Source organism: Dermacentor silvarum, chromosome 8 (genome assembly GCF_013339745.2).
Source record: "Dermacentor silvarum isolate Dsil-2018 chromosome 8, BIME_Dsil_1.4, whole genome shotgun sequence".
Classification (NCBI taxonomy): domain Eukaryota; kingdom Metazoa; phylum Arthropoda; class Arachnida; order Ixodida; family Ixodidae; genus Dermacentor; species Dermacentor silvarum.
This window is the reverse complement of record NC_051161.1, coordinates 3,890,297-4,451,962: the sequence shown is the minus strand read 5'-3', so window position 1 is coordinate 4,451,962 and position 561,666 is coordinate 3,890,297. Positions and strand designations below refer to the sequence as shown.

At 48.4% G+C, this 561,666-nt stretch overlaps 6 protein-coding genes and 1 long non-coding RNA gene across 15 annotated transcripts; 2 read left to right on the top strand and 5 right to left on the bottom strand.

Annotated features, from left to right (window-relative positions):
- Window positions 1-21,383: 21,383 nt before the first annotated feature.
- LOC119460532 (uncharacterized) lies at window positions 21,384-24,624 on the bottom strand. 5 transcript variants are annotated; one of them, XM_037721454.2, is made up of 2 exons: window positions 24,386-24,624; window positions 21,384-23,683 (listed from the first exon to the last, which is right to left on the bottom strand). In XM_037721454.2, exon 2 carries the CDS (start codon window positions 23,657-23,659, stop codon window positions 22,985-22,987), a length of 675 nt encoding a protein of 224 aa, XP_037577382.1. In that variant the 5' UTR covers window positions 23,660-23,683; window positions 24,386-24,624; the 3' UTR covers window positions 21,384-22,984. The 5 variants fall into 5 exon arrangements, with proteins under 5 accessions (XP_037577382.1, XP_037577381.1, XP_049511081.1 ...); XM_037721453.2 differs by having other exon boundaries at window positions 24,406-24,624; XM_049655124.1 differs by lacking the exon at window positions 24,386-24,624 and adding an exon at window positions 24,090-24,114.
- Window positions 24,625-27,922: 3,298 nt separating this feature from the next.
- LOC119460527 (28S ribosomal protein S15, mitochondrial) lies at window positions 27,923-31,671 on the top strand. Its single transcript, XM_037721448.2, has 6 exons — window positions 27,923-28,364; window positions 28,430-28,508; window positions 29,097-29,145; window positions 29,232-29,316; window positions 29,377-29,435; window positions 31,233-31,671. Exons 1-6 carry the CDS (start codon window positions 28,082-28,084, stop codon window positions 31,623-31,625), a joined length of 948 nt encoding a protein of 315 aa, XP_037577376.1. The 5' UTR covers window positions 27,923-28,081; the 3' UTR covers window positions 31,626-31,671.
- A 5,799-nt stretch (window positions 31,672-37,470) lies between these two features.
- LOC119460526 (SH3 domain-containing protein Dlish-like) lies at window positions 37,471-48,031 on the bottom strand. Its single transcript, XM_037721447.2, has 3 exons — window positions 47,751-48,031; window positions 42,771-43,490; window positions 37,471-38,000 (listed from the first exon to the last, which is right to left on the bottom strand). Exons 1-3 carry the CDS (start codon window positions 47,797-47,799, stop codon window positions 37,687-37,689), a joined length of 1,083 nt encoding a protein of 360 aa, XP_037577375.1. The 5' UTR covers window positions 47,800-48,031; the 3' UTR covers window positions 37,471-37,686.
- Window positions 48,032-48,388: 357 nt separating this feature from the next.
- Window positions 48,389-61,362, top strand: LOC119460528 (adrenodoxin-like protein 2, mitochondrial). The gene is made up of 4 exons (XM_037721449.2): window positions 48,389-48,657; window positions 48,972-49,084; window positions 57,971-58,103; window positions 61,187-61,362. The coding sequence occupies exons 1-4, from the start codon at window positions 48,500-48,502 to the stop codon at window positions 61,284-61,286; spliced, it is 504 nt and encodes a 167-aa protein (XP_037577377.1). The 5' UTR covers window positions 48,389-48,499; the 3' UTR covers window positions 61,287-61,362.
- Window positions 61,363-61,644: 282 nt separating this feature from the next.
- Window positions 61,645-107,432, bottom strand: LOC119460530 (akirin-2). The gene is made up of 5 exons (XM_037721451.2): window positions 107,278-107,432; window positions 106,908-107,157; window positions 105,902-106,138; window positions 72,898-72,969; window positions 61,645-62,808 (listed from the first exon to the last, which is right to left on the bottom strand). The coding sequence occupies exons 2-5, from the start codon at window positions 107,083-107,085 to the stop codon at window positions 62,798-62,800; spliced, it is 498 nt and encodes a 165-aa protein (XP_037577379.1). The 5' UTR covers window positions 107,086-107,157; window positions 107,278-107,432; the 3' UTR covers window positions 61,645-62,797.
- Window positions 107,433-138,473: 31,041 nt separating this feature from the next.
- LOC119460525 (activating signal cointegrator 1 complex subunit 3) lies at window positions 138,474-556,752 on the bottom strand. Of its 5 annotated transcripts, none has more exons than XM_037721446.2 (38): window positions 492,049-492,157; window positions 491,313-491,451; window positions 491,112-491,227; window positions 472,939-473,495; window positions 470,440-470,622; window positions 470,049-470,182; window positions 465,134-465,281; window positions 439,807-439,932; window positions 415,408-415,605; window positions 403,556-403,696; window positions 400,515-400,679; window positions 392,448-392,696; window positions 376,524-376,658; window positions 375,068-375,259; window positions 370,666-370,890; window positions 362,464-362,583; window positions 346,512-346,766; window positions 341,327-341,503; window positions 327,733-327,958; window positions 309,375-309,625; window positions 293,358-293,526; window positions 288,240-288,460; window positions 286,643-286,895; window positions 284,149-284,294; window positions 267,183-267,303; window positions 260,340-260,482; window positions 246,219-246,356; window positions 240,553-240,673; window positions 232,601-232,733; window positions 221,427-221,552; window positions 202,292-202,403; window positions 197,270-197,460; window positions 191,160-191,328; window positions 184,900-185,051; window positions 183,545-183,653; window positions 175,123-175,231; window positions 172,696-172,949; window positions 138,474-138,733 (listed from the first exon to the last, which is right to left on the bottom strand). In XM_037721446.2, exons 2-38 carry the CDS (start codon window positions 491,447-491,449, stop codon window positions 138,602-138,604), a joined length of 6,534 nt encoding a protein of 2,177 aa, XP_037577374.1. In that variant the 5' UTR covers window positions 491,450-491,451; window positions 492,049-492,157; the 3' UTR covers window positions 138,474-138,601. The 5 variants fall into 5 exon arrangements, with proteins under 5 accessions (XP_037577374.1, XP_037577373.1, XP_049511077.1 ...); XM_037721445.2 differs by lacking the exon at window positions 492,049-492,157 and adding an exon at window positions 491,811-492,035; XM_049655120.1 differs by lacking the exons at window positions 465,134-465,281; window positions 470,049-470,182; window positions 470,440-470,622; ... (2 more) ...; window positions 491,313-491,451; window positions 492,049-492,157 and adding exons at window positions 548,388-548,535; window positions 553,301-553,434; window positions 553,692-553,874; window positions 556,191-556,752.
- LOC125939743 (uncharacterized) lies at window positions 498,312-499,154 on the bottom strand. Its single transcript, XR_007463110.1, has 2 exons — window positions 498,901-499,154; window positions 498,312-498,456 (listed from the first exon to the last, which is right to left on the bottom strand). It is a non-coding gene; the product is annotated as an uncharacterized LOC125939743 (long non-coding RNA).
- Window positions 556,753-561,666: the final 4,914 nt, after the last annotated feature.

Below are 561,666 nucleotides of genomic sequence, written 5' to 3'. Positions count from 1 at the left end.
ATTTTTAGCTCCAATAAGTGATTTTGTAATAGCCTTGCGTTGTGAAGTTTTGCGTTGTTTGGATATATATCGTCGAAAATAATCGGGAGATTCTCTCTCTCACTGCCAATAGGAAGGATCTCACATAATCACACATATCAGGGCTCAACAAGTGCCTGTACGAAGGCAATCTGAGGAGTGTGGAATCAAGGCCAGGAAGATTGAAAAAATATTGCAGGCTGAGAAATAAAAATGATTTGTAATTGTATAGGGAATTCATACATCTTTAAGAATGTTTGGACCGTTAGTAACCGAAATCTACACAAAAGAGACAGTAAATGAGTTTCTAAGTATAATACATTGTTGGCAACGAACTTTGGTAAACCAAGGCACAGGTGTAAAGCTTCCCGTTTCAGAAGAACAAGGGATGTAATTTATATGCCGGCGCACCTGAATATAGAACCAGTGGCGTAGCCAGAAATTTATTTTGGGGGGGGGGGGGGTTCTCCGCTGGCAATTACCACTCCTCCCCCTCCCTCTCTCTCTCTCTATATATATATATATAATATATAAATATATATATGGAGGTTGTAGACCATGCAAAGACAAACTCCTAGCACTCCCCGGACAAGAATGCTTTTATGAGGATGCACGTTTCTGCGTTGCCGAAACAACACTTTGCTTAACTTCTGACAAAAGTTTTTCATTGCTAAAGCGTGAAGCCACTTATCAGCCTTATTCCATTTTTAAAACATGATGATGTTAAAAGAAACTAAAATTGCGTTTGCAAATTGATGCATTTATATGATGTATATGTTGATGACCTATAGCTGGTACACGAGTTTGAAAAACGAACAGCTAAGAACGGGGCCACACAAAAACAAGACAGCACATTGTTGTCTTCTTGTTTGTATTTTGCAGCCCAGACTTGTTGCAGTCCAGCAGGTAACAGTGGAGGTAACCATTGTTTTCCAGCCAGATCTTCTGAATGGTACATCTATGGCTATGTACGGAAGAGGGCGGGCACTATTTTACAAGTCGCCTATCGATCGCGCTTTCGGCATTGCGGGCATGCTATATTTTTGTAGATTTAAAGATACAGGAACGAAGCTTCGCGCTTGAACTACGATGATGCAAGTTTGACTCACTTTCGGTGACCTGCTGTCCGAATTGTTTGAAGAGATGTTTGGAAGTAACTTGCGATTATGGTATTGTAGTCATCACGCGACGCATATTGTAATTTGATCACACTCGGGAATTGATGAGGCAGGCAGCCTGAAGCTGGGCTGCTTCCTGTTTAGAAGCCTTCGTGAAAATTACGGCATCTGTAGCTTGCAGTAAAATAAGGGCCAGTAGCTCCGAGAGATTTGAAACTGTCGCGTCTCCTGACACCTGGCTATTCCGAAAATTGCCTAGGCATTTAAACAGTTAGGATGCGCTCTCCACAGCAAGCAGCACGTGTTACGACGAGGTAGGTTAGCCTTAGCTAGGCGACTGGCCATGGCCATCTGGTGTTGAGCGACCGGGCAGTGACCAGACGCTCTTCCTATGTCCATAATTATCCGCCAACTCAATCTTGACGCCTTTCATGCACGCCCCCCCCCCCCCCCCCTCCTCGTATCCATCACCCTACTCCTTGTCTCAGCTGTCCCCGATTTGTCGTCGGCGCGAAGTCGATCGACGGGGTAGACAAGCTGGTTGGTCGTTCCGTACTCGAGCGAACACAGTGAAGAGAGTCAGAGTCGGGAGTAAACAAAAAAAACAAGATATTTATCGGCGGATAAATATACACAAATCAATAAAATAAAATAATAAGAAAAACACAAGACAGACTAACACACATGAACCTAATATCACACAATGATGAAGACCAATAAATATGAGCAATTAACAGAACATATACATATGAAACAGTGCGAGTATCAAATAGACAAGAATAACACTTAACAGTAATTGACTAAAGCAAAGTTCCAATGAAAACAAAAAGAAACAAACGATGTCATACGCGTGGCCGGGCAGCAGCAGCAAGTCCATAAACCATGAAGTCGACGCGCAAAGCTTTCCCGAAGAATGCTGGCGGCCGATCTTGTCGAGGTGGATGCGAATTGCTGGGCTGGGTTTCCCGGGAGTCTAGATTTGACATCTTCTCTCAAGCAGGTTGAGCTAACTTGAGGCGAACTACCGTGAGCTTCGTTGCAAACGCTGGTTTGACGTCTCGTACGTCAACAAGTTCCTCGGAGTTCCGACGTGGCCAGGCGGCCCAGGTGATACTGGACGGCACTAGCCCCCCGATGGCTTCTCAGCAGCGCATGGGTTCAGCTTCTAGACTAATCAGCAGGGCCAAAAACATGCGCTTAAATAGCCTCTCCTTTCCCTAGTTCCCTATGTAGGGAAACTGCCGCTATGTAGAGTTCTCTGAATTCACGGCTCTTTGCTCCCAACAGTCTTGGCCGCGTCCCTTTCACCATGGACGAAGAACCGCAGATTCTCCTCTCTCCTAATGTCAAGGGCCAAGGTGGAACCCGGCATACCACGCAGACGTACACGCACACTTCTGGGTCCGTAATCGGCGTGTCGCGTCTGGAATCGAGATGGCACCCCGAGCGGCCACGACGCTTTTGACGCCCGTAATTCGGCGTGTCCATGTCGAGTAAATTATACGCTGCACAGTCAGGAGCCCACGTTTTTGACGCTCGTAATTCGGCGTGTCGTTAATCAGCGTCCAAACCATTCGAAAATATGCCCCTCCGTGACACTCCTCTTTTTAAAATTCTTTTCCATTAGTCATTGTCGCACTCTTTAATATTCACCTGTTTGTTGAACAGCATTGCGGCCCCTAACTTTCCTATATATCTGTATTTCGGGGCCATTCACCTACCTACCCTCCCACCTGTTTTGACGTGAGAACCATCTTGAAGTAGCGCACAACAGAACGGAAGATGAACATTGCACCTGTGTTCGTCTTCCTTTCTGTTGTGCCGTCTGTCCCATTGCGCGATCTTTCAAGGTGGTTCTCATGTCAAAATACCAACTAGCCCAACATTCAACTCTTTTAAAGTATATTCCCATCTGTTTGTTGTGGCCGTTTCTTAGCTTCCCTGGCCCAGCACCCCCATCCTTGGTATATTTTGCCATGCGCCAATCAGCGTTCTGTAGGTCTTCCCTTCTTGTCCCGTTTTTTGCGCTGTTTTCATTCTTAACAGCATGTACAAATTAGCCTAACAGCAAGCTCTTCTGAAGTTTATTAACACAATGAAAGTCAGAGACAAAGGAAAGAAAAAGAAGGAGAAAAAAGAGGGAGGGGGTGCTTATTGTGCGTTCCCTAGACAAGCAAGTCGCAATATTTTCTGAATGCTTTTCTTCCGCGCAGCGTGGTCGACGATTCGGTCAAGTACCTGAAATGAGAAGCTCGTCGACAACATGAAGGCCTGGTGGGGTGCAACAATGTCTCCAAGTTTTACACATGCGCTCTTCCCATCTTTACCTGTGTGTGGAATTTTTAACACGAAAGTGTTTTATTCCGGGGTCCACCAAGACTTCACTGACGTATTTCCGTCACGGAAATACGTCAGTGAACATAATACAAAGAAAGAAACCAGAAGAAAAAGTTCCACAAACATGCAAAATTTAGGAATCGAACCCACGACCTCTCGGTCCGCGACGATAGATCGCCGAGCGTTTAACCCATTGCGCCACAAACGCATTTGCAGAGAGCTACACAGACGCGCCTTATATATCTAACACTCCTCCGTGTACCCGCGCTCTTGCTCGGGGCGGTGCCGCCGCCTACGAGCAGAAAAGAGAAGTACTGCATTATGACACTAAAGCCCGGGATACATGGAGCGAACTTTCTCGACGAACTTCACGCGTCAAGTAACGACGCGGCGACACGACGCAGGATGTTTGCTGTGTTGCAATACATGCGGCGAACGCCGCCGCGCGTTGGCCGCCGTGTTGGCGGCGGTCCCGGCCGCCCGCTTCGAACTGAATTTGGCGTTGTCCTTGTAGAATTCACTTAGTTGGAAGCAAATGACTGCGTAAACGGCTTTCGCTTAGTCTCAGGCCGCTTCGACGACAGAGTATTATGGATAACCTTGAGTAGTTTTCGAGATCGCTTCTCGTTTCGAACGCGTCTAAGCCTAGCGAAAGAAATATCCGATGCCAGCGCCATCTATCGGGGAAGTCGGGAGATAGGCATGACGACAGCATGTGGCCTCTGAGATCAAAAGATTTCTGTTGAAGGTTGTTGTAGAGAGCTTGCACTGCTTGTCTGTTTCCTCGCAGATCAGCGGATATGGGATGTACAAATACAACGCGATTCCTGAGAGATCATACTAGGAACTACTCAATCGGTGCAGAGACATGCAGACACGGCAACACCAACGCGATTGCAGACGACGCGAAAAGGCGCGCGCGCGCGAAACACCAGCATGCATTGCGACCGGAACTAGTGCCTCCTGATTGGCTGTCGTCCACCGCTGCGCGCTAGACGCTTCCGGCGGCGGCGTTCACCCGACGAAAATGTTTGGACAGGCAGATCGGCTGCGGACGGCAAATTTCTTGACGCCGGCCGTCGGACGTTCGCCGCCCGACGAAGTTCTTCGCTCGGACGCCGGTTATTCGCTTCATGTATTCCGGCCTTAACGCGCACCGACAGTGAACGCTTCGGTGGTCTCAGCACTACGACGCCTCGATGCCAGCATTCGAAGGGACGCTGGCATCAAGAAGCACTACCAACGCCACCTAGGTGGCGTTCACCGTACTCAGCACAGCGGAGCGTGGCCTCCGCAATTAGCTCTGAAAATGTTTCTGAAGTTGATCGCGGAGGCTGCAATTACGACGCGCTGTACGCGCTGATTTGACTCGGTGACGATTCAGTTACGTGCTTTGTCTTGCGCATTGTATTAGTGTGTCAGTTACGTGCTTCGTCTTTCGCGTTGTGCTAGCGTGTGCAGCGTAGTGCAGCTTCCATATGCACGACGGTTGCTCATGGTCATCGACGTTGGTAGTCGTGATGGAGGAGACGTGCCACCAGGCGTCAGCGTGGGTGCATCAACGCCTAAGGGCGCTTTAGCCACAAAACACCAATAGACATTATATATCAATGTGCAATAAACATTACACTACTTCTGTGAAGACACGTTTCACTTTCGTGTTCTATACCGATTCCTATATAAGAGGGATCAACCACATTTTTCGCATTGATCCCCCCTCAGCAGTTATGGCTAACTGCTGAGGGGTGACGCGCCATGAGTGGGGCCGCAGTATTCTGTGTGTGGAATTGAAGATCGCCCCCACGACAACCCCCCATTCGGACCGCCACTAGCCCTCGCCTTGCTTTCACACATTCAAGTTTTCCTTTTCATCCTTGTCGCTCCTTCTGAGCCCACCTCCTGAAACTTTCTGTTCCACGGGAAAGGGGAGAGAGGGTTCGTCAGAAAATGTCAAGGGGGGGGGGGGGTTCGACCCCCCGAACCCCCCTTCTGCCTACGCCTATGTATAGAACACAACCAAGTTCCAAAATTGGCCGAACATACATTTTATAAATCATCACAAGAGAGTCTCCCCGCATTCCCGATCGACTGTTGAAAAGCCTTCTTAGCATTCCAAGTGCTCGCACTCCTTTTTTTATTTGTATATTCAATGTGCGTGCGCCAATTTAGCCGGTTATCATATATTATGCCCAGGTGTTTTACACAGTCCACCTGAGGTATGTTCTGCAGGAGGTAGGTAAGGTTTATATGTATTGAATCTATTAAAGGAAAAACTACAATTGAGCATTTTCTGACGTCAAGGGAGAGGTGAATATTCCGTAACCAGTTCTCTGTAGTGCACAGGTATGTTTGTAATAGACTATATAAAGAGTGGGTATCACTGTATGATTCAAAAAATGCAATGTCATCTGCGTATAGATATGTGTATATGTCATTATGACAAGGTATAGAGCTTAGTAATATATTTGCTCCGGTCCTCGAGATCAGGCAGCCGGCTTGAGCCTCGCATAGCAAGGCACTGCACACCATAGCACTCCCCTTCGCATTGTCATAGAATTTTCTGTGTTTGGGGCAGGAATTTGCGTTTGTATCAAATTGGCGCAGGAGTCCCACCCTGCTTACTGCGGCATTGTTGGCGCGAACGTGCATGGGTTTTAATTCATACTTTTGCTTTATTTCTGCAAATCGTGACAATATGAGGAAAAACACATTAGAAGCACGAGCGGCAGCTACCTCATCCGTATTTTTTCACTTCAACATTTTAAAAAAATATTTACTGTGAACATCATGCACAGACACAATATATTTAAATATATACACAGGACAAAAGAAGGAGGTATGGTACGGATGCCTAGAGGACGTATGTTGACGTCTCTTCAAATTGCTTTGCATGCTTTTTGACCTTTGAAAAGACCTGCAGGCTTCAGTGACCCCTTTGGCAGAGTCGTTTGTCAAAGGCGTCTGAAATTCCGAGGTCATAAATATATATAATTCGGTCAGTAACCAAAATGAGGCCAAGCCGGATTCAATCGAAATCAGAATCAATAGCAGTCATGCGCAGCAGAGCTTATACTCGAACAGACAGCTAAAAAAAAAAGCGATGCAGTATTAGTGATAATATGGTTAGGGATAACATTTGATTATATCCCGGGAAGCACGCAGCTAGCTAGTAGACGCCTATCTTCCAGCTTGATCTAGATAAAGCCGCAGCTAGTAGCAGTCTTTTGTAAGCTGTACTCTAGACCTCTTCAAGTCAGCTGGTAGCTCAGCTAGCGCTCCCTCCACTTTCGGCTAGTAGCCATCTTGGGAAGCACTGCTGTAGCTGCGGTGTAGACATTCAATGCTTAGGCTTGATTCAGCTTCGCAGGTGCTATAATTAGCTCTGCTTAACATGTTTACGATCCTGGAAGGTTGAATTCTTATTTTACACGCCACTACAAAAGCACAAGAAAGGCAGCGACCACAGTAAAATTTTCACTTAGACTGTGGTCAGTGTCATTCTTGTGCCAAGTTAATTCTCAACGAGATAACTGTTGTCAAGTCCTTCATTTCATGTCACTGTAACATTGCACAAATACCAAATTGATAATCATTTAAAAAAGTAATAAATACAGCGCAACAAAATATTGTCAATACATAGAACCAGTACCGAAATAGTTACCCTATCATTCACAAAATAAATGTACTTGTGCTCTATATATTGTTCTCCCGCACCTACCTTTTAAACTGCAAGACAACAGTTTTTGCCTAAGCTGGTGCTGGTATAAGTATTTCTAGTGATCAAATGACGTCAACACTAACTAGCATTAACGTGTACCAAAGTTGGTAATGGAACATTATTGGAGGTTTTCATACAAAGTCTCCCATCTGCCGTTACGCATGTGTGGCAAAAAAAGAAACTTGCATTATGTCCCTTTATTTTTAAGAATTTAAGATACAGCTTAAACAAGTGTTGCAGTTCAGCCCAAGCACACACTGAGTGCACATAATACATTGCAGTCCACTCATGTTGTTCAGCCACTCTCAGCGTTTGAGCAGCATGCCTGTAAATTGTTCTACTTTTTCAAAGTAAGAAAAGGACCATTGTTTTGTAACACTAGTGGATCAGTATTAGCATAGTGCACTATGCATGCCGGCTGTAGCAGTGCACTTAATAAGCATGTCTGTCTGAAATATTACACCAAATTTATGATTCTATTTTACTTGTTCCACAGGCTACGAGTAGATTGCACTGCATGTGCAAGCTGCTCAATGTGGGACTTATGCTGCTCCATATCAGGTGGATACCTGTTGTTTGACGAAGCACTGTGTCAAGTACTTCATAGAACCTCTGGTGGTACATGTCACTCACTGATGGAAACACGTGAGCTGAGGAACCTTCTTTCGCCTAGCGGCTAGAACACACGGGTCCTCAACTTCTACTTTTCCTGCCTCTGCCATACATATGTGGGTAACGCGCTTCATTTTGGAGTTAATCTGCGCCGTGTTGAAGCTTGGGCCATCCGAGATGGCTGGTCCCGTCACGTGCGCTGTCTCCCTGCGCACCTAGTGTTATGTTTCCGTTGGTGCTTATACGGTGGAAAATACACTTTCTTTTCAGCGTCAGACGGGTTCTGGCGAAGTACCGATAAGCGAGGTACCCACTATTGGTTTTGTCGTTGGTGCTCATGCTGTGTTTGTAGCCGGTGCACATTGCAACGCCCACAGCCGCGGTAGAAGCGAGCTCGACGCCTGTTTTCTATTTCTCCTTTTATTGCGACAGCAATTGTATCGGCACCCCTGGCAAATTTTGGCTGTCGTCGTTGCCGTGATATTCCGTCTAAAGTCCAAAAGTCATATGAGTGAGCAACAAATACACTGTGGGTGCGAGAAAAAGCACGTAACACTGAGCCGAAAAGGATGGCGGCTTGATCGACATTATCTTCCCACGCGGTCAATATTCGGGTTAGTTGGAGGTCACGTGATCAAATGCGCGCATGGGGAGGAGAGTAGGCGCCTTCTCATCTATAGCCCTGCCGCAGCTGCAAATTACTGTGTGCGGTTGACGCTTACGCGGCCCGCGTGCCGTATCCAATTGTTGGTAATCATTGGGGGGTGCAATGATCAAGGGCGAGCAGAGATGGCTGCTAACTCCATGCGCGCTGTCTTCCTTCTTAGGCTGTTTTTCCGCGCCCCAAGTGTTGCAGATCGCATAGCCTAAGTTAAGAGACAGGGGTAATTGGCAATCGCTGACAGAAGCCGTCCTGTAGTGGACATAAAAATATGCAGATGATGATGATGAATCTAATTTTCGGAGTCGCTGTGAATCGCATGGCTGTACGAACCGTTCGCCCCCGCTGCCGGCGTTCATCATAATGCCAGCGTTGTGATAGTGACTGCTCGTGGTCATCCAGCGGGATATTTACAGGTTTACATGGTCCGTGCATTGCACGATGTTTGTTATTTTATTAGCGAGTAAATGTTACTATAATTCATATAGGCGATATAACCAACGCACAGACTCGTGTGAGGGCCGCAATTTTGACGACCCTTACAAGGGATCAGGCCATTTTATCTAATTTTTCCAACTACGAGTATGAAATCCGCTGTAAACCTCCGCGATCGCCTCCTCTCGCCAACTATAGTCGTGTACAACTTTAGAAGGCAGCGGCATTTTCCCCTCAAAGGCGGATACGCACGAGCATTCACCAATGGGCGTGCTCTTTAGACTGACGTCATGAGCCAGGCAGCCGGTGACCCCACCGACGAAGGACATGGCAGCTCGCGCTTCGAGCTGGGCCGAGTCGCATCAGCAGGACTATTTATTTAGTCGTGGTGGAAATCGGCTGCTGTGCTTCAGTGATCAGGGCGGGACGACGCCTCTCCTGTCTTCTTAAGTTATAACCGACTTTTTTTATATATATAGTTGCGACGCGCGAAAGTACGCTGCGCTGGAAAATTCGCAGTGGAGCGCGATCGGAATCGCGCTGAACGCGATTGCATCTCGGTTGGATTTTAAAAAAATATTTGCTTTCAAGTTGGGGGTGCGGCTCTTACACGGGTTTATACGGGAACAATCTTTTTCGTGTAATTGTCTTTTGCTTCACTATCATTAATACTGATTCACCATTCCGGCAAAACTGCAGCCTCTTTTTTTTTTTTTCTGAGTCCTAGTAGAAGCTCAGCTGCGCGTGACTGCTATTGATTCTGATTTCAAGTGAATCCGGCTTGGCCTCACTTGGTTACTAAGTTATATATATATATATTTATTTATGGCCTCTGCATGCACGCTGCAATGTTTCAATCCCCAATAAATGGTGTCAATTATTATAAGGTTTTTTTCATGAGTCGCTAGCATTAGCTACTGGAAAGAGAAGCAATGCTGAGGCATATAATTTACGTGTATTTCACACATTGTTGATAAAAAACTCTGCCGGAGGGGTCACTGAAGTCTGCAGGCCTTTTTCAGTGTCAAAAAAGTGTGCAAAGCAATTTGTAGCGAGTTGAACATGCAGCAGCATATTGATTCTCTAGACATAGGCTATCCACATCATTAGAAATAATTGTTAGTTGGCTACCTCTTTCTCTTTCAAAACATCAAATTTTGTCCTGTGTACACATTGAAATAGAATGAATCTGTGCATGGTGTTCCCAGTGGAAATTAAAATACCATGTTGAAGTGAAAAAATACGGATGAGGGAGACGCCGTTGGTGCTTCTAATGCGCATGTTTTCCTATTGCCAAGATTTTCATAAATAAAGCGAAATTATGAATAAAAGCCGTGCACGTCCGCGTCAACAATGATGCAGTGAGCTTTTAGCCACACTCACATCTTAAGGGAAAATGTATAGGCACCTCAAAGGAAACCACAAACGGTTTGGGTAACAGGACTCTGGTACTGACATTGTAGGAGCGGGGGGGAGAGGGGGAGGGGCTGAGCCCCCCCCCCCTGAAAAATTTGGAGGGGGCTCGAGCCCCGGAGCCCCCCCATAGTCGGCGCCTATGGGTCGTTGATACCGAAAGCTCAGCAGCTATCAGGGTTCTGGGTTTGGTAGTTGAAGCGAATGGATCGAATAACAGAACCATTCAGCGTATTACCAAGAAGACGGAGGCGGCCATAAGACTTATCCGAAGGATCTCTAATAGGCATAGGAGTTTAGGCGAAGAGGGTGCGATGCGGCTAGTTCACGCATTTATTCTGTGTCATTTATCGTATGTGGCAGCTATGCTAAATTGGAATAGGGGGGAGAAATTTAAGTTGGAAGCTTTAATTAGAAAAGCCGTTAAGGCGGCGCTGGGTCTGCCTGTGAGTACGTCAAACGATATGTTCTTGCGACTGGGTTTGCATAATACTTTAGATGAAATTGCCGAGGCTCAGCGTACGGCACAGAGAGAGCGGTTGCTAGGTACACCAGCGGGTAGGTCAATCGGAGAATCGGTGGCTGGGTCGCGCGATGGGGCACGGCTACACGAGTTGAACGTTAACCTTAATTCGATCATGGTTCGTCCGTTTCCGCGGAATGTGCACCCTGTGCACAATGTAGGGAGGCGGATGGCGAGAGCTAGGGCTTTGTTGCGAGAAGCAAAGGATCAGGAGGAGGAGTCAGCGTTCATTGACGCGGCATGGATTAATGGGAAAGATGGTTATTCGGTGGTGGTGGTAGATCATGGAAAAGGGAGCGTTCGAAATGCCGCTTCCATTTATTCAAAGGATCCGGGTGTTGCTGAGCAGGTGGCTATTGCTTTAGCACTACTTGATTCAGGAAGAGTTTCGGTGTTAAGTGACTCGCGATCTGCGATTAAAGCTTTCTTGAGGGGACTTGTTGTGGAACCGGCTTACAGACTGCTGCAGGGTAGGGATATCACTCCGCATACAGTTACTTGGTTTCCGGTGCACATGGGGTCAGTGGAGAGAGCCCCGCGTAACCTCAACGAGGTGGCGCACAGGGAGGCACGAAAATTAGTGTGCCGTGCCCTCCCTGATGGGGCTGGATCTCCCACTCCTGAGTTCAGGGACCAGATGTTAACCTACAACGAGATCACCAAGCACTATTACTTAGAACGCAGGGCATTCCCCCTGCCACATTCTAAATTAAATAGGCCACAGGCGGTTACATTGAGGCTTCTGCAGACATGGACGTACCCTAACCCGGTAGTCATGAATAAAATTAATCCGAACTGTGGGGTTTCAGTCTATTGCAGTAAGTGTGGGGGTTTGGTTGATTTAGAACACATGCTCTGGCGCTGCTCGGCGTTGGCCGGTGATGGTTCTCAAGGTGAACGGTAGTGGCAGCGGATGCTGCACAGTGAAGTGCTGGCGCACCAACTCGGGGCTGTCCAGAGGGCCCGTGTGGCGGCAGAGGGGCTCGGCGCCTCTGTCCCGACGTGGGAGCGGCCCGCATCAGTCCCAGACCGATTCCTCAGGACCCAAATAAAGTTCTTCATACCATACCCGATGTTTCCTTTAGCTCATGGTAAGAAGCTTCAACATTTGTGAACTTTAAGAGACTTTTTCCTTAGGTCCCTTGAAGTTTGTTCAAGTCAAGTTTCACTGTAGATACTCTGATGTCCGCGCTGCTAAGTCTGGAGAAGCAACATGGCCCCTCTCTTGCAGTGCTTCCATAAAGAAGTCAATGAAGCTTAGATTTTTTTAATGGAATGCCTAAGGCCTCAAATTTTGCATTTCACCTCTTTAACCAGTTGTATTTAGAAAATGTTGCCCATTATTGTCGTTTGCAAACTATGTCTTCAAAGTGTCATACGGCTATCAAGTTACAAATATTTTATGTCCGCTACCTGCAATGACTACAGTAAAGTAACTGTTAATATCATCTGTGAGCTCACCTATGTTCAGCATCCAGTGGCACCTGACGAGAACCACCAATACATCTGGTAGACAGTAAAACGCAAGAACTTCACATTCACGCTCGTAGGTGCCTATATTTTAACTTCAAGTCTGTTTAATAATGCGAGACTAAGTGCACCTTTACCAGCGACACATAGGCCTTAGATTTTTACTGGCGATATCAATGCTCGTCATTCACTATGTGGAAGCTTGAAGATGGACTGTCGGGAAAGTTGAGTACTACTATCATTTTCATCGGATTTGTTCTGGTCAAGGTTCCAGGGCTCCAGCAAAAGCCCTGGTGGGACTATAACGATGGCCTTCACTCGCCTTTTAATACACCATCTTTAAGAACAATAGGTCGATAGTGCAAAATTATGACAAATGAAATTACAACAAAATTATATTATTGACAAAACAGAAGCATATGGACCTAAATGAAGTGCAATGCAGCATGACCGACTTGAGGCAAACATGATAGGACATTAGCAATGCCCCACATGAGATCAAATGCCTATCATTACTCTTTTCCGAGAACAACATCGGAATGGAACTCACACGTGATGCCACGCAGGTGGCGTCACGAGAATAATTGTTTTGGCTGCAAGTCATTGTCTGTAGCAGTCTGCATTTACTTGTTACTTGTAAGGTTCTTTATATCACGTTTGCGACTAGTTTATTTTTGCTAGTTTGGTGAAGTGCCTTACGTACCTGCGATCTGGTTCTGCTTATCACTTATTTTTGTTATACTAGCCACTTGCAAGTCTGCTAGTTACATTATAACACTCTTTGATGTACTGACGGCTTGTGTAAGTTTTGTACTTGTTCATATACTCGTGCCACTTTTGCCTTGGATTCCAAAAGGTCGGGCAGTACAATGGATAAATGAGTAAAATAAATAAATAAAACTATCGCTAGCAATACCCATAGCATTTCTACATGTCCATTACCTTTGGAACAAGCAGTAATACAGTACTAATGATTAAAAGTTTAATTAGCAATGCTGCATTGTCATATTCAAACACTAAATCTTTATTTGCACACATACGCATCTTTGCTGCATCTGTAATAATCTGGTGTCTATTGATCACATTTTTCTTTTAAATCTGCCAGTGACTCATCGAAAATTACTTGTGGAGATTCTTTTAATTTTAGGGCGAGTTTATGTAGTAATGTTGTACACTCGCTTGAAGCATCAGTGCGAGGTTACAGTCATGGGAACATTTGCCAAGCGGTCTAGTCTATAAACAGAAAGGTTACCTTGTTGATGTTTCCATATTAAAGGGTCCTTAAACCACCTTTAGAGAAAGTGTAAGAATTGGGTTGAATATGGATATCCAGAAGACAAACACAATGTTCAATAGCCTGGCAAGAGAACAAGAATTCAGGATCGCCAGTCAGCCTCTAGAGTCTGTAAAGGAGTATGTTTATCTAGGTCAATTACTCACAGGGGACCCTGATCACGAGAAAGAAATTTACAGAATAATAAAATTGGGTTGGAGTGCTTATGGCAGGCATTGCCAAATCCTGACTGGGAGCTTACCACTGTCATTGAAAAGAAAAGTGTACAATCATTGCATTCTACCGTTGCTAACATATGGGGCAGAAACTTGGAGGTTAACAAAGAAGCTCGAGAACAAGTTAAGGACCGCACAAAGAGCGATGGAACGAAAAATCTTAGGACTAACGTTAAGAGACAGGAAGAGAGCGGTGTGGATCAGAGAACAAACGGGGATAGCCGATATTCTAGTTGACATTAAGCTGAAGAAATGGAGCTGGGCAGGCTATGTAATGTGCAGGATGGATAACCGGTGGACCATTAGGGTTACAGAATGGATACCAAGAGAAGGGAAGCGCAGTCAAGGTCGGCAGAAAACCAGATGGGATGATGAAGTTAGGAAATTTGCAGGCGCAAGTTGGAATACGCTAGCGCAAGACAGGGGTAATTGGAGATCGCAGGGAGAGGCCTTCGTCCTGCAGTGGACATAAAATATGGGCTATATGATGAGACCACCTGTAATATTTTCAAGCGAAGCTTGTATTGCCTCACAAGTGTTGGCGGTGGTGGTGTCATGCTAAAAAGTGCGCCGATCCTGGTGATAGTGTAGAAAGGGTGCAAGCTCAATGGCACATACCCCTGTGGGCTCGGGGACCTGTAACGTGCCCTTGAACTACCCTTGTCACACGTAAGACCCAAAGAGACAAAATCACACCCCTGTCGAGGAAATGGGGATAAGTGAAGCTTGTCGTCCGATTCTAGCGTGCCAATTCTAGTATGAGGGCTTCCGAAGCCCAGGCCAAACATCAGCGAAGAGCTGCCGACCCCGAGTTTTGGGCAAATGAACCGGAACGCCTGCGACAGTGTCGTCTTGCCCTCCAGGAACCCAACAACGGCGGTGTACGCCTCGGCAACGCTAGCGCCAACTTCCCCAGTGCGACGGCCAGGTTTCAACGCGAGTTTCTCAACCCAACTTCGGAGCCAGCTGCAGTGCGTGTGACTGGTTGTGGTTTGAGCACAACGTGGTACTCATCAGTGCAATTCGTTACAAGGAACATCGAAGAAATACATGACAAGCTTAGCTTACCACCATTTTCTCGACAGGGGAAGGGCTTGTGATTTTTCTGTTTAAACAAACATGTGCGTTGCGCACTGTATAGAGTGACAACCACTTTTCGCAAATGTGGCAGTGCTACATGCTGCAGGGAAGACAACAATCTGAAAAATAATCCTGTGCTCTTCTCCGGGCTTTCCTGGCCCCTTCTCCACACATTGTGACATCACCAGGATAAAACAATAGCGTAAAAATGACAAGAGCTTGCTGCACGTTCCGAGAATGAAGGCAGGGCTCAACCTTTGTGAGCCATTAATCCTTTTATAATGTTTCCATTGAGTTTGGAGAATGATCTCTTCTGTCGGTGCAATAATCTCTTCAGCTGCTTAATTTTTAATGTAGACTGGTACGCAACTGCCACTATGTAATAAATTTTCAAGCTGCGAATGGTTTAGGGGCCCTTTAAAGCAACGCTTCTTCCCTGGGGTTCGGCGTTCATTTTGTTAGCCGGATATATTTATGAATATATTGTTACGGAGCAATCCATACATGGAACAACGCGATGCTTGGCAGAGCGACAAAGACGAGGATGAAGACGCTGGCACTTGGGCCGGATCGGACATCTCTTGCCCTAGCCTCCTCTGTATATATTTTGTAAATATATCCTTCGCCTCCATCTCGCTTCCGTCACACTTTGGTGGAGGTGCGGGGTACATCTCGCCTCGCAACGGAACTTCGCAGCGGTCGTCGTTTCAGACATCCGTCTGCAATGGCGGAAGACACAGCGTCTACATCAGCGCCCGCCACTTCAACGGTCGTGTTTGTGCAACCCCGGGATCCTGGCACGTTCTCCGGTTCCGGTGACGCGGACGTTGAAGACTGGCTGGCGGAGTACGAATGTGTGAGTAAGAACAACCGATGGGACCCTACCATGATGTTGGGAAATATAATCTTCTACCTGAAAGGCACTGCGAAGCTATGGTTCGATAATCACGAAGCTGAGATTGGGAGCTGGGACACCTCCAAAGAAAAACTCCGAGAATTGTTTGGGAAGCCCATTGGCCGGAAGATCACCACGACAAAGACGCACGGCGTCACGTGTGCAGACGGCTACTGAATCTTACGTCGTGTACATATAAGACGTATTAGCGCTATGCCGCAAGGCCGACGCCGAGATACCGGAGGACGACAAGGTTGGGCATATCTTGAAAGGGATCACCGAGGACGCCTTCAGCCTCTTAATGTGCAGACATTGTTCTACAGTCGACGGTATTATTAAGGAGTACCAGCGCTTTGAGCAGCCTAAAAGCTGGCGCATTGGCCACTCATTTGCCCGGCTTCCCAACACAGCGGCAATGTCCTCTTGCGAAGACCGCACAGCTGCACAACCGTCAGTTCCACCAGACCAGCTGACACGTATTGTACGCCGCGAACTTGAGGCCATGACCCCTGCTCCAGTTCACGCCGGTGACTCGAGCTCGATTACGGCTCCATTTGTTCAAGCCATTGTCCGGCAGGAGCTCGCCAACATGGACATTCACTCTGTGTGCACCGTTGCCAGCCCAAGACAAACTTCGTGGCGTCCGCCCTCTTCCTATCAAGAGCAGCGATTCGCTACTCGGTATCGTGACCCTGCTGCGTGGCGAACCCCTGACGATCGACCAATATGTTTTACTTGTCACCGCATCGGCCACGTCGCCCGTTACTGAGCCACCCGCTGGTCCTCGGCGCCTCGAACGCTGTCTACCCCTTACCGCCGTCTCGAGAGCACCCGCTTTCCGCCTTCAACCCAGTCCTATTTCCCCAACGCCAATATTTCCCCCAGGATAAGTAGCCGCTCCCCGTCGCCGCGTGGTCACCAGTCACACTCGCCTCCAGGCCGTCGCCCGTCGTCTCGCTCACCAAAGACTCGCCGCCCGTCGTCCCCCTTCAGCCCTGGTCATGCCTATCAGGAAAACTAAACAATGCAGCGCCCGGAGGTGACGCTGCATTGATGACTGCCACCACAAATCCTCTTCTGACGCTGCCGACAAGACGAAGCTTGTTAGTCTAGCTGATGGCGTAACTATTTCTGCACTCATCAACACTGGAGCGCACACCTCTGTAATGAGTGCAGATTTTCGTCGACGCCGTCATAAACTGCTTACGCCTGCCGCCTCCCGCATTCTCCGCGTCGCTGATGGAGGGACTCCTGCCGTTCTTGGGATGTGCACCGCCCGCGTCTGCATTGCTGGTCATCCCACTTCCGTCGAATTTGCCGTCATCAATAAGTGCCCCCATGACCTTATCCTCGGTTTAGATTTTTTGTCCACTCATTTTGCCCTCATTGATTGTGTGACCAGTACTCTTTAGCTTGAGCTGCCCCATCCTCCCGACAGTCCAGCCGACATAACACCACGCTTATGCTCTCGCCACCACGTTCGTTTGCAGCCTCAAGCTGCTACATACGTTACTTTGAAGTCTTCATGCGACATCCCCGATGGCAACTACGTCTTGTCTCCGGTTATCGACGTCCTGTTAGCCCGCAATGTCACCCTGGCTCACAACAGTGTTTCAGTTGCCGACAATACGGTGGTCGTGCCGCTTCTCAACGTCAGCCTGTTGACTCAGGTTATCCCACAAGCCATATCACTGGCCACCATTTCCGCGCTTGACCCCTGCAAGATTGCCGCTTTGGATGCCGATGTTTCGCCGCCTTCTTGCTCCGCCAACTTTGAGCCTTCGTCTCTCGACGACATTAACAAGATGATTGCTCCTGATCTCATCCAGGCGCAAGCCCAAGATCTCTACCAGGTCCTGGCGTCCTATCGTGACATCTTTGATTTCGATGGCCACCCTCTAGGCGAAACATCTGTCGTGGCTCATCGAATTAACACTGGTGATGCCACTCCTATACGCCGACATCTATATCGCGTATCGCATCACGAACGTCATCCAGAACGAGGTCGACAAAATGATTACAAAAGACGTCATAGAACCTTCATCTAGCCCGTGGGCCTCCCCCGTCGTTCTTGTGAAAAAGAACGGCAGCTGGTGTTTCTGCGTTATCGGAATTTGAACAAATGACTCATAAAAATGTCTATCCTTTGCCTCGTATCGATGACGCCCTCGACTGCCTTCATGGAGCCCAATATTTTTCTTCCATCGACCTTCGATCTGGCTATTGGCAGATTTCAGTCGACCCTATGGACGGCGAAAAAACTGCCTTTATTACGCCCGACGACCTATACCAATTCAAGGTCATGCCGTTCAGACTGTGTAATGCCCCAGCAACTTTCGAATGTATGATGGACTCTCTGCTGCGGGGATATAAGTGGTCCATCTGTCTATGCTATTTAGACGATGTGATTGTCTACTTGCCTACATTTGAGAGCCACTTCACCCGTTTATCGGCCGTTCTTGCCGTCTTCCGAAGAGCCATGCTTCAGCTGAACTCTGCCAAGTGACGTTTCGGGCGGCGTGAGATAACTATGCTCGGTCACCTTTTCAGTGCTGCCGGTGTTCAACCAGACCCTGACAAGGTGCGAGCAGTGCAACAATTTCCCGTGCCGCATTGAGCCAAAGACGTCTGCAGTTTCGTAGGATTATGTTCCTACTTTCGTCGCTTTGTCCAGAACTTCGTGGACATCGCCCGCGCTCTTACGGAACTCTTGAGAAAGGACGTTCCTTTCGTGTGGGAACCCGAACAAGCAGCTTCGTTTTGTGCCCTCGTCCGCCTACTCACTACACCACCAATACTGGCCCATTTCGACCCCTCATAGCCTACGGAACTTCGTACCGATGCCAGTGGTCATGGAATTGGGGCTGTCCTTGGCCAAACACAGCACGGCAAGGAACCTGTCATCGCCTACGCCTGTCGCCTTCTGTCCTCGTCCGAACGAAACTTTTCCATCACTGAACGCGAGTGCCTGGCTTTAGTGTGGGCTGTCACCAAATTCAGACCTTACTTGTTTGGCTGAACTTTTTCTGTAATTACAGACCATCATGCTCTATGCTGGCTTTCGTTGCTCAAGGATCCGTCTGGACGTCTCGGCCGCTGGGCATTACGGCTTCAAGAATACGCGTTTGCTGTGCAATACAAGTCTGGACGATTGCACCAGGACGTTGATTGCTTATCACGTCACCCTATCCATGCTCCCGACCCCATTGACCCTGACTCCGACGCCTGCGTACTGTCCATCCTTGCTTTGGATGATATCCCTACCGAACAGCGACGAGACGCGTCCTTACGGCTCATCATTGACCGTCTTACCTCTCCATCACCAGACCATTCTGTTCGCCTGTTTGAGCTACACGACAACATTCTGTATCGTTGTAATCTCAGCTCAGATTCACGACATACCAACTGCCGGTCACCTAGGTGTCTCGCGTACTTACGCCCGTATCCGACGCCGGTTTTTCTGGCCTGCCATGCACCGTTCTGTGCTCCACTACGTCGCTGCTTGTGAACGCCGCAAGTGCCCTTTAGCGCTGCCTGCAGGCCAGCTACAACCTATTGATATCCCTGCAGAACCATTCTCCCGCGTCGGCCTTGACCTTCTAGGCCCTTTCCCTACGTCCACCTCGAGAAACAAATGGGTTGCGGTCGCAACAGACTACGCCACGCGCTTCGCAATCACCAGGGCTTTCCCAACAAGCTGTTCTAGAGACGTCGCTGACTTTCTCCTACACAACGTAATTCTACATCATGGCGCCCCTCGGCAGCTCCTCACCGATCGCGGGAGGTACTTCCTATCAAGAATGGTAGATGGCATCCTTCGTGCCTGCTCCACTGAATATAAGCTCACCGCCGCTTATCATCCACAGACGAATGGATTGACCAAGCGCCTGAACTGAACGCTAACCGAGATGCTGGCCACGTATGTTTCACCAGATCACCGTGACTGGGACTGTTACCTTTGCGTACATTTCCTCGCGGCATGACACTGCTGGATATTCACCGTTTTATCTGCTGTTTGGTCGACATCCTGCATTGCCCTTAGAGATTCTCCTTCCTTCTGCTCCTCACACGGACCTGCCCCTCATACTGAATACGCCAGTGATGTCGCAGCTCGAGCCCGTGCAGCTCATCAACTTGCCCACGATCGACTTTCTGCTTCGCAAGCAGCCCAGAAGTCTCGTTACGACAACAGACACAGAAGCCTGCACTTCACGCCTGGCTCTCTGGTCCTCCTATGGTCTCCATGCTGCGCATTGGCCTATCAGAGAAGCTCCTCTCACGTTACACTGGGCCCTACAAGGTTCTTCGTGAACTCGGTGACGTAAATTACGAAATTGCATTCCTGGATCCTGATTCTTCGACCTCATCGCTGTCAACTGTAGTTGTTCATGTTTCCCGGCTGAAGCCATACTGCTCTTCTAGCTCCTCACCTTCATAGCAAGCGCCAGGACGGTGCTTCAGCCGCCGGTGAGTGATGTTACGGAGCAATCCATACATGGATCAACGTGATGCTTGGCAGAGCGACAAAGACGACGAAGACGCTGGCACTTGGGCCGGATCAGACATCTCTTGCCCTAGCCTCCTCTGTATATATTTTGTAAACATATCCTTCGCCTCCATTGCGCTTCCGTCACAATATATACAAAGCTTATATTTGCTGTAAATGCAAGTATCAACAAGCAGGCTTTTATAACCCTCTATGCTAATGCAGTGCAAGTTAGCGCACCCTTGTTCTGCATAATGAAAGAATAAATTACTACATTAGACCTGAACACATGTCGGCTCATAGGCATCTCTATAGCACACTGACCTCTTAATGAAACAGTGCATTATATTTAGTGGCTTCGTTAATTTACTTGATATACTATGATTTAGCCATGCAGTATGTGCCACTGGGTGCGAGCCTATTCTTGTTGGCTAATCCTCCAGAATACGTACTGTGGCGCAGGGGGGTATATGTATACCTTGTATGTATTTACATGTTTGGACCAATGGAGACACAAGGGATATACAAGTTGTCATCATTGCAGTGCCCAAATATAACCTTTGCATGAGGTTAAACGTTGCACAGGATGAAGGTAAACATTGCCGTTAGTTGTACAGCATTTAACTAAAGTTTTGCTTCACATAGACTCCAACACGCATGTTTGATCTGAATTTTTGAAACCATTCTTTACCAATTCTCATAATTTATTCCTCCTTCATAAAATTACAAAATTCAAATGCCAAAATGAAAATTACAAAACAACTGGTCTCAAAATCTGTCAGATACCATTTACCACAGCCCTTTGCTCTTCAACTTATTTTTGCAGGGCAGGCTTCCATGTAGCAAATTACCTTATTTGATTTATGATTGGTTTCCTTTGTTTGTCTTTTTTTAATTGTTACCACCCAATTTTTGGCCTATGCCCCCAACGATGGCAAATGCAACCTCATACATGATTTACTCGGCTCTCTTGGTTGCTCACCACTACCCACCTAAAGTCGTCTAAAATTAAGGCAGCTTTCATGGGCAGCTGCACGACAAGCATGCTAGATTTGAGACCCCTGGAATATAAATCTACTTGTCTTGTATGCAGCAAGAGCAATAAATGAAGATTTTATTTTCACTGGCACAACAAACTGACATCACTCTGTCACTTTGAGTGCATGCCAGCTACTTTGTAAACCGGCCTTCAACATATTACAATCAACCCCAGCATGCTAGCACAACCTCATGCTATGATGTAAAGTTCTGAACAATAAGAAAATGCACAATAGTGCAGAGGGTTTCTCTTTTCACGGAAAGCTTTACTCACACAGCAAAGCAAATGTTCAACCCTGTCAGGCGCTGTGTACAGAATTTTGTATGCCAAGATAGTGCATTGAAATGCATTGATGAAAGTAATGATATTTAAAATGTATCACACATCTTGAAACACTTTTGATTTGAATTGAGCTGCAAGTTTCAATCACATGTGCAAAATGTTTCAGTAGAACAAGTGTGAAGGTAGACGGTTGTGTTTTAGCTCGGTGCAAGTATGTCGTATGCAGCAGGTTCATTTCTTTCATTGTTTTTTCATAGCGTGTTGCATCAGCCACAATTTTCAGGTTCCTGCCTGGATAGGTGCTTTTCAAGCTTGGTAGGCATGAAATAGTTTAAATTCTCATATTTGATGTTCCTGCAGGAAATTTTTGCATGGAGTTCATTCTGCAAACTTGACAAAACTCTCTAAAAATTGAAAGTTAATTTATTCTGCAGCTTCATGTTTTTTTTTTTTTTTATTCTCAAGATGAAAGAAACGCAGTGAAAATAAGTTTTCATTCAAGGGAATTGGCACCTGAAAGGGTTAAAAAGGGTCATGAACTCTGCAAGTTGCTATGAATGGTGCCAAATGACCAAACATGTACGAACCACGGGTGCCAGAAGAAAGGTAAATTTTTTCGCAGCTTATTCATGCAGCCTGAAATTGAAAATTCAAACTTTACCACACGGACTTGTCGTCTGTACACTTTTGCTCATCAGACAAGCGGGCATTAAAGTGAAGAAAATCAGCTCTGGCTACACAAGGTGTTGTGACAACAGTTTGATTACACTGAAACATCTTTACTGCTTTTACTTCGACTTCAGTGAACTTGCGAGGCATATTGCACCTTTGAAACTGTGCAATAAACTCAAAATGTAAAAAAAAAAAAAAAAAAAAAAAGCAACTGAGACCTCAATATCAAGTGGGCAGCTTACACAATGTGAGGCAGTTATGAGCAGCTGCTAACAAGTTTTTGTGTGTTCTAGCATGAGTTCAGCAATTCCTCACACCGTACAGTCTGCTAATCAGGTACAGAAAACCCCCTTAGAGACTAGTGCAAATATAAGAAGCTGCTTGACCCAAATAACCAAGGATTCATCACAAGTGTTTTGTTCGTAACATGTTTCGAGTAGATATTTCTACCACCAACTTAGCATTGCAAAGATGGATCTCATGCTAATGTATATACCGTATAAAAAAAAAGGTAATAAATAGCCTACTTGTAACCACCCATGTAAATAAATGTTTCAGAGTTTACAAATATTGCAGCCAAGAAAAGCAAGTCAGACAGGAGGACAACTCTAACTTCTATAAAGTGAAAACATTTTTCTGTTGGAGGCACCCAATTGAATAAATTTTACGATATCCCAGCACTGCCACTGTGTGATGCATGCCTGCAGAAAGCAAAGCTAGCTGACATGAAGGTTGCTTATTTTACGTGATACTGTTTCAATGTCTGCTTTGGTCCCACATGCCTTGGCACTGCACACTTCAAGGTCATCTAGTGACTTGGACCGGACAATACCAGCCACAGTAGTCGAACTTGCATTTGAGCTGGTCCCAGTCAACTTGGATGGGCTGCCTGGGTTTGACTTGTTGACACCATCAGTGCCATTCTCAGCTACAGCTTCGTCTTTTGTCCTCAGCACCTCCACTAGTCTTTGCCGCCAAGGGTAGTCATATGGCTGATAAAAGTAGTGCCGCCTGCGAAGGGCCCGAATACGAGGACGTCGTAAAGTCAGGAGTGGCACAGTCTCAGATGGACTTGGGGGGCTCTCTGGAACAACACTTGAAGTCATGAATGAGAAGTCTGCAATGTAGGCAGAATTCATGGCTAACACACACAGTCCAGAATGGTGTGGGCCAGAGTCCATGTTTCCAGCTCTGCGGGAAAGCTTTTCAAGTACATAGTCCCGGCGCGAGTCTGTGACAGCACTCAGCATGCCAAGCTCATGTAAAGAAGCATCCAAATCGTTTGTGCTTGGCGAGGTGCTTGCAGATGCTGGCTGAGGGGGCCGCTTGGGTGCTGTGGGGCAGCAGTAGCAGCTAGGGCTATTTGTTTCATGATGCAGAATGCTCGCCATTGTACTGGAACCAACTCGAGCATTCTGAAACAAACAGAATGAAGCAACACAGGCTAAGGTACAATACTATGCAACCATACCGAACAATCACCAACAACCTTGTTTTGGGGACAAACCCTGTGCATAATATCTTCACACTTCGCGAGACAGCCTTGTAAACAGCTTTGGGACAGCTTTTGTGAACATCAATTGTGAACACCACCTACGATACAGCACTTCACGGTCACGACAGGATATGCACTCTGCTTTCGCAGCAATGAGGAACGTCCCAGATGTATTATCAGCAAAATACCGGTGAATATAATGTAACCGCAATTATGCGTTCCGCAGAAACGTCCTCGAGGCGCTAGGAAGCCGAGGCGAGCTGGTTGCTGATATAAAACTGTGTGGACGCTCTCGCATACGGTACCATAAAAAACAGTATACCTACATTACTTCCCTCACAATTATGTTGAGCGTTGCATGCAGGCGCAAGAACTCGGTAACAAGACATGAAAATGAATCACCGAGACAATTTAAAAAATGAAACATCAAAGCCGCGCGCGTGCACGGCGCCAGAATAGGCATAATCATGCCGGTAGCTCATTGCGCACTTCAACGCGGCTAAAAACCGAATTCGTTCGCTGTGGGCATCATTTTCGATTACACATACACCCAGCAATCACAAAATGCATTAGTGCGCAACAGATCATACATGCAGGATCAGATATTTAAACGAAGGCTCACGATGCCAGGCTGCAGCGTACCAGTGATCGCAGCGTTTGTAACTCATTGCAATTGGAACACAACGTAGACCTTGAGTTGGTAGCTTGTAGTAGCTTGTAGACCCCACTTTCAAACCTAAAATTAATTATGTTGCATAACTGCACAAGTACAAAAGCGTATGAAAATACAAAAGGAAACGCTCTGTTACTGCAGCTACAAGACAACTGCAAGCCACCATAGAATAAGGAACAAGATTATGGAAGAGACAGGAGAAGTCAAGAGAAGCACAGAGGAAGCTCCAACGAAACTCTCTGACTCTCTTCTCAGAGGCCACGGGTACACAGGCGGGTAGTGCATAGAACTATGTTCTGTGATGGCTGCCTCTAAGTAACCCATACAGGTCTCAAAGGCTATGCTTTCGCAAGTTGCACGTGGCAAAGGATATCAAATTACGTCATAATAGCCATGTTTTAAACCACTAATGACATGCTCTTTTACCCACTAAATTATAAAAAATTAGCTAATTTTTACCTTACTTTAAAAAATTGGTATAATGTGTGCTCAAATTGGTCTCTCTAAATGGCGCTCTCTAAATTTAAGATGTAGATCTTAAAGGCTATAGCACGGCTATAGCGTTGCTCGTTGAATGCGGCAGAAGCAATTTTGAGAGCCGTTGAGTTTTGTACACCATCCTATCACCCTCGTTAGCATGGAGGAAGGGGAAAAACTTCCTTTTTTTTTTTTTTTCCTTCATGCTCGTTAGAGTGTACTTACACCATGGAGGAAGGAAAAATATAGGAGGGAGCATTACGTCACGCAGCCAACCTTGGCAAGCGAACGCTTCGTGTAGCCAGCCACGGCCCAACGCCTTTATAGGAGGCGTTGCACGGCCGCTCGATGAAACGCACGATCGAGTGGCCGTGAGCCAGCAGTTGTCACCTGCATATCATAATTGGATTTCTCCGCTCTTTCTGCGCATGCGCGAGGAGTAGTTAGCAGTTGTCTCGTACCAGCGCCAAATCCGGGGGTACAGGGTGACATGGGATGGACGTCATTCGAGGGCAGGGAAGCCAGCAGCAAGATAGAATTTGAGGAGCGATTGAGAGAAATGGCAGAAAAGCAGTGGGCAAGCTAGGAGAGTTTTCAGTTATTTGTGCATGAGGAATGTTGATACAAAATGGAGGAAGCTGACCAGAAAACTGTCAATCAAACATTTGGACTGCAGGAGGGGTGCAAACCAGGAAACAGCGGTTAAGAAAAAGGTTAAGGAAACAGAGAGGGGTCTGTGGAAAACAGGGATGCAGACGAAATCAGCACTGGGAACATACCGAACTTTCAAGCAAGAAATTGCCAAAGAAAATATCTACGTTAATTCTAGGGGAAGCTCTTTGTTGTTTGAAGCCAGGACGGGAGTATTGCGGACTAAGATGTACCGAGTCAAGTACCAAGGTATAGACACGTTGTGCTGTGCGTGTGGAGAAGAAGAGGAAACGGCTGAACACCTCATACTTTTCTGTAAGGGGCTTAACCCTACGGTGCAAGGCAACGGGGCTGATTTTTTTCAAAGCATTGGGGTTTAGGGACAGTGAAGGCAAAATAGACTTTAAGCGGGTAGAAATAACCAAACAGAGGTTATCTGATTGGTGGATAAAATCAAGGCAGGGGTGAAATTTCACCCACCACAAAGTACAAAATATGTTAATAGTCATGGCTAGGTGGCGTATGCCACCGCCCGGTTTAAAGGGTTCAGCCTCATCCATCCATCCTTCCTCTAGGCAATGGGTGCGACAGTTCACCGACGTATCACCATTTTCTTTTTTTCTTTTTTTTTTCCTCTCTGTTTGGCGGCGCGGTCGGTTGGGCCCCGGTGCCGCGGCGGAAGCCGCGGTCGTTAGTATGGAGGAAGAAAAAATTTCCTTCCTCCATGGTCGTTAGGGTACTAGAATACTGCTCCAGTCAGGTAGACTGCTCCCTCCCTGATAGTAAGATTATATTTGGATCATCAAAACAGTGATGCGTTTATTTAGGAATACCATCGATCCCATAACAACAGCCGCAGTTGTGCCTAGTCACCACTAAAGTCCCTAGATTTTCTGCTCTTTTTAGGGACTTTAGTCACCACCAGACGGAGAATCGCACCCTTTAGAAGATGATGATAAGTGGTTCTTGAGGGAAAGGGAAAGGTTGGCGCTATCTTCTGCAGCCCTTGAGGGAGCACGGCTCAGCGCCAACGGGGAGGGGTAAGTGGGAGCGAAAGAAGGGATAGAGTGGAGTCGCCATGGCTGGGCGAAGCAAAACCGGCAGGCATAGGCGGCACTGCGAGAAGCTGGTTCCTGCCCCTCTCCTCTTTCCTCCTCTCCACCGGAGTCGGCTGCGAGCGCTAGCTGCGGCGGCCTCTCCAAACATAAATTACGTGACCCTGCCTCCAAAATTACAGCGGCGTCTGTTGCGATCCCGGAGGTAGGACCCGCGGTCAAGCCATTGGTCGAGCGCGTCCCTCCGCACATGGAGGTAAAAAAATAAAAAAAAGTTTTTTTTTTCCTTCCTCCATGCCTCCGCAACAGAAGTGGATGGATGGATGGATGGATGGATGAGGCTGAACCCTATAAATCGGGCGGTGGCATACGCCACCTAGCCATGACTATTAACATATTTTGTACTTTGTGGTGGGTGAAATTTCACCCCTGCCTTGATTTTATCCACCAATCAGATAACCTATGTTTGGTTATTTCTACCCGCTTAAAGTCTATTTTGCCTTCACTGTCCCTAAACCCCAATCCTTTGAAAAAATCAGCCCCGTTGCCTTGCACTGTAGGGTTAAGCCCCTTACAGAAAAGTATGAGGTGTTCAGCCGTTTCCTCTTCTTTTCCACACGCACAGCACAACGTGTCTATACCTTGGTACTTGACTCGGTACATCTTAGTCCGCAATACTCCCGTCCTGGCTTCAAACAACAAAGAGCTTCCCCTAGAATTATCGGAGATATTTTCTTTGGCAATTTCTTGCTTGAAAGTTCGGTATGTGCCCAGTGCTGATTTCGTCTGCATCCCTGTTTTCCACAGACCCCTCTCTGTTTCCTTAACCTTTTTCTTAACCGCTGTTTCCTGGTTTGCACCCCTCCTGCAGTCCAAATATTTGATTGACAGTTTTCTGGTCAGCTTCCTCCATTTTGTATCAACATTCCTCATGTACAAATAACTGAAAACTCTCCTTGCCCACCGCTTTTCTGCCATCTCTCTCAATCGCTCCTCAAGTTCTATCTTGCTGCTGGCTTCCCTGCCCTCGAATGAAGTCCATCCCATGTCACCCTGTACCCCCTGATTTGGTGTATTTCCGTGTGCTCCCAGAGCACACGGAAATACACCAAATTCTGCTCTCTGCCGACCTGCAGCCACCAATTTCGCTCTCTGCCAACCTGCAGTCGGCAGAGAGCGCCATCTCTCCGCGACTACCCTGAACTACGGGAACCTCCGCACAGAACACTAATACCACAGAACCGCTCCAATGGGAAAACGAGCGATGCGGCAGGCATCTATATAGTAAAGGAGGCATTGCTGATTGCTCTAGGCACTCTAGGGCCTAGGCCACAGTCCGCATTGTGCCATCTTTATTCTATGATTGTGCCATGTGCCACACAGAGAATGGTTGCTGATTTTGTGTAGAAAGTCTACGATTGCCGATGTTCTACGATATCGGTTGTGACGTGAACAAGTAAGCATGAGCAGCTTCGCGAGACTTTCGTGCTCAGTGAGCACTGTAAGAGTGCTGTTAATTAAGCTGTCGGTTGCCGATCAAAGTATTACAAAAGCCACGACTGCCTTATTTCACTCGGCGGCAGCCAACGATGTGAACAAGCCCCACGCACTTCTCGGCTGCCATCTCGATTCACCAACCCATGTGTCTAGGCGTTTCAGGAATAGAAAGATACTGTCGTGGCCCACTGATTACCTCCCGTTTGAGTGGTCATACCCAGCGCCCACTGACGTTATCGCAAGATCTGGTAAGTGCAATCCAGCACGTTCAGCCATCTCATAGTACCAATACATATCTCGAACTGTGGTGCAGGGGACTTGGTCAGTGACACAGGACCAACTGACCCGACCATGCCGTTGTCCGGATTCGAGCTGTCTGACGAACTTAAGACGTAAGGAGTGGCTTTGGCTAGCAGTCTTTTTATATTCATTTTTCAAGGTAGCTCTCGGTTGGGATTGCTGGCGAGGCGTTGGCTTGTCCGCTCGTAGCAGCGAGTGCCGAGACACAGCACAGCCGATCTGCATCTAGCTGTACTTGTAGCGTAATGCTGCGGCTGGCGTGATCAGTGGTGACGAGACTCGTGGCATGCGTGGTTTAGAATAACCAGTGTGGTCAACCACTGGCTGTGAAAGCCACAATAAATGCTTTTCTAGGTGCTTGATTTATGTGCGTGACCCGCCGTGGTTGCTCAGTGGCTATGGTGTTGGGCTGCTGAGCACGAGGTCGCGGGATCGAATCCCGGCCACGGCGGCCGCATTTCGATGGGGGCGAAATGCGAAAACACCCGTGTACTTAGATTTAGGTGCACGTTAAAGAACCCCTGGTGGTCCAAATTTCCGGAGTCCCCCACTACGGCGTGCCTCATAATCAGAACTGGTTTTGGCACGTAAAACCCCATAATTTATTTTTTTTTAAATTTATGTGCGTGTTCTTTTACGCTTCACAACAGCCACTGTTCTGCGCTATTTTGTGCTTGTAGGGCTACGCCGGAAGTGAAAAGGGTCTTTAGCTTGCAGCTCGCAAACATGGTGAGTCCCAGGTTACTCCTACATATGCTGCACACTGGTATGCCCAATTATTATTTGCAATTTGATTACCATTTACTCATTAACAGAGGCAGATTCACGAGGCAAAACAGAACCGATTTGTAAAGCTTTGCCAAAGGCATCCATACGACTTCGATTCATTTGAGTACAAAGGCAAGTGCTTCCAGTGTGTTACACATGCAATATCTGTAACCTGCCTACTTTCTTTTGCAGTTGCTCGCAAGACGTTTCTCGTAAGGAAGCTTAAAGAGCTCTATCACATGAACCCAAAGGTTTGTTTCCCATGACTGTAAAAGTTCCATCCGTTGGTGCACATTATAACAGTCACCTTTCGGGCAGCAATTTTTGCGTAGCCTCAGACAACACCGATGTTATTTGTTTTGTATTAAATGCTGTGCTATAATTGTCGCTGAAACATGTGCACGCCTTCCGAGTTGTATGAACAAGCTTGCCACGGGCCCATGGAAGAAACTCGGTGTACATACCTTTTAAAAACACCATTGCTTAGGTAATGTATTCAAGGACATTAACATTAAACTGCATTGAAAATAAAACGTAAGAAAATAAATAAAAATTTCCCCCACAGAGCAAGTGTACAGCTAACATGAAAAGGCCGACAGAAGCAAAAGCTGGGTGAAAATTTTTTGGCTAGGCATTTCATTTAAAACCCTTGTGTACACTTGTTGTTAACACCAAGAACTATAAAGTTAAACGCCTCTATAACGAAGTACTCGGGACCTTCAAAATACTTTGTTGAACAGGTGACTTCGTTCTAAAAGTCGTGCACCGTACCGCTCACAATTGAGCAAGCTATAAGTACGTCGAACAAAGGTAAGCCTTTATTTACATGAATGCAAGAGAGACTTGGTGAAATAGGCTGCTAATTTTTCTGCACACAAGAGGTCTGGCAGAATATGCGACTACAGCCAATCTTATGTTGCACCAAGGTTCACAGCATGGCGTAACGCAGGAGCTAGGCATACTAGAGCTGCAGACCCTCAAATGCTGCTATCGCCTCCTCTGTTGTGGGAATTCTTGGTTCATTTACATAGAACTTTCATCACGATCTCCTTTGTTGAAATCCGTGTCGTTCCCACCTTGGATGGCTTTGAAGATGTTTGTCGGTCTTCAGTTGCAATTACATCATCACATCATGAACTTTGACATATTCATCAACCATTGCAACCCAATAAGTAGCATGCGAGTTGAGCAGTACAGCAGGACTCCTACTGATATATAATGGGCACGTGCATTGCTAGTAGTTCTGTTAGCAGTCGAGCAGAACGCACCTTGGTGACGTCTGCTGAGGGTGCCACCGCTCCATGGCATTTGTTGCGAAGCAACACATTAGCCTTAGGGGAAGCCTGAATTCCTTCCTTGTACAGGCAAATTTCTTGTACTGGTCTTCGTTGTAGGGTCATTCACAATACATATAAATGATAGGAAATTGGCCAGGACATATCCAATCCTTCCTTATGCAGGTCATTTCGCTGTAGAGGCATTGGACTTTCTTTTAAAAAGGTTTCTTTTAAAAGGGGATTGAAATGAAAAACTGAAGAAGACGGGGTCATGACCAAAGATGAGGTAGCTTAAGGGTTAGGTTTATAGATGTAACACTAGCATAGTGAGAACGCTAGTTTGACAAAGTACAGCTCAAGAGTACACGGAGTACAGAATGACACTATACAACTTCCAGAATCAGCTTTGGTAAACGGAAGTGGCTTTCCAAAGTGAAAGCATTTGTGAACGCAAGGTCTTTGAAGTCTATGCCAGCAGGCAAGGCCAGAATGCAGCCACTCAACAATCTGAAACGCTATCATCTGAATTGACTGAATCCGCCCAAAGCTACTGTCAGGTGGATGGCTTCCACAGAACTGCTTTTCATATTGCTGGACTAGTTGGTTCATATTTGGTGAAACAAAACGGCACACCTTAGATGGCACAGCCAGACACAGTAGCACTTCTCGTATGTCTATTTACGGTCCTTTGTTAAACCAAGTATGATTTGTATAGTATTCAGCTTTGGCACCAACTGTTTGTGTTCACACTTCTTGTGCTGCTTTTTCCAGCGCAGGGAGCTGAAGGATGCACTCGCCAAGGCCATTGAGAGACGAAACAAGGCACTCAAGTATTTGTACCGGTATGACCGCGAGCGTTTTCACTTTGTCACCCATACACTGCACATCACTTACACTCCTGCTCAGCTGCACCACATCACGCTACCTGTCACGAAGAAAGGCGACCTCCGGAGGCTTACAGGCGAGTACTGCGAGAGAATAAAGCAAGACAAGATGAATGCGTTCCACCAGAAACTCAGAGCTGAGCAGGTTGCCTTCCTTGAAGAGAAGTGCCGTGCTGAAGAGTGGATCCGTGCAGAAGGAGAAAGGCTGGGACTCTCTGAGGACGAGCGCAAGAGCACCGAATACGTGGGCGTCCTTGACAAAGTAAAGCATGCAGAATGACACTGCTTACCTTTCACAGATGGTAGAATAAATTTGTGCTTCTGTACTTCCGTGTTTGTTTTCAAGCCAAATAGTCACAATTCAAATTATGACATGCTGATGCCACCACAAGCTTTCAAGATACATTTTTATGTGGTGACATTGTTGCAGTGCTCAAGTTTGTCATTTGGTTTGGAAAGCTGAATTGCTAGCACCAGCATGCTGCACAGGTGCTCCATGGCACAGCACTGTCAGCTGAAGTGCAAATACATTTGTGCTGCTCTGATTTTGCAAGTTCAGTGGAATTTATTCTTGCGATGGTACACTGACAGCTCTGCACAGAAACTGAAACAAAGTTTGCTTTGACATGGAATATGTTAGTTTTGATCAGTGTAAAAAAAAAAAAAAAAAAAAAAGGCTGGCATGCAGTTAGAGGAAAAGTATCCAGTTCCTTTTCTGAAGGTAATTGGAGTGTATCTTCAATCCAGCCACTACATTTTGTGACTTTCAATGCTGCTGAATCCTAGCCCTGCAAAGAGCCCGACAGCTTTACAAGTCCAAGGCACTCCCTTGCCAGAAGGGCATTGGCCACCTGGCACAATTAATGGGTCACAGCTTCCCACACAAATCTTGACATTGGACCTCAGCCCCCAGTGGCAGCAAAAGAACTGACCAGTCACATAACGTCTTATACAAGTCGTTCATGACTGTCTTGGTGCCACTGAATCAACCTAAATGCCATTAGATGAAACCAAATTCCTCAATGCAGAAATTCTGTTGTCAAACGCCCACACATGTTGGTATTACCATCCCCGAGCCACTTTTGTCATATCATTCAGCTCATTTGAAACTTTTTAAAAGGGGCAAAGCAAGAGTGTGTCTTGGCAATGCAGTAAAAAAGTCTTGCCCTCATTTAATGTTTTATGGTTTTAAGCAACAGATACCACAAACAAGCGACACAGGGTTTCTGAGCAATGTGACGGTGTCGCTTGCTGAAGGGCTGCTCAGGGAAGCACCTCGGGGTAACCAACCACAGTAACAAAACGGAAAATTTTGCAGTTATCCCCACACGTCCACCGCCTGTCGCATAACCTGAACAAGGCTTCTGCTTACTTTTTTTCCGCTCCAAACAAGCTAATAAGTCTGTATGCAAAAACAAGACCAGATAATGCAGTAAAAAACACGCAGAAGCACTGAAGTTTCTTAAATGCAAAATGCATGTAATGAATACCGTTATCTTGTGGGAAAAGTTACACGGCCAACGGGCAGACGAGTGGCTGAGTGAGCACCCTAACATTACTGCCAAATGGTTTTCTTGCCCTTCATTGTCACGTGTGGTTGCGTTCCCCATTTTCAAGATGCTACTATCCTTGGAAAACGCTACTGCAATTGACCTGCTTCATCATAAAAGTGCTCAGATTGAGGCATATGTCGAGGCATGTGTGAGAAAGACATCGTCACTGTCTAAAAAGGGAAATATTTTCTACGCTTGCGCCAGCGATAGTAGTGACCGTTTTGTTTGTTTTGCCATGTTGTAACTATTAGAGCTAATTTGTCACCACGTATGGGCAGGATGTATAAGTGTTGCTCTATTCCGGAATTAAATCGTCGTTGGAAGTTAGCGCTGTGTGTGTGTCTCGTTCTCTGCATCCATGTAATATAGTTGCGCTATGCCGAAAAGCCTTCACAATAACATTCTAGAGTACGTATTTCTGAAATGAAAAGGACATTGTGATGGGAGCTGTTTACAATAAGGTAGAAATCATGGCTGAGGCTTCTGCACTGTATCTATTATACGACTGCAATTAATCCCCAAGAACACCTATTAAAACCTATGCATGTCTTGCTTCATAAATCCTCAAAAAATATTAGAACATTCGTACAAAACTTAATTTTGGCAATTCGTTCCTAAGCGGAAGCTTTAGCTCGGGGCCTACTCCAATGTTGCTTATTCAAACACATCTAAAATGTAGAAATGCTTTTATGAAACAAGCCCAGGACCAACTTCAATGAAATTTGTTGCATCTGAGTGAGAAAGTTAAACTCTGAGGGCTACACCCGATGACAACTTTCTGTGGCAGCACAGCCAAAGCTGTTTGGAGGTCCTGCTCTTGTGTGACCATAGATAAAGAACCAAGTAGTGCCGACGTATCGCTGGTAGTTTACAGGACTAGGAAAACCAGACATGGACACCAGACAGTCGAACTAGAATAGCAAGTAACGGAAATCCTTTTCCTTGGCAAGCTTTTTATTTGTTACGAAATAGACCTTGAACAAATAAATTAAAATAATAATTGGTACGATTTACGCCACGTAGCTTCCAGTTGCTTACATTGCTTACGGGCAGTGACAAATAGTCACCTAGCCTGCTCGAGTTGCTCAGATATGCGTTTCATTCTAGGATTTTTGTATAAATCTCTTTAATCTTTTTTCTAAAACTTCTTGATCTACTGTGCACCGCTACCTAAGCCTGTAACGGATCCGGTCGTAGCAATCTCTTCCCCAATATTTTTCCACCAATACTCTAATCGACTCTTGCTTATCTTGACTGCTGACCTGTTGATGCTTCCGTCCACTTTAAATCCAAGCGCTTCTGAAAAGTGTACGTTACCTATGGGTGTCACTGGGTGAATCCCTTTGCATTCCATTAGAATGTGCTGAGTGGTCTCTGGATTTTTGCTGCAGCATACACATGCCTCATCTAGTTGCAAATATTTGCTCCGGCATGTTTTTGTCCTTAGGCAATCTGCTCGAACCTTAAATAGCAAGGCACTTCCCTTCTTGTAAATCTCCATGGTCTTTTTTGTGTCCATTCTTTGCATCCAATTCACCATCTCTGTTTCACTTTTTTTTTATGACTCGTGGTTGTCTATATACATGGATGGATGGATGCTATGAGCGTTCCCTTTGAAACGGGGAGGTGGCCAAGCTCTTGTTATTATTTTGCCCAATGTCCTATCCATGTCTGTGCCTCTCCTGTCTTCGTCGGTTTTGCGCTATAGCCTTCTACGATGTTCAACCAACAAGCTCAACTGGTCACCCTATTTAGAACTTTGACTTCGTACGCCTCCATCGTTTGTTGTCTCCCTACTTTTCTGCCACCAAACTTCCAATCGCCTCTTACTACTCTATATTGCGAACATGTTTACTTTCCCCCTGCTATCGCTGAACATAAGGGTTTCAAGGAGGCCAAAGGAGCATAAATCGACTGCTGGGCAGATATCTTCACATTCCAATAAAAAATGCTCCATCGTTTACCGCAGCAAGCACATGTTTCTTCTTCCTTGTTGTACCTCACTTTATAAGTGCATGTTCTAAGGCATCCCGCTCTCACTTCGACCGAAAAGTAAAATGCTTCCCTCTGAGCTATCATAAACTGTTTCTTTCCTGATTTTGTTTTTTCCTCTTGCGTAGTTACTCATAGCAGGTTTCTTTTCCATTACACTGCCCTTAAAAAAATTATAGGGTTTTACGTGCCAAAACCACGATCTGATTATGAGGCACGCCATAGTTCCGGCAGAATTTGGACCACCTGGGGTTCTTTAACATGCATCTAAATCTAAGTACACGGGTATTTTTGATTTCCGCCTCCAATCGAAATGCGGCCGCCGTGGCCGGGATTTGATCCCGCGACCTCCTCATGCTTAGCACAAGGATGGACAAGGCTGAACCCTTTAAATCAGGCGCCACCCAGCCGTGACTAGTGATGTACTTTGTACTTAGAGGAGGGTGGAATTTCACACTTGCCTTGATTTTAGCCACCAAATGTAAGAAACTGTGGTTTAGGGAAATAACCACTTTCAACTCGAATACACCAAACGCTGTATCAACAAGGAGGGAATAACAACTGAACGGGCAGTCAATGCCAATTTCAGTGACCAGCAAGTGCTGCTGAAACAAGTGAGTATGCTTGCCAATAGTGACCTGCAGCATTCTTAAAAGCTATACAGAATGATAAGCCAGATCTAAACAAGTAAGGATTCCTTTTGCTCAATTCTACTCATTTCTTAGCATCCACTGGTGCTGGTGATAATGTGGGCCTCGGAGCACTCTTTGGACTACCACTGAGCAAGCACGGAAAAATAATGGCATTGAAATAAAGTTGCAACATTATCCTGGCCCTGGTATTTGTGGTTATGCTGGCGACAGCTTATGGAATTAGATTGGACTCATACAGGTATCTATAATTATGCTGTAATAAAGGCAAAGGACTAAAATATCAGAGAAGGATTTGTGACCTGCAACAAGAAGCTCAATTCCAAAAAAAATAAAAAAAATATGGTGAATAGATTACTGCTTTAGCACATCTCATGCATGTGTGTGCATTTTGCATTGTGTTTACTGTGTATAAAGTTGTATAACCCACAGAAATCGTGCAGTAACTAACTAGGCGAAGCTTGTACAAATAGCGAAAGAAGAAAAATAAATGCAAAATCCAATCTAATTACAGCCTCACACTAATCACTTTTCCCCACTTATAAAGCCCCTCACCAGCCCCCATTGAAACTTTTGGCATTACCACATTGGGAAAAGTGAAGCACCATCTAGAAAGAATTTTACCACAGCATTTTTTATTTGGCTTACTATTAAGAGGATATAGCAGAAATGCAAACGTGGCCTCACCATGCTGCCAGGTCAGCTTCAATGCCGAAACAGACGCTCTATCCCTTTGCCTAGACAAGCAACACTCCTTCCATCACTCCTAGCATACCGGAGCTATGCGACCACATCACGTTTATGTCATGAGCCTCCTTTTCTTTCTTCTCTTCCTTTCTAGCTACGTAGAGCACTTCCAGCGGCAGTTTCATACATTTCGATGATCTACCTAAATCCTCTGCCATAACTGGTGATGTTGCAGGCAGTGTGTCTGACGCAGACGTTTATTAGTCTGCGTCAGACACACTTAAATCCAGGAGGTGCCACATGTACATGCCAGAAATAAGGGAAAAAAATGTTCAAGTGTATTTATATCTTAAATAAAGCCTGCTGGTTAGTAATGAGGACGACAGAAATTGCTTCGAATAAAAAGACTCGCATTATAGAAAACACACACACACAGAAAAACTATGTTCCGCAGACTGTGTTAAGAAGCAGATGGCTCTCTTCAGCATGGAGTGCCGACGTCCCACAGCCTTCGCCGTTTTCCAAGTTACGGTGAAACAGAGTAAAGGTGAAAAACTCAGTGGCATACTAGCAGGTGTAGCATGAGTTTGCCACTTCACACATACTTGTTTAGGTTTCCTACCTAGACAAAACAAAAGCAGCAAATGTTTAGAGATTCTAAGGTTACACAAAATGAGTATTATTTAAATGGCTTTAGCTTACTGCTAAGCTATTTCCTTGGTAGTCAGAAGTAATACAAGATAACTTTGTTTACATAGCACCAGTCTACATATCATGCGGCATTTTTATAGAGGGCTGTACAATGGCTTGTTATAATTTGTGAAAAAATTGTGACACCGAAAGTTTGTAGTACCAGTTTTTTCAGTAATGCATTCGTGAAATGCACTTAATCAATGTGATGTCCTAATTGGACAAGGCACACTTGCAATAAATTCTGCTGCAAGCAGATGCAGATTCCTGCAAGACCCGGTTCAGTGCCACTCAGCCGCTTCGTTTGCCGACTTTGTCAGTGTGAATTCAGCTTTATTGGCATGGCCAAACTTTACCACAGAATAAAATCACGAAAGCTTGCAAAGAAGACAATAATTTACAGTATATGGTGCCTTGAATGTGCTAGTTAAATGCGTCTTTTGTCCAGAACATTAAATGCATTCAACACACAGCTAAAAGCCATGTAACAACTCTTGCTTCAGTACAACTCTTTCAAAGGGACAAAGAATGTACATCTAAAGTGAGACATTGATGAAGTGTAAACAGTGCATGGAGTTTATTCAGAAAGCAAGAAAAAAAAGGGATGCACAGAAGGGGCAGGCGTTATTTCTGACTGTAACCACTCCCAACCAGAGACTTTTTTTTGTTTTTCCTCGAGCCCTTACCTTCTGTGCATCCTTCTTGCTTCCTTTCTGAAGACTTGAATGTTTATATTCTGTATTTCATGAACAAGCCCTGAATACAAGGATCACAATGAGGTCATGGCAGGTGGTCGAGCATAGGCCTTCGGGATGAACCCGTATTTGTGCACCTTTGGTGCGTAGGCCCACAGCCACCCTTCCACAGTCTGATTAGCAAGGTCAGCATAGACCCAGTCACCGCGGCGCACAGTCAAGTCATCAGGTGCTTGAGCCTTGTAGTCATAAAGCATCACCAGCTCACTGCCGTGGAAGCGCAGCTCCTCAGTAGCAGCTGCAGTGCTCGATACATTGCCATGATGACCACTGGTAGAGACGGCATTGCTGCCTGGCTGCATGGCACCGTGCACGGTTCCTTGGTTTTCTAGAAAGCCATCAAAAAGATCAGTTTAACAGTCTCCTTATCTGTGCACAAGGCTAGAAAGTTGTCAGGAGAGATCTTAAAGAAGGAACGACACAGAATTTTTGCCTCACAGTGTGTGCCTTGTTAGCTGACAACCCAATAAATTTAGCTATAAAGCCGACAGTTTATTCTAATGCACCCAGTTTTGAAATGCATGCCCAGTGCAGTGTGGCTTTGACGTGAAGCAAGATGCAGGTTAGATCCTATATTGGAGGTGGTGGTCACATGGCAGCATGCACCACTGGCCCTCATGCTCCAATAAATAAGTAGATAGACAGATTGTAACGAAGAAGAAGTGCCGGTTAGCCAGGTGCATCTCCGGTGTATGAAATACGACGAAGAAGTGCCGGTCAGTCAGGCGCATCACCAGCGCTTTTACGCACGGGGCTTGTAGGTAAGTCAGGACAAATGTAGGTAAGTCAGGACAAATAAAATGTAGGTAAGTCCCACTGCAGCAAGTACTCGGGCCACACCGCTCTGTGAAAGCATCTTGCATAGAGTACCCGATGGGATAAGAACGGAGCAAAGGTGCAAGCAACGCTGTTCCCAGAGCAGCAACAGTAGCTGAATAGCACACTTGTCTTGTGTCAAATGTAAAGGAGTGTAGAGTTATGAACGATTTAGAGGCCTAGGCTCAGTTTTCAGTGACACCCTCATGGTGTGGCCTTTGCCCACACCGCCAGGCTGGGTGGCATATATCGGTGATACTTGTGATCACCACTTGCGATTTAGAGGAATCTGCTTCCTGTTTCATGTCAGTGGTTGTGTAGCACTTGGTACATGTTTTAAACCAGTTCTATTAGATTATGAAATGATTTGATGCACACTGGGCAAATGATGTTTCATACTTGATTAAAAAAGGCGATCACATGCATCTAAAGTTCGACAAACTGCATATCAATAATGATATTTATGTGTGACATGTCGCGGGTAGCCATGCTGTGCCAGTTAAATCATCTTCTCCTGCAACTGTGTCATTTTCACCTAATGTGCATCCTAGTTCAAAGAGCAGTACAAATTTCTTGTTCACAAACATTAGAAGTGTTCTTTCCAAATCTGTTGTCCTTTCTTCACTTGTGGATTCGCTTCACTTCTAGTGTTAACCGATACTTGGCTGGATGATTTTATTTCGGATGATAGCATTTTTGAATCTGAATGTTGCATTTTTCGTTGTGACAGAAAAAAGGGGGTGGCATCTTTAAAGGCACAACTGCTATTCCCCTCAATGCTGCTACTTTCCTGGATATGGATACGGTGCAAATTCGGAGTTATTTATTGGTGCTTTCTACTGGCTGCCCGATATGTCGGAGGGATTTTCTTGTAGATTTCATAGAATACTGACTTACATGCGAGTCTTCCTAACTCTATTTTCTTCGGGTAATTTTCTAAACATTGATTGGCCCCCACTTTTTGTGTTAATTCCAGTGATAACGAAGCCCACACCTTTCTTCATTCCTGCTTAGATTTTTCTCTTGCTCAACTTATTACTAATCCTATGTGTCGCTCCGCTACCACGGCAAATATCCTTGATCTCGCCCTAACAAATAAACGAGATGTTTTTTCTGATATATTGCATTGAAATGTTCTATCCCATCACAACATTATTACCAGGTGCATCACTCATCCGTTCAGTCAAACTACCACTAAGCTAATTCACTGCTACAACCGCGCGAATTATGAGATGATTAACTCCGAACTACACACCTTTTCTGAGAACTTCCTGGCTGATTAGTCATCTCGCCCAATTGAACTAAGCTGTCTGTCGCTTAAAACCACATTGACTAACCTTATTGATAAGTATGTGCCGACCATCACCATCCGATATCGTAAAAATGTACCTTGGTACACACGTCTTCGTTGTCTTTTTTAAATCAGACGATCCCTCTGTTTCACTTAACTATCGTCCTATCTCGTTAACTAGCAACATATGTTCAAGAAGAGCATGATATCATTTTCAAATACCAGCACAGTTTTCGCAGGGGTTATTGATGCGACACCCAACTCGCCGAATTTACTAACAATATATTTTCCACAACTGACGCAGGATTTTAAGTTGATGCAGTGCTTCTTGATTTCATTAAATCTTTTGATCGCGTTCCTCATCACCAGGCTTCTAATCAAATTAACTCACTTAAATATTCACCCAAACGTTCTTGCATGGATTAAAGAGTTCCTCTCCAAAAGACAACAATTCACCTGTGCTAATGGCTGTAACTCTTCTGTTCCCGTAACATCTGGTGTCCCCCAAGGCAGCGCACTTTGGTCCCCTACTTTTTCTTTAATGATATTCCCAAATGTGTTTCATCTCAAATTAGATTATTCACAGATGATTGTGTTATATACCGCAATGTTACTAATGATGCTGACCACCTTTCCCTACAAACTGATCTTGATGCGGTGACTGCCTGGTGTTCCTCGTGGCTAACGTCTCTAAATGCGTCTAAAACAAAGCTAATGTCATTTACCAACCATTCCATTCGTCTTCCTACAGCCTACAGTGTAGAACTTAGAGGTCAACTTATAGTCTGACTTAGTTTGGCATCATCATATTAACACCGTCTTAGCATCAGCTAACCAAGCATTCGTTCTTGAATGTAACCTCAAGCATGCACCTTCACACTTAAAGAAATGTGCTTATATCCGACCAAAAATTGAATATGCTTCCACCACATGGGTCCTATTCAAGCATACGTCATCAACAACATTGAATCCCCGCAAAACCATGCTGTTCGCTTCACTTATTCAGATTATTCACCAGTGTCACAGCATTAAAACAATGTGCCAAGTTAGAACCACTATCATGTTGATGCCAATTCGCTCGCCTAGCCTCATTTTATAAACTGCATCATCATTACACGCTTCACGATGACTTCTTTTCGCCACCCCCTGCAGTCTTCCCGCGACCACGATAACAAAGTGCATGCCACTCATCTCTTTACGCAAGATCATTTATTCCTCGCACAGTAATAGAATGGAATAACCTACCATCACGCATAGCTACTGAAGTTAACCTACAAGCTTTGTTGCAAAAGAAAATGGTTAGAGCTAGTTGATTAGTTATCACTTATTCTTATGTTATGTGCATATCAACATACTGTGTATCAAGTGTTTGTGATTGTAAGAATTCCTGCATATACCCCCTTTACATATCTATTTCGTGGTCCTTAAAAAAAAAAAATTATGTTTATAATTCATGTTTGAGTTTTATTGCATGTTTATGCTGTAAACAATGTATTATTAGTTGCATTTCGAGCACTAGTGCTGTATTTCTTATGCATGAGTCTGTCAGTGTGAATGTGACACTAAAGAATTTTCTTTTTAGCTCCACTGCATGTTAATTGTTATAATTACTTAAAAGCCTTCACTGAAGAAGATGCTGTACTGGATAGTGGCAATGGCATGCTGGGATCATCAGAACGTCATAATGGATTGAACCGGCCTGGCCCATTACGGTCACCTAAAAAATAATGCCCAAGCACGTAGACAAGACAGACTCGTCCGCGGCACTAATTAAAAAAAAGAAAAAGTTAAGGAGAGAAAGAGAGAGAAAAAAAATGTAGGCGAGTAAAACTCGTCCATGGCACTTAAAGGGTAAAACATTATCGAGACAGTGAATTGAAATTAGTCCATGGACAGCATTCCTATAAAACAATGTCCGACAATAAAGGTAAATATATGCATATATTGAATGCACACACCACAGAAACGTGGTCAATATACAAAAACAGGTGCTACACAAGTTGGATGAAGAAAGTATGATAAATACAAGAACATTTTAGAGAAAGTGCACATAAATGTTGAGTAAACACTTCCAACCTGGAAATAAATAATGTGAACATATTCATCAGCAAGTTTGAATAAAGTTATCAAGAAACATACCTTGAAGGGTCGAGGGTGACAGTGTGGTGCAGTATGGTGGGGTGGATATTTAGCTCGTTCAGCAAAGTAGGAACTGGATGAGCTAATGACTGGTAAAAATATTTAGTGCAATGAGGAATTCTGAAACCCATTCATTACCATGCCACCCACTTCATTCTGTTTAATTACTCCAGTAATGGCAGCATTTCTTCCATGAAACTACTCCTTGGTCTAACTGGCCTCACATTGCAACAGAAAAGCTTTTGTTTGTGCCTCCTCTTTAGAGTAACCCTGAACAATTCATTCCTTTTTCATCCTACAATCATGACTGCATGCCAACATATCATGCTCAGACACATTCAACTCATAGCACGCAATTGAAAAAAAAGGAGAGCCTATTTTGCTGCAAATGTTGACAGCAACAACTTAGCTACGCATGATAGCAAACAGCTTATGCCACAGGTGATGACACTTTGAAAAAAATATGCGCCATGGCTACATCTTGTCCAACCACTCATCCCTGCAAAGGCTGCTAGACATTAAAAGTATTAAAAATAAATACGTCATGGAGATTTTCAAAATCAGAAGGAAAGGGCAGGCTGTCTTCAAGCAAAAGTCTAGGTTCTCCGATATGTGTACAGAAACAATATTTGCATTTGGTGTTTACTACTGCATTGTCTAACATCGGAGTAGGTTAACCCAGAACAGTCCATAACAGTTAACCCAAAAATGCTTAAATGCACGCTCTTCCATGGGAATTATATTTGGCAACCGCAACTGTGCAGGCAAAGGAAGATTAGAAGGAGCCACTCTCACAACGACCTCATTTGGGAGCCCTATACTAAAAAGCATGCAAAGCCAGGAGGTGCTCACCCTGCACAGAGTCGGCTACAGCTGGGCACACAAATGCGCTGGGCACAAATCCTTCCTGGCCATCGGAGCGGAGCACCCAGAACCAGTCTGGGTCCTCGTGGTTCAACACAGTCACCAATTCGCCGCGCTCGACACTCACGTCATTTTCATCACGCGCCACGAATGTGTACAACACCACATAGCGGCCGGCTGGGTCTTTGAAGAATGGATGCACATCTGGCAGAGCACTTGAGCGGCCTGGTGCCAAGTGAACCCTAGAGCACTGCTCCTGACCACTGCTGGTGGCAGCAGCACCAAAACTTTCAGCGTCTGACTGCTGTCCACTGTCAACAGAGTGCGTGCCTCGTGACGATGCCTGGTCGAGAAGTTCATCATCCACACCACGTGGAAGCTTTTTGTGACGCACTGTCAAGGCCAGGTCACCAAGCTGGCTACCATAGGGAGCACAGTACGAGTGAGGGATGAAGCCTTCATGACCAGTCTCGGAAGCAATGACGTACACCCAATCATTCTCCTGGTACAGCACATTGACGATTTGACCACGCCGCACCTCGAGCTCGTCGTCCACACAGGGTGTGAAATCATGCAGCACTACCACTTTGGAATCCGGGGACAGGCCATGTTCTTTCTCGATGCCCACACGTACCAGCGTTTCGATGCTGGCACTGCCTGTGATGCGGCCAATGCTCGGTGTACGTGCAGATAGTTTTTCATTGCTTTCTGTGTGCAAGAGAAAAAAAAGCAGTCCTTACAATGACACAGCATATTGGGTATGCATGACAGCACATGCTTCTATGCTAAAGGAAAACTTTTGTGGGAAACAAACCAACACAAAGACCCAGAAACTCCTTAGCATGTTGAATTTGTCAGGCTCTAGACTTGCCAAAGCAGCTCAGTGCCAGTGATGCTTTTGCTCCATGCTAGTGCTTACAGGCGACTAGACTTAAAGGGACCCTGAAATGATTGTGACGATGTAGTACAAACGTAATGAGTCATTAGGGTAGGTCCTTTTGACCATTAAGCAACACATTTTAGGCACTCTGCTGTAATTTATTATAAGGTTTTAAAAATGCGCATCGCTACTGGTCACAGTGGCGCCGCTCCCCTGAGCTTTCTCAGCCGCTCCCGTAACATCTACATCACTTGGGCGAGCTATCTGATTGGCTACCCAGGTTGTGTCAACTTTATGGTGAACACATGTTATTCATAATATAGTAGGAAAGTTGGTTCCCATATAAAAAAATGTAACCGAAAGAGAATACACAACGGCAATTTATCACTACACCCAAGTACTTCCGGCACACAGCAAGTGTCATCTGCTTGTGTTACAATGTGCTCCGTGTTGACGCAAGCTGTGCGGTCAGTGTTGGTCTCGAGGTTTCTTTTTGAGAGGACCATGAATCACCCTTGTTGCCTTGTGGGCTGCAAACCTAGCAATTGCCTACATGTCAAGCTGCGACATTGTGTCCTTCAGCAAGGCAGCGGGTGAGTGGAGTGGCTGCAGCGCATCGGGCTGTCGGCATCTGATCAGCGCCAAGCTACACGTTTGTGGCAGTCACTTCACGCCGGAGGATTACTACCACAATTGAGAGTTTTAGCATGTCCGGTAAGCGCAGGCGGACTGGGCGTTTTGCCAGATGGGCTGAGGTGCAAACGTAAGCAGCCTGCAGGGTGCAGGGTGGCACAGAGCTCAACGAGATACAGAGCTCATGTAGCAGTAACCAAGTGGATCCTACTTTGCTGCTGGTGCAGATGCTCGGCAGCGTTGTAATCGTGAGCACATTGTCTTTTTCAATGTTTCACACTTGGTTACAGCAATATTAGCTCTGTGTTCGGCTGTTTAAGCTGTGCCACCAGGTGACTGCACCGGGCAGGCCACTAATGTTTACACTAAAGCCCCTTCATTACAGTGGTGGTAGTACGGAGGGTTTATGCCTCCACCCATCCATCAAGACGCCCAGCTCGCCTCCGTTTACCGGACAAGTTCGGCCGTACTGTACCAGAACGCTCGCCACGCACATTGCTTGGATGACTCTTTCTGGGGATCGACAGCCAGACTTTGTGCAGAGAGGTTGGAGAGGCTTCGCACGCTGGTTCCAAGACACCGGAAAAAGGTGACATGATGTCACATCATGATGCAGAGCCAGTGAAGGCAAATAAGTTGAGAAAAAATTTACGTAGCTTGCACTGGTGGTGCAAGGCTAAAGAAACAGCGGAGCTGATCGGCACCTAGATGGTCCTGGCCTTACGGGTTATGCTTTTCCGGAATTTATTGATTATTGATCGATTATGTATTGATCGGCTATTGCAAGGTATTGGCCACGTATTTGGTCTAGGCTAAGCACTACCAAGTCATCCCCAGCATTTTTCTGGAATTTATTGACTATTGATCGATTATGTATTGATCGGCTATCGCAAGGTATTGGCCACGTATTTGGTCTAGGCTAAGCACTACCAAGTCATCCCCAGCATTTTTCTGGAATTTATTGATTATTGATCAATTATCAATTAGCTATTGATTGGCTATTGCAAGGTGAAGTGAGGCGCAGCTGTGCGCCGTGATGTCATCGCTAGCGCGGCGGCGGAGGAGCTAGACGAAGCGAGGTGCAGCTGTGCGCAGTGATGTTATCGCTAAGCGAGTTTTTGCGAACACTGCGCGGGGAAACGAAAAGCTTAAACAGCTCCGCTGTTAAAAGCATGGTTAGGGAGAAGAGTAACTCGTAATCATCTGCAGCTCTGTTAATATAAGACGCTTCACTTAAATTGCGGCGCAAATGTTTTACTGCAGCTGTACCCTACACATCTACATAATCTGTCCAAATCGTTTCAGGTACCCTTTAACCATTTCTATCCCACAAGTTATTGTATAAAGTGCCTTTGTTTAACATTTTAGTGCATACATTGTCCATGTATTTTCACTGGTACAGATATTGCAATTGTTTTGTTTTTTGCAGCTGCCTTGATTTTTTGGCTATTGCAGCAGTCTGTTATTTCAACTTCTGCTATCGTTATAATCTGTATCGTGCTTTGTATTGCCCCTCCTGCTAAGGCCCTATGTCCTGCAGTATTTCTATAATAATACTAATAAAAAAGCTATTACCTGTGTGCTTTTTGCATCAGGTTTTCCGAGTGCATGCACAAGGTGTTGCTCTTAGTTTTTTTGTTTCTTTTTCAGGATCTGGCTGCATTTTTTTTTTTCTCATTTCATTTGTTGTGCCATAGGGTTGTGTTGATAACTTATGCTGTGCCATGAAAGTTTGTGCAATTTCTAAAATAAAACTGCCTGGAAGTTAATGCAAGTGCCGTTGTTGTTTCTATAAAATTTAGTGTTGCAAGACAAAATTGTAATTTCATGATTGCTGATGTCCAATGCTGCACAACGCAAGATATCGACAAGCTGAAGATGGCAGGCAGTGGAGCTCAAGAGCAGGTGACAAGGCCTTCACAACAAAAACCTCGATGAGAGCAACACTGCAAGTGTGCTTAGTTCCAAGTTTTACATTCAGTGTTCATTCCATACAGTGTGGCATTTCAGTGACATGTGCCGGGAATGACAGTGGGGCATAAGAGACCAAATTACTCTGCAAGCAATAAATATGAATTATAACTTCAGGCTGCATATCAATTTCAGCAAATTTTGAGCACACCAGCATCCATGCTAGCAACAAAGTTTGTCATCACCCAAATTGAACATATTAGACTATGCAAGCAAGCAGGACTACCTGTGCGAGCTCTACAAATAAAGCATTACATATATTTGCACTGATTTTGCTGTGACTGAAACAAACATGTAGAAGACAAGTCACTGTCGGAAGTGTGGGCACGACATTTCAGACGCATTGCATTTTTGTTACATGTCTAATAAAAAATCGGACCAATGGCTACCTACTACAAACAATAAACTGCAGGATAGCGTCGCTGTGGGCACTTCAACAGCATATGTATATAGTGACATCTATGGAATCACTACAATAGGGCATTGTACACGAATGCACACGCGCTCACAGATTGGATGTAAAAAAGTACGTACCCGCTATATATATATCACTGCCCGGTAGATCTTGGTCGTAGATCACTATAATCCAAGCGCCTGGCATGGGAGCCCTAGCTGGGAGCCTCTCGCTGCCCAAGACGAAATTTTTGTAACTCCTACACTTATTTTGAATACAAACTCAAAGCAGAAGTCCATGTAGTCTTGGAAATACGTCAGCAAAGGTGGGTAAACCCTAAGCATACCAGGCATATGACATTAACCGATTTAAAAGTCTTTGCAAGGCGCGATGTGGGACTGCGGCAACTTTGGATGGCGCCCGATCTGGATCGAAATTCTCGAAGCGATTGGCTCCCTCCTGCAGCTTGCGCAAGGGAGCCAATCGCGACAGAAAAATTCGATCCCGATCGAAAGTGCGCCCTATGACACCCGTATAATGAACCATTAATAACTTCGTATATATCTACCGCAGTGACACGCGCTACACACGCCGGGAAAACACGTCTGCGAACCGGCCTTCATTTCTGGTCGCAAACTTTTTCCCCATGCATGACATAGATATCCGACCGGTTCGGCGCAGTAATTAAACAACAATAAATGTGGTTTACATGGACTTGCATCGTTAAATTAGACCAATGTAATGTTCCCGAATTACAGACTCGCCTCTGCAACATATCTGTAGAACTGTCAGCATGTCATGTTTACATTAAGTTAATTCATAATCACGTAGAACGAGGTTTACCACATCAGAAAAGCGCGACGCTCATCGACAGTACTACAGAGTTCACTAATACATAACACGGACGTGAAGAAAATAAATAAATAAATAAATAAATAAATAAATAAATAAATAAATAAATATCGCGGTTAGAAATCGGTTACGATGCGCGCGACCTGCCAGACCGTGCGAGTGTGCCGTGTACCTGAAAGTCATCAGCTACATAATACCAGCATAACGCAGAAGAGAAAGTTTCAGCTCAGCTTCTCACCTTTCTTTCGTTTCCCTCGTCGTATTCTCACGGGGCACAGAAACGCCATGACAGAGCAACAGGTGCGCAAACTTAACGCACGCTCCGAAGGATTACACCAACTCGACGACTTTCATGTAGCTCTCTCCCACCAGAAGATCTCGCCTTGCCGTGTCATTCCTGGCGAGAGCTTGGCTGCCCGAAATGGGTTGGACTGGGCCCTGGTAAGCTTAGCAAGGGCGACCTCCAAAGAACTCCTGCTGTTTCACCGGCGCTACGAGTGGCCCCTACCACCACGTCCCTGCTGGCCTGTTGCGCTCAGCTAAATTCCTTGTCTAGTTCTACGGCTGAACGACAGGTTACGCGCAAAGTGCGCTCCTCTGTGCAGAAAAGAATAATAATAAAGGAAATACCAATGCTTCTCTTTATCTTGCTGTGGCGTTTTTCCCCTCTCAAAATTAGTCTATTTAGTATCGCGTGTACAAGATGTAAGAATAACTAAACTGTTTATATATAAAAATAATTAAATTAAATTGGCATTTAGTAAAAAGAAAGACCCGGGGTATGATAATAATACAGCTGGCGTAATTAAACCCTATTTTATCTACAAATAATTATTTATTTTTGGCTTGCGTTATTTGCATCTTATTTACGATACTGATGCTACTTGCTAAATCTTTATTCTGTGCGCACCGTCTGCAACACAATCAATCACCGCATCCTTACTGCATGCCTCTGAAAAACCTGCCGATTACTGCGGAAAAATAGTCATGTCGCACCTCCTTCGGATAGGACTTACAAAGTTCACGGTCGCATGTGGCACGAAGCATAATAGCAAGATCACGTGCCTAATGAGTTTGAATGGTACAACGGCGCTCGCATCAAACCGGTGCATTGCTACCACGTTTCCCGTCAGGAGAAAAGAAACGTAAGCCACTATATTTCTACTCATTATATCGTGTCATTCCTCTAGACAGGTGCCGTTTACTTCACGCTCTCTATTAGTTCCACCCTGTGACCCTACTTCGTTAGCGTAGCGGACGATTTTATCTTGTCCAAAGACCATCGTTTGTAGGGGCGCGTCTCGATAAAGCCAAGGCAAGGTTCAGTAACACTGAAGGGCGATAGCTGAGTAAACAAGCTAAATAATCGCTACGTGTTAAGAGCAGGAACATTTCGGAAGGTTGGATCGGTTGAATGTAGCAGACTCTTGTTTTTTCTTCTTTCTTCTCTGCATTACAGTTTTGACGTAACCTTTGTCCGGGAAAGCGGCGAAAAAGTCAGCGCAGTAGGCAAAGTAGGCGACAGTCTCTTGGACGTCATTATCAACAGCCACCTTGATTTCGATGGTTTCGGTGAGTCAAGCACACCACCGTTTTATCGACTTTTGCTGGCGCGCAGTCATGTGAAGCATCGATTTGATAATTTGCACACTCGCAGGCGTAGCAGTTTTTTTGGGGGCCTGCTTATAATACGATTTCACTACTTCCACAATGATCACACGCCGAAATACGAAGGATCGCGGTGCTAACGAATGACTAGCACAACGAAGCTGCGCGTTAATCCGATGCGCCACTTCTGCGCCAGTTTTTAATGCGTCAGCATATGACGCTCCGTAATGACGAGTGAGCTAGCGCGAGAATGGCCGCCTTTAAAAGTCATTGAAAAAGACGCTAACCCGAAGTCGCCATCACCCATGCCACTCTGTGTGGCAGAGACTGAATGCCTAACCTGTTACGTCTGTGAATTCACGTGCAGGGCTTTTACATGCTATCTGAAAGGGACACCCTAAAGAGAAACACTGAATCAGTTAAGACTGATGATGTGTTCTTTCAGAACTTTCATTAATTTCATGGTTAAGATAGAGCTCGATTACTAAGACAGAAAGTGAAGGGCAAACTTCCACTTGTTTAATTTCGTGCCGAAACCCTAGCACCGGTACTTCAGTCATGATTTCAAAGTATCTTTTTTTTTTCATATTTGGGCTGTCATGGCGTAGTAAGTATTATCAAAAATTGCCAAGTTCAGTTTCTGGCTTCTCTAAGACACCGTATAGTGCAAATTTTATCAGTGAAAAGCAAACCAGGCCTGACCAGATGGCGTCAAAATCCACGACGATGCAGCGAACTGGTGCTCCATCACCCACCCACCTTTCGGTCTTGCGTCTTTTCTATTTTATCGAGCCTCCTCTTACAGTAAGAGTCTTGGTATTGTAAAAGGATACTAATATGGACTCAACCTATTTCTCTCTTTAGGGTCCCTTTAAGGTATGTTGGATCTATCATAATATATTCAACGAGTTGCAAATCAGTACAGTCGAACGTTGATATAACAAACGCGGATATAATGAAGTAAAGTTTCTTTAGTAGCAGCATGTAAAAATGTACATTATAGCAAATATTGGATATAACGAAATTGAGACCCCTATGACAGTACCGCCAGAAAAATATCGAAGGACTCTGGTGTCGCCTTAAGGACCAGCAATGGTTTTAAAGAAACGCATTACGTTTCTTTTTTTTTTTTCTTTCTTTCTAGTTATAGTATTGTGTGTACCGTAACACACAGGATATTTCTATTGCAAAAGCCACACCCGCCATGGTGGCCTTAGTTGGTGTTGCAGTGCTAAGCAAAAGGTTGCGAGATGAAATCCGCGGTGGATGCATTACCGCACTGATGTCACGCCATCTCATGAGAATGCAAAAGAACACTATAGTAAGGCAAGTGAATTTGCCAAATAAAGTGATCAGTGATATCTTCTAGATAATTTATGGAAATTTTGACAGGACAGCTGAGCATAGTAATGACAGTCGGCATAATTTGCTGTGCCTGGTAAGGACCACGTGAAAGCAAAATGCATTTTACTAGACCATCACTGGCAGTGTGCACAGATACTTGACCTTTAAACTTCACTTAAGGGCCCCTCACTAGGATTGACCATTTTAAACTGACAAGCTCAGTGCATAATTCGCGCATTGACCATTGCGTCTGCAAAGTATATTACAGCGCTGCGTGCCACTAAAACAGCTTAAATTTTAAACCAAACACCATGCATCCTCCCCCTCTTGAGGTAGTGAAGCTCCCAGCCAGGTAACATGCACAAATGCCATGATCTAAAACAGAGTCCTAGCAACATCACATTACTTCGGTTAATTGACCAAGGTGGGATGCCACCACTGGAAATGCACCGCACAGCAAAAAATGGAGTGAGGAATAAGAGGCGGGGCTCGTCACGCAAACCCAGGAGAAGGCGGCAAAGGAACGTAGCTTGCCGACGAGATGTGTTGTCAGTCTCGCTTGACTCCTGGTGGTATGGTAAACAGGGCATTAAAATTACTTCTACCTCCTCTAATAACAAATCGATTTGAAGTTATTTTTCAGTAGAATGATCCCTAGGTAGTGTTTTTCAACTTCCAATGTATAAAAATTTGCAATATGGGCTGGTGAAGGTGTACCTTTAGAAGGTGCTTGCATTACGAAAAGTAGTGCGAACTTTCTGCTGCTGCCATTGAGATTCACAAACACTTAAGGCCACAACATATAAACATCGTGGATATGTTCTGTGGGAGCACTCGTGCACCACACAGCAGCATCAACATTTCCATCAAGGAAGCCACCGAAGTAGAGTGCACCAGTTAGGCGCAGGACAGGCTAGGGCTAGCTAGCCGGGGTTTGGACCGAGGACTCCTTCACAAGTCCCTTGTCACACATGACACTTTTGATTGGATTAAGCCCCGTTGGGATCGAATTTCTTGACCATGATTGGCTCCCTTACTCAGCTTGCACAAAGGAGCCAATAGCAATCCGAGTATTTCGGTCCCATTAGGGATCAATCATGATAAAAAGTGCCTTGCCTGACTATGTATAAACCTATTCACTGTGCACTATGAAGGGAGATTTGAAGTAACATTTAATGTGCCAGATACTGCACGTCGATCACACAAGTTGTAAGAGCTGGCTCCAGCTGCTATTAGATACTATTTTGAATTTTTTGCAAGCACTTAATTTTGCTATGTTAAAGATTACTACACATGTGGAAGACATTTCGTTGTAAAAATGTCAATGCTATTATTGATGCAGCCTGTATTTTGTATTGCACATATTTAGTCCACCCCTCACGACACCTCCCAATTCAGACTAGCTGGCTGGTATGCTTGAGAGCAGAACCAGGTCACTTTGCTGTAAAGGTCTGTACCACTCGCCATAGGGCAGGCTAAGCACGTTAAACAAAAGAAAGCTATCAATAATATGAATTTGAGAGACTTGGTAAGTCGCTATTTCTTGTGCACACTTCGTCTGACAGATTGTGCAACTGCAGCTAGCCTTATTTCACCTAGGTTCACAGCATGCAAGAACTACGCAAAATAAAGCTGCACATCATCGAGTGCCACGATTGCCTTCAGAATTCTGGGTTTGTTTACAGGATTTTTATCACAGTTGCTTTCCTTGACAATTGCGTCTTTTTCGCCTTGTATAGCTTTGGAGACATCGCCAATTACGATCACATTATCACGTCGTCATCAACGACGACGTATTCCTCGGCCAATACATCCTCTGCTGCGTCACAGGAAGCGGCGTACGAGTCTAGCAATTCTTGGAGCAGTGCAGCATGACTACTTCTGATATTAGCACGCTAGTCGCTGGCATCGCTAATGCTGCCGTTAACGAGCGCTAGTGCAGAGCGTGCCTTAGTGACGTCTGCAGAGGGCAGTGGCTACACGGCTACATGGAGTTTGTTGTAAATCAGCTGTTGGGGACACCTAAATTACTTCATTCTACAGGCGAATTCTTTGTAGTGGTCTTCTGTGTAGAGACGTTCACAATACATGTGAAAGATGGGAATTCGCCGGGACGTAATCAATCAGTTGTTATATAGGTCATTTTGCTGTTGAAGCATTCGACTGTATAAAGGCAGCGTCTTGCTGCACTGTGCATTGCAGTAGAGTAGCAGTCTGGGTCAGTTGGTACATACTGAATAGTAAAAACCAGTCAAAAGACGAAGGACAGAGAAGAGACGTGGCACACACGACGACTGGACTAACAACTGTGCTTTATTGAAAAACCCCGTCTCCTAGGAAAACCCGGGGGGCATGCGCAGCTCAAAAGCCGAAACCCACACACAAACAAAGGTGATTGCAAAACGCCACGTAGCTAACGCCAGTGCAATAGGAAACTCCTTCTGCATCAGTGAGAGAGAGGTAGAACTGATGCAATTATCCCCTTGCAAATTGATATGGTAAGCTTCGAGGATTTCACGCTCCGTCTTGCCCTTGCCCCTACCAAGGATTTTAACATTGGAAAAAAGCGGGACGCAGCCGCATTCCCGACAATGGCGAGGCAGATTTGCTCCATCAGAGGTATTCCAAGAATTGTAGTGTTCTCGCAGCCTCTCATTAATACACCGGCCTGTTTGACCGATGTAAACTTTTTCACAAATCAGCGGAAGCTCATACACCACACGTGTAGCACAAGGAATGTAACCGTTGTCATGACATGCGGGGGGGTCTATTCCTGCCGCGCGCCACACGTGAGCAAAGGCCTGAAAGTTTGCAGGGAGCAGAAAAAACAACATTAACGCCCTGTCTCGCAGCAACTTTCTTGATGTTGTGGGAGACCCTATGAACATACTGCGAGTACTGCAAGCCCCTTGGACTATTGCTGAGTAATGACATAGAACGTGAAAAAAAAAAAAAAAAGTTAGGACAACATCCTACCATGCAATAATGTACCAACTCGCCCAAGAAGCCACTCCTATAAGCCACTCTTATTAACAAGGAAAGTTCATAAAGGAACAGTGTCACTTGGCAAGAGTTCAGAAATGTGCAAGCTAATTCTCATTTTACAGCGGTCCAAACATAGGTGCTATAATGATAAGATACAAATAGATACAAATAGCGAGTAATGAATCGGCTACTGTTAACGTGCTGGTATTTTGTATCTCAACACTTTTTTCCTACCTTGTGTATATTTTTCTACTAACTTTCCTTATTGCTCATTTACTCCTTGTATTGTTAATCAAATTTCATGTGTTTGTGTGTGTTAAACTTAGCAAAACTTGTTATTCATTAAAAAATTTTAGTTCTCTCTGACCATTTTATGTTGTGTGTTAATGCTGTGGGTTATTAAAGGGGCAAAACAAGAATGGCCTCATTATTAAAGGACGTCATTACACAAATCTCATGCTAAAAAAGTTTTCTAATCCTTCACACTTCCTTCTGGAAGCCAGCAACGGAGAGCCACATTACGTTATTCACTGGTAATGGCTCCCCAGTTCCGCGGGTGGACACTATCAGGGTCCTAGGAATGTTTATCCAGTCTAACGGGGCCAATGGAGCCGCCATCAAACGCATTTGTTCCAAGACCGAAAGTGCCCTCGGACTGATCCGAAGAATCACCAACAGGTACCGCGGAATCGGGGAGGACAATCTGATCCGGATTATCCACGCATTTGTGCTATGCCACCTCGCTTATTCGGCGGCCATGCACAACTGGCTCGTGTCGGAGCGCAACAAGATCAATGCCCTAATCAGAAGAGTATTCAAGCTTGCCCTTGGCCTTCCTGTCCGAACGCACACAGAAGACCTCCTCAAGTTGGGCATCCACAAACGTTCGAAGAAATTATTGAAGCCCAAGAGTTTTCTCAGTTTGTCAGACTGTCCGGCACCCCAGCTGGCCGAGCTATACTTGGCATGCTGGGACGTAACCCCACGGTCGTCGGTCCCGACGCTGTGAAGCTGCCCAATAACATAAGATCCAAGATTTCCATACACCGGATGCCACGCAATATGCATCCGACCTACAACGAAGGACGAAGACGAGCCAGGGGTAAAGCTCTGCTTGCCAGTGCCCGCTTGGACAAGGATCGAACATGCTTCGTAGATGCTGCTTCGTACGCTCAAGAAGCCTTCTCCTCAGTGGTCATCGACTGTGATTCGAAAATCATCAGCTGCACTACCATCCGCACTTCTAGTTCCAGCGTTGCAGAACAGGTTGCCATTGCTCTTGCATTGACGGACGGTGTACATGACACGATTTATTCAGACTCCAAGACTGCTATCAGGGCCTTTCAGATGGGAATGGTGGCTCCCCAGGCCCTACGTATCATCCAAAACGCTAAAGACCTCAAACATCACTCATTGGCCTGGTTCCCTGCACACCTTGGAAATATTGAGGGTGCCTCGCTCAACCCCAACGAGGAGGCACACTCGGCTGCACGAAGTATGACTCACCGTGCGCCGGGTAATGCGTCCTCTCCTGGGCGACCCGAGCCTCTCTGCTCGTACAACGAGATCTGCAAACACAATTACCTATCGAGAAGACTCCTGCCTCCGCTGCACTCCTCGCTATGCAGGGCCCAGGCAGTCACTCAGACTTCTACAAACAAGCACTTACCCGAGCCCTGCGGCACTGCACACAATGTACCCCGAACGGTTTCCAAGCCCGGACTGTCCCCTGTGTGGTGGTTATGCGGACTTCGAGCATGACTAATTAAATTTAATTATGGGGTTTTACGTGCCAAAACCACAATCTGATTATGAGGCACGCCGTAGTGGGAGACTCCGGAAATTTGGACCACCTGGGGTTATTTAACGTGCACCTAAATCTAAGTACACGGGTGCTTTCGCATTTCACCCCCATCGAAATGCGAGCATGTCCTGTGGGGCTGTGCCTCTGCCGGTCCTCCTTTCACCCAAGAGGAAATGATGACGCTTATTAAGGCCCAAGATCAGACCTCCCAAACCCTGGCAGTCCAGAGGGCCCGCGAGAGGGCCGTCAGGTTTGACCTGATGGTCCCCGAGTGGGCCTAGCCAGGTGACGTCGAGTTTAGTCGCGTCTATCGTGGACCAAATAAAGTTCACTCACTCACTAATCCTTCAAGTATGCCTGGATCTATCGCACTGGTGTGTGTCTCCGCTTGCGCGCAGGAAGCTACACAGAGAAGAAGCCAAGGGGGCAAAGCCCCACCCAAAAGTTGGGAGTGTGGTCGATGGCGAGAAGGCTCGTCGCGACACCCTGTAGCGGCCACGGCAGACGCAGCATGCCGCTGCCATCTCAGAGGACACACACACAACAGCTATGCACAACTATCATGTGTAGACTGGAAGTGCCAAGGAGGAGGAATAAACTTTTATTGCGGAACCAGCACTTTAAGATGGCCGGGCCTAAGCCTCCCATGAGGGGACGTCGAGGGCTTGCCTCGCCGCCGCCTCACGGGCGTGCTGGGTCGCCCAGGTTTGGTCGTCGAGGGCGGAGCTCCGCAGAGCCTCACGCAACCTCGACGAGAGGGTCGTGGTGTTAATGTGTGTGTACTGTGCTGGGCACTCCCACAGCATATGTGGAAGCGTAGCCGGGTGAGTGCCACAGCACCGGCAGTTGGGGGTATTGTAAACTTCAGGGAATATAAGGTGGAGGCGGGCGGGTGAAGAGTACGTATTTGTTTGTAGCAGAGGCAGGGTGGTAGCCTGCGCCCGGCTGAACTTGGGGTGAAGTGGGGGGAAGGTTCGGCGACTAAGGTAAAATGCCTTAACGAGAAAAGATGAAATGATTTTTCTCTCCTTGAGATCACAACTCAAAATTAGTGATTTTAGTATTATCGAGAATGTTCTTGCGATCATGAATATAGCCAATAGCTGTTTGCATGTCCACCAGCTTGCTATAACGCTGCATGATAACATTGTGGAAGTGAGAACAAGCGATCTTTTGCTGTTTTTTACGCGAGATTATAACTTCCCTGCTGCATGAAATTTTGGCTCACATGTTCGCAGGCTCTTCTACAGATCAGCAACGTTTTCTTACTATGTTCTAAAAGTGTTTCCGGGCCCCTTTGATGACATTTTGGTACACTCGAGCCGACTTATCACAATCCTATTTAAACTGAGCTTTCAGCTACTACAAACAGTTTATTGACACCCAAAACAGGGTGCCTGCATCAGCCTGGTGCCCTGCTCAGTTACAACAAACTGAATGAACCACAGTGCGGCCACGCCTCACCAAGGCAGACAGCAGCTGCACAGCACGTGCTACACAATGAAGCCAATCAGCGCAGTGCTTCACTTTCATCTCTAGCTTCCCTTTAAGGCTCGTGGATGCACTGCCATCGTAGTTTTGCATCACACAAACACCCACAGCTGTGCAGCACATAGCCAAGTTGAGGATCTCAACAATTTTGAAGGAGAAAGGGAAGGGCTACAATAAGTGAAAACTGCAAGTCTTGGTTAACGTCAGGCCACATGAAGCTCTCTTCTAACAGTTTGCGAGTGCCAGGACATTGAAAGTTCACATCAGTGGCACAGTAATGCATACTAGAGCCATGGACATTTCTCTCTCTTGTGGAAGCCTGCAAAAATAATCTGTTTCACAACACTGGCATTTTCGTGTGCTCTATATCTACAAGGAGCTAGTGTGGGACAAAGCACAGGTAGTCAATGCAGGCCTTGCCGACTGCAGGCAACTATAGTGTGGATGTCTCCAAGAACATATCCGTGGATGGAGCAGCTTTGAACAGGTGCAACAACTTCCACATATGGAGGGCTTCAGTATGGAGCATGACCAGGGGCGGTATTCTGTAAGAGCCTACCTAGTGGACTGTCCACTTCGGCTGTCGATTGGCTGCTGCTTGATGTGCAGGAAGGTGCCAGCCAGTCTCCTTCCTGCACATCAAGCAGCAGCCAATCAGCGACAGCCGAAATGGAGAGTCCACTGGGTAGACTCTTACAGAATACCGCCCCAGGAAACTACCAATCCCCTCAAATGTACATCCACTGGTCTCAATAATGACTGCCTTAATCTTCATAGTCTTGCACGAGCGTCTTTTGTATGCCAGTGGCCTGACCTAAGATGATGTCGAGTTTCACAAACTGGTAGAATGCCATTATTGGGTCGACAATCACTTAAGTGAAGCTCAATCACTGATTTCGAAGAGCGTGGTGTGCATCATTTTTGGGTGTAAGGCGTCCCCTTCTGCACCTTGTTCAGTTCTTTGATGTTGACGTTTAGGCTGAGTCCAATTATAATGAACTGCTGATGTAGCAAACATATTTTGCTCAACGAATGTTGTATGCGAGGAAAGCATGGTTGCGCTAACAGGAAAAGAAAGACTTGGAAAGAAAAGTAGGAAACAATAGGTCGGGCGCCGATTGTATCCGGGGTCGACTGTATGTTCGAGCACCTCAAGAAAATCACAGCCAGCACATGTGGTTTCTGGACTGTATGCGACCACTCCATTTAAATGTCACCATTTACAGGTGCTTGTGAAGGGACACTGGCCTGCTCCACGTGCCACTTGATATTCAAACCGGAGGACTTCAAGAGGCTCAAGGAGAACCCTTCGGATGAGGAGCTAGACATGCTGGACCTTGCCTATGGATTGTGTGAAACGTAATGCTGTTGACACCTTTCTCAGCAGATTCTGTTCGTGTTAATAGCATTTTCTTTCATTTAAAAACCCTTTCTCTTTGGTGTGACTACGAAACTGGAGTAGAGAAAACCAAAATCTACTACCAAGTTTGAACAATGAATATGAATTTCTTTTTAAACAGCCCAAAGTCATCTCAACTACATTATAAAGGGAAAATTATTGCTCTTCATTACACTTACTGCTTTCACTTGAGCTCTCCTCAAGCACCAACTGCTACTGGAATCCCATAGCAAGTTGTGCTTGTATACCACGAAGCCTGTTTGCAATTCAGTGCATCTTGTGAAAACAAATGGAGTGCTGCAGCTGTGTAGAAGTTTTTTGGGGGGCTCCTATTCGTGAATGGGAGTTGCTTTTATTCAAGGAAGTGTGATACTTTTTCGCACAATGCCACACACATTTCATGACGAATTCATCTCTGCATAAATTATGGCCTTGAGACGACTACAATTTAATGGTATATTGAGCTGGTCATTTTCCTGAGCTTTGGCAGTGTTTGTTACATTTGACAGGTTGGAATAGAGCACTCCAACACGCTCTCACCTATGGCTTGGAAGCACGACCCACTTCTTGTGGAGTTACACGTGACTGCTGCATTTTCCAATGTTGGCATGGCATCAGCCGCACTGGCAGTGGGCAAACACCTTGCCTGTCTGCCGTGTGTTTGTTTAGAACAGAAGTGCTGATGTGTTTCCTCTTCTGGCCTCCGATTGCTGTGCTGCTCGAGCGGCTGAACATTTGGCTTGCGCATGCTTTCTCTGGCAATAATCCGGTGTGTGGTAGGGACCAGCCGAATGTACAAGTCCTTACTTTGCACCAGAGAATTGAATGACCCTATAGTATGTAAAGCAGCACCTCAGGCGAACAAAGTGCCAATACACAGCCAAGAGACCAAGCATGAAATGAAATCAAGGACAAGAAAGGCGAGCGTTCTTGTTTCCATTTTGCTATGAATGTGCACAATTTGCCCCAGTTTCCAGTACAGCGGACTGCCATTGCTGCAACTCTTGAGGGACCGCAACATTTTGTAGAATACTCTGAAAGTGCCACTTAACAAACGGCGGCAAAATGACCGCATTCAGATCTTTTTTTTATTGCTTGAAGTAGTCTGTCGCCATCGACAGACTACTTCAGTGCATTATATAATTCTACAAGTCGCGATCAGGGGACCATAGACCTCAACACTTGTCAGCACCGACAAAATCCTCAAAAGCAACATCACCCAGGGCACAGCGCAAGACGTCATCAGTGCAGGACAGGTCGCTGCCATCACCGTCAACGCCTGGGGAATCAGTAACGGCATCTACTAAATCTCTTGTTTTCAAGCTTTTATTGACTGCTATGCTCATAATGTAGGGCTGGTGGAGGTGAAATTAACTGAAGTGTTCGAACGAGTTTTCCTTTGATAGCAATATTATATGGTTTCTCACCTGGACTTCTCAGTGTGCTCAACTAAAGGAAGTCGTATTAATGGGAGACTGTATCATGTTTAAGGGAGTTGCTCCCACGAGATAAGTTTTCGTTAAGAAGTTAACTGGATAACATTTATGTCAAATATATAAGTTAATCTCCTATTTTAAATTATGTTTTTAGTTTCTCAATAGGTTATAATTTTTCTGTGCCCCTTAGTGGAAGATAAAAAAGTGTGGTCTCCTGTGCAAAGTTTCGGCTTCGTACCAGATCAAGGAGATCGTTGTAAAATAGCCTGTATTGACAACAAATTACAAGTGAGGGAAAAATTACATTTTTTACCTTAAATATTTAAAGAAAATGTTTTAAATCTCAACTACCATTATTGAGAACATCGATCAGTGATTTCCCAAGTTCTAAATGAACATAACTGCTGTAAATTCTGCGTATGCTACCTGCATTCTACAAATCTTTGTGCGTGTGCATGTAAGGTTTGGCTGAGACTGAGTTGCATTAAAATGCTTGCGCACAAGCCATGTAAAGAAGATAAAAACAATATTGGAAGTTTCAAAACATGGTTGTTGCTATTCTGCATGAAATTTGTCCAGAATGCTTTTTAGGAGCGTAAAACTTGAAAATTGAGCTGCGTAGGTGGTTACTCTGACAACCCTTACGAGCTTGCTATGCTGCATTTCAAAAATGAGATTTAGCTTCATCTGTCTATGCTCCGGACATGTTGATTTTTCTATGGTTGCTCAGAGTGGGAAGGACGCCCAACTCCTCAAAGTGTTTGTTGAACCGCACCTTTGCAACAGTGTGTGCAAAGCAAGATTTATTTTAAGGCACAGCAACTAAACCTTGCTGCCCGTGTTTAAGTTGTGCCCCAAACACGGAGAGATAAATTTTTCATCTGTCAATCTCTCATATGCAGGAAGCATGGCCCGAGTACTGATGAAAATGGAGAATGAGCTGGTGCCAGCTCAGTCAGAGCTAGTGCTCATACCAGGAAAGTCATTGGTCAAGCATGAATGAAAAAAAAAAAAAAAATTAAGCCCCCACAGTTGCAATGCCTTGATTAGATTTTACACCTGAAAATAGAATGTTGAAGTGTGCAACCAAAATCTAAAAATTTTTCAAAAAGAAAAATGCAGTTCTTGACCCACATCTTCCTAATCTTGCATCCATAACCTGGCGTTATCCTGAAACTTCATAGTGGTGACCTGGTTACATAGCTGGCTTGTCGGCCGCATGACGAGGTTAGTAAATTAGTAACAAAAATGTGCTGCATGCTTGGGTTTAGACTAAGCAGCCTTGTATTGCGAGACTAGTGAAGACGCTATTATGTGTAATATGTGTGCACTTCTTTCCCAAAGCCTGTGGACAGTTGGGTATTAATTTGTAGCTGGTGCGCAGGCTTTGAAAGCAGAGGGGGGAAAAAAAGGCACAGGGGTGGCATTAATAATGTACTGCTGTGCTTGAAAACCAGGTAGCTGTTTATAATGAAACTTTTACAGCATTGTTCGAATTCGCATAATTACATGGGAACAACCAATGGAAAACAAAAGAGCTATACAGTCATGTGCACTTCTGTATCCTGGCCATATTCCCTAATCAGAGAACCTGCTCTTTTCTCCAGGTCTAGACTTGGCTGCCAAGTGTACCTGACCAAAGAACTGAGTGGTATGGAAATCAAAGTACCTGCTGGTGTCAACGATGCAAGAGGAACAGACACATAATAGTGTACCACTACTAAGAGACTACTGTTGGTGGCTTGTTAGTTACATGTAGAAATACACTATTTTTGCAGCACTGTGCTTCAAGCATTTTATGCACTTTAGCAACTACGAGGCAGCTTTGCAAATTTGGTAACCAAGATGCATGCAACAGGCTTTGTTTCAGCAACGGTGAAGTAGAGGGTTTCTTTTGCAGCACAAAATCCATCTACGTTGGGCTTGCTTGTTGACCAACTTGAGGACATGAGCCAGCATAGGTGTGAGAATACTCGTACCTCTGAAATGAGTGCCGACCTATGGGAGCCAGTGCTCCTATCCTGCAGTTCGTGCAGAATTGTTACAGCTATTAAAAGGTATAGACTTGTATCTCAAATGTTTTATTCTAATAGCCATCAAGTTACACATCGGCAGAGCAAATTAAAGCCAAAGACTACTCCAGCATTAAAACAAACAACCGAATTGCACAAACTCGCAAGGTTTTGAGTGCTTCAGTAACGATTTGATGTTGACCTCATTACAGCAAGCGCGCACAACTCAAATGTAAAGAACCAATGCGTGTGACAGAACTGATGTTTACAAAGCCAAATGAACTGCTTGTCCAAAACTGTCCAAGCAGCTACAAAAGCCACAGCTATGTGTCGCAGGCATTTACTGTTCACTGCATTCAGAACGCAACCAGGGAGTCTTCTCCGTACACTACCAGCGAGGCACTGCTCGGGCATTCTGCATACCCCATTCAAGACCTCTGTGAATCGCCACACAAAAGAAAAGCAATGTGGCAGAACCCGTGCAAATCTATGTACAAGAGCCAGTCAAATATGTTGAAAGCAAAGGCAAGAAAACACACGCAGTGGTACAAAACTAATGCATCAGCTTGGCATGCACACCCTGTAGTGCATTATATATTATACATCTGTACACTAAGTTAATTTTGAAGCCACCTCTCTGTAACTGTGAGCTGCAGCTTCAACACTCTTCCTGCCATGTGTGTAAAGCTCTCTCTATAAGTGCACCCCTTCAGCAAGCTGTTCATGCTGAAGCTTCACATACATTGCAACAACGAAAGCACAAAATGGACATTCATTCAGGGAAAAGTAAACTGAAGCCATATAATTATACATCGCAATGCACCACACTTGTACCTTTTAACTCTTTACATAGAAAATGTGACTAAACTTCACTCCTTGGCATACAAAAGCAGTCTTTTGCATCCACCAACCACTTGCAATGTCACATTCAGCACTCTTAACGTCATCACAGGTCTCCTATGGCGAGGCGGCAACAGCAGAAAGCACACACTTATCCGCATCGCCAACACAGAAGGGCTTGTAGATGAGGCGTCTCCTTTGCTTCTTTCTGTCAGGGAATGAACGCACCAGCAGTCTGCGTGCAAGTCACAAGAGAATGGAAGAAAAGAACTGACAAATGAGGGGACAGCACTGGTTCAGGCTGGACATTGGTGCCTCATCATACTGCCTTGCCCCACTTCAGTTCTTGCACAGTACAGCATCGTGTTACGACAAATCTGAAACAAAACAAAAACGCACGCATCAGGAGCGGGAAGCTACACCAGAGCTCGGCTTCATATGCAACTAGTTCCTTATTTTAGTCTTGTCAATCGCATTCTTAACAACACCAAAACAGTTATCCCCAATTATGTGACTATCTGAACACTTGCCCTCCTCCAGCCTCATTATCACCTCCGATATTCGTTACGTGCCCAGAAAATATTTTAGACTTATAATAAAGCCTCAGTAATTCGAACTCAGTGGGGAATCCCAGATTTGTAGAATTTGTACAGTACCGAAATGTTTCATACAAGTTTAACCCCAATCTTGAAGGCCTTCTCTAGTGCGGTGCTACTTGCCACACTGATTCCAGCCACCGAGTTTCATACAATTACTACAGAGGGAACTGTAGCGCTAGTGTCCATACGGGAGCTGCAAACAGGGCAGTTCAGCCAGCATGGCTTTTAAATGGCTTTGCGATCAGTACTGCATTATAGGTAATAAAATAAGCATTATTAAAATTGCCTGACAGCAGGACACAAGAGCCCGATATTGAAACCATTGGGCCATGGACTAGCGGAACCACCGCCTTTTTCATTTCCCTCTGCCGCACGCGGCCGGAAACGTTTTGGAAGGGTGCCGGGGCTTTCGCCAGTCGATTTGTGAACCTGCGCCCTTGTTGAGTGAGCATCGGTTGTGCATTTCGTGGATCGCGAATAACTATTTAATGGCTTCTGCGGGGCAGCATGTCGTTCCTGGAAGCCATGTAGCACTAACCAACTATATACGTATATAGGGTGAGCAGGCATGAGTGCGCCGTTTTGTTTATAGTGTGGCTGATAAAGGCACGCTGAGTTCCCTCTGCCGGCGCGGCTGCTTTGGAGTTTGATGTCGCCGACTCCTGCACTTGCACCTCGCTTTTTTTGTTTAATTCATTTTTCGAGCGCGCAGCCTTCCGCGTCGGATTTAGCAAAGCGGTGCACTTGTTTACATCGACATCTATAGCCACAGATCGTTGTTAGCGTCAAAAGTGGGGAAAAGGTGCATCACTGATAAGAAAAAAAAAAATCAAAACGTCGAATAAAACACACATACCGGCTCATATGAGCCGAGTTATTCCACCGTGAGACGAGTCAGTATGAGCGCCTGAGCTACTCAACAGCGACTGTGATCCAATTACAAATATCGGGCTGTTAATTTATTACTGATTCTCGCTTTTCTTTAACTTCATCATACTTAGTTTTCGTGTGTCATAAAGCATTATTAGAGAAAACTGTGCTCACATAAGCGCTCATTTAAAGGCCATGTTGTTCTCCCGCAAAAACGCAGGTGTCATCGCTGACACAGTTGGTATATAATAACTGAGCGAGGCGGCTGTTTCTGCTGCTGTACCGAATGTACCGTCTCTTGTTTTGCGTTTGACGCAGAGATAAACAGTATATACGAATACGAGCAGCAGCCTATGGGAACGGGGACGTACAGCCGTTGGGCTGTGTCGCCGCTTGCAGCTTATAGTGTATGCGCTGTGCGAAGCGAAGAGTAGTTTATTTCAAATCGCTAAGGCCAGAACTGAACTATAAAGGCATTTTCCTTCGCCCTAACTTGCTTACTTTTCAAGGTCCGCCGGTAGCGGGTGCGCTACCGGCTAACAGGATCAACATTGGCTCAAACTTCATGTGCACGGCTTGAGAGGGTCGAAGCTTGCTCATTTCAATCTTACAACTTCATAGGCATGTTTTGACTCACTGTGAGCGCGATTATTTATATATACCAACGAAGGTGTTGCGGCTATCACGTTATTGGTCCGACGGCCTAATGCGCGGGGTTCGGTCGAACGATGGTAGGCACGGCGATATTATTGGTGCCATCGACAAGAAAGCCCGTCGCAATACCAAAGCCAGTCTTACGCTACGCACGCTTTCAGTACCGCACCGGCGTCGAGCTACCAGTGGAGTGCTGTACACGGCACGAGTTGGCAGTAGCGTGCGTCCGAGCGCTTTTTTTTTTCGTGGGACGTTTCCCCGAGATGGGGCCGCACGGCCGCCCGCGACCCTTTCAGAACGTTTTGCGACTAATCCGCCAGGGCATGCGCCGTCGAGCCGTGAAAAAGGCGGATTAGCAGCAATTATGTGTGCTTGTAGAGTCTTATTACCTTCTTCATAAGTATAAATTGCTTTGAAATTTAGGCCCAGATAAAGTGTAATAAATGAAGCCCCAATCACAAAGATCATTCCCATAGTGGCTGAATGATCCACCAGCGTTCCGTTCCCTTCTTGGATTCAGCGACAAATATATAAAATGGCAGTCCACTAAACTGCACAGTGCGTACGCTGCGAGAGAACCTGTGCTTGATTGAATAAGTCAGCCAGCCAATGGCACTTGAAACCTCATTCACCAAAAAACCACAGTGTGCCCTTGTAGTAGACATTGTGCAGCTCCATCAAAATACCATAACACACATACATATATTTTTTCCAAACATTTCACATCCATAATCTCTACCTCAAAATATTCAGTTTCAATACTGAAAACAGCAGGCTCCTATTGCCATCGGGCACTTCGATGAAAGTGGAAAGCTGAAACCATAGAGTTGGTCACAACAGCACCTAGTGGGAAATCTGGCACTGCTGCGCTGTTGTATACACGGGAATGCCGGGATATGGTGGCTTTGGATTGGCATTGTTCTCGAAGAGCCAGGACACCTTGAATAATGACGACTTTTGCTTGCATATACAATTATATGAAATGCAAAAAAGTATCAGTGACCTGCCAAAGTTCGAGAACAGACGACAAGGTCCGTGCTTGCTTTCGGACAGTTTGTCATCGGTTCTTCCTTTTATTTGCTTGATTATGCACTGCAGGTGAGTAAACTTCATTGAAAGATGTAATACAGGTGAATGAAAAACCTTTGATGACAATTTTATTTTAAGAAAGCTTTATCTGTAGAGCCACATTTACGTTTTACGGCAGGGGTTCCCAAGCATGTGGGTCCCAGGGAAGCCTGCTAAGCTCCATGAAATGCTAAGGAATCCCCTCCCCCCAATAGGATAGGCTTAGTGTGCAACATCTTTGGGGCCAACGGTGGTGGTCGGCTAGCTACTTTGACGGCAACACACATGGTCCAAACTGGGTGCAATCGTTATGAGCAAAGACAAGACAGCATCGCAATTAAGACATATGCCAAAAAAGAATGACAGTTTTCAGTGCTTATTGCAGGGGACACGTAATTATATAATTAACATTTCATCACAAGAGGTCCTAGAATTAGTGACGACTCTACTCTGAGTACAGGAAAACCTTGGTAATTCGGATTTAACGGGAGCGAAAAAAAAAAAAAAAATGCCTGGAGTAACCAAATGTAGAATTATCGAAGGTATCAAGAAAACAATAAAAAATGCTTACAATGTCAACGTGCTTTTATTTACTGAATGAATCGGCAAATCATGTTTCTATTTTGCACAAGAGCAGTACGGAAGCTGCAATTCTCTTCATCGCGTGACTGATTATATAGCTTACAGCGAGGCCGCGGCGTGCGTCTTCATCTGAAGCGCTTTTCACTACCATGCGCACATCCCAATTATATTGTCACCCGTGAGCTGGTCGTCAGCAAATCGTCCGTCCATTGCGATGGACGGACGATTTGTTGGCAACCAGCTCACGGCACACCGCAATGTAGCGATGGACAGACATTTCTTAGTTAAGGCTTGTTAAGGTGCAGCCGAAATTAGCAAAAAATTTGTTTGCTTTTAAATACTAAAGTTGCCAACATTGCCGGGTTTCGACAGTTTTGCACTAAATCAAAGCGAAATTACTGTTTGCCGCAACCGTCGCGGACGAAACCGCGGTCGCTATCGATGCGATCATGGATGGGGACTACGCACTTATGAAAGCACGCGGCCTGCCGCTAACGTGGTGTTATGCCCAGCGATAAACACAATAATAAAGGCTTTAAGGGCACAATTAGGCACAAAGCGTTTTGGCATTGCTGTCAGTCGTTTCACACAAATGGCGATGCGGACGGATGCGGACTCCGCTGCTTCGTTTCAATTGGACGCTAGCTCCGTTTTTGCTCTTTTGAATTGCGCATTTGCGGTGCTCCGCGCATTTATTTTTGTTCTCCTCCGATGAATACATCAGCGTGCACACTATCGGCCCCGATTTACATACGGGAGAAATGCGCATGGTGTTAAGTTACAGGCTGCGAGATTTAAGTGCAAAAGGCGCGCTGTGATGTGCTTTTTGACACTCTGGAATGAGTAATGGAGGTTCTTTGGGTTGAGCGCACCTCGCGTTTGCCGTCTTAGCCACTTGGCGAGTGTGGAACCATGGAAAACTTGCCAGTGGCTCACAGAACCAGGAACACACTTTGAGAACCCATGTTTTACGGGAAGCCCCACATAACATAAGCCTCGTACACCCATATACCATCATTTCCATGATGGCACAGCGCCCGTTGAGAAACTTCCATTGACGGTGGCACCACGTTTGCAGATTTTCTTCTTGTAGCACAAAAATACACACGGACATAGATGAAGAAAGAACGGAGACACACACAGGCGCTACTGTTTTTTTTGCGCTACAAGAAGAAAATCTGCAAGCATGTTACATCAACAAGCCCAAATGTCTACACTGGTGGCACCACATTTCCCCCTAGGTAATATTGCGAGAAACTCCCTGGCCGAGAAACTCCATGGAAACCTGTCTGCCTTGCCAAGGGCTGCATAACACATACCACGCCAACCGCCATACCCGTTGCCAAGTGGCATGATAGCATTAAACGGAGAGCAATATTGGCTGCTGAAACTACCAGCACCAGTGCTGCTGCACGACAGTTCGGAGTGACCGTAGGGAGAAGCTAGGCATAAAAAAAAAAAAAAAAAAAGCTTTTCTTGCCTGCAGGGTGAAGGGACAAATTCCAAGGTTCCAAGAAAGGAGCCTTCCCAGAAACCTAGGAGGACTTGGAAGCCTATGTAAAGCAGCAATGCTCTCTGCATCTTGCAGTGAACGTCAAGCTACCGTGCTGCACTTTGCATGACATGCACAGTGACACAACATTGTCCAAGTCGATCCCCGCCAGCGGCCATTCGTACACTACCCTGTGTGACACAAACTAGTTGAATTCAGCAATGACCTCTTTAATTATTTTGATCTGCATATTCCTTGACTTTAGGAAAGCTTTCCGCTTGGTCACACATACTCTTAAGGCCCAACCACAAGGAACGGATTTTCGGCGGATTTTCGGCGCCATGCGGCGTGGACGCTCAACGATGTTTATTGACGGCTTGCAACCACAAGAGACTCTAGGCTTCGACATATTTCAAGCGTGGAGCAATGTGGCCAGATCCTTGACCCCGAATTTAGCCGGCCAGTTTCGCAAAATGTTGCGCTAACAGAAGAATTGTTCTTACTTCATAAGGACTTCTTGTTGTTTTAGAACTTGATAAAAATTGTCCGTAGCTGTAGTGCAAACATATACAGTTTTGCTGGTCGTCTGTACATCTGAAAAACATAGGGTATTTATATTTTTAAGGGTATTTCCAATAATAATTCGATATATCAGTTTGATATAGCCGGGATTGACTTGTGGGGATTGAGGGATGTGCCGGCGCCATCGTGCGAGCTTCACCTGTTCTGCTGTCCCCCGCCTATCCCCGTCCACTCCCAACCGTTTTCAACGGTGGCGCTCCGCTTGCAGCGATTTGCGGTGGGGGGAGGCGCTGACGTCACTATGCAGCCACGTTTGCCTGCGGGTTGCTGAGCGTAGCTCTCTTATCTCTGGGACCAGTGCAGGGTACGTACATGCTTTCCTCTCGTCCACCAACACCTTTTGTGACTAGGACTTGAGCTCGCGCATGGTGCCTCTGCCCGGGGAGTGCATACTTTGTGCTGATTCTTTCCTGACGCTAAGCCAAAGAGCGGTGCCTAGTGCTCGCACGAGGTCGTACCACGCCGAGCCACACTTGCCAAAGGCCCAAGCCAAAGGGGATTGCCCAAGCACTCGCGAGTTGGCTCATTGATTATCGCCAGAGCAATTAGCATAGCCGCCGAGACTTTTCCTAGCGGCGTGTCCCAGCTTGAGCCTGTGCTCTCACAGCGACGTGCTATAGGCGCCCGTGTCTGTATTTTCGCCATTGCAGGGTTCGTACAGGTTTCCAAGAAAAAAATTCAAGGACTTTTCAAGGACCTTTCAAAAAATTTAAATATTTAATACGGTAGTTCACACGTTACATTTTATTGGACAGAACAAAGGAAAGTTATTTGACTTAGTGCACGTACAGTTTCTTTCGACTAGATGAAATTCTGAAGCTCAAGGCAGGTCTTTCAGTTTCTTTTCTATTTGCGTCTTAATGCTGCTGAGTTCTACAGCCTTCGCTTTTGCAGTCTTTCTCAAGCTGTTTGATTTCACTACGTGTGAGATGTCACCAGTTCTCTCAGCCTTTTCTGCATATCCATCGGCAAAGGCCGTTAAATCGGCAAAGACTGCCTCAAGCTTCTTTTTCTTCGTCTGCAACCCTTCAACTTCTTCCATGATTGTGCGCCTTTTTGTCTGCTTTGAGTCTTCCTGGTACCGTTTCCTTTCCGATTCCAAGTGTGCACCGTAATGCTGCCTCGCTGCGGACACAGCTATTCTGAGTTCTTTTGTTATAGGAACATTCAAAATCCACCTTCCCTGTCCTCTGCGTCACATATGATACACTGTGAAATGTATGACAAACCTTTCAGATTCTCTACGGAGATATGGCAGTTGACGCTGAACCCCCGTTCGACAGTTGCTTGCCCATGGCTCAAAACAAGCAACAGCCTGACTGCTTTCCACAACTCTTTGTAGGAGGGATTGAAGCTCAGGAGGTCATGAAAAAACTCATCCAGCCTGCTAAGGCTCCTCTCAAATTCTCGCGCGGTGGGGGTCCGGCGCAACCCGAAGTTTGTAATTGTCGTTGCTGAGCCAGGCGTTTTGTAATTTACATTTCCCAGGCATTATTCTGAACCATGAGCACCACAACCGAAACGGGGGGAAAAGCAAACAAAGCGTCGACGACCCCGGAGCACGCACGCAGATAAACAAAGCACAATGTGGCCAACAGACAACGTTCAGGCTATGAGGCTGTACCTGTTTTTAGTGGGTCGCCAATAAATCTAGCCCAAGGCAACCCCCCCCCCCCCAAAAGTGAAATACCACTAAATTCAACTGTTAAGGTTCATGTAACTGCTTTTTCGTTACAAATAAGCATGGTGGCACAACTTGTTTTTTTCCCCGAGAAGGTCGAGACGCTCTAGCCTCATTGTGGCCAGCAACTTATGGCTTTTGGCCAACCCCGAAGTCGAAGCAAGCCAGAGGGGAAAAAAAAAGTGCGCGATGGACGCACGCTCGCTTCTTCCTCGAGCAGGAAGTTTGACTTTCGCGGTCCCGCCGTTGCGGAAAGCAATGAAGTTTGCCGGGACCACCCTCAACCACCATATAATGTGAGTCGCACTGTTGGACCCCGTGAAAACCCCAATTCAAGGGTTTTCAAGGATGGAAAAGAAATTCCAGGACTTTCAAGGCCTTGAAAACAGAACTTTCAATTTCAAGGAGTTCCAAGGATTTCAACAGGGTTCGTACAGGTTTCTAAGGCAAAAATTCAAGGATATTCCAGGACTTTCCAGGACCTGTCACAGGTTTTTCAAGGACTCAAAGTGGCATCCAAAGTAGGATTTCTTTACTCTAACATTTCCAAAAATGACTAGTTTTATTGCACTTACAATAAATAAATGTATATCACAATTATAATAAAAATGTCTAGCCTTGATAACTTCTCAATATCACAACACAAAATGAATGCTTAGAACAGCGGCTAAGATTTCTCCGCTATAGGCTGGGTAAAGTTCACCAAAAATATTCAAAAGATTCAGCATAGGGTTATTGCACTAAAATAAAATAAACAAATGTATATCACAATGATGTTAATAATGTTTAGCCTTGATCAGTTTGCAAGTTCACAACAATGCCAAAAAAGTTCACAAAACACAATCAATGCTCCCAACAGCTACTCTGACTTCTCCAGTATTACCTGGGCAAGCTTACCGCACATTTCCAAACCATTTGGTGTAGTCTTGCTACACATCCATTATATTATAACAAATAGATGTATATTGCAATTCTGTCATGTCATGTCTTGTCATTTTGTCATGCCTTGTCTTGATCATTTCTCAAGTCCGCTATATTATAAGTTAACACAACGAACACTCAACAGCTGCTCAGGTTCTGCAGCATTAGCTGGGTTGGTTCATCAAACATTTCCAAAACATTCAGCATACCACATTTTCTGGTGTATAAGATGCATTTTTTTCTTAATTTTTCATGGGTGCGTCTTATAAAACGGTGCGACCTATGTACGTTTTTTTTTTCTTGCGGAAAAACTGGCGTCAAAATCGGATCCGATGTTATGGTCACGCGAGGTGCGCTGGTTGACTTAATTGCTACGGGTTCTGTGCGCGCTATCGAGGTGCCGGGTTCTCGTGATCAAGTTCGGGCCTGAGCGCCGTGCGAGAAGGATGGTGCAGCAATGCAAGCAGCGGTAGGCCGACCGCGAAGTCATCGCATCTGCAGATCGCTGTCAAGATACGGCACGCGCCGCTGCGCAAATTACGCAGTTGCTCCGAGAGTACAGGCAGCCCCCCCCTCCTCCCTCCCTGGCTGCCTTCCCGCTTTCCTCCCTTGTGCGCGACTCGGCTCACCGTCGCACGCTTTCACTTGCACATAATACAGCATATGGCGCGTGGGAAAGATGTTATCGCCTTTGGAATTTATACGGAGCATCGCGGCAACCACGACGGCAGAAATGCGCCTGGATTGGAAATATATGGCACCCATACGCTTGCGCGTGACCCGCGTTCAAGGAGCGAAACGTCACTGTAACTTTTTTAAACCGCTTACCAAAGGAACAGGTGCGTCTTGTACACCCGTGCGACTTATACGCGTTTTGTTTTTGTTTTTTCGGAAAAACTGCCGTTTTGAGGGGGGTTCGTCTTATACAAAGGTAAGAATTATAGAACAGAAAATACGGTAATGTTATTGCACTTATAGTATGATAAATAATATTATAACAAACCTCTACCCAAAGGCACTGAGCATCAGTGGTAAAGTTGCTCTCCACTATAGCTCTTTTTAGCTTCAATAGCTTCACCTCGCGCGCAAGAGTGAAAGTGGCGCAAGCCAGACCCACGGGCGAGGAGTGAAACGAACGATAGATAGCGTGAGGAAAGCAGCATATAAACCCTTCCAGCCGAGCCAGCACCGAAGCGCGGCACGGGTCTCTCACTCCGTTCGCGGTTTGACGCGGTGAAGCCTTTTATTTTTTACGTGCAGTTCTGCAAAACGGAACCATGTGTGCTCGCGCCGGCGTATTGTTTCTGAAATGGGGAGCTCCACGCCGGATCTACCACAGAAAGGAGGTCACAATGTCATTATCAGAGTGCATTGCTCACGAAATTCCAGGATTTTCAAGGAAAGAAAAAAATTCCAGGACTTTCAAGGGCCTTGAAAACGCACTTTTCAATTTCAAGGGTTTTCAAGGATTTCAAGGACCTGTACGCACCCTGTTTCAAGGACCTGTACGCACCCTGCATTGGTGGAGGGACCCCTTTGGTTCCCCGCTGCCCAGGCGTTTGTGCAGTGCTGGTGCCACTGGATTCAATAAATGGTTTCCGCTACTCAGGGAAATACTGTGTTTTTGTGTGCATCGCTCGGTAGCCCCCTTGCAGCCTGAGCTCGCGCGCAGCGGTGCTGGAGGCGACGGCTAACGCGGCCCTGTCGTTCGCTAAGCTTGAACCCGCAGTGGTCGGTACTCCTGTGAGACCCTAAGACCCCACAGACTGTATACACACCTTCGCTGCCAAAATAATTGGCTGCTCCCTAAAAGAGCTAATGTTGCCATGTGTCGCTTACACATTACCACGAATAAAAAATTATACGTGTAAGCCCTCATTTCTATTCTAAGATTCAGTCACTGTAAAGGCCACGAAATACACCTTGTAGCCTGAGCACTGAATGACCCGAAAATATGGAAGAATCGAAACATTTGGAAGAGCAAGAACAAAATAAGAGGAAAAGGTGAACCACTTACAGCTGGGTGTAGCACCCTCAAACCGCTTCTGAATTTGGTCATAGGTAAATTTAACAAATGTGTCGTATTGTTCTGCAAGGAGAAAGAAAAAAATAGCAAATAAATTCAGTACAATTATGCTTAAAAGTCAACATCAGCCCTTCAACTCTTAAAAGCACCATTTAAAAAAAAACACTCCAAAACAGTAACGCTATCAGCCGAGCTTAGGCACACTTTTTCGAGTGCAGTGGTGTCAGTGACTGCCAGCCAGAAATGTCCAGCATTATCATATTTACACAAAATCACACTAACAATGAAGCACTCAACCAATATAGACAACACCCTGTCGTACATTAATGAATGTAAAAACAATGCGATCATAGGCACCCAACCCCAACTGGTCTGAGGACCTGGGGAAAAAAAAGAAAGTTACCGTGGGTTAATATAGTAATATAATACAGTAATCAATGGTTAATGCTGCAATGACACTTTGTAAAAGCACAATGAAATGCACATGTCTGGACATTTCAGGAATGAACTGTTCACTAGTAATCGTAACACATAAGGGTGCCGATCCCTAGCAAATTGAAGGAGAGAGAGAAAAGCCTCACTGTGCATCAGGCCCAGTCTACCGTACCAGAAATATCACCAGCAACAAGAATGCGATGAGATATGCTTTCCTTCCACAATATCATTTCTATCCCCGTGACGCAGATGTTTTTCAAGGTGACTCAAGGCCAAGGGATATCAAACTTTCTCGAGGATATGATAACTGATATGTCTGATATGATAACTGATATGGCACTACTGTGCACACTGGAGACTACATATGATAGAAACACTTAGCAACCAAATCTATCGGCATGTTTAGTGTGTTACAGGAAAACGCAGTGCCCCCACGACATCACAAAATGCCACCAATGACTGCTCAAAGTGCCACTGGGTGTATGGGCTTGCTTGCCCTTAGCCACAACCCCGATAGCAAGTTTTATTCCCGAAATTAAACTTCGCTTTTGCAATGCGGTTCAGCTTGTGAACAAGATGTTTTCAGAGTGCCAAAGGTTACGGCTGCGGCGTGACACACGTGCCGGCAACCCCGACAGCAGTGCACCGATATCACAAATGCCGTGCAAAATTGTTTCGCTTGCTCCTAAAAGCTACAGACTTGCTGCTAATGCATTTATTCTCCGCAGTTCTCACTCCATCAATGAGTGAGAGTGATGGAGCTAAATGCAGTTTAGATGAAGAAAGAAGTTTTACTACATAAACAACTTTTTAAAAGTCATTTATCAGAAAAGCTGCAAGCTTGTGAGCCTAGACATGTCTTCTTGGGACATATGTCATAGGTGTGCCAGTAAGGTCAAATACTAAGCAACGTAAAAATAAATTTGGACATCTAATTCGCAATAAGGCAACTTCACATGCACAAGCAGGCAGGAATTGGCGGCTAGTGAATAAACCTGTTTGAAGCAAGTACTCGTCTGTGTATACGGTGCCGTGCACTGCCATCCAGGGTCCATCACATTTTTTTCTTGCGTGCATTTTTGTGCCAATACACCGCTTCTCTATTTTTCAAGAGCTTCAAAACATTTTTGTGCAGAGAACTCATTTTTTTTAAACGTGATGCAATAACCTTACAAAAAATTTGGGAGAGCTGGGAGGCATGTTAAGCAGTGCAAACTGAGATGGAACAGAGGGAGTACTGTGCATTTACCAGATTCTAATGTGCCCCTCAACAATTTTTTGTGGGTTGAAGGTGCACCTAAATGTAATGAGCATCCGGTTTATAAGAGAAAAATATAGCATGCCTCTTAAGCTTGCTTTAAAAAAAAATGTGAAAACAAGATGTGCAGAACACAAAGTGTATGTAGGGCAGTCAGGCCGCTGTGTTAACAAGTGCCTTAGAGAACATGAGCGTTCCATATGGACAGGTACAGGTTCTCATTTAGCTCAACATTGTAAAATATGCAAGTGCAAAGCTATGTTTCATGAATAAATCGGGGTTCGTACAAGTTTCCAAGGCAAAAATTCAAGGATATTCCAGGACTTTCCAGGACCTGTCACAGGTTTTTCAAGGACTCAAAGCTGCATCAAAAGTAGGATTTCTCTACTCTAACATTTCCAAAAATGACTAGTTTTATTGCACTTACAATAAATAAATGTATATCACAATTATAATAAAAATGTCTAGCCTTGATAACTTCTCAAGATCACAACACAAAATGAACGCTTACAACAGCGGCTGAGATTTCTCCAGTATAGGCTGGGTAAGTTCATCACAAATATTCAAAATGTTCAGCATAGAGTTATGGCACTAAAATAAAAAATAAATTCATATCCCAATGATGTTAATGTCCAGCCTTGATCACCTTGCAAGTTCACAACCAATACCAAAAAAAGTTCAGAAAACACAATGAATGCTCCCAACAGCTACTCTGACTTCTGCAGTATTACCTGGGCAAGTTTAGCGAACATTTCCAAACCATTCAGTGTAGTCTTGCAACACATCCATTATATTATAACAAATAGATGTATATTACAATTTTGCATATTATGTCTTATCTTGATCATTTCTCGAGTCCGCAATATTAAAAGTTAACACAACGAACATTCACAACAGCTACTCAGGCTTCTGCAGTATTAGCTGGGTTGGTTCATCAAACATTTTCAAAACATTTAGCATACCGTATTTTCCTGTGTATAAGACGCGTTTATTGCTGAATTTTTCGTCGGTGCGTGCGAGACGCGCGAAAAGAAATTATCATCATCATGAGTAATAAGATGAAAAGTTCGCGTGCACTTTCGGAAAGTACTGGGCTACGATCGCCCAGCTTCGCTGTTTCAAGCGTTGCGCGGCCGAGTACAAGGTTAAGCGTTTTTTCTTTTTTTTTCGGAAAAGCTGTCCTCGACATCAGATCCGATGCTATGGTCATGCGAAGCGCGCTGGTTGACTTAACTGCTACGGGTTCTGTGCGCGCTATCGAGGTGCCGGGGAGGGTAGTCCGCGGACAGGCTAGCTCGAGGTCACACAAACCGAGCGGCCACAATCCTCGATCCCACTACTACCCTCCCCGTACCCGCGGCTTACGGCGCGCGACTTCAACACCTGCGCAAACAACATCAGCTTTACCCCCCACCACACAAGGGGCTAAATGCACAGGAAGCACGGGACTGGAGACAGCTCCAGACCAACACCTTCCCCAACTTGCACAAATACAGCATTATCTTCTCAGAACACTACAAAGACGCATGCCCATGATGCAACGAATGACCCACCGCCTACCATGTCACGTGGGGGTGTACAGGCCCCAAACCCCCAGACATACAAACACAACAACCGGAGGAGCAGTGGGAGGCCACTCTGTCCAGCCCCGACCTAGCGACCCAGCGCGGACTGGTAATCCAAGCGAGAGCGGCAGCCAAGGCCACTGGGGTCTTGAAATGAAGACTCCACTCGATGTACATTTTCCTCCGTATTTATTTTCTCTCTGTGAATAAACGTTTCCTACTACTACTACTACTACTACTACTACTACTACTACTACTACTACTACTACTACTACTACTACGCAGTTGCTACGAGAGTACAGGGAGCCTCCCACCCCTTCCTCCCCGCTTTCCTCCCTTGCTATTGGGCTCACCGTCGCACGCTTTCACTCGCGGGGACGATGCTATCGCCCTTGGACTTTGTACGGAACATCGCGGCAACCATGACGGCAGAAATGCGCCTGGAGTGCAAATATATGGTTCCCATAAGCTTGCGCGTGACCCGCGTTCACGGAGCGAAACGTCACTAACTTTTTTAAATTGCTTAGCGAAAGAACAAGTGCGTCTTTTATAACGTTTTTTTTTTTTTTTTTCCGCAAGAACTGCCGTTTTGAGGGGGGTGCGTCTTATACAAAGGTACGACCGGAAAATACGGTAATGTTATTGCACTTATCTTGTGATAAATAATATTATAAGAAACCTCCACCCAAAGGCACCTGAGCAGCTTCACTAGCTTCAGCTCGCGCGCAAGAGTGAAAGTGGGACAAGGCAGACCGACGGGCGAGGAGTGAAAGGAACGATAGGGTGAGGAAAGCAGCGTAAACACTGCCAGCCGAGCAAGCACCGAAGCGCGGCACAGTTCTCTCGCTCCGTTCGCAGTTTGACTAGGTGAAGTCTTATTTTTTCCGTGCAGTTCTGTAAAACGGAACCATGTGTGCTCGCCCCGGCGTATTGTTTCTGAAATGCGGAGTTTGTCAGATCGACGGCGTTCTACCACAGAAAGGAGGTCGCAATGTCGATATCAGAGTGCATTGCTCACGAAATTCGAGGATTTTCAAGGAAGAAAAAAATATTCCAGGACTTTCAAGGGCCTTGAAAACGCACTTTTCAATTTCAAGGATTTCAAGGACCTGTACGCACCCCATACTACGATTTTGAAAAACAGCCGTGATACTGTGATAATTATCGGAAGCTTTTAAATACAGTCACTGGGTTGCCGTGCAATAGTGTGCCTTCTTTAACGTTGTGCAGCGCTGAATATTCTTTTTTGGATTCTGTCACATGAGTGCACTCTAGTGATCGGATGTTGTGGTTGCTGCGCATGCTGCTCACTGCGCATGTTCTTTTGGATTCTGCTCTCTATAAAGGAGTGACGCAATAAAATGATGTCAGTTGAAAGTAGCGCCTTGTCCTGTCGTCTTTCTTGTGTGCGCTGTTTTGCGCTAAACAAAGTAATTAAAAATGTGTAGAATTTATCTTCAGAGAAGGGAAACCATCTAAAATGAGCTTTTGTAATGAAAGTGGCACGTCACCATTTGTGCTTCACTGGCCACAGATAGCACACACACACACATCATTGTCAAGCATAAAATGAACCCACAGCAACCTTTAGAAAAATATGCTCTGTTGCTATCTTGCAATGATGACGACGTTGCCTCTACTGGCAGATGGTTTCCAATGACACAGTTTTGGTTTTGTATCCAATTGCAGTGATGTGATTGGCTGAGACCATTTTGGAGCAGCCAGAAGGACATTTTGGAGCAAAAAACAGTTTTTTTTTCTTTCGGAACATCTACAGTCACATTTCAGAGTGGAAAAATTGGCATCGAGAGAAGCAAAGCAGCTTATACCCGTGCCACACGGGCTAAGTAAAGTGCACTTTGAGTGAGTGCACTTCAGCGCGCTGTGCGTCACTTTGGCGGTGCACTGCTACACGAGAAAGAAAAAGTGTTCTTTCAATTTGATGGCCATGGCGATCGGGAGTCAGACGGAAAACATATACTATTTGTTAGTATAAAAATGTGTACACGAAAACAGTTTATTATTGATAGAAACAACATTTACAATCCGCCTTTACAAGCACCAGCAACTTGACCAGCAACAGTCAAAACAACACAATCTGCCAAACAACTGCGCAGCCATTACCCGGCGTGATCCTGAACAGCCCGTGAGCGAGAGTAGTTTTTTGCTGTTAGCAATTCAAAACGTTATTAAAAATTACTCCCGACTCTTCTTTCACTAATACTTTCCTTATTTTTTACGCACCGACCACACTCGCCGGTGAGTGCGCTCTGCAGTGAGTGTCACTAAGCGTTCCCATGTGGCAGCCTGCGAATGACACTGTGAAGTGCACTCGCTTAAAGTGCACTTTACTTTGCCCATGTGGCACGGGCATTTCAGAAGCAAGAAGCTCCCTCCTTAAGAAAGAAATGTATACACCTTTAGAACAGCTGAAAATATAGACCAACAACAAGCAGAAGTGTCGCCTGTGCATGCAGAGACCAAATAAGTGACACCAACCAAAAGCTGCCCCACGTCTGAGTGCACCACGCAACAAAATTGGGTCATAAAGCAAGCCAGGTTGTGCTGTGCCGAAAACATGTCTGAATGTTACCACAAGACCCAGACTACTCTCTTCTAATGTTTGATGACGACAAATAAGTACAGTCGACTAGCATGGAAAACATCCTGCCGTAATGCGATGCCATCGGCTAGTGTGTACGCAAAAATGTGATACCACAGCTGCATAAAATCCCTGTATATGCTTTTTATAAGAAAAACTATGTAGCCGAACTTGTCGAAGTGAAACTGACGATGTACATCCTATTCGTCAGCGTTGAATTTTCTGCTGGAACCTGCTTCCATCAGCCATGCTCTTATAACGTGGTCCGACGCTGTTGACAACGTTAACGTGTTCCAGTGGCAATACTTCTGTATTGCATGTGTTATGATAATCATCATTTTGCAGAAAATACTTTTCAACATGGAATAGTAAATGTATGCGCAGTCCCGCAATGTGGAGAAAAACCAGCATCTTGGTTTCTGACCAATTGTTGCAGCATCAACGTGCGGCAGTACAATGCACTACAGCATAGACTGCTTATAACGCAAGTTGCCAAAGTTGTGAATTTCTGCACTATAACCAAAACAAAAATTTTCAAAGGCTGCGCACATGCAGCCTTTGAACATGTAGACTAAGGAGCTGCGTGTGTCCGGGAATGAAGTGTATTACAGTACATATGCCACATCTTTGTTTCCAAGGCGTTTTCTTCGCTTTCCAAGGGCCGTACTGCCACTGCGAAGCATTTCGTTGACTCTGCACCAAACCGTAACTTTGGCTGCCGACTCCAGACAAGACGGCACTGGTGAGGCTTAGCCAACGGCAGCACGTGTGAAGTGGGGTTCATAGGTGCCGCCATTTTGCATAGTCAGTAGCGCCATCTATATATAGGCAGTCAGCATGCACAGGCTTTGGAGTGTGTTCTATGTTGTATGCCGGGTATACCACGCTCAGCAGCAATTTCTGGTGGGCGTTTTCAAGCTCGCATGGTCAGTTTAGTATGATGGGGCATCTTCTATGTGGGAAAGAGTTCCGCGAGATGCACTGAAGTGATTAAGCCGGAGTTCCGGTTGGCGTCGAGGTGGACGGAGCATCTAGTGCGATGTCTGCACGCATTAGAGCCTACAGCCAGCCTTTGAGATCAGTTGTGTATTTCTGGATGTTCGTTTCACAAATGTGACCTTACTGTAGCATTCTCACTGTAGGCCTAAGCTGTGGTTCCGCAGCAATGAGTAGTTACGAAAAATATAGCAATCCTAATAGTGCGGGTACTATTCTGCTGCAAAATAAGTTGTGCTGCTCACTTTGATAAGCGTTCCAATTGTTATCTGTTGATACATTGCATGACTACCTTATTTGTTGGACACAAAATAGTTTTGGTTAGTAATAACAGCATACCATACAGTGTGAATCATACTTGCCGACTGATCAAGCGATCAGCTGTAGACTGCGCGAGCGTCTGAATCAGTGGTAGATGCTGGGTTATATATCTGCTTGCTCTATATAGCGCATGGCCCAAGCATGCGGCATGACCATGCAAGGCCTTACTATGGCATTAGCCAGTGTTTCTTGTTTCGCCAAGTGAGAGAATGAAAACTTTTTTTTTTTTTGTCCGGTCCTCTACAACACACCTGTTTCACGAAAAGTGCATCCTCACAAATAGCCGTTGGATTTAGCTCTTTATCCAAATAGCTCTTTGGATATTACTGCTTTAAAGGTCAGAAAGGCAATGCAGAAGCACAAAGCTTACCAACCGCAGCGACATAGCCTAGTGATTTTAAGTCTACTAGAGTTGAAATGCGTCAAAACAATACCAGTAGCTCACGCTAATATTTTATTAAGATTGGTGCGTGATGTTTCGGGGTGTTATTAGGTTGGCCGTACACGAGCACTCTTATGTTTTATGTGATGGAAATGCACAGCGCACCTCTTAGTTCCCAAGCCAAGCGCTCGGATGGTGAAAATGCTTTTCAATGTGCGCTGGAAATTTACATACACCGCAACTCTCCGTCGAGTAAAAACCAATACAGCCAACATATTTCCCAACACACACACTGCAGCTAATGATGCATGTCACATTTTAATGAAGCCAAGAGAAATTTTCACTGTGTCTACTGCTGCACCGAAAGGCCACACAGTGGTTCCTCGACGACCTTATATGAACTCACATCCCGTAAGTTTCATGGAGAACAAGCTAAAACATATCCAATTGGTTCCACAGCACACAACGGCAACATATCCAAGCAGCGCCTGGCAGGCTCACACGAGCCAGAGGAGGAAAGGCTCACCGCGTGCCTTTTCCTCCTCACTCAATGAAAAGGTCTATAGCAAAATTTTGTATGGGGGTGTACTGGTAGGAACAGTGAAAGCTCAGGTTTGAACAATGTTCCAAGCTGATGAATTTGCAGAACACAGTTTAAATTGATAGTGTCGAGGAGTCAAGTCTGCGTGTCCAATATCTGCACTTCACGACGACGTGCATCGCGGTGGACGAACATAAAATGCACAAACTGAAGAGCGACAATGTGCATGCGTTCGGCACGGGCCATGCACTGCTGATAAGTCAGCGGCCCGAGACAGAGGCTTCTGCATAGGCAACCCCCACATGCCCGCTGAGCCAGCCCCCTGCAACCACCGCAGTCACAGCTGATCCGCCCTCATCCCATCATAGCGCACTTTTTTGAGAATTGAGAACACATTTAACATTTGTACAATTGTGCCAAGCATAATTTGGTTTTCTCGGTGTCGTTGGTGTGAATAGCAAACATACTACGAAAGGTCTTCGGATTGTTGTTCTTGTGTAGCTTTGTGGAACAAGCACACATTCTGCATAATTTTGTTCCATTAATAACGATATTGTGTAAAAAACAAACTGTAGCCAATTTCTATGGCGCCTTAAGCGGCAATACAAGCAGGCGTGATGCAATAGAGGTTGTGGGGGTATTCCCCAACCCGTAGCGCGTGCAATCGCAGCTACGTAGGGTTCGGTCAAATAAGGCAACAAGCGAGTTAACTTAATATTTATTGCTGCGGGCAATTAAGTACACTTGCAGAGGGAAGTCCGCTTTGTATAATAAGTAATAAATAGGCTTGCCTCGTTGCGTATAGAAGTCACGCAACGACGTCACTCACGGGTTGCAGCGGGTATATCCGTAGTGGCAGGTCAGGTATAGCGAGATCAGAGAGACCCGGGGGTCTCTGTGTCGTGCTCTTTTATACGTTTCTACCTTTTCACGAGGGGAACGTTTTCCTCGCCCGTCGGATACCTTCCCTCTTCCCGCGCGGGTACGCGTGTCGCGGGAGGCGAGCGAGAACCGGGAGAGTGCCAAGTGCCTCTCTCTTGTGTCCGCCCGGCTCCCGCTGCGCGCGCTACGTGCACATGTGACGACGAGCGTACGTGGGAGAAGGTGTCCACCCGGCTCCCGCCGCATGCGCTGTGTACGCATGCGACGACAAGCGTACGAGGGAGAAGATGGCGGAGTGTGCTCCCCAGAAGGTCCCATCACCCCAGCTGATAGGGGGGGGGGGGATGGGATTTACCTCTGTAACAGATGGGATTTACTAAGGCTCCCGTAAGCGGCCTTGACTGGGGTAAAGGCCCTAGGTGACGCCAGCTGTGTAGGCCCTCACAATCTGCGCTGTTGGCAGTTGCCACTTCGGCCATCGTACAACGATATCCAAGGAGTTGGTTGCGCGTCCAGCGTCCAATACAACACTGCATTTTGTGAGAACTTAGACATCATTTGTGTGTGGTTCTTGGGACAAGTCCAACGCCAGATTGGCTGCCGGATCACACTATGTTGCCGGAATCGCTTTTTCATTCGCATTTATGCGAATGACCAACTCTGCACATATTGCCTCATGCGCGGAAATTCACTAACACATTTAGGGAACGTTTAAGCTGTGACAGTGCAGCCTTCTGCGTATGTGAAAGTGTGCTAGGTTATCTACATTGCTAACGTGACGTGGTTTTAAGTGCATATGCTTGCCCCACTTACCGTGTAAACTGGAATATAGGTTGCGATTATATAGGTTGCAACCACTTATTGATTAGAAATTTTCTATCCTTCGAACTGGTAGCCGCGGTCTGGTCCATAGTGCATAGAAGTCTATGTATAAAGGCCAACCTCCATGGAGCAAAAGAGCGACACTTTTGGCACCTGCCGCTCGGCAACGACTGCCCGAAGACCAAAAACTGGCTGTTCGCCGCCAATCCACTCGCTCTAGATATTCGCCGCCCAGTGAACCGCCACCACTAGAAGTAGTTGCGCGCAGCGGAGAAAGAGAGAGAATAAACTTTATTAAAATATCGTGATCAGTTGTGCCTCGAAGGTGGAGCCCTTGGTCCGGGGCCCCATAGGTAGCAGCCACCGCCTCGGCACAATCGACCAGCCATTGCTGGCCAGTCGCCGTCGCGTCGATCAGCCGCTCCTCCCAGGCGGTGAGGGTGGGGTTTGGAACGAGAAGGACGTGGGAAATGTCTTGGCAAAGTCAGACCATATGCAGTAGGGTGGGGCGGTCACCGCAGTGCGGGCATTGAGCTGGACCACGGGAGGGGTAGAGGTAGGAATAGAAAATGGGCGTCGGGAAAGTATTCGTCTGTAGTTGTCGCCAACAGACAGCCTGTCGGCGAGTAAGGGAAGGATGAGGTGGGGGGTAGTGTTGCCGAGTTAGTCGTATCTCAGCAAGTTGGGATGTGTACGAGAAAGGTTGCGGTCGGATGATGGCAGAGCGATCCCCAGCGGCTCGGTGTGAGAGTTCTCGGGCCAGCGCATGAGCGCGCTCATTACCGGGGATCGCTGCGTGCCCAGGCACCCAGACCAACAGAAAAGTATGCGAGGTGGATGATAGGAAGGACTCCAGTATGGACGTGGTAGTAGGATGTAAAGTGTTGAAAAGAAAACGCCGACAAGCTGCCTGGGAGTCTGTGAGAATATGATTTGGGGTAGAAGGAGGGAGAGAAGAGGTGGAAAGGATTGCCCTGGCAATCGCGCGTTCTTCCAGGAGGGAGACGTCGGTTAATGTACGTTCCGAGGCTGCGAATACGGTCATGAGATCAGAGTCCACTACTACCGTGACTCCCTCGCGTTCATCCGCTGGGCTGGCATCAGTGAAGAGCACACGAACAGCGCTGCAGCCCACGGGATATTCGTGCCGCACGTAACGCGACTGATGATCCCGGCGGGCAGTATGGCGAGTAGAGTGCATATGGCGGGGAATAGGAGATACCGTGAGCTTGGCACGCGCTGCTGGGGAAAGGCCCGTCAATGCAAGGACACTAGGGCTGGGTGGGTAACCAAGTGAACTAAGAAGATTCCGTCCCTGAGGTGTAGAATTCAAGCGCGTCAGCTGGGCGGCCTGGAGGGCTTCTATGAGTTCCTCTAAAGTGTTAGTCACTCCAGGTTAAGGGTAGCCGTGTGTATAGGAAGGCCAAGTGCAAGTTTCTGCGCTTTCTGTAGTAGAGTAGACATACGTGCGCGTTCAGTGCAAGTTAGGTTGTGATAAGGTAGGTGGTATAGTAGGCGTGAGTGTATCAAAGCCTGTACAAGGTGTAAGGCATCAGCCTCTTTGAAGCCATGTCGGCGGTTAGACACCCGCCGAAGCATATGCATGATTTGGTTACATTGGGTGGTAAGTTGGCGAAGGGTATGTGTTGCTTTGGCGTTGGCTTGTAAAGTGAAACCAAGCACCTTTATGGACGATTTACGTGGAACAGGTTTCGCATCTAATGTGATGTTAAGAGACAAGTCTTTCTGTCCGCGAGCGTGTTTTGTGACGAGTAGCTCAGACTTGGCAGGGGAACATGTGAGAACTCCACACCGGACGTATTGCTCTATGGTGGTAGCTGCTTCCTGCAACTGGGTTTCAATGTATCCGAGACAGCCTGTCGTAACCCAGACAGTGATGTCTGCGTAAAGAGCATGACGAACATCCAAGATCTGATCGAAGAGGGGAGGGAGACCTCGCATGGCAAGGTTGAATAGGAGCGGTGATAGCACGGAGCCTTGCAGAGTGCCGCGGTTTGAGACAGGTTCAGTAGGGGAGCGGAGATCACCGATGACAAGGCTGGCAGATCGGTCACGAAGAAAGTTTCGGACATAGTTATACACCTTCGCGCCGCAGCCAGTAGCTCCTACCTGGTTCAAGAATCAAATCGTGGGAGAGGTTATCGAACGCCGCCTTGAGGTCTATGGCTAACACGGCGCGGTATTGTGCAGAACTTGGTAAGTCTATGACATCGTGTTTCAGGCAGAGAATTATGTCCTGTGTTGATATGCCACCACGATAACCATAAAGGGTGTCGGGAAGCGCGCAGGTGTCAGAAAGAAATTTATGCAAGCGGAGCTGCACAATTTTCTCGAGCACTTTGCCAAGGCACGAGGTGAGAGAAATCGGGCGCATGTTCTCTAAGGAGAGGGGTTTTCCTGGCTTGGGGATGTGGCCTCTTTCCACTCTTTTGGTAAGGTACCGGATTCCCATACCTCATTCAAGTAAGTCGTAAGTTGATTGGTGTCAGAATCAGAGAGGTTATAAAGTAACGAATACCGGATTCGGTCGGGACCAGGGGATGTGTTACGGCGAATGTCGGTGAGCACTGCGCGAAGCTCAGTGACAGTTATAGGCGCGTTAAGATAAGCCAGTGTGTTGGGAGGACCCGTGTAGTCCGCGTAGCGTGGCGCGTCTGGTGGTGGGAGATAACGCCGTCGTAACTGTGCAAGGCATTCGGTGTCTGGAATGTTAGTTGTGTGGAGAAGTTTTCTAATGCTTCTGGATTTCTCCGATTTTGCTTGGCCGGGCTCTATTAGATGGCGTAGCAGAGACCAGGTACACGCAGTACTGAGATTGCCATAAAGTTTATCACAAAGTGAGTGCCAGTTATGGCTGGTAAGGCTCTCAGTGTAACGAACAGCCTCAGCAGAGAGCTGTGCGATGCGCAGCCTCAGCTTCCTGTTATGACGCTGGCGGTGCCACCGTTTGGTTAAGCTACGGCGCGCGTCCCATAAGTGGATGAGGTGGGCATCTATGTCTGGTGCATCAGGCGTTGTGGTGAGGATGCGCGTGTGAACATCTGGCCGGTTCTGCAGTGTCTGCACCTAATCGGTAAGCGTGTCGGTTGCAGACGTGGTGCCAGAGGCTGCGCGGAAGGCAGGCTAGTCTGTTAGTCGGATCTGGCGTGCCTCCCCCACAAAGTCTTTTGTATTAATTCGGGTAGCAATGATTGAGTGATCACTACCTAAATACTCGTCGAAGTTGTGCCAGGTGCAGGAATGACGACCATGATAAAGGGTAAGATCTGGGCATGTGTCCCGAGAAACGCTTGTGCCAAGATGAGTTGGTACCGATGGGTCAGTAAGTAGCGTGAGGTTGTGCTGCTGGATCAAAGTGTGGAGCTTGCGGCCTTTGGGTGTGTCATGAGGATATCCCCAAGTGGTATGAGGGGCGTTGAAATCACCCGCGATAAGTGTAGCTCTACCCTTACACTGCTATACTTGAAACAATTTGTCGAAACGCGCATGGCGTTCTTTGGGGCGGCTATAGACATTAAGTAGGCGGAGAGGTTGTGTGTTGCGCTTGCGGGTGCTGCTGGAAAGAAGCTCAAGCAGGACATGTGGAATGTCTTGGTTATCCAATGTAAAGTCGACCACCGCATGCACCCGCCTCACTAGCGTGGCCACCAGGTGGTCCCGATTGGGATCTTTATGTGCAGCATATGCTACATATCCAGGTAGACTAGGAAGGGTGCGAGGTTCCTGAAGAAATATGACGTCTGGTGGAGAAATGTGTGTTTGAAGATACTGTATGAGGCTTCCACGCTTCTTTCTGAAGCTACGGTAGTTCCACTGCCACACCATGAGTTCCGAACAGGTGCTTGGTGTGGCAGGTACTTGCGCGTTACATTTCGCCATCACTGTGACTTGGGCTAACTTGACGGGATGACGTTGAGCTGCATCCCGCTAAAGTAAGGCGGCGCGCCCTTTTTCGGTCGGCGTGCTACAAATTCGGCTACAGTGTCTGTCAATTTGGCAATGGCGATTTCAAGGCGTGCAAGTCGATCCTCCGTAGAGGCCGGATGCACAGTCTGTTCGAGTAATGTGGTGAGAGTGTCAAGGTGCTGCTCAAGCCGGGTGACGCGAGACGCTAAGCTAGGCATAGGATCAGTGTCAGTAGGCTCTGTTATACCCATGGGGGCTGGCTGTGAAGTCGGAGTTGCAGGGGTGGGGTTAGGTGGCTGGGAAGTCGGAGTTACAGGGGTGGGGTTAGGCAAAGATGATGGTGTTGGGGGGTTAGGTGGAGTAGCTACCGTATTTACACGATTGTAAGTCGACTCGAATGTAGGTCGACCCCCCCCAAAATTGCATGTCTCAAAAAAAAAAAAATTGTGAGGGGGGGGGGGGGGGGAGAAAAACCACGCGGGTGAATTTCACACAAGGGAAATTTATTGATGGGGTTGCTAAGACTACTCATCGTCACTAGAGTTGACCTCACTGGTACTGCTGCAGTCATAGCTGCTGCGGTCCCAAAGCACGTCATCAAAAGTGAGTCCACACTTCGCGAACGACCGCACCACGACATCGCGCGGTACAGCCCCCCACGCAGAGAGGACCCACCCGCACACAGTAGCCAGAGAGGACAAATTTTCTCGCGCTGAAGCCGCCACTGCCGCACCACACGTTCACTGACTACAGACTTGCGTCCCGCTGCGCAGTTGTTAGTTTCCTCAACATGGAGGATAGCAGCCCGTTTGAACGCTGCTGAGAACGAGCGCCGAAAGTTCTTGGCACTCATGACAGGCATGACGATTCAGCACAACAGCAGAAGTGACAGATGCGAGCGGCTGTCGAAAACAATTGTCTCTCAAAGAAAAGCTCTTCCGCCAGCTACCAATACCCCCCAAACGGCGGCTCTTCCGCCATCTACCAATACCCCCTAAACGGCAGCTCTTCCATGATCGATGCTCCCACAAGAGCCGTGCGCTCGTGGTGCGCGCAATCAAAATGTATGCAATACAGTAAATTATTACGCTACGCTTCTACCGTAACCATAAAAACGTAGGTGCAAAGTTGTAACGACGCCGTAGAGCCCCTGATTTCTCGTTTCTCTTGCCGTTACTAGCGGTACACGGTTTGGTTTCGATTCTAAGTCGACCCCCCAACATTGGATTGCCAAATTTGAAAAAATCGGTCGACCTACAATCGTGTAAATACGGTAGATGTTGTGAATACGCAGGGGATGAAAGAGGGGTGGTTGAAGCGGCCGACCAACTTACTCGAGGCGGAGGCACTGTGGTCTCCGACAGGAGCCTCGGATCCGCAGTTCTCGGAGGGTTGGCACTGGAAGGTGGAGGTCGCGACTTGCTGCGCAACTTGTGGCTTCTCTTAGTTCTGGATTTGGATCGCCGGCGAGATGAGTCAGGAGTCCTGCTTCCTGAGCGGCTGGGCGAACGGCGCTGAGGTGTGTTGGATCTGGAAGCGGCCACGTCTGGTGTAAACTGTGGTGGTGGTGGGCGCGGTGCACGCCGGAGTCGGGTAGCTTGATAAGCAGCTTTGTTTGCTGCCTGTATACTTGGGCAGGCCGGATCTGTAGCAGGGTGAGCGCCGTTGCAGTTGGCGCAGTTCGGGGCACATGGGTGAGGGGCATTGCGCACAGGCATAGCGACAGCGCAGATGGGGCAGCGAAGATGCTATGGCGTCGGGCAAACGTCAGCCCTGTGGCCGAGTTTAAGGCAGATTGTGCATTGTTGCGCACGGGGATAGTGCGGCTTACACCGGTATATTGCCCTGTAATAGAGCACGGTGTATGGTATTCTAGTGCCATGAAAAGTTATCAGAGCTGTTTCCGTCTTTCCCATCATCCGGGCAGACAATATCATGAAACCCGGGGCGTCCAGGTTGGCCATTAATTCTGCCGAGATCGTGTGGGCTTCGATTCCATGTACAACTCCACGGCAGGAATTGTCTGGGGGTGCCAGATAGATGGAGACTTCGTGGGAGGTGCCTTGAATGGTGAGAGGAGTGAGCTGGGCCAGTTTTTCGGCTACAGAGTTCCGTCTGGACACAAAGACAGATAGGTTCTTGTGTTCCTGTATTTCGACTTGCGTTTATTTTCGGCTACAGAGTTCCGTGTGGACACAAAGACAGCCAGGTTCTTGTGTTCCTGTATTTCGACTTGCGTTTCCTTGTATTCGTTGTCGGTGAGGGAAGCAGCAGCACTCACCGCAAACATGAGTTGGGCCGGTCGCAGGGTGGTCAGGACAAAGCCTCCTTGCGGTCGCAAGATGACCTTGTGGCCCTGAAGCCGGGAAGTGAAGCTAGTGGTGGCTGTAGGCTTGTTGAACGGCGTCTTCTTCCGCCGATTCACAAGCGTCCAACCTTCAGAATTAGGCTTAGACGCCATGGAGGAAAGCGTTGAAGAAAGTCACAATGCGTTGAACGTGGGAGTGATGAACGCTGCACAGACGCGGGGCCGCCGGGGCTGCAGTGGCCAGGCGTCGGAGACGAACACGGCCTCCGCCGCCTTGCCACGGCCTTTCGCCTCCAATGCTTCGTCGAGGGACCCAGGAAGGAGAGATGCAAACTTGGCGAAAATGGCCAGGAGTCAGTCGGAAGGCTCAAGTATTAGACATCCCCGTAGTCCAGGCGATGAGAGCAAGCGACTGGTGGTACTCACATTACAAAGAATGCAGAGGTCACGGTGTTAGGAGTGAAAGCCGGCAGAGCGTGAAGAAGATGCGTCCGGCACTCACGAACCCCGGCAGCGTTCCTCCGCGCAGCGGAGAGCATGAACGAATCGGAACATAGTGCAGAGGTTGGCTTCAGTCAGTCGCCCGTTGGCGAGAGTTTTGGTTGTTAACACTTAGCTACTGTTGTGCTAGTTCCTAACTTTGCCTCAAACGCTTGTTTCCAGCACTGTTTCTCCTCCTTGTTCTGCCTCAATGTTCTGCTGAATAATATGTGGCCACTCCTTTTGTTTACACAATGTAGTTAGAGGCTTTGCTTCCCAATAATGCTCTGCCAATGCATACCTGCACCGTACGTACAGCCGTGCTTTGGAGTGACGCTTCATTGACATTTGAATGGTGTAGATCACTAGCACATCCGAGAAAAACGAGACCTGAAGCATAGCGTAGGTGCGGCATGTGTGCGGCTCGCTACTTTAAGAGACAGAAGAGAGCCTTCTCGCAAGCAATGTACGGGACCCTCCATTTCAAAGCGCCTTTTGTATACCCTTTGCCCAGCTCTCGCGATGCAGCGGAACGACAATAGTCAAAATCGGTGCCACCTGTGTGGAGCCTCACGGAGTGGCTAAACCTCTTCCACATGGCGACAATAATGGCCCGATGCCAGGGGTGACCATCAGGTGATGTGTGCCCGGTTTGCGGGAATCTTTTTCTCTGGAGAAATCTGTTGTCTACAGACCTACACCATGTTTGTAAACAGTGGTAGGCACCGTCGATATATTTTAGCCCCTAGCAACGTCGCCTAGGCTCTGCCCACTTTCGCCGCCCCGCTTGCATGCGAGGATGGCGCTTTTTTTTCAATGGGATGGGGGCGGAGGGTGCTAAAACCACAATTTCATTATGAAGCAAACGGTAGTGGGGGCGCCGGACTAATTTTGACTACGTGAGGTTCTTTAAAGTGCACCCAGGGAAATGTTCTTGCATTTCGCCCCCATTGGAATACAGCTCAACGAAACGGTAGGCCTAGCTCGTTGACCGCCGCAGTGACAACCGACAGCGCTTGCGATCTGGCCTGCAGCACATCATAGTGTGTTTATGTTCAACAACACGATTAACGTGGGCTTAAATGAATTGGTGCGAATAGCAAACAGTGTCTTTGATGCGATTAGCAAACGAAACGTAGTATACTTGCAAGCCAGCCGTGCTGCCTCGCTGAGACGGCCGGTGCTTGGGTTTCTGTCCGCTAGACAAAATGCTGTCGGATCGTTGGTCCCGATCGCGCCAGTGGTTTAGTAGAGGGCGCTGCTGTACGAAACGCGCAAATTCGCGATACTTTTTCTATTAGGAACTATTTCACGTTAAAAACAAGCTGTAGCCGATTTCTACGTCGCCGTGCGTGGCGACAGAAGCGATCGCCTCGGTGATGGGACCCGCGAGGTACCGGCCTGACGGCGACGCCGGCTGTGTAGGACCGTGCAGTCTGACCTGTAAGCCGCGGCCGTCTGATTGCTCCAACTCTGCATTAACCCTGAACATGTTATTTTGCGCTTGAAATTTAATTGACACGTTTAGGCACGTTTATGACATCCATACTTAACGCAGCTGTGACTGTGCAGCCTGCGCATGTGAATGTGTGATATGATATCTACACTGCAAGTGGTGCAATTCTTTGAGATGAAAATAAATTTGAATGTGACATGCTTTGTGGGGCATCTGCTCGCTTGACCTACGTTCAAGGCTAATCCTAATCTAGCTTTCCCCACAGCGCGGCAAGAAATTGTAATGACGTGCTAATAACGGTCCCAAGATCATAGGGTTGCTCATGCACGCCATTTAAAATAAAAGAGAAGCTTGACGGTTGCGAAATGTTTTGCAATGGATGATCTGGTATGAGAATCCAACTTTCGCTTTTTACCGCGGTGGCCCATTGCTTGCGACTATTTTCATCAACAGGAAACCTATGAAAACTTGAGCCTCTTGTGTATTTCGATGCAACTCAGCACGTCGACATACTGCATTTCCTTCGTTCTAAGATCATAGAATAAAGACCTCACACATGGAACCACACACAACCACCCGCGAAACCCAGCGGCTGCTGTGGTAGGCGCGACACGGGCAGCGGCTCGGCGGCGGAGTGCCCACCATGCAAAACTAAATTCCAACGACAGCGCCACCGCATTTTCGTGACGTAGCACCGTGGTGTAGGTCTATAACTGTTGCAGTGACGACTATGGCCGCAATCGATGCCTCGCTCCGTCTCGCTTCTTTTTTCTTTAAAAGCAGCAACTTCTTTTTCAGCAGGAGAGGATGGTTTCGACGGACGATTGCTATGTCCGTCGTCACATAAATAGCTTTCAATGCTACCTCGTTTGCAGGTCAGGCTCGAAGGCGGAAGCAGACGGGAGAAAAAGTCAATTGCGTGCGAGCAAAGCGAGCCACAAACAAACACAGAGTCACAGACGAGGGATAGCATCGGTTAAATACTGGCGCTTCGCGCTGGATTTTTCGTCACATGAAATTTGTCGGCGAAATTTCACTCCGCTCCTGGCCTTAATACGACCTACAGTCGCCGACCGTTTATCCGGACGCTGAAAATTCGGACAGGCTCGTTTATTCGGACACCTTCGCGGCACCGCCATTCGTCCCTTTAGTAATGTATAACCACGACCGATAGTTTGGATACCCTACAGCGCGCCGTTCGATTTTTTGGACTCCGGCGGCCTGGTCAGATGCAACGTCGAACGCCACGATACAGTCACGACAAGCTGGCCGCAACATTTACATTTTGCTAGGTTGCCAGCACTGAAAGGGCGCGCTTGCTATGGTTGGATTGCTAGTGTCTAAATCCACGCAGCACCTACAAGTTACAGTTGCCGATCTCGAAGGCTATACTTTTGTTGGCTGCACTTATTGGTTGTCGTGTTTCGGATTTAGCCTGTCGAGTATCCAATGACTGTATACCGCGGCCAAACAGCAGGCCAGGCCAAGCCAAGCCAGTGTGCTTGGAAGTCGGTGCTCGGCTTTTGCGTTGTCAGTTTTTACTTGACCTAGGCCTTGTCTACAACTACCCCCCCCCCTTCAAGTCTCGCTCTTTTTCTTTGTGCGTTAGGCCTGATTTGCTTGTTCGATCTCGTCCAGTCGTCGCGTAGTGCGAAATGGCTCCGACGCCTCCCGTGCCATCTGCGCCAACGAGACGCGGCAATTACAAGACTCTGACGATGGTGAAGAAAGCAGCCATTATTCGTCAGGTGAAAAGCGGCCAACCTCAATGCGAAGTTGCTCGGGAGTTCTTCATTTCGAAGCAAACCGTCTCCGACTACTTGAAGAACAAGGGGAAGATCCTGGAAAAAGTGTCTGCGGGGAAGCAGAAAAATTTCCGTGATGGCAGCCTTCCTAAGCTGGAAGAGGCCTTGAACATGTGGCTGAGCGCCACTGTAGCTAAGTGGATACCCATGTCTGGCGATCTGCTCAGACAAAAAGCAGAGACGCTGGCCCTGCGCATGGATATTACTGGATTCAAATTCAGCGAAGGCTGGCTGCGGAATTTCAAAAAAAGGTACGACCTGGCATTCAAACGAATGTGTGGCGAAAGTGGGGCTGTCGACCTAACCTTTGTGTCGAACTACCGCGCAGACAAGCTGTGTGCATTGCTGCGCCAGTACTCTCCAGACGTCTTCAACTGCGATGAGACAGGCCTTTTTTATAAGATGTTGCCTGACAAGACGCTTGCTTTGTCGGGGGAGCCCTGCCACGGGGGAAAGCATAGTAAGGAGCGTCTGACAGTTGTCGTGGGAGGCAGCATGTCAGGAACGGAGAAGCTTCCGCTCCTCGTTATAGGAAAGTCGAAACATCCTAGATGTTTCGACTTTCCTATAACGAGGAGCGGAAGCTTCTCCGTTCCTGACATGCTGCCTCCCACGACAACAGTTGGATTCTCATACCAGATCATCCATTGCGCGCAAAACATTTCGCAACCGTCAAGCTTCTCTTTTATTTTAAATGGCGTGCATGAGCAAACCTATGATCTTAGGACCGTTATTAGCACGTCATTACTATTTCTTGCCGCGCTGTGGGGAAAGCTAGATTAGGATTAGCCTTGAACGTAGGTCAAGCGAGCAGATGCCCCACAAAGCATGTCACATTCAAATTTATTTTCATCTCAAAGAATTGCACCACTTGCAGTGTAGATATCATATCACACATTCACATACGCAGGCTGCACAGTCACAGCTGCGTTAAGTATGGATGTCATAAGGGGTCAACACGCTGCTTGTCTGGTACGAGGCAAACTCAAAGGCCTGGATCACCCAGGCTCTTTTCGAGAAGTACATCCGGAAGCTTGACCGAAAATACGAGCTTCAAAACCGCAAGGCGCTCATGTTCGTCGACAACTGCGGTGCCCATGGGCACATAACCAACCTGAAGGCGATTGATCTAGAGTTTTTGCCGCCAAATACAACACGTGTGTTGTAGCCCATGGACCAGGGCGTGATTAAAAACTTCAAGGTTCACTACCGGTCGCACCTTTTAAATCGCGTGCTCTTGAGTGTGGACCGCGGCAAGAACTACGTTGTGGATGTGCTGTCGGCTATCGGCATCCTGTCTGATGCCTGGAAGGCAGTGACGGTGGACACAATCCGCAACTGCTTTCACCATGCAGGATTTGTCCTTGATGATGAGGACAGTGCCACAGGCCACGACCCCGTGGCTGAGCTGCCGCCTGACACGAATGTTATCGACGACCTCCGTGCCAGTGGGGTCGATATCCCCGCTGTTACGTTTGAACAGCTTGCTAACTTTGACAGTGCCGTCCTGCCCTGTGCCGAGTTAGATGATGAGGAGATCGTCCGTCAGGTTCTGGAGCCACCGCAAGTGGACAGCGACTCCGATGATGACGCACCGCCCACACCACAGCCATCGAGTGCGGACTTGGCGCAGGCCTTGACGACGCTCTTCTCTGTCTATAGCGATAGCCAGACACTGTCAGAAATACAGGCTGACCTGATCGCGCGTAGTAAGGACCATAAAGTTACTTTTTTCTGGCGAATCCTTTTTTTCGGACTCTCGATTATTCGGATTTTTTGGCGGTTCCCGTCGAGTCCGAATAAACAGTCGGCGACTGTATACATATAATTTGAATGGTGCGCCGCCAAGCGTAGTCGTAAACCACCACTGGAAGCTTTCACGGCAAAACAGCAGGTGGCATAACCGTCGTAGTTCTGGCACGGTGGTCAAAAAGAATAGCCACATTGCCGTCAACACCATCATTTTGTGTAGAGCAGTCCTGCGTGCTGGTGGTAGTGGTAGTGCTGTTGCATTGTTGTGGCTGCTCTTTACATCGGTTCTCTTAAGCGTGCACCAAAGCTGCGAGATGTCCTCGCGGGGAAACTACTGCACAATGACTGGAGGAGAAAGTAGAGATTCTGCGAGTAGACGGAGGGAAGACCAGCAAGCTTGAAATCGCAAAGAAACACTGCATACTGCGGAGCATGTTGTCTACCTACATCCGCAACAGAAAGAGCATCGAAGATTCCTACAAAGCCGAAGATATTGTCAACAGTCTAAAAAGGCTATGCACAGCTAAGTACCCTGAACTTGAAAGCACTGCAATTATGCAGGTCAAAGAAGTGAGAAGCCCGAACTTCGCTTTGAGCGGACCCCTAATCATGACAAAGGCGGGCAATTTTGCCCAGTGCTTAGACATTCAAGACTTGGTCACCTCTGAGGGCTGGTTCCATCACTTTAGGGAAAGGCATAACCTCATCCAATCAGAGTCCGAGCGAGCCTGACCAAGTAAAATTTTGGCAAGTCCGAGTGAGGCGTTAAAGGGCCCTCACCAGGTTTGGCCATTTTAAACAGACAAGCGCAGTGTATACAATGCATGCCGATGATTGTGTCTGCAAAGTATTACCCCGCTGCACCCAGCAAAAACGGTTGAAATTCCTAACCAAACTCGACTCTGGACAGTCGAGATCAGACCACACATGCCCCGACGTAATTCGCATTCCTGAAACGCGACACGCTACTTCCGAGAATCATTCAAGCTTACAGCATTATTTGTTTGATCTGCTGCTTCACTAGAAAGCTTAAAGTTTTAAAAAATAACGCCTACAAACCGATTGTCTGTGAGGCTTTTACTCCATGCTGTAGCAAGAGGGCTGTATATTCATGTCGTCTGCTTGTTCCCATTTCATGCAGTCACGTGCGTGAAAAACGAAACTATCTGTTATTTTCTACTGGGCTCCAGCGCACGACCGTGCTCTTTGGTCCGCTGGCGTCTGCCTCAGTGCTCATGTGACACTGACTTAAACCAGGTGCTCTGTGCACAGCACGCAAACGAGACAAACGCAACAGCCCATTAGCGAGACTGTTACCAGAAAAGCATTGCGCAGCAAAACCACATGAAAAACTAAATAAATAAATAAATAAATAAATAAATAAAAAGATGGCGGGGCCCGTGACGTATGCATCACGCAATGCTCCGGCTCCAGTATGGGAGAACGAAAGGAAGGAATTTTGCTTGCAAAGGCTAGACGGTGGCAAGTGGAGAAAGTGCCCATGTTGGTGGTGAATCTCACCTCAAATCACGGGTTCGTGGCACTTCAAACATTACTATTTCTGCTATTAATGAACAGATTTGAAAAATTCTTGCAGTAAAACGCTCCCTCAAGAGCACCTAACATCTTCCAGCGTATACCCAAAATTTGTTGGTTGGCCTGGTGGCGGGCCCTTTAAAAGAAACACCTAGGGCTTGGTGAAATAACATTGTTCGCGGGTAGCATTCACTGCTGTGAAATTCTCAGCCAAGTTTTGCTGTTGTACACGTTGCAGGGAGCTCGCAAGCGGAGCGCGAAGTCACCTTTCTCACAAATGTAATGAAGCACATTCCTATACGTAGCTGCTATTGGTCACTGCGGTCGGCGACACCGTGGCCGCCGCAAGGTGCCGCCACGAGTCCACTGGCCAAGCCCAGTGCGGCTCGCTGAGGACGTTTGGCTTAGATTTAGAGGCACCAAAATCGGAAATCGTGGTGTCTACGGTAACATCCAAAATTAAATCTGAACAGTGACATTTCGAAGGCAGAGCGTTGTGGCCCCACCCCACTCCGCCCCGTAGCCTTCACAGCACAAGGCATTAAAGAAGGAACAGGAGCACAGCGGAGGCTGTGTTTGATTGCCAATCACACCGCTTATGCAGAACGCATTGAAATATATTATGCGGCAAAGAATTTCTGAAATAGCCTATTTTCACTCCTAATGCCTTTCTCCACTTCGATAAAAAGTGGTTCAGGGCACCTTTTAAGCAAAAAATTAATTTTTTGAGCGTGCCTGAGTGAGTTTCGAATATTTTGCCAACCTCTAGACACTTTCGAAAAAAAAAAAAAAAAGGGCCATCGCTAAAATTGTGGCGAAGGCCACATCGTCGTGGAGTTCAGGTGCACCCTGGCACCTCTGTGCAGGCAATCGGCTATTCTGTTGTCCCCATGCCTCTCTCTTTGCACTCAGAACGGTTGTCAGGGTGGCCTTTTCCACAGACTGCATTGTGGCGCAACTGGCAGAGCGAGCGGGAAGGAGACCTTTCTGGGGACAGAAGTATGTGTGTACACATTTTTCGTCTTGTCCACCAACCCCTTTGTTTGAACTTGGGCTCATCTGCGGTGCCTTGGACCTATGGCATGCGCGTAGCTGGTGTTGCTCCTTTACGAACGCTAAGCTGGAGAACAGCGCCTAGTGCTCGTGTATGGTCGTATTATGCCGAGCCACCCTTATTCGAAGCCCAAGCCAAATAAAAATTGCTCAAGCTCTCACGAGTGGGCCCACTGGTCATTGCAAGAGTACGCGACACAGCCGCAGGGAGCCATGCTCCCGCAGCGAAGTGCTAGCGGCGGCCTTTTTTATATTTCTTGCAGAAGGCCCTTTGATTCCTGCCACAGAGCCCCTTAGATTGCCACCCCGCCCCAGGACCGGGGCCGGAGTCTCCTGCACCTGTGCAGTGCTGGGGGTCGCCAGAGGCGGCAAATAAACTAGAGTTTTAGAATAGGGGCCCCAAAGAGTCTTGCGAGTGTTGGTGTTGGGGCATGCAGGAGAGAAGAGTTTTAGAATACGGCTTTGCGTTTGCGAATAGCGTCTTGCACTTGCAGCAGTACTATGGTGTCTAAGAAAAACTATTCTAAATATTAAAATAAACATGATCATTTTATGATAAGAGTAATTTTGACTTTTGTGTTTTTGCATTTAGTTACAATTTAAAGGTATTGCAGCTATTAGCAGCAAGCGATTTGTTGCGCATAATTTTGTGTAACCAACTTTCCGTGCCTTCATCAACCAAGCTAGAGAGAGACGCACGGCGGCGGCGACGAGTACTGTCGCGTCCTCATGTGCTCCGCGAATTTTCCTGCTTTTTGGTGGAAAATTGTGTGTGCGACTGGTTCCCACGATCATCACGGATCTGTGAAGTGGTCCCGTATCGACTGAAACTACCCACAGCCGTGAGTGACCGGAACTTATTGTTTTACAAGCTCAAACGTGCTTTCGTTTCGTGCGAGCTCGCTAAAACCAAAGCCGCCACGTAGGCGGCCGCAGGAACGCCAGAGTGTGCGGCGAACGCGCGCTCGATGGCTCTTGAAAATCAAGCCCCCGACGTAACCGCGCGTCCCGGACCCTCACGGATGACGGACACGCGACGCCAAGACTTTGATAATATGGATTTTCAAGACTCCGCTGCTCAAAATCTCCCGGCACCAAGAGGACCCAGCGATGAGAACGCCGGTACAGGGAGCCAAAGTCAAACAGATGGGGGCTGGCAGACGGTCCTCACACTTCGGCAGAAAAAAGCCATTGCGAAAGAGAAGAAGACCAAACCACCGGAATATTCGGGGACCTTGAAGCACCAAGAAGCATCCGCTGGTCAAGCAACCGGAAAATCTAAACGCAAACCAGCCTACAGGCGGTTACCCCCACTCCCGAAAGACGACTTCAAGATAGTGGTGCGACCGCATCAGGGGCTACCGGTCAAGAACCTGACTAGTCCACTACTGGCGGACGCCGTGATTGTTGCATGCGGCGGGCAAATATCAGGTGAGCAATTTTTGCTCAGAATCAAGCCAGGCTCCAACATCTTTATCGTGTCCACGCCGCACCAGACAGTCGCGGACTATGTTAGACGCACTACAACGCTAAGCATCAACGGCCGGCCTCACTTGGTCAACGCCTATGTAGCGACAAGTGAAGGGACAACCAAGGGTGTCATTCATGGCTTGGACCCGCACACGACGCCTGAAGCACTAAAAGCAAACCTGCGCATTCGCACGCAAGGGGTCGAAATTCTCCAAGCACGCATGTTCCGTAACACTAAAACGGCCGTTATCACCTTTTTGGACGAATAACGCCGCGGTACGTTTACTACAACGGCGGAGAACTTGCTTGCTACCCTTACAAGGTCACCACTCAGGTGTGTAAAGTGTGTCACCAAATGGGTCACCGATCGGACGTCTGTCCCCAGCCAGACACTCCAGTGTGTCATACATGTGGACAACAGGACCCTGTAGACGGACACGAGTGCGCTCCCAAATGTGCAGCCTGTGGCGAGGGTCACATGACAGGAGACCGAAGTTGCAAAAAACGTCTCAAGCCCCAAAGCAACAGACGTCCGAGGGCTGGCGTTCCCCGGACTACCCGGAAGGACCCCTCAACGAAGCCACCTCAACGCCAACGTTGGTTAAGTTCCGACGATGAAGAATCCGCATCGGATCCCTTCCCAGAGCTACCAGGGACTCGCCGTCGATCTAGATCGCGGACACCAAAGAACTCTAATGAAAAAAATAGCCCAACTCATTCACAATCACCCAAGACGCCTAAATCTAGGGCTCCCGGCACTGCGACCAAGCAAGCGCCACAAGATAACACGGTAAGCTGGGCACGAGTCGTTTCTCCTACTGCTCCTGTAACAGAAAATCCCGCATATCAAAAAATCATTAACGAAAACAAGCTTCTCCGCGAGAGCCTGGCAGAAATCAAACGAGAGTTGGCCTCCCTCAAAGCTAGCAGCTGCACTGAACCGAACAAAACAGCACATACTAAAGAAGCAGGCTCGCCTGTGAAGGTTATAACGACGCCTAATACCATGGAGGGCACACTCCAACAAGTAGTGCAACAACTACAAACTATGCAGAATTTTCAGCAGCAGATGTACGCAGAATTACAAAGCCTAAAAACTTACGTCGATGAATCTGTAGCCAGTGTAAGGACTGCGGTTCGTAAGCGAGCCAGCACCAGCCCGGGTGCTCACTCTAGCCGCCGTCCGAAACCCATACCGTCCTCGGATAGCGAGAGCACTATTCATGGCGAGTAAAACGCGAGCACACCACGAATATCTCGAAGTCTGGCAATGGAACTGCCGCACCTTCCACAAAAGGGCGGCTGCTCTACAGCAATACATTAACACTGCGCCAGTCAAACCTGATGTCATTTGTTTACAAGAGATCGGTAGCAAGCCGGTCAAATTAACTGGCTACTACACGATATCCCACCCAGATTACCCTAAGGTTGCGACGATGGTGCTCAAGGACATAGCAACCAGTATAGATTATCTGGCGACTAGCAGCATCAACCACCAAATCGTAACAATACTACCGCAGAAGCACAGCAAAGCAAGAACCATAATCACGAATGTGTATAGCCCACCTAAAGAAAAAAGGGCTGATTTTGAGGCACTCATTCGGTATGTCAAGGCTCACTCCAGCACCCAGGATCGACTACTGCTTCTTGGGGACTTCAATGCCCCTCACACCAGCTGGGGTTACCGAACAGACACCCCCAAAGGCCGGGAGCTCGAGCAAGCCGTCGAAGCATATGACCTCCAACTCATCATTCTCCCTCAAAACCCAACGAGATTAGGTAACAGCGTCAGCGCAGACACCTTTCCAGATCTTACATTTACAAACAATGTCGACGAGGTATTCTGGACCAACCTAGAAGAAAATCTAGGCAGTGACCATTTCATTCTCAGCGTGTCGGTAGGCTCTCCCAAAATTCGACGAGCCTGTGGGCATGTGGTGATCACGGATTGGGTAAATTATCGCAAAGTCCCCATGCCACAGATATTACCCGAGAACGCTGAAGACTGGGCAACGCACATACGAGACGCTTATAAAGCAACATCTAAGCGGATAGCGCTCACAGCGGAAACGCCGGTAGTTGACAGCCATCTGCTGCATATGTGGGAAGGCAGAAGGGGGCTAACCAAGCGATGGAAAAAACAGCGACTTAATCGCAAACTGCGCCATAGAATCGCCGAAATCTCCGAGCGGGCAAACGCTTACGCACAGCAGTTAGAGGCAGCGAGTTGGGCGAGTTTTTGCGACTCACTTAGCAAAACGCTACACACCTCCAAGACATGGGCAATACTTCGCAGCATAATGGAACCAGGAAAAACCAAAACGGCCACGAACCGCACCCTTCAAAAACTTGCCGGAGAATTTCCGGGAACAGAACAGGCCCTCCTCACTAAGCTCAAAGATAAGTACGTAGGAGAGGTAACCACTCCCCCATGCATCCTGCCATACAAAGGGCAAGAAAACGCAGTGCTCGACGCACCGATAACTAAAGCAGAACTCTTTGCGGCAACGCAAGCTGCGAAGAGAAATACTGCTCCAGGACCGGATCAACTCACAAATGCTATGATCCGGAACCTGAGTGACGAACACCTAGAACAGCTTACTCGATATTTTAATGAACAGGTATGGGAGAGGGGCGTGGTTCCACAACAGTGGAAGGAGGCCAAAATTGTGCTTATTCCCAAAGCAGGAAAACCTCATGATCTACAAAATCTCAGGCCGATATCACTAACCTCCTGTCTTGGAAAATTATTTGAGAAGGTGATTCACACGCGTCTCACGTCTTACATTGAAGACCGCAGCCTCTTTCCCACAAACATATTCGGCTTTCGCCAACATTTGTCAACTCAGGATGTTTTCCTGCTACTTCGGGAAGAAGTCCTTTGCAACACCACGGTTGGTACAGAACATCTCGTCCTCGCTCTTGATTTGAAAAGTGCATTCGACACTATGTCACATGAACTAATCTTATCTGAGCTGAATGACATCGGTTGTGGAGAAAGAGTCTATGACTACGTCCGCTCTTTCCTGACCTCTCGCATCGCGACAATAGGTATCGGCACTACACGCTCAGACTCTTTTCCCATGCCCAATAGAGGTACACCACAAGGGGCGATACTCTCGCCCCTTCTTTTCAACATCGGCATGAGACGCTTAGCCAAAAAACTCGACGTCATACCCGGGCTCGGGTACGCGTTATATGCGGACGACATTACACTATGGGCCACCAGCGGCTCTTTAGGACAAAAAGAACAAATCCTGCAAGAAGCAGCGACCGCTGTTGAAACCTTCGTTCGCAGCAGCGGAATGAGCTGCACTCCCGATAAATCAGAATATATCAGGATCCGAGGTCGAGGCCGTCAAACTCAAGAGCCGGTAAACCTCTTTATAGGAGACAGCCAGGTAAGGGAGGTCCAGAAAATGCGAGTCCTCGGACTGTGGCTGCAAAGCAACAAACGAGTGGACCACACCATTAAAACTCTTAGAACTACGGTGAAACAGATCTCCCGCATGATTCGTAGAGTAACTTATCACCGAAAAGGTTTCAAGGAAACTGAGACGATCCGGCTCGTTCAGGCTTTTGTGCTAAGTCGTATCACATATAGTCTCCCTTTCCAGTACCCCACGAAAACTGAACTAAATGCCCTAGATGCGTTGATCAGAACGTCGTACAAAGCGGCTCTCGGCCTACCACAGGGAACCTCCACTGAACGCCTGGTGGCCCTAGGAATACATAACTACGAGGAGCTATGCGCAGGCGGTGCTTATGTCTCAACGGGAGAGGCTTAGCTTAACCTCCACTGGCAGAGCATTACTCTGCCACGTTGGTTACCCCGCTTGTCCACAGTACGCGGGAGAAGAACTGGAATCTCTACCTAAAATTCTTCGTGAAAAGATCACAGTAGCTCCAATCCCCAAAAACATGAGTCCGAAATACCACCGGGGTCGTAGAAGTGCACGAGCACGCAAGTTAATGCAGCAATTCGGTAGAAATCCGGATACGGCCTACACAGATGTCGCTCGATGCAATACTTATAAGTACGCCCTCGCAGTAGTAGGAGCGGCCGCAGATCAAGGGCTTCCGACTTGCGCCACGGCTCGAATCGCATGTGCGAATACCGCAGAAGCTTCAGCCATCGCGCTAGCTATAAAAACAAAGGACACTCTGGGAAAATCGTCGATAATTCTTACAGATTCCCAAGTCGCATGTAGATTATTCCTCACCGGGAGGATACCACATAGCACCACTCACCTATTAGGATCCAACCTAACGCAGAACCACATGATCATCTGGTGCCCGGGTCACATAGGACTCGATGGCAATGAGAGAGCGGACGGCGCAGCTCGTGCTTTTTTCAACCGAGCGGCTGACCACTCTTCAGAAAAACCCTTCTTACCGCGAGACATCCTTGAGTACCAACGGCGCGAGCGACGAAAGTACAGTCCACCACACCCTGATCTATCCGGGCGGGACTCTTACGACTGGCGCCGAATACAGACGCACACATATCCAAATCTTTATTTGAAACATGCCGTTCACCCCACATTCTACAGCGCTCACTGTCCGTGGTGCGGAGGCCAGCCAACTCTAGTCCACATTACGTGGGATTGCCAGAACAGGCCACCCAAAATTAATACACCGCAAATAGCCGGCAAACTTTCCGGAAAGGAGCAGTGGGAGACTTGGCTCGCCAGCGAGGATCGGGAGATGCAACTAGCTCTCCTCGACCAGGCACGGCGGACCGCTCAAGCCAGTGGAGCCCTGGACTAGGGGCTCCACCCACCCGCTCCCTACACCTGTTATTTTTAATAAACGTTTTGATATATATAACCAAGCTAATCCACGTTAGGCCTAGTTTGTAAGGAAACGTTGGAAGCAGGCGAGCGCAAAGCATTCAGTGCTTTGCGAACTTAGCTTTAGATTTTGCCTTCACCTTTGTGAGGAGGGTCAGGCATTTCAAGACCCTATGGAGCCGGTGGCATTTCGAGAAGTGAGCGCAATCGCTGCCGAAAGTGCTTAGTTAATTTGGTGTTTCTTTTTCAAGGATCATACTAGCTTATAGGGCATAAATTCAAGGACTTTCAAGGCTCTATGTGTGGATTTTCAAGGACCACATTGTGTGTTAGAGTTAGGCGAATAACCACATCCAGTGTGTTACAATATGCAAACTTTTATTTCCTAAAGAAAATTAACCAACAAACGCTCACTTAGTCTTTACATAACCTCATGTTGCTTCTGAATTTTTACGTCAATGTCTAAAATTTCTTGCTGCTTGCTCTTGGCAGTCTTTCTTAGGCTGTTTGACTTCACGATGCAAGTTAGGTGATTCCATTACTGCAAACACACTTATTCCCGTCAAGCGTTCTTACTTTCTCAATTAGTAAATTTAATGCCCTTCATAAATTTTCTACTATATACATGCCATGAATATGTTTACGTGCCCTTTGATTTACCAAGATGTAAATCGTGCCACTCTTCGCACCACGCACTTAATAAACCTGGTTGATTCACTATAATACTATTTTCTCAGAATACTGTCACTGCTCTTTAATATTCCACCAACAAAAAGCAGACAGGAGACATGATACTAATAAAGAAATTTAGAGGACGCTTAAGCTTCACCTTTACGTGTGGAACGCGGCAGCATTCAAAGACCCCCGACTGTTTGTCAGACTCCCCCCCCCCCCCCCCAACTGCAGCTTTCTTTTTTCTGCACCTTCGCCTCGGCTCGCCGCTGCCGAGGAGGCGAGCGCCATCTCGATTGTGGTTTTGGTGAGCGCCATCTGGATCGCAAATGTTGGCGCTGGGAAATCGTCAGAAACAGGATGGTATCAACAAGGTTCAATTGTATTGGGGAGTCCGAGTGATAATTAGGCAAAAAAATACATTTTGGGAGCGAGTTTTGTCTATTTTGCCGACCTATAGTTGTGACATCATCCCACAGTAAGCAGGACATTGCAACGTTTTAACACTAGCTCGGTTGCCTTCAATGCTGCCACTCATTGTGGGGGCCAATGTAGCAGCATAGTGGACAACCAAGCGAGTGTCAAAACGTCGCCCTGCTTTCGTGTGACCACATTTTGTGTCACAACATCACACCGCAGTAGGATCCAAACCGACTTGATGCGAGCAGCGAGAGTATTGGCAGGTCACTCAAAGGGTGCTGCTTTCCTAGTGACATTTACGTCCATGGGGAATGGTTAGTGTCACATCAACTTTGGCACATTTTAATTTTATGTGGGAACTAGAGCATACGAATGGAAACGGAGGATCACTAGCGGAGTGATGGCGAATGTTGTCAATATGTCTGGAAACATGACGCTACCACAGCAGACCAGTGGCACCCATGCATTTCGGACAGACTGAGCAGGCGCAGGACGCTATGCTGAAACACATGGCCAAATATTGGGAGAAATAAAAAGGCCAAAATTCGTGATTGGCTTAGTGTAACCAGCTATACAACAGTGCACCTACAGATTCGGTTTCAACACAATTATGTGTTAGCAGGTCGTACAGAAAAGGAGGGCACTTTTTTCAAGCAGGCATGTGTTGGCACAGCATTTCACTTATGCCACAGTTTGACACATCACGTCTACCACTGTACTACATACAAATCCTACAATATTTCAGTCTGCAGTCTTCTAATCGCACATAAATTGACACCATACAGTGGTGCACTGCTCTTCAGTTGGCTCGACGTACATTTCTTCAGCAATAGACACTCAATGAAAACGAGAACAGAAAACACCGATTCCAAGTGCACTGACAATAATCCTTGAAGTACACAAAAAGGAGGTGGTTCGTTTACATCTGACATATTATAGAACTGGCATCTCATGCAGCAAAACCATTACCAGAATGCTTGTCTTACACAATAGTGCATAAGTCAAATTCTTAAGTCATCTTTTTGTTGCAAAACAGCTGTCAATGATCCTCGATATTTCAAAGATCATTCGCAAGCTCCCCTTGTCTCAATGGCCACTGAAAGTGAATTTGGTGCACCAGCTGATGCTCCAAATTCGACAGCCACTGAAGGTGTATGCGTAACAGGGGTATTAAAGAGAGAGGAATACTACAATGTGCTAGTAAATTGGATCCAAGCAATTTAAAGAAGGCCACTCTTGCTGCAAGAGGAGGCTTGGCAAGTCGGAAGATATGCAGGTACAAAGATGTGTGGCAATGCTACCTTCACGTGGCTGTGCCAGCCCTTTTCAGTGTCAGACTGCCTGCTCGAGTCTGGTTGCTTTTTCAGCCAAGGCATTTTAAAGGAATGAAGGACCAAAGCAGACGAGCTTCGTGAAATGCCCTCAATAAAAGAAAAATACATGTACCAGTGCCAAGGTTTAATCCCGTGATACAAGCCCGAAGGCACACATTTATGTGGCTCCGTTCGAAAGGACTTGCCTGCGAGCTTGGTGGAAAGCACGTGGTCATACTCCTCCCGTATCTGGCTCTCCCGCTCCTTCATCATCCGCTCGCAAATGAGCCCCACCTGGCGGAAGGTAAACAGAGGCTGGTCTCGACGGACGGGAGATAAGAGGCCGCTTGTGGGCTGGGATTCAGGGTCGGTTCCCTGGAAGCAGAGCTGCTTGCGCCGTTGCAGCCGTCGCATCTCCTCGCGGATATTGGCTGCTATCTCCTCTGCAGCGAGCAGAAAAACAGGGAAGGCAGTGAAGCTGGGCAGGACGCGACAACCAGCATCTACTAAGAACACTTTCAACGATGGTTTGGTCTACCGTCAGTCGCTCGAGTGAGGAAAGTTACGAATAGGCAATTAAAGGAGTCTTTTCACGTCCTTCACTGCCAGGGTTGGCGTATACAGTAAGCTGCGCAAGCAGTACAAGCTTCACAAAGTAACCGGGCGACGGACAACAAGATTGGGCTGCCAAGACTCCGATCATCATCGCGCAAAGAATACAGCCAATAGCGGACTTTTGTAAAACGTAAGGTTTTTGTCAGACACTACATGGCAAGCTGTAGTTTAAAGTCGCCGCACACTGCTTTGAACCAGCAAACTGAGCAAGACATTTGCTGCTAGGACTCGTTTCAATGAACTTTTCTGCAACGTTCTAGAACGCTCTTCGGCGCTGCGTTGCAAATCCTCTTTAAGGTCCACCGGCAACTTTATCTAGTCACATGCAGCTGCCCGACACTGTTGTAATTGCTGCTGTTTATCCTGGTAATAAATGCGCACAGAACAGCCCATATTGTATGTATCGGCTAACTGCTAAAGTTCAAACAATGCCGCCTGTTCGTTCATGTACGAGGGGCAGTACTAACACACACGAATAAATTCGATACTTGATGAATCGGAAATCAAGGATGATGTGCGGCAGATGAGTATACAAAAATTGAAAGCACACACACGTGATTTCCCGAACTGCAGATCGCTAAATTAAAGGGACTGTACCTGAAGTCAACTTCGGTGGCACGTCTCCGAACGGCGAGGGATTGATTTGGTGCGCCCTTGTTGGAGGCGCTGGTGGGGAGACTGACAGAGGCATGCATCTCCGTCTTTTCGGCGATCTGCCGTTCGGACTGTGCAGGGGATCCCAGTCGTGTGTTCGCTTTAATGTCGCACAAGCCATCCCGCAGTAGTAAGCCTAACTTCAGCGGACTCCCTTCTTCTATGCCTGCGTGCTTGTGATGAGACTTCTAAACTGAAAAGAAAAAAAATCACGGTGGCATACGTTATTGATGATAGCGGCGATTACGCTGCAACATTCAATAAATCGCGCTAGGACAACGGCAAGATAGCAATCTAAACAAACGCCACTTACCCGTTCAAGCCGCCTCTTGACTCCCAAGATGGCCACCGGACAACAGCGGCTGTTTTTAGTTTTTTGTCCGCTGCGATTGGCTACGTTTAAAGGAATCACCAGGGCTACCGAAGCAAAGAACCATTAGAACAGTGTTTTTCTTTTCTTTTCTTCTTTTTTTTTTATTTCTTTTTGCGTTCAGCATAAGCTTAGTCAACAGGCTTAGTACAATTGAGTAAAATGCAGCCAATCACAACAAGAAACAAAAAAAAAGAAAAAAAAGTAAAAAATGCTTTAAGAAAAAAGACAAAGAAAGGCTACACGTGTGTTTGTGAAGAGCTGCAGGAACGTCATCGTTCAAATCATGGTTCAAATAAATGATGCTGCGTGTTGTGCTACACAGTTTGAGCACAGAACACCCATACAAAATTACAGAAGGGAAACTGTACCTTCCACAGTCCAACAAAAATAAGCGTAGCGATGGCGTTGTGAACTACACCATATAACTGAGAGATGGTGCCACAGAACACCCATAAACATTTAGAGAAGAAAAACTGTATCTTCTACAGTGCAACGAAAATAAGCGTACCGGCATAGAGGTTCTCAGTATAACATGTTTCTCATTATAACACCATATCGTGAGAAACTCCATGCGTAGCAATGCTAGTGGTGGCGTTCTGAACTAAAGTATGCGACCGAGAGATGGCGCTGGCAAAATCAAAAAGGGAACAAAAGACGTAAACCCAAGAACTGGTGGGATGAGGAGGTTAAGGCCATAGAGAAACGTCAGGAAGCATCCAGGGAACACAGAATTCAAAGCAGAGGGGTGAACCAGAAGCTGATGTAGGCAGAAAATGGAATAACTCTTTAAACTGTAGAAGGGAAGCATCCCATTTGATCAATGAGAAGATCAGAAGAAAAGGGAGCCAATGGTTGTCAGAAGTAAACAAAAAGGATAGAAAAGCAGCGAAGAAATTTTGAAAACATCTCAACTCCTTGAGTAATAAGACTAGCCTAGAGCAGAGGTTTATAGTTACAGCTCAAGGTGTTCGACTGCAGGGAGATGAGGCAATGGAACATATAAGAACAATGATGACAGAAAAATTTAAAGAACGAAACATAGCATGTGCTCAATCAGGTGAGGATGGACTAGTCAGTGCAGTGGCTCCACTGGCACAAAGCGAGTGGGAAAGGGCAGAGAAGAGGGTTCCTAGTAGCACGTCGACAGGTCCTGATGGCATCCCAATTATGTTGATAAAGACATTGGGCCCAAAATTATGGCGTTTTTCACTGGACCATCTGGAGCGGCCGCCGAAATCCTGGAGCGAGCGCTCGCAATTCACCAACCCTAATCTGCCAGCGGAGAGCGAGAATGCTCCGCGCTGGATCGTACCGGAAGTCTGCGCACACAAATCACAAAAATCAACTTCCGCTCTGCATGTTTCTATGGCCACTAGAGTGTACTAGAATATGGTTACAGTGTACTAGAAGGGGGCAGTGGGCTTACTCAGCCGCTCCTCTGACGCAGTCAGCGTCGCATCCAAGAGGTGGCGCCACTGGCAACTTCAATGGAAGCTTTGCTTTGCAGAAGCTTTGATTTTCCTTGCGTTTCTGACGGTTTCAGTTCGAAGCAGTTCACACTCTTATTTGTTTTTAATTTTGACATACTTGAGAGTCTTTACATATCTTTAGCAAGCACTATATTTGTTTAGGCCACATGATATTTGCCATAATAGTACCTTGTGGAAAAGGAAGATGGCAACTCTTGGGCAATTTGCTGCCTATCCTAACTCTTAAACCTTTTTTTTTGAAAAGAGGTCGTCGCTGACGGATTTTGCTTATGTGGAAGGGGCCTTCGAATTTTCAGAATTATCGGGCAATCGTAAAAAAAAAATTGAAAGAAAATTTTGAATGAAAGGGACGGTGACCAAATATACGGTTGCATGCCGTGTCGACCTAATGTAAAATTTTGTCAGACAGAAAACAGTGCGCACATACTACCCAGCTGGGCTGGAAAAAAAAAAAAAAAAAAAAAAAAAAAACATCAGGCATGCTAACCAGGTTTGTGCCTTTGCTTAGCCAAAATGAATTTGTATATATGGCTTAAATATTTTGTTGTTCCACTTTAGTTGTTCCATGCTTCACAGTAGCCTTCTGCGCTTATTATTAACCATCATTACGCTGGCACACATTTATTAAATCAAATCAGGTTGATTTTTTTCCATAAAGAAATGGAGGGAGGCCTGAACAAAAAGTGAAAACTAGTTCACTTGACAATTAGGCTCAGGCCTATGCTAATGTACAGCTATATAAGGGTAAGCAAAATGAAGATAACAGGGCTGTTGCTGACACAAAGCTTTTACTTGCAAGTACAGCAAGCCATTGTTTCATGCACTTCAACTCATAAGCAACGGTTCAACTTCAGCTGCTTGGCCCTCTGCCGCTTTCCTGCCTTGTCACAGTTAATTCCTTTCACGTAAAAATGCAGACGTGTGACAATGTAAAAACTAATTATTTTAGCTGTGAGGCTAAAAGCGTGCACATTGCAGACAACTTCGAGGGGGAGCTTACTCTTAACAACTGCCAGCATGTCCATAACGCTGTCAGAGTCTGGTATAACTCTGACAGAAGTATTCTGTGAAAAGATCCTCTAGCTTTTTCACGAAGCCATACAGCTGACTGGAGGGATAAAGGAGGCCTCCTCGGTCACAGAAGTTTGTTAGCCGGGCATGAAAACTTTCGCCTGGTGGCGTCATAGTAAGCAGCTTTATGCATTCTTGGCATTTTGTGTTCGAATTGACAATACACTCCCGCGCAACATAGCCCGCAATGTGTTAAGTGAGCCTCGAATCGCTTCTGGCCACGTGCTGGTTATGGTCGTTTGAAACCCGCAGGCCCGTGCAATGCTGGGGTACCACGTTTTGTGTGGCCTCTGTGGCAGTAGCGCTAGCAGCAGTTTGACTGCACTCATTTCGGTCACATGATGCTTCGAGATATCAACTGCCAGTAAGGAGGCCAGTGTACCTTCCTTGCAGTTTCCTTCGCTAACTGACCTAACTAGACCATAAAAAGAAAGACAATTCACAGTGATCAGGAACTGCGGTGGACATGAGCGCAAAACGTGGCTCGAAATGGAGCTCGCGCATACTGCGCTCGTGTCGTTCAAGGGCTTGTCAGCTCTGTGGAGGTTTTTTTCCCACTCTTTCGGCCTATTTTTATCCTTCGGGACGCCAAACAAGGACAACTTCGGCCCATCCTTCGCGTAAACATAGCCTGTTTGGCACAGGCGCGTAACAGTGATTTTCTCGATGCCGCGGCATGGCTCAGTTACTGCAAGGCATACTAATCTCTTGCAGGCTATGTGCGAAAAAAACACTGAATTAAAAAAAAAAAACAACCTACGCGACGACGTCCACAAAAAAAAAAAAAAAAAAAAATCACAGCATATCCACGGGGTGAATGATGATGAGTGGGCGAAGCTCCGGAGGGAATCATCGGATCTCCCGCTTAAGGGGACGCTAGCACAAACGCGCGTTAGAAACGTGCAGTACTCTCTAGTAAGGGGGAGCGGCCACAGCGTCTTACGCAGCCATTTACACATGCCGGAACGTGCACCGCGTTTGCCGACGCCATCACATGACTGCTGAGAGAGTATACCCCCCGTATTCATAAACGCTCCTCGACTTGAACTTGACTTGCCACCGCTTTGGGCAGCGCGTTCGAAACGCGTTGAAGGTAAGGCGGAGAGGCCACAGCGTCTTACACCAGCTTCTTACACGGGCCGTAACGCGCTAGCACAAACGCGTTAGAAACGCGCTAGAAACACGGCCTTTCATTAATGTTGGGTATTTATTGCCATCGTGGTGCGTATGTCCATGGCCGCTGCGTGGCGTAGTGGGCTAACACCGCGCGCTCGGAAGCGAGGGGTCCCTGGTTCGATTCCGCGCTACGGACAGAACTTGAATTCTTTTTTCTCATTTTTCTCATGGCGAATTCCATTGGGAGAACAGGAGCAGGGCGCCGCGCAGTGCGGAGTCGGGCGACAGCGCAGTGAGAGCAGGCACACTCGACCCGCCACTGGAATACGGCGAACATTCGGAGAGCAGGTGGGAGGGGGACGTGTGAGGAGAAATGTACCATGTGACTAAAGCAATCGACGTCCCACCATTCTCTGCAGGAGAGCGGCAAAACACGCGTGATCGTCTTGTAATCTGTCGGGCGTGACCATGTCACTGTTTGCGGCCACGTACTACATACTTTTGTGCAGCGCCGACGCATCCCATAAAGTGTCCGCCTGCGAAGATAATCAGAAACTGCAACTTGAATCTGAAGTTGAGCTCCAGCAGCTTTCGCTGCTGTCACCGTCGAGCGTCTCAAGCACTTCAACAAGACGACGACGCTTTGCTGCCGCTGTCCCCCGCGCATCCAACGAGAAGCAAGGCGGACTAGAAATGCCAGGATCTGTCGCTAAATCGCTGCGAAGCTCGCTCGTATTACCGACGTCAAAAACAGCGGCACCAAAACACAACTAGCTTGGCTGCCGCCATTGCCGCCGCGCGCGCCGGCTGAAGCAAATAAAAAAAAAATTAGGAGGATGACGGTTTAAGTCAGTGACTTCTCCGTACTCCGCTTTTCAAGCAAGCTCGGCGCAGCGAAACTGCTCTTGTTCTACCACTGGATGACGGCTCTCCCCAGTGGCGCACCGACGGGGGGGATTTGGGGGTTGTAACTGTTAACCCCCCATTTTGTTTAACCCCTTTTCTTCCTTGCGCCTTTGAGCTTAGTTCTACCACTGGTTTGACAACCGTGAAGAAATTGAAATTACTGTTTAGATGGTATGCAAATGTCAACCCCCCCGGCTCTCGCTACTGGCTCTCCCACTCCTGTTCGACCACTGAAACACGCCGCTTCTGGAACGAGCACTTTCAGCGTGCTTTTGAGTGCTCCTGTTCTCCCAATGGAATTCGCCATCAGACTGGTTACACACTACTACAAGGGACCATACTACTACTACGACGACGGGGACGAACGGGTGCCGCTATAAGGAGCTTCGCCCCTAAAAAAAAAAAAAAAAAAAAAAAAAAAAAAAAAACGCAGCTCTGCAACTCCAACGAATATGATCGGGCACCATAGAATAATAATAAATAAAATAATAATAATAATAAAGCCCGTATTGGAGTAGTTGTATGTCGTCTCTTCGTGTCAGTTTCACAGGTGAAGAGCTCCGCGTCTCTCGTACTGTTTGCAAGTTCCTAAGCGATGAGGAATGTTCCAAGTCGGAAAAATGACCGGCGAGATTAGCGGCGGCATTGCTCCACCACCACGGCTGCTTCACTCCGAACTGCAAGTCGGGCTTCAGGCTCTAAATTTGTGACAAAGACAGCGGAAATGTTCTGCTGTCTGACAGCGGAAATGTTCGCCCCGGGCTGCTCAGTAGCTTGCTCAGTATCGGCGACGTTAATGAGCAAGCGGTACACCGCAAAGCGTACGTCCATGAGCTCCTCGACGTTGGAAATTTTCAAGCCGCACATGAGGTGCTCAGCGCCTGCGACATCGAGCACCGCTGCGCTACTACAGGGAAAAGAAAAGTGATTCTAGGCTGATATTCTATATAGCAGGCTATGTAGCAAGGAAGTTCCTGCAAAGAACCAAGTGCTCAGGGACATTACTAAATTCAACAGAATGAGTAGGTCAGGGCTGTTGCTCCCTTAATTATGAAGCAGCACTAAAAAAACTGGTAGCATCGTTCGAAGACGCCTTCAAGCTGTGCTTCAGTTTAAATGAGTTACGAAGGAACAGTACGTGTATCGCCGACTTTGCATCCTTTCTGCAGCTGAATCCTCCGAATTTGATCGGCTGTAAGCGGCACAAGAAAGAGCTCACAAACGATGTTGTGAAGTTCTATTAAATTATACGCCTTTACTTTCTTGTCAAGGGCAATAACATGGCGCGCGAAAGCAACAGGGAGAAGAAGAATCACCTGAAGTGGAGGCGTGTGCTGTGAATAATGTTATGATGTGGTGGACCAACGTTGCGGCCTTGCTGGCGCTAGGCTATTTATGTTGGTGCGTTTGCTGACTCAAGTTATGAGAGCGTTTCTTGTATTTTAAATATATTCATGAATTTAGCCCAAGACGTATTACTTTATTTTATTGCAACCAAACAGTGAACCATATGCACTTACCAACACAATTCGTCTCTTAACAATTTAAATACCGTAACTGAGGCAGCAATAAACACAATAGCTGGATTTCTCGAAATTGAAACATTAGAACTCACTAAATATCACGTAAACACGTTTCCATGCACCGTATAAAACCACTGCAGTATTGTTTTATGCATGGAAAAAATGCATCTACGTACTTAATGCAATGGGCTGGAGCGCCGCGTTTATACCAATAAATGTGAACAATCGCCAAGCTAGAAAATTAACTTCAGCATATCGTGTCTTCTGACTAGACGACAGCAACAAATTCCCCATTCTGGCTTTGCCTACACTGCTCAAAATGGCACTGTATAGCGCGTACTTCAAAGCTAGAGCAGAGGCAGCGATACTATCAAACACACTGCTCGTCTACGCAGCGCAGCCGACGTTGCGCGCAGCTCAGCCGTTATATAAAGCCCCTATATTTATAAATATAGGGGCTTTACCGTTATACTGTCCGCAGCGCCACTTCTACAGTGTACTAGAATAGGGGCAGTGTGCTCACTGCCGTATCCCTGCGCCGCGTCGCCGCGGCGCACTCAGCGTCGACTGCTCCGGCGCACTCAGCGTCGACTGCTCCGGCGCCCGCCAGAGGCGCTGCCGCCAGTTTCTCCTCATACTTTTCTGTAAGGGGCTTAACCCTACTGTGCAAGGCAACGGGGCTGATTTTTTCAAAGCATTGGGGTTTAGGGACAGTGAAGGCAAAATAGACTTTAAGGGGGTAGAAATAACCAAACAGAGGTTATCTGATTGGTGGATAAAATTAAGGCAGGGGTGAAATTTCACCCACCACAAAGTACAAATTATGTTAATAGCCATGGCTAGGTGGCGTATGCCACCGCCCGATTTAAAGGGTTCAGCCTCATCCATCCATCCATCCATCCATCCTGGCTTCAACCTTTCCTATTTCAAGCAGGGAGAATGGATTAAACAGTCATTACCAGGACTGATGTATGCAGATGACATTGTACTTATGGCTGACAGCAAGGAAGACTTGCAGAGATTAATGGACATCTGTGGTAAAGAGGGAGATAGCTTAGGTTTGAAGTTTAGTAAAGAAAAATCGGCAGTCATGACTTTTAATGATAATCAGGGCAGCGAGCATAGGATACAGGAGGTTACGCTGGAGGTGGTGGATAAGTACAAATATCTTGGAGTGTGGATAAACAATGGGGCTGAGTACCTAACGGAACATGAAAAATATGTGACGGCTAAAGGTAGCAGAAATGCAGCTGTGATGAAAAATAGGGCACTGTGGAATTACAATAGGTACGAAGTGGTGAGAGGGATTTGGAAAGGGGTGATGGTCCCTAGTTTGACTTTCGGCAATGCGGTCCTGTGCATGAGATCAGAGGTTCGAGCAAGGTTGGAAGTTAAGCAGCGAGGGGTAGGTAGACTGGCTCTGGGAGCACACGGAAATACACCAAATCAGGGGGTACAGGGTGACATGGGATGGACGTCATTCGAGGGCAGGGAAGCCAGCAGCAAGATAGAATTTGAGGAGCGATTGAGAGAGATGGCAGAAAAGCGGTGGGCAAGGAGAGTTTTCAGTTATTTGTACATGAGGAATGTTGATACAAAATGGAGGAAGCTGACCAGAAAACTGTCAATCAAATATTTGGACTGCAGGAGGGGCGCAAACCAGGAAACAGCGGTTAAGAAAAAGGTTAAGGAAACAGAGAGGGGTCTGTGGAAAACAGGGATGCAGATGAAATCAGCACTGGGCACATACCGAACTTTCAAGCAAGAAATTGCCAAGGAAAATATCTACGATAATTCTAGGGGAAGCTCTTTGTTTGAAGCCAGGACGGGAGTATTGCGGACTAAGATGTACCGAGTCAAGTACCAAGGTATAGACACGTTGTGCTGTGCGTGTGGAGAAGAAGAGGAAACGGCTGAACACCTCATACTTTTCTGTAAGGGGCTTAACCCTACAGTGCAAGGCAACGGGGCTGATTTTTTCAAAGCATTGGGGTTTAGGGACAGTGAAGGCAAAATAGACTTTAAGCGGGTAGAAATAACCAAACAGAGGTTATCTGATTGGTGGATAAAATTAAGGCAGGGGTGAAATTTCACCCACCACAAAGTACAAATTATGTTAATAGCCATGGCTAGGTGGCGTATGCCACCGCCCGATTTAAAGGGTTCAGCCTCATCCATCCATCCATCCATCCATCCTGAAAACTTCCCTCGCTTTGTATGGAGTATGTTCTGTTGGATCGCGACGTTGACCGTTCTCCCTCAAGGGCTGCAGAATATAGCGCCAACCTTCCCTTTCTGAAAACTAACCACTTAATATCGACGTTGTAGGCTCTCGACTGCAAGTTCCGCCGGCGTTTTCAGCAGTATCCTCTGTGCTTGCGATGTGCTTGACGCTTAACTCAATGTGCACTCTGAGTGAGTGAGAATGGCTAGCCGCCGGCGAAAATACTGCATTGCACCCAAGTGCAGAACTGGCTACAGTCGTGTGAAAGATGCACCAAAGGCGTCTTTGCTCAGCGTTCCACGTGATGATCATCACGTGGAAGGAATCTTGCGGGTCTGTGAGTTGCACTTCGAACCGCGATTCATAATTAGGGTCTTGTGCACCTTATAGAATGCAAAGAGGTGTGCATTCCTCGTGACAATTGCCACTGCTATCAGAAAACGCTGTTTCCACGATTCTTCCTAATTTACCACCGTACCTGACGAAGACGACACCGAAGCCCAGGAACAAATGGAAAAGGTGTGAAAGGGACGAAGCACCCGAGAAGAAAATCCAAAGCGCACTAGACATTAGCTATTCGGAGTTTTCACCGGCTGCTCCCGGCGCTTCCGGGATCATTCTTTATTTCGTTGTAAATAAACATTGTTATTGCATAAATGTAACCTGGTATTTTCATCCTTTCGATTTCATGTCGCATTAACGTTACGAAAGATGTAATACATAAATAACCAGCTAACCACCTTAAATTGTGTAGCAGTGAAGCCCGTTTCACATGGTGCGATTTTGTCTGCGAATTCACACGTGCGAATTCGCAGCTGCGGAAAATAGGCCGCCGGACCCTTCGTGCGTGCGTTTTTTCGATGTTCGGCGTGCTGAACTTCTCTGCGAAAAACGCAGATGCGTTGGCGTTGGTAGCCACTGTAGCGGTGGAAACGGACGACCAATAGGAGGCGGCTCACTCTACGTTATCGCCAGTCAGAATGCTTAACGAGTATGCGGAAATCGCAGCTGCGAAAAACGCACTGCAAATTCGCACCATGTGAAACGGGCTTGATACCTAAATATTCAATTTTGTGAATAGATGGAGCAACGTGAAAATGTCTAAAGCGCTGCACGCCTTACCTGCGGAAAAAAAAAAAAAAAAAACGAAGTGGTGGTTAAATTCGGCGCGGGGGTGCTGGGAACGCGGATGCACGGTTACAGTGTACTAGAAGGGGGCAGTGGGCTTACTCAGCGGCTCCTCTGACGCAGTCAGCGTCGCATCCAAGAGGTGGCGCCACTGGCAACTTCAATGGAAGCTTTGCTTGCAGAAGCTTTGATTTTCCTTGCGTTTCTGTCGGTTTCAGTTCGACGTAGTTCACACTCTTATTTGTTTTTAATTTTGGCATACTTGACAGTCTTTACATATCTTTAGCAAGCACTATATTTGTTTAGGCCACATGATATTTGCCATAATAGTACCTTGAGGAAAAGCAAGACTGCAACTCTTGGTCAATTTGCTGCCTATCCTAACTCTAGACCTTTTGTGCAAAGAGGTCGTCGCTGACGGATGTTGCTTATGCGGAAGGGGCCTTCGAATTTTCTGAATTATCGGGCAATCGTAAAAAAAAAAATTGAAAACGGTTTCATGCCGTGTCGACCTAATGTAAAATTTTGTCAGACAGAAAACAGCGCGTGCAAGCTTCCCAGCTGGGCTCAAAAAAAAAAAAAAAAAAAAATCAGGCATGCTGACCAGGTTTGTGTCCTTGTTTAGCCAAAATGAATATGTATATATGACTTAAATATTTCATTGTTCCACTTTAGTTGTTCCATGCTTCACAGTAGCCTTCTGCGTTTATTATTAACCATTATTACGCCGGCACACATTTCTTAAATCAAATCAGGTTTGTTTTTTTCATAAAGAAATGGAGGGAGGCCTGAAAAAAAAGTGAAAACTAGTTCACTTGAGAAAGGCTCCGGCCTATGCTGATGTACAGTTATATAAGGGTAAGCAAAATGAAGTTAACAGGCCTGTTGCTGACACAAAGCTTTTATTTGCAAGAAGTACAGCGAGCCATTGTACAAGTACAACGGCTCAATTTCAGCTGCTTGGCCCTCTGCCACTTTCCTGCCTTGTCACAGTTAATTCCTTTCACATAAAAATGCAGACGTGTGACAATGTAAAAGCTAATTATTTTAGCTGTGAGGCTAAGAGCTTGCACATGGCAGCCAACTTCGAGGGAATTAAAGCTTACTCTTAACAACTTCCAGCATATCCATAACGCTGCCAGAGTGTAGCTCACTCTGATAGAAGCATTCTATGAAAAGATCCTCTAGAATTTTCACAAAGCCATACAGCTGACTGGAGGGATAAAGGAGCTAGGCCTCCTCGCGGTCACAGAAGTTTGTTAGCAGGGCAAGTTGAAAACGTTCGCCTGGTTGCGTCATGGTGAGCAGCTTTATGCATTCTTGGCATTTTGTGCTGGAATTGACGATACACTTCCGCGCAACATAGTCCGCAATGTGGTAAGTGAGCCTCGAGTCGCTTCTGGCCACGTGCTTGTTATGGTCGTTTGAAACCCGCAGGCCCGTGCAATGCTGGGGTACCACGTTTGTGTGGCTTCTGTGGCAGTAGCGCTAGCAGCAGTTTGACTGCACTCATTTCTGTCACCTGATGCTTCGAGAGAGTCAACTTCCAGTAAGTAGGCCAGTGTACCTTCCTCGCAGTTTCCTTCGCTAACTGACCTAACTAGACCATAAAAAGAAAAACAATTTACGGTGATCAGGAACTGCGTTCGAGTTGAGCACAAAACGTGGCTCGAAATGGAGCTCGCATACTGCGCTCGTGTCGTCCAGGGGAGGTTCTATGGAGGTTCTTTTCCCCACTCTTTCCGCCTATTTTTATCCTTCGGGACGCCAAACAAGGACAACTTCGGCCCATCCTTCACATAAACATAGCCTGTTTGGCACCCAGGCACGTAACAGTGGTTTTGTCGATGCTGCGGCATGGCTCAGTTACTGCAGATACTAATCTCTTGCAGGCTATATGCGAAAAAAACACTGAAGGAAAAAAAAAAAAAACCCAGGCGACGACGTCCACAGAAAAAACAACGCAGCTCAGCAACTCCACCTAATATGATCGGGCACTGGGCGGGCACTGGGCAGCTGCGCTGTGGCTGCGCCGTCGCACCCACGTTCCATTGAAACCGACGCCAGCGCCGCCGCTCGGGCTATCGAAGAAGCTCATATTTGCGCCATTCGTGGAGCCACCGCATCGCATAGCCTCCGCCGGAGAGTAAGCCCACTGCCCCCTTCTAGTACACTGTAGCACGGTAGTTGTGGGGAAACCACACTGACCATTTTATCGATCAGCTGCAGAAAAAAACTTGAGATGATGATGATGATGATGATTTACTGGCATCCCCTTTGAAACGGGGCGGCGACAAATAGTCACCTAGCCTGCTTGATTTAATCAGGTATACTGTACATGTTCTTTATCTAGCATTTTTGTATACCTCTCATTATTTTTATTTTTCAAAAATTTACCTTGTACCGCTGCCTATGATTTTAAGAGATCAGGTCGTATCCATCTTTTCCCTGCTTTTTATCCACCAGTACTCTAATCGTCTCTTGCTGATCTCTACGGCTGATCTGTTTATGTTTCCTTCCACTTTAAACCCAAGCGCTTCTGGGAGTTGCACGTTACCTACGGTTCTCGCTGGGTGGATCCCGTCGCATTCCATTAGGATGTGCTGAGTGGTCTCTGGATCTTTACTGCAGCACACACATGTCTCATCTAGTTCCGAATATTTGTTCCGATATTTTTTCGTCCTTAGGCAACCGGCTCGAGCCTCAAATAGCAAGGCACTGCCCTTTGTGTTATCGTACAGATTTTCCCTTCTAATTTCTTTCTTCTCATTCTTGTAAATCTCCATTGTCCTTTTCGTTTCCATTCTTTGCATCCAATTAACGGTCTCTATTTCTCACTTTCTTTCTGATGACCCCTGGTTGTCTATTTGAGCTCGGCCGCGTTGTGAGCGCACTACAACTGTACACCTACCCATCTAGCCATGGAGGTGTGCCATGTAGCCATGGAGGTGTGTCCTTCCTCCATGCATCTAGCCACCGTAGTTACGCTACCAGCACGCAAGCAGCGCTCGCTCTTGCCCGGAGCAAGATGGCCGCCAACCGGTTTCCCAGGCTACAGTGTACTAGAAGTACCCAGGCTTCATCCGGTCGCATGGGCGCGCATAGGGGATCTCCACTCCAGAAGTTTTTGTAGCGTTAGCTACACTGGCCTAGCCAAGCCCGTTTCGCGCGGCACATCAAGAGCCGTGCTGCGCATGCGCAAGGATCAGTGATGTCACAGGGCTTGCGCACCGGAGCCGGCACCTCTCGCGCACTCCGCCGCCGCCGGTCTGCGCATTCCAGATGAGTGACGTCGTAGCCGTGGTAGACGCACTGCCGCCGGCGCGCGCTCGCTGGGCAGTCGCCGTCTGACACTGCGCTGGAGCCGCTGCGCTTCTGACTGGCGTTTGCCAGTGTGGTATAGCCATGGAGAAGGAGAGCGCAAATGCTGCTCAACACCGCAGAAGAACGGAGAAGCTTGACTCATCGGATCCCGAAGTATATAGTTGCCTGGCAATTAGCGGTTGAGCGTAGGAGACAACCAGGAAAGCTAAGAATAATCAGCTGAACCTTTGCTAACGCTACGTATATCCTGGCATAGCCGAGCTAAGCCACTGCAACTTTTTTTATAACCTCCTTGGACGTGACCGTACCATTCGCATAGACGGTGGCGCCAGTTTACCCTCTAGGTGTTATAGTGAGAAACTATGGCCTCATCCATCCATCCTAATTAACATCATCATCCATAGAGTTTTCATCATCATCATCATTACGCAGCGAGCAATATGGCCGCTATTCTAGCCACTGTAGCTATGGTGGCTAGAAGGCTCGTCGCGCTGCTCGCTCGCTGGATTTGGGCGTTTTGTTACCGCTTTCGGGGCAGTATTCGTGTTTACTGTACTCTGACATGACTATAGATATTTTTATTATGTCGCCAGGTGACCAAGAGGCCTCAACTGGCAATAAAACATTTCAAACAAGTAAGCTTACATTGTTTGAAGCAGTACATGCTCACAATTTTCATCAACGCGGCGATCCCGTGGGCGCTGCCATGTTTGATCACGTGGTGACGCGTCCATTGCTTGCCTCAACTGCATCCGTTGCCTCCTTGTTTACAATGGAAGTGTATGACGCCGCCGCAGCTTAGAAAACCTCTTGTTTTCGGAGATATCGTAGACGGTGACTAGGTGGACGACACGAAGCTTTGATCACAGCTTCAGAGAACATGCAAAAGCGCTTTCGGAGCTGATTAAGCTATGTGCAAACGGCGCAAGCAGCGTATATGGTGCTTGTTCTAAAAGCGGGGCTAAATATGCATTCCAAGCTAGCCAAACATTCCGCCCATGAATTCAGTCAGGATTAGTGTGTTTTGCTCTTTGTTCTTAATTCGGCAAACATTTTGAAGCAGTGGCTTGTCAGTTTCTGACTCAGTAACGTTTCTCGGTGCGGCCACTATCTGATTATTTTCTGCCTAAGCGCTCGCGGTTGTGCTCAGTTCCGATAGATTTGTTCTTGCTGCGCACAAGGCTTGAAACGTAGCTGTTTTGTGCATTGTAATCATCATCATCATCAGCCTATATTTATGTCCACTGCAGGACGAAGGCCTCTCCCTGCGATCTCCAATTACCCCTGTCTTGCGCTAGCGTATTCCAACTTGCGCCTGCGAATTTGCTAACCTCATCATCCCACCTGACTTTCTGCCGTCCTCGACTGCGCTTCCCTTGGTATCCATTCTGTAACCCTAATGGTCCACCGGTTATCCATCCTACGCATTACATGGCCTGCCCAGCTCCATTTCTTCCGCTTAATGTCAACTAGAATATCGTCTACCCCCGTTTGTTCTCTGATCCACACCGCTCTCTTCCTGTCTCTTAACGTTACTCCTAAGATTTTTCGTTCCATCGCTCTTTGTGCGGTCCTTAACTTGTTCTCGAGCTTCTTTGTTAACCTCCAAGTTTCTGCCTCATATGTTAGCACCGGTAGTATGCAATGATTGTACACTTTTCTTTTCAACGACAGTGGTAAGCTCCCAGTCAGGATTTGGCAATGCCTGCCGTATGCACTCCAACCCAATTTTATTCTTCTGTAAATTTCTTTCTCATGATCAGGGTCCCCTGTGAGTAATTGACCTAGATAAACGTATTCCTTTACAGACTCTAGAGGCTGACTGGCGATCCTGAATTCTTGTTCCCTTGCCAGGCTATTGAACATTATCTTTGTCTTCTGCATATTCATCTTCAACCCATTTCTTGCACTTTCTCGATGAAGGTCCTCAATCATTTTTTGTAATTCCTCTCCATTGTTGCTCAATAGGACAATGTCATCTGCAAACCGAAGGTTGCTGAGATATTCGCCGTCGATCCTCACTCCTAATCCTTCCCAGTCTAAGAGCTTGAATACTTCTTCTAAGCATGCAGTGAATAGCATTGGAGAGATTGTCTCTCCTTGCCTGACCCCTTTCTTGATAGGTATCGTTCTACTTTTTTTGTGGAGAACCAAGGTAGCTGTGGAATCCTTGTAGATATTTGCTAAGATATTCACGTATGCCTCCTCTACTCCTTGATTACGCAATGCCTCTATGACTGCTGGTATCTCTACTGAATCGAATGCCTTTTCATAATCTATGAAAGCCATATAGAGAGGTTGATTGTACTCCGAAGATTTCTCAATTATCTGATTGATGGCATGGATATGGTCCATCGTAGAATATCCCTTCCTGAAACCAGCCTGTTCTCTTGGTTGACTGAAGTCAAGTGTTGTCCTGATTCTACTGGAAATTATCTTGGTGAATATTTTATACAATACTGAAAGCAAGCTAATGGGTCTGTAATTCTTCAATTCTTTAACGTCTCCCTTCTTATGGATAAGTATAATGTTGGCGTTCTTCCAGCTCTCTGGTACACTTGAAGTTGTGAGGCATTGCGTATAAAGGGCCGCAAGCTTTTCAAGCATGATATCTCCTCCATCTTTGATTAAATCTACTGTTATTCCATCTTCTCCAGGCGCTTTTCCCCTGGTCATGTCTTTCAAGGCCCTTCTAACTTCATCGCTAGTTATAGAAGGAGCTTCTGTATCCGGTTCATCACTATTTCGAATGAAAGTAGCTTGGCTGTTTTGGCTAATGTACAGGTCAGTATAGAATTCTTCTGCTGCGAAATTGCTGATGATATTACCATGCTTATCTTTCAGTGCATACATCTTGCCTTGTCCTATGCCTAGTTTTCTTCTTACTGATTTCATGCTGCGTCCATATTTTATGGCTTCAATTATTCCACGTTGTAATTTCGAATATCCCTTACTTTCTTCTTGTTGATCAGTTTTGACAGTTCGGCAAATTCTATCTGATCTCTTGAGTTGGACACTTTCATGTTTTGTCGTTTCTTTATTAGGTCCTTTGTTTCTTGGGAGAGCTTCCCTACAGGTTGCTTTGTTGCCTTACCTCCCACTTCAATTGCTGCTTCTGAGATCAGCCTAGTTACGGTTTCATTCATTAGCTCTATGTTATCTTCATCTTCCTGTTCTAAAGCTGCATATTTGTTTTCGAGCACCAGCCTGAATTGGTCTGCTTTCACCCTTACTGCGTCTAGGTTGGCCTCTTTGCTCTTGACTAATTTCACTCTTTCTCTCTGCAAATTGAGAGAAATCCTAGACCTCACTAACCTATGGTCACTGCACTTTACCTTACCTAACACTTCTACATTCTGCACTATGCTTGGATCGGCAGAGAGTATGAAATCTATTTCATTCCTTGTTTCTCCATTAGGGCTTTTCCAGGTCCACTTCCTGTTGGTGCGCTTCCTGAAGAATGTATTCATTATTCGGAGCCTATTCCTTTCCGCGAATTCCACCAACATCTCTCCTCTTGCATTCCTAGAATCGATGCCGTAGTTTCCAATTGCTTGCTCGCCAACCTGCTTTTTGCCCACTTTTGCATTGAAGTCGCCCATGACTACAGTATACTGAGTTTGCACCTTTCTCATTGCTAATTCCACATCTTCATAAAACTGTTCTATCTCCTCATCATCGTGACTGGAAGTTGGGGCATTGGAAACGGCTGAACACCTCATACTTTTCTGTAAGGGGCTTAACCCTACAGTGCAAGGCAACGGGGCTGATTTTTTTCAAAGCATTGGGGTTTAGGGACAGTGAAGGCAAAATAGACTTTAAGCGGGTAGAAATAACCAAACAGAGGTTATCTGATTGGTGGATAAAATCAAGCCATCTCCTCTTCTTCTCCACACGCACAGCACAACGTGTCTATACCTTGGTACTTGACTCGGTACATCTTAGTCCGCAATACTGCCGTCCTGGCTTCAAACAACAAAGAGCTTCCCCTAGAATTATCGTAGATATTTTCTTTGGAAATTTCTTGCTTGAAAGTTCGGTATGTTCCCAGTGCTGATTTCGTCTGCATCCCTGTTTTCCACAGACCCCTCTCTGTTTCCTTAACCTTTTTCTTAACCGCTGTTTCCTGGTTTGCACCCCTCCTGCAGTCCAAATATTTGATTGACAGTTTTCTGGTCAGCTTCCTCCATTTTGTATCAACATTCCTCATGTACAAATAACTGAAAACTCTCCTTGCCCACCGCTTTTCTGCCATCTCTCTCAATCGCTCCTCAAATTCTATCTTGCTGCTGGCTTCCCTGCCCTCGAATGACGTCCATCCCATGTCACCCTGTACCCCCTGATCTGGTGTATTTCCGTGTGCTCCCAGAGCCAGTCTACCTACCCCTCGCTGCTTGACTTCCAACCTTGCTCGAACCTCTCATCTCATGCACAAGACCGCATTGCTGAAAGTCAAACTAGGGACCATCACCCCTTTCCAAATCCCTCTCACCACTTCGTACCTATTGTAATTCCACAGTGCCCTATTTTTCATCACAGCTGCATTTCTGCTACCTTTAGCCGTCACATATTTTTCATGTTCCGTTAGGTACTCAGCCCCATTGTTTATCCACACTCCAAGATATTTGTCCTTATCCACCACCTCCAGCGTAACCTCCTGTATCCTATGCTCGCTGCCCTGATTATCATTAAAAGTCATGACTGCCGATTTTTCTTTACTAAACTTCTAACCTAAGCTATCTCCCTTTTTACCACAGATGTGGTAACAAGTGGCTCAACAAGTGGCTCTCCGCTATCAAGAGCCTCGATGCCGGGACGCAACGACGGGCTGTCCAGAGGGCCCACGATGTGGCGGTCGGGCATGGCCCAACTGTCCCAACGTGGGAGCAGCCCGCTGCGCGCTGAGTAGCGTAGACTTTCATTAAAGTTTTACATCCATCCATCCATCCATCCATCCATATAAAATTTTTCTTAATTCGTCTTCTGAACCTCACGTTATTAGCGGCAACGTATGTCTGCCTTGCCTGGGAACTCATCTGCAAAACGCTATGTTCGCTGTGCGTATAGCCTTTTTCTATGAAAATCTAGATTGTAAAAAAAAAATATCTTCACACCTTGTATATGACTTCTCTTCGAAGATGCTCGTATATGTGCTTCGCATTGAACGAGGGTGGTCGCTTGGGCTAGTTGATAATTCATGGTAAAAAATAGACGTACAGTGTGACAGGACAAGGACTGATAGAGACGACAAACACTGCGCTGACTTGCAACAATATTTTATTGCCATTGCCCCATCATGTGTATATATACACATGATGCTTCGCATGTTCATCATCATACGTTTGACAAATTCACCATTGTATTGCACGCCGTGATGCGACTTGGGTCGTGTGACAAGGACACAGTTATATAGCTCTTGACAGCGAGCTGCTTCAGAGTAAAATATTAACTTTCACTTCACTTACCAGAATGTTCCTATATGGAATTATTCCTATCGATTGTTCGTTTTCCCTATACTTTCTTGCACTTTCGCTTTTTTGCGATATCAATTGTGTGGACACTCCAGGCGAATTTCCACCTTAGCCGTGATGTTCCGTATATAAAGTCCAAGTACGATAAACATTGCAGCAGCACGCCGTATTTTGTAGGTTTCGCTTTTTGCGATATCAATTGTGTGGACACTCCAGGCGAATTTCCACTGTCGCCATTATGTTCCGTACCCATCTAGCATAACACAGATTAAACAAGGCCTTGCACTCGAGCCACTAAAAATTCGCCGTGACATTTCCCTTTTATCACTTTTCCACAAACTCATCCACACCAGCATGATGCCATCTGTTCACCTTAATCTAGCTCATCGAACTTCACGCCGACTAAATAACAACTTTAGCTTATCACGCATGTACGGTGAAACCGACGCTTTCAACCTTTCGGCCCTTCCACGAGCGATTCGTTTGTGGAATGACCTACCAGATGATCTCGCATCAGAGCGGGATCACGCAAAGTTCTTAAGCAACCTAAAAAAATATTTATGCACCGAAATTTGATGTATGCCGTTTTCGCGTTCACCCGTGCCTACAATGCTGTTACCGGTATGTTTTTTTTTTCTTTTTTTTTCTTTTATAGTTATGGCGATGCTTTTTTCACCTGTTTTTATTTTATCGTCTGTGTACAGTTATTTGCGTAATACTTTTTCGGCAGTTATAATATCTTGTTAAACTGTTGGTGTTTATAAAGTCCAAGTGTGATAACATTGCGGCCGCACGCTGTATTTTGTAGGCGCGAGCGAAAGCTTGCGAGGGGGAGCCGAAAAGGATGGTACGTGGCTTGATTAGTACATGAGAACTGTTCAGTACATGCAGAAAACACGTACAACATACCCCGTACATTGTACGTGTTTTCATAAGATCTAACAAACATTCTTCAGCAAGAACTATGTCTCTATAGTACTGCTTCTTTGAAGCAGGCTTTAATTAAACTGAGTACACCATAAACAAGCTTGACTTGTTAATTAAGGCAACTTTCTTGATCAAGCGGATTATACCTCATCACAAGTTGTGTGACCTGTTTCGACTTCCGTCTTCATCACAGTATTCCGAACACTACCATTTTCTTTAAATAAAGGTGGCAAATAAATTATTTGAAGTTATTCATTTCACCTTCACAGTATAGGCATAAGCTAATGATTCGATGGCATTTTTAACCACGCGACTGGAATATAGATCGAGATTGCAGTACAGATGGAGACCTTCACTGGTGGTTTGTGGCCGTTGTGTACCATCATTTTGCAATCCATCAGCGCTCGCGGCTTTGAAACTACAGCGTTGGGCGCACTCTTCTGATACAGAAGCTTTGTGGTGGACACCAGATATCCTTCGAAGTTCTCCGATTCGGTGCTCTCAACAGCTGCGCACAACAAGGAGGCCACCGGCTGTGTGCAGGTGTGCCACTTTGATGGAAGTTCTTTCGCACATGCAGACATATATTTTGTCCCTTTTAATTTTCTGCTTTGAGGTACAAGGTATGTAGGTGTGATGGAGAAAACAACGACAACAAAGTTGCCGGTGTTTCCAGTTGGGCCCAGGATCCATTTAATAATGACACGGCAGACGGGAGCTTGCTACACGAAACACAGACTTTAACAGACACGCTAGCACAATACAGATTATTTACATACACATGTACGTGGACTAGAGTCCGCGAATCGTTTGTCCTATATAAACATGTGCCTAGCACTCATGCGCCACCACTCGCCCGTGTGCCTCGTCGTTGCGGTGCCCGTGACGGTGGTTGTGACGGTGGAGCGTCGTTGTGGCTACGTCGCTGCTGTCGCGCCGCACCTTGTCGCGACGTGGAAGCAAGAGGAAAACAGCAGGCCGGTAGAATACCAGGCCACTGCTGTAGCTGGCCAGTAACGCCTGGCCTGTCACGCCTCGGCCGCTATAACGTCGGGCTCGGTCGGCGGACAGGTAGCTCAGGCGCCCCGGTGGCCAGCAGGAAGCACTGCACCAGGCCGCTGTCACAGCAGGCCGCTGGTACACAGGAGAGCAGAGCCACGAGAAGGATCCACGACCAGGTCCGCACGGTAGCAGGACGCCCGGTCGCCAGTCCTCGGGCTCGCTCAGCAGGCTGGTAGCTCAGGCGTCCCGGTCCAAGCAGGAAGCACTGCACCAGGCCGCTATCACAGCAGGCCGCTGGCGCGCAGGAAAGCCCAGCCACGAGCTGGATCTCGGACCAGGTCCGCACGGTAGCTGGACACCCGGTCGCCGGTACCCGAGCCTGGAGCCGCCGTTTTGCGAGCTTGCGTTCGAGGCTGCCGCTCGCTCTCACGCTCTGCGTGCTCTCGTGCCACTTCTTTGTTCATGGCACGTGGTGGTCTTCTTCCATTATCATCATCACCAATCCTCTTCTTGGTGCTGCCATACAATCACCATCACTTCAAGTTGGCTTTTCACGCACTTTGCTTTGGCACCACCACACGCCACTATCCACATCATCACAGTAGGATATTTATGGAATATCATAGGTATCGCATAGATTCAAGACGCGATTTATCACGACGAAGATCGTTGAAAACGCCGTTCACGATGATAGTGAACGTGCGTTCGATGAAACGGCTATTTAAGTGCTTTTCATGCACCACAGCAGTTGGCGTCTGCGTTTTGTTGTTTCTTTTTATCCTTCGTTCCTATTCGACGAGCCGTGTGCCATCAGATGGTGCAGTGAACAAGAATACAAGCCCTTTGCTCGAGCAGTAACTATATTCTACAGTACAACCGCGCAAAGCAAGTCCTCTCTTCAGTGTCACTGTGGTTTCAACATTCTTTCACCGCCGTCACACAGTTCTCCTACTCACAGACACGGGAGCAGAACAACCACAAACTCACTTGAAGCTTTTATGATGCAAGAAGAAACATGCGACACCGTAATGACACTAAAAACGCAAACACAGAAATCAACACAACCACTGCAAAACTGCTCTAGCCAAGCAGACGACACGTGCAGTCGGCACCCAGCTAGGGAGCCTCGATGTCCTCCTCCCCCGTAGCTCCGTGCGTCGCAGCCGTGCAGGTGGGTGTAGGGTGCCTCGATGTCCTCCTACCTCGCCGGCGGGGGAGGACATTGAGGCACCCTACACTCACCTAGAGTTACTGTATAGGCTACACCCACCTGCGACCCCTGCCGGCAGTGGGTCAACTTGGAATTTGGGAGTGCATCAACCCCAACTTACACGTACAAATTTCAAGTTGGCCCACACGCAAATTTCAAGCTGGCCAATCCCCAAATTTCAGTTACCCCACCCCCAAATTTCAAGTTGGCCCATACCTACTATAAGCTTCTCTATGAATTTTCTCCGTAATAGTACTCTCTCTGATCAATTTTTAAAATTATTTAAGTTGTTTCTCATCGCTTATAAAGCTACCAATCATCTACATTTACACTATTGTAATGATTAAATGCCTTCGCAAATTACTCATTTTTGTGCAGATACAAGGCATTACACTTTTCGTGTGACCGGAGTCCTTCAATGCTCTGGTGTGACGGAGCTAGGGCACTCGCCAAAGAATACTCACACATTAACATTAAAAGTAGCTAATCATTAAAACGCTTTCACGCACACAAAAAAATAAATGTGGTATTATATATTACTGCAACTAAATGGCCTCATGGCACAAGAAATGTTTATTTAAGATAAACAAATATTTTTGCCAGTTTTTGACCGGGGAACCGAAAACCCATTTGAGTGCCGCGCATATTCCGTGGCCGCCTAGGCCCGCCCACTTTTGCCCCTGGCAATATGGCTGCCGGTGGCTTCACTCGGCCCCGTAGGTGGCTGCAGCGGCTGCCATTCCAGAAGCTTTAGTATATAACCTCCTTGAATTAACATACACCTTCCACAAGAGCTTGGGTTGAAAGTTGACGGAAGCATCAACCGGTCAGTAGTCGAGATAAGCAAGAGACGTTTAGAGTATTGATGGAGGAAAAAGCAGGGAAGAGATTGATAAGGCCTGATTTGATCTCTTACAGTCGTAGATAGTGGTACAAGGCATATTTTGAGAGAAAAAAAAATATTATTGACATGTATACAAAAATGCTACATAAAAAACATGTTTAACATAACTGATTAAATCAAGCAGGCTAGGTGACTATTTGTCATCACCACCTCGTTTCAAAGGGGATGAATTAAATAATCATGAATTAACATCACAGGTGGCGGGCGGTACCGACGGCTGGTGGCCTAGCGCAAGATGATTACGTGGTCGGTACCACGGTGAAACTACGGTCGGCACAATCCTTTGGGTGCGCTTTTTAAAGGTTGGTTGTCTTGCACTAGAATAGCCCTTGCCTGTAATGCCTGCAAACATCTGCTGAGCTATGATCAAGATTGATGGCCTTCGAGATTGACGTGCACGCGTGATGAAGACTTCGTAAGCCACGTGATGTAGCGCCCACCCACCCACTGGTTCCGCCAGCCACATGCGACGCTCACGACGACACTAGTGGAGAGGAGAGTGAAAGGGTTTGTCACATCTTTCCTCCATGGGTTTGGCACCTGGTTTTTCGCTCATGCGGCAGGCATCTAAACATGGAGGAAGGAAAATATAAGAGGGAGCATTACGTCACGCAGCCAGCCGTGGCGCGAACGCTTCATGTAGCCAGCAGTGGTGGCCCAACACGTCAGTGACCTCTTGCGTTGAGGTCAAGGAGAATCGAGATTTGCCAAGACGTTTGGTTACCGGCAGTTTATATTCGGTGCGCGCTCGGCCAACAGCTGCTCACATGCAGGAAGGAAAAAGATCTTTCCTTGCTTTGTTTTTTTCCATTGTTTTTGTTTGTTTCAAGAGTTTCAAATGGTTTCCTAATGGGTATTGAAAAAAAAAAAAAAAAAATCAACCGAGAGTACTAAAACCTACCGCGCGCTCTGACGTATCCTCCGTGCTCCGACGTTTTTATCACGTGTTGGGCCACCACAGTCGGCGACAATCGCGTTGCGGTAGGCTCCTTCCTATATTTTTCCTTCCTCCATGCATCTAAAGGAGGCAATAAACATGTGACCTAGCATTACCTCGGAAAGTTCTTGTCTAAATACAGCGGAGAAATTATTTTTCTGGATATCCACTTCACTGAATTTGATGGGGTTTGTTGCATTTAAAAGGCCAAAATCTAGTTACTGTAGACATAGAGTTAATATAACCGACTCTAGAGGAAAAGCTCCCGATTGCGCCCATGTATTGAAATCGGGAACCACAAGGGTGCTGCCATGTTGCTACCCTATGCTGGCGCGCATTGACAGACGACGAGATGCGATTCAGACGAGGCGCGCAATCAACGTGATCCCGAGCCTCCATCTTCGGAAAGACTATTCAAGCACCCTACCTCCGTCAGCATGGTAGCGCGATCTAGTTAAGCCTGCAAACGCAGCCTTTTAGACACAGTAAATGTTGCATAAAAATTTTCTAAATAGCCATCAGATCTTTCTGAAAAATATACGGAATGAACTTCAAACATTGTCCGTGCCTACGTGCTACGTGTAAGTGCTTGCTTTCGCAAATTATTTTGAATATCTTTAGTGCTACAAAAATGAGTCGTAGCAACATGGCGGCGCTCTTGCGGTTCCCGCTTTTTTCACCCAGCTTTTCCTCTAGAGTTAGTATAACTCTATGAATGTAGGGAACAGTGGTATTTCTTTACTAAGTTGTTGCAAATACCAAAACTATGCTTTTGCTGACTATATATGCCGGAAGTGATTTGGCAATGAAAAACACACGGTGATGTAGGCCATGTTTTTTTTTTTTCAATAATGTAACGTAAAGTGAGGGATGTGGTGTGGTGTCCAAAACCCAATGTCTATGCCGTATTTCCGGCTCCCGCAATCTTTTTGGCCACACGCAACGAGTGAAAGCAAATCCTTTAAGATCAGCAATTTCATTCCAGAGGACGTAACGAGTTTGGGTGTGGATTTGTACGAAACTCGACATCTATGACGTGTTTCAGGCTCTCAAAGATCGCTTTTGCCGCCATCATTGTCAGCCTATTTTTATGTCCACGGCAGGACGAAGACCTCTCCCTGCAATCTCCAGTTACCCCTGTCTTGGGCTAGCTGATTCCAATTTTTACCTGCATATTTCCTTGACGGACGCACCTGGCTAGCACCGCTTCGTTTGTCACAATGATTCGTTTCCTACTGAAACGCCATGTAAAAAGCTGTTTTAGCTTTACGATTACAGAAAAAAAATACATTTAGTTTAATTTTGAGGACTTATTATTGGATGTACAATTATATGAGCGTAAAAAGTATCAGCTGGCTGCTAAAGTCGGAGAACAGAGGACAAGATTACGGTGGCTATACTCTGTTTAAGTAGTGCCATGCAGCAGAGCCAAGGCTACGTGACCATCGAGCGCAGATTCCTGTGAAGCGAGATGTAGTGCCAGTGTTCGGAACTCGTTGCTTGTCTTAATCACCTTAAAAAGTGGTCTAGTCGTGACATGTTCGCTTGAAGGCTTCTCTGCATGTTAGAGCTACGATCTTTTAGATGATCATGCTTCTGTGACGATCATTTGACGTCCCCCTAGCCATATTCTTCATTGGCCTGCTAGGCTCAGTGGCCCGCCAAAGCTCGGTGGGCAACAGTGGTTCACCGCATGTAATAAACATCGCGAGCACAGCTGCTCGGCGGTCAGTCATGCTGCGTGGACCACCATACTGCGTGTCGTCTCTGGAACGGGGGTTCCTCGCCCCCCCCCCCCCCCCCCCTTGTTCACGGTCTGGGGCGGATCGTGACATTGGCAACGAAGGAAGCCCACGTGTCGACCCAAGCCACCGAGAGCGGCGAAACGCCGCCCCCCGTTCCTGCCGCCATGCTGCTGTACGAGAGGCTCGAGACGTTCGAGGGTGATGGGTCCGCCTGGCCAGTCTACGAGGAACAAGTTCACGTGTTTTTCTGGGCGAATGAAACACCCGAGGCAAAACAGCGGGACATTTTCCTGGCCAGCTGCGGGACCTGCGTCTTCAGTCTCTTGCTCGACCTTCTCAAACCGGCCGCACCGCATGTCAAGACGCTGAGTGAGCTGCTCACCACACTGCAGTCGCATTTCAGCCCGGCACCGTCAACGTTAATGGAGCGTTTTCGCTTCAACAACTGGAGCCGCCGTGAAGGAGAGACCCTCGGGCAGTTCGTCGCTGCGTTACCAGGGTTAGCGAGTGCCTGTGCCTTCGGGGACCAGCTCGACTCGCTGCTCCGGGACCACCATGCAGATACGACTCCTGAAGCTTCCTGATCCCTCGCTGGACGACGTTGTAAAGGCAGCGCAGGTAATGGACGCTGCGGCCAAGGACACCGGCGAGATTGCACGCGTGACCGCCTCACCGTCGACGGAAGCAATGGTCAACAAGATGACAACTAATACCCGTGCCACACGGCAAAGTAAAGTGCACTTTGAGCGAGTGCACTTCGCGGCTAGTGTCATTCGCAGGCTGCCACACGGGAACCCTTAGTGACACTCACTGACACTCACTGCAGAGTGCACTCGCCGGCGAGTGTGTTCGGCGAACTCACTTCGCGGCGGCAAAGTGTGTAGCCTCGTTAGCAATGCTTAGAAGATACATAAAGTGATATTGAAAGAAGAGTCAGGAGTAATCTTTAATAACATTGTTTTAAATTGCTAACGTTACAAGATAATAAAATGTGCTGCACCGTAAAAAAACCAAGAACAGCAAAAAACTACTCTTGCTCTCGGGCTGTTCACGACCACGCCCGATGATGACTGCGCAGTTGTTTGGCAAATCGAGTCGTTTTGACTGTTGCTGGTCAAGTTTCCGTCATTGCCGGCGCTTATAAAGGTGGATTGTAAATGTTGTTTTTAACAATAATAAACTGTTTTCGTGCACACATTTTTATATTAATAAACATTTGCTTTCCCGTCTGACTCCCGGTCGCCATGGTCATCAATTTGAAATAACAGTTTTCTTTCTCGTGTAGCAGCACACCGCCAAAGTGACACTCAGCCCGCTGAAGTGCACTCGCTCAAAGTGCATTTTACTTTACCCGTGTGGCACGGGTATAAGGGTGGTACGTGCAGTCGCTGTGGTGGTGACCTCTCACCCTCACAATGCCAGTTCTCCCACACACAATGCTTCACGTGCGGAAAAACTGGGCACCTTGCACGAGTTTGCCGAGGGGGTAGGGCAAACAGCGTACAGCAGCAGCAGCCTGGAGCAAGCCCAGGTTCCACACAAGCCCAAGATCAGGGTAGCAGTCGCAAGGGTTCGTGAGGGGGACGTGCGGCAGCAGGCTCGGGGTCCTTCCGCGGCCAGGCTCCACGTCGTGGCCGAGAACCCACTAATCTTCGACACGTGGCACACAGCCCTTGTTTCGCCGTCTGTGCCACCGTATATGCTGACTGTTGAAGTCTGCGGGCACCCCATTTCCATGGAGCTGGACATGGGGACATGGGGTCATGGCCGGGAAACTGTTCAAGCCTACTTGCCCCGATGTGTTCGTCGAGGCTTCGGGCGTGACGCTGCGCAGCTACTCCGGACAGCTCTCCCAGGTCCAGGGGCAGGCCCAGGTCAGCATTCGCTTTGGTGACAGGAAGGCAAGCCTTCCCCCTTATTTAACCAAGGGGTCGTCACCGACGCTGCTGGGCCGAAACTAGATTCACGCATTGGGTGTTCGGTTGCCGGAGTACCAAGAGGCCATCCTACATGTGGTTAAAGACGTCCCAAGCCTCCCGACTGATTTCAAGTCCCTGTTCCAACCGGGGGTGGGCACATTTGCCAGCACGACGGCTAGCATTTACGTTCCTGAGGGAGCCCGGCTTCATTTTTTCAAGCTTCGCCCACTGCCATTCGCCCTGAAGGATGGGGTCACCCAGGAGCTGCAACGGTTACAGCGAGAGGGCATCCTGGTGCCCGTCAAGACGTCTGAGTGGGCCGCTCCCATAGTTCCAGTCCTCAAGCGAGATGGCAGTGTCAGGATCTGCGGAGATTTCAAGGTTACCATCAACCCCGTCGCTACCGTTGAGAAGTACCCGCTGCCCCGGATTGAAGATCTCTGGTAGATGTCAAGCCGCCGAGCGTATGTGTGGCAGGTATGCGCACTGCGATTCTGCACGCAAAGCAAGAACACTGCATCCGTAACTTATAAAATATTAATAAAGGCGAATAATTTCACTTGGACGCGATGAGTCGCCAAATACGACTAACGTAGCGTTGCACCACGTCGAGAGAGATTGGTAAGGGGAACAGTCTTCGGAGATGCTGCAGCACTCGCCGCTAGCACACGACAGGGAGTGGAAGGACACATTAAAGATGTGTTCACGCTCCTGATTGGTCGAAGAGGCCTATACCTTCCACAGTGCTGCACAGAACTACTGAAACAGAGTATAGATGGGTAGGCGGTGTGCCCTGGTAAAGTCACTGCCCTGGGTGTGCCCTGGGTACACTGACGCAACGACTGACGCGACCCTGCAGCTTATTAAGCCGAATGGCTTGGTGGTTGGTTATCCTGTGAGATATCAGGCCCCCACAAACTTTACCTATAGTTATCTTGAACCAACGCACTACTTCGTGACCCAAGTTTCGCTTGCATAAATACATATATAGATGTGAGAGAGATTGCATCAAGTGAACAACAGGTAAGTTATGAAAGCGAAATGCCATTGTGTGTTCGTCCACATGCGTACGGTGTTTTAAAATTGAGTGTTGAACGTCTGTCGTACTAATTAGGGCGAATAGTTCCAATTGAAAATACCAATTTTTAACAGCGCAGCTGTTAAAATTGGTATTTGGCTCTTGGTTAGGCTGCGTTGTGCGAACAAAAACTGTGGGCTGCTCCTTGAGGTAGTACAAAAAGGGTAAAATTAAGCACAATGGCACATACCCCCGTGAACTAGCGAAGCTGTTTAAGCTCGAGGATGGTCCATCCAGAGTACGCTGCAAAACCTCTGCCTGGCAATGACGCCACCATGCGTCGCCTAGCAACGCTTCGGCCCAGCTGCGCCGACCGCGCCGAGCCTCATCCCAGCTGCGTGAGCCGTGACGTCATTGCATACGTCGCATCGCTTCGCCTTAGCTTTGCCGAGCCATGACGTCACTGCGCCGTGCGAAGTAGTTGCTGCGGCTGTGGAGACACGGAGCTAAGCTGTGACATCACATCGCCGACCCACGGGGTACATAGACCCGCGACACCAAAGCCCTGTCATCTCCGTGAAGATGGAGCGCCCGAAGAGCGCCACTCCCGAAGCAGAGGAAGCGCGGTGCGAAAGCCACTGTGCCGCTAATCGAGAGTGAGCGAGATGACATCTCATCCGATCCCGAGTATCGTGCCGCCAAAGCGGCGGTGAAACGTCGGTGATTTGCAGAAGATCCGGAGTTATGAGCCCGCGAAACCGCGCAAAGGCAGGAGTGTCCAGATACTTTAATGACACATGTTCGTTGCTCCTTGGGCTGTCGATGATTCCGGGCTGATCTTGCGCAAAACGTGGCCGAACCGAGATAAAGCTAGGTGGGGTCGCCAGCTTCGCTGTTCGCCCAGTCTTCGCACCACTAGAGTGAAGCTGCCCTAATTATTTTTTATTTGACTGGTGTATTGCTTGTTGACATGAAATAGACTACTGGACCTTTTTTAACTTGGGTGCCACCAACTTGGGAAAGTGGTGCCATCTATAGCGTCTGGCCAGGCTCCGCTGCCAGGCTCCGCTGCCAGACTGAAATGTGCAGTTAGCTGCAGAGGCGCTTAGCTTTGTGAGAAAAAAAATTTAAAATTCGCTGAGCTTCGGAGTGGTAGTGGTGTGTGTTCGTGCTCTTTCTTTCTTTTTTTGTGTTTTTTTTTGTCAATAGTGTTAAACTGTACAGTGCAGTCCACATATAACGATACCACATATAACGATATATCGGTTATAACGATGAGTCGACGTAAGAGTATCAACTTATGCATTGGGGCTATGAGAAAAAAAACCCGTATATAACGATTGAAATTTTGCTTCTGGGCAGTGCTTTTCATGCAGAATCGTGAAAATTGCGTTCCTACGTTGCCCTTAACCGAGACGGGGCGAAAAGTTTGCCTACGCGAGTTCGTATCTGCCGCCATTACCGCGCAGCGCATCCCGCCCGCGCGCCAATTGCGAAAGCCACGGAGAGCATCGCAAGTTGGTGCAGCGTGCACAAGATGGCGCCAGCTGCTTCACCCCCGCGTCCCCGGCGGTCGCGCGAGCAGAGGGCGGAAGAAAGGCGATAAGCGAAGGCAACGCCTCCTCTGGCGAGGGGCGCCTGCACTCCCTGCCGCGCTCTCTCTCTCAACGGAAGCAGCGGCAGGTGCGCCCCTTGAGACGAAACTAATTTTGCAAGAGGGGGGAGAAAGCGATAAGCAAGCGGCGCCTGCGCGGCCTATGCACCGCGGAAGCAGCGGGAGGTGCGCCGTCAAAGCGCAAAGCTGCGTCTCTCGAGACGAAGCTGCAAATTTTGCAAGACTTGAAATACGAGCTCGCGCAGTGGATGATATGACGATTATGAAAACCGGGAGCGCCACGATCATGAAGGCTAGAAGCAGTGTCCATGCCGATCAACGGAAAAGGCGGGCTTCGTGCGCCACGACGAAAACCCCATGGGCGAAACCAACAAGGTGGTGTCCGAACTCTGGGAGCACGTTGCTACTGACGATGAAATAGGTGGTGCTTCGATGGAGGAGCTTCTGAGTGAAAATAGTGCTGCCTCGTTCTGCGAAGAGAACTCCGACGGGGCGATCGTTGTCGCGACAGACGGCGGCGTTGTGCGACGGAGGCGATGACAGCAGCAGCAGTGACAACGAGACTGACAATTGCCCGCCTTTGACACCGACCCCGAGGTTCAACCAAAGTGCAACATCGTCGATCGAGTCGCTCATTGAATTCATGCGCGCTAAATTATAGCCGCCAGTGTTCGCGCAGCAGATAGACGCGATGCACACGGCGGTTGTGACTCCGAAACTTCCGCGAAAGCAAGTGCAGATTTTTATTTCAGCGTGCCTAACGATTGAGACGCTATTTAGAGGTATGAATAAAAGTTTCATTTTTCACGGCCTACTTTCTACAACGTCGATTTTTTATCGCAAGTGTCAGTTTCGGTTTCGGGACTGCAAAGGTATATTCGGCATTTTTTTTTTTTTCGCAGTCCAGATATAGCGATAATCGGTTATAACGATCGGATTTCTCGTTTTTCTCGATATCGTTATAAGTGGACTGCACTGTAGTAATCACTGCCTGTTATGAGATCTATCTTGCAAATACTGTTGTTTAGTTGTGCATCCGTTATGCTAGGCAAAATTTCATACAGCAGTGTCCTGCAGTTGCTTAGCATTGAAAAAATAAATCCCAAGTGCAGTCAACATCTGGTAATCTGACATTGCCTAACTCAACTTCTTGCATAATTCAGCCACATTTGATAATTCCAACTATTGCGCACAATTTTGTATGCATAATCATGGAATTTCGGGACGTTGGCTTGGGCCAGTTGGTCAGGTTCATGGATCAGTAGACAGGATGATACAGTGCTTGTGTCACCTGCGTACGTGTCCATCCCTTTGAGCAGTTTTCAAGTGAGACCTCTTTTTTCGAAGGAGAAAGAAGTGGCTGCACCTAATGTGCTAGTGTACGGTCTGTGCCAATTAGGTGTGTTTATTTAATTTTGAAGTTTTCCTATAGCACATTGTAGGAAGAGTGTCATACCTCACTCTATACCAGACAGCACATGTGCATCACTTGGTCAACATGCATTTTGACCTATTGATTGTTCTGACACCTGCTGAGGAAAGTGCTCCATGATATCGCACTGCAATGTAGTTCATTAGTGTAACCCACCTAGACGTAGCACAAAGCTGCAATGAATGTTCCCTTTAATGAATATATTTGAAGCGAACTGTACACAGCATGGGACAAAACATGAATGTTTGTCCATAAAACAAAACGGTGCTACAAAAGCATTCACAAAAACATGACTTGAGGCACTATGCCTTGTTGCCTGCCTGCTGCACATTCAGGCAAAGAGAGTACTGCTGGTCCAGCCCCAGGTACGAATCACTTAGCAGGTACAGGGTGTACACAACTCGACCAACTTCCTGGGGTGCTCGAAAGGTGAGCTGAAAAAGAAAGGCAAATAATGATCAGCTATTATGGACGAGTGTTGCCTATAGGCAGCACACCTGAGAAAAATTTTTTTTTCAGAGTTTCGGTATTGAGTACGAATATTCTGGATAAATGTCACCAAAAAATACTAAATGAAAGGCAGCAAGCATGATCGTTTGGATTAGAGCAGGAATGCAGGATGAGAAAGAACAAGTTTGGCACGAAACTCTCTCTGTTTTGCGAGCATGGTCAGAGGAGGCAGACCAGTGCAAGGTCTCCGGCTACAGTAATATCATTCATGTAATGATAAGTAAATGCGGTGTACACCTATCATTTATACGTGATGAGAGCGGTCTGCAAAAGTTACAAACGAACTACTATGTGGCTCGTGGTGAAGCCCACTTCTAGTTTTCTGGCTGGTTTTGCCTTCCGATTGTTAAAAAAGATTCCGCAAAACATTTTTAACAGTGGAGTTGTTTAAGCCGGCCACAATGTGTGCCGCATGCCACTAAGTTGCCTAGCAAACACCTCGCGGAGCGTCGCACGCTATGCTCAGTAGAGAGAAAGATAAAATGAGAGAGAAAGAGACAGAGAAACAAATTGTACCAGCACCAACGAGGCAACGCACAGAGGTGCTGCCAACGCCATCTGTGCATCTCCGTTTCCTCGCATTAGCGCCGAATGCTCGCGGTGTCCGTTACTGCAGCAGGCGCCTCTGGCAGCAGCTCGACCGAGCTCCCACTAGCTGCGCGCTACTGCGCATGCGCCGTGACGTCATCCCGGCACGTCGTTTGCTGCACGCCGCCCGTACACTGTGCATAGCTTCCGCCCCACTTCCCCTACCTCGCGAGGCATTCCCCGATGCCATGGACCACGAGGAAAATCTTGTGCACTTTGTATAACTTAGCATCACTTGGCATTACTTCGTATAACTTAACATCACTTCGTACAGCCATGACCAGCCACGAACCGATCAGCTTCGCTGTGCTTTTAGCCTTGCCAGTGCAAGCTACCCCGAATTTTTTAAATTTGATTATGCTTATTGTCTGTGTATTTTGCAAATTTAGATGAAAAATAAACATCTCCTTTGGGTATTTATGTGCCTCGTCTTTAAAGGATTAAGTAATGCACAACACAAGAATAAAATCACCTTAAATTGTATTTTTTATTTGCACTCGTCAATTATAAGGAGGTATACACTTAAATGAGGACAGAGTTATTAAAGGTCTCCTGAGTAAACATCAGAACATTGTCATGTCAGCTGGATTACTTAAAGAGAAGGGCACTACTTGCAAAACAAATTGCAGAGTGATGATAGCTAATTAGTGAAATTTTCCCAATAATTCTTGTAATAATTCAATTTATAGCATGTGTCGTGATTGCAAAATTAAAGCGAAGCAGTAAAGAGGCAATATCTATTAAGTAGAAGTTCTCTGCTTAGCACCAGTGTCAAGGAATGCACCCTCATGTTAGCACTTATCTTTACAAGCACTTAATTTTCCACAGAGCGAGACCTAATTGCAATACTTACCATTTAATAAGCTGCTTCCATTAAAATAGATAAGCCAGTATAAGACATCAGAGGATATAAGCATACAATGTAAAAGTCTGCAATTTCATTGCAGCCTATATAGAGGAAAGCATTGTCACTACCAGAGGCACACAGTTGACGTCAAAGTAGAACGGCATCTGATACCTGTAGAGCATTGGCCTGCCACTCAAGTTTTATTTTTTTAGCACATACGTTAGTTTCACTTTGGGAGTCGTGGCTTAATAGGTGGTTGTGAGTACCATCATCAACTCGCAAGGTATCGAATGCTGTGGGGTGGGTGTGGATTCGTTTTCTAGTGTTTTTTTCGGATCCTAGGTCTCTGTAGAGTGCCAGTTGTGATCAAAGCGAGCAAGCCTACCATAAAATGCATGCTAAAAGGAACAATTTGAGAGACAGTGTTGTTGACAAAAGCATGCTTTACACCACCTACTTGTTAATTTGTTGAGCGTGTATAGCTGCTGAAATGTGTGGCAATAATGTGATGACAAGTGCTTACTGAGCGACTATTCGAAATGTTTGATGAATTTTCTCCCGCTGTCACTATCACAGGGCTTGTCTTCAACACTTTGCATTCCGTAATGATGTGTTTTTTTCCCCGATAAATACATGACATTGCATTATAACTGCTGAGCCAGCTTTTGGAGCACCATTCAGGACAGGAATGTCTTGCTTTTGGAGCAGAAAAATGTGAGTTTTCAAGCAATTAGCAAAGGAAAGAATATTATTTGATGGATTCAAATTTAAAGCACCTTAACCCTATAAGTGCCATGCCTGAGTATACTTGTCTGGCACACCAATGCAAACTGCTTGCCATGTCCAAGATAATTTGTGAACATAAATGGTAGCGCCATCTGCTCAGAAGTTAGTTAAACTAAAACAGGAGTGGGAATGCCCAAAGTCATTTTGTTGCAATTTTTGAAGCGTGTAAAACTTCATTCTGGAGCACATTGGAGCAGACAAATTATGACTGTGGAGCAATCTCTAGCACATATATCTTATTGGAGCAGTCTGGCTTCGCTTTGCCACTCACTAGACTCACTAGAGGCACTGTGACATCTGGAGTACACATTGAGCGATTGGAAGCTAAAAGTCCTCTCAATGCACCCCCCCCCCCCCCCCCCAACCCTTGCTCCCGCTGCTTGCACCCTCAGTTTGCCCTTTTTGATCACGGTGACCGTGCTGCATGGCACTGCGATTGCTGCCATAGGGACTTGCCAGTATCTGGAACGTAAATCCAGCGAAGAAAAGAACTCCGTTCCCTGCAAACAGTCGAGGGCGTCGTCGATGCGCGGTAATGGGTAAACGTCCTTGTGCGTTATCTTGTTCAGACGTCGGTAGTCGACGCAGAACCAATTAGAGCCATCCTTTTTCTTAACAAGAATGACCGGTGATGCCCAGGGACTGTTTGAAGGCTGTACAACGCCGCGCTTGAGCATGTCAGCAACCTGGTCATCAATTACACGGCGCTCCGAGGCGGATACCCGATAAGGGCATTGCCGTAGAGGTGCATGACTGCCTGTATCTATCTGGTGAAAAACGGTCGACGTGCGACCCAAACCGGAAGCAGGGCTATCAAAAGAATTGCAGAACTTCTGCAGTAGAGTGAGCAGTTGGCTTCGTTTGGAAGATGACGTTTCATCGTCAATGGAACGGTGGAAAGCGTCGAGGGACTAATCAACCGCAGGGTCACAAGTAAGTGCGCTAAGGTCTGTAGAAGTAGAAGCGGCAGGAGCGTCAAAGATACAAAAGCTGTCGACTTGCTGAACGAGGCCTAGGTATTCGCCATGAAATAAAGGTAAAGGGCACGCCGTGGGATTGCCGACGAGCATCTTCGTGACGCCACTGTGAAGAGTAAGGAGAGCAAAGAGCAGCGAAGAACGTTTGCGGCGAATGAACACTTCAGAGGGCGTAAATAGGACACAGCCCTCAGAAATAGCGGCGCAGGACACAGGCAAAAGCAGGGAAAAGCACGGAGGAATGGCATTGTCTTCGGACACCAACAGTTTAGCACTAGAAGGGCGGTTGTTGATTGCCTCAAAATCGTGGTGCAGAAAGTTTGAGTTCGGCGTGACAACAGTCAATAATGGCGTTATTACTTGCAAGTAGGTCCCAGCCTAATATAATGTTATGGGAACACGAGGGCAGCATGACAAATTCGACGGTATACAGAAGTCCTTGAATAAAGACTCGTGCAGTACAGGCAGCGAGAGGCGTAACGTTTTGAGCGTTCGCGGTTTGAAGGGAGAGGTCGGATAAGGGCGTCAGAACTCTTCTTAGTGACAGAGTTGGGCGGAAATTACGGAAACAGCGGCTCCTGTATCGACAAGTGCCAGGACGGCGATGCCTTCAACATACACTTCAATTACGTTGGCTGGAGAGGGACGAGGACTTGTGCATTGCGACGGGGACGCAGTTCGTGCCTTGGGAACTGCGGCCATCAGTTTTCCTGCTCGGCGGGTCCGGTATGGCGATGCATCGGAGAAAGCGTGTGACGACGTGGCGATCAGGGCAAAAGGAAGAGGTAGGAAAGCTGGAAGGCGAAGAGGAAAACTGAGCGGGGAAAAGGTGGCACTCGCCAGATGCTCGGAAAAGGAAGCATGCGACGACAGCAATGGCACGCCACATGACCAGCAGCACCACAAGCAAAACATATTGGACGGTCATCGAAGGTGTGCCATTGTTGGGGGTAAGCTCCGACTCGTGGCTGAGAAGTCGGAAAATGCCGTCGGTGTGGTAGCAGCATAGGTGGCGACCAAAAGGTCGGTGGTCGATGCGTAGAGGGCGGCGAGAGCGTTTGTGGGTGAGGTTGAGCTACTGCTTCTGCGTAAGTGAGAGGTGGAGTGACTGACATCGAATCACAGGTTGGAGGAATTGCTTGGGAAACTTGCTCTTGGATGCAGTTGCGGATCATAGGCACCAAAGCGGGTGGTGGTTCCGGGAAGCAAGACATCAAAGATAGCTGGCAAGCGACCTGTGCACGACCAAATTCCTGAATCTTAAGAAACAAAGTAGCATGGTCGTCGCCAACTCCAAGGATGGACAGAGAGTCGACGGGCGCAGGGGGACGTCGGGTGTGAAGCCGTTGCTTGCGTAACTCGTCGTAACTCTGACACAATTCGATTACTTCGACGACAGTGCGAGCACTCTTCGATAATAACATTCATGATATGTTTGATCTTCTCCTCCTCTGATATCGATGCATTCACTCGTTTGCAAAGGTCAACAATGTCCTCAATGTAGCTCGTGAAATTCTCGCCTGTCTCTTGGGATTGTGTACGCAGGCGGTGTTCGGCACTAAGCTTTCGTACTGCTGCCCGACCGAAAACTTGGGCAAAGCTGGTCTTGAAGACTAACCATGTAGTTAGGTCGGCTTCATGGTTTAAAAACCATAGTCTTACAATGTCGGAGAGATAGAATGCGACGTTTGTCAACTTGGAAATATCATCACACTGGTTATGGGCACTCACTCGCTCATATGAGATCCAATCTTCAACGTCTTTGTCATCTGTGCCAGAGAAGATAGGGGATCTCACTGACACAAAGCACCGGCACAAACCAGGGTGGGCGGCGCGAATGGATGAGTGCCGATTGCATCGTCAGGCATGATGGGGGGCAGAGTGCGACTCCGAAGTTCCAGGGTGGTCAAAACCCAGCACCTCAACCCACTTGCTAAGAGGTTTATTAGCAACGGACGTAGGCGAACGAGCAGCAGTCACAAGCGTTCGGCCAAGGACAGCAACCACGAGCTCATGCCGGTGGCGATGCTGCTGAGGTGCAGGCTACTCTTCTTCATTACAATTCTTCCAATTATTCTTGGTGCACTCCTGTTTGAAATAGGCACTAAAGCTAATACAACCCTAAAATTTTTACATGAGCATTTCCACTTTTTTCCATCTACCATTCAACAACTGGCCTAACAAACTTTTCTTTGCCCACTGCTTGAATATTCTCCATCAATTTCGTCTCAGCAAGAGTATTTAATAGATAAGTTGGAATCCATCCAAAAATGTGCTGCCCACACAAGCAATTACAGTCACTAATCCAGCTTCAGTTCAAATAAATATGATAGTATGCTTGTGTTGCCATTGTGTTGCTCTTCTATGGCTTTTTCATAAGTATTTTTATAACTTGCGGTCTGGTCAACTTCACATTTGTCTTCATGTCAGGCGCACTTTTGGCCGCCTTTCAACAATTCTACATTGCCACCCGTCACTGCACAATGGAATATTCTTCCAGATAAAGCTGTGCTGGTAAGTGATCCTGTTCAATTTCGCAAACAATTGCAACTTCATACATCAACTGGATTTTGTATGACGAGAGTTATTGATTTTCTTGTTTGTTTGTGGACTTCCCTACACTGTTTTTTCCCCTTCTAATGTATAATTTGTTTCTCTGCTTTGTGTGAACAATGTCGCACATCTTGTATTTTTATTTTTTGGTTGTTCCTTTTTATGGCCTTCATAGTTTTTATTTTATTGCAACCCCCCCCCCCCCCCTTTCTTACTGAATGCTCCTCTGGGGCCTGGAGAATAACTTTAATATAAACACACAAATAAATAAATAAATAAATAAATAAATAAATAAATAAATAAATAAATAAATAAATAAAGGGACTGAGTTCTCACACTCATTACGTTGCTAATTTTTGTGGAACCACAAGATGCAAGTGCTTTACGCGTGCTCACACATCTCGCTGAAACAAAGGGAGCAGAAATATTCTATGCTTTTCATAATTACATTCTCTTTACATTACTTCTATTATTGTATCGTTAGGCTTCATATTTCTGTAAAAGTATTTGTATTTGGATTGTTCATTGATATGTAGAAGAGCGAAATTTTTAGTTACGCATTACTAGATATTCCTGCTTTTGATTATTTATTGCGATATTATTGTATAGCGCTGTTTTAATACATATCTAATTGTTTTCTATTTATTATAACTTGTTCCCTACGAATTGCATTTTTTGATGCGTTTTTCCCCCTTCTTTTTGTTTTGTTTGTTTGTTCGCCCTCTTCTTGCTGCTCTAGTACTTTTATGTATCCACTAATGATAGGAGGTCCCCCTGGCAGTTTCTTACTCTGGGAACTCCTGATACTGTATATAATATGTAAGCCCGTTTTTTTTTTTGTACATGCAATAACAATAAACAATAACAATAAACAATAAACAATTCCAGTTCCTGTTCTGTTTTATAGCTGTATGTGCTTGGCTGAGCTGCATTTGTTATCCAACGATATATTCAGGAGAAATCTATACAGTTCAAAATCCTGACATGCATCACGTGTGACGTGACAATGCTTTATATGTTCCCAAGCTGGAGTCTCGCAACTGAGTTGGCATCTTAGAGTAACTGAAAATTATACCATAGGGCAGCACCAGCCCATCATAGAGAAACATGCTTTTTTCCCCAGCCACATCAGCAAGAGCAACATTCAGACATGTACTGCAGTACTTGGGGTGATACCAGGCCATTGGTGTAGGCATAGTTAGACAAGTTAAAATTACAATGACCTACCAACAAGCCCAAACTTCTTCCCTGCTAAAGTTATACCAACTCAATGGGTGTATGTTGATGCAACTATGCAAAATTAGACAACGAAACTAGGAGAAGCCCAATCTTGGTAGCTGCTGCTTGGGTGCAGTGTCACATGGCAATAAAATATTTAACCTGCATCAACTATACAACAAACTAAAATACAGCGCAATAGTCTGTAATGCGGCAAGCGCATTAACACTTTTCTGCCTGCGGGAAACGCTGCAGTTTTTGGGTAGTCTCGTAAATACTTTTTTTCCTATCACACAAAGTGTTTAGTACCAAATTCCAGAGGAAAAATTTCTCTTTCTAATGGCATAAGTCTCAAACAACCATGTATATTAAAAAGAATTTAAAAAACAAATCTAAACAAGAATTGCCTAGAAAAAAATAAAAAGTTATACACTCGAACCTCGTTGCAACAAAATGGGATATAACGAAGTAAATGAAATCCCCATAGAGAACCACGTATTAAAATCCTTGTTTAAAGAAGTTAAATTGTCCTGCCAATGGATATAACGAACTATATTCATCAACGAAACCTACAAATACCTGACCGTTGCGTGCCGAGTAGATCGCTTTCCGCGGCGAATGAGTGCCGAACGCCGCGGCAGTTCAAAACTCCCGCATCAAAGACATTGTCGAGTGACACTGGTCTTCCTCACTGCTGCGCGCACCTGTGCACTATCAGCAGCTCGCCTCTCCTCTTGAGCATGCCTGGCTGCGTGAGTTGCACAAGCCTGCGAGAGTCCCGCCGAAAGGTGTGAAAGATTACTGCATTCACTTCTCTCTTTCTCCACTGTGCGCCGCGCAGGCAGCCGCAGCTGGGCCTGACCTCAGAGACCTTTCCGGCACAATCTCATGCCCAGACTGTGCATTCACTTCTCCCCTTCCCTGCCCCCTGTGCGGGCTGGCAGCTGGGTGTGGCCTCCGAGATGTCCTGGGAGCAATCTCGAGGGCCACGCGCAAGCCTACGCTAGTCCCGCTGAAAGGTGCGAAAGATTACTGCATTCACTTCTCTCTTTCTCTACTGTGCGCCGCGCAGGAAGCCGCAGCTGGGCCTGACCTCAGAGACCTTTCCGGCGCAATCTCATGCCCAGACTGTGCATTCACTTCTCCCCTTCCCTGCCCCTGTGCGGGCTGGCAGCTGGGTGTGGCCTCCGAGATGTCCTGGGAGCAATCTCGAGGGCCACGCGCAAGCCTACGCTAGTCCCGCTGAAAGGTGCGAAAGATTACTGCATTCACTTCTCTCTTTCTCCACTATGCACCGCGCAGGAAGCCACAGCTGGGCCTGACCTCAGAGACCTTTCCGGCGCAATCTCATGCCCAGACTGTGCATTCACTTCTCCCCTTCCCTGCCCCCTGTGCGGGCTGGCAGCTGGGTGTGGCCTCCGAGATGTCCTGGGAGCAATCTCGAGGGCCACGCGCAAGCCTACGCTAGTCCCGCTGAAAGGTGCGAAAGATTACTGCATTCACTTCTCTCTTTCTCTACTGTGCGCCGCGCAGGCAGCCGCAGCTGGGCCTGACCTCAGAGACCTTTCCGGCGCAATCTCATGCCCAGACTGTGCATTCACTTCTCCCCTTCCCTGCCCCTGTGCGGGCTGGCAGCTGGGTGTGGCCTCCGAGATGTCCTGGGAGCAATCTCGAGGGCCACGCGCAAGCCTACGCTAGTCCCGCTGAAAGGTGCGAAAGATTACTGCATTCACTTCTCTCTTTCTCTACTGTGCGCCGCGCAGGAAGCCGCAGCTGGGCCTGACCTCAGAGACCTTTCCGGCGCAATCTCATGCCCAGACTGTGCATTCACTTCTCCCCTTCCCTGCCCCCTGTGCGGGCTGGCAGCTGGGTGTGGCCTCCGAGATGTCCTGGGAGCAATCTCGAGGGCCACGCGCAAGCCTACGCTAGTCCCGCTGAAAGGTGTGAAAGATTACTGCATTCACTTCTCTCTTTCTCCACTGTGCGCCGCGCAGGCAGCCGCAGCTGGGCCTGACCTCAGAGACCTTTCCGGCGCAATCTCATGCCCAGACTGTGCATTCACTTCTCCCCTTCCCTGCCCCCTGTGCGGGCTGGCAGCTGGGTGTGGCCTCCGAGATGTCCTGGGAGCAATCTCGAGGGCCACGCGCAAGCCTACGCTAGTCCCGCTGAAAGGTGCGAAAGATTACTGCATTCACTTCTCTCTTTCTCTACTGTGCGCCGCGCAGGAAGCCGCAGCTGGGCCTGACCTCAGAGACCTTTCCGGCACAATCTCATGCCCAGACTGTGCATTCACTTCTCCCCTTCCCTGCCCCCTGTGCGGGCTGGCAGCTGGGTGTGGCCTCCGAGATGTCCTGGGAGCAATCTCGAGGGCCACGCGCAAGCCTACGCTAGTCCCGCTGAAAGGTGTGAAAGATTACTGCATTCACTTCTCTCTTTCTCTACTGTGCGCCGCGCAGGAAGCCGCAGCTGGGCCTGACCTCAGAGACCTTTCCGGCACAATCTCATGCCCAGACTGTGCATTCACTTCTCCCCTTCCCTGCCCCCTGTGCGGGCTGGCAGCTGGGTGTGGCCTCCGAGATGTCCTGGGAGCAATCTCGAGGGCCACGCGCAAGCCTACGCTAGTCCCGCTGAAAGGTGCGAAAGATTACTGCATTCACTTCTCTCTTTCTCTACTGTGCGCCGCGCAGGAAGCCGCAGCTGGGCCTGACCTCAGAGACCTTTCCGGCACAATCTCATGCCCAGACTGTGCATTCACTTCTCCCCTTCCCTGCCCCCTGTGCGGGCTGGCAGCTGGGTGTGGCCTCCGAGATGTCCTGGGAGCAATCTCGAGGGCCACGCGCAAGCCTACGCTAGTCCCGCTGAAAGGTGCGAAAGATTACTGCATTCACTTCTCTCTTTCTCTACTGTGCGCCGCGCAGGAAGCCGCAGCTGGGCCTGACCTCAGAGACCTTTCCGGCACAATCTCATGCCCAGACTGTGCATTCACTTCTCCCCTTCCCTGCCCCCTGTGCGGGCTGGCAGCTGGGTGTGGCCTCCGAGATGTCCTGGGAGCAATCTCGAGGGCCACGCGCAAGCCTACGCTAGTCCCGCTGAAAGGTGTGAAAGATTACTGCATTCACTTCTCTCTTTCTCTACTGTGCGCCGCGCAGGAAGCCGCAGCTGGGCCTGACCTCAGAGACCTTTCCGGCACAATCTCATGCCCAGACTGTGCATTCACTTCTCCCCTTCCATGCCCCCTGTGCGGGCTGGCAGCTGGGTGTGGCCTCCGAGATGTCCTGGGAGCAATCTCGAGGGCCACGCGCAAGCCTACGCTAGTCCCGCTGAAAGGTGCGAAAGATTACTGCATTCACTTCTCTCTTTCTCTACTGTGCGCCGCGCAGGAAGCCGCAGCTGGGCCTCACCTCAGAGACCTTTCCGGCGCAATCTCATGCCCAGACCGTGCATTCACTTCTCCCCTTCCCTGCCCCCTGTGCGGGCTGGCAGCTGGGTGTGGCCTCCGAGATGTCCTGGGAGCAATCTCGAGGGCCACGCGCAAGCCTACGCTAGTCCCGCTGAAAGGTGCGAAAGATTACTGCATTCACTTCTCTCTTTCTCTACTGTGCGCCGCGCAGGAAGCCGCAGCTGGGCCTCACCTCAGAGACCTTTCCGGCGCAATCTCATGCCCAGACTGTGCATTCACTTCTCCCCTTCCCTGCCCCCTGTGCGGGCTGGCAGCTGGGTGTGGCCTCCGAGATGTCCTGGGAGCAATCTCGAGGGCCACGCGCAAGCCTACGCTAGTCCCGCTGAAAGGTGCGAAAGATTACTGCATTCACTTCTCTCTTTCTCTACTGTGCGCCGCGCAGGAAGCCGCAGCTGGGCCTCACCTCAGAGACCTTTCCGGCGTAATCTCATGCCCAGACCGTGCATTCACTTGTCCCCTTCCCTGCCCTGTGCGGGCTGGCAGCTAGGTGTGGCCTCCGAGATCTCCTGGGAGCAATCTCGAGGGCCGCGCGCAAGCCTGCGCTAGTCCCGCTGAATGGTGTGAAAGATTACTGCATTCACTTCTCTCTTTCTCCCCTGTGTGCCGCGCAGGAAGCCACAGCTGGGCCTGACCTCAGAGACCTTTCCGGCGCAATCTCATGCCCAGACTGTGCATTCACTTCTCCCCTTCCCTGCCCCCTGTGCGGGCTGGCGGCTGGGTGTGGCCTCCGAGATGTCCTGGGAGCAATCTCGAGGGCCACGCGCAAGCCTACGCTAGTCCCGCTGAAAGGTGCGAAAGATTACTGCATTCACTTCTCTCTTTCTCTACTGTGCGCCGCGCAGGAAGCCGCAGCTGGGCCTCACCTCAGAGACCTTTCCGGCGTAATCTCATGCCCAGACCGTGCATTCACTTGTCCCCTTCCCTGCCCTGTGCGGGCTGGCAGCTAGGTGTGGCCTCCGAGATCTCCTGGGAGCAATCTCGAGGGCCGCGCGCAAGCCTGCGCTAGTCCCGCTGAATGGTGTGAAAGATTACTGCATTCACTTCTCTCTTTCTCCCCTGTGTGCCGCGCAGGAAGCCACAGCTGGGCCTGACCTCAGAGACCTTTCCGGCGCAATCTCATGCCCAGACTGTGCATTCACTTCTCCCCTTCCCTGCCCCCTGTGCGGGCTGGCAGCTGGGTGTGGCCTCCGAGATGTCCTGGGAGCAATCTCGAGGGCCGCGCGCAAGCCTGCGCTAGTCCTACCGAAAGGTGCGAAAGATTACTGCATTCACTTCTCTCTTTCTCCACTGTGCGCCGCGCAGGAAGCCACAGCTGGGCCTCACCTCAGAGACCTTTCCGGCGCAATCTCATGCCCAGACTGTGCATTCACTTCTCCCCTTCCCTGCCCCCTGTGCGGGCTGGCGGCTGGGTGTGGCCTCCGAGATGTCCTGGGAGCAATCTCGAGGGCCGCGCGCAAGCCTGCGCTAGTCCTACCGAAAGGTGCGAAAGATTACTGCATTCACTTCTCTCTTTCTCCCCTGTGTGCCGCGCAGGAAGCCACAGCTGGGCCTGACCTCAGAGACCTTTCCGGCGCAATCTCATGCCCAGACTGTGCATTCACTTCTCCCCTTCCCTGCCCCCTGTGCGGGCTGGCGGCTGGGTGTGGCCTCCGAGATCTCCTGGGAGCAATCTCGAGGGCCACGCGCAAGCCTGCGCTAGTCCTACCGAAAGGTGCGAAAGATTACTGCATTCACTTCTCTCTTTCTCCACTGTGCGCCGCGCAGGAAGCCGCAGCTGGGCCTCACCTCAGAGACCTTTCCGGCGTAATCTCATGCCCAGACCGTGCATTCACTTGTCCCCTTCCCTGCCCTGTGCGGGCTGGCAGCTAGGTGTGGCCTCCGAGATCTCCTGGGAGCAATCTCGAGGGCCGCGCGCAAGCCTGCGCTAGTCCCGCTGAATGGTGTGAAAGATTACTGCATTCACTTCTCTCTTTCTCCCCTGTGTGCCGCGCAGGAAGCCACAGCTGGGCCTGACCTCAGAGACCTCTCCGGCGCAATCTCATGCCCAGACTGTGCATTCACTTCTCCCCTTCCCTGCCCCCTGTGCGGGCTGGCGGCTGGGTGTGGCCTCCGAGATGTCCTGGGAGCAATCTCGAGGGCCGCGCGCAAGCCTGCGCTAGTCCTACCGAAAGGTGCGAAAGATTACTGCATTCACTTCTCTCTTTCTCCACTGTGCGCCGCGCAGGAAGCCGCAGCTGGGCCTCACCTCAGAGACCTTTCCGGCGTAATCTCATGCCCAGACCGTGCATTCACTTGTCCCCTTCCCTGCCCTGTGCGGGCTGGCAGCTAGGTGTGGCCTCCGAGATCTCCTGGGAGCAATCTCGAGGGCCGCGCGCAAGCCTGCGCTAGTCCCGCTGAATGGTGTGAAAGATTACTGCATTCACTTCTCTCTTTCTCCCCTGTGTGCCGCGCAGGAAGCCACAGCTGGGCCTGACCTCAGAGACCTTTCCGGCGCAATCTCATGCCCAGACTGTGCATTCACTTCTCCCCTTCCCTGCCCCCTGTGCGGGCTGGCGGCTGGGTGTGGCCTCCGAGATCTCCTGGGAGCAATCTCGAGGGCCACGCGCAAGCCTGCGCTAGTCCTACCGAAAGGTGCGAAAGATTACTGCATTCACTTCTCTCTTTCTCCACTGTGCGCCGCGCAGGAGGCCGCAGCTGGGCCTCACCTCAGATACCTTTCCGGCGCAATCTCATGCCCAAGAGAGAGTAAACATTTTATTGCAAAAATAAAAGGTAGTAAGAGTGTGGGAGGGACCCCTAGTCCGGGGTCCCTAGAACGATCTCAGCGACAGCACGGGCCCGTTGAACTAGGGCCCGGCGGACCTCGGGAGGCCCGTCGCGGAGGGCATCCTCCCACAGCTCTTTGATGTGGAAGGGGTGCAAGATGACTGGCAGGGGAGGGAATAATTTTGCGGTGCACTCCACGGTGACATGGAACGCCGTGGGGGAGCTTCTACAGCCCGGGCAAGAGTCTGCGTAGCGGTCAGGGTAAAATTTATGTAGGGAGAGGAGATTGGGAAACGTGTTTGTTTGGAGTTGGCGGAGCGCCACCTCTTCCTCTCGCGAGAATGACAGTGGCGGCGGACCCATGGTGTGTCTAGCTCGTGTATAGTATTTTAATACGTCTCTGTATGTGAGTGGGGAGCCCGCCTGATCTGGACTCCGATCCTCGTCATGCCGGGCAGCTCGGAGGGTAATTTCTCGAGCGACCGCGTGTGCGCGGTCATTACCCGGCAGTGAGGCATGGCCAGGAGTCCAGAGCAAGTGGATGCGCTGTGGGGCAGATGTGTCTGTGTTTGGGGACTGGTGTAGGATGTGGAGAGCTGCCTTGGAGAAGCCGCGTCCCGTCAAAAAGGCGCGGCATGCCTGCTGGGAATCGGTTAGGATATACACCTCCCCAGGAATCTGGAGAGCGTGTCGCACAGCAAGCGCTACTCCAAGGACTTCTCCGTGTCCAGGTGTAGAATTCCGTAAGGAGGCGGCCGTAATAAACGTTTCAGCGCCATCCAGCACTACCACGGAATACCCGTTGTGGCACCGAGCAGCATCCGTGTATAGGGTATTTGTCTCAGGGATGTCACCGAGCATGCGCACCAGGTACCGTACACGGGCGCGCCGGCGTCCCGCGTCATGCTCAGGATGCATGTTTCGTGGTAGTGGGTGCACCTTTAAGGCTGTACGGACCCAAGTCGGAATAGTGATGGTGATGTCTTCATGATAATTGTACATGCCCAGACTGTGCATTCACTTCTCCCCTTCCCTGCCCTGTGCGGGCTGGCAGCTGGGTGTGGCCTCCGAGATCTCCTGGGAGCAATCTCGAGGGCCACGCGCAAGCCTGCGCTAGTCCCGCCGAAAGGTGCGAAAGATTACTGCATTCACTTCTCTCTTTCTCCACTGTGCGCCGTGCAGGAAGCCACAGCTGGGCCTCACCTCAGAGACCTTTCCGGCGCAATCTCCATGCCCAGACTCTGCATTCATTTCTTCCCCTCCCTGCCCTGCGCGGGCTGGCAGCTGGGTGTGCCCTTGGCATCGGTGTGATCTCTGTTCTGCTCGACCGTGACGAGCCAAGCAGACGTGAAATACCATCACAACTGAACAGAAGGCAGCTATATAAAGGCTGTCGCGTCGTTGCGTGTTGCACTTGCCAAATATTCTTTTGTTGTTTTATTAAAATTTCATGGCATGCGTGGCTGTGTAGCAGGTCCACGGGCTGCAAGGCAGTCTTCTTATTTCCATATTTACAATTGCGCACCTCACTGGGCATATATTGCAGCAAATGGCAGTAATGGATATAACGAAGTAACAGATATAACGAAAGAATTTCGGCTCCCCCTTTAACTTCATTATAACAAGGTTCGAGTGCATATCTGCCAACCTAGCTACACAAAAATTCAAGAGACCATAACGTGGGGGAAGGGGTAGGATGTCAAATTTTTTTACCCCATCCTCCCTAAAAACAATTTTTTTTTTGCCGCCATGCGAAACGCACACATCACAGGCGCACATGTCACAGAATCCATACTTGTCACCTTTTCATGACATGACAAAGCACAGAAACTAAGTCGTGTATGATATCAGAAATAGTTGCAAGTACTTCTTGGCTTTTGAAAGCACCATCAATCGTTCCAACTAAATTCAGGGAAACACAAAGAGAAGTTCGGCGTTTCGGACTTCACTCGGCGATCTGACAAAGCTAACTGAAGCCTAGGCACCCACGGTCATTTAACGACTGGATTACTAAAAATGCGCGAACCAGCCTGAGACGAGCCTATTTCGAGAATCCCATATGGCATATGTCAGCACCCGTCGATTGCTTGCATTCGTGCCAGCGGCCGCTACTTCAATTCAAGGTGCATGCTGGTGACTAACTGCTCGTGCGTTGCTTTCCCGCATGGTTATATTATAGAGCGTCATAGGATTACAGCAATAAGGTGGGGAAAGAAGGAAAAAAATAAAGAATGCGTGCTGCGGCGGCCACTTTTCGAGGGATTTGAGGCCGCGTCCGTACAATCGTGAGATGTGATCAAAATTCGGGAGACCCCCAGACAATTCGGGAGAATTGGCAGGTGTGCGAGTGTATAAAAATTTCACGTTGCTTTGCACAGCAAGACCTTAAAAATTTCATAATATACTGGGTGCAACAGGTATTTTAAGACATAATGACGACTTAGGCATAGCATCAATAATTTCAGATGAGATTCATTATACTCGTCCCAAATATTTTCCAGTCTTTCTTTTGCTGCTTTCTATATTGTAGCACTCTTCAGTGAAGCACACTAAACAAACTGGTTTATTGTGGGCGAACTTGTGCCCGGAAACTTAAGACTAAAACACACACACACAATTGGCAAGCACAGTTAACAGGAACACGTTCCACAGTCAACCACGTCCTGCAGACGGAACCCACGCGCAGCCGCGTTCGCGTGCATGAGAGACACGCGCTGTCACGCCATGCAAGAGGTGTTGCTGGCGCTCTTCTAACGGCGGTGCGATGAGACGCCTGGAAGGATACTTCACGTGGAGAGATCTCTGCGGCCTTACTCCCCCTCCGAAAACGCATCGTCCCGATGCGCGTGAAGGAAATTTCATATACAGAAGTGTTTTCATTGTCTGTCGAAGTACGGCTTCATGCGGACTACATGTACGACCTCTGCAAGGTTGTGGCGCTTTGATAGCGCTTGTCCATGAGGAATGACTTCGTAATTCAGGTCACCTACTCGGCGAATAACTTCGTAAGGACCAAAGTATCGGCGAAGGAGTTTTTCGGATAGGCCGCGACGACACACTGGTGCCCATACCCACACTTTCTCGCCTGGCTGGTACTAAACTTCTCTGCGGCGCAGGTTGTAGTAGCTGGCGTCCCTACATTGCTGCTGGCGTACACGGAACCGTGCCAACTGACGGGCTTCTTCAGCTCGTTGTAGGAAGTCGTCCACATCGTATGGGTTGCTGTTGTTGTCAGCATCTACTGGTAACATAGCATCCAGTGTGGTTGTGACTATGCGGCCATAGACCAGTTGAAATGGAGTGACCCGAGTTGTCTCTTGAACAGCCGTATTATAGGCGAAAGTAGCGTAGGGCAAAATTGCGTCCCATGTCTTATGCTCGAGATCGACATACATGGACAGCATGTCGGCCAGGGTTCAGTTTAGACGTTCCGTCAGGCCGTTTGTTTGGGGATGGTATGCTGTGCTTTTCCTGTGACTGGTGTGCGTCATCTTCATCAAGTACTGCATCAACTCAGCTGTGAAGGCTGCTCCTTGATCCGTAATCACGACCATTGGTGCACCATGTCGCAGGACTATGTTATAAACGAAGAACTTCGCAACATCAACTGCCATTCCTCGCTCAAGGCAGCCAGTTTCAGCATATCGTGTTGAATAGTCTGTCGCTACTACGATCCATCTCTTACCTGTAGATGACATTGGGAACGGTCCAAGCAGATCCATTCCAACTTGCTCAAATGGAGTCTTCGGTGGGTCTATGGGTTGGAGAAGGCCGGCCGGTTTGACGGGTGGTGTTTTGCGCCTTTGACATTCCCGGCATGTCTTCACATAATGCTGCACCGACGCTAATAACTTAGGCCAGAAGTATCTGAGTCGTATTCTGGCGAATGTCCGGCTGACACCTAAGTGACTCGACGATGGTTCGTCATGGCAAGCTTCCAAAATTTCCGGTCGCATGGCTGATGGCACGACGAGTAAGAATTTTTCCTGATTGTGTTCAAAGTTCCTCTTATAGAGCGCATTATCTCTGAGGCAAAATGAAGATAAACCTCACATAAACATACGCGGAACTTGAACGTCGTGTCCTTCGAGGTGCTTGATGAGTGGCAGGAGTTCTGTGTCGGCTCGTTGATGCTCAGCGATTTCCGAAGCTGTTATCACAGTAAGGAACGGGAAATCTTCTTCGTCAGAAGGAGTAGACTCCACTGGTGAGCGGGACAAGCAGTCAGCATCATGATGTTTTCTCCCAGACCTGTATACAACCGTAATGTCGTATTCTTGGAGCCTGAGACTCTACCTCGCAAGTCGTCCGGATGGGTCCTTTAGGCTTGCCAGCCAGCAAAGGGAATGGTGATCGCTGACTGCACGGAACGGCCTGCCGTAGAGGTATGGTCGGAACTTGCTGATAGCCCATATGACCGCCAAACATTCCTTTTCCGTCACAGAGTAGTTTGTTTCAGCTTTCGAGAGGGTGCCACTAGCATACGCTATGACTTTCTCTTCCCCGTTTTGCCATTGAACTAGAACGGCGCCGAGACAAAGATTGCTTGCGTCGGTATGGACTTCTGTGTCCGCCGTCTCGTCGAAGTGGGCGAGGATCGGTGGGGCTTGTAATCGTTCCTTCAATTCATTGAAGGCAACCTCTTGCTCTGCATGCCACATGAAGGGTGCGTCTTCTTTAGTAAGTCTCGTTAGAGGTTCGGCAATTTTGGAGAAGTTTTCTACAAATCACCTGTAATAAGCGCATAGTCCCAAAAATCGCCGGATTGCCTTCTTGTCTGTCTGCTTCGGAAATCGCGCAACGGCAACAGTCTTGTTGGGATCCGGGCCAACACCTTGTGCGCTGATTACGTGACCCAGAAAACGAAGTTCTTGGAATCCAAACTGACATTTTTCAGGTTTAATGGTCAGGCCTGCGGAGCGGATAGCTTGCAGCACTAAACGCAGCCTTTGCACATGCTGGTCGAATGTTGCAGAAAATACCACCACGTCGTCTAGGTAAACTAAGCACGATTGCCATTTGAGACCCGAGAGGACACTGTCCATCATTCGCTGGAATGTCGCCGGCGCACAACAGAGGCCAAATGGAAGTGCTTTGAACTCGTACAGGCCGTCTGGGGTAACGAAAGCAGTTTTTTCGCGGTCTCTTTCATCCACTTCAATTTGCCAATAACCACTCTTGAGGTCTAATGAAGAGAAAAAATTGGCATGTCATAGCCGACCCAAGGTGTCATCAATGCGTGGCAGGGGGTACACATCACGCTTGGTCACGCTGTTCAATTTCCGGTAATCAACACAGAATCTCAGTGTATTGTCCTTTTTTCTCACAAGAACTACGGGTGACGCCCACGGGCTGTTTGATGGCTGAATGACATCGTCCTCAAGCATCTCTTGCACCTGACTCTTTATGATCTCTCGTTCAAACGGTGATACTCGGTACGGGTGTTGGTGCACTGGTCTGGTTGCTTCGTCTGTTATTATGCGGTGTTTAACAATCGGTGTGCGCCGTACCTTTGACGAAGTGGAGAAACATTCTGCGAAGTCGTTGATGAGCTCTTCCATCAATTCTTTCTGGGTTGGCGACAGACTTAGGCTGATTTGCAACTGACGTTATGGCGTCATGCGTAGTTTGTGCAGCAGGCGGCGTAGACGCTAAGCTACATACATCTGTGACTGCAGTAACGCTGTGTAGAAAGGCTATGGCTGTGTTCTTTGCGACATGCTGAAATTCACTTCCGAAATTCGTCAGCAATACATCAGCACACCCATCGCGTAGCTGAACAATTCCCCGGGCTATACAAATAGATTTCTTCAACAGTAGCTCGATGTTGGCATCCGCTATACCTTCCAAGTCGTCGAATGCTTCACTTCTTACGCGAACCAGCATGCTGCATCGTGGTGGCACGGTTACGTCATCGTCAGTAATCTGCAAGGCAATGTGCTCTGGCTCCTCTGACTTTTGCATATCTATAGCCTGCTTCGTAGAAAAGGACACACAGGAATTCTGCAGGTTGATTATGGCACCGTTTGCTAGAAGAAAGTCCATCCCGAGTATTACATCCTTAGAACATTCCGGTAATACAACAAAGTCAGCGACGTAAGCAAAACCTCGAATTCTAATTCTCGCTGTGCATCTACCCAGGGGTGTAATGAGGTGCCCACCAGCTGTACGTATCTGGGGTCCACTCCACGGCATCAAAACTTTTTTCAGTTCCTTTGCGAGTGCATATCTTATGACGGAATAATCAGCACCTGTGTCCACTAAGGCATTCAGTTCGCGACCGTCTATGGTAATGCGCAAGTCTGAAGAAATTCTCTGTTTACTCATCTTATTAACCCGTTTCTGTTCGTCGCTGCTGCTCGGCGAACCCGACGGAGGATCTTGGCTTTTTACAACATCAGCGGCCTCGCCTCTACAAGTCGCTCGCTTTAGTTTTCCTGTCGTGGGCTCAGTGAACGATGTCCTGGTGAACTCGAGGACGGCCGTGGGCTAGGTGACCGGAAGCGTGTAGACGCTGGTGATCGCGGCTGGTGTTGGTATCGAGCCGCCGAGTCCTGTTGTCTGGACAAGTAGTCCTGAATTTCCACGGGTCCGAAGCGGAAACAGAGTGGCGTCTGGTCAGGTGCACGCAAAACGTCGCTTTTTCGTGGCCTCAGCTCTGCCAAAAGGGGTTCACTGCGCGGAGTCAGCTGGCAGCTGCTGGGAGCTGTGAATGGAGCATTATGCACGGATGGCTGGCATAACACATCAGCGTACGTCGGCACGCGACGTACCGGCGGCGCTTGTTCGAGATGCACAGGCGGTGCCTCAAATCCTGGCTGCAGAATGGCATGCCGAACTTCATCGCGAATGACGGCGGCGAGAGTTGAAACTGTCGGCGTGGCTTAATTTGGCTGCAGCTTTCGAAGCTCTTCCTTTACGATAGAACGCACCAGTTCTATTAGCGTTTCGGTGTTGCTGCCTGGGCTTGCTGACAGGAGGTCGGCTGGTGCACTGCTGACATCACGATTGTAGTGATGGGCACGCTGCTGCAGTGCCTTTTCTATAGTCGTCACCTCGGTGCGAAACTCAGCAACACTGCATGGTGGGTTGCGAACGAGTCCTGCAAACAGCTTTTGCTTAACGCCACGTATCAGATGGCGTAGTTTCTTATTTTCGGTCATGTTTGGGTCCGCACGTTTGAAGAGGCGGGACATGTCCTCTATGTACATGCCGACACTTTCGTTAGTGCGCTGGTTTCTGGCTTCTAGGGCGTTCTCTGCCTTCTCTCGCCGATCGGTGCTGGCATACGTGGCAAGCAACTGTCGCCGAAATTCTTGCCACGAAGACAACGCTGCTTCATGGTTCATGTACCATGTCCTCGCTGACTCTTCTAACGCGAAGTACACATTGTGAAGCTTCCGTGCCTCGTCCCATTCATTGAAATCTGCGACTCGCTCGAAATGTTCTAACCAATCTTCCACATCTTCGAACGCATCGCCATGGAAGGACTTAGGTGTACGTGGTGGGTACACGATGAGCGGCGACGATGCCACCGAGCTGGTCATGGCTGTGCCGTCGCTGGTAACTGTTGCCTGCAATGCGGCAGCAACAGGAAGCGGTCCGAACTCAGGCGGGTCTCCTCGGAGGCGGCGGCTTGTGCGCTGGTGTACTGGAGTCAGCTCTCCGGGTTCCAATTGCCGAGGGTCAGGGCTCCGCTCTCTTGCGCACTGGGGACTTCCAATCATACCCCGCACCTCCACCAGAAATGTAGCACTCTTCAGTGAAGCACACTAAACAAACTGGTTATTGTGGGTGAACTTGTGCCCAGAAACTTAAGACTAAAACACACACACACAATTGGCAAGCACAGTTAACAGGAACGCGTTCCACAGTCAACCACGTTCGCAGATGGAGCCCACGCGCAGCCGCGTTCCCGTGCACGTGAGACACGCGCTGTCACGCCATGCAAGAGGTGTTGCTGGCGCTCTTCTAACGGCGGTGCGATGAGACGCCTGGAAGGATACTTCACGTGGAGAGATCTCTGCGGCAATATGACTGTTAAGCAAAACTATCTTCAGCCTCAATTATTCACTGAATTCAGCTTCCATAATATTGCCGTGGGTAGAGATATAAATAGAAATGTATTTACAAGCTCTCTTCACCGAGCTACAGCACAGCCAAGATAGCGGAACATACATTCTCAATAATCATTCTTCTCTTGCACATAGTGGCCAACGTCGTCTTTGTCACATTTGCTCGCAGTCTCGTGACAATATCTATACAGTCAGGTCAGATAGTGCACATTGATGTTAGGCAGTGCTTCCACAATAGAAGGCTTTCGTAAGCTTTTATCATTGTTTGGGTGTTTCTTAGTCTTTCTTTCAGTGACGCCCCCCATACATAGCGGCGAACAGGTTTACATTGAGGGTGCATGACGTGGTTGCTAAAGTTCGCAATCAGATGTTCTTGGGTGGCGCAGGCACTGTGCGCTCAAGCAAATCCATAACTTAGGTGTGGCGCCTAAAAAAGTGGTTCACAGGAAGCTAGATTTTCGATTCTGCCGACTGAAGCTGGCAGAATCAACTGAAATTCTTCACCTCTTGTCAGCCAATTAGATACGAAAAACGTGTAAAGGTCGGCAATGCCATTAGCTTTGAAAGCAAAAAAAAGTGACCACCTATAAATGAGGAGAGAGTTTGACTTGACTTGAAAAAAAGTTGCAGGTCACCGCCCAATCCTTGTATTAGCAGTTACTTAAATTTAACATCACGAGGTTGGAATAAAAACAGGTAGTGGAACCTCGACTATATGTCCCCCGGTTATGCGACGACCTGCATTTTATGACGAATTGGTTTGGTCCCGGCAAAACTCCCATAGCAATAATGTATTAACAACCTCGATTATACGGTGCAATTTTACGCCGACCCAACTCGTACGATGCTTCTCTGGTACCGTCCGTACGTGGAAAAAAAAAAGTACTAAGCAGACGCAGGGTGGCACGTAAAAGCATACTGGAGGTGGCTGACAACGAGTGTGCAATACCGTATTTACCTGAATGTAACGCGACCGCGATTGAAACGCGAGGGGCGACTTTCCAGTCAGGTGAATTAAAGAAAATACAACCGCTAATGTAACGCAAGATGAACAGAAAAAGAAATAGTACCTTTATTCAAGGAATTGCAATTCGGAAGCGTTCTCTTCACTCAACATAGTCGTCTGAAGAGGAGACGGAGCTTTTTGTTGGCAGTCTTCTCGGGCGATCACTTTCATGAAATTTTGCGTGACTCGGCACTGAAAGTGTCCCCGACAAGTGTTTCTGGCGTTGTCCTACGCTTGCAATCAGTGCCAAGAGAGCTGTCGGCAAAACACTTAGAGGGTGCCGGGACGAGCCGAGTCTCGACCGTGCCTTCCCGCGCCTCGTCCCTTTGCTCGCGCGTGGCGCTTAGCTCGATCTCCGGGAACCGCTGCTGTACCGGCAACATGCATGGCTAGTGCGCCGGACCTACTTCCCCCCCCCCAAGGATTGGACTTGCCCCGCGAGAACGTCACCGGGACGCGCCCTGATTGGCCTCCCAAGCAGCGGCCCACGAGCACCCTCTCCACCTGAGCTCTCGGCCACTGAGCGCTTCCTCGCTGCGGCAGATGCTCACATGCCTGCAACGAGGTGGTTACATGAGACCTTTGTTCTCGGGACTCCTTGTTCTCGCGCTTGGAGGACCGCTACCCAGTTTAGCCTTAGCGCAGCGGGCGTGTGTACTCGATCGGTCTTGCGGTGAGCCTTGGCCCGTAAGTGCCGTGACTGTCGCACTGTGCTGTATCTTGGGTGTTTGTTGGCGATCTGACTCCGGAGCCTTCTCTGCACCGTGTCGGAGAGTCGACGAACCCTGCTGTAGCGCCTTTGTGCGGTGCGGAGTGGAGGAGCGTCGTGCCCTTTCATGACCGTCACTCGTAGGGTAAGCCTTGTCCAAACCCATCTCCACATAACTGGCACCCAACGTGGTTTCGTCAGGGCATCAGAACAGGCCCCTTCACGGCCCTCGTTCCTGCTTGACCCTCTGGCTACAGACTTAATGTCCTTCGAAGCAGACACCAACAGCACGAGGTAGGTTCGCCTTCACGACCCTCTGCTTTCGGCCGCTGGGAGCGATCCCTTCCTTGGAGCGCCCCAGGTGATGTCGACGCTCGGATGTGTACGCTAGTCCTATAGCTACGCCAATTATGGGTTTTCTCAACTGTTTGTGACACGCGAGGAGCAGGTGCCGACTAGCCCCTCCGGCGTGCTGTCTCCGCTTGCTGGCCGCTCTTTGTCCCGAGCGCACCCCACTTAGACGCTCGCACGCATACGCTCGCCGGCCTCACTTTGTCCTGAGCGTCGTTCGCCGCACCATGTGCCGCATCGGAGCCACCCTGCTTAGATGCTGGCACAAATACGCCCGCCGGCCTCACTTTGTCCCGAGCGTTGTTCGCCGCGCCATGTGCCGCATCGGAGCCATCCTGCTTAGACGCCGGACAAATACGCTCGCCGGCCTCACTTTGTCCCGAGCGTCGTTCGCCGCGCCATATGCTGCATCGAAGCCACCGTGCTTAGATGCTGGCACAAATACGCTCGCCGGCCTCATTTTGTCCTGAGTGTCGTTCACCGCGCCATATGCCTCATCTGAGCCACTGTGCTTAGATGCCGGCACAAAAACGCTTGCCGGCCTCACTTTGTCCCGAGCGTCGTTCGCCGTGCCATATGCTGCATCGAAGCCACCGTGCTTAGATGCCAGCACAAATACGCTCGCCGGCCTCATTTTGTCCCGAGTGTCATTCGCCGCGCCATATGCCTCATCTGAGCCACCGTGCTTAGATGCCGGCACAAATACGCTCGCCGGCCTCACTTTGTCCTGAGCGTCGTTCGCCGCACCATGTGCCGCATCGGAGCCACCCTGCTTAGATGCCGGCACAAATACGCTCGCCGGCCTCACTTTGTCCCGAGCGTCGTTCGCCGTGCCATGTGCCGCATCGGAGCCATCCTGCTTAGATGCCGGCACAAATACGCTCGCCGGCCTCACTTTGTCCCGAGCGTCGTTCGCCGCGCCATATGCTGCATCGAAGCCACCGTGCTTAGATGCCGGCACAAATACGCTCGCCGGCCTCATTTTGTCCCGAGTGTCGTTCGCCGCGCCATATGCCTCATCTGAGCCACCGTGCTTAGATGCCGGCACAAATACGCTTGCCGGCCTCACTTTGTCCCGAGCGTCATTCGCCGCGCCATATGCCGCATCGGAGCCACCCTACTTAGATGCCGGCACAAATACGCTCGCCGGCCTCCCTTTGTACCGAGCGTCGTTCGGCGCGCCATGTGCCGTACCAGGGCCACACCGCTCTGCCGGTTCGTTCGCGGGCCTTTCCCTGCCCCGAGCACAGGCTGGTGTCGCACCAGAGCCACCCTGCTTAGGTGCTGGCAAGAACTCACTCGCTGCCCAAAGTGCCGCATCAGAGCCACCCCGCTTAAATGCTCACACGCATACGCTTGCTGGCCTACCTTTGTCCCGTGTACCTTTCTTGGACGAATACGCCGCAGTAAAGTCTTCCCGCTCCGCCATAGGCACGAGCTCGCTCGCTGGCCTCTCTTTGTCCCGAGTGCAGTTCGGTGTCCCGTGCGCCCAAGCTGAGCCTCCCTGCCTTGCTGTTGGTGCAAAACCGCTCACTGGCCTCTCCTTGTCCCGAGCGCAGCCGGGAGGCAATGTCGAGCGCGAGCCACCCGCTCAGCCGACAATGTCACCGCGTTTTCAGACTACCGCTCGCCTCATGCGCATCCGAGCGACATATTCGACGTGCATGAGCCACCCCGCTCCGCCATCGAACCGTCTGCCGGTAATGTGAGGCCTCATGCGCCAGTCGGAGCGGCAACCCAGCTCTTCTCTTTGCCATTTACTAGCCCCATTGGGTTGGTTGCGCACTGAGCGGACCACCTGACGGTTGGTCCATTTTGCTCTCAGGAAGTTTGCATTAGCGAAAATGCCGTTTACCGTGGAGACGTACAATCCAGCTTAAGCGCTTGTGCGAGCCATTGGGCCGCCTCGCGCGCAGGGCGTTGACATGGCAGCAGTACAACCTTGTTATGTGCTACCGAAAAGGGAGTTCAAACGTGGTGGCGGACGCCTTGTCGCGAGCCCACGTTTCGGCGTCTGATAATTATTTGGTCCGCCACTCCGGTGAGCATTCGCACCAAGTAGAAGCCGGAGCCTCAGTCTCCAATGGCTCAAAAGGCGTGAACGTCATGCACTTAGTAGAGACTGGAGCCTGCGTCTCCAATGTCTCGTAAGGCGTGACCCCCGGCGGCGAAGCAATCCCCAGATTGCCAGCCTCGGGAGAGGACGTATATACCCGGTGAACCCCATTACTCCCGCTGGTATCGTCTTCAGCAGGCAACAGCTGCTAAAGGCTCAGCAGAGCGATCCGTTTTGTAAATAGAAATCATTGACAGGCTCGAAGAGCCAAGCTCCCAAGAGGAGTGGGGTGGCAAAGCCGTTGGGCGCACACGGACAGCTGGTATTGCTGTTGGCGCCGAGTGCCACGCAGCTTGTATTGTGGCGGGCACGTGGGATCCGTATCTGCTTAAGCAGAACAATCCATTTTGTAAATAGAAATCGTTGACAGGCTCAAAGAGCCGAGCTCCCAAGAGGAGCGGGGCGGCAAAGCCGTCGGGCGCAACTGGACAGCTGGTATTGCTGTTGGCGCCGAGTGCGATGCAGCTGGTATTGCTGCGGGCAGGTTGGAAACATATCTGCTTGACGCTGTGGGGTCTCACACATGCTCTTGGGAAAAAGGAACGACAACACAGTGGTGCAAACAAGCAAAGGGGCATTTATTGCGCCTTTCATACACTAATACACGCTAGCCGAATTACTACCAATAGAACATTCACATGGGCGCGCGACAAATCAAGGAAGTCCGACTCACCGCGACTGGATAGCGAGTGAATATGTTCGCCCCATGCTATGACACCATCGCCTAGTCGTTCATGTGTACGGTCACGCGAACGGTGGCGCGTTCGAACGATCCGTGTTCGTCCATACCGGTGCGCCGCTCCGAGCCATGCGAGACGTCTCGCCAAGCGGGCCGGCGCACGCGCGAAGCGTTTGTGCGTGTTGGCCGCCGATCCCAAGCCAAAGAGAAAGCGCCCTCGACCTTTCTCTCTCAAGTCACCCCGCGGTTCGGCGGCGTTAGCATCGCGACACTCGCGCCATCTCCCACAATGCACCGCAACCACCACGACCGCCGCGGGCTTAGCAACGCGGAGAAGCCGGACTACAGGAGACATGCGGGGGAAAAAAACATAAGGGGACGCGTGAGAGTCGCGCATCCCCACAACGCCGATAAAGTTCTCCTGCGCTATATCCCATCTGAGGAGGCTCCCCAGGAGTCTTTCAAGGTGGTGATACCTCGCAGTCTCGGGAAAGCCACCCTGAACTCGCGGGGGGCTGGACATGCGAATAGCCTTAAGACTTTCCAAAAGTTGTGGTGTCGCTCCGCTAACTGGCCAGGCATGAAGCGTGACGCTCTTCACTACGCCTGCTCATGCCACGTGTGCCTATGTGTGAAGCCTCGCGCGGGCAAGCCCCCCGGGCTCATGCAGCCAATCGACAGCCAACTACCCTGGCAAGTCGCGGCCTGTGTTTTTATGGGACCCTTTCCCAGAAGCCAGCGAGGCTACGTTTTTCTCCGGGCTGTCACAGATCACTTCACGAAATGGGTTGAACTTTTTCCCCTTCGGAAGTTAACGGCACGCGCAATCTGTGACAAGTTGACCGAGGTCTTTAACCGCTTCGCCTTTACAGCGGAGCTGATAACGGACAACGCGTCCTACTTCACGGCCAAGGTGTTCGTGGATGCGTGTACTGCCTTTGGCATTAAGCACCGCAAGACAACCACGTATCACCCACAGGCCAACCCGACAGAGCGGATTAACCGGAACCTCAAGCCCTTGCTCGCGGCCTTTGCCCAGCAACACAGGGATTGGGATGTCTGTCTTAACGAGATAGGCTTCTCCTTGCGGTCCACGGTGAACCGTTCGATCGGGTACACGCCCGCTTTCCTCAACTTCGGGAGAGAGCTGCCAAACCCCATGGACTGCGTTCTGCAGCCCAGCAGCAGGGCGTGCGCAACGAAAGCCGGCCTTTCCAGCTACGCGGCGGAACTGCGCTCACAGATGGACGCGGCCCTTGACCTGACCCATTCCAACCTGGCAAAAGCGCGAGCTGGACAAAAAGCCCAATACGACTGGTCACATTGGGACGTGCACTACGGTGTCGACGATTTCGTCCTCAGAGGCAACCATGTCTTGAGCGCCACCGCCAAAGGCATCACTGCCTCCCTGTCGGCCAAATGGTTGGGCCTGTACCGAGTGGAGACAAAAATGTCCCCTCTGGTATACAAGCTGGCTGACTCCCAAGCGAAATCAGTCAGTGGTCCAGTTCACGTCTAGGACCTCAAACCTTTCGTTGCCCGTAGCAACGACTGGGGAGAGGGGGAGAAGGTCAATGAACGGCAGGCAAACCGTGACACGGCTGGCCCCAGGCCACGCCACCGGTACAACCTGCGGAAACGCACCTACCACGCCGGTGAACGTAGAGACACAGCTACAGTGCGAGGGCGCATGTTGAAGCAGTGACAGGCCCTTTTGACCTAATATACCCTCTCGTGCTCACCTGCCTTCTGCCGCACCTAGTCAGCTTTCTCCCACTAACAGGTAGCTGGACTTTATTCTCTACCAAGCCGGTGAATGGAGAAATGTAGCTACGGTGCGAGGACGCACATCGAAGCAGTGACAGGTCCATGTGGCCTGGTATACCCTCTTATGTGTTGCCCAAGCCTCAGCCTGGAAAACGCCCCTTTTTGGGCAGTCAGCCAGGCGGGCAACTTTCTTGGCACGCCGGCTATGCCGGGGGGCTTTCCTGTCCTTTCTCTTGTGGCATCAAGTCTCCTCCCTGTGCCTGGCTCCACTGTGCCACCAGTCTTGCTGACCATGAAGCCAGCTGTCCCTGGTCCTACCATGCCAACCTGTTGCCGACCTCAAGGCCTGCTGCTCCTGGACCTTCCATCATTACTGACTCCCGCCTGGGGGGCCATGAAATCGTGCCAGCCTTGCCTCCTGCTGCCTAGGCTGCCGCTAACCGCGGCTGGTCCGCCCAATCAAGCGCTGACCCCTGGCCGAGGATGGTCACTCAGGCTTTCGCTGCTGACCTGGCTGCCGGTCATCCCGGCCTGCTGTTCCTGCTAGGGCGCAATCCAGAGGGCCCTGTGACCTCCGTGGTGGCGGCTGCGCCAAAAGGGCAGCCACGCTGCGCGTGTTCCTGGCAGCTCCTGGCCGGTGGACCTCAAGCGTTGCTGGCTGTTCCATGGTGCTGCCCCGCCCCATCCTTCCTGGGCTGCCGACCCTTCCTCCTGGCAGTGAGCCCTTCTTCGTGTGCAGAACTTTGGTAGCCAAGGCAAGCCTCTGGCTTCGTATCAAGTGAACACAACGACACCCTCTTGGACTTTGCCTCGTTGGCTTAGCCCTCTTTGGCTGAGTCAACCTTGCCACTTGGCCTCGGTCAGCCAACTTTGGAGGCGGTCTTTAGGAGGGGCAAATGTGGAGATCGAGGTGCTTTCCCGCACCTCGTACCCTAGCTCATGCGTAGCGCTTAGCTCAATCTCCGGGAACCGCCGCCACCCCGGCAACATGGTGGACATGGCTAGCGCGCCGGACCTACTTTCCCACGCAAACCGTGCTTCTTCCCTCCCCCCCTCCCCCTCCCGGGATTGGACTTGCCCCGCAAGAACGTCACCGGGAAGCGCCCTGATTGGTCTCCCGAGGGGCGGCCCCGGGGCACCCTCTCCACCCGAGCTCTTGTCTGCTGAGCGCTTCCTCGCCGCGGCAGATGCTCACAGGCCCGCAACAAGGTGGTTACATGAGACCTTTGTTGTCGCGACTCCTCGTTCTCGCGCTTGGTGGACCGCTACCCAGTTAGCCCTAGCGCAGCGGGCGCGCGTACTCGATCGGTCTTGCGGTGAGCCTTGGCCCGTAAGCACCGTGACTGTCGCACTGTGCTGTATCTTGGGTGAATAAACCCGTGTTTGTTGGCGATCTGACTCTGGAGCCTTCTCTGCTCCATGTCGGTGAGTCGATGAACCCTGCCGTAGCGCCTTTGTGCGTTACGGAGTGGAGGAGCGTCGTGCCCTTTCCTGACCGTCGCTCGTAGGGTAAGCCTTTTGCAAACCCATCTCCACAGCGCAAGCGAAACTATCTCCAAAAGTGATCGCCCGAGAATTGTCATCTTCCGTGCCGCCGAGCTTGTTTAATAAGATTTACGTACTTCTTAAAACACCACACAATCATTTCATTCGCAGTCAGTACCAGGCCACCTCATGCTGCACAGAGCCTTCCCGACTGGCCTCGAATTTTACGTGGGCCTGCCTACCGCTGGTCCCGCCATCCGCAAATCGTAGACTCCTTGATGTCAAGGCACCAAGCCGCGGCAGACTTTCCCAGCTCTTCGGCCATCAAAATTGCTTGTCCCTCGAAGTGAAAGTCATATCGAATGCGCTATGTCGCCAAAACGTTGCGAATGAATGGAGTTGAATCACAAAAGGCCGTAGGGTATTGCAGCATCGTAACCATGCGTCGCAAGCACAGCGAAAACAGTGTCGATTCCAACCAAAAACAAGTTCCGACTTCGGTCGACCTGTCTATGTATTGGATCGAAACGTAAAGTTACAGGTTACCAACGTAATGCTAAATATCGCAGGATGTAGATCATTTGTTTTAAAATGGTCAATTTTGATGTTTTTTTATGTAACGTGAGGGTCAAGTTCAAGCAAGAAAAATTATGAAAAAAAAAAATCCCAAAACTCTCGTTACAATTGAATAAATATGGTAATTTTATAATAAATTATTCTACCTTCCTTTAAAGCAGAGCAGGTTTGTGCCGCGGGCTAATTCAGGCAGTCTGTACCCATTTTTGGGTAAGACTGAGCGTCATTGCCGATATTCTTATTTTTTCGATTATACGACGGTTCTGCATGGTCCCCTCAAAGTCGTATAATCGGGGTTTCACTATATATTTGGAATAGCTTTGGGTTATAGGACCCCATTTCACGACATTCAAGAAGGTGGCGGTCTCCAAGTCGCTGTGGTTAGCATGCAAAGCAACAAGGCCAATGTACTGCTTCATTTCCAGTGTCAGATTGATGACTAATACCCTGGACTAAATGTGCTAGATAGCTGACAGAGGATGACAGAGAATGTTAATGTCGATGATAATTCAAAGCCGTGTCTTCAAATACCTCGCGCACCCGGTACATTTGCAACACAAAGGAACTGTGCAATGTTACAACAAATATCATCTTTCTATGTAAAAACTTCTTGAGATATAAAAGAAAACATTAACTCTAGTGACTAGCCTTAGCGCAATGCCAAGGTTGACTCCCGGCCGTCTTTCCGCGCGAAACTCGACTTCCTGCGTGGCTGCCAGAAAATTACCTTGACCGAAGGATGTTAACACTCTGCGGTTAAGGACTGTGACCTTTAGAACACGCAGGATATCTTTATATGAGCGCATGACAGCTTTGAAAGGGTTCATTGAAGAAAGTGAAACTCAGTTTGGAAATCTGACAAACCGAAATTGTCTTCTGCATCAGTGCTGCCTCCATAGTCCACAAACTCGCATGCAAATACATTAGAATCAGTAAAAATGCGACATTTCTGTGCACGAGCGGTACGCGATGCCATCACAGAAACTACAAGCGCTCACTGTGCCAAACATGCCCCTTCTCTGGAGGCAATTTAAAAACCCACGTGTGGCGGAAAAATAAAAGCGAGAACTAGAACTGACAAAATAGTTCCTAAATAACCCAATAAATGGCACTAACTGTCTGACAGTGCTCGGAAAGCGGTAAAATACAAATTTGCAACCATCGACAGCAGGCTATCGATGGGAATAGGCGCAGACAGGAAAGTTTTAATTCACTTACACAAAAAACATGTGGCAGTATATTAGTTTCGGCGCTCTGAAATAACGGAACTTGCATGAATGTGTCGTTAGAACTCGAATGCAGGCTGTTCAGAACAGAATGTTCTTCTAAAGGCAACAGCACTCGCACAGCCCTCGGTGATCGCCAAATATAAATATATCAGTCACTCACTAGACCTTTAACCTCAACGGGCGAGGTGCAAGCAGATGTAATTAAGGCAGCTTACAGGTGCAACTAAATGCAATTAAGTGTGTTTCCCACCCATTGGGCACTGTGGCCTTTGGAAACAGATCACAGTATGCCTGTGTTACCTTGGGACAATGTATTCAATTTTGTGCATTATATTTTATAAAAACACCAGAGAGACATCGATCCGTGCCATGTAAGAGTGGAAATAATGAAATAAACTATCTAACGCTCAAATAAATTTATGCGTGAGGCTAAAAAACGCATTTTTCGAAGAATCATTATTCTGCTTAATTTCGAACTGATACGAACCCATATGAGCGGGTGATATTTTTGCTCCGGAGCTGAACCTGAACTGAATCAGAAAATTTACAGAAGCATGAACCTGAACTGAACTTGAGAACTTTTTGGTGATCCAAATTAATATAATTAGCATAAATCCTAGCTTTATTTTTTTCAGATTTAAAAAAAATGTGTAAAAAGTTCAGAAGCATATTGCCAGTAAACAACATTTAAATTGAAACACTGCTAGCATTTTACTTGGATAGAAATTGAACTTGGAGAACTTTGGAAAAACATCTGGCTCCCAAATGATTAAGAAGAGGGAAAAAAATAAAAATTAGTTTAGAGCGTACACACCAGATTTGGAGCAACATGATGAAATAAATGATTGCAATTTTTGTAGTGTGACTTGTACAGTAGCTTTTCATAAAACTGAATTCACTCCTTACTGACAGCCCGTTCTAACAACAGCTTTAACCCTTTCAGACGTTTGTACACATTGTGTATACCAAGATAATGTATCAACAGCAAAAGCATTGATTAAAGTAAGGGTATTGAAAACATGTCCCGTAAATCTTAAAACGCTTACGATTAAAATAGTGCTGCAAGTTTGAATTACACAGGCAAATTGTTTTAGTAAAACGAGTATGAATGTGGATGGTTGGGTATTTTGCTTGGTGTGAGTTGTGGGGATTGAGGGTTGCGCCGGCGTCATTGCGCGGGCTAACACCTGTTCTGCAGTCCCCCGGTTTTCTCCGTCCCCCGGTTTTCCCTGTCCTCCGCGTAACCGGTTCCCGCGGTGGCGCTGCGCACACGGCAGTTGCGCTGAGGGCGGGGCGCTGACGTCACGAGGCGGCCGGGTTTTCGGCTGCTAGCGGCGGAGCGTGCCTCGGGACTTCTCTCTGGGACCAGCGCACGGTACGTTCATGCTTTCCTCTCGTCCGCCGACACCTTTGTGACTAGGACTGGAGCTCGCGCACGGTGCCTTTACCCGTGCGGGGAGCGCGTACTTTGTGTGTGATCCTTTCCCGACGCTAAGCCGACGAGCGGTGCCATTAGTGCTCACGCGAGGTCGTACCCCGCCGAGCCGCACTTGCCGAAAGCCTAAGCCGAAGGATATTGCCCGTGCTCTCGCGAGTTGACCCATTGGTTATCGCCAGAGCAAGTAGCATAGCCGCCGGGACTTTTCCTAGCGGCGTGTCCCAGCTTGAGCCTGTGCTCTCGCCGCGACGTGCTATAGGCGCCTGTTATTGTATTTTCGCCCTGGTGCGGGACCCCTTTGGCTCCCCGCCGCGTGGGCGTTTGTGCAGTGCTGGTGCCGACGGTTTCAGTAAACGGTTTCCGTCAACTCAGGGCTTTACTGTGTTTTTGCGTGCGTCGCTAGGTATCCCCTTGCGGCCTCTGAGCTCGCGCGCGGGTGGTGCTGGTGGCAACGGGCTTAGCGAGCCCTGTCGAACCCGCGGTGGTTGGTCTCCTGTGAGACACCAAGAACCCACAGAGTATGTCCTTGAATGTAGCGGGTTCACTTCTTTTACTGATTTCCACAATGTGTTGTGCCAGTCATAATTTTCGAGTGGCTGGATAGGCACTTTTCAAGCCTGGTAAACATGAAATAGTTGATGTTCGCATATCTGATGTTCCTGCAGTGAGTTTTCGCATGGAGTCCACATTCTGTAAACCTGACAAAACTCGCTAAAGAACTAAAAACTCCTAATCTATTCTGCAGCTGTAAGCTTTTTATGATTCTTAAGATGTAAGAAATGTGATGAAAGTAAGTTTTCAATCAACACAACTAATTGGTCTCTTAAAGGGTTAATACAATAACAATGCTTTTGAATACACAAGGTCACACCCAGGCTGATAAAAATTATTGGTTTATTAACATAGGAACAAACTGTGAAACAGAGGATGAAGTCAATGCAAAAAACGATTGCTTTCTTCTTTCTAGTTCTTACTAGATACAGTAGAATCCTGAAAATTCCTAAATTGCATAATTTGAACTGATGGATAACTTGAAATGACATTTGGGTCCTGTCATAGCCACATAAATTGGAACCAGAAAAAGATTCTCGGGGAAAAAAAAGTAACGGTAATTAAAAAACACACAGCTGTAAGACAGCTATATCAAGCAAATTCATTCTGTGCATCAAGACGTAAAACGTGAGTGGCCAACCAAGCAGCACTACTTAGGTCCAAAATCATTTAGTGTCACTCAAAAAGAAGGGCCAATGCAGAGCGTACGTGATGTCGGCAGGTGGCCCGCATGCTGCCCGTGCGCTTGAGGGCAATGAGCTCCTTGCGCTCCCGGTCACCCAGCACCAGGAACCACGATTCATCCTTGGGCTTTGGGTAGTGGGGGGCCAGGGCCTGCGCAGCAGTGCCTCCTCCCCTGCCCCTCCTCGAGTGGCGTTGGTCTCGATGGCTAACCTGCACCTGTAGCATGTACTCGCTGCCTCCAGTAACCGCCAGCCACCGGTCATCCGGCACAGGACCCCCTGCAGCAGCAAGTCCCTTTATCTCTCCGTACGTGCACTAAAGGCACAAAGTGCAGCCATTACAAAGGGGGCCATGGTTCCCATTATATCAACACACTTCAAGGAGAACGTTATTCTCATTCTGTACATGAAGAGACAAATTGCAGTAAGTGATTAAATTTCAGTTTGCTGTGTGTCTGGCAGACTTATAAGAGCGCAGGGGTGGGAAAAACTGGACGACAATGTACAGTCTGTCTATCTGTTCAACTTGTTGAGATGAGATAAAGAGGGCACTTTGGGCTAGGCCACCACCACCTACGAAAGCCTTGAGACCCTTTTTACATTGTTCTGTTCAACTGCTCACTGAATAACCTGCGAATGAAAACAGAGGAAGGTTAGGACAGACGAGCGAGATGCATGTGCTCTTGGTTTTGTGCCGGCGAGGCTTTTCCTTCTCCCTGGTGTCCCCGCGGTGAGAGCGGTCCCGCCCCGCCGGCACAAAACCTGCCAGCACAAAACCAAGAGCCCGTGCATCTCGTTGGGGTGAAACTGCCCCTCGAGATTACGTTCAGTAGAGATAAACTCATCAGGGCTCAAAAGGACGACGCTCACTGTCAAAACCTGGTTGCCAGCCTCAGGGAAGAGACGGACCCAGAGAGAGGAGTCGGAGAGCGCCCGGAAACCGCCGGTACGACGGTGGGCGCGGACTCTAGGGCAGCTGAGGGTGAGCTGGAAACTCCGTCTGCTTGATGCGGACGGAGTTTTGCTGAAATACGTGCCAGGCAAAGAAGACTAAAATGAGAGATTCAAAGCCGTCATCCTGCGCCAGCTCAGACGAGCGGCATTGCAGCATTACCACAACATAGATGGCCACGGGAGCACACCAAAGACATGGAAGAAACTGTGTCGGTATGGCAACTTGGCCTGGAGTGAAGCGTGATATATGTAAATACGTGCACACCTGCAACGTCTGCCAAGCAAAAAAGCCGAGAGGCTGGGAAGCGTTCGGCTTGCTGCAACCAATTGTGAGCACAAAGCAATGGGGACTTGTGGCGTGCGATTTGATCGGGTCGCTGCCGCGCAGTAAGAGAGGGCACAAATTTGTGCTAGTCATCACTTGTCACTTCAGTGGAATCGCTGAACTCTACCCGCAACAAGCAGCAGCAACGAAGGAGGTCCTGAAAAAGCTATCGGAGACCTTCTGCCGCTATGGATTCCCAAAGTGGCTGATCACCGATAATGCATCGTATTTCACGTCGAAAATCTTCGGAGATACGTGCGCAGTGATGGGTGTCCGGCAGGTGAAGACAACGTGCTACCATCCTCAGTCGAACGTGACGAAGCACCATTCAGTGTGGCGAAACATTCCAAGATGTCTGATCTTGCTTTCATTATGGCAAACATGCAAGATGAAATTGGACACATAGGAAACGCACTACATCTGAAAAACTGCCACAGACAGTGTACAAGCCGCTCTAAAAGAGCAAACAGACAGTTGAAGGATGAGAATTCCAAAAGCCATTAAGAATCTCTGAGTGAATAAGAAAGTGGAATATGTGTTATAGAATGTGCGAGGTGTGGAAACATCTCATCGCATAGATTTACATTTGCAGTTTTTTTTTACCCCCTTTACTATGATAAAATAGTTAAAGCTACTTTTCCAAAGTCTCCCCCCCTCACAAAAGTGCCAAGGTGAAAAAGTTTCCGTTTATGGTTAACAGTGTGGTAACTATAGAATCCTGCATGAAATACATGATACAGAAAAATGCAAGAAGGGCAGATGCCTGGTGCAACCGCCTTGTGAAATGCAAGTGGCTGGACACTCACATGTTGACTGGACCAAGCAGACTAGGAGAAGTGCTGGGAGAAATGACGGTTAGGAGCACAGGTAAACCCCTCTGCTCCTATTTGCTGTTCTTAAATGGAATTGATTGCCATGTGATCCAGGAAAGCACCTTGGACCCCTGCCAGCCCTGCTCCGCCTGCATCCACTGGCTTGCAGTAAATGTTTTGGGCACTGCCTGTTTGCCCATGTTGTGCCACATCCAGGGCTGGGAGCACTTCGCAGTTTATGCCTTAGCAACTAGCATCAGAAGCTTACACAGAACCCAGACTACACCAGTGCAAGCTACACTGTGACAGTGTGAGTGGAGCATTAAAGAAGGTTTCAAAATGTCCTTGCACATTTACGTACGGAGAGGTTCCAGCTTGACGTGCGTCCACTCTTTTGTAGTTGCAGTGGATAACCCTTGGATGCAGATCCTGACACTCTGACTGGGAAGCTGCCTGAGGGTGTCCATCACCTGTGAACAGAAAAATGCAGCCGGGTAAATTCACTGTCATGGTGAACAGCTTCCAAGCATCTGTGCCAGGAACCTTCATGTTGCCTAAAGGCATAGATGGGCAATCTTATACCAGGAATAATAAAGGTTCTTTGAACCAGCCTATGAAAATTTGCTGACAACCAGTTTTCCATTGATCGGTAAGACCGTGGATGCAGCCGCCATGATTGCGGCACTCCTGTGCGAGCTCATACTTCTTTTCGAGTCTAGCAAAATTTGCAGCGTCGTCTCAAGCGACACAGCTTTGCACTTTATCTGCACCATCTTCTACTCGTTGGCACCATTTTCTTCGGGGCTGTTTCCGTGGCGCAGTTCTGCACTTGCTGTGAGTGTAGAAAATTTCTTTTATACTCTCTTTCTCTTCTCTGGATGTGTGAAGCACAATCGCAGGCGACGTAGATGTGAAGCGGCTCGCGCCATCTTGTGGTGCGCCGTGCCAACTCATGATGCTCTTTGTGGCTTTCACAAGCGGCACGAGGGCAGGACGCCCTGCATGGCAGATATGAACTCGTGTAGACAAACTTTTCGCCCCTCTCGGCATCGTTAAAGGCGAACTTAGCAACGCAAACGTCACCGATTTATCTGCATGGAATAAGCCGTCCAGAAGGCAAAATTTTTATCGTTATATTTGATATGTGGTGCATAAAACATCGTTATATATACAGTATAGACCACTTATAACGTAACTGCTTATAGTGCAGGACCGGATATAGTGCAGTCTTTTCAGACTCCCGTTAATTTTCCCATAGCACTCCATGTATACACGTATCGCTTACAGTGCAGTTGCGGGAAACGAAATACCGGTTACAGTGCGGCTGCCTGGGAGTACGGAAGAAATCAACGGAGACGGCGAACGCTCCCCTCAAGCGGGCGCCCCAAGGAGTGCTCGAGGAAGAAAGAGAGACAAAGTGGAGGAGAAGGGCACGTGGTGCAAACGAACAGCCAGTGAGGCTGAAACCAGAATCTTGAGTGCGAGTCGTGAAATATCATGGCACGCATAGCGAGCGAGGGCCACGAAACTGCCAACGCGCGCTTCACGATAACGGCAGTAAACAAAACTTCAGGGAGCGGGCGGTGCCGGCACAGCACGGCGAAGGGCGCACGCGGAGACCGTGGAATGTGAGGGAGGAGAGCGACAGGGAAGCGGATTTCGCCTCGGCAACTCCGCCGCTTCGGTGGCTCCTTTCGCCCTTCCTTGTATCTCCCTCACTTTCGACTGTCACCGTGCGCGCCCGCAGGCCGGCCCAGCGCCAGCACCCCTAAGTTTCGTTTTCTGCCGTTATAGGAAAGCGGGCGTTTGCCGGTGTGGGCAGTTTCGTTGGCCTGCCTGGGACAGCGCCGCTGCTTCCCGCTTCGCCATAGCCGCAGCGTGCAAGGTCAACACATGACTAGAAAGTAGAGGAAGCATAAAGGAGAAAGAAGGGTTCACTGCCATTTTCTACGCGTGGCTACGGTAGCGTGGCTGAGACGTCGGCACGTACACGCATGTTTTGGCGCAACGCAGAATCGGCGGCCTTGCCATTTGAGAGAGGGTGAAATTTCCGACGCGTTTTTTTTTCTTTTTTTTGTTTTGTTTGCGCGCGACATTGAGGGGTCTCTCCTAAGCTTTTACTCTATGGCGGTGCCGGAGCAATGCCGGTCGGAGGCGCCGCCGCGTGATTTGGTTCGAATTAACGAGATTTGACTGTACATTGAATGCAAACGTTCTAGCCGCATTCCTCGACTGTCGCATACGCGTGGCGGCTCGGTGCACATGTTTTGCATATGTGCGGCCCTTGAAAATTGTTGCTTTGCTTATAGTGCGGATATTCGCGACTCCGGCGACTTACATTATAAGCGGTCTACACTGTATGTATATATATATATATTTTTTTTTTCTCATAGCCCTAATGCATAAGTTGATACTCTTGAGTTGACTCATCGTTATAACAGATATGTCGTTATATATGGTATCATTATAATTGAACTGCACTGTAGTATCATTGTGTGCTGCTAACATGCAAATCTAGCTAAGAGGCCCGCTCGGTCTAAACACGATCATAGCATATGGAAGTGAGTGCATTATTAGGCATAAGCACAGGCATGTAAAATCTTCTGGAATTTAATGCCATAGTGGTGAATGTTAAAACTATGATGAAAAAGGTACCTGCTGTAGAGTTACTCAGTAACTATTTACCCTCGCATATTATTCAACACCAATCTGCGTTGCGCAGTCACACCGGTGAAGGTACCCTTGTGAGGGTTTACAAATCTGGATATAAGCAAGCCGTTGTAGGCAAGGTAATTGCAGATAAAGTGTGTTTGGTAAACCACGTTGCATGCTCCATACACAAGGGAAGTGTAGTAGCTAGAAGCAGCTATGAATTCAACGTGCAGCAGACGATGTGCCAGCCTCCGACAATGACGACGAAGTGCCTCCTCTTCTTGTGACTGCAAGGCATGAAAAGTGGCTCGGGGCACAAGTATGGGATGGTCTACTCTGAGAGGGAGATGGAACATGGGTAGCTGTGCAATCCTCTAGCGATGTAGTGCAGACTACTGCAGCTAAATGTTGGCTATTTCTCGTCCTCAGTACAATTAATTTGTGGCAAACTTCCTTCGTTCCTCAGCTAGCGCCACAATATTCGTGACCTTCGGACGATGAACACCGACCAGGATGATGAGATCCAGCTACCTGCTTATTAACCAGCACATGAGGTTTCTTCGGCAGCCCTACAAGTGCTGAAGTTCTGGTCCTCCCGCCCACACCTCTCGCTGGCCTAGGGGAACAGCCAGTTCGCCGCTTCAAGGATTTTGTCACAGATACAAAGTTTGTTTGTGCTCTTTCTGCTCTACTGTCAGAGATCGCTACAGTTATAGGACCTGACCCTCAAGCCTCCCCAGTCCAACCTGTACGACACACTGACTTATGAGCTTTTGCAACGCACATCCCTTTGTGACCAGCGCCAACTGCAACAACTTATCTCGGCAGGACTTGGTGACCGCAAACCTTCCCAACTCCTTCGCAGCCTTCAAGAGCTTCTCGGAGACAATGCAGCAACTTTCGACCAGGACCATCCCTGCGAACTGTTCCTGCACCGACTCCCATAAAAAACGCATGGTGCTTGTGTCCATTACTGGATTATCAATGGATCAGCTTGCTCAACTCGCTGACTCCAACACAGAAGTCACTTGCCAGAACAATGGCTTTATGGATACATTGCGATTGCCCACCGACCCATCCTTTCGCCTAGTTTCATCTGCTGTGCAGAGTATTTGTGACAAGCTCCACCAAGAAATCAGCTGTCTGCTCAGCTAGCAGTCCTCAGCACCACTAGTGTTCGCTCCTTCTCTGACTGCCATTCTTCCTTGAACCAGTGTTCCTCGCGTTTGCCACAATGTGATCAGTGCTAGTATCACCGCACTTTCAGAGAGGTCGCCCACAAGTGCACAGCCCCATGCTCCTTCCACGAAAATAGCCCGCCCCACCACTAGCAGCAGCGAGTGGCAATAGCACAGGGGTAACCCGCTTGTTTTTCCTAATAAACAAGACCTCTGGGCTCTGTTTTCTCTTTGACACGAGCGCTAAGGTCACCATCTTTCCATTAAGAGCTGCATCACATAAACCACATTTCCTCAGCCCTCTTCTGCATGCTGCCAACAAGACCTCGATTGCGACTTATGGTGAGCATGCTCTCACCCCAAACCTGGGTATGAAGAGAATTTTCCAACTGGTTTTCCAGAATGCCGATGTCGCCTACCCCATCTTGGGTGCTGACTTCCTGCCACAGTACAGTCTTATTGTTGACATGCAGTGCAAGCGCCTCATTGATGCCACGATCCACCTCGTCGTCCAAAGCATATTTTTGCCATCTTCGCTTGCTGGTCAACCCCATTTCCATGTACAGTGGAATCTCGATGATACCGATCACGGCTAATACGAATTTCCGGATGATACGAATTTTTCTGTGGTCCCGGCCGAGCCCCATTACTTTGCAACGTGATAGAGAACGGTCGTTACGAATCGATTTTCGAGCCGCGTTGGTTGATACGAATAAACGCGGCCCCACCGATGGCCGCGAAAGAGAACAGCGCGCAGTCACGCACTTTCTCCCTTTCTATTTTGGTGCGGGGGCGCGGACACGGCGTCGGACAGCGCGGAGGCCGCGACTGGGTGCGAAGAGTTTGAAGTGGTGGCGCTTTGCTGCTTTTCCCTACACAGGCGTGGGGAAGCACGGCCGCCGCAGCGAGCGAAGGTTCGTGCGGTCTATCGCTTCAAAGGAAACTGAGCGGCAAAGCACAGCGCACACAAAGGTCACAGCCGTGTGGAGATCGCTTGCAAGATACAGTGCGCGCGACAGCACCGACAGCCAGCACAGGCGCAGAGTACAAGAACGCATTGGCAAAGTAGAAGCCCCCCCCACTCCCTCCCCCCCTCCCGCGCTGCCTTCCCGCTTTGCTTCTTTCGCGTGGGAGATTGCGTTGCCAGTTATCCTTGTGCCCGGTTGCAAGATACGCATTTGGTACCGCAGCACAGCGTCGCGCCCCCCCCTCCCCCCTTCCATACCCCCACGGCCTTTCGCGCGATGGTCGCGTCTGCTCTCCGCTGTGCGGTCGCTCTGCGTGAAGGCGCGCGTCCCCCGCGCCCCTTCACTCACACATACGGCGCGCGGCGACATTTTTATCGCCCTTGGACTCGTGCTCCACGTCTCATGCTCGTCCTCCGCATCGCCCTCGTTGATCTCTTCTCCCATCGGTGGGCGCACCTCGTTGAGAAGCGTGCCGTTACCGCCCTTGTCGGCAAGATTTCCCCCGGAAGCCGTATTGTAACCAGTATTTCGTCTCACGCGGCTGCACTGTAAGCGGTATGCGTATACATGGAGTTCTATGGGAGGGTAAATGGGAGATGGAAAAGGCTGCGTTGTAGCCAGTTCTGCACTATAAACGGTTACGTTATAAGTGGTCTATACTGTAAATGCTTTTTATGTGCGTGTGCCTGAGTGAGTTCACATCTGACTCTTTAAATTAGCTAGTTTTATTTGCGTTTCGATGATACGAATTTCGGCTAATACGAATATTTTTCGTGACCCCGTGAGATTCGTATCATCGAGATTCCACTGTACTATCTACAACCAGCTTCTGGCCGATTTTCCTGAACTATTATGGCCGTCTAACTTCCTCCTTCCTCTGAAGAATGACGTCACTCGCCATATAGTCACTACTAGGCCTCCTACGCATGCTCGCCTGCGCTGCGAAACGGCTGACTGGTTCAAAATTGCACGACGGAAATTTGAACAAATGCTCGAAATTAGCATCGCGTGTCCATCTTTAAGCCCATGTGTGTGTGTCACCATTGCACATGGTGCCCAAGAAGACTCCAAGTGACTGGAATCCGTGCGGGGACCACAGTGCGTTTCAAAATATCACCGTCCTTAACCACTACCCATTGCCACACAATGTGAACTTCAAAGCAGGACAATAGAAGCATGCATAGAAGCAAGCACCCATGGCTACTGCCCAGGCGCGTAGCCAGGGGGGGGGGGGGGGATGGCTGATGGGGCTCCAGCCCCCCCCCCCCCCCGAAATTTTCTTGTGCTGGCATGCACCGCCGACCAAAACTACCACCGACGCTGGGAATCATTCTGGATTTTGTCTACAATGTCTTTTTCATGCTCGAAAAGACATTTCGGCACGAACATTGCGAACTCGGGCTGGATTTTGTGACAACGCCTTTGCAGCTGGGGCCACGTAATGCAAGGAGCCTAATCCGAGCACAAACTTTCAAGGGCTTTTCGATAGCGAGCGGGCACGTTGCGGCATCTCGCAGTGGCCGCGGAATCTACGGAGCGCATGGATTTCAATTACAAACGTTATGGGTATAAAGTTCTCATAAACTTTTGATTCGAAAGGTGCACTGACATTTCCAAAGGCGTGCTTTAAGAGATTTTCAATTCTGGAACTTTATGTGGTTAATGTTCTTATAAACTTGGGCCTACATGCGTGCACTGGAGCCCTCGTGTCCAAGCGATTCCAGAAATTGAAGCACGCGTTCGCAATCTTCCACACACACAAAAATACTAGCTATCACCGTGACTGTCAGCTAGCAGCTGATAATTTTCTCCAAACATTTTCAGGAAACGTGCCCAATGTGATCGATCAGCTGGACCAGGGCAGGCAAAGTAAAATATGAGAAAACTGAAGAAAGTAAACGGCCTATTATTGAGGATTTTTTAGTTTTTTTTTTTGCGGGCGACAAGGTCTGGCTCTCCGTGGTCACAGGGACAGTGGCCCTATGGATTTAAGCATAGCCCCCGCTGAAAATGCAGCGCTTCTTCGCATGCGAGCTGATTGTGGAGATACATATCCAAAAAAAAAACACAATTTGGAAAGTTGCCCCAGTAAGGCCTCGTATTTAAGCCCAGATGCACAAAACCAAATTATACAAATTTGTGGTGAAATTATCAAAGAAAGCCTAGATGCAAAAGCAGGCTGCTTCTCCATACTTCCTGACGAAATGACGGACATCGCTGGAATCTAACAGGGTACTGTTTGTGCAAGGTACCTAAACAAGTATGCCAATGACATCGAGGGAGTGTTTTAGGTTTTAGCACCGGAATAGATGCCCATCTCTCATTGCGACTGCAGGTTCTATGTAAATGTGTAAATACTGCTGCAGATTCTAGTCACCCTTCCAGTGACGCCTGCCAGCGCAGAAAGAATATTTTTTAACAAGAGTTTACTAAAAAAACTACTTGCACTCTACAATGTCTGTGGAACGCGTGGTTAGGCTGGCGCTTCTATACACCCACAGAGACGTCGGCATCAACGTGTCCGAAGTTATTGACCGCTTCGCTCAACTTCTCCGCCGAGAGAAGTTTGTCCTTTAGATAGTGAAGCAGCCAACATCAATGCAAGTAAAAAGCTCTGTTCCTTCAGGTCAATAAGCTCTTAATTATGAAAACCTATGGCTGTTCATAGCTTTTAACACCACAGAAAGTTGCGCCGTTTATTCTAGCAGTTAGCATCATGATCAAAATTATCATGCGAATACGAAAATTACGAGGACATCAATAACCAATTTTGACCAACCTTCCTCATTGAAAGCCCGGCCCACGCGGCGTTTGCCAAAAACGCGCTCGGATATTGGGTAGTTCAACTTGCCGCATCATCTGTGGCTTTCGTTTGTCCTTTTCTTTCCTTTTTAGCTACCTGCTTTTATTTCTTTTTTGAAACGAAGCAATACCCTTCTTTGATTGTGGGTGCAGAATAATTCTTAGCGTTGTGCAGGCAGTTAAAACACATTTCCATACTGATTTCTGCATTATTCCTGTATTATTCTACCCATATGGCGCTATCGCGACCGCCGCATGGCCCGAGTACATATCACGATTTCTGCGATCATAGTTTTGTTCTTGCCTGGATCATCTGTCTTTCTGTGCGCAAGGTTTACTATATGTGACTGCGCAACATGTTTATTTGTCTTGTTTGACGCATTATATACAGTGACGTTTGCTTAAATACGTAGATTTATTATAGACTTACGCATATTTTTAAATATCTTGTTGCCAGGTTTTGTGTATACAAGCAGAGAACTTTGTTTCCAGCGACTCTTTCTTGCCCTTTAGCAAGATGTATCTTTGCATTTGTATATTCCATTTTATCTTCGCATTTCTAATGTATATATTGCAGAACTCCTACTTTTTATTTATACTCACAATTGCGATTACAAAGTCGGTGTAATTACAATACACGACCGGTTACAGCTGCTCCTGTGCAATCTATTGCAACGAGGGACAGCGTCATTGAGGTTTTTTTATGGTCGTTGCATATGTACAAAAATGTAAACAAGGTTCTTGAACCACAAAGATTCATCAAAATATGTGTCCTTAACTTATTCATTTCATGGCCTTTACGTTTTTCATATCATCTGCGTGCACTGCTTTGCTGGTTTCGAACTGATATAGTTCGATCTAAAGTTCGTGTGATATTTTCTTTACTTATTAAATAGAAAAAAAAAAAAAACGCGGTAGCATTGACATCAGTTATTTCTGCCACAATTTTTGGGGCAGACAATATATTCTTTTATGAAAAAATACATATTTTACTTGACATTGCATAGCGTTCAATAATTCGTTTGCAGCATCTAATATACAATGGTATTGACAATGCAGTTATTATTCATGCATTTGATCCCTCGACAATTTCTATAAGGAGGAGGCCACACGCAACCTGAGCCCCCCCCGAACAAAATTTCTGGCTACGCCACTGCTACTGCCCCAGGGACAAGTAACCCACCTGTTGTAATCCTCGTTCTTTGAGCCTTTCCTGCAGGGCTTTTTCCAAGACTTCTGGTGACCTGGCCACCAGATGCACGGCCTCTGGCAGAGAGTTGACCGAGATGGACCTGGCAGGGGTAAGTCAAACCTTTTTGCGAACAACGTTGATACAGTGGATTGCTAGATGAAGCAACAGAGTACAATAGAATTCGTTCATACAATTCAGACAAAAAAAAAAAAAAAAAACTTAGAAAAACCGAGAAAACGTACAATCTGAAGTACAAAAAAATTGGACAGACTCAACTGCAGTTGACATCTACGTAATGCGAAGCGTTGCGCAAATAATTGCGCACAAGGCAGGAGATACCGACACACGTCGAGCAGGTGGGGCTGGGCTGGCAGCCCGAGACACGTATGTTTTCTTATTTTCCTATTGTGCAGTGTTTAAAGACGGCAACAAGAAACCAAAATGAAATACAGCTGGTGGGTGAAGCTGGATGGTGCCGAAGCGAAATGTGATTCTCACATTGCGCCGCCTGCAGCAGGGAATGGCGGCGCGTTAGGATTATCGCCTACTAAAAGAGTATCACACTACTGACGGCACTATGCACTAAACATTTTAAGTTTGCAAATTGCGCATTTTTGTGCAGATACAATGCATTACACTTTTTGCTTCACGGACCTGTGGTACTCGCCAAAGAATGTTTACGCATTAAAAATAGCGCTTAGCTCACGACTTGTAGCCGCTTGTTCAACCTGGTGCAAAATAAGTCGGCATATCGCATGCTCGACAGAAGCCAGGCTTCACACCTCAGCAGACCAGCGCGAGCACTCAAACCTCCGAACGAACTTCTGCAGGTTGCAACAAATGTGCAGCACTGTAACAACCACATTGGACGCAGCCGCAGCAAAGGCACGCAACCGGAAACGCTGCCGGTAGCGCGACTCTATCGCAGCGCCGTTAGTGCTTGCGACCGCCACAGAGCCCATGTTTTCAGTAGAGCTGTGAAACTGATTTGACTCTATTAACGTTGTCCAAGAAGGTGTGACTTGAGGCCCCACAGGCAGAGATACTCGGAATATCCATTGTGAAGGAAGGCTAGAGACGAGAATAAATTTGAATCAAATGTAATTCTTATGATGTAGCTCCTCTGATGTTGCATGCCCTGATCTTGAAAGGTACTGGTTGTGCCTAAATGATCTCAGGTATAAAAGAAATAATTTCAAGAGCCATCCCTGTCATCACCTGAATACTGTAAGTGACCACTTGCCTAAGCTTTGCATCTTACAACATAAGACTTTCGCAAGAAACGTGTCGTCTGCGCAGCAGATGTATAACAGGGACCCTCGTGACATGGTGCAGCAGGGACTCACGCAAAGTCTTCAAGTACAGAGTTGTCAACGAGTGGCAGGGTGAGCAGCGTGTTGTCAGTGTGCCACCGAGCCTGGATGATCATCTGGAGGACCACAATGCCAGACAGAGCCGGACTCAGCCATCCCTGGTTGGCCACTATGTCAATGATGGCCTGAAATGAGCAAAATGGGCACACTGGGCTGGGAAATTATAATAATTAGTTTTCCCATTTTACGCTTCTAAAATGCACTTCATTTATGGTTGCCCATCGTAAACAATGCTGTAACTTGATGATTTCCACTGCTCCATTACACAGCAGGTGGTTACTTAAGCAGTCATATCAACTGCAGCGTGAAACAGCGACACACTAGTGCAGACGTACACTGAAATGCTGGGCAGCCTGGAGCACTGGTAGTGACATCACGTGATGCTGTAAACAACCAAACACTAGAAGTGATATTTTGTACAATGCCTTAAAAGAGATGCGAAAATATTTGTGTGACAATTTTTCTGTCACTGAGATGTTTATGCTTTCAAATGAATGAAATATAGTCAGTCGTTAAAATTATGCAGGTCCATCGCACATTTTGAAATCTATGTGAAGCAGTTACTTAAATGCTATAAAACTGAATGCCATGCACATGAATGTCTTAATTGATATTTGTGCAATGTATAATCTGATGCAATGTTTGTGTTTATGCTACATATCGGTATCTACTTCATTGTGATAAAATGTTTATGCGCTAAAGCATTCACAATCTAAGCTCAAATGGAAACTGCAGTTCAAGTGAATGCACATTGTGACACAAAACACAGTGATATCACGAGCATGAAGGTGATGTTTGTCGAGGGAAGAATGGTGAGGAGAGATGTAAGTTGAAAGAAGTATAATGGGAAGGGCAGGGGTAAGGTAGACTATTACTTTCACCATTTCATTCATGCGTCCATGGCCTAATGGAAACTGCCATGCAGAACTGCTTTCACACACATGTTATATGACATGAAATACGTGCCTATTCGGCAAGACTGCAGCAGCAGCCATGGTGAGAAAGTACGGGAGGGTTCGCTAAGGAAGCTTCGTTTTAAAAATTTCATAGGATTCGGTCCTTGCAGTGTTGCATTTTGGCGTTGCAGCAGTCTAGTGCAGTTGCAGGCACAACTAGATACTGTGGTATTGTATTGCATGCAAGAAATGCCGAACCACAGAGCATCCTGACCATGTTTGCACTGAAAAGTGTCAACAATCTATCTTCATGGTTGATTGGAAGCACAAGTACACCCAACGAAGAAGAACGAAACATAAGCGCAGATTGGAACTGCTGTGAACTGCTGTGCCTCGTTCTTCTTCCTGATGTGTTTGTGCTTCCAAACAACCATGAATCTATGCCAAATGGCCCGGTTATCCACTCTCCTGCAATCTGACTATGGTGCCCGACTGTGGTAACAGACACAAACAAAAAAAGAACAACAAACATGAGAACTACTACCAACTGTTTATTCACAGGAGACTACTCCTTGTGTGGGGACACTCGACTTTCAAGCGTCCCCTGATGTGGTTTTCCCCACATAGCTCTCGTGTCTCCTGTTATCTGGCTTCTCTGCGTAGCTGAGCGCTGGCGGAGGGCAGTGTAGTTGCAGATTAACATGAGAGATGCCACGAGTGTTGCGCTGCTAGCACCACCTAATAGCAGGGTTACTTGGGCGCAAAAGGGAATAAGGAATACTTGGGCGCAAAAGGGAATAGGCTCTTCCTGTTGGGCATGGGGTTAGCAAGCAGTGCGGCCGTTTTATGCACTCGGCCACCGTTCATGGGACCATTCAATGAAAGGCTTAGGAGCAGGACACTGGAATGAACAAACACGATCGTTTGAACGTGCCACCGTTTGCGTGACCACACACGCGAATGATTAGGCGTTAGTGTCCAGCATGGGGCGAACATATTCGCTGGCTATCCGGTCGTGGTGAGTCGGACTTCCTTTATTTGTCGCGCGCCCCTTGTGAATGTTCTATGCGTAGTACTTCGGCTAGCATGCATTAGTGCATGAAAGATGCAATAAATGCCCTTTTGACTATTTGCACTACTAGAATTGTTCCTTTGTCCCAAGGGACCCACATCTGGCGCCCAACATGGGGCTCTAGAGCATTGGATGATAGTTTCGACAGTTTTGCTTGGTTCGTGACAACCATTGTTTGAACCGAAGCATAGGCCTAGTGTGGATTTTGATCACTAGGCATTTGCGGTGTGCTTCCTTGAGCTAGGCGATGGTTTCTGTAGCGTGTTAGAACTTATCAACATGCTTTCCTTTCCTCTTGCCTCTCACTGTTGTATTTTATTTCGAGTTTTGCGTTACTAAGCATCATGTTCAGTAAACACCAACTCGCCCAAGAAGAAGTTATTCAGAAGAACATGCTAAGCCTTTTCACAAGTGTTTTTGAAGAATATTCGTCGGTACGAGAACCACATGGTCTGCATCCTGGGAGAGCGAGGCTTAGTGCCCGTGAAGCATTGGCAGGCCTGATGCAAGTGAGTACGAAAGCCTAGTTGGTGGTCAGAGTTTCTTATGTAAATAGCTCCTTCTATCTCTTTGACTCTGGAAATCATGGCTCTGGGAGCCGGGTGGCCACGAGCCACGGGTGCTGCTCTGGGCTGTCAGGTATAGAGGTACGGCGCTGGGAGCTCCGACACCATACGGGACGGTGGGCGCCGTCAACTGGAATGCTGTGTGCACCGAGCACGTAGGACCACCACACAGCACTGATGCCTTCTCGCGGCTGCCTGTTTTGCACCTATTTTGGGTGTTGTTTTGAATGCCAGTTGTTGTCCGGGTAGCAACTGATTAGGCCTAAGGCTTTACGAAGCTGCCTGTCACACATGGAGGGACACAACCTGGTGGACCGTGGCGTTGAGGTGCCGCACTTTGCTTCCCTCATTCCAGTTAGCCTCGCACAAATTGAAATTACTTGTTCGACTCAAGAAAGCGAGCTTTGTGCATGTGAACTTAGCATCTGAGTAGCCGCCTGATCTTTCGCTAGCCGAATTTGAACATCGTAGCAAGTGGGCGAAGCGCATGCAGAATTCCTCTCCCTTGTACTACTTCAGTGTTTGTTGAGTGCGTTCTGAGTGCACGCAGCGTGAGCGGAGTCACCCCTGGTTAGCCGTCACCTGTACATCGTCTGCATTGCAGCCCCGGACTATGATCGAGCCACCCCAGGCAATGGAAATGCCTGTCGCCAGTTTGGAGCAGCAACTTCAGCGGCTGGGAAAAGAGCCGGCAGTAACCAATGGCTACTGCAGCTCTCACCAACAGGGCGCGTCGGTGTGAGCAACACTTGCTCATGCCGAGTAGCACGTCGCTATTTCCGGGATCCTGGCCTGAAGTCATGCTGTCAAGTCAGCAGAGCTGCTGCTGTGACCAAGAGGCACCAGCGGTGTATTCCAGAGACATTGTCGGCACGCAGATTACGGACAGTGCGTGGACATCTTGGCGTGGCCACTGCCGCATGTGTACCTCTTGTTCGCGAAGCATGCGTTGACGTTTGACTGTGTGACATGTTTCGCCAGAGTATGTAGTGATTTAAGGTTGGGGTATGTGCGGACGCTCAACTATCACGCGTCCCCTGATGTGGTTTTCCCCGTACAGCTTTTGTCTCTTGTAATCCGGCTTCTCCGCGTGACTGAGCGTTGCCAGAGGGCGGTGTGGGTGCAGATTAGCACGATGCATGGCGCGAGTGTGGCGCTCGTTGCACCACCTAACAGCGGGGTTACTCGGGCACAAAAGAGAATAGTCTCTTCCTCTTGGCCTTGGGGTCGGCGAGCGTTGCGGACGTTTTGCACACTTGCCCACCGTTCGCGGGACTGTCCTGCGAACATATTCATTCACTATCCGGTTGCAGTGAGTCAGACTTCCTCGATTTGTGATGTGCAATCGGAATGTTCTATGGGTACTAATTTGACCAGCAGGCATTAGTGTATGAGTGATGTAATAAATGCTCTTTTTATTGTTTGCACTACTGTGTTGTCGTTCCTTTGTCCCAAGGGCACGTTTCAGACCCAACAATAGATATATATGGCACGCATGCCACGATGATGTGATAGGGGGCATGCGCACCAAATACAATCAAACCTCGATATATCAAACATGGATATAATGAATTATTGGTTATAGTGAATTATTCAAAAATTTGGTTGGCCAAGCTTTATTTGAATAGGCTAACCTACAGTTATAATTAAAGCAAAAGTAGAGGATCCAATGCAATATCGGATATAGCGGATCGACTATTTTCTCCCTCACAGTTTAAAAATAGGAGGACACTTAAGCTTCGCGTTTAAGTTAGAACGCGATAGCGTTATCAGGACCCGTTCGCTTCGCATCGTTTGCATCCAGCAAGTAGGCTTCATTCACTGCAACACAGAACGTGGGAAAGCCAGCTTACACCGATCCCCTAAAAGTCAGCTTCACTTTTAAACAGAAATGCATTGCTGGGAAGACATTTTTCCAGGGGCAATATAAGTGGCCTTATATTAAAATGTGAAGGCCCTTGCACCTTTTTAAAATTTTTTTTATATTTAGTAATTTTTATTATTTCATTAACTGTTTGCTATTTCCCCGACACGCACGCGCGTCCAGAACGCATTAGCAGGCAAAGTCCCAATTTGACCTGCCGAAGATGCGAGCGCCATCTGGATATCATTTTTGCAAGTAAAGTACCCGAGCCAATTTGACCTGCCGAAGATGCGAGCGCCATCTGGATATCATTTTTGCAAGTAAAGTACCCGAGCACGAGGCTGGAGGTCTGGTAGAAATACTGGAAAAGGGGTTTGTGTTTGAGTTTCCTCGTAGCAGAATTATGTTTTCTCGTACATTCAAATTACAATCCGACGCTGAATGGTAAAAAATCCGACGGCGAATCAGACACCGAATAGTAAATTTGTACTTTACCATTTTTCTGACAGATTTCACTGTGAGAAATTCAATTTTTGTTCACCAAAACCTTGCACCACGTGGAGGGCCTGCACGGTCGGGGTGGTTGAGTATGATTTTCTCCGCCACGGACGCAGAGTGCCACATCGCACAGTGCCACGAGAATGCTGTCCGACGTCTACACCAACAAGCCAGTTGCTAGTAATCCAAAATGTAGCAAAAGCAATTTTATCTCCAAAAGTGAACGACAGAGAATACAACCCTTGCTGGGTGGCTTGCAATGCCAACACATGGCGTCAACTTTGTGCTAATAACTCTGTGCATGGCGCGTACCATGTTTCTAGGTACTTTATTTCGCCGAGGGCTGAGGTGCATAGCCACACGCTCCCTAGATTGTATGCGTTTGTCCCTAACGTTGGCTTCCGAGACTTGAGGTTTGTTTACATGATGCTGGCTTCCTGCCATCGCCGTTGGAACGGAGAGGCTGGTGGTGACTAGGCACAACTGTAGCTGCTGTTAACAGATCAATGGTATTCCTAAATAAATGCATCACTGTTTTGATGATCAAATATAATCTCACTATCAGGGAGGGAGCAGTCTACCTGACTGGAGCAGTATATTTTAATTTGGGGTGTTGCTACGGTGCGCTCCGCAACACCCCAACGACAACGACCGCCGCAGCACCGGGGCTCAACCGATCGTGCCGCCAAACAGAGAGAAAAAAAAAGAAAAAAAAACATGGTGATACCAAGAAAAAAAAAAGTTTCTAGCCAAGGCGGGATTCAAACCCACGTAACCCCGGTCTCAAAGCGAGCGTCGTAACCACTAGGCCATACAGCCACGCTTCCAGAGCATGCATTCATGCGAACCATATGATTGCGTTCGAGCGTCGTCGTCTTCGTCGAAAAAAATAAAAAAAATAAGATGGTGATACGTCATCGAGGCGAGGCCCAGCCCCTGCACGGATTTGTTCTGAAAACCGTCACAGCCAGGCACAAAGCGTGTTCCTAGTCCCTAAGTGTGTAAAACCAAATACCTCGACTGATCTAGGAAGCGTGTGGCTTAGCGCCTCGGCTCTCGGCGAAAGAAAGTACCTAGAAACAAGGTACGAGCGAGCGGCGCATGGCGGTGCCGCTTGGGCACAAATAGAAACACACGACCAGGTAGCCTAACAGTAAGTCCTTGCAAAGAGCCAATAACTTGCACAATGTTTTTCATGCAGCTGTGCTTCAAGCATACAACCAACTTTAAAAGCTAACAGAATAAAAGAACTCTGAAAAAACAAATAAACATTTCTTCGCAGCCACAGCAAAAATGCAAGGTGCCCACCAACCAATTTGTAGCTGGCTGACACCCACCTGCAGGATGCGGATAGCTTGGTCAAGAACTGACTTGAGGTCAGTGAGGTAATCCGAGCACGGAAGCTGCAACCGTGAGAAATGCGCCTGGAACAGCAGATGTGCCTTGGTATGTGGGCTGTCCAGGGAACTAGAGTCGACCGCTATGGGGCATGCCTTGGCCAGATCCCTGAAAATTAGGAAGGGTGGCACACAAAGCTCTTTATCATACACCGAGTTATTCTGAATCAGTCGGTCAAAAAAAGGGTCTCATTAGTACCAGGTTTGAGCAGAGACAAAATGCATGGTCTGCACTTTCTTAAAGGGCCTCTGCTGGCCTTCAGCAGTGCAGACAGATGCTTAGACCATGCGTTTATGATCATGTCCACAAAGTACTGCAATGCTACACACCACAAGAAAAGCAAGAAAATTAAAATGAAAGCCCAACCGCCATTCCTCTCAAGGGCGCCCCACTTCCTGCACTAGTGTCAAAGTGCAGCGTCATTCATCATGCCATGTGACTTTGATAAATCATTCAATGCTGGAGTAGTCCTTTGTTTCATAACGTAACTCAAAGCTCTGAGAAACAACAAAATCTACAAACTGAATGTCAACTAGTCTGTTTTTCACTGCACCATAGCAAAGAGTTAGTACAGTTAAACTTCGACATAACGAACTTCAATATAACGAAATTCTCAATATAACAAAGCATTCCACTTTTTATAGCTTGTTTTTCGTTAAACACTATGTATTTTGAATCTCAAAATTAGGAAGTGACTAAAGTCTACTGCATTTGCTTCTGTTAAAGAAAGGTAAAAAAATTCTAACATAGAGGTTTTCTCATTACACCTTAAAGATTATTTTGCATGTCCCACAAATGTTGCCAGCAATCCAATTGAGCACTATTGATGTTCAATGCCGAAACCCGCCAACATTCGTATATTTAATAGTTTATCCTGTTGGGCAAACTTTTGGGAGAAAAATGTCACAGTTTCGCCCTAAGGGCGAAGCAATGAATGCGATAGCAACACAGCAATGTCATACGAAGTAAGGTGAGCGGCTTTGGTAGCAATATGAATTGTAGTAAACATGAGCTGATTAAGTAAGCAGGTGTGCTGCGGCGTAAGTAGACCGACATGAAGAGAGACTCGATGACCACGAGAAGGTGCGTGTGAAACGGTGGTGTTGATGAGAAGCGCTTCCCGTGGGCAGCGCGTGCGAAGGGACACACCTGTAGCGCTGCACTGCCGATCTGGGCAGCATTGCATGTGTAGCGTGCGTTCGAAAATGTGGCCCGACTATTACGAACTGAATGAACAAGCGTGGTGTGAGCGCGCACAAACGCGAAGAGATCACACTGAATGACAGCAGACAACGACTGTCAAAACGCTGGCAGCAAGCATACGCCGCAGCGGGCGAAGGTACGTGCGATCTATCGCTTCAACGGAAACTGAGCGGCGAATGCACGGTGCATAAAGGTCAGAGCCGTGTGGAGATAAGAGACGGTGCGAGCGAGCGATGAGCGCGGTTGTTGGCAGAGTAGTAGTGTGCCCCCCCCCTTGCTCCCTCCGGCGCTGGCTTCCTGCTTCCTTGCTTGCGAGTGGGAGATTGAGTTCGTTCGCTCTAAACAAAGAAACAAAGAGGAGAGCTCCTCGAAAATCACGCTGTGATGTGACTGCACAGACTTTAATGAAATTAGCATTCTCAAAATACTTGACGCTCTTTTTGGAGCATGCACGCACACCTACCTACCCACTTCTATGCACGAGGCTACAGCTTGTGGGGTCTCACTCGTGCTCTTGGGACAAAGGAACGACAACACAGTAGCGTAAACAGTCAAAAGAGCATTTATTGCACCTTTCATACACTAATGCATGCTAGCCGAAGTACTACCCATAGAACATTCATATGGGCGCGCGACAAATCAAGGAAGTCCGACTCATTGCGACCGGATAGCGAGCGAATATGTTCGCCCCATGCTAAGACACCATCGCCTATTCGTTCATATGTACGGTCACACGAATGGTGGCGAGTTCGAACGATCGTGTTGGTCCATACCGGTGTCCTGCTCCTAAGCCTTCTCGAGATGGTCCCACGAAGCGGGCCGGTGCACGCGCGAACACTCCGTGCGTGCTGCTCGCCAACCCCCAAGCCAAGAGGAAGCGCCTTCGTCCTTTTGCGCCCAAGTAACCCCGCTGCTAGGTGGCGTTAGCACACAACACTAGCACCTACTCTCGTAATACGCTGCCGTCGTAACGCCATGTGGCGAAGCCAGATTACAGGTGATGCGAGCCATGCGGGGAAAACAACATCGGGGATGCGTGAAAGTTGCGCATCCCCAAAAGCTACACTTTGTTCTTTATTCTATGGCTATACCGCGTTGGAGCCTTCGCTGCGCTGTGACTATTGAAGTGCTCCCTGTCAGCGCTCGTTAGTGTCACGATGCAGTATTTTGCTTCACCGCTCCTAGATGATGGCGTTCACATCCCTTACATCTGTTGCTGGAAATCAATCGTGAAACCCGGCATAAAACACTTTCGTGTTAAAAAGAAAATTGCAGTTTCGCCCGAAAGGCGAAGCATCAGTTGCGATAGCAAATCGGAAGAGAACTATACGGAGTAAGGATAGTAGCTTTATCGGCTGTATAAACTTGGACACATTCGCATACTAACTGAATTAACAAGCATGGTGTCAGCGCGCACAAGCAAACATGAATAGATCACAATCAATGACCGCAGACAAGCGCTGTCAAAACGCTGGTAGGAGCAAGCACGGCAGCAGCAGCGAGCAAAGGTTCATGCCGTTTATCACTTCAATAAAAAATGAGCGGCGGAAGCACAGCGCATACAAAGGTGGGCGCCGAACACAGATCACTTTCAAGATACGGTATTCTCGACTGCGCGCAGCCGCGCAAAGTACAAGTACACAGTTGCTGACCAGAGTAGAAGCTACACCCCCTTCCTCCCGCGCTGCCTTCCCGCTTTCCTCCTTTCGCGTGCGAAATTGAGTCGCCACTTTATACAGAACCTCACGGTGATGGCGACGGCAGAACTCCGCTTGGAGTGTCCATATAATCGCTATTGCAAAAACAAAACAAAACAAAAAAACCTCTGTGAGGCAGTGAAAGCGCACAGTGGAGTGTGTCAGCTGTGCTGAGAGCAACCAATGTGCGACAGCTGCCCAATTTTTCGCCAAATATGGCTAAAACAGCCAGAGCTCTCATTTAGTACTATCGTCTGCTCGTGTCAGCTCTTGCACGCTCTTGTTTTGTCTGCTTTGTTTGGTCTCGTTGACAGGTGCACGGCAACCTGTCATACTGGTAACGCATGTAACAAGCACAGAATTGAAGAGAAAGGCGTTAAGGGATTCACACGTAGAAAAATATTAGTAGGGGTCCCTTATGCGGCAACTAAGACGACTTGAAGGCAAAAGCCAAAGCACCGCTAACTCAATAGCACGATGAGCACTTTTTACGCTTTGTGAAACTTCTTTTAACATTTCCTTTATTTTCTTAATTCACATTTTTTTTACACATTTTGCAAAGTCATTTCTGCAAGTCATCCTTATTCTACTGAACTCGGACTGTGAATGAGCACTTTTTTTTTTGCTGAGCCATCGTCACTCTGAACCAATATTTTGAAGTCAACCTTTATTCACCAAACTCGGACCGTGACTGCGTACTTTTCTTTTGCTGAATTATCATCACTCTGAAACCACAATTTACGGTCAATTTTGCAAGTCACCATGTTTTTTTTTTGCTGATTCACTCTCACTTGGACCCTGAAGTCGCATATATTTCACTACCCCACTCCATAACACCCTGATTTACTCTTAATTGCCGAGTCATGGTCACGACTATTCTACCACCAACCTTTAGTGTTTCCTTCACTTAGTACGCCTGTCCAAACCCATTTCAGTGGTTCTTTAGAGTTAATCTTTTTTTGCTGAGTCATGCTTATGACTATGACTTCTACCAACATCCTTTAGTGTTTCCTTGACTTAGTATCCACGTTCGACCCCATTTCAGTGGTTTTTGAGCGTTAATCTTTTTTCGCTGAGTCCCTGTCATTTTTGCTGAGTCATGCTCATGACTAGGACTTCTACCATCATCCCTTAGTGTTTTTTTCACTTAGTGCCCACATCCGAACCAATTCCAGTGGTTTTTGAGTGTTAATCTTTTTCGCTATCAGTCATTTTTGCCGAGTCATGCTCATGACTATGACTTCTGCCATCATCCTTAGTGTTTCCCTCACTTATTGCCCACGTCCGAACCCATTCCAGTGGTTTTTGAGCGTTAATCTTCTTTCGGTGAGTCATTGTCATTTTTGCTATGCCATGTTCATTATTGTATTATAGTATCATTATCGTTAGTATCATTACCATACTTTGCCAATTCTTTACCAATTTGCTCATTCACATAATTACTTTAATGACTATCATGATCATTTATCATTATTTATATTTCTCATGTAATTACCTATCGACTGATATAATTTTATGGGGTCTGTAATGATCTTATTGAGTAATCAATGTTTTTACATATTTTTTACCGATTTCTGGCTTCACTTTTTTAAGGTCACCACAAAACGAGACATGAAAGGCTTTTGCTATAATAATGCAGCCGCGCAAAAGCTGCTGCATCTGTCAGATAAAATCAAATGTGCCATGCAGTTGCGATGGTGCTGGAATTCACGAGGCCAAAAGGTGGAACGGCGTCGTGGTACGTCGGCTTCTCTGCAGCAATTTGGCGTTCCACATGATCGCACTTGGCGAATAGCAATGGAGCGGCACGCGGAAAACAGAGGCCCAAGTATGGCTCCCTGCGGGAGCCATATATAGTAACTCTAAGGCAGTGCCCCAAGCAGCACCCATGGGGCCCCTAGTGGCATTGGCCTGAAAGCCAACAGCACCTGGCAAGGGAAAAGCTTCACCTATCCATTCTAGCCAACCTACCATCACGCTCTGTCACAATCTCGTGATGGCGATGACACTGCGTCTGATGGCTTTGACAGTAGGCTGTTGCCAACACTTGAAATGCGGTTATAGTATCCAACTGTAATGTGCAGGCTATTTTCGCAGCCATTTTCTCGGAAAAAAAAGGTGCACAATGGATTCGTGTAAATACAGTATTCTCTAGGCACATTCTGGTGGCCCTATATGCAATGAGAATAAAGTGGCACAAGTCCCAATCTCTGAAGCTATTTTTCTCAGTCTGCATTTCTTTCAAAGTCACAATTTACCACTTTTTACTTACATGAGATAGCCTTTCCTCTCCGGGCGTTTCTAAGTGAAATTTCATTCAGAACACAACTGTGGAGTCATAATTTTTAAATGTTTTGTCTTTCTTATATAAGACAATTAAAATTTTAAAGGCAGGGTTAAAGTGTAATGTAGTGGTGTCAATTGTACACCTACTTTCTATAAAAAGTAATAAAATCTAAAAACACCTGGGACCCTCCTAAGACAACAAAACATGCAAGGAGGGGAAATTTTCCTAATTTTGCAAAAACTTTTGTTAGTAGCCCTAACTGTTAACACATTGTAGAAGGCCTAACCATTCAAAAAGAAATCAGCTTGAACAACAATAGATAGCATAGAACTGTAAATCATTCCAATTTTCATTAAAATTGATTAAGCTCTCGGCAGAGAGTGAAAAAACAGCAAAAATCAAGGCTGAGAAGAAGTATGCTACATAAGAGCACAATGTGGCAGCAATAAATGTAAATTTGCTTATAGTCTGCCACTGAAGCTGAAATACAAATACAGTGGAATCTCGTTGATACGATTCTACATGATGCGTTTTTCGGGAAAATATATTTATTTTTATTTTCCTGATAATACGATTTAGTTGGATAATACGTTGGATGATACAATTTTCGGATGATACGCTTTGTTTTCCAGTTCCTATGAAGGTTGTATCAACGAGATTCCACTGTATATAGGAGGCAAGCTCTCAAAGAAATGTCAGAACCTGTTCCGTTCCCTTGGAGTCATGCAGAATTGCCTAATGTGATCAACGAACAGTAGGTTTGCGACTTCAAGAAATGTAGCATGACTAAAGCAGTATCTAAGTTTTTTTAGCTCAGAATGTAAACAACCCATGACATCACACATGTGCAGTCGGCACTCACCCATTGATGAGGTCCTCATTGTGCCGGACTGGAAGCTCAGAATACTCTTTAACTTGGGTGAGAAGGGAGAGTATCTTCTCAATGGATGCGTCAACACTGAGCTGGTCATAGAGAAGCCGCATGGTCTCATGGCTCAAGTAGTAGAAGGATGAAATCTTGCCCAGGGCTGTTGAGATTAAGGTACGTTCATCCTGTCAGAAAGAGAGCAATGATATTAAAGTAACTCCTGCAACCAAGACACACACCGCTGGCCATAAACCAAGCTGCACATTTAAAAAATTTGAATTCTTGGGTTTTACGTGCCAAAACAACAATCTGTTTATGAGGCATGCCGTAGCGGAGGACTCCAGATTAATTTTGGCCACCAGGGGATCTTTACCGTGTCCCCAATGCAGGAGTCATGGGTGTTTTTGAATTTCGCCTCGGTCGAAATGCAGCCGCCATGTCCGGGATTTCCAGTGACCGCGTGCTTAGAAGCGCAACATAAGCCACTGTGGCGGGTGCCTTTTTTGGTTTGTTTTTTTAAAAGGGAGGCACCATCGATTGTAACGCGAGTCTTTTTCATGATTTAGGTTGCTTGAACTTGACCCTCTCGTTACATTCAAATACGTGGAGTCCAAAGCCTAACATTTAAGACGTATTTCCAGCTCTCACAATAGCGTCCTGCGTGTTCAACCAGCAGGAGCATAGCCTTTAAGACTTGTATTTTAAATACAGCAGGCACCAGTCTATAAATTGTGAATTTGGACACCACTATAATGTACAAGAATAATGGACATTATTCTAGTATGCTATAGACACCACCTATAATGGCAAAGTTGACCATTTTAAAACAAATATTCTAAATGCTGCAGTTCTTAGCATTATATTGGCAACCTGCAGTTGCGTTGCAACTGTGGGGCCGTTCCCGCATCATACGTTGTGCACTGCCACCCCGCATAGGCCCGAGCGGCCATTTTGACTTGTCATGTCGCTTGGCTTGGTGGCTTGACGATGACATTGGCCGCCCAAAGTGCCGGGGGCGACAATTATGACGTATTTTCGGTTTCCGCCAGCAAAAGTATGGCCCTTGAGATCCGTATTTGCTATCTAAAGATGATGTCTATGATGTGTTGTGACCCCAAAATTGGTTTTGGCTCATAGATCTTCCGTATAAAGTTCAAGGGCGATAACGCAGTCGCAGCGCCGTATGCTGTATGTGCGAGTGAAAACGTGTGAAGAGAGACGACGACCGCGTCTAAATCTTGCGTGCGCAAGACAGAAAAGCAGGGAGGAAGCGCGCCTTCTTCTGTTGCGCCTGAGGCACAAGCGAGGGAGCAAGGAGGGAGGGATAGCAGGCGGCGTTTGTACTGTACTCTGGCATCAGCTGCATACTGCGCGGTGGCGCGCGGTCGTGCGGGCCTGATCTTGAAAGCGATCTGCGTTGAGGCAGAGTCTAGGCAGTGTAGGTGCATCGGCGGCTCGTAGCTTTGTGCGTGCTGTGTGTTCTCGGTGCTCAGTTTGTGTCACCTTCTTTACTCGGGAGCCGGAGAGTTGCGTACATGCGCTACTCTCGATGGAGGAGAGACACGACTGGCAGCACAGCAAACCAGGATTTAATATGTATAAGAACGGTAAAAGCGCGAGGCACACAAAACTGAAACCATAATTCAACAAAAATCTCCACTCGAACTTAAACACCAAACTCAGAATAAATACAAACTACTGAAAAAGAACTATCTCATTTCCGGAGCCTAGGTCCGTCTTATAAGTCTCTAGGTCAGTCCTAGCCTTGACTCGCCAAAGTCTGGCCACCCTACATTCGGCCTAACTGCGTCGCAAGTTCGTCCGACGCATTGCGGGTGCCGTAAGTGCCGACGCCTCGCGGTTCCGTTGACCTGACCGAGTGCGTGGCTTGTGCCCCAGTAGCCGCCGCTGACGTGTCACTCGCCGGGTTAGGCTTCGCGAAGCGTTCTTCGCCTTACGTCGATCGGCAAGGCGGCCCGGTGTCACGCTGATTATCGGTTGAACGGGCTTGGCCGAGGAAGAGGGCTTCTTGAGAAGATGACCGGAACCACCGTGAGCAGCAGCAGCCGGTCCCAGGAGCTTCGCCTGGACGTCTCCGAGGACTACAGCTATGCCTGGGCCTTGCCAGCATCACGAGCTTCGTGGCCGGGTCCTCCACTTTCCCGTCGTCAGAGCAAGGCTGACGAAGCGACCTTCCAGCTCAAGAGCCACGTCGATAATGCTGCTTCGATGCTTCTTCCTCGCGGACTCGCGGATTACACCTTGGTTCGCGTGCCTCGAGCGCTCGCACGTTTTCGAACGCTCCGCGAACTTCGTCTTCTTTGTTTTTGCGAACCGCCGGCGTCCGACTCATGACAGTTTGCGTTGAAGTGATAGACAACAGCACGAAGGTGACTTCTCTCGCTTCTGCAGTGGTGCTTCCACACGCCGCCAGCGTTTGACAGCGCATGTCCACGCTCATCGAGTGTGATGTGTCACAGCGTCTGCTAGCCGGAACAAGAGAGTGCCGGCTTGGCGGGCTAGGCCAGCTGCAGCAAGCGGCAGGATCAGGTTTAATGAAGGGAGGGGGAAAGGTCACACCTGCAGCGGCAAAATCTCGCCGGGTCGAGGGATGCAGGCCCACCTCGCACACGCTCGCACACACGCACACGTGCGCTCGCTTCGTATTCCGTCGCGGCGGAGAAGGTGCTTTCGGCTGCTGCTCGCGCAAAAATGACAAAATTTGGGGCGAAATCTGTAGGTTGTCGGCGGGGAAAATTCATTATTTCGAGGGGGTCTCCTACTGTCACTTCGTTACGTAGAGGTCTCAAATACATGTGCTTCTATAGAGTAACAACGGGGAATACAAAAACTTCGTTATATCCAGGAATTCGTTAATTGGAGGTTCGTTATAAGCAGGTTTACTTTTAGTACGTTTTTTGTCGAATTCTTTTTTTTGAAACTTATGAACGAGGTTCTACTGTACTAGAAAAATTCTTTAATGACGTAAAGCACTGGAGCAGATGAGGACAACAGAGAAGGACAGGACAATGTCCTCGTTGTCCTCGTGTGCTCAAGCACTTTACAGCGTTACTATGTTGCACCAATGAGGTCGAATGGCAGGGAAAATTCTGTTTGCACTTTTCAATCTACATAAGAGTTGTAATTACCTGTAACTATTATTGCTAGAGAGTTTTAAAGATGGGGAGCCAGGAAAATAGTAGCCTACCAGTGTACATGCACAGAAACCAAGACAACTTTTCGATTTTGGCTTTGTGTCAACACAAGAATGAGAACTGGCTTGATAACTTGGATAAACAAGCTGAAGCCAGTCAGAGCCAAATTTTCCCTTTGTCTGCATGGAATTGACAAACACTGCACATTGGCGAGCACATGTGCAGTCCTGCTTCACAAATGATGACAACATAGCTATTCTGTGTGAAATGCACGCCATAAACTCAATTCAGAATAATGCAATATGGCCCTTTGTCATGAAAAACCTTGTGCAAAGCATGCAGAAAACATGTTTGCTACAACAAGATACAATGACTGATGCTGATCACCCAGTTGATACACAGCCACCTGGCTAACTGGAAAAGGTAACTACCATACAAACAGATGTATACTCATGTGTTCACCCGCCACCTCCTCTGCATACAAGTTGATTTCGTCTGCCTATTTCTGTGGCTGTGTTGACAAGCTTGTGAGAGCTTCTCCAGGCAGTTTGACAGTCACTCACGTGGTGTGAGAGACTGTCAAACAGTTTTGCCAAAGTCTATTTGACAGTTTGACAGTCTTGACAGTTTTGTCAAGACTGTTGTCAGTTTTGTCAAAGTCTATAGCTGCAAACAGCAAGGAATGCCAAGTACCAGACATGTGCATTCTGCAAGTTGTATATGTTTTATGTAAATTAAGGTTTGCCTTTTTTGTTTTTACCACAGCGGCTCATTGAACACCCAGGTTGACGCTACGTCATTCGTCCCAAATTTTAACTCTGTTTGTGTCTTCTGTACCCAAGTGTGGCCAACCCAATGCGACTTGGGTACCCAACCCAAAACTTCGTGTTCCCAATTCTGAAACTCTCTAACAATATCCAGGATATACTATTAGTTAGAGAGTGAGAGTCTGAAACAGAACTATTCAATATAAAATTTAGTTTCAATATAAATGAAAAAACTACAAGTTATGTAGCCAAATTCTAGCCACCTAATTGTGTGCTACAGTATAGAGCTAAATGAGCCATGGTATAAAATCACACACACACAAAAAAAAAAGCTTAACCTTGCACTCGGCCGCGCAACGCTTGAACCAGCAAAGCTGGGTGATCGTAGTCCAGCATTTTCTGGAAGTGCGCGCAAACTTTTCATCTTATTACTCATGATAATGATAATTTCTTTTCGCACGTCTCGGACTTACAGCCGTCACTGCGCATTGCATAGCGCAGCTTCCAACACAGACACCACATTCCAATGCCGACACCGCGTTTCAGGAGACTCGCTCCGTGAATGCGTCTCTCTCTCTCTCACTGTCATAGCGCGCAAAACCTCTTCATCTCGCAGAGCACGAGCGTACGAACGCGCCAGCTATGGACGAAGACGACGACGCTCGAACGCAATCACATGGTTCGCATCAATGCATGTTCTGCAAGCGTGGTTGTATAGCCTAGCGGTTACGACGCTGACTTTGGGACCGGGGGTAGGCGGGTTCGAATCCCGCCTCGGCAAGAAAGGTTTTTTCTTGGTAGTTTCTTGATACGCACCACAAATTACGGCTGGCTTAAACAGCTTCACTGTTAAAAAAAATTTTAGTGACATGCAGCAGCATTCATGTAAACATACACTAAAAGATTTGAGGTGGTCAAAATGAGGCTACAGCTACAATGTCCTCATAGGTTAGGTGCAGCTTTGGTATGTAAAACATCACTAATATTACATAACAGCCCACATTCTTCACTGGGTACAACAAGGCCATTCTATGAAGCTGCAACAGAGACTCAAAACTACTTGTGAGCAGCAGTGTTAAAAAAAAGGCACTCACCGAGTCTACCTCTAGGCAGTAGGAGTCTTGCAATGTGCGCAAAGCCTTATTGACAAGATTTGACAGGAAAGTGTTCATTAGCTTGGGTTCCACTTTCTCAAGGCCATAGTACCTGCAAGTAAGGTTGAAGGCTCTAAACACACTGGTACATTTCAAAGAAAGCAGGCAAACGCAGCTGGACACATGATATATATTGCACCGTACACCGTGATGAGGCTTTATTGGAGCAGACAGCCTGTTGGCTTATAGGGCAATCCCAGCCATTTATTTGGGTGTACAAATCTGAATAAAACTTGCATTGTATATTCATCTGAGCCCCTTTAGTGATTTGGGCTACACAGCATGACTAAGAATTGTAATTTTCCTGCAAAGTAATTTGAATGGTTCGCATGTGCACTCCTGATCGGTACTCTCAAATGGATAAAGTATTTCTGCTAGCTACCATGTGATTGTTGTTCATGATAGACAGCAGCGCTGGTATTGACCTCTTGCGAACGTGTTGGCAAGTGTACTATATTGCCATAAGTGATTGCGTTCAACTTACCTGCTAGTGTAAAAGTTTTGGCAGAAACAATTTTCAGCATAATCTTTTACTGTGAGAGCAGCGTAGTGCTTAAAGGGGCCCTGAACAGCCCCTCGGGATTGGTGAAATAACATATTCCGCAGGTAGCATACGCTGCTGTTGTAAAGGTGTTCATTGCACGCAAGCGTTAGGGCTGACCGTCCGATCAGTTCAGGGAACCGCAAGCGGCGTAGTCCGAGCGAAGCTCTGGAGAGACTGCCCCACTAGACAGCACTAGTAAGGATGCCCCACTGCATCATCCCTCTTCTTCACTACAATTACCCCGGGGACGAAAAAGGGAGCCGTCCGGCGACCTAACAGTTCGTCACTATTAGAGGATCATAATATCGCTTGAGGCGCTCGACGTTGACAATGTCACGTCCGCGACGGCGCATGTCGGAAGATGGTTCAACGGGCTCAAACCCATAGTTGACGGGTGATGCACGCTCGACAATGCGGTAGGGACTTTCATACTTGGGCATTAACTTGGAAGACAGACCAGATGCAGCGGAAGGAACCGAGAGCCACACAAGCGCTCCAGGAAGAAAGGTGGGCGCAGAGGTGGTGCCACCGCGAGTGTTCTTCTGGCACTCTTGGTCATTGGAGGTAAAGGCCCGGGCGAGGTCGCGGCACTTTTCGGCATGTCTCACCGTATCAGAAATGGGCGCACATTCAGATGCGTCAGGCCGGTATGGTAGCATTGTGTCGATGGTGTGCGATGGGCGCCGGCCGTACAATAAGAAATATGGCGAAAAACCAGTAGTGCTCTGCGTAGCGGTATTGTACGCGTAGGTGACGAAGGGCAGAATGGCGTCCCAGTTCGTGTGGTCAGAGGAGACGTACATTGAGAGCAGGTCGTCGAGCGTACGGTTGAATCGTTCCGTGAGTCCATTGGCTTGAGGCTGGTACGCCATCGTTGTGCGATGAACAATGTGGCACTCTTTGAGAACAGCTTCAACTACTTCCGAGAGGAAGACACGTCCGTGGTCACTGAGCAGCTCCTGGGGGTGGCCCATGACGTAGAATGAACCGACGAAGCAGGAAGGAGGCAACGTCACGTGCAGTAGCTGCCGGAAGTGCCGCAGTTTCAGCGTATCGCGTAAGGTGGTCAACTGCCACAATGGCCCAGCGGTTTCCAGCCGATGTCATGGGAAGGGGCCCGTACAAATCTATACAGACGCGCCCAAAGGGCCGGGTGGGGCAAGGTAAAGGTTGCAGCCCAGCTGGCGAGAGGCGGGGTGAAGATTGCCGGCGCTGGCAATCGGGACAAGAGCGCACGTCTTTTGAACGTAGCTGTACATCCCTCGCCAGTAGTACCGCTGTTGAAGGAGCTGGTAAGTCTTGAAAACGCCAGAGTGGGCACACTGGGGATTGGCATGGAAAGCTGCGCAAATATCGGAATGCAGGCTGCGAGGCACTACGAACAACCACTGGCGGTCGTAGGAGCTGTAATTGCGCCGGTGAAGCAGGTCGTCGCGAATGGCGAAATGGTGAGCTTGATGGTGCAACGCACGGTTTGTTGACCTGGTCGATGGATCAGAGAGTCAGCCTATAAGCGACGCAGTCCAGGGGTCCTTGTGCTGCTCAGAAGCGATGGTGCGAAAGTCGATGGAAGACAGTCAACCGAGATGTATTGTTGTCAGCCAAGGGACAGCGCGGGAGGGCATCGGCTTCTGAGTGGTGTTGTCCGCTGCGGTAGAGTACGCGGATGTCGTAGTCTTGCAGGCGAAGTGCCCAACGTGCAAGACGGCCGGACGGATCTTTCAATGATGCCAGCCAACATAGTGCGTGGTGGTCCGGGCTGACCGTCCGATCGGTTCAGGGAACCGAGAGTGCGAGCGGCGTAGTCCGAGCGAAGCGCTGGAGAGACTGCCCCACTAGACAGCGCTAGTAAGGATGCCCCACTGCATCGTCCCTCTTCTTCACTACACTGTGAAGAAGAGGGACAAGACGACCGGACGGAAGAGGTGCAAGACAGCCGGATGGATCTTTCAATGACGCCAGCCAACATAGTGCGTGGTGGTCCGTGATGACATCAAATGGGCGGCCATACAAATATGGCCGGAACTTAGTAAGAGCCCAGATGATCGCGAGACATTCTTTTTCTGTCACGGTGTAATTATTCTCGGCTTTCGTAAGCGTTCGGCTGGCATAAGCGACGACATACTCAGGGAACCCTTGCTTGCATTGCGCGAGGACAGCGCCAAGGCCAACACCGCTGGCATCTGTGTGTACCTCTGTAGGGGCCGTCGGATAGTAGTGGCGTAAAATTGGGGGGGAAGTCAGCAAACGATGAAGACTCGTGAACGATTCGTCGCACTCTGATGACCACGAGGTGAGGAGCCCGTTGCCCCCTCGGAGCTTCGTCAGGGGCAATAGGATGGCGGCGAAAAGTGGTGGAGAGTGCTACGCTCGAACACATCCTGGAGCTTCGATCCTGTACCCTCTCTTCAACCATGTCTCAGGACGCATCTCAGCCGACGACCCAGCACCTCCACCATTTGTAAAGGTGTTTATTGCACACAAGCGTTAGGGCTGACCGTCCGATCAGTTCAGGGAAGCGAGAGTGCGAGCGGCGTAGTCCGAGCGAAGCGCTGGAGAAACTGCCCCACTAGACAGCGCTAGTAAGGATGTCCCACTGCATCGTCCCTCTTCTTCACTACACTGTGAACATCTCAGCCAAGTTTTGCTCTCATATGCGGTGCGTGGAGCTCCCAAGTGGAGCGAGAAGTCACCTTTATTTCAAACGCTCTCTTTTCATCAGAAGCCATGTTCCTCGCTCTTTTCTGGATGCTTCATTCTGTAATAAAGCAGATTACCATACCCGACTGCTATTGGTTGCTGCAGTCGGCTACGTAGCCTAGATACCACGGCCGCCACGGGGTGCTGCCACGAGTCAACTGGCTAAGTGCACTGCAGCTCGTTGAGGACAACCGCGCCTGCCTAATGTTTAGCGTGTCATAGGCACCAAAATCGGAAGTCGAGGCACTACGTTAACATCCAAAATTGAATTTGAACTGCGCGCCACGGTGACATTTAGAAGGTGGAGCACTGTGGCCATGCCCCACTCCGCTGTAGCTTTCGCAGTGCAAGGCATGAAGGAAATGGAGCACAGCGGAGGCCGTGTTTGATTGCCAATAACTCCGCTTCTGCTGAACGCATTGAAGTATTTTTTGCGGCGAAAATATTTCTGAAATAGCCTATTTTCACTTCAAATGCATTTCTCCCCTTCGCAAAAAAGTGGCTCAGGGCCCCTTTAAAGAATTGACAAATTGTAGCACAGAAATACATAGACAAACAGAAAACGAGACACTCATCTGTTGTATTGCTTCTTCTGTCTGCCTACGTTTTTTTGCATTACAATTTGCATGTTGAACCAACAGGCACAAACAGCCACAATGCTCAAAGAGGGTTTGCTCTGTTATGCTGTGCCACTGCAAGAAAGGATGCAGATACCACATGCAACATTTTTACTGTAACAGCAGAGAGCTCAAAATGACGCTATCCCTTCCGCTTAGCCGTGGTGCGCCGCCATATTGCCACCCCTGTCATCGTTATATTGCTGTCGTCATTGTCATGCCCCTGCTGCCGCCATCACCAATCTCTTTGTTGCACACAGTTCAGAAAATTTGTACAGGAGAGTGGAAATTTTTCACAAAGTTAAGGACGTTGGTAGTAATCTTGGGACTAACTACTGTCAAAGTGAGTGAGTTCACAGCTGCAGAAACCTCTAATGTTTTTTGATTTCTGCTTTACTGGATCTATCAAGAAAAACCATGTGAAGCAAGAATGTTGAAAATTTGTTGTAGTTTAACATTCTGTCTCAAGAAGTTGCCACCAGTGCTCTTGTTATTGATGCATGCCTGTTCTGAAGTCACCACTAACACCATGGGAAACAGCCCCGTTGGCTATGGCTTCAGTTTTGCTGCAATGCTTACTTGCTTATCTAAAATTATTTGCGCATTTTTATAGCAACTTAACTGCCCAGTGCATGACGAGAGGTGCAGAGAAATCCAAAGCCAATTTGTCCGCATTAGAAAAACAAAAGGCAGTTGTTTTCAACCCTTTGATGGTTTTTGATGTATGAGGGCAAATCATAAACTCTTTGCCCCTATATGTTTTAGCCAAATTATGGTTGTAAATGCGAAGTGAACATATCCATTCCCAGCGGTGAACCTTTCTTGGACCGGCCCAGCTTATCTGCTGGTAGCTCCACGGCACGGTGCCGCTGTCAGTTCTTGAGTTGTTGGCAGTTGTGCTTCACATGTCTACGGCGTACGAGCAACGAAGTATGATTCGTTTTCTATAGAGCAAGGGACGAACACCAATTGAAATCCACAGGGAAACGCAGCCCACGTATGGGGGTCTCGCTTTGAGATGTGTGAGGTGGTGGTGTTGCGAGTTCACAAAAGGCCGTGAAGCCAAGACGACAGTCCGACGGTGGTTGCACAGTCAGCCAAACGAACTCTACCACAGGGGCGTCTCAAATTTAGTGCTGCGATGGGACAAATGTCTGAATCAGTGTGGGGACTACGTGGAAAAATACTGTAAGGTACGTATGTACGCATGTTTGCAATTATCTGTACATAGCTTTTTTTGGCTAATAAAAAATAGGGGCAAAGACTTTCTGATTTACCCTCGTACATGTACGCTGCCGCATGCAGTGCCTCTTCTCACGGTGACTGCGTGTTTCTTCTTCCAATGAAACGTGTTTTTGGGACAACAAATCGATAGCCATAAATTTTGCTAGACATTTTTCTCGATCTCTTAATATACGACATATTTTTGTGTATGCTGTTGCTATGAGTAAAGCATTATTGAGACAAAATATCGCTTGCAATAAGTTTCTGCTGTATTCCTGAGTTTTCAATAATTTTCTACTATGGAAACTGCAATAAAAAATTGACCATGGGGGCACAGTTTTCGCGAAAAAAGTAGCCGCTAGAAGAGTTAAAGGGCAGAGCAATGACATTGGTAGCAAGGTTTCACAATGCGCTTATTCTAACGATGCACCAGGCAATGCATTGTGACGTAGCACAGAAAACAACTGCTGCTGTGCAGCAGAAACTGTGCCCTGGCTGCTACCAGATGTCTCACAATGCTGCTCTGAAGAAGGGTGCCACCAGCGGCTTTAGAGGCAACATGCACTGACATAGCATGACATAAGACTGTCGACGTTTGTCAGCACCACATGAAAGTATAATTTCAGCTTGACATTTGTTATTCGTTCTGCTCAGACCAGTTTACACACACACATGCTGCCTGGTAGAAACGTTACCGTGCATTTTGACAACGTTCATGCCAGCGGCGGAAGGCAGAACACTGCGCTGGCTCTGCTGCAAAGCCGATTGAGAGGACAGTGCATCCACTTGGCTTGCAGCAAAACAGACTGTGCGCTGCATCTGGACACCTTTTAACACTGCTATAAAACAAAACACCAGCCTTCCTCTCACCCCAACACCCACAGAAATTCACGTCACTCAGTGTACAGCCACGCTTGCCCATTGATACAGGGACATCACAGCAGCGGCGCTGCCTTGAACATGCCTAGAGTGTCTGTATAAAGTGGAATTTCGTTGATACAATCTTTACGAGAACCAGGAAATAAAGCTTATCATTCGAAAATCGTATGATCGAATGTATTATCCAACCAAATCGTATTATCCGGAAAAGAAAAAAAAATTGTAGTTGCTATCACAATAAAAATTGCTAGAGTTTCAGTTTGAGTAAACGAAGAGGTCGCAAACTAGCCAATGAGGTGTGCAGTATGACCCACATGTAACTAATAATTTTGGTGAAAGTGCAAAAGTTCTGAAAAATCATATACAGTCGAATCCCCCTACAACGAATGCCGCTACAACGAAGATTTTCGGATTCCTCTTCAGCTGCCCATAGAAAGTAATACAAAAAAAGTCCCTTCATAACAAAGGCGTTTTATTCGGTATTTCCGCTTCAACGAACTTTTCGAGAACGAAACTGCGACTGAATTGAAATTGAAACTGCCGAGTAGTCAAATTAGAAGGCCCTTCCAAAGCTGTGACGATCGTATGTCCGCTTGAACGAGGTTTTCGCGAACGAAATCAAATTCAAAGTACCAGTTTAAGCCACTGCAATCCATAGCCACGCGTGATCACCACGCGCCTGCGCGACACTGCAGGGGATGACCACAATCGCTGCCGTTTTCTGTGGTGTGTGTCCGGGTGAAATGGCTACGCCAACGAAGAAGCGTAAACTTCTCTCTCTCGAGGAGAAGGCACATACGATCACCGAGGCAGAAAGCAAAAGAAAAAATCTCGCAGTTTCGCCCGCAAGGCATCAGTTGCGATAGTAGACAGCTATACGAACTAAAGATAGTAGTTTTCTTGTAAACATTCGCTAACTAAATTACCGGGCACGGTGTCACACGCACACAGATAAACATGAACAGATCTCGCTCGATGACCGCGGAAACTCCGTGTCAACACGCTGGAGTGAGATGCGGCAATAATAGCGAACGAATTGACCTCCGTGCCATCACTCGCTTCACTAAATGTCGAAAGCACAGCGCACACGACTCTACTGGCACTAGTTGCACTTTGCCCCCATCGCAGATCGCTTTGAAGATGAGGCCCGCGCGGGCGCTCACTTTGTGCACGTCGCAAATTGCTTTCAAGATAGCGGCCGCGCCGCAGCCGCTGTTGTCAACAAGATGCTAGCGTCTCGTCATTTGGGGAAAATGACTATCCGCTAGACACACCGACTCCGGCGACTGCTTTGAAAGCAATGGTTCATTTTCGCCTCATCAGAAAAGTTATCCGTACCCACTACAATGCGATGGCTCTTTTAACGGACTCTGAGACTCGCGTAACGCCTTTGCTTGCCGTGAAGCGTAAGAAATCCAGGCTGACCGACTTCGGGAAATAAAACTTCCGGTAAGCGCAAGCTTGCCAAGCTTACCGACTTTGTCATAAATATGCAGTGAAATTGCGATAATTCAAACCGCTTCATTGCGAAGGTGCGTGTGCCACAAAATGAGTGTTTCCCGACCAGCCGGGCACGTGCGTTGAATTAGGCGTCAGCCGCAATGTACGAAAAATGCTGTAACAGCGGCGCAAAATGCATTCTCTCGTGAAGTTAACACTTTATCGACTGCCTTCGGTACCTTTCAACCTTTGCCCCCACCGCCATCGCGAAGATTTCCCTGACGATGGTTTCGGTTTCGTTCGCGGCTTTGCCGTTTGGCGTACGTACCGTATTTACTCGATTCTAAGCACCCCCTTTTTTTCGTGATCGCGATGCCCAAAGTCAGGGGGGGTGCTTAGATTCGAAAAATCTCCGTGACGCTCGGCTCCGGCTACGCGCGGTGCGCGAGTGTCACGAGTCCACGAGTGCGCGCGGCTCTGCAGTCCGACTGTGCGGCGAGATCGCGCTGCGGACGCCGTGCCACCTCGGGAGTGCGACGGCTCCGGCTACGCGCGGCTCGCGGGCGTCACGAAGAGGCTTGGCTACGCGCTCTTCTTAACAAATAGGCGGGTGCTTAGATTCGCATGCAAACTTTTCCCCCAATTTTTTTCGCAAAAATAGAGGGGGGGTGCTTAGTATCGCGAAAATACGGTATATACATACCAATTCGCGTCAACGAAGTTCTGCCACAACGAAATTTTTCGTGTGTCCCGTGAATTTCGTTGTAGCGGGACTCGACTGTATACTGATCTCACAACTCTCCCTGCCTGTAAGTAAAAGCAAGCTAGAAATGGTGAACAGCAAATGTAAAAGCAACAAAAAGTGGGCGTTTCAGGGCAGATGGGTATTGCAAACAAAGCATGCACCAAATTGAACTGAGGGCTGCTTATGAACTTTTTTTTTCGGACCAGAAACAATCCTTCAAACAATTGAAAAGTAAAAGTGGTCTAAACGTATGAAGACATGGCTGACACATTCACCCAATGATGTAGTGATGCAAGCAACCTACACGGCACTATTGAGCATATACAGGGCACAGGCCCTTTAGGGGCTATGAGAGCAGCAGTATTGGTTAGAATCTTTGGTGTGGAGCCAGCCCACGTTCCCTGCCTGGACGTGATGGCACATATGATCAAAGAGTGCCACAAGACTGCCTAGTGGACATGTCCATTTTCATCTGCTGTTAAAGTTCTGATTGGTTGGGCTGGGGCCTGTGTCGGAGGGAGACAGGCGCTCCCAGCCAATCAGCGCACTTCAATTTCAGATGAAATGGACATGTACACTAGGTGGCCAGTGCTAATGAGTTCGAAGTGAAGTGATGAATTGATAGCCGTGGATGTGAAGAGGCTGTAAAAGGGCCTAAAAGACGGTCACTGTAAAATGCGTAAAACCTATATGTAAAAAAATTATGGCAACAGAGCCTTAACAAGGTATGTGCTATAGAGAACTACTACCACAGCAGCATCCTCTGGTGAGAGGATGTGCTACGAAATTATTGGGTTAGTAACATGCAAGAATGGATCATTCAAGAAACTTTGCAGTCTCATCAAATTCACATACCTAGCCTTATTGCTACATGATGTCAGGAAATTTTTCTCCGAGTCTCCTGACTTGACAAGTGTCCATGATGACAAGTCTGGCACTTCAAGACCAGGGGGTCTTGAAGTGCCAGATGCCAGGGTCTGGCATCATGATGCCAGACTTGTCATCATGAAGTGCCACCAGGTGGACCAGGGTGTCCACCTGGTGGACACGTCCATTTTCATCTGCTGTTGAAGTTCTGATTGGCTGGGCTGGGACTCGTGTCAGGAGGAGACAGGTGCTCCCAGCGAATCAGCGCACTTTAGCAGCAGACAAAATGTCCACTAGGTGGAGACTTATGGAATGCCATTCCAGCTTTAGTATGAAATTAAAATACCTTATAGTTCTTTCCCAACCTAAATACTTGCTAAGTGCCATCCTTTCCTGTGTGATAGTGTGATAGCGTCTCAACAACTTTGAGGGTTATGAGTTTTTTAAGGCCAGAAAGCACTTACACCTGACAAATGTGATGCCCACGATGACAAGATACATGGTGCATTTATACACTGAACAAGAATGTTTCAGTGCACAGCACATACCTTAGTCTTATGCAAACGTTTTCTTATTTTTAAAAAGAATTATGCAATAAATATAATCCAGAAACCCTCACTGTGTCACTGGACTCCGACACAACAGTACCCAACTCTTGCAGGCTGAAAAATTTAGAAATTATCAGGCAGTCGAAAAAAGAAAAAAGGATTTTAATCACAAAAGAACCTTTTGTTGAATTTGAGAGTCAACACTTAAAGATGCGGTTTCATGCCGTGTCGACACCATCTTCACATCGGTGGTACAAAGTGAAGCCTAAGAAGCTTTCGTATCCACTCTGCCGCCGTGGCTGACAGAGTCACCCGCAGTGAGACGATGCTGTTAGTGAACTGCTCTCCATACAGTCCAACCAATGCAGTGTCAAAACCTATCATACGCCACAAAGAAAGCTTCACATGAAAGCGAGGTGATGGGCAACAACCATGTTTATGGGCCAAGGGGAGGTTACGGCCGCCATATTTGTGGTAAACTTGTGACACGTGCGTGTAAAGTTCGAGAAATAGAACAAGATCTGGTACTGCGTCTAAAATTTCAGTAGGTGTTATGCATTGTTTCTAATGTCAGTTCTATGAGTAAAGAAGTCTCAGATTTGCTAGAAGAGAGAAAAAACAGTGACAGCAATACATTAACAACTACATGAAGGTAGTTTTATCAGCTGTATAATTTGCAGTAATGATTCGCTTATGAAGTAAATTAACAAGCATGGTGGCATGCACACACAGGCAAACATCAACAAATTTCCACTCGATGACCACCACTACTCACTGCCACAAAACTGGCATGCTGAAGAGTGCAGGCAGAGGGGAGCGAAAGCTTCATCTGTATATCGCTCAATGTGTCTCCAAAACTTGAGATTATGTGGCCTCCAGCACAGAACGCATGGAATACAGCACACATGAAGCAACAAGCTATCCCGACTCGCCAACCTTTGTCCTTGCCACAGGGTATGCTTGATTACGTTACCACGTATTTCACACCACCTTGGTGCAAGAGCAGACAACGCGCATCAAGCCATGATCCTTCTTGACTTCCCCTTGCACAAAGCTTCCTTTTGCACCCCACAATATACGGTGCATGTGATGTTATACAGTTAAACCTGCTTATAACGAACCTCCATATAACGAATTACTGGATATAACGAAGTTTTTCGATTCCCCGCCGTTACTCCATAGAAGCACATGTATTTGAGACCTCTACGTAACGAAGTGGCAGCGGGAGACCCCCTCGATATAACGAATTTTCCCCTCCGACCACCTAGAGATTTCGCCCCAAATTTTGTCATTTTTGCGCGAGCAGCAACCGGAAGCACCTTCTCCGCCGCGATGGAATGTGAAGCGAGCGCACGTGTGCGTGCATGCGTGTGCGAGGCGGCCCTGCATCCCACGACCCGGCGATCTTGGCGCCGCGGGCGTGACCTTTCCCCCTCCCTTCATTCAAATCTGATCCTGCCGCTTGCTGCAGCTGGCCTAGCCCGCCAAGCCGGCACTCTCTCCTTTTCCAGCTGATGTTGCCGACGCGCTGGTACACGCTGTGGCACATCAAACTCGATGAGCGCGGACACGCGCTGTCAAACGCTGGCGGCGTGTGGAAGCACCGCTTCTCCAGCGAGCGAAGTGACCTTCGTGTTGTTTATCGCTTCGACGCAAACTGTGCGCCGAGAACACACAGCACGCAGAAAGCTACGAGCCACCGACGCACCTACACTGCTAGACTCTGCCCCAACGCAGATCGCTTTCAAGATACGGCCTGCACGACCGCGCGCCGCCCCGCTATCCCTCCCCCCTCGCTGGTGCCTCGAGCGCAACGGCAGGCGCGCTTCCTCCTTGGTTTTCTTGCGCGCGCGAGATTTATACGCGGTCGTCGGCTCCCCTCGCACCTTTTCACTCACACATACAGCATACGGCGCGCGGCGACTGCGTTATCGCCCTTGGAATTTAGGGTACGGCCACGCTAGCGGCAAAAACACGCAGCAAAAACGCGCGTCAGAAACGCGCGGCAATGCGTCATGCCGCGCGCGGCAGGAATCGGGGGTCTTGCGGCGTGCCGCGCGAAATGGGTTCGAGACCCATTTCTGCCGCGAGATGAAGAACCAATCAAGAGTGACGAGGGTGACGTCACGGAGCCATCACAACCGGAACGCCGCCGGTCCGCGCCGGGTTTTCAATCGACGATCGTCGTCTCTCGCACGAAACAACGAGCGTTCGCGATGTTGCTCGCGCGTTCGGAGAGCGCGGGAGATCTTATCACGCTGCCGCGTGCCACGGTGGCCGCGCGCGCTGACGCGCGGCAACTTGCCGCTCGCTGCATGACGCGCGCGTTTTTTGCCGCTAGCGTGGCCGTACCTATATATACGGAATATCTATGAACCAAAACCAATTTTAAAGCCACAACGCGTCCTGGACACCATCTTTATATAGCAAATACGGATCTCAAGGGCCATACTTTTGCTGGCGGAAACCGAAAATACGTAATAGTTGTCGCCCCCGGCACTTTGGGCGGCAAATGCCATCGTCAAGCCACCAAGCCAAGCGACATGAAAAGTCAAAATGGCCGCTCGGGCCGGCGCGGGGTGGCAGTTCGCAACGTATGATGCGGGAACGGTCCCACAGTTGCGACGCAACAGCGGGGTTACCAATGCATTGAGATTTATGGGAGCTGTGCTGGGACCGGTCGAAAACGACGTAACAGCAGGGAAAACGCAGTCGCCGGGAACGTAACAGCGAGGTTCTACTGTAACATTATACGACGCTATGACGCCATCGTGACGCTCGCTCTTCGTTTCCGATGCCTCGCGCTAGTGCGAAACGACACGCGTCCACGCATCCGGTACCTGGTGTGACATTCCGAGGATGAGTGCTTCGACGAAAACGGAAAACGGGTGCGCGTTACAATTGAGGGCGCGTTAGAATCGAGTAAATACGGTAAACGCTTATTTTTCGAATTTTCATGCCGAACCTGCATATAACGAAATCCTCTTGATAACGAAGTTTTTCGGGAATTTGTCAATTTCGTTATATCCAGGTTTAACTGTAGGATGCTTTAGGATAACGCCATTCAATTTAACAAACTTGTCAATATAACGAATTATCTAACTTTTCATAGCTTCTTCTCTATAGAACACCCTGAATTTTGAACCTCAATACAGTTAAACCTGGATATAACGAAATTGACAAATACCTGGAAAACTTCGTTATAAAGAGGATTTCATTATATGCAGGTTCGGCGCGAAAATTCCAAAAAGAAACGCTTACCGTATTTTACTCGGTTCTAACGCGCCCTCGATTGTAACGCGCACCCGTTTTCCGTTTCTCGAAGCACTCAATCTTGGAATGTCACACCAGGTACTGGATGCGTGGACGCGTGTCGTTTCGCACAAGCGCGGGGCATCGGAAACAAAGAGCGAGCGTCACGATGGCGTCGTAGCGTCGCATAGTGTTACAGTAGAACCCCGCTGTTACGTCCCCGGGTGCTGCGTTTTCCCGGCTGTTACGTCGTTTTCGGCCGGTCCTGGCACAACTCCCATAGAACCCAATGCATTAGTAACCCCGCTGTTGTTTCGCAACTGTGGGATCGTTCCCGCATCGTACGTTGCGAACTGCCACCCCACGCCGGCCCGAGCGGCCATTTTGACTTTTCATGTCGCTTGGCTTGGTGTCTTGACGATAGCATTGGCCGCCCAAAGTGCCGGGGGCGACAACTATGACGTATTTTCAGTTTCCGCCAGCAAAAGTATGGCCCTTGAGATCCGTATTTGCTATCTAAAGATGGTGTCTATGACGCGTTGTGGCCCTAAAATTGGTTTTGGCTCATAGACGTTCCGTATAAAGTCCAAGGACGATAACGCAGTCGCCGCGCGCCGTATGCTGTATGTGCGAGTGAAAAAGTGCGAGGGGAGCCGACGACTGCGTCTAAATCTCGCGCGCGCCTTTTTCCGTTGCACTCGAGGCACCGGCGAGGGAGCGAGGGGGGGGGGGGGGTGGTAGCGGGCGGCGTTGTACTGTACTCTGGCATCATCTGCGTACTACGCGGCGGCAGGCGGTCGCGCAGGCCGTATCTTGAAAGCGATCTGCGTTGGGGCAGAGTCTAGGCAGTGTAGGTGCGTCGGCGGCTCGTAGCTTTGTGCGTGCTGTGCGTTCTCGGCGCTCAGTTTGCGTTGAAGCGATAGACAACAGCACGAAAGTCACTTCGCTCGCTTCTGCAGCGGCGCTTCCACACGCCGCCAGCGTATGACAGCGCGTGTCCGTGCTCATCGAGTGTGATGCGTCACAGCGTCTGCCAGCACGTCGGCAACATCAACTGGAAAAGGGGAGTACCGGCTTGGCAGGGTAGGCCAGCTGCAGCAAGCGGCAGAATCAGGTTTGAATGAAAGGAGGGGGAAAGGTCACGCCCGCGGCGGCAAGATCGCCGGGTCGAGGGATGCAGGCCCACCTCGCATACGCTCGCACGCATGCACATGTGCGCTCGCTTCGCAGTCCGTCGCGGCGGAGAAGGTGCTTCCGGTTGCTGCACGCGCAAAAATGACAAAATTTGGGGCGAAATCTCTAGGTTGTCGGCGGGGAAAATTCGTTATATCGAGGGGGTCTCCCGCTGCCACTTCGTTACATAGAGGTCTCAAATACATGTGCTTCTATGGAGCAACGGCGGGGAATAGAAAAACTTCGTTATATCCAGGAATTCGTTATATGGAGGTTCGGTATAAGCAGGTTTAACTGTATAACGAAGTGTGTTTCTACACAGTTTCAATATACAGTAAAATTCCATTGATACGTTTTTCAAGGAACCGCAAGAAAAAAAAAAAAAAACACTTTGCAGTTTCACCCGAAAGGTGAAGCAACGAATGCGATAGCAAATTAGTAGACAGCTGTACAAAGTAAGGATAGTAGTTTTATTGGCCGTATAAACTTGTAAACATTGGCTTACTAACTAAATTACACAACACGGTGTCATGCATGCACAGGTAAGCATGAACACATCTCACTCGATGACAGCGGAAACTTGCTGTCAAAACGGTGGAGTAAGGAAGCGCGGCAGCAGCAATAAGAGATATTGACCTTTGCGCTGTCTCTTGTTTCAAAGCTAACTAAACATCGAAAGCACAGCGCGTACTAAGTTATCCAGGACTAGGTACACGTTGTCAACATCGCAGATAGTTTTGAAGACAAGGCCCGAGCGGGTGCGCACTTTGCGCATGTCGCAGATCACTCTTAAGATACGGCGGCCGCGCCGTATCAGCAACGTGCCGGTCACTTGTTGCAATGTACAAGCTGGCTCTACTGCTAAATTTACGTGACCGTCACATTCAAACGCAACGTAAAATGCAGGAAAATTACAGATTGGCAACATATTAAGGGGTACTTAATACATTGAAGTCAATATAGGATTTAGGTCGGGATCGCGAAAACGCGACGCAGCAGCCGGGAAAACGCAGCAGCGAGGAACATATCAACGGGGTTCTACTATTAGAAATTTTTTCTGCTAAAAATAAATTCATTTTTTCTTGATTTTGTGTATGTTTTGATGATACGAATTTTGGGTGATACGAATATTTCAAGCACCACCTAGATTTTACTGTAATGAAATTTCACTGCGGCCGCGAAGGAATACTGAGACAATAAAAGCTACCGAGGACACAGGTGGTCAAACGGTTAAACTAAATGTGGCTGCTTGTGAACATACTAGTAAAATAACACTCGAGCTAAAGCAACCGCTGTGGGAGAGCAGCGTTTTGTTCCCTTTAAAGCCGAAGTGCAATAAGATTCTATCGTGCCCCAAAAGCTGTATGCTTTAGGTCGAAATGAAAGCTTGTGAGGGTGACCCATGGATGATGGTGGCTTGATGAACACGGGCTTCAAGCGCGAGCAAAGGGGAAAGGAAGGAAGCTTGCGGTAGCGTGATGGTGGGGAAAGGAGCGGGGGTACGGTGGCTAGATGGCTAGGTATGCCGGCCGGCGTAGGTCCCCGCTTCTCCACATCATGACAGCAGGAGCGGCGCTGCGGTGAGAGGCCTGTCGCCAAGCACGCGTCATCTGCTACTGAGTGTGTTGCCACTGCGCGGCTGTTATGGACATGTAAAAGCGCTTTCGAAGCTCATTAAACTTTGCCCAAACGGCGCGAGCAGCATATATAGTGCTTGTTCTAAAAACGAGGCTAAAAATGTTTTACAAGATATCCAAGCTTTCCGATAATGAATTGATTCAGGATCAGTGTGTTTTGCTCTTCGTTCTCTATTTGGCAAATACTTTGAAGCAGTTGTTTGTCACGTTTCTGACTTGGTGAAGTTCGTCGGTGCGTTGACTACCTGATTATTTTCTGCCTAATCGCTCGCAGGTGTGCTCAGTTGCAATAGATTTAGTCTTGCTGCAAACAAGGCTTGGAACGTAGCTATTATGTACTTTGAAATAGCTTGTAGCAAACTATCGCTATAACTCTCTTACTCCTGTGGACCGTCACGAAACAATCAGCTTCGACTATTCGTATGCTGTCGATGTAGTCGATGACACACATGCTTTGGCGCACTGATTTAAGTGTGCGCCCATTCACATATTCTTAATACGTTGGCGACAGAGTGCGCGTAAGCTTGCGTGCGAGTTGGGGTCGATGTGTGTAGATAACGTGCGCGAAACTTACTACAGTGGAACCCCGATTATACGACTTTGAGGGGACCACGCAATACCGTCGTATAATCCGGGCCAGTGACGCTCAGTCTTGCCTCAAAAACGGGTACAGACCGCCAGAATAGGTAAGCCCGCAGCATGAACCTGCGCTGCTTCCATGGAAGGTAGATTAAATTATAAAAAAATTACCGTATTTATTCGATCGTAACGCGAGTTTTTTCTTTTCATAATTTTCATTACCTGAACTCGACCCTCGCGTTATAGTCGAATAACAGCAAAACTGACCATTAAAAAAAATATTCTAAATCCCACGATTTCTAGCATTACGTTGGCAACCTGTAACTTTACGTCTTGATCCAATCCATAGACAAGTCGACCGAAGTCAGAACTTGCTTTTGGTTGGAATCGACGCAGCTTTCGCTGTGCTTGTGACTGGTTATGATACTGCTATACGTTATGGCCTTTTGCGGTTCGACTCTGTTCATTCGCGATGTTATGGCGATGCAGCGCATTCGGTGCGACGGTCGCTTTGAGAGGCGAGCAATTTTGATGACCGTGGAGCTGGGAAAGTCTGCCGCGGTTTGGTGTATCGACATCAAGGAGTCGGCGATTTGCGGATGGTGGACCAGGTGCAGGGCCACTTTAAATGCGAAGCCAGTCAGGAAGGCTCTGTGTAACATGAAGTGACTTCGTACTGACCCCAAATGAAATGATTGTGCGGTCTTTTAAGAAGTACTTAAATCTCAAGCAAGCTCGACGACATCGATGACAATTACCGAGCAATCACTTTTGGAGATAGTTTCGCTGTTGTGAGACTCGTCTCGTCTCGGCACTACAGTGTACCGGCACCCTCGAAGTATACTGCCGACAGCTCTATTGGCGCTGATGGCGAGCTTAGGACAACGCCAGAAACACTTGTCGAGGACGCTTTCTGTGCCGGGTCACACGAAATTTCACGTAAGTGATTGCCCTAAAAGACTGCCCAAGAAAAGCTCTGTCTAGCTCCTCTTCAGACGACTATGATGAGGGAAGAGAACGTTTCCGAATTGCGATTCCTTTGAATAAAGGTACCATTTCTTTTTACAATCATCTCACGTTACATTAGCGATTTTATTTTGTTTATTTCGCATAACTGGAAAGTCGCCCTCACATTACACTTGGGTAAATACGATATTGCACACCTGTTAGCAGCCACCTGCAGTGTGCTTGCGTGCCAGCCTACGTCTGCATAGAACCTTGGCCCCCACCCCCGCCCCACGGACGGTACCTGAGAGGCGTATCAGGCGGGTCGGCGTAAAATTTCACCGTATAATCAAGGTTATGAATACATTATTTCTATGGGGGTTTTGCCGGGACCAAACCAATTCGTCGTAAAATGCGGGTCGTCGCATAACCAGGGGATGTATAATCGAGGTTTCTTTGTATGCCAGGAAGTGGCACTACTCGCTTTGTCATTGTTTAACGAGCAGTACTCAGTGTTGCCGGTGTTCCGGGGTTGAAGTCTTTTTTCTGTAGGTTAGCGATACAACGGTGGCGGATAAGTGAAATTTTTTTAATCCACAAGGAAAGTCGTACATCGAGAAGGGCTGGCAACAGAGGCTGTCTGTATGTAGCAATGATCCGTGAACTTAATTGGTCACACATACTCATTCCATTCCTTAATATGCCAGTCACTATTTCTGCAGCGAACTACTGCAAACGTCTTCAATTCACGGCTCCATATTTTTCAGCATGAATTGAGCACAGTGCGTGATCGAACCCAGTTGCATTTCCAACAGCTGATCACACAGAAACAGTGCAGAAGCGGTTATGGTTTTGTATTCGTGCGTTTTTGCTAAGGCAACGTATGGCGTGCCGCCGAAAGCGCCATCTCGTTTCTTATGAACAAATTGCTCCGCAAAAAGGGTCAATACACGGCATAAAAAAAAAATTTAATTATGGGGTTTTACGTGCCAAACCCACGATCTGATTAAGAGGCATGCCGTAGTGGGGGACTCCGGAAAATTTGGACCACCTGGAGTTCTTTAACGCGCACCTAAATCTAAGAACGCAGGTGTTTTCACATTTCGCCCCCATCAAAATGCGGCCGCCGTGGCTGGGATTCAATCCCGCGACCTCGAGCTTAGCAGTAAAACACCATAGCAACTTAGCAACCACGGCGGGTCTATACATGGCATATAATACCTCAATATAATTTGCTGCGCAGACATTGCACTCGTCAGTTATGACTTTCCAAATCAGACGGTGCGCTGCAAACTTTCAGAGGCCATTATCAGCCGAATTCACTGTTACCAGTAAAGACACAGCTCCACATCGGCAGCCGTTCTCTGTTGCACGGCATGCAATTTGAACGGTGCATTTGCAAGCAACCATGTGTAATTCAACCATTTCCCCATCTGCGCCCGCAGCAGTTTCCATTCATTCGCTTGGTATTCTTTCATGGCATACGTGAAATTTTGTTATATTGAAATCGTGTATAAACACACTTCATTATATTGAGGTTCAAAATATAAGGTTGACACATTGTAGGGATGGCCTAGCAGTGATTGGAGAACCCAGACCACACTAGGAAAGGACTAGGCCATTGGCCCGCAAACGCAGACGCAGACAGTGGGTCAGCCCAGAATGAACTGTGCTTATAGAATATTAAAGCAAACTCACGCAGCAGATTGCCACTACTATCAAGTGTGCTGCAGCTGAACCAAGAAACATAGATGTCGCATACGGGCACTACATATCAGCTACCATTGTAACAATGGTTATCTGTGGACAAGAAGTTAAAAAGTTAAGTACTTCGTTATATTGAAAATTTTCTTATACCGACGTTTGCTATACCGACGTTTAACTGAATGGAATACCTACAAGTGAGAAAAAAAAAAAATGCCTACGTTGGATTTTGAAGAAGCCTTCGATAGAAGTATGTCCATGTCATGTAGTCCAAGCAGTCTTGCGTTGATCTGATGGTTCCGGCAACCACTTCAGCATTGACGTGGTCAGGCAAAACATGGAGCAAGCTGTAAATGAAAGACATGGTAACCATGTTTTGAGCAAGTAAAACTAATGTGTCCAAGTGGCACGACATTCCTATGAGCACCTATCTGACATCCACACCAGGAAAGCAATCCAAGAACATAAAAACTTGGAGGATGCTTAAGCTTTTCCTTTAAGAGTGGAACGTGATAGCGTTATCGGGACCCATTCGCATCGCATTTTGCAACAGCATCTGTGCGCCTGCTCCAAAGGGAGCCGTTGGCGCGTTAGTGGAGCGGTCGAGCAAGGATGAACCGTCGTCCAGCTCCATCAGTGGCGCGGTTTACAAATGGATACTGGTCGGCACGCCGTCCCCAGAGCAAAACGGGCTCCTAGTGGGGTGCGCCTGCTGTCGGTGAAGCTTTACGTGAATTGCTTAGGCCACTTGCAGCCAGCGTCAACAAAACAGGTGCGTGCTCGAAGGGTGTCTCACTGGGTGCCACCGAATGCACTCCAAAAGAAGACAGAGGAGCGAAATTTGTGGTTGCCGTGTTGTAATCCCCACAGGAGGCCACAGCATTCCACTGGTTTTGGCTGCTCAATTGAGTAGCAGCCAACAGGCAAAAATTGAAGAGGGCTAAGGCCCTGTTTCCGTGCTGCGCTCCGTAAACTCCACAGGGAGCCGATTGCGAGCCCTGCGACATTGCACTGCCTGGCATTCCAAAAGGAGCCGTGGCAGACAAATGTGCCCGTGTGCACTGTTCGGAGAGAGCTCTAGCCCTGTTCTCAAACAACACTACTGCTCCAAAGGGAGCTGGTACATAGCACCTCATATTGTCGTCCCCACTGGGGATTGTTACAGGCGAGGGTGCAGGAGTGCACTACTCAAGAGAGGCACTGGCCCCGTTATCGAGCAATGCGGCATCTGCTAGCACTAACAAAGGACAAAGGTCACTATGCCTAGCAGACATAACGTGGCGAGTCCAATTCGCAAAGGCGTATTGACTCAGCTAAGTACAGATAAAGGCTTAATGAGCCTTTGAATCAGCGTTGGGCACCAGTGCGGGGTCTTAGGGTCTCACTGGAGTACTGACCACAGTGGGTTCAAGCTTAGCGAGCCACAGGGACGCGTCAGCCGTCGCCTCCAGCACCACTGCGTACGCTAGAGCACTGCACGGGCCGATTTTTTTAGCCCGGGCCCGGCCCGGGCCCGTTTTTCCGTTGGGCGGCCCGCCCGAACCCGATCAAAGATTTTATGGCGAGACCTGGGCCCGGCCCGGGCCTAGAAATAATCTACATTACCCGCCCCGCCCGGCCCGCCACCCCTTTACCTTAGGCCCGAGCCCGGCCCGAGCCCGACTCGAAACCGGCCCGAACCCGGCCCCAGACCGAAAAATAATGTTTTTCAAAGTTGAGACGCCCGAGAATAACTCGCTGCACGTTATATGCACACCACCAGAAAGCCCGAGCCCGGCCCGGGCCCGGGTCAAAAAGCACACGCCGTGCCCGAGCCCGGCCCGAGCCCGTGAAAAAACTGTTCTACCCGGCCCGGCCCGGGCTTTTGGGTAAGCCTGAGCCCGTGCAGTGCTCTAGCATATGCAGCTCAGGCCACAAGGGGCTACTGAGCGATGCACGCAAAAACACAGTATTGCCCTGAGTAGCGGAAACCGTTTATTGAATCCAGCGACACCAGCACTGCACAAACGCCCGGGCGGCGGGGAACCAAAGGGGTCCCGCACCAAGGGCGAAAATACAGACACGGGCGCCTATAGCACGTCGCTACGAAAAGTCCTGGTGGCTATGCTACTTGCTCTGGCGATAACCAATGGGCCAACTCACGAGAGCTCGGGCAATCTCCTTCGGCAAGTGCGGCTCGGCGTGGTACGACTTCGCGCGAGCACTAGGCACCACTCTTCGGCTTAGCATCAGGAAAGGATCAGCACAAAGTATGTGCTCCCTGCACGGGCAGAGGCTCCATGCGCGAGCTCAAGTCTCAGTCACAAAGGTGTTGGTGGACATGAGGAAAGCATGTATGTACCCTGCGCTGGTCCCGGAGGTAAGAGAGCCACGCTCAGAAACTCGCAGCCGAACAAGGCCGCAAACTGACGGCAGCGGCCCGCCCCCACTGCAAACCACCGCGAGTGGAGCGCCACCGCTGAAACCGGTTGGGAGCGGGCGGGGATAAGCGGCGATGGCCGACAGGTGAAGCCCGCGCAATGGCGCCGGCGCATTCCTCAATTCCATCCCCACAAGTTTCACTCAAAAGGCGAAGCAATGACAGCGATAGCAAGCACGCACGCAAGGCCTGCGGTACTGGCCATTGTGTGCATCACCCCAAAGGCTACCAAGCATCATAGGTATACAGTAGAATCTCCGCTGTTACATTCCCGGGTGCTGCGTTTTCCCAGCTGTTATGTCGTTTTCGGCTGGTCCCAGCACAGCTCCCATAGAACTGAATGCATTGGTAACCCCGCTGTTGTGTCACAACCATGGGACCATTCCCGCATCATGCATTGCGAACTGCCACCCCGCGCCGGCCCGAGCGGCCATTTTGACTTTTCATGTCACTCGTCTTGGTCGCTTGACGATGGCATTGGCCGCCAGGGGGCGACCCCTATGACATATTTCTGTTTCCACCAGCAAAAGTATGGCCGTTAAGATCCGTATTTGCCATCTAAAGATGGCATCTAGGGCGCGTTGTGGCCCTAAAATTGGTTTTGGCTCATAGATGCTCTGTATAAAGTCGAAGGGCGATGACGCCGTCACCACGCACCGTATGCTGTATGTGCAAGTGAAGGTGTGCAAGGGGAGCTGACGACCGCATCTTAAATCTCGTGTGCGCAAGAAAGAAAAGCAGGCAGGAAGCGCGCCTTCGTCCGTTGCGCTCGAGGCACCGGCGAGGGAGCGAGGGGGAGGGATAGCGGGCGGCGTTGTAATCTGGCATGAACTGCGCACTGCGCGGCGGTGCGCAGTCGTGCGGGCCGTATCTTGAAAGCGATCTGCGTTGGGGGCAGATTCTAGGCAGTGCAGCTGCGTCGGTGGCTCGTAGCTTTGTGCATGCTGTGTGTTCTCGGCGCTCAGTTTGTGTTGAAGTGATAGACAACAGCATGAAGGTCACTTCGCTCGCTTCTGCAGCGGCGCTTCCTCATGCCAGCGTTTGACAGCGCGTGTCCGTGCTCATCGAGTGTGATGTGTTCATGTTTGGCTGTGGGCGCTGACACCATGCGGGGACGCCGACTGAATTTGACAGCAATAAACTTTCAAGCACTGCCATCTTTATTGCCTGTTTTGATCTGTTTCAGTTTCATTATGTTGGTTTCTCCCGAGAGGTTGTGTTTCTATCATAAATATATATCTGTGTGCTTTTGGAATAAAAGGTGCATTTTCAGTCCAGGATCAGGACTGTGAGAATCATTGTGCATCAAACAGTACAATGGCGATGAGGGTGTGAAGGCCATGCCATTTCGACATCACTTTCTGGCCTTCCCCGCAAATAATCTTTCTTGCCAGCGTGACCAGGATCAGACAGACCACCATGAGCTGCGCCGATCCGGCCCCACGCCTTTCCTACCGGGCCCTGGCCGTCCAGCCGTGCCTTGGGAACAAGGCACCATATGTTTGAAAATTACCTTATTGCTTCTGAAGCTGCTGATTATTCACCAGAGCGACACAAGGCCATTCTTATACACTGCCTGGGCATGGAGGGGCAGTGCGTTTTCAACATGTCACCGGCCACAGCCAGCAATACCACAACTGTCGTTAAGTCGACGTGGCCACTGCACTGAACGTGTACGATGCGGCCGTTGCTGCCTTGAGTACTTTGGCACCAGTGATGCAACCGTAACATTCCACGAAGCGATTGATTTACGACGAGTTATGACAACGAGCAATCACTTTTTGAAATGTCACGGTTCCATCACCACTACCTAATTACAGGTGATTCTGTTGCAGACTTTGTTGCTGCGTTATGAGAACTCACATCGTCGTGCTCGTTTGTGTGACAGGAAGGTGCTCTCAGAGACCAACTTGTTGCCAGAGTTTCTTCAAACCATGTACGCGAGTGCCTCTTACTAGAGGGTTAAGAGCTTTTGTTCGTGAATGCAGTCCAGGTTGCATTACTGTTCGAGCAGGCGGGTGCAGAACTGAAGAAGTTCTCTGCATACATGCTGCCTCTTTCAAAGCGTCATCACACGCATGCTTCACGTTCATCATGGATGCGAACTTCACGCTCGGCAACTAAGAATTTTCACCGCAGCTCATATGCATTGCAGCCGATCCCCTCCCTGTGTTGACCAGCACGTGCACTCTCAGTCTCTGCATTGTTTTTGTTGTGGCTCGCGCAATCATTGGGCTTCATTGTCTTGGTGCCCAGCTCAAGGCAAACGTTGCTCATTCTGCGGTCGAACAGGCCACATTCAATGAGTATGTAACACGAAACGGCACGCGCAAGGACAAGTCTATGAATTTGAGTTTGACAATGATGCTTCGTAACACAACAGGGCTACATTTGTCCACAAAATTACTCAGTGACAACATAAATCATACCAAACTATCTTCATTGCAACAAATAAACGTCATCAAGAGAACAACTCTTTTACTAAAGCAAACACCTTTCTAACCTTTCTATGCCTTCTATCCTAGCCATCAGGTAGGCAAAGTATCGCCATCTCGCAAACTTGTGTGATGATTATGGGCAGTCTTGCGCTGGAGTTTGAGGTATAGTAGCGGCACCTGGTGGCGGCGAGAAAAGTTATCTGGGTAGTACCAGCTTGGGTAGTACTGAGCCTTGGCTGTGGCGAAGCATGTTTCTACCTCGAGTTTTACGTCGATTCACACTTTTTTCTGCCCTGTTGCGAGTGTGAAAAGGCTTGTCACTTCTCAGAGACCACGCCGACCACACTGCGAGCTGGATGCAGCCTAGTTAAACGAAAACGGACTCTCCTTGTGCCGTGGGACGTAATGCTGGAAGCAGAAGGATTCGGCGACGCCGATCCAGAGATCTAGCTCAGCCTCGAAAAAGCGTCACCTCACCGTCGTTACTGCTGCGTCGTGGGCTGCCATGAACAAGAAGACCTGAATCCCAACATCAGATTCTACCGTTCTCCGCCAAGGTCTCACGAAGCGGAGTGTCGGGCGCGCTGGATAACTTCACTACCCCACAACGAGCAGCACAGGTTTGAGAGTTAAATGTGCCCATCCTTGACCTTAAGCCAGCACGTTGAGGCAGCGCAGCAAAGCAGTATTGATTACAGGACATCAATGCTCGAGCGCTGTCATTAAAAGCTACATCAAGCGAGCAGCGCACGAGCTCGCGCTGCAGTGCGATTCGCATGTAGTACGTTCCTGCGAGCTCATATGCATGGTATCAGTTATTTATCAGTTTCTAAAGGGACAGATGGCCGCTACTACAGCGCAGGCTGTACTTGTCTACTTGTCTAGCGGCATGCATTAAACAAAGATTGGAGGAGGCCCGACGTTTCGGGGCATGATGAAAGACCGCTGACATCGCAGCGTGTACGATTGTGCACTCGAGCAGTTCGTACATCGCGGCATACTTAAAGACCGCTGCTGTAGCGGCGCGTACCGTCGTGCGCTCGTATAGTTCCGTCACATGATGTCTGCTTATCGCTGCTGTGAATTCATCTATAGCAAGCATTTCCTCGCGTTTGTGTGCCTGAATCTAGCAGTGTACAAACCTCACCTGAAGTTCAACTTCGTACGCGACTCGCTTCACTTGCGATTGACACTGCGCTAAAACTTCGTCGTTTATTTCTTGAACGGTGTACACGTCTTCGGTGTTGCATAATTTCTTGCCTTTACGCAGAGTGCCACCGCTGAAAAAATCGTTGCCGCCTACCAGCTATCACCATCTAATGGCAGCTATTATAAGTTATTACCTGGTATATCTGTACATATTTGTACATATTGTATAAAGCTTTCATCTGCTTCAAGACTACATCTCTCGTCGTCGACACCGGGTCGCAATAGTGGATGGCAGCTATGGGATTGGCGAACCAGTATCTCAACAGCCGATGGCAAGCTGCGAGATATGAGGCCCGAAGACGCCTGCTACACCGCTCGATGGCAGCTACCAGACCAACTGGCGTCAACCACTCTGGCTGGGTGAGTGCCCGATGTCGCCAGACCTCTCTAGCACAGGCAGATGTTAGGAGAGTGTTTAGTTTGTTGGTAGGCTATGATTTGAATGTTTTGTTTTTTGGCAGACTATGATTTATGCATTTACCTTCTTAAACAGTGTATTCTAGTTTAAAGTAAGTAAATTTAGTGGGCCAGCAACAGGAGGAACGAGATCGTGATGGAGTAATTCCAAGTTCAGGACCTCATTCAAATTTGTCAGGAGTTGGGCATTTCCGCCGGCTCCGAAAAAGCAAGGAAAGTGATTCTTGACGTGATGCGAGCAGAGGACGTGACGATCGAGGAAGCCGACGAGGCTTGGGAAATGACTGTAGAGCGAGAGCTAAAAGCAGAAAAGCGTGGACACGAGCTTGAAGCTGAGAGGCGCGAGCGAGAGTCAGCGCAACTGCAGGCTCTTAGGATGAAGGAGCTTGATCGGGAAATTGAAGTGCTTCAACGGCAGCGAGCCCAAAGCTATCTTCACACCTTCAGGAAAGGTGAAGACATCGTCATATTTCTCTCTGATTTTGAACGAGTGTGTGGAGAAGTGTCAGCTGGAATAAGTGTCAGCCGGAATTCGTGTCAGCCAGGACTTCTGGTCTAAGACGTTGCTCCCGGTTAAAGCTGCGAGTGTTTTGGAGCGATTGTCCGATGAAGAAGCGCGGGATTACGGCAGTACTAAGAGGGCTTTGTTGAGGCATTCTGATGCTAGATTAAGTCAGGCCGACTGGGAAGGCCAGGATGATAGCGACAATGCCGAGCTTGTCGAGCGCAGACTGCTCATTGAGATGGCTGCTAGTTCGGGATGTATAGGAAATGTTGTGATGCCAATTTTGCACACGCTAAGTGATGAGCGCGAACACACTGTTGTTTTGCCATCTAGAGAGGCCTCTTTGCAAACAGTGGCCGACAGTGGCCTTTGCGATCTCGATAGCAGTGATAAAATCCGGTCAGTTGAGGAGAGACCTCAGGGTGAGCCGGCTAGCTCAGGTGGTGTCGGATGCAGTTATGTTCTGTCAGAGGCACAGTAATCTAACGATGACCATGAGCCTAGCTTGGTATTACCGCCCGGAGCGACATCATTGCGACGAGAAGGCAGCGTACCAGCGAGTACGAGTGCCGAGACCGCAAGCTTTGTGAGCTGCGCTGAGGGCAAACAACGAAGGCGCAAGCTGAGAAAGTCGGACTTGGGCGGCGACACGAGCCAGGTCAAGCACGCTAACAGCGAAGGCGTTAGGACATGGCAGAGTAGGGTGAACCCTAAGCTTAGGCTACTGCTGAAATCTAGAATAGGCATGACGCGCGTCAGTAAAGAAAGGATTTCGCAGAAATTCATACGCCGCAAATGCTGCCTGTTCTCAGTGGTGTCAAGGCATTGTAAGCAGAAGAACATAGCGAAGCGTTGGGTATGCTCGAAAATCTGCTACAATAACCGTTCACTTTCTGGCAGAAAGAAAGGCAACTGCCTAGCGGGCAGAAAGGCGGTGTGCATGCGGGTCTGTAAAGGAGCCGCACTCCGAGTATTTGGAGGCCGCAAGTCAAAATTGGCACGTGTTTCAGGCAAATCAATTTTGTTCTGTTGTCGCGATTGGACGACGCTTAGGCCCGAGAATGGACGACCTCCACAAGTGTGTCTAAAAACGTGTTTGTGAACACCAATTGATTAGGAACACGATACTCTCAAAGCACATTCTGTTTTGTCATTTTAGTATTAAATTTCCTATGTGTTTTTTTGCGATAAATTTGAGTTGCGTGTTGGGCGTATGAAAGGGCTGAGATGTTAAGAAGAGCGCTTGTTTTATGCTCTGGTTCCTTTGTTTTCGCGAGACACCGACATTTTTTAGTTTGTTGATCATTTTTTTTTTACTGAGACCTGATTGCTGAAAGCTCGAGTAGAGAAGGCGTCAGTGTTTTCATTTGCTTGTTATTTTTATGTATATCTAGGCTAGGAAAAGTCCAAATGCTTAATTTAGATTATGACTTGTTTTTGTATTGTACGCGTTAGTTCCAAGTGTCAGTGTAGAATTTTGATTCACCTTTGCTTGCATGTCATTAGTGTGAGTTTTAGTTTTTTTTTCTTTTTTTGTTAGGACCACTTCTGTGCTTTAAAAATGTGGTGCTCATTTCGCCGAGGGCATTTGGACAGCACTATGTGGAGGGCTATTTCTTTATGCGGAGACAGTTGTCAGGATTAATTCCGTACTTTTGTGAAGTGGCGCCCAAGCGCCCAGATTAGCTGCGTTCAGTCTTTGTGTCATGGCTTCTGGGGGCAAAATTGTTATCTTCAGCAACCTTGATCTTAACCAACCCGCCCGCATTACAGTTGAGAATCGCTTGCGAAGCAATTCTGATTTGATTAACCCTCACACATTGACAAATTAACAGGAAAAGGGTCCGTATTTCGAATTGTTCTCTCGGATACGTGTCTCGTGTTGTTCGGGAATTTTTTTGTGTTCTTGTTTTGTTTAGCGTAGCCAGATTTCAGAAAGGCTTTGTTCATTCATTTTGGTCTGGAGGCTGGGAGAGTATTCAAAGGGTGCTTGCTTTGGCCGGAGTGGTTTGGTGTTGTTGATTCTCGGTCGTTGCAGTGGACATTCTCAGGGCCGAGCAGCAGGAAAGACCACCGCAGGAAAAGCGGCAAAGCCTGTACCTCCAAACCATCGACGACGTCGCTCAACCGGCGCATGCAATCGTCCGAGCTGCGTCAGACAGCTCGACCTCTGGATGCATTGTCTGGCGACAGGGGTGCTGTTGTGCCGTGCTATGTGCCTATCATCGAGGATATGGGAGCTCCCACCTCTGCGCGACAAATCAAGAATTCGACGCGCAAGGGGACTTCAAGAAGCACCCATCTTTGCCTCGACGAAGCAATTAGACACGGGTCATTTCAAGCGGCACCAGGTCTTCCCCCATGGAAGAAAGAATGCGACGCGGGTGACATCAGCTCTCCGCCCCTGCCTCGTTCCTGCTGATGAGAAGCCGAAAAAGGGATTTAAGGCAGGACCGGCCTTGTGTGGAGAGAGAGTCGCCACCGGCCGCCCCGTCGGTCTGGTGCGCTCTTACTGCTTTTACCAGCTATCACCATCTAATGGCAGCTATTACCAGTTATTACCTGCTATATCTGTAAATATTGGTACATATTGTATAAAGCTTTCGTCTCCTCTTCGTCTGCTCCAAGACTCGGTCTCTCGTCCCCGAGTTGCCATAAGTGGCCAGAGCGGACAAGGGTGGTGTGCGGTGCCTTGGTGATTATATCAAAAGAAACTGCTGCGGTGGCCGGGGCGGGAGAAAGCAGGTTGTCAATTTGTGCCAGTGCAAGCAAGCAACCACCAACGTGCTGTTTGGGTTATTTCAGATAACGGAGAAACGTACTTCTGTGGTGCTTCACGTGTATGAATCAGGAAAACTCATTCAACGATTTAAAGTACGAGTTACGTCCAGCTTGACTGCCTCTTCCTCTCATTCTTCATCCTAGTGTCCCTCTTGTCTCTCCAGTCTTCTTCTTCGCCGGAACACCACAAAAGACGTACACCTCAACAACGCAACTAACAGTATGGACTGAGCCCCAGCTCTTCGCGGTAGAAAATTACCGAAGTGGTGGAACCATCATTTGACCTTTTAGCGCATAACCTGGCACATGTAAAATGCTGATTTGGCGCAGCTAAAAGCATCTTTGGTGCAGTGGCAAATGTACATCTATACACCAGGTGGTCTCAATTTTAACTGAAATAGTCAGCAAATATAACGGAGCTGGCTTTATGCGCACCAACGAGGCATATGAAAAAAAAAAAAAATTACTGTACTAATTTCTACATTATGTAAGTGAATGACTTTTGCCGTGCAAATATCGCAGTATAAATCTGGTTCTACCATTTCCACTTGCAACAGGCGTTTGCGTGTATGCAGCGCTTCAAACGAACACGATTAAAAATAAATTAAAAAATGATTGTGGAATAAGGGCATGTAAGGATGACGATACACTTGGACGTGCACTACTAAACAGCAGCTACAGTTAAGACTCTTTTCTTTACAACATGCAAAATCTCTCTTGCATAACTGTGCATTGGATCACGTGAAAACTGTTCAAATTACCACCATGGAATCTGCTCTTCTGATCGTGCAGGATAGCAAGAAAGGTTCCCCTAATGCAAATTATGTTTAAGTGGTTGACTACGCGTATTCCGAGGTATTTATGAGGTGGCACTGCATCAACAACTAAGCTAAACAATGTGCAACCGGGTATTAACCAAGGCTTCGTTTTGATCTGGCGGCATCCTCGAGCGAGCTCTGTGCCACACTAGTACACAGAGTACCCAATTGCAGCACAAATGGCACAAGTAACAACCACACAGCAGCAGTACATTGCAACCTACACTGAAGCAAAATGCAACAAATGAGCAAAGACTGACGAAAACAGCAAATGAAGCAACGACACCAGCTATATCCGTCGGCTGTGGCCACTCCATTGACTACCAGGATGATGATGATGATAATAGCATGCTTAAGGTTTTGGTTGCAGTTTTACTAGGAAGGAAGCATCACCGAAACGAGGCCTTGGTTCTTACGCTTGCTTTGGTGCAGGTCTGGCACAACTTTCTACTAAAATGCCATTTTGGAGCAGAATGGCACAGAGGACTGCTCTTGGCAATTTAGCTCAACTGGCGCAGCAGTTCCGTTACTGAAATTAAGGGAAAGGAAGTAAGAAGTCTTCAATGCAAGTAAAACAGACTAAAAAATACAGAACTTGTCGTTTATAAAATTTTGTATAACTTATGTGCTACAAATCAAGGTCCTGTAGCAATGCTGCCACAGTTGTAATCTTTCAAAAGTACTGCCAGTATCGAATGAGGGTGATGCTCAAGAGGCATTTACAAGCAAGTACAGCCGGTGTTTAATGTAAATGTGGTGGTGGTACCAATGACCTGGATCTCGGGGTTAGTGGAAAGCTTGACTTTACCTTGACTCCACGGGGAATGGCTCGTAAAGAAACTTGTTGTAGAACTTCTTTTTGAGATCATGGACCAACACCACTGCCACACCTTGATCATCAAACTGTGGTCTGCCAGCTCGACCAATCATTTGTAGGACATCTGCAGGAGCATGACAACATCTACTAAATCAGACGCTTATTAAACCTGACTCCTTTTGTCAAGCCATTACAGAAGGGTAAGCTCAAGATTTAAAGTAACAACACAGCAGGAATAGTATTTCTAAATGCAGTTAAACTTCAATATAACAAAGTCGGTAAAATCGGTACTTTAGATCATTATATTGAAATTTTGTTATACTGAAATTTGTCCTTTGATGTAAATAAGTATCATCACCGACCCAGTTTTCTTATACGGAAGGAATATGCAACTGCACACAATGGCACTGGTCACGCAGTTTTTACCATGCAGACCTGTATGTTCTTGTACAAGCATATAAATCATGTGTATCCCACACACTATGCGAATTGATAAAAGCGCCACTTTCTGTGCTAATTGCTTTGCTAGATAATATTTAATGGTGAGGTTGACAGTGAATGTTTAATTTCATCAGTGTTTAGTGCAACATGAGTGTGGTGAGTGGATGCTAAATGTTATCTTTTGTGCACCACTGCTGTTTGTCTGCGTAGTACACAGAACATACAGCAAGACGTGTTTGCTTGAGGCACTGTTGTGCGCCGTTTTTTATAACCTCCGAGAAGGTTAGCATTGTCATTGCCTTACACGGCACATTGCATTGTGGCAGAAGTGTTAAACTTCAACTGAGTCATGGGGCTGTACGTGCCAAAACCACAATCGGATATGAGGCTCACTGTAGTGGCGGACCCCGGATTAATTTTGACCTCCTTGGAGTTCTTTTACGTGCACCGAAATCTAAGTACACGAGTGTTTTTTGTATTTCACTCCAGTCATTTCGACTGGAGTGAAATACAAAAAACACCCGCGGCGGTCGCGGTCAGGGTTGAACCCGCGACCTCAAGTAACGCCGTAGCCGCAAAGCTACTGCTGTGGGCACAGAAGGGTTGATCTGGCGTGCGGCCACTTCCGTAGTGTCGCCTAGATGCTACGGTGCTTTAATACAGCTTTGTGTCTGCAAGCCCTGTGCTAGTTGTCCGTTTGACAAATTTTCACTGTGTTTATTTTTCAGGAATAGCAGAAATGTACCGTATCATACCTTGAACTTTTATTTTAATAATATTTATTTTAGTATTAACATTATTAACTTAGCATTAATATCATTAACATTTACCTTAATATCCCCACCTCCTTTTTTTTTCTTTTTAATCTATCATCTTTTACTGTGGACGGAGGGCTGGCAGGCGCACTTGTGTATATGTTTTCAGCTTTCTACACAGCCTCGCGCATTCCCTTTTGACATGTGCAAATAAATATTAATATTACCAGTATTTTCCGGTGTATAAGTCGCGGTTTTTTTCTGAATTTTTTTGTTGGGGCATTCTGTAGAACGGTGCGACTTATGTACCTTTTTTTCCCCAGAAAAACTGCCATCAATATTGGATTCGTTGTTATGGCCACGTATGCAAGGCGCACTGGTTGACTTAATTGCTGCGCGTGTTCTGTGCGCGCTATCGAGGTGCTGCGTTCTTCTCGTGATCGAGTTTCCGAGTGCCGTGCGAGGACGGAGCAGTAACGCAAGCGGCGGCGGCAGGCCGACGGCGAGTCGACTGACCCCGAAATCATCGCATCTGCATATCGCTGCCCAAACTACGTAGTTGCTACCAGAGTATACATGGCGCACCCCCCCCCCCCCTTCCCGCGCTGCCTTCTCGCTTTCCTCCATTGTGCGAGATTCGGCTCACAGTTGCACGCTTCCACTCGCACATAAAGCTACATACGGCTCATGGGGGTGATATTATCTCCCCTGGACTTATCTCCCCTGGATCACGGCAACCACGACGGCAAAAATGTGCCTGGAGTGGAAATATATGGCACCCATACGCTTGCGCGTGGCCAGCGTTCACGGAGTGAAACGTCACTGTATTTTTTTAAAATCGCTTACTGAATGAACAGGTGTGTCTTATACACCGGTGCGACTTACATACGTTTTTTTTCAGGAAGAACTGCCGTTTTATTGGGGGTGCGTCTTATACAAAGGTGCAGGTTATAGAACGGTAAATACGGTATTATTAAGTTTGTCCGCAACCGGCTGTTGTGTCTAGTAGTAGCGCTTCCCTGCCTTCTTACGTTGCCTTTTCCCTCTCCTGCCCCCCTCCCCCCCAATGTAAGGAAGCTGTCAGGAAAGAGTGGCAAGGCTGTTACTCACTTGTTTCGTGACTGCGGCGGTTCTACCCATGCTCTGCCTCCTCTCCCCACCTCCTCTCTGCCATTCTATCTAACTCCCCTCTGGACTTGGTACAAATATTACAATGTAGACTACTTATAATGTAAGTTGCCGGAGTCGCGAATATCTGCACTATACGCGGTACTGCACTATAACCAAAGCAACAATTTTCAAGGCCCGCACATATGCAAAACATGTGCACCGAGCCGCCACGCGTAAGCGACAGTCGAGGAATGCAGCTAGAATGTTTGCATTCAATTTACAGTCGAATCTCGTTAATTCGAAATTAATCACGCGGCAGCGCCTCCGACCGGCATTGTGCCGGCACGCCATAGAGTAAAAGCTTAGGAGAGACACCTCAATGTCGCGCGCGAAAAAAAAAAAAAAGAAACGTGGCAGAAATTTCACCCTCTCTCAAATGGCAAGGTCGCCGATTCTGCGTTGCGCCGGAACAAGCGTGTACGTGCCGACGTCTCAGCCACGCTACCGTAGCCACGCGTAGCAAATGGCAGTGAACCCTTCTTTCTCCTTTACGCTTCCTCTACTTTCTAGTCACGTGTTTACCTTGCACGCTGCGGCTACGACGAAGCGGGAAGCAGCGGCGCTGTCCCAGGCTGGCCAACGAAACTGCCCACGCCAGCAAACGCCCGCTTCCCGATAACGGCAGAAAACGAAACTTTGGGGAGCTGGCACCGGGCCGGCTGGAGCAACGGTGCCTGCGGGCGCGCACGGTGACAGTCGAAAGTGAGGGAGCTACGAGGGAGGGCGAGGGGAGCCACCGAAGTGGCGGAGTTGCCGAGGCGAAATCCGCTTCCCTGCCGCCCTCCTTCCTCACATTCCACGGTCTGCGCGTGCGCCCTTCGCCGTGCCGTGCCGGCGTTAGCAGTTTCGTGGCCCTCGCTCGCTATGCACGCTGTGATACTTTCTCACACTCAAGGTTCTGGTTTCAGCCTCACTGGCTGTTCGTTCGCACCACGTGCCCTTCTCCTCCACTTCGCCTCTCTTTCTTCCTCGAGCACTCCTTGGGGCGCCCGTTTGAGGGGAGCGTTCACCGTCTCCGCTGACTTCGGTACTCCCAGGCAGCTGCACTGTAACTGCTATTTCGTTTCCCGCAACTGCACTATAAGCGGTACGTGTATACATGGAGTGCTATGGGAAAATTAATGGGAGTCTGAAAAGACCGCACTATAATCCGGTCCTGCACTATAAGTAGTTACGTTATAAGTGGTTTATACTGTAATTAGGTTAGTACAGTGACAAGCGCTTGAGTTTCTGCAATGCTCTTGCATGGTATTACGGATAATTACAGCCTTCAAGAGTATATTGTAGCGATGCCCAGGGAGCTCCAGAAGGTCTTGTGATAACGCGATGGAAAGGTTCACACGAGTTTCTCACACTGCCTTTACTCTCTGCCACGTCGTGTATATGCATGCTCTGAACGACCGCCCTAGGCGCCACGCAAGACAGAGACAGCAGTGGAAAAGTCGAAGGAAAAGGCAAACAAACCTTCACTTTAATAAGCTGGTTCAGTCAGAGAGAGAAAGAAAAAGATGCATGCGAACATGTGTCCGAAGTGTTCACAAATTAGCTTCCTAAACCATGCAACAGTGATGCAAGTCCATCAATACGATGCATGGCCTGGCATGGCAAGGTTATCTTAACTGGTGGTGAGGAATTGAACCACACTTGACTTCTGCCAAAAAGATCATTGTTCGTAGCGCTTTCACAGAGAAAATAACTTTTTTTTGTCAATCAGACATAGTGTTTATGTTAACACACCTTCTGCAATGAGCAGTGATCAGCGGATGCATGTGGGACATTCATGTCAGACAGCACAAACCAGAGTGCACCCATTCTCAATGTGTGCAAGGGGTGCATGTGCAATGACCCAATGAACACAGCACCTTTTTATGATGTGGAGAAAGTGGTCCGTGCGAGGCATGTTTAATGCCAACAACAACAGGGTGCAGCTAATGAAGCTTTGGCTTCCCACTGAATTACAAATTACGCAACTACTTTGTTTTTTTTTAAAGCACACATTTACTGAGCAATGAGAAAAAAAAAGGGGATCCGAGAGGCTCGATTTCTTATTTTACAGCTATATAAAGAAAACAGACAACAAAGAAAGGGCACGGGAAATTAATCATTTTGTGTTTATTTAAATGTATACATAAGAAGAAAAGGAAATAAAAGTGGACGATAAGATAACTTGCTGCTGGTGGGAGTTGAACCCACATCCTTCACATCACGCATATGGTGATTTACCAATTAGGCTACTGTAGTGACATCCTCCCGCCTATTTTCTTGGGTGTTTACGTACATGTAGAAGATTAGCACTGGAAATATTAGCCAGCATTGCTCATGATCATTGTGGCAAATGAGGAACGTCGTTTCAACCGCAGCCATAGTGTAATATGTGAACTTGAGATGGGGTGACTAGATAATAAACCCTCGTATACATACTAAGCCATGGTAAATGCCAAGTAAAAATGTGATATACGCACTTATGGCAAGTGTGTGCATATTAGCACTGGAAATGTTAGCCAGCATTGCTTATGATCATTGTGGCAAATGAGGAACGTCATTTCAACCGCAACCATAGTGTAATATGTGAACTTGGGATGGGGTAACTAGATAATAAACCCTCGTATACGTACTACCTCATGGTAAATGCCAAGTAAAAATGATATACGCACTTATGGCAAGTGTGTGCATGCTAGCCGATAAAAAATACAGCCATGAGTCACCACACACACACACACACACACACACACACACACACACACACACACACACACACACACACACACACACACACACACACACACACACACACACACACACACACACACACACACACACACACACACACACACACACACACACACACACACACACACACACACACACACACACACACACACACAAAGTTACAGTTTCGCCCGAAAAGTGAACTATCGATTGCAATAGCAAATTAGTGGACAGCTATATGAAGTAAGGATAGTAGCTTTTGTGGCTGTATAAACCTGTAAACATAAGCACACACTAAATTAACACGCATGATGTCACACGCGCACAAGCAAACATGAACCCATCTCAATCGATGACTGCGGAAACTGGCTGCCAAAACACTAGAGTGAGTCAGCGCAGCAGCAGCAGCGAGCGAATTGAGCTTCGTGCCGGCGCTCGCATCAATACAATCTTAACCGCGAAAACACAGGGCGGGTGGTCGTGGCCCCCCCCTCCCCTTCAGAGAGCCTCCCGGCCCGGCGGGAGTGCGCGGACCCTCCACCTGCCCGCTCTCCCTCCGGAGACTTCCAGCCTGGCGGGAGCGCACAGTTGCAGTATAGCACGGCCCCTCCACCTCCCTACCCTCCCGTCAGACTGTTGTGCACGACTGGTGGTCACGCATGACTGCAACGGTCAGTCGTGATTGCCGGCTGACCGTCGCATGCTTTCACGCACACATACAGCATACGGCACATGGCGACAATTTTATCGCCCGTGGACTTTATATGGTACCTCATTATATGGAACCTCAGAAATTCACCTAGAGTGTCCGTATAATTGCAATCGAAAAAAAAAGAAAAGGAAAAAAAACCTAGACAATCACCCCCCCCCCCTCTTCAAAAAACAAAAAAAAATTGTGCAGATCCCACGCACAGTGGGGTTTTGCGGGGCATTTCGCAGGTATCTGGCTATCCAGCCTTGTTTGATGTTCCACAAATCGTTGCCAGATGAACCAACATGCTTGTGTAAATTGAGTAGATAATGGTATTTGAACTCCGGCATAGAAATTTTAAAACATGGTTAACTTGAGCGATGATGAAGTTGGTACTACGTCGCACAGTTTCTATGTGACGTAAACTGCCATGAGGAAAGTGCTGGGGAAAGTGGGCCGAAACCAGAGATAGTGCAAGCTAACATGGTGCCTCAAAGCGCGATCTGTCACAATGAAAGAAGACGAGAAAGTGGCACACGCCGAGCGTTTCAAAGAGCTAGCTGCCTTTGGAATGAGAGAAGTGTCGTGCTATCGTGGCTGACTCATTAGAGTACCGGGCTGCTGTGCTCGACGATAGAGGTTCAATTCCCCCTTCAGTCACAGATTATTTTCTTTTTATTAAAGCGAAGTGAGACAGGAACCTACCTACCGGCTGCAAAGTGCCAAAAATGAGGCAAAGAATGCTTTGCATTAAAAGAGACAAAAAGCAATGATGGAGCTCATGGTCAATTTTCTGTATGTGGAATGCTTTGAGGTGAACTTGCGCTTTAGTATTTTGCTATTGTCTAGCATCTTAATTTCCATTAACCGCTTAACTGCCGATGACGAGTCAACTCGTCATGACAAAGGTTGCACTATCGCGTAATTTTGACAGATAAAAAAATTATACACAATGTATTTTGCTATTTCTTTTATTCAACAAGAGCAGTAAAGGTGCTAAAGGCATTTCTCAAATCATATTTTAGAAAATGGCACAGTAAATGCAGGTTTTAGAAGAATCCGCAATTTAAATAAGATTTTTTTTTATTTCCCATGGCAATTAAAGGGTTAACATGGTCATTCAAGGAATGGTTGGAGATGGTTTAGAGCCCCAATAAAACCAAACAAGACAGTTTCTTGAAGTGCTCATTTGTAGACACAATTCCTCTCCAATGCAGGAGACCTGTGTCGTAAGAGTTGAACTGGCATTATTCCAGTTGTAAAAACACCACAAGTTGTGAGCCCGAAAACTCCTCCAGGCCACTGATAATGTCCTTATTCAGAAAATGATGTTCAACAAGAGCTCCCCTGATGTAGATCAGAGGGGGCCAGCATCTTACGGAGACAGACAATGAACACACAGCCGCAAGGTGTGTGACAGAGGTGTGTGGCACAAGGAGAAAGAACTGCTGAGCTGGTGCCTTTGAATCATAAAGACATTCCAGCAGCATTGTTTGGAGGCAGAAACGACATGGCATCGTGGACATGTGCAGAATGCGGGTTCTGCTGACAGTGCCCTCCATCTACTGGCCCAGCAGTACGCAACCGTGGCAGTTAACCAGGCTTCAGCAGCACAGCCCGGTGCACTAGGTCTTCACCTACAGCTCCGTCATGTGTTAAGAAGCTTCAAAGAAAACTCATCTGTGTTTTATTCATAGCTTCATGCTACAATCAGGTGGATGGAAACTTTTACTTTCATGAAACTTCCACTAAGCTGTGACTTCCACATAACTACTTTGCCAACCTAATGGCGACATGAATGTGATTGACGTAATGAAAAAGACGCAAAGAGAAATACAGTTTTGAGCTTTTAACTTCTGTCGTAGTACAACAGTTGCTTAAGACAAAGTTCTGGCATGCATGTTGGGCATGCATGTTGGGCATGCATGTTGCACGTAATGGCATATTTGACTGGTGGCTGCACACTGCGCTCCAAGTGCGCTTGAAAAGCCATTCAGGTAAGAGAGCAACTATGCCTTGCTGTGAGCATACATGGGCTTATGTGGCAACAATGGAGCTTGATTAACACCATTTCGTCAGCTCATTCTTATAATGCAGCCTTAGTAGTGCTGACAGGCAGCTCTGAAATGACTATAAACATGCCTTGAGTAAAGAAGGGCTGTGTGCAGCCAACGTACCGGTGATGGGAAAGTCCACATAGCGTGAAACCTTGGCATCATAATACTCAGTGCCTTTTACAACAACAAGATGAGCTGGGAAATTAACCCCCCAAGCCAAGGTCGCTGTGGCTACCAGAACCTGCAGAAGGGGAGAAAGAACAAACGAATTAATCACGCTGTACTCAGTGATGGAACAGCATTTGACCTTTTGACACAGGTCTTAGGACATCAAAAAGCTGATCTGGCGCATCAACAAGCACTTTTGGTGCAGGGTACAACATCCATCAATATAAGAGATATGGTCGCAGCTTTACTGGCATTAATGAGGCATTCAGCACAAAAATGACCAAACTTGCATAATTGTTCAGAATAAAATGATTTTCCCTGTACACATATCACAGTGTAGCTTTTACTATTGCGACTTGCAACAAGCGTTGCGCATTTGATGCACTTAAGTCAGGAAAAAACAAAAGTGTGTGGAACTAGGGAGTGTGAACAAGACCATGCCGTAGGACGTGCGTGACTAAACATAAGTTATAGTAAAGACGTCACGGGAGTCTCGTATCTAACAGGAGCACCGACTATTGCGGGTTTGGGCTTAGTGAGCCACAGGGCCGCATCAGCCGTCGCCTTGCATAATCTAGCGCACCGCTGTGGATGCACTCAGGCCGCAAAAGGGAGGCACCGAGTGCCACGCACGCAAGAAAACACAGTATTGCCCTAAGTTAGTGGAAACCATTTTTTTGTCTTTGGTGGCACCCAACGCAGCACAAACGCCTGGTCAAGGGCCGGCACGGGAAACAAAGGGCTCCTGCACCAAGGAAGAAAAATAGAGAAAGGGGCGCCGCTACAACGTCGCTGCAGAGGATGGCTCCCCGCAACAAACCGCTAGGAGAAGTCCCCGCGGCTATGCTGCTTGCTCTCGCGATAACCAATGGGCCCACTCACAAGAGCTTGGGCAATCTTCGTCGGCTGAGCCTCCGATAAGTATGGCTCGGCGCAGTATGACCAAGTACTAGGTACCGCTCTTCAGCTTAGTGTTCGAAAAAGCAGCACCAACACCAGGTACTCGCTCGCCATAGGTGCAAAGGCACTGTAGATCAGCTCAAGTCGGAGACCCTATCAAAGGGGCACGCGGACGAGACGAAAACGTGTATGTACCCAGTGCTGTCCCTAAGAGATCTCTCTCACGCTTGCTCTACTGACTGCGGTGGCCGTGGCCGGCTGCATGAGCGCCACTGTTGCAAAGGCCACTCCAACAATTGTCGCGAGTGGAAAGGGACAGATATAGGAATGACAGAACAGGTGCGGCCAAAGAGCAACAAGCCAATGGTAATTAGCTGTCAATGATGCATGAACTGTGAATTTCAAAGGGTAGATGTAACATGACTGTATCGGGCACTAAAAACTTGTGAAATTCACAAAATATATTTGTATTAAAACTATTATAATGACTCATGAGGTGTGAGATGTGCTATGGTCATAAAAGATATGCAACGAGGGGATGATATGTCAGTAGCACTAATGCATGCTTCAGCACGACCCTTGAATGCAAGGACCTGGAAGCACATGCTCTACAAAAGCATATTATCGTAGCAGCAGCCTCCAGTGAGAGGGCGTACTACGAATCTCTTGGTTTTATGACTTGCAAAGTGTCAGCATCCTTTAAAAAGTTCAAAATGGCTTTACTGTCAAAAAGCGGTTCTTTGTCAAGAGGCATTGTAGCATGTAGTGGAATTTGCTGTCATTAGGCTAAAGGAAAGTGCTTTTTTTTCTTTCAGTGTCTGCTTCTCAACACTCCAACAAGACGTTGTGGGGTCTCACACATGCTCTTGGGACAAAGGAACGACAACACAGTAGTGTAAACAATCAAAAGGGCATTTATTGCACCTTTCATACACTAATACACGCTAGCCGAATTACTACCAATAAAACATTCACGTGGGCGTGCCACAAATCAAGGAAGTCCGACTCACCGCGACCCGATAGTGAGCGAATATGTTCGCCCGATGCTGTGACACCATCGCCTAGTTGTTCACGTGTACGGTCACGCGAGCGGCGGCGCGTTCGAACGATCCGTGTTCGTCCATTCCAGTGTCGTGCTCCTAAGCCTTCTGGCCAGTCCCGCGAAGCGGGCCGGCGCACGCGCGTAACGTTCGTGCGCCGATCCCAAGCCAAAGAGGAAGTGCCTTCGACTTTTTTCTCCCCAGTCACCCCGCCGTTCAGTGGCGTTAGCATCGCGACACTTGCGCCATCTCTCGCAATGAGCTGCAACCACTACGACCGGCGCTTAGCCACGCAGAGAAGCCGGATTACAGGAGACGTGAGCTATGCAGGGAAAACAACATCAGGGAATGCGTGAGAGTCGGGCATCCCCACATCCCCCCAACCTTAAATCACTACACATACTCCGGCGAAACATGTCACACGGTCTATCACACGGTCACACGGTCTATCAACATGCGCGTCGCTAACAAAAATTAGTTCATGCGACAGTGGCCGCGCTGAGGAAATGCCCACACATTATCTACAACATGCGAGCCGACATTGTCTCTGGGGTTCACCGCTGGCGTCCGTTGGTCTCAGCACCACCTCTGCAGATTCGATGGCACGACTCCAGAAACGGCGACGCAGAAGTTGGCACGAGCAAGCGTCGCCTGTGCCGACGCGCCCTGCCGGCGAGAGCCGCTGGTGATTGCCGGCTCTTTTCCCAGCCGCCGAAGGTAGCGAGCCGGACACAGGCGGCCGCTGAAATCGCTGCGCCGAACTGGCCAAAGGCATCTGCTATTGCCAGGGGTGCCTCGCTCGTCGGCCGGGGCAGCAGCGCAGACGATGTGCAGGTGACAGCAAACTAAGGGTGACTCCGCTCACGCTGCGTACAGTCAACGCACTCGACAAGCACTAAAGTAGTACAAGGGAGAGGAATTCGGCATACGCATCGCCAACGTGGTACGATGTTCAATTCAGCTAGCAAAATTTCGGGCGGCATTTCAAATGCTAAGTTCACGTGAACAAAGCTCGCTTTCTTGAGTCGAACGAGTAATTTCAATTCGTGTGAGATGAACTAATGAGGGAAGCAATGTGCGACACCTCAACACCCCGGTCTATCAGGTTGTGTCCCTCCACGTGCGACAGACAGCTTCGCAAAGCCTTAGGCCTAATGCGTCGCTGCTTTGACAACAACTGGCAACCCCAAAAAAATATTACCCAAAAGGGGCACAACGGGCAGCCGCGAGGAGACGTTAGCTGCGTGAGGTGGTCCTACCCCGCTCGGTGCACACAGCATCCGAGTTGACGACGCCCACTGTCCCAGACGGTGTCGGAGCGCCCGGTGCCAGGCCGCATACCAGTCAGCCCGTAGCGGCACCCGTGGCCCGCGGCCACCCGGCTCCCTGAGCCACGACTTCCGAAGTCAGAGATATAGAAGAAGCTATTTACATAAGAAATTCGGACCACCCACGAGGCTTCCGTACTCACTCGCTTCAGGCATGCCAATTCTCCGTGGGCACCAAGCCTCGCTCTCCCAGGATGCAGACCACGTGGCTCTCATACCGACGAGTGTACATCAACAAAACATTGGCGAAAAGGCTTAGTTGAAAAGTTCAAACACGCCACAGGAACTGTCGCCTCGCTCAAGAAAGCACGCCGCCGACGCTAGCGATCAAAATCCACGCTAGGACTACGCTTCGGTTGAAACAAAGGTTGTCTCGAGGGAAGGAAAACTGTTAAAATTATTGTCCGATGTCCCAAGAGGTCCACGTTGGGCAGCCAGATGTGGGGTCTCACACATGCTCTTGGGACAAAGGAACGGCAACACAGTAGTGTAAACAATCAAAAGGGCATTTATTGCACCTTTCATACACTAATATACGCTAGCCGAATTACTACAAATAGAACATTCACATGGGCACGCCACAAATCAAGGAAGTCCGACTCACCGCAACCCGATAGCAAGCGAATATGTTCGCCCCATGCTGGGACACCATCGCCTAGTTTGAACGACTAGGCGATGGTGTCGCGTTGGCGTTGGTGATGGCGATGGTGTTGCGAACGGCGGTGCGTTCGAACGACCCGTGTTCGTCCATTCCGGTCTCGTGCTCCTAAGCCTTCTCGGGCCGGTCCCGCGAAGCGGGCCGGCACATGCGCGGAACGTTCGTGTGTGTTGGTCGCCGATCACAAGCCAAAGAGGAAGCGCCTTCGACCTTTTTCTCCCAAGTCACCCCGCCGTTCGGTGGCGTTAGCATCGCGACACTTGCGCCATTTCTCGCAATGCGCTGCAACCACTACGACCGGAACTTAGCCACGCGGAGAAGCCGGATTACAGGAGACGCGAGCTATGTGGGGAAAACAACATCAGGGGACGCGCGAGAGTCGCGCATCCCCACAACGTGAAGGACTGTGAGGGTCTCACCACATTTGCCTCAGATAGGAGATTTGTCACTGGCAATTTCATCTGCAAGCACATTGCCTTCGATGCCTCTATGCCCAGGCACCCAACATATTATAACATTTCGGTTTGATGAATACGTAGCACATAGCAGCAAATGAAGGTTATTGATTACAGGGTTTTTGTGTTTATGCAAGGATATTAAAGCTTTCACGATGCTTAAGGAGTCAGTGTGTACAATTACCTCTTGTAGCTTTATTTCCTGACGTGTTTACAGTCGTAATGCTGCACAGACCTCTGGCAGCATAGACCTCTAGGAAGTGCATTCTAATGTGTGCCTCTGGCACGTGTTTAGTAAGACCTCTAAAAACGATGTGTCACACTCTATGAGCTGCCACTGCCACAGCGATAACAGCTTCGCTGGAGCCACAAGACAATATTCAAGCAGTGGAACACCCACTCCCTCACTAAGGTTCCTTAAATGCAAAGAGAACAGCTTTCGCGCTGCAGGTTGGTTATGGAAAAGTACGGCAGCCGAATTTGTTTAGGAGCTTTAATCTCATATTTACATTGGTTGTCTGCTTTGGACAAATAGAAAGGGGGCACACGCTTAATTCAGTGGCATGTTAGGATAGGGCAAATACTGCCAAGTTAATCAGGAGTGTGCTTTGGCATTTTTTAAAAATCTTGTTTAATTCAACCATAGGATAAATTGATCAATTTTGTTCGGCCCGTCAAGGTCAAATTAACCACAGTCGACTGTAGTTGGATGCAACTGTACTGACGTATTTGATTCGTTATTCGACATGTTCAAATATTCGCAGACCACTTCTTTTTGGGGTTTTACATGCCAAAACCAGTTCTGATTATGAGGCACGCCATAGTGGAGGGCTCCGGATTAATTTTGACCACTTGGGGTTTTTTTAATGCGCACTACAACCTAAGCACACAGGCTTTTTTGCATTTCGCCTCCATAGAAATGCGGCTGCTGTGGCTGGGCTTCGATCCTGCGATCTCGTGCTCAGCAGTGCAACGCCTTAGCTGACTGAGCCACCGCAGCGGGTTTTTGCACACCACTACTTGGTATACATTGTGTGAACTTAACACTTGTCATACGACTGCTAATTGAGCTTTTAAAATACTTAGGCACCACACCTTGTGAACACAGCTTGTTGGACAGTTATAAAAAACTATTTGTTCCGAGTTTTAGCCAGTAATACTTACATCTCCATTTTCAAGTGTCTGTTCCTGTTCAAAGAGAAAAGGTACAATGAAATCCTTTGTCAAAGTTGAGTACCTGAATCTTCTGGTTCACAAACAACTCCTCCACAATCCTCCTGTCCTTCTCTTGTAGACCTGCATGGTGGAGACCGATGCCAAAGGCCAGGGCTAGTTTGAGGTTTTGGTCATGCACGTCCTGGATTACAGAGTCCATCTGCGTGTGGTCAACATGAAAAATAAACAACATATAAACATACATACAAAATATATTGTACACACATGCAAAACATGGTGCTGGTCGGGAGAAAAGGTGACCCAGAGCGAGATGAAGGACCTTTAGGAAAATTCAGAAGGTGTTTTCCCATTGTTGCACTGCTCGCGTGAAAAGGACAGTTTAGATGCATGGTGATCCATTCAGAGGCATTGGGATTTACTGTATGAAAGGAGAGTGTCCAGAGTAGACAAGTGGCAACAGAATTTACATCGATAAAGAAAAGTTTACAGATGCGAGTTTTGGAAGCGACTTCTATGCAGTGGAATAGAAGACCCAAGATTTTACTGCTTAACAAGTTTTTTTTTTGTGCTAACTGACATGTACTAGCTAAATGCTATTAAAAAAAAAAAAAAAACTTATTTCGAGCCAAAATCCAACCCAGCAAACTATACAGTAGGTACGAGCTACCTAAGGAAGAACTTTTTACATTTAGGCAGGGTTGGAGGAATATTCATTATTCTCGGATATGGTGCTATTTGGTATTCCCTTCGTGTCAAATTTTATTATTTGGAATTTTTAAATTATTTGGAACGAACGAATCTAAATTTCGCAAAGAGTCTGCCACTTTTCGAATGGCTCAATGGTGACTGTGCACGAGATTACGTGCATGGTATAGACTGGGGGCTGTAGAAGCGCCGTTACAGTCTGCGGGCAACCACAGGCAATTACCATAAACTACAGCGTGCACTATGTTCATGTATGTGCCCACTGGATAGAATGGGTTAAGCCATAGCTTCCTATACGTCTTTCTATACCTGCTCAAAGGTGGCAAAGCCACCATCCGCTGTCTGTCACTGGTTGATGCAGTTCCCCATGAGGTGGCACCACCAGCCCTGGATGGTGTACAGGAAAATTGCGATATGCTTCTATGTCAAAACGTGTGCTGTGCTGTCACACATGGACATTTTTACGTGCTCTTGTGACGCCACGGCCTGCGGTTGTGTTCCAAGGCACAAGTCTGAGATAATGTAAAGTACCTAGCATTTTGTTTCACGAGATTCTTAGCAACAACGAAGCAAGAGCATGGTGGTTGGAAGTCATTGCCAGGAAAGATTTGATGCCAAGTTCGACATATGTTACGTCGTTTTGTGTTGCCGTGACTTTCTACCCATGGACTTCTGGGGATTCAGGTATGCGCGAGTGACATTGCGCGGGCTTCACCTGTTCTATCCCTGCTCCTTCCCACCGATCACACCCGCAAGCGGTTTCAGCGGTGGCGCTCCACTCGCGACGGTTTGCAGTGGAGGCGCGGTGCTAACGTCACGATGCGGCCGCATTCGGCTGCAGACGGCATAGCGCGGTTCTTTTATCTCTGGGACCAGTGCAGGGTACGTACATGCTTTCCTTATGTCTGCCGACACCTTTGTGACTAGGACTTGAGCTCGCGCACGGTGCCTTTGCCCATGTGGGGAGCACGTACTCTGTGCTGATCCTTTCCTGATGCTACGCCGAAGAGCAGTGCCTAGAGCTCGCGCGAGGCCGTACCACGCCGAGCCACACTTGCCGAAGGCCCAAGACGAAGGAGACTGCCTGTGCTCTCGTGAGTTGGTCCATTGGTTATCGCCAGAGCAAGCAGCATAGCCACGGGGACTTTTACAAGCGGCATGTCCCAGCTTGAGCCGGTGCTCTCGCAGCGATGTGCTATAGGCGCCATGTCTGTATTTTCGCTCTTGGTGCAGGACCCCTTTGGTTCCCCGACGCCCGAGAGTTTGAGCAGTGCTGGTGCCGCCGGAGACAATAAACGGTTTTCGTTAACTCAGGGCAATATTGTGTTCTTGTGTGCGTCACTCAGTAGCCTCTTCCGGCCTGAGCTCGTGCGCAGCGGTGCGGGAGGCGACGGCTGACGCGTCCCTGTGGCTCGCTATGCTCGAACCAACGGTAGTCGATACACCTGTGAGACCCTAAGACTCCACAGACTACAAAGAAGAATGCAAATTTCCGAAGCTCAAGAAAGGTGCAACACCTAGCGTTTTTGACAACTACGCTGAGTACATGCAACCATAGTCGAAGAAAGCACGTAGCGATTCTCCTGTGAGGAAACCGGAAGTTGTAGCTGCTGACATCGCTACTGTGCCGCCTCTCAAGCAACGGACTAACAATTGTAAATTTTGCTGTTTGGTGCCTGTTCGAATAAAATACTGCTTTACTGATTTTGTGACGGTTTACTTTATACGCTAGGTATATTTCAGTATGCAAATTTCTTCAATTTTTCCAACAAAGTGATACAATGACGTTAAGAAAGTGACAAGTGCCATTACTAAAGAGCTATAAATAACAGTGCCATCCTATCACATTATAATAGCTCTGTTGTGATGCTCCACATAGTCTTTAGGAGAAACATTTAGGTATCAGCCAACTCCAATGCCGCCCATTCAAGTACATGTAAATCAGAGAAATGTGTTTATTAAATAACCTCTGGACCAATTTCAATTTGAGAGAGAAAGCTAAATTCTAGTGACTGCAGGAAACCGAATTTTGATCTAGGGCGTCAAACTTTTTACAATTGCTAACAAATATATATATATATTCTATATATATACACATTATATATTTTATGGGCTATTTAAAACATAAATCGCCCACAAAGTGGATGGGAAAACAATGCCGCAGTAGCTCAATTGGTAAGAGCATCGCACGTGTGTTATACGGAGACATAGGATTGTTCTCCAGATGGGAAAACGATGCCGCAGTAGCTCAATTGGTAAGAGCATCGCACGTGTGTTATACGGAGACGTAGGATTGTTCTCCACCTGCGGCAAGTTGTTTTTTCATCCACTTTAATTTTCATTATTTAATCATTTGTTTAATTCAATTATTAAGTACAGTGGAACCTCGTTGATATGATTCTGCATAAAACGTTTTTCTGGATGATACGTTTTTCTTTTGTTTTCCGGCCAACGCAGCCATAGGAGCAATGTATTTTTATGTGGTTGATTCGTACATGCGATAGTGCGTTTTGACCAAAGACCTCTAACAGAGGAACTTATTTTAGAATGCTGACATCACAAGCCATCGCAGCGGAGGGCGACGAAGGCAATGTTGCAGTGTTTAAGGGCAACAGACTTGGACAAGCGGCTGTAGCCCGGAGAGATGTTTATAGTGCTGCAAGTGCTACTGTGCTGTGCCACCTGTAACCGATTGTCATTGTGTATCTGTGCTCCTTTCTTTCTCTATCTCTACTTTCTCTGTCACTTTACTTCCCCCTCCCCTCTCTCCCCAGCGTAGGGTAGCAAACCGGATCTTCCCATCTGGTTAACCTCCCTACCTTTCCCCTTTCGTCTGTCTCTCTCTATGTGGTTGATACGATTGCATTTTCACCTTAAACTAGATGACACTACAAACTGGTATTTCTGAAACTCGCAGATTTATATTCAAGTGTACTAGATTAAATTACATTCCAACGACCCACTAACAACGTGTTAAGGGCTGGCGACACTAGCGGAAAAACGCACGCACAAAACCTTGCCACACAGCAGGTTTCTCGTGTCATGGGAGGGATCGGTTCTGGCCTGATTTAAATTGTCGCGTGTGCCAGTGGCAAACAAGCCGCGAATGAAGCAGACCAATGAGAGCTGTCCCCTTTAGTGATATATGCGCGGGCATAGCCGGTCTGGAGGCCCACGCTCGTTCTTTAAAGAAGGAAGGGAGCGCACGCCTCCAGACCGGCCGTGGTGCGGGAAGCTGGTGTCATGCAGACCCGCCCGACCGCTATTCTTGCACTCGTAGTATGGTCTGCTCGCGTCAGCTTTTGCTCGCGCTTGTTTTGGTTCGCTTTTCAGGTGAGATCTTCATGCGGTCACGTGGCTGAATGAAACACCTGCCCTCGTCCGCCAGTCATTATCACTCGTTGTGCCATGCTGCTCTATGGTGTTCCTTTCTCCGGAATTCTTGGCCTCGTGGTGCCATGACCTCCGTAGCTATGTCAAGGAATTTGTTAGCTTTCAAAAGAGTTCGTTTACGGACTTCTAAAAAAACAAAAGCTTTTCAGCTTGTCAGAAAATTGACGAGCTGTTTTGAAATTGCTCAATATAAGTGTGCTGGCTGCAGTTAGCGCGGTGTTGTGATGCTGCTCCGCATAACACATGTCTTATGTGGAGCAGCATCACGACACCGCGCTAACAGCAGCAGTATCACTCGACGCCACAGGAAGCTTTGGTAGCGAGTTTGTCACCAAGTAAGCCAGTTTTCTTACGTTTTGGGGTTTTCTTTCGATGATACGTTTTATTTTCTGGTTCCCGCGAAGATCGCATCAATGAGGTTGCACTGTACAAGTAATTTCCCCTATGTGTTCCTAGGTGTCTGTGGTTATTGGCTTCTTATGATAGGATATGATATACAGGGTGTCCCAGCTATCACGCCGCACGATTTAAAAAAAGAGGAACGGCGTTACACGAAGCAAACCTAGTGCATATTGTTTACAGTACAGTGGCGTAGCCGCCAGTAATTTTTTCGTTACTGAGATTTAATTAGGTAATTGTAATTAATTATCTAACTCGAGAAGAACTGTCCTAATTATCAAAGTTTCAACGAGAAAGTTGTAGAGGAACATCAAAACCTCTCAATACAGTTTTCCGTTGCTCAATACGTGCTACATAAATGTTCTTTTCCGGGTGTGAAAGAAGCTTGCGAATACACGCAGAATTGCCGCGTGACTGGTCGCTCGAGGCACTTTGCCTGTATTCGCGGGCTTCTTTCATGCCTGGAAAAACACATTTATGTAGCATGTATTGAGCAACAAAAAGCTGTATAAGGAGTTTTTCATGTGATGCGAGCTACTCTGGTGCCATCTTGTAGCCACCATCGCCATAGTCCGTCTTGCGTGGCACTACGTGTTTCTTCTCACATTTTCACAATGCCCTCTTCTCCGCTTTCTGCCTCACGGTTCCGCTGCACCTTTTTCCTCCGCTTTCCTCTTCACGCTATCTTCGCTCTCAGAGTCTTTCATCACCTGCTGCGCTCTGTGTTCGCTCTCATCTTTCGCTGTGCTCGTTTGCTCGGTTATGAGGTACGACGCCGACGCTCACCGCAGGACGGGGCGCCTAAGAGCTACGCTCTAATATAGAGGGTCATAGAAAGTTTGCACAATGCTTGTTTTGCCCTTCGTTTATCCGCTGTCCGCACAAATTCATGCAACCGTGTCATATGACACTTCCATGCCTGCCGTGTAAATCCAAAGCTACTGTACTTTCTGGTCTATAAATCGCCCTTTCGTATAAGACGACCTGGTCATTCAGTGAGCGATTAAAAAAATATTACAGCGATGTTTCACATTGTGAACGCGGGTCACGCGCAAGCGTATGTCTGTCATTGATTTATAATAATTGCGATAGCAATGATATAGTTACTCGGCGAGTCGAATTCCGCACAAGGGAGGAAAGCGGGAAGGCAGCGTGGGAGAGAAGGGGGGGGGGGGGAGGTAGCTCGTACTTGGGCAGCAACTGCTTAGTTTGCGCAGCGGTGCGCGCCATATCTGGAAAGCGATCTGCAGATGCGACGACTTCGGGGTTGGTTGATTGCGATCGGCCTGCCGCCGCTTGCGTTGCAGCTCCCTTCTTTTCGCACGGCGCTCGGCAACTCGATCACAAGAACAACCTAGTACCTCCGTAGCGTGCACACACAGCCCGTAGCAACCACCAGAGCAGTTCAACCCAGCGTACTTCGCATGGCATAGCATCCAATACAATATTGACGGCAGTTTTTCCGAAAAAAAAGTATATGTCTATAAGAAATAAGTTATAACTTAGAAGTCTATAAGTTTTATAAGACGCACCGACGAAAAATTCAAAAAACTTATATAGCAGGAAATACGGTAGTCGTGTGACGGGTTGCTCAAAAAGAGACCAATGTGCGTCTGCGAATGGCATCGAAAACTAAAAGCTGCCATACAGTGTGTCACAAATATGGTTCATGTGGACATATTATATTGTTACGCCGAGAAGCGTTTATTTAAATCTGCAGGGCAGATGAAAAGGAACGGTTGGCGTGTTGCAAGCCCGGCACAAAAGCAACCAGCCGAACGTCGTCTTCCTTCTTCACCAACAGTCCCCGTGGTCATTCGCGCTGCTTCTGCCCTCTGTTATGAGAGCTCGTGACATTTCCCCGTTGGCAGACGAAGCCCGCCGGGCAAGTCAGTCAGTCGTTCGTGAATTGCAAGGCTTCAGGCGGGCAACGTGAGTGACTTCGGTTTTGGCCGAGTGTCGTCCAGTGCTCGTGAGGCGTGCAATTCGATAGTTGACCTCGCTGAGGCGTTCAAGTATAACGTAGGGCCCAACATAGTGGGCCAAGAACTTCTGGCACAAGCCGCGCTTCCGTAAAGGCGTCCAGAGCCACACAAGGTCGCCAGGATCGAAATATACATGTAGGCGCCGACCATCGTAGCGGATCTTTGACCGGTCCTGCGAGGCCAAGGTGCGTAGCCGAGCAATGCGTCGCGCCTCTTCTGCTCGACAGAGGACCTTGGTAATAGAGTCATTGTCATGAGCGAAGTAGGGAAACATGGTGTCGAGTGTGTAACGCGGCGGACGAGCATAAAGGAGGAAGAACGGTGAGTAACCGGTGGTCTCGTGTCTCGCGGTGTTGAAGGCATAGGTGACAAAAGGTAGGATGCTGTCCCAGTTCTTATGTGCGGAATCGACATACATCGACAGCATGTTGGCAAGCGTTCGGTTGGTACGTTCTACCAGACCATTGGTTTGTGGATGGTATGGCGTCGAGTGGCGGAAGTTAGATGAGCACAGACGAAGGGTCTCTTCGACAACGTCTGCAGTAAATTGTCTCCCACGATCACTGATTATAATGCGAGGAGGCCCATGTCGGAGAATAACGGAATATAACAAGAAAATAGAAACTTCTGTTGCTGTTGCCGATGTCAGCGCTGCCGTCTCACAATAACGGGTGAGGTGGTCTACACACACAATAACCCAACGATTACCATTGGAGGATCGTGGGAAGGGGCCCAGGAGATCTATGCCGACTTGTTCAAAAGGGGCGCTGGAAGGCGGAACTGGCTGAAGTCGACCATGCGGTGTGTTTGTAGGTCGTTTGTAACGCTGGCATTCGGTGCAACTGGCGACGTACCGCTCAGTATCGTGACGCATCTTGGGCCAGTAAAAACGTTCTTGAGCACGGTAGAGTGTTCGTGTGGATCCCAGATGACCTGAAGTGGGATCGTCGTGCATGGCACATAGCACTTGAATGCGGAGACTCTTGGGCACAACTAAAAGGTAGCGCGCGCCAGTGGTCGAGTAGCTCTTCTTGTACAGGACGCCGTCACGTAGGCGAAAACGGCTATCTTCTAAAGGCTCGTGTGCGGCTGCGAAGAGTGGCTGCAAGCTCTTGTCCTTCTGCTGTTCGGATATGAAGGTACCCATATCAGGAAATTCCGGAGATACAAAAGCAATGTATTGGTCGAAGTTGTCAGCGTCGCATTCAGTCGTCGGCAGTGGCATCCGAGAGAGACAGTCAGCATCAGCGTGCCGTCGACCGCTCTTGTAGGAAACAACAAAATCGTACTCCTGTAGGCGGAGCGCCCAACGCGCAAGTCGACCAGAAGGGTCCCGCAGATTCACAAGCCAGCACAGTGAATGATGATCCGTGACCACTGTGAAGGGGCGCCCGTAGAGGTATGAACGAAAGCGTTGTACCGCGAAGATGACCGCCAAGCACTCTTGCTCGGTAACTGTATAATTGCGCTCGGAGCGACTCAAAGAGCGGCTAGCATACGATATCACGTGCTCGCTTTCACCGATGCGCTGAACAAGCACAGCGCCAATGCCAACACCACTCGCATCGGTGTGAACCTCTGTTGGTGCTGAGGGATCGAAGTGGCGAAGAATAGGCTGTGACGTCAAGAGAAACTTTAATTGACGAAACGATGAGTCGCACTCTGCGGTCCACTCAAAAGGAACGCCTTTCTGGAGAAGGCGCGTGAGAGGATGGGCCACGTCAGCAAATCTGGGAATGAATCGGCGAAAGTAGGAGCATAAGCCTAAAAAACTTCGCAATTGCTTGACACTGTGAGGTTCCCTAAATGCCTCTACAGCCACAGTCTTTTGTGGATCTGGTCGAATGCCTTCTTTATCGACCTGATGTCCCAGCACAATAGCTTGTCGCTCCCCAAAATGACACTTCTTTGAATTGAGGACCAGGCCAGCCTTCTCCAAGCAGTTCAGCACCAACTCCAGACGCTTGTTATGCTCACTAAATGTTCGGCCGAAGATCACAACGTCGTCCAGGTAACACATGCAAACTTCCCATTTCAAGCCACGCAGTACAGTGTCCATGAACCGTTCGAACGTTGCGGGCGCGTTGCACAGCCCGAAAGGCATGACGTTAAATTCAAACAATCCGTCGGGCGTTACAAATGCAGTTTTCTCCTTATCCTCACTGTGCATAGGAATCTGCCAGTAACCTGACCGCAGATCAACAGAGGAGAAGTACGAGGCCGCATAAAGGCAATCGATCGCGTCGTCTATTCGCGGAAGCGGGTACACGTCTTTTTTGGTAACGTTGTTTAGGCGTCGGTAATCAACACAGAATCGCCACGTACCATCTTTCTTTTTCACCAATATCACTGGTGCTGCCCAAGGGCTAGATGACTCTTGAATGACTCCTTTGGTTAGCATTTCTTCGACTTGCTCACTGATTATCTTGCGCTCTGCGGGCGACACGCGATAGGGTTTTTGTCGAATCGGTTGAGCAGATCCTGTGTTGATGCGGTGGCGAGTTCTAGACACAGGGATCGATGTCGGGCCGTCGTGCTGCGTGAAGTCGAATACTGAGGAGTGTTTCACAAGGAGCGCCACCAACGCATCGCGCTTATGGTCACTGAGCGATTTAGCGACCATGGAGACGAATTTTGAGTCCACAGGGCGCATGTTACTGGCTTCTGCTGTGTCCGGAAGTTCTGTAAGCACTGCCATGGGTATCGGCGAGTCTTCTTGAAATGTGGCCAGCTTTAAGCCTTGAGGCAGCACCGCCGCTTCAGTAGAACAATTTATCGCCCATAGTCGTGTGCGTCCATTCAGCACCGATACCATGCAATGAGGAACCAACACGTTTTTCTTTAGGCAGTTCACATGTACAGGGTCCACTGCAGCATCAAACGGGTTGCGAGTAGAACAAACAACTGAAACACCCATCGCGGATAAAGCGGGCACAACGGTATCCTCGGAGACGCAAAATACACTCTCTTGGTTGGGTGAGTTTTCCAAGATCACCGATAAAGCACTTTCGCCCACACTGAGTTCTCCCGTGCGGCAGTCAACATTTGCACCACACAACTGTAAAAAGTCGATCCCTAGAATCACGTCGTGGGTTGAACGAGGAAGGACAATAAACTCAGTGTTAAAAACTCGACCACCTAATGACACATCCACATTGCAAACTCCGACCGGATATAATGAGTCACCACCCACTCCACGAAAACTTGTGCTCTGGTCCCAACAAAACATGACTTTGCGTCCCAGAAGACTTTTAAACAGCACGCTCATGACGGAAACAGTTGCACCCGTGTCGACTAAAGCCATGGTAGACACACCGTCAATACACACATGAACCCTATTCTTCAGCATGAAAACAGTTGGAGGTATCTCAGTCGGCAGCACATATTTTCCAGCGACCTCACCCCCATCGGTCGCGCTGGCTAGTTTTCCGGCGGGGGTGACGGGAAGCGGCGCCGCGGAGATGATGACGGGATGCGCCGCCGTGGAGATGGTGATCGATACGCTCGGAAAGCTGGTGGTGGTGTCAGGGTGCGGTCGGAAGCAGGCGAACGGTTACGAGGTCTTCCCTCTCCAAAGTAGCTTCCTAAGGTGTAGGTACGTGGCCTTTCTTCTCGGGAGTGGCTTCCTAGAGCGGAGTTCCCTGGCCGCTGGTTGTCCATGATACGACCACTGTGCCACGCAGATGGCATCGATTGCCCATAGTTTGAAGGTCGACGTTGGGTGCAGTATCTAGCTATGTGACCTGGTGTGCCACAGCTGTAGCACACAGGCATAGGGCGAACATCGGGATGTTGAAGACACTGTTCAGCCGTGGCCGTGCGTTGAGAGTAACCAATATACTGTCGTTGCGAGTCATAGGCAGTGGCTGGTCGTCGTGAGCGACCGTTGCGTGGGCGCTGATCAAGGCTTTGTTCAAAAGAATCGTTATAGGACGGCTGGTTCAGGTCATGATGTGGACCATCTCTATAGCTGCCAAAGTCCGCTGCGTTTACTGAGTGCTGCCAAAGAGTCGAGGGGGTTGCACACATGGCGTCTCGGAAAGCGCAGGAGCTGTAACGTGGGGCCACATACCGTGCTTGTTCTTCGTGTCGAAGGAGTTCCTCACGGACAATCTGCCGAATGGTGGACGATAAGTCTGTTGGGGGATTCGTGTCCACACTGGCTACAGTCGTCACATTAGCTAGCCGTCCAAATTTCGGGGCAATTCGACGAGTCTTCAGTGTTTCGAAGGTACGGCAGTGCCGTATCACATCTGATACGGTTTCCAAGTTATCTTTCCCAATGAGGAAGTTGTATACATCTTCCGCGATTCCCTTCAAAAGGTGTCCCACCTTATCCTCTTCTGACATTCGGGGGTTTACGGTCTTACACAGTTTTAGAATTTCCTCGATGAATGTGGTGCAAGTCTCTCCAGGGACCTGAGCCCTCTGAGCTAACGTTGATTCCGCTCGTTTCTTCTTGGCATCCGAATCGCCAAAACACTTCTTAATCTCGTCAACGAAACAGGCCCAGGTAGTTAGCGCGTCCGCATGGTTGTCATACCACACCATCGCTGTGCCACTCAAAAAGAAAACAACGTTCTTCAGTTGGGATACGGCGTTCCAATGATTGTACTGGCTTACCCTTTCATAATGGGTGAGCCACTCATCGACATCTTCTCCTGCTTTTGCGGAGAACGTGCGTGGCTCTCGGTAGTGTTGAATCGGAGCTGGTCCTGTCGATGGAGTACTGGGAGCATCTTCTTCTCTAGGCATGATGGTGGCCGATGGCAAAAGTCCGGCAAGGCGGCGGCTTCTCCGAAGGTCTTGTACGGACGATTCCGTTGTCGGTCGTGGGAGGTACCCAGCACAGCTCCACCAAATGTTACGCCGAGAAGCGTTTATTTAAATCTGCAGGGCAGATGAAAAGGAACGGTTGGCGTGTTGCAAGCCCGGCACAAAAGCAACCAGCCGAACGTCGTCTTCCTTCTTCACCAACAGTCCCCGTGGTCATTCGCGCTGCTTCTGCCCTCTGTTATGAGAGCTCGTGACAATATAAATTCGTTTGTGAGGCAGTTTTTAGGGTGTTGCGCGGCTGCTGCATCTGCATTGATTCAGCACCAAGCCGTAACTTACGACACCAACGCCCGATGAAGCAGGGCCGATTTGGCCTAATGTCCTAGGCAGTGTTCACCGCAAATCAGCGCTGGCTAATGTGGTAATGGGCTGCAAGCCGTCAGAGAATGCTTGCCGCTAATGTGTTTGTATGGGTGGCTAATCAGTGTCTAGCAATGAGATCATGCATATGGGTTAGATCGACGACTGTTGAAGTTGCAAGAGGTCTGTTGCCAGGTGTTTATCATGATCCGTGTGCTTACCGGTGTCTAATCAGCCTAATCTTTACACATGGTCTCACACTTTAGGAAATATGCACTGCTACTGTTGCAATTCCCTCTTTGTAGATCGCATTATCATCTCTATCAGTCCTATGGACCCGGATGCAACTTGTACCAACAGAGGCGGCCCGGCTGACGCAGCACCATTATGCGAATCGCGTCGTTTTGGCACTGTGTTCGATCCCGCACTGGGCTGACGTTGGGGAGCACTCGCGGTGATAGTCAACAACTGTGTCAGCCAGGGTGTCCCCTCTGCGATGTGCTCGACGCTCCGTTTGCGCCAAAAACAAAGTGAAATGCTCGCTTGGCCAGCACTGAGCACGACGGGCTCCGCGGCACACCCGACATGTGGTACTGTGCGGTCGTCTGTATACAATATATCGAGAAATAGAATGGTGTATACTTGATTTGCAAATCGAACTATTCTAACGTTGTCTATTTGATTCGATTCAGTGATATTCGAGTATTCGCACACGCCTAGTTTAATGTTTTTTTGTTGCCATGTTGCTTACTATACTGGTCGCATACTCGCTGGTAAGCTTCGTAGTTCTTTTCCTCCACTGTGAGTCAATATTGTTCCTGTACAAATACTTGAACACTCTCATAACCCATTTACTTTCTTTCGTATTCCTCAGTCGTTCTTTGAAATTAATTTTACTCTAACCGTCTTGTTGCAAATGAAGAAGAAGGTGCACTGAGCACAAGCTTAGTTGCTGCCAGAGGACGAATGAGTTAGACATCGGGGTCAAACCACCTTCTTTGTTTAGCTACATTTCAAGTGGTGTTGAAGTTCACCCTGCCATCTGGCCCTCAACTTCCGACAATGGCGCAACTCCGCACCAAACATGGTTTGGTCTGGAGGGCCATCACCAAGGCCATTTCTACGAATCACGCCCTGCTAGCAGACAAGGCCTCCCCTGAGCTTGCGCTGCACCAGCACTTTGAACTCATCTTAGCGAAGCAGGCGGAGCTCATTGAGTTTGACCGTGCGATCCAGGACACGCTCAGTGCCTTGCAACAGTACTAGAGGCCATAAAAACATCTCGGATGACCCTGAAACCAGAGAAATGCCGCTTTGCTTACGAAGAACTTCTTTTCCTGGGCCTAGTCCTCAGCAAGTCTGGAGTCCTTCCTGATTTGCGGAAAACAGGTGTCATTGCAAATTTTCCACAGCCCGTCGACAAGAAGGCAGTGCGCAAGTTTCTTGGTCTCTGTGCCTTCAATAGGCGCTTTGTCATGAACTTTACTTGCATCGCTGCGCCTGTGACATTTCTCACTCAAGTGGGAAACCTCGCAAGTCGAGGCATTTGAGGAATTAAAACAACACCTGCAGTCACCAACAGTCACCTGCAGTCACTCGCCCACTTCGACGACGACGCTGATAATGAGATCCACACTGAAGCAAGCAGTGTAGGCCTTGGCCCTGTCGAAGTCCAGGGGAAAGAGGGACTTGATAGGGTCATATCTTACGCTAGCCAATCGCTATCAAAATATAGACTGATGATGATAATGAACCAGAATGTACCACTGGATTTCGTTTCAGTTTCCAACTGCCGTCTTAAGACACTACACAATAGGAAAACGACAACGTGCGTCTCGACTCACTTGGGCCCCATCAGCTCGACATGCATCGACGGCTCATGCCACAATGATTCGTGATACGTGGGCACATTAAAACTTATTGCAAAAATGCCCCGCTCGAAGAAGCTGCTGACCCAGGATGAGATTGAGGAGTGCAAACATAAGGTTGCCGAATCTGCAATAACGGCAATGCGCGTCTCAGGCCGCCTACGCCCTACCAGCTCAGTGCGTGTCGGAGTCTCGTGCTGCAACTTTTCACACAACGCTTCATATTGCGTAGCTGTTAACTACAGTTGCGTCTGCCAAGTTTCTCGTGTTTTTTTTCCAAGATATATCAACGAGGTTCTACTCTATATATGTGATACCCTGGAACACACTCGCATTTTTATATCATATATCTATGCTCGACCAACACTGACAAGCAAAACGTTTCACAAAAAACAGCCAAGTCATCATGGATAATGAGGTACAACACCACGACTGAAGATCAGCACTGAGTATTGTGCACTCTACTTTCAGCGGGCTTAAATTTATTTTTCTTGTAGTGCCAAGGTGCTTTTATTTACTATATGTAATTGCACTAGTTGATGGTGCCATTTACTTGCCAAGTTTTTATACATTCTGTACCTCTTGTTAGAAGGCTATTGCCATGGCTGAACATATTCTTTATGTAATGGCTTCAATAGGATTATTAAATGAAATAACGAAATGGCATTTGCACAGTATTACGTTTGAACCACACACCTTGTGATCGGGCATGTGCAGCCACTGTCGAGGGTTGTCCTCGGCAGCAAGGAAAGCGATCAGGTCGAGAGCAGTGAGGCGTGTCTGTCGTCTTGACGAGACGAAGATGAGCACAGGTTTGTCCGGAGAGTGCTGCTGGATGGCTGCAACAGATCAAAACAGTGCTGCACATGTCGTATCATACAGTCGCAACCCACGAGCAGTGAAAGGAGCGCTCTGGATTGAGCTGGCAACACTAATGAGCTACGTGTGCCAAGTAGAGAGTGCTTATTCCATTAAAGCACATAAACCTCTGTGCTTTCTGTTGTTTGCTTTCTTCAAGTGCGGTGCACTTATGTGATGAAGTGATAATGCCCCTCCAAGGAGCAGTGCCGTGACAAAACTTGCTGCCTGCACTTAAGAGGGGTGTAGCAGGATCAGAACTAACTTTTTTTATTTCTCTCAACTGAGTGCGGAAATTTGGCACCCATATTGCTGATTACATAAAAAAATAAAATATACCTCCATTAGTTTTAGTGTTAAAATAATAGCTTAGAAGTTCCCTACTCATTGAGAGCTTGCTACAGTGATGAAACATGCTAGAAAGCTGGAATCACTTTCTACGTTTGCCAATGTCAAGTTTACATCACGGCAGTGTTAAATTTTTTAAAAACTCCTTGAATAATTTTGTACTTGAATCACTTTCTATGTCTGCTAATGTCATATTTACATCAAATAAGGCAGTGCTAAACTTTTTTAAAAACTGCTTGAATAATTTTGTGCTCAGCATTTTATGCATGTGACCATATTGCAGTCTAATCATCATCGTCACCAGCCTATATTTATGTCCACTGCAGGACGAAGGCCTCTCCTTGTGATCACCAATTGCCCTTGTCTTGCACTAGCTGATTCCAACTTGCGCCTGCAAATTTCCTAACCTCATCAACCCACCTAGTTTTCTGCCTTCCTCGACTGCGCTTCTCTAATATACTCAATACTACCCAATAGTAAATGTTAAATAATAAAACAGCACAGTCTACAGACTGCCCTGCAGACTAAGACATTGTCAAAACAAGATCCAGACACCAATCAAGAATTTTTGTTAAGACCTACATTCTTTTATTATTTAATAAGAGAATGTACGTCTAAACCAAAATTCGAAGGAATGTCTTGATGTGCAGCGCAATCTATGGATTATAACAAAAGGAACAGCATTAAAATCGGTCCAGCGATCGTTGTGCTATGCCTTCCGCAAGCGAAGTGGCAGACACAAAAAACACGTTTGCGAAAATAGGCCTCAAAGGTTTGGAAGCAGTTGACCAGTACTAAATTGTTTCAGGACTATAATACTTGATGTTCTTAACAGCAGGGAACCCTTGGGAACTCTTGTTTTTCAATTTCGCAGAGTTTAGGAAGTTTAGAAGCCTTTCTCATTCCCCGCAGATGCTTTTGTGCAGTCCTACAGAATGCCACAGCACCAGGCTCAATGCCAACATAGGGCATGTAGGATGATTGCACCATTTGTGCCGACTCAAAACATGTTGCTAGGCAGCCTAAATAGAGCGATATTAATTTGTCAAAGTTCCTCGATCATCTCTAGCAATTGCTTACGTCAAAGCCTTAATTTTTGTGTACGAAAAATAACACGCACCTGCGCCACATAATTGATGCCACGCTCAGTGGTTCGGGACCAACATTGGCTTCACGGGAACTGTGCTGCAGACACTGTTTCACGTCATTCACTTTCGTAAGAGTGACGAGTGCGTCATCGCCACTGTAGAACCACTATAGTCTTGAAATAGAATCTAGACTAGATTAACACGAACTCACACATGCGAGGATAGACAGCGGATCAGGCGTGGGCACATGGTCTATGTCTCCGATTTAGAATGACATCTGTGTGCTGGCTCGAGAGCAAACGGCAATGGTTTGGTTCGATGTCGTTTTATTGCCGATGCATATGGGATTACACGATACGGTGACTTGTCATATCTGGCACAATCTTAACACCAGCTCGTTTGAACCTTGGAATAGCTGTCTCATCTTTCTCATTGTAGAAAACAGAGGCTCGCGCTTGGCTTTCCATAGGCTCGTCTGGTTTGAAACTTTTTCTTTCGTTTTGCCAGGTGTCCATTCGCCTTACAATTGCGGTGTGATGGACAAAGAAACAGTGGCTCAATCAAGTTTTCGAAGCAAACCCACTGGCAGAACTACTCGCCGCCGGCAACTTCAGGACATCAGTTGCCATAGACACAGAAAATAGGAAGGCACCATTGGCGTGTTTAGCCAATAGGAGAGCCATGTGCATCACGAACTTCGTGAGACTAGCCTGTGATTTTCTTGTGTTTGTAGTTTTCCTATGCGGCCACCTTAGGCAAAAGAGGGCGAAACTTGAGTTTTCAAACGATACTAAGATGGAGGCGCTCATCAGCAGGAAAGACGAGAGATGGCTCCGTAAACTCCCGTTTTTACATGATTTTTAGGTCGTTTCTCATCGTCCACACAGAAACAGTTATTTATTTCAGGTGGTTAGAGTGCATTTTCAGTCAAATAGTTTTGATAATACAGTATAGACCACTTATAACATAACCGCTTATAGTGCACGACCGGATATACAGTAAAACCTGCTTATAACGAACCTCCATATAACGAATTCCTGGATATAACGAAGTTTTTCTATTCCCCGCCATTACTCCATAGAAGCACATGTATTTGAGAGCTTTACGAAACGAAGTGGCAGCAGGAGACCCCCTCAATATAATGAATTTCCCCCTCCGACAACCTAGAGATTTCGCCCCAAATATTGTCATTCTTGCGCGAGCGGCAACCGGAAGCACCTTGTCCGCCGTGACAAAATGCGAAGCGAGCGCACGTGTGCGTGCGTGCGTGTGCGAGGCGGGCCTGCATCCCTCGACCCGGCGATCTTGCCGCCGCGGGCGTGACCTTTCCCCCTCCCTTCATTCAAATCTGATCCTGCCGCTTGCTGCAGCTGGCCTAGCCCGCCAAGCCGGCACTCTCTCCTTTTCCAGTTGATGTTGCCGACGCGCTGGTACACGCTGTGACACATCACACTCGATGAGCGCGGACATGCGCTGTCAAACGGTGGCGGCGTGTGGAAGCGCCGCTGGAGAAGCCAGCAAAGTGACCTTCGTGCTGTTGTCTATCGCTTCAACGCAAACTGAGTGCCGAGAACACACAGCACGCATAAAGCTATGAGCCGCCGACGCACCTACACTGCTAGACTCTGCCCAAATAGAGATCGCTTTCAAGATACGGACCGCGCGCCGCCGCGCAGTACGCAGTTGATGCCAGAGTACAGTACAACGCCGCCCTGCTATCCCTCCCCCCTCGCTCGCTCGCTGGTGCCGCAAGCGCAACGGAAGAAGGCGCGCTTCCTCCCTGCTTTTCTTGCACGCGCGAGATTAGACGCGGTCTTCAGCTCCCCTCGCACGTTTTCACTCGCACATACAGCATACGGCGTGCGGCGACTGCATTATCGCCCTTGGAGTTTATACGGGATATCTATGAGCCAAAACCAATTTTAGAGCCATAACGCGTCATAGACACCATCCTTATGTAGCAAATACGGATGTGAAGGGCCATACTTTTTCTGGCGGAAACCGAAAATATGTCATAGTTGTCACCCCCGGCACTTCGGGTGGCCAATGCCATCATCAAGCCACCAAGCCAAGCGACATGAAAAGTCAAAATGGCCGCTCGGGCCGGCGCGGGGTGGCAGTTCGCAACGTATGATGCGGGAACGGTCCCACAGTTGCGACGCAACAGCGGGGTTACCAATGCATTGGGTTCTATGGAAGCTGTGCTGGGACCGGCCGAATACGAACAGCCAGGAAAACGCAGCCCCCGGGAACGTAACAGCGGGGTTCTACTGTAACACTATACGACGCTACAAAGCCATCGTGACGCTCGCTCTTCGTTTCCGATGCCTCGCGCTTGTGCGAAACGACACGCGTCCACGCATCCGGGTGCGCGTTACAATTGAGGGCGCGTTAGAATCGAGTAAATATGGTAAGCGTTTCTTTTTTGAATTTTCGTGCCGAACCTGCATATAATGAACTCCTCTTTATAACGAAGTTTTTCTGGAATTTGTCAATTTCGTTATATCCAGGTTTAACTGTAGTATGGTCTTTTCAGACTCCCGTTAATTTTTCCATAGCACTCCATGTATATGCATACCGCTTACAGTGCAGCCGCGTGAGACGAAATACCGGTTATAATGTGGCTTCTGCGGGAAAATATAGCCGAAAAGGACGGCAGCGAGCACGCTTCTCAACAAGATGCGTGCTGCTGGCCGGCGTATGCATTATGCAATGCAATCAAACTCTTGTTAATTCGGACTTATTTGTCCGCACATCGGTTAATCCGGACTACTTTTGGAGCTCGGTGAGCAAGGAGCGCCGCTAATGTGCGACGCAAAAGAGGAAGAACAGCGCTAGCGCCCAACCGAAACGAAGCGGCGGAGTCTGCATCGCCACAGCCATCAGTTGAAATCGTACGTGAAGTGACAGCAACACCGGAACGCTTCAAGCCTATTTGTGTCTTTAAACCCTGAATTATTGCGTTTACCGTTGGAAACAACACCGCGTTGGCCACGGGCTTTCGTAACCGCGTAGTCGTCATCCACGATCGCGTCGATAGCGGCCGCGGTTTTCTCCGCAGCGGTTGCGGCGAACAGTAGTTTCGTTTTTACTCGGTACACGCGTCGGCCGCGTGCCTAGAAAACGGCGTAGTCGCCATCGATGATCGCATAGATAGCGACCGCGGTTTCGACTGCAGTTGTTGCCGCGAATGGTAGTTAATTCGTCCAGACTCGGTGCGTGCGTCGGGCGCGTGTCTTCAGCACCGCAAAGTCGCCGTTCGTAATCGTGTCGATAGCGCTCACGGTTTTTTCCGCAGCAGTTGCAGCAAACAGTTGTTTCGTTTTGACTCGGTGCAAAGCTGTGGAGCTTGAAGAGCCCCAGCTACATCGCGATAGTACAAAGCATGTCTACATGCTTGGTCTACATGTTTTGCATACGTGCAGTGCTTGAAAATCGTTGTTTTGGTAATAGTGCAGATATTTGCGACTCCGGCGACTTACGTTATAAGCGGTCTCAGGGTTCGTACACAATATTTGGCTGGAAATTCAAGGACATTTCAAGGATTTCAAGGATGCAAAAAGGCAGAATTCAAGGAGTGTTAGCGTAATTTTATTTCCTCACATGACTTAGGAAAGGAGCCCTATTTTCGCATTAATTTCTCTTTCAAGAGCTGTTATCTCCGCTTCTTTTTCTTTGGCTGTTCGACGGAAACTTCGTCGCCTTTCGCCTTTCTGGTGGCTCTTCAAGGCAGATTCCCCCATCGTTGCAATGTCGACCGTCTTCTGACATAATGCGCACATTGCTCGATAAGGATCACTTGGTTCCGGTCTCACCCAGTGACGATAGTCCGTATGTTGCAGCCACGCAGGCTGAAACTTGCACTTCCCGCCTGGCATCTTGTCAAAGTAAACACACAACGCAAACGCGAACTTCACTGAAATGGCGCGCACGAGGCCGACAAACGGCCCGACTATAGTACCTAAAAGACACATACTAGTGTGCCGAGAGCGGGTGTCGCGGTAGCACCGAGTGTGATGCCTGCCGCCGCCGGCCGCTTGGTGCGCTGCACTTCGTGACTGTGCCGGACCATGCTGAGACATGGGCGGACTTCAGGCAAGACACGACGCAAGTCTCCCCATTTGCCCGGCGATCTGCCTCTTATGTTCTTGTCCCAATCCGCAATACGTTCGGGGTCTGCGGACACGCTGGGTAATGAGATGAGCCGTTTCTTTCCGCGTCTCTGGGAAATCGCGGTTTCGCGACCTGTTCAAAGTTTCTTTAGACAGACGAGTGCACACATAGATGCAAAAAACCCACTCACAATAAGAAAAGACTGCAACGAAAGCGGCAGCAAGGCGAGAAATGAACTAAGCATTGCAATCGACGCGTAGCAATCAACGCATCGCAAACGAACGCGAGTCGAACACCGCAGGATTTAGCATGGTGCCGACAGGCATTGCCGTCTGGTGGCCCGTGGCGGCAGGCATCACAGCCCGCGCCACCGTCCCGCGTTGGAGACTCTCGGTGGACGGCACACTAGAGTATATTCTAGGCACTATACGCAAGCCGAGCGAGCGATATGTCTCGCATTGGATTGGATTTCCAATGCATATTAGTTGCCAGACGACGTAGGGGCTGCGAGATTTAAAACCGAAACTTCCTGATGTTGCCCTTTAGTCAACACAGCTTGTTTTCATGGGCATTCGTAAGCGAAAGGGCCTTAAATATCAGCATGACTTGCGGAGGTACATCGTTAATTTCCTCTAGCGGAACAAATCCCACGGGATTTTCAAGGATTACAAGGAGCCCACGGGTATTCAAGTAGTTTCAAGGGCCCTTGAACTTATACTGTCAATATCAAGGATATTCAAGGATTTCAAGGGGCTGTGCGAACCCTGCGGTCTACACTGTATAGCAGATGCTGAAAGGAATGACTTCCTCAAACCAATTTCTTAAGTGATTTCCGCAATCTGATTGCCGAATCATCCCATAAGCAAGTTTCTGGTGTTGATGTGTGACTGACAGAGTAGAAAAACTAGTTCACCCCCTCCCTGGTTTCTTTCTTTCTTTTTCTGTTTTCTTTTGCATTGCATGTGACGCCAAGAGCTCCACCAGAGGAGTTGCGATTTTTAGCAGTGGGGGAAAAAAAAAGGTCCTGTGATTAAAGAAACGGTGCCAGGGGACATTACACAACACATTACATGGCCTCATAGATTATTCACTGCCGTTTAGCTCATAAAGAGTGTGAATTGGTTCAGCTCACCCCTGTATGTAGGCTTGTTCATGAGGGCCATGCGGGGACAGTAGTGCTTCCCAGGGAAGCCTGACACATGGACTTCAAGGGGCACTGGCCGCACAGCAGGCTTGAAATTGTACAGGCCAACCTGAAAGCAACCAGGTGTTTCAACTTGGCAAGAAACGACCACACAGTACAAGACTGCCAAGAGACCTTCCTATCCCCTCTGCCACCTCAAGTGTGGCAACCAACAGGTGCTTCTGCTGCTTGCAAGTTTTCCTTCAGTTTCCCCTAAGGACACAACATAATAGTCAATAAACTAAGTGCTGCTCGTGCATTTCCCAAGGCCATATGCAGACCCTACAGTTCGCGTAGAAATCGATGTAGTTGGCCTGAACACAACTGCCCTCCAACAATGCCCTCACTTGTCACAGTGGCAGGCAAAAAAACATTCACCAAAAGCACATGAAAATAAAGGTGGCTAAACCGCATGTGTGCTGACCCCAACGGGTGCTTGGGTCTTTGAAATAGCCAGCTCGAACACTGCTGCCCCAAACACATCTTGTTAACAAGGATGGAGACTAGGGCTAATTGGCTATTCATATCTAAAGCCACAAATGCCGCGAAGAATGAGTACAAATGACTCGCTGTTAGGGCACCTCTTCTGTTTCATTTTGTGTGCATGCCCCCTCATGTGTGTGTTTGTGGATATATATATATATATATATATATATATATATATATATATATATATATATATATATGAATGAGAAGAAAGGGAACCGAGGGGCCCAATTTTTAATAATCATATCATAAGAAGCCAACAAACGAAGACACCAAGGATAACATAGGGGAAATTACTTGCACTTCCTAATTGAATTAAAGAAATGATAAATTAATGAAAATGAAGATGGATGAAAAAACAACTGGCCGCAGGTGGGGAAGGATCCCAAGTCTTTGCATTACACGTGTGATGCTCTTACCATTGAACTACCATGGCGCCATTTTCGCATCCACTTTCTGGGGTATTTAAGTTTTACTACTAGAACTAACCCTGGGAGTGTTAGCCAGCGCCACCATAAATAACCATAATAATAGCCATACCCATAATAATAGTAAAACATAAGTACCCCAGAAAGGGGATGGGAAAACGGTGCCACGGTAGCTCAATGGTAAGAGCATCGCACGCGTAATGCAAAGACTTGGGATCGTTCCCTACCTGCGGCCAGTTGTTTTTTCATCCATCTTCACTTCGATTAATTTATTTATTTCATTCAGTTAGGAAGTACAAGTAATTTCCCCTATGTTGTCCTTGGTGTCTTTGTTTGTTGGCTTCTTATGATATGATTAATATATATACAGGGTGTTTCAGCGAACACTTTCAAAATTTATTTAAGCTTGCCTGTGGCAGATAGCCCAATTCTAGTTAATGAGGTGGTCTACTCGAAGAGGTGGACATTACTTGCACAAAAAACTCAAATGCATAATAGACTATTTAACAAAAATTCAGTAATTAAGTTTTACCTAATTACCTGATGGCTCATATTGCAATTTACAAATTGTAGCCGCGGAGTTCGCAAGGCGGATCCACTTAGAATTAATTCTCAGGATGACACCAGTTTCGAGATATTAATTCCCGAACATTGCGGAGAAATGCATTGGCGTTCCAGTTAATTTTGTGCTTCAATGCATAAAGCGATGTTTTGTTAAGAACCTAACTTGAACGCCAATGCATTTCTCCGCAAAGTTTGGTAATTAATATCTCGAAACTGGTGTCATCCCGAGAATTCGTTCCAAATGGATCTGCCTTGCGAACTCCACGGCTACAATTTGTAAATTGCAATATGGGCCATGAGGTAATTAGTTAAAAACCTAATTAGTGAATTTTTGTTAATTATTCGATTATGCATTTCAATTTCTTGTGCAAGTAATGTCCGCCTCTTCGAGTAGACCAGCTCATGAACTAGAATTGGGCTATCTGCCACAGGAAACCTATAAGAATTTTTGAAAGTGTTCGCTGAAACACCCTGTATATATGAATAGTGTTGGAAGTCAGCGCAGTGCGGGTCATCTTAGTCCTAGTCTTTCGCGCTGTATATTGTTTTAAATATCTTATTACTCTCGCCATGAATGGAAACTTCCGAGAAGCGAGCTTATATGATAGCCTAGACAAGCCTCCAAGGAAGCTACAATAGAAGTCGAACGTCAAACATGGTGGCACCGTCATTTCACAGTAGACTCCTTTTCTGAAAAGTGAGGTATAGTGAGGGCAGCGAACTGCTGAATCACAATAGAAGCAGGTCACAATGACTTGGCAGCGAACATTCTGTACCAGATGGCTTTTCGGATTGCTTTGGCTTGCTTCCAATTGCAACCCCCATGTGTATACGTTGTTTGCTCTGTCTAGACGGAGATCTTTGGCCTGTAAGTTTAGTATTTTTTATGAAGGTAGGTAGATCAAAACTTCATTTTTTGTCCGCCAAGTTAATAGGCTAGACTCCACCCTGCCTATAGGCATCTGCCACAAGCCCTTGGGCTCTGGCGGCAGCGTCGGCCCGCTGGACTGCCGACAGTTTATCTGCTCGCTTTTCATCATTGGTTTCATATTTTAAGAAATGCGAATGCAACTGTGACTATATGTTGGCGGCACTACAAGCATGTGCGCCTTGCCGTTTAGGGAGGCAAACCTCTTAACACTTTCCTGCTTGCGTATGCAACCGCAGATGTCTCGAAGCCCCCGGGTCGCCCCCAACACTTAGGTGCCCTGATGTAAAGCTCTCTACTAAAGGAGAGAAAAAAAAAAAAAAATACCATATCTCAATGTTCAGCAACATTGATAAAATTTGTTGCTCATTTAACATCTCATTTCAGTTCTACAAAATGTTTTCTAACAAGCATAGCGTTCCAACTAGCCCAGCAATACATTCTATTATAGTAGACATCCATTAACTGAACTCTGGTTAATCTGAATTTTGATCATTTTAATTCAGACTGTAGGCCCTGGCAGGCACTCATACAGTTCTAAAGGCCAAGACTCATTACAGTATGGACCACTTATAACGTAAACGTAATGTTCACCGACATTGATAAAATTTGTTGCTCTTTTAACATCTCATTTCAGCTGCTACAAAATGTTTTCTAACAAGCATAACGTTCCAACTAGCCAAGCAATACATTCTATTATAGTAGACGTCCATTAACTACTCCTAATAATTCCATCTACTGGTTAATCTGCATTTTGATTATTTTAATTCAGACTGTAGGCCCTGGCAGACACTCATACAGTTCTAAAGGCCAAGACTCATTACAGTATAGACCACTTATAACGTAACCGCTTATAGCGCAGGACCGGATATAGTACGGTCTTTTGAGACTCCCGTTAATTTTCCCATAGCGCTCCATGTATACGCATACCGCTTACAGTGCAGCCGGGGGGAAAATCTCGCCGACAAGGGCGGTAGAGAGCACGCTTCTCAACGAGGTGTGCCCACCTATAGGAGAGGAGATCGGCGAGGGTGATGCGGAGGAGGAGCAAGAGACGTGGAGCATGAGTCCAGGGGCGATAAAATCGTCGCTGCGCGCCGTATGTGCAAGTGAAAGCGCGCGGGGGACGCGCGCCTTCACGGAGTGCGAATGCGACTCCCATGGCGCGAAAGGCCGTGGGGGTATGGGAGGGAGGGAGGGGGGGGGGGGAGGCGATGCTGTGCTGCGGCACCTAATGCGTATCTTGCAACTGGGCGCAAGGCTAACTGGCGACGCAATTTCCCGCGCGAAAGGAGCAAAGCGGGAAGGCAGCACGGGAGGGATGGGGGGGGGGGGGGGGTGGCTTCTACTCTGCCAACAAATGCGTTCGCGCCTGTGCCGACTGTCGGTGTTGTCGCGCGCACCGTATCTTGAAAGCGATCTCCACACGGTTCTGACCTTTGTATGCGCTGTGCTTACACCGCTCAGTTTCCATTGAAGCGATAGACCACACGAACCTTCGCTAGCTGCGGCGGCCGCGTTTCTTCACGCCCGTGTTTTGACAGTGGTTGTCTGCAGTCATCAAGTCTATTCATGTTTGCTTGTGCGCGTTAACACCACGCTTGTTAATTCAATTAGTAAGCGAATGTGTCAAGTTAATGCAGCCGATAAAACTACTATCCGTACTCCTTATAGCTCTCCACTAATTTGCTATCGCAACTGATCTGCTCCGCTCCTGTTCTACAGAACACCAGCTTGCTACCGCATACCACCCTCAAACGAACGGCTTCACCAAAATTTCGGGTGAAACTGAGACTTTTTTTTTTTTTATTATTATTTTGTCTGCTTCATGCGAAGATCGTGGGTACTTGGACATTCCCCTTTCAACGTTCGTAAATTTAAACGGATGCAAAACTCCCAGTCACATGCTTCGAATCTTGGATACGCGCGGCTGCTTGGTCTACATGTTTTGCATACGTGCAGGGCTTGAAAATCATTGTTTTGGTTATAGTGCGGCTATTCCCGACTCCGGAAACTTACGTTATAAGCGGTCTACACTGCATTTTGATGATGAAAGTGGTCCTCACCATGATAATACAGTTAAACCTGCTTATAACGAACCTCCATATAATGAATTACTGGATATAACGAAGTTTTTCGATTCCCCGCCGTTACTCCGTAGAAGCACATGTATTTGAGACCTCTACGTAACGAAGTGGCAGCGGGAGACCCCCTCGATACGAATTTTCCCCTCCGACCACCTAGAAATTTCACCCCAAATTTTGTCATCTTTGCGCGAGCAGCAACCGGAAGCACCTTCTCCGCCGCGATAGAATGCGAAGCGAGCACATGTGTGCGTGCGTGCGTGTGCGAGGCGGCCCTGCATCCCTCGACCCGGCGATTTTGCCGCCGCGGGCGTGACCTTTACCCCTCCCTTCATTCAAATCTGATCCTGCCGCTTGCTGCAGCTGGCCTATCCCACCAAGCCGGCACTCTCTCCTTTTCCAGCTTATGTTGCCGACGCGCTGGTACATGCTGTGGCACATCAGACTCCACGAGTGCGGACACGCGCTGTCAAACGTTGGCGGCGTGTAAAAGCGCCGCTGAAGAAGCGAGCGAAGTGACCTTCGTGTTGTTGTCTATCGCTTCAACGCAAACTGAGCGCCGAGAACACACAGCACGCAGAAAGCCAAGAGCCGCCGACGCACCTACACTGCTAGACTCTGCCCCAACGCAGATCGCTTTCAAGATACGGCCTGCGCGACCGCGCGCCGCCCCGCTATCCCTCCTCCCTCGCTCCCTCGCCGGTGCCACGAGCGCAACGGAAGAAGGCGCGCTTCTTCCCTGCTTTTCTTGCGCGCGTGAAATTTAGACGCGGTCGTCGGCTCCCCTCGCACGTTTTCACTCGCACATACAGCATACGGCGTGTGGCGACTGCGTTATCGCCCTTGGACTTTAGGGTACGGCCACGCTAGCGGCAAAAATACGCAGCAAAAACGCGCGGCAAAAGCGGGAGGAATCGGGGGTATTGCGGCATGCCGCGCGAAATGGGTTCTGCGGCAAATGCCGCGTGCCGCGAGATGAAGAACCAATCAAGAGCGACGAGGGTGACGTCACGGAGCCATCACAACCGGAACGCCGCCGGTCCGCGCCGGGTTTTCAATCGACGATCGTCGTCTCTCGCATGAAATAACGAGCTCTCGCGGTGTTGCTCGCCTGTTCGGAGAGCGCGGGAGATCTTATCGCGCCGCCACGCGGTGAGGCGCGTGTGCCACGGTGGCCTCGCGGCAAGGCGCTGACGCGCGGCAACTTGCCGCTCGCTGCATGACGCGCGCGTTTTTTGCCGCTAGCGTGGCCATACCCTTATATACGGAATAACTATGAGCCAAAAACAATTTTAGGGCCACAACACGTCATGGACACCATCTTTATATAGCAAATACGGATCTTAAGGGCCATACTTTTGCTGGCGGAAACCGAAAATACGTCATAGTTGTCGCCCCCGGCACTTTGGGCGGCCAATGCCATCGTCAAGCCACCAAGCCAAGTGACGTGAAAGTCAAAATGGCCGCTTGGGCTGGCGCGGGGTGGCAGTTCGCAACGTATGATGCAGAAACGGTCCCACAGTTGCGACGCAACAGCGGGGTTACCAATGCATTGAGTTCTAAGGGAGCTGTGCCGGGACCGGTCGAAAACGACGTAACAGCCGGGAAAACGCAGCCCCCGATAACGTAACAGCGAGGTTCTACTGTAACACTATACGACGCTATGACGCCATTGTGACGCTCGCTCTTCGTTTCCGATGCCTCGCGCTTGTGCGAAACGACACGCGTCCACGCATCCGGTACCTGGTGTGACATCCGAGGATGAGTGCTTCGATGAAAACGGAAAACGGGTGCGCGTTACAATTGAGGGCGCGTTAGAATCGAGTAAATACGGTAAACGTTTATTTTTCGAATTTTCATGCTGAACCTGCATATAACGAAATCCTCTTTATAACTAAGTTTTTCGGGAATTTGTCAATTTCGTTATATCCAGGTTTAACTGTAATAACTTGGCTGGTCAGCATGCATGTGCTCGATTACAATGCCATCAGTCTTGGGGGTGGTAAGTGTTTGTGAATGAAATGCATTTAAGGCACGCCATCTCCCACTGCAAACATTGATATTTGGCCTGCCCTCGCCAAGCTTCAAGAGGAAATGGCATCTCACAATAATTGATTACATCCTAACCAGATTATTTTTATATTGCGACAGCAATTATATGGACTTTCGAGGCAGATTTTTACCGCAGTCGCTGGCGTCACCATCACTGTGATGTTTCATATAAAGTAAAAGTGTGATAAGATCATGGCTGGGCGGCGTATTCTGTAGGTGCGAGTGAAATAGTGTGAGGGTGAGCCGAGAACGATGGTGGCTTGATATTGCTGCAGGAAGAAAGCAGGCCCACGAGTGTAGAAGAATGTATATTTACAAGCGAAGTATATGGCGTTCAGGCAACGGCCAGAGTCTTCGTCTTCTTCTCGTTAGTGTTCCCTTCTTCTTTCCCTTCACCGTAACATCACCCTCCCGGTGGGGTTAGCTCCGCCCCAGTGCAGGTTATAGAGCGTCGCTTAATGGGGGGACATAGGGCTTGAGCCTGGTAACGTGAACAACATCACTGGTGACGTTGGGAGGCACTGAAGGCTGACCGACTGGGGCGATCTCGTATGTCACGTCGGACAGTTGTCGTAAGATCTGATATGGACCAGAATAATGGGAAAGTAGTTTTTCCGAAAAGCCGACGCAGATCATCGACGACCTTCGAGAGAAAGTAGCGGCCGCGATCCGTGAGTAACTGGCGAGGGGCGCCGTGGTGAAGGATGACGTTGTATAGTAAGAAGTCTGCGACATCTGTAGCGCAGCTGGTTGGCATCGCTCGTGCAATGACATATCTTGTGGCATAATCTGTTGCTACAGCAATCCATTTGTTTCCTTTCATGGAAATTGGAAAGGGGCCAAGGAGGTCGAGGCCCACAGGGAAGAAGGGCTCAGTAGGGATATCAATTGGTTGAAGTAAACCAGCAGGAGGCATAGCAGGGGTCTTCCGGTGCTGACACAGGTTGCAAGAAGTGACATAACGGCGCACAGAGCGATAAATGCCGGGCCGGAAGAAGCGGAGCCGCAGGCGGTCGTAAGTACGAGTGATGCCCAGATGTCCAACAGTAGGTGCGTCGTGAAGTTGCTGGAGCACGGCCAGTCGAAGGTGCTTTGGAACGACTAGGAGGAGCTCCAGGCCATCAGGACGAACACTACGACGGTATAAAGTTTCATCGCACAAGGTGAACATCCACAGAGACGGGTCATCAGGCGAGGAGCTTAGGCGTTCCATAAGTGTTCGAAGAGCCGGATCTTGGCGTTGCTCATCGCCAATATGGAGAAAGCCGGAGAGGGACAGAACACTGATGTCCGAGTCTGCATCAGTGTCGTCCGGTTCATCCACGGGATTGCGGGACAGGCAGTCAGCGTCTTTATGCAGGCGTCCTGACTTATACATAACAGAAAATGTATATTCTGTATTAAATTGGTACAGATTGTCCGGTGTGACGAAGGCGGTTTTCTCGTGGTCCATCTCGTCGACGCTAATCTGCCAATAGCTGGAGGGGAGGTCAATTGATGAAAAGTATTGGGATCCGTGAAGGCAGTCAAGAGCGTCGTCAATGCGAGGCAGGGGATAAAAATCCTTCTTTGTTATCTTGTTGAGGTGACGGTAGTCAACGCAGAAGCGCCACAAGTTGTCGTTTTTCTCTACTAAGACAACCGGTGATGCCCACGGGCTACTGAAAGGTTCAATGATGTCTTTGTCCAGCATCTTGTCGACCTCTTTCTGGATTATGGCCCTTTCTATTGCGGAGACACGATATGGCCGCCTATGAATGGGGCTGGCGTCACCGGTGTTGATGTGATGCGTGACAACAGATGTCTGACCAAGTGGACGGTCGTCCAAATCAAAGATATCCCGATAAGATGACAGGAGGTTACTAAGAGCTGTTGTTTGCTCGGAAGGAAGGTCAGGGGCGATCATCTTACAAACATTGTCCGCAGGCGTTGAACACGAAGTAATGGGTGACAAAGGTGCGTTGGTACTCAGGAAGGATTGGGAGGCCAAAGAAGAAATCTCAAATTCTTCCAAACGAGTGATAAGTGCGATGGCAATACCGTGCGGCAGCACATGCGTCGAAAATCCAAAATTGAGGATGGGCACCCGAGCGCAGTTTTCGAGGATCCGGATTAAGGTGCTCGGTAGGGCAATATGACGTGACAAAACCACGTCAGTAAGCGGCGACATGACGTACTCGCCATCAGGTACTGGAGGACAGGGCGTCAGGAGGATATTTGCCTGTGGAGACAGCCTCGTAAACTCAGCAGAACATAAGCGGGGCGAAGCACAAGTTGTTGCGTCTGCGTCAGCAGGAAGCGGCAGATCCAGCTGTACAACACCTACGGAGCAGTTAATTTGGGCGGAGTGTTTCGAAAGGAAGTCGAGGCCGAGAATTACCGTATATAATCGTGTAAGGGCCGCACCCCTACTTTGAAAGGAGAAATAAAAAAAAAAAAAAAGTTCGAAAAGTCTCGCCAGAACGGTGTAGTTAGTTAAATCGAAGCTAGATGGCGCTGCCAGTTTTCCGCTTCCGCCGGTCAAGCCGTTGAGCTGGTTGAGCCAATGCCTCCTAGGAGGCGTTGGTTGAGCATTGGCGTACAGCGCCATGATTGCTTTGTATGGTGCATCATTTGCATCGTGTCGCCGGCGAACTGGTGTCACTGCGTCAGTAGTAGTGAGCCCTGTTTGAGCCAGCGCAGGTGACGGAAGATGGGCCGGCATTTGAGATCGTTCACTGCTTCATTTAAACTGCAAGCGACTGAATATGCCGAGGAGCACGGCAAGCGAGAAGCTGGACGCAAGTACGACGTAGACAAGAAGCGCGTGCGTTACTGGATAAAGCAGAAAGATGCCCTCGCCGCTACCAACAGGAGCCGAAAGGCGTTTCAAGGCAAGAAGTGCAAATACCGAGAACTCGAAGGCGAACTCGTCAAATATGTCATCGACACTCGAAATGACGGCTACGCTATATGAACTGACATGGTACGCGTGAAAGCCCTGAACATCGCTCGCCACATGGAAATACCCAAGGCACAATTCAAGGCAAGTCGGGGGTGGGCTACGCGGTTTATGAACCGGAACCAGCTCTCTATCCGCCGCAGAACTGAACTGGGCCACTTGACTGACCACGTCAAGGACCGACTCACCACGACTCGCACGGACTTGGCTGTTATTCCTGGAGGGCTAACGAGTGTGCTGCAGCCGCTTGACGTCTGCATTAACCGTCGTTTCAAAACGGAATTTCGCCGATGCTACTCGGAATGGATGGCTGGAGGCCATCATGAGAAGACCCCTACGGGACGGCTGAAGCGGGCATCACTCCAACAAGTGTGTGCGTGGATTTTTAGCGCGTGGCGTGCCGTGTCATTGGAAACAGTTGCGAAAAGCTTCAAGGTGACTGCAATTTCGAACAGCATGGACGGTACTGAGGATGATCGTCTCTGGGGGGGATGCAGACGCCGAGGCATGCTCTTCCGAGGGCGAGACAGCGATAGCGACACGGAATCGTGATAAAAACATTCCTGGCATGTCATTTGTGACTCTCTTGAACACTTCTACTGCTTTGGAAACAGTATAGACCTTTGGCGAGCTGTCGTCGGCCTGATTCGTGTAAGGGCTGCACCAAGCAAAAATTTCGAAAAAAAAAGTGCGGCTCTTACACGAGTATATACGGCAGGTCGTGTGGACAGTGCTCAAGGACGATAAATAAAACAACGCTCTAATGGCCCGCAATGGTCACACGTGCTGTGCACATTCCAAGAACAGGTGAAGTACTCCCATCGACGACTCGCACAGTGCACGGTACGGCGGGCGTCAGAACCTTTTTGAGCCTTCGGCGGAGAGCAGCGCTCATAACTGAAAGCTGCGCTCCTGTGTCAACGAGAGATGTAACAGGAACACTATCAACTTCAATGTCCAGTAGGTTTCCACGAGTAGGCAGGGTCAACAGAGGATTTGTGGGCTGGGTCGGAGTTGCAGCTTCACCTCCGGGAGCTGCACTGCCTAGTTTCCCGAAGGGAAGCGACCGGTTGCAGATGGGGACGAAGAGCGGTGAACGAGAGGCGAACGGGACCGACGGCCTTGTAGAGACGGGAGCGGCTGGATATTGGTGGAGCACTGTCGGCGTTGATGTTCCTAGGTGGCGTGTAGGGCAAGAAAGTGCGATTGTCTGGTACTTGGAGGTAGTGACTTGGAGACGACCACCGAGGAGACGACGACCAGCGGTTACGGCAATGACGGGCGATGTGTCCAATACCGGAACAATTAAAACAGATGTTCTGTCATCCGCTGTGCGCCAGTCAGCGGGGTTGCGGCGGAGTGGCGGAAAGCTTTGCGTCTGGGAGCGAGCGGCTGGAGAAATCTGGTAGGTGTTCGTATGGCGGACCGAGCAGAGACGGAATGCCCAAACTTGCTATTTCCTCCCGAACGAACGCTTGTATGAGCGAGATAGCGGGCACGCTTTCCCGACAGTCGGAACGAATTGGGGCCGGAGCCATGGCCTCAAGCTCACGGCGAACGATACGCGTTATATCTTCCGGTCCTGTCGGCTGAACGAACCGCAGCGGGTCTTCTCACGAAGATGTTGCGGCGGTGTTGGGCAATCTGTCGAAATTTTGAGGGACGCGGCGGGCTTTCGCTTGTTTGAAGCGCCGGCACTCCTTTATAATTGCATCCACAGTGGCACAATCTTTACACATCAGGAGATTGAAGGCGTCGTCTGCAATACCTTTTAGTATGTTACCAATCTTGTCCGCCTAGTTCATGTTGTTATCAGCCTTGCGGCAGAGAGCCAGCACATCCTGTATGTACACGACATAGGATTCCGTGGACGTCTGAGCGCTGCATGCAAGTTCTTTTTTTGCTGCCAACTGACGACCGACAGGTCTGCCAAACAGGTCTCGCATTTTTTCTTTGCAGACATCCCAGCTTGTTAGGTCAGCTTCATGCGTATCGTACCATTGCTTCGCAGTTCCTCGCAGATAAAACATCAGGTTTGCTAGCATCATTGTTGGATCCCACCTGTTGTTGTCGCACACTCGCTCGTACATCGCAAGCCAGTCCTCGACGTCGGCGTTGTCCGTGCCACAAAATGTCCCCGGGTCCCGCAGATGAGTAAGGATGACCGTTGGCATGGACTGCTGAGGCGTTGTCAGTTATGTCGGTTGATCTGCCATTGTGGCGGCAGGTAGATGAAGCCCGCTGCGAAGTTCCGTGATTGTACCCCGCACTTCTACCAAAATGTTGCAGGAAGAAAGCTGGCCCACGAGTGTAGAAGCATGTATATTTACAAGTGAAGTATATGGCGTTCAGGCAACGGCCAGAGTCTTCGTCTTCCTCTCGTTACTGTTCCCTTCTTCTTTCCCTTCACCGTAACAATATCATGCACGCAAGGAAGGAAGGCGGAGAAAAAGCATGCACTCTTTCATTGTGCGCAAGGCAGAAGAGGGGGGTGAGAGGAAATGGGGACCATTCTACACCGGCCGCGGCTGAGTATGGTGCGGCCGGGCTGGCCCAATCTAAAAGTAATCTGCAATCGGTAAAAATTCTGGGTACGCCGAGAGGCTACGTGTGCACTGTGTTCTCACCACTTGGTTCGTGTTGAAGCGAGAGACAGCACGAAGAGCAATTCACGCACTGCTGCTGCCGCTCTTCCTCGTGCCAGCGTTTTGACAGCGAGTGTCCACGGTGATCAAGTGAGATGTGTTCGTGTTTAAAACTTTGGGTAACAGCGCAAACAGACGACCACAAGAAGGGAGACACGGACACACAGGCGCTGACTAACAACTGGTTTTATTGTGAAGGAAAGCACACCTTATATATGCCAGAGTGAAGCAAGGGAAAGGGGAAAACATAACAAGGGTAACATCGTGCCAACAACGCAAGCGCAAAACAGCCAACCAAGCGCAACAAGGCGCAATCAATTATTTTTCTTTCTAATCTGAACCCCCGATAGCCGCATCCAGAAGATAAAATTCAGCGTCAAAGAGAGCAAGGGAAGGGGTGCTGAAGCACTTGCTACCGAACTTCCTGATGTGGTAGGCTTCCAAACTGATGCGCGCTGTCTTGTCACTACTCTTTCCTAGAATCGTCGTCTCCTTTAACCGGGCCACACAATCAGTGCACTTGCTAACGTGCGCAACTATATGTGCGTATTTGTCATCTCGTTTTTTCAGTTTTAGAGCGTGTTCCCCTAAACGGTCATTGACACAGCGGCCAGTTTCGCCGACGTAAAACATCCCACAAGACATGGGAATGCAATACACCACTCCAGTGGAACATTTAACGAACGGCGGTTGGTGGTTCTTCTGGCATCCACGTTTACTGGTGTAGCAGATACGTGGGCACAACTTTCCCAGCTTGTTAGGGGCAGAAAAACATATTGGCACGCCGTGCCTACTTGCCACCTTCTTCAGATTGTGGGAGAGTTTATGGATGTAGGGGACCACCTCAGGTCTATGTGCCTTCCGGTGATCCTCCGCCGTTGTAGTTCCCGTTCCACGCTTGAATTTTTGAAGGAGGGTTTCAGAAACAGCAGTCAAGACCGAGACGGGAAACCCTGCAGCCAAAAGACGGCTTACCTGATTGTTAAAACTGAGCGTCATCTGATGTGGGCACGATTTCTGGAGAGCCGATTCCATACACATCACCGCTATTCCTCTCTTAATTGTCTTGGAATGTGCCGAGTCATAGGGCAGTAGCTCCTTAGCCCGTGGGTAGTATCCCCAGCAAACGTGTCCATCACAGAACGTGATTTTAAGGTCTAAAAACTGTAAAATTGAAGAGTCCGGAAGTTCATGGGTGAAACGCAACCCACGTCCATGTTTGCTAAAAAAAGATAAAACTTCACCTACAGTAGAGGAGTAGGTGGAGGCAGGCTGCTTTTTTAAAAGCACTAAAAAATCGTCAACATACCTAAAAGTTTTTAAAACCGGCCCCGCATTAAACACCTGTTCTAGTGTGTCGTCCACCTTGGCCAGAAAAATGTCACAAAGAATAGGGGCTACGCAAGACCCTATGCAGATGCCATCACGCTGCAAAAAAGGGTGATCGTCAAATACAATAAAAGTAGAATTCAAGTAAAACTGCAGTAAAGACAGAAAATTATCAACGGACACGCCGGCGGTGTTCTGGAAGGATACGTCGCCGTTAGCTTCAATGCACTCTTTGACACACGCTAACAGTTGATTCTGCGGGACAGAATAAAACAAGTCCTGCACGTCAACAGAAAAACCAAAACCAACATGATCATTTCCCTCTAGAAACTGTGCTACTGCGGCTGAATTTTTGACCAGAAATGGGTCGTTCACAACAAGCGTCTTCAGTTTCTTTAACAAAAACTGGCTGACACACTTCTGCCACGATCCCTCTTCACTAACAATAGTCCTAAACGGAACTTCGGGCTTATGTGTCTTGGTTGTGAAAAAAACCCTCAAGCTGTTCCCCTACTGTTGGAAATGTCCCTGGCAAGCCTGCCGAGGTCTAACTGCTTACAAAACTGGACAAACTTGGTTTTAACGCGCACTTCACATTTCTTCATGGGGACAAAGTTCTTATTTACCGCCGCCAAAGCTTTTTCATTGTAAAGTCCCTTGGGTAAAACGGCGAACCCCCCCTCTTTATCAGCTTGCGTAAGCATCAGGTTGTTGCGCTTGAAAAAAGATACTACGTCGTTCAACAAAATACTATGCTGCGAGTCCGTGGTTTTAGGAGCAAACTTTCGCAGGCAGTCAACACCTTCAAGAAGGCAGCAGTCCCGATTATCATCTGTAGCCTTATCGGTCACTTTTCGATTCATAGCAATGAGATCATGCGCGATCATTAGCAAACATGGACGTGGGTTGCGTTTCACCCATGAACTTCCGGACTCTTCAATTTTACAGTTTTTAGACCTTAAAATCACGTTCTGTGATGGACACGTTTGCTGGGGATACTACCCACGGGCTAAGGAGCTACTGCCCTATGACTCGGCACATTCCAAGACAATTAAGAGAGGAATAGCGGTGATGTGTATGGAATCGGCTCTCCAGAAATCGTGCCCACATCAGATGACGCTCAGTTTTAACAATCAGGTAAGCCGTCTTTTGGCTGCAGGGTTTCCCGTCTCGGTCTTGACTGCTGTTTCTGAAACCCTCCTTCAAAAATTCAAGCGTGGAACGGGAACTACAACGGCGGAGGATCACCGGAAGGCACATAGACCTGAGGTGGTCCCCTACATCCATAAACTCTCCCACAATCTGAAGAAGGTGGCAAGCAGGCACGGCGTGCCAATATGTTTTTCTGCCCCTAACAAGCTGGGAAAGTTGTGCCCACGTATCTGCAACACCAGTAAACGTGGATGCCAGAAGAACCACCAACCGCCGTTCGTTAAATGTTCCACTGGAGTGGTGTATTGCATTCCCATGTCTTGTGGGATGTTTTACGTCGGCGAAACTGGCCGCTGTGTCAATGACCGTTTAGGGGAACACGCTCTAAAACTGAAAAAACGAGATGACAAATACGCACATATAGTTGCGCACGTTAGCAAGTGCACTGATTGTGTGGCCCGGTTAAAGGAGACGACGATTCTAGGAAAGAGTAGTGACAAGACAGCGCGCATCAGTTTGGAAGCCTACCACATCAGGAAGTTCGGTAGCAAGTGCTTCAGCACCCCTTCCCTTGCTCTCTTTGACGCTGAATTTTATCTTCTGGATGCGGCTATCGGAGGTTCAGATTAGAAAGAAAAATAATTGATTGCGCCTTGTTGCGCTTGGTTGGCTGTTTTGCGCTTGCGTTGTTGGCACGATGTTACCCTTGTTATGTTTTCCCCTTTCCCTTGCTTCACTCTGGCATATATAAGGTGTGCTTTCCTTCACAATAAAACCAGTTGTTAGTCAGCGCCTGTGTGTCCGTGTCTCCCTTCTTGTGGTCGTCTGTTTGCGCTGTTACCCAAAGTTTCAAGATGTACCAACTCGCCCAAAAAGAAGTATTGATGGTGTTCGTGTTTGCCTGTGCGCATGTGACACCATGCTTGGTAATTTAGTTAGTAAGCAAATGTTTACAAGCTTATACGGTCGATAAAACTACTATCCTTATTCGTGTATCTGTCTAATAATTTGCTATCGCAATCGATGCTTCGCCTTTTGGGCGAAACTGTGAGATTTTGTTTTTCAAGAGAAATGGGTTTAAATATTGTCTATGCATTAGAATAGATACAAAACCAAGATTGTTCCTGGGGCATCGGCAAGAGCCCACCATCAGGGCTAGTGCCGTTTCTATCACAAGGTTTCGACAGAACAAGTTCGTGCACAGGCTGCCAATGACGATGTGCAGTAGGGTTCGCTTTCTTTTCATGATTTAAAGTGCATTCAAAACAAGTTGTTTTACATACTACGCCAGCACCAAAGCAGCCTCATCAAGAGTCTTCAGCATCTCGGGCTCTTGTGTCGCTCAACAAAGGTGAGGTGGTTAGTCTAGGCAAGAGCCACCGCTTTGCTGTGGAGTGATTGAAGAAATGAAGAATGGTCGAATGCAATGGATGGCATGTTGTGGTCCACACACAGTGATAGAGTGCTATCCATATAGTGATGACAATGGAGGTTAAGCATAAATAAATTTCTGTTTTGTGGAGGTATACTCTGCATGTTTCACCTTTTTCTAATAGCCAGAATCAGAGGCATGCTACACTTTTCTTGTTACAAAAACAGAGTGCATGTTAGACTCTGGATCATGTTAGAATTAGGTAAACACTGTCAAATGAAGCAGTGACATGTTTGTACTTTTTTTCGGCCTGTTTTAATTCCACTCACTGGATAATTCGATCAATTCCATTATGCCATCAAGGTCAAATTAATGAAAGTTGACCGTACAGACTCAATCACAATGTACAGACTCAACCACTCAATCAGTGTGCCTTTAATGAAACTATTTTGTAGAAGGCTAGAACTACTGCATAAGACACACTTATGTCACATGATTCTAAGGATTTTTTATTTGAATTCCGGTACTTTTAGTAAGCTCAGTGGTTTAAGATTCACTGGGATACATGGCTAAGTTCAAGGCTCAATCAAGAGAGTTATACTGTGGTCGCTTAGGGCGCACCATTTAGATGACAGCTAAGGGTTCGAGTGGTGGAACCACTTGCAGCTCCCACGGTTGTCCATACATGTACAGTGCGGGGTTGCTTTACTGCAATACTTGGAAATTCTGAGTTTGATTTTATTATCTGAGCACTGCGTCATCCCAACATATCAGTGTAGTTGAAAAGGTACTATCAGAAGCTGTCACTACTACAAATGCGGCACTCACGTTAAGGTAACATGTTGTGAATAGCCTTTTGCATACGGAGCTAGGATTGCTCTGTAGGTGGATACCTCAGCACAAAGTTATTTGTAGAATTGAGAGTGGCACTTACTTCTCCAATGCCAAGCCAATCAGCAAGATCTCGTGCATTTGCCAAGGCAGTCGACAGTCCAATTATGCGAACCTTGCGGCTGGTGTAGGAACTGATGTAGTTGGCTCTGGATACAATCACTTCCAGCACTGGTCCTCTGCCCTCACCTGTCACAATTGCCCAAATAAAGGAACATTTTAGTAAGGCATTGAAATATGCAATATTAGTGACAGGATGAAGAAACTGTGAAACTGAAATTCAACACTAAATTGGCTATTCTGAAAGCTTTGACAAAAGTTGGGTCTGATGTAAGAAAAACACGTCTTATTTAAAGCTCCTTACCAGGCCCCAGAGAGAGAGAGAGTTGGTTTTGGAGACAGAGGCACTATTTTCTCCAGCCCTTTAGGGAGCACAGTTCAGCGCCTACTAGAGAAAGTAAGAAGGAAGGGATGTTAACCAGAAACCGGCTGGCTACCCTATGCTGTAGGAAGAGGAATAGAAAAATGAGAGAGAAAAAAAGAGTTCAGCAATTCCTTTGGCTCTGAACTCATTTACTGGGACAACAGCATCCTCCCACAGTGAAGACACATTTGCTTGCTCTTCCATCACCTCGACCAGCGCCCACAATAAACATTTTTGCCGCCTCTAATAAGAAAGCCCACTTGATAGTTACATCACAATAACTGCCTCTTCTCTCCTTTTCCAGCAGCAGTCCTGTGCACTCTGCATTTCTTGGCAAATATGAGCTTTTGCATTTATTCTGGCTATTGTGTGCCGCAGGTTATATGTGTGCCACAGAAGCGACGTCATCTGTGCTGGCGGGAATTCCCCCCAGCAGAAGGGAACGAGGATTTTCGCTTGAATTTGCAGCTGTTTTTGCAGTGAGCAGTGGTGCACAGCTTTGCAGATACGACCACTGTGTCATCTAAGCACCGTGTTTGTCTATTTGTAATGCCCAAACTTTGTGACTTTCGACTTGCTAACATATCCATCACTTAACTCTTTCCGTACCGTGTATATTGGGCATCGTTATACCTCTATTGAAGGTTTAAAACGCCACTTTTGAGACCTTCCGCGCCGCTCACGGACACACTGCGCCATTGAACGTGAAAGAGGAGAAACCATATTTTTGTTTTCTAAGCAGTTTGCTTTTTTCCCGCATGGCGGTGATTTTTAAACGTGCTAAAAAGTTTCACGATCGTCAAAGCAAAACGCAAAAACGTCCAGCTCCTGAAACGGTGCGCGCTTAGGGAGATCGCAGATATCGCGATTCTGCTGTCTCTGCGGCTGACCTTATTGATGCATTGAATAGCAGCGAGTCGGAGGACGCTGACTTTTCGTCGGACATTGAGTCTTAAAGTGATGACGCAAACCAGCCTGGAACATCGGCGGCCACAGACCAGCCCGCCAAACTGTAGTGCTTGCAGTTAAATTCTTGTAGCAGAATACCTGTTCAATGAAAATTTTTTATTTTTTCTGAGATAGTGCCAAATAGATGGCAATACATTTTGTATATCTCATAATTTTCATAACATGTTTTTCTTAGTAGATACAAGCGTGTCTTTAGAAACTTTGTTCAATTTTATCGCACAATCTTGATTTTAACAATTTATATCTTTTTTATGACATACATCTTGTTAATAAAACTTTTATGCCTAAAAAGTGCATTCATTTTGCTTTCTGTTTATGTATTACATTAAAGATTGAGTGCAGTAGTTCTTTCAGAAAAAGACATCTGCCGTAACATACAAAATACACCTATTTTCCCCATGGTAGGGAAAGAGTTAACTTGTTGCAAGAGCACGTTTGAGACTCCACTTACTTTAAGCTGCTGTTAACAATCACCAGTGTATATACAGTGGAATCTCATTGATACAATCTTCACAGGAACCGGAAAATAAAAAATATCCCACCCGAAAATCGTATCATCCAACGTATTATCCAACCAAATCATAATATTGGGAAAAGAAAAAGGAACGTATTATCCCGAAAAACATATGCAGAATCGTATGAACGAGGTTCCATTGTATCATTGTTATTATCTTGCAAAGCACACTAGCTGCTCTAGAGCATATGAAATGCTGTCACTTTGTTAGCACGATGGTCTCACCATAGCCAGATTGTAGCCATGTTGCAAATACTGCAGTATATTATGTGCACCATCGACTGCCCCAGAAATTATGATGCATGCATAAACAGCCAATGGGCAGAAACAGTTTGACAAGAGACACTGGTTCTCGCTATTTTCTTCATCTTTAAGTGTTGTTTTGCTTTAAGCAAAAATTTGAGTGTTTTATTTAGTCTGTTAGTATCCCTGCTTCATCACAATCGCTACTCCTTGACTATATGTAACATGGTTACGAGCACTGCGGGCCACATTAAAAGAAATAAGTGACGTTTGATACTAAGATGGTCTTAGCTGGGCAAAGTAATTCAATGCTGTTTTTTTTTTACATCACAAATCAATTGCTTCATGCAGGCCTTGGCTTTCCAACGAAAAACGTGCACCACGTACCCAGCAAATGTATCTCATCGATGATTATCAGCGACACCTGCTTGACATAGCCTCTCGTGTGCCAGCTCCTGCTGATTCCATCCCACTTTTCCGGTGTGGTAACAATAACATCAGCACTGGTGATGACACGAAAGTCCGGGGTCACATCACCAGTCAGCTCCGCCACGTGCTTCCCCATCTTCTCTTCGAAGCGAACCTTCCAATCTTCAATCCTCTCCCTGACCAATGCCTTCAGTGGAGCAATATACACAATCTGCAAGACAGACACAACCGTCTGTTTTCACAGTGTCTTTGCCCTACTTATGGTAATTCAAGGAAGAAGTGGGTGTAAAATATGACAGGAATGTTGAAAGAAAGGCACAGTCGGAGAGCATTGTGCCTGGATTTTTTACACATATACCTTCAGACTTTTCAACTGAAGAGCAAGAATTCGAGCACATGCAGTCACTAGTGAGCAGGTGCTGAACAGTTATCAACGTGGCAACACCCAGGGAGTTCCTGTTGAAAGGTCTATAATAAACATCACTAAAGAAAATTTGGGAAATGACACCTTGACTAAGGATATTTATATAATCAGCTTTTGCTGACGAAGAGGACTCATGAGAAAAGTGATATGGAACATAGTGTTAAGGAATGTCATCAACCACTGTCCGCCACATGACAAAGGCACCTCCAAAAGACTGCCAATTACACCTGTGGTGCACCAACTAATCTCTGTACCATACATTTACTTATCTTGGTACTCAAATCTGCGGCCCTTGGTTGCATCACCTTTTCCTCGACATGTGTCCCATCCTTCAGATAGACCAGTGTCTATCTATTCAAAGCATCACATAAACTCACCTGCTCTCTCTCAATCTCATTCCTTTTGCTTCTTTTATAACTCATAACATTACACCTAGCATTTTTATTTATATTGCTTGTTGCATGATCTCCTGAACATCTTTCAAAGTTTTTCAGCTTACCATATAACTTACGGTGAAGTAGGAGTCTGGCAAAATACAACTGTTTTCTTTTTCGTGCAGATAAATATCGCTTATTCTATAGAATAACTACCATTTGCCATTTCCAAGCCTTCCCTTTGACTTTGCTATTTCAGCTGTTCAATCATTCGTTGTGAATGAATGAAGGTGCATTTCTAGGTGCATTGTACTGAGTTGATTACCAGGACAATGCACCTAGAAATTGTGGGTAGCTGATTCCCGCTACTCCTATATACTTCATTCTTCCAACTTACAGTGTCTGATAAAATTGTGCTTACCACTGATACCTTTTGTGAAGACCAAATTGAGTCCCTAGCTCATTCTTTGTGTCTTCAGTATAGTTCTCAACATATAAAGTTTTTGAAATATGAATAAACCAAAGCTTATGCTACTCCTACAGAAGGGAAATAAGAAGAGAAACAGTGATCACTTTTATTACTGGGATGCCCAAGATTAATAAGACCCCACACAGGATTGTCATGCGAAAATGTGGAAGAAAGAGTGGCGATGCTCGCTACTGAGCTAGGTGAAAAGCTTCAGAGGTGGCATTGATACGTTCTTCTACAGCTGGGCCCACATGCATTCCATGCGGATAGTAACAAGAAAAGAGGCACCTTGGATTCTGGACTGATGTTGAAGACACGAAACATGGCAATCTCAGCTGCAATGGTCTTCCCTGAGCCCGTAGGAGCGCCCAGGAGCACGTTGTGGTCCGTGTGGTATAGCGTGTGGAATATCTGAGTCTGGATCGGGTTGAAGTGGCTGAACCGGTATAGTAGTTCATACGTGGTGTTGCACAGGGCAGAAACAGGCAGAGGCTGCAGGTCAAGCAGCTCTGCATGGGGTCATAGTGACAGCAATCAAGAAAGGCACCACACCTGCTCTCAAAGAACATTTTGCTCAAGCAGACAGAAACAGACAAGTGTGAGGATGTCCTTCTCAACATATGCACTGCAAATCAAAAGAGAGAAAAAAAAAAAAGCACTCTTTTCAACGGTATGCTTATTCATCAACTACCTCAATCATGAATCTCACATCACAACACTGGGATGCCAAAAGAAGCTTGGTGTCCCTTGACAGTAGCAAACAGTGCGGCAAATAAAGCACAGCACTTCTCCAAGGGAAACAACGAAATAAAAAGTATGCGGTGTGTGACAGCTGTAGTCACAATAGGAAGAAGACAGCATGCACTGTGAAGTGCCGGGAAGGAACGCAGACGGCCAGTGTGCTGCTACACTAGATTGAGTAGCTGGTCCAGTAAAGCCTCGCTGTAATGAAGATGAAGGGGGACCCATGCTTACGTTGTTGCAACTATTAGTCCGTTATAAGAGTGATCTACCCCATTACTGATATTATCCGCCAGGTAAGGGCAGTGTTGTTATTAAACAATTGGTAAGCCAACAAACATTTGCTGTGCACCACTAAATGACTACTAAATATTGTTTTCAGCGGAGTCTTCGTTGGTGAGACGACTGCTTTCTCTAGTGCAGCTGTCAATGCTAATCCATCTTTGTTTCCTATTCTTATCATTTGTCACGCCAAGTACCCAACTGGGACTAATGATGAAAAAAATTAAATGAATAATCATAAGTATAGTCCCAAGGTGCTGAAAATCTTTTGATTGTGCATGTCCAGCAGCTCATTGTGGCTATGGTTAAACAGTGAAACATATACCAAAGCATCATTCTTCAATGTACCACAAGCCATGTGCACATGCTGTTCATGTTTCATTCTGGCATAATAGTGCACAACCTCTGACTGGCAATGTGTGCGGTAGAGCGTGGTATGAGGGGGCAGCATTAGAGTGTGTGCAAGGACCACAACTCAGCAGTGCGGCTGGTTTGGCACGCTGCCAGGTGGCTGACAGCTCGTGGGAAGCTGCTGAATCAGAGAAGCTAGAAGTACTGTGAAATCTCATCAATATTGTAGGGATGAGGGGGCACCAATGGCGCTACGCCTCAGCACACTGTGCACCCCGTTTGGCGCACCCCTGCCCATCACCCACGGTCCAGCACAATCCCGAGGAAATACTGGACGATAACCACGTGTACACTAGGAAAGCATTTACAGCGAAACCTTGTTACTATGAACACCACGTTAACTAACTTTGCAGATTGACTAACTTTTCAGAAATCCATTGCTGAGTGCTTAGTTTTGATGTAAAAATATTTCAGTACCAGAAACTTCAGAATACTGAATTTTTCAGAATAACAATCGTTATTCATAGTAATGTCTGCTGTCAGGCTAGTTGGCATATGGCTAGAAATGGTCCGAGTCTCTCTCTTGTATGTGTTTTATTTTTGCACCTAAAACCATTTCTAATCGTTATTTAGATTCCGTGTCATGTTATCAATACCTCAGTAATACAAACTAATATCCCAAATTTTGGGCATTCTTAGATTTCCATGCATCGTTTTTGACCACCAGAACAAAAAAAAAAAAAAAATCAATAAATAATAATAATAAAAAAAAAAAAAAAAACAGCACACACCCGCTGCGGTGGCTCAGTCAGCTAAGGCGTTGCGCTGCTGAGCACGAGATCACGTGATCGAATCCCGGCCGCGGCGGCCGCATTTCGATGGAGGCGAAATGCAAAAATGCCGTGTACTTGCGTTGTAGTGCACGTTAAAGAACCTGAAAAACTTGTCTGGACGCCTCGGCCGTTGGGTACTGCGCTTGCAGGAATATGACTTTAGTGTCACGTATAGGTCCGGCAAACAACATCAAGATGCCGACGCTTTGTCACGCTGCCCGCTGTCTCCAAACGCCCATGCTTCACCTTCGGTCTGCACGTCACCATCTAGCGACACATCTCAGCCCACGTCCAGTAGCCCGGGACAGGCGGTCGCCTCAGTTGACTTTCTTCCCGTCCACTGACCTCGTCTCACTCCAGCGTACTGACCCATACTGCCGAACGCTGATCGACCGACTTACTGGCTTGGCACGACCCCCCCAACAGTCGCTTAAGACGACAACTTTCACGTTTTAAGCTTCAGGGTGGAGCGTTATTTCAATTAATCTACCATCCTTCCGGTAACCGGTGGGTACCAGTCATACCTCGCTCACTTCGACTCCAAGTATTAGAAGCATTTCACGACGACGCGATGGCTGCCCACTTGGGCTTTCTTAAGACCTACGACCGCAGCAAAATGCGTTCCTTCTGGCCGGGCCTATCCATCTCTGTCGCCAAATACGTTAGCTCCTGCTCATTATGCCAACACAGAAAACGCTCGACATCCCTTCCAGCCGGTGCTCTGCAGCTTCTACCATGCCCGTTCACCCCCTTCGAAATTGTGGGCATAGACTTGTACGGACCCCTCCCACTCATGCCCGCTGGTCACCGCTGGATCGTTACCGCAGTGGATCATCTAACGCGTTACGCTGAGACAGCTGCTGTTCGCTCTGGTACTGCCTCAGAAGTCGCTGAGTTTTTCGTGCACGGTATCGTTTTGCGCCACGGCACACCGTGTGTGCTCCTGAGTGACCGTGGCAAGACGTTCCTTTTGCATGTCCTTCGTGAAGTCCTCCAGGCCTCTGACACCACCCATAAGACCCCATCAGCGTACCATCCGCAAACAAATGGCCTTACCAAGCGTTTTCAGCGAACTTTGTCCGCCATGATGTCAATGTATGTTCGACCCGATCACACCAACTAGGACACCATCCTACCTTTCGTGACGTTTGCGTACAATACTGCCGTCCAACGTACAACCAATTACAGTCCTTTCTTCCTTGAGCACGGTCGTGCGCCGTCTTTCGTCTTGGATACTACACTCCTTTAAGCACGTGCTGCTCCACCCTCATCTCTTCCTGAAGAATTTGCTGCTCACATCACCCGCTGCCGTGAAATTGCCCGCGCCAACACCGCTACCATTCAGGACAAAAGGAAAATTCGATATGATGCGAGGCGTCGCGTTGCTTTGTTCCGCCCAGGCGACGAAGTTCTTTTGTAGACACCTGTTCGCGCACCGGGCTTCTGTGAAAAGTTTCTCCACAGATATCTCGGCCCCTACACCGTTTTGCAAAGAACTTCGGCCGTTACCTACCGCGTCACTCCTGTCAGCTCAGCTACTGATCGCCGCCGCCGCACTACGGAAATCGTTCAAGTATCTCGATTGAAACCCTACATTCGCCGTACCTACCCTTTCTAGCTTGCGGTCTTGCTGACCGCTTTCCTGAAGGGGGGGAAGTTAGTTTGAGCGCATTTTGTGCATATCGTCGTCGTCATCTGTACATACAACGCATCATCTTTTGTGAGCGCTATTTGTGCATATCATCGTCGTCATTTGTACATACGACTCATCATCATCTTTTGTCTCGCGCGGTGCTTAGTCTCTGACTCGGGCGGCTGCTCGGAAATAAAGGCATCGCATCAGCCGACGTCTCACAATAAATAAATATATATATATATATTGAAAGACGGAAGACGACCAGGACAGGCAGCACTGGCAGACCCGTTTATTCCACCGGCACGGCCGAGGCTCAAACACGAAGAAGAAGAGAAACAGGGATGATGATGGCTATATACAAATGAGAACGATGAAGTACGTTAAATGTGCTTACAATATATATATAGACACACGCTTCTACCATGTGATCTACCTCTACATGACAGGCTTCCCACAGTTCACACACATACTGTTTTTTCACTTCGACACTCCTAATGCTAAAGCATTAATAATTTTGAAAAATGGGGGGGGAGGGGCAGAAACTCCCCACTGGGGAATTGTCATACAGTGTGTGTAACATTCTTTGGTATCATTGCTTATGAAGCTTATACTCTACCCTTGAAACCAAGTTTGCTGTATTGTAAGACCCCCCCATGAGCAAATCCAAAAAATTCCAGGCACACTAAGACGATCTCCCCAGTAAACTCTTCTTTACCACCAAGCTTCTACTTGGTAAATGAAAGAAATATTGTCGTAGCACTTTTTTTCTTTGCATAATTTGCCCTACCAATGCGCTTGCCCACATTTCAACGCATACTCTTCAGAAGCTTCTCCCTGTTGTAGCAGATGCAATTCTTTCGTTGCTAGCATTTTCCGCAGATACATTGCCCGCGCAATCTCACGGCTGCATTTTAACTGCGCCTCCATTAAGGCTGCATTTTGTATATGTTTCCTTGCCACATTTCTTTTATTATTTATAACGATGAGTGTACAATGTCACAAGGCCGTTTGAAGCCAGAAGGACAAAGTTTAAGCTAATCCATGTACCAACCATCATTGATCCCATGCTGGCCGAACCGCCCCGCTTGCAGCTCCCGTAGACACTAGCACCAGAGTTACCTCTGGTAATTATTGTATGAAACTCTGTGGTTTAAGCTTTGGGCGGATGTATCTTGGCAGCTGGTAGCTTTCAGACAAAATATCATGTCGGAGGTTCGTGCGCCCACAAGTAGGTTGCGGTAAGCCTACAGAGGTTTGTGTATTCACAGAAATTCACCTCTAGAAACCTAAATGGCGCTACGGGATTTTCTTGGACACGAAACGGAAGGCCGAACGGAAAGGAGCAGAAAATCACCCCGGGCACCAAGCCAACGAATCCAACACATTAAAGAACAGAAGGGCTACGATTCATATTTAACACATTCAGTGGACCAACATGGCCACCTCTGTCCCTGCAACCCAGTCACAAATGAAGGAAGGTTTAGCAACAATGACAACACCGCACCCCCCCCCTCCCCCCCTTTCTTCACAGGTAGCGGCTAACAACCGAAAAGGGATCCACACCTGTGTGAGGTGGGTGCCGTTCGGGCAGGATGAGGTGCTGGAAAGTGAGTGGGATCGTCTGGTTGGAGCCCAGCCAGTAGTCCGAGTCTACACGCACCAGGTACTGTGGCGGCAGCGGCTCCGAGATGGGAATGGTGAACACCACATTCTGGCTCTCGCGCTTGATTACCTGTCCAGGACATGATCACAACACGGATTAGAAGTGCTGGTGGCATTTGTAAAAAGAGCACCCCATTTTACACAGCACAATGCACGGATGGCAGCCATGCCTTCTTTGGCCACTGTCTCCGCAACACGCTGGTCCTGCATCATACACACAAAAATATCACTGCCACGAGCAGATGACATCCTCCAGTGAGAGAAATGCGCACTAACCATTTGTTGAATGTGGTGCCTGCTTGAAGAGCTGCCCAGCCACCCTACCAAGTCCTTGCCTGAGTAGCAACAAGACGGCTCCTAACAGCTCACTTGATGCAGTCCATGCCGAAGTGGCTTCGGGTTATGGGCATTGCTTTGGGGTGTCGCAAACGCACAGTATCGTATGTATGCATTTGTGTGTAGTGTTAATTACCAGGGGTGCACAAATACCGAATAGTAGATTTCGAATCAAAATTTTGATTCAAATTAGGAAAAAAAATCTGAATATCAAATATAGAAACATTTATCATAAAATTTAATGCTTACAAATTCTGTGCAAGTAAACATGCTGCTGCACATAGTCGAGAGTCTTCTAGTATTGTATAACATAACTGTAGCAAGCTATCAATAACTTTGGTACCTAGAATTCAAGATATACGGCATAATCTACTTTTATTAAAGGGAACGACAAATTAGTATGCCAGCACTGATTACAGCTCAGTTCTAATATGGCTTAGACCGCTTGTAATGTAAGTCGCGAATATCTGCCATATAATCGCACTATAACCAAGACATCTTTCAAAGGCTGCAAATGTGCAAAACATGCAGATCAAGCATCTGCTCTTATAAGAGAATCGAAGCATGCGACAGGGATGTTTACATCTGTTTAAATTTACGAACGTTGAAAGGTTAACGTCCAATGACCCTGCAGTCTTCGCATAAAGCAAACAAACCAGCACAGAACACAGAAAAAAAAAAGTTGCCGACAAATTTTTCAGACCTGTTCGATTATTCGGAATTCCCCACAGCACCACCACCAACTCCACATAACTAACACACCGTATAGTGCCTCGTTCAATTTCACAGACTGATCAGTATGTGTGACGGCGAAAACATCGCTATTGCGATCCAATTTGCCATCTTTCATTGCATGTGCAACACTCATTTTCGTTCTTGAGGTGCTTCCTTTGCATTCCAAATGCTGTACAGCCACTGCAACACATTTTGTTGGCTTGGCACCAAACCGCATCTTTGGTCGGCGGCTACCGATGAAGTAGTGCTGTTAGGCCTAGCTGGCAGGGGTGTCGTATGGCATGTCCCCACAGGAAGCTCGCCCTTGTTTGTTCATACCCGCAGACGATTACAGCTAACATAACGTATAACGTCACGGCTGATAGAGCAGGACCGGACATAATTCAAACTCCTGTTTATATTCCCAAAGTAGAACTAAATGTATATGCACATCGCTTATAGTGCAGCTGCACGAGACGAAATACTGGTTAAAATGCGGTTGCCGGTAACTCTCGCAGACAAGCGAGGCAGCATGCGCTTCTCAACGAAGTCCACCAGCTAATGGGGGAGTGACGAAGGCGATGCAGAGGACCAGGAGGTGACACTGAGTGAGCGAACACACAAGGAACAGATGGGAAAAAAAATTTCACCGATGATTACGATACTCCCAATGCGATATTCGAGCGCAGCTCTATAAATGTCTTTATTTCACGCCATACTGGCTGGCACGAACCATCTGTCTCGTGCAGCATGTTGCAAATGGAGCGAAGTGATGTGTGACTGCCTCGCTAATTTGGATATTGCGAAAGCCAGTGCATGAGTGATGCTTGGGGACAATTCATAGCAGCCGTCGCCGACAGACATTCCAGACGACGCGCGCTGCTATGGCGCCATCTCGTAGCCATCGTCGCCGCACTACGCTTTTCTTCACATGCTTTCGCCCTACCTCCCTCTGCTTTCCACCTCATGGTTATGCTGCACCCTCCTCTCCACTTTCCTCCTCGCATCATTCATCCCCTGCTGCGGTCTGTGTACGCTTTCATCTTTCGCTGTGCTCATTGGCTCGGTTATGTCGCTGACGCTGACAGTCACTGCAGAAATAAGCATCTAACAGCTGTGCTCTAAAAAAAAAAAGAAATGTGGCGGCAGCGTGCTGGCTCAGTGGACCACTGCAAACACGTGCACAATGGTGCTCTTTGGCTTTTCAGTTTGTATGTGGAAAGTAAATTTAGTTGCCGACTTATTTCTTCATGCACGAATGCACTCACAAATATGTCTTTACTATAAGGCAGGCTCGAAAAACCATGGCAAGATCAATTGTTTTTTACAACTCCATAAGTGCGGGAAAATCGGTCAAGGCCGCGAGTGCGTCTCGCGTTCACCAGCCACTATGCACATCATTGCGAAACGCATATATCGCGTGTGCAATCTTTATGGCACTGTCAGTTCAAATTGTGTTCCGCAAATTTATCAGTTCAGAACGTTGTCCACACGTGAGCTTATGCCGTTCCTACCAGTAGGCACTCTTACAAACTTTTGCTATTTGCGTTCGCGATAGTTGCCGGCTGATCGCCCAGAAACCCCCTGCATCACGTGCACGGCAAGTTGTGCACGTGATCTCTTGCCAGATCAACGTTTATTCGTCTATGAGTACGAACATATCACAAAGGCAAGCTTTCCACTACGGTATGCCACCCAACACCCCCACCGAGGCCTAATCAGCGTCGTCTTGTTGGGAGTCAGCGGCCAAAGCTTGTGGGCATTGTGGAATGCACCAGCGCCATTGCGCAGGCTTCACCTGTTCTGCCATCCCTGCGTTTTGCCCCCCGTCCTACTCGCAACCGGTTTCATCAGTGGTGCTCCACTCGCGACGGTTTGCGGTGGGGGCGGGGTGCTCACGTCACGATGCGGCCGCGTTCGGCTTAGTGTGGTTCTTTTATCCCCAGGACCAGCGCAGGGTATGTACATGCTTTAATCACATCCGCCAACACCTTTGTGACTAGGACTTGAGCTCACGCACGGTGCCTTTGCCCGTGTGGGGAACGCGTACTTTGTGCTTATCCTTTCCTGACGCTACACCGAAGAGCAGTGCCTAGTGCTCGTGCGAGGTCGTACCCTGCCGAGCCGCACTTGCTGAAGGCCCAAGCCGAAGGAGATTGCCCGTGCTCTCATAAGTTGGCCCATTGGTTACCACAAGAGCAAGTAGCATAGCCGCCGAAAATATTCCTAGCAGCGTGTCCCAGTTGGAGTCTATGCTCTCGCAGCAACGTGCTATAGGCGCCCGTGTTTGTATTTTCGTCCTTGGTGCGTCCCCCCTTTGGTTCCCCGCCGCCTGCGTGTTTGCGCAGTGCTGGTGCCACCGGAGTCAATAAACGGTCTCCGTTAACTCAGGGAAATACAGTATAGACCACTTATAACGTAACTGCTTATAGTGCAGGACTGGATATAGTGGGGTCTTTTCAGACTCCCGTTAATTTTCCCATAGCACTCCATGTATACACGTATTGCTTATAGTGCAGTTGCAGAAAACGAAATACCAGTTACAGTGCGGCTGCCTGGGAGTACGAAGTCAGCGGAGACAGTGAACACTCCCCTCAAACGGGCGCCCCAAGGAGTGCTCGAGGAAGAGAGACGAAGCGGAGAAGGGCACGTGGTGCGAACGAACAGCCAGTGAGGCTGAAACCAGAATCTTGAGTGCGAGTCGTGATATATCACGGCGCGCATAGCGAGCGAGGGTCACGAAACTGCCAACGCCAGCCAACACTCGCTTCACGACAACGGGAGTAAACGAAACTTCAGGGAGCGGGCGGCGCCGGCACGGCACAGCGACGGGCGCACACGGAGACCGTGGAATGTGAGGGAGGAGGGCGGCAGGAAAGCGGATTTCGCCTCGGCAACTCCGCCGCTTCGGTGGCTCCCCTCGCCCTCCCTCGTAGCTGCCTCACTTTCCACTGTCACCGTGCAGGCGCCGCCGCTCCAGCCAGCCCGGCGCCAGCTCCCCGAAGTTTCGTTTTCTGCCGTTATCGGGAAGCGGGCGTTTGCTGGCGTGGGCAGTTTCGTTGGCTGGCCTGGGACAGCACCGCTGCTTCCCTCTGCGCCGTAGCCGCAGCGCTTAAGGTCAACACGTGACTAGAAAGTAGAGGAAGCATAAAGGAGAAAGAAGGGTTCACTGCCATTTTCTACGTGTGGCTATGGTAGCGTGGCTGAGACGTCGGCACGCACACGCATGTTCCGGTGCAACGCAGAATCGGCGGCCTTGCCATTTGAGAGAGGGTGAAATTTCCTGCGCATTTTTTTTTCTTTCTTTCTTTTTGTTTTGTTTGCGCGCGACATTGGGGGGTTTCTCCTAAGCTTTTACTCTATGGCGGTGCCGGAGCTATGCCGGTCGGAGGCGCCGCCGCGTGAATTATTTCATTAACGAGATTCGACTGTAAATTGAATGCAAACGTTCTAGCCGCATTCCTAGACTGTCGCATACGCGTGAGGGCTCGGTGCACATGTTATGCATATGTGTGGGCCTTGACAATTGTTGCTTTGGTTATAGTGGGGTACCGCTTATAGTGTGGATATTCGCGACTCCGGCGACTTACGTTATAAGTGGTCTACACTGTACTGTGTTCTTGCGTGTGTCACTTGGTAGCCACTTGCGGCCTGAGCACATGCGCAGCGGTTCTGGAGGCGATGGCTGACGCGGCACTGTGGCTTGCTAAGCTCGAACCCGCAGTGGTCGGTACTCCTGTGAGACCCAAAAACCCCACACTGGCGCGTTGCAGTTTGGTGCAGACTCAACAAAATGCTTCGCAGTGGCTTTACGGCACTTGAAAAACGAAGGATCGGTACTTTGTCAATGAAAGTAAGGGCACATCTTGGTCGTAAGCTTCGATTCCCGAACACACGCGGCTACTTGGTCTACATGTTTTGCACGTGCACAGTCTTTGAAAAATGTTGTTTTGGTTATAGTGTGGTGCCGCTTATAGTGCACAAATTCACGACTACGGCAACTTTCGTTAAGCAGTCTATGCTGTAAATAGTGATCAAGTTGACGGACTGAACTGAGGGCAGTGTGCTTGAAGAGGAGTTTGGGTTTGCGGGCGATCAGCTGAGGCAACTGCTACGAACGCTTTCCAAGTTTGTATGTGCGTATACTGGCAGGAACAGCGAAAACTCACGTGTGAACATAGCCTAAAGGTTCCAAACTGAATTTGCGAAACACAGCTTAAACTGACAGCGTCGCGAAGTCAAGGTCATTAGCACGATATCTGCACTTCGCGACAAATAGGTATTTCAAAAAGGCATTATTTTCAACAAAGCACAGCATACAGCAAAATTCAGGAAACAATTTTTCAGCCTTGCTGGAGTATTAAAATACTGTATTTACTTTCGGCACACAAACCAAGGTTTCAAAGAGCGACAATGCACATGCATTTATAGCCCCTTTATCTTGGGCTTTACATGCATTCGGTGTAGAGTACATTCTGCTGACAAGTGGCCAGAGCAAAGGCTTCTCGCATCGCCTTGCCAGCCTGGGCAATCCACCCGTGCAACGTGCGGCCACCTTTTCTGCTCCTTGTTTGCTTGCTGTGCCTATTCTCTTTCGTACACCCCTGGGCTACTCTCCTCTTGAGTGGCGCACCTGGTTGAGAAGTGCTCACTCATTTGTCTGCGGGAAATTTCAGTAGCCACATTACAACCAGTATTTCGTCTCGCACAGCTGCGGTATAAGAGGTACAGTAGAGACCACTTATAACGTAACCATTTATAGTGCAGGACCGGATATAGTACGGTCTTCTCAGACTCCCGTTAATTTTCCCATAGCACTCCATGTATACGCATACCGCTTACAGTGCAGCTGCGTGAGACGAAATACCGGTTATAATGCGGCTTCCACAGGAAAATCTCGCCGACAATGGCGGCAGCGAGCTTCTCAACAAGGTACGTGCTCTCGGCCGGCGTGTGCATTATTCAATGCAATCAAACTCTCGGTAATTCGGACTTAATTGGCCGCACATCGGTTAATTCGGACTACTTTCAGAGCTCGAGGAGCACCGCAAATGTGCGACGCAAAAGAGCCAAAACGGCGCTAGCGTCCAATCAAAACGAAGCGGTGCAGTCCGCATCGCCACAGCCATCAGTTGAAAATGTACTTGAACGACAGCAACGCCGGAACGCTTCGAGCCTATTTGTGTCTTTAAAGCCTGTATTCTTGCGTTTACCGCTGCGCATAATACCGCGTTGGCCGCGGGCTTTCGTAACTGCGTAGTCGTCATCCAAGATCGCGTCGATAGCAGCCACGGTTTGCTCCGCAGCAGTTGCGGCGAACAGTAGTTTCGTATTTATTCGGTACACGCGTCGGCCGTGTGCCTAAAAAACTGCGTAGTTGCCATCGATGATCGCATAGATAGCGACCGCGGTTTCGACTGCCAGTTGTTGCAGCGAATGGTAGTTAATTAGTCCAGACTTGGTGCGTGCGTCGGGCGCGTGCCTTCAGCACCGCAAAGTCGCCATTCATAATCGCGTCGATAGCGTCACGTTTTTTATTTCGCAGCGGTTGCGGCAAACTGTTGTTCCGTTTTGACTCGGTGTAAAGCTTACGAACTTAAAGAACACCGGCTACATCACGATTATGTTTTCGCCAGCTCACTGGCGAAAACGTAGTCGCGATGTGCGCGCGATAGTACAAAGCGTGTCTACATGCTTGGTCTGCATGTTTGCATGCGTGCAGGGCTTGAAAATCGTTGTTTTGGTTATAGTGCGATACCGCTTATAGTGCAGTTATTCGCGACTCTGGCGACTTACGTTATAAGCAGTCTACACTGTATATGTATACATTGAGTTTTATGGAAGGGTAAACGGGAGTCACAAAAAACCGCACTATATTTGGTCCTGCACTCTCAACAGTTATATTGTAAGTGGTCTTATACGAAGGTCTGGAAAATATATCTTATTTTATTCAATAGACTGTTTGGTGAATAGAATGGCAGGTGGGTTTTGTGGGATATCATTGAGCCAATTTTCGCAAAAGGCAAAAGTGCAAGTTTGGAATCACTAGAGTTAAGATTTCCGAGACCTGTCACGATTTAGTATATGCCGATGTTAGTCTATGCTCCCAACTTCACTCTTCAACAGCTCCTTGCACCATCTAATGTTATTTACAACAAGCAGAAAATGAAGCAAGTCATCTGGAAGAAGTGCGGAGCAACAAAAGAGCTGAAATCATCTTCAGGCCTGCATGAAAAGCAAAAAAAGTGCTGGACGAGCTGGTTTTGTCGTTCGTCTTTTTTGCAAGTTTGCGCTTGACGTGCTAACCCCGTAATTCGTCCTTAAAGGATTATGAGACTTGCTTGTACTCACTTTGCCATTCCAATGCAGGTAATATTTTAGACTTGGCAGGGAGCACTAGTGGTTTCCTCTGCCTCATGACATCCGAATTACGCTCTGGAAACTGTTTTTCATTCCTTCGAAATTGCAATAACTGTGAGAGTACCGCACTTACTTCGGGCGCATCACGTCTAATGCGGCGCCTGCCTCAGTGGTTATTGGAGGGCATGGGGATCGAGGCCTTCCCACGCCTCGTCCTCCTACGTCACGAATTGTGTTTAGCTCGATCTCCGAGAACTGCAGCCCCAGTGGCAACATGTGGGACACGACTAGTGTCCTGGAACTAGTTTCCAGCGCAAGCCATGCTTCTCCCTCCTGGCGTCCAGTCATCGTGCAAGCATATGTCACTGAGATGCGCGCACCACTATGAACGCCTACCAAGAGCGCATGTACTGCCACACACATACATGTGGTGAGAGACTGGTGGTGCCGCATTCCTTTGTTCTCCTTGCTGAATCCCTCGTCACGAATGTGCGATTCAATAAGAGCAACTTGAAGCTCAAAGTCTTTGGTCAAGGCTTCTAACTCCTCTCCAATCTCCATGATACGGTCCTCTTGTTGCTGAGTCGGGGCTTCACTCGTTGAAAACGCCATGATCTGCTCAGTGAGACTGAAGCTCGGCACAGGTCACCGATTTCTTTGCTTGCAGCCACTCCATTGAAGTTGTCTTCGCCTCCCTTGCAAGTAGATCTGGGGTTCCAGCACCAAGAAATATGTTGATTAGGGATGTGCGAATACTCGAATATTCGTTTTGAATCGAATAGTGAATGTTCAAATAATTATATTTGCTAACCAAATATCTCATATTCGATTTCCTGAATATTCATTTAATTTCTTGAATATTCGGTCTTTCAAATACTGGTACCTCCGATGAATGACCCGGCCATGATGGGTGCCTTAATGAATGCAGCATTCCGACAGCATGCGATCTTTATCGGTAAAAGGTTCGACCAGGCCAACCGAACCACCGATCAAAACAATTAACGCTACGCGGACAGAGGGAACTGCAAAAGCAGCGCGTGTGGAAAGCACGGAAGCACGTGTGAAGATTGTGCCGATTAGCCACCAAAAGGCACGCTGATTGTATAGAATATGCAAATTCAGAGTTCATGCATGTAGATTCGTGCAGTTTGGAGCTTGCTACGCACATTTGAACACATAGACGAACTTGGCACGCGTACTCGTAGTAGTTGCCTGCTGGTCAACTGTGGACCCGAACACCACTTCAACGGCCATCAATCTAAACTGTACACGTGATCTTGTGACTGATCACTGATAGGCCACCCATAGAAACGTATTACCGACAAGCTTTCCGTGATGGCTTGCAGCCTGTTATCACATCAGCCGGCGGCAACTTTTTGTCGCAGCCACACCATTGGCCACACTCTAGCGGGTAAGGCCTAATCGGAGCTGTGTCCACAGGTGTTGGCGTCTAAAGTTATGGTCACCGAATCGACGCAGCTCTATTCACAGTGGCTGCACGACCCTCAGAAAGCTGACAAACCGCCTCGTTAACGAAAGCGATTGCACAGGATGACCGCTTTATGTTCACGGCCGCCATCTTTAGAAAATATTCTCGTTTACAAAATACTTACGGTGGCTCCTCGTTCCAAACACCACGTTCGTAGGTACACAACAGTCTCTTTTTGTAGCTTCAAGCAACTTGTCACAAGACTAGGTTCGTATTTACATGGCGGGCTCGAAATTATCATGTGACAATGCCCTGATACCCAGCATTTACACAAACGGCAGAAGGATGCCGTCGAGAAAAAAAAAGGGCGGGGTGGAGGATTGGGTTGTCGTGTGAATTTGCCCTGGGCCTCACAGTTTGAGAGAACTCTTTACTGTCGGTGCGGTCTAAGGTGAATGCTTGCGGCGCTGATGACTTTTGTCTGTCACACAGATTGGCCATAACAAGCTGGCAATAACCCACAGAAACCACCTGCCATAAAGATAAAAAAACCTCCCTCCTGTTTTCTTCCAGAAAACTGGAAAGCAATACTTTTTAACCAAAAGAAGATTGCCATGAAGCACACTATATGGCCCACTATTAAACTGAAAACCTCACGGGTATTTAGGTCAACTTAGTTATTTCTTCAGCTTCAGAGGAAGAAATGCACTTAACTCTATTCCACAGACATTCTATTGATAAAAATAATTTCCAGACCTTCATAGACAAACTGAGTTGTTATCAGTGATGGCATAGTTTGGTGTTCCCTTTAATAAGAGTAGAGCATACTATGCATCTTAATTCATAGGTACCCATGTCACTGATAGTTAGCAAGATTCTTGTTAAATAATGTGATTAGCCTCCTGAGCATGAGCAGCACTTTGTTTATTGCACAAAATTTGGAAGCATAAAAGTTTGTGTTAAGTTTTCTGCTATTCGATATTCGATTTGATATTCAATTCGAAATGAACTATTCAGTATTCGCACAACCCTAGGCCGCGAATTTGTAGCGAAGCATTATGACTTATTCTATCTACTCTAGTCTTATCATGCACCGCTCATGGCCGGCTGATCCCGTTGATAACGCGAGCGGACCGTCGCTCCGACCACTGACAAAGCGCGATAAGCGCGAAAAGGCATTATTACATGAAAGGCATTGCTACAAAATACCGGCCCTAGTGTTAATAATGTAGCGCTTATCAACTAATCAATAGTCGCTTCGGGACTTTTGTTAACTGGGTTTATTAAGAGAAATACAAATCAATAGTCACAACGTAGACCACGAAGGGGAAAACGCATATGCTGCTTTGCAATCTATGTAGCATCTCAGGTTCTGTTCTTTCCAGCATACCTTTGCGAGGTTGAAGTCCCGTATACTGCCCAAACTCCCACAAACAGATACAATGGCACTTGGAGGGTGGTGGAGGCGCACACTGAATATACAAACTGCGGTGTTATTGGCTGCCACCCTTGGAAATGTGACTCTTGCATCTGTCTCACGAGTTCTGTGCGTTGAAGCAATAGCTGGTTGATCGCCGATTGTAGATTATTTAACATAATCTTAATTTTCATTCCCGGCACTCACCTACACAATTTCAGAAGTTTGGCATAAATTCATTTGTACGCAGCTTGTTGGTACACGATACATTGTGTCTTGTGTGTACTGTAGTGTATGCTGCACGAGTTCTACGATGTCCTTCAAAGGCTATCGATGGGGTTGGATATCAAGTCCCACAACACTGCGTACAATAAGCATATGTGAGAAAGAAAGGCCACACCCTTTTGGGTTCCTTACAGACTTCTTCACTACGTCCCTCCAAGCAATAGACAGTGGAACCCTGATTATACGACTTTCAGAGGACCACGCAAAACCGTCGTATAATCCGGGCGTCGTATAATAAAAAAACGAAGAATATAGGCAGTGACGCTCAGTCTTGCTAAAAAAAAAAAAAACGGGTACGGGCCGTCTGAATAAGCCTGCGGCACGAGTTTGCACTGCTCCAAGGAAGGTACATTAAATTATAAAGAAATTACCGTATTTATTGATTGTAACGCGCATATTTTTCATGATTTTCGTTGCTTGAACTCAACCCTCGCATTACAGTCCAACAACAGCAAAATTTGGGATTTTAAAACAAATGCTCCAAATCCCACGATTTCTAGCGCAACGTTGGCAACCTGTAACTTTACGTCTCGATCCAGTCCATATACAGTCGCCGACCGATAAATCGGACGCCGATAATCTGGACATGCTCGGTAATTTGCACAGCTCTGTGGCACCACCAATGGCCCCGTAGACTTAATGCGTCAAGACAATCAATATTTCGAACAGCCGCCAGCTCTAGATTCGATTATCCGGACTCCGTCCATGACTGCAACGTACTCGTATTCTGCAGCCATTATCTCCTCTGGCAACTTCGATAAGACATGAAGTATGGCCTCAGGGATAAGCAACATCAAGTATGGCCTCAGAGATTATAAGTAAAATGGTAATCCCTGAGGCCTTCTCCCGGTCGCAGCACTACGCCTCAGATTAAATTTCAAATGCTGATCTTGGAGGCTTTGCCTGAATTGCGAGGTCGCATCAACACTGCGATCATCACATCCTATTCCGGCATCCTAGCGCATGGTGGCATGGCCCGCTCTCGCCATTCTGTTTGTTTACTTGGCGTTGCAGACAGCGCTCTGCCGCGTCAAATGGCACCAACGGTCCCCTCGCAATCTGACTCCGAATGAGGCTTCAGTCACAGTCCTAATGACCGCAACTCCGCAACCGAAGAGCCTGAACTACCGCCTACCACAACGAGCTCAAATGCGGAGAACATTGATGACGTGCTAGGCTGCAATGTGCTGATTCCTGCCGCCGTTACATTTGAAGACTTTGCAGACGTCGACAGCGCGGTGTTGTGTGCACGGCATGTCGCCCGTTTCTGAATGGGACGGTACCGAAAATGGTACGCAGAATTCTGGGACAAGCCTTGAAAGAACACCACGACCACGAAGCAAGAAACCTTTAGGAGTGGAAACTCCGCCAGTTGCGGCGACCAGAAAATGTCACAAGCCCGCGGAGCCACTATTATGCTGGCGGCATCTGGTGGCCGAGAAAGAAATTATCGCCGTCTTGGTTGCCAAGGCAACCAGTCACGTGTGTTACTCCCGTTCGGCCGCGCGCCTCACAAGTTCTACCGAGGGCACTCACGCGTCCCACCTGCGTCCCCATCTTAGGCTAGCAAATTCCGAACAAGGGTACACTGCACGTATCAGCGCTGTTAGTATTACGGCCCTCTAACAGACACCGACAAGAACACTTGCTGTTTGACGTAAAGGCCCACAAAAAGAACGTTACGGCGTGCACGCTCAAGCGAACGCCGAACGCCCATGTCGTCTCCTTGGCATCTGCTTTGAGCGAGAGACATGGGCGCCGCCGAAGAGAACGCGCCCGAGCAGCCGTCGGGCTTCTGTTTTTTTTTTTTTCACTGCTGCTTGCATGACGCAGCCGCAAGACGCCGCGCCGCTGCATGCGCCCCCGTCGGTACATACTAATGTGACGTTATCTGGTCGCAGGCGAGCGCCCACACTGACGGGAGTTTCAACTAGTAAATAATCTTTCTCCAAGACCACGACATAATCCAGTGTCTGGCTCCTCAGGGCTTGGAGGGTAATGTTGCGGCAGACCGTATAGCTCAAGGATTCAACAACCGAGCTGCGGCCAGGCCGAGTTCAGAACTTCTTCCAAGCACTCGTGATATTCTTCTATAACGGGAGGAACGCAGAATCTACGATCATCCACACAAGGCCCTTAACAGACAGCAGAGTAGGGACTGGCGACGCATTCAAACAAACAGCCTCCCCAACCTACATCACCTCAGTAAAATACACTCTAAAAAAAAGTTTACATCCTTTGGGTTGTATCTTGTCCCCAAACAGTAATCGTCATCTGCCTTGCTTGCGTTTCCTTTCTTGAAAACTGAGCGCTCGCTACTTTCCTGCCGAGAATGCTGTGCCACGCTGATAACCCACAAGCCTTTCGTGACTAGGAAGTACCAGACTGGCAGCGTTAAAGAAAGGAAATGTTGAGAAGACAGATGACGATTATTGTTTGGGGACAAGATACGACCCAAATGGTGTAAACTTTTTTTAGAGTGTAAGCCCAACTAGATTTCTGTCCATGGTGTTCCAACAAACCCACATTACAACATATCACATGGGAGTGCCTGGAAAGGCCTTCACAAATTACTAGCCCATACATAACATTACAACCACTCATGTTAAATAGGCAGTGGGAGGCATGGCTTGCGGACGAGGCAAAGGAGAGCCAAGTGGCGCTCCTGGACCAAGCCCAGCGAGCCACTCGGAGCCCTGCACTAAGGGCCCAACCACACTCGCCTAATTTTTCTTTTTGAAATATACTTTCTTTCCTTCCTTCCTTTTCATTGGAATCAATGCTGTTTTCGCTGTGCTTATGCCTGGTTACAATGCCGCAATACCCTACGGCCTTTTGCGATTCGACTGCGTTCATTCGCGATGTTATGGCGATATAGTGCATTCGGTATGACGGCTGCTTCGAGAAACGAGCAATTTTGATGGCCGAGGAGCTGGGAAAGTCTGCCATGACTCGGTGTCTCGACGTCAACGAGTCGAAGATTTGCGGATGGCGGGACCACCGGCAGGCCCTCTTTAAATGCTGGGTCGGCCGGAAAGGCTCTCTGTGGAACTTTAAGTGACCTGGTACTGACCCCGAATGAAATGTTTGCGCTGTCTTTTAAGAAGTACATAAATCTCAAACAAGCTCAATGGCACGAAAGATGACTTGATTCTCGGGCTATCACTTCAGGAGATTGTTTCGGTTTCACGATTCTCTGCTCATCCCGGCACCGAACCCCTCAAAGTATATGGGCGACAGCACTCTTGGCGCTGATAGCGTCATTAGGACAGCGCCAGAAACACTTGGTGTCCCACTTTAAGTACCGAGTCACGCGAAATTTCGCAAGTCACGCGAATTTCACGTGAAACTATATACGAAAGTGATCACCCCAAATACCGCCCAAGGAAAGCTCCGTCTCCTCTTCAGACGACGATGAAGGAAAAGAACAAGTTTCCAAATTGCGATTTATTGAATAAAGGTACCATTTCTTTTTCCGTTCATCTTGCGTTACATTCGCGATTTTATTTGTATTATTTTACGTGACTGGAAAAACGCCCCTGGCGTTACCATCGCAGTCACGGTACATTCGGGTGAGTACGGTAGTGCACACCCATTATCAGCCGGCTGCAGTGTGCTCGCGCGCCAGCCTGCATCTGCTTAGGGCTTTTTTTTTTTCTTTCCTTTTTTCCTCGGACGGTACCGAGAGAGGCGCCGTACGAGGCTGGGTCGGCGTAACATTGCATCTTATAATCGAGGTTTTTGATACATTATTTCTATGGGCGTTTTGCTGGGACCATACCAATCCGTCGTAAAATACGGGTCATTGCCTGACTGGGAGACGTATAATCGAGGTTCTACTGTATGCGCTTGACATGGGCAGACACACTTGTGCGGCTTTGAGAACCATTGGTAAGCATGGACTCATACCGAGTTTGACTGCGAAGTTGGAAACAGCAGGGCTTAATGTAGAGGCACAGTTAACACCTTAGATTCTGTTGCAGAAAAGTTGGACGGTAGGTCTAAAAAGAAAAAAAAATGCTCCCCTAGAACAGCAAATGACGATTAAGACTAAAGTAAACCGAGCACTGAGGTTTTTTACCGTTCGTTTCTGTAGAAGTCAAAGCGGAGCAGCTGTTTTCCAGCCAACCTATAAAGTACAGTTAAACCTCAATATAACGAAGCCAGTAAAAGTGGCAATTTGTAACATTATATTGAAATTTCGTTATATTGATATTCTACCTTTTATACAAATAGTACAGTTGCCAATGGATTTTTTTTACATGAACAGGGCCACAAAAAAAAAAAAAAAAAAAAACGAATTATCAGGCAATTGAAGAAAGTAAATTTGAATGAGAAAAAAATCATTTAGTTGACTTTGAGAAATGACAAAAGATACGCGTGCCATGTCAATGATATCTTCACATAGGTGGTACAAAGCAAATCCAACCACACTTTCGCGTGCAGTAGGATGATGGTGTCATGAAAAATGCCGGAAGCAGACACCTTCATCTGCCTCTTGCTTCAATACCTCTCCGAAACTCAAGATAACGCAACCCTCCAGTACTAAACACACGGAAAGCAGGCACACAATGCTAAGCTATCTTGGCACGCCCACTCTTCGCACACGCATCAAGTTACTTCTAGGGCTGCGTATGCGCTTAGCCACGGCTGCACTAGAAAAGGAGAAGTACGCCAACCTGCCCCCCACCTCACATGTGCTTGATCATGGAACATGACACCAGTCCATTTCAGCGGTTGGTTGCTCTTGGTCATGTGGCACGCGACGTGAGAGTTGCGTTCACAAGCAGCCACTTGTAATTCAACTATTTAACTATCTGCATCTGCAGAAGTTTCCTTGTATTGTTTTGTCATTCCTTCGAAGCAGCAGTAAACTTTCATTATATTGAAATTGTGTATTAACACACTTCGTTACATTAAGGTTTAAAATATATGGCGTTTTATGGTCAAGAATTTATGAAAAGGTAATGACTTCGTTACACTAAAGTTTGTTATATCGAGATCTAAATGTAGATAAATTGCATCATGCCTGTTAAGAACTGGCCAACCAGATGACTATGAGCGATGGTAAATTAATGCATTTCACAAGTTACTGTTGCTGTAATGCATAAAATGGGCCTCCAGAAGATTTTGTGCAATTTCATTTCCACATTACACTACGTGGCAACTGATGATGGGGAAAAAAAACTGCCGACTTCAATGAGGGCATTCACAGCATGTTGGGAGTATGTGATAATTATTATGTGATAATTTTCAACTGCACAGTGTCTTAGGCTGTTGGTACTACTTTGTTAAATTGAAGTTTGACTGCTCATGCAGCATTCACATTCCCAAATCGAACTCACACGTACCCCAAGACTGACTGTTTCCGGCATACCTGGTGTTTTGTGAGAATGAAATATTCGTAGTGGTAGATCTCGTCGGAGTTTGGGTCCTCCACCCAGATCCAAAAGGCCTCTGCCCCCCTGTGGTATCGGTCACACCATCGAAAGTCAGGAGTGATGTCCAGCTGCACCTTCAGCACTGTGCGTGTGATTGGCTGGATCCTGGGCACCACCACAATCTGCGGTATCTGCCTGGCCAAAAGCTCCACTGTTGCACCAGCCCGCATATTGTGCACCATCATGCCTGTCCCAGGAGAGATAAAAACTGTCAAAGCTGTGGAAAAGCTAGAAGGCACTCACACAGGTCATAGTCATACACAAAATTAACACTCGCTCACAGCTCTTCTCAAGCTGCACTTGTTCACCCCTTGACAGCGCTACTGATGCTCTTAACCGCAATTCCATAACTAAACAACTGCACCGGGGAAAATACACACACGCACTTGTGCACATGTCAGATACAACCGCCATGGTTGCCATCAGGTAGATAAAGTTCAATAAATAAAAATGGGTACAACGAATTATCACATATAAAGCAGTAAATATAAAATTTGGTTAGTCATGGAGTATTCTTCTGCTATAACAAAATGACAATGCGATATCCGACACAGTATAAGTTATAGCAAAGCAAATTTTTCTTTGCACGTGCCTCAACATACATATTCCAGTAGCAAAAATGTCTCATACAGTCACCACGTGAATTTCTAGACGCCTGACTTTTCAGACCTGCGCAATTATTCGGATTTCCCTACGGCCCGGCCACTTAACAGTAACCCCAATGTATAACCACAATAACCAAAATTTCAGAAACGGCACAATGTTCTCGGCATGAACCGCAAGCACAATGTCACAGACATGGCAGCCGTGAACAAAGTACAGTGTAGACCGCTTACAACGTAAGTCGCCAGAGTCGCGAATATCCGCACTATAAGCGGTACCGCACTATAACCAAGGCAACAATTTTCAAGGCCCGCACATATGCAAAACATGTGCACCGAGCCGCCACGCGTATGCAACAGTCGAAGAATGCGGCTAGAATGTTTGCATTCAATTTACAGTCAAATTTCGTTAATTCGAACTGAATCACGCGGCCGTGCCTCCAACCGGCATTGCTCCGGCACTGCCATAGAGTAAAAGCTTAGGAGAGACCCCTCAATGTCGCTCGCGAACAAAACAAAACAAAAAAAAAGAAAGAAAAAAAAATGCGGTGGAAATTTCAACCTCTCTCAAATGGCAAGGTCGCCGATTCTGCATTGCGCCGGAACATACGTGTACGTGCCGACGTCTCAGCAACGCTACCTTAGCAACGCGTAGAAAATGGCAATGAACCCTTTTTCTCCTTTATGCTTCCTCTACTTTCTAGTCACGTGGTGACCTTGCGTGCTGCGGCTACGGCGTAGAGGGAAGCAGCGGCGCTGTCCCAGGCTGGCCAATGAAACTGCCCACGCCGCCAAACGCCCGCTTCCCGATAACGACAGAAAACGAAACTTCGGGGAGCTGGCATCGGGCCAGCTGGAGCGGCGGCGCCTGCACGGTGGCGGGCGTGCACGGTGACAGTCGAAAGTGAGGGAGCTACGAGGGAGGGCGAGGAGACCCACTGCTTCCCTGCTGCCCTCCTCCCTCACATTCCACAGTCTCCGCGTGCGCCCTTCGCCGTGCCGTGCCGGCGCTGCTCACTCCCCTAAGTTTCGTTTACTGCCGTTATCGTGAAGCGAGCGTTGGCCGGCATTGGCAGTTTCGTGGCCCTTGCTCGCTATGCGCACCGTGATATTTCACGACTCGCACTCAAGATTCTGGTTTCAGCCTCACTGGCTGTTCGTTCGCACCACGTGCCCTTCTCCTCCGCTTCGTCTCTCTTCCTCGAGCACTCCTTGGGGCGCTCGTTTGAGGGGAGCGTTCGCCGTCTCCGCTGACTTCTGTACTCCCAGGCAGCCGCACTGTAACCGGTATTTAGTTTCCCGCAACTTCACTATAAGCGATACGTGTATACATGGAGTGCTATGGACAATTAACGGGAGTCTGAAAAGACCGCACTATATCTGGTCCTGCACTATAAGCGGTTACATTATAAGTAGTCTATACTGTACGTCGACTAGGCATGAAACCACAACTTTGGTTGTCCAACTAAGGCGTGCATGGTAGTGAAACTTCTGAAGAAACCCATAGGTCCTGTAATGCTGGCTAGTGGAGGCACCGAAGCACCATCTACATTTTGTGGGTCCAATTTCTTGGTAGGAAAAATTATTCTTGGTCATTCAAGGCCTATTGCGCCAAGTTGGCCACTGCACCAGCTCACATCCATCATCTGCACTACATAAAAGAGCACATAAAAACAGTACAAATGAAGCACAAGCAAGTGAGAATATTCGCCACAACATTGCGTCACAATCCGGCCTGAAAACAGTCAAGCACCCATGGGTATTTATAGCCCTCATTCTATAACGGCGATTATTTTCGCTCTTGCAACTGTGGGGATTTCGGGTTGTCTGCTCCGCTTTGTGTGCAATTTGCTATCGGAGCGCTGGATGAAAGTGCGTGTTGGTGCAATAACAAGTGATTCCCACAATGTGAAGTGCGGTGTGCCACTTCTGTTTAACACAGTACTCGCCGTGCTTCCAAGTCACTTGCCTCGAGACAGTGAGCATAGCTATCTATGCAGATGATATTGCTCTGTGGATAAGTAGCCCTTCGCACCTTGGCCCGCGGCTTCATGCAAGCTTGCAAAGAGCTCTGAACGCGACTTCAGGGTACTTGGGTGAAGTTGGCCTGCAGATATCACCTGCTAAGTCAGCTGCAATAGTGTACCACCCTAAACCATGCGCTCGTCGAACAATGAGCCGACTGTACCTTGACGAAACGCCAATAAGCTCGGTGCGACACCACCATTATTTGGGCTTAATTGTGGATGATTGCATCTCTTGGCGTCCTGCCGTTAAATTCGTACGACACAAATCGCAATCCATCGTTAAGTATGTGGCCGCCTTGACTGCTAGAGGTGCTGGCTGTGACCTAACAATGGCTCTGCAGGTGTACCAATCATCTATACTCTCAGGCATGATGTATGCGTTACCATTCCTGAACGTCCCACCTAGTCTGGTGGCCCAAATGGAACGTGATCATCGTGTTTCCCTTCGACTAATGCTGGGATTACCTCCTGAGGCGCAATCAATTCCATTACTCACTGAAGCACATCAGTTACCTCTGAGGCTACAAGCAGACCAGAGAGCTCTATATCATATTGAGCGTCTGCACCGCGCATCGAATGGTCAAATGCTCCTTGATCGTCTGATTCACCGCCCGTTTTCTCGCATTGAAAAAATGGCGGCATTATTTATGAACATTACTCACATTTCTGAACATGATGCTTCAGTGACGCCGTCGCCTCCGCAAGATATCACCGAACATGTACTCCCCATTTACCTTACAATCCCGGACATACACAAAAAGTGTGATATGCCTGTTTCGGCTATATTCCAATTGGCTCAGTCGCACATGTTCGACAGATTTCTAGATTACCTTCAAGTATTTACAGATGCATCTGTACACAGCGACGGTCAAGGCACCTCTGCAGATTTTTTCTGCCCTTCGACTCAAGCACGATGTATATTTCATATACCCCATCCAGCCTGGTCAACAACTGTCAAGCTAGCAGCAATTAATGTTGCACTGAAATACGTGCAGGAGAAGTTAACCACACCGAAAATTGTCATATTTACGGACTCCCGTGCTGCACTTAGCAGATTACCACACAGTCAGGTTAATTGCCCAATTGTGCGCAGCATTACTGACTCTGCCAACAAAATTTTATCACGTGGGGTATCTCTTGTAGCTCAATGGATACCTTCGCACGTAGTGATCGCCGGAAATGAAGAGGCTGATCGACTGGCTTCAACTTGCACTCTTAACGACTGTGCTTGCCCTGAAATTTTGTGCAAGCTTGATGACGCTCGTCTGCTGATTCATCGCCACCTACTCAAGCAGCATCCAGACCAGTGCGTCGCAAATAGAATGTTCCCGCCGCGTGTTTGCGTTCGCGCTAGAGCGCAGCTACTCAAGCTAAGGGTTGGCTGTGTGAACATGCGCAAACGTTTATACAGACAAGGACGTGTGACCAGTCCATCGTGTACGTCTTGCGGTGGCTGCGAAACACTTCAGCATCTGATATTGGAGTGTACCGCTTTCAGTGTGCAATGCATATCACTAGTGAGGGACTATCATCTCCTTGGCCTGCGGTGTACGACACTAGACGAATGCTTATATCCCAGTAGTTGGGCCTCTCGACGTGATCAAGCCCGTCGCGCTCTCCTTACTTTTCTAGAAGCAACGAACTTAGGGGAAGTTTGTAACCCAGCAACTATTTCTTTTATTTTACATTCTTTAGTAGCGTGACCTGCAGGGACGGGCCCTACTGTAGTTGTACTTTATTCTTTTGAGATTTGCCATCTCGCTCTTTCTTTCCTCTTTCCTCCCCCCCTTCCCATCTTTCATTTCTATGTTTGTCTCCTCCTTTCTGAAGAGTAGGCAGGCGTTGTGCCCCTTAAGGTGGTAGTTGCCAGCCTTGCTCCTCGCTTTCGCTTTCCTGTGTATATGTTTACAAATCAAATAATAATAATATAACGGCAGCCATTAAACTGATGAGCTTTGAGAGTTTAGCATGAAACCAGAACAGTGGGTTCTGCCGATTTCGAAGTAAGTACCTCAGGTCTTTAGTACCAACAGAAATATTTTATTTAAGTGTCAAGAGAAAATAACAGTGCAAGAAAAGCTACAGCGCAATAATGCACGAAAACCCCACTTTCATCTTCACTAGCACAGCACACAAGCCACATATAGTTTTCTTCGGTACTGAACACATAACTAAAACATATTTAGTGAAAAACCTACTGAAAAATAAAGTTACTGATCAAATCTTGTAAGGCTAATAACACATATATTAGCATTATTTTTATGGCTACACATAAGAGACTTCGGCTGACATTACAGTTTTAAATATGGCAATACTATCTTCGCATATCTCAGCCACGCATTGCCATGCGCAAACTGCAGAAAGCCTGCACAATTTCGTACCCATAATTGTTTGTGGATGGAACCAAACAGGTGACAATATTTTTCTTAATTCTAATGACATTGTCTATACCTTTACAAATGTTTACTTAAGTGAATTATGGATGTGTAATTTTCATTAACTGGTCTTCTGCATCACGAGAGGTAGTCACTGCTATCACACAAACTTCGTTATAGCCTCGCCTTCGCGACCTATGTGAACAGACCTTGGTCCAACTACCGACAAAGCGCCACTGGTTAGGCCTAGTAGTGGGGCTGGTAAAGTGGCTGGTGACAAGCCATCACAGCAAGCTCTTCATCATTATATGCACACTAGTAGACCTTATTGGCAATTGAGCGCAATATCAGATGCACAGGTTAGACTGACGGCTGTGGTAGCGAAGCGCAGATCTACATGCAGTTCCTTTCTAGTGCAAAAGGCCTATTGGAAGCAGCGGCGGTGATTTGGTCAGAATGCAGCCAGTCTACAAGTCAACATACCAATTCTACGCAATAACACCAATCAGAGAGTTGTGTTCTTGCAGTGGTGCAGAATGTGTGTATGTTGTTCCTGTGCTTCATACCAACATGGCAACATGCCAATGAGTCATCAAAATATGCAGGAGACTTTGCTGGCCCGTCAAAGGCACCGTGCTTGCATTTCTTTTGCATTAACCTGATCGCCATTTGTTTTCTTTCGAACGTCTACATGTATGCTCATAATGAATATTGCATTTAACAAAAAAAAATTTGTGGCTGAGGTGATTTGTTATGACGAAAGTTGATTGTATGAGAAATTGAGCAAATCAATGCCATTGAATACCATGCACTGCATATTCCATTACAAGGTTTGCGTATTAAATATGATTACACGCTAACATTACAGATGCCAACTGATAATTCAGACCCGACAGGACCGCCCAATTGTCTGAATAATTGGGAGTCCTGAATATCAGATTCGTCAGAAGACAAGCGACTTTATTCCACAAGTGGTAAAAAAAAAAAATGTGTGCCACGCTGTGTTGCATAGATTAGGGGTGTGGAAATACTCAAATATCACCGAATTAACTCAAATAGTAAACGTTCGAAAAATTCGATTCCCGAATTGACTTATGGCATTGCGAATGAATTATTGAAAAATTAATTATTCCATTCCACTATTCAATTTTTTGAATATTCAGAATATTCGGTGAAACATGGTCGGAACCTTAACGCATGCAACCTTTCCAGTCGCAGTTGGTACAAGGTTCGTTGGTCAGCAGAGGACCGATCGAAACAATAACGTGATGAGGACTGAGGGGTTGGCGACAAAAGCAGTGCAAACTTCAGAAAGCGCGAAAGCATGTGTGAAGATCGGGCCAATTAGCTACCTGAGGCACGCAGATTGTATGGGATATATAGTTAAACCTGGATATAACGAAATTGACAAATTCCCGAAAAACTTCGTTATAAAGGGGATTTCGTTACATGCAGGTTCGGCACGAAAATTCGAAGAAACACTTAAGTAAGCAGAAGGGTAACAGACGGCTGAGCTCACCCAAAACATTTATTTTGCGGTAAAAAACTGTGTGATTTTGCTTCGTTGTTTGTTCATGATGGACGGCAGAACTGACCGTTCGTACGACATCAATGAACACAATGCTGCTCCGGAGAGTGCCTGCTTGGCGGGCTAGGCCAGCTGCAGCAAGTGGCGGGATCAGGTTTGAATGAAGGGAGGGGGTGTGGGGATGCGCGACTCTCACGCGTCTCCTGTGGTCCGGCTTCACCGCGTGGCTGGGCGCCGGAGGCGGTTGTACTGGTTGCGGCGCGTTGCAAGAGATGGCGCGAGTGTCGCGATGCTAGCGCCACCGAACCCGCGGCGGGGTGACTTGGGAGAAAAAGGTCGAAGGCGCTCGCTCTTTGGGTTGGGATCGGTGAGCGACGCGGACGTCCCGCGCGTGCGCCGATCCACGCTTCGCGAGACGTCTAGCGTGGCTCGGAGCGAGGCACCGTTCCCGTGACCGCAAACGTGAACGACTAGGCGATGGCATCATAGCATGGGGTGAACATATTCGCTCGCTATCCGGTCGCGGTGAGTCGGACTTCCTTGATTTGTCGCGCGCCCATGTGAATGTTCTATTGGTAGTAATTCTGAGACGCCACAGGGGAAAGGTCATGCCCGTGGCGGCAAGATCGCCGGGTCGAGGATGCAGCCCCGCCTCGCGCACGCTCGCTCGCATGCACGCACACGTGCGCTCGCTCTCGCCTCACACTCGCCATGAATTCGAGCGCGCCAAGCACGATGTTGCCGCTTCGCATTCCGTTGCGGCGGAGACGGTGGTTCCGCTTGATGCTCGCGCAAAAATGACAAAATTTGGGGCGAAATCTCTAGGTAGTCCATGGGGAAAATTCGTTATTTCGAGGGGGACTCCCGCTGCCACTTCATTACGTAGAGGTCACAAATACATGTGCTTCTATGAAGTAACGGCGGGAAATAGAAAAACTTCGTATATCCAGGAATTCCTTATATGGAGGTTCGTTATAAGCAGGTTTAACTGTATATTCACGCAGTTCAGAGCTTTCTGTCCATGCACGAGCTTAAAGCACGCAGAAAAACTTGGTACACCTGCCTGCGGACCCGAACACCATTTCAACAGTCGTCGATCAATGGCCTGCTAAGCACTGCTTTGTCGAGCGTCGGCAACTAATGTTACAGTTTGGTGCTGAATCGACACAGATATATTCGCAGCAGCCACACGATGCTCGAAAAGCCAACAAACTACCTTGCCAATGCAAACAAGTGTATGGGATGGCACCAACATTTTTCATGGCCGCCATCTTTGTGGTACACTGTATGGTGGCCTCTTGTTCCTGACACCGTTCGTAGATGAGCACATAATCTTTTTAACGCAAGAGCGTTATGGGCCCCGTGTTGCAGAAAATCCGATGTCGGTGTCGGCGACGTTGTCCGTTAGTGAAAAATCATCCCGAACCACGCAGGCCCTCCTCACGGGGCATAGGCATTACTGAACTATTTCTATTTCTCAAAGTAAAATGTATCAGAAAATTCGTAAAGTACGACTTACACACAACTTACAGACATGACAGCGTCGGGTTGTAATTTTAATATACGAGAAAACATAATTCTGTCACGCAGAAACTCACACAAACCCCTTCTGTAGCTGCTGTTTGAGGTCTGTCTTAGTGGGAGCGGCGTGCACCACTTGGTCCCTTGCAACACTATCCAGATGACACTTCCCTCCGCACATTCGCCGGGGGGGGATGGAAAGCTCACCTTCATGCATACCTAATATTCGCTGCCAGTGTTTCACGATACACATTACGATTACATAAGCTGCAGTTGCTGGAAGTGTGAGAAGTAGTCAGGGATCTTTGAATGCTATCGTGTTCCACTCTTAAAGGCGAAGTAAAGTTTAGGCATCCTCCAATTTTTTTTGGCTTCGAGCAACCCTTCACAAGACTAGTTTTAGAATTATACGGAGGGTGCAAATGTGTCATAGTGACCATAGTCGGGTACTAAGAAGGCAGGAGAGGGTCCGCCCAGATGAACGAAGTGAGGCCGCCGATTACCTTTGCGACTGAAGAAATAGTCCCACTGACGCGACTAGGCCCAGTTCGAAACACAAGCTGCCATGTTCATCGTTGACGGGGTCACCAGCCTTCCGACTCATGACGTTAGAGACCGCGCCCATTAGTGGAGGCTTGTGAGCATCCGCCTTTGAGGGGGCAAATGCCGCTGCCTTCTAAGGTTCTACCCGACTATAGTGAGTTGACCACCTGTGTGGATGGCGGATGGACACGGAAAGGGGGGGTTCCTTGTGCGCACTTGCTGTGGCCCTCCCGATTTCTGCACATTTGACAGGTGGCAAATGACGCAGAACCCGACAATAAAAAGGCGCCTGTTTTTTACCATCAGCGCGACCGTGGATCAACCTGCGCAACACCAACGATGGCCTCTTCTTTGTGGGGTGTTATGTGCCAAAACCACTTCCAATTATGAGGCACGCCGTAGGATGACCAGCACCACGAGGCAGCAGGTGTTTTGATGGAGAAGTGCAGTTTTCAATCAGTAGAAGATCGTCATACATACGCACACATGCGCATGAATAAAAGCCGGGAGAGTTGTCTGCTCTGCCGCGGTGCTACCTTCCAAAGTTTAAAAATGCTGCTCGCATAATTCTATAGCTTGGTCACGCGAGAGATGGGGAATTTTTTTTCATTTGGCCGTCACATACGGTAAAAGCTCGTTAATTCAGATCTAACGAGCCCCGAGAAAAATGCCCAATTATCCGAATGCAAAATTAACGAACGAACAAGAAAAACAACATTAAATCCAAGTTGTAGAAGGATACCTTTATTTACAGAAGTACTTTGCAATAGTCGTCTGCTTTTTCACACAAGTTCCAGATGACATCTTTTTCTTTTCAACTTTTTCTTAGCTCTTTCAAGTGCCCAACAGCACGCAAGCTTTCGGAAGTGCTCAGGCAAACGTCCTCCAAAATTAAAAGTGCCTCCGTGACTTCTCTTGAGATGCAATGCGGTCGCGGCTGCACTTCCTCGCATAACTCTTCGTTTGATTCATGGTATTCCTGGGCACCCGTGACATCATCAATCATTTCTTCCTCGATCAGGAGCCCAGTCGTGGCGATACAATGATCAATCGCGATGTAGTCCTGAAGGGTCACATCTGTTGGGAAGGACAGCATCCAAGTTCTGGCAGTCATCGTCTACTCCCGCATGCTCGGGTCTCACAAAACCGCTGTGCCGAAAAGAGTTGGCGATGACTTACGGAGGTGTATTTTTCCACACGTGAGCGATGATGTGCACTACGCCGAGTAAGTCCCCTTGATACAGCTTTCCAGCTTCTGAGCATAAGATCATTCGCTGTAGCAAGTGCTTTTGGTACTTCAACTTCATGTAGTGATTGACAACCTGGTCCATTGGTTGAAAGGCACATATAGTGCCGGGCGGCAAAAAAAAAAAACTACTTGACGCTCTTCAGTTCGACTGTGCAGTTATGTGCACTGACGTTGTCAATGGCCATAATTATTTTGCGGTCCTTAGACATGAAGTGCTGGTCCAACTGCTGCAGCCAGCCTCGAATAATATCCGAGGTCGTCCATGCCTTCCTGTTCACTCTGTACTCGACAGGAAGGCTTTTCATGTTTTTAAAACAAAGTGGCTTGTGCGCCTTCCCGATGAAAAGTGGTAAGCGCTCCGTGCCAGTCATATTGCTGGCAAGAAGCACAGTTATTCTTTGCTTGCACTTCTTGCCACCAATGCACAGGTCCCCTTTGAATGTCACTGTCTTGTTGGGCAGAGCTCTGAAAGAAAGAGCAGTTTCGTCTGCATTGAACACATCACTTGGTTGATATGCGGCAATGTGTTCAAGCAGCTTCACATTTTTCCACTGGGTGCTCACGTTTTCTTCAGTGCTCGCCTTTTCGCCACACACACTTCTAAAGATGAGTTCGTGTTTTTCCCAAAGCCTCACAAACCACACTTCTGAAGCTCTGATCGATTGAATGTTCATCATCGCAGCGTACTTCTCAGCTTGTGCCATGATGAGAGGTATGCTCAAATGCAGATGCGCACTGCCACAGTCAGTCACCCATCGGAGCAAAGCTTTTTCAAGCTGGGGATGAGCAGTGGTTCACAACTACTTTCTTGAAGCCTGAAACTTCTCGCTTTCAAGCGCTTGAAGAATTTATTGCTCATCTTATTGAGATAGCAATTATATGGACACTCCAAAGCGGATTTCTGGAGTCGGCGTTGCCGTGAGGTTCCGTATGACGTCAACGGCGATGAAATCGACGCCGCGCTCCGGACGCTGTATGTGCGAGTGAAAGTGCACGAGGGACGCATGCTTTCACGGGGAGCAAACGCATGTCGGAGAGCAAACCCGTGTTCTGTGCCATGCTCCCTGAAGGGCTGCAGAATTAAGCATCTCTTTCCTCCTTTACAATCACCATATATAGACAGCAAACGCGACTTCTTCCGTCGCACGAAAGGCCGTGGGGGCATGGGAGGGAGGGAGGGAGGGAGGGGAGGCAACGTTGAGCTGCGGCACCAAATGCGTATTTATATAAAAACGTTGCGAGGCAACAAGGTGAGTAAGATTTCCAACGCTGCTCGACGAATGTATCATTCTGCATCTCGTCGAAAACCTCCAAGTCGCCCCCAGAAACACTGGCACCAGTCACCAACATTCGGTGCACGTTCGGTGCGAACGTGGGCAAAACGCCGACGGTGTCGACAACAGTTCTGCGCATTGCTGGTGCTGCTGCATGTCCATGTTTATACAGATGATAAAACTACTATCCTCACTCCGTATGGCTCGTTACTAATTTGCTATCGCAATTGATGCTTCGCCTTTCGGGTGAAACTGCGACAAGTTTTTTGATGTACGTTCCCAACGTGCTCTGCTTCACGTCGTACTTTATCATAACGTCCTGTTGCGATGTGCAGTTCTTCAAGGCCTTCAAAATTTCCACCTTGGTTGCCTAATCCTTCGCTTCGTATTTCTGCCGCTTTGCCGGCGTGCACAACGCGGTCACAACGAAGGGAAAAAAAATCCGCAAGAAGAGAGGATACCGATTCGACAACAAATGAAAAAATGGCCTCAGAGGCGCAGTGGAGCGAAGAAAGAAGACAGCGACGTTCGGTGACGCTGCAATCGCCCCAATAATTATTTGATGATGATGGCGATGCCTCTCAGGTTTCGGTTTCACTCTAGTGGTGCTAGCGCCACCTTTACCACACTTTCGTGTAGTGGCAGCTGTCAGCATTTGTCCGAATTATGAGGTGCGTGGCCGAATTTTAATGAATTAATGAAGGTTTGGTCCCATAGACTGACATGTACTTTGGCCAGGACCAATATAACTTTCTGAATTATCCTAATTAATGGGTGTCAAATTAACCAGCTTTTACTGTACGACCATTAAGTGCATAGTTATGTTGCGTTCCCGCCAGGTACGTGTTAACAGGGGTTTCACTGTAACATTGGAATTGATACATGCTGGATGCACGGTACCAACATCTCTGAAACTCGCACGGCAATGCAGCCTTATAACTAAGCTTGCCGGGCTTGGCTTGCCTGCGGTTTGGGCGTAGTCAGTGCTCAGTGACCTAAGCTTCGCTAGTTTCAGTTTCAAGATCAAAATTAAGATGTTGCTGTTTCTGCTCAACTCGTGACAGAAATTTAGGTCGTCCTTATACATTAAGTCTACGGGGCGCCAGTAGCAATTCCGCGAAGCAGTCCAAATAATTGAGCGTGTCCAAATATACTGTCAGTAACAGTATGTACAGGTTTTATTTCATGATACAGTCAACTTCCTTTAATTTGATCTTCACGGGACCAACAAAAATTAGGAACCATCCGGCAAGACATAAAAAACCTCTTAACACCCACAGGTTCAATTGGCAGCATTTGCCAGATTCTAACGTGACCCCAAATCAAATGCACACAAAGTTTCTATGGGTTCAGAGTACAAAACAATGTGCACCTAAATCATATGCACACCATATGTAATTTTTTTTTTAGTGTAACATGCCTCTCATCATTGCAGTCACAAATAAGATGAAACCTGTAGAGCTTACTTTACGAGAATATAAATTTACACTTAATGTCCATCGTCGTCACTCTCAAACAGCTATTTACCACTGTATACGGACTACAACATGTTTTCCTCCATGAGGTTCACTGTGTTTGATATTCTGCATTTGTTGTACAACTCTGCAACCATCGTAAATGGGATGGTGGCCTATGCCTAGACTAACCCTTCACGAGTGTTGCGAAGCTTGCAAGCCTCCAGAGCGCTGAAAACGTCACACGACTGCTGCCACTAGCTTAGAATGTAAAATAGCTTTATCTTTTGAATGAGCATTTGTAATAAAAGCCTGAATATGACTTGTCATCGGCGTCAAACTCAAAATCTTGTTCAGCCACCATCTTGTCATGACAATGATGTCAGCTTTGATGGTAGGCTGCTGCTAACGCTGTTTTAGTTTGTGTGAAATTGTAACAAGCAAGCACTTTACAGAACACTTTTCTGGGAGAAAAGGTGTGCATTAGAAATGGGTAAACGCGGCAATTATTCATTGTGAGCCAACGTTTTCGCTGTGAAAAATGCCAAAGGTAGGCCCAAAATCGGCATTTTAAATGGGAGATAACGCATCGTTAATGCCTCAGTTGCCCCTAACCTAAGCACTGCTAAAGCAAACGCTAGAGCTATTGGGGTCGCCTCTGAGGTCAGGTGTGTGTGTACTGACTATTCAAGTTATAATTAGAGGCCGAATGGTTAGGCAATAAAAAAGCGCGTTTTAGGCGCCAAAAACAGGCAGGAAAAACAATGTTTCAGGTCTCCAACGTCGTAAATATAGGCACAATAAATTTTTACATAAATGCAGATAATTTCAAATGAAGACGTGCGCGACCTGTATCTACGACAGGAAAAGAAGAAATGTTATTGATTATGATGGCACAAAGGCACCAACAGTTAAATATAGCCGTGCAATTGTCCCATAAAACTGCTGGACTAATGACGATCAATTGGCTTAATTCAACAAGCACATTGCTCATATTCATGTTCAATGGCCACTGTATAAGAGCGTCACATATAGTGAATTAGGCATGAAAAAGAATACTTGAAAGCTGCGAACACTAATTAAAACGCGCTACCTTATGTCTGACCGCAATTAAATTAACACACAATAAAAACAGACAAATAATAAATGCAAGAGAGACTACGGTTCAGTAAGAAATTAACATGTTCTTACATGAGGACTGTTAGGTACAACTCTGGCCATTTGCTCATATACAATGACATTATCCAAATTGTACAGGCAAGATGTCCCAACACTGCCAAATACACTTCCCCCCATTTCAAGTGCACATGTTTGAAGAAATCTGTTTGGAGAGCACGCAGAACGTAGTCAAAGTGAAGGTTGTGGAAACGATAGCAAACTGCCACCATCTCCAGATTTTTGGATTCAAAATTGTGCCTTTGTCAGCGAGAATGATCTTGTACGCTGAGAATGAACGCTCGACAGTGATGAACACCTTAAAAATAAATTACAAACAAAAGCCGCGTGCACATCACATTTTCCTTTCTTCTTTTGCTCTTCACTCTCCTTTCCCCTGACAGCTGGCTCTCCATGGTTTCGGATTCACCAACCGCTCGTGCCATCTCAGCGCGGCGGCGTATGCTGGCCGGTGCGTCCCATTTCACTACTGCTGCTAGCGGTGTTCCTTTTTGAGGACGGACTTGAAGGGAGGAACAGGTTCTCATCGAGAACGAAGAGTACAGGGTTGATTTACATTATTTACAAGGGAAGTAGCAGTACGAGACGTTACGTCTCAGTCTAACATGACTGGATCGAAGCATACTACATCGAAGCACTGGCTACATCTCCCGGCAGATGGGAGAGCACTCTGCAGATGGGAGAGCACTCTCGATGGCCTGCCAAAGTCTCTTAAAACCCCTCTGTCGAAGCTGCGGTCCCACCATCTTCCAATCGGAGCGTCGAGAGTCACCGATGGTCTGCGTTTAGGGCGAGGGTGCGCATAATCCCCCGGCGCATTCGTTTTCCGACCACATTCGGAGAAGTGCCCTCGGGCCCACATTGCTCACTCCCCCACATAAAGGAGGGGACACTCATAGACAGGTGGCGTCGCGCCTGGCTTGAACTGACGCCTCTATTCCTGGAATGGGCCAGCTGGTCTGTCGAGCGGCCGCGAGAACATGTCTACTTTTCCAAGAGTCTCCTCTTCCTATAGTGTCGAGACACGTACTCTTTGTAAGGTGTAGAGACATGGTGTCGCCGCTGATCTTTTCCCGGCGGGACGGCTTTTCAGCCTCCCGAAGTGATTAGTCGCAGGCAATCAGGAGGCGCTTCCAAGATCGCTGCCCCCGCTAGTCGCCAAACGTAACAGCTCCTCCGCGGCCCGGAAAATCTCGACCGGCCAGAGCTAACAACCGCTGGTCAGGTAGAGAATGGCTGGTGACCAAGAAGATGGCTTGGCATTCTGCAACAACTGCCAACTCGGAATGCCCCCAACCATCTCACAACAACCGGCATGGAAGAGTCGCTCCCGGCAATACAGTACCACTCAGAGTGCAAACGCCCGGAATCAGCTGTTTAATTCACCAGGCCTCATACCACAATTTCAAAATAAGCCGCTCAACTGGGGTCTGCAAATTTTGACCCCTAAAATTTTGAGTGATTTGAGTGTTTAGTCTGAGTGATTTACTATTAAATCATCTCCTTCTTTGAAGCGACTGGCGGACAGCTCGACCAACTCTGGAACAATGCAGCTGTCTTTATTGAAGCTACGCAACTTGCACTCCTGCGAACTGCCCTCTACTGCATTGTCCAGCTCACGCTGTGCATCGGCACACAGCTCGTCGGTCTCGATCGCTGTCTGACCCGCACAGTCCAAATGATTCGTGCCTAAATCATCCCTCTTTTGGCAATCTAGACTGGCAGACAGCTTTACCGATCCCTGAACCATGCAGCTGTTTTCCTTTGAGCAACGAAGCTCGCAATCCTCCGAACTGCCCACAACTGCCTCGTCCAGCTCGCACTGCACATCGGCAAGCAGCCCTGACTCGACCTGGGTGCTCGTGTCTGTCGGGTCAGCAGTGCCCTGTTCTTCGTTAACGACCTCGCTCACAATTTCTGCGACGCCCACACACGGTGACTGTGCCAATTCATTCACAGCTGGCCTAGCTGTCTCTACAGTGCTCTGTCGGCACAGCACCTCGTCGCTCTCACTACGGCCTTCAACGGCCTTTTTCGCCACTAAGGCAATGTTAGCAGCTAACACTTTAAGTTCATCTTTGAACTCGCTGCTAGCGTCAGAAGTACTAACCTCTTCGGCTCTTGCAAAAACCCTGCTAGCGACTTCCTCCTACTTTCGCTGCCTCCAACTTACAGATTTCTCAAGCCTCCGTTGTCTGTCTTCGATTGACTGCTCCAAACATCCAATGTGTCTCTCCACCGATGCTACATACTCCCTGCTTGCTTCCGTTTCTTCTGGACTGCATTTCTCCTGCAATATTCTTTTCAATTCCTGCCTCTTTTCTTCCTGTTCCTGTCTAATTTTTTCTTGTTCCTGCCTAATTGGTTCCTGTTTCTGTATTTTGCTTAGAATTTTGTTACCGAGATGCTCGATGATATACAAATCATTGTCACTTTGGAGAATGGTTTTTCAAATTTCTGCTTCCGCTAAGCCCTCCTCTACGTCTACCTCGAGCTCTTCACACAACCAGAACAGTCCAGCTCTCGTCAAACTCAACAGTACCATGGTCGCTACTTTTAAGCTTTGGCTCTGCTGTCACACAATACTTGCTCTGATACACACGCAAATCAGAATTCCAAATCAGAATACAAGTAAAAGATCCCCAGCGATTCAATTCTACAAACACAGAGAAATTAAAGCCTGGTAAATCTTACAGCCAAAACCAAACGCTTACCCACAGAAGCAGCATAATATCACCAGTCCTTCTCCGCCGTATCCAGTCAGTTGCAAGAGGTGGTCATTCCCAAGTCGCTTCCAACTTGATCAGGATACCGGTCGGTCACCACGTCCATCCCAAGATCCGTGAGGTAAATCCAACCACTGCTAACCAGTTGTTGGCAGCTGGGAGTATTGTGGTCTATCCGAGTTCAACATCAAACTGCGGGTCGCTCTCTAGCCTACGCCGCCGCTGTTACCAGTTGTAGGAGTTGAGGCCGTGGCCTCGCCAGCAGTTGTAAGAGTTGGAGTCGGGCATATCCAAAGTGGTAGCTGGCCCATGCTGTCGTCCGCCTCATCCACGCTGAAGACATTGTTGACAGGAGGAACACGTTCTCATTGAGAAGAGTACAGGGTTTATTTACATTATTTACAAGGGAAGTAGGAGTACGAGACGTTACGTCTCAGTCTAACATGACTGGATCGAAGCATACTACATCGAAGCACTGGCTACATCTCAGGGCAGATGGGAGAGCACTCTGCAGATGGGAGAGCACTCTCGATGGCCCACCAAAGTCTCTTAAAACCCCTCTGTCGAAGCTGCGGTCCCACCATCCTCTAATCGGAGCGTCGAGAGTCACCGATGGTCTGCGTTGAGGGCGAGGGTGCGCATAATCCCCCGGCGCCTTCGTTTTCCGACCACATTCGGAGAAGTGCCCTCGGGCCCACACTGCTCACTCCCCCACATAAAGGAGCGGACACTCGTAGACAGGTGGCTTTGCACCTGACTTGAACTGACGCCTCTGTTCCTGGAATGGGCCAGCTGGTCTGTCGAGCGGCCGTGAGAACGCGTCTACTTTTCCAAGAGTCTCCTCTTCCTATAGTGTCGAGACACGTACTCTTTGTAAGGTGTAGAGACATGGTGTCGCCGCTGATCTTTTCCCGGCGGGACGGCTTTTCAGCCTCCCGAAGCGATTAGTCGCAGGCAATCAGGAGACGCTTCCAAGATCGCTGCCCCCGCTGGTCGCCGAACGTAACAGCGGTTGTTTTCCGGGAGTTGGTTGAACTAGAGGACTAGGTTGAACCCCATAGAGTTCCGAACAGTCAATGTTGCCCGGTAACATGAATAACAGTCTCTAACTGCACTCGAAAGCGAAACTTGAGGCTAAATAGTGTTCACGTAGGCGCCAATATTGAAAATAGGCATTAATAGGCATTTAGGCACAAACGCCAAAATAGGCATTTATAGGCACTGTAAAAACACTATAAGAGCCCTTCTTAACCTCTAATTCATGCTCATATATCAAAGTGGGGCGATAGGAGCGCAAGGAACAAAAAAGGCATTTGCCTAAAATCCGGTTTCTAGTTACAATTATCTGGCAAAGGCCAAAAGGCCATTATCAGGATAACAAAAAAAAAACAAAAATAAAAACAAGAGCTTTCCCCATAGAAATGTATGGGTGCAGCCGGGACCTTCAGAGGGGATTGAGTTAATCAAGAAATTGAGTTAACTAGGGTTAAATGAGCAGAAGTATGATATATATATATATATATATATATATACACATACACATATTACTTTATTTGGCAGAATAAAAGTGTGCCCATGGGCAATAGTTCCGGACTAGTACACAACCTACTTGGGATGAGAGACAAGCAAAAATCGAGAAAAGAGGCAAAGAAAGATCTGCTTTAACAAATAACATCTTCATCACCCCGCTCAGCAGTAACAGACTCATGGAAGCAACATGCACAGGTACTAGTAAAACAGCTTCGTTGACACTTTATACCAGCCAGTTTCCAACTTTCAGTCAGACAGAAAATAAACAAGTACAGCCTTGAACCCTCACCAATGTCCTTGCCACCGAGGTCCTTTATTTGTTCCAGGCTCATGTCTTTCTCCTCAAGGTTTCTCAGCACACTGTAGTTGAGCTCCGAGAACTGTTTCAGGGGTGTCTCAAAGTGCCACGTCTGTCGCTCAACAACCTTGCACAGGGTCAGCATGCGGCCTGCCATAATAGCGCCACCAGCCCTTAGCACCATGTCAAAGAGGGCACGAAGAATCCGTGTGGCATTCTGCAAAGCAAATGGCAGGGAGTATCAGGCACCAGAGAAGAAACTGGCTAAGCTATCATCCAAGCACCCAGGTGCAGATCTACGGGAGATCTCCGGATGTCTTGGCCTACCCCTCAGATTTCTGCATCACGCCTTGCTGACAGGGTGATGGCCCTGTTGCCATCACCCTGTCATAATATGGCCGCCAGCATTCTTCAAAAGTATTTTTTGCATGTACCAGTGGTAGCAGCCATGTAGAAGTAAAGCTAGCTCGCTCACAGGCGTAGCTGTTTTCTGCAGGGGTGTGGTGTCGCGAAGTTACCTTAGTTATTTTTTCTCACTAACACCTTAGACCTCCTGGCGCCAGCCATGCCTTACTTGTCCCGGCGGCATTGACAATGCCTTCTTTTGTTTGCTTTCTCGTTTCATACGCTTCAAAAATTTTTCACTGTGTGCGTCGATTCCAATGATTCAACGATAGCTCGAGTGATAGCTCTCTATTAAGTAATATGCTCTTTAAAGGCACCTGTGGATATTTTGATCAGCCTACGCACTGCAGCGACTCAAATATGCATTAGCACAAATGAGACGGGCACTACACACGGAGAAATATTCTTTAATAAAGCTGTGTCACAAAGAGACGTCCGTAAAACAAAATTGTCTAGTTAGTCTTGTAAGTTGAAACAGCAAAAATATCTGCTAGTTAATATTTTGCCTCGTCTAATTTCCTTTCAGCTTTGCAACGCTTGGCTGTCAGTGTGCGACCGCACAGTCACCTGCCAACATTTAAAAGGCGCGATTGGCTTGCTTCGCTACTATCCAAAGCGCAGCAGCACAGGGTAGCAGACAAAAGAGCACCACCCATAACGCTCACTACGCCTGCGCGAAACTCGTTGCAGCCGCTGGCCCGCGGTGGCGCCGAGCAGAGGTCATGCGCTCCGGTTAACAGTGGACCGCTCTGTTCACACACCCTCGCAGTGTCGGTGGGGACTGCACACGTGCCATGTGTGAGGAAGCAAGGAGAAAGGGAACGTCTCGCATGCAATTGGCTACGCGGTTGGTGATGTCCTTTCTCTCTTGCAGCGGTGCGCGTGCAAGTCATTCTATCCGACATCACAATGGTACAGCCACGTGTCATGTGTTCTCCCGAGGAGCAGCTCGTGTACTAAGAACGGAGCCGCGAACAGCGCCGGGAGTCCGCACTCCGCTGCCATGCCGCCAACGCCAAACGTGTCCATGTCTTCATAGCTCAGCATAAAGTCGCGCGTAAAGTGGCACATGAATGCACAACATAGTTCAAAAACACTTTAGTATACCCGCGTGATAAACCTTAAGACATACACCGCGGCCGCCCCTTTTCAGCTTCGCCAGTCAACCATCTCCATGAGCTGTAAGGGCCGAACATTTTTATTGCGACAGCAATTATATGGACACTCCAAGCGGATTTCTGCCATCGCCGTCACCGCACGCAGAGAGCAAACGCGACGTCTTCCATTGCGCGAAAGGCCGTGGGAGGATGGGAGGGTGGGAGGGAGCGAGGGGAGGTGACTTTTAGCTGCGGCACCAAATGCGTATATTGCGACCAGGCGCAAGGGTAACTGGAATCTCACAGGCCAAAGGAGGAAAATGGGAAGGCAGCGTGGGAAGGAGGGGGTGCGGCTTCTGCTCTGCGAGCAACTGCGTACCTGTACTTCGCGTGGCGGCGGGCGGTCGCGCAAACCGTGTCTTGAAAGCGATCTGCAACACGGCTCCTAATTTTGCATGCACTGTGCTTTCGCCGCTTAGTTTCCGTTGAAGCGATAGACCGCACGAACCTTCGCTCACTGCTGCTGGTGCGCTTGCTCCCGCCAGCGTTTTGACAGCGGTTGTGTGCGGTCATCAAGTGTGATCTATTCATGTTTGCGTGTGCACACTGACACCATGCTTGTTAATTCAGTTAGTAAGCGAATGTGTCCAAGTTTATACAGCCAATAAAACTACTATCCTTACTCCATATAGCTCTCTACTAATTTGCTATCACAATTGATGCTTTGCCTTTCGGGCGAAACTGCAATTTTTTTCCTTCAAAATGTACCGTGTACCCCTACCTATAACTGCAAGAGATCCGGTCACATCGATTTCGTCTCTGCATTTTTTTTTTTTCACCAATACTCTAAACGTCTCTTGCTTATCTCGACAGCTGACCGGTTGACGCTTTGGTTCACTTAAAACCCAAGCGCTTCTGGAAGGTGTACGATAGCTATGGGTGAGTTATCACCAATCACTGGGTGAATCCCTTCGCATTGAACTAGGATGTGCCGAGTGGTCTCTGGATTTCAGCTGCAGCATACAGATGCCTGATCTAGTTCCGAACATTTGCTCCGGTATGTTTTTGTCCTTAGGCAACCGGCTTGAGCCTCAAATTGCAAGGCCCTGCCCTTTGTGTTATCGTAAAGAATTTCCCTTCCAATTTCTTTTGTTTCCATTCTTTGCATCCAATTAACTGTCTCTTGTTTCTCTCACTTTCTTTACGATGACTATTGGTTGTCTATTTACAGTTTCAATTACCATGTACTTTCTTCACTCTTTGTCCATTTTGTGTGCCCTTTACTTGTGCCCTTTAGCCGCCCACTTACAGTAAAAGCTCGATGATACGATCACGGCTAATACGAATTTCCGGATGATACGAATTTTTCTGTGGTCCCGGCTGAGCCCCAATACTTTGCAACGTGCTAGAGAAGAGTTGTTACGAATCGATTTCCGGCCTGCGTCGGTTGATACGAATAAACGCCGCCCCACCGACAGCCGCGAAAGAGAACAGCGCGCAGTCACGCGCTTTCTCCCGTTCTCTTTTGGTGCAGAGGCGCGGATGCGGCGCCGGACAGCGCAGACTCCGCGACTGGGCGCGAGGAGTTTGAAGCGGTGGCGCTTTTGTACTTTTCCTCCTTTTCGGCGGCCGCCCATCAGACGGAGTGGCTGCTGTGCTTCGGGCCGCGTTCTTTGTGTTTGCGCCATTTTACCTAGTCGCAGCGAGCTATGTCTACCGAGATAGGGTTGTCTACCGAGATAGAAGGACATTAGAGACTTTTTCTTCAAGAATTAAATGCTTTTTGCGTACATGTGCCTGAGTGAGTTCACCTCTGACTCTTTAATTTAGCTACAGTCGAATCTCGTTAATTCGAACACACTTATTTCGAACATACCGCGCACCGACAATGCTCTTAGCAGCGCGCCAAATCACGCGGCGGCGCCTCCGACCGGCATTGCTCCGACACCGCCGTAGAGCAAAAGCTCAGAAGAGACCCCTCAATGCCGCGCGCGAAGGAACGGGGGAAAAAAAAAGAACCCGCGGCGGAAATTTCATCCACTCTCAAATTGCAAGGTCGCCGTTTCTGCATCGCGCCGGAACAAGCGTGTACGTGCACACGACTAGTGTGTTCTAGACAACCCTATTCTAGCACACACTAGTGCCGACGTCTCAGCCACGCAGATAAAATGGCAGTGAACCCTTCTCCTCTATGCTTCCTCTATTTTCTAGTCACATGTTGACCTTGCACGCTGCGGCAGCAACGCAGAGGGCGCAGTCGGGCCAACGAAACTGCCCACGCCCGCAAACGCTCGCTTCCCGATAATGGCAGAAAACGAAACTTCAGGGAGCGGCTAAAATAAGCTGGCGCCAGCACAGCGGCGGGAGCGCACGGAGTCGAAGGCGAGAAAGCTACGAGGGAGTTGAGAGGGAGGGAGGGAGGGCGAGAGGAGCCACAAAAGCGGCGGAGTTGACGCGGCCAAATCCGCTTCCCTGCCGCCCTCCTCCCTCCCCTTCGACGGTCTCCGCGCACACGGGCACACCCGTGTGCCGGCGCCGCCCGCTCCCTGAAGCTTCGTTTTCTACCGTTATCGGGAAGCGACCGTTAGCCGGCCTGGGCAGTTTCGTGGCCCGCGCTTGCTATGCGCTTGCTCGCCGCGATATTTCACGACTCGCACCGTTCGCGCATCGTGCTATGGTGCACGAATACTTCAAAAATACGTCCTTTTAATTCGAACAAATTTTCGGGCCCCTTCGAGTTCGAATTATCGAGATTCGACAGTAGTTTTAATTGTGTTTCGATGATACGAATTTCGGCTAATACGAATATTTTTCGTGACCCCGTGAGATTCGTATCATCGAGCTTTTACTGTACTATGGTTCAAGTGTGGGTGAGTTTGTGATTCATGTATGACAAAGAACAGTGTACAAAACGCTCCATGTCAGAAAAGCACACACACACACACAACACTGTTTTGAGTGTGCATTTCCTTCAGGGGTGTCTTTGTGTGGGCTGTGGTTAGTCAAGCCTCAATTAGATGACAATTGACTGTAGTTTTAATTGTTTCGATGATACGAATTTCGGCTAATACGAATATTTTTCGTGACCCCGTGAGATTCGTATCATTGAGCTTTCACTGTATTTTCATTCATGTTTCCGAGTCTGAGACTCAGGAACATGAACCAACTTATACCTGCCAAGTCTGGAGGAACTAATTCCGGAGTTCTTTGGTTTTACAACTCCACCTCTCCCCCAATGTCAATATTTTCAAGTACTCCCAGCCGAACTTCACAGGTTTATTTACGCATATGCACATGACCATATGGGTGAATCCAGATAACAACGAACAGGTGGTCCTGGTCACCATTCCCGATTTTGATGAAATTTACTTTAGGTGCAGGTTTTGGGCCTAGAACAATGATTCTGAACTTAGTTTTGTCAAAAAAATATTTAGTTAGCCTGAAAAAAATAAGCACAAATTTTTGCCGTCGAAAACGCTTTTCCATCAGTTTTGCGATTTCTGAACTTTGAGCGCACATAGAAACACAATGATATACTTTGTGGGGATTGAGGGAGGCGCCGGCGCTATTGCGCAGGCTTCACCTGTTCTGCCATCCCTCGCCTTCATTCCCCCGCCCGCGCCGCCTAACCGGTTCCCGCGGTGGCGCTGCGCTAACCAGTTCCCGCGGTCGTCCGCTGACACCTTTGTGATGACTAGGACTGGAGCTCGCGCACGGTGCCTTTGCCCGTGCCGGGAGCGCGTACTTTGTGGTGATCCTTTCCCGACGCTAAGCCGACGAGTGGTGCCTAGTGCTCGTGCAAGGTCGTACCACACCGAGCCGCACTTGCCGAAAGGCCAAGCCGAAGGAGGTTGCCCGAGCTCTCGCGAGTTGACCCATTGGTTATCGCCAGAGCAAGTAGCATAGCCACCGGGACTTTTCCTAGCGGTATGTCCCAGCTTGAGCCTGTGCTCTCGCCGCGACGTGCTATAGGCGCCAGTTATTGTATTTTCCTCCTGGCGCGTCCCCCCTTTGGTTCCCCGCCGCGCAGGCGTTTGTGCAGTGCTGGTGCCGACGGATTCAATAAACAGTTTCCGTCAACTCAGGGCTTTACTGTGTTTTTGCGTGCGTCGCTCGGTAGCCCCTTGCAGCCTCTGAGCTCGCGCGCGAGCTCATAGGCTGCAAGGCGACGGCTGACGCGGCCCTGTGGCTTGCTCAGCTCGAACTCTGGAGGCGACGGCTGCTGGAGGCGACGGCTGACGCGGCCCTGTGGCTTGCTCAGCTCGAACTCGCGGTGGTTGGTCTCCTCTGAGACGCCAAGAACCCACAACTTCTCAAATCACAATATTTTTTTCCCACAAAGAACAAGTAAAATGCTACCTTATCAGTATTTTATTGCACTTGGCTACAAAAGGAACTTTGAGAAAAAAAATCACTAACATAGTGAACGGACCAAAATACCTGTAATTCAGGCATTTATTGCTCTAGACTAATTAAAGTGAGGATAATGAAACTCGGTGCAAATGAACCTTTAAATGTTCACAGTCTTTCAAAATAATTTTCGTTACTTTGTCAAGCATCGTTATATCGTAGTTTGCCAAAAACATCAAAATTTGAAAATACTTTTCTGAAAAAGGCCATTTTTATTTTTTATAAAATCACTCTGGTTCAAGTCAAGGACGTTGTCTACCACTGTGCACAAAAAAAAGTTGCATTATTTGAGTAACGAACAAGTTACAATGCGTCAAATGCGACCACACTCAGCCTAGCGGCCACAACACGCATTTCGTGTGTTCTGATTTGTTGAGCTATGCAAGAACCCATTCAACGTAATATTCATTGTTCAAATATAATGCTGCCAACAAGTGTTGCTGTCCTGTATGGGTTGCAACCTTTTTTACCCGCACAATTGTGCATGTTGTATGCCAGTGTGGCCGAGGAAGAAGGCTGACGATACTGTTGCCATGGGGTTGTATTTTATTAATCTGGTCTTGCACCTTTTTAAGAACATGTGACATTCGATTTCTTTGCCGAAAAAGTTGCTTATCCGAAGCAACTTTTCTTGCCACGAAGAACTGCAGTTCGGAGCTGTGGGTGCGCTTGCACTCCCACATATGCCAAGACTGAATACCAGGCCTTGCAGGAACCACAACCCATTCTCTTGCCTTCAATAGCAGCTTTTGAAGCGTAAATTAATGTAACCTATGGTAGCTTAGGAGTCCAAACTTGCACCACATCAGAAGCACAGTTGATGGCAGATGAAGCAGGATTTCGAAGGTTGTGTAGCATTGCCTGGTGCTTCACAATGCCTCTGACTCCATTGCAGGCATTTTTCTGTGTTCCCCTGTACAGTAGCGCAGAATAACCACTTGGCTGATGCATACCCGTTCTTGAAATGAGCAGCAGCACCGTCATTGACATGAGTAATATGAGCATACACTGCGATGTGCTCTTCAAGCCATTTGTGCACCTTAGCCAAGGCGTAGCATGCATGGGCCGAGTCATGGCACATGTCATCGCTTATGACAGCAAAACTGTGCGCCCCTTTCTGGGTCGTGGCTACAAAGGTGAATATGGTGACTTGACTTTTACTCCAGTGATGGACGGAATTTCGTCTAGTAGCGTGACTGTCCAGTTGTCTGCAAAATCGAAATGCAGAAATCTTGCTTTCTGCATACACTTCTTTTCTTTACTGATTGCTTCGCCTTGAATGTGCCTGATGTAGTTGTGGGTTATCCATTTCTTTAGGCATGTCTGAAGATGCTCCAAGAATGCACTCAGGGTAGACTCATTATTAAGACACTTTTCTCCCAAGTCGCATATATTTCTTCAAGAATTCCAAGGTCAGTCACTGTGAGAGATCTGACCGTCGGACACGCTGGACACTCTCCAAAGTTTGCACTTAAAGGAAACGGGACTGCACAGGCAAAGTTCGCGAAAGTCTTCGGTACTTTTCTTGTAACCCGAGCTCTTTTCCAGCGCACATACCAGTAGCGCACCCAGGATATCTGCCAGGGGGGGGTTGACAGTTTGCCAATACCATCTAAACAGCACTAATTTCGATTTCTTCACGTGAAATTGTCAAAAAAATGCGCTTTTTGTGAGTGTGCAGACGATTGCGCGTCTTACATCTTAGTTGCAGTACTCAAATGCGCAAGGAAAGAAAAGGGGTTAAACAAAAGGGGGGGATAAGTCGGCCTCAGGGGGGGGTTACAACCCCCGAATCCCCCCCCGTCGGTGCGCCACTGGCACATACTGCCAATTTTATGTTGGCACAGTACACACTAACACATACTTCCTGTGTCGGCATGTGCGCAACACATTTCGGTCGCAAAGAGTAGAACTTAGTCCGACCAATTGGAGTGTCAGAGTGAGCTTCTTTAAACATGCGGTAAGTTTCACGTATAGAGCGTGTCATTACACATTTCAAAATAAATTCTTTCTTGGTTGGCTACAATTAAAATGATCTTCAGTGTAATATTGCAATGCTGCTTCGAGATCTTTCTGGTTTACCCTTTTTCTTGTATAAGGTTCAGGGCCGGACCACACACCATGATTTTCTTTGTACTTTCTGGATTTACGGATCATGTAGCGTTTCACTGATGGAATAACATGCTATATCTCTTTGATGTCAAGTAACTTTGGCAACAAAGTTAAAAGACGACAATGCTCACTGAATGACTCCGAATATTCGAAGGCTTGCTTTAAGTTGTTCAGCCAGTCTGAACAGGTATTGCAGCTTTCTGTCGATGTCACAGGCTGGCTTTCCGTGTCATATGCTGCTGATAAACTGGACCTAATGTCTTCTTGAGACCATGTTCGATTTCTCCTTCCTTTCGCTTGGCATATAAGCTTTAATGTTGTCTTTTAGTCAAATGTGGAGGTTTTAGTGGCGAAACTTCTGGGAACCGCACATACCTGTCGAGCTCTTCAACGGTCGCTTGTTTTGGAACGAACACTTCCTGTGACGTAGATGCCTCCTCAGACTCAGATGAAACGTTATTTTCAGATGTTTCAACCAGTGTTGATGCATCCTCATGTGTCAACGTGTGCTAAGGAGCCAGCGAAGTTGAAGAAACCGCGGTCAGTGCCTTGAAGCGATTGACAGTTCCCGCAGAGAAAATGCGTTTCTCAAACAGGAACGTTGGTGTCAGGCAGGTGTTGCCTTATTTCAACAATGTCCAAGTCCTTTAAGCTACGAAAGTTCCGCTGATACACAATTTTCTTCTTGTGTCTCTGCAGATAGTCAGCACAACCACACGTTTCAGGCTATACTTTGTGGCTTCAGTCATCACAGCGGAGGCGTCTTCCGAAAGACTACCAGCAGACCTAATGTAATATACCTTGTTGACGCACTGACAGCCTTCGTCTTACACTTTCTATGTTCCTTATCTCATTCACTCTCCAAACTTTGGTATCACGCGCAAGCGGACTCCACTTACAATTGAAGCGGCAAGCGCCTACCGTCACGGATCAGGAGACAAAGCTTGAGGCACAATGCAACTTGGCAGCGCATTTATTTTCTATTTTGTTATTTTTATTTTTTTGAGGGCTTCTTTATGAGTGTGGTGAAAGTGGTTTAAATCATGGATCTGGGAGCTCAAAATTGTGCAACGCGATACTAACGAATTTCTGACATTTATCACTAAATCGCTGCTGATACCTAAAATTTAGTGTGGCAGTATGACATATGAGTGCTCATCCATTCATTCACTCACTTGTACGTATGTACGTACACACCGTATTTACTCGAATCTAGGCCAACCTCGATTCTAAGCCGACCCCCGAAAGTCTGAAGCCAGAAAGAAAAAAAGAACTTGCCTCGAATTTAGGCCGAACAAAAAAGCGACGACAGCGCTCAGAAATTGAAAACAGCATTTATTCAATATGAACATGCCGAGCTCATTCTATGTCATCATTGTTGCTAGCCTCGTCGTGATCACGCTTGTTGCTGTCATCTTCAAACAGTGCACTATATTCAGTACCATCAAGCGCATCAGAGATGCTGCACTTTTTGAAGGAGCACACGATCAAAGTTCCCAAGTAAATGCCATCCTCAGTGCGGCGCACGCAAAAAGCACCTCCCGTTGCCCCTTCCAACGACAGACGCTTTTCTCATCGATGCCGAAGTCACGCCGGGCTTGTACGTTCAACGATGCCTTTGCGGCTAGCACAACTTTTCGTTTCCAACGACGGACGCTTTTCTCATCGATGCCGAAGTCCCGCTGGGCTTGAACATTTAACGATACCTCTGTGGTTAACACAACTTTTTGTCTGAAAGCGGCACAACAGTGGCATCGCCTGTTTGGTGCGATTACGATAATGCCTTGCCGAACGCCGGTACGGACACAGGTCAAAATGGCGACGTTGCTCGTATACTTCAATTGGTTAGTGGCGCGGCTAGTAGCGGCTGTGATAGTGACTTTTCTAGATAGAGACTTTTCTATCAATCACAGTTAAAAGCTGGCATGTTGTTTAAAATCCTTGAATCTAAGCCGACCCTACAGTTCGGTATATGATTATTTGAAAAAAAAACTATTGGCCTAGATTTGAATAAATACGGTACATATGTAGATACATACAGGTAAACCTGCTTATAACGAACCTCCATATAACGAATTCCTGGATATAACAAAGTTTTTCTACTCCCCGCCGTTACTCCATAGAAGCACATGTATTTGAGACCTCTACGTAAAGAAGCGGCAGTGGGAGACCTCCTCGAAATAACAAATTTTTCCTGCCAACAACCTAGAGATTTCGCTCCAAATTTTGTCATTTTAGCGCGAGCAGCAACCGGAAGCACCTTCTCCGCCGCGCTCAAATTCACGGCGACTGCGAGGCGAGATCGAGCGCACGTGTGCGAGGCGGGCCTGCATCCCTCGACCCGGCGATCTTGCCGCCGCGGGCCTGACCTTTCCCCCTTTCTTCATTCAAACCTGATCCCGCCGCTTGCTGCAGCTGGCCTAGCCCGCCAAGCCGGCACTCTCCTTTTTCAGTTGATGTTGCCGAAAAAAACAAAAAAAAAAAACATTTTTTTTCAACGCGCTGGCAGCGCCACTCTTTCGTTACTGTGCAAGTCACTGCGCTTCACTTCAGTAACCTGACACTAGGTGACACTATACGACGCTACGACGCCATCGTGTCGCTCGCTTTTCGTTTCCGCCGCCTCGCGCCTGTGTGAAACGACACGCGCCCACGCATTCAGCACCTGGTGTGACATTCTAAAGATGAGTGCTTCGACGAAGAAACGCAAGATATTGACTCTGGAGGACAAAATGGCCATCTTGGACGCCGCTTCTGGAGGCCAAAAAAAAAGAAGCATGTAGCTGCCAAATTTGGCATCCCAGCTAGTTCTTTGTCCACAATTTTAAATGCGAAAGATGCGATTCACAGCGCTGTGGAGCGTGGCACGGACGGCAAGAAGTTGAAGTCATACGAAACATACGCCGACAAAGCTGTGTTCACATGGTTTATGGACATGCGGGCACGAAACGTACCCATAAGCGGCGCTGTTTTGCAGCAAAACGCAAGGGATGCTTGCATCCTGGGCTGCGATGATTTACAAGGCAGTAACGGGTGGCTTGAAGGTTGTAAACGCAGGTACGGGATCGTCGGCAAAGTAATCAGTTTGTTTTTCGAATTTTCGTGCCGAACCTGCATATAACGATATCCTCTTTATAACAAAGTTTTTCGGGAATTTTTCAATTTCGTTATATGCGGGTTTAGCTGTATTGGCACTGGTGAAGCAGGCAGAAACTTGAGCTTGCCTCATCTACATAAAAAATTTAGTTGAACAAAAATTCAACTGCAAGTTCAGTGCTCTGTACCATAGCACGTTAGTAGCCTAGTTGCTTATATATAATCATTTGCTGGCAATTCCCTGCACTAGGATCAAGTTACCTTATTTAATACAGTGTAGACTGCTTCCTTATTTAATACAGTTGTAAAGAGGTTTATTGGGCAAGTCCAACAAACAAGCGGTAGCTCGGAACAGTAGGCAGGGAGAACAAGATGGTGGTGTCCGAACGCCGATCTTGTGCCTTCTCCTCGTGATGATGATCGCCGGGATGTCATTCCTCTTCATTTCTTCATTATAATTGCCCCTGTCGAGAAAGGTGGAGCCATCCTGGCGATCTAACAAGTGGGGACAAGAGGGTCAAAGTACGGCTTGAGCAACATCACGTGAACAACATCACAAGTACGTGAACAACATCACGTCCACGTCGACGACGGTCGCCGGGCGGCGTAAGAGGTTCAATGACGTAGTTTACGGGGGAGGTACGCTCGACGACGCGGTAGAGACCATGATAATTGGAAAGCAGTTTGGATGACAAGCCAGGAGCGCAGGGCGGTACATGAAGCCAGACAAGTGCTCCAGGAGCGAATGTTGCGACAGGAGGGCGGTCGTCATCGCGGGCGTTTTTCTGGCGTTGTTGGTCGGCCGTAGTAAAGCGCTTGGCTAGTTGTCGGCAATCTTCAGCGTAACGGGCGGCTTCCGACACGGGCGTGCACTCTGAGGCATCTGGTGCGTATGGCAGCAACGTGTCGATTGTGTGCGACGGCTGGCGACCGTACAGAAGGAAGAAAGGGGAAAATCCGGTTGTGACTTGCGTAGCGGTGTTATACGCGTATGTCGCAAATGGAAGAACCAGGTCCCAGTTTGTTTGATCAGATGCGACATGTGTCGCAAGCATGTCGCCCAGTGTCCGATTAAACCGCTCAGTCAGACCGTTCGTCTGAGGGTGGTAGACAGTACACGTCCGATGTACAATATTGCACTGGTGGAGAAGTGCTTGAATTACATCGTAGAGAAATACGCAGCCACGGTCACTGAGGAGTTCACGAGGAGGACTGTGTCGCAGCACAAAACGATTGAGGATGAAGGAGGCGACGTCCTGTGCTGTCGCCGTGGGAAGAGCAGCGGTTTCGGCGTATCGTGTAAGGTGGTCGACAGCAACGATAGCCCATCGGTTTCCCGCTGTGGTCAAAGGTAAAGGTCCATATAGGTCAATTCCAACACGGTCGAATGGGCCGTCTGGGCACGGAAGGGGCTGTAATGAACCTGCGGCAGGATGCGGTGGTTTTTTTCGTCGCTGACATTCGTGGCAGCCACGAATGAACCTGCGGACAAAGCGAAACATTCCGCGCCAGTAGTATCTTTTGCGTAAACGTTCATACATCTTGAAGACACCGCCGTGAGCACACTGCGGGTCGGAGTGAAAGGACGCTCAGATTGTAGAGCGCAGCGTTCGGGGGATCACTAGGAGCCACTTCCTACCATCTGGTGTAGACTGCTTATAACATAAGTCACCGGAGTAGCAAATATCCGCCCTATAACCAAAACAATGATTTTCAAGGCCTGCACATATGCAAAACATGTAGAGCAGCTGCAGGTATCCAAGAATCTAAGCATGCGACCGGGAGTTTCGCATCTGTTTAAATTTACGAACGTTTAATGTCCAAGTATCTGTGCCGCTGTCTTCACATGAAGCAAAGTAATAATAATAATAATAATAATAATAATAATAATAATAACTTTAAAAAATTGACAAACGACGACCTAAACTGCAGGTGCAGTACACTCTCATCCGATTTCTTGGTCTGATCGGCATATGCGTGGTGTCGAAAATATGGCAACCACGGGCCAAGTTGCCGTCAATTGAGTGTTGCCTGTGCCGTCACTTTCGTTACCAAGGTGGTTGCTCCGCTTTCCATGAGCCGTAGAGCCACCGCAACGCGTTTTGTTGATTCGGCACCAAACCACAACTCTGGTCGCCGACGAGGTGCACTGGTCAGGACAAGCCGGTTGGCCTGTCGGGTGGCATGGGTTAAGGGAAGCGCGCCCTTCATATTTTTGTACCTGTAGACGATTCCACAGAGATTGAACCGACAGTAACATCGCATCGCGCTGCCACCGTCCTTTTTTGGGGGGGGTTGTTTGCGTCTCATGATCCTTCTCAGCATCGCCCTTGTTGCTCTCCTCTTCCAAAGGCGGGTGCACCTCGTTCAGAAGGGCGCTCGCTTCTCAACGAGGTGCACCCCCGTCGCAAGTGGTCTAACATCCCAATACAACTCAAACTATAATAAAACACAGAGGAGCACACCTGCACAATGTAGGCCTGGTCAGAGACCAGGGAGAAGGTCTCGACAGGGCAGCGAGAGATGTAGTTCTGCAACAGGATGTTCACTTTCCCATATGCGTTTTCACTGCCCCCTGCGACATTCACTCTGCAGCCACCATCCATGAGGAAGTCAAGCTCCTGCAGCTCATCCTCTCGCACCTGAAAGAGACACAAAAGTGACCTGGAGAAGTGCTAAAATAAACCAGTGTGGGAAACATCTCTTTTGCAGTTGTTTCAATCCTAATGACAGACGTCGTCAACGAAGTAAAATTTAGAGGGAAAACAATTTTTTATGTAATCATACAAAGCCTGCTTTTTAGTAGAGTTCTCACACAAAAATTATATTATGATTTGCTACAGCTATGTGCAATTAGGAGTTACCCTCTTATCAAGCCTTCCATGTTCGTTCTCAACTCGTACTTCGCATGGCTATGCCTTACTTGCCTGACCACCACGTCTTTGAGTGGGGCAAGTGTTGCTTGCTTTCAGTCAGTCCTAATGCACACAATCTCGCATCTTCTATTATGAGCCCCTTATTCAGAAGAATTATTGCCAAGTACACTGGCGTTGAGGGCCCTAAAGTGCTAGTTACTGTATTTACCGTATAAACACAAGTAAGGGCCACTCCCGTGTATGATTTTCTTGAAGAACATAACAAAAAAACAAAAAAACAAAAAAAAACATCCTCGTAAGGGCCGCACCCACCTTTACACGACCCACAGCACAAATGACCTTCAAATCACGTGCCTTAAGTAATCGAATCATCCGATTTTTCGAATTAATGAGGGTAAAATAACCAGGTATTACTGTATTCGGTACTCGCACACCTCTACTGATTATCAATGATTCTCTTATATGAACACATTAGCGACAAACTTTCAGTAACAGCATGTGGCCCACCACCAGCGGGCTGGTGGTGAACTTTTGTCACACCCTTACTGCCTAAACTGTTAGGCCTAATTAGCGCTGCTTCATTGGGTGTATGCAACCAAAAATACAGTATGGTGCTAAGTCTATTCACATCTATTTGCAGCGGTCGCACAGCACTTGACATACTGCGAAAATGTGTTGCCAACAAAAGCAAGGGTATGGGTGTCAACGTGAATGCCACCAACTTTGTTCAAAACTGACTTCTTTGCAACATAAATCTTCCTGCTGAAGTCTCAAAAATATGTTACAATGCTATCTCCCTTGGGAGTGGCAGTGCTGCAGGAATGTCTGAAATACAAACCTGAAAAATCACGCATGCAAAACTGGAAACCTGCCGTATGCAAAAGATCGAAGGTACAGCTGTGTACAGAACTAACAAACGTACCTAAGGCAACTGCGATTAAGTTAAAGCATGTCTCCTGGTTTCTGTTGTTGCTGTGTTGCCATGGCCTGCCACTCCCGATGTCATCCATGGATGCACATCAGTCTCTCCATGTAGCTTCCAGCAACCCATCGCAAAGCTAGCTTTGGATTTATACAACAGGCGCGAAAATGTCACATGTCTAGTGGGCAGACACATTCACACAGAGAGTGTGGGGAGAACAGACAACGTTCTGTAGAAAGCAGAAGCCATTACTTGACCAGAAAACACCCAACAGCCAGACTGTCGGACAACAACCAGAGCAGACAATGCGTGCGAACAAGTAACACAGGCGCTGGGAGTTGGCTGCAGCACGGTTCCAATCTGTCTTCAACAATAACGAGTTGTGTATTCAGTCACATCACTTCTGTGCCCTAGTGCCCATACACCCTCTACAGCACGTACAAGATGTTTTACGTACCTCACTGCGGCTGCATCTCAGCTTTTTCCACATTTTTTCCACAATTTTTTCCACATGCTCTGCAAGAGTACCCGGGAAGTCTATTTCACAGTATTTTCTTGCTCATGTGTTTGTTTTCTCCTTTGCTAGCAGTACTGGAGCATTCACTGCCACAGTACAACTCATCGAAAAACCGTAGTTATATATGCACCAATTTCAATGCGCAGAGTCCTCAATTTGGTTAATTATTAATTACCGAAACCTGGTTGTCACAACCAACACTCGTTATACATGGGGTCATTACAAGTGAATTCGACTGTACAAGATATGCAGCAGATGGTTAAATTCACAGGCACTCATGTTTGTGCTATATAGGGTATTTGATTTTATACAACTTTTTTTTTTTCAGTATTATTTCGGCTTTTTTTTTTCAGTATTATTAAATAAGTTCAATATTGTATTCGTAAGCTAGTATTCAGTATTCACAAACCTTGTTTACGACTGATTGGCATTACAGTAGAACCCCACTGATACGTTTTTCACGGGCCGTAAAAAAAAGACGTAAGAGCCAGGAAACGCCAGAGCCGAGAAACAGAAAAAATTGAGAAATGGGAGTGGTGTTGAACTGCACATAATATTATTTTATTTCTTACGTGTGAAAAAAAGTCGTAGTTTTGCCCGAAAGCCGAAGCATTGATTGCGATAGCAAATTAGTAGACAGCTATACAAAGTAAGGATAGTAGTTTTATCGTCCGTATAAACTTGTAAACATTCACTAATTAAACTATATTAACAAGCATCGTGTCTGCGCCCACAGGCAAACATTAACACATCACGCTTGACGAGCGCGGACACGCGCTGTCAAACGGTGGCTTGAGAAAGCGCCGCTGCAGAAGAGACCGAAGTGACCTTCGTGCTGTTGTCTATCACTTCAACGCAAACTGAGCGCCGAGAACACAGAGTACGCACAAAGCTACGTGCCGCCGACGCACCTACACTGCCTAGACTGTGGCTCAATGCAGATCCCTTTCAAGATACGGCCCATGGCGCCACCACGCAGTACACAGTTGATGCCAGAGTAGATGCCACAGTATAAAACGCTGCCCGCTATCCCTCCCCCCTCGCTCCCTTGCCAGTGCCTCGGGCGCAACGGAAGAAGACACGCTTCCTCCCTGCTTTTCTTTCTTGCACGTGCGAAATTTAGATGCGGCAGTCGGCTCCCTTGCACGTTTTCACTCACGCATCAAGGATACGGCACGCGGCGATGGTTTTATCGCCCTTGGACTTTATACGGAACATCTATGATCCCAACCCAATTTTAGGGCCACAACGCGTCGTAGACACCATATTTAGATAGCAAATACGGATCTCAAGGGCCATACTTTTGCTGGCGGAAACTGACAATACGTCAGAGATGTCGCCCCCGGCACTTTGGGCGGCTAATGCCATCGTCAAGCCACGAAGCCAAGCGACATGAAAAGTAAAAATGGCCGCTCGGGCCAGCGCGGAGTGGCAATTCGCAACATATGATGCGGAAACGGTCCCAAAGTTGCGACGCAACAGCCAATGCATTATAAATGCATTGACTGCATTGGCTGCAAGCAATACCAATGCATTGGGTTCTATGGGAGCTGTGCTGGGACCGGCCGAAAACAACGTAACAGCCGGGAAAACACAGCACCCAGGAACGCAACAGCAGGGTTCTATTGTACATGCGAAATCTGCAAGTGGGATACAATGTAGAAGGGGGGGGGAGGAGGTTTAATCTGGACTATGTGTGACTACAGTGCAGTCCACTTATATCGATATCATGACATACGAAAAATCCCATCGTTATAACCGATCATCACTATATCTGGACTGCCGTAAAAAAGAAAAAAAAAAGGAAGAAAATACTGCCGAATATAATTTGTAGTTCCGAAACCAAATTTGCCACTTGCGATAAGCTATTAAGATATCAACGTTGCACGAATCAGGCTGTGAAGAATATAATGTTTATTTATACCTCTAAATAGTGCCTCAATCATTCGGCGCACTAAATTAGATATCTGCTCTTGCTTTTGCAGAAGTTTCAGATTCACAACGCCGTGTGCATCGCGTCGAGCTACTGCGCGAACACTGGCGGCTATTATTTAGCATGCATTAAATCAATGAGCGACTCGATCGACGACATTACAATTTGGTTAAACATCGGGGTCTGTGTCAAAGATCTCTAGCTGCACTCGGAAACTTCTCCATCGAAGCACCACCTATTTCACTGTTGGTAGTGACGTGCTCCCACAGTTCGGTAATGTCATCGGCTTGCACCGTGTTGGTTTCGCCCACGGGGGTTTCGTCCTGGCGCACAAAGCCCGCTTTATCCGTGGATCGGCACGGCCACTGCTTCTTGCCTTCATGATCGTGGCGCTCCCGGTTTTCATAGTCGTCGATATCGACTGCGCGAGCTCGTACTTATTTGAGTCTCGCAAAATTTGCAGTTTCGTCTTGAGAGGCGCAGCTTTGCGCCTTGTCGGCACACCTCCCACTGTGCTTCCGCGGCGCATTTGCACACTCCCTGAGAGAGACAGCTTGCTATGGTGTTCGGCTGCTGAGCACGAGGTCGCGGGATCGAATCCCGGCCACGGCGGCCGCATTTTGATAGGGGCGAAATGCGAAAAAACCTGTGTACTTAGAGTTAGGTGCACGTTAAAGAACCCCAGTACTGCGTGCCTATGGCGTGCCTACGGCGTGCCCCTACTACAGTGTGTCTCATAATCAGATCGTGGTTTTGGCACGTAAAACCCCATAATTTATTTTTTTTAGAGACAGCTTTTTTTTTTCTTCCGCTCCCTTCCTCTCCTATGAACGCTCACACGACCGCCGGCGACGAGAAGCAGCTGGCGCCATCTTGTACACTCTGCGCCAACTTGTGATGCTCTCCTTGGCTTTCGCAATCGGCGCACGAGCGGGATGCGCCGCGCGGTAATGGCAGCAGATACGAACTTGCGTAGGCAAACTTTTCGCCCTGTATCGGTTAACGGCAACTCAGGATCGCCAAATTTCACGATTATTCTGCATGAAAAACGCCGCCCAGAAGCAAAATTTCAATCGTAATATCCGATATGTGGTGAACAGCCCTAACGCATAAGTTGATACAGTTAAGTCGACTCATCGTTATAACCGATATATCATTGGTATCGTTATAAGTGGACTGCACTGTATATGGCTTCAACAAATCCAAATAGCACATCACCATTTCATGCATCTGCTCCCCCTGGAATGCACCTGCTGCAGCCATTAACTGAACCCTGCACTCAGAATTTTGTAGCCACTGAGACACTGTGTTGTGTGTAGCCCCAATGCTGTTGTCTATCTTCTCCGGACCAGACAAACAAGAGAGGTATGAAGTGCAATAACATTTGTCAGGAATCGCGCACCTGCAGCTGGTCAAACTCCTGCGCCTTGGAGACAGCAGCCAGGACGTCGGCCTCAGTGAGCGTGCGGCGTTCCATGAGCTCGTTGAAGCGCTCCATGGTGGCATGCTTAATGTAGAAGTGGCTAGCTGTGCGACCCAGGTTGGTCGAGTCCAGACTCTCCGAGCGTGGCTCAAAGCGAATCATGCGTGCCTTGTCCAGCTCCTTGGCAGCATGGATAACCAGCTCCCGCCGATAGTTGTACAACGTTGGATCATCCTGCACAACAGAGCGGCACAAACACACGGCAGTTTCGCTTACTCATTCCAGACATGTGGACTTACCATAAACATCATGCCAATATTTGCTTTTCCTTGCAGCAAAAATGTGCTTTTAGCAGATACCCGGCCCTCACATGACCATTATCTTAGCATATGCATGAAATAGTGAATCAATTTTTATTACTTTTTGTGGGGAAAGGACACAATATTTTTTTTAAATATTTTTTTACGTGTACTCCGAGCCTTGTGGACTCAGTAGAAGTGCATACCGCAGTGAAGAAGACGAGCTGAGGGAGCTGGAAGAAAAAAGAACAAAAACAAAGAAAAAGAAGCGCTACGTGGCGAACGTGCGGAGGAGCTCGAGCGGCGAAGCCACGGTGGCAGCAGATCGGGTGCGACGCTCGGGAAAAAGAGCTCGGGCCGTGGTTCCTGCTGCGGCCGAGTGACCAAGGGCGCCTACCCGGGCCAGATGCGGAGGCCTGTTCCGGGACCAAAGACGAGGCCTGCTGAGCGGCTCCTGCCAGGGCGCAGTTGCTGAGGGCTGTTCCTGGTCGAGGCCTACCGAGGTGCTGTCCGCGTGGGCCGACCCTGGGTCGCGGTCCTCGTGAGTTGCGGCCGGACAACGCAGTGTTGTCCTCAACATAGCCAGGCGCCGCACATGGTAGCACAGCCGTGTGCCGGCGACGGTTCCAGCAGCAGCAACCGTGCCACCTCTGCCTTGGCTCGCCTCGGCGACCGTACCACGGCAACGACAAGCGAGTCGATCGTCATGACCGAAACCGTGAGATGGTTTTTCGGAACTCTTGACGCGCCGAACGGTGGTGTAGGACTGAGCGTCGCGTACATGAGTGTGCGCGTGAAACTCCTCTGTGACATTGTTTTGTTTCCTTTTCATTTCCTTGCCTATCGCGTGTTTGAAAGAAAAACATTTCTTTTTGCCTACTAGCATTTCTCGCGCGTTTTTCTCGTCTTAAAACACACAAACAAGTGACGAACGTCCTTAATCATCACAATTTCTGGCGTCCGCGAACAGGACGAAGCTCTCTTTCTATCTTAGAGCGTGCGTACATCAGTGTGCGCGTGAAACTCCTCTGTGACATTGTTTTGTTTTCTTTTCATTTCCTTTCCTTGCCTATCGCGTGTTTGAAAGAAAAACATTTCTTTTTGCCTACTAGCGTTTCTCGCGCGTTTTTCTCGTCTTAAAACACACAAACAAGTGACGAACGTCCTTAATTATCCCACTTTTCAATGTTGTTCAACGAAACTGTACAATTAGGAAAATGGAAATGGTTAATTGGAATGCTTGTCCTTGGCACATACAGTTTGACGCTCATTACTACGGACCATATTATTTCAGCAAAAAAGGTATGTTATAACCAAAGTCCGTTTTGATTCGAAAATGCGACCATGGTATGTTGTGAAATGGCAGAACTTCACATATACCACTGCCAAATAGTAAACGAAGTTGCAAAAGCGATGAAACACTGAAATTAAAATAAACAACAGATAAAAGGCCTTACGCAGTAATCGTACAATCAAGTGGCACAGCACCTTGCTGTTCAGAGTTTTCCAGAAGCTCGTAATAGAGCAATGGCAGTTTCCTCGCACTAGGGAATACATACACTAGCACAACTGCAAGATTAACAGAAAACAAACGACAGGGAGTCAGCTGGCAAGCGTATCGCAGTGCCAACTGCCTCGCCTGAGCACATCGCTGCCACCGGTGATAAAAACATCAACTACAGTTTTTCACACAAAACAGTGGTCGGCACAATAAATTGCCTTTTTTATTGAACACAGGCGTTAGGGCCAACCGTTGGATCAGTTCAAGGAACCGCGAGCACGAGCGGCGTAGTCCGAGGGATGCGCTGGAGAGACTCACCCACTAGACAGCGCTTGTAAGGATGCCCCACTGCATTGTCCCTCTTCTTCACTACAATTACCCCGGGTACGAAAAAGGGAGCCGTCCGACGACCTAACAGTTCGTCACTATTAGTGGATCATAGTACGGTTTGAGACGCTCGATGTTGACAATGTCGCGTCCGCGACGGCGCATGTCCGAAGATGGTTCAACGGGCTCAATCACATAGTTGACGGGAGACGCACCCTCGACGATGCGATAGGGACCTTCATACTTGGGCATTAACTTGGAAGACAGACCAGGTGCAGTGGAAGGAACTGAGAGCCACACAAGCGCTCCAGGAAGAAAGGTGGGCGCAGAGGTGGTGTCACCGCGAGTGTTCTTCTGACGCTCTTGGTCAGTGGAGGTAAAGGCCCGGGCGAGGTCGCGGCACTCTTCGGCATGTCTCGCCGTATCAGAAATGGGCGCACATTGTGGGAATCCTCGGGTCCCATAACCGCCGCACGGGCAGCGAACGTCGCGTCAAGCGCATGCGTGCCAGGGAGAGTTGGGAGAGGGGAAACTTTCCTTCCGCGGGCGGCGCGCGGGAATCGCAAGCGCTATCAGCGCCACCGGGTGGGTCACGTGAGATCCCGCTGATATCGCCCGGGTCTCTTGGGTCTCCAGCAAGCGGCGACGGCGGAAGTCTCCGCCGTCGCTCCCGTATTCCCGCACGTGGTTAGTCAACCGCGTTCTTGCCGCGGCAAACGCCGCGGCCCCCCCCGTATTCCCCAGTTGGTAAGTCGGAAGCCCTTCTTTACCTAGTGTATTATTCTCTTCGAGGGAACCCTCAGCGATGTCAACTATAACTAGCTGGCCTGCTCGAAGTGTTAGTTGCAGTCGTAATAAATGCTTTCCGAGTGTACACGTGGTTGTCGTCTTTTGTTTCCTCGAGCTTGTACCGGATCGCGGTTGATGCGCAGGCATGCGCCAACCGCGGGGCTCGGTGTGTCAAGGCAGAGGGCCGTTGGCATCCCCCCATATCCCGACATTTTGGCGTTCCCAACGTGGGGCAAGCTCTTGGAAAACGGGACGACGATCTGTCCGGACCAGCGTTAGGCCTCAGCCGAAGGCGTGATAGCTAGCTAGGTTGGGCATGTGCTTTCTTGAGTGCGAGTTAACGCTGCGCCAGTGTCGCCGAACTCAGGTAGACGCTAAGATTTGCAGCAAGTTTTCTCCTAAGAGTACGCCCGAAGCGAGTGAGTGCAGCAGCCGACGCGGTGGTCGATTTTCCCTGTACATATGTAAATAGCCTCCTTTCTGTATCTTTGGCTCTGGGAGCTGGGCGCCGGAAACGCTGGCTAGGACGTCAGCGGGGTGCAATCCCAGGAGTCTGCTCGGAAGCTGCGTGTTGAGCAGCGAGCGGGGACCACTAAGCTAGGCCTGCATCTCCTCGCGGCAGCTCATTGGAACCCTTTATGTGCCTTTTGTGGCATTGGTATCCGTCATAGACGCGATTAGGCCTAAGGCTCTGCGGAGCTGCCGGTCGCATGTTCGAAGACGACCATACCGTGACATTTAGCAGGTGCAACCGGATTCGCTAGTTCTACTATACTCGCCGAGCGGAGAAACCTCGTTCGAATTAGAAAGCTTATTTTGTTCAGATGAACTCAATATTTTGCGGGCGAATAACCGAAATCTCGGGGGACCAGAGAGCGCTTTGTTCATACGAGCATCGCACACTTTCGCGCTGTATCGGACCGGAAAAATTCGGTCCAAGCGAATAACTTCATTCAAACGAACTGGATTGTTTTTTTTTTTTCTCGTTACCGCATAAAGCTATGCGGTAGACGGGTGGTTCAGCATCGTGTCAGACGGCCAACGCTGCGGCGGCCTCTACTGCCTTAATTCTAAGTGTTTGTGGAGTGCATTTGAGCGACTTTGCAGAACGAGTGAAGCCGCCTCGACTTGGTATTGCGGCCATGGTCCACGCCCCGGCCTGCTGTCTCGGCCCCTCCCTGTTCGCGGCTCGATGCAGCAGCACATGGCAGCCACGAGGAGGGAGGCCTACCATCATACTCCCACGAGGGTGCGTCGGTGCGAGGTTCATCGTGCCGGCGCGCGCGCCGCTTCGAGAAAGTCCTGACCCGCTGTTCCCGGGTGGACATTGCGGCGCGTATCTTGAGGGCAAGCTATCTTCAGCCCCCGTCATCGTCAACCACTGTGAGGGCTGCCACATGTGGGCGGCCGCCACACAGGACAACGTGGATTCGGACATTTCCTGCCGGAGTTTACCATCGCATCTGCCCGGATACTTTGTCAATGCCGTCGTTCCAGCGATTTCTCCGCCGTAGGGCAATATTTAAGGGTTGGGGGATGTGGGAATCCTCGGGTCCCATAACCGCCGCACGGGCAGCGAACGTCGCGTCAAGCGCATGCGTGCCAGGGAGAGTTGGGAGAGGGGAAACTTTCCTTCCGCGGGCGGCGCGCGGGAATCGCAAGCGCTATCAGCGCCACCGGGTGGGTCACGTGAGATCCCGCTGATATCGCCCGGGTCTCTTTGGTCTCCAGCAAGCGGCGACGGCGGAAGTCTCCGCCGTCGCTCCCGTATTCCCGCACGTGGTTAGTCAACCGCGTTCTTGCCGCGGCAAACGCCGCGGCCTCCCCCGTATTCCCCAGTTGGTAAGTCGGAAGCCCTTCTTTACCTAGTGTATTATTCTCTTCGAGGGAACCCTCAGCGATGTCAACTATAGCTAGCTGGCCTCCTCGAAGTGTTAGTTGCAGTCGTAATAAATGCTTTCCGAGTGTACACGTGGTTGTCGTCTTTTGTTTCCTCGAGCTTGTACCGGATCGCGGTTGATGCGCACGCATGCGCCAACCGCGGGGCTCGGTGTGTCAAGGCAGAGGGCCGTTGGCATCCCCCCCATATCCCGACAACATTCAGATGCATTGGGCCGGTATGGTAGCATTGTGTTGATGGTGTGCGATGGGTGCCGGCCGTACAATAAGAAATATGGCGAAAAACCAGTAGTGCTCTGCATAGCGGTATTGTACGCGTAGGTGACGAAGGGCAGAATGGCGTCCCAGTTCGTGTGGTCGGAGGAGACGTACATTGAGAGCATGTCACCGAGCGTACGGTTGAATCGTTCCGTGAGTCCATTGGTTTGATGATGGTACGCCGTCGTTGTGCGATGAACAACGTGGCACTCTTTGAGAAGAGCTTTGACTACTTCGGAGAGGAAGACCAGTCCGTGATCACTGAGCAGCTCCTGAGGTGGCCCATGACGTAGGATGAATCGACGAAGCAGGAAAGAGGCAACGTCGCGCGCTGTAGCTGCTGGAAGTGCCGCAGTTTCAGCGTATCGCGTAAGGTGGTCAACCGCCCCAATGGCCCAGCGGTTTCCAGCCGAAGTCATGGGAAGGGGCCCATACAAATCTATACCGACGTGCCCAAAGGGCCGGGTGGGGCAAGGTAAAAGTTGCAGCCCAGCTGGCGAGAGGCGGGGTGAAGATTTCCGGAGCTGGCAATCGGGACAAGAGCGTACGAACTTTTGAACGTAGCTGTACATCCCTCGCCAGTAGTACCGCTGTTGAAGGCGCTGGTAAGTCTTGAAAACGCCAGCATAGGCAGACTGGGGATCGGCGTGGAAAGCTGCACATATTTTGTAACGCAGCCTGCGAGGCACTACTAACAACCACTGGCGACCATCGGAGCTGTAATTGCGCCGGTGAAGCAGGTCGTCGCGAATGGCGAAATGGTGAGTTTGACGGTGCAACGCGTGGGTTGTTGACGTGGTCGATGGATCAGAGAGCCAGCCTATAATCGACGCAATCCAGGGGTCCTTGCGCTGCCTGGAAGCGATGGAGCGAAGATCGATGGAAGACACAGTCACCCGAGATATATTGATGTCAGCCAAGGGAGAGCGCTAGAGGGCATCGGCGTCCGAGTGGTGTCGTCCGCTGCGGTAGAGTACGCGGATGTCGTAGTCTTGCAGGCGAAGTGCCCAACGTGCAAGACGCCAGCCAACACAGTGCGTGGTGGTCCGTGATGATATGAAATGGGCGACCATACAAATATGGCCGGAACTTAGTAAGAGCCCAGATGATCGTGGGACATTCTTTTTCAGTCACGATGTAATTATTCTCGGCTTTCGTAAGCGTTCGGCTGGCATAAGCAACGACATACTCAGGGAACCCTTGCTTGCGTTGCCCGAGGACAGCGCCAAGGCCAACACCGCTGGAATCTGTGTGTACCTCTGTAGGGGCTGTCGGGTCGTAGTGGCGCAAAACTGGGGGGGAAGTTAGCAAACAACGAAGACTCGTGATAACGCCTCGTCGCACTCTGATGACCACGAGGTGAGGAGCCCGTTGCTCCCTAGGAGCTTCGTCAGGGGCGATACGATGGCGGCGAAATTCCGAATGAAGCGTCGGAAGTAGGAGCACAGACCAATGAAACTGTGCAATTCTTTGATGGACGTTGGCTTGGGAAACTCGGCAACGGCGCGAAGTTTGTCGGGGTCGGGGACAATTCCGTCCTTGGATACCACATAGCCAAGTATCGTGAGTTGCTGCGCAGCAAATCGTCACTTCTTTATGTTTAATTGTAGGCCGGCGTTCGATAAACACGTCAAAACACGCCGGAGGCGTTCGAGGTGCGTGGTTAAGTCAGGCGCGAAAACGACAATGTCGTCAAGATAACACAAACATGTGTGCCACTTTAAGCCTTGCAGAACTGTGTCCATCATGTGCCCGAATGTCGCGGGCGCATTACAGAGTCCAGAAGGCATGACGTTGAACTCGTACAAGCCGTCGGGCGTGATAAAGGCTGTTTTCGGCTGATCGACTTCTTCCATAGGCACTTGCCAATACCCAGAGCGCAAATCCAGAGATGAAAAGAACTCGGCTCCTTGCAGGCAGTCAATTGCGTCGTCTATGCGTGGCAGAGGATAAGACGTCCTTGCGAGTGATCTTGTTAAGCCGGCGATAATCGACGCAAAACCTGACGGAGCCGTCCTTCTTTGCAACAAGGACGACAGGCGAAGCCCATGGACTTTTTAAGGGTCGAATTACTTCGCGCCGAAGCATGTCGTCGATTTGCTCGTTAATCACACGACGTTCGCTGGCAGAAACGCGATACGGGCGTTCTCGCAATGGTGGGTGAGAGCCAGTGTCGACGTGATGCGTGACAGTTGAAGTCCGACCCAGGAAAGCTTGCCCCACGTCGAAAGACGAACGAAATTCGTCCAAGAGGGACAGCAGCTGGGAATGCTGGGCCGCTGTAAGGGTTCCAGCGATGGAGGAACCAAATACATCTCTGGGCAATGCGTCTGATGTAGAAACAGCACTGAGCGTACGGTAGGTTGCGCAATTCGGGTAGTCGGACACGTCGATAACTTGCACGTCGTCGATGGCTTCCACGGTACCAACACATTCTCCTCGGAGCAGCATGACAGGGTATGGGCACGGGTTGCAAGCGAAAATTGCGCAAGTGCCCTTGGTGATGTCCACGGTCGCAAAAGGTAACAACAGGCCCTTCCTTGCGAGGAAACAGCCAGATGGCGAAAGTAATGCAATGGCGTCCGAGAGGCCACTGCAGTGCATGGACACGATCATTGAGGCGTTGAGAGCAAGGTTCAGTGTCGGCTTCGACGATCAGTTTCCTGGAAAGCGACGGAGTGTCAGTGGGCGTCAAATCTAGCAGCGGCGATAGTTCTATTTCGGCCCGTGGCATTGTGGCGCGAGAGAAAATCCCAGCCGAGGATGACATCGTGAGAGCAGGAGGAAAGGATGAAGAATTCTATGGCGTAAACAACGCCCTGAATTTCTACACGAGCAGTGCAAGACGACAAGGGTCGAATATGCTGAGCACTGGCTGTGCGAAGGGATAGTCCGGACAGGGGCGTCGTAACTTTCCGAAGTAAGCGGCAAAGTGTAGCGTCCATAACACATACGGCTGCTCCCGGGTCCACGAGTGTGGACGCACGTACACCATCGACAAACACGTCTATCACATTGGATGGGCTGCAATGAGGACTTGTGCACGTCGACGTTGTCGCAGCCCTTGCCTCTTGGACTGCGACTGTTAGTTTTCCTCATCCCGAGGGGCGGCACGAGGCTGCATCGGCGATAACGAGCGCCGGCATGGAGATGAGGAACGGCGGGTGTTCGGCGGCGGACGGTATGTCGGTGACACACCGGATGGTGGGTCGTAATATGGACGGGGCGAATGGTTCGTCATGGATGATTCGACGCTGGGCGGCTGCACACGATTACAGAAACGGGCCACGTGACCGACGTAGCCACAGGCAAAGCATATAGGCCGGTAGTCAGAGGTAGGCCACCGGTTCGCTGTAGCTGGTCCCGTCCACATCGTGGCACGCCCTGGATGGAGCGGCTGGTGATAGGACTGTATAACGGGCTGCACTGGTGGCTGAGCCACGACGTCGGCATAACTGAGGGGCACGGGAGCAGAGAGTGGGTGGCGCCTTGCGACGATTTCAGCGTAGCTGAGTGGTGCTAGTGCCGGGGCCTGTTGGGGTGGTGCCACGACCTTAGTGGCACAGGCGCAGGAACATGGAGGCGTTGGTCAGGGAAAGACCTCGGCGATTTCTTGCTGGATGGCGCGGCGGAGCAGAGGCACGAGAGGCGAAGCGGGCTGTGGCACATGTGGCGGCTGAGCAAATGGTACCAAGGAGAGTTCGCGGGCGACTTCCTCCAGAATGAATGCCTTCATTTCCGCAAGCAGTGTGGTCTGGTCGAAGGTGGTAGCCAGACCAGCGATGTGTTCGTCGCGTGATGAAGACCGACGAGTCAACGAGCGCTGCCTGCGTAGCTCCTCGTAACTTTGGCATAACGTAACGATCTCTGTGACGGATTGCGGATTCTTAGCGAGCAGCATGTTGAAAGTGGCGTCCTCGATTCCTTTCATGACGTTTCTGATTCTGTCCGATTCCGACATCGTCGCGTCCATGCGCCTACACAAGTCCAGGATATCTTCGATGTGGCTAGTGAAGGAATCTCCCGGCTGTTGGGCTCGTTCGCGCAAGCGAGCTTCTGCTTGCACCTTGCGCGCAGCAGGACGACCAAACACAGCTACTAATGAGATCCTGAACGCGGACCATGTCGGAACGTCCGTCTCGTGTTTGTTGTACCAGAGGCTTGCCACGCCGGCGAGGTAAAAGAGCACGTTGCTGAGCTTCGCGGCAGCATCCCATTTATTGATGACGCTGACTCGCTCGTACGTGGACAGCCAGTCCTCCACGTCGGTGTCGTCGGTGCCACTGAAAACAGGAGGATCCTTGTGGCAAGGTAGACACACGACGGAGGGTGCAGGAGGCGTTTGCTGGGACGTCGGCTGAGATGCGTCCTGAGACATGGTTGAAGAGAGGGTACGGGATCGGAGCTCCGGGTTGTGTTCGAGCGTAGCACTCTCCACCACTTGTAAAGACGTTTATTGAACACCGGCGTTAGGGCCAACTGTTGGATCAGTTCAAGGAACCGCGAGCGCGAGCGGCGTAGTCCGAGCACTGGCTGGAGAGACGCTGGAGACACACCCACTAGACAGCACTTGTAAGGATGCCCCCACTGCATCGTCCCTCTTCTTCACTACACCTTAATTATATCTTTCGCTGCAAGTGATGACCACTGTACAACTTGTAGTACAAACAAGAGCTGCAGCACAAGGCAAGTCAACTCGGAACCGATGGTTGGCTGCTGCAGCACCGCCTGCGAGATGGCTCGACCACATCCCATGCTTTGCACTCTAGTTGCTGTGAATAGCAGCCTATTGTCTTTTTTGTGCGAATCAATAAATAAAGCGTTATCAAAACGATGCATTTTGTGATCGGAGGTGGTTGTTCTTGAAGTGTTGTGCGCTAAGCTTTGAAGTTAAACTGGTTAGGCCTAGGGGCACTTTCGGCACTTAATCGTCACTGAGCCAACAGCGGAGGGCGATGGTGAGGCACTTGCTTTGTCAACCTGAAAACTGTCAGTTGGGTGTTGCACGGCATACCGTTGCGGGAAGCTTGCCACTACTGTGTTCATTCCTTAAGAAAAAGTCTTCTTTCACACATTGCGCGAGTGGCTGGAAATAGCTGCGTGCAGTGCACTGCTGCACAGACGCTTCACTGCAGCAGAGTAGAATGTATTTACACCATCTCGACGAAATTTGCAGAAAACGTTCCTTCATCGTAACCGACAGTCTGTTGAAGCCGAATCCATTAAATGTGGAATTCATTGCAATGATAATATAGGGAGATAAAACTAGGTGAGAAAACTCATCTGTTACATCCGAAAGCATGTTCTATACAGATCCATGATAACAGCCGTGGACTGCATAGAAGCGTCAAAAAAATGGCCATTCACTCTACAAGAGGGCTTTAGCAGATTTTAAGCTATGTTTTCTAGAGACTATTGTAAGAAAGAAATAGCGTATTGCTTCGAAAATGCAAATGATCAGTACAGTGTAGACCACTTATAATGTAAGTCGCCAGAGTCGTGAATATCCGCACTATAAGTGGTACCGCACTATAGCCAAAACAACTATTTTTATTGTGATAATGGACACTCCAGATGCCTTTCTACTGTCGCTGTCACCATGCTGTAGGTTCCGTATTGGCTTACTAAATAAACATAACGAGCACGGTGTCACGCGCGCACAAGCAAACATGAACACATCTCGCTCGTTGACCGCGGAAACGAACTGTCAAAACGCTCGAGTGATGAAGCGCAGCGAGCGAATTGACCTTTGTGCTATCATGCCTCTCGCTTCAGCGCAACCTATAGCAGTGAAAACATGGCGCGTGGCGGACTTTCCCCGTCACAGATTGCTTTCAAGATGGGACCAAATCGATCGTATCGCCGAAGTGGATCGTCGCAGATTACGTCCTCCTTCGGTCCACTGAAACCGTTCCGCATTGCTTTGCTGGCAAAAATCCTCTCCTCCTGTTTGCGTCAGTCCCGAACCCAAGTTTATGATTCTCCGAACGCCAGTGATGCGGCACAATTTCCATCCGTCTCCGCTGTGGGGATGCGCGATTCTCACGCGTCCCATGATGTTGTTTTTCCCGCATGTCTCCTGTAGTCCGGCTTCTCTGCGTGGCTAAGCCCGGCGGTGGTTGCGGCGCGTTGCGAGAGATGGCGCTAGTGTCGCGATGCTGCATAGTGTCGCGATGCTGGCGCCACCGAACGGCGGGGTCACTTGGGGGAAAAAGGTCGGAGGCGCTCTCTCTTTGGCTGGGGATCGGCGACCAACACGCACGAACGCTTCGCGCGTGCGCCGGCCCGCTTCGCGCGACCGTCGCGCGAGGCTTAGAGCGGGACACCGGTATGGACGAACACGGATCGTTCGAGCGCGCCACCATTCGCGTGACTGTACACGTGAACGACTAGGCGATGGTGTCATAGCATGGGGCGAACGTATTCGCTCGCTATCGGGTCGCGGTGAGTCGGACTTTCTTGATTTGTCGCGCGCCCGTGTGAATGTTCAATTGGTTGTAATTCGGCTAGTATGTATTAGTGTATGAAAGGTGCAATAAATGCCCTTTTGATTGTTTGCACTACTATGTGTCGTTCCTTTGTCCCAAGAGCACATGTGAGACCCCACATCTGGCTGCCCAACGTGGATCTCTTGGGGCATCGGACGATAATTTTAACAGCTTTGCTCGGTTCGAAATGTTTCAACCGAAGCGTAGTCCTAGCGTGGATTTTGATCGCTAGTGTCGGCGGTGTGCTTTCTTGAGCGAGGCGACGGTTGCTGTAGCGTGTTTAAACTTTTCGACATGCTAAGCCTTTTCGCGAGTGTTTTGAAGTACACTCGTCGGTACGAGAGCCACGTGGTCTGCATCCTGGGAGAGCGAGGCCTAGCGCCCGCGGAGCATTGGCAAGCCTGAAGCGAGTGAGTACGGAAGCCTCGTGGGTGGTCCGAATTTCTTATGTAAATAGCTTCTTCTATATCTTTGACTTCGGAAGTCGAGGCTCAGGAAGCCGGGTGGCCGCGGGCCACGGGTGCCGCTACGGGCTGACTGGTATTGCGGCCTGGCACCGGGCGCTCCGACACCGTCTGGGACGGTGGGCGCCGTCAACTCGGATGCTGTGTGCACCGAGCGGAGTAGGACCACCTCACAGAGCTAACGTCTCCTCGCGGCTGCCTGTTCTTGTGCCCATTTTGGGTGTTGTTTCTTTTTTTTTTGGATGCCGGTTGTCAAAGTAGCGACGCATTAGGCCTAAGGCTTAACAAAGCCGCCTGTCGCACGTTGAGGGACACAACCTGGGGGACCGTGGTGTTGAGATGTCGCACCTTTCTTCCCTCATTAGTTCGCCTCGCACGAATTAAAATTACTCGTTCGACTAAAAAAAAAAACAAGCTTTGTTCACGTGAACTTAGCATCTGAAATGCCACCCGAAATTTTTGCTAGCCGAATTGAACATCGTACCACGTGGGCGATGCGTATGCCGAATTCCTCTCCCTTGCACTACTTTAGTGTTTGTCGAGTGCGTTGAGTGTACGCAGCGTGAGCGGAGTCACCCCTGGTTTGCTGTCACCTGCACATTGTCAGCGCTGCTGCCCCGGACTACAATCGAGCTACCCCAGGCTTTGGAGATGCCTGTGGTCAATTCGGCGCAGCGACTTCGGCGGCCGCCAATGTCCGGCTCGCAACCCTCGGCGGCTGGGAAAAGAGCCGGCAGTCACCAACGGCTACTGCGGCTCTCGTCAGCAGGGCGCGAGCGACGCTTGCTCGTGCAGACTTCTGCGTCGCCGTTTCCGGAGTCCTGGGCTGGAGTCGTGCCATCGAATCTGCAGACATGGTGCTGTGACCAATGGACGCCAGCGGTGAACCCCAGAGTCAATATCGGCTCGCACGTTGCGGATAACGCGTGGACATTTACTCGGCGGCGCCACTGTCGCATGTACTAACTTTTGTTCGCGACGCGCGCGTTGATAGGCCTTGTGACATGTTTCGCCGGCGTATGTGTAGTGATTTAAGGTTGGGGGGATGTGGGGATGCGCGATTCTCACGCGTCCCATGATGTTGTTTTTCCCGCATGTCTCCTGTAGTCCGGCTTCTCTGCGTGGCTAAGCCCGGCGGTGGTTGCGGCGCGTTGCGAGAGATGGCGCTAGTGTCGCGATGCTGCGTAGTGTCGCGATGCTGGTGCCACCGAACGGCGGGGTCACTTGGGGGAAAAAGGTCGGAGGCGCTCTCTCTTTGGCTGGGGATCGGCGACCAACACGCACGAACGCTTCGCGCGTGCGCCGGCCCGCTTCGCGCGACCGTCGCGCGAGGCTTAGAGCGGGACACCGGTATGGACGAACACGGATCGTTCGAGCGCGCCACCGTTCGCGTGACTGTACACGTGAACGACTAGGCGATGGTGTCATAGCATGGGGCGAACGTATTCGCTCGCTATCGGGTCGCGGTGAGTCAGACTTCCTTGATTTGTCGCGCGCCCGTGTGAATGTTCAATTGGTTGTAATTCGGCTAGTATGTATTAGTGTATGAAAGGTGCAATAAACGCCCTTTTGATTGTTTGCACTACTATGTGTCGTTCCTTTGTCCCAAGAGCACATGTGAGACCCCACACCGCACACATGATCACTTTCCTTTTAAATGCTGCATCATGATGAACTCGGTACTTCATGCTGATAGAGCAGATGCAGAGAATGTGAAGATAGACAGTAGACTATTGCGTAAGCACATGTACAGCAGCACATGGAGGAAGCTACGGTAGCTAGGCTTGAGAGTAGCTAGGCTCGACACGCGTGCGAAGCGGCTATTTTGAAATGCCGACCGCTATATGGTAGCGCAGATTTAGGGTCGTACTCGATTCTAATGCACATGCAATTTTTGGACCTGTTTTATTGGAAAAAAATGCGTGTTAGATTCCAGTATATATGGTATTTGTGGCTTGAGGGGAGCGTTTGCCATCTAGGTTGACTGCCGAACTTCCAGGCAGCCGCACTGTAACCGGTATTTCGTGACCCGCAAATACACTGTAAGCGAAACGCGTATACATAGAGTGCTATGGGAAAATTAACAGGAGTCTGAAAAGACCGTATTATATCCGGTTCTGCACTATAAGCGGTTACGTTTTAAGTGGTCTATACTGTAATTCATTATGCTGGATGTCAAGTCACTCAGTGTGTTCCAGCAAACTGCATCTCTATTAATTTGTTTTATTCTTATACCTGATGTATTTTTTCAAGGCACAGATTCTACATTTACAGACACAATAAAAACAAGTTAACAAGTAAAAAACAAACTTCCTACTCTGCTACTGGCCATGTTTAGTGATGCTGATGAACCATAAATGCAGTAAAACCTATTTTTTAACAGATGCAAGTCAACAGACTGTGCAGAAGAGGCATGGATCTACACGGTGCATCATAGTGCCAGTGTAGATCACAATCAATTCAGTCTGCAATATCCCTAGGCATCTACTCACATTATTCTTAAGAGGAAGCTTTACCTTGAGCGGCTCCTACCTAAATACATGGTAAAGGAGAAATCGTTTGGCTCACCATCAACTGCACTGAATTCGATGAGGTTTGTTGCATTTCAGAGAAAAAGTTAAAATTTACTGACCGTAGGAAAGCAATTTTTTCTTTAAGGCATGAAATTTGAGAGAAAAATGATTGAAAATCACAAAATACAAAACCTCAATCACTAAGTTTTCAACTCTGTAACTCAGTAATAAATAACACTATCAATTCTGCAACCTGCACCCGTAAGATATCTAAAGTGGACAATATTCATGCATTATACACCGCTCTCAAATACTCCTCTAACATGCGAGTATGACTTTTGCAAAATCCTCATAAGCATTTTAACAATGACACACAAGCTGTAAACTCGTTTATCAAATTTGTCTGCTTGAGATGCTCTAACAGATACAGAACTACAATATCTGTTTTTGAAGCAGAGTTACAAAACTTACTGCCTGATATTGGCAGTCACAATTAAATAGTTCGATAAAAGTGGTTTGTCATGCTAGAAAGACCGTAGAAAGAAAAAAATGGTCACAAATTTGAGAAAATGGCACTTTTGCCGTGTGTTCCAGTGTAAATGGCATATTGTTCTGGTCTATCCAGAATAGCAATCACAGTTTGTTAGACAGCAGGACACATACCTTAATAGAGGAAACGTAATGAAAGCATTTTTTACATACACAAGAAAAAAGATTTAAAAAGTTGAGTCCCTGATCCACCTACTGTCTTTGTACACATTGACATAAATGCACGCCTGTATTTAGAGGGCAATTGATATGTTGGACACACCGCTTCCACTGCTCTGCCAAGTACTTGTGACATTTTCCAACACTTACATAAATTAATGCTGTATGCGGGCATTAGTGGACCTTCAGTGGACCTCCTTCAGCTTCATGGTGGCAGATTTGATTTATGCCGCACAGTGACCTCAAGTTATCGTCCTTTGATCATACACCAATAGTTGCCAACATTTCCAATTTCAGCCAAATAAATTCCACTCATTCAGTCAATGAAGACAGATTATTACAACTGGGTTTTAATAGTTTAACAAAGTGCATTAGCACAACACTCACGGCAGTCCTGTGCTTCATTTACCTGATACATCCAGCTCCTTTAATTCACGGTCTCCGCAAGTTGTTGCCCCACGTGTGTGACAGCACACACGGGGCAACAACTTGCGGAGACCGTGAATGAAAACTCAGACAGAGGCCCAAAGAAGTAATCAACCAGAGAAAATTACATTCCTAACTATTTCGCTTTCTTTGGATGTAAAAAGCTCACTACCCCTTCCCTCCTTATCGAGCTAACTTTCTTAAGCCACAAGTTGCGAACATAGAAGGAAGGTAAAGAAGAAAAAGCTCGACAACATACCATCAATGCAGTGCACTTGAGTCCATAGACCAGAGGATTTCTTCGCATGCGCACGAAGAGGTAAGTATAGCTGAGCCACTCGACAGCTTCACTGACACTTGAAACTGTGCCTAGTGAGACCTGGAAAGAAACCGCTTTTGTTTTATTACGGACTCATTTCTTTGACTATCTGAGTCTGCAAGTCATTTCCATGGGATTGCAGCTTTTTCTGTACAATTGTGGTATACAGTCGACTTCCGCTGATTCGGTCCTAACAAGTCGGACGAAACTGATAGAATTTCATCATAGAAGTCAGACACGTGCGTGCTGAATGGTCAAGCTTTAATTATCTGGTGAAGGCTAATTTCAGGATCGAAATGATAAAAGTTTAGGCGCATAGAAATGCATGGGTGCCGGACGACACCTTCGGTTAGGATCAAATTAACAGAACAAATCTAATTCATCATCATCATCATCAGCCTATATTTATGTCCACTGCAGGACGAAGGCTTCTCCCTGCGATCTCCAATTACCCCTGTCTTGCGCTAGCGTATTCCAACTTGCGCCTGCGAATTTCCTAACCTCATCATCCCACCTGACTTTCTGCCGTCCTCGACTGCGCTTCCCTTCTCTTGGTATCCATTCTGTAACCCTAATGGTCCATCGGTTATCCATCCAACGCATTACATGGGCTGCCCAGCTCCATTTCTTCCGCTTAATGTCAACTAGAATATCGTCTACCCTCGTTTGTTCTCTGATCCACACCGCTCTCTTCCTGTCTCTTAATGTTACTCCTAGGATTTTTCGTTCCATCGCTCTTTGTGCGGTCCTTAACTTGTTCTCGAGCTTCTTTGTTAACCTCCAAGTTTCTGCCCCATATGTTAGCACCGGTAGTATGCAATGATTGTACACTTTTCTTTTCAACGACAGTGGTAAGCTCCCAGTCAGGATTTGGCAATGCCTGCCGTATGCACTCCAACCCAATTTTATTCTTCTGTAAATTTCTTTCTCATGATCAGGGTCCCCTGTGAGTAATTGACCTAGATAAACATATTCCTTTACAGACTCTAGAGGCTGACTGGCGATCCTGAATTCTTGTTCCCTTGCCAGGCTATTGAACGTTATCTTTGTCTTCTGCATATTCACCTTCAACCCAATTCTTGCACTTTCTCGATGAAGGTCCTCAATCATTTGTTGTAATTCCTCTCCATTGTTGCTCAATAGGACAATGTCATCTGCAAACCGAAGGTTGCTGAGATATTCGCCGTCGATCCTCACTCCTAATCCTTCCCAGTCTAAGAGCTTGAATACTTCTTCTAAGCATGCAGTGAATAGCATTGGAGAGATTGTGTCTCCTTGCCTGACCCCTTTCTTGATAGGTATCTTTCTACTTTTCTTGTGGAGAACCAAGGTAGCTGTGGAATCCTTGTAGATATTTGCTAAGATATTCATGTATGCCTCCTCTACTCCTTGATTACGCAATGCCTCTATGACTGCTGGTATCTCTACTGAATCGAATGCCTTTTCATAATCTATGAAAGCCATATAGAGAGGTTGATTGTACTCCGCAGATTTCTCGATTACCTGATTGATGACATGGATATGGTCCATCGTAGAATATCCCTTCCTGAAACCAGCCTGTTCTCTTGGTTGACTGAAGTCAAGTGTTGTCCTGATTCTATTGGAAATTATCTTGGTGAATATTTTATACAATACTGAAAGCAAGCTAATGGGTCTGTAATTCTTCAATTCTTTAACGTCTCCCTTCTTATGGATAAGTATAATGTTGGCGTTCTTCCAGCTCTCTGGTACACTTGAAGTTGTGAGGCATTGCGTATAAAGGGCCGCAAGCTTTTCAAGCATGATATCTCCTCCATCTTTGATTAAATCTACTGTTATTCCATCTTCTCCAGGCGCTTTTCCCCTGGTCATGTCTTTCAAGGCCCTTCTAACTTCATCGCTAGTTATAGAAGGAGCTTCTGTATCCGGTTCATCACTATTTCGAATGAAAGTAGCTTGGCTAATTACCCGAATGAAAGTAGCTTGGCTACAAGTCTAATTACCCAGTATCAAACAAGCAGAAGTCTATTGTACCGCTGTTCCAGCACAATTTTGCCTCCAGAATGACAAGAAAGGTGCTAGAATAAAGCAAGGTGTTAAAGGGCCCCTCACCAGGCCACATAGCAAATTTTGGTTATATGCTGAAAGTTGTTACCTGCCCTTCAGGGAGCGTCCTACCATAAGAATTTTTCAAATTGGTTCATTATTAGCCAAGGTAGAAATATTTCAGTGCTGCGAACCCATGATTTCAGGAGGCGAGCACCACCGTCAAGAGAGACATTGTTGCCACTTGCCCAGTCTAGCCTCCACAAGCGAAATTCCTTCCCTGTGTTCTCACATGCAGCAGCCGGAGGATCGAGTGATCCATACGTCAGGGACAACGCCTCACTTTTTCTTTCTCGCTTTTATGCTGCGCGGCGTACTTTCGGTGACAGCCTCGAGCGCGAGCTGTTGCGTTTGTCTTGTTACGCGCTGTGCACGAGAATACCCGACTAGCGGTATAAGTCAGTGCTGCACAAACACTTGGGCAGACGCAAGCATCACAGAGCATGACTGCGTGCTGAAGCACGGTAGAAAATCACATAGTTTCATTGTCAGCGTGCGCGACAGCACGCCATGGGAACAAGCAGACAAAACGGAAGTACATCTCTCTTGTTGCGGTGCGAAGTAAAACAAAAACACAGACATGCAGTGCATGTGTTTTATTATTTCTCTAAACTTTAATTCGTCTATTGAAACAACAGATCAAAAAAATAACTGATGTTGCCTTGAATAATTTTCGAAGTCACATGTCACTACGAGCGACGGCAACACTGCGATTTACGTAGGCGCACTTGTGCGATATTGGGGGCGAGGACTTATGGAGTCGCTATCTGTCGAAAGCACCTCGCTTGCGTAGTACGAGGGATAACGTGGTGCACACCTCATAGGTTTGGCTGTCGGCGCTTTATAAAAACACCACGCGGGAGCCCTCCTGGCCATTTTTGTACGTACTCTCCAAACGAGGGAAATTTCTTACTGTCAAAATAATAATCTTGGGCAAACAGGAAGCGCAGAATAGTTTACAGGCGCTATGTCTTTACCAAATACGTACACGCAGTCGCCGTGATGGAGTCCCCGAACCAGCTTCGTGCGTGAAAGGTAGGCAATCGCTGAGAACAGACTATGTGAAATATGTTCTTATAGTGTGCTGTCTGTATAACCAAATGGAGTTCAATGCAGCGATCGCACGGTTCGCAGCGACTGACTGCATGCATGTCCCAAAACGATGTTTCACTTTCGCTGCGAGCACGTTTTCGCACCGTGCCGTGAGCTTTAGGCCGCAGCATATGTATGAACGTTTGACAGTACACAAGTAACCATTGTTGCGTGGACGCTATGAGAGCTGTTCAAAAATAATGTCGTTATAACTTGTTACTTGTGATGTGCCGTCAGGACGATTCAATAGTTTTTTTTTTTTTCTTATAAATTCTTGGACATTTCAATATCGCTATTTGTCAAGTTGCGTCGCGCGGTAAGTTTATCGGTCTTCTCAGTGAGGAATTTCTCGCTGCTTCTTTTTGTTAATCCAGTACATTCATTGTTTGGTGCTAACACAAGCATAGCATATGCCATGCCTTTTTTTTTTAATGTGCTTCTTACCGTTTCGTTTCCATTCTGGTGAACTTGCCAGTATCTAGCATCAACAAGATCATAGACCAAATTTTCATGACATTAACCGGGCAGCACACGCGGGCGAGCTTCTCAGTGCGCGCTTTCAGCTACTCACCGAAAATCGCAGCCCCAACGCCGTAGCAGAAATCTTTGCGGAAGTGCTTGCTACATACTCCAGTTGTAGCCGATGGCTACTTGCCAGTTTCAAGTTTTGCAATACAAGCTACATGCAGCTTCTTGGCCTGCGGGCACATGTGAAGGCTGACATCGGGCTCTGTTGCGTACGCGTCCCGCACTGTGGTACCGAGCTAGCATGTCGGATGGCTTCAAAGGCAGCCTATTATAGTGCTTTCAAGTGTTGTCATGCAGACACCCAAAGCGGGAAAAAATCCCCACTTAATCCGAACCGTAGCGCAGGTGGAACTAAACTTTCGTTTTCGGCTTGCTTAGGCACTTCTGAAGCAGACGACGCGCCTGCTGTGTCCACGTCATCCCTCATAACACCTCACATCGATGGTGGCACCAGTTTTTCCAGTGGTGGAGCTCAACCCCAATATGTCGACTCTCAGGCTGGGAGCGCGGCGTTCTTCTTCAACCTTTTGAAGAAGAATAAGCCATGGCAGTGGCAGGAGTGCCAAGAATAGGCTTTCACTGCACTCAAGCAGGCCTCAGCTCAGGATGCTGTTACAAGCCTCCCAGATCTAAATCGACCCTTTGTGGTAGAGACAGATGCAAGTGGCATTGGGATTGCAGCTGTGCTACTGTAGGCTGGCCCTGATGGACTGCGGCCTGTATCCTTCATTAGCAGAGTCCTTACAGCAGCAGAGAGACATTACACTGTCCAGGAGTGGGAATGCCTGGCAGTAGTCTGGGCAGTAGACAAGTTCAGGGCATATCTTGAATTTACAGAGTTTGAGATACACTGTGACCACTCCTCCCTGGCATGGATGTTTAATACCGACCAAGCTTCACCCAGGGTCAAGCTTTGGGTTCTTCGGCTGCAGGGCTTCAACTGCCGAATCAAGCACAGACGAGGGCTGGCAAACATACCCGCTGATGCCTTGAGTAGAGCCCCTCTCCAGTGTGAAGACAGCCCAAATGACAACCTGCATGAGACTCTGTTCCCCATTGCTGCTCCAGAACCTGAAGGTAAAATTACATTTGACGAAGTAGCTGTTGCCTCGGAGAATGACTCTTCGCTATTACGTGGACACAATACAGCTTGTAAAGAACAGGCTCGTGATGACCGCGTCTTAAAGCTGAAGGCAGTGGTCCAAGGGACTCAGCTCCCAAGCTCAGACCCTGATCATTGCCTTTTTCGCGATCTGGCAGAAACAACGGAACTGCAGCCAAGCGGACTACTGGTTCAGCAAAGAGGCAACAAGAAGGTAGTGTGGCTACCTAATCACTTGCGGCAGCTGGCGTTGAGCATGGCCCATGACCATCCCGCTGCGGGCCATGCTGGATTTTTCAAAACTCTGAGACGTGTTGCAGCACGATTCGTCTGGCTGGGCATGCGGGCTGAGATACCAAAGTATGTACAATGCTGTACTGTCTGTCAGTGCACAAAATCTCGGCACAAGAAACCAGAAGGCCTCATGAGCAGTCAGTGGGCAACATCACCTATGGAAGAACTCAGTGTCAACATTATCGGGTCCTTGCCATCTACACCTCGGGGCCACAAATACTTGCTGGTAGTTATTGATAAATTTACAAGTTCCCAGAGCTTTTCCCTCTATGAGCAGCAACAAGTGCAAAAATACTGGAGTGCATGGTGCAAGTCTTCTGCCGCCATGGCACACCTGTGGCCATCACCAGCGACAATGGCAAGCCGTTTGTTAGCACACTATGGCACAACCTCTCGAAACACCGGGGCATCAAATATCGTCACACAGTGCCTTACTGAGCACGAGGTCATGGGATCGAATCCCGGCCACGGCGGCCGCATTTAGATGAGGGTGAAATGCGAAAACACCCGTGTACTTAGATTTAGGTGCACGTTAAAGAACCCCAGGTGGTCCAAATTTCCGGAGTCTCCCACTACGGCGTACCTCATAATAAAATTGTGGTTTTGGCACGTAAAACCCCATAACTAAATTTTAACGGTGCCTTACCGGCCGGCTGGCCAAATGGTAGGGCGTCACAATGGCACAATTAAGCAATGTCTACGGGCATACTGCTCCAACCACAAAGACTGGGACCGGCATACACAGTGGAATCTCGATGATACGAATCTCACGGGGTCACGAAAAATATTCGTATTAGCCGAAATTCGTATGATCGAAACGCAATTAAAACTAGCCAAATTAAGGGGGGACGCGGGGATCAAATCGCGAAAATCGCGAGAAATCTCGATTTTTGAAAACCACGCGTTTTGGTATCTGCAACGCCTAATCTACGCTGTATCAAAATGGTTTGGCTGAAAGCGCACTAAAAGTGCCCGAAAAAGATTAATTCGTCAGTGCGCAGGGTCAGAAAACAGCTTTAAATCGCGCAAAATCACCGCAGTTCACGGAGACATGTCTCGTATTTCCCACCAACGAGCGCCGCCATCTTGGTATTGTTCGAAAGCTGAAAGTTTCGCCGTTCCGCTACAATTCTAGACACTGTAGTTCCGCTTCTCAATTCGGCCGTAGTCACCATCTTGTAACAAACGCACAAACACAAAAGAAGCGCGGGTCTGCGATAGGTAGTCACACGGGCCCTCCGATGAAAGCGAGCTTCCGATTGGCTGCCGTGCTAAAAGGCGTCTCTCCATTGGTTGCTGCTGTCACAGGGGCAAGATGGCAATTGCAGTTGTCTACTTCGTAAACCACGCCGGCGTCTTCACTTGACACGCAGAATTCGGATTACTGAGAGCTCCCAGAGAAGAAATTTTGGACGAAGCGCGCTTTCAGAATACGGAAGCGCAAGACTCCTACAGCAAGAAAAATACAGCGATTAGCGGGAGAAGCGGAGAAGCACCTGACAGAACGTGCCGCGCTGCCTTGCACTGTGGATTACGTGCCGCGCTATCTTGCACCATGTGACTCCGGCAGCGAAACTGACAATCGCCCTGTGTCATTGGCACCGATAACGCAGTCGACGAAAGACACGTCAACGGAGGCTCCCGCGCCTCGGCGTACGGTTGCGCGAATCAGCCGAGATCGTATCTCGGTAGACATAGCTCGCTGTGACTAGACAAAATGGAGCAAACACAAAGAATGTGGCCCGAAGCCCAGCAGCCACTCCGTCCGGCCGATGGCACGCATAAAAGGAGGAAAAGCACAAAAGCAACAAAACCACCACCGCTTCAAACTCTTCGCGCCCAGACGCGGCCTCCGTGCTGTCCAAAAGAGAACGGGAGAAAGCACGTGACTGCACGCTGTTCTCTTTCGCGGCCGTCGGTGGGGCGGCGTTTATTCGTATCAACCGACGCGGGTCGAAAATCGATTCGTAACAACCATTCTCTAGCACGTTGCAAAGTAATGGGGCTCGGCCGGGACCACAGAAAAAATCGTATCATCCGAAAATTCGTATTAGCCGTGATCGTATCAACGAGATTCCACTGTACCTGAGATTAGCCTTGCCATGCGTACTGCTGAGAGCGTTGTCACCGGATATACTCCAGCATAATTGTGTTACGGCTGCGAGTTGCGCACCCCATGGGAACCTGCAAGTGATAAGGAGGACACGGAGCCTCCGAAAGCAGCACACCATGCACTTGCTGCAGAACTTCAGCGAGAGGCCCTCCAATATGCTCGGACACACCAGGCCTTGGAAGGTGCAGAAATCCTGTTATGACCGTCATCGGCAGCCAACGACCATCAAAGAGGGTGACCTTGTGCTCCTGGGTTCTCACACCTTGAGTGATGGGGCCAAGGGCGTTTCAGCAAAATTGGCACCGCGGCGAAGTGGACCTTATTGTGTACTCAAACGATTAGGCGACAATGACTTTGTTTTGAGCGATCCTACTACAGGACGTTATCGGACTACTGCCCACGCGGATCAGTTGAAGCTCTACCATGGGCCATTGCTTCTCCCTACCAGCACAGCTTCACGATTCGAAGGGGGGGGAGAGTTGTGACGTGCAAGGGCCGGGGCAAGTGAGCCCAAGACATGCGATAAGGAGCCACGGTCCTCGGAGGCCAAGCACGGGATCAACAGTAGTTGACGGAGCGGATGAGAGGTAGCGTGAGTGCGGGGAAGACAGCGGCGAGAGTGAGTGAGTGTGTGCGCGCGGGAGAGAGGTAAACGAGAAAATGTGAGTGGTGTGGTGTGCATGGTTGATGTGGATAATAAAGGATAAGTTCGGGACGAACGTGTGGCGTGTCGTCGATCATGACACACGTGTAGAGAGAAAGAAAAAAAAAACAAAGGAAGGAATCATTCTGAAATACCCTCAAAATGTGAAATTAAAGAAATAGTAACAAATATAGAAAAAAAATGTGTTCTTTTTCCAAACACACAGCATGCTTCAGCAGAAGAATCTGATTCTTATGTAGCCTGACATGCTGAAAGGCTGCTTACTTCTGCATTGAGATTGTCCACCAGGTTCTGGTGGAAGTTGCTTTCTATCGGGAACTGGCAGGTGAGTAGTGACAGGTACTTGTTGAGTTTCGCATGTGTCGTAATGATGGTGCCGTTGCCCTCCTTGTCGAATTGGGGCCGGCCTGCACGGCCAAAGATCTGCATCACATCCAGGATGTCCAGGTCCACAAAGGTGCCATGCTTGGAGTCATATATGTCCGTCCCCTGTTGGGAGAAGCAAGGACTTGGCATTGTTATCACTGCTCTGAAGCACAGGCAGCAGTACCAAACTCAATGGCCACAGGTAGAGTGTACAACAACAGGTTTTCATTTTTGACATGTGCAGTGGATGAAACTAGCGATGTGAGAATGTCAAATAGTAGATTTAGAATCGAACATCGAATCGAATCACGAAAAAAAACATATATTGAATTGAATATCAAATTTCAGAAAATTTATTACAAACTTTAATTCCTGAAAACCACGGGCAAGAAAATACTGTGCCGTAGATGCTCGGGATTCTGCTAGCACTGCATAACAAGAATGCCTGTAAGCTATCAGTAACTTGGGTACCTAGGAATGAAGCTCTACAGTATGCTCTACTTTATTTAAGGGAACACCAAATTAGTATGCCAGTTTTGATTACAGGTAAGTTCTAGTATATGAAGGTGTGGATAATATCTTTTATCAATAGAATGTCAAATAGAATCGAGTTCTATATTCCCTTTGAAGCTAAAGAATCAGTGATGTTATGTTGCACTGAATATCAATTAGGTTCCCAGTTTGATAGTGGACCTGTGTTAAAATGGAAATATTTTATTGCACCCGAAGTTTCCCTTTCCTGTGATAGTGGACCTGTGTTAAAATGGTAATATTTTATTGCACCCGAAGTTTCCCTTTCCAGTTTTCCTCTAAAATATAGAAGGGCTTTCCTATCTTTAAGGCAGGTGGGTTATTGTAAGGCCAATCTGCATGACAAATTAAAGCGTGCACCACGGAGGCGTAAATCTATACACAGCTGTAGTCACTGGCTAAGGAGACAGGAATGGGGAACTTTCGAGCCTCTGTGCTCAGCTGAATGTAGCCTTGTGAAGTACGTGGCCAAGACTGATGAAGATGAGGCTGTGGCCCTAAACAATGTGAACACTGGTGTTAATGACACACAGGAGCTGTGTTCTCAAATACCTTGTGCATGTGGTAGGTTCTGCTCAGTAGCGCACCCAGGATCTCTGCCAGGGGGGGTTGACAGTTTGCCAATACCATTTAAACAGCACTAATTTCGATTTCCTCACGGGAAATTGTCCAAAAATGGGCTTTTTGCGAGTGTGCAGACAATTGCGCGTCTTACATTTTAATTACAGTACTCAAATGTGTCAGGAATGAAAAGGGGTTAAACAAAAGGGGGGGGTTAAGTCGGCCTCAGGGGGGGGGGGGGCTTACAACCCCCGAATCCCCCCCCCCCCCCGTCGGTGCGCCACTGGTTCTGCTGCACAAAGCACAGGCCTGTATAGGCCAAACTACATGTACACTTGCCGGCATGCGAAATCTCACGCCAGAGCACCTGGTGTTTGCTACACCTCACGGGGAATGGCATTGGCATCTACAAGAGATGCGTGCCAGCACGTGCTCACTTGGCTCACTGATAAGATGTTCTGACCGACACCATCTCGTACTTTGCTTTTGCCAGCGCTTCAAAATTCTGAAATTTTAACAAACACAATCTTTTTTAAATCTTTAATGCCATTAGATCAACGCAAAAAGTAAAGAAAAAGCACACTCTTGCATGATATGAACCTGTCTCACTGAGTGTTCATTGTACCATGCCACAGCTGCATAGCCAGGTGCGTAGAATGCGAGGCAACCAGAGCCTAATATCTGATATGTGTGAAGCAGACATACCGTAAAAACGCACGTATAATACGGACCCGCATATAATACGAGGTGTTATTTGGGGATAGCAATAACGAAAAAAAAATGTTTTCACCCGCATATAATGCGAGCGAGGAAAACCCACAGAAAGCATTGACAATCTAATCTCATTCATTCGAACGCGCTTAATTCGAACTGACGCCGTGGTCCCGTCAAAGTTATGTGTATTGCTATGGGCGAAAACGCCCAGTAATTCGAACGCGAAAGCATTTGCGACGGTTAATTCGAACATACGGCGCATTGACAATGCCCTCAGCAGCGCTCCAAATCACGTGGCGGCGCCTCCGACCGGCATTGCTCCGACACCGCCATAGAGCAAAAGCTTAGGATAGACGCCCCGCGGAGAAAAAGAAAACGAAAAAAAAAAAAAAGTGCAGCGGCAATTTCACTCTCAAATAGCAAGGTCCCCGTTTCACCGTCGCGCCGGAACACGCTTGTACGACCAACTTCCCGACAACGGCACAAAACTAAACTTCAGGGAAAGGGCTAAGTTGGCGCCGCGCCGATGGGAGCGGCGGCGGGCGCGCGCGGAGCCAGTCGAAGGTGGGGGGAGCTACGAGGGAGTTGAGAGGGCATGGCGAGGGGAGCCACTGCCACCGAAGCGACGGCGTTGCCAAGGGCAAATGCGCTTATCTGCCGCCGTGGCAACTTTGCAAATGGGATGTCATGGCAGCCGTGAACGCTGCCCCCGGGTAGGGTGCCTCGATGCGTGCATCCCAGCCGTGAACGCTGCCCCCGGGTAGGGTGCCTCGATGCGCGCGCACGCACCGAGGCACCTAACCCCGCTGACGCCGAAGTGCCGCCTTGCGGCGCAATTTCCGATGGCCTCGGCAGCTAAAATAACTTTCCTTTTAAAGGCAGCTGGGTGCTACTTTCGCGGTCCCGACATCGTGCGAAACAGTCGAGCGAACGTGCCGATTCTTAGCGTGGTCAAAATGGCGCCCGTTGAAAGCAGCAGCAGCCTACCGACGGCACCGCAAGATGACGCATACTCCGCTACGAGTCTTGATGATGATAGCAGTGAGCAAAAACGAACCCGAAACTGCAAATTTTACGCTGAAAACTTCGGGATCCGCATATAATACGAGGCAGAAATTTTACATGGTAAAATTTAGAAAAAAAAAAACGCGTATTATACGCGGGTTTTTACGGTATCCGAGCTCGTGCCACGCTCCGATGCATATAATACAGTGTAGACCGCTTATAATCTAAATTGCCAGAGTCACGAATATCTGCACTATAAGCGGTGCCACACTATAACCAAAGCAACAATTTTCATGCCCTGCACGTATGCAAAACATATAGACCAATCATGTAGACACGCTTTGTACTATTGCGCGCACATCACGATTACATTTTGGCCAGTGAGCTGGCGAAAACATAATCGTGATCTGGACGGTGCTCTTCAAGTTCGACAGCTTTGCACCAAGTCAAAACGAAACAATTGTTTGCCGCAACCGCTGCGGAAAAAAACGTGACCGCTATCGACGCGATTACGAACGGTGACTTTGCGGTGCTGAAGGCACGTGCCTGATGCACCCACCGAGTCTGGACGAATTAACTACCATTCACTGCAACGACTGGCAGTCGAAACCGCGGTCGCTATCTATATGAACATCGATGGCGACTATGCAGTTCTTTAGGCACGCAGCCGACGCGCGTACCGAGTAAAAACGAAACTACTGTTCGCCGCAACCGCTGCAGAGAAAACCGCGGCCGCTATCGACGCGATCGTGGATGACGACTACGCAGTTACGAAAGCCCGTGGCCAACGTGGTGTTATGCGTGGCGCTAAACGCAAGAATGCAGGCTTTAAAGACACAAATAGGCTCGAAGCATTCCGGCGTTGCTGTCATTCACGTACGATTTCAACTGATGGTTGTGGCGATGCAACTCCGCTGCTTCGTTTTGGTTGGACGCAAGCGGCTTTCTTGCTCTTTTGCGTCGCACATTTGCGACACTCCTCGCTCACCGAGCTCCGACAGTAGTCCGAATTAACCGATGTGTGGCCAAATAAGTCCGAATTAACGAGTTTGATTGCATTGAATAATGCATACGCCGGCCGGGAGCATGCACCTTGTTGAGAAGCGTCCTCGCTGCCGCCCTTGTCAGCGAGATTCTCACGCGGAAGCTGCATTATAACCGGTATTTCGTCTCACGCGGCTGCACTGTAAGCCGTATGCGTATACATGGGGTTTTATGGGAGGGTAAACGGGAGTCCGAAAAGGCCGCGTTGTAGCCAGTTCTGCACTATAAACGGTTACGTTATAAGTGATCTATACTGTATGTCCTGCACCCTCCATGCACACTTAGCGCGCATGCTTATGCATGCTGGTGCGAGCTTTCGAACGCTAGCAATTGTATGTGTAGTTTGGCCTTATAGTTATATGCGAGATAAAGGATCTGACGGTTTTGCTGAAGGAATGCTGGTCACGTTCCCAAGCTGCATAAAAAGCCATCAAAATGAACTTGCCTTGATGACAACAGCGTGAGCAGGGAGGTTCACACCCCAAGCAAGTGTAGAGGTGCACACAAGCACATTAATGAGGCCTTCACTGAACAGCTTTTCAACAAGGTTTCGATCACTCCGCAGCATGCCTGCATGGTGTACAGAAAAGCCATAGGGAAACAGGTCCCTCAAGGCGCTATTTCGAGAGTTGCCCATCTGAAACACAGACAGTAGAGAGCATTTATTTAGTATGTGGAAGCCTCGAGTGCTCAGTAACAAAATGGGTCAAGAGCATGCACATGTAGGGCACAACAGGCAACTCTGCAGTGGCTGCATGTGTGTTGCTTTTTCAACTTAGCTCTCACACCTTTACTAACTGGTGTAGTTTCAAAGCAACACCTCAGCTATGAGGGACACCTCAGTAGAAGGTTCCACATAGATAATTTAGACCACCCACGGTTCTTCAATTAAACATACATCTAAGTACAATAGTACACAGACAGTACGAAAAAATTCGGGGTAGCTTGCACTAGTGGAGCAAGGCTAAAGACATGACGGAGCTCATTGGTTCCTAGCTTATCGCGGCTATACGAAGTGATGCTAAGTTATATGAAGTAATGCTAAGCTATACGAAGTGTATAAGCATTTCCTCATGGTCCGTGGCATCAGGGAACGCCTTGCGAAGCCCTTGCAGTCCGAGCACACGTAGGGGAAGTCGGGCGAAAGCTATGCACAGTGTACGGGCAGCGCGCAGCACACGACATGCCGGGATGACGTCACAGCGCATGCACAGTAGCGCGCAGCTGGCGGGAGCTCGGTGGAGCCCTGCCTGTGTCGGGTGAAGCGAGCGCGCACCTGCACCGCTGGTTACTAGACAATGGAAGGTGACGTCATCGCTACTGCTTCGGCACATGCGTGGCTAGGCAAGGTTGGGACAGGTGGTGCGCAGCTGTGGCTAGGTTGTTGCTAGGCAACGGCGTGGAGTTTTCTGGGACTTCAGACATTTCTCCTCCAGCTTTAACAGCTTCGCTGTTAAAACAGGATGTACACAGTACTAGCCCCCTTCATTCCATCTTTTTAGTGCCGTTACACAGCAGTGATGTCACAAGGGTGCTGCTTTTTTTACCAGATGGCACACTTAGCAGCAGCAGTACATGACATCTTTCTAAATATCCTCTCAAAAACGCAAGTTAAAGCCGCTTGTATGTGCAGCCATGCAAGATGCTGAAACTAAGAATAAGCAAATGAGTTCTGCAGAAATCCAAAAGATGAAGGATGTTTCCCAAAAGCCAGAAACCACACTAAGGTGGCACAAAGACTTTATGGGTTTCCTCTAGAGCTTAGATGTCCAGTGAAACCACGCGAGAAAATGACACATTTGCTTACCTAACAGAAGTGTAACACAACATTCGTGCTTTTGTTGTAGCAAAGCAAAAGTACTCTGTTAAGCTGCGGCTAGTGTGTCACATGATTCACTCACTTGCTTCTCTGCGCCCGCATATTGAGCACTTTGAGGGACTTGGAATTTGGGGAGCTTTCCTTGCTGTTGGGCCATGTCTCTAAGTGTCCGAGCAGTCTTCACGGTAGAATTCCGAGAGTGAACAAACACCATGACCTGAAAGGAATAACACAAACACATTATTTGCTTGCCTTTAAGCTAGCAGAGTTTGCAGAAATAGGCTCCTCAAGTTGAGCACAAACCACACTGAATACACATAAAGGACAAAAACTGGCGCCACTGCTTGGCAACACTACCTACAATGTTTTCAATGCATTTTGAAGCCACCTAATTTGAAAAAGCTTTTCAGCTTATTCAAACTATTTATTAGCTTTATATGTGCACCTGGTTTTGTTGATGGTAGCAACAAAGCCAGCGGGCAAGTCTTTTCTTTCTTTTTTTTTTTCATATGCAGCTGACCTTGTGACAACGCTCGACTCTCGCACCTCCTGATGTTGTTTTACCTGCATGGCCCTCGCATTTCCTGGAATCCGACTTCCAGACATAGCACGTGCAGCGAGGAAAACTGGTAGTTCCGCAGTGGTACAAGAGATGGCACAGGTGTTGCACTGCTAACAGCACCTGACAGTGGGGATACTCGGGCGCAAAAGGAACTAGCCTCCTTCTCTTTGGCTTGAAGTTGGCATCGCACGCAAATGACTGTCCACGCATAAATACTTATAATATGAATAAAAAAGTAGATACACTGGAATAGATATATTCCAATTCGGCACTCTGACAGTAGTCCACATCGCCGAAATCGCCGTTCGACTCACTTGCAGAAGAGCAACCGGCGCGCACATCCATAGCGTAATTGAATTGTGTGTGGGCGCCCGCAAGAAAACTCGATGGCTGTGTGCTCATCGGAAAAACCAAGCGATTCAGAAACTAGCAGCAATGCTTTGTCCCATCGCCAACAAGGGGCAGTCAGTTTTCACAGGTCTCAAGAAAAGAAATGCATTCTTGGCAGCATCGTTCTCATATGGCGGCATCGTTTGTATTTACCAGCACATGCCTGTGAACAGATGTAATCGCACCCCTGTAAGCAATAAACGAGCGAGCATATAGCAGTGACACTTTGAGAAATTAGGAATCAGACAGACATCAGTTCTTCCGAGCGCGACAAACAAAAACAGCCTGACAGATGAAACCAAAACCAACCGCCGTGAGCCCATGATCGCTGATATGCAGGTGTAAACAAGTCGTGGAACTAAAACCAAGAGACTATGGAGTTTTGCTATCCACACAGGGTGGCAGCACTTGCTGGGCAGCAGAAAGTTGAAAAATTGGTGCAGTTTTCAAGCAGACAGACGGCATCGTATATATAAGGCATCGAACATTTGGGACTTGTTCGAGGGACCTTACACTTACTACGTCTTTGACCCTCAAAGGGTTAAACTCTGATGGGACAGATGAAAGTGGTCGAATTATATGGCCAATTGATTTAAACAAGAGGGAAAAAAAAATGCTGAACCACACCATTGATTGATTTGACAGTATTCAAAATGCCAGATTCTAACACCGAAGTGAACTGCACATTCGTAGTGAACATGCACATGTTTTTTATAGGCTCATAGTGGCAAAACAATGTAAAAATAACACTGAAGCTCCCAAACGAAGTAAACATCTAATGCACACCTGACAATCGTTGGTTGAGCAAAAACTAGGAGAGTGCAAATAGTGAAATTTACAAATCGAATCAAATAGAGATATTCTTGAAAAACTATCTTCGAATATAGAATAGAATATTTTCTTATACCTAAAATGACATAAAATATTGTGACACAAGGATTAAAGTAACAGTGAAATCTATTTACAGCTGATATTACAAGAGACAGGCAGCGCAGTCAAGTCCCTAACGATGGTGTCTTTCAACACCAGCTCGTGCCCTTCTTCCACCTTGTTCCCAGCGTTGTAACATATGGCCCTCTGGCGTGGAAGCACCGTCCCAGTGCGTCTTATGTAGACGAAGACTGGTAGCGTTTGAGGCGGCCAACATGCACGACGTCACGGGGAGGCTGGGCAGAGCAAGCGGGAGTTGTGACTGGGGAGATTTCGTATGTTACAGCTGTCACCTGGCGGAGGACCCGGTAAGGACCAGCGTAGCGCGACATTAGCTTTTCTGATAGGCCGACGCGGCGGCTAGGAGACCATAGAAGGACAAGGTCCCCGGGAAGGAAATTAGCGTCACGGTGGTGACTGTCATATGTGCTCTTCTGCTTGTTTTGGGAAATAGAAAGGCAACGATGAGCAACTTGGCGTGCCTGTTCGGCTGTGGCAATGACGTCTCGGGCGTATTCCGAAATAGAATCCTGAGTGATGGGCAGGACGGTGTGGAAAGGCAATACAGGGTCACGGCCGTACAATAGATGAAATGGTGAGTAACCGGCTGTGTCGTGACGCGACGAATTGTACGCGAATGTGACGAAGGGGAGAGCAATGTCCCAGTCATGGTGGTCATCGGAAACGTACATTGATAGCATGTCGATGATGGTGCGATTAAGGCGCTCAGTAAGGCTGTTCGTCTGCGGATGGTAAGCAGTAGTGAGCTTGTGCTTGGTGGCGCAGGAACGGAGTAGGTCGTCCACAACTCGGGAGAGGAAATACCAGCCGCGGTCTGTAAGAAGTTGACGAGGAGCGCCATGATGAAGGATGATGTCGTGCAAAAGAAACTCAGCGACATCGGTCGCGCAGGATGTCGGACGAGCTTTGGTGATCGCGTACCGAGTTGCATAGTCGGTAGCGACAGCAATCTACTTGTTGCCGGAAGCAGATATAGGGAAAGGTCCAAGCAGGTCTAACCCAATGCGAAAGAACGGATCGGATGGCACGTCGATAGGTTGAAGGCGACCAGCAGGGAAGCTTTTTCCGGCGCTGACATAACTCTCAAGAAGCGACGTAGCGGTTGACGGATCGGTATACACCGGGCCAGAACAATCGGTGTTGTACACGATCGTACGTGCGAGAGACGCCAAGGTAGCCAGCCATGGGTACATCGTGTAACTGAGAGATAATGGTGGCACGCAGATGGCGGGGAACAACAAACAGCAGCTCGGGACCACTAGGGTGCATGCTGCGCCGATACAATGTGCCGTCCTGGAGGAGAAAGAGTCGAAGGGAGGGGTCGGACGGCGCAGACGTGAGCTTGTCCATGACGTCACGTATGTAGGGGTCACGGCGCTGCTCAGTGGTGAGGTCAGCGAATGCAGAGAGTGAGGGAACAGGAGGAGGAGTGTCGGTCGCAAGAATATCCGGAGGGTCGACAGGATGATGTGACAGATAGTCGGCATCTGGGTGTAAACGACCCGACTTGTAGGCCACGGTGTACGGGGACTCCTGAAGTCGCAATGCCCAGCGACCGAGGCGTCCTGTAGGGTCCTTCAGGGAAGAGAGCCAGCACAGCACGTGGTGGTCTGTAGTGACTGTAAATGGCCTACCGTATAAGTATGGACGAAATTTCGCTACGGCTCAGACAAGTGCAAGGCACTCTCGCTCGGTGATAGAATAGTTGCGTCAGCAGCGGAAAGAAAACGACTTGCGTATGGAATCACACGGTCATTTCCTCGCTGACGCTGAGACAAAATGGCGCCGATTCCATGACCACTGGCGTCAGTGCGGACTTTCGTAGGCGCAGACAGGTCGAAGTGCGCCAAAATAGGTGGAGATGTCAACAGGGAGATGAGCTTCGAGAAGGCTCAAGGCCCCAGGAAAATGAAGCATCAGCTTTCAGAAGTGCGCTTCTGAAAGCTGATGTAAGAGGTTGGGTGATTTCCGCAAAGTTGCGAACAAAGCGGCGGAAGTAAGAACACAGGCCCACAAAGCTCCGTACATCCTTGGCGCTGGTCGGTACGGGAAAATTCTGCACAGCTCGCACTTTATCTGGGTCTGGGCACACACCAGATGAGTCAACAAGATGGCCAAGGATAGTGATTTGGCGGTGACCGAAGTGACACTTAGACGAATTAAGCTGGAGAACAGCATTTTGAAATACAGAAAGAACTAATGAAAGGCGCTAGAGGTGTGTGGCAAACGTAGGAGCGAAAACGATGACATCATCTAGGTAACAAAGTGAGACGGACCACTTGAGTCCATGCAGAAGTGCGTCCATCATACGTTCGATCGTGGCTGGGGCATTACACAAGCCGAAAGGCACGACTTTGAACTGGTATAGGCCATCCGGTGTTACAAATGCTGTCTTCTCACGGTCCATGTCGTCTACAGTAATCTGCCAGTAGCCGGACCGAAGGTCGATGGAAGAAAAATATTTTACACCGTGAAGGCAGTCCAGTGCGTCATCGATGCGGGGGAGAGGATAAACATCTTTTTTTGTTATATTGTTCAAGTGCCAGTAGTCCACGCAGAAACGCCAGGTGTTGTCCTTCTTTTTAACTAGGACTACAGGGGACGCCCACGGGCTTGAAGACGGCTCAATTATTCCCAGAGAAAGCATCTTTTCGACTTCCGTTTGAATAACTTGTCGCTCATGCAAGGACACCCGATATGGTCTCCGGTGAATCGGATGGGCGTCGCCAGTGTCAATGACGTGTTTCGCAATGGAAGTCTGACCTAAAGGGCGACCATCCAAGTGAAAAATGTCGCTGAATGAGGCGAGCAAACGACATAACTGGTCGGCGTGCTGAGGCGCAAGATCAGGCGAAATCATGTTGGAGATGTCGGGTAAGGTAGTTGGTGAAGAAGGCGATGAAGCACCTTGAGACGACGTTTCAGTCGTCAAGGCCGAGAGGTGGTAGTCATCGCAAGATGACAGCGTGCCTAAAGCAATATCTTACGGTAGAACGTGGCTGTATGGTCCGAAGTTTAGAATAGGCAGGCACGTAGAATTGTTCGTAACATTGACGACAGTGTGAGGAAGTGCAATGTTATGGGTCAGGGGGACGTCCGAAATAGGAGAGACGATGTAATCGCCGTCAGGCACAGGTGGGGAAGGCGAAAGAACGATGCACGTCATAGCTTGGGGGGCAAGACGAATGTGCTCGGTTGAACACAATCTGCTGGAAACTTCCTCAGGAGGGTCAGAAGAGCAGGGCAAATCAAGCTGAACAAGTCCCGCGGAGCAATCAATCAACGCCAAATGCGCTGAAAGAAAATCGAGACCCAAAATAACGTCGTGGGGACATTCTTCCAGAATAGTGAAAAGAACAGAGGTCTGACGGCCGGCGACACTGACACGAGCAGCGCACATTCCTATGACGGCCGGCGTTCTGCCGTCGGTGACCCGCACAACACAGGACGCAGCAGGTGTTATGACTTTAGTCAAGCGTCGACGAAGATGGTCACTCATGACAGAGATGTGTGCACCGGTATCAATTAAAGCCGTTACAAGGACACCATCCACATACACCTGAAGTAAATTTCTATCTGTCGGCAGGGTCAGCAGAGGAATTTCAGTCCGGGTCGATGTAGCAGCGTCACCCCTCGAAGCTGCACCTGTCAGCACCCGGCGTCGGATCGGTTGGTGGGGCAAACGGAGGGAACACCAAGATTCGCCAGTTCTTCGCGAACGACAGACTGGATTAGGGAAACCGGCGATCGAAAATCGTTCGGGGCATACGTCTGGGAGTTAACAGGCGATGCGGCCTCTATCGGCGAACGATGAGCACAATGCTTTCGGACGTGGTCGGCTGAGGCGCAGAATGGTCTTCGCACGATGATGTAGCGGCTGTATGTGGAACACGGGTATACTGATGGACAATTTGACGGCCTTTAGCTTCTTCGAATTCGAAATGTTTGCATTCACTTATGATGTCATCGATGCTGGTGCAGTTCTTGTACACGAGCAGGTTAAAGGCATCGTCAGCTATGCCCTTCCGCCCATGGTTCACCTTTTCATCTTCCGGCATTCGCTCGTCCACCTTGCGGCAAAGGGCAAGAATGCCCTGAATATACGTCACGGTTGACGTCTGGGCGCGAGTTCCGAGTTCCCTCTTCGCGGCTCGTTGTCGTCCAACTGTCCTCCCGAAAAGGTCGCAGAGCTTTTTCTTGCATTGCTCCCAATTCGTTAGCTCCTCTTCGTGTGTCTGAAACCAGACCCTTGCCGTGCCTTTCAAGTAGTAGATCAGATTGGCTAACATAACGGTCTGATCCCACCTGTTACTTTCGCTGACACGCTCGTACAGCCAGAGCCAATCTTCGACGTCCAGGTTGTCGGTCCCCGTAAACGTGCCAGGGTCGCGGAGCTGAGCCAAGATGACGGTTGGCATGGTGGGCACTGTTGTGGTCGCCGTTGTTGTAGCCGCTTCGTCAGTCAGCATGGTGGTAACGGCCAGGCTACGTCCGCTTCGGAGCACCATCTCGCATGAGATGTACCCAGCACCTCCACCAAAGTGTGACACAAGGATCAAAGTAACGTGAAATCTATTTACAGCTGATATTACAAGAGACAAGCAGCGCAGGCAAGTCCCTAACGTTGTTGCCTTCTGACACCAGCTCATGCCCTTCTTCCACCTTCTTCCCAGTGTTGTAACAATATGAAGCCTGCGCAGATTCCTCTTGCAAAAAGAAAATTCTGCTCACATAATTTAACATGTTTATGTAATACCACTCACACTTAGATGTTTGAATAAATGTGGAGCTTGTAAATGATAAACAACTTCTCTGAATTATCTAGGGCAACATGGCATTGCCAATAATAAAACAAAGGAACAGCTTCTTACCAGATGCACATACACTGTTTTAGCTGAAGGAGAGAAGTGCAATAAAACAGCACTGCAAATTGTTTGAAAGAGATGGAAACATGACGTGATCGGCCATACAATAAAACCGAAACAAATTCGTGTACAGGCTGCATAAAAGTGAGCCATTCTCATTGAATGACTGGAAATTATTGAACAAAAGTCATCTAACATGTGAATATGCTCGGGTGCCTCTGGACAACAAGCACAACAATCGTACAGAATAATCATTCAGAACAGTCCACACATCCATCATTCTGTTTTTCTTGAGACAACAATAAAAGCTTTTATCCCTTATAATATCTGAAAGAAACAACTATTTGTCAACTTCAAATAGTGAATTCTCTAACTGAATATGAATCAAATAGCATGAACTATTTGATACGTATTGGAAATTTCATACCTCCGCACATCCCTAATAAAAACCCAACACATACAGAGGTGTGGTGTCACCTGGTGGTGCACTTGGGAGGCTTCTGCATCGTCTGAGTGGCACCTGCGGGCAGTGGATGGAAAACTGCTGTGACACTAATGGAAGGGTGATGTTACCTGGCGGTGCAATCAGTAGGCTTCTGCAGCGCCTTAGTGCTGTCAGCTGAGGGTGGACACAAAAGAGCTGCGTGAATGAGGCCTAAGTGGGATTGCCAGGTGTAACATAGTGATGGGGCCCAAATGCATCCAAACATTGGAGGAGATGGAAGCGAAGAACAGACGTTGCATCTAACAAACCCCACATATTCGATGCGCAGCAAAGCATGGAGCTGATTGTGATCAGGTGCTTTCCACTTCAGAGCAGGGTGAAGCGTTACACAGATGTATGAATGCCGAGTGGCTGCCTGGTGCGTTGGGCACTGCTGCTGCAGCGTTGAGACTTCACTGTGCGCTACCGCAAAGAAAAAACCAATGCCGCAGCTGACGCATTTTCACGAGCGCCTGTCTGAGGCGAGGGAGAAACCCTGGCCGTAGCCCTAGTAAGGGACAAAGAACAACTATCAATCCTGGGCGAGAGCGTGAACCCCGTAGATGTTTTCAGTTCCGCAGGAGTTGCCTTCGGCAGAAAGGAGCTGTTCGAGGCTCAGCAGAAGGATCCATTTTGTCGAAAAGTGCTTGACAACAGTTTGCTGCCTCTCTGGCGACGAATAGGACTGGGCTGTATCAAGTGCGAGAGGTTTCCTCGCTTGTTTACCGACTCTAGAACAAAAAAGGAAAGCTGATCGGCGGACCAGTACACGTATGCGACCTGAAACGCTACGTGCCGCATGATGAGCAGGGGGAGGACGATCAGGCTCAACCGCGATCGGTAAGAGAGAGCAGTCAGAACCGAACGGCGAGCCTACAACCGCGCTACAACTTGCGTAGCAGGCAGGGACCATCTGGCACTGCCGGTCCCGTTTGATGTTTCTGGCAAAGAGCAAAGTGTCACAATCAATGCAAGTGTTGACCTTATGTGTGCCGACTTTACCGCACAGATGGAGCACAACAACCAGTCCAAGCGCCGCCGAGGCGACTTGGCGACAGGACGCCCTCCCTGCGAGGAGTCCCCACGACGGCCCTCGCCCTACTCAGCCCACAAGGGACATTGCCAGGCCTCAACCCAAACGGCCGCAAGGCCGGCCCTGCACGCACCATGCTGCCATTTCCTCGTCGAGCCCATCGCCTCGCCAAGCGGCCTCTACATCCGCCGAGGCTCAGTCGCCTCAACCACAGGAGCCCGTCTCGAGGACCCCCAAACAACAAGGCCACGGCACTAGGGACGTGGAGACGTGGATGTCCAAGGATGGCGTGGACCCGCAGACATATGTCTCGTACAGACCTTGGTGGCAGCAGCCACCTTCTCCTCCCCAGGATAAGAGTGAATGAGTTTCTGCTTGTTCTTACTTGTGATTTATTTGGTTTGTTCAGGGGTCTATTAAATGTCTGAGTAGAAACCAAGAGTTCTTGTTAGCTAATTGACCATTGAGCCGGTCACACATTTGGTGCCAGTGTTCTCGGCTCAATGTTTGCGTGTATTTCTCGACTTCTTTGTCGATTTGAGCTGTCTTCCTACATAAGGTCTTCTTGTTTTTTTGTGACATCCATCTCTTCTGGATAATTTCCCTAGCCTCCCACAAATGTATAAGCCGTGAGTGAGGGGATGGGTGATCCTCCTCGATCTCAGCTTCGGTGGTGGCCTTGTTCACGTCCTCGATTAGGTTGGATGTCCGCTCTTCCAAGTTTGTGATTGCGATGTGTTCCCTCTCGTTTCTAATGTCTCTAAAGGTGTCCCATTTAGTATGTTTCACTTTGAATTTTCGTTTCTTGATTTTACTGAGCGGAAATGTGGTGGCTATGATGTAATGATCGCTGCCTGCATTAGTTTTTGTGTTTTCCCATTTGGCAAATTTTATGTTTTTGATGAATGTTAGGTCGGGCGATGTGTTTCAACAGACGCTGTTACCTACACGAGTGGGGCGTTCTGGGTCTGTGAGGAGAGTTAAGCCAAGCTCTTGAGAGGTTGTCCATAGGCTGGTCCCTTTCTTGTCACAAGACTGATAGCCCCATGCCGAGTGGTGAGCATTGAAGTCGTCTACTATAATTAGTGGCGAGCTTCTGGCATGTCTTTGCGCCTTTACAATAAGTCTGGAGGCAACTATGCACCTGTTCTTTGGGGGGTGATAGGCGTTTAGAATGTATAAGGTTGGGTAAGCTTTCTTTCTGGGGAGGATTTCTACGAAGTTATAGGATATATCCTCGATCCTGAGTTCTATCGTGTTTGCGGTGAGGTTTCTATGTATCATAAGTGGCGTGGAGGGATTACCGCCCTCCGTCACTTTTGCACTGAAGGTTGTGTAGCCAACAAGTTTATCGTTTACGCCAGTTTCTTTAAGCGCAATAACACCAGGTTTGAGTGTAGAGTGATTGATCCTATATTTTATATCACGTCTTTTGGCACAGAACCCCCTGCAGTTCCATTGCCAGATCATAATTTGGTCGCTGGCCATCATGAATGTGTAGGGGTTTCCACACGTGGTTCGTCTGTTCTGATTTGGCCCCCTGCTGGGGGTCTTTGATCTAAGCTAGTATTATTAGGTACCTCACCTCTAACTAGGAGTTGCGATTGTGCAAGAGGGCTTTGTTGTTGTTGCTGTGTCAATGTGCCTATGTTAGTTATCTTGAGCTCATTAATGCCAGATAGCATGTTTTCGATCGCGGCTTCGATTCTGGTGAGGCAAGCCTCAGTAGCTGCCTGAAACTCAGCCTGTTTGGCTTCTAGCTCCTTGAGGCGTTGATTGCGGTTTCTAGCTTCGCTATTCTGAGTGTCGAGTTTTTTACTTTTTCTTTTTTTTCCCCTCTGTGGCAGTTTCTGGTGCTGGGCTCGAAGCTTTGCGCTTTTCTCCTCTAATTCTGTCAGTTTACATGTCAGTTACCTCACTCTGAGCACAGGCCATCTGTTCTTCAGCTGCGGCAGTGGTCGAATTGCAATTGTTTTCAAATTGCCTAATGTGCTCGTTGGCTGAAGCCAACTGCTGTTGTAACGATTTAACCAGCTCTGCTAGTTCCCTCACCTGAATGTCTTGAAGCCTGGACGGCATTGTGTTGTGTGCGGGCTGAGTAGTTACTTCCTTGCTGGTGTGCTTTGAAACGTCGGTGGTCCGGGCCATGTTTTTGGGTGGTCCGTTGCTCCAGGTGTTCTTGTTGCTCATTGCTGGCTTAGTGGTTGATCTCTCCCGACTGCGGCTGCGGCTCTTCAGCTCAGGGAAGGGGTCTTGCCTGTTGCTGCTCTGGCTTCTTTCTCTCGATCTTGATTGCCTGTTCTTGCTCTGGCTACTTTCTCTCGAGCGTGATCTTGATTGGCCTGGTGACTTTGATCTCCCCCCCTTGTTGGTGCTGTAAGAGAGCGATGTCTTCTTGCTGTTAATAGGTTTTACCGGCGCGAAGCGTAGCTTGCAACTCCTGCTGCCAGTGAGATGTTGGCAGAACCAGCCTACACACTGTGGTGTACATGTCGGTTTTTCTCCTAATGGCGGTGGTGGATGTTCTCCTCCACATCTTCGGCATTTTGGTGTTCCAGGGCCAGGCATACGTCTGTGCGGTGGCCAAGCCTCCTGCAGTTGAAACAGGCCTTGGATCTCTCTCTGAATGGGTGTACTTCTAGGGTGAAACACCTGACGCGGATCGTGGCAGGAAACTTTTTTCCCGCCAGGGCGATGACCAGGTGTCTTGATGTACCCAGTCTCCTGGCATTTACTATGGGGATGTCGGGGTTTTTCTTCATGAGTTCTGCTTGAAAATCTTGGTCTGTTTCGTCTGTGCAGGCCTCGTAGACTACGCCACGGATGGAGTCGTCCGGCGCTGGGACATAGGTGGCCACTGGTAAATTCATATTGTACCTCAGGCTGTTCAGGACTTCCAGCTAGCGGTAGGCTTCTGGCCTGGTTCTGTCGGGTGTAATGACTGTAATGCTATTTTTAATAGGGTGGATTCTTATTTGGTCATCTTCTTATTCTGCTCGGGCCGGGTCGACTTTGGCCGTGTTTTGGATGGCTTCCAGTATTGCAGCGAGGCCTATGATCGCCAGGTTGATTGGGTGTGTGAGTCTAATTACAACTTTGTAATGTTCGCTTGGCAGCCTCGGCATGGGCCTCCGACGTGGCAGCTTCGGCGGGCGCGTTGCTTGGGAGCGCTGAAGTGCAGGCGTATTCAGGCCTGGCCTCTGCGAGCTTGGACGTGGCCTTTCTGTACTTGGTGTTGTAGATCTAGGAGGTCTAAACCGCCCTGCGTCGGTTTTGGTGTGACCCAGGTGCAGTCTTCAAGCGCCTCTGGGTCTATTTCTTCCCCTTCTACGGTGTACGGCATAATCTCTTGCCATTCACGGTGGGCAAGCGTAAGTGATTCAAAAATGCTCACCATTGGCACTTGTGGTTTCCGAAAAGAGTTTCGGTCTTGAATTCATCGGCACAGAATCAGGGTGTTGCGCCTCATCGCTGCAAGCTGCCACTCACCCACTTCATCGTCACTACGCCGCTGCCGGCACTGAAGCCGGTCAACTTTCAGTGATTTCTCGGAAGTGGAGCCGTCCACCCCCGAAAACTTGGTGTCTTCGGGTTCCTCTTCCCCTTAGGAAGACGGTAGGCACATTCTTAGGTGGTTCCACCCGAAAGTCACGCACAAAGACACCCAAAATGCAGGAGCTCGAGGTCAGCAGCGACTGCGATGCTCACTTCTTCCTCGTCAAGTAAAAAAAGTAAAGCCTTCCACGAATGTGAGCTTAGACATTGTGCCAAAAGTACGGTTGCATGATAAAGAACTAGAGAGATTTTCATGTGAAACATGCATGGCATGTTGCAGCCAATAACATCTGCCTACTTTTGAGGCAGTGTGGCAGCAACACTTACACAGAGCATAGAAGGCCTCATTGCACAGTGCCTGCACACTAAGGGTGGTGCACGGCAGCAAGCGCTATGTAAGCGAGGCGGTATGGCCAGAAAAGGCGACAGGATGTGTTTTAAAGCCCCAGAAAATGAATTTTATCACAACACTAATATTTCAGTTGACAAGTTTCTGACCAAACTGTCATCCGCAGAAACAACTGGAGAGCGATGTGCCCCATGCACAATACCTGAGCGTGGATAGCACAGCGCATCATGCACAGTTGCTGCTGAGAAGGTGTGCACTTAGGAAAGTGGGCCAAGATAATGTAAGGTGAGCAGGATGAGCTTCTCGACTTAAGGGGGGTCTTTGGGACCGGAAAATGTCGAAAAAGACGATTTTTTTTATAAGGCATTTTAGGGTTCTGCGAGCATTTTTCTATCTGTATGCCAATTTTCACACTCCAGGAATCGGTAATTTATTTGTAATAACATTTCAAACAGCACGTGCGAGTCGAGCTCGCGCGGAATCCAATGTCAAAACGGCAGTTTTCTTTCGATGCAGAGCTGTCGTTTTCGCGAACACCGTAGACGCCATCTTGGTCTCGTTTGAAAGAGCATTTCTTCTGTTTTGAAATTCCCGCTGCCTTCACTTCGTTTCGCTCAATGGTTGCTCACAAAAAAGGCAACGAAAAAAAGTAACACTGCGCGACGCTATTGACTGTTGGGCATACGTGAGGTCGCGGAGCCATCTCATTGGCAGAGCGCGACTTGCGTCGTCTGCTTGGCGCGTCGCAACGCAAAAAAACATGACAGTTGAGCCGCCATTTTGCCAGCACTTCGATTTGCGCGCTTACGACAAAAGCTCTCGCGATGCCTGGTTCAGCGCGAAAGTTGCATTCGCGGAATACGTTTGGCAAGAAAAAGAAGTCATTGGTCAACAACTTCAAGGCTCGTCTACCACCGGGAAGCGTCGACGAAGAACGAGATGGGTTGCCAGCCGCCGCCGCCGCGGATGTAAGGTTATCGGGTGTCTGCGATGTTACGACAGATAACAGCCGCGTCTTCAACCAAGGAAAGAAGCCGCTGCCACGTCGATCAGCAGAACGTGCAGATGAAGATCAGGGCTCCGTGTCACCCACCCCATCCGCCAACAGAGCGATTCGCGGAGTCGCCCGAGGCCGCTGACGGAGAATTAGGCCTCGCTGGCCAGCCGGCCTGCGGAGTTCCGACAAACAGCGGCCGCAAACGCTGCGATACATTGGTGCTGACACCGTCAGATCTGCAGGCAAGGCAGACAAAAGCCGATGCAAAACTGCAGGAACTTGCTTTGCCCGCCGCGACAAAAAGAAAATTTGATTTTTTTGATGACAGCAACAACGCACCGGTCAGCGCTGCTCCAAGTCAGCCGAGCGACAAGGAGAGTTTTTTCATTGCCGATATTCAGTGTTTGAGTGGCTCGCGTTCTCAAATGCAAGTTTTGCGGCGGCGGCAACGTCAGCTTATACAAACGCGAGAGAGAGTACGGCCGTGCCGTGAAAGTGTGTGTCAGCTGTGAAAACTGTGGGGACATCGCGGAAGAATGGAGTTCTCAGCGCGTGGACGGCGATCAAAAAGTGAATCCGTTTGCCGTGAACATCCTCGCCGCTCGAGCAATGCATTCTACTGGCAATTGTCAAGCAGCTATGAATGACATTTTTTCGACTATGAACTAAGCAGCAGTCGGACTAGATCCTTGGTGGCTTTTAGCACCGGCATTGAATATCCACATTCTACTTGTTATTTTTTAAATAAGCTGTGTGCTATTTCTTTTTGCACTTTTCTCAAAATGTAAATTTTGCCTACGTATCTTGGCAACTAGGGCAGGTACAACAATAATTCTTTTTGCAATGGAAACCTAAATGCGTACACAATCCAAGTATGGAAGCAGATTTTGGAGCACAAGCCTTCATAATTAATTAATCGTTAAAATTACAACTGCATGACAGGTGCTTTTCAAAGTGTAAAGTTTGTTGTGCTGTAAAATAGCTAAGAATGGCCAAATAAAAAAAGTGCTTGCATTAGTTCAATCTTCAGTCATTAGTCTATTCAGCCATAGCTTAAATATAATTTTTAATTAAACAATTTTTCCTATTGTGTCCTTAAACAATGGAAGATGAACTTCAGTTATCTCAGGAACAAAATAACTTACTGAAAAAGTAATTACATATTTGAAATCAGCAGAAAAAACTGCACAAACCTGTACAGTTTCATTAAAATTGATGGATAAATAAAGAAAAAGTGTCTAAGATAAGCCTCTCCCCTTAAGACGTAACAGACGAATGCTCACATGTAAAGTGGCATGTGCTACCTTCCACTGTGCTAGTTGGTTTTTATCAGGACAAGCACCGAGGTGCACTTGGTGCAACTCAAGTGCCATGAAATTTGAACATTTGGCAGGCATTGCCACTGCTGGCTCGAGCTGCACCAAGCTGAACATCAAGATCATTCAAAGGCCATCAAATGGGAACTCTTGACATGCTGAAAGAGTGGCCATCGATTTTGCACAGGCCTTCGGAGCACCTGGCAGTGTGGCACTGGCCAACCTAGTAGTGCACAGCTTTGAGTAGCAATGCCCTGTACAAAACTTTTTCCAGCCATGTGCAGAAAATAAAGGAATTCACCTTCTCTTACCCATACATATGTTCGTTTCATTCTTTCTTGTGTTTCTTTTTTCCTTCTTGGTCTTCGCAATCACCTCTAGGTTCAAAAAATCAAACCCTCTATTGGCAACAGTAGCACTATGTCTTTTTTACCTACACTTCATGCAGGCTCATGTAGACGAGTGTAGTGCCAGACAGAGGTTACGACATCATATGCTGCGCTTGGCTGGCTGGGCAGTAGCCAATCAGAGCAGACAGCACGTCATCTTCTGCATCAGCAGACGAAAAGCACCCGACTCCACACTTAGCCTGACTTCGCACTTACTGGCTGTGTATATGCCCTTGCCTGAAACTAATTGCCAATGTACGAGTTTCATCAACAAATGTAGACAAACTGCAGTGAAATACATTGCGAATGCACAGTGCACGACGAAAACTTTTCAATGCATATTGTCACAGACAAAACAACAAAAGACTTCGGTCGACGCCGCTATAGATCTTTTATGGAGCTATTCTGGCACCTTTGTCGTTGTCTTCTTCGATGAGCACCCAACATGCCTAGCATGGAATTGCACCGAGTGGCTTTCAGTCGTGTCAAGGTCGTGGCAATATAATACAGCGCGGAGTGTGAAACAGCCCGCACCATCTGTGAGTAAGATAATTTTATCTTCTTGGAAGATTAGCTCGCCTTCATCTGTGACACATGGTCACACCAGCACTTCGCTACCATCCTTGCAGCCAATATTCACTATCGTCGCTATATCAGCGCCGACAGTCACAGACAAAATGGCGCCAAGCGTTTGCAAAGCCAGCCTGCTTTTTGTCATCTGCTGCCTACACTCATCGAAACTGCAGTATAGAAAGTGTAGTTTTCATGCTACACTACAGCTATAAAAAATGGCTTCGTGTGGGCAGGCGGAGCTACACTTTTTTTACATTAGGTAAAACAAATGTCGACTTCCTACATTAGCTACACTCGTGTAGCCAGTGTAGGTTAAAAAAAAAAATTGCACTAGTATACGCCGAGTGCCACCATTTCACAGCATACAGTGGCCCTAATTTTGGGACAGAACAAGCTTTGGATATAATGGACCTTTCTTGTTCGATTATTAGTTAGGATTCACTCTAATCAACATTACCTGTACTTACTTAGTTACCTCAGAAGGGCTAGAGTAGCCACCTTTGTTTCATGCACTGTCTGTGTTCAGCCCAGACTGTACTTGCCTGGTAGCCCTTCTGGACAACAGAGTAGACCTTCTCAAAGCAGACTTCATCCATGTCAGTGAGTTGCTGTAAAGGTGATGTTGCTTTGACACCAACAAAAGTCTGACCCAGTGGAACAGGCCGAAATCGGTTGTCAAAGTAGAACAGTCCCTGCCGGGGGTTCACACGCAAAAAGTGGGCCACGTCTTCATAGTTGGGCAGTGTTGCAGATAGCCCGACAATGCGTATCATGGTCTGGGATGATTCCACCTAACGGAAAGAAAGAAGTGCATAAGCAAGGAAGTTCATATGCACACAATAAACATAAACAGTGATCCCTCCTCCTTAACGCAAAATGACTACAATGGAACCCAGTTTATGTGGCTTTCTCGGGACCATGCAATAAGGTCGTATAATCCGACCAAAAGAAATTCATGTCTGTATAAATGGTGCCACGCAAAACAGTTGCGAGGAGCTTCAATTTAAGCTACAGGCTAATGCTCTGCAGGACCCGGAAACCTAAACTGCCAGAAGAGTTAAAGCAAAAAAAAAAAAAAAAAACATACTGCATTGTAGGTGCCAATCACACTTTATTAAGAGATTTGGTATACCATGTAACGTGATATGTGCCCACCAGCATGCTAGAACCTTCTTTTCTTATTTACAGACTTTAAAGAAGATTGGTCAATTTCGTATAGACTTCCTTTGAGCCACGCAGCAAGTGCTGTCTTTCAAGCACAGCAACGTCCGCAAGGAGGTCACCTACGTCGGTGTCACCAGCACAGACAAATCACTTCAGTCGATGCTATGCAGCACATCCGTGAACATAGGCACACACACAGCAGCATCTGTGGCATCATCCTCGTCCCAGGTGGCAGCCAGCATTGACGGCATGATACAATGAACTGCGCAAAACTGGAAACTTAACGACAGATGCATGACCAGTTTTTTGTATCGGCACATATACCAAGCTGAAAACCAAATTTTAATTAGGCAGATTCTTAAATGAGCCTAATTTAAAAGAAGCCTTAGACTACACTTCTGTGATATGAAGACGCTACGGTACTCATTCCTTCTTGAACACTGGCTAACAGCTATAACTTCATAAAACGCATTTTGCATTCACACAACTTGTTTACGCACCACAGTTCCTTTATTTCTTGTAACAGCAAAAGTGGCGTGTATAGATGGGACACTATTCCAACACAAAGTTATATAAGCAATGTTGCAGAATTCGGGGTGGGATCAACAATTATTACTGCAGGAAAATGCTTTGGCAGGTGCTTGAACATGGAGGTATATAAGTGTAAAACAAGCCAGTGGAGTTAGTGTATTCTAGAATAGTTAATTGTTGGGCTAGTTGGTTTTCCGTAACTGAACAAGTATAATGATGTGGTAGACTTCCAGAACTCAGCAGGCCTGTTAGTGGACAACTTTTTAACGATACTCGAGTTCTATTTAAGTGTGACTTTTATTCTTTTCAACGAGCAGCCATATCTGCAACGCCGGGGAGCCTGTATAGGCTCATGTGTCACTCCTATACTAGACGCAACGAAGGGACTGCTTAGGTTTTTAAAGGAAACGGGCTTGGACAAGCGGCTATGACAGTGATGTCACGCATCACGCAAGAGTGACGGACTGTGACTGACGATGTGTGTGCTGTGTACGTTATGTGCTCTCTCTCTCTCTCTCACCTCCCCATCTTTCATTCCCCCTCACCCCGCTCCCATGTGTAGGGTAGCAAACCGGTTGTCCTGAACTGGTTAACCTCCCTGCCTTTCCTTCTCCACTCTTTCCTTCCTTCCTTCCTATACTAGACGACATTTTTTTGTCTTTTGTTGACAGGTCTTTGGATCATGCTTTTAATGCGGGGCAAGTTTTAAAGGTTTTTAGATATGTTGATGATTTTTTAGTGCTTTTAAACAAAAAAGATTACCTTTGTGGGTTCTTGTTGCCTCACAGGAGACACACCAGCGCGGGTTCGAGCTTAGCGAGCCACAGGGCCGCGTCAGCCGTCGCCTCCAGCACCGCTTGCGAACGAGCTCAGAGGCTGCAAGGGGCTACCGAGCGACGCACGCAAAAACACAGTAAAGCCCCGAGTTGACGGCAACCGTTTACTGAATCCGTCGGCACCAGCACTACACAAACGCCCGCACGGCGGGGAACCAAAGGGGTCCCGCACCAAGGGCAAAAATACAATACCAGGCGCCTATAGCATGTCGTGGCGAGAGCACAGGCTCAAGCTGGGACATGCCGCTAGGAAAAGTCCCGGCAGCTATGCTACTTGCTTTGGCGATAACCAATGGTTCAACTCGCGAGAGCTCGGGCAATCTCCTTTGGCTTGAGCTTCCGGCAAGTGCGGCTCGGCGTGGTACAACCATGCGCGAGCACTAGGCACCGCTCGTCGGCTTAGCGTCGGGAAAGGATCACCACAAAATACGCGCTCCCCGCACAGGCAAAGGCACCGTGCGCGAGCTCCAGTCCTAGTCACAAAGGTGTCGGCGGACGAGAGGAAAGTATGTACGTACCGTGCGCTGATCCCGGAGATGAGAGAGCCACGCTCCGCTGCTAGCAGCCGAAACGCGGCCGCCCTGACATCAGCGCCCTGCCCTCACCGCAAACCCCGCCCGCTTCCAACCGGTTCCAGCGGTGGCACTGCGCATGCGGTGGTTTGCGGTGAGGGCAGGGCGCTGATGTCACGGCACTCAGGAACAGCTGGTAATGCTGTGAGCACGCAGGATTCATATCTGCTGAATTCCGACGGCGTCCTGCTGAGGTATATTCCCACCGAGAACGACACAAGTGAGGCGTTTAAGGTGGTGATACCGGGCGCGTTGAGAGGAGCACTGCTACGCTACTTTCATGGCTAGTGCATCGCTGAGCACGCGAGCGACCCCAAGACTTACGTTAAGTTGTGTCGCTTCACTACCTGGCCAGGCATGAAACGGGACGTGATTTGTTACGCCCGATCATGTCATGTGTGCCAAAGCGTGAAGCCCCGAGGCGGACAACCGCCCGGCTTCATGCAGCCTATCGACAGCCTGACTCCCTGGCAAATAGCGGCATATGACGTCATGGGAACGTATCCCACAACACCGAGCAGGAACAAATTCTTGCTGGTGGTCACGGATCACTTCAGTAAATGGGTAGAACTTTTCCCCCTACGAAAACTGACGGCACGAGTGATCATGGATAAGTTGATGGAGGTTTTCACCAGGTTTGGTTTTCCGAAGCAGTTGATAACAGACAATGCATCCTACTTCACTACAAAGGTGTTTGTTGACTCATGCGCCGCACTTGGCATTAAGCATAAGAAAACTACAACCTACCATGCTCAGTCGAACCCCACTGAACGAGTCAATCGCAACATCAAGCACATGCTTGTCGCATTCTCTGAAAGGCATAAGGACTGGGATACCTACCTTCCAGAGATCAGGTTTGCATTGCGATCGACAGTGAACCGCTCGACTGGGTATGCGCCTTCTTCTCTCAACCTGGGGAGAAAGCTGCCGAATCTGATGGATAGGGTTCTCGCGGATCACAGCGGAATGCCAGTCGCGCCGTCAGCACGAGCTGAATACGCGATGCATCTACGTGCCAAGATGACGGAAGCTTTACATAAAGCACACTGTAATCTTCGCACTGCAAGGGCACAACAGAAGGCGCAGTACGACCGCTCGCATCGGAACGTCCACTACGAAGTGGGCGATCTGGTGCTTCGACGCCAGCACACTCTCAGCGATGCTACCAAACAGTTCGCTGCCTCGCTGGCGCCGAAGTGGACCGGGCCGTATCAAGTGAGAGAGAAGGTTTCCTCGCTTGTTTACCGGCGCGAGAACAAGAAAGGAAAGCCGATCGACGGACCGGTACACGTATGCGACCTGAAACGCTACGTGACGTGTGATGAGCAGTGGGATGACGATCAGGCCCTCCCTCAACCGCGATCAGTGAGAGAGAGCAGTCAGAACCGAACGGCGAGCCCGCAGCCGCGCTACAATTTGCGTAGCAGGCGAAAGTAATCTGACTGCTAGTTGCGTAACCCGACGACTGCGAGGAACATTCGTAAGTCCGGGTGGCGTTGCGTACCGCATGAGCATACAGCCGCACCGGGCTGGCACCTTGGTAGTTCCTGCCGGGGAAGCGAACGTCTAGTGGCCACGGAGTGCCGAGTATGGACGACGAGTCGTCGAGGCCACGACGGGAATGTGGCGTGAACGTTCGACGCGTGGGTGTGCGGGGTGCGGTTTCACCAAAGACTGCTGTGAGGGACAGTGCGGTGATTAGCTTGTACTGCGACTTGAATTGGTGATGATTCTTGCGAACATTCCCTTCGTAACAGACGTCGACGGGGTTCCCGGATACGGCCAACTATGCTGCTAATCAGAGTGCCGCTTCGTGCAGTTTGCTAATAATTTCCAGGAGCAGAGCAAGACGAGATACGGCCATGCGAATTGCCTGCAGTACGCGCTGGAACAACTGACGCCCTTGCAGTACTGACGGCGCTACGCCAGCCTTGGAGCCGCACGAACCGCTAGCCGGCGGCCGGCAGACGACCACCCCCTCCAGTGCAGCCGACACCTAGGGCGCAGCACTGAGAGCCACCTTCGAGCCCCGACAACGATCCCGCCTCGCAAGCCCGCCTCGCAAGCCCGAGCAGTGCAGCTGACCAGCCGCCTCCGAGTTGGCATCAAGTGTCCGCCAGCTGTGGGCTACTTCACCACCAGCCCGACGCTTCCTCGGTCGCCAACCTCGGCGGGTACTCGGGCAAACGGACGTCCCTAGGTGCCAGCCTCAACGTACGGGGGTCTTCTTAAGGGGGGGAGGATGTGGGGAGCACGCGCTGCCACCTTCTCCCGCGGGCGCTCGCCCGTCGCTTGCGCACGGAGCACACGCGGCAGTAGCCGAGCGGACATCTCGTGCGCGCACAGCGTGCGCAGCGGGAGCCGGGCAGACACGGGAGAAATGCACTTTGCCCTCTCCCGGTTCTCGCTCGCCTCTCGCGACGTGCGTGCCCGCGCGGGAAGAGGGAAAGTATCCGGCGGGCCAGGAGGACACTCCCCTCGTGGAAAGGTAAAAAGGTATAAAAGAGCATGACCGAGAGACCCCCCGGGCATCTCTGACCTCGCTTGACCTACCTGTCCATACGGATTTACCCGCTGAAACCCGTGAGTGACCTCGTTTGCGCGACTACTACACGCGACGAGGCAAGCCTATTTTATTACTTATTATACAGAGCGGACTTCTCTCTGCAAGTGTGTTTTATTGCCCACAGCAATAAACGTTGTTGAGTTGGCTCGCTTGTTGTCTTATTCGCCCGAACGTAGGCCTACGTAGCTGCGATTATACGCGCTACGGGTTGGGGAAGACCCCCACACGTTCCGGGATAGCGCCCCCCCCCCCCCCCTAACTTTGCCAGGAATTTCGACTTGCTTGAGGGGGGGGGGGGGGGGGGGGGCTTGCTCGGAATTTTACGGTACAGTAAGTTGTGCAATGATCCGATTGCACAACCATGTGCATATGGCCACCAAGTAAAGAAGAATAACAATATTTTCGTTTTGAAACTTCACCGGCATGGTGTCGGCCATATCGGCAGCACTCGATGGAACTAAGTTAGCGAAGCCTAGTGGATCTAGCAGTTGCCGATGAGCTTTCGGTGCATGCATTGACTATGCTTTCGTCTAGCTGCAACGACAGCATTTATCAGCATCTATCTGCAAAGACAGGCCACGATTTTGTAACGATGCCTTCTGCTCGATTCTAGGCCACTTTTATCCACTGTTCATGGACAACTGATCCCACTGATCCAGTCACTCTGACCACTGATGAAGCATGAAAAGGAACAGCATAAAAGGCATTGCTACCAAATCACAGCCATGGAATGTCTAGGCCAAGGGGAAGCATACTTGGGCACAGCAACACACATTGAGAAACTTAGGCCGTACTCTTGGACGATCACTTTCGAAAGATACTTTCATTTTCGCGTGACTAGCACCGGACACGTCGAAGGATGGCAGCATTTCAGATCCTGATAACATAATGTGCTTAGCACTGTGCCAAAAATGACGACGCTCTTAGATGCCGATGCGTCTTGTGCTATCACGCGAAAGATAACAAGCTTGGCACCTTGCTAAAATGCTGTCGCTCTTAGACGCCAATGTGTCTTGTGCTATAGTCACAAAAAATTGAACGTATCTCTGAAAGTGACGATCCGAGAATATGACACGCCTTCCTTTTTTGTCGACTTGTGAAATGAAGTCATTTTTTGGGCAAATCCAGTATTTCAGACTTCCAAAAATTCAGACGTTTAGCAGTCCCCATCGAGTCCAAATTATTCGATCAGTGACTGTAGCAGAATACTCTCTTCAAATAATGCATGAACCAAATTTTATATTTACTTCATGATATTTGACGATTCGTTATAGCTGTGTTCGTTATATAAAGTTTTGACTGTATAGTGAAATCTCGATAAAACGAACTTCAGAGGACTGCGGCAAATTGTTTATAATTCTGACAGGTTGTTATAATGAAAGCCCCAAAATTAACCATTCCACAAATCAACCCATCAGTTCATAAGTTGTCACCATATGAGCTATCCACGAAAACGTCGCTGCTGGCCCTCGGCCAGCGCTGTTATTTTCCATAGGTTCCGCAGCCACGCACCACCGAAGCACCGTATAATAAGAGTGGCACGCGCAGAACAGACGCCGAGAAAACTACGGACAAAATGGGAGCTCCATGTCACCTCCAAAGTGCAATGTTTCTTGCCATGGACACCGCACTGTCTCGCTCACGGCGGACAGCTGAACTATTCCAAAACGCAAAGGCATGTAAATGACACCGTCTGGAAAGTGCAAAGTGCGACCGTGCAGCATCCCCACGCGCGGCACGTGGCTAGTATGACCCGTATGGCCGTAGAAAGAAGTGCAAAAGAAAGAGAGACGCACCTCCGTTGCTAGGTGACACTTGTCTGGGCAGAGCATGCTCTCGCAAAACCTGATGCGTCGTCACCTCCGCAGCAGGGGGAAAAAAAGTTTTCTCTTGCATTTGTTTTCTCGGGTGCAGTCTCAGGTTTTCTGAACCTATCCACCGCGGCGTCCGCTTTCTGCGCCTTTACGTCTGCTAGCCTATGTTTCAGTTGCTGTAAAGGTTACGCAGAAATCCAAGAATCCCCAAATTTTTTAATATTAGTTCGAAAACTGAGGTGTTGTTAGCATGACAGGGAAACTGAATAACAATTGAAGTTCGTAGTACTGAAATATTTTTACATTGAAGCTATAAGCAGTCAGCAGGGGTAAGTTTGTTAATCTGAAAAGTTTGTTAATGTCGTGTTTGTAGTACCGAGGTTTCACTGTATACTGTACGCACCCAAAAAATTTCTTATACTTAAATATAACTTAAAATTATTTCTCATTTTTTTCGTGCAGTAAGTTGCTCTGGAGATTTTAAACCAGCAATAAAAAAAATAAACCATGAGAGGCCACATCTATTGAAAATTATTAGCCTTCCAAATTAAAAGTGCTGCCGTTCTATTGCCCTTTTTCTTCTCGCTCATTTACATTAAGAGACAGAGTAAAAAGAAAATGAACATGTGTGCATGCCACATACAACGTAATTGAGCAAATGATTGAAAAGGCACTAGAAGAACCGATCACTGACAACAGTGGTATTTGCTGCCATTTTTTCACTTGCACAGCCTCAAATTTACATAAACTTTCAAAGACTTCAATTGAGCTGCCCCAAGAACTGCAACAGCACACACACTGCTAATGTGTGTCCGCATGCGTCACTTTGCAAGCTACTTGAACTTTTAGTCGAGTGAAAAGCATTTAGGTAAAAAAACGGAAGGATTCTTTTTCTGACACTGCTTGAACACAGTAGCATGCACAGGCAAAGTTAGCATATATTGAAAGGTGAAGCGCAGGACACCAAAATGAGAGCTACACAGACGAACTGGATGGATGTCTGGTCTTCTTTTTGGCCCCTTCACCTTTATAAATGTACTTCACCACCTGGTCCAAGAGTATAAAGTTGTTACACTGCCAAGTGATCGCTTTCTATGCATGCTTACACCGGGTCAGCACTGCCCACCTGTCTTAACGTCCGTGCAACAAGTGCCTCAAGGACAGGGCCTCGGTCTCCATGAAGCAGATGGACTTCATCCAAAATTAGCAGCTTGACAATCTGGTTGAGCGCAATGTCACCAGTGGACTTTCGTGTGACCACATCCCACTTCTCAGGTGTTGTCACCAGCATCTGGAGCAATAAAATCAGCTGCTACTAAATGGTATGCTTCAATAGAAACTAAGGCCAGCTTGCAAGCCGACTGCTCAATCACACAAGGTACTTTGCAAACTTTTCAAATGAAAGCAGGCCTCATGAGAGTAACCTACAACCTACAAAACATTAAATGTAAATGCACTAAAACACAATGGTAAAGTATGATTTGATTTCTGTAGTCTGCATAGGCTATTTTCATGCTTTTACAATCATCTTCAATGGTTTCTGCAACACTTTTTGTTTACTTTATGCAGCAGAAGAGAATTCACAATCACGAGCAGCAAAACTTTTTATGTCAAAGGGAAAACTAACATGCAAAAATATTTTTGCATGCCTAACCAGTGCTGCTTCACGAGGTGACTGCAACCAAAGTTAGAATTTCGTGCTGAGTGGGAGATTTTTTGACAGCGCCTATGCAGCTCTAGGAAAGCTGAGAAACCCCCTTCCCAACGAAAGCAAGAGTACGGGGGACAACCGAAATGGTGCCAACTTTCCCCACGGCTGGTGTTTCTCAGACATCGTGTGTGTGGGTCATGCCAAAAAAAAAATTGAGCGAGATAGTGCGCGGTGCCTCAAATTTCAGTAGCGGTGTAACCGACAAGGTGGATAAACTGCAGTGATGTTTGTGGGGATGCACGACTCTCACGCGTCCCCTGATGCTGTTTTCCCCGCATAGTTCGCATCTCCCGTAATCCGGCTTCTCCGCGTGGCTAAGCGCTGGCGGTGGTTGTAGTGGTTGTGGCGCATTGCGAGAGATGGCGCGAGTGTCGCGATGCTAACGCCACCGAACGGCGGGGTGACTTGGGAGAAAAAGGTCGAAGGCGCTCTCTCTTTGGCTTGGGATCGGCGACCAACACTCACGAACGCTTCACGCGTGCGCCAGCCCGCTTTGCGGGACCGTCTCGTGAGGCTAAGAGCAGGACACACAGATCGTTCGAACGCGCCACCGTTCGCGTGACCGTACACGTGAACGACTAGGCGATGGTGTCATAGCATGGGGCGAACATATTCGCTCGCTATCCGGTCGCGGTGAGTCGGACTTCCTTGATTTGTCGTGCGCCCATGTGAATGTTCTATGCATAATAATTCGGCTAGCGTGTATTAGTGTATGAAAGGCGCAATAAAAGCCCTTTTGATTGTGTGTGCACTACTGTGTTGTCATTCCTTCGTCCCAAGAGCACGTGTGAGACCCCACATGTTGGAATAATTAAGCATATTCCGCAATTCTGGAGATGTTGGCACTTGAGTCTGAGTAGACATAGCTGCATCCCCGTAGGCCAATTAGACCAGAGAACAACAGAGCGGAATGTGATAACGTTCAGAATAGCGCTACTATTTTAGGGATCATACGAGCAACACAGGTTTCAGAAATCAATTGGCACAATTGGTACACAATTTCTCTAACTTGTATTGGCTATACCCACATGAAATGCAGTGAGACTTGCTCGCCAGAAATATCGGTGGTACATGTTTTTAAGTCTGCATTTGTTCATTCCAAATACAGAAACTTCCAAGCCAAGGGAATACCAAATAACATAATATATTTGACCAAATAATCAAATATGATGCACATTCGCACAAGCCTAGCAAGCTGTTGTGACCTATAATAAACATCCCAAGGAAACTCTACTGCAAAGGACATACCTTTCAGGCACCTCAAGAGCACTGTCTTAAAATGGAACAGCAGAGCACAAACACTTAGATGAAGCACATGACAAAATCGGTAATGGGCCGAGAGCACTTGCAGAAATAATTGCTTCTTATACTCTCAGTGATGGGTTTTCAGTAAAGGACAGACTTTTAATGGCTGAATCGGCACTCCATAAAATCTTGCTTTGTGGGCGAGACCACTCAGCGGCACTGCCACAATACAGACAAGCCTAACTGTACCAGTGAAATTTGCAGCGACTGAGATACACAACATGCAACCTCGCAGAGGAACAATTTTTCTTACTGTGGTTGTGATTATGCTTGAGCCAGTTAGCCCGGTGATTTATGCAGTGAGTAGCCTCTGTCAATGAGGCTTAACAAATACTAGCAGTGGCAATGGTAAATGGCAATGGTAAATGACAGTTTGAAAAATGTTTTGCTGTTGTCTGCTCTTGTGCTTGCCAGACTACCAACACAAAATCTTGCATTCGACAGTCACAAGGGTTACTCTATAAGGGCATATGCAAGAAACCAGTCAAACTTCCCTATAAAACTAAAACTTTGTTCCGATTACATTTTTGTCCAATTTATCAGCAATATAAACCCCCAGAAAGGCCTACCAAGCCAAATAAACTTCACAAAAGTTGACAGTCACTTTATCATACGCTAAAGAGGATGAAGGCGAAATCCTGCACGGTCACGAGACATTCATTGCATTACTTGAAATTTTCCTTCTAAAGCATTGTTACTTCCTTTTACTTCTTTTCTCCCACCAAAGGTCATGGGTCCAAGTGCCTTAATTAACTGTCAATTAACCTTGCCTTAATTAACACCAACGGTAGTGGGTTCGACTCTCGACCTTCACAATGTCAATTGGAACTCAACTTGGAGATATGGCCAGTTCGCCCATATCTTCATGCTGGGTTGTGGGTTCGAGTGCGTTAATTAACTTTGCCTTAAGCACCAAAGGTCGTGGCTTCGACTCTTGACCTTCACGATGCCAATTGGAATCTAACTTGAAGCTATGGTCGGTTCTTATAAAGCTTTCTATAAAGAAATTGATGGCCTAATTCACCCTAATTAACACAAAAGGTGGTGGGTTCAACTCCCACCAAAGGTCGAGGATTCGACTCCCTATGAATTTGGTGCCGTAACGCCAGACTTAAGATTTTTCAACCCATGAGCCTTAATAACAAACTCACGTGTGTCTTCATTATTTCAGCCTTGCTTAGCTGCATGTCACCAGTCAATTCTCGAACAACGACCCCTAGTGACTCAAGCCGCTTGCCAAAGTTGCGAACCATCTCAGCAGCAAGGGCCTTCATAGGAGCAACATAGACAACCTGGAAGAAAATACTGATAAAGTAACTGAAACCAAGCCAATGAACTCCTCAATCACCCTGCAAAGACAAGGTCTTTTTCCACCACCACTTCAAAGATGGCCATTCTTGACATTTAAACCACCAGCCATGTGAAAGCATTGTGTGTAGCAACAGCTAAAGCAGTCTGGGTGGTCACGAAGCGACAGTGATCATGGCATTCAGTCGCTTAACAAGAGGTCACATGACTATGACTACCAAGCAGTGCAAAGCAATTTAGTTTAGGCACACATTAAAATAAATTTAAAGCCAGCCTGCCAACCTTAACATAGGAAAAATACTAAAATTGTTTTGTAGGGGCTCTGTAAATATGCACCCTGCTCTACAGTCGCAACAAGAAAGATCTGCACCACAATAAATAGAAATACTATTCATAAAATATTCGCACAACAGCAACCGCAATATACTTGGTGCTGTTATACACATGGACTCTACAGAGAGGGTGGTGGGGCTGCTGCAGCTGGGCAAGAGAAATCGAAAAGGTGCGAAATTCTCACACTCTGGGAAATTGCTCATCAAATGCCTTTGCATTCACTTCAAATCTCTTCCCTAAACCTAAAGTACACGAAAGATTTTTAATTTATTCATGTTAATACAACAATCGCAAACAAGCTTGAAAGTCTGTCATTTTACTAAAATCTGTCATCACACTAAAATCGTAAAAGTTGACGTAATCAGTATAGAATAACAATACATGGCATAAACATAAATACATAATATTAATATGTGTCCTATGTAAATGCAACAACTGGCTACTATTGAGGCTTTGGTTAGCAGCAATTGTTGATTACTTCTACTACATGGTCCACACCGATGGAGTGTACCAATGCAGTATAATGCACTTCCAGAAAACATGATGCATCACATATAATGAATATATTGCATCATTATTATGGGCGACCAGGTGCGTTACAAGGTCCTCGACATTTTGTTTGATAGTGATAGTAACTGTTCTTTTCAAGGTTTTGAGAAAGACTGAACAAGGGCATGTAAATAAATCTTCACAACATTTAGTTAAAATTTTCTTTTCAACTTTTCTTGATTTCACAAGGAAAGTTAGCCCACTCGCTTGCGTTCGTCCGATTTGCTCTACGTTTAAGGTGGGCTTTTCCGGTAGATAGGAGGGGTGCCATGCCGTCTATGTGTAGTATTCCATTATTGCGGGGGGGTTCTAAAACTGGGTTCCACGCCGCAAATAGCATGTTAGTCAGGGTTCGTACAGGTTTCCAAGGCAAAAATTCAAGGATATTTCAGGACTTTCCAGGACCTGTCACAGGTTTTTCAAGGACTCAAAGTGGCATCTGAAGTAGGGTTTCTTTACTCTAACATTTCCAAAAATGACTAGTTTTATTGCACGTACAATAAATAAATGTATATCACAATTATAATAAAAAAAATCTAGCCTTGATAACTTCTCAAGATCACAACACAAAATGAACGCTTACAACAGCGGCTGAAATTTTTCCAGTATAGACTGGGTAAAGTTCATCACAAATATTCAAAAGAATCAGCATAGGGCTATTGCACTAAAATAAAAAGAAATAAATGTATATCCCAATGATGTTAATAATGTCAAGCCTTGATCTTCTTGCGAGTTCTCAACAATACCAAAAAAAGTTCGCAAGACACAATGAATACTCATAACAGCTACTCTGACTTCTCCAGTATTAACTGGGCAAGTTTACCTAACATTTCCAAACCATTCAGTGTAGTCTTGCTACACATCCATTATATTATAACAAATAGATGTATATTGCAATTGTGTAAAGCATGTCTTGTCTTGATCATTTCTCAAGTCTGCAATATTAAAAGTTAACACAACGAATACTCCCAACAGGTGCTCAGGCTTCTGCAGTATTAGCTGGGTTGGTTCATCAAACATTTCCAAAACATTCAGCATAGCGTATTTTCCTGTGCATAAGACGCATTTTTTTCCCCTGAATTTTTCGTCGGTGCGTCTTATAGAACGGTGCGACCTATGTACGTTTTTTTTTTCCGGAAAAACTGCCTTCAAAATTGGATACAATGTTATGGCCACACGAAGTGCGCTGGTTGACTTCATTGCTATGGGTTCTGTGCATGCTATCGAGCTGCTGGGTTCTCGTGATCAAGTTCCCGAGCGCCATGCGAGAAGGATGGAGTCCAAGGCAGGCAGAGGTAGGCCGACCGCGAGTCGATCAACCCCGAATTCGTCGCACCTGCAGGTCGCTGTCAAGATACGGCACGCACCACTGTGCAAATTACGCAGTTGCTACGAGGGTACAGGCAGCCCCCCCCCCCCCCCTCCCGAGCTGCCTTTCTGCTTTCCTCCCTTGTGCGCGATTCAGCTCACTGTCGCACGCTTTCACTCGCACATACAGTGTAAGGCGCGCAGGGACGATGTTATCGTCTTTGGACTTTATACGGAACATCGCGATAAGCACAACGGCAGAAATGCGCCTGGAGTAGAAATATATGGCACCCATTATGATACGCTTGCACGTGATGCACGTTCACGGAGCGAAACATCACTGTAACTTTTTTAAAGTGCTTACAGAAAGAACAGGTGCGTCTTATACACCGGTGTGAGTTATATAACGTTCTTTCTTTTTTTTGTTGAAAAACTGACGTTTTGAGGGGGGTGCGTCTTATACAAAGGTGCGATTTATAGACCGGAAAATACGGTAATGTTATTGCACTTATATTATCATAAAAAATATTATAACAATACCTCCATCCAAAGGCACTGAGCATCAGTGGTAAAGTTGCTCCACTGTCTTTAGCTTCACCTCGCGCGCAAGAGTGAAAGTGGGACAAGGCAGACCAACGGGTGAGGAGTGAAACGAACGATAGGGTGAGAAAAGCAGCGTAAACACTGCCAGCCCCAAGCCAGCACCGAAGCGCGGCACGGGTCTCTCGCTCCGTTCGCGGTTTGACATATGTGGTGAGGCCTCTTATTTTTTCCGTACAGTTCTGCAAAACGGAACCATGTGTGCTCGTGCTGACGTATTGTTTCAGTTTGTCAGATCAACGCCAATTTACCACAGAATGGAGGTCGCAATGTCAATATCAGAGTGCAGTGCTCGCGAAATTCAAGGATTTTCAAGGAAGGAAAAAAATTCCAGCACTTTCAAGGGCCTTGAAAACGCACTTTTCAATTTCAAGGGTTTTCAAGGATTTCAAGGACCTGTACGCACCCTGGTTAGTGTTCTGGAAGTAGTCAGAACAAATCTGACTGCATCCCGTTTTTCCCTATTCACTTCCACAATTTATCAACTTAGAGAAGAAACTTTGCATCGCGTATGGAATTTAACGAAGCCATCACATCTGCAGTGGTGTGCAAGACTCATCACTGAGCAACTTGCGGTCCTACGATGGCCACCCTGAGAGCATTCAATTCTTGTTCATGTTTGCAGTTTCTAGCAGGTGAGTGAAAATCAACTCGTAAGTTCCGCAAGGTGAAAGTCACTACCAAATTCAGAATCATCTGCCTGGCCGACTCTAGCTGCTACGGATAATGATATTGTCAGTTTAACCCTTTCAGTGTCGTTTGTTTTTTTTTCTCTTAGATATAAAACAAAGACAACCATTTATTTTCCGGTATTAAGAAAGGAGAGAATGACACCGATAATGGCAAATGCACTCTTAATGTGATCCTCACTAGAGAGTGGAGAAAGTGTATAGTCGAGTACAACTTTAGAAGACAGGAGAGGCCCCCCGCCCAGGTGACCGAAGCGCAGCAGCCAATTCCTGCGCGACTAAAGAAATAGTCCTGCTCAAAAAATCGTGACTGCTTCTAAAACGCGTATTTGTCGGTATAAATAAGATTTGTGTATCTTGACGAGTGGTTTGGTAAAACTATCATGATGGAAATGCTACAGCACATGCCGGATCGCGCGAGAAAAATAACTCCGTGCCTTCTACAACGCTGTGCGTCGTCTGCTACGGAGCAAGATCGATGGCAGCGGGCGTGTAATTATAAAGCAGTCGCTGGCTTAATAGCATAAGATTTATATATACTTTTTGTGTGTTTGCACAAGCTTTTTTTTTATGTGTTACGCTTATTTTTTAATTAATATTTTTTTCTTTTTTTTTCGCAGTTGCGAACCTGCGATCTTGTGAGTTCGCGCACGATCGCACGAGGCATTCCGTGCCAGTTTTCTGCCATGGAGCCCAGGAAGGTGACATCGGATCGCGATCCTTTGTTTCCGAACGAGCATTGTGTCGCCTCCATGACCACACCACCAAGGAGCCTCGGCAAGAACAAGAGCGGCCACATCCTGAACAGCGATTCACGCAACATGACATTCCACTGCTACAGTTTTTGGCGTAACAGGCAGCCTGAACGCAGCGTGGAGGACGCGAGCAAGTTTGTCGCCGACATGCTCGGTGTCAGCGAAAGGACTGTGTTCAGGGTGAGGGAGGAAGTTAAAGCTTCGGATTTTTCGGGTGGCAAACTGACGACGCCCTGAACACAGTCCTTTCGCTGACACCGAGCATGTCGGCGACAAACTTGCTAGCGTCCTCCACGCTGCGTTCAGGCTGCCTGTTACGCCAAAAACTGTTTTCCCATCCACTTTCTGCGGTATTTATGTTTAACATAAATGTTTACGTTTAACATAACATATATGTTAAACATAAATAGCCCTGAAAGTGGATGGGAAAACGGTTCCGCGGTAGCTCAATGGTGAGAGCATCGCACGCGTAATGCGAAGACGTGGGTTCATTCCCCACCTGCGGACAGTTGTTTTTTCATCCATTTTCATTTTCATTAATTTCACATTTATTTAATTCAATTAATAAGTACAAGTAATTTCCCCTATGTTGTCCTTGGTGCTATTGTTTGTTGGCCCACTGCACAATGTTATATATGTGTACCACCACATGTGACGGGCAGCAAAACCATCTGTTTATTAAGACTGAATGCAACAACATAGCAAGGTGCTGTTTCACAATATGGCACCTTTTCATGTGCACATCTGGCAAGCTACCGTATGCACTGATGCATAAACACATTAACAGGGGTAAGAGACGAAGTAACTGTGCAAGCCACGTGATGCTTTTAACATTTTGTATCTGTCAATGTTTCTGTTGTCACAGCTAATAAAACTTTCTTTGGTGCAAGTTGGTTAAATCACGTTGCGGCAACAGCACAAGAAGCAAGGTCAGAATACCGTATATATTCGTGTAAGGGCCACACTTTTTTTTCGAAATTTTTGCTTGGTGCGGCCCTTACACGAATCAGGCCGACGACAGCTCGCCAAAGGTCTATACTGTTTCCGCAGCAGTAGAAATGTGCAAGAGAGTCACAAATGACATGCCAGGAATGTTTTTGTTACGATTCCATGTCACTATCGCTGTCCTCGCCCACGGAAGAGCTTGCCTCGGCGTCTGCATTCCCCCAGAGACGATCATCTTCAGTACCGTCCATGCTGTTCGAAATTCCAGTCACCTTGAAGCTTTTCGCAACTGTTTCCAATGACACGGCATGCCATGCACTCAAAATCCACGCACACACTTGTTGGAGTGATGCCCGCTTCAGCCGTCCCGTAGGGGTCTCCTCATGATGGCCTCCAGCCATCCATTCCGAGTAGCATCGGCGAAATTCCGTTTTGAAAGGATGGTTAATGCAGACGTCAAGCGGCTGCAGCACACTCGTTAGCCCTCCAGGAATAATGGCCAAGTCCGTGCGAGTCGTGGCGAGTCGGTCCTTGACGTGGTCAGTCAAGTGGCCCAGTTCAGTTCTGCGGCGGATAGAGAGCTGGTTCCGGTTCATAAACCGCATAGCCCACCCCCGACTTGCCTTGAATTGTGCCTTGGGTATTTCCATGTGGGGGGCGATGTTCAGGGCTTTCACACGTACCATGTCAGTTGATACAGCATAGCCCTCATTTCCAGTGTCGATGACATATTTGACGAGTTCGCCTTCGAGTTCCGGGTATTTGCACTTCTTGCCGCGAAACGCCTTTCGGCTCCTGTTGGTAGCGGCGAGGGCATCTTACTGCTTTATCCAGTAACGCACGCGCTTCTCGTCTACGTCGTACTTGCGTCCAGCTTCTCGCTTGCCGTGCTCCTCGGCATATTCAGTCACTTGCAGTTTAAATGAAGAAGTGAGCGATCTCAAATGCCAGCCCATCTTCCGTTACCTGCGCTGGCTCAAACAGGGCTCACTACTACTGACGGAGTGACACCAGTTTGCCGGCGACACGATGCAAATAATGCACCATACAAAGCAATCATGGCGCCGTACGCCAACGCTCAACCAACGCCTCCTAGGAGGCATTGGCTCAACGAGCTCAACAGCTTGACCGGCGGAAGCGGATAGGGTGCCTCGATGCCAGCGCCGCCGTTCAGGGTGGTGCCATCCTTTGACCGCACCCGCGCCGCCGCTTTCTCGCTGCGACGCCCTCTTGAGTCACAGCGAGCGGTTGCGAGTGCTTGGTGCCAGTGCTTAGTTCGAGACACAGTGCGCGCGGATGCTTCGTTGACGCTTCTACTTGCTGGACAGTGTTCAGCCGCATGAATGACAAGCTTGTCAAGTGCATCGAGTCGACATGACGGGCTGTTGTGTTCCCAAGTGCACCAGATCGACGCGTAAAGGGCTTCGTTGTTTACGCTTCCCCCGGGACCCAGAGCGAAGGAAGAGATGGGAAGCCCAAGTAAAGCGGTATCACTGGAAGGCAACGGATAGCTCCTACATTTACGAGGTAAGTGTGAAGAAAGTTTAGACTATCGCACCGTGTTTTTCATTTAAATAAGAAAGTATTCTCTGATCCTCACTCACGTACCTACGTTCACTCACGAACTAAGCACTGCACCGATGCTATGGTTTGCGAGCGCGCGTCGCATAGGCTTTTGCCGTTTTGATCAGCGCAGTCTATGCGAGTAGTACCCTTATTTTAAGAACTGACGAAAATGCTTCGCCGCGAAATAGCCTTACATTAGCTACAAATCGTCATGTAAACCACCTATTTTACTTTTTCACGGGAAGGACACATCGTGTGTCTCTTGTTTCTTTTTTTTTTTTTCCTCAGTTTCTTTTTTCACTACTGGTTATTTGGGACTAAAGAACGCAGTGCTTCTTCTGAGGAGAGCGGCTGTTGTGTACGTGGCAAGCGAAGCATTGTGATTTTCTCTATTCTCAGCAGATATCTTGCGGATCTCAGGTTGTTACGTTATATAGCTGATTTTTTAGACAAATATTTGTAGCGTGGTGCTCGTAAGCCAATGGTCATTCGTGCTCATTCCGGATCGTAGTGGGTACTGTGACGGTCTTTAAATGCCTGTGCACGGTATGCCCAGGTGTAGTAGAGTTAAGGGGCATCATGGGACCAAAATGTTTCGGCGCTTTCTGGCATGGTGTCTGTTGTAGCCTGTGCATTTCTTCGAAACGTGTGAAGCGAGGTAATACATCATTACTTCTGCGAAAATTTATTTTTAAGCATTGTAATGGGTTCACTAGCTGTATTTACAAGGCAACTTTTCATATCAATAATCACTTTTGTTGATTTTTTAGACAAATATTTGTAGCGTGGTGCTCGTAAGCCGATGGTCATTCGTGCTCATTCCGGATCGTAGTGGGTACTGTGACGGTCTTTAAATGCCTGTGCACGGTATGCCCAGGTGTAGTAGAGTTAAGGGGCATCATGGGACCAAAATGTTTCGGCGCTTTCTGGCATAGTGTCTGTTGTAGCCTGTGCATTTCTTCGAAACGTGTGAAGCGAGGTAATAAATCATTACTTCTGCGAAAATTTATTTTTAAGCACTGTAATGGGTTCACTAGCTGTATTTACAAGGCAACTTTTCATATCAATAATCACTTTTGTTGTTTTACTTGTACTTAGAAACACTTTGAAGAGGACCAGTACGAGGGAAATCGACAGGATGGGCGCCGTCTGTTAAAGTCAACAGCCTCACATCATCATGGACTATATTTTCGAAGTGAAAAACATTGCTAATCTGTATTTGACTGTCTTAGTTTCATTTACAGTTTTTGTACGCGATATGTATGCAGTGTTGTTTATTTTTTCAATTTAGTTATCAGTGCTCTAATGGTTATTTATAAAATGTTCTGTACTCGCCATCGATGTGTTTGGCTGATGCGACGTATTCGATGGTAGCTGATGTATTCTGGCTGGATATCTTGATTAATATTACCCGCGGTTGCGTTTTCTTGTTTGCATTCTTGTTTTCGATTTATATTGTGTGCAAAAAGGTTGATGTACTCACTTGAACCCCCCCCCCCCATGTAATGAATCAAAAAAAAAAAAAAAACTCTCACTATCCCGAATTGTGTGTCGAGCCTACCTTCCGAATTTTTTTTTTTATCTCGTCTTTCAACATAACCTTCAGGCGCCACACAGTACATATAATTTTTCATGTACATATCTCTTTCATGATTGATTGCACTAGACATTATAAGTAAATGTATTTTGTACATCGTTTGGTTTCTTGTGTGTACTACGCAAGATTGACACAGACAAGTTACGTTACATGTTTCTCTACAGCACTAACTAAACCTTATTTTCACATCGCAGTTATTTTTACATCAGCTTAATCCTGTCAGCACACAGTTTTGTGGGAAAAAAAAAAAGCAAAATTGCGCGTAGATATCGTCAAATAATTGCACCGAACGCGAAGAGCATGCGCAACGCAAGGGAAACTAACCGCCGTGCGCTACTGGCTGGCTACGGTAAAGGAGGCGTGACGTGTAAACCAAAATACAACAGCGAAAAAGAAAAACTTCCACACACAGGGGGTCGCAAACCTTATATACACCAAGCATAGAAGCGCAAAAAAAAAAAAATTGTGCATATTTCAAACATACACACGGCATGTTAAATGTAAATTGAATTAGGCAACTTGGGGCATGTTCCCGGCGCCACACATTTACGTCTTGGACCTTCGACGAGTTAACGGCTATTGATTATAAAGATGTGCAGATGCGATACCGATAAAAAAAATCCTCATCAAGGCAAAGCACTTGGAAGTGTGCTGCGAGTAACACTATTTATGAACGCAAGCGTAGCTGAGTCTCAGCTCGTGTGACTCAATATGGCGGCGCTAGCGGGGTTGTCTCCACCCTGGACGGCGGCGCTGGGCATCGAGGCACCCTAGAAGCGGAAAACTGGCAGCGCCATCTAGCTTCGATTGAACTAACTACACCGTTCTGGCGGGACTTTTCGAACTTTTTTTTTTGAAATTTCTCCTTTCAAAGTAGGGGTGCGGCCCTTACACGAGTATATACGGTAGTAGGAGAAAACAAAGCAAGGTGACAGACTGAGGAGGCAAGGTAGAAAAGAGAGAATGGCTTTAATGACATCGAAGAGGCCAGCCCTGCTATTCACAGGACTTGGTGCTTTGAATAAGACGAGTTAATGGAATTGTAAAGAAAGATGTGGCTGCAGCATGCTTACAAGAACAAATGCAAAAATAAAAGGATATAAATAGGAATAAATACATACACGCACGAAAGAACTCACATATTCACACACATGAACACAAACGCGAGCGCGAAAACTAAGATATAAAATACAAAAAAGGGCAAGATAACACATATAAACAAACACACAAGAAAACACGCACACACATTTAACGCAGACGCGAGTAGAACTATTAGGAGTCAGTTCACAAGCAGCTGTGCCTACTTTGTCGTACTTTTTTTTAATGTACATATTGGCTCTGTTGCCTTCACTGTCATAGGAATTTTTTAGTAGAGACATATCACGTCAAAGCACAAAGCTGTGTTGTGGGAAAGCAAGTCGAGCGCTGGCAGCACAGCTGATGCGCGATTGTGTCACAGCAGGCTTTCTACAGCTAGCGCGTGCAGTGAAGAGTTCTAAGCCACACAGCGACGCGAATTCATGCCAAGCTCCCTTGTAACGGCACCAGTGTATCAGTCATATTTTATATTAGCATTGAGGCTGACATTAAGGAAACAAACACTGCTTCCAAACGCCTGACCGCTAACAATCCAACGACATTCGCTCAAGCAGCGCGTGTTAGTCACTGATTGTTAGCATTGGCGGAAAGCAATCAATCGACGGTGCTACACAACACTCGAACGACGCTGCTAGACGCTCGGCTATCACACTGCTGCCAATGATCGGTCGTTTGCACGCTGAGCTGGCAGCAACGAATCTTTGCGTTGGAGGTTGCTTTCACAAATCTTTTCTGTTGAGAAACTCGCAGATTGGTTTCATCCGCGTACGCTTTTCTCATTTATCCTGATAATGGTTTTGCTACATCACTTCAACACGTCCGTACGAGAAACGCAGGGGCACAGTACACAAACACACCCGCCGCTCACAGTAGGTACCAGACTTTGGCGAACTCTCCTCGTCGTAACTTCACTTAGGAACAAAACAAAACACCACAGAACAAACACGCACGATGTTTGTTTGCAGCGCTATGTCGCCACGGGATCCTGTTTCCACACGAAGTGGAGCGCAGCGTCACCGATGTTCGCTGCAATCTTTCTTCGCTGGCTCACGGCTCAGAACAAACGCACGCGGCACAAATTGTGTATCATAAGCTCACAATAATATTTCCAGCATGACAGACCACCACAAACAATTTGAATTCACTCTGACGAAGGGAGACGCACAGAGCTGATGCGACTCGGCCCAGTTCGAAGCGAGAGCGGCCATGTTAGGCATGTTCTCCGTTGGCGGGGACACCGGCCGTCCGGCTCATGACGTCACCTAAAGTGCGCGCCTATTGGTGGAGGCTGGAGGGGCAAATGCCGCTGCCTTCTAAAGTTGTATCCGACTATAGGTACGTCAGTGACACTGAAACGGTTAAACAACATGCATTATTTGTGGTTCAGGCACCTCAGTTTCAAGTTTTGCAGTTTTGATACAGGTTGGCTTGCTACTGCACTGTGTTGGTTCTGTAATGAAAACGCATGACACAAGCATTTCGACACGCACAGAGGGCCCCGCTGCATGCCAGGTGATACAGGCATTTAGGCATGTCGTTGCAAAGGCAATTCCACAGTATAAGTGACATTGTTCTTTTTAAACTGACATTTCTTTAAAACAATGAAGCTTTTGTGCATCTGACACTTTCCTTGCGTAGAGATGCCTAGCGCGGTAGCCACATTGTCAGCACATGCGGTATTATAGTGCGTGGTGCAACGAAGAAAAAACAACACAATTGACTTGTCTATGCGAGTTCCTTATCAAGAGCGATTGCCTTTGAGATGAAAGATAACAGGCCACACACAGATGCAGTGGCGATGTTATTTGGGTTAGATGAATCCAGAAGGGATGAGGCCTACCCCCTTCCCTCAAGACGTGCTGCACTTCAGTGCTCACAGTATTGAGCGTGCAGCAAGAACCCCCCCCTCTTTTTTCATTCCCTGTATGCTTTAATGAGCCCTTATAATGAGCCTGTGGATAAGGGGTAAAATGTGAGAGAGGAGGGGTTCCACAGCACTTTGAGAAAGCTGGTGGGGTTCCCCAAAGCCAAAAAGTTTGAGAGCCCCTGGGTTATTGTTTTTCTGGTCATCTATTTTAGGCAACAGTCTAGTTATTGACTGGAGTTTAGGCCCCCAAGAATATCAGCATGAAAACAAGAACGTGCACAACATGAAACACTGGAAAATTTGAGCGTTTTACCTATCTCGGTGAACAAAGAAAATGAACAAACAAATAGCAAGAGACACAATTAGGCTAGGCAGAGAAAGGTTATACCTTGAAATTTGCATTCAGTGTCCTTCCAGTGATGTGCTGCTTCACCTCATGGAGAATGGCAAGCATGGCCACATTCGTCTTGCCAGCACCAGTGGGTGCACAGATGAGCAGGTTTTCATTGGTGTTGTAGACAGTGTCAAACACAATGGACTGTATCCTGTTCAACGTTTTGACACCTCTGAAACCTGCCTGGCAGACCTGCAAGCAAAGGATAAATAAACTTCCAGCATGCATTTTCTAGGTGTCCGCTGCCTTGGTGTGAATAATCCAACAGCTGTTTCTGACATTACTTGAGTACAGCCATTAGAAGAGTCAAAAGCAGCAGTCCAGAGCAATCCCAACAATATCAATCTGAGGCACATCCTGGCAGTGTGAGTCGTGTGGAACACATCTTTTCCACTCTTAGCTGTGTGTAAAAATGTCACAAAGTACTGTAAAGCCCTATAATTCTGTGGCCCAACTTTTTCACAAGACAGGTGTGGCAGCCGGTGTAGTTGCCGAATAGGAGAGATGGCGCTAGTGTTTCAATGCTATCCCTAACTGACGGCGAAGATACTTAGGTGCAATGGGAACGAGCTACCTTCTCCTTGGCTTGGGGTCAGCGGCACGTGCAAATGTGTAGCACACCTTTCGGCACACTTCACAGGAACGTACCGAGAAAGTCTAAGAAACGAGGCACTGGGTTGGACGAACACAATTGCTTGAATGTACCACCGTTCACAAACGATTACGCATTGGTGTCCGGCATGGGGCGAATATATTCGCATGATATTCTGTCACAATACAACGTGACATCTGGTGCAGTTGCGGGTAGTGACGGTGAAGAACACAGTAGTGAAAACTGTGAATCACGAAAGTAACTCTTTATTGGGCAAACCTTTGCCCAGGAAAAACAACAGTGTACAGCTCGACAGAGTAGATACGGATGCACGCGCTCCCTGTCCGCGCAAACTCTCGCATGCGTTCTAACTGAATTCGCGTCATCCCGCCAATAGGTATCCACTGCCATCACCGGGCATAAACAATCAAGCGCGCAGTTGCTACTTTAACTGGTCAATCACGTCTCGCAAGCAAGCTGAGAAGTGTCCCCACCTAAAGAGTATATATCTTACACCGTGAACGTAAGCCAAACGCAGTTGTCCTCAGTGAGCCGTAGTATGGACTCGTCGCAGCACCCCATAGCGGTATCGGTCACTAGTAACATTGGCTGCAGTATCTACGCTACGTACTAGACCGCAGTTACATGCAACTATAGCGCGCATGCCCAGCGTTTGCATTGTGCACGACAAGGCTTGAGTGCGTGCTTGCGCTCAATGTGCTTCAGTTTGACGGTGCTAACGTGGTGCTGCCCTTGAACCAGCTTTGTCCTTCACCAACTCTGTCCTTCACCAGCTTGACCTTTGTGGGGATGCACGACTGTCACGCGTCCCCTGATGTTGTTTTCCCAGCATGGCTCTCGCGTGTCCTGTAATCCCACTTTCCCACATAGCTAAGTGCCGGCATAGATGTTATGAGAGATGGTGCGAGTGTTACACTGCTAACGCGCACCTAATGGCGGGGTTACTTGGGCGCAAAAGGGTGACGGCTGGTCCTCTTCGGCATGGGGTCAGCAGGGAGTGCGCACCTTCAGCGCGTGCGCCGACCCGCTTCGCAGGACCATCCCGAGAAGGCTTAGGAGCCCGACACCAGATATGCACGAAAATGGATCGTTCGAACGCGCCACCGTTCGCGTGATCGTATACGTGAAGGACTAGGCGTTGGTGTCTGGCATGCGGGCAAACATATTCGCTCGCTATCTGGTCACGATGAGTCGGACTTGAGCCTCGATTTGTCGCACGCCCATGTGAATGTTCTATGGGTAGTAATTCGGCTAGCAGGCATTAGTGTATGAAAGGTGCAATAAATGCCCGTTTGACTGTTTGCACTACTGTGTTGTCGTTCCTTTGTCCCAAGAGCACGTGTGAGACCTCACATCTGGCGCCCAACGTGGGGCGCCAAATGTAGGGGTACGCTCTGCGTGAGGCTAGGGCTGACGCCAAGCTCCGGATCTAGCCACACACAGTCGTTCTGTCATACTCCCCAACCCCTAGTGCGTGCAATTGCAGCTACATAGAGTTCGGGCAAATAAGGCAACGAGCAAGTCAACCCAACATTTATTGCTGCGGGCAATAAGGCACACTTGCAGCGGTAAGTCCACTCTGTTATAAGTAGTAAACAGGCTTGACACATTGCTTGTGATAGTCATGCAAGCGAGGTCATTAACAGGTTACAGCAGGTAAAATCCATTCCGGCAGATTCGAGGTAGGGATGCCAGAGAGAGTGGGTCTCCCCCGGTGGCGCTCTTCTACGCCTTTTTACCTTTCGCAATACAGTAGAGATACCACCAGTCATAGAGGCATTGCGCAATCAAGGAGTACAGGAGGCATACGTGAATATCGTCGGAAATATCTACAAAGATTGCACAGTAACATTGCTTGTCCACAAGTAGAAAGTTACCTATCAAGAAAGGGGTCCCAGGCAAGGAGACACAATCTCTCCAATGCTATTCACTGCATGCTTAGAAGAAGTTTTCAAGCTCTTAGACTGGCAAGGCTTAGGAGTGAGGATCAACGGCAAATATCTCAGCAACCTTCGGTTTGCAGATGACATTGTCCTATTCAGCAACAATAGGGATGAATTACAGCAAATGATTGAGGACCTTAACCGAGAAAGTGTAAGAGTGGGGTTGAAGATTAATACGCAGAAGACAAAGATAATGTTATTATCGTGTTGAATTCGTGTTCCCCTGGCAAGGGAACACGAATTCAGGATCACCAGTCAGCCTCTAGAGTCTGTAAAGGAGTACGTTTATCTAGGCCAATTACTCACAGGAGACCCTGATCATGTTAAAAAATTTACAGAATAAAATTGGGATGGAGTGCATACGGCAGGCATTGCCAAATCCTGACTGGGAGCTTACAACTGTCGTTGAAAAGAAAAGTGTACAATCATTGCATTCTACCGGTGCTAACACATGGGGCAGACACTTGGAAGTTACCAAAGAAGCTCGAGATTAAGTTAAGGAGCACTCAAAGAGCGATAGAACTGAAAAATGCTAGGCCTAACATTAAGAGACAGGAAGAAAGCGGTGTGGATCAGAGAACAAACGGCGATTGCCGATGTTGGTTGCTAGCGCGGGCGAAGAGCAAAGAGACCGTGAGCCATGAACTCCAAACAAAGACTGAACTTCTTCCTTTTCTCTCACGAGACACGGGAAGGCGCGTGCGCCAACAGACTTGCGTTTCAGGAGCTTGACGTGATGTTCTTGAGTGGCGCTATAAACTAGCCATTTAAACGCGGACCATTTATAGTGGCGCGCGGATGGCGTTCACTAATTCACTCCCTCCCCAGTGAGTTGCCGAACGTTAAATGTCCAGTACAACGGAAGGAGTGGTTCGCGTCCCACTATGTGTGCGCTGCACTGTTGTTCGGGAGGAAGTCGCAGTTGTTTCTTTCGTTGCTCTAACGAAAGAGTCGCGACAGCCGCGACAGCTGCGGCAAGAGTCGCGACAGCCGCGGGACCTTCATAGTTCTCCATGTGAGCCGGCTTCACGCGGTCAGTAGAGACTACTTCACGTCGACCGCGAATGTCCACAGTGAATTGCTTGTTTGTACGATGGAGGACTTTGAAAGGACCGTCATACGGTGGTTGAAGAGGTCGCTGCACTGCGTCATGCCGCACAAACACATGGGAGCAGGACCACAACTGTGAGTGCATGTGGACGGGTCGCGGCGCTGGCTGACGCGGTGGTGTGGCTCGAAGCTTGCCCATGATGTCGCGCAGCCGGCTTGCGTAGTCGCCAGTAGCTACAGGGCTTTCATCTTCACAGCGCGTAAAAAGTTCGCCAGGCAATCGCAGTGTTGTTCCATACACCAGCTCGGTGGCGCTGCAGCCAATGTCGGCTTTCAGCGTTGTGCGGATACCAAGAAGGACGAGCGGTAGTGCTTCGGTCCAACTGTGCCCTTCCGTCGCCGTGAGAGTCACTTTCAACTGGCGGTGGAAGCGCTGCACCATACCGTTGCTCTGAGGATGGTAGGCAGTAGTTCTGATGCGAGAGGTGCCGATCAGCCGTGTTATGCTGGCAAAAAGAGCCGACTCAAACTGTCTGCCGCGGTCAGTCGTAACTGTGGACGGCGTGCCGAAGCGAGCCACCCAGTTGTACAGAAAAGCATGGGCGATTGTGTCAGCGGTGATGTCTGCGATAGGCACAGCTTCAATCCAGCATGTAAATCTGTCCACGCAAGTAAGTAAATATGACTGACCATTACAAAGTGGTAGCGGTCCGACAATGTCCAAATGCACATGCTCAAATCGTGCGTCTGGCGCTGGGAACCTCGCCAATGGCGTCACGGTGTGGCGCTGGACTTTGGAGCGCTGGCAGGCGATGCACTCTCACGTCCACTGCCGGACGTCTCGATTTATACATGGCCAGACGTACCTTGCAGTCACTAGTTTTTGTGTCGCCCGAACTCCCGGATGTGCCAGCTTGTGCAGCGACTGGAAGACGGTACGACGAAGGCTAGAAGGAACGAAAGGACGAGGGTTGTCTGTTGATACGTCGCAGCACACTCGGTCTTTTGAGCCAGACACAGGTAGCCATTGCAACTTCAGCGCGGTTGTTGTTGTCAGCAACTGACCGAGTTCTTGATCAGCTTGCTTAGCTGCCACCAGCTGAGTCAAATCAGTTCCTTGGGAAAGGCTAAGGGCGTGACAGGGCGTCTGCAACCACATTGTTGACGCCGCTCACATGCCGAATGTCTGTAGTGAACTCGGATATGTAAGACATCTGACGTAGCTCACGGGCTGTGTGCGTTCCTCTGTCCGATGTCGGGAGACTCAGGGCGTACGTTAGAGGTTTGTGGTCTGTGAGCACAAAGAAATCCACACCTTCCAGGTAGTGACGAAAATGTCGGATGGCGGCATAGATAGCAAGCAGCTCTCGGCCGAAAGTGCTGTAGTGCTCTTCTGCAGGGGTCAGCTTTCTCGAGAAGAAAGATGTCGGGCGCCAGATTCCGTTGCTCAGCTGCTGTAATACTGCGCCGATGGCTGTGTCTGAGGCATCGACCATTTATAGCGGCGAGCGGATGGCGTTCACTACGTTTAAATGGCTAGTTTATAGCGCCACTCAAGGACATCACGTCCAGGTCACCAATGTTGGTTGCTAGCACGGGCGAAGAGCAAAGAGACCGTGAGCCATGAACTCCAAACAAAGACTGAACTTTTTTCTTTTCTCTCACGAGACACGGGAAGGCGCGTGCGCCAACAGACTTGCGTTTCAGGTGCTTGACGTGATGTCCTTGAGTGGCGCTATAAACTAGCCATTTAAACGCGGACCATTTATAGCGGCGCGCGGATTGCGTTCACTACACCGATATTCTAGTTGACATTAAGCAGAGAAAATGCAGCTGGGCAGGCCACATAATGCGTAGGTTGGATAATCGGTGGACCATTAAAGTAACAGAATGGATACCAAGAGAAGGGAAGCACAGTCGAGGACGGCAGAAAACGATGTGGGGTGATGAAGTTAGGAAATTTGCAGGCGCAAGTTGGAATCAGCTGGCGCAAGACAGGGGTAATTGGAGATCACAGGGACAGGCCTTCGTCCTGCAGTGGACATAAATATAGGCTGATGATGATGATGACCTTTTGTGAGGAGAATCGCTCCTCACCCGTCGGATACCATCCCTTTTCCCGCGAGGGTACACGTGTCGCGAGAGGCGAGCGAGAACCGGGAGAGGGCGAAGTGCCTCTCTCTCGTGTCCAAGCAGGCTCCCGATGCGTCCGCAACGTGAGCACGGGACGACGAGAGTACACGGGAGAAGATGGGTGCGTGTGCTCCCCACAAAGCTGAGTGCTCAAACACCACCTTCGTCTCACCAGACGGATTATACGAATGTATGTCATGCCATTCGATTTATGTAATGCGCCCGCTGCTTTTCAGCGCACGATGGACAGTATCTTGTGCGGTCTCGAATGGCACACGTGTTTGTGCTACCTAGATAACGTTGTTGCCTTTTCACCTGATTTACCAACTCATCTCGTTAAACTAGGAGAGGTATTAAGCTGTCTTACCAAGGCTTGCCTGCATCTTAACATCCAAAAATGCTTCTTTGCTTTTCATCAGTTTACCATTTTAGGCCACGTCGTATCCAAAGGCGGCATGCTTCCAGATCCGGCAAACTTCCATGCAGTTGCGGAGTTCCCCAAGCCGACCAACCTGAAGACAGTACGCAGCTTCGTCGGTGTCATGAGCCACAAAATGAAGAAAGAAAGAAGAAGAAAAAGCAGAAGATAAGAAGAGAACAAGAAGACACGAGGAGTTGGTGGCAGAAATAAAGAAAAAAGAAGTTAGAAAATAAGAGCGGCTGAATAAAAGGAATGCAATATGAAAGTAGAAGAAGAAGCGCAAAAGTGCACGCGCAGCTACGTGGCCAACGGGAGAAGGGACACGTAGCAAAAGAGAGCAGCCCAGCTACGCTCTGGGACGACGAGAGGCAGAAGGAGCTGGAGGCCGAACGGGACGGGTGAATCGCGGAGACGGCGGCAACCCAATGGAAGCTGTGCTTCAGCTGCCGCGGCCACGACCCGCGAGCTGAGCGAACGCCCCATCGGAAGCCGCAGCTACAGGCTGACGGCACCGCTTCCCGGATTCCCTGCGGCTACGATCCGCAGGCTTGCGGAGTTGACCGGGCGATCCAGGCGCCTCGGTCACCCCACCATCCTGACCCCCGAAACAGGCCAAACAGTGGACTGAACGTCGGACACAGCGACTTCGAGTCTACCACGCATCGGCGGGCCCAACGACGTGTCGCCGGAAGCCACGACGACGAGGTGACGTGGCCACGTCGAGGGACGCCATGTAAATATTTTGGACTTATCAATTCAAGGTAGCTGAGGACTTTGGGGTATTTCTAGAATTGACTTGTGCTGTAAATTGTTTGTTTTGTGTTGTTTTCTTTATCGTTTGTTTTTGCGATCATAAATGTTCGTCTTAAACGTACGGCTTGTCCCTGTCTGTCTTTAGTCCACCGAAATCCGTGACAATTTGGCGAGCCTGCCAGGATTTTCCAGCATTTCCGGCCCTGTCACATATTTTGGTGGTCTAGAGATGGATTGGGACAGCATATTAGTTACTGTTCGAGAGGAAAAACTTAGTAAGGAGCAAGGCCTTAAACTAATTGAGGATGTAATGAACCGTGTCCATGCCGCTCGATGTTTAGAACTTGAGACACTTCGGCAAGCATGTGAGAAGAAAAAACAGTTCGAAGAGAAAGAGACAGAGATGCCAGATGCAGTCGAAATAATACATAGCAGTCATAGCATACCTGAAGAGGGGCCTCACACAGGTGAACTGTTGCGACAGAATAGTTGCCACTGTAAGGCCATTGATGACCGCGCCGCTGAGTCCTATTGTACTGGAGAGCAAGGGGTACAACACCGGAATGATGAGTGTGTTTTCGGTAGTGCAGTGTACGCGCCGGAGGGTCGTGCTCAGGAGGGCGAACGGTCCGCAGAAACGACGATCCAGGGGGACACTGACGAGAGAGGGAGTAGCGCATCGCTGCACACAGTGTGTGTTGAGAGCAGAGCAATTGAAGATGTCGCGCAGGAAGGGAGAGTGCTTGACCGCGGCAAAGCTTTTCAAGAGATGATGACTTTCCGCCGCAGAAATCCCCGTGAGCACAAGCTAGTGTCCAGCATGCAAGACGTTTCTGATGCAGACGACCACAGTTGCACAAGTTTTACGAGTGGCGAGAAAGAAGGGCGCATTGAGGAAGCGATGACAGTAGACAGAGGGATAGAGCAAGTAGAGAAAACTGAGAAAGAGAAAAGAAAGAAGCATAAGAGAAAGAGCAGATCGAAAAATTGCTTCGAGGGAAAGAAAAAGACGAAATCACCACCCAAGAAGAAGACACGAAGAAAGCACCGATGGGCGACTCTTTATGGCATTGCTCATTGCAAAGCAACCATGAGAGGGGGAGTTAAATTTGGGGTGAGAAGTAGCAGAACATCTGAAGATGATGACTACGAAGAACGTCGCAAAGTTTCAGAGCAAGAGCGACGAGTATTTAACTGCAGATCCCAAGCATGCCCCCAAAAGAAGAAAAAGGTTTTCAAAGGTGACTTTTTCAAGTCCAAGGACAAAGCCAGCAGCCACACTAACCGCTCAAGAAGGCGTGCATCCCGAAAGTACAGACGGAAGATGAGGAGACTGCTGAGAGCAAGACGGCGCGCGAACAAGCATGCGTTCAGGAAGCTTTCTCCATCAATTAAAAGGGAGGCGAAACTTGAACTCCACAGGCGACTTTCAAAGCCAGACAGGAACCGTGCAGGCGCAGGAAAGAGAAGAATTAAGAAGGGATGTAGGCACAGTAGGAAGTCTCGACAGCGACGCAAGAGAAAGTCACTACGACAATATTGAGGGTATCAAATGTAATTCCAATAAGGAGACGACACGGATTCTTATGCGGTTCGGATTGATAGTTAAGGTGATTTGGGAATACCACTGCTGTTTAAGACGTAAAATAGGTTATGCGGAAAGAATCAGAGGGTACCTTGCATTTAGGGGCGGATGTTTGTTAGCAGGATATTTGTTCAGAAGAATCTGAGAAATGGTTGCACAAAAGTTATGAAAATTGTTCCCTTGGCATGTATAAATATCAGTAATACAACAGTGTTCCTAAATGTGATCCTATGTTGCCATCGTAGCGGTAGATGAATTCATAAAAATGTATTTAGGGTAATGTTGCTTGAAAACGCACATTTGGTTGTAAATTATTTGTAGCACGAAAACCACTGATAGTATTTTGCCATTTGTAGAGTTTGGTAGCGCAGATTGTGAAGTGGCGGAGTGGTTAAGTATAGTCGCGTGAACGCTGATCGCTAACTGTGAGTAGTGTTGTAGGAGCGGTGTTTAGTGATGTAGTAAGTTTAGTAATGTTGGTTAAGTGGTGTAAGTGTTGGTGTGAAGCAGTGGACCACTGGGTGCTACAGAGACAAGTGGTACAGCGGGGATTTGATAAAGTAGTGTTCGACAATGACTTTTTTTGTGTTCAATAGTGAACTCGACGATGTGTACAGTGCAGTGAATAAGTGAAGTGAAGTGAAGTGATGTGTGGGGAAGATAACCAGTGGTGCAAATGACAAAAATGGTGGAAGAGAACAAGAGTTAGTGCTGGAACAACGTATGAAGGCGACGATACAAGGAGGAAGAAGCAGTTTCTCAAATGGAAAAACTCTTGAAGGTGGGCATATGTCATGAGCCACAAAATGAAGAAAGAAAGAAGAAGAAAAAGCAGAAGATAAGAAGAGAACAAGAAGACACGAGGAGTTGGTGGCAGAAATAAAGAAAAAAGAAGTTAGAAAATAAGAGCGGCTGAATAAAAGGAATGCAATATGAAAGTAGAAGAAGAAGCGCAAAAGTGCACGCGCAGCTACGTGGCCAACGGGAGAAGGGACACGTAGCAAAAGAGAGCAGCCCAGCTACGCTCTGGGACGACGAGAGGCAGAAGGAGCTGGAGGCCGAACGGGACGGGTGAATCGCGGAGACGGCGGCAACCCAATGGAAGCTGTGCTTCAGCTGCCGCGGCCACGACCCGCGAGCTGAGCGAACGCCCCATCGGAAGCCGCAGCTACAGGCTGACGGCACCGCTTCCCGGATTCCCTGCGGCTACGATCCGCAGGCTTGCGGAGTTGACCGGGCGATCCAGGCGCCTCGGTCACCCCACCATCCTGACCCCCGAAACAGGCCAAACAGTGGACTGAACGTCGGACACAGCGACTTCGAGTCTACCACGCATCGGCGGGCCCAACGACGTGTCGCCGGAAGCCACGACGACGAGGTGACGTGGCCACGTCGAGGGACGCCATGTAAATATTTTGGACTTATCAATTCAAGGTAGCTGAGGACTTTGGGGTATTTCTAGAATTGACTTGTGCTGTAAATTGTTTGTTTTGTGTTGTTTTCTTTATCGTTTGTTTTTGCGATCATAAATGTTCGTCTTAAACGTACGGCTTGTCCCTGTCTGTCTTTAGTCCACCGAAAGTCGTGACAGTCGGCCTCGACCCCTATTTCCTCCGTTTTGTGAAAATCTTTGCTATGATCATCACTCCTCTGATTCAACTTCTGGCTGGAGACAATGCCCCATCCACCTGGTCGGATGCCTGTGATGACGCTTTCATGACCCTACCCTATCTGATCACCTCTCCTCCTATTCTGCGATATTTTGACCCCACTGCCCCAACTGAAGTCAATACACGTGCCAGTAGAGTCCGCCTTGGGGCGGCTCTCTGCAGCACTGCAGCATTTTGTTCTTTGTCAAGGAGCCCCTCACGAACTTCTAAGTGATCGAGGCCGCAATTTTCTATCATGAAGTCATGACGTCGCTTCTCAAGGAGTGTTACATCATCCACCGCACCACTAGCACATACCATCTGCAGACAAACGGGTTGATGGAGCGTTTCAACCCTACTCTTGGTGATATGCTCGCCATGTACGTAGTGTCCAACCATTCCAACTCGGACGCTGTGCTTCCGTTTGTAACGTTCGCCTATAATACTGCCCATTCAAGCCACCACTTGTTTTCTCTGTTTTCTCCTTAGACGACAGGCCTTTTACAGAGGAGAATATCTTGGGCCCGTGGACTCGTGCATCTGCTATGTACAGGGCTACAAAGGCGCTGCTGCATTTTGTGAAGTGCACAAGCCTGTATGACCGCCTGTGACAAAACTCAGCGATGAATGCTAGACTGTGTAAATGTGCAAGGTGTGAATTTCTCTCTTCCTTCTCCTCTTTCAATCCCTTCTCTCCCTTCCCCAGTGCAGGGCAGCTTACTGGGCTCAGCCTGATTAACATCCCTGCCTTTCCCTTATGACTTTTCTCTCTCTCTCTCTCTTACTGTTTTTTTTTTTTCTTACTCTACCAGCCTGATTCATTAAAATGAGTTCCTGTATCTCAAGCTGTGCAGCATGCTGAAGAATGCAGACAACTCGCCCGTTGTCTTACCACTGCAGATGACACACACCAAAAGCATCGTCATGGTGGTTCTGACCCCCCAAGCTTCCCTTCGAATTCTTTGGTACGCTTTGGGTTGCACCTTAAGCTCCCGGCCTTTTCTCTAAGTTGCTCCCGAGATACCATGGCCCTTACCGTGTGATTGAACAAACTTCCCCCATGAACTATGTTGTAGAGCCTGTGTCGCCGTTTTCTGATCAGCGCCGTCGCAGTTGCAAAACTGATCACGTATATAGGCTCAAGCCCTTTTACGATCCCTCTATGTTACCATATGTTTAAGTCGCCAGGATGGCGTCTTCTTCTCCGGGGGACAGTTGTAACGAAGAAGAACCACCAGTTAGCCAGGGCGCATCGCCAGCATTCTGTGTACGGGGCCTGTTCTGGCTGCTCGCAGGGTAAAACCTTCGCACCGAGTTCGACCTCTCGCTCCTTGCGTACCCCGTCAATAAACAGCTTGACAAAACCTTGTGCTTTGCTTTCAGTATGCGTGTCCGACTTCAAACCTTTATTGCGATAGCAATTATATGGACACTTGAACCGGATTTCTGCCGTCGCCGTGAGGTTCCGTATAGATAAAATCTTCACCGCGCGCCGCATGCCCGAGCGGAAGCGTGCTGGGACGCACGCTATCACGGAGAGCGAACGCACTCAATCTCCCATGCGCAAGCAACGAAGCGGGAAGCCAGCGCCGGAGGGACCGGGGGGGGGGGGGGGGAGGCGCACTTCTACTGTGCAAACAACCGCGCTCGTCGCTCGACCGCACGGTCTCTTATCACTCCCACGCGCAAGCAAGGAAGCGGGAAGCCAGCGCCGGAGGGAGCGGGGGGTGGGGGGCGCACTTTTCCTCTGCCAACAACCGCGCTCGTCGCTCGCCGCACCGTCTCTTATCTCCACACGGCTCTGACCTTTATGCACTATGCGTTCGCCGCTCAGTTTCTGTTGAAGCGATAGACCGCACGTACCTTCGCCCGCTGCTGCGGCGTATATATGCGCTTGCTGCCAGCGTTTTGACAGTCGTTGTCTGCAGTCATTCAGTGTGATCTATTCATGTTTGTTTGTGCGCGCTCACACCACGCTTGTTCATTCAGTTAGTAATAGTCGGGCCACATTTTCCAACGCACGCTACACATGTAATGCTGCCGGATCGGCAGTGCAGTGCTATAGGTGTGTCCCTTCGCACGCGCGCTGCCCACGGGAAGCGCTTCTCATCAACACCACCGTTTCACACGCGCCTTCTCGTGGTCATCGAGTCTCTCTTCATGTCGGTCTACTTACGCCGCAGCACACCTGCTTACTTAATCAGCTCATGTTTACTACAATTCATAATGCTACCAAAGCCGCTCACCTTACTTCCTATGACATTGCTGTGTTGCTATCGCATTCATTGCTTCGCCCTTAGGGCGAAACTGTGACATTTTTTTTTAATGAGCATAGAGCCGCTGCTTACAGCCACAGCATGGTCAACAAAAATACAAGCGACGGTGGTTCAATGCAGTTTACGAAACAGGCGAGCAGTCCACCAGCAGCATCAGTGCACCAATGGCTATATCAATAGCCAATGAGAAGGAATCACTTGACATGCTGGTGCACAAACCAATAGCAGGGCTGTGTGCACCGCTAACTTCATTAAACTGGTCTTCGAGATTTTGATGTTTGGGCTTTTCCTACAAAGCCATCATAAGAGGAAGGCGGTAATCAAAAAACCAGTAGAACCCATCTCACGATGACTGTTGACGGTAATGCGTCGGCACTGAATCAACATAGCGACACAACGTATTGCCAATGTCGAAACGAGGTATGTATGAGGTGTGTTCTGCAGCGGGCCTCCTCTTTCGTGCTTCCTTAAGAACACTCAGTGCCATCTAGTGCCGCCACCACGAAGCCTGCACATGCCGCCTGAGAAACGCGTCATGTAGCAACCAGGCTCCTCTCTGCGCTTCTTTCTGGAAATGCTGCATTATCTAATGGCACTACACGAAATCCCCGCCAAGACAAGAAGCGTGGTGCGCCAGTGCCTGCGACTACTGAGAATTGTTCCCCGACTTGCAGCACACTCAGTTACACATACCCAGTGCATTTTTGCAGCAGCCTGCGTCGGTTTGCTGTCCGTGAGGAACCCGTGTGATGCACGTTCAATTCCACCCAGCACTGGAGAAATTTAAAAGATCCTTTTCTGTCACTTCATAGCGGAATATTCCCAGTGGCACATACCTAGTTACCCAAGTTGATGTCAATGACGTTCACTAAAGAGCGGCACGCCCCAACTGGCATCAAAGAGGTTCATTGGAGACTAGCACAGACCGAGCAGCACATACCCTGTACTCCTAGTCGGCTGTTTTTCGAACAGTGGTGCCTACCCAGTCCCGCATCTACAGCGACTCATGTCAGCGTGAAAGAGGTTCGTTGAAGAGCAGCACGTATGTACACACAGGCACATACTCAGTGACCCAGGTTGGTCCGATGATTGGCGTCGAACCCAGTTACCTCAGCACAGCAGCCCAATGCGCTACCCATTCAATCACTGGCTACCCAGTGACCCACGTAGGCGGGAAAACAGTTAGATAGAAACATAAGGACATTAGTTAGTTAGCTAGCTATCTAGATAGATACAAACATACTGACAATAATTAGTTAGTTAGCTAGCTAGTTAGTCAAACCTCATTAATACGTAGTCGGCTGAGAACGACGCCTAGGTATGCACTAAACAAGGTAAAAATTAACCGCCAATGTCAGTTTAGCGGCTACTTACTGGCCTGAAAGAACTACGTCACGATGCTCTCAAACACACGCACTCAGACAGGCTGTATTTGCAGGTAGGCAGCAAAAAATTGGTGATCTCCACTTGCCGTCGTCGCCGCAAGGCCATCACTGACGGCATCTTCGAACTCGATAAGGCCGTGAGACGTTTGTCCAAGAGGCCCCACTTACTAAATTACCAAGCACGGTGTAACGCGTGCAAGGGTAAACATGAACACATCTTGCTCGAAGACCGCATAAATTCGCTGTCAAAACGCTGGAGTGAGGAGGCACGGCAGGAGCAGCGAGCGTGCCATCTTTCACCTCAACGCGAACTAGACGTCTAAAGCACAGCGCATATGAAGCTACCGGCACTAGTTGCAATTTGTCTGCAGATCGCCTTGAAGATGAGGCCTGGGCGCGGGCGCACTTTTTACACGTCGCAGATCGCTTTCAAGATACAGTGCCCGCGCAGCCGCCGCCGAAGTAAACCGTCCCTTTCTTGCCTTCTCCACTGTACCTCGCGCGCGAGATTGAGTCGGCTGACCCTCGAAAGCTTTCACTCGCACATACTGCATACGGTGCGCGGCAACGATGTTGCCATGTTTGGACTTTCAACAGAACTTCAAAGCGACGTCCAACGGTGACGGCAGAAATGCGCTTCACAATAAAATGTGCTTCTGTACAGTTACTACCTGAATTGAATTCGATGGTGAGAGCGAATTCACACCCCCTACCAGCAGCGTCTTCGCGTTACCGGGAGCTAATCTCGAAGACCATGCTTTTGTGCGCGGCAATCAGCAACAGCTGTAAGAGCAGGAAATACGTCATGGTGGCCATGTTTCAAGTTCACTATCGCTGGCGACTGTCGTCCGAGCGTCACAACTCGAGAATCGAACGTCTGCACACGAGATTTTGTCAATGTGGTACCTGTGCATGTAGAAGAAGGAAGAAAAATAGTACGCCCTAACCGTTTGGTGGGCAATGAGCGACTACGGCTTAAGCGGTCAGCCAATACATGGGGTTCAATGGGGGCTGGGAAGGGGAATCTTCGCGACTACGTTTAAACTGCAATTACACATTAAGTGGGTATGTATTAACGAGGTTTGACTGCAGCTAGCTATCTAGCTAACTTACTAGCTAGCTAGATAGATTCGGGACACCAGCCGCGCGAGGGGGGGGGCCTCACGCGGCGGTCTCCCAAATTTTCATGTTGCTAGGTTGGCAGGTATGGAGTCATAATGAAATTATAGTTTGCCACAACCGCTGCAAATGAAATCACGGTAACTATCGACGCGATCATGATCAATCTAAAGGCACATGGACAGCATGGTGTCATCCGCAGTGCCAAATGCAAGAAGAACGGCTATAACAGGCACGAAGTGTTCCTGCGCTCCTGCCGTTCCCGTACGAATTCCACTGATGGCGATGGTGATCCGAAATCTGCTGCCTTACTTCAGCTGGATGCTAACGCCACTTTTGCTCCTTTGCAGATGATAACACCACTTTTGTCACTTTTGCATACATCCGAATTAACAAGATTTTTATGCAATTTTTGTACAGTAAAACCTTGCTAATTCAGATCTCAAGGGAGTAAAAAAGAATGTCAGAATTATAGGAATGTCGAATTATCGAGGATACCACAAAAACAATAAACAAATGCTTACATCAACACGCTTTTATTTGCTGAGTGAATGAGCAAATCTTATTTCTATTTTACACAAAAGCAGTGCGGCTTTTCAGTATCGTGTGCACATCCCAATTATTTTTTCCCCATTGAGCTCGTTGCCAACAGATCATCCGTCCATCACAATGTAGCCAGTGCTCTTCAATCTCGACAGCTTTGCACCAATTCAAAATGAAACAACTGTTTGCCGCAACCGCTGCGGATGAAAACCGCGGTCACTATCGACGCGATCATTTTTGAAGGGAGGGAGCGGGGACGCCGAATCATCCAAATTTCCAAATTAACGGGGGCCAAATTAACAAGGTTTTACTGTAATGTATTTGCCTCACGCGACCAGAAGACAAGGCCAAATCATCTTATTTTCTGAATTAACTAGGGTCAGATTACCAAGGCTTCACTGTACACGAAACTGAGCTCCTTTCTCACCATCCAGACTGACAAAATGAATTTTCAGGCACTTTGGATGTTTCTAGCTACAGTGTAGACTGCTTATAACATAAGTTGCCGGAGTCGTGAATATCTGCACTATAAGTGGTACCACACTATAACCAAAACAACGATTTTCAAGCCCTGCGCGTATGCAAAACATGTAGACCAAGCACCCGCGCGTATCCGAGAATCTAAGCTTGCAACTGGGAGTTTTGCATCCGTTTAAATTTACGAACGTTGAAAGGTTAATGTCCAAGTACCCATGATCTTCGCATGAAGCAGACAAAGTAATAATTTTTTTAAAATGTCTGTTTTGCCCGAAAGGCAATAGCAAATTAGGAGTAGGGATAGTAGTAGGAGTAGGGATAGTAGTAGTAGTAGTAGTAGTAGTAGTAGGGATAGTAGTTTTATCGGCTGCATAAACTTGGCACATTCACTTACTAAATGAATTAACAGGCGCGGTGTCAGCGCACACAACCAAACATGAATAGATCATACTTGATGACCGCAGACAACCACTGTCAAAACGCGGGCTTGGGGAAACGCGGCTGCTGCAGCGCAGCGAGCGAAGGTTTGTGCAGTCTATTGCTTTAACGGCAACTGAGCAGCATAAGCACAGCTCATACAAAGGTCAGAGCCGTGTGGAGACCGCTTTCAAGATACGGTGCGCGCGACAACACTGACAGCCGGCACAGGCGCGAAAGCATTTGTTGGCAGAGTAAAAGCCGCCTCCCCCCCCCCCCTCTCTCCCTCCCATGCCACTTTCCCGCTTTGCTCCTTTCGCATGGGAGATTGCGTCGCCAGTTCCCTTTGCGCCCAGTTGCAAGATACGCATTTAGAGCCACAGCACAGTGTCGCCCTCCCTCCCTCCCATACCCACACGGCTTTTCGCGCGATGGAAATCGCGCTTGCTCCCCACTGTACGTTCGCTCTCCGTGAAGGCGCGCATCCCCCGCGCGCTTTCGCTCGCACATACGGCGCGGCGACGATTTTATCGCCCTTGGACTCATGCTCCACGTCTCATGCTCCTCCTCCGCATAGCCCTCATTGATCTCCTCTCCCATCGGTGGGCGCACCTCGTTGAGAAGCGTGCTCGCTACCACCCTTGTCGGCGAGATTTTCCCACGGAAGCCACATTATAACCGGTATTTCGTCTCACGCGACTGCACTGTAAGCAGTACGCGTATACATGGAGTGCTATGGGAAAATTAACGGGAGTCTGAAAAGACCGTACTATATCCGGTCCTGCACTATAAGCGGTTACGTTACAAGTGGTCTATACTGTAAATAGTTTTCGTACACTGTTGCTTAGGCACCGTAGAAGCCGAAATGAGTGGTTTCCCAAAATTCACTTTTTTCGCGGATCTGATCCCTCAAAGGGGCCTTGAAACAGTTTTCCCAATATTCATAAACAACCTCCCCATTAAAGATGTCACCTCACAAATCTCCTGCTGTGAAAATTTTTGTAATGCCTCAAAAATAAGCGGAGTTAGACATAGTTATTGCGCTGGTACACTGAGCAGAAACCAAGGGGGCGAAGCCCCGCCCAAAAGTTGAGTGTCTTGGCAGTGAGAAGGCTTGTCGTGGCACCCAGTGGCGGCCACAGTAGACTACGCTATGCAGCACACCATAGGTCGGCAGTGTGGGAGAACACTCACTCACACTCACTCACCTTAATTTTTTCCAGGCCCCGCACTCACTCGCGTTCACACTCACCTCCACTCACACTCACAGCACTCACTCGCACTCGCACTCACTTCCACTCACATTCACTGGCGCTCACTCGCACTCGCACTCACCTCCACTCACGCTCACAGACACTCACTCGCACTCATCTCCACTCACACTCACAGGCACTCACTCGCACTCACCTGCACTCACACTCACTGGTACTCACTCGCACTCGCACTCACCTGCACTCACACTCACTGGCACTCACTCGCAATCACACTCACCTGCACTCACACTCACTGGCACTCACTCGCACTCGCACTCACCTGCACTCACAATCACTGGATCTCACTCGCACTCACCTGCACTCACACTCACTGGCACTCACTCGTACTCACCTGCACTCACATTCACTGGTACTCGCTCGCACTCGCATTCATTTACACTCACATTCACTGGCACTCACTTGCACTCACACTCACTGGCACTCGCTCGCACTCGCACTGACCTCCACTCACACTCTCATTCACTGGCACTCACCTCCACTCACACTCTCACTCACTGGCACTCACTCGCACTCACCCCTTTGAAATGAGTGCGAGTGTGAATGAGTGCACTCATGAGTCACTGTGCTGATCTATACCGCTCACAATTCGTGTATATTCATAACGAAGCTTCCAATTTAGCTCCTGTTGCATCGGGAGTGCGCCAAGGCAGCGTTTTGGACACAGGTTTATTTTTAATATACATAAAAGATTTGCCTTTCCGATTACATGGTAACATCCGTCTATTCGCTGACTATTGTATTTCGTACCGCGAAATTATACACAGTGATAATCACCATATATAAAATTCTACCTTCTCTTGGTATCAGGAGTGGCAGATGACTCTAAATGCCGAAAAATCTGTAACGCTAACAGTAAGAAAGAAACGAATATCTGAGTTTACTTACATTATTAATGACACACCTCTCACTTGTGCATTTCAGCGTAAATATTTAGGTGTCACATTAACATACATTCTCTGCTGGGAAAGCCATGTTAACAAAATAACCTCAAGTGGAAATCAATGCACATGCTGAGCACTAAACCAACTCTTCTTTCTGAGAAGACACCTTCGTCTTGTGCCCCCAGATAAAATTTGCTGGCCTACAAAATGCTTGTTCGAACAGTGCTTGACAGGGGCGTAGCCAGGGGGGGGCACCCCCCACCCCGGGAAATTTTTTTCGCCCCCCCCCCCCCACTTACCCACCTTTTGTTCTCGTCGCTTCGCGCTGACATAATTCATGAAACCGGTGCTACTACCACAATTTCATTCCTGGGCGCTTCCGTTTGGGTTGGTAATTTACAGCGAATCATGTCTGCATATGGAAAAAACTCACGGTGTTTGTCAAGGCTTTGACACTCTGTGCAGTTTTTGGCGAGAATGTGGCGGCCGCATTCTGAAGCAACAAATGCGCAACAAATGAAGAAACGAATGCGGCAGCCGCATTTTAGATGATGGCGAAAACGCTCGAGGCCCGTTTACTTAGATTTAGGTGCACGTTAAGACCCCAGGTGGTCGAAATCTCCGGTATACATTTCCGCCGCTTCCCTTCAGGTGCCGTTTAGGCCGCGCTCGCGCAGGATCTTAGTCTGCACGAGAAACGTCTCTTGTTTGCGATTGCGCCCCTACGTAAGGCTGGTAATTACTGTTGTGTTGTTGAATCCCAAACCAGCAATTACAGAAGGCTGGTACTAGTTGCTGTTTTGTTGTGGAATCCCAAACCAGCAGTGTACACACGAAGGGGTTGATGACAGCAGTGAAATTCCACCGACTCGCAACAGAATGCACGAAACAGACAGCAAACAAGCATGAATTACTGCTGTGCGCAGTAGAGCGTAAGTAAACTCTTGTTGCAGGCGCTGACAGTTCTCGTCGGAATTCACGCGTCCTGAGAAATTGATTATGTGCACTATGCACTGAACAAGACCGGAGTTCCTTCCTGCATCACTAGTACACCAATCAGTCGAGATTCTGTGAGGTACAAGGCCGCTTCCTGTTTGCACCGGCGTAAGTGAAGCAGAAATGAGTTGCACGCACTACTTAAAATGCGTACACATGCCATATCTATGCTGTGCGGTGAAATATTCTGTACAATTCTGAATCTGTTGACATAAACGTAAATGACGGCTGCACGCTCGCACACAGCGGAAGACACAGCGGCCCATACAATTGCCGCAGGAAATGCAACCCTCTCGTATGAGGGAGCAGGGCAACGAAAGCTTTGAAAAAAAAAAAAAAAAGCATTGCGCGTTTTTGCACGCATTTAAGTTTTCTAGCGCAAAGACGCAGCGAACAAGCTATTGCTATGGGAGTAGGTATAGCCTGGTCACACGTGCATTTTCACGCGTATAGCCGTCCTTGACTTGTGAAACACACTTCGCCCCGATGAGGACGACGCCATCTACGCTTAACGAAAATTAACAATTAATGATGTCTTCTCCGATTGCACGGGTCGTCTCAATGATGCGTTTTCGAAGACTGGCCCATTCAGTGGCGCGATGAGAGACCGTTGCTCCAAACGCCCACAGTACCTGTAATACTTACTGTCTTTACTGAGCTTACTTTACTTTTTACTTAATTTCTTCACAAGCACACGCACACGCGAGGGGGGGAGGGGGGGTGGTCCCATGTCTTTGATATACATGTATAGAGGCTGCTTAAACTAACTACGAATATTTATTATCGATCACGTGACGTAGAGGAAAGCGGAAGCTTACCCCCCCCCCGGTCGGGCCGGTGAACCCCCCCGCCCGTAAAAAATTTCTGGCTATGCCCGTGGTGCTGGAGCAAGCGAATATTGTTTGGTTTTCGTACACAAAATAACTCATTGCAAGAATGGAAGGGGTGCAGAGGAAGGCAATAAGGTTATGTTTTATTAAATACAAAATAACGGATTGACTGACTAAATTATTAAAGAGAGCTGGTTTATTAACACTGCAAAGTAGAGCAAAACTAGCACGACTAAAGTTTTCATTTCAATTTATTCATGGTGACCTAAACATTGACGTCAGCCCCAAACTCTCTCTGTCCATCTCTCTGTCATTGACATTAAACGGGTGCATGCTTGCCGCCCATGCTCGCTAAGCTCCCCTTCGGTCGGATTGAGCCAGGCGAGCGGGAAATAGAGGGAGCGATTGACTGTCCGTATGCTTAGTCAACCACTTAACGCCGAAGCAAACACAAAAGGGAGAACAAAGCGGTATCTATCATTGCATCTTCGCTTTTTCTCCATGTATGCGAGCGTGCGTGTCTGTTACTCTGTGCTAACTTGGCTAGTCCCTCTTCCGCTCTGCCTGTTTATATAAGGAGCCTGTACGTTTACGTTTAAGAGGGAAGCAGGAAGAAAATGAGGAGCCATTCCACCCTCTGAAGGCGGATGACCAGCGAAGCTGTAGCAAATCACACGGTATTAAACGTCTTCACTCAGTGGAAGTCATGGCAAAATTTGCCGGTCATGATTTGGATATGTCTGCCATCAGCGCTCCAGCCCATACATATTCCCTGGTGTATTAAAGAAAATGTCGCAGTTTTGCCAGAAAAGCGACACTTCGATTGCGATAGCAAATTAGTAGAGAGCTATACGAAGCAAGGATAGTAGTTTAATGGCCCGTATAAACTTGTAAACATTCGCCTTTTAACTAAATAGACAAGCACGGTGTCACGCGCGAACAGCTAAACATGAATGCATCTCGCTCGATGACCGCCGGAGCAAGACAACCCCCCCCCAATGCCTGATGCGCGACAGAAGCAGCGCGATTCCGCCCCGCCTTTTCCCTCCCGCGCGCGAGATTGAGCAGCAAGTGTCGGTTGACCTTCGCAAGCTTGCACTCGCATACACAGCGTACCGCCGGCACGCTGCGACGATTTTACCGTGTTTGGACTTTATACAGAACCTCACAACGACGTCCACGACCACGGCAGAAGTTCGCTTGGAGTGTCCATATAATCGCTATCGCAATATAATACATCCGCTCATCTCATTATACATTGTCTCTCTTATGCCTGATCCTTGGATTATTACGACCTTAGTGAGTGGCTTCTATCTTGGCGTGCACAATCTGCTAGTGCGATAAGTCATCACCGCGAGTGATCTTGTGCACACAACGTGCCTCCATTTTTCCGCAAGCAAGGTGAACCAATATCACCTCTGCTTATCGTTCAAGCACTCACCACGTTCACACTCACCTCTCCGCACCCAGTAGCACTCACCCCGTTCACACTCACAGCACTCAGTCACGTTCACACTAAGCTCCACTCACACAGCACTCAGTCACGTTCAAACTCATCTCCACTCACACTCACAGGCACTCATCCCGTTCACACTCACTTCCACTCACACTCATTGGCTCTCACCTCCACTCACACTCACTGGCACTCACCTCCACTCACACTCACTGGCACTGACCTCCACTCACTCACACTCACCTCCACTCACTCACACTCACCTCCACTCACTCACACTCACCTCCACTCACACTCACCGGCACTCACTCGCACTCACACTCACTGGCACTCACTCTCACTCGCACTCACTTCCACTCACACTCACTCTCACTCGCACTCCCACTCACGCGCACTCTGTGGGGATTGAGGGTTGCGCCGGCATGATTGCGCGGGCTTCACTGCTCTGCCATCCCTCGCCATCGTTCCCCGCTGGCCTCCTACCCCGCCCGCGCCGCCTAACCGGTTCCCGCGGTGGCGCTGCGCACGCGGCGGTTAGTGGTGAGGGCGGGGCGCTGACGTCACTACGCGGCCGGTTGTCGGCTGCTAGCGGTGAAGCGTGGACTTCTCTCCGGGACCAGCGCACGGTACGTTCATGCTTTCCTCTCGTCCGCCGACACCTTTGTGACTAGGACTGGAGCTCGCGCACGGTGCCTTTGCCCGTGCGGGGAGCGCGTACTTTGTGCTGATCCTTCCCCGACGCTAAGCCGACGAGCGGTGCCATTAGTGCTCGCGCGAGGTCGTACCCCGCCGAGTCGCACTTGCCGAAAGCCTAAGCCGAAGGATATTGCCCGTGCTCTCGCGAGTTGACCCATTGGTTATCGCCAGAGCAAATAGCATAGCCGCCGGGACTTTTCCTAGCGGCGTGTCCCAGCTTGAGCCTGTGCTCTCGCCGCGACGTGCTATAGGCGCCTGTTATTGTATTTTCGCCCTGGTGCAGGACCCCTTTGGCTCCCCTCCGTGCGGGCGTTTGTGCAGTCCTGGTGCCGACGGTTTCAGTAAACGGTTTCCGTCAACTCAGGGCTTTACTGTGTTTTTGCGTGCGTCGCTCGGTAGCCCCTTGCGGCCTCTGAGCTCGCGCGCGAGCGGTGCTGGAGGCGACGGCTGACGCGGCCCTGTGGCTCGCTAAGCTCGAACCCGCGGTGGTTGGTCTCCTGTGAGACACCAAGAACCCACAACTCGCACTCACTTCCACTTGCACTCACTGGCACTCACTCGCACTCACTTCCACTCGCACTCACTGGCACTCACTCGCACTCGCACTCACCTCCACTCACACTCACTGGCACTCACTCGCACTCGCACTCACCTCCACTCACACTCACAGGCACTCACTCGCACTCACCTCCACTCACACTCACAGGCACTCACTCGTACTCGCACTCACTTGCACTCACACTCACAGGATCTCAGTCGCACTCGCACTCACCTGCACTCACACTCACTGGCACTCACTCGCACTCGCGCCTTTGAAATGAGTGCGAGTGAGTGTGAGTGAGTGCACCCATGAGTGAGTGCGCCGACCTATGCAGCACACTACCTTTATTTTGGGATGCCACGCACAGCAGATTCAGCTACATACAACTATCGTGTGTAGACAGGCAGTGCAAAGAAAATCTTTTTTTTTTTGTCTTTTTGCAATCGAAGACATATCTTTCATTTATTTATCTTAAAATTAGCAATAATAGCATTAATGAGAATGTTTTCACGATCACTAAATTAGCCAATAACTGTTGTTGGGCAGGGCTGCTTGCGATGACACTGCATGACGAGTGCCAACAATTTCACACTGCCTTTGAACCAAGATTGTAAATTTCCTGCGGCATGCAGTGCAATAATATTTGACTCACATGTTCACAGGAGCACCTTTTACAGACCGGCAACATTTTCTGAATATGTTCAAAAAGTGTTTCAGGGCCCCTTTAAGGAAGTCTGCAATTTTTATATGTAGCATATGAAATCATGCTCAAGAAATTTTTAAAAGTAGGTGTGTGCAAATAGTGATTTTTGAAACCGAATTGAACACATATCAAATGGTGGCAAAAGCGAATCGAATCAAACCGAATATTGAATACTTAGGAATAGTTTTTAAATAACGAATGCCTGTTATCACAATTAATATCAAACAAAGTTCACATTTCAGTATTCTTAAAGTTAGCAAGTTTCTGTCATTACATAGCACATGTGAAGCTTTGTTGCTCAAAAGCTCAAATGGAGCATAAGGAGCAAACAAGTAGTTCCTTCGCAAACACTAGGACTCTTCAGCGAGTGCGAATGATCGCCGTACAGCCTGTAAAGTATGGCTACCTAAGCGACACAGCCTGCTCCACTACGCAAGTTCTCATGTTTTATGTCTACACTATGCCTGAGGGGGTGCACAGCTGACATCTTGAAATATATGAAAAGTATTCAAAATATATTCGCATTTTTAATAGTGACTATTCAATTCAAAGACCAAATCGAATAGGACACTATTCGATTCATTATTTTAAAGTTTGAAATATTTCCACACCCCTACTTAGAAGCTCCATATCAAGGCTTCCATGACAAGCATACCTCATCCAAGTTGGCTATTTCAACCAGGTTGCTTCCAACGTTTGGAGGCGGGGGCTTGCTTAGTGGTATGGATACTTCTTCATATTTTCCAGTGGACGTAATCTTACAGTCAGTGGGCAGGGTCATCTATTGCATGGAAGAGGTTAAAAGAGCATTCTGTCAGTTCCTCTGAGGTGCCTGAAACGATTGTAGGGCAGAACAGGATGGCACAGTGTCATGTAAAAAAAAAAAAAAAAAAGATGTGAACTACTACTACTATGCATAAACTCGTTAACCTGGCACTGATTTATTCCAAATGACACAACATGCCTGCACATGAAATGGTCCCTTAACATATAGAGATGCATGGCATACTTAATTATTTCAATACCAATTTTGTACGCATAAATTTACTTAACAGAAGTGCGCACAGCACATCCTTTGCCATTTGTTAATGATGAGGGGAGGTGTGCTAATGATGAGGGATGTGATCAACAATGTCGTGACACTGCAAGAATGAAAATTGCCAATGCAATCCAATCTAAACCTAAAATCCTGACACAAATACCATCAATAACAAATCAGTCATGACCTTAAGCAGTAACAAATCACATTGCGAGAGACAATGCAGCTGCCCTTGAAGCTCTAGAGCAGTTAAATTACAGCACATTTCCGATAATTCAAATCCAGCTAATTCCTTCTTTTAATTAATTGAAGAGATACTAAAGGCAAATACCATATTTTTTCATGTATAAGCCGCACCCCCAATTGCATTAGCCCGAAAGAAAAGAAAAACATTAAAAAATCCGTGCGCATAACTCGTGGAAATAACTGCATGCAACACAACTCAAATCTTTTCAAAAAACATTCTTTATTCGCGAATACACGACTCGTCTATGTCATATCATTGGCCAGCGGTTGTCCCCCTAGCGCTAGGACTATCAACCATTCCAGCAACTTCCGGACAAACCAGCAGTTCGATTTTGAGTGTTTCACATTGAACAGTTGGGATTACGAAAATGCCATGTTGTCAGGGGTTAGGCCTAAGATGGAGCATACCACGTTGGTCACCCCGCCGCTTCGCAACGCGGACAGAGAGGCACATATGCCACTAAACAATTTGATGCAAGCTGCAGATGCGTCCGAACATTCAGGCGATAGTCTACCGTCAAGTGAGACAATGTTGCAGAACACGCTGCAAATAGTGCAGAGCTTGGCTGGCGCTTTGCAGAACACAATGAAAGCCCCGTTGCAGAGCAAGTGCCCACGAATTAAGGTAGACATGCCTGACCACAGTGGGTACAACAATTGCACGAGTGCAAATGAGTATCTCAACCGTCTGCTGTATTACCCGCAAGCAACAGGGCTTTCCAACATTGAACTTCTCACGCGCATTGTCCCTGTTTCGCTGACTGGGCATGGGTCCGACTGGCCGGACACTGAGCATGCACGGTAGAAGAATTCCCGCGTGAACTTTCACGAGGAATTTCTTTCGGCCAAGTATGAGTGGCGTTTGAGGGGAGAGTTGGAGCTGCGTACCCAGCTTCCAGACAAGTCCCTGCTGAAGTATGTTCGAGCGACAGACGAACTGTATCGTCGCACGAACTCTCTCGTCGAGGACGTCGCACAGCATGCACACCCGACTTCCGTGGCCTTCTTCAGGGGATGTAGGTTCAGAGACCTAGATGAATTCGCCACTGCAGCGAAATGCATCCAGGGGGACATCCTCGCAGCGCAAGTGCTATATACTGTCCTCCTTGTGGGGATGCGCGACTCTCACGCGTCCCATGATGCTGTTTTCCCCGCATGGATCGCATCTCCTGTAGTCCGGCTCCGCCGCGTGGCTTCCCGACGGCAGCAGTATCTATAGCGTATTTGAACTTTTCAATGTGCTAAGCCTTCTTGCTTCAAAGCATTCGTCATAAAAGTAGCACCACTCTCAGATCTTGCCGCCACCGCGCTCACCCCGGCGTTTCCTCCTCGCCGCCTCCTGTCGTCCCAGCCTCCTTCGCTCCCCCATTGGCCAATCCGTGTCACGTGGAAGCACGCATTGCGCTTCTGTATATTTTTTTTCTTTCCAGTGCGCTCCGACCGCCATTCTCGGACCTGTGCGACGGAAGTGCTGTACGCACAAACAGATCAAACCTGTTAGGGACAAGAACTTCGTTGCGATGGCATGCTACTGTGCCTTCAGTTGCCACAACCGACAAGGTGAGGGCAAAAGGCTTTTTTTGTTTACCATCCAGCGAATGAAAACGCTTGCTGCACACTTCGTAATGCGCCATCTCGCATTGTCGCATTGCTGCTCCTAAAACGGCATTATTAAGGCCAGTTACTCACTGGCGAAGCAAAATCGTGCCTCAAAAACTTCTCTGCAGGGCGCGATCGGAGTTTTCCACAGATTTCCTCTGGTAGCACGTTAGCCATCGTCTGCTACGGCAGGGTCAACATGAGCGACGCCACTGTCGAGATGGCACTGGCCGCGCTGAGCGGGACAGTGTAACGGAGGAGGAGGGAAGTGGTTGGCGCTACTTTTTACATTGAGGGGCTTTAGGGAGAGCGAGGCCTAGCACCCGCAAATCACTGGCAAGCCTGAAGCGAGCGAGTATGTAAGCCTCGTGGGTGGTACGAACTTGTTACGTAAATAGCTTCTTGTATCTCTCTGACTTTGGAAGTCGCAGCTCTGGTAGCCGGGTGGCTACGAGCCACAGGTGCCGCTACGAGCTGTCTGGTATTGCAGCCTAGCACCGGGCGCTCCGACACTGTGTGGGACGGTGGGCGCCATCAACTCGGAAGCTGTGTGCACCAAGTGGGGAAGGACCACCTCACAGAGCTAACGTCTCCTTGTGGCTGCCCTGTTCTTGTGCCTATTTTAGGTGTTGTTTTTGGATGCCGATTGTTGTCGGGGTAGCGACTCATTAGGCCTAAGGCTTTACGAAGTCGCCTCTCGCACGTGGAGGGACACAACCTGGTAGACCATAGCGTTGAGGTGTCGCACGTTGCTTCCCCCATTGTAGTTCGCCTCGCACAAATTGAAATTACTGTTCGACTGAAGAAAGCGAGCTTTGTTCATGTGATCTTGGCATCTGAATAGCCGCCTGAAATTTTGCTAGCCGAATTGAACATCATACCACGTGGGCATGCTGAATTCCTCTCCCTTGCACTACTTTAGTGTTTGTTAAGCGTACGCAGCGCGAGCGGTGTCACCCCTGGTTTCCTGTCACCTGCACATCGTCTGCGCTACTGCCCCGGACTACGATCAAGCCACCCCAGGCGATGGAGATGCCTGTGGCCAGTTCAGCGCAGTGACTTCGGCGGCCGCCTGTGCTCAGGTCACAACCCTCGTCGGCTGGGAAAATAGCCGGCAGTCACCAACGAGTACTGCGGCTGTCGCCAGCAGGGCAAGCCAGCCCGAGTGACGCTTGCTTGTGCCGACTTCTGCATCGCCGTTTCCGGAGTCCTGCGCTGGAGTCATGCCGTCAAATCTGCAGAGCTGGCGCTGTGACCAACGGATGCTAGCGGTGTACCCCAGAGACAATGTCAGCTCGCGTGTTATGGACAACACATGGACATTTCCTCGGCACAGCCACTGCTGCATGTACTACCTCTTGTTTGTGAAGCACGCATTGATGTTAGACCGTGTTCACATGTTTTGCCAGACTATGTAGTGATTTAAGGTTGGGGGGATGTGGAGATACACGACTCTCATGCGTCCCCTGATATTGTTTTCCCCGCATGGCTCGCGTCTCCTGTAGTCTGGCTCCGCCGCATGGCTTTACGGCGGCGGCGGTCATTGTGGTTGCGGGGTATTTTGAGAGATGGCATTAGTGTTGCGTGGCCTAACAGCAGGGTTACTTGGCTGCAAAAAGGAGATGGCGCTTCCTCTTTGGCATGGGGTCGGCGAGCAGCGCGTGCACCGACCCGCTTCACGGGACTATCCCGAGAAGGCTTAGGAGCACGACACCAGAATGAACGAACACGGATAATTCGAACGCCACCATTCTCGTGACCATACACGTGAACGACTAGGCGTTGATGTCTTGCATGGGGCAAACATAATCACTCGCTATCCGGTCACAGTGAGTCGGACTTCCTCGATTTGTCGCGCGCCCATATAAATGTTCTATGGGTAGTAATTCGGCTAGCAGGATATGGTGTATAAAAGATGCAATAAATGCCCTTGTGATTGTTTGCACTATTGTGTAGTCTTTCCTTTGTCCCAAGGGCACGTGTGAGACCCCACAACCTCCACACGCAGCACTGCAATTTGAGCCCCAGTTCACATTTTTCAAAGGTCGATGCATCGGCATCGTTCGCCGACGAGCAGGGCCGGTATTTTGTAGCGATGCGTTATGCTTTATTCTATGCTAGTCTTACCATTCACCGCACACGGCCGGCTCATCCCGTTGATAGCATGAGCCGTTGCTCAGACCACTGACCAAGCGTGAAAAGCACAAAAAGGCATTAGCATCGGAAAGGCATCGCTACAAAATACCGGCCCAGGTCCAATGTGGTTGGGAATTACCAGACTGCACCTTGGACCCGTACGCCTACGCGCCAAGAAAAGCACAACCTAACACCGCACTGCATGTAGCGCACCATGGCAGGAACATGAGGCTGATGCAAGATCAGATGAGCGGCACACGCCGACCACCGAGTGAGGAAGCTACAGCCCGCCAGATTGGAGCGATGGGCGCCCAGGCCACCGAGGCTTTGGTGGGCATTGCTATCAGTGCGGCATACCGGGGCACATTGCCAGCAACTGCAGCCGCATGCCAAGCCAAGGGCGAACGCGTGGTTCCAGAAATGGGCGAGGCTGCCCGTGACCCACCTTAGACCCCGTACAACGATCTCTTACACAACCAGCGCTATCGGGTTTCTTGCGCCTTTTCCTTTTCACGTAGGAGATGTTGCGGATTCACAGGCGACGTTTGTCGCACTAATGATAGCCCAAAAGAAGTTTGCTGCCTTGCTGGATACTGGGCAAGCACTTCTTTTTTAGGTGACAAGGTGTTGCGTCATTTCCGCGAGAACAATATCTGCTTGAGAGATAATGACACCACTTTCCGCCTTGCTTCCGGCACAGCACAATCGAGCAATACAGCTGGGCTAGTGACTGACAATGGTAACAGTGAAAAAAAAAAAACGACGGATAGGGTGAAAGAACACAGGATGAGCACTGACTCACAACTAAGTTTACTGATACACACACCAAGGAATATAAGCGACACAGGCAATCGCACAGCAAAGCAAAGGAAAACAACCAGGACATCTGGTTACAGGGCATCTGTTACCATATCGAGCTATCTAAGTACTCTAATTCCTGATGACAAAGCGCAATTGAAGACTGGCTAATACATTACTCGCACTTCCGCTCTATCCGGCAGAAAACCTCAAGCAGTTCATTCACGTCATTGCCGAATACTATGACCGTATCACGGAGCCTGTTTCAGATGCGAGAAAGGTGGAATGCGTGCGGAGACAAATGCATCCGACATTCCAAGACCTAACAGCCAGAATGAGCTTCGTAAACCTGCAAGAAATGGCGAAGGCGGCCGGCCCTATCATGAACGCGCTTAGCATCGCCTGCGCTACGCGCCACCACCGCACCGCATATTGCACAAGAAGCAACTGATTTGGCCTTTGTCTATTCATCTCCGCACACCACTGCAATGCCCAACCAAACCCACCCAACCCAGCAACAAGAGTGGCAGCTGCAGCCTGCAGCAGTTTCGGCTTCCGAGTGTCCGCGGTCAATGACGCTTCGCGCAGGAGTGGAACCCTTCAACTGTGCCGTTCGCTCGCACGCCGAACACACGGGGCAACTACACTTCAGCACCGCAACAACTCGGGAGAGCGCCTCAGAACTTTGGCTTTCAAGCGACACAGGGTATCCCGCAATTCGAGCCGCCATACCACAGTATGACGTGTCGGCGATGTGGCGGTTTTGGCCACATTGCACGTCAATACAACGGGGTTGGCTGCTAGACCACGCAGCCAACCCCGTTGTTTTCACTGGAATTCACCGGGACACCTACAAGCAGATTGCCCGGGAAATGGACGAGCGTAGCCACTTCTCCGGCCGACGGCTACGAGACGTCCCTGCAAGTGCTCACAACAGCCGGAAACAAAGAACCACTGCTTAAACTATTGATTGGTAACAGTGTCCTTTATGCACTCATGCACACTGGGGCAAGCATGAACTTAATAGGTAGCCGTGGCATCGCTGCAGCCAAGTGTGCGGGAGCCACCTTCAGGGAAGAATAACGAGCCCTGAGGCTTGCTCAGGGCTGGTCACAAACTGCACAATTGGTTCGCTGTCGTATTCGGTGGCAGGGTGGGTCCAGGAAGCAGCATTTTCTTCTATTGCCAGAGCTGTGTCACGATGTTGTCCTTGGGTGGGATTTTCTTGAGTTGGCAGGTATTTCTCTCCACATGGGCCTTGGTGGATGGTCACTGCACTCTGACCCATATGAGCTCGTCAAATTTAAAAAGGCACCGAAGCGGCCATGTGCATCAGATGCTGGACACCGAACCCTGTCAGTCTGTAAGGTAGCGTTGCAATGCGAATGTGGCCAGCTCTGTACAGGCACTTTTTAAAGATGTGCAGGATGTATGCCACATTACCACTAAGAGTGGCAAGTGTAGTCTAGAGAAACTTCGGGAGGAGTAGAAGCAGCAACTTAACATCCTTGCAGACCATAACCATATATTTACCACTCTGCCAGGTTGCACGTACCTGGTGGTTCACAAAATAGACACAGGCAGCCACCCACCAGTTAGATGCGCGCTCCGCCCGGTTAACAGTCAAAAGAGAGAAATTCTTGACGGGTGTATCCAAGATTTGCTGGACCAAGATCTCATTGAGCAATGCTCCAGTTCCTGGGCCAGTGCCCCTGTATTAGTAAAGAAGAAAACTTGAGGATATCGCCTTGCGGTCAACTACAGACCCTTAAATGCAATCACAACTGTGCCAGTATACCCCATGCCCCGCACAGACTGGGTACTGGCTCAGCTCGGCCACGCTAGGTGGTTCACGAGCCTCAACCTTGCTCAGGGCTTCTTTCAAGTGTCAGTTGCTCCCGAAGATGTACCGAAGACCGCATTCCTGTGCCATAGAGGAGTGTTTCAATTTAAGCGAATGCCATTTGGGGTAGCAGGTGGGCTGGCAACATTTCAGTCTCTCATGGACAAAGTGTTAGAAGAGATAAAACACAACTACTGCATGGCATTTCTTGATGATGTGCTCATTTATTCAGACTTTTGAGGACCACCTACAACATATCGATGAGGTACTGCGAAGAATTGGCTCTGCAGGTCTGACAATCAATCCTAGCAAAGTTGCATGCTGTGAACAGGCATTAAAGTTCCTTGGACATGTATTCTGTCCAGGCAAATGTCAACCTGACCCAGACAAGGTGCGAGCAGTTGCAGAGTTCCCATGCCCTAAAACACTCAAGGAGCTCCACATTGTAAAGGAATAACGTGGACCGTCACGTTTGTTGACATTCGGTGCGATGAGGAAAGACTCAAAGGCGATATTGGGATGGATTGCACAGACAGACATATAACTCACACTATTCTTTTACACAGACACAAGTAAGATTATCTAACACATATTATCTGATAGCATATCAAGTCTTACGACGCGGCAGACTACAAAGATTCAGTCACTAGCCCACTAACGCGCAAAGTCCGGGCGTCGAGATATACGGCCCCCCAGTGGTCGCTCACGTGTGGTCGTAACCTTCGTTCACACGCCAAATGCGTCGGAGGCGGCTTGGGTAGGCAGTGGCGGTGACGCGGCGACAGCCGCTTGGTTGGTGGCTCAGGATTCTGGCGCCGGAACTGCGAACGCACCAGGCTCCCGAGAGCACAGGAACCGCCAGATCTCGGAACCGGCCAGGCACGGGACACGGGCAGGACCTCGGTTTGGTGGCTTGCGACCCGTCACGAGGCTGCCCAGCGGTACACCCGGGTAGCCCTCTCGGGACTGCTTCCACGGAGCTTGCTTGGCCCTCGTTCGATCGGCCCTCGTGGGCGCAGCTGCCCGTTCGCTCGTGTCTTCTTCCTCCTTTTCTTCTGCCACCAACCCTCGTGCTCTCTTATTTGCCGCGTCGTGTCGCATATGTAGCTGCCATCGTCGTCGTCGTCTTTCACCACACACGTTTTTGGGCTTTGTGGGATACTACAGAAATTTTATCCCCTGGTTTTCTGACAAAGCCAGACCCCTGACAGCTCTCCTCAAGAAAGGAGCCCATTGGGCTTGGGGTGCCGAGCAACAGACAGCATTCAAGACTCTGAGGCTAACGCTGGCAGTAGAGGTGGCTGTGGTAGTGCCTGATCTGAACAGGCCCTTTGTGATTTAAAGAGATGCCAGTGGCACTGCCATACTGGCAGTGTTGTTGCAGAAAGTCGAAGGTCAATTCAGCCCTGTGTCATTTATAGCAGGACCCTCAGCGCTGCTGAAAAGAACTATACTGTCCAAGAATGGGAATGCCTCGCTGTGGTGCGGGCTATCGATGGATTCCGACCATATGTAGAATTCACATTATTTGAGGTGCATTGTGATCATGCATCATTGGCTTGGATGTTTACAACTCAGCAGACATCGTGCAGAGTGCAACGATGGGTATTGAGATTACAAGGGTTCAAGTGTACCATAAGGCATTGTAAAGGACGGGCCAACATCCGAACGGATGCACTAAGCAGGTGCCCCATCCCTGCTGCCGAATCAGCTCAGCCTTGTTTGGCGGAGGACTGGTTTCCAATTGAAGTGCAAGGAGCCACAACAAACCATTCATTTTGAACTAGGAGCCCCTGTTGACGTGACTGACGTGTCCCCACTCACCGACACTGCAAAGTTCCAGTTGGAAAAACGCAAGGATCCACAGCTGCTGCAGCTGCTGCAATACTTAAAGTCTGGCTTGCTACCTTACCTGGTGACGCTAAAGAGTCCAAGAGGGTACAGGACCTAGCTGGTGACAGCGAAATCTCAAATGGTATCCTTATGTACATGGTCGGCGAACGTAAGGTCACCTGGCTTCCCCAACACTTACAAGACATGGCACGGAAAATTGTGGGGTACAATCCCCGACCCATAGCACGTGCCATCACAGCTACGTAGGGTTCGGGCGAATGTCCTCCTCACCCGTCGGACGCCTTCCCACTTCCCGCGCGGGTACGCGCGTCGTGAGAGGCAAGCGAGAACTGGGAGAGGGCAAAGTACCTCTCTCTCGTGTCTGCCCGGCTCCCTCTGCGCACGCTATGTGCGCATGTGACGACGAGCGTACATGGGAGAAGGTGTCCGCCCGGCTCCCGCCACGTGCGCTACGTGCGCATGGGACGACAAGCGTACGCGGGAGAAGATGGCGGCGTGAGCTCGACACAAAATGGAGCATGAGCACACCCCTAAGTGGGCACTTAGGTCTCTTTAAAACTTGAAAACGTGTGAAGAGCCGGTTCACATGGCTCAGTATCCGCTCCGATATCTCCCGTTAATCCGAAGCTGCCAGCAGTGCCAGGCTTTCAAATCTCACCGGCAAAAACCAAAAGGACTGATGGACAGTTCATGGGCCACCCACCCAATGCAGCGGCTAAGCGTGGACCTTATTGGGCCACTGCCCACAGCCCCTCGGCGCCACGAGTACATCCTGGTGGTGCTGGACAAGTTGACGAAGTTTGTGGAGCTTTTCCCATTACGTGCGCCTACCTCCAAATTGATCAAGAAAATTATTGAAGTTTTTTGCCAGCATGGTGTGCCTAGCTCCATCTCTAGCAACAATGGCAAACCATTCATCAGCAAACTGTGGAAAGCCATTCTCCAGCCCTGGGGAATCAAGGAGAGCCACACAGTCCCATACAGACCAGCAGTACAAACTGTGGAAAGCCATAACGCAACGGTTAAACAATGCCTGGTGAGCTACTGCACTTCCCACAGGGACTGGGACAAAAGGCTGCCCGAAGTGGCGTTTGCAATGCGCACGTCTGAAAGTGTAGTTACTGGCTTTATGCCTGCCTTCTTGTGCTATGGGCGGGAACTACAGACCCCGTGGAGTCATCAGAAGCAGGCAGCTGGCACCGAGGTGCCCCCTTCTGCACCTCATGTCTTAGCTGCTGAACTGGATGTATGCCTTTCGAGATGCCTGGGCCTTTGCACAGGACCACCAAACTTTGGCAAAAGTAAGCCAGGCAAAGTATTACAACATAAAGCGCACTCAAGCTACCTTCCAAGTTGGAGACTTGGTTCTCCGGGACACACACCCGATAAATAAGGCAGCCATTGGATTCACAGCCAAGTTTGTCTCTCGACGCACAGAGCCATTTACAGTGACTGCACACAATGGACGCAATACCTATAGACTCAGAGACCCGGCTACAGGGAAACAGAAAAGCCTCGCTAAAGCAGACCAGCTGAGCCTTTACTAGTGCCTTGGAAGCCCTCTTCACAAGATAAAAGGGGGGGGATCTGTGAGGGTACCCGGCCGATGCCAGGTGGTGTAGAGTCGCAGGCACGAGACGGTAGGCAATTGTGTAGAGTAGCAGGCATGGGACGGTAGGTAACAGTGTGTGGCGGGCGGGGAGAACATGCAACAATGAACTGAGTGAGTGAAGCAATCGGCGGAGCAAGCCGCGTGCGATGCAGCGGGACGGAATACAGACTGCACGTGTGTGCGTGCGCCGAGGATTTGCCGAAATAAAGAACGTACTTGACAGCTTGAACAAAATGGCTGCCTTCCTAAGCCGTGGCTTACACTTGCAGCCAGCAGCAAAAACAATGGCGGGTGAGACATCCGAGGATACGGCGGTGGCAGGACCAGCAGTGGCAACTGGAAAAAGCAGCGAGGAGGTGGCTGGGGTTGCAGAGTCGGCAATCACTGCCAAAGATGTGGCCCTACAGCTGGAGGTCACAAAGAAAATGGAAGTGGAAGCCAACTTTCGGACAATCCTAGAGGACTAATGAAGCCTGTGTCTGAATCTCTGGCATCCGAGGGGGGAGGAGGATGTTGGGAGCACTCCTTACTCCTGTCCTTACTCCTGCCGTCGTGTCCGCGAGCTGGCATGGACACAAGAGGCGCACTACGCCCTCTCCTGGTTCTCCCTCACTCTCACGATATGCAACACCATCCAGAGAGTGCGACCATGTGGCATCACCGTGAGCAAAGAGGTTACATGTCTGTGTGCAGCCACAGAAAGAAGCGCGAAAGAAAGAATGAAGACATGAGCGCAGAGAGAAAGGCAAAAGAAAGAGACGCGCCTCTGTTGCTAAGAGACACTTGTCTGGGAAGAGCATGCGCTTGCAAAACCTGATGCGTCGTCACCAGGCGCGGATCCAGGGGGGATCCGCGGATGTCCTGACCCCCCCCCCTCAGATTTCTGCATCGCCCCCTCGCTGACAAGGAGATGGCCCTGTCGCAAAAAAAAAAATATGGCCACCAGCATTCTTCAAAAGTATTTTTCGCGAGTACCAGTGGTATCAGCCATGTAGAAGTAAAGCTAGCTCGCTCACAAGCTTAGCTGTATTCCGTAGGAGTGTGGTGTCGTGAAGTTGCCGTAGTTATTTTTTCTCATGAACACCTTGGACCTCCTGGCGCCTGCCGTGCCTTACTCGTCCCGTCGGTGGCGTCGAATGAATGAGGGGACGTCCCTTTTGCCAAACACGCCGAGGTCCGCTTGAGCGCCTTCGCGCCTGATTAACTTAGTTTCCCCTTGGGGTGTCAACGGTTGCCTCATTGGCTGTCATTGGTTCCGCGACCAACCTGCTTAATAAAAGAGATCTCTTGCTGAAGTGTTCATATATAAATAATAACAACTAACAGCTAAACTAAGAACTACGCATAGGCAACTTTTTTTAACTGTAGCACTCATTGTGATCACAGTTACACGTTGACAATATCCAGTACGAGCACAGTACCGTTCGTACGCTACAAGTTTTTCATTGTAACTTCGCAGTTTTATTGTCGTACATTAAGCATAGGAGGCTCAAGCACGCCGAATCCGTTTATCTGAGTGGGCGTTCTCGCGGAGCGGGGCGAAGCATGGAGTTTTTTTCCTTCCTCCATGGGGCGAAGCCTCGAGCCGCGGCTACGAAGTGGGGGAGCGTGACGTCAGCGGCCAACGCCAGCGCGCGGGCCTAGGATGGTGTCGCGTGGTTAGAGAAATGGGAGCACATGTGCGCCTTGTGTAAAAGGATGACGGCACGTGGGAAACAAAACATGAAGACGCTGGCTCGCGCTCTCGCCTACTACGCCACATCGTTATTCTTGTAGGTGGCGTCGTGAGTCTTCAACCGCGGTGATTCGCATATCCTAAACAACCAGCGTAGTGGTTGCTGCGTTGGAGCGGAGCATTACGCCCGTATTCAAGAACGTTCCTCTAGTCAACACACCACCACGACTCAAGAGAGAAGATGGCACCGCCATCCCTCCACAGAAGTGGTCACTGAGCTTCATGATCATTCACGGGAATTCATGAGAATTGTCGCGTCTTTATTCTCGATTATTCTGTGCAGTACGACAATTGAAATTTGGAGTCTGATATCTCGGAGCACGGACACGCTAGAATAATTCTTCCGATTAATACTGTGTAGAAACTCGACTGTCTCTAAGTTTTCAATACAAAAATGCCCACTTACTGCAGTCAACAAAAAATAATTGTTCAATTTTAGTTAATTGGGCTGCTCACAGCGATAATTATCATCTCACTTTGTGCCCCCCTAGCCACATAACTTATTTGCACAGGTGGTTTTCGCGTGCCTCCCAGTGCCTAACTTTAAGAAAACCATAAAGCTTAGTTTTGAACACCCTGTATTATCAGGCGCAGCCGCCAAGCACATGGCTGTATTGGGTAACGTCCTTTTCCTATAAGCTCGGAGAAACCGATACCTGGCTTCCACTACAGGTCTTCTTCCTCTTTCTGGGGTTTTACGTGCCAAAATCAGTTCTGATTATGAGGCACGCCGTAGTGGAAGGCTGCGGATTAATTTTGACCACCTGGGGTTCTTTAACCTGCACTACAACGCAAGAACACGGGCGTTTTTGCATTTCGCCTTGTGGGGATGCGCGACTCTCACGCGTCCCCTGATGTTGTTTTCCCCGCATGTCTCCTGTAGTCCGGCTTCTCCACGTGGCTAGGCCTGGCAGCGGTCGTGGTGGTTGCGGCGCATTGCGGGAGATGGCGCGAGTGTCGCGATGCTAACGCCACCGAACGGCGAGGTGATTTGGGAGAAAAAGGTCGAAGGCGCTCTCTCTTTGGATTGAGATCGGCGGCCAACACGCACGTACGCTTCGCGCGTGCGCCGGCCCGCTTCGCGCGAGGCTAAGAGCAGGACACCGGTATGGACAAACACGGATCGTTCGAGCGTGCCACCATTCGCGTGACTGTACACGTGAACGACTAGGCGATGGTGTCATAGCATGGGACGAACGTATTCGCTCACTATCGGGTCGCGGTGAGTCAGACTTCCTTGATTTGTCGCGCGCCCGTGTGAATGTTCTATTGGTTGTAATTCGGCTAGCATGTATTAGTGTATGAAAGGTGCAATAAATGCCCTTTTGATTGTCTGCACTACTGCGTTGTCGTTCCTTTGTCCCAAGAGCACATGTGTGAGACCCCACAGCCTCCATCGAAATGTGGCCGCCGCGGCTGGAATTTGATCCCGCGATCTCGTGCTTAACGCCTGAGCTGACTGAGCCACCACGGAGGGCTACAGGTGTTGCTTTAGCCGTATAAAACGCGGGTTTATTGTCAGGAAAAACGGTAAATTTCGGTAAATAAGAAAGGCTACTATCATCATCATTGACAGAAGCTGACCCCCCCCCCCCTCAGAAAAAACCTGGATCCGCCCCTGGTCGTCACCTCCACAATAAAAAAAAAAAAAGAAATAAAGAATCCCCTGCCGGCGTTTATTTCCTCCAGCGCCGTCTCGAGTTTTCTGAACCCGTGCGCTGTAGCGTCCACTTTCTGTGCCTTGTCTGTAAAGGATACACGGAAATCTAAGAATCCCCAGATTTCGGAATATTCGTTTTTAGTACCGAGGCGTTGTTAACATGACACGGAAACTGAATAACGATCGTTATTCTCAGATGTTCAATATTCTGAAGTTCGTAGTACTGAAACATTTTTGCACTGAAACTATAAGCAGTCAGAGCATGGGGGTTCATAGTGATGAGGTTTCATTGTACAGAGAGGACTTCCCCTCTGCAAATGTTGAGCATTGCTCGCAGCAATAAGCATTGTTCAAAATTATGGAATTTTACGTTCCAAAACCACGATCTTATTATGAGGCACGCCGTAGTGGGGGACTCCGGAAATTTGGACCACCTGGGGTTCTTTAACGTGCACCTAAATCTAAAGTAGATGGGTGTTTTTGCATTTCGCCCCCATCGAAATGCGGCCGCTGTGGCCGAGATTCGATCTCGCAATAAGCATTGTTCGAGTTGACACAGCTGGTTGCCTCATTCGCCCGAACCAAACATAGCTACGATTACACGCGCTATGGGTGGGGAGTGCTACGGAATGACTGTGTGTGGCTAGATCCGGACCTTGCCTTCAGCCCTAGACTCACACAGAGCATACCCCCACAAAACACAGTTTGTCTCGCAAATCAAACGTGCTTTGACAAAGAAAAGCGCTGAAAAATCTTATATATTTTCGGAGGCCAAGAGCAGCAGCAAGAGCTTCGCACGCGCTCACACACACACACACACGCAAGTGCGGGCGCACACACACGAGCCTTTTGTTAAAAGGAGTTGCTGACTACTAGTGAGTACGATGGATGCCTTGAACGCCTCATGGGTTCAGAGGCAGCTAGGCCCGTACGCACGTAGTGCAATTCAAAACCATTCTATCCTCAAGAAGCGTTTACTTCCTCATTACCGTGAAGGTAAGCTTTCTGGTTGTTGTTTTTCTTCCAGCCGCATGGCTGCCGCTGCCGCCAATGCGAGCGTCATCTGGTGGTGGTACAAGAAACCCAGCGGCACGCGCACTCCACTGTGATTGGTTGGCCTATACGGCAAGAGAATAGCCAGGCCACAGCACCCACAAACAAGAAACTCAGCGACCATCTTGGGCTTGGCCACAACCGCCATAGAGCAAAAGCTTAGGAGAGAACCCTTCATGCAGCAGCGGAGGCCCAGTCTGGCCCAACGAACTGCCCCCCACACCGGCAAACGCTCGCTTCCCGATAGCAGCAGAAAACGAAACTTCAGGGAGCGGCCTAAGCTGCTGCCGGGCGCGCACTGAGACAGGCGAAGGTGAGGGAGCTGCGAGGGAGTTGTGAGAGAGGGTGAGGGCAGCCACCGAAGCCACTGCCACCAAAGCGGCGGAGTTGCCGAAGCCAAATCCGCTTTCCTGCCGGCCTCCTCCCTCACCTACGACGGTTTCCGTGCGCGCCCGTCGCCATGTCGGAGCCGTCCGCTCCCTGAAGTTTCGTTTTCTGCCTTTATCGGGAACCTAGAGTTGGCCGGCGTGGGCGCAACTCGCTATACCATGGGTTCTCAAAGTGGGTTCCGCGGAACCCTGGGGTTCCGCCGGCCCCTGCTCGGGGTTCCGCGAGCCACTGATAAATTTTCCGTGGTCCCGCGCTAACCAAGTGGCTAAAATGGCGAAAATGAGGTGCGCTCGATCTACAGAACCTCCGTTACTCACGCCCGAGTGTCCAAAAGCACTCACAGCGCGTAACGGCAACGCACGAACTGAGTAATAAATTCGCAAGCCGATTGTAGCCACCCAACCTCCGAATACGGGAATTACGCCTAAGCTTTTGCACTTAAATCTCGGAGGCCGTAATTTACCAATTTGCGCATTTCTGCCGTTTGTAGATAGCGTAGGTGCCGATTGCGTGCGCACTGACATATACGTTGGAGGAATAAAAAAATGAAGAAAAAAAAATGCACGGAGCATCGCAAATACGTGCCGCAGAAGAGCAAGAACGGCGCTAGCGTCCAACCGAAACGAAGCGGCGCAGTCCACATCGTCATGGTCCTCAGTGGCAAGCGTGCGCGGCACGTGATTGACAGCAACGCCGGAGCGCTTCGTGCCTAATTGCGCCCTTAAGACTTTATTCTTGCGTTTATCGCCGCGCGTAACACAGCGTTGGCGGCATGCCGCGTGCCTTCATAAGTGCGTAGTTGCCATCCATGATCGCAGCGATAACCACCGCAGTTTCGTCCACAGCAGTTGAGGCAAACAGTAGTTTCGTTTTCACTCGGTGCGCGCGTCGGCTGCGTGCCTTCACAAATGCGTAGTCACCAACCATGGTAGCGTCAACAGCGACCGCGGTTTCGTCCGCACTTCTTGCAGCGAACGGTAGTTTCGTTTTGACTTGGTGCGTGCGTCGGCCGCTTGCCTTCTGAACCGCAAGGTCGCCGTTCATGATCGCGTCGATATCGGCCGCAGTTTCGTCCGCACTTATTGCAGCGAACGGTAGTTTCGTTTTGACTTGGTGCGTGCGTCGGCCGCCTGCCTTCTGAACCGCAAGGTCGCCGTCCATGATCGCGTCGATAGCGGCCGCGGTTTCCTCCGCACTCAGTTGCAGCGAACGGTAGTTTCGTTTTGACTTGGTGCATGCGTGGGCCGCCTGCCTTCTGAACTGCAAGGTCGCCGTCCATGATCGCGACGATAGCGGCCGCGGTTTCGTGCGCATCGGTTGCGGCAAGCAGTAGTTTTAAAGCTGTCGAAGATTAAGAGCCCCGGTTACATCGCGATGGGCGGAAAATTTGTTGGCGAGCAGCTGACTGGCGAAAAAATAATCGGGATGTACGCGCGCGAGGCCTTCGCCGCTGCTAGCGCAAATCGGTCATGAGATGACGAGAATTTCAGCTTCTCCACTGGTCTTGTGCTAAATAAATATAAACAGAATTTGCTGATTCATTGAGTAAATAAAATAAAAGAGTGTTGATGTAGTTAAGCATTTGTTTATTGTTTTCTTGATACCTTCGATAATTAGACATTTGGTGAATTAGGACATTTTAATTCGGTTAATTCGGGGGGGGGGGGGGGGGTTCCTTGGCGCATCATGGAGCTTATCAGGGTTCCCTGGAAGGAACAAGCTTGAGGACCCCTGCGCTATACACTTGCGCACCATGAAATTTCACGATTCGCACCGTTCGTTCATCTTGCTATGGTGCTCGAATACTTCAAAAATACGTCCTTCCGTTAATTCGAACTTCTTTTAATTCGAACAAATTTTCGGGCCCCTTCAAGTTCGAATTATCGAGATTTGGCTGTAAAAGCGTCTATAGAACAGCCCAGTGCCTGCACTGGGATGGTGTTTTTACAACTTAAACTTTTCATGCGAAAGGACGTTTGTAAATAACTTTTGCCTCATTCAGCACCTTTAGTTTTTTGATAGATTCACCAACCATAAAGGCTTATGGTACATGTTTAAAATGGCCAGACACTCCGTTAAGTCGAAACCGTGTCCCTAAATCACTTCATTAAATAGCGAAAAAATATTCAGTTTTCAAGATAGGGAAATTAAAATACCTTGTTACATCGGAAATTTTGTTAAATCGAGGTTCATCGAGGCATGACTGTACTACTAAATGAAGCAAAGCTGTGTTCACACGTTCAGAGTCAATTACAGATATTTTTCGGATATGCCCGATAATTCAGATGCCTTTGCGGTACTGCCACAAATCCCATAGAGCCAATGCATACGGACGTTTGAAATTTGGGATGCTGTAACCCTTCGCCGTCCGATTTTTCAAGACTTTTTACCATGACTGTATAGTTTCGAAACTGCATTAATTGAAGGCGCCACTACCCTCACCATTTCAATTATCACGCAGCGTCAAAATAGCACTCTCGCCCAATCGCATGCTGATCCACTGGCAGCCTTAGCCACCACGACAACGCTAAGCCTAGCTGCTTCGACCAGTGGCGTAGCCAGGGGGGGGGGGGGTTAGGGGGGTTCAAACCCCCCCCGAAATTTTTTCCGCACCCCCCCCCACCCCCCACTTACCCGCCCTTTGTTTTCGTCGCTTCGCGCTGACATAATTCATGAAACCGGTGCTACTATCACAATTTCATTCCTGGGCGCTTCCGTTTGGTTGGTAATTTACAGCGAATCATGTCTGCATATGGAAAAAACTGTCACGGTGTTTGTCAAGGCTTTGACACTCTGTGAAGTTTTGGGCGAGAATGTGGCAGCCGCATTCTGAAGCAACAAATGTGCAACAAATGAAGCAACAAATGCGGCAGCCGCATTTTAGATGATGGCGAAAACGCTGAGGCCCGTTTAGATAGATTTAGGTGCACGTTAAAGACCCCAGGTGGTCGAAATCTCCGGTATACATTTCCGCCGCTTCCCTTCAGGTGCCGGTTAGGTCGCGCTCGCGCAGGATCTTAGGCTACGTTCACACTTGGTCTCGAAGCTGTAGGAAGCGGCGAAATCTTGCAAAAATCCGCCCGCCTAGGCGGCAAAACAGGCATAAAAACAGGCTGCGAGCCAAATCAGTCTCGGGCCGATTTTTTCGCCATGGCGAAGCGGAAACGCGGCGGAAAGTCGTTCTGCTTCACTGCAAGCTACACTAGCATGTAAACAACCGGTCGTAAAATTGAACATGGCACCAGAAGTGTAGGCTGTAATGCTGATCGACGCGATCAAGAACCAGCCCTTGCTCTACGACAAGAGTGGCACTAAAACGTACTGTCGGCAATACTCGCGATAGTATTCAACGTCGCGCGACCGGAGGTGCGGCAACGAAGCCTTGGCGTGACCCAACTTCTCGCGCTTTTGCAAAGCCAGGCGAACCCACCACCGCCGTTTCCGAGGTGTCCGCGTCTTCCGTTTATTCATTGTCCATTTCTAGAAAACAAGTAGGTAGAAGTATAAAAGCCATTTCTTCTTCCACTTCCACGGCAGACACTAGTTAGGCAGATTCCTCGTTGGCGCTCCATAATTCTCCTCGCACGTGTACGGTATGTTGCAGAAGTCGCGGGGTGCTTTCTCGTCACGTTACATGGGCTTGCCAAAAACCAAAGGTAGCGCCAGTACACAAAACACCAACACCGGAGCATGAAGAACAGCTCAAGCTGATCGACAGAGCTCGCAAGATGGCAAAGGCCACAGGGGCCCTGGACTGAGGGCCCCTGTGGCCTTCAGTCCACGCCGGGAAAACTCCTTTGTAAAAAGAAAGTTTTTCATTCATTTCATTCATTCTCGTCGCGACGATATATTGGGAGCGTAGGTCTCACGTAGACGCGCAGGCTTTGGCGAGCCCCAACACAAGGGCCAGCCCGGGTTTTAGCTGTGGTGTTCCCGTTGCCCCTTTGGTGTCCTGGAGGCGCCGACAATACGAAATGATGAAATGTTATTACAAATTGTAAATAAAAGCTATTAAAGAAATATTCTCACGCCTAGGCACCAACCTGTGACTCAGCGCTACCGCGCCCGTGTGAGGATAATTACGGAACGCCAACGAGGAATTTACCGAAGGTCGCAGATGACAGGCGAAGTTGCGTAAAATGATCACTTTTGATGACAGTACGTGGGTCAAAGAATGAACATACCGCTCGAAATAATGCGATAATGAGCGCCACCACGCCGACAAACGTACGCAGACGAGATGGATCTGGACGAAAACGGCATCGGCGGCCGCGGCGGTAGCAAAACAAATGTGAACAACTTGGACAGGCGCGGAAAACATTTTCCGGCCGCTTTGGCCTTTCCGGCCGCTTTGGCCTTTCCGCCCGCTTGCCGCTTCCCAAGTGTGAACGTAGGCTTAGTCTGCGCGAGAAACGTCTCTTGTTTGCGATTGCGCCCCTACGGAAGGCTGGTAATTACTGTTGTGTTGTTGAATCCCAAACCAGCAATTACGGAAGGCTGGTAGTTGCTGTGTTGTTGTTGAATCCCAAACCAGCAATTACGGAAGGCTGGTAGTTGCTGTTTTGTTGTGGAATCCCAAACCAGTAATGTACACACGAAGGGGTTGATGACAGCAGTGAAATTCCACCGACTCGCAACAGAATGCACGAAACAGACAGCCGACAAGCATGAATTACTGCTGTGCGCAGTACAGCGTAAGTAAACTCTTGTTGCAGGCGCTGACAGTTCTCGTCGGAGTTCACGCGTCCTGAGAAATTGATTATGTGCACTATGCACTGAACAAGACCGGATTTCATTCCTGCATCACTAGTACACCAATCAGTCGAGATTCTGTGAGGTACAAGGCCGCTTCCTGTTTGCACCAGCGTAAGTGAAACAGAAATGAGTTGCACGCACCACTTAAAATGCGTACACATGCCATATCTACGCTGCGCGGTGAAATATTCTTTACAATTCTGAATCTGTTGACGTAAAGGCCAATGACGGCTGCACGCTCGCACACAGCGGAAGACAGAGCGGCCCATGCACTTGCCGCAGGAAATGCAACCCTGTCGTATGAGGGAGCAGGGCGATGAAAGCTTCGAAAGAAAAAAAGAGCCTTACGCGTTTTTGCGCGTATTAAGTTTACTAGCGCAAAGACGCAGCGAACAAGCTATTTCTATTGGAGTAGGTATAGCCTGGTCACACGTGCATTTTCACGCGTATAGCCGTCCTTGACTTGTGAAACGCACTTCGCCCCGACGAGGACGACGCCATCTACGCTTAACGGAGGTCAACGATTAACGATGTCTTCTCCGATCGAGGCGGGTCGTCTCAATGATGCGTTTTCGAGACTGGTCTACTGAATGTCTTTGATATACATGTATAGAGTGTGCTGAAACTACCGACATTTATCATCGATCACGTGACCTAGAGGAAACCAGAAGCTTGCCCCCCCCCCCCCCCCCCGGTCGGGCCAGTGAACCCCCCCCGAAAAAAATTTCTGGCTACGCCCCTGGCTTCGACGTTCGCTACCAAGCTTCCCGCTGCTCACTGCTGTGCATTTAATTGAAAGAATTCGCCCCTACCAGTAACGGCGCCAATTCGACCTACGTCATCCTCGCGGATGGCTTTGAATAGCCTTGTGCGAATATTCTATATTTTCGAATAGTTGAATGAATAATGTGCCATTCGATATTCGTTTTGATTCGAATTTTGTTATTCGGAAATTTCAAAGTATTCAGCTCGAACGAATAGCCACACGTGGCAGAGAGAAGGCATTTTCGGAAGTTTCGGTTTTGGATTCAGTAATACTTTTCCCAATTCAATTCAGGCCCAAGCCGGGAAAACAGAACTATACTCAGAACAAAGGCATACAAAAATGCATCTCGTCGGCTTGGTGGTGTGGTTGATTGCGTTTAGTGGGCAACTCTGTCTCTGCCGCGGCGGCATTTGATCAATCCCAGCCGCCTTGGACCACTCCAGAGAGCACCATGGGGAACTTGCATGCGGCCAGCAATCCGATTTGGACCTTTTTGTAAAGATTCCACCGGGAACCGAAGCTCGATGTCTTAAATGCAAGGCAGTCCTGAAGGCCCCGACAAGTACAACAACAACCCTAGCAACGCATTTAAGGAGACACCCGGACTTGCACAAGGACTACCAAGAGAAGCGGGACGCACGCGAAAGGCCTTCCAAGCTCAAGGGGGCAAGCAAGGCAAGTGGTCAACAGCCATCCATAGCCGACAGTTTCAAGCCGAAAAAGAAAGCGTCGGCCCCAAAAGCCCAACAGATGACAAAAATGATAGCTCGTTTCGTAGCTCATGGTATGCACCCCTACAACATTGTCGAAGAACCGGGTTTCCTCGACATTATGAAGTTCGCTATGCCGGATTATGCTGTGCCGTCTCGGACAACGTTCTCGAGAGCCATTATTCCAGACCTCTACGCATCAAGCAAAGAGAAGGCCGGGGACATTTTTGCAAGCGAAGTGGAGTCGCTTTCAATCACAATTGATGGTTGGACATCGCGGGCAAATGACAGCTACGTTTGTGTAACTTGTCACGTCATGGACAGTGACTTCGTACAACACGTGCATGCATTGGCTTGCACGGAGATGACAGATTCTCACACTGCAGCAAACCTGGAGCTATTTAATGCAGGTTCATCGAGGAGTGGGAACTTCCAGCCCATGATACTGTGCAGATCTTCGTCGTTACAGATAATGGAAGGAACTTCTGCAGTAGCGCGGTCGTCCTGGAATGTTGTGCAGTGTTTCGGACACACCTTTCAGTTGTGTGTCAGTGATGCCAAATGAGAAGTGTCAGGGTTTTTGCAGCTCTGTGCTAAAGCCAGAGCGTTTGTGGCTAGATACATACGGAGTACCAAGGCCCGAGGACGGCTTCAGGAAATTCAGAGAAACATGCAGCTGGACCCTCTCGAGGTTGTACAAGACGTCCCGACGCGATGGAACAGTGAGCATGCCGTGATGGCCAGCATCGTGAAGCTCCGTACGGTCATCACTGTAGAACTTTCAGAATCTGACGCAGTTCCAAACTTGAACGCGAGTGGAAGCTTATGAATGCAGCAGTGCAAGTTGTGGGTACTTGGTGTCTCACAGGAGACCAACCAGCGCGGGTTCGAGCTTAGCGAGCCACAGGGCCGCGTCAGCCGTCGCCTCCAGCACCGCTCGCGCGCGAGCTCAGAGACCGCAAGGGGCTACCAAGTGACGCACGCAAAAACACAGTAAAGCCCCGAGTTGACGGAAACCGTTTATTGAATCCGTCGGCACCAGCACTGCACAAACACCCGCGCGGCGGGGAACCAAAGGGGTCCCGCATCAAGGGCAAAAATACAATAACAGGCGCCTATAGCACGTCGCGGTGAGAGCACAGGCTCAAGCTGGAACACGCCGCTAGGAAAATTCCCGGCGGCTATGCTACTTGCTCTGGCGATAACCAATGGGTCAACTCGCGAGAGCTCGGGCAATCTCCTTTGGCTTAGGCTTTCGGCAAGTGCCGCTTGGCGTGGTACGACCTCGCGCAAGCACTAGGCACCGCTCGTCGGCTTAGTGTCGGAAAAAGAATCAGCACAAAGTACGCGCTCCCTGCACGGGCAAAGGCACCGTGCGCGAGCGCCAGTCCTAGTCACAAAGGTGTCGGCGGACGAGAGGAAAGCATGTATGTACCGTGCGCTGGTCCCGGAGATAAGAGAGCCACGCTGCGCCGCTAGCAGCCGAAACGCGGCCGCCGTGACGTAGGATCCCCGCCCTCACCGCAAACCACCGCTTTTGGAGCGCAACCGCTAGAACCGGTTGCGAGCGGACGGGAAAAGGCGAGGGATGGCAGAACAGGTGAAGCCCGCGCAATGGCGCCGGCGCCTCCCTCAATCCCCACAAAGTCTTGAAGCCACTTGACCATGCCACAACTGAACTGTCTGGGGACAGGTATCCCACGCTGTCAGGAGTCCGAGGTGGTGTACCGAGTTGGTTCTAGCCGAACATGTTTCTGAAGGTGGTGATGCAGCATTGCTTGCCTCAAGCCTTTTGCATAGCATCAAGACGAGATTCCCTGATATCAAGATGTCACACCTTCCTGCATTGGCAATGTTGGTCGATCCTAGATACAAAGATGTCTGTTATGCTGAACGACCCGCAAAGCAATGGGCGTTCACTCTACTCACAATGACAGCAGAAGAGACTGCCAGTTGATCAGCATGGTACAGCAACAAGTGAGAACAGCACCTGCTCTGCAGACCCATCAGGGGACTCTGTGTGGAGTGCTGTTACACAATTCAGTTTGCGTGCACATCATCAGTCAAGCCTGTGGGGATGCGCGACTCTCACGCGTCTCCTGTGGTCCGGCTTCACCGCGTGGCTAAGTGCTGGCGGGGGTCGTAGTGGTTGCGGCGCGTTGCAAGAGATGGCGCGAGTGTCGCGATGCTAACGCCACCGAATGGCGGGGTGATTTGGGAGAAAAAGGTCAAAGGCGCTCGCTCTTTCGGTTGGGATCGGTGAGCGACGCGGACGTCCCGCGCGTGCGCCGATCCACGCTTCGCGAGACGTCTCGCGTGGCTTGGAGCGGGGCACCGGTATGGACGAACACGGATCGTTCGAACGCGCTACCGTTCACGTGACCGTACACGTGAACGACTAGGCGATGGTGTCATAGCATGGGGCAAACGTATTCGCTCGCTATCGGGTCGCGGTGAGTCGGACTTCCTTGATTTGTCGCGCGCCCATGTGAATGTTCTAGTGGTAGCAATTCGGCTAGTGTCCATTGGTGTATGAAAGGCGCAATAAATGCCGTTGTGATTGTTTGCACTACTGTGTTGTCGTTCCTTTGTCCCAAGAGCATGTGTGAGACCCCACGAGCCATACAATCTCAGATGAGGTTGCTGGGTACTTGAAGGCCCCCCCTTCTTTCCCGGTCCGAAGACCCCCTTGTGTGGTGGAAAAGCAAGGGCAGCCACCAACCAACCCTGGTTGCAGCTGCCCGTAGGTATCTTTCGATACCAGCCACCCGGACAAGTGAAAGGCTCTTTTTCAACGCAGGAGCCGTTGTAAGCTGCAGAAGGGAGCACCTCAAACCCCAGCATGTGAAACAGCTAGTGTTTTTGCACAAAAATTTGTAGATTTTCGTAAATAATCAAGTTGTTTACTTTCCTTGAATAAATCCCAGACCTTAGCCCTCTGCCGTTTTTTTTTTCTTTACTTGCTACTATTCGAAGTATTCGCTTCGAAATCATTCGACAAGAATTACTATTCGCTTCGAACCAAAAAAGCACTATTCGCACAAGCCAAGCTTCGAAGCATGGAAAGTGCAGCAAAGGTCAAGCGTTGCATTATGCTGGTTCCTAGAAGTCAGCGACGTGACTGCGTAACAACGCAAACCAAGAATGTAAAGGGGCCACTGTTATTGGACACAGCAGGTATTCTTTAATTACTCACGCATACACCTACCGTCTGTTGTTGCAATACAAGCACCAATACACCCTAATAAATGTACTGGCAGGCCTTGAGAGCTATTTCCGTCGTGACTGCAGTGATTTCTGCCCTTGGGGGCAGTAAAGGGCCAACCTTAATTTTTTCGGGCTGACCGATTTTTCAGACCATTGCATGGCCCATAAGGAGTCCGAAAAATCGGATATTGACTGCATTATGCCTCTTCCTTTAGTTCGGCACACCGGATAATCTGATCAATTTTGTTTGACCTGTCAAGATCAAATTAACACAAGCCGACTGTATAATATTCCCGGCAATGCACAAACCAGAAAGAAGAATGAAAGTCCATAATATAAGTGTTAAATATTGCTTCCGCGTTGCAAGGTTAATCAAGAAAGCAAACAATCATCGCTTCTTTTTAACCAAGTAAATTTGGTATGGCATTAAACATTTTTTTTATCGTAATATAATCTCATGCTGTGTTGTTTGTCCCATGAGGTATGAATTAATGAGCTTTTACTGCATACACTAAGATACAATCACTTGTTCAAGGTCTTCACTAACCACAGTTCTGAAAGGTAAAAAGAAAATCCAACCTTGGCACCTGCTATAAAGGCAGCGGACTTTTTGGCCTCGGCAAAGGAGTCGTAAACATTGGGATATCTCTCTACACGTGCTTGTGGTCTCCTAGCCAGCAATGGTGTAGCCTTGGCAGTCATAAGTTCGGCATTAAGTTCAGCATGTCTGCAAAAAAGTTGGTGAAAGAAAAAGCTCACAGTTCAGACCAGGCACTAATCCCATAATGCAAAAGGAGGGAAAGTTAGGCGAGTTGGTACGGTAACATATTTCTAGTTTAGAGATGCACAGACGAAGACTAAAAGCAGACAGGACGAGCGCAAACTCTCAGGTTGAGAGTAAGCGCTCGTCCTGTCTGCTTCTAGTCTTCGTCTGTGTCCCTTCGCACTATAAACTAGAAACTAATCATGTAACCAGTGTGAATTCTGGCTGTGCTCTCAAAGGGAAAAAGGTGTCTAACATTCCTAAGCAAACTCCTTATGTACAATACCATAGGATTTGCCTTTTTCTTTTTGTAATCAATATTCCTGCATGCCACAATGGTTATCATCAGCTGTGTGCACACAACTACTGCCTCAGTGCCTTCTTCGGTTCATGCACAACCTACAGTGCCTGGTGCAGCAGCCACTGTTCATGCAGTGTCAACACACACCAAGCAGCATCGTTAACTAATGTAAAAATTATTGGTTGGTCAAGGTTTTCAGCAAATCTCGAAGCTGTTAAAGCAAGCCAAACTAATACTTTTATTCAATCAAAACTTTTTGTCTTCATAAGGAACAGAGGAATATGGCCAAGAACACCTGTAGACATTGCCAAATTCTGCCATATTGTCAAATTTTGTAATGACGGCATTTTGAACCCATCAGAAAGGCCCAGAGGGCTGCTACCATAGAGTTTCTCACTTTATTACCTAGGGGGAAATCTGGCGCCACCGTCTATGGGTTTTCTAACGAGTGCTGTGCCGTCGTGGGAATGACAGTATATGGGTGTCCGAGGCTCGTGTTGGCTGGTCTTGTATGGGGTATGGGGCTTCGTTTAAAACAGGGCTATGGCTACACAGACAATGCGTTCTTAAAATAAAACCTTCAAAGAAGGTTTTCATTCACCCATATTACATCTTTCAATGAAGTTTACTCACCTACAATGCACAATCAAGCGAAGAAAAGCAAAAACAGACAACAAACTGCTCTAGAGCAAGCGCAAATCTTGTCGTCTGTCCTCTAACTTTAGCGGCCCACTGATACATTTTATGTTTCATATAATTGTACATCGAATCACAAGTCCTCATAATTAAACCTGTTTCTGTGTAATAATAAAGCTAAAACAGCTCTTTACGTGTTGTTTTAGTAGGAAATTATTAACGTGACAAACGGAACGGTGCTAGCCAGGTGCAGTCTTCAAAGTGTCCTGGCTCTCCAAGGGCGATGCTAATCCGAAGTCACCATATACAGTATAGACCACTTATAACGTAACCGCTTATAGCGCAGGACCGGATATAGTGCAGTCTTTTCAGACTCCCGTTAATTTTCCCATAGCACTCCATGTATACACGTATTGCTTATAGTGCAGTTGCGGGAAACGAAACACCGGTTACAGTGCGGCTGCCTGGGAGCACGGAAGTCAGCGGAGACGGCGAACGCTCCCCTCAAAGGGGCGCCCCAAGGAGTGCTCGAGGAAAAAAGAGAGACGAAGTGGAGGAGAAGGGCACGTGGTGCGAACGAACAGCCAGTGAGGTTGAAACCAGAATCTTGAGTGCGAGTCGTGAAATATCACAGCACACATAGCGAGAGAGGGCCATGAAACTGCCAACGCCGGCCAACGCGCGCTTCACGATAACGGCAGTAAACGAAACTTCAAGGAGCGGGCGGCGCCGGCACAGCAAGGCAAAGGGCGCACGCGGAGACCGTGGAATATGAGGGAGGAGGGCGGCAGGGAAGCGGATCTCGCCTCGGCAACTCCGCCGCTTCGGTGGCTCCCCTCGCCCTCCCTCGTAGCTCCCTCACTTTCGACTGTCACCGCGCGCGCGCGCCCGCCGGCCCGGCGCCAGCGCCCCGAAGTTTCGTTTTCTGCCGTTATCGGGAAGCGGGCGTTTGCCAGCGTGGGCAGTTTCGTTGGCCGGCCTGGGACAGCGCCGCTGCTTCCCACTTCGTCGTAGCCGCAGCGTGCAAGGTCAACACGTGACTAGAAAGTAGAGAAAGCATAAAGGAGAAAGAAGGGTTCACTGCCATTTTCTACGCGTGGCTACGGTAGCGTTGCTGAGACGTCGGCACGTACACGCATGTTCCGGCGCAACGCAGAATCGGCGACCTTGCCATTTGAGAGAGGGTGAAATTTCCGCCGCATATTTTTTTTTTCTTTTTTTTTTTGTTTTGTTCACGCGCGACATTGAGGGGTCTCTCCTAAGCTTTTACTCTATGGCGGTGCCGGAGCAATGCCGGTAGGAGGCGCCGCCGCGTGATTTGGTTCGAATTAACGAGATTCGACTGTACATTGAATGCAAATGTTCTAGCCGCATTCCTCGACTGTCGCATACGCGTGGTGGCTCGGTGCACATCTTTTGCCTATGTGCGAACCTTTGAAAATTGTTGCTTTGGTTATAGTGCGGTACCGCTTATAGTGCGGATATTCGCGACTCCGGCGACTTACGTTATAAGCGATCTACACTGTACTGGCGTTCCCATGCACACACCAGTGCAGCAGCACCAGATTTCCTTCTAGGTAATACTATAGTGAAGTTTAACTCTGGGTTTCCTCGATATGCCCGCGAATACACGCAAAACTGCCGCGCGACCGGCCTGGCTGCTACAGCCTCTCTGATTGGATAAAAATGACGCCATTACCAAACTTGATAATACGGCGGAATTCGACAATGTCCAGAAACGCACTTCTGGTAAGATGGGATTCGTAAGGAATAAATGGTCCAAACATGACCATGTTCTATATTCAGGCTTCTGTGTATGCTAAGGAGTTCCACCTCAAAATGGCATCACCGAGGTGTGCACCATGAACATGAACAGGAAGTCCGTACATGTATGTCAGGTTGTACACCTATTTGAATATGATTAAGCGTGTTAATGTGGTGCACAATAATGCCTGGCCTCAGTTGCTCCGTTGCTTCCATGGCAGACGTAATACTACTAGTGCCACCACTCAACAGGAGAAGAGTTTAGCGCCCCTGCCTCGCGATGCTCTCACTATCCTTCTCCGACTCCTTCTCTACACATTTAAAAAATTTTTGCCATTACCGGGGGCTGCCTTGGATAGATGTATTCTGCTGTTGTATCAAGTAGCTTAAAACTATTCATCTGTGGAGCATTGGATCCCACAGCCCATTTTGGGACACAATACTTCGGTCTTTCACTCTATCCTTGTAAATAAATTGTTCCTGTGCTTAAGCTTTCTACGTGCTCTTACAAATACTATAAAAAACCATCTTAACAGAACTGTTGGTTGGCCTAATTGGTGTTTGCTGAAGGACATATGTATTTATTCCTGGGTCAGTACCTAAAATGAATCAATTGGAAGTGCCACCCGTGTCGTCGTCTATGTTTCTTCCTTTGGCGTGTGTCCCAATTTGCGGCAATAATATATCCTTCAAGAAACTGGTTCATTTTACTACCAGTAATTGTGTTGCAAAGTTTTAAAAATTAATGTATCTGTGCCTTTTAGTACTGTCTAACTTTCTTTTTCTCTCATTAGTGAAGGCTTGTTTCGGTTTCTTTTTATTTTATCAGTGAATGTTCCATTCGTTTGGTTTTGTATTACGAGAGCAGTGTTATACTAATGCGACATGCATTTCATGCACTTTTTTATGTCTTCCAAGCAAATACGAAAGCATATATTGTACTGTTCCTGCACTGTGTACGATTGTCAACAAAACAACGCAACACATGTTCTGTGCTGCTGCTGGACTTCATTATTTCTGTCCTGGCACATGTTTGTCATGACCCTTGCAATTGCAAAAACAGACTGTGCACAAACACACAAACAATGTGCAATGCACAGAAGATAAAATGCAGCACATCACACGAATTTGCACACAAAGACGGCCATAAGCAACATGAGTGAACAGCGAATAAAATAAAAAAAATGATGCCGCTCCATTTAAAGAAACAAAAAAGGAAAGATAAACACCCCAGCTTGACAGGTGAACGGCCCTAGCAAGAAAATAGTAATAAAACTCGCACCGCCTACCACTGTTGCCATGAAGATGGAGGCAGCAATAGTTTCCGTCTAATAATACTAGAGGAAACTCCGCCACTGCAATCGTACAGTTAGGATGGAAACGATGGTTAGTACATGGATTTGTGTAATCTTCGTTCTTGTGGCTTAGTTAAAGTTTTATATGCCTTTATCAGCCTAAATTCCGAGGCCATCCTTTCTTTTCTAAACGTAGAAGGCAATAGACATATGCACAGTCACTGCCAATTGTAGCGTTTATAACAATATCTTGTTGAAAATTATCAGTTCGAGAAGTCACAAAACAGTGTGACGCCAGAAGGACGAAGTTTAGGCAAATTCATGTTATTCCCATGTAGCTTGAACTGCCATGCCTGCAACTCCTGTAGAGAGCAGCCCTACAGTTACCTCTAGCAATCTTAGACAGACATACAAGACTGTCTTGCTCAAACAGAACTCACCTGCACAGACCTAATCTCCCTACACATGTGTCCCTAGCGTATCCCTCACCCAAATAATGTTGCAGTAAGATTAGGCCAGTTCCATAATTACGGCTGAATCAAATAAAGGCAACCGTAAACTGCCACAAGGTCACCTGTTAATTCAACATACCATGTTCCTGCATCCTATGCAGGTTTCAAGCAAGCTAATTTTTTATAGCAAACATTCTTGCTTCACATTACTGCTACTGGAAGCCATCGCACGGATAAAAAGCAAAATTTTGGGTAAAGAAGCTATATATTTAGAATGACTTACTTTTGCCTACGAAGAAATTCAACATTCAACTGCATATGATCATCTTGCTCTTTAGTGTTGTTCTTCGTGCGATCACGACCAATCCTTTTTTCCTCTTTTTGAATTTTTTTCATCAGGCTCTTCTCTTGTTCCGACTGAAATGGACACAAAACAATGTTCCAAGAGTGTTGGGGAAAGAAAATTTTAGAAGTGTGGTCTTAGTCAAGATGTGCTGTTGACATTACCTACAGAGCAATAAACAGTTTAAACAGCAGTGTTCTTATCTACAAAAAAAGAGTGGCTTGTGACACTCGCAAACAAAAAAATATGTGTTGTCTCAGCTCAAACAGTAATAGAGTGATGCATGGGATAATGCAGGACAATGTAAGCAGTGCACCTTTGCCTTTTTTACCTGAATAGTGACTTGGCAGCCGTATGTGGGCTTTGCAGGCTGGTTCTTGAAGACAGGCACAACATCAGGGAAAGGTTCTGCCATGTTTAATGCATCAGCATTCATGGCCTTCACAAGCTCTTTACGATGGTCAAGGATATTATGAATCACACCAAGAAACTCGGCGCCGAAAATTTCATACATCTGAAAAATCGAAAACAACCGCCAACAGAAACAAATTGTAAAGAAAAATTAATCAATGTTACACTCCAAATCATTTAGTGAACGCTTTGCATAAGGAACACTGTTTGGTCACAGGTGTGTTGTGTATGAATTCAAGGAGTGCTTTATGGTATCTGCTGTCATGTACCGAATGACCATAGCTGGATGTGTCACTGTAGAGTAGGCCAGCTGGCTGGAGATGTGCCACTTGTAAGGCTGGACAAGTCCATACTAAGTGGCCAGCATCTGCTTCTGTCCCTGCAAGGGGACAGTCCAGTGGAAAGTGCTGCCAAGTACAGGTGACACCCCAGCCTGCAACCTCCTAAGCACCACTACAGTAAGGTGATGGGTGAGGAATCAGGCGAGATATGAGTGCACGTGTCTTGGCAGAAAGAATATTTTACATGTAGGGAGGATAAGAATCAGGTTGCCTGGTTGCTTGTTGGTCAGCAGCAATGTTGCGAGGGTTCACAGCATGTCCTTGAATTCAATGTACCCTGATGCACTGCAATTATAAAGGCATGCATCAACTCACAAACTTCCTTCTCTGCAAGTGTCTGTGCTGATGTATACAAATCTTTCCAACGTGCATGTAGCAAGCACCACTCCTACTTCTGACACAAGTGCCTACTCCCACAATAAGCTTCACACACCATCATCTTAGCTCAATATTTATTCACTCAAACATCACCTGTCCCAAAAATGCACGCAGTATCAGGAAAGAAATGGGACAGGATGTAGGAGTATTGCCCTCGCACTCTCCCCCCTCGAGAGTACCCCGTTGACCTCCAGTAGGACTGCTGTGTGAGAAGCCCGAATTCTATGCATTTGCTGTGCAGCCCATTTTTGGTAATTTCAACAGATAGGTTAAAGGACTTGTGAAATTGGGTAAGAATCGGGCAGAAATTAATCAGATGTCACGATAGGCCAACGGAAAGGGAATGCTGAATGAAAAAACTGTCTTCAAGTGGGTTCATCGTTTTCGGAAAATCAGGACGTCCCTTCTTATCGCACTAAGGTGCAAGCATTGATCATGTGCATTCTCTCACATTCACTGACCACCGAAGGACTAACCAGAAGCACTTGGTATATGTTAAAGGCATTTGGTTAAGGAAAGTCATCTATTCACATGATTGCAATGGCAAAATTTGGAAATAAAAGAAGATTTGTGTAGAGTTGGTACCAAAACTGCTCACTACTGAGCAAAAGTTTCAATGAAAAGAAGTTTGTGTTGATTAGAAAACTTCGAAAGAAAGCAATAAATTATTGCATTATCACTCGCACCAAATCGATTTATGAATACGGCATAGTGCTGAAGCCACAGAGCAATGAGTGAAAATGAAATGTGCAAAAGGGCAAAACAGCTCAGACCTACTGAGTGTTTTTTGAATGCTGTAGAATCATGCACCAGAAAGCTGAAGCTCAGTGCAGCTTCCTACACCGACATTTTGAAGCAACTGAAAGCTCTTCCAACATTTCTAGAAAGGGGGCACTGAATTTGGCGGCAAGACAATCACACGTTTTTGGCATACAATTCCATAATTTTGCTTAAACACTCTCTCCTTGTTGCCGAATATAGCACCTTACAACGCCCTGGACCAATCACAGCTGACAAGATGGCAGAATTCGCCAAGGCCATGTGCCAATGTCCCTTATAGCACCCCGGGAGTGCATTGAGCACACATCGTCTCCACTCAAAAATGGCTGTATTTCTGGCTTGCTCTAAGAAGATTCTCAAGAGAGTGCGGCAGCTCACAATGAATGATTATGGTATTCGCCCGACTGGTCTGAAAATTGTCTGCAGAGTGCGATCAGATACGAAACCTGCTACATTTTCTTCCTAAAAAATAGGGTGCACATATGGTTTCCACTTCCTTCAGGAGCTGTAATGTCATTTAGAAGCTACTTGTTTATTTTGAACACACAGAAAATGGCCAGGTGTTCGATGAGGGAGCGTGTCAGAATGGGGCAAATAATGCCAAATGAATCAGCGTTTCTTCCCGTTAGGGTTGAATTAATGGTAGTCTATTGTAATAGAAATGCACGCACCAATACTACAGGAGAAATTGCTACAGCACTGTACAGGTAAATGAACAAAAAAAAAGGGGGGGGAAAAAAATGCTTCCAGCTTGGAATGGATTCGACACCACCATGGTACATTAGCTGGAATTCGGGGCAGCCCACGATAGTGCCGAGGCAAATGTATGCACATAGCCTGGTTGAAAAACAGTGAAGAAATAAGGGTGAGAAATTTGCCAAAAGTGCACAAGAAATGCGACAGCCTGACAAATGACTTACCTCTCCTTCGAGTTCCTTGTCAGTACGGTGTGAGTCCAGCATTGGCGCTACTATGTTGACCAATTCCTCTACAGAGAGGCCCAAATTACTGCCTTTCAACAGTGCTGCCTGCACTTGAGACCTCAGCCAGTGGCCATCATAACGGCTCTTTGGCTTGTTCTCCGTTACAATAGGGTCCTTATAACTTATATCGAGGCAGGCCTGGTCTTTGACAAACAATTCATCCTCCGAGCACGCATCAACCTCATCGTCCACAAATGGCTGTAAGCTGCCCACTTTGATGCGGCGGGCAAACTCAGTGGCCTCGGGGAATGAGTCTTCCAGGCTATATTTCTGTTCAAGCAGCAGTTGCCTCGTTTCCGGCGGCAGCCAAGAGAAGATTTTGTGCACCAAGAGGCAGGCCTTGTTTGCCAGCTCAGCAGAGAAGCTGCCAAAGGCCCTTTTGAGCTGCTGACGTTCATGTTCAGTAACATGGGTCTGGCCACTGTCCTCTTCAAATATTTCCAACAGCTGCAGTGCTGCAGCGTGCAGAACTTCTTCAAGGCAATCGCCGCCAGCTGCAGTAACAAATAGAGTAAATGGTCAAAAATTGTTTCAACATATTTTAATGCTTTTGCAAATCACCCCACATCCAGAAATAGTGCCACAAGCAACTCACATACCTGCATTCTGTGCTTCCATTTTGCAAAACTTACTACATGCCACTTTCATAAAAATTTAACCCTTTGCGGCCATGTTTCACGGCCCTCCTGACACACATTAATACCAGTTCTGATCAAATGTCAAGAAGTGCTCCGCGCATGCGTACACTTATGTGTACAGCATTTTTCAGTGCATCTGTCATAGCACCGTTCGGGAACCTTTTCAACTACTAATAATTGCACTTCACAGCACGTGTGTATAAGGACAGCATTCTTTTAGCAGCTAACTGAAGAATTATGTGCTTTTCCTAGGATAGAGTACTGTGAATGGCAACATATTTTTTTTTGCATGAGGTAATAACGCGGGTTTATTGAATCTATAGACAATTTTGGTGCTGAGGTGGAAAATACCCTCTCATCAAATGTCCTCGAATGAGAGCACTGAAGAGTAAGGCAATCAGTAGAGATAACAGTTCCTGTGGAAAACACCCACTTGATGCTGGCAGGAGACTGCATAAGAGCCTCAGCAATAAATGAAACGACGGACCGATCGCGCGTGCGCCGGCGCGCTTCGCGAGACCATCTCGCGAGGCTAGGAGCAGGACACCGGTATGGACGAACACGGATTGTTCGAACGCGCCACCGTTCGCGTGACCACACATGTCAACGACTAGGCGATGGTGTCATAGCATGAAGCGAACATATTCGCTCACTATCCTGTCACGGCGAGTCGGACTTCCTTGATTTGTCGCGCGCCCATGTGAATCTTCTATGCATAGTAATTCGGCTAGCGTGTATTAGTGTATGAAAGGTGCAATAAATGCCCTTTTGATTGTGTGCACTATGTGTAGTCGTTCCTTTGTCCCAAGAGTTTGTGTGAGACCCCACAAGATATACCTATTTATGAATCGCATGGTGAACCATAAAGGCACAACAAATTATTTGGATTTCAATTTATTTCTTGCAACCATATAAAATCTCAAGATGATGCAGGGACAAAAGGCAATGAGTGCCTGACAGTGGTCCCTGATCTCGCCCAGTAGCAGCAGTACGGCGCCCATAAACATGCTCACTTGCTACAAAAAATTTTATTAGAAAAGGAATTGTACTTGCTGTTTAAGTCCACAATATATATGCATCGCTAGTTTAGGTAATAGTGCCACGAAGTTAGCAATCGAGGCCTTGGCAAAACGGTGGTCTTTTTTTTTTTAATCTAGGCTGACACTCGGAGAGCGCGCGTTCCAGTACACACTTCATTGTTCTCATTGTAGCGGCCGGCGGCCGCAGGTGCAGGCCTATCTCGCGTCATTTCTCCCCTTTCAAAAGCGACCGTCCCGGTCCGTGGGTAAAACAAAGTGCATAAGGTGGCAGGGCAGCTCTAATGGCAGATGTGGTCACAGAAAGCTAAGGATAAACCACAACACTGCGTAGGACGGCGAAGGGTTTGAAAGGTGCACTTCACTCGTGGGTGTAGTATGGCTTCATCCGTACTACGTGTACAACTTTGGGGCGGGGACGTCATCGGCTCAAGCGACGATCAACGCTTTGGGGCAGGATCTCGTAATTCACATCGCTAAGCCGGCGCACAACCTCGTATGGTCTGAAGTATCGTCGCAATAATTTCTCCGAGAACCCATGGTGACGGACAGGTGTCCACACCCACACGTGGTCGCCGGGGTTGTACTGGACATTCCGTCGGCTCTGGTTGTAACGACGGGCGTCGGTACTCTGCTGGCTGCAGATGCGGTTCCGAGCAAGCTGGCGAGCTTCCTCTGCTTTCTCGATAAAGTCATCAGCTGGGCCCTCGCTTGTCGTGGTGCCGTCGTCTACTGGAAGCATGGCGTCTAAAGGTGACTTGATACAACGTCCATAGACAAGTTCAAATGGGGTGAGCTGCACAGCTCTTTTATAAGCAAATGTCACGTATGGCAAAATTTCGTCCCATGTCTTGTGCTCTACATCATACATCGAGAGCATATTGGCCAGTGTTCTGTTAAGGCGCTCTGTCAATCCGTTAGTTTGTGTGGGCTGATAAGCCGTGGTTTTCCGATGGTTGCTGTGCATCAACATGACCACCTCTTGTATTAAATCAGCAGTAAATGCTGCACCGTGATCAGTAATGAGGACAGCGGGTGCACCATGGCGCAGTACAATGTTGAGGACGAAAAACTTGACAACTTCAGCAGCGGTTGCCCGGGGTACAGCTTTGGGCTCGGCGTAACGGGTTAGGTAGTCGGTTGCGATGATTATCCATTTGTTTTCCGAAGATGACGTAGGGAACGGACCTAGGAGATCCATGCCCACCTGTTGGAAGGGTGCTGGAGGTGGGTCCAGAGGTTGGAGGAGACCGGCGGGCTTGACGGGTGGTACTTTACGCCTCTGGCAGTCACGACAGGTTTTCACGTAGTGCTGAACAGACGAAAATAGCCGTGGCCAGTAGTATCGCTGGCGTATGCACGCTAGTGTTCTGGTGAAGCCTAACTGTCCGGCGCAGGGGTCGTCGTGACATGCCTGCAAAACTTCTTGGCGCAATGCCGTATGGACGACGAGAAGGAACGTTTCCCCGACTGTTTTCAAAGTTTTCTTGTAAAGTACATTGCTCCGCAGGCAGTACGATGTCAGTCCTCGTGACAGCGGTCGTGGGATAACAACGTCAGCTCCTTGAAGATACTGGATAAGAGCAAGCAGGTCTGTGTCCGCACGTTGTAGGTCAGTCATCCGCACCGTGTCAACGACACCAAGAAACGGCAAATCTTGCTCCAAATCTGATGATGTCGGTGGAATCGTAGCATGTGACAGGCAGTCAGCGTCGCTGTGCTTTCGTCCAGATCAGTAGACGACAGTTATGTCATACTCCTGTAGGGGGAGACTTCAACAAGCGAGGCGGCCTGATAGATCCCTGAGATTGGCGAGCCAACAAAGTGAATGGTGGTCGCTGACCGCTCGAAATGGCCGGCCATACAGGTAGGGTCGAAACTTACTGATGGCCCAAACGACTGCTAAACACTCCTTTTCAGTGGTCGGGTAGTTAGCCACTGCCTTTGTGAGACTACGGCTTGCCTAAGCGATTACATGTTCCGTACCGTCTTGCCGCTGAACAAGAATGGCTCCGAGACCAATGTTGCTGGCGTCCGTGTGGATTTCAGTTTCAACATCATCGTCAAAATGCGTGAGCACCAGAGCTATTTGCAGTCATTTGCGTAATTCTGTGAAAGCCTGTTCTTGTTCTTCCGTCCACAGAAAGGCACATCGTGGCGTGTTAAACTCGTCAAAGGCTCAGCGATTTTTGAGAAACCTTCAACGAAACGACGCTAGTAGGCGCAGAGTCCTAAAAACCTCTGAACAGCCTTCTTATCTGTAGGACGAGGTAACTCAGCAACGGCAGCCAACTTAGGGTCTGGCCAAACGCCCTGGGGGCTGACCACGTGTCCCAGAAACTTGAGTTCCTGAAAACCAAAGTGGCATTTTTCAGGCTTGATGGTGAGGTTTGCCTTGCGGATAGCATCAAGAACGCTCTTCAGCCGTGCCAGGTGTTCATCGAACGTGCTTGAAAACACGACGACGTCATCCAGGTAGACGAGGCACGTCTGCCACTTCAGTTCAGCGAGTACAGTGTTCATCATTTGCTGGAACGTGGCGGGAGCGGAACACAGTCCGAAGTGGAGGACTAAATTCGTATAGCCCGTCAGGTGTCACGAATGCAGTTTTCTTGCGGTCGTGCTCGTCGACTTCGATCTGCCAGTACCCTGACTTAAGATCTAATGAGGCAAAGAACTGGGCATGACGTAGACGGTCTAAGGCGGCGTCAATCCTTGGCAGGGGGCTCCAATCCTTGGCATCGCGCTTGGTGACTTTGTTAAACCGTCTGTAGTCGACACATAAGCGTAGTTTATTGTCCTTTTTTACCAGAACGACGGGGGACGCCCACGGGCTTGTCGAAGGCTGAATCACGTCATTGTTCAGCATTTCTTTAACCTGGCGTTTAATCGCCTCTCTTTCCATTGGCGACACGCCATATGGATAATGACGAACTTGGCGCGCCAATTCATCTGTGAAAATACAGTGTTTCGAAACGGAGGTGCGCTGAACTTCAGATTTTGTAGAGAAGCAGCTAGAGAATTCGCTCACGAATTCTCTCGCTGCTTCTGTTGTTCCGACAAACCGGCATTAATGTGAATGCGGCTGCAAAGCGTGGTAGCATCTGTCACGTCCGAAGAAGTCACCTCTAAAGTGCCGACGTCGGAGAAGTCCGCAATTTCGTTGAGGAAGGCGACAGCCATGCCTTGAGGGATGTGCTGAAACTCATTGCTGAAGTTCGTCAGAAGAACTCTGCAACTGAACAAGGCCTTGAGCTATGCAGATATACCGTTCGAGCAGCAGCGGAATATTTGCCTCGGCAATGCCCTCATTGTCGTCGAATGCGTCGCAGGTTACAAGGGCTAATACGCTACTCCTCGGCGGTAACGTGACATTGTCGTCGACAATGCGCAAAGTGTTGTCATGACTGTCGTACTTGTTGCTTGCTATGGCATGCGCCTTCCAAAACGTTACCCGCGACTCTTGCAAATTAATGATACCTCCATTAGCCTGCAGGAAGACCATTCCAAGGATCAACTCTCTCGAACAACTCGGCAGGATAATGAAATCTTCAACGTACGTAAAGCCGCGAATAATCACTCATGCTGTACACCTGCCCACGGGCTTTAAGAGGTGTCCTCCGGCAGTACGGACCTGCGACCCAGTCCACTGCGTGTAAACTTTTTCAGTTTAGCGGCTAGTTCTCGGCTCATAACAGAGGTGTCCACGCCAGTGTCGACTAAAGCTGTGACTTCTTCGTCGTCTATGCTGACTGGTATATCCGATGTTACGACATGCCCTGGATCACCTGAGTGCATTTGAACGTCAATCTGTTGTCGTCGCTTGCGTCATAATGGAGGATATTCGGTACACTCGGCGTCAGCGGCCTCACCTCCGGAGGTCGCTGAACTCGGTTTTCCCGGTTTGCAGGGCTGGGCGAACGGCGCCAAGGGGCGTCTCGATGGAAGGCAGGACTTGGCGACCGGTATTATGACGGAGCTGGTGACGACGAGCCAGGAAGCTCTGGATCTCCACCGGATGCTCACCAGGTCGTGGACGCGGCGCATTCGGAGAGAACCCACGGAGACCCACGCGTTGGTAGGGACACGTCCTGTAGATATGGCCGGCTTCATCGCAATGAAAACAGAGCGGACTGTGGTCAGGAGCGCGCCAGACATCACTCTTCCTTGGCCTATTACGACGGCGTATTACAACAACGTATTACGACGGCTAAACCCGACTTGTCTGTTCCGTGGTGCGCACGACATTTCAGGTATTATACAGTGACGAACGTCGTACGCCTTCCGCATAAGTCATCCTAACTTGCTCCTGCAGCTGTGGTGCCCCGAAGCGTTCAGGAACTTGGACGGCTTGCCTGATCTCGTCTCGCACCATCTCCACCACAGAAAGTCGCGCGACCGGGGGCTCAACCGCCTGCATTTTTTGGAGTTCTTCTCTTATGACCGCTCTTATTAATTCTCTCAGATCGCCGACGTCGCTTCCCAGTGTCACGTCAGGGACACCACTCGAAATTGCACTCACGTTTCGATTGTACTGCCTAACGCTGTTGTAGTGCCCTTTCCATTGCAGTGGCTTCAGCAAGAAAGGCCGCAAGCGTAGTCGGGTTGCGGATAAGGCCGGCAAAGATTTCCTGCTTCATGCCTCACATTAGGTGTTGAACTTTTTTGTCTTCGGGCATTGAAGCGTCTGCACGTCTGAAGAGCCGAGCCATATCTTCAATATACGTCGTGACGCTCTCATTAGGGGCTTGAATTCTTGCCTGCATCTCCAACTCCGCTCTCTCCTTTCTGCCGGTAGTAGGCGGCAACTAAATGCCGACAAAATTTGTCCCACGATGTCAGTGTAGTCTCGTGGTTTTCGAACCACGTCTTTGCGGAATCCCCGAGAGCGAAGTACACATTACGCAGCTTGCGCTCTTGGGACCAACCGTTGAATTCGGCTACCCTTTCGAAGTGGTCAAGCCAGTCTTCAACGTCTTCAAGAGCACCTCCGTGGAACACACTGGGTGTTTGCGGCTGATGCAAAAGGACCTGTGTCGGCGCGACAAGGGCAGCAGTAGACGGTTGGTGCATCGTCCTGGTAGGATCAGGTAGCAGACCGTGCTGTGGCTGGAGCCCCTGAAGACGACGGCTGGTATGGACGTGTACCGGGGTGAGCTCTGTCAAACTACACACTGGCAACGAGTCAGGAGTACCCTGCGTCTCGGTGATCGTATCATTTACCCAGCACCTTCACCAGAAAATGTCACGAAGTTAGCAATCGAGGCCTTGGCAAACGGTGTTCTTTTTTTTAAATCTAGGCTGACACTCGGAGGGCGCACGTTCCAGTACACACTAATACCCCTGTCACACGGCACATGTAATGTCATTTGCAGTAAATGACATTCATACCGAATGTCATTCCCGTCTTGGGTTCCCAGTCTACACGGGTAAACAAAATGGCACTCGCAATTGATGGCAATGTTTATCGGCAGGCTGTTATGATAACGAAACCCTACAAATCGTGGTTCTTGTTTACATCTTTTCACTATATTGTTAACAATACAATGGTAAACATTGGATGGTTATCTGAAAATATATTACATTTTGTTTTAACTTATCTATTTTGTAATTTTTTGCCAAGCCCCTGTCGTTGAGAGTACACAATTAGCGCGTGAATGAGTTCGGGAAACTCATTCAATGGGCGAATGCCACTAGCAGTGAATGTCATTCACTATGCCCGTGTAGAAGCAACAAAAATGGCATTAACACGTAATCTCATTCGCTGCGAATGCCATTACACGTGCCGTGTGACGGGTATTAGTCGTTCTCGTTGCAGCGGCCGGCGGCCGCAGGTGCCAGCCTATCTCGCGTCAATATACTGTCGAGATTATACACACCTAAGTACAATCAACATAAATCACTTGCAATATTCACAAGAAGAAAAGAGCAGATGTCTGCAACCTTGGCGAATTAGAATCCAATTTCCAGCGACACTGTTTCTTTCGAACTGTCGCAATAAATGTTTGCGTTTCCTGCAATTATATCGCATACTTTAAAAAATCCCACGGCACCTAAGCAGTTCTTCGGAGTTGTGAATGCCAATGCATTAATATCCAACTGAACGCCACTGAGCTGTCCGAGTTTTGTGCTGCGAGTAATGTTTTCCGAGTTTTGCTACGGGGTATGTTGTAAAGTTTTGCAGATACACTACTGTCTCACTGCATTGGATAGAAGCATCTGCACTTCACGTTTCTGTGCTAAAGGTTCACCATGCTCACCGCTGCACCTCAACACCGGTACGCTTCGTGTTTTCGAGCCAATCGACGCTCGCGTTTTCGGCCACACTTCACTGCCTACCGAAGGCGTCTGCGTCGCGTCACCGCATCTGTGTCGTGTCACCTGATCTTCTCCATCGAGATGTGCTGGTTACAAGCATCTCGATGATGCCCTTTCCCCTCACGCAACACCTGGCACACTAATGCGCAGTAGGTGTTCCGATTCACCCGCTTTGCTCCATCGAGGCGAGCTCGTGACATGGCGCCGCAGTCAATGGGAATTTAGCTGCCGTTTTGCTGCTGCACAGGACGCCAGCTTTTTTGCTCAATGGGTCACGAGATGCTCAATGGGCTTTCGCATCAAAATTTGCCCGTATATAACTGGCCTATTAGAAACTTCGTCAGCATGTCATGCCTTGGAGCACTCTTTGTTGGGAATTTTTTAAAAGCCAGTAATTCATCAACATGCATGTTGCTTCGCCATAACATTTACCATGGTGTCATTCCTCCTTTCCTTCCCCCTTCCCCCAACTTTTTCGCTAGATTTGATATCACTTGAGTTAACAGTTCTCGCAGAGAAGCAGAATAAATTCTGCTTTGTTCGTAAAACACATTCACAAAGCTCCGTATCGCATTTATGCGTAATTTACTGCAAATGTCATATTTAGTCTCCTGTCATTGAAGTTTACCTACATATTACCTATAACACATCCTTTTACAGCGAAGCTGTAAAGAGCTAGCTCCCCCAGGATCGTATCCACGTGTAGAAAAAAAATATCATTATCAGCATTGGCTCGAGCACAGTCGCCTTCTTCCGCAGCTGGCTCGTTGGCGCCCCTCGGTTCGCGCTCGTGCCATTGCATGCTGTGCCAAGCACGAGCGCGCGCTTAAAGAATATGAGGTAATTTTAAAGTGATTCACAACAATATCATCAAAATAAGATTTGCCAAATTGGTTAATAGATATACAGACTATACTTATAAATTACCTTGAGCAAGGACTAAGGCTTTTCAAGGTAGCGTTCAAGCCACTGCTCCCGCGTTTGTCGTCGCCGTCAGCTTCCACAGCTGGCTGCGTTGCCACTAATCATTCCAGCGTAAAATTTCACTTCTCTTCTGTCGTCGTAATGGGGAGGCGGTGTTTAAGGGGGTATGAGCCATTGCTTAGAAGGTATGAGCCATTCATGAGCAACTGACGACGTGTCCTAATGCGTTTGAGCAACGCCACCGCGAACGCGATCAGGAAAGCACTCGTCGTAAACGTACCGATTCCAGCGTGAGGGCTTCTGAAGCTCAGGCAAAACGTCAGCGAAGAGCCGCTGACCCTGAGTTGCGGAAGTGCAATGTTGAGGCCAAACACTAGCGTCGTCTTGCCCTCTAGGAACCCGACAATGGTGGTGCATGCCTCGACAACGATAGCGCCAACTTCCCCGGTGCGACAGCCAGGTTTCAACACGTGTTACTCAACCGGAACGTTCATGATAGACATGTTCGGGTGGGCGATGCCCAACGACGATATGCCCATTCTCATCATGGGGGCAATATTCACTCCAGCAAGCTCACCATAGTCACAGCTTCGCTGGCTTCCATCTTCACAGTAGAGGAAGGGCTCTGGTTTTGTTTTTACCAAATATAAACAAAGTGTCTTGTTTAGTTCACCGACGACAACGCTGAAACCAAGTAGGAACCTCTGATGATGCGTGAAAATAGGGGGGAGGAGGCACTAAAGACAATCCTCGCTGCCCAAGCAGGGTATGCATAGTGAAGAAAAGCATTACTTATGTAGCTACTCTATGAGGAAAGGAAATTGAGCGTCAGCTGCGGTTTTGTTGGACTTTCCAGCTTGCAGCCAAAAGTGGCCACTTTCAAAAGTGGGGAGCAAGTGGCATGCAAAATGGAGCAAATTGCCGCGGAGAGATTACCTCCAAGATACGGCGCGTGGCCCAAGCATGGACGCGCGCGAAGAGGAGGCGCGTGCGCTAGGAGGAAAAGGCAGATAGGTGCGCATTCCTGCAGCCCCCCCCAGCGCGTGCTTGATCATGTTAACGCACGTTCACTTGCACAGAAGGAATCGCCAGCTCTCGTGTTTCTCCGAGTTGTTTCCTGTCTACCACGTCCCGGCACGCGCTTTGACAGCGGTTTTGCCGCTCCGACTTTTCATGCAGAAGGACACTCAAAATAACTTGGCCTCTGCCGACATAGTTTTTTGCGAGATTTACAAGCCTACAGGCTCTAAGTACGTGGTTTAAATGGCCGAAAACATTGTTAAATCAAAACCGTGTCACAAAGTTACTTCGTTAAATCGCGAAGAAAAATACATCGTTTTAAATGCAACTAAGATCGGGAAATGAAGATAGGTTACATCAGGAATTTCGTTAATCTGAAGTTCGTTATATCGAGGTTTGACTGTATATATTTTTCAAATCAAATTCGAATATTAAAAATATAATATTCGAACTTCTCGAATATTCGACCACCCCTATCTTGCGGGCGTGGGTTCTGTAGACCCCCAAAAATGGCTTTGCAAACCCTGGGGGGTCCGAAAAGCCCCATTTGAGAACCACTGATTTAGGAAGGGGTTAAACAACTACAGTTAAACTTACTTATAACGAACCTCCATATAATGAATTCCTGGACCATAACTAAGTTTTTCTATTCTCTGCCATTACTCCATAGAAGCACATGTATTTGAGACCTCTACGTAATGAAGTGGCAGCAGGAGACCCCCTCGAAATAATGAATTTTCCCCGCCGACAACCTAGAGATTCCACCCCAAATTTTGTCATTTTTGCGCGAGCAGCAACCGGAAGCACCTTCTCCGCCGCGACGGAATGCGAAGCGGCGGCGTCGCGCTTGGCGCACTCGAATTCACGGCGACTGCGAGGCGAGAGCGTGCGCGAGACGGGCCTGCATCACTCGACCATGCGATCTTGCCGCCGCGGGCGTGGCCTTTCCTCCTCCCTTCATTCAAACCTGATCCCGCCGCTTGCTGCAGCTGGCCTAGTCCGCCAAGCCGGCCCTCTCCTTTTCCAGTTGATGTTGCCAAAGAAAAAAAAAAAAAAAACGTAATTTTTTTTCTTTGTCCAACGCGCTGGCAGCACTACTCTTTCGTTACTGTGCAAGTCTCTACGCTTCACTTCACTAACCTGACACTAGGTGACACTATATGACGCTACGACGCCATCGTGTCGCTCGCTCTTTGTTTCCGACGACTCGCGCTTGTGCGAACTGACACGCGTCCACGCATCCAGTACCTGGTGTGACATTCCAAGGATGAGTGCTTCGACGAAGAAACGCAAGAAATGCAAGGAAAACGGGTGCACGTTACAATCGAGGGCGCGTTAGAAGCGGATAAATACGGTAAGCGTTTCTTTTTCGAATTTTCATGCTGAACCTGCATATAACGAAATCCTCTTTATAACAAAGTTTTTCGGGAATTTCTCAATTTCGTTATATCCAGCTTTAACTGTATTTCAGCTCATGAATGACTTACATTTTAACCTGGACCAAAATGTGCAAATTGACTTCATTTTTTTAGATTTTTGAAGTCTGATTACATAGCTCCCCGCCGACTAATTTCTAAACTATCTTCTTTGTGCTTAGATTTACTAATGCTATCTTGAATCCGGAACTTTCTTACCAATCGGCAGCAGTTCACCTGTTGTTAATAATTTTTCCTGTTATCATTCGAAAGGCAATCAAAGTAGCCTTGGCCCTCCCACCTATGGCATCAACGGAGAAACTCAAGCTCAGCATCCACAACACTTGGGAAGAGCTTTCGAAGGCTCATAAAATCAGCCAACTAGAGCGGCTCAAGCTCACACCCACCAGACGTGAAGTTTTGCGCTATCTCAACTACACTGAAAGCTACATTGCTGAAACAGACCAAAAAGCAAGAATCCCACTCGCACTCCGGGAGTGTATCAGCATTGTATAAATACCGCACAATATGCATCCGACTTATCATGATGAGCGTCGGCAAAGCAGAATCCGCACACTCAGCAATAAATATGCAACAAGCCCTGATACGAGGTACACCGATGCTGCCGGTACATTAAACAAAACGCCTCTGCGGTAAGCGTCCAGATCCCCTAAGCAAAAACTCGCAGCTGTCACCATCCGGGCAAGAGCCGCCGAGACTGCAGAGGAAACGGCAATCGCTCTGGCGATAACAACTTGCCCTGAAGTAGCCGTAATCCTCACTGATTCCCAAGCAGCAGCTCGTAACTATCAAAAAGGACGCACATCAGAAACCAAACCACACTCAAGGTATGTCCAAATCACATTGCACCCGCCCCGCTCCCCGACGCCCACATCAACTGGATTCCAGGCTATCAGGGCATGATAGGAAATGAGGCGGCACACGCCGCCGCCCGCGAGCATACCAGCCAGGCTTTCCTGCCATCCCACACCAGGCCGGCCACCAACGTTGATAACATCGCCCTAAAGTACTTGAAACTTCTGCAACACCACCGACTCAGCAGAAGAACGTACCCTTCACCACACAAGAAGCTGAGAAAAGAGAAAGGAGTCATCCTCCACCACCTACAGACAAACACCTGTGTACATGGAATAATCATGCACAGACTGTATCCTATACAGTACTCATACACATGCACCCACTATGACGTCCCAGACACCCTGCAACACATGGTCCAGGATTGCCCACTGCGTGACACATCCACAGAACCCAGCTCACAAGCTCAACAAGACGACTCAAAACAAGGTCACCCCATAGAGGCTGAAGAAGAGCACTCCAACTCAGCGCACATCTATACCACCACTGAAACGTTGGAGGCAAGCCTGGACGACCAACGCAGTCTTGTCGCCCGCGCCAAGGAGGCAGCCCAAGCCAGAGGGTTCCTGGAATAATGAATCCTCCCACCTAGGATGAACTGGGTCCTGACTCGGCTTACCGTTTCAGAAAATAAAAGTTTATTTCTCTCTCGCCCCCTCTCTACGTTTCCTCTGCATGGTGTGGTGCAGGGCAGTGTTTTCAGTCAGCTGCTTTTCCTGATACATATTAATGACTTACCGAATAACATATCTTCTCATGAGCAGATTTTTGCTGGCGACTGAATAATTTGCCGGGTGATTACTTGTACTGATGACCACGTAAAAATTCAAAATGACCTTGACCTTAGCAATTGGTGCAGCATGTGGCTAATGTTGGTTGATCCAAATAAATGTAATGTCTTTCACTCGCAAACATTTCACTTCAAACTTTTCATTTTATATTAACAACATTGTGCCTGAAGTTAATGCTTTCAAATCTCTAGGCATAACCCTGACATCAAACCTTTCTTGGACTACCATACTCATATCACCAATGTCTGCAGCAACACCTCCTGGTCCTTGGGCCTATTTACTCAGGAACCTGCGTACAGCGCAAACTAACGTGCACACATTATCCTATCTGACATTTGTTCACCTTTAACTAGAATTTGCTTCTTCAGTATCGTCCCCTGATCAATTTATTTAGGGCCAACGCAAAAATCAATTCAGAATAGATCCACTTCATTCATCTAACAAAATGACAACCACAACACAAGCATAACGCAAATTAAAATAATTCATCGATTCCTCTTTTGACACCCTTCGTGACATAGCACTCTTATCGATGTTTCACAAGTACGTACACAAGCCAAGGCCATCACCGATGACTCTGCAAGTCTCTCCATGTCACGAAGATTGCACAATCATCTTTTTTTCATACACGTCTATAGTAAAAGAAAAGTTTTTAAGTCCTCTGCCCTTCCACATGTAATCCACTTGTGCAGCGACCTTCCCCATATCCTTGTAGCTGAACCTTACAAAGAAAAATTCCGTCACACCTAAAACACATTTCTTACTTTAATTACATTGCGAGGGCCAAGAGCACATGCATTAGCTGCCTGTCAGTGGCACTTGCCGACAAAGAGATTGCCTTTCTGATGCGACAGAGGGTTCTTGACGCCATGGTGCAGAAATTCGTTTTTCATGTATATGAACAGTGTTTCTTCAAATAAAAATTTTGTTGGAACCCACCCGTTGCACCTGTCTTCTTTTTTGGCCTCGTATCTCTTGTGTTGTTTTTTCTTAAATCTGTTACACCAACTCGCTCACATCAAACACCCTGCTACTTTAATTTCTTCTCCGCATTTTTGCTCTGAGGATTTTCTAATTTGCATACACTTCATTCTTGATTGTATAATTATGAAAAAGTGATCTTATGATTTGTATAATTGTATGCTGTCTATACGAAGTAATATTTTGAAGCTCTGCTTACCCAATGCCCATTCTTCGGGCCTGTAAGGTTTTTTGAATTAATAAATAAATACTGTTGGATGACGATTCAAGAAGCATATGAAATATCTCCTGAGTGTTCATTACTCATTCATGCTTGTAATTGCTTGAATAATACTGTTACAATGAAAGGCTTTATTTACAGAGGATCCGAGTTCATTCTTAAAGCTGAGTAGTTCTTTAGCAACACCAATCCATTTGTGGCGACCAACTGTTTATTTCTATACACAGAAAGCTGTTCATCACAAACTGCACAAGTTAAAAGGCTCTCCCTCGCTGGTCCACAGGGACCTCTGTTTCATAGTTCCATGCAGCACTGTGGAAGCTACAGGCTTCTTCGACCAATTAGGGGGGCGAACACATCAGCACCCTGTCGTCTGCTAGTCCCGAGCGCTTCAGCAGTAGCAAATACTAAGACTGCAACTGCGCAGTGAGATAAGCTTTGCAATAGCAGTGGTAGAAAATCCGTTTCATATTCACTCAGACATCAAAAAGGTGTGTGCCTTCAATATTTCAAGATACATAGGAGAAGGAGGGCTGCAGAGAGACGGAAGAAGCAGAGGTTTTAGGAGCACTCGGCCAGCGAGTCGCACAGAATGGAGTTGCAATCTCTTGGTCCCTGTTGTAAAATCTAATTGTGCATGGTCCACTCGCTGACAATCATAATTGCAACTGCTTTCTTAATTAGAATTTGTGCATGTTTACTGCACTGCTTTTGGGCTGTTCTAAGCATGTTCAACGACAACTTATTTGTTCCTTTCGCATAAAAGAGCATCTTGCAACAATACCACACAAGCAAGTCTGCGGATGCCATTTTTTGTGAAGGGCGAAGCACTACCCAGATCAGAGTACTCCACATTGTTGTGGTTGTGCTGACAACATGTTCGAATTTAGCCACTGTCAAATCAATGAATTGTTTGTACTTAATAAATACGCATTAGTGTTTATACGGTAGCATTGCATAAATGTTTTTGTTCTCTTAGTTTTCATTCGAACGAGTGGAAAATTCTATTTTCGGTATCATAGAACCTTAACCCTTAGCGGTCTGAAACTTTTACCCACTTTCTGGCTGTTCTGGTCCTAAACTATTTTGCCAGTTTATAGCGCCGCGATGAAAACCACAAACTGTGGACGAAGAACTCATAGGATATTTATTTTTTTCTTTTGCATTCTGCAGGCAACTCTTCTATCAATATTTGAGCAGCGTGTGATACCACTCGAAGCATTCTCCTAGATGCAGGCCAGGGTTGTTACTGCAGGTTTTGCAGAATAACACAGTTTCCCTCCTGCCTCCATTTGTTTTTTGATAGCTACAAGCAGCACAGTCCTTGCTGCTTCGGCCTGGGAGCTTGTAGATGAAATGGCTCCTCCCATCTAGCCTTTCCTCGCACTCCTTCTGCGCAGATGGGCCCCGCTTTTTGGCTCTAGCCCTCACGTCACCCACCAGCTGTAGGATGAGGTTGCGGCGGTCCTGCAGGTGTCGCTGTTCTTTCTCAGCATGATTCTGCAGCTGTGTGCGCCTCAAAATAAAGCTATTGACAATGGAAACCCCTAGAAGCTTTCACTAAATGCGCCACCATAAAACGCACGCGATGAAAAAGTGGTCATGCTTCTCAGCGAACTACGCAAAAGTGCTGTTCCGCGCGCAAGTGCGAACGCTCTGGTATCCAGAAGCCGTGCTGAACATTGTGCTGCACACACTTCAACAAACAAAGTTTATTAACAGTAAACTTCAACAAACAAAGTTTATGTATCCCTCAAGAGATGGCGCATCGTGTTTATTGCGTGCGCAGAAGCCGTGCTGAACATTGTGTTGCACCCTAGTGCAAAGAGAAGTTAACTTCAACAAAGTTTATTTATCCCTCAAGAGATGGCGCATCGTGTATACAAAGAGTGCGCACGAATCGCAGTGAGAAAAAACGCGAAATTTAACCCCCGAACCCCCTTGTCGGGCGGTGCCCAACAGCGGACCGCTACGGCCGTGTTGCATTGTCGCGCGGACCGCAAAGGGTTAATAAATATTTTATTAAAAGAGTCCTGAACCACCCCTCGGGATTGGTAAAAAAACACGGTCCACGGATAGCATACGCTGCTGTGAGAGTCTGAACCAAATTTTGCTGTCACCTTTTTCTCAAACACTTTTTTCAACAGAAGCCTGGTCCTCACTCATTTCTGGATGCTTTATTTCGTAATATAGAAGATCCCCATATGCAGCTGCTATTGGCCAATCTCTGACATCAACCAAGAAGGGTGTTTGCATCAGTGTACTTCTTCCTACTGCTACTGTGTATGTTTATAGACAACGTTTGAACACTGTTGCTACCCGCCGGGGTGGCTCAGTCAGCTAAGGCGTTGCGCTGCTGAGCACGAGGTCGCGGGATCGAATCCCGGCCCCGGCGGCCGCATTTCGATGGAGGCGAAATGCAAAAACGCCCTGTGTGCTTGCGTTGTAGTGCACGTTAAAGAAACCCAGGTGGTCAAAATTAATCCGGAGCCCTCCACTACGGCGTGCCTCATAATCAGAACTGGTTTTGGCATGTAAAACCCCAGAAAGAAGAAGAAGATTGAACACTGTTGCTGCTGCACCCAGTGAAGGAATCACATCCTTTTGTCTCGATCAGCACGCAATGCCATGTAGTGTCCAAAAAAATTAATAAATAAAATAAGAAATAGACTCAGTGCGGCCCACAACAGTGATGTGCCATGGTTGAGCTTTCAGTCTCCTGCTACTATAATCTACCTCCCAAGTCATTTGCAGCCCTGTGGAAGCTGCAGGACTCCAATAGCCGCTGGAGATCCCCATCGTGTCGTCTGCCCACCGCCACAGCAATTCGCGGTACTCTATACGTCTGAGGAAAGCATGGTTGCACGAACAGGAAAAGAAAGACTTGGAGGAAAGAAAGGTAGGTCAGGCGCTGAACTTCAACTGTTTTATTCTTACAGCACAGCAAGAGGGATTCAACAAATGCGCATGCGTGTGTCAGTGTTGTCTAAGGTGATTACAATGACATTTTTAGCAGCTGCATCTCGTTGTCAAACAGAAAAACAGACGTATCACTAATACAACTCGTGCCTCTCTCTTTTATGTGATAGGCCTCCAAAAGTTCTCTAGCTAACGTACCACCACTCTTGCGAATTATCTTAATGTCACGCAGTAGTGGCTCACATGTGCTGGCCTGGCGTTGTACGACTGGCGTTGTATATGTGCGACTTGCGTTGGTATATGAGATACCGCTGAAATGTGGGAAGTCCTACGTGGGCCAAACGGGGATATGTGTCAATGACCGGGCACGGGAGCATGAATTGTCAATCATGAACAACGGTAATGCGCACTTACCTGCGCATTGCATGGTTTGCTTGGCCGGCACATGTGAGCCACTACTGCGTGACATTAAGATAATTTGGCAAGAGTGGTGATACATTAGCTGGAGAACTTTTGGACGCCTATCACATAAAAGAGAGAGGCACGGGTAGTGATACGTCTGTTTTTCTGTTTGACGAGATGCAGCTGCTAAAAACGTCACTGTAATCGCCTTAGACGACACTGACGCATGCACATTTGTTGAATCCCTCTTGCTCTGCTGTAAGAATAAAACAGTTGAAGTTCAGCGCCTGACCTATCGATTCCTACTTTTCTTTCCAAGTCTTTTTTTTTTTTCCTGTTAACCCAACCATGCTTTCCTCAGATGTCAACTAACTCGCCCAGCAACAAGTTCTACTCTATACGTGCATGCGCAGAGATCCTAACATATATATATATATATATATATAATTTAATTCTAGTGTTGTAATGATAAACACTTCAAAGAGTACTGAACATTCACGCCTAAAGAGGCCGATAGATGCACTGGTAGCGACTCAGTGAATTTACAAGCCTCGAGACTATGTACTCACAGAATTCCTGCGCATACCGAAGTAGCTCTCGCAAAGCGACTACAACATCAGTGTCCGACGGTTCCTTCACAGACAACACCGTATGCCGAACGTAATTCCACACTGCGCTACTTTTTCTGTAAAAAAGCAAAACAAAAGAAATTAAAATCAAATCTCAACAGACGAGTGACGAGCGCTTAGGCGATGTAAAAGAAACCTTACTTGAGACGCTTTTCGCACTGAGCACGTTTCTTCTGGGCGATTGCATCACATGCTTCCCCATAACATTCTTCGTTTGCGGCGACACCAGAGAACGTTCGAAGTGTCTCAGTAAAGTGTGGTTCGACCAAGTGATTCATTCCTGCGCGAGATTAAAATTCAGTGATCAGTAGTTTCGTTTCATGGCGACAAGCGAATCCAGTTGTTTACTTCCGGGTGCCATTACAGGCAAGACGGGATGTTACGCAAACTATAGTACTTGGTTAATCTGTAGTTCCGCCCACAGAGCCGAGGTCCAGGCGTCAAATAGAAAAACTACCACTAAATTTTAAACTGTTCGTTAATACACAAAACGCATGCGGTTTCATTAACGACTGTTTATACAGTTCTTGAGCACTGAAGCGCTTGCCCTGCTATGTTCTAAATATTGAGGAGTCCAATCACATGTGGCTTAATGAGTAGCATTAGCAGAAAATAAACAATTCCCCACATGGCACCTACCTTTGTAAAACTAGTAAACGCTCTGAACAGATGCGAGAGAAGTGCTCTCAGCACAGACGATCGTGCTTCATGATCACTGAGGACCACACCTCCACAAAATAAAGCTATAACGATCCACTCCCTGTCTTAACTATGGGCCCTAGCGCAACCACATAACCTCCTTGGACCACAACTAGTCCAACGAGAGACCATAGAATAAAGAACCACCCAAGATTTACACATAGAGAAACATACTTACACATGGAAGCATGGACAGCCGATGGACAGATAACAGCGGAACGCTTAGGATACATGGATGAATACTATGAGCGTCCCCTTTGAAACAGAAGGTGGGTTGCGCTGTGGATAGGTCTCACAATATTAGAAAGTTTATGGTTCTATCTGTCTTTAAAAACACACACACACACACACAAAGAATTCCCAGCATCAATAATCTGGAGACCGCGATAATAACCAAGAGAACGCAGCAGATATGGCTAGCTCATCCTAACGCTAGTGTACTAGACAATGGTCGAGTGGGCCGAACGGCGCTCTGCCGCTGAGGCGCCACGTGTGGAAAAATAGTGCGAGGGCGCTGCGAGCGAACTGGATTGGGGCGGAGACGCACTCCGCGGCATATTCAACGTACTTTCGCTGCGGGTGCCGAGGCCGATTGTGCATAGTACGCTCTTAAAATAGCGCTTTATTTCAACTGTAAATTTATGTTTACACCATTTTGCCAAACATATATACTTGAGGCATAGATTATACAACGCGACGTCTTCAATTTTGCTGTCGTTGTCAAGCGCGTCGTCTGCTAGCGAGCGCGCGTTCGCTACGCGGACGCTGGCGGACGCCCAGTTTTTCTCGCAGATCCTCTGTGCAGTACATTTTTTTAATGGTTTAGTTGCTTCGGTGCGCCCATGACTCTTGAAAGCCGGTGCCAAATGTAGTTTTAGCCAGGTGAACTGCTGTTTTTACCACTGTCCTCTAAAGGTAACTGGTATCTCCGCACCATGAAGGCTACGTAAGAAAATTTTATTATTGGTATCGTGTCATTTTACACGCGCTTCTTCTTGGTGGGTATTGATCAGCGACAACGATCGAAGAAAACAATATCAGAGCGAAATAAACCAGGTTTATTAACTGCGTGGCGCCAAGAATGACCAATGTATTTCTAGGTAATTAAATATGGTACATAGACATGTATATTTACGATATATATATGTAAGGAAAAAATTACAAATATTATAAATGCAATAATTTAAAAAGTGAGAACTCCCGACCGGAAGAAGCGCACGTGTTTGCAGTAACAAACACACTTATTAGTGAATACTGGAAATAAAACTCTCATTCGCAGCAATAATATTCATAGCAGGCAAAACCATCTTTATATATATAACTGAACGGCTGCGTTCACTTAGCCGGTGCACTATCATAACGACCATAATGAAACAAAGGAACGGCATGTTTCACATACACGTGCAGATACACGTGCATATATGCAGATCTGTTGCGTTCGTTGAAGAAGTACGTACCACATGGGGCACCCAGTTTTAATGAGTTGCAAAGATAGTGAGACTTTCAAAAAAAGTTTTCCTTGTCGGAATCAAGTTAGCAGATTTACAGGCTGCCCCAAAACGGGGCATTTATATCGAATGAGAGCTAGGAACTTGTTAAGCAGTACTTATTAACACCCGTCCGTTAATTCTCTCAGGAACTGCGCCTCTGCGTAACAGCCACGACCCTCCGGCAGCAAAATCATTCGGAATACTTAACAGTCCTCACTTGCATGCAGTCACTCACCTTTGAGATTTCAATAGTGCTGTTATGCGTTACATTCGAACGGAAATTACTATTCGGCGTCGTACAGTATATCAATGACACGCACGCACACACACACACACACACACACACACACACACACACACACACACACACACACACACACACACACACACACACACACACACACACACACACACACACACACACACACACACACACACACACACACACACACACGCACGCACGCACGCAGACAGGCATATATATATATATATATATATACACACGGTGTTTCAGCGAACACTTTCAAAATTTCTTAAAGGTAGCCTGTGGCAGATAGCACAATTCTAGTTCATGAGCTGGTCTACTCGAAGAGGCGGACATTACTTGCACAAGAAATTGAAATGCATAATCGAATCACTAATTAAGTTTTTAACTAATTACCTGATGGACCATATTGTAATTTACAAATTGCAGCCGTGGAGTTCGCAAGGCGGATCCAGTTGGAACGAATTCTCGGGATCACACCGGTTTCGAGATATTAATTCCCGAACTTTGCGAAGAAATGCATTGCATGGCGTTCCAGTTAGGTTCTTAACAAAACGTCGCTTTTTGCATTGAAGCACAAAATTAACTGGAACGCCAATGCATTTCTCCGCAAAGTTCGGGAATTAATATCTCGAAACTGCTGTCATCCAGAGAATTAATTCTGAGTGGATCCGTCTTGCGAACTCCACGGCTACAATTTGTAAATTGCAATATGCGCCATCAGTTAATTAGTTAAAAACTTAATTAGCAAGTTTTTGTTAATTAGTCGATTAGGCATTTTAATTTTTTTGCTAGTAATGTCCGCCTCTTCGAGTAGATCAGCTCATGAGCTAGAATTGTGCTATCTGCCACAGGTAACCTTAAATAAATTTTGAAAGTTAAATAAATTTTGAAACACCCTGTATATATATAACTGAACGCAGCCGTTTATAATATATAAGCTGCAGAGTTGAGCGGCCATACATTTGGGAACGGCATTACATTTATGCATGAAATATAGGATAAGCGTAACATGTTTTTCTCGGAAATCAGACCCGAGAATAATTTATGTTTACACCCCCAGAAATAAGCCGAAGAACGCAGTCACCTGCTTTTTTCTTTTTTTAATATAAGCAAATTCTTCGGTTTTACGTGGCAAAACCACGATATGATTATGAGGCACCCGGTTTAGTTTTTGCCACCTGGGGTTCTTTAACGTGCACCTAAATAGAAGTACCCGAGCCTTTTTCCATTTCGTTTCCATCGAATTCCGTGACCTGGATGTTTGAACCCGCGAGCTCCAGTTTAGCAGCGCAACGCCGTATCCACGATATAGGCATAATTAGGCTACCGCGCAGGCTTTTTTTTTTTCTTTTTTTGAAGTATCGACTGGCAAAAAAAATTCCATGTACGGCTTACGGCCAAAGGTTAGCATATAGAATGGCTAACTAAAACCGTTTTCGGCGCTCGAGGTCCGACAGCAATAAATAACCCCGTACCAATTGCTCCGGATTCTGTTTACTCCGCTTTCTTTCTTTCCTTCTCTTTTCTTTTTTTGAAGTATTGACAGGGGAAACAATTTCCACGTACGGCTTATATGGTCAAAGATGAGCATATAGAATGACTAACAAAAACTGTTTTCAGCGCTCGAGGTCCTACCGCAAGGAAGGCAAAAACTTGAATGGAATGTTGCGCTGCAGTTTACTCTTTTTTTTATCTATAACAATGCTTCCCGTAAATCTGAGTACAAAGCGCCGCATGGAGCAGATACATGCTGTTTACTTGTTTGAAGCGGCAAGCAGGAAGGTTACATGTGTTTCTCCGTCTGCGTTTCACGAGTCCTACTGATGGAAAACTATATGCGCAACAATACACACGAGAGATACATACTGCTTGAAGAACGAGCAAAATATTTTTTCTCCTAAGGGAACCATACAATAACAGAGTAGAATGAAATCCGACACTGCCGCCGCAATGCACGCGCAATCACCGAGCGGCATTCGAAAATAATAAAAAATAAATAAATAAGAGAAAGAAAAGGAATTTATTCTTAAGGCATATCTGCATGTCATATGCAATTATGAACCCCATTTGATTGGTCTGAACGCAAATACCAGCGCGCGAAGTTGTACGAATGACCCTGCCGAGCAGTATCGCCAGCAGTTTCCAACGGCGCGACCTTGATGCGGCCCAATCCAGTTCGACCGCAGCGGCGCCCCAGTATTTTTCCACGTCGGGCGCCTCACTGCAAAGCATGCGCCGCCCCAGCCGCTCGTCCCACTCGACCATGTTCTAGTACACTCTAACGTCAGACTCTGGAGTTGATGATGATGATGATGATGTAGTAGCGGCCAGCCCCTTTGTAACGGGTGGACACACGCAATGTCCTGGCCTGGAGGGTTTAAACAAATAAATAGATAAATAAATAAAAAAGGAGAAAGAAAAGAAAACACAGAAAGGAAGGAAATGTGCACTTGTAGGTCACTATGCAAACTAGAGTCACATCCGGCGCATACTGGTCCACCACTCAGTCAGTCGCTTTTTGGTGGCCACTACAGCGCAGGTCCGGCCGACGTTGTGGCCATTCGCGATGTGGTTTCCATCCTCTGCCTCGAGCAAGTGAAAACCGAGTGCCCGAGGGAGATCTGTGTCCTCTAACGGAACAGTCTGCAGGCCAGCGCATCGAAGGATGAGATGCTCTTGCGTCTCGGCCTCCGCCCCGCAGAGCCTGCACTTGATGCACATACCGGTGTCTTGGAAGCGGCTGCGGTATACGAGAGTGCGCAGTGCCCCTGCCCTCGCCTCGAACAGGAGGCTGCTTCCAATGCTGTTGTCATAGAAGCACTCCCCACTGATCCCTCGTTTGTTTCCCCGGTAGAGTTCAAGGGTAGATTTCGACTCCATTTCCTTGCTCCAGATGGTGGTTTCCGCTTCCTTCACGCGTCGGCGGACCTCGATCGACCACTTGGCTGCAGTGTCGGCCTCGATTTTTTCACCAAAGAAGCCGTACTTCTCGATATGGTACACCCGGCGTGTCCAGTCAGTTCGCATGCATGTCGCCGAGAGATACTCGAAAACTCGGCGAGCCCGTTGCGTGCGTGGTAGGAAGAGGAGACGGCCACGGTAGGCGATCTTGCTCGCAGCTTCCCGGGCCTCGAAGCTCGACCATCCCACATCTCCCCGCACGGCCTCATTGGCTACGTGGCCATGGCATCCAAGAGCAGTGCGCCCAGCCTCCCGCTGCTGACGCTCCAGCCACTCTCGTGTTGCTGGTGAGAGGCAGGTAACTGCATTTGCAAAGGTGAGGCCGGGTACATGAACCAGTTTCCATAAATCGCGGATCATCAGGAAACGGTTACAGCCCCACAAGCACCACCGGCGGAGGATACGTTGCGCCCGAAGAGCCGCCTGCCGCAGTACGGTCTCGTGGAAGCTGTATTTATCTGCCTCAGCACAGAGAGTGACCCCGAGGTACCTGTACTCATTACATATAGCCACCGGCTTGCCCCCGAGAGTCAGGACAACTGGATCAGTAAGCCCTCCAGCCAGACAAACGACCGCCGACTTCCTGGTACTGAAGCATAGCCCGATGCGCGAGATTTCCACCTGGCAAATGTCGAGGAGGGTCTGTAGATCCTCTCTGTTCTCTGCCATGATTACCAGGTCATCCGCGAATGCCAGGCCAGGGAGGCGGTGGTTCTCGTTGCGCACTGCTCGTACTAAACCTCAGTCGGAACCCAAGGCCCGAGTTTAGCAGTGCCCGCTCCATTCTTGATGTGTACAGAATGTAAAGCAAGGGCGAGAGGGGACAACCTTGCCTCAGGCCCTTAGTGACAGTTTTGCAAGACGCGTAGCGCCACCTGTCGGTGCGAAGAGGTAATAATTGAGTAGTGCAAAGTCCGACTCCCTTGCTAAGTTGCCTAAGCAGCTAGCGAGTGCGAAACAACGATTTAACTTAATTTTGGTTCATATTGACACGTACACATGTTTATCTTTCACCGGTGGCCGCTTTCAACATTGGCTGACAAATGTTAAACGTTATCGCTCGGCGCAGGACGCGCCTGCATTGGAAGCTTCTCGGACGTTATCAATGCTTCTATCCGTCGTCTGTGGTCACCGACGCCCATGTAATCTGATTGTATGAGCGACGCGAATTGTCTAGAACTTTCTGGAAGACACGCGGGCATCAGGGATTAATCTGGAACCTTCGATGACTCAGGTATAAAAGCCGACCCCAGGTGAAAATTTCCAACTGGGAATGCAACTGGTTCCAGTTAAACTGGTTTATGGAACAATTCCCAGTTGGTCCCCGTTGCAACTGGTCCCAGTTGGTCCCCATTGCAACTGGTCCCAGTTGGTCCCCATTGCAATTGGTCCCAGTTGGTCCCCATTGCAATTGGTCCCAGTTGGTCCCCATTGTAATTGGTCCCAGTTGGAGCCCATTACAACTGATCCCAGTTGGTCCCAATTGCAACTGGCCCGTGCAGAAGCCTATCAAAAGTGTATTCTGCTGATGGATTTCATACAACTAAAGCAGTTCAGCTATTATTGCTTAAGTCCCTAGCAAAATTTCTAATACAAACCCTAATAGCCTATTCGGTTATCGACACTAATACAGTCTAGTAGGTCTCTTAGTGTATTAGTGTAATAGGTCTATTGGAGTGAAAGAAAATGTTGTAATGTTCCAGATACATAACGAAAAACAGGTAAAATTGCTAAAAGCATTTATTAGCACAGCATGTATTTTTACAGATTCCTCCTTCGAGATCTTCGTCAGGTCAGCAATCTTGATTGAGAGCTTTTCGTTGACTTCGACCAAAGGGCGTCCTTTTGAGGAAGTGGTTAAAAAAACCTGGGCACAAAAATACATATAGAAGCAGTTAGAAACAGGGGTGCTAGTTCTACCACTAAACGTTTAAGCTGGCAATATTTGCTTCCACATTAGAGTAATGTGGCTCCGCAATTACCAAACTAATTTTAGGACAGTGTGATATATGCTAGCTCAAAATGTTTATCATAATAAAAAATGACGCCACGTGACACGATAGGACCACTATAAAGAACACAAAATCAACATAAGATGTGTGTTCCATCGAAACAGTAGGCAGATATAAAGAACTCTAGACACAAATCTTGCACAGCGTTGTCGGAAACAGGCATGTCGATCATTGCTGCAACGCACACAGCAATCGGCCCGACGGCACTGTTCAGAAGTACTTACGTCCACCGTTAGGATAAAAAAAAAAGAAAACACCTTATTCTGTACTATAGAAGCATAAACAAGAAGTATAATTACCTCGAAATGGTAAATCGGCGCCGGGGAGAACACTGCACATCGATGCACGCTGATAGATCCACAAAGCCGCGAAGGACAGGGGTAAAACAGTTGCCTTGGGTTGTTTGGAAGTCACAACAGCAGCCATAGATAAAACTATCCAAATATACTACTCCACGAATGAGATTGCGCAGGCGCTAACACCACGGGTTCCTTAAAAACACATCGTTATTTCACTAACACGCACGCACGCCTCGCGTGACGCCTCGCGTAGCCTCGCCTTGACATGGCGGCCGCCATTGCACACGTGCTGTGCGCAACTACCGCTGACTATGGTCGCAGTTTTATCATAGAGAAAGGAATTTCTTTCTCTATGGTTTTATATCCTTCCCACCCGCCGCGTTCCCTTCTCTGCGATACTGCTCTTTGATGTCAATAAATATTACGGCCTTTTATATGCTATATCAAGTTAGCAATTTAGATTAAAAGTTTAACATTTACTTTATGCGCACTTCAACAGAAAATACGACACTGACGAAACTTCAGTGCCAAACAAATATGGTTGTTCGTAAGCTGACCGGGCACCGCGATCTGACGGCTGGTTGTTCGCGTTTTTCTTTTTTTTCGCGGGGGAGTATTCGCTGTGCTGTAAACACTAGCTGTTTCCTCGACTCATCGCGACGAGGCTCAGTGAAGCAAAATTGGCAAGACCATGTAGGCGTACGTCGCTGAGAGGTGGTGTGCTGAAACTAATGCAAACGTGCGAACGCAATCTGCTGCACAATTGTACAGCAGAATTTTTAATTATTCAGTGATTAATTAGAAACACCCCTCCATGCAAGCAAGCGGTCCGCTATTCTAATTTTTTGTCAATTAACTTTCACCAGCAAACAAGAGCTGTGGAATCTAGCAGTACATGTTGTATCAGACCAGTAACAATCTGCATAAGGCCAATAGGACCTGTTAGTCTAATAGAGAAACTAGTAGACACGCGCGTGTCTACTACACTGCTTGTAAAAGACTAATAAGTCTAATACACACGGCCTCTTGGTCTTATAGGTAAATCAGTACGACTAATAGAAATTTCTATTGGTCTAATACAAAACTTATACAACTAATACAAAACTGACGTATTAGACTAATTATTACAGACTTCTATTAGAATGTTGGCTAGGATTGCTAAAACTGCCAAACTTAATTGCTCAGTATAAGTAGGACTAGCTGCTGCATGTTACTGGATGTTACTTGCTTTCATTTAAACTTCTGGTCACCGTTTCATTTGGATTCAAACTGGAAACAGTTGCTACCAGAACAACTGGCCAATGTTTAAGTTGGTTCCAGTTGCTACTGATACAACTGGTCAAAGTTCCAGTTGGAATCCAACTGGAACCAGTTGATTCCAGTACAAATGGTGAAAGTTCCAGTTGCCTCTCTACTGGAACCAGTTGATTCCAGTACAACTGGTCAAAGTTCCAGTTGGATCCCAACTGGGTCCAGTCACTCCCAGTATAACTGGAAATTGTTCCAGTTGGATCCCAACTGGAACCAGTTGCTACCCAGTTGCTTTCCAACTGGGACCAGTTGGTGTGTAACTGGGACCAGTTGGTTTCCAGCTGGAACCAGTTCATCCCAGCTGATCCCAGTTGGATCCCAGTTGGAAATTTTCACCTGGGACGCGTTTCGCCGCTGATCAGATTTCGACGATCGCCGACTGTGTTCGCCGCTATCGTTGTGCTTCAAGTGTAACTTGCTTTTGTGGGCACAGGTTCGCCCAATAAAGAATCAGTTTCGTCATTCCCAGTTTTACGACTGTTCGCTTCATCGTCACTACTACGTGACATCTGGTGGAGGTGCTTTTATGTCCTTGTACCGGACCGCCCCCGTCCAGCCGTGAGCCAAGCCCACACCGTCTAGAAGACGTCGACGCCTACCCCGACCAGCGAGCTAGTCGCAGGCTACTGAACCTGCCACCGGAGTACGAACCCCTACCTGAGAAGACCAAGATGACAAAAGTCATGACCTCGGCAGCAGCTACCATGACAGCCCCTGTGCCAACATCTGCGGTCGTGATGCAACAATCCAGGGAGCCGCCGACTTTCCGCGGTTCGCCATGTGAAGACGCCGAAAGCTGGCTGGAGGCATACGACCGGGTCGCTACGTTCAACAAGTGGGACTGCGACGAAAAGCTGCGCCATGTTTACTTCTCTCTTGAAGATGGCGCCAGAACCTGGTTCGAGAATAGGGAACGTTCACTAACAACCTGGGACCTCTTCCGAGCCGCCTTCCTGGACACCTTCACGAGCGTCGTCCGTAAAGAAAGAGCTGCAGCCTTGCTGGAAAACCGTGTACAGCTCCCGAATGAGGGCATCGGTATGTACACTGAAGAAATGACTCGATTGTTCCGGCACGCCGATCCAGCTATGCCCGAAGACAAGAAAGTTCGCTTGCTCATGCGGGGAGTTAAGCAGGAGCTATTCGCCGGACTGGTACGGAATCCACCAACAACAGTCCAAGACTTTCTCTCGGAGGCTACGACGATCGAGAAAGCACTGGACATGCGCAACCGGCAATACAATCGCCGTTCGACGCCACACTACGCCGAAGTCCAAGGACTTTCCGACGACCTACGAGACACCATCAGGGCGATAGTACGCGAAGAGCTGCGGAAGTTGCTACCGTCGTCGCAGCCTCAAGTTGCTTCCATCGCCGATATCGTGCGGGAGGAAATCCAGCAATCGCTAGGACTTCCCGAATCGCCGCAACCCCAGCCGGAAGCGATGACATACGCCGCCGTCGCCCGTCGTCAAGCCCCCCCCCCCCCCCCCCCCGCGCTCGCGCCAGGGCCCCGTAACGCCGCAATTCCGTCGCCCAGCGCCGCCGCCGCAGCCAGCACGCCCGCCCGTCGCCCAGCGCAGCTACCCGAGAAAAACGGACATTTGGCGCGCCCCCGACCACCGCCCACTCTGCTATCACTGCGGGGAAGCCGGCCATGTCTACCGCCGATGCCCATACCGCGAGATGGGCCTACGAGGGTTCGCCGTCAACGCGCCACGTCCACAGCTTGGCGAGCGACCACGTGACATCGCCGACTACCTCGCCGGAGCTCAGTGGCAACCACGACGACCCTCACGCTCGCCGTCACCAGGCCGCTACATCTCGCCCCATCGCCGTCAGTACACCGGTCCCACTCGGGGCCGATCTCCCAGTCCTTACCCGGGAAACTAAAGGCAGCAACCGATGGAGGTGCGGTTGCTGTACGACGCAGTACCGAAGATCCTCCGCCGCCGACGAAGAAGATTCGCGAATCACCACGACGAGGTATCAGCACACCGCCTGGCAAGAGCCCTAACGACAACACTTCGCCGCCGAAAGAAGACCTACCGACGCGACGTAGCAGCAGCGGAGCAAGCCGACGCAGCCGTGATCCGACGCCACGACTTAACCGCAACGCCAGACGACGGTCTACCGACTTAGACGTGCTAATCGATGGTCATCACGTCACTGCTCTCGTCGACACTGGAGCCGACTATTCCGTCTTCAGTGGCCCGTTCGCCGCCAAGTTGAAGAAGGTGAAGACTGCCTGGCAAGGACCCGATATCCGTACAGCGGGAGGCCACCTAATAACGCCGGCTGGAATCTGCACAGCACGAGTCACTGTGAACAACCGCACTTACCCGGCGAGCTTCGTAATCCTGCAGCACTGCTCCAGGGATGTCATCCTAGGCATGGACTTTCTAAACCAACACGGTGCAGTCATCGACTTAAGGTCCAAGTCGGTAACGCATTCAACGCACAACGCGATACCACCGGATACAGACATCAGTTACCATGCCTTGAATGTGCTAGAAGAACAAGTCACCGTTCCGCCTCGCTCCAGCGTAATGATTTCCGTCGGTACCGAAGTGCCTGCAGACATGGAGGGCGTCATCGAGGGCGATCATCACTTACTGCTCGACCGTGAAATTTGCGTCGCTAGAGGCATAGCTGAGCTACGTGCAGGGAAAGCAAGGGTGATGCTCACGAACTTCAGCCCCGAATACAAGCACATTAACAAAGGCACCACGGTCGCCTACATCGACGAAATAGTACAAGCCAGCAGTGCTTTCGCCTTCACGGATTCCAGTGCACCTGCAACGACGACTATAGTACCTGAACCAACTTTCGACGTCAATCAGAACCTTCCCAGGCATAGGAAAGAACAACTAAAAGCTCTGCTCCTGCAATACAAGGACTGCTTCTCGTCGTCGTCAAAAGTTCGACAAACCCCTGTCGCCAAGCACCGCATCATAACCGACGAAAATGTCCGCCCACTCCGTCAGAGCCCGTACCGAGTTTCGGCGCGCGAACGCGAGGCCATAAGGCAACAAGTCGACGAAATGCTACGCGACGACATCATCCAGCCGTCCAAGAGTTCGTGGGCGTCCCCCGTGGTGTTAGTGAAGAAGAAGGATGGAACCCTACGTTTCTGCGTCGATTATCGTCGCCTCAACAAGATCACGAAGAAGGGCGTATACCCCCTCCCACGGATTGACGACGCCTTGGATCGACTCTACAACGCAAAGTATTTTTCGTCGATGGACCTCAAAACCGGCTACTGGCAAATCGAAGTCGACGAGAGGGACCGGGAGAAGACTGCCTTTATAACACCAGACGGACTGTTCGAGTTCAAGGTCATGCCGTTTGGTCTTTGCTCGGCACCTGCGACTTTCCAACGCGTCATGGATACAGTACTGGCAGGCTTGAAGTGGCAGACTTGCCTCATGTATTTGGACGACGTCGTTGTGTTTGCCTCAAGCTTCGAAGAACACCTGCGGCGCCTTGAAACAGTTCTTCAAGCTATCAAGACCTCCGGACTCACGTTGAAGCCAGAAAAGTGCCGCTTCGCATACGAGGAGCTCTTGTTTTTGGGCCATGTCATCAGCAAGTCTGGAGTGTGCCCTGACCCACAGAAAACGGCGGCCATCACTGACTTTCCTCCGCCCGCCGACAAGAAGGCAGTGCGTAGATTTCTTGGCCTGTGCGCCTATTACAGGCGCTTCGTCAAGGATTTTTCACGGATCGCCGAGCCACTGACGTACCTCACGAAGGCCGACGTCGAGTTCAAGTGGGAGACGCCGCAAATCGAAGCATTTGAAGAACTGAAGCGACGCCTACAATCGCCGCCCATCCTTGCGCATTTCGACGAAAACGCCGATACCGAAGTCCACACCGACGCAAGCAGCGTAGGACTCGGCGCCGTGCTTGTGCAGAGGACTGACGGACTAGAAAGGGTTGTAAGTTACGCTAGCCGGTCGCTATCGAAGGCGGAATCAAATTATTCCACAACAGAAAAGGAGTGCCTCGCCATCATCTGGGCTACATCAAAGTTTCGCCCCTACCTCTATGGCAGGCCCTTCAAAGTTGTGAGCGACCACCACGCCTTGTGTTACCTAGCTAACTTGAAGGATCCTTCAGGTCGCCTCGCACGATGGAGTCTGAGACTTCAAGCATTCGACATCACCGTCGTTTACAAGTCCGGGCGAAAGCACTCTGACGCCGACTGCTTGTCTCGCGCCCCCGTCGAACCGCCGCCACAGGATGACCAGGATGACGACACTTTCTTGGGACCCATCAGTGCCGACGAATTCGCCGAACAACAGCGAGCCGACCCGGAACTAAGGAACCTTGTAGATTACCTGGAAGGCAAGACCGTCACTGTGCCGAAGGTGTTCAGGCGAGGATTGGCGTCGTTTTTCTTGCAAAACGACATTCTCCTAAAGAAGAACTTCTCGCCTCTCCGAGCCAACTACCTCCTCGTGGTACCCTCAGCATTGCGTCCAGAGGTTCTGCAAGCTCTCCATGACGACCCAACGGCTGGACACCTCGGTTTTTCTCGCACGCTCGCGAGGATACAAGAAAAATACTACTGGCCTCGCCTCTCTGCCGACGTCGCCCATTACGTAAGGACATGCCGAGACTGTCAGCGACGCAAAACACCGCCGACAAGGTGTGATGTGTTTTGCGTTGTCACTGATCTCGGGGGCGTGCGGGTGTTATGAGAGATGGAGAGGGAAGAGGCATGGCAACACAGCAAACAGATTTTATTTACACGCGAACTCAAAACCAAAAAGCCTCAAACCGAAAATCAAGCTACACACTGAACTAAAACACAATGAATAAATAAATGCCAACAAATGTACAACCTAATGAATCAATAAATATCCTTAACTTCGCCTCCGTTAGTCCTAGGCCCTTCCTACCCCAAAGTCTGGCATCACTGGCCTACTGTTGTGGCGATGCAAGAAAGTCGTTCTTACGGAGTTCGTCCTCGTTGCTCGTCTTCTCCAGGCGGGGATCTCGTTGGGCCTTTCTAAATGTCGGTGCCTCCGTCGACCGTCGTATATTCGTTGCTGCCTTTCGGTCGGTCCTTCAACTCGCTCTTCTCGGGAGCCTGGATAACCCGGTCGCTGCTGCTGACGTGGCCGGGAGAGGTGACGGGTTAGGCCTAGCGACGTCCTCGGCCGCTGCTTCCGTCTCGCTCCTTTCCCGAGTGCCGATGTGGCGTTCCGGGGATCATCGAGCGTGCCGGTCTGCCGTAGAAGGGGGAGCCTCTCTGGGGTGCCTGGTCCACGGCCACACCGTGGACGGCCAACGTCACGGACTCGGCCAGACCCCCAAGTCTCCCGTCGCCAGAGCGGTGCTGGCGATGCGACCTTCCTGGCCCGGAACCACGTCGATAATGCTCAGACAACGCCGTTTCTCCTTCGATCACGCCTCGGGTCACGCGCCTCGCGCGCTCGCGCCGTTCAGAACGCTCCGCTCACATCGTCCTTGTCTTCTTTTATTTCGCCTCCGGCGTCTTACTCATGACATGGCTCCCCTCTTCAAGAGTTTTTTTCCAAAAAACTGCTTCCTCTTGAACTTCTTTTTGGCGGCGAACTTGACTTTCGTTGTGGCTTGAGTGCTCTTCTGTGCGTCGTCTTCGCTTGCCACTCATCATCACACTTCACTGCACTGTCGCGCACGTTTCTCCATTTGTTCTGTTCACACAACACTGCACTCAATTGTTTGTAATGTTCATTGTCCCAAACACTCTATTTGAATAAACTTGCTATATACACACATTTGTAAGAGCTGACTATTCCACTGTCCGAAGGCATTCCTAAATAATATTCCTTTAGTACCCTACCGGTTATACCTGTTCATTTTTTCCGCCTTTTCCTAAGCTCCCACGCTTCTCTACGTACGGCCTGCTTCTTCCTCTTTCCTCCTCTAGCACATTTCTTGGGCGGTTTGGAGTGGCTCTGCCTTAACTCTGGCCTCTTAATCCTTTTCCTTGACGTCCGCCTCTTTTCATGCATCTGCGTTTTAACACGCCGTTTTCTTTTCCATCTACTGGGAGTTTTCCTCCTACCTTCACGCTTTGCACTTTTTAGGTGACTAGGGCCTCTATCCTCTTTCTCGTTTCTCTCGGAGTTTGACTGGCTCGGCATTTCTGGTGCCTGGCGATTCTTGGAATCATTTTCCATTACAAACCCCATGTCGTTACGAGGTGAAGCTACTTCTTTCGTTACCGCTCTCTGCTCCTCGCTTACGCCAATCTCTATCGGAATCTCGCCCATCCTCATATCACTGTCTTTCTTAATCAAGGGTTCTGTAGTCGAGGGCTTCTCCTCTGGGTCGTCACGGGCGCTATCTACTCTGCCAACGTCTTCTGACAAATTTCTGCTGTCCGCCAGCTCTGCTACACTAGCGGGCCTACTCTCAATCTTAAGCTCAGCCTCACGCTCTCTCCTTTCCGATGCCTGAGCTTTCTCTTGTAGCATCTTTATCTCTTTCTCTAGGCGTTGTTTTCTTTCCTCATAAGCTTTCTTAACTGCAGCAAGTTCTGCTAATCGAGCGGCCTCTACGCGTTTCCTTTCATCCTCAATTAGTTTGAGGCCCTGCTCCTTGCTGAGCTTCTGCTTGCGAATAGCAGCCGATATCGCCTCCCAATCCATCTCTGCAACTCCCGAGTATCAGTGACTGGGCTGGATAGAATCCGGGAACGGATCCTGGCAGGCTCGCCAATTGTGATGTGTTTTGCGTTGTCACTGATCTCGGGGGCGTGCGGGTGTTATGAGAGATGGAGAGCGAAGAGGCATGGCAACACAGCAAACAGATTTTATTTACACGCGAACTCAAAACCAAAAAGCCTCAAACCGAAAATCAAGCTACACACTGAACTAAAACACAATGAATAAATAAATGCCAACAAATGTACAACCTAATGAATCAATAAATATCCTTAACTTCGCCTCCGTTAGTCCTAGGCCCTTCCTACCCCAAAGTCTGGCATCACTGGCCTACTGTTGTGGCGATGCAAGAAAGTCGTTCTTACGGAGTTCGTCCTCGTTGCTCGTCTTCTCCAGGCGGGGATCTCGTTGGGCCTTTCTAAATGTCGGTGCCTCCGTCGACCGTCGTATATTCGTTGCTGCCTTTCGGTCGGTCCTTCAACTCGCTCTTCTCGGGAGCCTGGATAACCCGGTCGCTGCTGCTGACGTGGCCGGGAGAGGTGACGGGTTAGGCCTAGCGACGTCCTCGGCCGCTGCTTCCGTCTCGCTCCTTTCCCGAGTGCCGATGTGGCGTTCCGGGGATCATCGAGCGTGCCGGTCTGCCGTAGAAGGGGGAGCCTCTCTGGGGTGCCTGGTCCACGGCCACACCGTGGACGGCCAACGTCACGGACTCGGCCAGACCCCCAAGTCTCCCGTCGCCAGAGCGGTGCTGGCGATGCGACCTTCCTGGCCCGGAACCACGTCGATAATGCTCAGACAACGCCGTTTCTCCTTCGATCACGCCTCGGGTCACGCGCCTCGCGCGCTCGCGCCGTTCAGAACGCTCCGCTCACATCGTCCTTGTCTTCTTTTATTTCGCCTCCGGCGTCTTACTCATGACACAAGGCCAGCCGGACTTCTACAACCGATCGAGCCACCTCGCCGACCGTTCCAGCAGATTGGGATGGACTTACTGGGGCCTTTTCCGACGTCGACGTCCGGGAATAAATGGATCGTCGTAGCTACGGACTACCTCACCCGCTACGCCGAAACAAAAGCCTTGCCCAAAGGCAGTGCTGCCGAGGTAGCCCGATTCTTCGTTGAGAACATCCTCCTGCGTCACGGTGCCCCAGAAGTCCTCATCACCGACAGAGGTACTGCCTTTACGGCAGAACTAACTCAAGCCATCCTGCGATACAGCCACACAAGCCATCGCCGGACCACCGCCTACCACCCGCAGACGAATGGCCTCACCGAGCGCCTAAATAAGACCATCGCCGACATGCTGGCAATGTACGTCGACGTCGAACACAAGACGTGGGATGCCATCCTTCCGTACGTGACCTTCGCATACAACACGGCCGTGCAAGAAACGACGCACATGGCGCCGTTCAACCTGGTCTACGGAAGGAACCCGGCAACGACGCTTGACGCCATGCTACCGGACGTCACCGACGAAGAAAATCTCGACGTTGCCACCTATTTGCAGCGTGCCGAAGAAGGTCGACAGCTCGCCCGACTGCGCATCAAGAACCAGCAGAGGACCGACAGCCGACACTACAACCTTCGACGACGCTACGTCGAGTACCAGCCCGGTGACCGTGTTTGGGTCTGGACTCCGATACGCCGACGAGGACTTAGCGAGAAGCTGTTACGTCGCTATTTCGGACCATATAAGATCACCCGACGTATTGGCGCACTGGACTATGAGGTCGTGCCAGACGGCATTTCGCAATCACAGCGGCGCCGGGCACGACCTGAAGTCATCCACGTGGTGCGTCTTAAGCCTTTCTACGCCCGCTGACAAACTTAGGTACTTTGTTACTTTGTTATTGTTTTTTGTTATTTTGTTTATTACGCATGGTTTTGTTTTCGCTTTCGTGTTTGTTTGTAGCATCGGGACGATGCTTTTTAAGGGGAGGGTATTGACACGTACACATGTTTATCTTTCACCGGTGGCCGCTTTCAACATTGGCTGACAAATGTTAAACGTTATCGCTCGGCGCAGGACGCGCCTGCATTGGAAGCTTCTCGGACGTTATCAATGCTTCTATCCGTCGTCTGTGGTCACCGACGCCCATGTAATCTGATTGTATGAGCGACGCGAATTGTCTAGAACTCTCTGGAAGACACGCGGGCATCAGGGATTAATCTGGAACCTTCGATGACTCAGGCATAAAAGCCGACGCGTTTCGCCGCTGATCAGATTTCGACGATCGCCGACTGTGTTCGCCGCTATCGTTGTGCTTCAAGTGTAACTTGCTTTTGTGGGCACAGGTTCGCTCAATAAAGAATCAGTTTCGTCATTCCCAGTTTTACGACTGTTCGCTTCATCGTCACTACTACGTGACAATATTGCTAATGTTTTGCGCATTTAACAGCCAGAATGAGAGCTATGAATTTCTCCGCTAGTCGGACGTGCCGCCGAACTGCCGTAAAGTTCTTGTTGGCTCACTCCTTCTATGGCGATGGCGAGCACGACGGCAACCGCGACTGCTCCGCGCGCTACGAAGAAACGCCGCAATCGACGTTACTGTTGCGTTGTAAATTGCCATGAACGTGAAGGACTGAATAACAACGTTCAGTTTTACCGATTTCCATCGCGGTCGTATGAAGGAGAAAGGAGAGCGCTGGATACGGGCCGTTCGCGTGTTGGGTAAGCGAATTACTCGCATTCTCCACAACACAGCCACTCACATGAGAAAGTGTGATAATGTTGTTCTGCTGTAATTGTGTTGCGTAGCCCTGACGGGGGACTATGGCAACCAAGCGAAAACTGAGGAATCTGCAGCCGCCTCTTCGTTGGCAACAGAATAAACAAAGTTGTGAACCATCCTGCGTATGTGCCATCGATGTTTCTACCTGTTTACACACGTCCGCCTCCACTTTACTCAGCAAGTGGAACGGAGAGATTTGGCAGGTCAGTTTAACCAAACATTTTGGTTCCTTTATGAATTCAAAATCATGTTCTAGGGCATTGTGGTATCGCGAGCTTATTTCTAGTTTCGGCTTTTTCGATACAACGAGCACGTTTCGCAATGCACTGAGCCCTCTTGACAGCGTTTTTCTTTTTTTGTAATCTGAGCAATAAAGTTGCTGTGGGAGCACTGGATGAGTAATTGCAAAGTAACGCACGTGTTTAGAAAAAAAAAATGTCGCGTTTCTTTACATTAATTTGTGCGCGTGTGTTGTTTTAAGCGTCCGCTGGTTTGTTTTGCCTTCGGTTGTATCCCGCGAAAGCGGACATGCACGTATCTCCATTTGCAGTAAATACAAACGGAAGACAACCGAGAAGAAAACATTCGAAGATGCGCGATAACACGCTCGAACTCCCAGGAAGCGAGAGCTGAAGCGAGAACGCAACTGAAAAGGCGAAGGTCGCCAGGGCCATTCGCCCCTGATAAAGCGAGCTTTTTACCACTGACCGTAAGCTACATAGCTAACTGACTTAATCATATATGTACTTCATCGCTTTCACATTATGTACGTACCCAGATTTAACACATTTAGGCGCTAGAGAACGGACGTCGGAGTGCTTGACGTCGACGTCGTACGATGCTCGCTGTACTTTCGAGTTGCAGCGCGCCGAAATAACACCTGAAAGTTCTTTTACATTGTACACGTACTTCGCTCTGCTCCCTTTCCGAAGCGTGGATGGGCGGAAGAAGCTTTCCAGGTCCTCGATATTTAAGAAACCGTGCCTAAACAACCGAAAGAGGGGCCTCCACCATTGTGGCCTATGCAGCTTCGCTTGCGGACAGCTCTCTTTGCACTACTCAGTTTGCGCCAAGGCTGCGATGGGGGCGCTGGTGGCGGGTTTTTCTGCAGCGCCGCCTGGGCAGAGTCTGAAGTTTATTTCGTGCATTCGATTTGCTTTATAAGAATGCATACCGAGCTCTATAGTTTCTTTATTAAGGCGAAATCCTTAACTGGGCTCTTGGGAAGCCGAATGTGTCTGTTGGCCGATGCCGCGGTACCAAAAATAAATACAAACCGCGTAACTCGCGCGGCTCGTTCGCTTGGTATATATGCTAAAGTATAGTGTGGAAAGGCACAAATGTGTGACTAAGATGACTGATGGGTCATGGCATTAGTAACTTGACATACTTGTACTCACATCACGATTAACGATAACAATATGACGTGCGTTGCAAACCCGAATTTTTCGCCCAGAAATCGCTCTGATGTTGTGTGTGTGATGATAAGAACGTGTTGAATGCCAATCTCGATCTCAACGTGTCGAACTTACCTATATATCATGAAGAACTGAGAGCACAGGCAAAGGGTAATAATAGTAATGCTAATTTTGGGGGTTTTACATCCAAAAATCACAATATGGCTATGAGAGACGCCGTTTTGGAGGGCTCCGGTAACGTCGACCGCCTGGGGTTCTTTAACGTGCACCTATAATACCTATGTACACGGGTGTTTTACGCATTTCGCCTCCATCGAAATGGAAGCCATAGTGGCCGGGAATCGAACCCGCGTCCTCGAGCTTAGCAGTCCAACCTACCAAAGCCACTAAGCTACCACGGCGTGTATAGGTAAAGGGTACACGAGAAATGTACGCCGAAAAAAAAGAAAAAAAAAAACAAGACAAACCAAAATAAATGAAACGCGAACAGTGTAACATTGTATACGTATGCCTCATTTCATAATTACGAGCAAGCGTCAGAAAACGAATATGATGGATTACGTATGTGCAACTCGTCTTTCGCCTGCTTGTTTGCAAGAGCGCAAACACTAAGCGAATTGTAACATGAAAGTAACTTTAGGAATATTTATAGCGTATGCTCGCTGGTTCGTACACAGCAAATATATTTACAGATCAATAACCACGTACTTGTAGTTACGTAATGAAAGAGGCAACAAATCACCAGAACATAAACTTTTCATTTTTTGCTGTTATTGAAGGTAACTATTTTAGGGATATGTAGAATCAATAGCGATATTTGTAGTGCATCAAAGACAGTAATTTTCAAGACGATTTTCCACTCAATACAATGCAAGCACAAACATCGTCACGCGCCGTGAATGCTTGTTAGTTTACGTAAAAAATCACACGTTACGCAATAACTATGATATAATGAGAAGTTACATGTTGGTAATTTCTGAGAGCATTCACGGATTATTAAAACAAGGCTATTGCAGTAGCAACTTTTACATAACAAATTAGTAAATGGCTAGGCCCAGTAGTAGCTATCTATTCATTTCAATGTAGAAAAAAATATTTGTTTAGCTATATTCGATCGAATATGGCTTTTCTTTCGAATGTCTGAATTTGAAAAAAGCTTCGCTCACGGTGAACCTTAAGGTACATCATGCGCGAAGTTTGTATTGAATATATAGCGTACAGCAAGAATTGTTCGTGTACGCAATCTCTGAAGCGAAATAAGAGAACAATATTGCGGTGTTAGGGCCGTCTTTGATCTTTCTCTTGCTTCCCTTACACCTTCTCACTCTGCTCTGTTCATAATAAAATATTGTCGTGGCTAAAAAATATTCGAATGCGTATGCATATTGCTGTAAACCACTACTGACCATGAGCGAAAAGCGCGTAATGGTGAGCGAAGCGGTCACTGCACGCACGCACGATTTCTGTACTTGACTGCGTCAGTAATTTCCTTTTTTCGTTACTCTTATTCTTGCAAGCATGGTGCTACTGCCCGCGTATCCATGCGAATAACGTTTCTTTTTTTACGTCCTTTCCTTGCGCGAGCTAATTTAGCGCGTTTCTACGCACGCACAGATAGCGTAATACCGTTCCCGAACTCTAGCCGCCGCCTACTAGGCGACTAGGCCGCGCTGATGAGTTTGATCCGTTAGTTTTTGCATTATCTTGCTGCGCAAGCACAAAGAAACGCTTAAAGATGGGTAAGCTCCATGGAGCACCACACTGCTGAATTTAAATAGAGTTTAAGTGCTTTGTGTGGAAAATGAACGCAAAAAACTACAGCGCGAAGCAGACGACCCTCGCTTCCCGCGCGCTTCGCGAGCGCGAAAAGCCCACGATGGATGGATGGATGAGGCTGAACCCTTTAAACCGGGCGGTGGCATACGCCACCTAGCCATGACTATTAACATATTTTGTACTTTGTGGTGGGTGAAATTTCACCCCTGCCTTGATTTTATCCACCAATCAGACAACCTCTGTTTGGTTATTTCTACCCGCTTAAAGTCTATTTTGCCTTCACTGTCCCTAAACCCCAATGCTTTGAAAAAATCAGCCCCGTTGCCTTGCACTGTAGGGTTAAGCCCTTTACAGAAAAGTATGAGGTGTTCAGCCGTTTCCTCTTCTTCTCCACACGCACAGCACAACGTGTCTATACCTTGGTACTCGACTCGGTACATCTTAGTCCGCAATACTCCCGTCCTGGCTTCAAACAACAAAGAGCTTCCCCTAGAATTATCGTAGATATTTTCTTTGGCAATTTCTTGCTTGAAAGTTCGGTATGTTCCCAGTGCTGATTTCGTCTGCATCCCTGTTTTCCACAGACCCCTCTCTGTTTCCTTAACCTTTTTCTTAACCGCTGTTTCCTGGTTTGCACCCCTCCGGCAGTCCAAATATTTGATTGACAGTTTTCTGGTCAGCTTCCTCCATTTTGTATCAACATTCCTCATGTACAAATAACTGAAAACTCTCCTTGCCCACCGCTTTTCTGCCATTTCTCTCAATCGCTCCTCAAATTCTATCTTGCTGCTGGCTTCCCTGCCCTCGAATGACGTCCATCCCATGTCACCCTGTACCCCATGATTTGGTGTATTTCCGTGTGCTCCCAGAGCCAGTCTACCTACCCCTCGCTGCTTAACTTCCAACCTTGCTCGAACCTCTGATCTCATGCACAGGACCGCATTGCCGAAAGTCAAACTAGGGACCATCACCCCTTTCCAAATCCCTCTCACCACTTCGTACCTATTGTAATTCCACAGTGCCCTATTTTTCATCACAGCTGCATTTCTGCTACCTTTAGCCGTCACATAATTTTCATGTTCCGTTAGGTACTCAGCCCCATTGTTTATCCACACTCCAAGATATTTGTACTTATCCACCACCTCCAGCGTAACCTCCTGTATCCTATGCTCGCTGCCCTGATTATCAGTAAAAGTCATGACTGCCGATTTTTCTTTACTAAACTTCAAACCTAAGCTATCTCCCTCTTTACCACATATGTCCATTAATCTCTGCAAGTCTTCCTTGCTGTCAGCCATAAGTACAATGTCATCCGCATACATCAGTCCTGGTAATGACTGTTTAATCCATTCTCCTTGCTTTAAATAGGAAAGGTTGAAGCCAAGTCCGCTCCTCTCTAATTTTTTCTCTAATCCTTGTAAATACAGCATGAACAACAGAGGTGACAGAGGGCACCCCTGCCTAAGCCCCTGCTGTATCTCTATAGGCCCAGATACCTTGTTTTCCCATTTTATAAGCACCTTGTTACTTTTATAGATATCTTTTAAAAGATTTCTTACTCCATCTTCCACCTCTAGAGTGCCCAGTATGTCCCACAAATCCTTTTGGATTACACTGTCATAGGCTCCCTTGATATCCAGAAAGGCAAGCCATAGGGGCCTGTGTTCCTTTTCTGCTATTTCAATACACTGTGTCAATGAGAACAGATTATCTTCTAAGCTTCTTTGTTTTCGGAACCCATTTTGTAGTTCCCCCAGCACCTCCTCGCTCTCCACCCATGCCTGCAGTCTGTCCTTTATAATCTGCATCACCACCCTGTAAACCACTGACGTCACTGTTATGGGACGGTAGTTGTTTATGTCGGCTTTGTCCCCCTTTCCCTTATATATCATACTCATCCTGCTCAGTCTCCACCCGTCGGGGGCTTTACCGTCCATTATCATTTTTCTCACTGCCTCTCTTAATGCTTTCTTAGATTTTGGGCCCAATGTCTTTATCAACATAATTGGGATGCCATCAGGACCTGTCGACGTGCTACTAGGAACCCTCTTCTCTGCCCTTTCCCACTCGCTTTGTGCCAGTGGAGCCACTGCACTGACTAGTCCATCCTCACCTGATTGAGCACATGCTATGTTTCGTTCTTTAAATTTTTCTGTCATCATTGTTCTTATATGTTTCATTGCCTCATCTCCCTCTAGTCGAACACCTTGAGCTGTAACTATAAACCTCTGCTCTAGGCTAGTCTTATTACTTAAGGAGTTGAGATGTTTCCAAAATTTCTTTGCTGCTTTTCTATCCTTTTTGTTTACTTCTGACAACCATTGGCTCCCCTTTCTTCTGATCTTCTCATTGATCAAATTGGACGCTTCCCTTCTACAGTTTAAGAAGTTATTCCATTTTCTGCGTACATCAGCTTCTGGTTCACCCCTCTGCTTTGAATATCTGTGTTCCCTGGATGCTTCCTGACATTTCTCTATGGCCTTCTTAACCTCCTCATCCCACCAGCTCTTGGGTTTACGTCTTCTGTTCCCTTTTGTCCTGACTCGTACCTTAGTAAGCTCTAGCTCAAATAGTCCTGTTAAATTTGCATATGTCCATTCTGTTTTTGTATCCTCTGAAATTACTTCCTCAATTTGCTGGGTTGCTATTTCAAGCTGCTTTTCCGAGTAAAATATCCCACCTGGTTGTTCATCTTGCCTCCTACCTACTTTCATTTCCCTTCTAAAACTCACCTTAATACGTTTGTGATCACTACCTAGACTTCTGGAGCCATATTCATCTATGATCATTACATTTAGCCTATCGTGCATCCTATGTGACATTAGCGCATAATCTATCGTCGACTGCAGGCTCCCTACCTCCCATGTTATGTGCCCTTCACACTTCTCAGTACTGTTGCATACAACTAAGTCATGCATTTCACACATATCCAGCATCATGTTGCCTGTTGAGTCTGTGTACCTGTCCATGTCTTCTATGTGTGCGTTCATATCTCCTAGTATAATAATCTCGCACCCTTCTCCTAGCTCATTAATGTCACTTGATATGCATTCCAGCATTTTTTTTTTCCTCTTTGGCATTTGCTCCTGTCCACAGGTATACAAAGCCAAGGAGTGTCTGCTCTCCTGCAACTTTCCCTTTTAGCCATAAATGCTCCTTGCATTCCTGTTTGACCCTTTGCCAGTTCATACTTTTATGAATGAATGCACCAATTCCACCCCCTTTTCTGCTGCCCTCTGTTCTATTGCAATATTCCCATGCATAGTCAGGATTACAGGGAGGTTGCTCCATGTCCCTAAGATGTGTCTCCACAAACCCGTATACCATCAGCTTTTCTTGCCTTAGTTGCTCGTCTATCTCCTCCCACTTCAGCCTATTCCTGCCACCTTGCATGTTAATGTACCCTATGTCAGAATGACCTTGCCCCTGGTGCTTACGTCTATTTCTTCTACCGATTCCACGTTTCTTGAATCTTGGAGCCTCTCTGGGTCCGTCTTCGTCTACACTGGTGGTCTTAGGGCTCTGGGTCCCCCCAAAAAAGCCGTAGCTTGGCGCCCTATCCTACTACCTATGCTCCCGCCCGTGGCACCACTGTAGTGAATGCACGGGTCCGGTGCAGCAGCGGTGCAGCGCGGCAGTTCACACAAAAAGGCCCTCGCCGGAGTCGGCGCTTTGGACACTCTCCCATATTCTAGGTCACTCTACGCATGGCGGCTGCACGGCCGCCATTATCCGCCATCTTGGCTGTCTCATTGGCTGTCCAGAGGTCACGTGTTTTGAAATTTGTGCCGGGAAACGGAAATATTGCAAAATGCTTCCGCCTTTTTCATTTTCCTGTGCTGCCCTCTGCCGCGCGCCGCTGGAAACGTTTTGGTAGGGTGCTGGGGCTTTCGCGCCGGTTGATTTGTGAACCTGCGCCCGTGTTAAGTGCGCATCGGTTGTGCGTTTCGTGGATCGCGAATAATTATTAATGGCTTCTGGGGGGCAGCATGTCGTTCCTGGAAGCCATGTAGCACTCACCAGCTATATACACGTAGGGTGAGCAGGCCTGAGTGTGCTGTTTTGTTTACAGTGCGGCCGATAAAGGCACGCTGAGTTACCTCTGCCGTCGCGGCTGCTTTGGAGTTTGTTGGCCCTAACTCCTGCACTTGCACCTCGCTTTTTTTTTGTAATTGTTTTTACACATTCTTTAGACATTTCGCATAAATAAGATGTTTTCGAGTGCGCAGCCTTCCGCGTCGGATTTAGCAAAGCGATGCACTTGTTTACATCGGCATCTACAGCCACAGATCGTTGTTAGCGTCAAAAAATGGGGGAAAGGTGCATATATGAAAAGGCACTGATATGAAAGAATGTCAAAACGTAGAATAAAACACACATATCTGCTCATACGAGCCGCGTTGCTCCATCGTGAGACGAGTCAGTATGAGCGGCTGAGCCACCTAAACAATGGCGGCTGTGATCCCGGTCATGATTGGGATATGTCTGCCATCACGCTCCAGCCCATACATATTCCCTGGTGATTAAAGAAAATGTCGCAGTTTTGCCAGAAAAGCGACACTTCGATTGCGATAGCAAATTAGTAGAGAGCTATACGAAGCAAGGATAGTAGTTTAATGGCCCGTATAAACTTGTAAACATTCGCCTTTTAACTAAATAGACAAGCACGGTGTCACGCGCGAACAGCTAAACATGAATGCATCTCGCTCGATGACCGCCGGAGCAAGACAACCCCCCCCCAATGCCTGATGCGCGACAGAAGCAGCGCGATTCCGCCCCGCCTTTTCCCTCCCGCGCGCGAGATTGAGCAGCAAGTGTCGGTTGACCTTCGCAAGCTTGCACTCGCATACACAGCGTACCGCCGCACGCTGCGACGATTTTACCGTGTTTGGACTTTATACAGAACCTCACAACGACGTCCACGACCACGGCAGAAGTTCGCTTGGAGTGTCCATATAATCGCTATCGCAATATAATACATCCGCTCATCTCATTATACATTGTCTCTCTTATGCCTGATCCTTGGATTATACGACCTTAGTGAGTGGCTTCTATCTTGGCGTGCACAATCTGCTAGTGCGATAAGTCATCACCGCGATGATCTTGCACACAACGTGCCTCCATTTTTCGCAAGCAAGGTGAACCAATATCACCTCTGCTTATCGTTCAAGCACTCACCACGTTCACACTCACCTCTCCGCACCCAGTAGCACTCACCCCGTTCACACTCACAGCACTCAGTCACGTCACACTAAGCTCCCTCACACAGCACTCACGTTCAACTCATCTCCACTCACACTCACAGGCACTCATCCCGTTCACACTCACTTCCACTCACACTCATTGGCTCTCACCTCCACTCACACTCACTGGCACTCACCTCCACTCACACTCACTGGCACTGACCTCCACTCACTCACACTCACCTCCACTCACTCACACTCACCTCCACTCACTCACACTCACCTCCACACACTCACCGGCACTCGCACTCACACACCACTGGCACTCACTCTCACTCGCACTCACTTCCACTCACACTCACTCCACTCGCACTCCCACTCACGCGCACTCTGTGGGGATTGAGGGTTGCGCCGGCATGATTGCGCGGGCTTCACTGCTCTGCCATCCCTCGCCATCGTTCCCCGCTGGCCTCCTACCCCGCCCGCCGCCGCTAACCGGTTCCCGCGGTGGCGCTGCGCACGCGCGGTTAGTGGTGAGGGCGGGCGCTGACGTCACTACGCGGCCGGTTGTCGGCTGCTAGCGGTGAAGCGTGGACTTCTCTCCGGGACCAGCGCACGGTACGTTCATGCTTTCCTCTCGTCCGCCGACACCTTTGTGACTAGGACTGGAGCGCGCACGGTGCCTTTGCCCGTGCGGGGAGCGCGTACTTTGTGCTGATCCTTCCCCGACGCTAAGCCGACGAGCGGTGCCATTAGTGCTCCGCGAGGTCGTACCCCGCCGAGTCGCACTTGCCGAAAGCCTAAGCCGAAGGATATTGCCCGTGCTCTCGCGAGTTGACCCATTGGTTATCGCCAGAGCAAATAGCATAGCCGCCGGGACTTTTCCTAGCGGCGTGTCCCAGCTTGAGCCTGTGCTCTCGCCGCGACGTGCTATAGGCGCCTGTTATTGTATTTTCGCCCTGGTGCGGGACCCCTTTGGCTCCCCTCCGTGCGGGCGTTTGTGCAGTCCTGGTGCCGACGGTTTCAGTAAACGGTTTCCGTCAACTCAGGGCTTTACTGTGTTTTTGCGTGCGTCGCTCGGTAGCCCCTTGCGGCCTCTGAGCTCCGCGCGAGCGGTGCTGGAGGCGACGGCTGACGCGGCCCTGTGGCTCGCTAAGCTCGAACCCGCGGTGGTTGGTCTCCTGTGAGACACCAAGAACCCACAACTCGCACTCACTTCCACTTGCACTCACTGGCACTCACTCGCACTCACTTCCACTCGCACTCACTGGCACTCACTCGCACTCGCACTCACCTCCACTCACACTCACTGGCACTCACTCGCACTCGCACTCACCTCCACTCACACTCACAGGCACTCACTCGCACTCACCTCACTCCACTCACACTCACAGGCACTCACTCTACTCACTTGCACTCACACTCACAGGATCTCAGTCGCACTCGCACTCACCTGCACTCACACTCACTGGCACTCACTCGCACTCGCGCCTTTGAAATGAGTGCGAGTGAGTGTGAGTGAGTGCACCCATGAGTGAGTGCGCCGACCTATGCAGCACACTACCTTTATTTGGGATGCCACGCACAGCAGATTCAGCTACATACAACTATCGTGTGTAGACAGGCAGTGCAAGAAAGACTTTTTTTTTTGTCTTTTGCAATCGAAGACATATTTTTCATTTATTTATCTTAAATTAGCAATAATAGCATTAATGAGAAGTTTTCACGATCACTAAATTAGCCAATAACTGTTGTGGGCAGGGCTGCTTGCGATGACACTGCATGACGAGTGCCAACAATTTCACACTGCCTTTGAACCAAGATTGTAAATTTCCTGCGGGCTGCAGTGCAATAATATTTGACTCACATGTTCACAGGAGCACCTTTTACAGACCGGCAACATTTTCTGAATATGTCAAAAAGTGTTTCAGGGCCCCTTTAAGGAAGTCTGCAATTTTTATATGTAGCATATGAAATCATGCTCAAGAAATTTTTAAAAGTAGGTGTGGCAAATAGTGATTTTTGAACCCGAATTGAACACATATCAAATGGTGGGCAAAAGCGAATCGAATCAAAACGGAATATTGAATACTTAGGAATAGTTTTTAAATAACGAATGCCTGTTATCACAATTAATATCAACAAAGTTCACATTTCCAGTATTCTTAAAGTTAGCAAGTTTCTGTCATTACATAGCACATGTGAAGCTTGTTGCTCAAAGCTCAAATGGAGCATAAGGAGCAAACAAGTAGTTCCTTCGCAAACACAGGACTCTTCAGCGAGTGCGAATGATCGCCGTACAGCCTGTAAAGTATGGCTACCTAAGCGACACAGCCTGCTCCAACTACGCAAGTTCTCATGTTTTATGTCTACACTATGCCTGAGGGGGTGCACAGCTGACATCTTGAAATATATGAAAAGTATTCAAATATATTCGCATTTTTAATAGTGACTATTCAATTCAAGGACCAAATCGAATAGGACACTATTCGATTCATTATTTTAAAGTTTGAAATATTCCACACCCTACTTAGAAAGCTCCATATCAAGGCTTCCATGACAAGCATACCTCATCCAAGTTGGCTATTTCAACCAGGTGCTTCCAACGTTTGGAGGCGGGGGCTTGCTTAGTGGTATGGATACTTCTTCATATTTTCCAGTGGACGTAATCTTACAGTCAGTGGGCAGGGTCATCTATTGCATGGAAGAGGTTAAAAGAGCATTCTGTCAGTTCCTCTGAGGTGCCTGAAACGATTGTAGGGCAGAACAGGATGGCACAGTGTCATGTAAAAAAAAAAAAAAAAAAAGATGTGAACTACTACTACTATGCATAAACTCGTTAACCTGGCACTGATTTATTCCAAATGACACAACATGCCTGCACATGAAATGGTCCCTTAACATATAGAGATGCATGGCATACTTAATTATTTCAATACCAATTTTGTACGCATAAATTTACTTAACAGAAGTGCGCACAGCACATCCTTTGCCATTTGTTAATGATGAGGGGAGGTGTGCTAATGATGAGGGATGTGATCAACAATGTCGTGACACTGCAAGAATGAAAATTGCCAATGCAATCCAATCTAAACCTAAAATCCTGACACAAATACCATCAATAACAAATCAGTCATGACCTTAAGCAGTAACAAATCACATTGCGAGAGACAATGCAGCTGCCCTTGAAGCTCTAGAGCAGTTAAATTACAGCACATTTCCGATAATTCAAATCCAGCTAATTCCTTCTTTAATTAATTGAAGAGATACTAAAGGCAAATACCATATTTTTTCATGTATAAGCCGCACCCCCAATTGCATTAGCCCGAAAGAAAGAAAAACATTAAAAAATCCGTGCGCATAACTCGTGGAAATAACTGCATGCAACACAACTCAAATCTTTTCAAAAAACATTCTTTATTCGCGAATACACGACTCGTCTATGTCATATCATTGGCCAGCGGTTGTCCCCCTAGCGCTAGGACTATCAACCATTCCAGCAACTTCCGGACAAACCAGCAGTTCGATTTTGAGTGTTTCACATTGAACAGTTGGATTACGAAAATGCCATGTTGTCAGGGGTTAGGCCTAAGATGGAGCATACCACGTTGGTCACCCCGCCGCTTCGCAACGCGGACAGAGAGGCACATATGCCACTAAACAATTTGATGCAAGCTGCAGATGCGTCCGAACATTCAGGCGATAGTCTACCGTCAAGTGAGACAATGTTGCAGAACACGCTGCAAATAGTGCAGAGCTTGGCTGGCGCTTTGCAGAACACAATGAAAGCCCCGTTGCAGAGCAAGTGCCCACGAATTAAGGTAGACATGCCTGACCACAGTGGGTACAACAATTGCACGAGTGCAAATGAGTATCTCAACCGTCTGCTGTATTACCCGCAAGCAACAGGGCTTTCCAACATTGAACTTCTCACGCGCATTGTCCCTGTTTCGCTGACTGGGCATGGGTCCGACTGGCCGGACACTGAGCATGCACGGTAGAAGAATTCCCGCGTGAACTTTCACGAGGAATTTCTTTCGGCCAAGTATGAGTGGCGTTTGAGGGGAGAGTTGGAGCTGCGTACCCAGCTTCCAGACAAGTCCCTGCTGAAGTATGTTCGAGCGACAGACGAACTGTATCGTCGCACGAACTCTCTCGTCGAGGACGTCGCACAGCATGCACACCCGACTTCCGTGGCCTTCTTCAGGGGATGTAGGTTCAGAGACCTAGATGAATTCGCCACTGCAGCGAAATGCATCCAGGGGGACATCCTCGCAGCGCAAGTGCTATATACTGTCCTCCTTGTGGGGATGCGCGACTCTCACGCGTCCCATGATGCTGTTTTCCCCGCATGGATCGCATCTCCTGTAGTCCGGCTCCGCCGCGTGGCTTCCCGACGGCAGCAGTATCTATAGCGTATTTGAACTTTTCAATGTGCTAAGCCTTCTTGCTTCAAAGCATTCGTCATAAAAGTAGCACCACTCTCAGATCTTGCCGCCACCGCGCTCACCCCGGCGTTTCCTCCTCGCCGCCTCCTGTCGTCCCAGCCTCCTTCGCTCCCCCATTGGCCAATCCGTGTCACGTGGAAGCACGCATTGCGCTTCTGTATATTTTTTTTCTTTCCAGTGCGCTCCGACCGCCATTCTCGGACCTGTGCGACGGAAGTGCTGTACGCACAAACAGATCAAACCTGTTAGGGACAAGAACTTCGTTGCGATGGCATGCTACTGTGCCTTCAGTTGCCACAACCGACAAGGTGAGGGCAAAAGGCTTTTTTTGTTTACCATCCAGCGAATGAAAACGCTTGCTGCACACTTCGTAATGCGCCATCTCGCATTGTCGCATTGCTGCTCCTAAAACGGCATTATTAAGGCCAGTTACTCACTGGCGAAGCAAAATCGTGCCTCAAAAACTTCTCTGCAGGGCGCGATCGGAGTTTTCCACAGATTTCCTCTGGTAGCACGTTAGCCATCGTCTGCTACGGCAGGGTCAACATGAGCGACGCCACTGTCGAGATGGCACTGGCCGCGCTGAGCGGGACAGTGTAACGGAGGAGGAGGGAAGTGGTTGGCGCTACTTTTTACATTGAGGGGCTTTAGGGAGAGCGAGGCCTAGCACCCGCAAATCACTGGCAAGCCTGAAGCGAGCGAGTATGTAAGCCTCGTGGGTGGTACGAACTTGTTACGTAAATAGCTTCTTGTATCTCTCTGACTTTGGAAGTCGCAGCTCTGGTAGCCGGGTGGCTACGAGCCACAGGTGCCGCTACGAGCTGTCTGGTATTGCAGCCTAGCACCGGGCGCTCCGACACTGTGTGGGACGGTGGGCGCCATCAACTCGGAAGCTGTGTGCACCAAGTGGGGAAGGACCACCTCACAGAGCTAACGTCTCCTTGTGGCTGCCCTGTTCTTGTGCCTATTTTAGGTGTTGTTTTTGGATGCCGATTGTTGTCGGGGTAGCGACTCATTAGGCCTAAGGCTTTACGAAGTCGCCTCTCGCACGTGGAGGGACACAACCTGGTAGACCATAGCGTTGAGGTGTCGCACGTTGCTTCCCCCATTGTAGTTCGCCTCGCACAAATTGAAATTACTGTTCGACTGAAGAAAGCGAGCTTTGTTCATGTGATCTTGGCATCTGAATAGCCGCCTGAAATTTTGCTAGCCGAATTGAACATCATACCACGTGGGCATGCTGAATTCCTCTCCCTTGCACTACTTTAGTGTTTGTTAAGCGTACGCAGCGCGAGCGGTGTCACCCCTGGTTTCCTGTCACCTGCACATCGTCTGCGCTACTGCCCCGGACTACGATCAAGCCACCCCAGGCGATGGAGATGCCTGTGGCCAGTTCAGCGCAGTGACTTCGGCGGCCGCCTGTGCTCAGGTCACAACCCTCGTCGGCTGGGAAAATAGCCGGCAGTCACCAACGAGTACTGCGGCTCTCGCCAGCAGGGCAAGCCAGCCCGAGTGACGCTTGCTTGTGCCGACTTCTGCATCGCCGTTTCCGGAGTCCTGCGCTGGAGTCATGCCGTCAAATCTGCAGAGCTGGCGCTGTGACCAACGGATGCTAGCGGTGTACCCCAGAGACAATGTCAGCTCGCGTGTTATGGACAACACATGGACATTTCCTCGGCACAGCCACTGCTGCATGTACTACCTCTTGTTTGTGAAGCACGCATTGATGTTAGACCGTGTTCACATGTTTTGCCGGACTATGTAGTGATTTAAGGTTGGGGGGATGTGGAGATACACGACTCTCATGCGTCCCCTGATATTGTTTTCCCCGCATGGCTCGCGTCTCCTGTAGTCTGGCTCCGCCGCATGGCTTTACGGCGGCGACGGTCATTGTGGTTGCGGGGTATTTTGAGAGATGGCATTAGTGTTGCGTGGCCTAACAGCAGGGTTACTTGGCTGCAAAAAGGAGATGGCGCTTCCTCTTTGGCATGGGGTCGGCGAGCAGCGCGTGCACCGACCCGCTTCACGGGACTATCCCGAGAAGGCTTAGGAGCACGACACCAGAATGAACGAACACGGATAATTCGAACGCCACCATTCTCGTGACCATACACGTGAACGACTAGGCGTTGATGTCTTGCATGGGGCAAACATAATCACTCGCTATCCGGTCACAGTGAGTCGGACTTCCTCGATTTGTCGCGCGCCCATATAAATGTTCTATGGGTAGTAATTCGGCTAGCAGGATATGGTGTATAAAAGATGCAATAAATGCCCTTGTGATTGTTTGCACTATTGTGTAGTCTTTCCTTTGTCCCAAGGGCACGTGTGAGACCCCACAACCTCCACACGCAGCACTGCAATTTGAGCCCCAGTTCACATTTTTCAAAGGTCGATGCATCGGCATCATTCGCCGACGAGCAGGGCCGGTATTTTGTAGCGATGCGTTATGCTTTATTCTATGCTAGTCTTACCATTCACCGCACACGGCCGGCTCATCCCGTTGATAGCATGAGCCGTTGCTCAGACCACTGACCAAGCGTGAAAAGCACAAAAAGGCATTAGCATCGGAAAGGCATCGCTACAAAATACCGGCCCAGGTCCAATGTGGTTGGGAATTACCAGACTGCACCTTGGACCCGTACGCCTACGCGCCAAGAAAAGCACAACCTAACACCGCACTGCATGTAGCGCACCATGGCAGGAACATGAGGCTGATGCAAGATCAGATGAGCGGCACACGCCGACCACCGAGTGAGGAAGCTACAGCCCGCCAGATTGGAGCGATGGGCGCCCAGGCCACCGAGGCTTTGGTGGGCATTGCTATCAGTGCGGCATACCGGGGCACATTGCCAGCAACTGCAGCCGCATGCCAAGCCAAGGGCGAACGCGTGGTTCCAGAAATGGGCGAGGCTGCCCGTGACCCACCTTAGACCCCGTACAACGATCTCTTACACAACCAGCGCTATCGGGTTTCTTGCGCCTTTTCCTTTTCACGTAGGAGATGTTGCGGATTCACAGGCGACGTTTGTCGCACTAATGATAGCCCAAAAGAAGTTTGCTGCCTTGCTGGATACTGGGCAAGCACTTCTTTTTTAGGTGACAAGGTGTTGCGTCATTTCCGCGAGAACAATATCTGCTTGAGAGATAATGACACCACTTTCCGCCTTGCTTCCGGCACAGCACAATCGAGCAATACAGCTGGGCTAGTGACTGACAATGGTAACAGTGAAAAAAAAAAAACGACGGATAGGGTGAAAGAACACAGGATGAGCACTGACTCACAACTAAGTTTACTGATACACACACCAAGGAATATAAGCGACACAGGCAATCGCACAGCAAAGCAAAGGAAAACAACCAGGACATCTGGTTACAGGGCATCTGTTACCATATCGAGCTATCTAAGTACTCTAATTCCTGATGACAAAGCGCAATTGAAGACTGGCTAATACATTACTCGCACTTCCGCTCTATCCGGCAGAAAACCTCAAGCAGTTCATTCACGTCATTGCCGAATACTATGACCGTATCACGGAGCCTGTTTCAGATGCGAGAAAGGTGGAATGCGTGCGGAGACAAATGCATCCGACATTCCAAGACCTAACAGCCAGAATGAGCTTCGTAAACCTGCAAGAAATGGCGAAGGCGGCCGGCCCTATCATGAATGCGCTTAGCATCGCCTGCGCTACGCGCCACCACCGCACCGCATATTGCACAAGAAGCAACTGATTTGGCCTTTGTCTATTCATCTCCGCACACCACTGCAATGCCCAACCAAACCCACCCAACCCAGCAACAAGAGTGGCAGCTGCAGCCTGCAGCAGTTTCGGCTTCCGAGTGTCCGCGGTCAATGACGCTTCGCGCAGGAGTGGAACCCTTCAACTGTGCCGTTCGCTCGCACGCCGAACACACGGGGCAACTACACTTCAGCACCGCAACAACTCGGGAGAGCGCCTCAGAACTTTGGCTTTCAAGCGACACAGGGTATCCCGCAATTCGAGCCGCCATACCACAGTATGACGTGTCGGCGATGTGGCGGTTTTGGCCACACTGCACGTCAATACAACGGGGTTGGCTGCTAGACCACGCAGCCAACCCCGTTGTTTTCACTGGAATTCACCGGGACACCTACAAGCAGATTGCCCGGGAAATGGACGAGCGTAGCCACTTCTCCGGCCGACGGCTACGAGACGTCCCTGCAAGTGCTCACAACAGCCGGAAACAAAGAACCACTGCTTAAACTATTAATTGGTAACAGTGTCCTTTATGCACTCATGCACACTGGGGCAAGCATGAACTTAATAGGTAGCCGTGGCATCGCTGCAGCCAAGTGTGCGGGAGCCACCTTCAGGGAAGAATAACGAGCCCTGAGGCTTGCTCAGGGCTGGTCACAAACTGCACAATTGGTTCGCTGTCGTATTCGGTGGCAGGGTGGGTCCAGGAAGCAGCATTTTCTTATATTGCCAGAGCTGTGTCACGATGTTGTCCTTGGGTGGGATTTTCTTGAGTTGGCAGGTATTTCTCTCCACATGGGCCTTGGTGGATGGTCACTGCACTCTGACCCATATGAGCTCGTCAAATTTAAAAAGGCACCGAAGCGGCCATGTGCATCAGATGCTGGACACCGAACCCTGTCAGTCTGTAAGGTAGCGTTGCAATGCGAATGTGGCCAGCTCTGTACAGGCACTTTTTAAAGATGTGCAGGATGTATGCCACATTACCACTAAGAGTGGCAAGTGTAGTCTAGAGAAACTTCGGGAGGAGTAGAAGCAGCAACTTAACATCCTTGCAGACCATAACCATATATTTACCACTCTGCCAGGTTGCACGTACCTGGTGGTTCACAAAATAGACACAGGCAGCCACCCACCAGTTAGATGCGCGCTCCGCCCGGTTAACAGTCAAAAGAGAGAAATTCTTGACGGGTGTATCCAAGATTTGCTGGACCAAGATCTCATTGAGCAATGCTCCAGTTCCTGGGCCAGTGCCCCTGTATTAGTAAAGAAGAAAACTTGAGGATATCGCCTTGCGGTCAACTACAGACCCTTAAATGCAATCACAACTGTGCCAGTATACCCCATGCCCCGCACAGACTGGGTACTGGCTCAGCTCGGCCACGCTAGGTGGTTCACGAGCCTCAACCTTGCTCAGGGCTTCTTTCAAGTGTCAGTTGCTCCCGAAGATGTACCGAAGACCGCATTCCTGTGCCATAGAGGAGTGTTTCAATTTAAGCGAATGCCATTTGGGGTAGCAGGTGGGCTGGCAACATTTCAGTCTCTCATGGACAAAGTGTTAGAAGAGATAAAACACAACTACTGCATGGTATTTCTTGATGATGTGCTCATTTATTCAGACTTTTGAGGACCACCTACAACATATCGATGAGGTACTGCGAAGAATTGGCTCTGCAGGTCTGACAATCAATCCTAGCAAAGTTGCATGCTGTGAACAGGCATTAAAGTTCCTTGGACATGTATTCTGTCCAGGCAAATGTCAACCTGACCCAGACAAGGTGCGAGCAGTTGCAGAGTTCCCATGCCCTAAAACACTCAAGGAGCTCCACATTGTAAAGGAATAACGTGGACCGTCACGTTTGTTGACATTCGGTGCGATGAGGAAAGACTCAAAGGCGATATTGGGATGGATTGCACAGACAGACACATAACTCACACTATTCTTTTACACAGACACAAGTAAGATTATCTAACACATATTATCTGATAGCATATCAAGTCTTACGACGCGGCAGACTACAAAGATTCAGTCACTAGCCCACTAACGCGCAAAGTCCGGGCGTCGAGATATACGGCCCCCCAGTGGTCGCTCACGTGTGGTCGTAACCTTCGTTCACACGCCAAATGCGTCGGAGGCGGCTTGGGTAGGCAGTGGCGGTGACGCGGCGACAGCCGCTTGGTTGGTGGCTCAGGATTCTGGCGCCGGAACTGCGAACGCACCAGGCTCCCGAGAGCACAGGAACCGCCAGATCTCGGAACCGGCCAGGCACGGGACACGGGCAGGACCTCGGTTTGGTGGCTTGCGACCCGTCACGAGGCTGCCCAGCGGTACACCCGGGTAGCCCTCTCGGGACTGCTTCCACGGAGCTTGCTTGGCCCTCGTTCGATCGGCCCTCGTGGGCGCAGCTGCCCGTTCGCTCGTGTCTTCTTCCTCCTTTTCTTCTGCCACCAACCCTCGTGCTCTCTTATTTGCCGCGTCGTGTCGCATATGTAGCTGCCATCGTCGTCGTCGTCTTTCACCACACACGTTTTTGGGCTTTGTGGGATACTACAGAAATTTTATCCCCTGGTTTTCTGACAAAGCCAGACCCCTGACAGCTCTCCTCAAGAAAGGAGCCCATTGGGCTTGGGGTGCCGAGCAACAGACAGCATTCAAGACTCTGAGGCTAACGCTGGCAGTAGAGGTGGCTGTGGTAGTGCCTGATCTGAACAGGCCCTTTGTGATTTAAAGAGATGCCAGTGGCACTGCCATACTGGCAGTGTTGTTGCAGAAAGTCGAAGGTCAATTCAGCCCTGTGTCATTTATAGCAGGACCCTCAGCGCTGCTGAAAAGAACTATACTGTCCAAGAATGGGAATGCCTCGCTGTGGTGCGGGCTATCGATGGATTCCGACCATATGTAGAATTCACATTATTTGAGGTGCATTGTGATCATGCATCATTGGCTTGGATGTTTACAACTCAGCAGACATCGTGCAGAGTGCAACGATGGGTATTGAGATTACAAGGGTTCAAGTGTACCATAAGGCATTGTAAAGGACGGGCCAACATCCGAACGGATGCACTAAGCAGGTGCCCCATCCCTGCTGCCGAATCAGCTCAGCCTTGTTTGGCGGAGGACTGGTTTCCAATTGAAGTGCAAGGAGCCACAACAAACCATTCATTTTGAACTAGGAGCCCCTGTTGACGTGACTGACGTGTCCCCACTCACCGACACTGCAAAGTTCCAGTTGGAAAAACGCAAGGATCCACAGCTGCTGCAGCTGCTGCAATACTTAAAGTCTGGCTTGCTACCTTACCTGGTGACGCTAAAGAGTCCAAGAGGGTACAGGACCTAGCTGGTGACAGCGAAATCTCAAATGGTATCCTTATGTACATGGTCGGCGAACGTAAGGTCACCTGGCTTCCCCAACACTTACAAGACATGGCACGGAAAATTGTGGGGTACAATCCCCGACCCATAGCACGTGCCATCACAGCTACGTAGGGTTCGGGCGAATGTCCTCCTCACCCGTCGGACGCCTTCCCACTTCCCGCGCGGGTACGCGCGTCGTGAGAGGCAAGCGAGAACTGGGAGAGGGCAAAGTACCTCTCTCTCGTGTCTGCCCGGCTCCCTCTGCGCACGCTATGTGCGCATGTGACGACGAGCGTACATGGGAGAAGGTGTCCGCCCGGCTCCCGCCACGTGCGCTACGTGCGCATGGGACGACAAGCGTACGCGGGAGAAGATGGCGGCGTGAGCTCGACACAAAATGGAGCATGAGCACACCCCTAAGTGGGCACTTAGGTCTCTTTAAAACTTGAAAACGTGTGAAGAGCCGGTTCACATGGCTCAGTATCCGCTCCGATATCTCCCGTTAATCCGAAGCTGCCAGCAGTGCCAGGCTTTCAAATCTCACCGGCAAAAACCAAAAGGACTGATGGACAGTTCATGGGCCACCCACCCAATGCAGCGGCTAAGCGTGGACCTTATTGGGCCACTGCCCACAGCCCCTCGGCGCCACGAGTACATCCTGGTGGTGCTGGACAAGTTGACGAAGTTTGTGGAGCTTTTCCCATTACGTGCGCCTACCTCCAAATTGATCAAGAAAATTATTGAAGTTTTTTGCCAGCATGGTGTGCCTAGCTCCATCTCTAGCAACAATGGCAAACCATTCATCAGCAAACTGTGGAAAGCCATTCTCCAGCCCTGGGGAATCAAGGAGAGCCACACAGTCCCATACAGACCAGCAGAACAAACTGTGGAAAGCCATAACGCAACGGTTAAACAATGCCTGGTCAGCTACTGCACTTCCCACAGGGACTGGGACAAAAGGCTGCCCGAAGTGGCGTTTGCAATGCGCACGTCTGAAAGTGTAGTTACTGGCTTTATGCCTGCCTTCTTGTGCTATGGGCGGGAACTACAGACCCCGTGGAGTCATCAGAAGCAGGCAGCTGGCACCGAGGTGCCCCCTTCTGCACCTCATGTCTTAGCTGCTGAACTGGATGTATGCCTTTCGAGATGCCTGGGCCTTTGCACAGGACCACCAAACTTTGGCAAAAGTAAGCCAGGCAAAGTATTACAACATAAAGCGCACTCAAGCTACCTTCCAAGTTGGAGACTTGGTTCTCCGGGACACACACCCAATAAATAAGGCAGCCATTGGATTCACAGCCAAGTTTGTCTCTCGACGCACAGAGCCATTTACAGTGACTGCACACAATGGACGCAATACCTATAGACTCAGAGACCCGGCTACAGGGAAACAGAAAAGCCTCGCTAAAGCAGACCAGCTGAGCCTTTACTAGTGCCTTGGAAGCCCTCTTCACAAGATAAAAGGGGGGGGATCTGTGAGGGTACCCGGCCGATGCCAGGTGGTGTAGAGTCGCAGGCACGAGACGGTAGGCAATTGTGTAGAGTAGCAGGCATGGGACGGTAGGTAACAGTGTGTGGCGGGCGGGGAGAACATGCAACAATGAACTGAGTGAGTGAAGCAATCGGCGGAGCGAGCCGCGTGCGATGCAGCGGGACGGAATACAGACTGCACGTGTGTGCGTGCGCCGAGGATTTGCCGAAATAAAGAACGTACTTGACAGCTTGAACAAAATGGCTGCCTTCCTAAGCCGTGGCTTACACTTGCAGCCAGCAGCAAAAACAATGGCGGGTGAGACATCCGAGGATACGGCGGTGGCAGGACCAGCAGTGGCAACTGGAAAAAGCAGCGAGGAGGTGGCTGGGGTTGCAGAGTCGGCAATCACTGCCACAGATGTGGCCCTACAGCTGGAGGTCACAAAGAAAATGGAAGTGGAAGCCAACTTTCGGACAATCCTAGAGGACTAATGAAGCCTGTGTCTGAATCTCTGGCATCCGAGGGGGGAGGAGGATGTTGGGAGCACTCCTTACTCCTGTCCTTACTCCTGCCGTCGTGTCCGCGAGCTGGCATGGACACAAGAGGCGCACTACGCCCTCTCCTGGTTCTCCCTCACTCTCACGATATGCAACACCATCCAGAGAGTGCGACCATGTGGCATCACCGTGAGCAAAGAGGTTACATGTCTGTGTGCAGCCACAGAAAGAAGCGCGAAAGAAAGAATGAAGACATGAGCGCAGAGAGAAAGGCAAAAGAAAGAGACGCGCCTCTGTTGCTAAGAGACACTTGTCTGGGAAGAGCATGCGCTTGCAAAACCTGATGCGTCGTCACCAGGCGTGGATCCAGGGGGGATCCGCGGATGTCCTGACCCCCCCCCCCTCAGATTTCTGCATCGCCCCCTCGCTGACAAGGAGATGGCCCTGTCGCAAAAAAAAAAATATGGCCACCAGCATTCTTCAAAAGTATTTTTCGCGAGTACCAGTGGTATCAGCCATGTAGAAGTAAAGCTAGCTCGCTCACAAGCTTAGCTGTATTCCGTAGGAGTGTGGTGTCGTGAAGTTGCCGTAGTTATTTTTTCTCATGAACACCTTGGACCTCCTGGCGCCTGCCGTGCCTTACTCGTCCCTTCGGTGGCGTCGAATGAATGAGGGGACGTCCCTTTTGCCAAACACGCCGAGGTCCGCTTGAGCGCCTTCGCGCCTGATTAACTTAGTTTCCCCTTGGGGTGTCAACGGTTGCCTCATTGGCTGTCATTGGTTCCGCGACCAACCTGCTTAATAAAAGAGATCTCTTGCTGAAGTGTTCATATATAAATAATAACAACTAACAGCTAAACTAAGAACTACGCATAGGCAACTTTTTTTAACTGTAGCACTCATTGTGATCACAGTTACACGTTGACAATATCCAGTACGAGCACAGTACCGTTCGTACGCTACAAGTTTTTCATTGTAACTTCGCAGTTTTATTGTCGTACATTAAGCATAGGAGGCTCAAGCACGCCGAATCCGTTTATCTGAGTGGGCGTTCTCGCGGAGCGGGGCGAAGCATGGAGTTTTTTTCCTTCCTCCATGGGGCGAAGCCTCGAGCCGCGGCTACGAAGTGGGGGAGCGTGACGTCAGCGGCCAACGCCAGCGCGCGGGCCTAGGATGGTGTCGCGTGGTTAGAGAAATGGGAGCACATGTGCGCCTTGTGTAAAAGGATGACGGCGCGTGGGAAACAAAACATGAAGACGCTGGCTCGCGCTCTCGCCTACTACGCCACATCGTTATTCTTGTAGGTGGCGTCGTGAGTCTTCAACCGCGGTGATTCGCATATCCTAAACAACCAGCGTAGTGGTTGCTGCGTTGGAGCGGAGCATTACGCCCGTATTCAAGAACGTTCCTCTAGTCAACACACCACCACGACTCAAGAGAGAAGATGGCACCGCCATCCCTCCACAGAAGTGGTCACTGAGCTTCATGATCATTCACGGGAATTCATGAGAATTATCGCGTCTTTATTCTCGATTATTCTGTGCAGTACGACAATTGAAATTTGGAGTCTGATATCTCGGAGCACGGACACGCTAGAATAATTCTTCCGATTAATACTGTGTAGAAACTCGACTGTCTCTAAGTTTTCAATACAAAAATGCCCACTTACTGCAGTCAACAAAAAATAATTGTTCAATTTTAGTTAATTGGGCTGCTCACAGCGATAATTATCATCTCACTTTGTGCCCCCCTAGCCACATAACTTATTTGCACAGGTGGTTTTCGCGTGCCTCCCAGTGCCTAACTTTAAGAAAACCATAAAGCTTAGTTTTGAACACCCTGTATTATCAGGCGCAGCCGCCAAGCACATGGCTGTATTGGGTAACGTCCTTTTCCTATAAGCTCGGAGAAACCGATACCTGGCTTCCACTACAGGTCTTCTTCCTCTTTCTGGGGTTTTACGTGCCAAAATCAGTTCTGATTATGAGGCACGCCGTAGTGGAAGGCTGCGGATTAATTTTGACCACCTGGGGTTCTTTAACCTGCACTACAACGCAAGAACACGGGCGTTTTTGCATTTCGCCTTGTGGGGATGCGCGACTCTCACGCGTCCCCTGATGTTGTTTTCCCCGCATGTCTCCTGTAGTCCGGCTTCTCCACGTGGCTAGGCCTGGCAGCGGTCGTGGTGGTTGCGGCGCATTGCGGGAGATGGCGCGAGTGTCGCGATGCTAACGCCACCGAACGGCGAGGTGATTTGGGAGAAAAAGGTCGAAGGCGCTCTCTCTTTGGATTGAGATCGGCGGCCAACACGCACGTACGCTTCGCGCGTGCGCCGGCCCGCTTCGCGCGAGGCTAAGAGCAGGACACCGGTATGGACAAACACGGATCGTTCGAGCGTGCCACCATTCGCGTGACTGTACACGTGAACGACTAGGCGATGGTGTCATAGCATGGGACGAACGTATTCGCTCACTATCGGGTCGCGGTGAGTCAGACTTCCTTGATTTGTCGCGCGCCCGTGTGAATGTTCTATTGGTTGTAATTCGGCTAGCATGTATTAGTGTATGAAAGGTGCAATAAATGCCCTTTTGATTGTCTGCACTACTGCGTTGTCGTTCCTTTGTCCCAAGAGCACATGTGTGAGACCCCACAGCCTCCATCGAAATGTGGCCGCCGCGGCTGGAATTTGATCCCGCGATCTCGTGCTTAACGCCTGAGCTGACTGAGCCACCACGGAGGGCTACAGGTGTTGCTTTAGCCGTATAAAACGCGGGTTTATTGTCAGGAAAAACGGTAAATTTCGGTAAATAAGAAAGGCTACTATCATCATCATTGACAGAAGCTGACCCCCCCCCCCCTCAGAAAAAACCTGGATCCGCCCCTGGTCGTCACCTCCACAATAAAAAAAAAAAAAGAAATAAAGAATCCCCTGCCGGCGTTTATTTCCTCCAGCGCCGTCTCGAGTTTTCTGAACCCGTGCGCTGTAGCGTCCACTTTCTGTGCCTTGTCTGTAAAGGATACACGGAAATCTAAGAATCCCCAGATTTCGGAATATTCGTTTTTAGTACCGAGGCGTTGTTAACATGACACGGAAACTGAATAACGATCGTTATTCTCAGATGTTCAATATTCTGAAGTTCGTAGTACTGAAACATTTTTGCACTGAAACTATAAGCAGTCAGAGCATGGGGGTTCATAGTGATGAGGTTTCATTGTACAGAGAGGACTTCCCCTCTGCAAATGTTGAGCATTGCTCGCAGCAATAAGCATTGTTCAAAATTATGGAATTTTACGTTCCAAAACCACGATCTTATTATGAGGCACGCCGTAGTGGGGGACTCCGGAAATTTGGACCACCTGGGGTTCTTTAACGTGCACCTAAATCTAAAGTACATGGGTGTTTTTGCATTTCGCCCCCATCGAAATGCGGCCGCTGTGGCCGAGATTCGATCTCGCAATAAGCATTGTTCGAGTTGACACAGCTGGTTGCCTCATTCGCCCGAACCAAACATAGCTACGATTACACGCGCTATGGGTGGGGAGTGCTACGGAATGACTGTGTGTGGCTAGATCCGGACCTTGCCTTCAGCCCTAGACTCACACAGAGCATACCCCCACAAAACACAGTTTGTCTCGCAAATCAAACGTGCTTTGACAAAGAAAAGCGCTGAAAAATCTTATATATTTTCGGAGGCCAAGAGCAGCAGCAAGAGCTTCGCACGCGCTCACACACACACACACGCAAGTGCGGGCGCACACACACGAGCCTTTTGTTAAAAGGAGTTGCTGACTACTAGTGAGTACGATGGATGCCTTGAACGCCTCATGGGTTCAGAGGCAGCTAGGCACGTACGCACGTAGTGCAATTCAAAACCATTCTATCCTCAAGAAGCGTTTACTTCCTCATTACCGTGAAGGTAAGCTTTCTGGTTGTTGTTTTTCTTCCAGCCGCATGGCTGCCGCTGCCGCCAATGCGAGCGTCATCTGGTGGTGGTACAAGAAACCCAGCGGCACGCGCACTCCACTGTGATTGGTTGGCCTATACGGCAAGAGAATAGCCAGGCCACAGCACCCACAAACAAGAAACTCAGCGACCATCTTGGGCTTGGCCACAACCGCCATAGAGCAAAAGCTTAGGAGAGAACCCTTCATGCAGCAGCGGAGGCCCAGTCTGGCCCAACGAACAGCCCCCCACACCGGCAAACGCTCGCTTCCCGATAGCAGCAGAAAACGAAACTTCAGGGAGCGGCCTAAGCTGCTGCCGGGCGCGCACTGAGACAGGCGAAGGTGAGGGAGCTGCGAGGGAGTTGTGAGAGAGGGTGAGGGCAGCCATTGAAGCCACTGCCACCAAAGCGGCGGAGTTGCCGAAGCCAAATCCGCTTTCCTGCCGGCCTCCTCCCTCACCTACGACGGTTTCCGTGTGCGCCCGTCGCCATGTCGGAGCCGTCCGCTCCCTGAAGTTTCGTTTTCTGCCGTTATCGGGAACCTAGAGTTGGCCGGCGTGGGCGCAACTCGCTATACCATGGGTTCTCAAAGTGGGTTCCGCGGAACCCTGGGGTTCCGCCGGCCCCTGCTCGGGGTTCCGCGAGCCACTGATAAATTTTCCGTGGTCCCGCGCTAACCAAGTGGCTAAAATGGCGAAAATGAGGTGCGCTCGATCTACAGAACCTCCGTTACTCACGCCCGAGTGTCCAAAAGCACTCACAGCGCGTAACGGCAACGCACGAACTGAGTAATAAATTCGCAAGCCGATTGTAGCCACCCAACCTCCGAATACGGGAATTACGCCTAAGCTTTTGCACTTAAATCTCGGAGGCCGTAATTTACCAATTTGCGCATTTCTGCCGTTTGTGGATAGCGTAGGTGCCGATTGCGTGCGCACTGACATATACGTTGGAGGAATAAAAAAATGAAGAAAAAAAAATGCCCGGAGCATCGCAAATACGTGCCGCAGAAGAGCAAGAACGGCGCTAGCGTCCAACCGAAACGAAGCGGCGCAGTCCACATCGTCATGGTCCTCAGTGGCAAGCGTGCGCGGCACGTGATTGACAGCAACGCCGGAGCGCTTCGTGCCTAATTGCGCCCTTAAGACTTTATTCTTGCGTTTATCGCCGCGCGTAACATAGCGTTGGCGGCATGCCGCGTGCCTTCATAAGTGCGTAGTTGCCATCCATGATCGCAGCGATAACCACCGCAGTTTCGTCCACAGCAGTTGAGGCAAACAGTAGTTTCGTTTTCACTCGGTGCGCGCGTCGGCTGCGTGCCTTCACAAATGCGTAGTCACCAACCATGGTAGCGTCAACAGCGACCGCGGTTTCGTCCGCACTTCTTGCAGCGAACGGTAGTTTCGTTTTGACTTGGTGCGTGCGTCGGCCGCTTGCCTTCTGAACCGCAAGGTCGCCGTTCATGATCGCGTCGATATCGGCCGCAGTTTCGTCCGCACTTATTGCAGCGAACGGTAGTTTCGTTTTGACTTGGTGCGTGCGTTGGCCGCCTGCCTTCTGAACCGCAAGGTCGCCGTCCATGATAGCGGCCGCGGTTTCCTCCGCACTCGTTGCAGCGAACGGTAGTTTCGTTTTGACTTGGTGCATGCGTGGGCCGCCTGCCTTCTGAACTGCAAGGTCGCCGTCCATGATCGCGACGATAGCGGCCGCGGTTTCGTGCGCATCGGTTGCGGCAAGCAGTAGTTTTAAAGCTGTCGAAGATTAAGAGCCCCGGTTACATCGCGATGGGCGGAAAATTTGTTGGCGAGCAGCTGACTGGCGAAAAAATAATCGGGATGTACGCGCGCGAGGCCTTCGCCGCTGCTAGCGCAAATCGGTCATGAGATGACGAGAATTTCAGCTTCTCCACTGGTCTTGTGCTAAATAAATATAAACAGAATTTGCTGATTCATTGAGTAAATAAAATAAAAGAGTGTTGATGTAGTTAAGCATTTGTTTATTGTTTTCTTGATACCTTCGATAATTAGACATTTGGTGAATTAGGACATTTTAATTCGGTTAATTCGGGGGGGGGGGGGGGGGGTTCCTTGGCGCATCATGGAGCTTATCAGGGTTCCCTGGAAGGAACAAGCTTGAGGACCCCTGCGCTATACACTTGCGCACCATGAAATTTCACGATTCGCACCGTTCGTTCATCTTGCTATGGTGCTCGAATACTTCAAAAATACGTCCTTCCGTTAATTCGAACTTCTTTTAATTCGAACAAATTTTCGGGCCCCTTCAAGTTCGAATTATCGAGATTTGGCTGTAAAAGCGTCTATAGAACAGCCCAGTGCCTGCACTGGGATGGTGTTTTTACAACTTAAACTTTTCATGCGAAAGGACGTTTGTAAATAACTTTTGCCTCATTCAGCACCTTTAGTTTTTTGATAGATTCACCAACCATAAAGGCTTATGGTACATGTTTAAAATGGCCAGACACTCCGTTAAGTCGAAACCGTGTCCCTAAATCACTTCATTAAATAGCGAAAAAATATTCAGTTTTCAAGATAGGGAAATTAAAATACCTTGTTACATCGGAAATTTTGTTAAATCGAGGTTCATCGAGGCATGACTGTACTACTAAATGAAGCAAAGCTGTGTTCACACGTTCAGAGTCAATTACAGATATTTTCGGATATGCCCGATAATTCAGATGCCTTTGCGGTACTGCCACAAATCCCATAGAGCCAATGCATACGGACGTTTGAAATTTGGGATGCTGTAACCCTTCGCCGTCCGATTTTTCAAGACTTTTTACCATGACTGTATAGTTTCGAAACTGCATTAATTGAAGGCGCCACTACCCTCACCATTTCAATTATCACGCAGCGTCAAAATAGCACTCTCGCCCAATCGCATGCTGATCCACTGGCAGCCTTAGCCACCACGACAACGCTAAGCCTAGCTGCTTCGACCAGTGGCGTAGCCAGGGGGGGGGGGTTAGGGGGGTTCAAACCCCCCCCCCGAAATTTTTTCCGCACCCCCCCCCCCACCCCCCACCCCACTTACCCGCCCTTTGTTTTCGTCGCTTCGCGCTGACATAATTCATGAAACCGGTGCTACTATCACAATTTCATTCCTGGGCGCTTCCGTTTGGTTGGTAATTTACAGCGAATCATGTCTGCATATGGAAAAAACTGTCACGGTGTTTGTCAAGGCTTTGACACTCTGTGAAGTTTTGGGCGAGAATGTGGCAGCCGCATTCTGAAGCAACAAATGTGCAACAAATGAAGCAACAAATGCGGCAGCCGCATTTTAGATGATGGCGAAAACGCTCGAGGCCCGTTTAGATAGATTTAGGTGCACGTTAAAGACCCCAGGTGGTCGAAATCTCCGGTATACATTTCCGCCGCTTCCCTTCAGGTGCCGGTTAGGTCGCGCTCGCGCAGGATCTTAGGCTACGTTCACACTTGGTCTCGAAGCTGTAGGAAGCGGCGAAATCTTGCAAAAATCCGCCCGCCTAGGCGGCAAAACAGGCATAAAACAGGCTGCGAGCCAAATCAGTCTCGGGCCGATTTTTTCGCCATGGCGAAGCGGAAACGCGGCGGAAAGTCGTTCTGCTTCACTGCAAGCTACACTAGCATGTAAACAACCGGTCGTAAAATTGAACATGGCACCAGAAGTGTAGGCTGTAATGCTGATCGACGCGATCAAGAACCAGCCCTTGCTCTACGACAAGAGTGGCACTAAAACGTACTGTCGGCAATACTCGCGATAGTATTCAACGTCGCGCGACCGGAGGTGCGGCAACGAAGCCTTGGCGTGACCCAACTTCTCGCGCTTTTGCAAAGCCAGGCGAACCCACCACCGCCGTTTCCGAGGTGTCCGCGTCTTCCGTTTATTCATTGTCCATTTCTAGAAAACAAGTAGGTAGAAGTATAAAAGCCATTTCTTCTTCCACTTCCACGGCAGACACTAGTTAGGCAGATTCCTCGTTGGCGCTCCATAATTCTCCTCGCACGTGTACGGTATGTTGCAGAAGTCGCGGGGTGCTTTCTCGTCACGTTACATGGGCTTGCCAAAAACCAAAGGTAGCGCCAGTACACAAAACACCAACACCGGAGCATGAAGAACAGCTCAAGCTGATCGACAGAGCTCGCAAGATGGCAAAGGCCACAGGGGCCCTGGACTGAGGGCCCCTGTGGCCTTCAGTCCACGCCGGGAAAACTCCTTTGTAAAAAGAAAGTTTTTCATTCATTTCATTCATTCTCGTCGCGACGATATATTGGGAGCGTAGGTCTCACGTAGGACGCGCAGGCTTTGGCGAGCCCCAACACAAGGGCCAGCCCGGGTTTTAGCTGTGGTGTTCCCGTTGCCCCTTTGGTGTCCTGGAGGCGCCGACAATACGAAATGATGAAATGTTATTACAAATTGTAAATAAAAGCTATTAAAGAAATATTCTCACGCCTAGGCACCAACCTGTGACTCAGCGCTACCGCGCCCGTGTGAGGATAATTACGGAACGCCAACGAGGAATTTACCGAAGGTCGCAGATGACAGGCGAAGTTGCGTAAAATGATCACTTTTGATGACAGTACGTGGGTCAAAGAATGAACATACCGCTCGAAATAATGCGATAATGAGCGCCACCACGCCGACAAACGTACGCAGACGAGATGGATCTGGACGAAAACGGCATCGGCGGCCGCGGCGGTAGCAAAACAAATGTGAACAACTTGGACAGGCGCGGAAAACATTTTCCGGCCGCTTTGGCCTTTCCGGCCGCTTTGGCCTTTCCGCCCGCTTGCCGCTTCCCAAGTGTGAACGTAGGCTTAGTCTGCGCGAGAAACGTCTCTTGTTTGCGATTGCGCCCCTACGGAAGGCTGGTAATTACTGTTGTGTTGTTGAATCCCAAACCAGCAATTACGGAAGGCTGGTAGTTGCTGTGTTGTTGTTGAATCCCAAACCAGCAATTACGGAAGGCTGGTAGTTGCTGTTTTGTTGTGGAATCCCAAACCAGTAATGTACACACGAAGGGGTTGATGACAGCAGTGAAATTCCACCGACTCGCAACAGAATGCACGAAACAGACAGCCGACAAGCATGAATTACTGCTGTGCGCAGTACAGCGTAAGTAAACTCTTGTTGCAGGCGCTGACAGTTCTCGTCGGAGTTCACGCGTCCTGAGAAATTGATTATGTGCACTATGCACTGAACAAGACCGGATTTCATTCCTGCATCACTAGTACACCAATCAGTCGAGATTCTGTGAGGTACAAGGCCGCTTCCTGTTTGCACCAGCGTAAGTGAAACAGAAATGAGTTGCACGCACTACTTAAAATGCGTACACATGCCATATCTACGCTGCGCGGTGAAATATTCTTTACAATTCTGAATCTGTTGACGTAAAGGCCAATGACGGCTGCACGCTCGCACACAGCGGAAGACAGAGCGGCCCATGCACTTGCCGCAGGAAATGCAACCCTGTCGTATAAGGGAGCAGGGCGATGAAAGCTTCGAAAGAAAAAAAGAGCCTTACGCGTTTTTGCGCGTATTAAGTTTACTAGCGCAAAGACGCAGCGAACAAGCTATTTCTATTGGAGTAGGTATAGCCTGGTCACACGTGCATTTTCACGCGTATAGCCGTCCTTGACTTGTGAAACGCACTTCGCCCCGACGAGGACGACGCCATCTACGCTTAACGGAGGTCAACGATTAACGATGTCTTCTCCGATCGGGCGGGTCGTCTCAATGATGCGTTTTCGAGACTGGTCTACTGAATGTCTTTGATATACATGTATAGAGTGTGCTGAAACTACCGACATTTATCATCGATCACGTGACCTAGAGGAAACCAGAAGCTTGCCCCCCCCCCCCCCGGTCGGGCCAGTGAACCCCCCCCCGAAAAAAATTTCTGGCTACGCCCCTGGCTTCGACGTTCGCTACCAAGCTTCCCGCTGCTCACTGCTGTGCATTTAATTGAAAGAATTCGCCCCTACCAGTAACGGCGCCAATTCGACCTACGTCATCCTCGCGGATGGCTTTGAATAGCCTTGTGCGAATATTCTATATTTTCGAATAGTTGAATGAATAATGTGCCATTCGATATTCGTTTTGATTCGAATTTTGTTATTCGGAAATTTCAAAGTATTCAGCTCGAACGAATAGCCACACGTGGCAGAGAGAAGGCATTTTCGGAAGTTTCGGTTTTGGATTCAGTAATACTTTTCCCAATTCAATTCAGGCCCAAGCCGGGAAAACAGAACTATACTCAGAACAAAGGCATACAAAAATGCATCTCGTCGGCTTGGTGGTGTGGTTGATTGCGTTTAGTGGGCAACTCTGTCTCTGCCGCGGCGGCATTTGATCAATCCCAGCCGCCTTGGACCACTCCAGAGAGCACCATGGGGAACTTGCATGCGGCCAGCAATCCGATTTGGACCTTTTTGTAAAGATTCCACCGGGAACCGAAGCTCGATGTCTTAAATGCAAGGCAGTCTTGAAGGCCCCGACAAGTACAACAACAACCCTAGCAACGCATTTAAGGAGACACCCGGACTGCACAAGGACTACCAAGAGAAGCGGGACGCACGCGAAAGGCCTTCCAAGCTCAAGGGGGCAAGCAAGGCAAGTGGTCAACAGCCATCCATAGCCGACAGTTTCAAGCCGAAAAAGAAAGCGTCGGCCCCAAAAGCCCAACAGATGACAAAAATGATAGCTCGTTTCGTAGCTCATGGTATGCACCCCTACAACATTGTCGAAGAACCGGGTTTCCTCGACATTATGAAGTTCGCTATGCCGGATTATGCTGTGCCGTCTCGGACAACGTTCTCGAGAGCCATTATTCCAGACCTCTACGCATCAAGCAAAGAGAAGGCCGGGGACATTTTTGCAAGCGAAGTGGAGTCGCTTTCAATCACAATTGATGGTTGGACATCGCGGGCAAATGACAGCTACGTTTGTGTAACTTGTCACGTCATGGACAGTGACTTCGTACAACACGTGCATGCATTGGCTTGCACGGAGATGACAGATTCTCACACTGCAGCAAACCTGGAGCTATTTAATGCAGGTTCATCGAGGAGTGGGAACTTCCAGCCCATGATACTGTGCCGATCTTCGTCGTTACAGATAATGGAAGGAACTTCTGCAGTAGCGCGGTCGTCCTGGAATGTTGTGCAGTGTTTCGGACACACCTTTCAGTTGTGTGTCAGTGATGCCAAATGAGAAGTGTCAGGGTTTTTGCAGCTCTGTGCTAAAGCCAGAGCGTTTGTGGCTAGATACATACGGAGTACCAAGGCCCGAGGACGGCTTCAGGAAATTCAGAGAAACATGCAGCTGGACCCTCTCGAGGTTGTACAAGACGTCCCGACGCGATGGAACAGTGAGCTGTGGGAACGCGCGACTCTCACGCGTCCCCTGATGTTGTTTTCCCCGCATGTCTCCTGTAGTCCGGCTTCTCTGCGTGGCTACCGGCGGTGGTTGCGGCGCGTTGCGAGAGATGGCGCTAGTGTCGCGATGCTAACGCCACCGAAACGCCGGGGTCACTTGGGAGAAAAAGGTCGGAGGCGCTCTCTCTTTGGCTGGGGATCGGCGACCAACACGCACGAACGCTTCGCGCGTGCGCCGGCCCGCTTCGCGCGACGTCGCGCGAGGCTTAGAGCGGGACACCGGTATGGACGAACACGGATCGTTCGAGCGCGCCACCGTTCGCGTGACTGTACACGCGAACGACTAGGCGATGGTGTCATAGCATGGGGCGAACGTATTCGCTCGCTATCGGGTCGCGGTGAGTCGGACTTACTTGATTTGTCGCGCGCCCGTGTGAATGTTCAATTGGTTGTAATTCGGCTAGTGTGCATTAGTGTATGAAAGGTGCAATAAATGCCCTTTTGATTGTTTGCACTACAATGTGTCGTTCCTTTGTCCCAAGAGCACATGTGAGACCCACATCTGGCTGCCCAACGTGGACCTCTTGGGGCATCGGACGATAATTTTAACAGCTTTGCTCGGTTCGAAATGTTTCAACCGAAGCGTAGTCCTAGCGTGGATTTTGATCGCTAGTGTCGGCGGTGTGCTTTCTTGAGCGAGGCGACGGTTGCTGTAGCGTGTTTGAACTTTTCGACATGCTAAGCCTTTTCGCGAGTGTTTTGAAGTACACTCGTCGATACGAGAGCCACGTGGTCTGCATCCTGGGAGAGCGAGGCCTAGCGCCCGCGGAGCATTGGCAAGCCTGAAGCGAGTGAGTACGGAAGCCTCGTGGGTGGTCCGAATTTCTTATGTAAATAGCTTCTTCTATATCTTTGACTTCGGAAGTCGAGGCTCAGGGAGCCGGGTGGCCGCGGGCCACGGGTGCCGCTACGGGCTGACTGGTATTGCGGCCTGGCACCGGGCGCTCCGACACCGTCTGGGACGGTGGGCGCCGTCAACTCGGATGCTGTGTGCACCGAGCGGAGTAGGACCACCTCACAGAGCTAACGTCTCCTCGCGGCTGCCTGTTCTTGTGCCCATTTTGGGTGTTGTTTTTTTTTTGGATGCCGGTTGTTGTCAAAGTAGCGACGCATTAGGCCTAAGGCTTAACAAAGCCGCCTGTCGCACGTTGAGGGACACAACCTGGTGGACCGTGGTGTTGAGGTGTTGCACATTGCTTCCTTCATTAGCTCGCCTCGCACGAATTGAAATTACTCGTTCGACTCAAGAAAGCAAGCTTTGTTCACGTGAACTTAGCATCTGCTATGCCGCCCGAAATTTCGCTGGCCGAATTGAACATCGTACCACGTGGGCGATGCGTATGCCGAATTCCTCTCCCTTGCACTATACTTTAGTGTTTGTCGAGTGCGTTGAGTGTACGCAGCGTGAGCGGAGTCACCCCTGGTTTGCTGTCACCTGCACATCGTCAGCGCTGCTGCCCCGGACTACAATCGAGCTACCCCAGGCTTTGGAGATGCCTGTGGTCAATTCGGCGCAGCGACTCCGGCGACCGCCAATGTCCGGCTCGCAACCCTCGGCGGCTGGGAAAAGAGCCGGCAGTCACCAACGGCTACTGCGGCTCTCGTCAGCAGGGCGCGAGCGACGCTTGCTCGTGCCGACTTCTGCGTCGCCGTTTCCGGAGTCCTGGGCTGGAGTCGTGCCATCGAATCTGCAGACGTGGTGCTGTGACCAACGGACGCCAGCGGTGAACACCAGAGTCAATGTCGGCTCGCACGTTGTGGATAACGCGTGGACATTTACTCGGCGGCGCCACTGTCGCATGTACTAACTTTTGTTCGCGACGCGCGCGTTGATAGGCCTTGTGACATGTTTCGCCGGCGTATGTGTAGTGATTTAAGGTTGAGGGGATGTGGGAACGCGCGACTCTCACGCGTCCCCTGATGTTGTTTTCCCCGCATGTCTCCTGTAGTCCGGCTTCTCTGCGTGGCTACCGGCGGTGGTTGCGGCGCGTTGCGAGAGATGGCGCTAGTGTCGCGATGCTAACGCCACCGAAACGCCGGGGTCACTTGGGAGAAAAAGGTCGGAGGCGCTCTCTCTTTGGCTGGGGATCGGCGACCAACACGCACGAACGCTTCGCGCGTGCGCCGGCCCGCTTCGCGCGACGTCGCGCGAGGCTTAGAGCGGGACACCGGTATGGACGAACACGGATCGTTCGAGCGCGCCACCGTTCGCGTGACTGTACACGCGAACGACTAGGCGATGGTGTCATAGCATGGGGCGAACGTATTCGCTCGCTATCGGGTCGCGGTGAGTCGGACTTACTTGATTTGTCGCGCGCCCGTGTGAATGTTCAATTGGTTGTAATTCGGCTAGTGTGCATTAGTGTATGAAAGGTGCAATAAATGCCCTTTTGATTGTTTGCACTACAATGTGTCGTTCCTTTGTCCCAAGAGCACATGTGAGACCCACAGAGCATGCCGTGATGGCCAGCATCGTGAAGCTCCGTACGGTCATCACTGTAGAACTTTCAGAATCTGACGCAGTTCCAAACTTGAACGCGAGTGGAAGCTTATGAATGCAGCAGTGCAAGTTGTGGGTACTTGGTGTCTCACAGGAGACCAACCAGCGCGGGTTCGAGCTTAGCGAGCCACAGGGCCGCGTCAGCCGTCGCCTCCAGCACCGCTCGCGCGCGAGCTCAGAGACCGCAAGGGGCTACCAAGTGACGCACGCAAAAGCACAGTAAAGCCCCGAGTTGACGGAAACCGTTTATTGAATCCGTCGGCACCAGCACTGCACAAACACCCGCGCGGCGGGGAACGAAAGGGGTCCCGCATCAAGGGCAAAAATACAATAACAGGCGCCTATAGCACGTCGCGGTGAGAGCACAGGCTCAAGCTGGAACACGCCGCTAGGAAAATTCCCGGCGGCTATGCTACTTGCTCTGGCGATAACCAATGGGTCAACTCGCGAGAGCTCGGGCAATCTCCTTTGGCTTAGGCTTTCGGCAAGTGCCGCTTGGCGTGGTACGACCTCGCGCAAGCACTAGGCACCGCTCGTCGGCTTAGTGTCGGAAAAAGAATCAGCACAAAGTACGCGCTCCCTGCACGGGCAAAGGCACCGTGCGCGAGCGCCAGTCCTAGTCACAAAGGTGTCGGCGGACGAGAGGAAAGCATGTATGTACCGTGCGCTGGTCCCGGAGATAAGAGAGCCACGCTGCGCCGCTAGTAGCCGAAACGCGGCCGCCGTGACGTAGGATCCCCGCCCTCACCGCAAACCACCGCTTTTGGAGCGCAACCGCTAGAACCGGTTGCGAGCGGACGGGAAAAGGCGAGGGATGGCAGAACAGGTGAAGCCCGCGCAATGGCGCCGGCGCCTCCCTCAATCCCCACAAAGTCTTGAAGCCACTTGACCATGCCACAACTGAACTGTCTGGGGACAGGTATCCCACGCTGTCAGGAGTCCGAGGTGGTGTACCGAGTTGGTTCTAGCCGAACATGTTTCTGAAGGTGGTGATGCAGCATTGCTTGCCTCAAGCCTTTTGCATAGCATCAAGACGAGATTCCCTGATATCAAGATGTCACACCTTCCTGCATTGGCAATGTTGGTCGATCCTAGATACAAAGATGTCTGTTATGCTGAACGACCCGCAAAGCAATGGGCGTTCACTCTACTCACAATGACAGCAGAAGAGACTGCCAGTTGATCAGCATGGTACAGCAACAAGTGAGAACAGCACCTGCTCTGCAGACCCATCAGGGGACTCTGTGTGGAGTGCTGTTACACAATTCAGTTTGCGTGCACATCATCAGTCAAGCCTGTGGGGATACGCGACTCTCACGCGTCTCCTGTGGTCCGGCTTCACCGCGTGGCTAAGTGCTGGCGGGGGTCGTAGTGGTTGCGGCGCGTTGCAAGAGATGGCGCGAGTGTCGCGATGCTAACGCCACCGAATGGCGGGGTGATTTGGGAGAAAAAGGTCAAAGGCGCTCGCTCTTTCGGTTGGGATCGGTGAGCGACGCGGACGTCCCGCGCGTGCGCCGATCCACGCTTCGCGAGACGTCTCGCGTGGCTTGGAGCGGGGCACCGGTATGGACGAACACGGATCGTTCGAACGCGCTACCGTTCACGTGACCGTACACGTGAACGACTAGGCGATGGTGTCATAGCATGGGGCAAACGTATTCGCTCGCTATCGGGTCGCGGTGAGTCGGACTTCCTTGATTTGTCGCGCGCCCATGTGAATGTTCTAGTGGTAGCAATTCGGCTAGTGTCCATTGGTGTATGAAAGGCGCAATAAATGCCGTTGTGATTGTTTGCACTACTGTGTTGTCGTTCCTTTGTCCCAAGAGCATGTGTGAGACCCCACGAGCCATACAATCTCAGATGAGGTTGCTGGGTACTTGAAGGCCCCCCCTTCTTTCCCGGTCCGAAGACCCCCTTGTGTGGTGGAAAAGCAAGGGCAGCCACCAACCAACCCTGGTTGCAGCTGCCCGTAGGTATCTTTCGATACCAGCCACCCGGACAAGTGAAAGGCTCTTTTTCAACGCAGGAGCCGTTGTAAGCTGCAGAAGGGAGCACCTCAAACCCCAGCATGTGAAACAGCTAGTGTTTTTGCACAAAAATTTGTAGATTTTCGTAAATAATCAAGTTGTTTACTTTCCTTGAATAAATCCCAGACCTTAGCCCTCTGCCGTTTTTTTTTTTCTTTACTTGCTACTATTCGAAGTATTCGCTTCGAAATCATTCGACAAGAATTACTATTCGCTTCGAACCAAAAAAGCACTATTCGCACAAGCCAAGCTTCGAAGCATGGAAAGTGCAGCAAAGGTCAAGCGTTGCATTATGCTGGTTCCTAGAAGTCAGCGACGTGACTGCGTAACAACGCAAACCAAGAATGTAAAGGGGCCACTGTTATTGGACACAGCAGGTATTCTTTAATTACTCACGCATACACCTACCGTCTGTTGTTGCAATACAAGCACCAATACACCCTAATAAATGTACTGGCAGGCCTTGAGAGCTATTTCCGTCGTGACTGCAGTGATTTCTGCCCTTGGGGGCAGTAAAGGGCCAACCTTAATTTTTTTCGGGCTGACCGATTTTTCAGACCATTGCATGGCCCATAAGGAGTCCGAAAAATCGGATATTGACTGCATTATGCCTCTTCCTTTAGTTCGGCACACCGGATAATCTGATCAATTTTGTTTGACCTGTCAAGATCAAATTAACACAAGCCGACTGTATAATATTCCCGGCAATGCACAAACCAGAAAGAAGAATGAAAGTCCATAATATAAGTGTTAAATATTGCTTCCGCGTTGCAAGGTTAATCAAGAAAGCAAACAATCATCGCTTCTTTTTAACCAAGTAAATTTGGTATGGCATTAAACATTTTTTTTATCGTAATATAATCTCATGCTGTGTTGTTTGTCCCATGAGGTATGAATTAATGAGCTTTTACTGCATACACTAAGATACAATCACTTGTTCAAGGTCTTCACTAACCACAGTTCTGAAAGGTAAAAAGAAAATCCAACCTTGGCACCTGCTATAAAGGCAGCGGACTTTTTGGCCTCGGCAAAGGAGTCGTAAACATTGGGATATCTCTCTACACGTGCTTGTGGTCTCCTAGCCAGCAATGGTGTAGCCTTGGCAGTCATAAGTTCGGCATTAAGTTCAGCATGTCTGCAAAAAAGTTGGTGAAAGAAAAAGCTCACAGTTCAGACCAGGCACTAATCCCATAATGCAAAAGGAGGGAAAGTTAGGCGAGTTGGTACGGTAACATATTTCTAGTTTAGAGATGCACAGACGAAGACTAAAAGCAGACAGGACGAGCGCAAACTCTCAGGTTGAGAGTAAGCGCTCGTCCTGTCTGCTTCTAGTCTTCGTCTGTGTCCCTTCGCACTATAAACTAGAAACTAATCATGTAACCAGTGTGAATTCTGGCTGTGCTCTCAAAGGGAAAAAGGTGTCTAACATTCCTAAGCAAACTCCTTATGTACAATACCATAGGATTTGCCTTTTTCTTTTTGTAATCAATATTCCTGCATGCCACAATGGTTATCATCAGCTGTGTGCACACAACTACTGCCTCAGTGCCTTCTTCGGTTCATGCACAACCTACAGTGCCTGGTGCAGCAGCCACTGTTCATGCAGTGTCAACACACACCAAGCAGCATCGTTAACTAATGTAAAATTATTGGTTGGTCAAGGTTTTCAGCAAATCTCGAAGCTGTTAAAGCAAGCCAAACTAATACTTTTATTCAATCAAAACTTTTTGTCTTCATAAGGAACAGAGGAATATGGCCAAGAACACCTGTAGACATTGCCAAATTCTGCCATATTGTCAAATTTTGTAATGACGGCATTTTGAACCCATCAGAAAGGCCAGAGGGCTGCTACCATAGAGTTTCTCACTTTATTACCTAGGGGGAAATCTGGCGCCACCGTCTATGGGTTTTCTAACGAGTGCTGTGCCGTCGTGGGAATGACAGTATATGGGTGTCCGAGGCTCGTGTTGGCTGGTCTTGTATGGGGTATGGGGCTTCGTTTAAAACAGGGCTATGGCTACACAGACAATGCGTTCTTAAAATAAAACCTTCAAAGAAGGTTTTCATTCACCCATATTACATCTTTCAATGAAGTTTACTCACCTACAATGCACAATCAAGCGAAGAAAAGCAAAAACAGACAACAAACTGCTCTAGAGCAAGCGCAAATCTTGTCGTCTGTCCTCTAACTTTAGCGGCCCACTGATACATTTTATGTTTCATATAATTGTACATCGAATCACAAGTCCTCATAATTAAACCTGTTTCTGTGTAATAATAAAGCTAAAACAGCTCTTTACGTGTTGTTTTAGTAGGAAATTATTAACGTGACAAACGGAACGGTGCTAGCCAGGTGCGTCTTCAAAGTGTCCTGGCTCTCCAAGGGCGATGCTAATCCGAAGTCACCATATACAGTATAGACCACTTATAACGTAACCGCTTATAGCGCAGGACCGGATATAGTGCAGTCTTTTCAGACTCCCGTTAATTTTCCCATAGCACTCCATGTATACACGTATTGCTTATAGTGCAGTTGCGGGAAACGAAACACCGGTTACAGTGCGGCTGCCTGGGAGCACGGAAGTCAGCGGAGACGGCGAACACTCCCCTCAAAGGGGCGCCCCAAGGAGTGCTCGAGGAAAAAAGAGAGACGAAGTGGAGGAGAAGGGCACGTGGTGCGAACGAACAGCCAGTGAGGTTGAAACCAGAATCTTGAGTGCGAGTCGTGAAATATCACAGCACACATAGCGAGAGAGGGCCATGAAACTGCCAACGCCGGCCAACGCGCACTTCACGATAACGGCAGTAAACGAAACTTCAAGGAGCGGGCGGCGCCGGCACAGCAAGGCAAAGGGCGCACGCGGAGACCGTGGAATATGAGGGAGGAGGGCGGCAGGGAAGCGGATCTCGCCTCGGCAACTCCGCCGCTTCGGTGGCTCCCCTCGCCCTCCCTCGTAGCTCCCTCACTTTCGACTGTCACCGCGCGCGCGCGCCCGCCGGCCCGGCGCCAGCGCCCCGAAGTTTCGTTTTCTGCCGTTATCGGGAAGCGGGCGTTTGCCAGCGTGGGCAGTTTCGTTGGCCGGCCTGGGACAGCGCCGCTGCTTCCCACTTCGTCGTAGCCGCAGCGTGCAAGGTCAACACGTGACTAGAAAGTAGAGAAAGCATAAAGGAGAAAGAAGGGTTCACTGCCATTTTCTACGCGTGGCTACGGTAGCGTTGCTGAGACGTCGGCACGTACACGCATGTTCCGGCGCAACGCAGAATCGGCGACCTTGCCATTTGAGAGAGGGTGAAATTTCCGCCGCATATTTTTTTTTTTCTTTTTTTTTTTGTTTTGTTCACGCGCGACATTGAGGGGTCTCTCCTAAGCTTTTACTCTATGGCGGTGCCGGAGCAATGCCGGTAGGAGGCGCCGCCGCGTGATTTGGTTCGAATTAACGAGATTCGACTGTACATTGAATGCAAATGTTCTAGCCGCATTCCTCGACTGTCGCATACGCGTGGTGGCTCGGTGCACATCTTTTGCCTATGTGCGAACCTTTGAAAATTGTTGCTTTGGTTATAGTGCGGTACCGCTTATAGTGTGGATATTCGCGACTCCGGCGACTTACGTTATAAGCGATCTACACTGTACTGGCGTTCCCATGCACACACCAGTGCAGCAGCACCAGATTTCCTTCTAGGTAATACTATAGTGAAGTTTAACTCTGGGTTTCCTCGATATGCCCGCGAATACACGCAAAACTGCCGCGCGACCGGCCTGGCTGCTACAGCCTCTCTGATTGGATAAAAATGACGCCATTACCAAACTTGATAATACGGCGGAATTCGACAATGTCCAGAAACGCACTTCTGGTAAGATGGGATTCGTAAGGAATAAATGGTCCAAACATGACCATGTTCTATATTCAGGCTTCTGTGTATGCTAAGGAGTTCCACCTCAAAATGGCATCACCGAGGTGTGCACCATGAACATGAACAGGAAGTCCGTACATGTATGTCAGGTTGTACACCTATTTGAATATGATTAAGCGTGTTAATGTGGTGCACAATAATGCCTGGCCTCAGTTGCTCCGTTGCTTCCATGGCAGACGTAATACTACTAGTGCCACCACTCAACAGGAGAAGAGTTTAGCGCCCCTGCCTCGCGATGCTCTCACTATCCTTCTCCGACTCCTTCTCTACACATTTAAAAAATTTTTGCCATTACCGGGGGCTGCCTTGGATAGATGTATTCTGCTGTTGTATCAAGTAGCTTAAAACTATTCATCTGTGGAGCATTGGATCCCACAGCCCATTTTGGGACACAATACTTCGGTCTTTCACTCTATCCTTGTAAATAAATTGTTCCTGTGCTTAAGCTTTCTACGTGCTCTTACAAATACTATAAAAAACCATCTTAACAGAACTGTTGGTTGGCCTAATTGGTGTTTGCTGAAGGACATATGTATTTATTCCTGGGTCAGTACCTAAAATGAATCAATTGGAAGTGCCACCCGTGTCGTCGTCTATGTTTCTTCCTTTGGCGTGTGTCCCAATTTGCGGCAATAATATATCCTTCAAGAAACTGGTTCATTTTACTACCAGTAATTGTGTTGCAAAGTTTTAAAAATTAATGTATCTGTGCCTTTTAGTACTGTCTAACTTTCTTTTTCTCTCATTAGTGAAGGCTTGTTTCGGTTTCTTTTTATTTTATCAGTGAATGTTCCATTCGTTTGGTTTTGTATTACGAGAGCAGTGTTATACTAATGCGACATGCATTTCATGCACTTTTTTATGTCTTCCAAGCAAATACGAAAGCATATATTGTACTGTTCCTGCACTGTGTACGATTGTCAACAAAACAACGCAACACATGTTCTGTGCTGCTGCTGGACTTCATTATTTCTGTCCTGGCACATGTTTGTCATGACCCTTGCAATTGCAAAAACAGACTGTGCACAAACACACAAACAATGTGCAATGCACAGAAGATAAAATGCAGCACATCACACGAATTTGCACACAAAGACGGCCATAAGCAACATGAGTGAACAGCGAATAAAATAAAAAAAATGATGCCGCTCCATTTAAAGAAACAAAAAAGGAAAGATAAACACCCCAGCTTGACAGGTGAACGGCCCTAGCAAGAAAATAGTAATAAAACTCGCACCGCCTACCACTGTTGCCATGAAGATGGAGGCAGCAATAGTTTCCGTCTAATAATACTAGAGGAAACTCCGCCACTGCAATCGTACAGTTAGGATGGAAACGATGGTTAGTACATGGATTTGTGTAATCTTCGTTCTTGTGGCTTAGTTAAAGTTTTATATGCCTTTATCAGCCTAAATTCCGAGGCCATCCTTTCTTTTCTAAACGTAGAAGGCAATAGACATATGCACAGTCACTGCCAATTGTAGCGTTTATAACAATATCTTGTTGAAAATTATCAGTTCGAGAAGTCACAAAACAGTGTGACGCCAGAAGGACGAAGTTTAGGCAAATTCATGTTATTCCCATGTAGCTTGAACTGCCATGCCTGCAACTCCTGTAGAGAGCAGCCCTACAGTTACCTCTAGCAATCTTAGACAGACATACAAGACTGTCTTGCTCAAACAGAACTCACCTGCACAGACCTAATCTCCCTACACATGTGTCCCTAGCGTATCCCTCACCCAAATAATGTTGCAGTAAGATTAGGCCAGTTCCATAATTACGGCTGAATCAAATAAAGGCAACCGTAAACTGCCACAAGGTCACCTGTTAATTCAACATACCATGTTCCTGCATCCTATGCAGGTTTCAAGCAAGCTAATTTTTTATAGCAAACATTCTTGCTTCACATTACTGCTACTGGAAGCCATCGCACGGATAAAAAGCAAAATTTTGGGTAAAGAAGCTATATATTTAGAATGACTTACCTTTGCCTACGAAGAAATTCAACATTCAACTGCATATGATCATCTTGCTCTTTAGTGTTGTTCTTCGTGCGATCACGACCAATCCTTTTTTCCTCTTTTTGAATTTTTTTCATCAGGCTCTTCTCTTGTTCCGACTGAAATGGACACAAAACAATGTTCCAAGAGTGTTGGGGAAAGAAAATTTTAGAAGTGTGGTCTTAGTCAAGATGTGCTGTTGACATTACCTACAGAGCAATAAACAGTTTAAACAGCAGTGTTCTTATCTACAAAAAAAGAGTGGCTTGTGACACTCGCAAACAAAAAAATATGTGTTGTCTCAGCTCAAACAGTAATAGAGTGATGCATGGGATAATGCAGGACAATGTAAGCAGTGCACCTTTGCCTTTTTTACCTGAATAGTGACTTGGCAGCCGTATGTGGGCTTTGCAGGCTGGTTCTTGAAGACAGGCACAACATCAGGGAAAGGTTCTGCCATGTTTAATGCATCAGCATTCATGGCCTTCACAAGCTCTTTACGATGGTCAAGGATATTATGAATCACACCAAGAAACTCGGCGCCGAAAATTTCATACATCTGAAAAATCGAAAACAACCGCCAACAGAAACAAATTGTAAAGAAAAATTAATCAATGTTACACTCCAAATCATTTAGTGAACGCTTTGCATAAGGAACACTGTTTGGTCACAGGTGTGTTGTGTATGAATTCAAGGAGTGCTTTATGGTATCTGCTGTCATGTACCGAATGACCATAGCTGGATGTGTCACTGTAGAGTAGGCCAGCTGGCTGGAGATGTGCCACTTGTAAGGCTGGACAAGTCCATACTAAGTGGCCAGCATCTGCTTCTGTCCCTGCAAGGGGACAGTCCAGTGGAAAGTGCTGCCAAGTACAGGTGACACCCCAGCCTGCAACCTCCTAAGCACCACTACAGTAAGGTGATGGGTGAGGAATCAGGCGAGATATGAGTGCACGTGTCTTGGCAGAAAGAATATTTTACATGTAGGGAGGATAAGAATCAGGTTGCCTGGTTGCTTGTTGGTCAGCAGCAATGTTGCGAGGGTTCACAGCATGTCCTTGAATTCAATGTACCCTGATGCACTGCAATTATAAAGGCATGCATCAACTCACAAACTTCCTTCTCTGCAAGTGTCTGTGCTGATGTATACAAATCTTTCCAACGTGCATGTAGCAAGCACCACTCCTACTTCTGACACAAGTGCCTACTCCCACAATAAGCTTCACACACCATCATCTTAGCTCAATATTTATTCACTCAAACATCACCTGTCCCAAAAATGCACGCAGTATCAGGAAAGAAATGGGACAGGATGTAGGAGTATTGCCCTCGCACTCTCCCCCCTCGAGAGTACCCCGTTGACCTCCAGTAGGACTGCTGTGTGAGAAGCCCGAATTCTATGCATTTGCTGTGCAGCCCATTTTTGGTAATTTCAACAGATAGGTTAAAGGACTTGTGAAATTGGATAAGAATCGGGCAGAAATTAATCAGATGTCACGATAGGCCAACGGAAAGGGAATGCTGAATGAAAAAACTGTCTTCAAGTGGGTTCATCGTTTTCGGAAAATCAGGACGTCCCTTCTTATCGCACTAAGGTGCAAGCATTGATCATGTGCATTCTCTCACATTCACTGACCACCGAAGGACTAACCAGAAGCACTTGGTATATGTTAAAGGCATTTGGTTAAGGAAAGTCATCTATTCACATGATTGCAATGGCAAAATTTGGAAATAAAAGAAGATTTGTGTAGAGTTGGTACCAAAACTGCTCACTACTGAGCAAAAGTTTCAATGAAAAGAAGTTTGTGTTGATTAGAAAACTTCGAAAGAAAGCAATAAATTATTGCATTATCACTCGCACCAAATCGATTTATGAATACGGCATAGTGCTGAAGCCACAGAGCAATGAGTGAAAATGAAATGTGCAAAAGGGCAAAACAGCTCAGACCTACTGAGTGTTTTTTGAATGCTGTAGAATCATGCACCAGAAAGCTGAAGCTCAGTGCAGCTTCCTACACCGACATTTTGAAGCAACTGAAAGCTCTTCCAACATTTCTAGAAAGGGGGCACTGAATTTGGCGGCAAGACAATCACACGTTTTTGGCATACAATTCCATAATTTTGCTTAAACACTCTCTCCTTGTTGCCGAATATAGCACCTTACAACGCCCTGGACCAATCACAGCTGACAAGATGGCAGAATTCGCCAAGGCCATGTGCCAATGTCCCTTATAGCACCCCGGGAGTGCATTGAGCACACATCGTCTCCACTCAAAAATGGCTGTATTTCTGGCTTGCTCTAAGAAGATTCTCAAGAGAGTGCGGCAGCTCACAATGAATGATTATGGTATTCGCCCGACTGGTCTGAAAATTGTCTGCAGAGTGCGATCAGATACGAAACCTGCTACATTTTCTTCCTAAAAAATAGGGTGCACATATGGTTTCCACTTCCTTCAGGAGCTGTAATGTCATTTAGAAGCTACTTGTTTATTTTGAACACACAGAAAATGGCCAGGTGTTCGATGAGGGAGCGTGTCAGAATGGGGCAAATAATGCCAAATGAATCAGCGTTTCTTCCCGTTAGGGTTGAATTAATGGTAGTCTATTGTAATAGAAATGCACGCACCAATACTACAGGAGAAATTGCTACAGCACTGTACAGGTAAATGAACAAAAAAAAAGGGGGGGGAAAAAAATGCTTCCAGCTTGGAATGGATTCGACACCACCATGGTACATTAGCTGGAATTCGGGGCAGCCCACGATAGTGCCGAGGCAAATGTATGCACATAGCCTGGTTGAAAAACAGTGAAGAAATAAGGGTGAGAAATTTGCCAAAAGTGCACAAGAAATGCGACAGCCTGACAAATGACTTACCTCTCCTTCGAGTTCCTTGTCAGTACGGTGTGAGTCCAGCATTGGCGCTACTATGTTGACCAATTCCTCTACAGAGAGGCCCAAATTACTGCCTTTCAACAGTGCTGCCTGCACTTGAGACCTCAGCCAGTGGCCATCATAACGGCTCTTTGGCTTGTTCTCCGTTACAATAGGGTCCTTATAACTTATATCGAGGCAGGCCTGGTCTTTGACAAACAATTCATCCTCCGAGCACGCATCAACCTCATCGTCCACAAATGGCTGTAAGCTGCCCACTTTGATGCGGCGGGCAAACTCAGTGGCCTCGGGGAATGAGTCTTCCAGGCTATATTTCTGTTCAAGCAGCAGTTGCCTCGTTTCCGGCGGCAGCCAAGAGAAGATTTTGTGCACCAAGAGGCAGGCCTTGTTTGCCAGCTCAGCAGAGAAGCTGCCAAAGGCCCTTTTGAGCTGCTGACGTTCATGTTCAGTAACATGGGTCTGGCCACTGTCCTCTTCAAATATTTCCAACAGCTGCAGTGCTGCAGCGTGCAGAACTTCTTCAAGGCAATCGCCGCCAGCTGCAGTAACAAATAGAGTAAATGGTCAAAAATTGTTTCAACATATTTTAATGCTTTTGCAAATCACCCCACATCCAGAAATAGTGCCACAAGCAACTCACATACCTGCATTCTGTGCTTCCATTTTGCAAAACTTACTACATGCCACTTTCATAAAAATTTAACCCTTTGCGGCCATGTTTCACGGCCCTCCTGACACACATTAATACCAGTTCTGATCAAATGTCAAGAAGTGCTCCGCGCATGCGTACACTTATGTGTACAGCATTTTTCAGTGCATCTGTCATAGCACCGTTCGGGAACCTTTTCAACTACTAATAATTGCACTTCACAGCACGTGTGTATAAGGACAGCATTCTTTTAGCAGCTAACTGAAGAATTATGTGCTTTTCCTAGGATAGAGTACTGTGAATGGCAACATATTTTTTTTTGCATGAGGTAATAACGCGGGTTTATTGAATCTATAGACAATTTTGGTGCTGAGGTGGAAAATACCCTCTCATCAAATGTCCTCGAATGAGAGCACTGAAGAGTAAGGCAATCAGTAGAGATAACAGTTCCTGTGGAAAACACCCACTTGATGCTGGCAGGAGACTGCATAAGAGCCTCAGCAATAAATGAAACGACGGACCGATCGCGCGTGCGCCGGCGCGCTTCGCGAGACCATCTCGCGAGGCTAGGAGCAGGACACCGGTATGGACGAACACGGATTGTTCGAACGCGCCACCGTTCGCGTGACCACACATGTCAACGACTAGGCGATGGTGTCATAGCATGAAGCGAACATATTCGCTCACTATCCTGTCACGGCGAGTCGGACTTCCTTGATTTGTCGCGCGCCCATGTGAATCTTCTATGCATAGTAATTCGGCTAGCGTGTATTAGTGTATGAAAGGTGCAATAAATGCCCTTTTGATTGTGTGCACTATGTGTAGTCGTTCCTTTGTCCCAAGAGTTTGTGTGAGACCCCACAAGATATACCTATTTATGAATCGCATGGTGAACCATAAAGGCACAACAAATTATTTGGATTTCAATTTATTTCTTGCAACCATATAAAATCTCAAGATGATGCAGGGACAAAAGGCAATGAGTGCCTGACAGTGGTCCCTGATCTCGCCCAGTAGCAGCAGTACGGCGCCCATAAACATGCTCACTTGCTACAAAAAATTTTATTAGAAAAGGAATTGTACTTGCTGTTTAAGTCCACAATATATATGCATCGCTAGTTTAGGTAATAGTGCCACGAAGTTAGCAATCGAGGCCTTGAAAACGGTGGTCTTTTTTTTTTTAATCTAGGCTGACACTCGGAGAGCGCGCGTTCCAGTACACACTTCATTGTTCTCATTGTAGCGGCCGGCGGCCGCAGGTGCAGGCCTATCTCGCGTCATTTCTCCCCTTTCAAAAGCGACCGTCCCGGTCCGTAGGTAAAACAAAGTGCATAAGGTGGCAGGGCAGCTCTAATGGCAGATGTGGTCACAGAAAGCTAAGGATAAACCACAACACTGCGTAGGACGGCGAAGGGTTTGAAAGGTGCACTTCACTCGTGGGTGTAGTATGGCTTCATCCGTACTACGTGTACAACTTTGGGGCGGGGACGTCATCGGCTCAAGCGACGATCAACGCTTTGGGGCAGGATCTCGTAATTCACATCGCTAAGCCGGCGCACAACCTCGTATGGTCTGAAGTATCGTCGCAATAATTTCTCCGAGAACCCATGGTGACGGACAGGTGTCCACACCCACACGTGGTCGCCGGGGTTGTACTGGACATTCCGTCGGCTCTGGTTGTAACGACGGGCGTCGGTACTCTGCTGGCTGCAGATGCGGTTCCGAGCAAGCTGGCGAGCTTCCTCTGCTTTCTCGATAAAGTCATCAGCTGGGCCCTCGCTTGTCGTGGTGCCGTCGTCTACTGGAAGCATGGCGTCTAAAGGTGACTTGATACAACGTCCATAGACAAGTTCAAATGGGGTGAGCTGCACAGCTCTTTTATAAGCAAATGTCACGTATGGCAAAATTTCGTCCCATGTCTTGTGCTCTACATCATACATCGAGAGCATATTGGCCAGTGTTCTGTTAAGGCGCTCTGTCAATCCGTTAGTTTGTGTGGGCTGATAAGCCGTGGTTTTCCGATGGTTGCTGTGCATCAACATGACCACCTCTTATATTAAATCAGCAGTAAATGCTGCACCGTGATCAGTAATGAGGACAGCGGGTGCACCATGGCGCAGTACAATGTTGAGGACGAAAAACTTGACAACTTCAGCAGCGGTTGCCCGGGGTACAGCTTTGGGCTCGGCGTAACGGGTTAGGTAGTCGGTTGCGATGATTATCCATTTGTTTTCCGAAGATGACGTAGGGAACGGACCTAGGAGATCCATGCCCACCTGTTGGAAGGGTGCTGGAGGTGGGTCCAGAGGTTGGAGGAGACCGGCGGGCTTGACGGGTGGTACTTTACGCCTCTGGCAGTCACGACAGGTTTTCACGTAGTGCTGAACAGACGAAAATAGCCGTGGCCAGTAGTATCGCTGGCGTATGCACGCTAGTGTTCTGGTGAAGCCTAACTGTCCGGCGCAGGGGTCGTCGTGACATGCCTGCAAAACTTCTTGGCGCAATGCCGTATGGACGACGAGAAGGAACGTTTCCCCGACTGTTTTCAAAGTTTTCTTGTAAAGTACATTGCTCCGCAGGCAGTACGATGTCAGTCCTCGTGACAGCGGTCGTGGGATAACAACGTCAGCTCCTTGAAGATACTGGATAAGAGCAAGCAGGTCTGTGTCCGCACGTTGTAGGTCAGTCATCCGCACCGTGTCAACGACACCAAGAAACGGCAAATCTTGCTCCAAATCTGATGATGTCGGTGGAATCGTAGCATGTGACAGGCAGTCAGCGTCGCTGTGCTTTCGTCCAGATCAGTAGACGACAGTTATGTCATACTCCTGTAGGGGGAGACTTCAACAAGCGAGGCGGCCTGATAGATCCCTGAGATTGGCGAGCCAACAAAGTGAATGGTGGTCGCTGACCGCTCGAAATGGCCGGCCATACAGGTAGGGTCGAAACTTACTGATGGCCCAAACGACTGCTAAACACTCCTTTTCAGTGGTCGGGTAGTTAGCCACTGCCTTTGTGAGACTACGGCTTGCCTAAGCGATTACATGTTCCGTACCGTCTTGCCGCTGAACAAGAATGGCTCCGAGACCAATGTTGCTGGCGTCCATGTGGATTTCAGTTTCAACATCATCGTCAAAATGCGTGAGCACCAGAGCTATTTGCAGTCATTTGCGTAATTCTGTGAAAGCCTGTTCTTGTTCTTCCGTCCACAGAAAGGCACATCGTGGCGTGTTAAACTCGTCAAAGGCTCAGCGATTTTTGAGAAACCTTCAACGAAACGACGCTAGTAGGCGCAGAGTCCTAAAAACCTCTGAACAGCCTTCTTATCTGTAGGACGAGGTAACTCAGCAACGGCAGCCAACTTAGGGTCTGGCCAAACGCCCTGGGGGCTGACCACGTGTCCCAGAAACTTGAGTTCCTGAAAACCAAAGTGGCATTTTTCAGGCTTGATGGTGAGGTTTGCCTTGCGGATAGCATCAAGAACGCTCTTCAGCCGTGCCAGGTGTTCATCGAACGTGCTTGAAAACACGACGACGTCATCCAGGTAGACGAGGCAACGTCTGCCACTTCAGTTCAGCGAGTACAGTGTTCATCATTTGCTGGAACGTGGCGGGAGCGGAACACAGTCCGAAGTGGAGGACTAATTCGTATAGCCCGTCAGGTGTCACGAATGCAGTTTTCTTGCGGTCGTGCTCGTCGACTTCGATCTGCCAGTACCCTGACTTAAGATCTAATGAGGCAAGAACTGGGCATGACGTAGACGGTCTAAGGCGGCGTCAATCCTTGGCAGGGGGCTCCAATCCTTGGCATCGCGCTTGGTGACTTTGTTAAACCGTCTGTAGTCGACACATAAGCGTAGTTATTGTCCTTTTTTACCAGAACGACGGGGGACGCCCCGGGCTTGTCGAAGGCGGAATCACGTCATTGTTCAGCATTTCTTTAACCTGCGTTTAATCGCCTCTCTTTCCATTGGCGACACTCCATATGGATAATGACGAACTTGGCGCGCCCAATCTCTGTGAAAATACAGTGTTTCGAAACGGAGGTGCGCTGAACTTCAGATTTTGTAGAGAAGCAGCTAGAGAATTCGCTCACGAATTCTCTCGCTGCTTCTGTTGTTCCGACAAACCGGCATTAATGTGAATGCGGCTGCAAAGCGTGGTAGCATCTGTCACGTCCGAAGTCACCTCTAAAGTGCCGACGTCGGAGAAGTCCGCAATTTCGTTGAGGAAGGCGACAGCCATGCCTTGAGGGATGTGCTGAAACTCATTGCTGAAGTTCGTCAGAAGAACTCTGCAACTGAACAAGGCCTTGAGCTATGCAGATATACCGTTCGAGCAGCAGCGGAATATTTGCCTCGGCAATGCCCTCATTGTCGTCGAATGCGTCGCAGGTTACAAGGGCTAATACGCCTCGGCGGTAACGTGACATTGTCGTCGACAATGCGCAAAGTGTTGTCATGACTGTCGTACTTGTTGCTTGCTATGGCATGCGCCTTCCAAAACGTTACCGCGACTCTTGCAAATTAATGATACCTCCATTAGCCTGCAGGAAGACCATTCCAAGGATCAACTCTCTCGAAAACTCGGCAGGATAATGAAATCTCCAACGTACGTAAAGCCGCGAATAATCACTCATGCTGTACACCTGCCTACGGGCTTTAAGAGGTGTCCTCCGGCAGTACGGACCTGCGACCCAGTCCACTGCGTGTAAACTTTTTCAGTTTAGCGGCTAGTTCTCGGCTCATAACAGAGGTGTCCACGCCAGTGTCGACTAAAGCTGTGACTTCTTCGTCGTCTATGCTGAGTG

Coding starts and splice junctions, on each gene's coding strand:
- LOC119460532 (XM_037721454.2), bottom strand. CDS start 23,659: ATGGCGAGCATTCTGCATCATGAAACAAATAGCCCTAGCTGCTACTGC.
- LOC119460527 (XM_037721448.2), top strand. CDS start 28,082: ATGAGCAGCTTCGCGAGACTTTCGTGCTCAGTGAGCACTGTAAGAGTG. Junction 28,365..28,429: donor TGACGTTATCGCAAGATCTG/GTAAGTGCAATC, acceptor ACTGTGGTGCAG/GGGACTTGGTCAGTGACACA. Junction 29,317..29,376: donor CGATTCATTTGAGTACAAAG/GCAAGTGCTTCC, acceptor TTTCTTTTGCAG/TTGCTCGCAAGACGTTTCTC.
- LOC119460526 (XM_037721447.2), bottom strand. CDS start 47,799: ATGGCGTTTCTGTGCCCCGTGAGAATACGACGAGGGAAACGAAAGAAA. Junction 43,491..47,750: donor ACGAGGGAAACGAAAGAAAG/GTGAGAAGCTGA, acceptor TCTTGCACACAG/AAAGCAATGAAAAACTATCT. Junction 38,001..42,770: donor TGTAGCCGACTCTGTGCAGG/GTGAGCACCTCC, acceptor ATGGCTTTCTAG/AAAACCAAGGAACCGTGCAC.
- LOC119460528 (XM_037721449.2), top strand. CDS start 48,500: ATGTCGCACCTCCTTCGGATAGGACTTACAAAGTTCACGGTCGCATGT. Junction 49,085..57,970: donor CCTTGATTTCGATGGTTTCG/GTGAGTCAAGCA, acceptor CACCATTTACAG/GTGCTTGTGAAGGGACACTG. Junction 58,104..61,186: donor GCCTATGGATTGTGTGAAAC/GTAATGCTGTTG, acceptor TCTTTTCTCCAG/GTCTAGACTTGGCTGCCAAG.
- LOC119460530 (XM_037721451.2), bottom strand. CDS start 107,085: ATGGCTTGTGCGACATTAAAGCGAACACACGACTGGGATCCCCTGCAC. Junction 106,139..106,907: donor GCCACCGAAGTTGACTTCAG/GTACAGTCCCTT, acceptor TGCTCGCTGCAG/AGGAGATAGCAGCCAATATC. Junction 72,970..105,901: donor GCTTTCCACCAAGCTCGCAG/GCAAGTCCTTTC, acceptor TTCTCCTTGCAG/AACAATACGACACATTTGTT.
- LOC119460525 (XM_037721446.2), bottom strand. CDS start 491,449: ATGAATCACTTGGTCGAACCACACTTTACTGAGACACTTCGAACGTTC. Junction 375,260..376,523: donor ATGCGGGCGCAGAGAAGCAA/GTGAGTGAATCA, acceptor TCTGTGTTTCAG/ATGGGCAACTCTCGAAATAG. Junction 240,674..246,218: donor TTGTGAACCAGAAGATTCAG/GTACTCAACTTT, acceptor CCCCTTCTGCAG/GTTCTGGTAGCCACAGCGAC.